The sequence below is a fragment of the Lepidochelys kempii genome, chromosome 3 (genome assembly GCF_965140265.1).
Source record: "Lepidochelys kempii isolate rLepKem1 chromosome 3, rLepKem1.hap2, whole genome shotgun sequence".
NCBI lineage: Eukaryota > Metazoa > Chordata > Testudines > Cheloniidae > Lepidochelys > Lepidochelys kempii.
In genome coordinates this window covers 144,823,367-145,253,377 of record NC_133258.1, presented here as the reverse complement: position 1 = coordinate 145,253,377, position 430,011 = coordinate 144,823,367, and the positions used below count along the sequence as shown (strand labels likewise).

General features: G+C 41.2%; 5 protein-coding genes and 1 long non-coding RNA gene across 17 annotated transcripts; 2 read left to right on the top strand and 4 right to left on the bottom strand.

Moving 5' to 3' along the window:
- The first annotated feature begins 2,864 nt into the window (after positions 1 to 2,864).
- STRN (striatin) lies at positions 2,865 to 111,713 on the top strand. Of its 6 annotated transcripts, none has more exons than XM_073338372.1 (19): positions 2,865 to 3,243; positions 36,127 to 36,230; positions 51,442 to 51,515; positions 54,015 to 54,093; positions 56,275 to 56,442; positions 69,863 to 69,998; positions 73,195 to 73,330; positions 82,228 to 82,338; positions 84,677 to 84,763; positions 85,333 to 85,476; positions 92,678 to 92,814; positions 95,080 to 95,255; positions 96,289 to 96,336; positions 97,088 to 97,209; positions 98,833 to 99,000; positions 99,668 to 99,808; positions 100,427 to 100,591; positions 102,155 to 102,241; positions 102,335 to 111,713. In XM_073338372.1, exons 1-19 carry the CDS (start codon positions 2,968 to 2,970, stop codon positions 102,502 to 102,504), a joined length of 2,529 nt encoding a protein of 842 aa, XP_073194473.1. In that variant the 5' UTR covers positions 2,865 to 2,967; the 3' UTR covers positions 102,505 to 111,713. The 6 variants fall into 6 exon arrangements, with proteins under 6 accessions (XP_073194473.1, XP_073194478.1, XP_073194474.1 ...); XM_073338373.1 differs by having other exon boundaries at positions 2,867 to 3,243; positions 100,484 to 100,591; XM_073338374.1 differs by lacking the exon at positions 84,677 to 84,763 and having other exon boundaries at positions 2,867 to 3,243.
- Positions 111,714 to 117,792: 6,079 nt separating this feature from the next.
- Positions 117,793 to 181,674, bottom strand: VIT (vitrin). Its single transcript, XM_073338364.1, has 18 exons — positions 181,644 to 181,674; positions 177,479 to 177,544; positions 176,369 to 176,525; positions 173,492 to 173,625; positions 169,006 to 169,083; positions 161,392 to 161,472; positions 157,220 to 157,423; positions 155,103 to 155,153; positions 149,463 to 149,501; positions 149,316 to 149,372; positions 148,607 to 148,669; positions 144,203 to 144,250; positions 131,827 to 131,889; positions 130,456 to 130,603; positions 129,325 to 129,428; positions 128,346 to 128,572; positions 119,048 to 119,561; positions 117,793 to 118,225 (listed from the first exon to the last, which is right to left on the bottom strand). The coding sequence occupies exons 1-18, from the start codon at positions 181,672 to 181,674 to the stop codon at positions 118,047 to 118,049; spliced, it is 2,244 nt and encodes a 747-aa protein (XP_073194465.1). The 3' UTR covers positions 117,793 to 118,046.
- On the top strand, positions 155,309 to 274,401 carry LOC140909329 (uncharacterized). 3 transcript variants are annotated; one of them, XR_012158180.1, is made up of 6 exons: positions 155,309 to 156,153; positions 171,815 to 171,922; positions 228,140 to 228,284; positions 269,283 to 269,388; positions 273,362 to 273,474; positions 274,262 to 274,401. It is a non-coding gene; the product is annotated as an uncharacterized lncRNA (long non-coding RNA). The 3 variants fall into 3 exon arrangements; XR_012158179.1 differs by lacking the exons at positions 155,309 to 156,153; positions 228,140 to 228,284 and adding exons at positions 161,432 to 161,601; positions 161,981 to 162,093; XR_012158178.1 differs by lacking the exon at positions 228,140 to 228,284.
- Positions 225,969 to 269,823, bottom strand: LOC140909328 (visual pigment-like receptor peropsin). Its single transcript, XM_073338371.1, has 6 exons — positions 269,703 to 269,823; positions 258,730 to 258,935; positions 234,497 to 234,596; positions 230,241 to 230,345; positions 228,163 to 228,386; positions 225,969 to 226,412 (listed from the first exon to the last, which is right to left on the bottom strand). The coding sequence occupies exons 1-6, from the start codon at positions 269,821 to 269,823 to the stop codon at positions 225,969 to 225,971; spliced, it is 1,200 nt and encodes a 399-aa protein (XP_073194472.1).
- A 6,901-nt stretch (positions 274,402 to 281,302) lies between the features above and the next one.
- LOC140909325 (maestro heat-like repeat-containing protein family member 1) lies at positions 281,303 to 345,968 on the bottom strand. The gene is made up of 42 exons (XM_073338363.1): positions 345,884 to 345,968; positions 341,096 to 341,214; positions 340,655 to 340,783; positions 339,294 to 339,456; positions 337,255 to 337,347; positions 336,050 to 336,204; positions 333,949 to 334,089; positions 333,413 to 333,511; positions 332,619 to 332,697; positions 332,366 to 332,476; positions 331,485 to 331,558; positions 331,030 to 331,152; positions 330,392 to 330,454; positions 329,475 to 329,619; positions 328,435 to 328,478; positions 327,782 to 327,941; positions 326,411 to 326,463; positions 325,729 to 325,836; positions 324,344 to 324,460; positions 323,824 to 323,934; positions 322,022 to 322,177; positions 320,145 to 320,273; positions 314,686 to 314,765; positions 311,951 to 312,086; positions 310,805 to 310,894; positions 309,054 to 309,158; positions 305,036 to 305,171; positions 303,741 to 303,841; positions 301,370 to 301,519; positions 299,441 to 299,595; positions 298,434 to 298,584; positions 297,732 to 297,925; positions 297,143 to 297,280; positions 296,904 to 297,021; positions 296,089 to 296,229; positions 295,047 to 295,223; positions 293,621 to 293,779; positions 293,237 to 293,359; positions 292,780 to 292,882; positions 291,427 to 291,492; positions 285,744 to 286,091; positions 281,303 to 284,291 (listed from the first exon to the last, which is right to left on the bottom strand). Exons 1-41 carry the CDS (start codon positions 345,912 to 345,914, stop codon positions 285,769 to 285,771), a joined length of 5,049 nt encoding a protein of 1,682 aa, XP_073194464.1. The 5' UTR covers positions 345,915 to 345,968; the 3' UTR covers positions 281,303 to 284,291; positions 285,744 to 285,768.
- A 79-nt stretch (positions 345,969 to 346,047) lies between these two features.
- On the bottom strand, positions 346,048 to 420,952 carry FEZ2 (fasciculation and elongation protein zeta 2). Of its 5 annotated transcripts, none has more exons than XM_073338366.1 (9): positions 420,496 to 420,952; positions 417,784 to 417,892; positions 415,583 to 415,699; positions 410,661 to 410,805; positions 400,857 to 401,125; positions 393,728 to 393,808; positions 384,105 to 384,180; positions 379,030 to 379,095; positions 346,048 to 346,121 (listed from the first exon to the last, which is right to left on the bottom strand). In XM_073338366.1, exons 1-9 carry the CDS (start codon positions 420,723 to 420,725, stop codon positions 346,048 to 346,050), a joined length of 1,167 nt encoding a protein of 388 aa, XP_073194467.1. In that variant the 5' UTR covers positions 420,726 to 420,952. The 5 variants fall into 5 exon arrangements, with proteins under 5 accessions (XP_073194467.1, XP_073194469.1, XP_073194470.1 ...); XM_073338368.1 differs by lacking the exon at positions 346,048 to 346,121 and adding an exon at positions 365,940 to 369,158 and having other exon boundaries at positions 420,496 to 420,950; XM_073338369.1 differs by lacking the exon at positions 346,048 to 346,121 and adding an exon at positions 369,646 to 369,671 and having other exon boundaries at positions 420,496 to 420,950.
- Positions 420,953 to 430,011: the final 9,059 nt, after the last annotated feature.

Here is a 430,011-nt window from a genome sequence, read left to right as displayed (position 1 = left end):
GCAGCAAAGAATTATTTGTTTTATTCTTTCTATACATAGTGATTAAGTTAATTAAAATTTACAATATAATTCATAATTTCAAAGATGAAACACTAAAAGCTTGTTTGAATAAAAAAGTACAAGCCTTTTAACATTTCATTAGAGAAGGCAAATTTCAAAATAAATGTCAGCAAGATTTTTAGAGAAACCATACAAACATGTAAAACAGCTGGAAGTGAGAAAAACAATATGATGTGCTTTCTCTCATTGTTTCAAGTTAGTTTATGCTTACTGGGTTCCTATCCATGCCATGCAACAAACATCCCAATGAAATTTCTGGATTTTTTTGTTGTTGTTCATTGAGGACATGTCTTCCCTTCTGTCATGAGCTATCTGCCAGTTTCTCTCTGCCTTGTCTGAATTAGCAGCAAGAATTCTTGTTGTTGTCTCCTAATTTCCCCTAAAATAGTCTTGTTTTACCCTAGCACTTTTTTTCCAGTCAGAATTGAATTTCTTGCTAAACAAGATGGCTGGAAACTCAGAAAAGGCAAAGAAACAAATCTTAAAATGCAAGTTTAGAGCCAGCCAAGCAATAGTGGGAAGCTGTAGGAAGCCAGTTAAAAAAAAGTAAAATAGGCGAAAAATGTTAATTGACAGGAAAAAAGACAGAAAGAGATTGAGGGATAAGGGAAAGGCAGGTGCAGATGAAAAGAAAGGCTTTTTCTCCACCACATACAGACAAACTGGGTTCTCATGCTCATTTAGAAACAAACGTCTCAAGTTTTCCATCTACATTGTCCTGTCCGTTTCCTGCTCCTCAGGAAAAAAATGATTTTATATAATAATCTGGCACTAAACTACATTTGATTAAAAGGCGAAGTAACTTGGCATGCCTTCCTCGCTTTTGTTCTTCCTCTCTTTTCCTCTCTCTGCCTTTCCCAGGTTTCATGGTCTTTTTTCGGTGTCTGTTTTCCCCTGAATTAACTTCTTTCCACTTCCCCTCTCCATTTTTCTTCTCTCTCTCTCTACTCCTTCCTGTTTTTCTCACTGCCCTCCTTACTTTTGCTCCCTTTCTTGCTCCCTATGAGCTTGGTTTTCTCCAGCTCCTATTTTCTCTCACCTCTCCTGCTTTTTCCATCTTCTTTGCTATCCCTCATTCTCCTTTTCTCTCTCTCCATGCTCCTTCAGGTTTTTTTCCCTCTCAGGCTTAGGGCCCGGCAAGGAAGCAGGCAAGTACTGGCCTTCTGAAGAATAGATGCCCATCAGCGAACCGGAAATACTTGTTTGAGAAGCTCAGCAACACTCCTAGTTTCTACAAAATATGGTGAAGGCTCTGGGACTATTCAGTGCCTTTACCACTGATGGGCCTGTACAAATGCTCAGCTTATGCTAAGACAGTATCATTGGTGACATATGGGTCTGTTGCTCACAGAGCTTGCAGCATTTTTAGTGGCATCACATGTTCTCAGCCTTTTTAGCTTTCTTCTGGATTTGGCAATGCCATTCCTTTTCAGCAAGGCTCCTTTCATTAATATCTCTATGTGAATCTGTAGTAGATCTCTGAGTGGGCCCAGGCTACGAGATAGGAAGCAAAGCCTCACACTGAGGGCCATGGCAGCTGCAGCAGAGTAGGAGGCTCTGGCTCTCCTCCTCCTTAAACACCAGCTGGTGAATCCATTGCCTAGGCCCAGCTTCTCAAGAGGAGCCAATTTTAGAAGTTTAGGCTCCCACTGTCCTTTCAGAGGAGGCTATGGTTCCCATGAGACTTCCTGCAATATGGTCCAGTGACCTTCCTCAGCATTCCCCTTTTAGGGAGAACAGAGCTTCCAGGACAAGCTTCCTTCTACTGCAGTTCTGTGGGGTGGCTTTACAGGTCTCAGCACTCCAGCTTTTTCTTCTGCTGCAGGGAAGAGCAGTCTTCAGAAGATCCTCCTGTGCTGAACCCTTACAGCACCACAGCTCTGCAAAACTACTCCTCCAGGCAGCTCATCTTAAGAGTTTTCCTCCCTGAGGCTGGGGAGGCAGGGACTGCAGTGCACTATAATTTTCAGTGCCCCAGTTCCCCATCTCCATCCCCTTACAGTTGAGGAAACTGGCCCTTTCTACTCCAGCCCTTTTTTAATACTGTAGTTTTGTAACATGCTGGCTAAGCCCATGTCTACACTACAAAATTGTCAACCAACATACAGCCTCTGCAGTTATTAAATTGCTTGTGTGCACATGCTTGGCTCCTGGTGTTAGTGGTGCACATCCTCAGCAGGAGCACTTTAATCTATTGTATTGTCAGTGTGGGGCATAGCGGGCTAACTCCTGAAAGCCAATAACAATGCAGTAACGCTGACGCTGTGTTGAACTAACTACCTTGACTGACTTAACACCACCTCCTCAAACAGTGTAACTAAATCAGCACAGAGAGGCACTTACGTTAGTGGGAACCACATTTAAGTGAAGGCTGCTTACGTCGACCTAACCGTGTAGGGGGTGTAAACTGAGCCTCACGGGGTTATCTCCGTCCAGAACCTACTCTTCAGAGGCTACTGTAACCAGTGAGGGTTACGTGGATTCTCTCCTCCAGTCCCTGCTTTTGCGGGGTGGGAGGAGCGGAAGCGGGTGAGGGTCTGCCTGGAAGACGCCTGCTGACTCCCAGCTCCTGGGGCAGAGCACTTGTCTGCGGAGCTAACGCAGGGATGTTTTCCCAGTTACTCTAGTGTGATTTCCGTTTCTCACAAGTGGGGAGCAGCCGGCGACCGAGGGCGGGACAGAGTCCGACCCAGCCGGGTCTGCGCTCAGCTCCCCGGCAGAATGGCCCCAGAACTACATTTCCCAGAGTACCGCGGGCCGGGCCGGTGCGGATCGCGCGCTGGAATTGTCCCCGCCGGGCCCCGGTAGTAGCCGGCGGGGGTGTCCTGTCAGGCGGTGACGGCGGGCGGGCGCGCCCAGGTTGCTGCTGCTGCCGGGACGCGGCGGCTGCGGGCGGCGGCTCCGGCCATGGACGAGCAGGCGGGGCCCGGCGTTTTCTTCAGCAACAACAACAACAACAACGCGCTGCTGTTGCCGCCGGGCGGGGCCGGGCCGGGGCTGGAGCCGGGGGAGGCGACGGCGGCCGCGGCCGCGGGGGGCTCCTTGGCGGCGGCCGCCCCGGCCCCGGTGTCCGCGGCCCGGGCTCAGTACAGCGTCCCCGGCATCCTGCATTTCCTGCAGCACGAGTGGGGCCGCTTCGAGGCGGAGCGAGCCGAGTGGGAGGCGGAGCGGGCGGAGCTGCAGGTAACACCAACACCCCCCCCGCGCTTTTTTTTTTTTTTTCCCCTCCTCTCCGGTCCGGCTCCGCTCGTCCTGCGTCTCCCGGGGCCTGCGCCCGACTCCCAGCGCCGCTCCCCAGCCCCGGCCGCCCCCCGTCTAGTGACTGCCGGGTCCGGCCGCTGCATGGTCCCGGGAGGCAGAGCCGGAGCCCCTCGGGCGCCCGCCGTCCCCTCCGGCGTCTGAACTGCCCCCGGGAAAAGGCAGCGCTGGTCGCTCCGGCCGCGCAGCGTGTGGGGGGCGTGACACCCGCGTCCCCTCAGCCGGACGCCCCCGCCCCGGGGCGTGGAGAGAGAGAGAGCCACTGTCTCAGCGGCTGAGGTGGTGGGGCGCTGAGCCTTGTGCGCCCCAGGGCTTGGCAGCCGGGGGCACCCCGGTCACAGCGGTGCCGGAAGTCTCTGTCATGTCCCCTGTCAGTTTCGCCTGTGACTTGTGGCTGTTCTGCGGAGCCCTGCTGCGCTGGGGCTTGGGGTGACCGGTCCCGCCCCTCTCTTATTTCTCCCATTTTATCCTCCCTTGTTTCGAATCGCTTCAGTTTCTTCCTGCCTCTTTCTTAAACTGAAGGGGAGGGAGCAGGAGTGATGCAATGTACCCTTCTACTCTCCCTATGTGTCAGAATCTCTTGTGCTGAGAGAGGCTGAATCTGGGCCCTGTCTATCCTAGAATACCTGGGACCTTTAATTCTTCAGCAGTGGTAGCAATGATAGAAGGTGTAGTGGAGAAAAGAGCTTGGCCTTTTTATTTTCTACATTACAATTGTTGTTGTTGTTCCTGACCGAAGATGACGCTGACAATAGTTTTATGTCTTGTGAGTATGGCTGTGGCTAAAAAGACCGATGCGAGAGTGCCAATCCCTGCTACATGAAGCGCATAGGTAGCTGGATCCTAGGAAGAGATTACAATCTGTGTCTGCTGCTGTTTAGGACTCAGCCTCTGTGCCTCAAGATCCATATGGCGTTTAATCTCCTGTTGGATAACCCCTTCACTGACTACTGCTTATATTACTATTATATTGCTATTGTAGTATTGCAGAAGCTGTTGTGTAGTATATCAGAGTTGCTGCATAGTGAAGAAAGCATCTTAATTTTCCTGTGTAGACAAGGCCCAGAGCCTGTTAGCCTTCAGTTGGTCAGAGCAAGTTGCTAGATAGAGGACTCGCATCCTCCCTTCCCTTCCTGGGCTAAGGAGTTACAGCTCTAGTCAGGCACAAACTATCTAGAGCCACTATCAGGCCATGTCTACACTAGCGAACTTACAGCTGCACAGCTATACCAATGCAGCTGCGCTGCTCTAAGATCGCTCTTGTAGGTGCTCTATGCTGATGGGAAAAGCTTTCCCTCCGTACGTAGCTCTGTCCACACCAGCACTTCTGTCAGTGTAATTTATGTCAGTCTGAGGGGTGTGTTTTTCACACCCGTGAGTGACATAAGTTATACTGGCAAAAGTGCTAGTGTAGACATAGCCTCAGTGATTAGCATGCTGTAAGAACTGTAATAGGAGAGTAGGTTTTCCAACCATTTACAGATCAGTTGCAAGAATGAATCTCTTGTAGGTCACATCTCCAAATAACAGACTCCTAATAACTAACTAGTTGGTTCTCAAAGTGACCATATCTGAGATTTAGAACCTACCACACATTCCTCTTCTCTAGGTTTCCCTCTTTGTTTTCCGCTTCCTATCCCTTTGTCCTCTTTTCTCTTCATATCCCTTCCCCAACATGCAGCAGCACAGGCTGCTTCCCTGTTTTTTATAGGCAGGAAAATCTCCTGATTTTGTCAATCTCTCTGTTCCTGTGGGATTATCAAGAAGGTCTTCTGAACAGGATTGCAGGTGTGATGTTCTATGGTGATTCTCTTGCACAAGTTTTAAAAAGTGCTTGTGAGGACAAGGGAAAGAGAAGGATGGATGTAATTGAGTCTGACCTGAACTGATTGACCTTCATTGCAGAATTTGTAATTTAGTAATTGATTCATTAGCTATTTGTGTCTAATTAACAGAAACGTGTTGAAAATAACCTGTGTATTTGGGACAGATATAGTGAGCATGAGGCAGGCCACATGTTCAGTGAAATCCCATAAATAAGATTTGATTTGGGCAAACTTTATCTTGATAATCATATGATATGTATGTATTCACATTACAGTGTGCATCATAAATAAAATGGGCATGAGAGAAAAATGTCCACCTTGCAAAGACCTAATCGTGCCAAGCATTTTAATACTACTACTACTTTGCACTTATGTAGCATTCTTCATCAAGGGATCTCAAAACACTTTAAAAAGGTTGGTAAAGATGATTCCCCATTTTATACACTAGATGGAAAAACTGAAGTACAGAGGTTAAACTACTTGCCATCTTGTCACTGACAGACTTGGTAATATAACTAGGGCTGTCAAGTGATTAAAAAAAATTAATCGCACGATTAAACAATAATAGATACCATTTATTTAAGTATTTTTGGATGTTTTCTACGTTTTCAAATATATTGATTTCATTTACAACACAGAATACAAAATGTGCAGTGCTCACATTATATTTATTTTTGATTACAAGTATTTGCACTGTAAAAAACCAAAAACATAGTATTTTTCAGTTCACCTAATGCAAATACTGTAGTGCAATCTCTTTATTATGAAAGTTGAACTTACAAATGTAGACTTGTGTACAGAAAATAACTGCATTCAAAAATTAAACAATGTAAAACTTTAGAGCCTGCAAGTCCACTCAGTCTTACTCTTTGTTCAGCCAATCACTCAGAGAAACAAGCAGGAGATAATGTTGCCTGCTTCTTGTTTACAGTGTCACCTGAAAATGAGAACAGGCATTCTCATGGCACTGTTGTAGCCGATGCAGCAAGGTATTTACATGCCAGATGCGCTAAAGATTCATGTATCAGAGGGGAGCCGTGTTAGTCTGTATCCACAAAAACAATGAGGAGTCCAGTGGCACCTTAAAGACCAACAAATTTATTTGGGCATAAGCTTTCATGGGTAAAAAACCCACTTCATCAGATGCAGGTATTATTATACTGACACATGAAGAGAAGGGAGTTACCTTACAAGTGGAGAACCAGTGTTGACAGGGCCAATTCAATCAGGTTGGATGTGGTCCACTCCCAATACTTGATGAGGAGGTCTCAATACCAAGAGAGGGAAAGTTGCTTTTGTAGTGAGCCAGCCAATCCCTATTCAACCCCAAAATTAATGGTGTTAAATTTGTAAATGAATTTTAGTTCTGCAGTTTCTTTTTGAAGTTTGTTTTTGAAATTTTTTTGTTGAAGTATGGCTACTTTTAAGTCTCTTATAGAATGTCCAGGGAGATTGACGTGTTCTCCTACTGGCTTTTATATGTTACTGTTCCAGATATCTAATTTGTGTCCATTTATTCTTTTACGTAGAGACTGTCCGGTTTGGCCAATGTACGTGGCAGAGGGGCATTGCTGGCATATGATGGCATATATCACATTAGTAGATGTGCAGGTGAATGAATCCCTGATGGTGTGGCTCATGTAGTTGAGTCCTCTGATGGTGTCGCTAGAGTAGATATGGGTACGTCCGTGCTGATGACGGATTCTGATTGATAACAATCCAAAACAGTGCAGACCGACACATGTTCGTTTTCATTATCTGAGTCAGATGCCATCAGCACAAAGTTGATTTTCTTTTTTGGTGCTTCACATTCTGTAGTTTCCTCATCGGAGTGTTGCTCTTTTAAGACTTTTAAAAGCATGCTCCACACTTCGTCCCTCTCAGATTTTGGAAGGCATTTCAGATTCTTATACCTTGGTTCCAGTGCCGTAGCTATTTTTAGAAATCTCACATTGGTATCTTCTTTGCATTTTGTCAAATCTGCAGTGAAAGTGTTCTTAAAATGAACAACATCCGAGACTGCTATAACATGAAATATATGGCAGAATGCGGGTAAAACAGAGATGGGGACATAAAATTCTCCCCCAAGGAGTTCAGTCACAAATTTAATTAACGCATTATTCTTTTAATGAGCGTCATCAGCATGGAAGCATGTCCTCTGGAATGGTGGCAGAAGCATGAAGGGACATCAAATGTTTATCATATCTGGCATATAAATACCTTGCAATGCCAGCTACAAAAGTACCATGCAAGTGCCTGTTCTCAATTTCTGTTGACATTGTAAATAAGAAGAGGGCAGCATTATCTCCTGTAAATGTAAACAAACTTGTTTCTCTTAGAGGTTGCTGAACAAGAAGTAGGACTGAGTGAACTTGTAGGCTCTGAAGTTTTACATCGTTTTGTTTTTGAGTGCAGTTATGTAACAAAAAAGTCTACATTTGTAAATTGCACTTTCACGATACAGAGATTGCACTACAGTACTTGTATGAGGTGAATTGAAAAATGCTATTTCTTATGTTTATCTTTCACAGTGCAAATATTTGTAATCAAGAATAATATACACTTTGATTTCAGTTACAACACAGACTACAATATATATATTGTAATTGTAACTGAAATCAAAGTGTATATTATTCTTGATTACAAATATTTGCACTGTGAAAGATAAACATAAGAAACAGCATTTTTCAATTCACCTCAAAGTGTATATTATTCTTGATTTTATATATAAAATCATATATATATTATATATATATAAAAACACATCCAAAATATTTAATAAATTTCAATTGGTATTCTATTGTTTAACAGTGCAATTAATTTTTTTGTGTTAATTCTGTGAGTTAACTGCAATTAATCGACAACCCTAAATATAACCTATTTTTTCTGACTACTAGTTATCTGCTTCATCCCCTGGGCCTGCTGCCTCTGTGCCAAAGCATCTCAATAAGGTTATAATTAGCTTTGATTGGCACTGCCACAAGCTGTAAAAACATTTATCTGCTAGAGAGTGATACTCAAAAAGGTGTGAAATTCTTTGCAACCTTTGTAAAACTCAAAGAAATTATTTCCTATCTGACAATTTATAAATGATTGCTGTCTGATCTGTATTTTGTGCTGCTGGGAAATGGCTGTTGGAAATTAATTGATCCATATAGCTGAATTACAAACAGTGTTAATTAAAACCAAATTCCACTGACTTCTGAAGCCTTCCAGCTGGCCTATATATACGGAAATGTTTAATAGAATAATAGAAGTTTGAGGTCATATAGTTTATCTTTCTCTTGATGCCAAATTGTTCTTTATTGTACATTCACTAGTTTTTCATCCAGCCTAGCTTTAGATGTTAAACTATCACTTTTCTTGGGAGACTGTTCTGTGCTCCTGATATTACATGATTTTCTTTCTCAATTTTATCTTATTTCACATAGGCTTCTTGTGCTTGTCTAACTCCTCACATACTATGGTATTTACACCCTTCAGGTAGTGTATAGTGTTATCATGTTTTCCTTTGCCTTCCCTTCTGTAGTCATACCCTAGCCAAGCTACACTTATTCAGGTTTTTTTTAATCTCCTCATAAATCAATCCCACTATGATCCCTGTTCACTTGTGGTGGTGGTATCTAAACTTCCTCTGATTTGCTAAATACTTTCATTGTAATGAGATTCCCAGAATGAAATGCAGTATTCCATACCCACTCACACCAAAGCCAAACAGAAAGATTGTTACCTTTCTATTGCATCCGTTCCCTTGCACAAGTTTAAAAAAGAAATGCTTGTGGGGACAAGGGAAACAAGTAGGACATGATTCTAACCTGGAGTGATTGACCTTAATTGCGGAATTTGTCATTTAGTAACTGATTCATTATCTAGTTGTATCAAGTTAACAGAAACAACTGTTAAAAATACCCTGTGTTTTGGCATAGATATAATATGCTCATTAGGCAGGCAACATACAGTGGAATTCCATAAATAGATTGATTTGGCAAACTTTGTCTTGATATTCATATGTATGTATTCATGATTAGGACCCTACCAAATTCATGACCATGAAAAATGCTTCCTGGATTGTGAAATCTGGTCTCCCTCTGTGAAATAGGTCTTTTGTGTGCTTTTACCCTATACTATACAGATTTAATGGGGGAGACCAGCTTTTCTCAAATTGGGGGTCCTGACCAAAAAGGGAGTTGCAGGGGGGTCGCAAAGTTATTTTGGGGGGGTCATGGTATTGCCACCCTTACTTCTGTGCTTCCTTCAGAGCTGGGTAACCAGAGAGTGGCGGCGGTTGGCCAGGTACCCAGCTCTGAAAGCAGCATCCCATCACCAGCAGTACAGAAGTAAGGGGAGCAATACCATACCATGCCACCCTTACTTCTGCACTGCTGCCTTCAGGACTGGGCAACCGGAGAATGGTGGCTGCTGACTGAGGGCCCAGCTCTGCAGGCAGCAGCACCGAAGTAAGGGTGGCAATACCATACCATGCCATCCTCACTTCTGTGCTGCTGCTGGCAGCATCTCTGCCTTCACACCTGGGCTCCCCACCAGCAGTCGCAGCTCTCCAGCTGCCCAGCTCTGAAAGCAGGGCTGCCGCCAGCAGCAGCAGCACAGAAGTACCACAACCCCACTACTTGTGACCACCCCACAGCTCCTTTTTGGGTCAGGATCCCTACAATTACAACACTATGAAATTTCAGGTTTAAATAGCTGAAATCATGCAATTTGCTATTTTTAAAATCCTGTGACCGTGAAATTGACCAAAATGGATAGTGAATTTGGTAGGGCCCTATTCATGATACAATGTACCTCACAAATAGAATATGCATAAGAGGAAAAAAATTCCATCTTGCATGATGGGATGTTTCTGCAAATTGCTCATGCTTTCATTTAAGGTTTCTAACATCTTGCATAGCAAGCTCTTTTCTAATTTGCTGTTCCACCTGTTGGATGTTCTCAGTATTAGTTTTTCCCAGTTTAGCCTTCCCATCAAGAATCTCCAAAAAATGTACTAGCTTACATTTTTCAAGTTCAGTCTTAGTTTGTGATCTGCCCCCGTTGTCATCTTTCTTGTGTCATTTCTCTCTTTGCTGGGATTCTTAACATATATGCATTAATATCACTTGCAAATTTAATGAATATGGAGTTTATTCCCTCTTCTGATTAATGAAGATATTCAGTAAGATCAGAACTAACACAGATTCTTGCATGACTCCAATAGATGCATATCCCCTAATTATATACTTTGCCATTATACTGTTGCCATTTGCTTACAGATATTTACAGTAGAACCTCAGAGTTATGAACAACTCAGGATTGGAGGTTGTTCGTAACTCTGAAATGTTCATAACTCTGAACAAAACATTATGGTTGTTCTTTCAAAAGTTTACAACTGAACATAGACTTAATACAGCTTCGAAACTTTACTACGCAAAAGAAGAAGGTTTCATTTAAATTAAGATGGTTAAAAGCAGCAATCTACTTACCTTGTCAATTTTTTTGAACTTTTCCTTTTATTTTTTTTAGTAGTTTACATTTCACACAGTACTGTATTTGTTTTTTGTTTTGTCTCTGCTGCTGTGTGTTTGCGTACTTACGGTTCCAAATAAGGTGTATGGTTGACCGGTCACTTTATAACTCAGGTGTTCATGATTTTGGGGTTCTGCTGGAGAGAGTTTTCAGCACACATGAGTATTCATGTGTGAGCAGATTTAAACTAATGCAGAGAGTAAGATGTTGTGAGACGCTGTCAAATATTTTACTGAAATTAAGTGTTAATCAGCTTCATTCCCTTCATCCTGTTTTGTTTTTTGATAGTATTGCAAAATGTAATTTGTTCTTATAGCTTATTCTGTTATCTTTTAGTTTGGTGATTATTATTGGAAATGGAAGCTAGATTTATAGAGCAGAATTGATACAATTGCACATCAATTTTTGAAAATCGGTACTAACTTTTCTTAGATTCTTCTGGGGTAACTGTTTTTCTCCATCAGTTTTCAGAAATAATTGTTCATTGTGATTGTGTTTTTTACTTAAACTAAATTTTACTTAGATTAGATTTTTTACTCTTAAAATTTACACTATTTACAACAGACAACTCTTTTTATAAAAAGAGAACAGTTGTACTTTTGGGAGTAGTGGAACCTCCTTATGGACAAACACTTAGGGACAATGCTCTCTTACTAACATGTTGACCACATGTCAGATATTAATGAGTAAAACAACTAAAAAGATAAGGGTTAAGCTTTGTCAGAGATTAAAATGGTTTTAAGTGGTAACAAACAGCTGGTGTGAAAGGATACTGTTTGAATTGGAGAAAAGTGATAGAGGAGCATCTTGGAGGTTAGTATTGGGATCAATGTTCTGTAATACTAGCTGATCTCTAGGGGTTGGGGAGAAGCACTGATGGTTGGAATCGTGACAGAGAGAGCTCCTCGCTGTTTCCCTCTTCTGCTATAAAACAGAAGCAGTGTCTAGTGAGTGCAGTAGCATTGTGCCATTCCAGGCAACTGCGTTATAGTAGTCAGGAGATGGGGGTAATCAAATGGATGAGAATGGCTATTTATATTTTTGAGAACAGTATTTGACTTTAAAAAATATTGCACATATATTGTTTCCTGACTTTCAGGTGATACCATATAAATAAACTGGTGCAGAATTACATCCTTTTATTGCAAATTTAATTCAGTCAAACTTTGAAAAAGTAAAACTATTAGTCTTGAAATGGATAGTGAGTTGATGAAGTTGATTTAGTTATTTTAAAAGTTTAAAATTTCAGATGAATTTAAGTATTTTGGGACTTTGAACAGAATAATGGAAGACTAAATAAAATTTGCAGAAATCAGATATTATATAATATTAACCCCCACCACCACCACCTACCCAAAACAAAAAAACAAACAAACCCCAAACTTCTTATATGCTGATGAGAACTGAACTTTTGGGACCCTTTGGGGAAGGTGATTTGGCAAAAGTCTTGGATAACTCATTGAAAATGTTTGCTGAATAAGAAGCAATCGCTTAAAAAGGCAAACAATGGTTGGGTTAATAGTTTTTGGAGGGATAAAAATATGGAAGATTGACAGTGTCCAATGTTTTAGTTTCTTAAGCAAGTGGAGACTGAAGTGCTCCAAAGAAGTGAAAAGAAGATGGAGAAGATTGGAAAATGACAAGAGGTTGCAAGAGCTACATTTATTTAGTCTGGAAAGATGCTAGATGGGCCATAAAGTAATTGAAAAATTATTAACAGTGAAGGGAAATGTGCCAGTTGCAGACGTTGTAATTAGCACATTAACCTGAAGCAGAGGAGGAAAGGTTTTCTTATTTCATTGGTTTGGGTTTTTTGTTGATCAGCTCTCACAAATGAGCACTTGCACTCATGAGTAGTAGCCTCATCTAAGACATGGGACTACTTGTGCAAGTAACTGTTCACCAGTGTGAGTAAGGAGTCACACTCTAGCCCCCCAAAATGTACAGGCTTGATTGTTAGGTGCAGAGGAAAATTTAAGAACTAAATCACTTCTGAATATAATTTGAAGGGATTATCAAGGCCCTTCATATCGCTGCCCCCTCTTATATGTTCTTTTTTTTATTGCATCAGTACCCAATGACTGTCCACTTTTCTCACCACCGTCTTTGAACCTTCTCCCAAGGTTGGGCCCAAGACCTGTTAAGCTTATGATTTAAAGACCTGTATGAACCCATTAATACTGTGTGCAGTTCTGATCTCTCATTAAGAAAGATGAATTCAAACGTTAACACAGAAGAGCTCCTAGGATGATCTAAGGAATGAAAAACCTACATTATGACAGGAGACTCAAAGAGCTTTGCTTGTTTAGCCTCACCAAAAGAAGGCTGAGGGGAGATTTGATTGCTCTATATAAATACATCAGAGGGATGAATACCAGGAAGGGAGAGGAGTTATTTAAGTTACACACCCACGTGGACACAACAACAAATGGATATAAATTGGCCATCAACAAGTTTAGGCTTGAAATTAGGCAAAGGTTTCTAACCATTAGAGGAATGAAGTTCTAGAACAGCCTTCCAAGGGGAGCAGTGGGGGTAAAAAACCTAACTGACTTCAGGATTCAGCTTGATATGTTTTTATGGAGGAGACGGTATGACAGGACTGCCTACAATGGCATGTGGCCCATCGGCAACTGCCAGTAGCAAAAATCCCCAGCGTCTGGAGATGGGAAACTAGATGGTAAAGGCTCTGAGCTACTACAGAGAATTTTTTCCTAGATATCTGCCCGGTGGGTCTTGCCCACATGCTCAGGGTCTAACTAATTGCAATATTTGGAGTCAGGAAGGAATTTCCCCCCAGGTCAGATTGTCAGAGACCAGGAGATCAGACTAGATGATCACGATGGTCCCTTCTGACCTTGAAGTCTGAGTCTGTTTTTATTGTTCAAACTGTTTCTTACAGAAATGGCTCTACAGAGTAATTAACATTGTGAATATGGTTTTGTAACTTTTTTTAATGTATATAGATCACATTAAGGATCACAAATTTTGTTGTCTTCCCAAACTGTTGTACAAGTCATAAACATTATTTTCACTGTTGTAAATATTCCCTTAAAATATCATCAAATGTTCATGATTTTGGTACAGAATGCATTGTTGAATATTACTGACATGCCAAGGGTAGAATATAGTTAGTACCTGTAAGTAAAGATAAAAACTGAAATTTCCCACATGGTAACACTACACTCAGTACATAGTTCAAAGAGCTAAGTGTGTATTTTTGTAGTGTGTATTTGTAGTCTGTGTATTGATACGTAATACATACATTTTTCGTTGATATCTTACATATTTAAAGTCTGTTCTCCTCAGTAGTCATTTTATATTGTCTGCACTAACTGGAGCTGTAACATGACACTTACATTGGGGGATAGATCCTTTTTGTCTATGTCGTCTGACCAAGAAATTCTAATTGTAGGTATGCTCCAGAAGCACATCTTCATTAAATCTCTTTTGAGACTGAAGTTTTATTTACTACTTCTAGGATGGACCGTGTGAAATTCCCAAGACCACAAGAATTTTATAAATTTCTCTTACATCGTGATTCAATATTAAAAGCAAACAATATGTGAGTGTCTAATCTTTAATTTGTATGCACGCAGACTTATATGAGCGAGATGAGAAATCAGAAAGCTACCTACTCACTGTATTAGCATAATGATTCAGGCCCTCATGGCCTGTCAGGCTGCCCATCTTATTTTGCCTGTCAATCCTTCATTCCCACCTTTCTCAGTGAGTTCTAGACATCCTCTGGCTTGGAAGGAGGAAAGAGAGATTGTGATTGTTTCTATATTTAAATACTTGTGAGATGTTCAGATACTAAAGTGATCTTACTCCAGTGGATTAAGTATCTCCAATATCTAGGCTTCCTAATAGGTTTTGGACTCTCTTGAAGTGAAAAGGTGACTCCTCTTCCATCACAGCACTGTTTCATTAACATAATTATTCAGTGTTTATACAGGTGTAGTTTCCTGGGCAGCAAGATAAGTCACTTTCTCCTACCACAGTCCCTTTAAAAAAAAAACACCCCTTAATTATGTGTTCAGATTTAATTCATTATTGCAAGGACTTATTTGTTCGTATGTGATGACCCCCACAGAAGCTTATAGAATGCAGTACTCATTTTTTGTGGGAAAATACATAGTTTGGACTCAAATTCTATTGCATATTTCTGCCTTTCCCCTTTACAATGGTTGTCTCTCCTGCTGAAGTTAGGCCATTATAGGTATATCTACACAACATTTTAGAATGAACAGGACTGGGTCAACAAGACTTGGGATAGCGGGAATCACATTAGTGCTCTAAAAACAGCAGTGTACACAGTGCTTTGAAGTTGCAGCTCTGGGTCTGAAGCCTGGGGGTGGGGGCTTCAGAACCCAGCTTCAGAGCTCAAACTCCAGCCTGAGCCACAACTTCCAAGCACTATTTATATACTATACAGCTATTCTTAGAGCGCTAGCATGAACCCCGCTAGCCCAACTCTGTCAACCCAGGCTGGGAGGCTTGTTTCAGAATGCTGTGTAGACCTATCCAGAGTGTATCTTTCTAGTTTCCTTGCAGACACACTATTGGGGCTGGTTCAATTGTTCACGTTTTGTTAGTGAGGCCACCTATGATCTGTTCTAATTTGCCTTGCCCTAACCTGAGCAGTCAACTGTTCCTTTCCTGAGCTTCCACGATGTTAGTTTAAATGTTAGCATCAACCCATCTGATCTATGATCTCCATTCTACCCTGCTCAGTGTGGGACTTTATGCAATAAGTTTAAATGGAAGTATGTTTGAAATTCTTACATCTGGGCTTTGGCTCATTATGTACTGTATTTTTTGTGTTATGTATGTCATTCCTGTCATTGTCTATTCTGTTAATACCATATTTATTTAGATATTCTTCTTTGGACTTTCTGCGTATACACAGGTTTCAGACTGGTAGCTGTGTTAGTCTGTATCAGCAAAAACAACGAGGAGTCCTTGTGGCACCTTAGAGACCAACAAATAAATGTCAGGTTTCAGAGTAACAGCCGTGTTAGTCTCTATTCGCAAAAAGAAAAGGAGTAGCTCAAATAAATTGGTTAGTCGCTAAGGTGCCACAAGTACTCCTTTTCTTTTTACAAATAAATGTGTTAGTCTCTAAGTTGCCACAAGGACTCCTTGTTGTTTTTGTGTATACACAGTATGCTGATGAGCATGTCGATAGTGCTTAAAACAAATTAGAGCCCTCCAATTAAATAAAACTTGCAGAAATGATTAAACAACTATAAGGATTTGGTTTGAGGAATGATTAAGAGAGCTGAATATATAAAGCTTGGCTAACCAATTATTTAATATTTGAAGGTAAGAGCAATTATTTACAGTAGTGGTAGCCTATAGTTAGCAGGGTGAATAAAGGAAAACCTGATTGACTAGAGAAAATTCTTCATAGTCAAATCCATTTGATTTGCCTGAGACATTTAAAACTAGGTTGAACAAAGTATTAGGAATAAATCAGTAAACCTGCACTGCTAGAGGGAAGGACTGGCTGACCTCTTAGGCTCTTTTGTCTGTAATTTCTGTGAAAGAAGTTATTTGAAGAAAACTGAATCTGTCAGTTCATATTGATGATTGTTAGTGAGTCTAAGTAATTCATTTTCACAAGCATCTGCTTACAGTAAGCGAAACACTTTACCTACATCACAGGTTTATTTCAGAATATGACCCAACAAGCTGAAATCAGTGGCAAAAGATACATTTTAACTGGATGAACTAATGGACTAGTGGTTATCTCTGTGGGGTATTGAGTATCTATCTGCTCCACATAATTAACACTGCATTTTCTGAGGTGAATGAGGTACAGAATTTAATATATATCCCCTTGTTTAAATTTATGGTTTTATTTTAGTGATTCTCTTATACCTTTTTTAATTATCTTAAGCCACAATAGACACTATTGCAAACATCTTCCTTTCCGATCCATAATGGTTGTCTCTCCTGCTGAAGCTAGGCCACTATGGGTATGTCTACACAATATTTTGGAATGAGCAGGAGTGATTCCCCCTCCGACAGTCTGGGTTAACAATACTTGGGCTACTAGGAATCACATTAGTGCTCTAAAAATAGCTGTGTAGAAGAGAAAAGTTCAGATTTCATGGCCATAAAATTATTGTTCAGCATTGACAAAATTCTTGGCACTCTGCAGGTCAACAATTAAAGATAGTCCTTGCCCCAAAGTCCTGTTTCTGAAATTTTAAGCAAATGTTGGAAAGCACAGAGGAGAGCTGAGCTATTAAGGTAGACTATTTCTCGTCAGTACATAGTATGTAATAATACACAGTTGTTTTAGCCAACGTACTGTGCATTGGACCTGTGCACTTAAATGACCTTAAGGTGCAAAGAAGCATGTGTGAGAAGTCTACATTAAAATGGTAATAAATCATAAGCAAGAAATGCTACCGTTTTTGGATGGGTTTCCAGTAGTAGCTACCTAAAAATCAATTAGGTTTGAAATGTTTTAATGTATTCGTAGTATAGGGGTTTTTTTTTTACTATTATTTATTAGCATTGGCCTAGATCAACTTACATTTCCACTTAGACTTCAAAAATGTTATACAGACAAATTTAGCTTTCATGTGTTTGGTGATCCCTTCACCCCCCATCAGTCTCTCTAGTCCATTCACTCTTCTCCAATTTTGTGAGTTATGTATTCATGCTGAGGACCAGAAACAATGCCCTAAATTTCAAAAATATTAAAGATGTTTGTAAAACAGGTCTGTGATAAGAGTCCCAGTCGAGACTAAGAAGTTTTTTTTGTTACTAGAATAACCTGCTTCTTGGAGGAGATTTTAGTGTTGGCAATGCAACATTTTTAACCAGTTAAGTGGGAAAAGAAGAGAGGGGAGAGAACCTTCTTCATTTTCAGAGGAGGTGGGGAGGACTGAAAATTCTAAGATTTTTGTATGTATTTTCATATTCTAAGTATGTGCTGGATGTGATGCAGGACTGAATGTTCAGTGATTGAGTTAGTCTAGATTGACCTGTTGATCTTTGCTGTTTAAACACCTTTAGCAAGATTGTTCTCAAAACATGGAAGGTTCTTTTTCCAATCAAGTTCATTGTAGAATTTGGAGTGAGTAAATAATCCAATTGCAAATTAGAAATTAATATTTTTTGTTTGCTAGACAGCACCTTCATCTTGCTTCTTGGCTATAACTCACTGTGTTTTGCTTTTCATCAGCTGCTGTAAAATTACAGGACCTGTACTGGGTGTAAACCTGAAACAAGCTGTTGTGAATTTGTTGCAGGCCACATGGAGTACTTGGGGGACCATTCTTAGTGGACTGAACACAGGAATGAGAGCCAAAGACCTCTGGGTTATAATTCTGATTTTTGACAAATGACTTCTATGTGTACCAGTCTGTGAAATGGGTATAAACTAGTACTTCATGGGCGTTTTGCAAAGAGAATTAATTAATGCTTGGACAGCTCTTGAATAAATGAAAAGATTTATATAATTACGGAGTATTACTAATAATGGAACATCTCTTTTTAAGTTGGAGCAATTCCAGAAACATCCCATAAAGCCACATGTGGATGCGTGAAATTGATACCAAACACAAATAATTTGTGTGTGTCGAAACTCATAGCCCAAATGTAGCTTCCCTGCCTCTTCCTGACTATCCCATTTTAAAGGTAAACTACAGATAGTTTTCTTTTTTGCTCTTTTATGATATCGGGGGATTTGTTAACAAAAATCTTAAAGATGCTATGTTTTTTTTAACTTAAATCTGTGGAGGGGGATGAGAATTTCAGATCCTGTGAATTTTAGGGTCTGGAGTTTTTGTTAATGTAAAGTTTTCTGCAAATTCTAAGCTTTAATTTAAAAAGATCTTACATTTTAATCTTTACGTAGCCCTCCTAATACAACTTTGTAAAAATATTGTTTGTAGCAAAATAGTACAAAAAGTGTGACCTTACCCCTGGCCACTCTGATAAGTTTCGATGTAGTGTGAACTTCAAAGCATACTGGACCATTTTACAATAGCAGACAAAACATCTGACAAAGGTTAGACTGCTGATGTGCTGAGACCACTGCTTGTCGTGCTGACTAATACTGACTCCTTGTACTCCCCTTCTGTGTGTATCTGTTTTGTCTCTTGTCTTATACTTAGATTGTAAGTTTTCTGGGTCAGCCGCTGTCTTTTTTGTTCTGCTTGTACAGCACCTAGCGCAATGAAATCCTGGTCTGGACTGGGTATCGTAGGCACTACAGTAAAAGAAATAATAATAAAGCATGACAGTTTCCTCCTGCTCCCCTTAAAGTAAATTAGAAGTAAAATGTTCTTGTTCCCTGAGATTTTCATCCTCCTCAACAGCACCGAAGTGTGGGGGATGGGATTGTTCTACTATGTTCTGGAAAGTCTCATCTATGTACCTCTCTGTCTCCCTTAGCTCCCCCAGTTCAACCACTCAGATCTTAAAAGCCCGTACTTGGTATGTGAGGGCAATGAGTTGCTTGCACCTGCCCACAAGGCAGGTAAACATACATGCTGGATTCAGTGCAGTAAACTTGAGAGCCCCCATTCTGCTGTTGGACTTCTGCCTGCATTATTTTACTCTTGCAGAGGTTTTTTTTGCTATTTTTTTGAAAGGGTATTTGGCCTAAATTTAGACTGTTTGTTAGGTGTATCTCATTCCCCCTCTAAGTGTGTGTCCACACCCTGACCGATGTAACAGTGGTGATACAACTCCCAGTGTGAAAGCAGCTATGTTGTTGGAACTGTTTCAGAGTAACAGCCGTGTTAGTCTGTATTCGCAAAAAGAAAAGGAGTACTTGTGGCACCTTAGAGACTAACCAATTTATTTGAGCATAAGCTTTTGTGTGCTACAGCTCACTTCATCAGATGCATACTGTGGAAACTGCAGAAGACATTATATACACAGAGACCATGAAACAATACCTCCTCCCACCCCACTCTCCTGCTGGTAATAGCCCATCCAAAGTGACCACTCTCCTTACAATGTGTATGAAAATCAAGGTGGGCCATTTCCAGCACAAATCCAGGTTTTCTCACCCCCACCCCCAAAAAACACACACACACACAAACTCTCTCTGTAGTGTCCAGGAAGTGGATCTCTTGTGTGGACTGGACCAGGCTGAGGTTGATGGTGGGATGGAAATTGTTGAAATCATGATGGAATTCCTCAAGGGCTTCTTTTCCATGGGTCCAGATGATGATGATGTGATCAATATAGCGCAAGTAGAGTAGGGGCGTTAGGGGACGAGAGCTGAGGAAGCGTTGTTCTAAATCAGCCATAAAAATGTTGGTATACTGTGGGGCCATGCGGGTACCCATAGCAGTGCCGCTGATCTGAAGGTATACATTGTCTCCAAATGTAAAATAGTTATGGGTAAGGACAAAGTCACAAAGTTCAGCCACCAGGTTAGCCGTGACATTATCGGGGATAGTGTTCTTGACGGCTTGTAGTCCATCTTTGTGTGGAATGTTGGTGTAGAAGGCTTCTACATCCATAGTGGCCAGGATGGTGTTATCAGGAAGATCACCGATGGATTGTAGTTTCCTCAGGAAGTCAGTGGTGTCTCGAAGGTAGCTGGGAGTGCTGGTAGCGTAGAACAACGCTTCCTCAGCTCTCGTCCCCTAACGCCCCTACTCGCGCTATATTGATGACATCTTCATCATCTGGACCCATGGAAAAGAAGCCCTTGAGGAATTCCACCATGATTTTAACAATTTCCATCCCACCATCAACCTCAGCCTGGTCCAGTCCACACAAGAGATCCACTTCCTGGACACTACAGTCCTAATAAACAATGGTCACATAAACACCACCCTATACCGGAAACCTACTGACCGCTATTCCTACCTACATGCCTCCAGCTTTCACCCTGACCACACCACACGATCCATCGTCTACAGCCAAGATCTGCGATACAACCGCATTTGCTCCAACCCCTCAGACAGAGGCAAACACCTACAAGATCTCTATCAAGCATTCTTACAACTACAGTACCCACCTGCGGAAGTGAAAAAACAGATTGATAGAGCCAGAAGAGTTCCCAGAAGTCACCTACTACAGGACAGGCCTAACAAAGAAAATAACAGAACGGCACTAGCCGTCAACTTCAGGCCCCAACTAAAACCCCTCCAACGCATTATTAAGGATCTACAACCTATCCTAAAGGATGACCCAACACTCTCACAAATCTTGGGAGACAGGCCAGTCCTTGCCTACAGACAGCCCCCCAACCTGAAGCAAATACTCACCAACAACCACATACCACACAACAGAACCACTAACCCAGGAACCTGTCCTTGCAACGAAGCCCGTTGCCAACTGTGCCCACATATCTATTCAGGGGACACCATCACAGGGCCTAATAACATCAGCCACACTATCAGAGGCTCGTTCACCTGCACATCCACCAATGTGATATATGCCATCATGTGCCAGCAATGCCCCTCTGCCATGTACATTGGTGAAACTGGACAGTCTCTACGTAAAAGAATAAATGGACACAAATCAGATGTCAAGAATTATAACATTCATAAACCAGTCGGAGAACACTTCAATCTCTCTGGTCACACAATTACAGACATGAAGGTTGCTATCTTACAACAAAAAAACTTCAAATCCAGACTCCAGCCAGAAACTGTTGAATTGGAATTCATTTGCAAATTGGATACTATTAATTTAGGCTTAAATAGAGACTGGGAGTGGCTAAGTCATTATGCAAGGTAGCCTATTTTCCCTTGTTTTTTCCTACCCCCCCCCCCCGACATTCTGGTTAAACTTGGATTTATGCTGGAAATGGCCCACCTTGATTATCATACACATTGTAAGGAGAGTGATCACTTTAGATAAGCTATTACCAGCAGGAGAGTGGGGTGGGAGGAGGTATTGTTTCATGGTCTCTGTGTATATAATGTCTTCTGCAGTTTCCACAGTATGCATCCGATGAAGTGAGCTGTAGCTCACGAAAGCTTATGCTCAAATAAATTGATTAGTCTCTAAGGTGCCACAAGTACTCCTTTTCTTGTTGGAACTGTGTTTCCGTCAATGTAGCTAACATACTTCGGGTAGGCGGTGGTCCTACACCAACAGGAAAACCCCTTCTGTCAGTTTAGACTACATTTATGATATGGGTCTATGGTGGCGTAGCTATGCTGGTATAGTTACTGTAGTGTAGACATACCCTGACTCCACCTTGAGTCTTCATTGCTGAACCAGCAGTAGCTCAGAGTGCTATGAAGAGAGAGTGCTCCACCCATAGTGAAAGAAGCATTACATGTCTCTGCATCAACCCTTCAGGCCACTTCAGAAGTGGTGATGATTAGCCCAGAAGTTTGCTTGACACAGCCCTTCTTGGCTAGAAGGTCAGTTACTGCAAAAACCTGTTTATGGGGCGTGTGTGTGAGTCCTTGAGACTTTGGCATGCTTTCTTGGGAGTGGCCAGGGTACAATTCTCAGGTTGTGACATAGCATATTCACAACTAAGGTATTCCTTCCTTAATTTACAATACTGTAAAATAAAATAGATTCAAAATTTGATACACATTAAAACTGTCATAGTGGGGAAATATCCTGTTGATTCCAAATAATCATCAAAAAAATCTGAGATGGTTGCAGAGGAAATTTAAAGAAAAATCTGATTGTGCATTTGTGTGTGTGTGAAAGAGAAAACAAAGCAACCTAAACTGGGGCTTCTCAAACTCTTCCGTATTGTATACCACAGATATTTCTTGTGAACCATTTTCCCATCAACATGCAGTGCTGCAGATCATCCCCCCTCCCATTTGCAGTCATATCCCTGTGGCAACTTCAGAAATGTACATAGAAAAGTAATATTAAATAAGTACTTAATATTTTTTAGATTCCTTTTCCAGCAGTTTAGCAGCTGAATATGGGGAGCCACCCAGCACCATAGAGTTACAGGATTTGGGTGTGTAGGTTGTGGCAGAAAGTAGAAATGAATGTTATGGAGGCACAGACCCTAATTAATGTGGTGTGCATGTTAAGTAAGGTGTCTTTGATACTAACAGTGAAACAATTAAGTTTTTGGTAGTGGGGTAGATGTTGTTACAGAATATTTCATATTACTTCCAGACTTTCTGTGAATCTTTCATTCTTCTAATTGCCTTTTATCATCTTATCTCATTGATCACCTACATTGGGCATTACTCCTTGAAGCATGTTTGTTTACATATTTCACTCAGATATTGACCATTTATTTTGATCAGAGGTGACACACCTAGAAATACCAATTTCTTATCATACAGACTTTGATTAAATATGGGATATTTCCATTTGAAGTTGTGGAAATATATAGCAATTAGTTTTCTTTACTGATTTGCATCTCATGATATTTTTCTTTCCTATCGTTTTCTCCCAACTGGATGAAGGTGTAAGTAACTGTCTGTGTTAAATAAATATTAAGTAATATTGCATACAGATACTGTTAAGAAAACATTACAGTTGTATGTTTAAGCACTCAGGTCAGGAAATACCAGTGTTAAGACTTGATGTGTAACCTCAATGTTGTCTTTTCTGTATATGCATTAGTGTTTTTTAAATTAATTATACTTAAAATTTCATAAGTATAGTATCATACAGCTTTTTTCTGTAAGCTTAAATACATATCTTGCAATGATTTTTCATTGCAGTAAGCGGGTTTCATTGTAATTGTCCAGTATATATTTATCAATTGAAGACGACAAATTAGCGTCACTAAAGCCATGGAAATAATAATAATAAAGAATTGGCGATCTACCCTGTTCCTCCAGTGTACCCTATGAAAATGACCAAATGAAACACTAGTACCTCATTTCCAGTTTGGGAATCCCACAGAAATATTGTGTACTCTGCATGGAAGGACATTGTAAGAAGGGGGGTGCTGGAGCATGAACAAATTATGCCAGAAACTATATAGTCTTAAGAAAGAGAGGCCATAAATTTTTCATGGTCCCTAAAGTGGGCTTGTCCATTACCAGACTTACCAGTAAAACTACCAATCTAGTGAATGGGCAGTCACCCTGAAGAATCCTGATAAGCTTGAATGCACGGAAATGAGACTTCAGTCTGCAGCCTTGGCCTACCTGGTGACGTTCAGGGTATCTCTTTCCAGGGTTTAGACCTGGGGTAAGCTGCAAAGGTCTAAACCCAAGGGCTTGAAAAAATTGAAAGCTGGTCAACAGTCTATCAACCTTTGTATCATTCCTCTGACCTCTGTTGCTACATCCCATGCTCCATCTCTGTTTTGTGTTTACCACCACAAAGCCTAAGTGCCAGACATGATTTCTTGGTCTTATCTAGTTCAGTCTCTTTTTGGCAGCGTTACACTTCTTGCAGAAGCACTGGACGTAGTGATTTAAGAGTCCCATGACTTGATCAAGTTCAAGCTGTTGCAGAACAAGTAGTGTTTTCAGCCAAAGTTTAAACCGTCTAGACACTTGAGCTCTTGTTCCTGCAAACACCCCTTTTACTCGTTGTTTGACAAATCCAGGAGCTCTTTAGAAGCCTGGAAACAAGAAAAAGCTACAATATAGTAGTAATTTTACTAACTTGGGCCAGTACTACTCAAGACATATGGATAAAAACCATCTACAGAGTCTGTTCTTCAAAACTTTCCTCCAGTATGTATGCTTCCCTCCTCTCCCCAACGCCAAAATTTCAGGCGACACAATGAAATGAGAAACAATACTTTCATACATTCCACATCTTTGAATGTGGGAGTTCTTAATCAGGATTAGCCATTCTTCTGTGAGCCCAAAAAGCCCTCCAGCAGTTTTCACTCTTTTGCCCTCAACTGGTCAGTCATGTAGTCCACACTTAGAACAAAGAACCAACTGTCTCCTCTATATAGAAAACTTCAAAAGGCAGTACCTTCATTTTACCTCAAGGAGGTATACAGTATCACCATGTTCCTTGAAATCCAAATACTTCAGATTTCTGATCTTCTCTGTGGATTCCTAGTACTACCTATATGTCACATAACCCTGTTCAAAGTTGTCATCTGAGCAAGATTCTTACTCCTGGGGTTTAGCACAAAACTAGTAGGATTCCCTTAGCTCTTAATGTTTTTCACCCTTGGGAATAGTTAGCAAAGTAAAACATGAGGTAGGCTGTCGTGCATCACTCTGCCAAATATAAATGCTTATCTCCAGATCCCAGTGATGTTTGTTGGGTATGCTTTGTTGGTCCCAATTCTGTCTTCCAGCTAGATCTATCTAAGCATTCGAAATTTCTGCAGTCTTTGTCTCAAGCACTTTAGCACACTTAGGGTAGATTGTCACCTGTCATATTGCTTGTTTCTCTTGGTTCTTCCTGCATTTGTGTGCCAGAAGTGGTTAAGGAGATGCCGATTCCAGGTATTGGTGTGTGCTCTGCAATCTGGTCTTCTGTGAGATTGCCATTCTGTCCAGTTTCAGCTTTGAGGAATTCTTAATCTACATCAGCAGGGATAGGCTCTTGTTGCAATTGAAGTGCTTCTTGCACTGACAGTTGATGTTTCCAGTGCTCTGGCATTTCCTGCATTGGGAGTTGTGGCATAACCAGTGTCCAGGCGTTGCAGTGCATTTGCAACTTTCCATGTATCCCATCTAGATAACCCCATTTGGCAATTTGAATGGGGAAAGGCTTAGCATCAGAGTGATGAGGGCCACTAGTTTGGCTCAACTGACCCAGAGGACTGTTTTTAAGCCTAGTAGATTTTCGCAAAACAGGATGACTGCCACCCCGGGAAGGAGCCAACATTTTTCATAGTTTTCAGAAACTGACTCTCATAGCCAACAATGAGTTAGTCTCTTCAAATGTCTGCCAGGCCCACCACTGAGAGGTACTTTGGTCAGTAAACCCAGTTCAATAGGGTGGTTCTGCCATTGCATCCTGATTTGGATCAGTTGGTGAACATGGGGAACTTGTGTAAGTGACCGCCTTCAGGACTGACAGACCTAGGTATATCCTCCCTGAATATGCTGCTGGCTGTGTTTCCCACCTTTCTGCAAGATGGTGGTGGCGGGATCAGTGGCTATAGGAAATACCAGCCACACACAATACTACATCCCATAATCTTAAAATATGCTTGTTACAGGGTTCAGGGTGCAATCGAGACCAATGAGGGGTTGTGTCACCACTTGCCCTGCAGCCCTTGGTGCCTTACAATGCTTTGCTGGTGTAGCTCCCAGCCTGGAATGGTCATAATGAGCCTACAAGCATGCAGGTCGCAGCCTGAGTGTCTGTGTCCTAGGCTGTCCTGGTTCAGCAGCTCTGACTCCAGCAGCTTGTCTGCAGCCCCACTCTGCTGTCCACTAGCCTTGTTTACAACCAGTAAGGTGACCCCAACACGCTCCCAGTCCCTAATCTTCCCAAAACTGTGTGCTCTGCAATGTCCAGCTCTTCCTTGGACAGTTCAGAGAAATAAGGTGGTTTGTTCCTTTTAAGGAGACAAAAGCATGTCACAGATGATTAACTTACTGAAGTAAATACACCCTTCCCTGCAAACACAGCACTGAGTTGGTGTGATGGGATTCCCGGGGTGCAACCTGGACTGTGGAACAGCTGAGCCCTGTGTCCCACTGACCTTGGATATCCCTCTCAATCTGTGATGCTGTTGCCAATCTACAAACTTCTGACAGGTGCTGCACTTACACAGACATCCACAGGCAGGGACACACCTAGCTGAGTTACATGAATGCTTTCCCCAGCCACTCATGAACTAATAATAGAAAGGCTCCAGCCAATTCTACCTAGCTCCCCAGTCTTTCACTGGTCAGAAGGCTGACCACTGTCAATTCATTACCCAGTCTGTCCCTTCCTCGATGTGGAGAAGACACACACTAGCTTTTGTAAACTGAGCTAAGATTTCCCAACCATTTCAATCAAAACACACTGTTTTAGGTAAAATATAAAACAGATTTATTAACTACAGAAAGATAGATTTTAAGTGATTATAAGTAGCAAGCATTGAGATCAAAGTTTGTTACCTAAGAAATAAAAGTAAATTCATAGTCTGAGTTCTACAAACTAAACAGGATTTGAATCATGCAGTGTCTTGCCCTGACAGATAGTATAGTTCCTCAATACACAGGCTGGGACTCTTTTCCACCCTCCCCACTTCAAAGTCTTTGTTCTCCAGGCATGTTTCCAGATATTGAGTTGTGGGGGGAGTGAGGCCAAGTCATGATGTCACTTCCCCTCTTTTATAGTTTCTTCCAGCTTGCTGGAAAGATCTTTTGACATGGGGATCAAACAGTCCCCATTGGTCAAGCAGTCTCCATTGTCTACGTGTTCTCTCTGAGAAGTCTTCTGGGATGGCTGTTGGGAGTAGGTTCCCTTTAATGTGCTATCAGTGCATCCGGCTACTCCATTGTTGTACCTGAAAGGCTGGTTGTAGATGTTCCCAACCTGACAGCATATTTTAGTAACACACACATAGCAAAACTTCATAACTTCACATACAATAATAGCACATACAATCCAACAGGATATTAATATTCAATAGATCAAGACTTTTAAAATGATACCTCGCAAAGCATACTTTATATGAAACATCATAATTATTTGACACTGGTGAATATGAGGGTTTCAGGATGCTGCTTTGAGGTAGTGTCAGTCTCCCCTTGGTTGAAAGCCCATATTTCACAGCTTGTAAGTGTGACAGGATCCCCAGGTTGCAGCCTGGAACTGAGGGACCACTGTGCCTCCTTAACTCTCCAGCCTGGGTTGTCTCTCACAATGCTTTGCTAGTGACAAGCAACAAACCCCTCCAGGCGCTGTTATCACTCAGCACAACCGCATGTGAAGCCCCACACCCGGCTAGATTGCATGAATGCTCCCAGAGCCACTCATGAATCAAACATAGGAAGGCACTAGCTAAATCCTCCCAGCCTAGTACCTCAGGAATATACCATCTTTCACTGTTCAAGACCCTTTCTTGAGCAATGCAAGTTTATTAATTGGTTCACCACTTTATCAATGGAAAGTGGATATACATCAGCCTTTATAAACCTGAGCAGATTTATCAAGCACTTCAGGCATACTCACTGGTAAAGATAAACAGTAAAACAAGTTTATTGATTACAAAGATTTAAAGTGCTTGGCAAAAACTCAGAGTGATTATCAAAATAAAATATAAGAACGCAGTCTAAATTCTCAACCCTATTAGACTGGGCAACATCTAGATTAAGCAGTTTTTCTCACCCCACTAGATATTGCAGTTCATAGTAAACACGTTTCCCCTTGAACCCTGGGCCAGTCTCCTCTGTTGGAGTCTTCTGAGTGTCCTTGTTGCTTGCAAGGTGGGGTGGGGAAGGAGAAAAGACGAAGCATGGGGCTACTATGTTCTGTTTTATACCCTTAGTCCATGTGGTTGGAGAACATAAGTCCAGGCATGTCTGGTGGGCATTGCTGAGTCACAAGGTGAAGCAGTACCCCAGTGTGTCTCCTGTGAGTGAGTCCTTGAATTGTAACTCCTCTGCTGGACAAATGGCTGGTGATGTTTGTTCAGCACCCACCCGGGCATTGGTGACCTCCCTTGTCATTGTCTTTAGAGAGCTAGTGTCTGTGCACTTCTCAAACCCACAGCATATTTTAGTGAAAACCACACAACATAATTCTTATAATTTTGTTTACATTAATGATACGCATATTTAGATGGAACAACGGATTTCAGCCGATCATAACCTTTCCCCTGATACCTCACAGGGCATGCTTTATAGGCAATATCACAATTATATATAGATGAGGAATATGGGGGTTACAAAGTGCTCTCCCAAGGTATAGTGTGTCACACTGTCAAAGTTTGACTCAGACTCACAATTTATCAGACCACTCTGTTTTATTAGCAAAGCTGCTCTGCTAATACATTTAGAAGTGAGCCCCCCGAGTGGGGCTTGTCTTTTAATTTATACAGTTTTTTGGAGAACAAGTTACAGAGAAGTTACAGACAAAAGAAGAAAAAGATTTTAGTCACCACCCTTCGAGATCCCTGAGACCAGTCATGTATCTTCAATTACCTGCCACCCTTAACAATCTCCTTTAACAGCTTCCAGTTAACTTAACTAATTGCCCTTCACACCTTCCATTCTGATGCCTGCTTCTTAGACGTGCTGGCTCTATCTTAATTGCTTCTCCATTCAAAAGCTAACTGTCCCTACATGTGCTCCCTCAGATACTTTGTAACATGTTTTGGCATGCCCTCTCATATACAATGTATCCAGCATGTCCCCTTATACAATGTTATACTTCCACAACACCTATCCCTTAGTTTACCGCAAGAGGGTTAGTCACTGCCCAACTTGAAGTCGGTATGTGTTATGTTTTTTTGGCATCCAGCCATCCAGGCCATGAGGTGGCATGCCTCAGTTTTCCCCTTCAGATAGCAAACCAGATTTGTTATGGTTTCTCTGCTGTGGTAAGCTTGAAGTCTGTTTACAGTTATTAACTGAGAAGCAGTGGTGTTATAAGGTTTCTTAATATTACAGGTGTTCCCAATTACCATTTCTAGTATGTCCCAAAGTTCTTCCCACAAATTGTGCATAATGTAGCTTATCACAAGGCTTAACATCGGTATCAAAATTCTTATTACAAAGTTTAACATTAATACCCAATTTTTATCACAGATGTGTGTTTACAAGTATCATTATGCTACCACGGCTTCAGTTCAGTCTGGTTTGAAGTTGGTTTGTCCGTCACCCATGGTGACATTTGACACCCTCCCATGTAATCAGTCACTGATTTTTCTCCCCCTCCAGTGTTCCCTTCTGCCTGGGTTCTTAATTTAATCATATTTCTGGGATTTTGGTACCTCAGGGTCTGGCAAGATAGGGATCCAGGGGGATCCTGCACAGTGGCTGGTCCTTTGGAGAGCTGCCAACCCCAGGACTGTACATATGCAAAAAATAAGCTCCCTTTTTGGGGTTACCCTGTGTTCCCCCTCCCAGCACTGGGTCCTTCCTTTCCTCCTTTTCCTAGAGGGTTATGATTGGTGCTCTCTGGGCTAAGAGTATCTACTCTTTGTCAGATGCACTTTTTCCCAACAGCTTTTCCATAACTGCTTTCTGTGTCTCACCAGTGTGGAGAAAGACACCCTTCCCCCCTCTTCTGTCAGTCAGGTAATTTGCATTCTCACAAACTACCACCTGACAATTTCCTGTTGTCAACTCCTCTGTTATCACAGGTGTTGGAACTGCAGCCTGATTTAAAGAGACAGTTACTTTCCAAAAATTTATCAGAAATAACATCCTGAAAACCTGGGACCTGGATTGGGGTACCTTCAGTCACCCCTTCCTCTGCCCCCAAGAAGTCAGACGTGTGACTGCTCCCTTCCAAGAAGTCGGTTACACATTTCCTTCTCAAAACCTGAGTCACAGGCTGAGTGCCGGGGTGCACAGATGCTGACTCGCCCATTCGGTCCTGGGCATCCTCTCCCAAGTGACCAGTGAGGAGACAGTCCTGTACGTCCTCTATTCCTTCCCCAGTTTCCTCCTCTGGGCCCACCTCTAAGACACATTTCTCTGTGCTTGTTAGGAAAGGGTCTGTCCCTTATTCAGCTGCAAAACTGCCAGCTAACAACTGGGACAGTTTCTTTAATCAGTCATGACACCTCTCCTGCCTCTAATCCTGAGGACATGTTACCTTCTGTGGAAAAGGAGCTAATCTCAGCCCCTCCCATACTTGGAAGCACGCTGCTTCTCTGTGTTACAAAGTCAAAGGAACCTTCACCCACCTCAGTGGTTTCTGAGATTCCATCACCCTTCTCTGGGCTTCCCTCTGGAACATATCTACCTATGCTCCCTAGAGTGGGGTCTGTCCCTTGTCCATCTGCAACTTGCTGGCAGCTAACAACGTGGACAGTTCTCTCCCTGGCAGGCACTATACCTTCCTCCCTTTCTAAGGTGTTGGTGCCTCCAGCTGCAATGCAGGAGCTGATCTCAACCAGCCTCCCACCTGGGAGCACGTGGCTTCCCCCTGCTGCAGAAGAATCAAGGAGACGCTCTCCCGTTCTTTCAGCAGTTCCTGAGACCTTACCCTCTGGGGTCCCAGCACCCAAACTCCTTCTTGCTGCGGGCAAATACTTTAACGTGAGCTACACGGAAAAAATCATTACCAAGAAGCAGATCAACTAGGAGTTGTTCCATTACCCCCACAGTCAAAACACTTTCCAAATCTTCCCAAACCACATGGATTTTAAGCTAATGGTATGAAGAATCTGGTTTTGCCTACCCACACAATCTCTAGTCAGGTAATATACCAGACCTTGGGACCGCACTCTGCTTAACCAGAGAGATCTGGGCCCCTGTATCCTTCTGCCCCAAGTACTCCCTGCCATTAATTCTGAAAACCTTAATGTGCTCCCTATCTGGTTCTGCAAAGCCTAATTTCACAAAACCAGTAAGATAGGTTTCAATCACCTGGGGGGTTTCTGTGTTGAGGACAGCAGAACTAACATGAACTATTGGTTGCCTGCTTCTTCCTAGCACAGGGCATTTATTCCTCAGGTGATCAATGGAATTACACTGGTAGCACCTTTTGTGTGCTTCTGTTTTTACAGGAGATTTGGGATGGGGGTTAGAGAAATGGTTTGGGGAAGGAGAATGCCCAGCCTTCCCTTTCTTGCTAGGGATAAAATGAGATCCTCCCTTCCCACCAGGTTTAAACCCCTCTTTTGGTGGTTTGCTTTCAGTAGATACCTGGGTCTGTTTAAAGGCATCCTCTAGAGAGGCCATCTCATCTACAGATTTTACATATTTGTCCCATAGACACTGGTTTACATCAGCCTTACATATGCTTAGGAAATGCTCTTGAGCAACAAGATCCAGCATTCCCTCAAAACTTGTCACCTCTTTACCCCTCACCCATTTTCTCAACAAATCTTTCATTTTGTTTACATATTCCCCATTACTCATACCAATACCCCTCTTAAGATTCCTAAATTTAACTTTATATGTTTCAGGGGTAATTTGAAAACTTTGCAAAACAGTATCTTTACATTTACAATGGTCTAAAATAGTGATTCCCAAACTTGTTCCGCTGCTTGTGCAGGGAAAGCCCCTGGTGGGCTGGGCCGGTTTGTTTACCTGTCGCGTCCGCAGGTTTGGCCAATCGCAGCTTCCAGCTGCTCCAGGCCAATGGGAGCCGCTGGAAGCGGCGCGGGCCGAGGGACATACTGGCCGCCGCTTCCAGCAGCTCCCATTGGCCTGGAGCAGCAAACCGCGGCCATTGGGAGCTGTGATTGGCCAAACCTGTGGATGCGGCAGGTAAACCAACCAGCCCGGCCCACCAGGGGCTTTCCCTGCACAAGCAGCAGAACAAGTTTGGGAACTAGTGGTCTAAAGCATCCTGTCAGGGTTCCCTCCCCACTATGAACTCTAGGACACAGATGTGGGGGCCCACATGAAAGACCCCCTTAGCTTATTTCTACCAGCTTAGGTTAAAACTTCCCCAAGGCATAAATTCTTTGCCCTTGGACGGTACGCTGCCACCACCAAGTGATTTAACAAAGAATCATGGAAAGGACCACTTGGAGTTTCTATTCCCCCAAAATATCCCCCCAAACCCTTACATCCCCTTTCCTGGGGAGGCTTGAGAATAATATTCTAACCAGTTGGTTACAAAGTGATCACAGACCCAAACCCCTGGGTCTTAGGACAATAGAGAAATCAGTCAGGTTCTTAAAAGATGGATTTTATTTTTTAAAAAAGGTAAAAATCACCTCTGTAAAATCAGGTTGGAAAATAACTTTAGAGAGTAACAAAAAATTCAAAAACACAGCAGAACTTCCTCTAGGGTTAGTTTCAAAGTTACAGAAAACAGGAATAAACCTCCCTCCAGCAAAGGAAAAATTCAGAAGCAGAATAAAAGATAATCTAACATGTCTTGCCAGGCTTTTACTGACAATTTTTGTAATATGAGAGACTTTTAGGATGGTTTATAGGAGAAGAAGTTTTCTGACCTGCTGCTTCTCTGCTTCCCAAGAGAACACACACAACAAAGCCTCTCCCCTCCTCCCCCTCCAAGATTTGAAGGAATTCCTCCCCCCCCCACATTTGTCCTTTTGGTCAGGTGCCAGCCAGGTTATTTGAGCTTCTTAACCCCTTACAGGTAAGGAGGAATTCTAGGCTACCCTTTGCTCTATGGTTATGACACATCCTCAATGGGCATTTCATTGAATACCCTTAGAGCTTTACCAGTTAATTTCACAATCAGGGTAGGAACTCTCTTGGCATCTGGGATTTCATGCACTGCACACAGCCTTTCAAAGGTGGTCAGATATTCAGCAATATCATCTTCCTCATTGTATACAGGACATAAATGGTCCCAATTGTGGATTTTTGGAGCATTGGGAATCGGTGGGTTCTGGTTCTGCTTCTCTAGCAGGTCCAATTGGTATTTTTGCTTTCTTTCTCCTTTATCTCTAGTTCCAATATTCTCCGGTGCTCTCTCTCTTTTTCTGTAACCTGCAATCTAAAAAGCTCCAACTTCACAATACCTTCACTGCTTTCACTCATTTTCCTACTCTTCTGTCCCTATTTCCCTTTTCCGAATAAGCAAACAGAAAATAACAAACCGGTAGCCTAGGGGTTTGCTTCTCCCCCCTTTACAGTCCCATAAACCTTTGAAAAGCATCTCTTTCAAAGTTCGTTGACTTTGCTTCTACAGACAGGATGACCTCATGCTGTTCTTCCCTTCCTGTCGTCTTCCCATCCCCCTGCTGATGTCGATGTAAATTGGGCTTCCATTGTTTTTGTCACATCTTGTTTAATTTCTTTGAAGAAAGGTAGATAGCAGTGATGTTTCCTCCTGCCTTGGAGGGAAACTGTTTCTCCCTGTTTGGTCACAGGCTTTAAAGCATAATATCATTAAATGTATATAATTTCCTCATCTAGTATTAATAAATACATTTCACAATGACATTAATCACCAGTGTGTCATTAAAAAGACCTCTCTATACACTTTGTATACAATATTACTGTATTATAAAAAAACAGTTGATTCAATTATTTAATGCCTTAAGGTTCAGCCTCCCTTGTCTTGAGTGACCAGTAAACCTTTGAAGTGGATTCTTCTGAGGGTTATCCCTGTAAGGAAAGCTTATTTAAGCTGTGAGGAAGGCAATATAGAGTCTGGTGGTGATGGAAGCTCCATGCTCGCTCTTCCCCCATTGGTGTTTGCTAAAATGCAAATTTTCTGTTTCTGCAATCTCCCCCCTTGTTTGCTGACTCTGTTTGTTGCTTATATGTAAAGTGAAGTAAACCCATATTCCTTTGTCTAAGACAGACTGTGCTTATGCATTGCTTGCCAAACACATTTTAAGAATATGATTCCAGCACATATTCATAACTTTTTGTACACATCCGGTGCATACATCATACAAGAATATTAATGATCAGTGAATGATTAGTTTTCCAATGATACCCCTTACATGTCACCTTTGCAGGTTATGACAACGGTGTGTGAGGCGTAGTCAGTATGTCAGGCCCGATCAACTGCTGCCAGAGTAGAGCACCACAAATTGGTCTCTATGTCAAAATCATGATGGGATTAATTTGGACGAAGAGTTTACCGATCTGTAGCCAAAACCCTTCATATTACAGAGTATCAAGCCGCCATATTGCTTGATTCTTCTCCCTAAAAAAAATATGCCAGGAGCTTAAGCAGCTTATTCATGAGGATACAAATATGGCCTGACATTGGGTATGGACAGTCTAGGATGTGGGTGAAACTGTGGTCAGTGCTAGTACCGTGGGGTGGATGCCTGTAAGTATGCTTGGCTTCAAACATCTGAGTTCCATGAGTTGGTTTAGAAAGAGCTCAGGGACCTGTTTTGAACCAGAGAGAACTCTTTTGGTCACCAGTTGGCCTTTTTGCATGATTGGTCATGAACATCCTCTATTACAATTTTATACATAAAAGAGATTTTTAAAAGTAGTTAAGTGCTAATTGCCATTCAGAGTCAATGGAAGTTGGGCACCTAACTGCCATTTGTGTCTTTAAATCTCCCACCTCCCCCCAGAATCCTTTTGTATTAGTTCAACTGACATTTTTTATAAACAATGTCTCTGAATATACTTCATAATCTATTTTTTCCAACATTTTAATAAAGCTTCAGCCTTTTAAGTTTTCCTTTTCCTTTCATTAACTTTAAAGAAATCCCTTGACCTGCAATATAGATATCTACAAAATATCTAAGTTATTTACATACTACTTCAGTTATCATTCAACTCAAGACATTCTCCCCCTACATGCTGTTTGTCTCTTTCTGCCTAAGCTTTTTTGAATGCTACTGATCTGTTCTTTATATTTGCTTGAATGCTTAGCCATCAGACCAAATTTAATTGCTATGTGAGACCATTTAAAATTATTATATTTCTTTAACTCCTGTTTATTATTTTGACGTCTGTAATGAGGTCATGGTTTAAAGTGTTTGTCAGTGCAAACTATGAATAGTTTTATAACAGACTTATTATTAATAATTTACTGTGCAAACACAGATCAAAAAGACTGTTCCTGCCCCAAGGAGCTTACAGTCTTAGTATAAGACAAGAGACAACAGATGGGGAAGTACAAGGAAACAATGAGATAGTGTTTGTTAGCATGATAGGCACTGGTCTCTGAATACTAGCAACTTAGTATTCTGTTGCCTACAAAAGAAACTTAACAAAGGAGATATTTTGAGGAGGGATTTGAAGATGGATAAGCCAATGATTTTGTGGATTTTCACAGAGAATACTTCAGCCAAAGTGCATGGGGCAGCATTGGAGAATGCATAAAGATGCTTGTTTGAAAATGGAACTTGGGCAGTGGAGGCTGGCATCAGAAGGGGGAGCCAGTGGAGGAATTCAAAGAGAAAGTTGATATGGTCTAAACCAGGGATCTCAAACTCAAATCACCATCCGGGCCACAGGAGGACTAGTACATTGGCCCAAGGGCCGCATCACTGAAACCTTTTCATACAAAGATACAAAAGCCCACCCCCCCCGCAGTTCTGCCCCCAGCTGTGCCCCCACTCCACCCCTTCCATGAGGACCTGCCCCTTCCTCGCCCCCATTCAAACCTATTCCCCAAATCCCCACCCTGGCTCCACCACCTCCCCTGAGCGCACTGCATCCCCGCTCCTTCCTCCTGGAAAGTCCTAAGCGCTGCCAAACAGTTGTTTGGCAGCGGGAAGCACTGGGAGGTAGGCGGAGGAGTGGGGACACGGTGCGCTGGGGAGAAGGACAGGGGGTGAGGGGAGCTTGGCTGCCGGTGGAGTTGGCGCCTAAGGTGGGCCACAGGAGACCCTTGGTCAAAATGATGGCTGTACCTGGTTTGCAGTAGCCAAACTGCTTTTAAACAGTGTTAAACGGAATCAGTTGTGAAATGATTCAGAATGGGTTGGGAGTGGATGGGACCCTTAATATATGTCATGCAAATGTATTAGGGAAACAATTTGCCTTTTTTTGAACTTTACTAAGTAGAGTTTTGTCTTTTCCAGGCCCAGATTGCCTTTCTTCAAGGGGAAAGGAAGGGACAAGAAAATCTGAAGAAGGATCTAGTGCGGAGAATCAAAATGCTGGAATATGCCCTTAAACAGGAAAGGTACATCACTTTTAAGATACTAGAGAATTTTGTGTAAAAAGTCTCTTATAAAATTTTAAAAAACAAATATCATTGTGGCTCATCAGATGAAAAAATATTTTGAATCTTGAATAGGTAATTATGAACATAAGAATTGTTATACTGAATAAGTCCATCTTATCCGGAATCCTGTCATCAGCAGTGGTCACTATTCAGATGCTTAAGAAAAAGGTTTTAAAAGAACCCCTGCATTAGACAGTTACAGGATAACATCTCTCAGGGCAAATTTCTTTCTAACTCCCAGAAGTTAGATATTGTTTTATATCCTGAAGCACAGATTTTTTTTTCTCTTCCAAAGCTCTTGTGTTTGTTAATAACAAGAATTTTTATTTAGTTTATCCACATAAATATCTATATTTTTAAATCTTGATAACTCTTCACCTCAACAATAATCTGTGGAACTTCTTGTCCCAGGCTAATTATGCACGGGGTGAAAAGGTACATACTTATATCAGTTTTGAGTTTTGCCACTTTTTGATTTTCATTTAATGTTCCTTGTATTCTATGAGAAGGTAACTAAAAGTTCACAATCTACCTTTTCTATACCATTCATTGTTGTGTATGCTTTTCTCATGTCTTCTTTCAAAGGTAAACAGTCTTTCGATACTATCTTCATGTGAGTTTTTCCATGCCCCTAATTATCATGTCATCTCTGCTCCCCCCCCTTAATTTTGTTTGCTAATTTTTGAGATAAGGTGATAAGAACTGAACCTAGAATTCCAGGTTAGGATGTACCTGTGATCTGTAAAATGGAGTAATAATATTTTGGAGGTAAGAGTATTTGTTTCCTTGGTGACTTATTGAGTCTGGTATTAATAGTAATAATAAATAATATTTGTATATTATCTGGCCACTAAAAAATCCTAATCATTTTCAATAAAAAAGAATTAAACAGCTATAAATGTACAATCTTTAAAACAGTTTAAATCAGTATAAAGCCATAAGTAAAATCATAAATGCAGTTGAGTTCATGTCACTAGACAAATGACTTTTGGCTAAACTGCATGGGGATAGGAAGAATTTGTAATTACCTTGAAAGTGTATTAACACTAAGTGTCAATGTGGACACTGAAAAATTCAGAAAAAGGCCCAAAGAAAGAATATTGCTATGTAGTAATTTTAGCATGCTGTTATGGGTTAGTCCTATTCTGACTTCTTTCATTGTTGTCTAATTCATCAAGAAAGCAAAGGTGTGACCCAGGGGAAGGGACTTAGTGAGGTATCTTTTGATGAGATTCTTCCAGAAATTTAAACCAGTGCAAGCAGAGTGTGTTGATCTGTTTGCATTATGGTTCACGACAAAGGATGTTGGGGACATGCCTTTCCCAGATCAATTCTTTTGAAACAATAAAAATTACTCACTGACATAGTGTGTGTCAAAAGGAGGTACTAGAAACATTGATGATTAGATAGAAACGAGTCAGCAGAACCTAGTTGAGTGGGTTTTTTTTTTTTTTCAGGAGTTGACAGAAAATTTGAATTAAGTGGCTAAGCTGTTAACAGTATGAGATCTCATTAAAACCAGGTATTGTAGTAGAAGACTGAAGGGTAGGAAATGCTATACGAATCATAATTTAAAAAGGTGCTGGAGGTGATATTGGTCATTTAAAGATAGAGGGTGAGATCTTCTTCAGGTCTGGGAAACGTACTCAGTGTCACAGCTAAATACAAGGAGGAACAGATTGTTTAGCATAAGTAGTTAACAAATTTCAAGGAACCATTCAAAGTGAACTGGCCAGTTAACACCTCTCCAGTCATGGGTGGGAAAAGGAGAGGGGAAAAAAGCTGAGGGTAGGGGAGGGCGAGTTAGTGGCATTCTGAGGCAGGTTAATGTCAGAATACCATCCTTGCCACTGTGGATGTTACCTCCTATACACCAACATCCCGCACAATGACTGCATCGCTGCCTGCCTCAAATATCTAAAAGACGATAGACAACATTCAGATACCCACCCTAAACACATAACCAAACTCATCCATTTCATCCTCACTATAACAGTTTTACATTCAACAACAAACACTTTGTCCAAACCATGGAAATAGCCATGGGTATTAGGATGCCTCCCCAATATGCCAATCTCTTCATGGGCCATTTTGAGTAAGAATTTCTGGACAAATACACCGCAAAACCAATGGTATACCTAAAATACATTGATGATATTTTCATTCTCTAGACAAATGATCTAAACTCGCACATGTGGTGAAAACCTAACTACAACAACCTCCAGCCATCCATTAAACTCTCTCTAGAACACTCCCACACTAGCATCAACTTCTTGGACACCACGATCAGTTTCAGCAATGGAACCCTACAGACAGCTACATACAAGAAACCCATGGATCGCCACATCTACTTTCACAGACCCAGTTTCTTCTAGCATTTGCAATGCTTGCCGTTGAATGGCTCAGCAGCTTCATCAGCACAATGAAGGGCCCTACGGCCATCATGAAATCTAGTCAGTTGACACTCATTGACAATATGTGCCACTGACTGATAGAGACACAGTGAGAAAGTGGGTCATTACGCAGTCCCCATGTGTAGAGGCTGGCTGCGCATATTCCTTGGACTCTGTTGAACAGGTTCTGAACTGGGCAAAGATGATGTGGCAGGTCAAATCCAGACAGTCGAATAATCGGATCAGTGACAAGGGAGCCATTCCAAATGTCTTTAGTTGACCGCTCTTCGTGCCATAGGGTTGCTGCTGACAGATTCCGATCTGGCAGTTGAAACCACAATGGATGCTTCAATGTAAGTCATGCTCTGGAGTGACTGAAAATGTCCACGTCAAATGGGAGACCTGAATTGGTAAAAAGCTTTTCCACCAGTCTGGCTGTAGACTTTCCGCAACGAATGTGTAGAAGGGCTATGTTGCTCAGAACTGGTAGCAGTGAGATAGGAGTGGGGCTCAGGGTGCCTGTGATGATATGCATGGTCAAGTTCAATTCAACGTCAACCAATTTGGGGTGAGGCGAACAATACCACACAAGGCCACAGTATTCCTCTGAGGCATAGCACAGTACCAGAGCCAACGTGCCAAGTGTCTGTGCACCCAATGTTGAACCAGTTAATTTGCTTATTGCTAGTCCTGATTTTGACAGCAGTCTTTTTTTTAGATGGTTGTGGAAAGTCAGAGTGGTCCAGTGTAACACCAAGGTAGACTGGTTTTGTTTTGTGTGTCAGTGATTTTCCACTGAGGAAGATGTCAAACTCACATTTAGTGCTGGCATTATGAAGGTGGAAGACGATCAAAACTGTCTTAGTCACATTTGGTTGGAGGTACCAACTGCTACAGTAGGCTGCCATCTTGGCCAGGTCAGCATTCAAGATGTTTTCCAATTCAGTGAAAGAGTACAACTGGGTACCGTAGCAGATGCAATCTGCTTAGATAAACTTGTGTAACTGAGTCAATGGTAGGTCATTTGTACAAATTGAATAGGGTGGGCACAAGCATGGAACCTTGGGGCAAGCTATTGGATTGTCTTCTCCATACACTTGTTCTACCTCCCAAAAATGCCTGTCACGAAGAAGTTCAACAGTGTTCACCACCCATGCTCCAAGAGCTCTTGATAGTTCTACCCGAAGATCAGTGTGCCATACTGTATCGTGGGCCGCTGTCAGGTCCAAGAAAACAGCTCCTGTCTTCGAGTTCTGTTGAAACCAGTTTTCTGTATATGTAGTGAGGGCTAGGACTTGGTCGCATGTCCTTTGACCCTTCCAGAAGCCAGTAACCATCCCAACAAACCTGTTATCTACATCCAGGCACTCAAATATCACAGAATATACTCCAAGGAGAAAGTCTGGGATATAAACCATAACACACTTAAACCCACTTTCATCAAACAAAGATGCTCCGCCAGAGAAGTAGATCACATCAAACCACCCAAATATCCCAAGAGAACCTGTTTCAATATGGAAAGAAGACTCTATCCAACAACATACCCCTAGTTATCACCTTTTGCCCCATACTGGAAGCCATATGTGGTATCATTAACCGATTACAACCCTTACTTGGTTGGGATCACATCCTGAAAGGAACTTTTCCTGAGCTGCTCTTCTGACCGTCAGACAACCCCCTCAGCCTGTCCAAGTTCATCATCAGAAGCAAGCTCCCCATGGACCAGGACACACCAACTCAGAGGCACCAGACCCTGTCGGAACAACAGATGCAAAACCTGTAGATGTATCTGCATTGCTACAATGATCAACACTCCCTCTCATCCCCCAAACACACCTTTCAAGATCCATGGGTTCTACACACATCTATCACAACATATGGCGTACCTCACTCAGTGCACTAAATGCCCCAATAACAACTATATGGTTGAAACCAGACAATCACTATATTCTCAAATGAATTCACATAGAAAAATGATAAAGGACAAAAACAACGTATCACCTGTGGGTGAACACTCTCCACAAAGTGATCACTCTATCTGACAGAGGTCCTCATCCTCAAAGAAAATCTGCATAACACCTTTAAAAGACAAGCCTGGGAGTTTAAATTCATAACTTTGCTAGACACTAAAAATCATGGCCTGAATAAAGATACTGGATTTGTGACTTATTACAACAACCTATAACCCACTTCCCCCCCCACCCCACCCCAGCTTTTTTCCCTCTCCTTTTCCCCTTTGACTGGAGAGGTGTTAACTGGCCACTTCGCCTTGAATGGTCCCTTGAGATGTGTTAACTACTTGTGCTAAACGATCTGATCCTTGAATTTAGCTTTGACGCTCTGAGTACATTTCCCAGATTTGAGCTCACACAAGATTTCTTCAAAAGCTTCTCTCTCTCTCACCAACAGAAGTTGGTCTAATAGAAGAGATTACCTCACCCATTTTGTCTCTCTAGGGTTATGTCTACACTAGAGACGTTAAAGCATATAACTGTACCGATGCAGCTGCGCCATTGTAAGATATCCCATGTAGCCGTTCTATGCCGATGGGAGAGCTCTCTCCCGTTGACATAATTAAATCACCCCCAACGAGCAGCAGTAGCTATGTCGGTAGGAGAGCATCTCCTGCCAACATAGTGCTGTCCACACCAGTGCTTCTGTCAGTCAGGGGTGTGTTTTTTCACATCCCTGAGTGATGTAAGTTTTACCAACAAAAGTGCTAGTGTTAACATAGCCTCAGAAATGTACTAGGGGCATTTCATCCCTTATGCTTTAGGGCATAAGATGACCACTAATAGGTTAGGAAAAAACACCACTTGGCAGAGTGTTTCGTGTTTATCCCTTAATGAGTAGTCTTGCACCTTTCTCTGAAGTGTGTGATATTAGCCATTGTCAATCAGGATATCAAACTATGTGGTCAACTAGTCTGATCTGGTATGACAGTTCCTTTCTTCCTCTGTTTCTTGAACAACTAGCAAGTGAAGATTGTTGTTTTAGATCACAGATTGATATAAATAGCTGTCAGCATAAGCCATTCAGAAACATTGAATTTGCTTTAAAAATGGTTAAAAACAATCTCATATTTGTTCTGGGAGAGTTTCTAAGCAGAAATTTTGTTTGGTACTTAGAGGCAGTGCAGCATACTGAGCACAAGAAGCCCTGCTGTGTTTCACAACAGTATTTTCCTAAATCAGCTCACAACCTGGGTTAACCAACATTCAGTGAAGAGTTTGTGTTGATTGTTCCCACTGAGCATCTGGGAGTCACAAAAAGGACAATCTGCAGGAGAGGAGCAGAACTTTTTCTCCTGGCCAATTGTGATGAGGGCACGGGAAAGCAAGATTGGGGAGAGGAGGAGAAAAAAAGACCAGGTAATTAAGAGATAAAGGGAAGATTACTTCGATCCTGCCCTGCCCTCCAAATTTACGAAATCTTTATCAAGCAAATAACCATTCCTGTTAGTCATGAGCCAGTGTGTAAAATGCTGATCCGTAGTAGGGCCCATTGGCAGCATGTCATGACAAGTGGGAGTGGCACTTGTTTCTCAACAATATGCTGCCTTGAATTAAGCCTCTGTATACTGAGTATTCAGCATATTTTTTTCAGGCACTGAAAATTATTAACTTAATTTCTGATCAATGTCACTATTCTATAATTAATGACTCTTGCATGATTTTATAGTGATTACTTATAGTGGAGTGTAAAAATTTTGCACTATGGAGCAGAGTGTTTTTGGTTCTATTCCCTAGCAAAGAGATTTGGTCAACTTTAATAATAACGATTTCTATCAAGGATTCTTTAATACATTATATGTAAAAGACATTTAAAATGAAGAGGGTTGATCAATAATTAATTTGAACACTCTCCTACATTTGCTGTTTCAAAAGCAATTCTGCTGTAGTTTTGCTACCATCCAGCAGATTGCAGTGTAAGACTTTTGTTCACTCTTCAATGTTATTTTATTATTTTTTTGGTAGTAATGTTGCTCAGTTACCAGTTACTTGTTTAAATTGTTATCCCTGGATTTTCAGGAGCTAGCTAAAAACATACTAATCTATTTAAAGCATATGTCCAACAACTAATAATCCGTCTGTTACTCATTTCCCTTTCCAGAGTATTTTAACCAAACAACAGAACTCTTAGTCCACTTTTCTAGAAATACTTTTATGTTATTTTTTTAAAATGGTGTGTCTGGTCAGAGTAAGACTGGCGCCTTCTCCCCTGGCCAGGATATCTCCCAATGCTGTTCCTGGCAGTCTGTCTTGTTTATGTCTATTGGTCTGGCGACTCCTCTTAATACTTCTACGGATGTTTGGCAGGCCCTCTCAGCACAGCTGGATTGGATGCTTCAGGTCTACACACTGAAATATTTCCAAGAAATAGTGGCATTTCTTGATTAGAAATCAAACTGGTTTCTTTCTATGAATTGGTCTGTGAGCAATGAAAGTCTTCGATCCTTGGGCATTTAAATTGAGAGTTTAAAAGTTAAAATTTTAACTAAGTTTCTTGTTCTCAGTTATTGAGATGTTGGGGCAGCCATATTGAATAGCAAATATGGATTACTTGCACAGCAGATTTGCAGTTCATGAAGAAGAAAAGAATGAAACAGAGCAATGAATAAGCTAATGAAGTGAGAAAGCAAAAGCAGTTGTAGTGATCTTTCTTATCTTAGGTTTCAGAGTAGCAGCCGTGTTAGTCTGTATCTGCAAAAAGAAAAGGAGTACTTGTGGCACCTTAGAGACTAACAAATTTATTTGAGCATAAGCTTTCATGAGCTACAGCTCACTTCATCGAAAGCTTATGCTCAAATAAATGTGTTAGTCTCTAAAGTGCCACAAGTACTTCTTTTCTTTTTCCTTATCTTAGTAACTAAGCAGGTCTATTTAGTAACATAGCTTTGCAGTCTAAAAATATCTTCCTTCCAAATGACTTTCAAAGCTGGTTGCAGTTGGAAAATAACTTTGATAACGTGATGTCTGTTCAAGCCAATTATTTTCATATCATTTTACTTTTCAGTCTCTGCATACTGCTGTTCATACAAATTATTCTTTTCAGAAATTAATATAGATGTTAATAGTTCAATGATTTACATCTCATCTAAACCATCATTTTCATGTGAAGATAATGTACATCTTTAAGTTCAATTTCTTATCCTCCAAACTTTAGGGTTTCTTTTGACCAATTGTCATGATGATCATATAGGAAACCAAAATTTCTCTATTTATCTGCTGCACAAACATAAGTATAGTTAGCTGCAATGTATAATTCTCCAGGTATGTTAATATAGCTGACCTCTAATCTGGAGCAGCCAGTTCTAGTGTTAAAAATGTAGTTCAGTTGGAGCTAGTCAGAGCTGGACTACAAGGTATAATTTTGAGGGAATTTAGTGAACAAATAATGGGAGGAAGTATTAAAATCCATTGGTGTAGAAGGAGTGCTGGGAAAAGTAAAAGACTAAAGTGCAACAAACTTTCGTCCCTCTGAAAATGGAAAATGCAGAGAAAACCAAGTGGTCATGGTCGATCAATAAGCATCTACTCAAACTTCTGGGATTGAAAAGAAACTCCACTGGGATTGAGGAAGAGGAGAGGAAACAAAACTAGATAGAATGAGTTTAACACGCAAGGAAAAAGGTGAGAGCCATGAAGAAAATGAATGAATTACCTTGATGTGAAAGGAATCAGAAGGGTTTTTAAAAGTATATTGGGGTGGGAGGAAGAACCTGCCCAAGTAAGTAGGTCCATTAATAAATGAAGATATGAAAGTGAGAACAGGCGTTCACATGGCACTGTTTCAGCTGGCGTTGCAAGCTATTTACGTGCCAGATGCGCTAAAGATTCATATGTCTCTTCATGCTTCATCCACCATTCCAGAGGACATGTGTCCAGGCTGATGACAGGTTCTTCTCGATAACAATCCAAAGCAGTGCGGACTGATGCATGTTCATTTTCAGCATCTGAGTCGGGTGCCACCAGCAGAAGGTTGATTTTCTTTTTTGGTGGTTCGGGTTCCATAGTTTCTGCATTGGAGTGTTGCTCTTTGAAGACTTCTGAAAGCATGCTCCACACTTCATCCCTCTCAGATTTTGGAAGGCACTTCAGATTCTTAAACCTTGGGTCGAGTGCTGTAGCTATTTTTAGAAATCTCACATTGGTACTGTGACGGGTTGGATCACAGAAACCCCCTTGGGACTGTCCACTGATGTGCTGAGACCACCTCTGAGCCCGTTTTCCCTGGCAGTTTAGGACTTCAGAACCCTGCCTGGTTGTGCCAGACACACTTGCCTGCTACAAACACAGACCCAGGTCTGAACCCTGTCCCTTAAAAGCTGCAGGCTAAACTGAAGACATCTTGAGAGGTGTTCCTGTCTCCAGCACTCAGATGCCCAGCTCCCAATCCCAAATAAATCCATTTTACCCTATATAAAGCTTATACAGGGTAAACTCATAAGTTGTTTGCCCTGTATAACACTGATAGAGAGATATGCACAGCTGTTTGCCCCCCGCCTCCCCCCAGGTATTAATACATACTCTGGGTTAACTAAGTAAAAAGTGATCTTATTAAATATAAACAGTAGGATTTAAGTGGTTCCAAGTAATAACAAACAGAACAAAGTGAATTACCAAGAAAAAATAAAAACAAAACATGCAAGTCTGAGCCTAATACAGTAAGAAAGTGATTACAGATGAAATCTCACCCTCAAAGATGTTCCAATAAGCTTCTTTTACAGACTAGCCTCCTTCTAGTCTGGGTCTAGCAATCACTCACACCCCTGTGGTTACTATTCTTTGTTCCAGTTTCTTTCAGGTATCCTTTGGGGGTGCAGAGGCTATCTCTTAAGCCAGCTGAAGACCAATGGAGGGGTTCCCAGGGGCTTAAATAGACTTTCTCTTGTGGGTGGAGACCCCTTCCTCTCTCCTATGCAGAATCCAGCTGCAAGATGGAGTTTTGGAGCACATGGGCAAGTCACATGTCCATGCATGACTCTGTTCCTTACAAGTCAGGCCGCGTTCCCAGGAAAGCTCAGATGTGGATTGGCGTCTCAAAGATCATTGTTGGCTTAAGTGTTTCTTAATTGGGCACTTACTGAGAGTAGTCTTTTCTCAGTAAGCTGACCAGCTGCTTCACTGAGGCTACTTAAAATTAAACAAGTACATAGCCAATATTCATAACTTCAAATACAAAAATGATACTTGCATACAAATAGGATGAATATATCCAGTAGATCATAACCTTTGCAGAGATATATTACATGGCATATCTAGCATAAAACATATTCCAGTTATGTCATATATACATTCATAAGCATATTTCCATAAAGCATTATGGGGTGGAATGTCACAGGTACCTTCTTTGTATTTTGTCAAATCTTCAGTGAAAGTGTTCTTAAAATGAACAACGTGTACTGAGTCATCATACGAGACTACTATAACATGAAATATATGGCAGAATGTGGGTAAAACAGAGCAACAGACATACAATTCTCCCTCAAGAAGTTCAGTTACAAATTTAATTAACATATTATTTTTTTAACGAGCATCATCAACATGGAAGCATGTCCTCTGGAATGGCAGCTGAAGCATGAAGGGGCATACGAATGTTTAGCATATCTAACACGTAAATACCTTGTAATGCTGGCTACAAAAGTGCCATGCGAACACCTGTTCTCACTTTCTGGTGACATTGTAAATAAGAAGTGGGCAACATTATCTCCTGTAAATGTAAACAAACTTGTTTGTCTTAGCGATTGGCTGAACAAGAAGTAGGACTGAGTGGACTTGTAGGCTCTAAAATTTTACATTGTTTTGTTTTTGAGTGCATAGAATCATAGCATATTAGGGTTGGAAGAGACCTCAGGAGATCAACTAGTCCAATCCCCTGCTCAAAGCAGAACCAACACCAACTAAATCATCCCAGCCAGGGCTTTGTCAAGCCGGGACTTAAAAACCTCTAAGGAAGGAGATTCCACCACTTCCCTAGGTAACCCATTCCAGTGCTTCACCACCCTCCTAGTGAAATAGTGTTTCCTAATATCCAACCTAGACCTCCCCCGCTGCAACTTGAGACCATTGCTTCTTTTTCTGTCATCTTCCACCACTGAGAACAGTCTAGCTCCAGCCTCTTTGGAACCCCCCTTCAGGTAGTTGAAGGCTGCTATTAAATCCCCCCTCACTGTACTCTTCTGCAGACTAAATAACCCCAATTCCCTCAACCTCTCCTTGTAAGTCATGTGCCCCAGCCCCCTAATCATTTTCGTTGCCCTCCACTGGACTTTCTCCAATTTGTCCACATCCCTTCTGTACTGGGGGGGAGAGGGGACCAAAACTGGATGCAATACTCCAGGTGTGGCCTCACCAGTGCCGAATAGAGGGGAATAATCACTTCCCTCGATCTGCTGGCAGTGCTCCTACTAATACAGCCCAATATGCCATTGGCCTTCTTGACAACAAGGGCACACTGCTGACTCATATCCAGCTTCATGTCCACTGTAATCCACAGGTCCTTTTTCACAGAACTGCTGCTTAGCTAGTCGGTCCCCAGTCTGTAGCGGTGCATGGGATTCTTCCTTCCTAAGTGCAGGACTCTGCACTTGTCCTTGCTGAACCTCATCAGATTTCTTTGGCTCAATCCTCCAATTTGTCTAGGTCACTCTGGACCCTATCCCTACCCTCCAACATATCTACTTCTCTCCCCAGTTTAGTGTCATCTGCGAAGTTGCTGAGGGTACAATTCATCCCATCATCCAGATCATTAATAAAGATGTTGAACAAAACCGGCCCCAGTACCGACCTCTGGGGCACTCCACTTGATACCAGCTGCCAACTAGACATCAAGCCGTTGATCACTACCCATTGAGCCTGACAATCTAGCCAGCTTTCTATCCACCTTATAGTCCATTCATCCAATTTATACTTCTTTAATTTGCTGGCAAGAATACTGTGGGAGACCATATCAAAAGCTTTGCTAAAGTCAAAATATATCACATCCACCTCTTTCCCCATATCCACAGAGCCAGTTATCTCATCATAGAAGGCAATCAGGTTGGTCAGGCATGACTTGCCCTTGGTGAATCCATGTTGACTGTTCCTGATCACCTTCCTCTCCTCCAAGTGCTTCATAACTGCTCCGGGTGCAGTTATGTAAAAAAAAAGAAAAAAAATCTACATTTTGTAAGTTGCATTTTCATGATAAAGAGCTTGCACTAGAGTACTTGTCTGAGGTGAACTGAAAAATACTATTTCTTTTGTTTATTATTTTCACAGGCAAATATTTGTAATCAAAAATAATGATATAAATTGAGCACTGTACACTTTATATTCTGAGTTGTAATTGAAATCAATATATTTGAAAATGTAGAAAAACATCCCAAATATTTAATAAATTTCAATTGGTATTCTATTGTTTAGCAGTGCGATTAAAATTGTGATTAATCGCGATTAATTTTTCTGTTAATCGCGTGAGTTAACTGAGATTAATTGACAGCCCTAATTAACTTCATTTAGACCTGTTTATTAGACCTCTCTATATTGCTTGCCTAATAACACATCAAATGGAATTCTCTTACAGTTTCTCTCTCAATGGGGATTATTGTAGAAAAACTTAAAACTTCTTTTCTGTTCACCCCTTTAACCAGTATAAAGTAGACAGCCTACAGATTGGACAAATTTTGTCTAGATCCTAAGGCTTAATATTTTAAATAGGCCCTCTGATCTCTTTTGTCATTGTAAAACAATGTTTGACTTCAGTGATCCATGTATTGACTGTAATCTTATATTCTGTGGAAGAATCTGGTGATATCAAGAATTATTCCTTTTCATGAGCATTGTTGAATTCTATTAGTTTGCTAAATCTCCGCTATTACATTTAAAAAAAATAAAAATAAAAGAGAGAGGCAATGAAAGGAAGTAAGTAAAAAGAATATTCAACCTCCAGGAAAATACTAGCCCATTTTAAATTAAGGATGTTAAGCAGGAACACGTGTTATCTTGTAAACTTGGGTCAGAGGAACCCGGGTCAACAGTGGACAACTCACTGTTTAGAAGAATTGTGATACTTGCTACCAGTGTGTGCATCGTAAGGGAAAGGTTAACTCCTCCTTTGCCTCTCATGGAGCTTCCCTCCTGAGACACTGCTCTGCCTTATCAGTCACCATCTAATTTTAGCATAATGTGAGTAGGTGAGTGGATTTGCTAGTTGATGCTTGCATCATGTGAAGTATAGGAATTTGCCTCCATGTGAGGAAGCATGGTCTGGTGTTTGAAGTACAGGACTCAGAATAATGAGATCTGAATTCTGCCATATAGTTGGCGTGTGTCATTTAACCCCTCTGCCTCAGTTTAGTACAATTTATTAAATAGGAAATTATCTACCACATGTATGAAGTTTCATACATTTATCATAGAACTGGAAGGGACCTTGAGAGGTCATCTAGTCCAGTCCCCTGCACTCAAGGCAGGACTAAATATTATCTAGACCATCCCTGACAGGTGTTTGTCTAACCTGCTCTTAAAAATCTCCGATGATGGAGATTCTACAACCTCCCTAGGCAATTGATTCCAGTTCTTAACCACCCTGACAGTTAGGAAGTTTTTCCTAATGTCCAACCTAAACCTCTCTTGCTGCAATTTAAGCCCATTGCTGCTTGGCCTATCCTCAGAGGTTAAGAAGAACAATTTTTGTTCCTCCTCCTAGTAACCACCTTTTACATATTTGAAAACTATTATCATGTCCCCTGTCAGTCTTCTCTTTTCCATACTAAACAAACCCAGTTTTTTCAATCTTCCCTCATAGGTCATGTTTTCTAGACCTTTAATCATTTTTGTCGCGCTTCTCCTGACTCTCTCCAATTTGTCCACATCCTTCCAGCAATGTGGCTCCCAGAACTGGACACAATACTCCAGGTGAGGCCTAATTAGTGTGGAGTAGAGTGGAAGAATTATTTCTTGTGTCTTGCTTACAACACTCCTGCTAATACATCCCAGAAGGATGTTTACTTTTTTTGCAACAGCGTTACACTGTTGACTCATATGTAGCTTGTGGCCCACTATGACCCCCAGATTCCTTTCTGCTGTACTCCTTTCTAGGCATCACTTCCAATTTTGTATGTGTGCAACCGATTGTTCCTTCCTAAGTGGAGTACTTTGCATTTGTCCTTATTAAATTTTATCCTATTTGCTTCAGCCCATTTCTCCAGTTTGTCCAGAGGTAATGTCATGTAATGCAATATCATATTTTTTCTGTAAACCTATATCCATGTGTACTACTTATGCTACTCATTACTACTTTGTCTATGCCTGAATCCCTGGATACTGATCCTGCAAGAGCAAGACATTCCAACCACTGGTTTCTGGTACCTTTTTTTGCTACACAATCTGTCGTATCACATGGTACACTCTCTACTGATTGTCCCCATAGGACTTCAATATGCTGAACATTTTTCTTAGAAAATTTTCCACAGTTGCAAAAACTAGCTCATGACCCAAAGTTTTTGCAAGTTTAGCAGTGGTGTTTCAAGGGTTCTCAAACTTCATTGCACCACAACCCCCTTTTGACAACAAAAATTACTACACGACCCCAGGAGGCAGAGTCAGAGCCTGAACCCTGCTGTGGTGTCACCCCAGATGGGGGCCAAAGCCAAAATCCAAGCCACGCCACCTTGTGCAGGGGGGCCAAATCCAAAGCCCCGCTGTCCAGGGCTGAAACCGAAGCCTGAGTCCCGCTGCTAGGGCTGAAGCCCTTGGGCTTGAGCTTCGACCTTAGGCCCCAGTAAGTCTAATGCCAGCCCTGGCGACCCCATTAAAATGGGGTTGTGATCCACTTTGGGGTTCCAACCCATAGTTTGAAAACAGCTGATAGACCACTGACTGCTACAGGTATTTAAGACCTTATCATAGAACCCTACTCAAGGCTTATCTCATCACAGTGTTAAAAATACTTTTGGGAGAAAGTGAAGTAGTGGGGAGAATACAACTACGTAAAGTTGACTGAGCCCAAATGTGTGTTAACCATGGAGGAATGAGAAGTGTAAGATGAGGATTCTAAGTTGACATATGGGTATGTCTGTGTTAGGAGCACCTTACCACTATAGGAATTAGGGTATATTACACTGGCAAAGTGCTGTGAGTGTGGATGCAGCCATCCTGGCAAAGCTGTTCCCCCCCATGAGAGAAAGAAGTTATACTGGTAAAAGCGCAGTTTTACCAATATAACTGTATGTACACTACAGACTTCTGATGGCACAACTGGTATTGCACTTCATACCCCTGACCGACATGACATAATGCCAGCAGCAATCTGTAGTGTAGACATAGCCATAGAGAGTAGAAGATATTTGGCAGTTGAGTGATAGTGAGAGAAAAGGGGAAAAACACCAAAGCAGCCCCATCCTAGAAGAAGCACATGTCCATGAAAAATAAAAACATTCTCTGTAAATATATATATATATATAGAGAGAGAGAATGTTTTTCTTATATCTCTCCATATAAAATTTTCTGTTGCTTTTGCTATATACTGATGTTTCTGATTATGTAATTATTCACTTACTAATACATTCCAGTATCTGAAAGCTCTAGAGAGAGAGAGATTTGGGGCGAAAAATAGGAACATAGCTTCCTTTTAGTTCTGCTGAAATAAATTGGATGGAGGTTATTTTTTGGGGGGGGATGGGAGAGGGCAGAATGGAAAAGTATCTTTCTAAAACAGGGACCTCTGGTATCTGTGCACCTACAAGCATCCTTTAAGTGCGTTAATAGAGTTTCTTTTCTTTTCTTTTTCAGAGCTAAATACCACAAATTAAAATACGGCACAGAATTGAATCAGGGAGATATGAAGCCTCCAAACTATGATTCTGGTAAGAATTTAAGAGTGAGGGAAATATGGTATAAAGTTCTCCTCTAATTTTAGCTACAGATTATTGAACAACTTAGTGGACACAAAGAGGATAATAAAGATTGTTTAATGTTGAAAAAGACAAATGTTAGCCAATGCAGTTTGTTACACTGGTATTATAGGGACAAGTTGTTTCTTCAGTATCTGTAATTAGGCCATCAGATGAGTTGAAGTAAAAATGCATGCTGCAGAATATATCTATTCTCTCTTCTTCCGATCAAAATTCAAGAAAGTTCTGGAGTCACAGAAAGGTATGGAAAACACATATGGAGAATCTGATATTGGAAGAATAGAAGAATTGTTATGCATTAACAATAACAGTGTAATGCAATAGCAATGAATTCAAAATGCTTAGTACATCATTTCCTGATTCATGATCTTGGTTGGATTCCAGAAAAATTGAAACAAACGTGTTAGAGGTAAACTAAAGTTGGAGGTACATACTATGGAATTTTATAAAATTCCAGTGACAACTGGAAAATAAATATATAACAAATGATGAACACAAGTTTGGAACAGAACAGTTCTCCCCTGTATCTATGGATCACTTTCTTTTGTTATCCCTCCAGAAGATGAATCTTCTACTTTTCATAAAGAAATGGAGTGACTTTGAGCCACAAAAGAGGAGAAATTGGAATTCCTTTTGTTCTGATCAGCAAAATAAACCTTACCAAAAGGACTTTTCCCCCAGGTTCCAGATTATGCAACCAGTCCTTGAGAGGAGGAAGGAATAAGCAGAAATTATTCCACAGCTTTATTCTCCCGTACAGCCAAAAAAAAAAAAAAAAGCCTATATGAAAGTCATTTCTGCACACTTCACTCCTGGCATTCACTTGAAGGAGACTGTCCTGGTTAACTGAGTCCTGGGCAAATCCCTATTTTACTGGGTGCTGAAGATGGTCTAAAAACACTTACCAATCAAATTCTCGACAATACCTTTGTCCCTTCCCAAACTACGCAAAATACAATGAAGCACAAACTGAGGCATCTTATTTCTCATCTCTTACAAAATGGTGCCACTGAGCTCTTGTACCCAGACTGGAGGAATACTCAGTTCTGTTGCATCCTACATGTAGCTGCTTAAAAGAATGGAGATTCTTGCACCATATGGGATCCAAAGCTGGTTTTTCATACGCTTTCAGGATGGAGATTTTTGTATTATTTCTAGTCCATGTGCGTTGTACTTGCTTTACTGCCCATAGATCCATGCACATCTGCATGCTTCTCTTGGACCAAGTCAGAAAAAATGTTGAGGCTTATTTCCAGTGATACATCCTGTGTGTCCCCTATGTGGTACCTTGGAGGTTCTAATAATTCTGGTTATAATTCTCCTAATCAAGGGATTCAACTCTTACCTGTATTTAGGTGACATTCTCGTTAGAGCTCTTCTGTGCCATTTGGCAAGCAGTCCAAGTTCTTTCAGTCTCCTCCTGAGGGATAATGGATCTGTCATCAATTTTGGGGGGAAGAGACATCTCTCTGAGATGTCTTTACTTCAACATTAATATAAACAACCTCCAGGTTTCCTGTCTGAAGAAGAGTTAGTGTGAATTTACTTCAGTCTTGATGCAGAAAGGTCTCTTGGCTTTTATCTAACACAGGTTTTGATAATTGTACGATGGATCTAGCTGTGTTCAGCTGTCTTCAGAAAATCAATGTCTAAATGACTGATTATTTTTCATTGCTATTCCTGAGCAAGCTTGTAAATTCAAAGTCACAACAGTACTTAACATTCATATGGCACTTTTACATGTATTTATTTATAAGCCTGGACTGACAGGATAGCAACACATTTGTTTATGCCATAATGGCTTTATCTGGGTAAATGGAAAAACTTAGTTGTGGTTTTAAATAAAAGATTAGTTTCAGATGAAAATTTGATGAAAATGTGTTGAACTACTATTAAAATAACCATAGCCGGAAGAAAACTGCCTATTGTCTCAACAAAAACAGCTAAATCTTTTTTTCCTTCCACATACAAATCATTGAAAAATGGCTGAACTTTAAATTATCTGTAAGTAGGCCTGACTGAGCGATTTCTTCATGAACAAATCTTAGATGTTGGTTGGGTGAGCTTTAAGGATTGATATTGTGTCAAGAGCAGTGGGAACCAATAAAGTTTTTTTGTAATGCTTTTTTTCTTTTCATAAGAACCCAATTAACCTTTAAAATACGTGATCACTACAGAAAACACTAGTACAGAATTCCAGATGTATGCATGTGACTGCATCCTTGTGAAGAAAAGGAGTTGGAACCAGTGAGATGATGGGTTTTATATTGGGAAATAATGATAATATGAAGGAGATGCTGATGACAAGTATAACTTGTTCTCAGAATACAGTAGTATGTTGATGGCAGTCTTTATAGTGTGGTTTCATAGGTAGCACTGCAGAGCTGCACTTATTTTAAGACCTTTAAAAATAATACTGAAAAAACCTGATTTTAATTAAATCTTTTCCAGATGAAGGGAATGAAACAGAGGTTCAGCCCCAACAAAATAGTCAACTAATCTGGAAACAAGGGCGACAGCTGCTGAGACAGTAAGTGTCAAAGTTCAAACAAGGGAGCTAGATACAAACAGGCTTGGAAATTGAATGTGTCACTGGGCCTTTCTTAAATATTTCCATTAGACTTTTCTCTTTTGTGAAAAGAGTGGCAGAATTGGGTTAACTTTTCCTTTAGTCACTCTAACTTTTCCAAAGTTTGAGAAGTTTTGATAAGTTGCAGAGTAGAAAAAGTAAAAAGTCAGAGGGGGGCAAACTACTCACCACTTTTCATATTATTGCTTTCAGTGGCAAAAAGGAAAAAAATGGAGAAAAGTAGTGGGAGGGGGATTAAAATTTGGTTTAAGAAAATTCACAAAAATCTAATGAAAAATTTCAAATCTTTTTCACAACATTTTTTCAATTTTTTGAATGGAAACACATGACAATTTTGCCTCAAAGAGCTCCAATCCAAAAGGACTAGAACACCACCGTCTGTGTTGTAGTTTTCAGTTCGACATATTTAACTTTCTAGAGCAAGAGTTGGCTCCATATAATAAACTTCCTGCTATTTATTGTGATTATTGTAATAAGTTTAAAATAACAGCAGTGAGAATATACAGTAGTAATCTACAGTGATTTTGAAATGCTGTAATGGAAGATGCATGCACTTTGATGAAACGGGGTCAAAATTTATATATTTTATCCAAGTGACTGTCCCCCTAACTATGCAATATCACTGCAGTTATCAGTTAACAGCCCCTTGCTTTAAATGGTCTGGTTCTTGTTGCAAGGCAATGTCAGTGAAAGGTCCTCTATTGTGTAACCCAGTCTGTTCCCCCATAAACCCTACACCGTATTATGTCAGAGTCAGGTTCTGATGATTTTCAGGTCATGCTGCAAAGCTTACATGTGTTTCCATACTTTTTTGTGGGGGAGGACTGAGTGGGCAGAACTGTGTAGCAGAAAAGTCTGGTAGTGTTGGGTTTGTTTTGTTTTGGAAAGGCACTGGACCAGTTTTTTTTGGTTGAATGGATTATTATTTAATGTGCCCATCCAAAACTATGGATACACATCCATTTTAAATAAATATTTTCTTGACTACGACTCAATGGTATGAGGACAAAGGTATCCCGTAATCTCACTCTCAGAATCTTAAAGAAGATCGTGCTGTTATATGATGTTGAATCACGTATGTATTATGAAATTGTTGCTTAAATTAAATACAGACTTAATTTTGCACAATTGATTTATGGGACTGCCAGAGATCCAGCACTGACTCTCTCTCCCACCAGACTGGCGGCAATGAGGATGTAATTGTTGTTGTAAATGCAAGGAGTGGCTTGTATTAATAGGGGAAAAACAAATGCCCCAGTTTGTCATAGTCATAGTGTGTTCCTAAAATGATGTAATACTTGACACTTTACATCCTCAGAGACCATTACAGTATTGACCAGTTAGTCCTCATAACATCCGTGTGAGGTCAGTAACATTAACTCTGTTTTACAGATGAGGAAAGAGACTGAAAGATTGACTCACCCAGCATCATGCAGCATATTGTTGATAGAGCCAGTTTTAGAACGCATGCATCCCAATCCCAGGCTCAGTTTACTAGATCGCACTTTCACCTCTTATGCACATGAGCCAAATGCAGGAATATTTAAGATTAATAAAATGATTTAGTAAGACTAGATCTGTACAAAATACATTACATCGTAAAATCATATGTTTGTCCTATTATAGTTACAGTAACAGCATGGGAAGTTGACACAGTAGGTGTTTACAGGCTTTGTTTAATGGTCATCTAAGGGACAAAATTTAAGTTTTACTTTTTTGAAGTTTGGTTTAGATTTCCATGAACTTCTCTTGATGAATAAAATCGTTGTGGTATGTTATATGTAACTGACATTTTTATGAATAAATTGCAGATATTTTAAGTTAAAGTCCTTTTCCATCTATTTTTGGTAAATGTAATGAATAACGTATTGTATAAACACTGACTACTAGGCTCTTTGATTTTCTCAGTGACTGCAGAGACTGGTACTGCAAGAGACGATCCCCTCTGCAGCTGGTACAAGACAATTTCTTAGCATGTTTCATTAGCACAGTACCATGCTTTGCTAAGCATTGTACCAAAGATGAGTTTAGGGAGAATCTTTTATTTATTGATTTAAATAATTATAAGGGTATATTTATTGAGATCTGCATGAAAGACTAGCTTGAGTTCTGTTCATACAGGTATCTGCAGGAGGTGGGTTACACTGACACTATACTGGATGTGAAGTCAAAACGAGTGCGAGCTTTGTTGGGCCTCTCAAGTGATCCATCAGACAGGGAAAATGACAAAAATCAAGAATCAATGGTAAATGGTACAGAGGCTGAGAGTAAAGAAAACGCAATGATTGGGTAAGTGCCTAAAACAACAAATGTTATCTTTGTATATAAGTGCAACTTATTATTATTATTATAAATCTAGTTTATGTTCATTTGAAAACGTATACTTTTTATTCTTCAAACTGACTGAATATTTATAGCCAATTCTGTTTTAAAATTTTAAAGGATGAATATGGAAGCCACGCTAAGTATGTTGCTTCTTTATGAGAATCTTAATTTTATTTCCGTTGGAAGGTGACATTAAGAAATCAAACCTTATTTGTGATACATCTGTTGTTAAATGCTTTAGGGAAAATACCAACTGCCAGAGTCATCTTTTTCTTTGATTTATTGGAAACCTTAATATAGATTAGAGGCCTCTGCATTCTGGTAGATAGTGCTTACTGTTATAACAGTATAATCTCTAGTAAGCAGAGGATTTTATTTATAGTATCTGAAAACATTTTGAACATGGGTAAGTTTTTCACTGTTATAACTCTCCAACTTTGTGACTAGTGTTTACATGGATAAATATGTGAAATTCTGGGTATAATCTAAGTGTAGCTTCCATATGTTCATGCCAATCCTTTTTTGATATAAAAATCTAACCCTTTCAAGTTTACTTATGTTTTGTTTACTAAATAATATTTTGCTGAAAGTATTGTAAATAAATGTTTTAATGTTGTCACACTTATTACCATTAATATCTGAAGCTCACTTTAGGTGTTCAGCAAAATTATTCCTTGGTTCTTGACTGAAATACTGTAGCTTTGAAGACCTTAAACTAATAAAAAGGATGCTGAGTCATTTTGATTAAAAATCTGTGACTGAGCTCTGTACTCCCATAGGTAGTATTACCACCAACAAGCAGTAGACCCTTGTTTGTCTAGGTTTGGCCTCTTGTTTCACAAGCAGTTGTGGTTTAAATGTAGCAGAGGGTAGTGTCCTTTTCTTTTGAAGTATAACTGCTTTATGTGGCACCTAATCTCCAAAGGGAGTTCACAATAATCCCAGCCAGTAGATAATTTACTGGCATCAGGCATGTGTGCAGAGAAGTTATTTAATTAACTAATTTTCATGCTATAATTAAAATTATTCTGTTAAATGAGGAATTAGGGCATATGAGGGGACCCCAACCTGTTAAATTATTTTGTACTTCTAAATAGTTAGCAAGCCTTGCCCTGAGGAGGACATCCTCTGGTTGGCAAGGGCTGCTGCTGCCAGGGCACCTTTTTAAAGGCAGCCTTCCTGCTCTGAGGTAGTAACCTAATGGAATTGACTATTTGTTGTAGAAAACTGATATTGGGTTTGTCAGATACATTATTCTCCCTTTCCATATTTATCCTCTTTATTCTCTTCCACTTTCTCCTATGATAGTTTTTAATTTTTGTTCCAGTCTTGAAGAAATAGTGAGTTCTGACTGCATATATAGCTTTCAGTTTGGGAGATGTGAATGATTTGTTTTTGAGTTAAAGTGGGAGTTAAGCTCTCTCTCCCTCCTTTTTGTTTTACTTGAGATTAGTGGAGTGTCATTTTCCATTAGTTTGAATGGACGATCCCTCCAGATAGGGAGATATGTAATGGGTAAATTGGATTGAATGATGGAGCTGAGCTAGTACATTTAAAGATACTTGTTAGGAGGATACTCAGTAGAGGAGATAGGCCTTGGAGTTGGTGGCACCAGATACTTTATGTTGCCTCCTTCAGCAACTCAGTTCTCCTTTTTGAGAACTATGCATGTAGTGGGGGTGTAACTGTTCCTTCAGATTTCTTCTCCATAAGCTTTGATCTTACAGAGCTAGGTCTGTTTTGAATAAAGTTAGAGAGACAAGGTGGGTGAGGTAAAATCTTTTACTGGACCAACTTATGTTGGTAGAAGAGACAAGCTTTCCAGGTCACCCAAAGAATAGCTCTGTGTAGCTCGAAAGCTTGTCTCTTTCACCAACAGAGGTTGTCTCTCTAATTTCAATAATACCTGGGACCAGCACTGCTACAACAAAAACTTGAATAAGGTTAACGTTTGCATTTGCAGGCTATTTCTGGCTGTGAGTGTTCAGTGATCCACCAATTATCTGTCGTTTTAGAAGGCTTGCAGTTGCAGAATTATGGTATTGCATGTGTAGTCTGAGAAATTGCGATGTTCTCATCTCACTTGTAACGCACAGGGTCGCTAACTGATGAGAAGAGTTTAGTTGAGGATCTGGGTGTTTTATGTGTGTGGAACATGACAAATGTTATGGTTCAGTTCATGTATAGATCCTCCATTATATGAGGATTTCATGATGGAGTTCTCTGAGCTTGTTTCTGCATTCTTCAAATTATTCTGTGTTTGCAGATGTCAGCTCAGACCACTGGTTTGCCTCTTCTTAGAAGTGAAGGATGTCAGGGTTTTACCAAAGGATTGAGAAGAACTCTTGCAGGGCAGAGTGTATGACTGGCCAACTGTGTTGTGAATATTTTGGATTGTATGGTATGTGTGCATAGGCGATCAACTATCATATCTTATATTACAGTGCAGGAGATATTTCATGCTTCTCTCCCTTCATTTCAGTCCTGATGGGCTGCATGGCCTGTCTGCTTCCTCAACCTCTAGAAGAGCACCAGTGCTGAGTACGTGATTGAGATTAAGGGCAAGCAGGATGAGCCAAGTCCTAGTCAGAATATTTGTTCAGCGTTCAGAGACTTGACACTGTCAATCCCTACACCCAAGCAAGTCAGCCTCTAAGAGTATTTCCACACTGCAATTAAAAATCTGTGGCTGACCCAGGCCAGCTGACTTGGGCTAAGGGGCTCAGCTAAGGGGCTGTTTAATTTTGTGTAGATATTTAGGCTTGGGCTGAAGCCTGGGTTCTAGGAACCTGAGGGGTGAGAGGGTCCCAAGCTCGAACATCTACACTGCAATTAAATAACCCCTTAGCCCAAGTCAGCTGGCACAGGCCAGTTCCGAGTGTGTAATCGTGGTGTTGACATACCCTCAGAAAAAACTTCTGCCTAAATTGTGGGAAGAACTGGGGAAAAGTTTAGATGGCGTAGCTCACTCTCCACTGGCCCAGAGGAAAGTGTACCCAGAGTGAGGCACCCCATTAGTCCCAGACAGCTTACTTTTCTAAGAGGGGGAAAGAATAGGGGAGTTCAGTCAGCTCCACCTCCTCCCCACATCCATGGTGTATGGAAAGCTGGTGGAAGATTATGAAGCAAGAATAAGCTTGTGATTGGGGGCAGGAGGGAGACAATGGGGTGGTGGTGATGGTAGTAGAGAAAGAAGTGATTGGAGGGTGCTGTGATAGAGGGTATGCGGAAGAAGAGCAAAAGGAAATGACAGAGAAGAAGAAAAGAGACAAATTGATGAGAACTCTGAGACAGATTGAGAAGGGATGGAAAAGAACATGAGTGAAGGAAGTAAAGACCACAAACTAGGGGGAAAGAGGGACTTTGAAAGGCACAGAAAGAAAGAGAGGAAACATGTTACAGTTTGAGGGAAAAGAGATCTCAGAGTAAAAGAAGGGGAAAGCACAGAGGACACACTAAGTTATAATGTTTAAAAGATTTTATATATATACTGTGTGTAATATATATATAGAGAGAAAGAGGGAGAGAGCAGATTGGCCAAAGTGACTACCACACAAAGAGAACTCATTCAATATGTGCAGATGTAATGTTGGGAGGAAATCTCGAGAGTTAAACACTTAAAGCTACAGTATGGTCATTACTTACATTTTCCATGTGTCTCTTATTATTATTGGAATATAAGTTGTTAGTAATTAGCTAATACCATTTCAGTTTGTAGTAAATTAATACTGTAGGAAAGGTAGTACAAAACTGGAGGATGCCAAGTGAAGAACTGTTAGTCAGTGAAATGTAAACCTTCAATACAGTCAGATAAGATGCGATGCTAAAGGGGCTTCTGTAATGTGATAACTTATAACTTTTCTTAGGATTTGAACATGTCTAGGCTACCTTCCTATTATGTAATAATGTTACAGTAAAAGTACACATAAATAATTGATTTGTAATCAAAGTGGATAAAAATCCATTTTTTATGAAAATATCGAATTTTTAATTTTTTAAAAAATTCTTTTTTTTTTTTTTTTAAAACCTACTTAAAAGGAAATCTGAATTTAATACAAAATATGTTGAGGCCTAAACTTACTATATTCTCTTAAAACATCTCAATAATAAAAAAATGTGCTGAATCCCTGAGCCTCTATCAAAAACTGAATTCAAGGCTGCTTTTCTGTGTAAAGAAAGACGTTGTCCCCCGTTTCTAGCTTTTGAGGTCAAGCTTTATTAATATGGCATAATAAGTCAGTCTAAGTAACTCATTTTCAAGAGTCTTAGGCAAGTAGGGACTTACGTTACAGTCACTTTCACTTAAGCATATTTGAAAGTTTTCCCAGGTTGCCCTGAAATAATCAGTTTAATTCACTGATTGCAGTTAGTCCAGCTGTTTAATATATCATTTAGATGTAAATGTGAAACATGTTAAATTTTATATATCCAAAACATGTAAGGTTGTTTTGGTTAATAAAAAATAAATTTTATGTGCTGTTTTGTGTGTTTAAATTCCAATTATCATCCTTATACAGCTTGACACAAATCATGACCAAAAAGTTAATTATCTAGTAAAGGAAAAGAACAGTTTGGATAGACACCTGTCAGGGATGGTCTAGATCAGGAGTCGGCAGCCTATGGCACGCATGCCAAAGACGGCACGCAAGCTGATTTTTAGTGGCACGCTGCTGCCTGCCGGGTCCCAGCCGCCGGCCCCGCTCAGCCCGCTGCTGAACCCAGGCCGGGACCCCGGCAGGCAGCAGCGTGCCATGAAAAATCCTGCCCGCCCCGGCCCGCTCTTCTCCCGCCCCCTCCCTCCCCCACCCGCAGGGGCAGGGTGAAGAAGCTTGGTCCTGCCAGCTGCTGCTGCACAGCAGGCAAGGTCCCCTCTCCCCTGCCGTGCTGGGTTCCTGCCCCTCCTCCTCTCCTTCCCTGCCGCTGATCAGCTGATGGCCTTTGCAGGGGAGGGGAAGAAACAGAGCTGCAGTGCGCTTGCTGCTCCAGGGAGGAGGCGGAGAAGAAGTGGGGACAGGGCTGTGGGGAAGGGGGGGAATCAGGGCATATCCCCTCCAGCCCCCTGCCATAAGCCACTCTGGGCAGGGGGCTGGGAGCACCCCCAGGACCCTAGCCTACACCCCCAGCCCTCTGTACTGACCCCTGCACCTCCCTCACACACCCCCAGCCGTCTGCCCTGACTCCTGCACCCTCCTCACCCCCTGCAGCTCTCTGCCCTGATCCTGGCACCCCCTCACACACACACACCCGGCCCTCTGTCCTGACCCCTGCATCCCCCACACCCCCCACATACTCCAGCCTTTACTCCAGCACCCCCCCACATACCCAGCCTCCCACACCCCATGCCCTGACTCTTGTACCCCCCACATACTCACCCACACCCTGAGCACCAAACGGGAGCTCCTGCACACACACACACCCCACACACGTTCCTGCCTGCACCCCTCGCACTAAATGGGCGCTGCCCAGGTAAGCACTCCACACCCAAACCTCCTGCCCCAACCCTGAGCCCCCTCCCTCATTCTAGCTCTTGGCCAGACCCTAAACCCCAACCTGCTCCTTCACCCCCAGCTCTGTGCTCAGTGCACTCCCACCCTCAGCTCAGTGCAGAGAGAGAAGAAGAGAATGGGCTAGAACCAGGGAGAAGGTAGGTACCCACCCTGTGGGGGCAGGGCCGGGATCCCAGGCCGGCCGCGGGCTGAGCAGGGCCGGTAGCCGGGACCCTGGCTGGCAGGAGCTGGTGGCCGGAACCCCAGACTGGCAGCGGGCTGAGCCGCACATGCTGGTCTGGGGTCCTGGGCGCCGGCTCCGCTCAGCCTGCTGCCGGTCTGGGGTTCTGGCTGCAAGCCCCTTGCCAGCGGGGTCCTGGCCGCAGGCTCCACTCAGCCTGCTGCCGGCCTAGGTGAACGGAACCCCAGGCTGGCAGTGGGCTGAGCAGGCCGGCGGCATAAGATCAGCATTTTAATTTAATTTTAAATGAAGCTTCTTAAACATTTTGAAAACCTTGTTTACTTCACATACAACAATAATTTAATTATATAATATATAGACTTACAGCGAGAGACCTTCTAAAAAATGTTAAAATGTATTACTGGCACGCAAAACCTTAAATTAAAGTGAATAAATGGAGACTCGGCACACAACTTCTGAAAGGTTGCCGACCCCGGTCTAGATTTACTTGGTCCTGCCTCAGCAGAGGGGGCTGGACTTGGTGACCTCTCAGGGTCTCTTCCAGCTCTACATTTCTGTGAGTCTGTATCTTTAAATAAACAGTAAATCACTCAACATTTTCTAACATACTGAAAACGTACAATTAATATGAATCTGAAAATATTAATCTATATAATTGCTTAAATAAATATATATAAATAAATGTATGCCTCCTAGATAGCAAAATGATGTATCAAATCTAGTGTAAAGGCTCTATTTTATTGCATGTCCATGTATTTTAATGGTTTTACCAGCCAATGAGCGTGTACCTTTCTTAGAAAATAGCAGAAGTACAATTTGATTTAAAATTAATTATTTAAATCTAGGCTTTCCACTTGATGCTTTTAAATCATGGTTTAAATCAATCCACCATGGTGGCAGTCAAGGTTTAATAAAAGGACTTGCCTGCATGCCAGTGGTGAATGAATTTGTCTGACAAATGCCAGTCAAATTTTGCACTTCGAGGTGATCCCCAGAAAGAGGATCTCATGTGATGCTTTTATACTGTCTGCTTCTAGCACAGTATCTTACGTACGAGCATTGCACCAAGTGCAGCAATTGCTGTTGCTACCTCAGCCTCTCTCGGCACTAGTCTACTGCCTTCCACCATATAGACTGACGTCTCTCATTTCCCTCCTGTCCTCTACCAAATGTCTCTTACTGTTGTTCGGATAAACCCTGTCTTCTTCCCTTGTCCTTGCATGAAGTCAAACTGGCCAGATGTCAGGTTTCTGGGAGGAAAGGAGGATACTCTTCTCTCAAAAATGTAATCACTTTATTTTTTAGGGTTTTTTTTTTTAAGAGGGAAAAATTATTTTGCCTGTTGTGCACACATCCATTATACCATATCTCACCTGACCTATGTTCATGGCCACCATTTACTCCTGGGGGAATTCTGTGCTACTTGATATGTGCAGACTTCATGGCCCCTGCAGATTTCTTTGCTTGCCCACAGAAAATGGTGGAGAAACAAAAGGAAGCCGCAGTGCAGGCACATCGGTTTGGGTGCCTGGAGCAGCCAGCAGAGATAAATCACCATGGGGGGGGCTGGGGATTCCCCAGCAGGTGGCTCCTACCCTATGTTGGGCTCAGCTACAGGTCCCAGCTGGGCTGGGGAGGAAGAAAGATGAGACTTGCTCTTCCCCTGCTAGGAGTGGTTGGGGCCACGTTAGACCCACCCCCCGAATCTTCCCCAGCTGCAGAAAACTCCACATGCTTTCCCCCACTCCACTTCCTGCCCCCATTGCTCCTCAGCTGCGGGGGGGTGAGGGAGGCGGGAGGGGGGGAGGAGGTCATTGTATGGGGAGCTGCTCCCCATCTGCCCATCCCGCAAGCATCCAGACCCCTCCTTACCAAACCTCACCCCGCTGCACCCAGACCCCCTCTTGAGCCCTGCCCCCCCCAATCCCCACCCCGTCTGCATCTGGACCTGCACCGCTGCACCAAGACCGCCCCCACATTTGAACCCCCACCCCGACAAGCCCCACCCTGATGAGCCCCTCAACCCCTCTGCCCCAGCCAACTGCACCTGGACCTCCCACCCCACCAAGCCCCACTCCCCCAGCACCCAGACTCCCTGCTGAACCCCAACCGCCCTCGTGCAGCCAGTAGCCTGTGCTTTTCACTGCTCTGCTGGAGCTTCCACATTTATTTATTAATAAATAACATTTTCAGAATTTTGCAGAATTTTAAAATATTGTGCTCAGAATTATTATTTTTTTGCTCAGAATTTTTAAGTGCAGAATTTCCTAAGGAGTACCAGGATTCTAATGTTCAATGCTATAGTGTTGGCTGTAAATGCTACATCTCTGGAAAATGGGAAAATTTCCATGAAGAAGCTTGGAATGCTTGGGGTGACGGTGTTAGGAGGCTGCTTTTATTCATCTCAGTGTTCCTATGTGGGGAGGACGAGGGTAGCAGTAGGCAGAGCTGCTACTGTGGTAGTACTGTGAAGACAGTGACTCTTTTCTCATAGACTGAAATGCTTAACTGAAGATCTGTGAGTTTCTAACTACTTCAGAAAATTGTTTTAAGTCTGGATAGTCTCAGCTTTTCACATGTTGATGTTGGATTTCCAGTAGATTTGCTGGACAGTATTTTTGGAGCACCATGCTCAACTTACTCCAATTGTCTGAAAATCATTTAAGTTAGGAGTTAAAGTTTTTCCTGCTCATAGTCTAGTATATCAGTAGCCACTAGGCATATGGCTGAATATTTGTCTTTTTACACATTCCTGTATATCTGCTAATGTACAGATCCTCATGAACACTTTAACACTCAAGAACATCATGTGGATTTGGGATGCTTCCTGGAAGATTTTGATTCCATTTATGAAAACATTATTTTGATAGCCTGACACTGATAGTCCTGTTCCCACATGTTTCATGGCATTTAAAAGGGGAGCTATGTTCACTTTCTTCAGATCAACCCACTTGCATTACGGAAGATAAGTACAACTTCTGAGCATGAATGCACTCAAAAACAGATACTAAACATAACTTTCTATTAACATTTGAAATTTCCAATGCCTGCAGTGAACAGAATGAGTGCTTTTCCCACATCAAATGTTTTATATCATTAAACAAAACAAATGGAAACTGCCTCACTAAAATGTCATGTGTAGCCTTGTGCAACATGAAAGTATTTAAGTATCTTTAGCTTACTCCTTAAATCTTCTTTTTAATCACTTTACCCCTTAACTGAATCCTAGGTAGTCCAAATTAATTTCTTTTTGAGGGTATATTTTTATTATTGACAGAAGAATAAACATATAATAGAATAAAACTGGTGAAATGGAATAAAGGAATAAAATGTTTAATAACAAAATAGATAATTTATGATGCTGAGGACTTGATAAAGAGGCTCAAAGATGAGAAACTGCATTTAAATGACCAGTTGAAACTCATTCCAAGAGTTCTAACATTTATTAAAAAATCACTTTTTTAAAGGTTAAGGCTAATTGGGCTGTAATCTCTCCCTAATCTCAAACTGGATTTGTGCCTTTTTATTTTAATAAGGCTGATTTCTGTTTCACATCTTACACATGAGCAAAATAAACTCAAGTGAAAACCGTCATGGAATCTGCTCCCTAATGTCAGGAGAATAATTAAGCATTTTTCCATGACCCGGATTTATTTTCTGGAGTGAAATAAACCATTCCAACCAAGACTTAAGCAACTAAATGTCTTTCTACTCCAAAAGGCAGAATACCTGAGTAATTCCTGCATCCATAAATCCTCTTAGCACTTACACATTTAATAAACCTGCTCTTTGTGTACTGGCTGATGAACATACATAGTGTGTGTTAGCATACTTATAAAATGGTTTATTGGAAAAAAAAAATTAAACCCCTGAATTTAATTGGAGGAAGGAAATAATTCCAAAATAGTGTGCGAATTCAACACAAATAGTAAATAAAAACAATTATAACACTGAAAAACTATTTTTTATTTCTAAAAATCGCTTTTTATTCCCCTCCTTTCCTCAATTCCTATCTCCCTCTTGCTTTACCTGAGTGGGGCTTCAAAAACAGCTGTTTTTGCCACACCCAGACACTCTCACCAGATGAATTTAAACAGGGCTTCTGAAGGAAAACTACTGGGCCAGTTGGCTTTAGCTGATCATTAGGAGTAATGCTTCAAACAACAAGCAACACCTTACCGTGTTCTTTGAGGTCCCACTCTTATTGATCCAATGAAGACACTCGGGCCTGTGACAACAGCTTCACTTTAGAAGCCTCTCTCATTACACTGCCACACATCTATGACCAGTACCAGTACCTTGTTTTTGGAAACCTCATACAAGGCACTTCTGGAGTGAAGAGGAAGAGACCAAAAAAAATTAATAAATAGGGGAGAAGGAAGCAGAGAAGAGGAGAGAGATGAATAGAGAAATAACTTTTAAATGTTACCCCAATTATTTTTTACAAAAATTGTTTGTGGAGTGGTATAGTGATCTGGCTAGTCAAGCAGCCTTATCTTTTCATGTACATTTGTTGGGACATAATTATATGGGCTGAAAGCTGCTTCAGTTAGTAAACTTGCAGTTTACATCCAAACCATTTTGTAAGTATTACTTCCTACTTTTAGTTTGTATTGCATTGTTTCTTGTATAGTGTGTTAATTCACTGGAAGTTTCAAAGAGATTGTGACAGACTGTCTAGCCTGTCATAAATTTATACACAAGGTAAAAATTATATTAAAGCAGTTCTACAGTTTTATTTGGTGACATGTATTTCCATATTTTCAGTTATACTGCATTATAAAGGGCCTGGCTCTCTGCATGGTAATGAAAATTCTTCAAAACGTTTAGAGTCATTAGTCATAGAAAAGAATAAGCTAATTGATATGTATGCGTGTGTTTTCTGTACTCAGTCTGAGACACAGCTCAACTAAGATTTTGGCAGGCTTGAAAGAACTTTCATACCATGAGAAGGGAGTTCTTAAAGATACTATGGCCTCACATTTGAACAGATTTTGTTGGTAGGAAGAGATAAGGAGTCAACAAAAACTAGCTTAGGAAAGTGATGTAACATATATATGAGGCCCAAAGCAGGCCTTGGGGAGAACAAAAAGCTGTATTTTCTGTAAGTAGGAGAGGGGATTTTGCTAAAACACACTCTCCCACCCCTCTCTCTACCCTGGGTCATGTGAAGCCTTTCTGGTGCTCTAGATTAGGCCTTTGAAACTGTGGTTCAGACACAGACTTTTTCTGTATTGGCCTGATTAAACATTTTTTAGTCTAAGTTGAGCCTGTATTTAACTATTTTATTTTGTGAATTTTCTCTGTTTCTGTAATATACCAATAAAGTCTGCTTTTATTTAAGACTACCTGTCTTTGGTCTTTGATACTATTAGTCACTGACAAGAGTCTCTGAGAAGGAACTAACCTCTTTCCTTGTGGGAGGGAGGGCACAGCAATTGAAAGATTCAAGGTGGAAGGAAGGCCCCAGTAATTAAAAGATCTGAAGTGTCATAAAGACAATAACTGTCTTCAATATAATATTAACTAATTTCAATAATTTAATTTTACATTATAAAATATTATGGGTCATGTTAGAAGCAGCAAAGAAAATTCAATATGCTCTTAGTGGCATCATCATTAAAAACAGTGAGTTAAACTTTAGTGCCCTGTGTTTTACAGTTTACTGTATTTGAACCAGCTCCTAAATTTTAGACCTTGAAAGCCAAATGAACATTATACATTTTGGACTAGTGCCTTATGTTTTAAGGTTTTGACCAACTGGCTTCCAAGCCAAAATTTTTGCTGGAACAACAGTTCAGGGCAGGAATTGAAGTTGGTATGGTCAGACCAGTCATATCAGTGAGAGCTTTAAATGATATCTCTGGAGTACTTCTCATAGAACAGAATTGGGGGCAGGGGTGTATGCTCTACATTATCTCAAAGAGGATTGGGAGTTCTGTGAGGGTAATTATGCTCTTTATTCCAAAAAGGGGTGAATTCAGATATTTCCCAAATCTGAAATCATTAAAAAAGCATATTGTACCACCTGGTCCTCTTGCCCTCAATGTGTGTGCTAGGAATTTCCCCGTAAAGGTGCTATAGGGAGGGGTGCCCTCAGCTGAGTCCTGTTTTTCCCCCTCCCTACAGCTGCTTCTGTCATTATCCTGCTGTTCAGCCTTTTATCATTATCAAGATTACGCTTCACACATCGACCAACTTTCAACCACAGGTTTCACTTTCAACTATTTAAAGCTTTTTCTTTTGGTATTCTAGAATAATTGGTAATGTAAAGTTAAAATCTATTTGATTTTTATTGAGTTAAAAGTAATTTTAGTGACTACTCTTATCCTTGAGTGGTCCTGCCGGTTTTCTTCAAATCACATACTCATAATTTTTAATGATTTTCACTTTCCTGTTGCTTTGTGAACCGTAAAGGAAACTGACTAAACAGGGTATACCTTGAAACTGACTTTACACGAAGTGCTGTCAAATGCACAATATAAACTAAAAAATGGATAAGTTTTCTCTCATATTTTTCAGCTAACAGCATTTTTAGACATCACTTGTAATAGCAAGTAAAAATATTAGATATTTATGTGATTTGCCAAATGGCAAGAATACCACAAGTAAAAGCATTAGGAGTTAATGTTATTAGATTGCCAAATCTACCAGAGCACAAGGCAGAGAAAACATGTCTGCAAGGTGAAGCTTCATTTATCTGTGTACCTCTGGGGTTTGGAGTTTTTTCCACTTGTTTCCATCTGTATTTAGCTTTCCTACCAGAATCTTTGTTCAGAGTTCTGTCCCATTGTGAGTAGTGTTAGGCTGATTTAGTTTTATGGTTTCTTATTCATCCTAGGAGTTTGAAGTACTGATTCACTAATTATGTTTATTCTTAGGATCTCTTTTACTGTACTGTATGTTCATCAACATTACCTTGATTAATGGTCACAAGGTCTAGCTTGGATTCTTTCTCTTAACCGTTATTGACATACCAACTCTTCCTGTTCCAGAGACATTTTCTGGATTTCTGCCAGAATTGACAAAAGTAATGTTAGCAAAATTATATTTTATTAAATGTTAACTGCTCTTTAGAACCCCTAGTACTTAATTTAGTCTTAAACGGATTTTTTCCCCTCATTGAACTGTTTTACAGTAGCAAATTTAGTACTCATCAAAGGTGCGTGATTGATGGGTCTGGAGCATTCTATTTCCCAGCAAGATGGGGGGCATCACAGGCAGCAGTGAAGTCATATTCTGCTCTGTCAGATTACTGTGCCCCTGTGAATGCTTGAAAGCTAGCTTGGTTGTCTTGGCTCATTCAGTCCTTTTGCTCTCTACTGCAACTGCCAAGAAGGGTGCCAGTTGTGGTGGTGTTTTGTGATGTGGGCCCAGCTGGAAACTGTTCTAAAATACTTCAGAAAATTGAAGCAGCTAAGTTGGGAATTGCAGCTGAGCAAGAAATAATTACAGGGTGTTTTTAAAAAAAAAAAAAAAAAAAAGAGAGAGAGAGAGAGAGAGAAAAAAGGACCCATCATTAATATTATATTGTTTGCCCACAAATATAATTACATATAATCATTGTCCAATTTTACCAACTGACTTATTTTTATCTTGCAGAGCATTGGTCATTACAGAACAAAACAACCAGATTGGTGAATGCAAATTTTTTTTGTTTTTGCTCTTCTTTATTCAAAATATGTTTTTTATCCAGGAAACCAGAACTGACAGACTCTGCCTCTCTGCTAGAGACCTTCAAATTTCTTGAAAATGCAGCTTCAGATTTCAGTGATGAAGATGAGGATGAAGATATTGAAAGAAGAGAGAAAACAATGATTGATACCTCAACGGTGGGTCAAAAAAATCTCATTGTTGAAAAACTTGTGGTGAACAGAAAAGTAAAAGGAAAGTGTGAGGTTAAGGAAAAGTAAACAGGCTGATTCTGTGTCCCTTATACAGGTGCATCCGCGTGTGCCCCATGCAAATGATTAAACACACCCCATATATGACTAAATGTATATCTGCCTAGTTGGGTGTGCAAGATTGGAAGCGTAAGATATGTACTTCTGAATTTGTGTGCACAAAGTAAGCATGCCTACTTGGAGCCTGAAAATTATCCCCAAATGTTATTTTTTACTCTTCTTTGGTCTATTCTGTTAGTTTTATTTAAAAAAAAACAAACCTCCTGCCACCACCTGCTCTGTTTGAATCCAGAAGTTTGTGAACCTAATTATTTTTAATGAGCAACTGATCAATTTTATTTTTTAGGAACCACACACCTTCTAATTCAATCTTCTTCCTTCTTTTGGTGTTGAGAAGTATAATCTGTAATTCTAAATCAGAAATCCATTTGATGTGAAATATTTGCTTAAAATTTTTAAACTAATTTGAGGAAAATGCTTTTTGCAGTTTCCCAAAACTTATTACATTTCATTTTTAAGCAGCTTGTAGAGAATTTTAAAGTAAATGTATCTGTAATATATGAATAAACCCAACCCTAGTATTTAACCCAATCCCGTATCGTTTTGTCAAATTGTTATGCTTACAAGAAGCACGCGGGAACTTTTTCAGGGGAAAAGGCAATACACCATGTTTATTGAAGATACAACAATTGGCATATACATTCAATCACACCACACACACAAACACACACTGTCCCACCAGTCGATGTTATAGTTACCAGTCTGGATCAATCTAGTGGCCAGCTAGGTTGATCACCAGTAGGGAGGAGCCGGGTTCCGTTGGTCGCAAAACGATGCTCCGGGGAAGTCTTAGCAGGACGAACCCAAAGTTTCATGGCAAGGCACCCTGTTTATATAGTGATTTTCCTTCATTGGGACTAATGAGTTTTGCACCATCATGTAATCAATTGTTGTTTGACGAGTGCTTGTTTTCTTTTATTAAGTTCCTCAGGAAGTTATTCCATGCTGGTTGTGATTACAGCTATCTTGTCCCCATTGATAGGTGCCTGTCTCATTTTTAGAGTCGTTAATCTGCTCTCCTCTGACATTTAAATAGGGGCATGTTGCAGGCTCTTGGCGCCCTTGCGTCTGTCTACAGTTCCTCCCTAGACCATCTGGTTCGGTGATGGCCTTTACACTTATCTCTTAACACACACATTCCTTATTCACACACAAAACAAAATTAATTTACACAGAACATTTTGAACAGGAACATCAAGTTGCAATGCAAAAGAAAACAATCATGGCATTCTTTTGCTTATTTTAAAGTGCTAAATCTATTACAAATTGGTGACCCTCAAAGGTCTGTCACTGCCTTGAAATCAGCACAGACAGATTCTGGCTGATGTATCTTTACCAGTGGCCCATTCGGCCATTTCTTTCTGCTATTCAAAAAGGTTGGCTGGCAGGATATGATCAAATCATACACCAACATATTTAATACATGCTACATTATTATTCTTCATCCTTCATTCTAAATTATATAAAATACAAACATAAAATCCTACTACTACACAATGACTAAACTTCCCTTTGAGTATACAATGTATGGTAAGGTTACAATTGATCAAATGAAAATGTCTGAAAATGTTGTCCTAATAAATCATGTTTGTCTAATCAGTGGTATTTAAATATAATTTTAAAATAACGGAACAGTTAGTTGTTTGATGGTACAATGGTGATTGACTTTGGAAGTACAAATAAATGCCCTTTCTTTCTCTGTCATCGAGGGACTGCCGTCTGTAACAAGCAAATTTACTTTCTGCAGATCTAAAAAAAATTTTTCAATAAGCCTTTTACCTTTGCAAAAATGATCTCTCCTGGGTGTATGTTTCTAATGGTATTAAGCACAAAAATTCTTCCTTGAAAATTTCACCATCATAAAATCTAACAGTGATAGCTGGGCAGTGTCATTTAAGTTGCTTGATTCAGCCTCTTTAAGAGATGTGTATTTGGCATTTTTAAAATCATAAAGCAGTACTGACAGACAATCCTTGTAATTTATCTCCAGTCTTTCCACTGCCATAAAATTAGGTAGGGAAACTTGCTTCACATGGTTCACAATGTCATCTTTGTTTTTATCTCTGGCAGATAGGAAGTCATAGGCAAATGGTAGGCAGCACATCACTATTCGTGAATTTAATTATAAACATTTTTTTAAGGGGATCTGGTGGACCACACAGGAAGCCTTGGTGGAACACATTTGGCTCGGAAGCTGCCTATTGAGTATCATTGTACTACTGCTTAGATCAGCTGAACTATGCCACTCAGTGGTGTGGATTTTTCATGTAGTTATGCCAACCTAATTTTTTAGTATCGATCAGGCCTAAGTGAAATAAGTACTGCTCAAAAGCAGTTTTTCATTGAAATAGACACCATTATAATTTACAGTAACAAGGTGCCACAAGTACTCGTTTTCTTTTTCTGAATACAGATGAACACAGCTGCTACTCTGAAACCAATAACAAACCTAAGTCACTGGTTAATTAAATGACTTTAACCTAGACAATCTGCTTTTGTTGTAGGAAAAATTAAATTTCAGTTGACAAGTATAGTATGAATTAGTGTAGCTTAGAACTTTTTGTTTTTTAACAAATTACTGAGATGGTGTTAAAGTGACCAAAGAAAATACAATTTAGAAGTGACAAAAGCATAGATGGTGGTGGTAAAATGTGCAGCAAATAGGCAAGGTCACCACCATTTTGCCCAGCAAAGATGATTCTGAACAAATCAGTTTTGTAAAAAGGGTGAACATAAGAATACAGACTGTCACACTTGTAGACTATCCCTGGTAAATTACCAGTATAGCCCTTACTGTGCTAAGGTTGTGTATTGACTGCTTTAGGGTGAGGAAGATTGTTGTTTTAGACAGGACTTTCCTTTAGATTTACTGTTTGAATAAATCAAATGTGTTTACTTTGTCCTGTTTCCTCCCTGCCCCCGCCGCTAAAATAGAGGAACCCTATGTTTAATTTTTTCCTGCCTCTGTTCTAACTTTGTTAGTTCCACGTGTGAAAGCAAATAGTACTGGTAGATACAAAGTTGTATTTTTAGTTTAATTTAGCTTTTTTTTCTTTTTATTTAGATGGTGAGGAGAAGAGTGGTGTCTGATAGCAGTGAAGACAGAGATACAGAAGAAGCTTTGAAAGAGTTTGACTTCTTGGTTGGATCAGATGAAGGAGACGGAGAATCTAGAAGTTCAGGAGATGGAACTGACTGGGGTAAGGGAGCTTAATGGATCACACCAGAAAAACAGAAAATAGGTTAAGCACAAAAACTGAACAGTATTTTGCCAAGATCGCTACATCTTTAAAGGAGCCCTACTGTAAATCCTTTGGTGGTAGACTGAGATCCTGTTACTGGGAGACTGAGATATTGTTACTTTTCTGTATGCAGCTTTATGCACAGATTCTTAAGACATTCACATTTTTGTTCAGTTGTTTATTTTAAGTAATAATGCAAATATATATAGTTTAAATAATCTCTGTAGAGTTCCAGTATCTTTTCTATCTATCCAAACTATAGAAGCTCTATAAACCGTTGATTTGTCAGATTGTGAATGTGAATATGAGAGGTTTTTAATCTTCTTCCCTTCCTCCCACTTTAATCCAGAAAGCAGTATGAGTCATAAAGGTTTAATTAATTTTTTTCCATTCAAATGGCAGCAATTTGAGCAGTTTGGTCTATTCTATTGCTCAAATCCCTTTGAAAAAGATAGTAGGCATATATTTAAATCCTGTTTAGTTAGGGAACTTCATAAACTATTGTCTAGTAATATGTGGTTCAAGTTAACGTTTTGCAGCCAGATTATCAGAACCTAGTTTACTTTGAAGAATTGATTATTTAAGCCCCAGCATATTACGTAAACTAGCTGCATGCCAAGCTGATAGATTCTGAGGATCATAGAATCATAGAATATCAGGGTTGGAAGGGACCCCTGAAGGTCATCTAGTCCAACCCCCTGCTCGAAGCAGGACCAATTCCCAGTTAAATCATCCCAGCCAGGGCTTTGTCAAGCCTGACCTTAAAAACCTCTAAGGAAGGAGATTCTACCACCTCCCTAGGTAACGCATTCCAGTGTTTCACCACCCTCTTAGTGAAAAAGTTTTTCCTAATATCCAATCTAAACCTCCCCCACTGCAACTTGAGACCATTACTCCTCGTTCTGTCATCTGCTACCATTGAGAACAGTCTAGAGCCATCCTCTTTGGAACCCCCTTTCAGGTAGTTGAAAGCAGCTATCAAATCCCCCCTCATTCTTCTCTTCTGCAGGCTAAACAATCCCAGTTCCCTCAGCCTCTCCTCATAAGTCATGTGTTCCAGACCCCTAATCATTTTTGTTGCCCTTCGCTGGACTCTCTCCAATTTATCCACATCCTTCTTGTAGTGTGGGGCCCAAAACTGGACACAGTACTCCAGATGAGGCCTCACCAATGTCGAATAGAGGGGAACGATCACGTCCCTCGATCTGCTCGCTATGCCCCTACTTATACATCCCAAAATGCCATTGGCCTTCTTGGCAACAAGGGCACACTGCTGACTCATATCCAGCTTCTCGTCCACTGTCACCCCTAGGTCCTTTTCCGCAGAACTGCTGCCTAGCCATTCGGTCCCTAGTCTGTAGCTGTGCATTGGGTTCTTCCGTCCTAAGTGCAGGACCCTGCACTTATCCTTATTGAACCTCATCAGATTTCTTTTGGCCCAATCCTCCAATTTGTCTAGGTCCTTCTGTATCCTATCCCTCCCCTCCAGCGTGTCTACCACTCCTCCCAGTTTAGTATCATCCACAAATTTGCTGAGAGTGCAATCCACACCATCCTCCAGATCATTTATGAAGATATTGAACAAAACCGGCCCCAGGACCGACCCCTGGGGCACTCCACTTGATACCGGCTGCCAACTAGACATGGAGCCATTGATCACTACCCGTTGAGCCCGACAATCTAGCCAGCTTTCTACCCACCTTATAGTGCATTCATCCAGCCCATACTTTTTTAACTTGCTGACAAGAATACTGTGGGAGACCGTGTCAAAAGCTTTGCTAAAGTCAAGAAACAATACATCCACTGCTTTCCCTTCATCCACAGAACCAGTAATCTCATCATAAAAGGCGATTAGATTAGTCAGGCATGAGCTTCCCTTGGTGAATCCATGCTGGCTGTTCCTGATCACTTTCCTCTCATGCAAGTGCTTCAGAATTGATTCTTTGAGGACCTGCTCCATGATTTTTCCAGGGACTGAGGTGAGGCTGACTGGCCTGTAGTTCCCAGGATCCTCCTTCTTCCCTTTTTTAAAGATTGGCACTACATTAGCCTTTTTCCAGTCATCCGGGACTTTCCCGGTTCGCCACGAGTTTTCAAAGATAATGGCCAATGGCTCTGCAATCACAGCCGCCAATTCCTTTAGCACTCTCGGATGCAACTCGTCCGGCCCCATGGACTTGTGCACATCCAGCTTTTCTGAATAGTCCCTAACCACCTCTATCTCCACAGAGGGCTGGCCATCTCTTCCCCATTTTGTGATGCCCAGCGCAGCAGTCTGGGAGCTGACCTTGTTAGTGAAAACAGAGGCAAAAAAAGCATTGAGCATATTAGCTTTTTCCACATCCTCTGTCACTAGGTTGCCTCCCTCATTCAGTAAGGGGCCCACACTTTCCTTGGCTTTCTTCTTGTTGCCAACATACCTGAAGAAACCCTTCTTGTTACTCTTAACATCTCTGGCTAGCTGCAGCTCCAGGTGCGATTTGGCCCTCCTGATATCATTCCTACATGCCCGAGCAATATTTTTATACTCTTCCCTGGTCATATGTCCAACCTTCCACTTCTTGTAAGCTTCTTTTTTTATGTTTAAGATCCACTAGGATTTCACCATTAAGCCAAGCTGGTCGCCTGCCATATTTACTATTCTTTCGACTCATTGGGATGGTTTGTCCCTGTAACCTCAACAGGGATTCCTTGAAATACAGCCAGCTCTCCTGGACTCCTTTCCCCTTCAAGTTAGTCCCCCAGGGGATCCTGGCCATCCGTTCCCTGAGGGAGTCGAAGTCTGCTTTCCTGAAGTCCAGGGTCCGTATCCTGCTGCTTACCTTTCTTCCCTGCGTCAGGATCCTGAACTCAACCAACTCATGGTCACTGCCTCCCAGATTCCCATCCACTTTTGCTTCCCCCACTAATTCTACCTGGTATATTTGGCCCAGTATATAAAAGGTTGAGAGGCTGCAGTTAACTCTGCTGGTGGGAGGTCATGAGCTCCCTAAGCCCCCCTCATAGCCCAATGCATATCTCTAATTCTCTCACCACTCATGAACTGGTCACAGGGAAGAAGAAAGCTTTACTTGAGCTTTGGGCTTGCAGTAACCCTCAATGTACTGAAATCACTGGGCCTGGGATTGAAGCCTAAGTACTTACTTTAAATACAGCTACAAGAATTCCCTTAAGTTATTAAAAGGCCAATGATTCTTCCCCAAAAATAGTTCTTGAAAGGCATACTGGTATTTGCTTTTTTTATAATTAAACCTTCATCTTTTCTGCTTTCTGAGCATACTGTATCTAACACTTGTGCTGCTGAAATGTGAATAGGGTGAGTTTGTCAGTAAGCAGTCCTATATAATCTAAGGTGTTAAATAAATTCTTACTAACATTGATGACAGCTCAGTACAGATTTACAAAAGATTTACTTTCCAAAAAAAATAGAAATGTTATGGAAAGTTATAATTTCCTTTATAGTTGTATGTTTTCAATCCTTGTAAAACTGGATCCAAAGGAGGTTTTCAGTTCTTTATATCACATCTTGTAATTATAGTTATAATAGTCTGTCGTCATAAGCTGCCACACTATGTCATTATAAATTCTTTATCAATTCATTTAAGACACTTATTTGATTTAAATTAAATTAAAAATTAAATGTAATAATGTCTTATAACTTAATATATTGGAAGTAGGGGGAAATAGATGGTAAAGTTGTTTAAAAATTGCTTTCTAGCTTTGAACAGTATATTTTTTACAATAAAATTTTCCTGAATATTTTTAATAGTAATTTATTAAACAGGTACAATGGAATGCCATGAATGACTGCTTCTGAGAGCCTTTAGAGTTGATCAGATCTATGATTTCTAAACTAGAAAGCATTTACATACTAGTTCAAAATCCACTTTTGTAAAATGGATTAAATATGATGTATGGTACATGCAAGAAGTATGTAAGTGTGTATTATCATAGGCATGCCATAGAATATTAATGTCTGAAGTTGTTTGCTGACAACTGTGGCATCTATATCCTGCATATTTCTAAACCTTTTTTTCCCAAAGCAGAGCAGAAATTCCATGTCAAATCTGGGGAAGAAAAGCATGATCAGCTAAAACTTCTCTCCTGATTTCAGAAATGGTGGCCTATTGTCCACAAACAAAACTACCCTGCCCTGCCCTTAAATGTAATGCTGCTTATATTTCATGATCCATTTTTATTCTACCTCTGTATTACACTTCTGGGGATGTCTCCAGTGCTGATGAGGGGATTGTTTCTTATCTTCTACCTCCAGCAAATCACCAGACTTGTGGAAACTGGGGAAAAATCTGCGGTGGAGAAACTGATACACCCTCCTTCTCCCCTCCCTCACAATATATGTGGAAAAGATCCACACATAGAGTAGATCTTCTGTACATGGGTCAAAAGGACTTAACTCATCGATGGCCCATAATAATTTAGCCTCTTCCCTAGGAACTTTTTTTAACTATTGATATTTCTCCATTTTCAAAGATGTTCCAAAAATAATTAATTCTTAGCACAACTATTTGTTTTCTGAATTAGTCTGTCATCCATGGAAGTAACGCCCCTTTGATCACTGTTTTTTGTATCGTAATTCTATCCAAGTCCAATGTGTTAGTCTTCTCCAGTTTATTAGAATTTATAAATACTTCTTCCATGGATGTGTTAATGTCTTCACCTCATGTTGATGTGAAGAAACCATTTATATCAGTGGTTCTCCACCAGGGGTACATGTACCCCTGAGGGTTTGCAGATGTCTTCCAGGGGGTACGTCAACTCATCTAGATAATTTTACAATGGGCTAAAAGCACTACCAAAGTCAGTACAAACTAAAATTTCATAAAGACAATGACTTGTTTATGCTACTGTATGTGCTATATCAGTGTTTCTCAACCGGGTGGGGTGTCCTGATTTATTTTATAATTATATGGTAAAAATGAGAAAGTAAGCAATTTTTCACTAATAGTGTGCTAACTCACTTTTGTATTCTTATTAGGGCTGTCAATTAATCACAGTTAACTCACGCGATTAACTGAAAAAATTAATTATGATTAAAAAAATTAATCGCAGTTAATTGCACTGTTAAACAATAGAATACCAATTGAAATTTATTAAATATTTTGGATGTTTTTCTACATTTTCAAATGTATTGATCTCAGTTACAACACAGAATACAAAAGTGTACAGTGCTCACTTTATATTGTTTTTCTTAAAAATATTTGCGCTATAAAAATGACAAAAAAACTGCACTCCATAACAAAACAATGTAGAACTTTAGAGCCTACAAGTCCACTGAGTCCTACTTCTTGTGCAGCCAATCACTAAGAGAAACAAGTTTGTTTACATTTACGGGAGATAATGCTGCCCGCTTCTTATTTACAATGTCATCTGAAAGTGAGAACAGACATTTGCATGGCACTTTTGTAGCTGGCATTGCAAGGTATTTATGTCTCAGGTATGCTAAACATTTGTATGCCCCTTCATGCTTTGGCCACCATTTCCAGAGGACATGCAACCATGCTGATGACACTCGTTTAAAAAAAAAAGCGTTAATTAAATTTGTGACTGAACTCCTTGGGGGAGAATTGTATGTCTCCTGCTCTGTGTTTTACCTACATTCTGCCATATATTTCATGTTATAGCAGTCTCGGATGATGACCCAGCATGTTGTTCGTTTTAAGAACCCTTTCAGTGCAGATTTGACAAAACACAAAGATGGTACCAATATGAGATTTCTAAAGATAGCTACTGCACTCGACCCAAGATTTAAGAATCTGAAGTGCCTTCCAAAATCTGAGAGGGATGGGGTGTGGAGCATGCTTTCAGGCGTCTTAAAAGAGCAACACTCCGATGCGGAAACTACAGAACCCTAACCACCAAAAAAGAAAATCAACCTTCTGCTGGTGACATCTGACTCAGATGATGAAAATGAACATGCCTTGGTCTGCACTGCTTTGGATCGTTATCGAGCAGAACCCATCCTCAGCATGGACATATGTCCTCTGGAATGATGGTTGAAGCATGAAGGGTCATATAATCTTTAGCAAATCTGGCATGTAAATATCTTACAATGCCGGCTACCACAGTGTCATGCGAACGCCTGTTCTCCCTTTTAGGTGACATTGCAAACAAGAAGCAGACAGCGTTATCTCCTGCAGTGTAAACAAACTTGTTTGTCTGAGCAATTGGCTGAACAAGAAGTAGGACTGAATGGACTTGTAGGCTCTGAAATTTTACATTGTGTTATTTTTGAATGCTGTTATTTTTTGTACATAACTCTATAAGTTCAACTTTCATGATAAAGAGATTGCACTACAGTACTTGTATTTTTCAGTTAACTTAATACTATTTTATTTTTACAGTGCAAATATTTATAATAAAAAATAAATATTAAGTGAGCACGGTACGCTTTGTATTCTGTGTTGTAATTGAAATCAATATATTTGAAAATGTGAAGAACATCCAAAAGTATTGATATAAATGGTATTCTATTATTGTTTAATCGTGTGATTAATTGCGATCATTGCGATTGATTTTGTTTAATTGCTTGACAGCCCTAATTCTTATGTCTCATTTTGTAAGCAGGTAGTTTTTAATTGAGGTGGAACTTGGGATACATAAGACCAATCAGATTCCTGAAAGGGGTACAGTAGCAGTTACCAACTTTCACGTGGTAAATAAGCACCCAACTTTCCCAATAAGCCAAAAATCAAGCTAAATCCATTTCAAAAGGAGGCCAAAACAAGCCAGTCCCTAAGAACCCCAACACTCTATGTGACTAGATCCCCCTGGCGTGCAGTCTGGGACTGTGGTGGTCCTGCTGTGCACCCCTGACTCTCTCCTCCCCTTGCCCCTGCTTGCCTCCTCTTGCCGCTGCTTGCCAGGAGCTGGTCAAAAAAAGAAGCAACAAAGCAACACCCTACAAGCCAAAAACTAGCCAACAAGCAACTCACAAACCGATTAAGTCAAAGACAAGCCCAATTTCTGCATTTTTTCATGGGTTTGGCACGTCTGTACAGTAGCCTGGAAAGGTTGAGAACCACTGATTTTAGATTATCAGCCTCAGACATTGCTTACCTTCATGTTGTATTGTACCTATCATTTTGTTGGCCAAAGAGAGCTGAATACAGCTATCAGCATTACTTCTGAATAGTCTGGAGTGGTGTCTGCAGAACGTAGACTACGCTTTCCAAAGGAGTGAGCAACCATTTATTTTCTTTCAGTAATCATTCATTCCTTACATTACTTCCCTGTTAGGGGCCTCACTGTTTTTTTTATTTGTCATGCTTCTAATATTTTAATAATACACCATAAACTATAATGACCATCAATTAGGTACTATGCTTAATGCAAAAATTAAAACAGAAAATGGGCAATAGTTTGTTTTAACTGACAAAAATCTGAGATTGAATTTCTAACTTTGGGATGTGCCTTTTTCATTTCACACCTTAACTGAGAAAAAAAAGTCACTTAACTTTTGAGTAGGTTGGCTTTTGTCAGTTGAATCTAGATCTTTGAGGGGATACAGTTTTGTGTTCTATTATAGCTGTAGATCAAGTGGTCTGCATTCAATTGAAAATCCTGCTTTCCACAGTTTTGTACTGAGATGCTCATAAACTTATTGACTGAATCATAGCATGAAAGGTCTTGAGTATTTTTATTCATTTAAATGTTAGATTTTGCAACTAGATAAGTTATCACTGTATGCACAAGAAAATACTTTTCATATGGGTTTTGAATAGTCCCTGAAGAGCCCTTTAAATGACAGGTCAATCATAGCCAAATGATCTGTTCTGAACCATCAGGAGAATAATTCACCACTTTTTAAATTTTTTAAAAGGAAGGAACACTTTACCAGTTTTAGGCTTAAGGAATAAACTTTATATTAAATATTGATGAAACATGATAAATTTGAATGAGGAAAATAAAGCCTTAATTTAATGCATTTTTTTAAAAGAAAACCCAGAGTTGTAATGTAAAAATACATAAATCATAAACGGTATTATTCACCTCTGAGTTGTATGTTATAGTAAACTGCCTAAATATAGTCTTCTGGTATGCTGTATAAATGTCTTTAATATTTGTACCTACATATCACCTTTCATTAGAGGATCTCAGAAGAGATTACAAAAGTGGGTAAGTGTTGTTTTTCCTGTTGTACAACAGGGGAAACTGAGAATCAATGACTTAACTGAAAGTATGGCAGAAGTTCAGTTGAGTTTAGGTATAAAATGCAGGCTTCCAACAATAGATGTGCTGCTTCCTTTGTCTGACTGTGATATCTCAAATTTTTCCAGCCTCTTGTTAAATTGAATGTACTTTTGGTGTCTAAAATTATTTGTAAAAACCCTGGTGAAATGTAAAGTAAACTGTTACAAAACCCTCTTTAATTTAAACATACTTTTTTTGTATAAATTATAGGATATGACTAAGTAAACTCCAGACATGCTGCATCCATGCTGTAAGTGCTAGGTTAGATTAGTAATGTAATATGTATTTGTGGATATAATTGTTTCTCTGGAAAAATAATTAAAGCAGTAAAAGTATTACCTGCTTGTTAGAAGAGGAAAAACAAAACAAAAAATGACATAAAAAAACATTGTTCTATGAACGATCACTAATTGGGTTCAGAGATTAAGCATTTGAAACTTCACAAAATGATTTTTTAAGAAATTCTGAGCAAGTGAAAATAGGGGTGAGAATGCAGTCTCGCAGAATTTGCCACCACGGTGCTATTTGTGTATTTTTAATACAAGGTATAAATAAGATTGACAACAGCTGCTACCTCCTTCAGTGAAAACTATTTAGTGACATATTATTGAAAAAGGATGTTTCATTTGTTTTACTTTATTTAGAAAAGGAAGACCAGTGTCTCATGCCTGAAGCCTGGAATGTGGACCAGGGAGTAATAACCAAACTCAAGGAACAATACAAAAAGGAGCGCAAGGGAAAAAAGGGGGTGAAGAGTAAGTGGAAAACATTGCACCTTAAAATCATAAGCCCCACCTCTTTCACACCCCTAATTCTATCTTTCTTTCAATGTTTTCCTAAAACTACTTACTCTTTTACTTTGCCACTCCTGACTGCTTTCCTGTTCACCAGTGCTCAGGGGTTGAAATTAATGATAGTCAATCCAGTTGCCTGAGAAAGTAGGAAGATGCTGACTGGGATATAACTTTTACCAGTTTAGTGTTGGATAAATTCAAAGTGATTATGCTGGACATGGGCTATGTAGCAACCAGTGGTGAGATATAGACATATGAAATTTAAATGCATTGTTTTGAGACTTTATTAAACTGTATATTTTAATTGAGAAAATTTCAGAACTCTCTTATTTGAAAACATGCCAGTTTTATAAGACCTGTTTTGGAGTTTAGTAAATAAAACAAACAACTCTTTAGTATCTGTTAGCTGACAGAGGGAGAAACAAGTTAATTTCTACCCCTGTTTGTACTTAATATTCACAACATGCAAGTCACGCTGTCCTCATAATTCCTTATGCAGGGCTCGAAATGGAAAATAAATCTTATTGACAACCTCTAAGTCAGTTCTTATTTATCAACTACCATTTTACCTGTGGAATTTATATTTGTCATAGGTGTTGTTTGGATTCCAAGCAAACAGCTGTGATAGGTATCTGAAATACAATTTCTAGCCCTGTTCATCATACCTTTCTCTGTTATATCTCCTGAAACACAAATCCATTATGTGAAACCTGTGTTGTTAAATAAAATAAGTATTTATATACCTTTCAGAGTCAAGTTAAATGTTTAAAATGGAAATCATAACTATTTCAAACATAAAACTGTGTTGAGAACTCTTGTGGAAATAGTTGAAATTTAAAAATGATGCACCTAATTCAGGGGGAAATGTGAAGGATATGTTTCATTACTCCTCCCTTTGTGGGAAGATGCTTATTAATTTTAAAGGAACTGTCACTTCCAGCATGTTTACAAAATCATACAAAAAGCTGCCATCTCCTCTACATTATTGTTTCAAGGTTGCCTCATTTTGTTACTTTCTGCATTTAGTAGATTCTAAATGTGATTGGTTGCAGCTCAGTAAATATTAGCTTTGAGGTCATAGCATCAAATATAGCACGTAGAGGCTAAACCTACATTACTTCTTTCTCTAAGCAAATCAGTATGTACTTCAGATTCCTATGCTGATATGAATGACATTTGAAAGAATTGTGTATTCTTTGATTGCAGTTATTTAAGGTACCATTAAGGTACCCAAAAAAATGCAAGCATAGCAAGAAGTTGAGCTTCCCCCAAAAAACAGTTATCATTTTACCAAATAAATTCTGAATTTCTTTGTAATTAACATAGAGATTCTCATACAATAGGAATACACAGAAAATTATTTTTATAACTTCTTGTCTCTAATGTCATAGTACATGTATATAGTATACAGTGTCAGGGCCAAAGTTTTAATGAGCCAACTTGCTAGAAACATTTAAATTAAGAAATGAGTACATTTCTCAATCAGATATTGGGTGTATAAATCCTGATTATCAAACTATAGTAATTAATGATTAATTTAGGCACAGCTATCATTGGAACTTTGTTTTATATGTTTAATGAACAAAGTGCCTGATGCAAGACTGCAATTTGGCACCTTGCACTATTTCACGAGGGTATTATAGTTAGATGTATAGTAACATGTTTTTGGATGGAGGTTTGATTTGGGGGAGACCAAGAATTACAGAAATTAAGCATCTTTCCATGGACAAACCATCGTTGGAAGGGCATCGATGCAGAAAAATCGGGAGGCGTTACACCTGTTATTTGTCACCCGTTCATGATCTTGGAGAAGAAAGGAGTGAGGAAAGAAATGAAAAAAAAATAAAAATTAAACACCGTAATATTGAGATGTATGAAGTCTGTTTTATAACTTTAATCTCATCATAGATGAGTATTTAGAGAGAAAACTGTTCAGTAAAATGCTGTTTTTCTAGAAAATCAGATACTGTATTAAAACAATCTTGCAAAATCCTATTCACTCATTGCCTGACTCAAGTAATGTTTTGTAATAGACAACTAAAATACTATTTAGTTTCTTTATTATCATTATGGTAAGGGTGGGAAAAACAGAACTTGTAGCTGGGCTAATAAATTTATAATGATTTTGCAAGGCTGTAGTAAAAATTCCTGTGAAGTAGTGTAATAAGATCATACATATATTAGAATACACCTCTGTGTTAAATCTACTTAAAAATAGCTGTATTATTTACTGGTCTAGGAAAAACCATAACGGACTATGGGTAAGATATTTTCCCATTCTTAATTAAACTTACAACAGGAAAAACTACCGAAGATATGTTTCAGCCTCAATCCTATATAAAACAGTCAAAACAGGGATGTGGGAAAATGATGGCGCAAAGCACAGGTAAGTGTCAAGAAGGGCATGGGTCTTCACCACATGTAGCTTCAGGAAGTAAGCCAGCGAATCCAGTTTGATTTATTTTTTTAATATAACAATTGTGTAGATTATGAAGCATCACAAATATACACTACTGCACAAATAATTTTAAAATATTCACAAATTATTTAAAGAATATACTGCACAAAGCATCTGCACAGATTTTTTAAATATTTCACAAATGTTTGCAATTGTTCTTGGAAAACCATAAAATATTTTGTTTGACCAGTCATTTTGTTGTTCTGAGTCAACTGAAGGTATTTAACTTTTTCATGCAAATAGCAGTGTGATTTCGTAAAAGTTGGGGGGGGAATTGTCAGTTGCTTCCATAATTTTCTTTTTCAAGATGTTCATTTCATGCTGAAAGGTTAGTTACTGCTGGAAGTAGGCGCTCATTACTGATGTTTGTTAGGAAATGTCATATCAACGATGGGATCTATTGTTGCTTGTCTTGCTGTAACATATTTGATGTGATAAATAGCATTGCTGTGAATTACGTTTACATAAGCCATTTCACTTTTGTTTTTCCCGGTTAGGGCCCAACAGGTCAAAGCTGCAAGACATGCTTGCAAACTTGAGAGATGTTGATGATCTACCTTCATTACAGCCATCTGTCACATCACCCTCTAGGCCGAGTAGCTCAAGGCTTATTGAACATGAGATAAACAGGACAGATGAAGGCAAGTATTTGTCTGTTTATGTTTATATAAATGTGTATACATTTGCATATTTATAATTATTATTATTACCTAAGACTTTACATCTTTTATACTTTTAAAGCACTTTACAGATATTAATTTAGCCTCATCGTACCCCTGAGGTAGATAAGCATTATCACTTTTCTCCATCACCCTGGGGAAATTCAGAGAGAGATTTAAAGTCCTGATCTGAAATTTTTTGAGGTCAGTGGAAAGAGTGCAGTGGGTTTCTGTGGGCTTTATGTAAGGCACTACGTCATTTGCCCATGTTCACACTAGAAATCTGGCAGAGTCAGGTATAGAACACAGATCTCCCAGGCCTTAACCACAAACCCATCCTTTGCCCATTTATGATTGTACAGAAGGCATGTAGCATTTTATAATATGCGAGTACAGTGATAGGGAGCAAACTCTGCAGCTAAACTAAAAGGTGTGTCTAACATGGAAACACGCAGTGATTGGGTCCAGAATCACAGAGGAAGGACAGACCACAATTTTTGCTCAGGTTGGTTGCTCATTTCTTAAGTTTTATAGTGGTGTTTGTATCTAAAATTTTCAGTGAGTTAGGGTCAGGGCAGAAAGCCCTAACATGCTGTGCACAGTCTCTGATTCGGTATACAACACTTACCTTCACAAACACTACACTTATAAATTGTTAATTGCATGTTTTAGCTTCAATATTTCAATTATTTTAATGATATACAGAATAATAAAATAAGCATAAAAGTGCCTTTTCTGATGTGTTAATTTATATGAGGCATGCTATGACTTATGCCCAAAAGATTGCTAAATATAGCTAGGAAAATGAGCAAAACATGATTTTGGCTAATAATCCATCTCTCTTCCTGGAATAGTAAGAAATTAGATTGACCAAATTACAAAAGAATGCAGATGAAAAAGGGTTCCATGTGGTTTAACTACTGCAGAGCACAATAGTTCAACCTCCCAGGTGCTTAGAGAGATTTTTAAAAGAAAAATGGTAACTTAGCAACATTTTGAAATGTGGCAGAATTATTTTTGTGTGTGTGTGTTGAGCATTTCTGATCATCCCACAAGTGCCTCACTGGTGGCAAAAAACATAATGTGAGAGCTTTCCACATTCACTTTCTTTCAAAATATATATTTTGTAATTGAGAGCATCTGACTAGCTTATGAAAAAGGCAAAACCAAAACATGTCAGTGTCGCTTCTTTTTCATTAGTGAAAATTTATTATTAAAAATGTAGCCGTTTAATATCTATTTAAAAAATAGATCTGTACATATAAGGAAATGTTAAATAAGTTAGGAATACAAGTGAGAAAAAGGAAACTGGTAATTCATGCATTAGCAGAGCAAAGAAGAGAGTTCATGATTAAAAAGCAGAAATTTGGGTAGAGTTACATTTATGCAGTCCTCAAGCAGAGTACAAAAAGCTTGAATCTGACTAGAAAAAGGTAGAAAAGAGAGAGCCATAGGGAGATTCAGAGAAATACATGAATGGTGAGAAGAACATACAAAAGATGATCTTGCCACATTCTGGATGGACTGGAGAGGAGTAAGATGAAGTCGGAGCTGAAGAAGGCATAAAGATAAATTGGGCAGAAGTTACATGTAGTCAGAAGGAATAATCTGCATGTCTGCATACTCAGAAGAATGTTAGCGTGTTTCTCTGCATTAGAGAGGTCTAACATCAAAAAGGGTTAGAAACCCTTTTTTTTTTTTTTTTTAAATTCAAGCTTAGATTCTAGAAGGTGGTGGGTCTTGAATACATTTCCTCCACAGCTTCCCATTCTCAGTCCACATGTCACTCAAACATCAAAGGCCGTTAGCATTGGGTGGAGGGCAGAATATATGCAGACACGTCTCAGTACCAGGGGTGTATGGTGCCCTCCCATTCCTTTAGTTCATGTTTTCTTCTGCCTATCAACAGAGCTTTCAATCACAAAGCGCTGTTCAGTCATTGGTTTTCTACGTTTCATTTTCTTTCAGATCTCTAGTTTGGTGACTTTTCTCAAGTAACTTATTTTTTATGTCCTATGGGTGCTCAATTTCAGGTGCACATGTCTCCATGTGCCTTTGATTAGAGACTTTTTGTAGCAGTGCCTTGCAATCCACCCGTGAGCACTAGCTCTCATGCCCCATACTGAGGGTATATAAGCAGTATCAGATGAACAGCCTTCAATTCCTTCTCAGCTGCACAGGCCTGAGATGGAGGGTTTTGTGGTGCCCATGTCATAGTTATCTTTTTCTGAGGGAATAGCTTCTAGTTTTTACTTCATTGTTTAGAGCTTCCGTTAGCCCCCCTTTTTGGTTTTTACCAGTTGTATAAGGTGGTTGGTTGAGGAAACTTCTTTAAGAGACTCATCATTTCTCCCCCTCCCACCCTGGGGGGTGAGTGGGTGCATTCTTTCCTTCTTTGAAGGATGTTATCTTTGTGTTAAGCCTAAATCGCCTGGATTTAAACATTGTCTCACTTGTCACAGTTATTGATGGTCACTGTATCTGCAGCTTAGAGGACACCCATTTCCCATGTAAGTGTAAAAGTTGTTCAGGGTTTAAGAGTAAGCCTAGAAAAAACAGGGAGATTAAGTTTAGGCTTCTCATGATGGCACACTCCCTTTGTCTTGCCTCAGACCCAGGTCCATATACCCCTCTTCCGCCCGGTATAGCGGTCTCCCTGTTAGCACAGTGCCCCATCAACCTCCCACTCACCCACTGGGGAGAGAACCACAGAGGATGGCACCAAGACTTCCAGAAAGAGGAACTCTAGATCACCTCAAAGAGAAGTTGGTGCCAGGAAGCCAAGGTCATTTGACTTCTCAAGGGCCATTCGCACAACAAAGTTCTTTCCACAGTGAGGAAAGCTATAACCCTATTCAACCAGCTAGGACTTGAGCCCAAGAAAGACAAGTCCACATTGACACCAGTTCAGTGAATAGAGTTAATAAGGAGCCACCTTACATGCTGCAAACATCCAGAGTTTACCTACCAACTGACAGGTTTTTGACACTATCGAATCTGATCTTGCAGGTTCAGGTAAGTCCGCAAAGAGCCACAATTTGTTTGCAGTTCCTAGATCATATGGTAGCCTGCACATTTGTTACACTTCGTGCCAGGTTGCACCTACACTGCTCTCAAGGATGATTAAGAACTGGTTACACCTCCAACAAGCACAGTCCGAACAAATTAGTGTCACTTCCTCATCAGTCGCTTAGTTGGTGGAAAGACCTGGAAAATGTCTGTGCTGGTGTTCCCTTCATTCTGCTTCCCCCTGACTGTCACCATAGTATGATGAATTTCTCATCGGGGGACTGTCGGGGGTGTAATATCTTCGAACACATACCATTCAAGGCAAATGGATTGCCCAAGAGTCCGCTTTCCATAGTAACCACCTGGAACTCAGATTGGTTAGTTTGCCTGAAAACGTTTCCATCCCATGATCTAGGGCTAATCTATCTACAGACAACAGAACCAGCATGCACCATATAAATTTTCAAGGAGGAGCAAGATTCCCTTCCCTTTGTGCAGAAGCAGTAAAATGGTGGAAGTGGCACATAGTGCGTCAGATTCTCTTCTCAGCCTCATACTTACTGCATCTTTAGAACACTATATCCAATGGCTTAAGCAGACACTTCTGCTAGGACTAGGAGTGGGAATCAAATACCTAATTCTTGAGCATATATTCCTCACCTGGGGTTTTCCAGAAATAGACCTCTTCACCAATGCCATCAACAGAGGGTGTTGATGTTCTGATCAAGAGGGGCTTTAGACCATCAAGCTCTGGGGGATGCTTTCCTCATCTTCTGGTCAAGGAATCTCCTCTGTACCTATCCCACCACTGCTCCTCAGAGTACTAAACAAAATCAAGCAGGACAGAGCTAAAGTCATCCTAATTGCACTGATTTGGCCAAGGGAAATATGGTTCCCCCTGCCTGATTCACCTCACATCTCACTACAGCTTCCAACCATTCCTGACCTGCTGACTCAAGAACTGATCTCAGCTTGAACATGCAGTAGCTCAAGGCTTGGTTTCTAGATGGTTGTCTGGGATAGAGGTCTCCTGTTCAAGAGAGGTACAAGAGGTTTTGTTGAATAGCAGAAAAGCATCAACTGGAAAAACTTACCTGCAGAATGAGAGATTCCACCATTGTTGCATCCTCTGCTGAGTCTTCCCTTTTGGATGTCTTATATTACCTGTCAAGTTTGAAGAATTCATGCCTCTCTCTGAGTTCTGTTAAAGTTCATTTAGCAGCTATCACAGCTTTCCATTGCCCTGTTGATTGGCTTTCAGTGTTTGCTCACTCCATCACTTCCAGATTCATCAGAGGGTTGGCTAACCTTTTTCCATATATCAAAGAACCCACTCCTATGCAGGACTTGAATTTGGCCCTCAACTTTCTGATGAAGCCTCCCTTTCGAGCCACTAGTTAAGTGTGCCTTTCTACACTTGTCTGTGAAGTCTGCATTTTTAGTGTCCATCACCTCCACTAGGAGAATTGGTGAGCTTGGTTCCTTAATGGTTGGTCCCTTTCTACACAGTTTTCTATAAAGAGGAGGTATGTCTCTGGCCACATCTCCCTTTTTTACCCAATGTAACCTCAGACCTTAATATCAGTCAGTACATTCGGCTGTCAGTGTTTCATCCTAAACCTCATCTGACTAGGGAGGAAGCTGCGCAATGCACCTTAGACATCAGGAGGGTATTGGCTTTTTATTTGGAAAGGACTAAACCCTTGAGAGTCTCTCCCATGCTGTTTCTCTCTTTCATGGACAGAATTAAAGGGGCCCCCTCTTCCTTCCTATAGACTCTCTAAGTGGGTTTCCAATTGTATCATCTTCTGCTATGAGGCTGCTAATGTTCAGCCTCCTTTTAGGGTTGTAGCCCATTCCACCAGATCTCCGTCTACTTCCATAGCCCTGCTGAAGAATGTATCCATTGGTGAAATATGTAAAGCTGCTGTGGACTTTCTTTTACACCTTGTCAGAACACTATGCGTTAGTATATACCTCTAGGGCAGATGCTGCCTTTGGGACTGCAGTTCTGCAAACTATGTTAGACCACACTCCAAAGCACCCACCTCCTTTAGAAAGTACTGCTGAGGAGTCGCCTGGAGTGGAGCATAGGGACATTACCTGAAAGAGAAGGAAAAGTTACTTCCCCTCTGTGATAACTGGAGCTTGAGATGTTTGACCCTATGGGTGCTTCACTACCTGCCCTCTTCCTCTCTGCCTCAGAATCTTTGCGTTGCTAGATTTTGTAGTAGAGAAAGAACTGAGGGAAGTTCATCTGACACTTCCTGCATACCCTCTGTCTGGGGCATGAATATGCTAGGATGAATATGTGGACCAAAAGGGCACTGCTATCAAAAGCCTCTGATCAAAGGTGCATGGAGTTCATGTGCACCTAAGTGTAACACCCAACAAACATCTTGAATTCCAGTTACTGTACAGGGTAAGTAACATGTCCTTTTGTATGCCCCTCACTTTAGCATTACAAAGATTAAATGTAGCATGTAAACTACCCTCAATGGACAACACAAATATCCATTCTTTGCACCTTTGTAATGTGTTACACTTTTAAAACACTTCTCAAATGTTATGTGTTTAACAATACCACTCCAGTCATAACCCAGTGATAGTCATAGCTGAGCAAATGCTTTATCATAAAGATGCATCTCATACCATACTCTGAAGATCTTTGGACTCGGATTCTAGTGAGACACCTGAAAAAGCAAGATACAGTGGCAGTGACCCTCCACTGAAAACGTCCTATATTAAATCCCTAAAATGCCTAACTTAACACTAGTAGCAACAGTATGTAATCAACAGTTGCAGTGCTGAAGACACTATGGCAGCTATTTCCAAGCTACATATGGGGTTTTGAAGTAAATTAGAACTAATATATTGAATTGCATCTGGAAACAAATGGGAAGCTAGTGGAGTTAACTGAGCATAGGCATAATTAGCTCTTGCTGACGCATTTTTGTAAGCAATAAGCTTCAACTTAGTGCATTGTAAATGAAGATTCCAGCTAGTCCTCAACAGGGCACAGCAACAGCCTAACCTGAAGACAGCAGAAGCATGAATGACTAGTCAAGATTGCATCTTCTAGGAAAGGCTGCAACCTCTTTGTTGTAAATTGTAAAATATAATAATAACGAAGTATGAGCCACAGCTTTGGAAATCGAAGCGCAATGAAGAGATTGAAGATTTGTGGCAAAAGTGATCTCTAATTTTCATTGCATCTGGTCCCTCTCCTTGCTGGTTTTCTTTTCTAAACTTCAGTTCTCCTGGAGCAGCTCTATACTTCAAGTTGAATGTGATGCATAGGCTAGAATTTCCATATGTCATCCAGGCTCCTTGAAGTTTTTTGGTGTGAGCTCCACAGGGAAATTAGTTAGGGTATAGATGGTGTCCAAATTTTAATTGTTCTGTTTTCATGCCTGTTAACTCAAAGATGAGTATCATGTGACCTGAAGGCTAATTCCACCAGTGTTATGATACCATTTCTATCATATCTACAACACATAATCACCTCTGAAATATGAAGACTTCTCAGTTTTTATTTTTACCTAACATTGCTCTCAATTGAAAGGCTAGGTCAGATGCTCCCTATGAGAGAGTGCTTTAACATTCCCTTTTTAAATACCCAGCGCTCCTCTGGGTATGTATAGGTATAATTTCCAAGATAGCTGTGGAAGCAGTGTATAGAAGGAAAAACCTAGGTTTCTAATACCTGAAGTTCTCCGAATATGTTGTCTCAACCAACCCACATTTCCATTCTTCCCTTCCCTGCATCTTTGGAGCATCTGTATATTCTGTATAAAACCGAGGAAGTGGCTGTGCACCTCTTTATTACTTTGGCATTAGAAAGAGCTAAAAGGGGCATAAATCGTAGCATACTCTTCTTGCCTGAGATTAATTGCTTTTAGTAGTCCTGAGACATATGGACTCCAAGGGTGTGGGTCTGTGAAAGCAACATATTCCAAGAACTCCATTTACTGGAAAGTGCCTTGGATATCTTTTGGAATATGTGTTTCTTCCACATGCATGAATGTCTATTGCTCTTTTGTCCTTGGTTACTAATTGAGGTAATTAATATATAATATTTTACAGGGAAAACGAACAGGTATTTTTACATGAAAACCCACAGAATTGTATGTATATAGCTATGATTTTTTGCATGTTTTTCTTTTTCTTGCAGTGGAAGCTTTAACATTCCCTCCTACATCAGGGAAGTCATTCATTATGGGAGCAGATGAAGCCCTTGAAAGTGAGCTGGGTCTTGGAGAATTGGCGGGCCTTACAGTTGCCAATGAGGCAGATTCACTGACTTATGATGTAAGTGGTAGTTTAAAATAAGCCATTTGAGGTTCTGCCATCTATATATGTGTGAAGATCTCAGTGAATTCGGTAGTTTTACATGTGTACAGACTACAGGAGGAACCCCCCATGTGCAACATATAGAATAAAGAAAAGCATTTGCAAAATATCCATCATTTTCAAAATGAAGGATAATTCTCTTTATTAAAAGAAAAAAAAAGTTAGTGACCTTTTAAGGATCTGCTGTCTTAACTCAAAATAGCTTCATGTATAGTAATTGCTCCTCAGATCCCCACCCTTGGGGTATGTCTACACTGCAGTAAAACACCTGTGGCTGGCCTGTGGCATATTACTGCCTTCCTGTGAAAGGGTATTCATTTTTGTTCATTCACTTACAATGTGATTTCTTAAGAGTCTTATCTTGTGATCCAGAAATCAGCTCTTTCATAGTTCTCACTGACCTCACTTGACTGGAGGCTTAGGCTGTAAATAGTCTGATCAGATACTAGTTTTGGAAGAACTGTCTTCCAGTCCTTAAATCAAATTAGTCTTAAGCCACCCTCCGTGGTTAATTTCCAAGCGTAGAAACCCATTTTGGTAATTTAAAGAGGGAGGAAAGTAGGTTACTTATTAGTAACTGAAGTTCTCAGAGTATGCTGCCATTGTGGACCCATTTTTCTACCTTTCTGGCTTCTTCAGAGATGCTGGGATGTCCAGAAGGGTGAAAAGGAAGGGAGGTAGTTTTACCTAGTAGATGGAGCTCTGTACTGGAACTCAGGTGTTCTGAGTTCTATTTCTGGGTCTGTTACTAGTCCTGCTGACTTACCTTAGGCAGGTCACTCCATCCTCTCTGTGCCTCAGTTTAGCCATATGTAAAATGAGTATAATTATATTTATCTCCTATGTAAAGTGTTTCTGAGAGCTGCAGATGAAAACTGCTGTCTAAGAGCTAGATGCTATTACTATTATCTTTGTTGGCACCAAGGGGTGCATGCCAAGTAACACCTGGTCCCCTCCTAAGACTGTTTCTGCTGTTAATAATTTAGTACACCTACAGGCCACTAAATTCAAACACATAATTCCTCAGCATTGTTTAGTGGGGGCTTCAGAGTAAGATTGGAGAAAGTTCTCAGCATTGTGTTCTTTGAACACCACTCAAATTCCGGAGAGTCAAAGTCCTATAAAATCTAGTTCCTTCTGTAAGGAAAATTATATAGACCCATTTTCTCTGGTAGAAAGAAGCAGAGTTTTTTCAGATACCTCAACCAATTTGAGACAAAAATTAATTTCAGCACGCTCTATTTATACCTGTCTCTGGAAATTTCCACTACATGCATCCGACGAAGTAGGTATTCACCCATGAAAGCTTATGCTCCAATACGTCTGTTAGTCTATAAGGTGCCACAGGACTCTTCGCCGTTTTTACAGATCCAGATTAACATGGCTACCCCTCTGATACTTTGTAAATATAGTCTTACTCAACTGTTCTGCTTCCTTTTTTTAATTCCAAGTCATCACTGCTTATTTTACTGATTAAAAATAGGTTTTTGTACTGATCCTGTTAGCACAACAAAACTGATACATCTCTAAGAAAATAACTTCGATTATTTCCTGGCTTGTACATTAACAGAATTGCTAGCCACATTTCCATTACAGATTTTTTACCTTAAGATTTACACCCCAGTTGCACCCTAATTATTCCTATAATGCACCCTGGTTGAGTCAAGGCCACTGTTGTTAATATATGAACCAGAAAGAACACAGCTGAACTTCCAAATCCTAGGCTGAGTTGGTAGCACTGGTTGTTCGGAACGTTATTTTTGTGACTTGTAAACTGAGAAACTTTGAGTCACTGAGCGATAATAAATGTGACCTCACAGAACATTTCATGTTTGCACAGAGACATGTCCATATAGGAGGACTTTCACCCTCTGTTTTTATGGGATGCCTCTCTTTATCATTTTTTAAAAGTAATCCAATTTATGTTATTTATGATCTTATTTTTAATTTTGGTCACAAACTACTGCTACCTTTTTAAAATATAAAAGTGAGGAAGAAAAGTAAGGTACAAATAATCTTACTTTTGTATATTCTACCTATATATGTATATATGAGTTTTCTCATGCTTGGGAAATAGAGTGCTGGTTAGTTTAAAGACAAGGAGATATGAACTTGAAGTAACGATTTGAAGTAATCCATAAATGCTAGATTAAAATTCTGATTTCTCCTTCTGTTGTGAGTCCCCCAAACGAAGTATAAGTTTTGGATATTTTTTCCAAATAGATAGCAAACAATAAGGATGCACTGAGGAAGACCTGGAACCCCAAGTTCACATTAAGAAGTCATTTTGATGGAATAAGAGGTTTGGCTTTCCATCCAGTTGAACCAGTCTTAATAACTGCATCCGAGGACCATACGTTAAAAATGTGGAATTTACAAAAAACAGCGCCAGCAAAAAAGTAAGGCTATTCTTATTTAAGTGTTTATGTGAAAACATTTTAACTAATTATTTAGAGAAGCAGTAGCAACAAAAAAAAAATTGGGGGCTTGATCCAACTCCAGGTGGAGTCAATGGGAGTCCTCTCTTTTCACTTCATTGCGAGGAGGCATGGGGATGTTGTAAGATACAGACTTTAAAAGAAAGCCAGGCTGAAGCCATGTAACTTCATTAATCTCTCTTCCCTTCATTATGAAAATACCATATGATTTCTATTACTGTACTTCCGGCTAGATACTGTTATATTATTTTACTAGGAAAATGTATTTAAAGGTGGTGACCTATTTAATTATATATCCGTTACGTGTGTGTGTGTATATGCGTATATGTGTGTGTATTTACTGATAAAAATATGGACAGACGTGAGATCAGATTCTCTGGGCCCTCTGCACCTTGTGCGCTGCTGGATCTGGATGAATCTCCTCTGCTGGAGATTTCCTGAATAGCCAGTAACTATGCCGCCAATCCTAGAGTCACCAGCGTGATTGGTGGGGAGAGACTTGGCCAAAGCATTGTGTACTCCTGCAGTCCCCAGCGTGCAGTTCCTTAGGGACAATTACCAGCTGGCAGAGTCTAGAGCATGTTCTTAGCTGCTGTAAATTCATCTGGGGCTTTGGCATAACTGGCCTTAGTGAGTTATCAGCTCCCTCCCTGTCTCTTGTGGCTGAGCACAGTATAGAATGTGGCCCACAGAATATACATAATCTATTCAAAGTTTATTCCCTCTTTTTGGTTTGGTTGTTGTAGGATTGCTCATGATTAGTGTGCCTCCATTTTTTTTTTCCGCTGCTTTACTAAAACATCGTTCCGGTATTGCTTTTTGGAAGAAAACAAAGTATTACAGAGATGTCAGATGGTTGGGGAAAACTTTCATATGAGTTTACAGCAGTTGGACAAGTTAGCTGTTTCAGCATTGTGTTTTCAAAAAATATTTCGGGAAACACTTGTATAATGTAACATAAACTCTGAAACTGCTCTCCTGTGCTTTTGTTTAGGAGTGCCTCTCTCGATGTAGAACCTATATATACATTCAGAGCACATAGGTAAGTACATCCTTATGAGCATATAGAAACTCTGTACTCTGAGAAATACAGTTTTTATATGTTTAAAGTCGTTTTCAAGTATTAATTTCTACCATGTATGAAAGATCAGCTAGTCTTTTTATTAATTTAGTTTCCATATTATCCATTTTAAATATTTGTATGTGTGTTTGGATCTATTATGAATGTCTTTATTATAGTTGGAGCTTGTTAAAGCTACCATTTTAAAAAGACAAATCTAAAGATAAATTTTGCAAATATAGGGAAGTTTTGTGCTTGTTACTGCAGTACAGAATTTTTGTTTTTTTCCTATTAAATGTGTGTACAGTATGAAGCTGTTTGCAGTGAGTTAAAGCATGAAAATCCCTTTCATAAGCCATCCTAGATCTTCAGATGTACAATTTCCCAGACAAAATAGTTAAACTTAATTATATTTTAAAACTGGTAGGGACAGGCACGTCATTAATGCTGCTTTTGTACTTCATGCAATTGATTTAATCATTAATTTGGTCTAACTTTAATGATATGACGGGACATTGAGGTGGGGGAGCCTTTTTAGCCAAAGTCAAAAGCACTGTATCATATACCACCTGAAATGTGCGGTGTTTTTGTTGCATATATCCACCTAGCGAGTCTCAGTTAAGAGTTCACAAGGCCAAATGTTTTGTTTGAACAGCAATTTAAGTTATTTTTCTTCATTTAATCAGTGAGAAGAGTTGAAACTGGTAACTTGATTTCTGTGGGTTTTTTTCAGTGGCTCAGTGCTCTGTGTGGTAATGAGCAGTAATGGTGAGCAGTGTTACAGTGGAGGAACTGATGGCTTCATACAGGCCTGGAATACGACAAACCCAAATATTGACCCCTATGATTCTTATGGTACGTTTCTGTCACACTTGGTACGTTTTTGTCACAGACACTTAGCGAGTGAAAATGAGGTATCCAGTGAAAACCTGAACTTTTGCTGGATTTAGCAGTACTGTGAACTGTTTTGCGTAGTGGTATTCAGAATTTGAAAGAAAAAGGTAACTATTGGCTTTAGTATCTAAGGGCTTGACTACATGGTGAGTTAGTACATGCAAGCCGCAGTGTGACTCTACAGCACACCAGTTTGCTGTGCGCTAACTCGCCGTTTAGACAAATCATAAGTAAACTGCTGCTTTAGTTCTTGGATTGACTCATTGTTACGTGCTGGCAAAACCTGCCAGTTTAACAAAGAACAAAGGCTATGTCAAGAGACTTCTTAACATGCTGTTTCATGTATGGTTTGTATGAAAGTTGGCTTTTGAAAAATAAGCTGACGTGCTATTAATGGCATTTTAATCTTAATTTACGTTTAACTTTTGAATGCTAACTTCTCCCTCATGTGGCATGATTGCAACTTCATTTTTTTTCTGTTGGTTCTGTTGATATTATACATGAACACTTTCAGATTGGAAAAGCCTAGGAATACATAGAATTATCCTTTCATTTCTCATCCTCTGTGCACATTCTGAAGATATCAGAATGTTTCTCCCTTTCTAAGTGCTTCTTATTATTTTTATAATACCATTGAGGTGAACAGCTTTGTAGAAACATGTAGGAAGACGAGCTATGCTGAGGACCTTTAAGTGTAAATTAGAGAATTTAATAAACAAACAGTGGTGCTCATGGAAAATGGGGAGAAAAGAAAAACTTTGGAAAGGAAATACTGTTTTGGGAGACTATGGGTTTGCAAGAAAACCAAATCATACCTATTTTTTGCTTGCATTAGTGTTTGGTAAGTTTTAGGTTTTTTAGGATTGTGTTATAAATTAAAGAAAGTGTAATAGTGGAAAGAAACAAATCTGAAGAGGATCAAGATTGCTTGGCCTACACATAAAGAGTCTGTTCTAAGTATTGGTGGCAAAATGGTTAAAGGTATAGAGCTGCAATTGAGAAAAGGAAACAGCTGGAGAAGAGTGCACATAGGGAGCAAGAAGGGACAGAAGATAGCTTAAAATATATGCAGGGTCTGAGCTGTGTGTATAGGGCCTTATGATGAGGCTGAGGAGTTTGGCCTCGATTTAGAAAGAGATGTTAACCCACTAAAAAGACTCAAGGAGCAGAGAGACAGGGAGAGCACCACAAAAGGAAGGTGCTTTATGCGCTACGGTATTTTGAATATACTGAACGGGTAGGAAAGAAGCACAGGCCAGAAAGGAGGAGGTGGCAGTTGTCAGTACAAGATAGTAAGAGTTTTAGTGGTAGCAGTATATAGGAAGTGGACTTTTAGAGATGTTGTAAAAGCCAATTTTATTGTTTAAAAATACAAATTATGTAACTGAATTCCAGATACCCTAGTGAAGTTTGAGTACCGTTAACTGAATAAGCTAAATTTTTCAGTGATAAGCCCAGCCAGATCCTCTGTTTTTAATATTTGATTCTATTCACAGCCAAAGGAATAACTTTTAATTGGATGCTTTTTCCTTTTTTATTTAAATTTTGTTTCAAAACATTTATCGCCTATCACCTTTTTCACAGATCCGTCTGTTCTAAGAGGTGCATTTGTAGGCCACACCGATGCAGTATGGGGCTTGGTTTACAGTGGAGCACACGAGCGTTTACTATCCTGCTCAGCAGATGGCACCATACGTTTATGGAAGGCTTCAGAAATTGCTCCAGCTCTTAATATATTTAATGATAATCAAGGTACAGAATAATTTCCTACTTAAACGCTTATTGCATCGCTGTTTAAACTCTTAATTTCTGTTATTGTCCCACACATTCCTCCATCCTGCTCTTGAGGACTCCACCTTAGTTTTAATAGTAATTTTTAAACAACTGCAACTTTTTTGTAAGTATTTTTACCCTTAAGTTACTTGTGTCCTCTAACTTTGTCCTATAGATATTTTTTCTCTGGGAATTCGTCTTAGAGCTCCATGCAAGAAAAGATTTCCTTCCCATGAACAGACTTCAAAGTAGAAATGGATCTCCTATCCCAGCCCAAGCTCTAAATAAAGTATCTTAATAAAAAATATTCTCTGAGATAGTATATCCACCAAATAAGATTAAGCTGGTGACCATACTAGACGGTATGGGCTTAGATTCTGGGTCCTTATGCTCTCTAGATAATAAAATCTGTAATGAACCACTGTAGAGTATCACTTCAAATAATGACTTGTATTTATTATATTATCAAGTGCAAGATGGCAGTCAGTGTTTCAATTGATAAGTAATGTTTGAAAATTATATAGTTTTGGACAGTGTTAACAACTTTTCCCTTATAACATTATGAAACTATATCATTTTTTATACCAAAATGTTTCTTGCTTTTACCAACTAATTAATTTCTGAAAAATTTGCTTCTTTTCTGTAGAAATGGGAATCCCTTCTTCTGTGGACCTTGTGAGCAGCGACCCAAGCCACATGGTAGCATCATTTAACAGTGGGCACACTTGCATTTTTAACATGGAGACACGGCAACGAATTCTTACCTTGGAGTCCAACATAGATTCCAGTATGTATCCAAAATGAAAACATTTCCTTCTTGAGAGAGGTTGATATTTTTATTGTTGAAAGCTTGTATTATTTTACTCAAACTGAGAGTACGATCACAAAAAATAGGCAAGTTGTGTGACAGGTGAAATTATAGAGTGAAATGCAGTTGCTGGATTTTAAGTAGTGATGGATAATTTTACAGCTAATCCTCTGGACCTCATGGAGGGCTCCAGCAGCACAGTGAACCACATATCTCTGATAAAAGGTCAGAAGAAATGCATATTTTGAACATGCATTGTGAGACTCATAATTCTATTGGCATATTTTTAAGCAGTTGCAGTAATAGTAAAAATTAAAGCAGAGGAAACAGGTTGGGGGAATCCATAGTGAAACCCGTCCTCTGTGTATCCCCATGCATGGATATTATATGGAAGCCTATCAATGTAGGTAAGTATGTCTGAGCGTGAGTGTGCATGTGTGTCACTTTTAAAGTGCTTTGGAATGATTTAGGATAAAAGGCACTATATATAAAAGTAAGTTATTACTTGAGAGAGCTTCCATTACAGACATGTGGTAGATTTACTGCCTATGAAGAATTTTTAACCCAAAACTTGTTACTAATTTTATTCTTTCAAAGGAACATGTGTGCTGGAGTTTGCAGTCTTTAGAGATTCACTAAATATTTTTTTCATAGCCGCTAACTCTTCCTGCCAGATAAACAGAGTTGTCAGCCATCCAACTCTTCCTATTAGTATCACTGCCCATGAAGACAGGCACATCAAATTCTATGACAACAATACAGGTAAGTGTTCTTTCACCAGATACTGTCCATAGTAGTTATGTAAGACAAAACAAACACACTCTCATAGTAATTTTTTGGCAGTCTTATGAGATAGGTCAAGGATTGAATGACCTTTGACACTGAACTATCCACCCAGACTTCCTCTTAGGAAGCCCATCCAATTGAGACATTGTGAGGAAATGTTGTGAAACTTGCACTGTTGCAGTCTGCAGTTTCTGGTTTTAAGTGTCTCACGTGGTAGTGATTTCCACATTTCCTCTATAGGGCTATTGCACAGACCTAGTGGAAACTCATTCTTGGGAAACTTCCCCAAAACTTTCATTTGCTGATTTTTCATCTCCCCCGCCCCCAATTCTGCCTCCTTGGATCCTCATAAGCAGTTAAAAGCAGCCTAGGCATCTCTGAAGGATTGCTGGGCCTGGCCTGGCCTGGCCTGTTTGGGGAAGTGGCAGTTTCCTTGTGAAGTTCCACTAGTGACATTGCTCCAGACTCAATGGGAGCGATCCTCCAGCAGTGTTGCTTCAAGGAAAATGGCCTCTTCTCCAGGATCGACTGGGCAGTTTTTAATTCAGTTTAAAAGTCTGGACTGGGAGCTGGATTTATGTTCCCAGGTCAGTTTTAAGGGATCCAGTGACCTGCACAGAGGTGCTGTGGGATTCAATGACAATAGTAAACCAATCCTTTCCCAGCAATCTGTGGCCCTCTTGCTATTGCCAATTCACTTTCTTTCTTAAAAGTTGCATTGCACATGATTCAGTATTCCCAGTGTTGTTTTTACAGTAAAACACAAGAGCTTAAAGTATCGTCTAAGCTCATGGCAAGGGATAGTAAAAGCTGGGGGAAAAGATGAAAATAAATAAACCTATTTATTAAAAATTGAACAAGTAGACAAAAAAGCCTTAACCTTTTTCCTGTTTTCTTACCCTTCGCTTGTTAATTTCCTTCCACAATAGAAGAATATATTCCATAGATAAAGCCACAAGTGTGTTGTATGTTTTTAAATGAAGGAGCTGCTATAATATCAGTAAGTCATGCAAGGCTCAACAGTAGTAAAGGACTGATTCCGCTTTGGAATGGTTGAAGGCACTCAACTGTATTTACCCAAAATGTGTATGGTTGCATACCAGTGCACACATTGTTGTGGCTTATTGCTGAATAACTGACTTCTAAGTCAGTTAGGAAGCAGAGATTTGTATATTCACTCTGGCTGCAACATTAGCTCAGGGAAAACTATTGATTGTTACAGTCCACAAGGCGTGTGTTCTATATGCAGTACAATGGATTAACACAGTTGTTGACTTCAGAAGTGTTGACCACTTAAGCAAATGAACAATATAAAATGACTTGATACATAACCATACTTACCGAGTCATGAGAGAGTATTTGTCTTTAATATAATACAAAATGTGACAGGCTCCAATCAGTGAGAACAAGCAATGGACAGAATTAAAATGTTGGTTCTCTTTCAGATTCAGTGGGGTCATACAAAGTAAATTGCCATAATATGTTGAATTACAAAAATGAACTGTAGAAAAATAACATGGATAATCTTTTCTTTCAAAGGAAAACTGATCCACGCAATGGTAGCCCACTTAGATGCAGTCACAAGTTTAGCTGTTGATCCTAATGGCTTGTATTTGATGTCTGGCAGTAAGTACATCAAATGTTAACCTCTTCCTTTATCATAATAACTTTAATGTTTATTACAATTAAGAAAACATATTTCCATCTTTCTCTATGTAGGTCATGACTGTTCAATTCGCTTATGGAACCTTGAAAGCAAAACCTGTATTCAAGAATTTACTGCTCATCGCAAAAAATTTGATGAGTCTATTCATGATGTGGCATTTCACCCATCCAAATGTTATATTGCCAGTGCAGGAGCGGATGCTCTGGCTAAGGTCTTCGTATGACACAGTGCTTCCCTTTCAGCTCTAGGTCTTGTACATTTAACCAGATGCACAAAAGAAAGGAAGACATGAGCAAGGATCTTCATTTCCTACCCTGAAATTAAGAGAACGTTTGTAATGGTTTAGTTTTTGCAGGGTGCTCTTTTCTAAATTAAGGTTTCTTCAGGTTTCTGTGAACTCAGCTGGTGCTGAGAGCTTGGATACTCTGTTTCAAATGTCAGCAAAAGAAATGCTTTTATTTCTGAGGGTGTGAATATTTGTCCAGGCAGGCCTTGGGCGAAACTAGGTCTCTGTATTCTCTGCTAATAAAGTGGGACACTAGAGGGGTGGTCAAGTAAATAGGTGGCCTGAGTGCTGCAGGGAGAGGGGAGGGGAACTTCCAAGTGTTTCTCATCAAGGAATCTTATAAACTGCGTACTTTAAATTAAGTAACCTAAAAAGGTGACCATTCACATGCCTATTGGGCTACCATATGAATTTCACTTGTTCATCCCTTTGGTATTAATGACTAGATGGTGTTTAGAGGAAAGTAGCTGATAATTAATCTCAGCCCACTTGGCTGCTAGCATAAGATAAATTTGGTTAAAAGGAAAAAATTACTAAATTTTAAAAATTATTAATGCAGTAATGTTTTGTTCAATTTATTATGTTATACAGCAAATATTTAGTTTGCAGAAAATATATACGTTTTATTAATTTTGTGAAAGAATGTGATAGCAAGTGGCTAGAAGCTTAGGCCATAGTCTAACCACAATTAAGGAGACAGGCTGAAACAGTCTGTATATACTGTAATAAGGGATTTAATTTATTCAAATGTATAATACTGTTTATTGTTGGAGGTCAGGCACAAGAAATTGAAATAAAAGTTCCCACAGCAACCTCTAGCACAGTTTAGCCAACACATCTTCATTTCTTCCCGTTCCTACAAAAAAGGGTGCCACTGTAGATGAAAATCATGATTTCATTTTAAGAATAAACATGGATTCATAGTGCTCTGTGTGAGTCTTGCTATCAGATTAATGCAGTGGGTGCCTTTACAAAGTTCCACCAGTTTTAAAGATTCTACTAGTTCTAGAGAGATTCCCTAACTTTCAAACCGTTGGAACTTTTGAAATGTCCCCCTGTATGGGGCATGCTGTACCACTGATCTTTAAAGTGCGGTTATGTGAAAAGTGACCGTTTAAAAACGGCACCTTTTTACTCAGCAGATCTGATCCCTCACTATATTCAGTTTACTATTCAGTATATTTGTTTACTTTCATGACAGAAATAAGTTTGGTGGTTTTTAGTCGTGTTGTCCCTGAAGGGCCATCGCAGGTGAGAAAGAGTAAGGTGGAGTGTATTCTACTGGGAACCATCAGACGTTGTTACCTTTCTGTAAATCCATTTAAGGCAGTGGTGTCCTCAGTTCCACTTGTGGAATGTAATTAGTTCTGCAGATTCTTTGTTACTGGTGATGATGTGAGAAGGAAAGAACCCAGCCTGACTCTCAAATCTCAGGTTGAGTTTGGCTAGAAGTTAATAAAGAAATCTTTTCTTGTAAACTGACACTTTGGAAATAGGAGTCATTGAAACACAGTAAACATAGGACACAATGCTATTTTTAGAGTGACTGTTCAGAGCAGAACCACAACTAGGCAGAACTCCCCATTGATTACCATAGGGAGTTCAATGTCACTCTATTGCTTTATGATAAAAAGTTGCCCTGAACTGTTTGAGCCTGCAGTGTATTATATTTAATGCTAAATACCCTGGAATACCTTTTACTGCTCAGCATATTCAGATATTTCAGTTTGTGATACTGATGTACAATATATTTGCATTAAATAACATTAGAATTTTACCACTAAACAGATTACTATAATAACTCAAATTATTTAGTTTTATATGATAAAAAGGGGAAATCTGGCTGCAAAACTGAGCATTCAACTTTGTGAAAAGTCATTTGTGTACTTGACTTGTTCTTTCAGTGTCATTATTTTATTTCTTTTTGGAAAGGAAATTACAAAGATTTATTTGAAAAATTCTAAAAGTTATGTATATTATAGATGTGTATATATATTGTAAACATGTATTAAATCTGTCTTGTAAGGGAAGACTTCATGGGTGCATTTTAATGTTTTAGTATTAAGAGTTCTCAGTTTGTGTATACAAAGGATGTTGATAAGTATGAAATGAATGTTGTGCTGTTTGCTTACAAAATATAATACATAGTTACAGGTGTTTAGATTGCTGTACATAAAACTAATAGGCCAGCATGCTTGTTTTTAAAGACTGTCATTCTAACTGATTAAAAGTTGAATGTAAGAAAAAGTGGATAGTCAAATGTGAATTGAAAGATGTTCCATTCTTACTGTTGAGCTCTTGCTCAAACTGAAAAGTGAATCTTTTAAAGCTGGCAATAGCTAGAAGATGAGGTGCCTTTAAAAAAACAAATGTAGCCTTACAAAGAGGTTGTGGAGTATATATTTTTGTGCTGGTCTTCATAATTGATGTTAATGTCTTTTTTACTGTATCTGCTCACGTACTTGTGGGACTGCAGGATACTGTGCATGAGCCTGTCAGCTCTTCTGAACATCATCATAGAAGTTAAGGATGGAAAAGACTGTTTAGGCAGTTTAGTTCATCAGCCTGACAAAGTGGGATTGTTACCCTATTGTGCATTTTCATAGTGTTTTGACCAGTGAGGTTTTATATATGTCCCAAATGATTAGGCTTTCATTACTTGCCTTGGAAGACTACTCCAATGCTTAGATATCTCACTATCGGAAAGTTTTACCTGGTATTCAGTCTAAATATTTATTTTCTTAATTTCATCACATTATTCCAAATTATAGTCCTTTGTACTGAATATTTCCTCTCCATGCTTGGTATTTACACCCTGAAGGTATCTGTAGACGCTTATCATATCCCTTCCTTAATTGTTTCTTAGGCAAGCTATACATGTTAGCTCTTTTCATTTTTTTCCTTACAAGTCAACTCTCTACAACCCCTGATCATTTCAGCCCTTTCAATTTGTCAGTTTATTTCTTCATAACTTGCTGTCCAAAACTGTGAACACACCATTCCAGATGCAGTGCCATCAGTAGCAGTGTAGGGAGGGTCTGTTAACCTCCGTGTTCTGTGATGTGATGCTTCTGCTCACGCAGCCCAAAATTGTACTGGCCTTTTTGCTGCTGTGTCAGATCGCAAACTCAAATCTTAATTGTATCCGCCATCTTCTTTAGACAACTTTCAGCATTATTGCTTCCCAGGTTGTTGTTTCTTCTTTAGTTATGTGCAACTCCTCCCGATTCAGTATAGTCTGTAAATTTCGTTAATGTGTATTGGCCACCAATGAAAATATTCATAGGATTGGACCCAACTCTGATCCTTGCAGTATTTCCACTAAAATTTCCACATCCATGATGCGTTACATTCTGCCATTATGCTATTTCCACAACAAGTTCACATGACAATTTTGTAGTGTTATTTCATAGAAATTTCAGTGTAGGTTAACCTGTTACTAATTTTTGTTTTTAGTAAAGTCCAGTTGAAAGGAGAAACTGCAGCCCCTTTATCTGGTGAAAATGATCTAATAGGCTTAAACATCCTCCTTTTCACTTCCAATTTACAAAGATAAACCATATGCTATTTTTGTATGGTTATGAGTCAGCTAACTAAAATACTTTCTTGTGCAAAAGGATTAGACTCATTTGGGACACACCTTGGATTAAGTATTATGGGAAATATTTCCTTCACTTTTATAGTGTCTTAGTCACTGCATTTTTTTTTTTTTTGGTACCTTAAAGACAAACTTCTGTGACATGCCAAGTAAAATCCTAATCAGAGTGTTCAAATGTCTTTTTCATTTATATTGTTTATAAAAGTCACCTAGGACTACCATGATTTTCAGATCACATTTAAGTTTAATTCATTCGATAAAAAAACATTTTCTTTAGAAAGGTTTAGAGTAGCAGCCGTGTTAGTCTGTATCCGCAAAAAGAACAGGAATACTTGTGGCACCTTAGAGACTAACAAATTTATTAGAAATAAACTTAATTTCCTATAGTTGTTTTTTAGGGTGCAGTGTGTGATTAAAGTAATGTTACAGCTTAAGTATTCCCAAGCGTAATACGGTTGCGTTACTAAGTGTGTAATTGTTCAGTATTCAGCTTTGTAATTAAACCATAACCATAGATGTAGAAGCTGCAAATTCCACATAAATAAAAACTTGTCCTTTTCAATAAATAAAATCTAAAGTAATTAAACACATACTACTTTCAATACATCAGTGTGAACTCATCCCAAATGTTTCTAATTCTCAGCTACTTTAACCATTTGATTTAGGGAGTTCCACAAACCATGCATTAATGTAAAATACATGCATCATTTTTTGATAGGAGCACTGGATTCCAAGCACGTTACTAGAATCCATCCTAAAGGAAACCAAAAATTCATTAGCAAGCATAAACGTCATATCTCGCATCTTTTTCAAGCACTTCTAAAGACTTTTATGTAATGAATGTCAACTTGTATGAAGTCTGCCTATCACTGATTGCAGGATATTTTAAGACCCAATTTTAAATTCTAAATTTTGCCCTATTGTGCCAAAGTAGAAAGTATAGTTTGGTCAAATAGTAAAACATACACTAGAGAAGGGGCAGCAAGAGATTTGTGGTATCTTATAACAAAATCTTTGAAAATAAAATGGTGTTTTGTTTTAATTTATTTTTCATATATAAGATCCAATCTAACTTTGACACACTCCTCAGAGACTTCAGTGTGACCACACATGAGCTTCAAATTAAGCACATATGTAAGAATTTGCAGTATCAGGCCATAAAGATATTAATAGGTGACTTGTTCTCATGTACTGTGATAGGATTAGAACTTAATCACAAAGGAGGGAGTGCAGGACCAGTTTTCAGCCTTATTTCTGAATGCGCATGATTTTGCGGATTTAGATCACGACCTCAATGTTATATAAATAATTATGGTATTTTTGCATTTAATTCATTATAAACAAGCCATTCCATACAAATAAATGCACTGTCAATGCCATTCTAAGCTTAGCTTTGGAAACTTTGCTTTATTTCCAGTGTGATCACAAGTGTCTTTGCCATTTTACCACGTTACTGAATGATGCTACAGCTTTTTATCTTTATTTTGACATGCAAATAAGGTATGAATGGGAACAGTGATTCAAAGATATTTCATGAGTCAGTTTATGAACATGTATATATTTCAGATAGGTGAAATGGAACTCTTCATTAAATCGGGAAAATACAAAATGGAAATAACTGTGGAAACTAACTACAATACAACATTTAAAAATACATTCTGAAATTTGAGGCTGCTAAATGGAAAATTATTTGGCCACAACTACTAAAAAGGAAAAAATCAGACCATGACATTAAGATAGATGAACATACAGTATTGTTGTTAGAAAAATTTATAATTTGTAACATAGTTAATTCATGTTACCTCTTGGACCTTTCCTGATGGTGAGCTTCAGAGCTACAGTCAAATTAACTACTTCTCTCTTGAGTGGCATAGAGTAACTCTGTAGTAAGGTTTTAGTTTTGTTTTTGTTTTATTTTTTGAAATCTATTGCTCTTCCCTGAGGCAAATGTTTTGGATAGTTCCCCTGTCCCATAAGGAGTTGAGAATTTACCATTTACTCGGACTTTTGTTGTGTATTTTTTTGGCAGAGGCTACACTGAAAAGTGACATAACTTGACTTCTGTGGTATAAATGGATTTAGGTTTATAGAACAACACTGGTAACTATAAATTGCACGTAATCTGCTAATCAAACCCCTTGCAATGTCAGGTACTACTCAGCATGACTAAGGGTAATAATAGTAAGGTAGTAGACAACATTTTTCCCATCAGCCTGCCTGTGGGGTATGTCTACAAACTAGAAAAATGGTAGTTGGAGGGAAACTGAATTTTGAAGGGTGGCCTGACATGAAATGGAAGAAAATGGGGAAAGCTTAGGGGTGGTGAAAAATTAAGGGATGAGCCCGATCAAACCCCTATTTAAGTGATCCTTACTCCGGCAAGTACTCCTGTTCAGTCAATGGGTCTGCTCCTGTTAGTGAAAATCTTGCGAAATGATGACTTTTTCTTGTTTACTAACAACTATTTGCTGAAGTAACCACCTTTTTCATGGTCTTGTTTGTTCTTACCATTTGAATCTCTTCCATAAACTATACATTCACGGAGCCTTAAAATCCCATCTGTTTTTGACTTCCTGCTTTGGAGGGTGAATTGCATTGATTAAGAGCGACTTCCTGTTTAGACACTTTTCCTGAAGGACAGGTGGGATTTCAGGTCTATAGGACTACAGCATCTGAGTTTTCATTATTTAGAATAAAAAAGCTTTTTTGGACCTACTTATTTTTAATTTTAGTTTCTGATTCTAGTGAATTTTCTTATTTTTTTTATTCTACCTGCTGACTTAATTTTGTTGCTTAAAGTCTGTTTGAAGCCTGAGAAGTACTGTACAATGTAAGACCTTACTTTAAGATTCTGTTCTCAGTATAACTCCCTTTGAATGATGCAAGGAGGGTTCTAATCTGGTGTTTGCAGTGTTGTTGTAGTCGTGTTGGTCCCAGGATAGACAAAGGGGCGAGGTAATATCTTTTACTGGACCAACATTTGTGGGTGAAAGAGACATTTTTTTCTTTTCTACTTTTTCTTCAGATCCTGATAAAGTGCGTGGGGTAGCTTGAATGCTTCTTTCTTTCACCCACAGAAGTTGGTCCAGTAAAAGATTTTACCGCACACACCTGGTTTTAATCTTGCTCATTTTCAGTAAAGATACTTTGTTGCCATGGACAAACCAATCCATACTGTAGCTAGATTAAAAAATATGCTTTAATGCAGGTCTCTACTGGAGCTAGTGTGATATTTTTTAAACCAATTTGACGCTGTCTACACTGCCAAGACTTGTTATGACACAGTAAGACCACAACCATGTTTACCCCATGCTTAAGCATGTATTTTAAACTGTTCAAAGCCCTGTGCTGACAAGGCCTAAAAGTCCTGTTTGTTTGCATTCATTCACCTTGAATTGCAGGCTCCCAAAATTACTTGCTCAGAGTCTGAGAAATCCTTGGTCCTAGCACCAGAGTCTTAAGCTGAAAGGTTAAAAAAAGAATTACACAGCTGGATTTGTACTTTTCTAAAAGGGAAGGGATAATTTCTTGCCAAACCAAATAGATTCATTACTTTTGTGGCTTACTTACTAAAAGCAGCCAAAAATATTGTATAAGGGATAAGTGATGGACTTCAGGCTGACATTTTTCCATTAAGAATTTATTTTTATATTCTATCTTTCATTGAAATTGTGGTCGTTACATGTAGTTTGTTTTTTCAAATGTAGAGCTCCCAAAATTATGTTATTTCATCTCAGTCAAGCATTTACAACAAACATAAACAGATTTCAGGGATATCGCTTCAGCATTAGCAATCTGGAGCAATTTACTTTTGAACATACAAAAAGAGTATGTTAACAAGTAACATTTTGTAGCTTTGGAGCCTGAGTGGATTGACAGGGAGTCTTGTACTACATGCAGTGGTTTCCTTAAATCATGCATCTCAGCAACTTGTAGAAGAATACAGGATGATAAAACTATTATTCAGTGTAATATTTTCTATTAATTATAGGTATAATAACTTCTTAACATGGATATTCATGTTCAGCACTGCTTGCAGTGTATTTTGCATTAATATCTTCAATTGGTTTTTTAAAGAGGCACTCAAATTAAAACAGTCTTTCAAAGAAATTTCTTTGCCTCTGGAACTAATACTACTCATAGTTAAAACTGAAGTAATTTTAAATATGTTTCACTATTAATGCAGTTTGTTTCTTGTTTTGATTCCTGTACTTCATTTTTTTTTCCTAAAACAAAAACTATATTTGGGACCAAAGCTATCTGGTAATGCCCCTTTTAAAATATAGATAGGATTGCCAATTTTGGCTGACCATATTCCTGGAAGTTTGCTCACATGACATAATCTTTCATTCAAGATGAATTTTTAATTTCTGGAAACTCCAGGTCAATCCTGGAGGGTTGGCAACCCAGATTACAGGTGGTGACTACAAAATATTAGTGACTATAGCTGTCACATTCCTAAATCTGTACTTTGTGTAGCTCCTATGAAAGTTGAAGTGAAAGGGTGCAAGAGTAATGTGGGAAACACATCCTTGAAAACAATTAACAAGGAGAAAGATTGAGCATGCATGTTACTTTGGGGTTCTTATGTTGCGCACTTGTGAGTGTCCTGAATGACTACTTTGGTGTAACAGTATCAGACTGCAGGTGCTTTGTGAAATGGTGGCTCAGATGGAAAATATCTATTTGTTGAGTAATTCTGTTGGCTTGTCAATTTGTGTCTATGGTTTAGTATGAGATTATGTAAAAGTTATAACCATGCTGATTTGGTGGTATATGCTACTCTTTTGTACACAGTGAATTAATTATTTTAAAAGTGATATATCCATTTTTTAAATTTGCAAAGTAACTAGTTCTCCCAATAATAAGAATCCATAAATTGCAAATGTTCTATAATTTCAAAAGGATTTTGCATTCATTGGGGAAAATCTAACTGCTTGTGTTAATCCCTACAAAATTTGAGACGCTTTTACCGTCAAACAGACTGGAAGTTTTTTGTATTAGAATGAAAGCATTGTATTATCAGTTAAAAGTTTAATATTGTGTCAGAGTTTCAGAATTCATTTTCAGAATCCTAGACATACATGCAAAACTGCAAAATTTGAAAAGTCCCAGGGCAGTCGTTTAAAACCTATTTGTGTATTTTGGGACATCTCAATAGGAGCTCTCTAATTTTTCTGTTTTTATGAACTGCAATGACACTATTGGCTGTGGAACGTATGGGGTCAGTTGGGTTTAAAGTTACGTTTGCTTGTCTGATAAGCCAAGTATGTCATTAAAATTATATAGATCTGCTTATATTGATGTGCAATTTAAAATGAGATAACATTGAGGTAATCATGTAGGTATTTATATTGATATGGCAGTAGTGAAGTGGGATATCTGTATACTGTACCCACGTTCTGGCCTGAGCAAAATCACATGGACTTCCAGAAATAAGCAATGGTTTTTAAGAGCAGCTTTATTTAATGTTGCAGCAGCAAGTAAATGTTATTTGTACCATATACTTGTACATGTAAATTGGGTGCTAATAAATACTATTTTTCAACATTTTGTAGTGTCCATATTTTTGCCTCATAAGAAATATATAAGCATATAGAGTGTGGGGACACCCCAAAAGAGCCCTCCAGATGTATATTAGCACATTCCATTGTGGGCCATGTTAGTATCATCTGAATTTTCCTTTTAAATTTGGCCTTTACAAAAGCAGTTCTTCTATTCCTGGGCCAAATATTATCTCCCTTTCCATTCTTTGTACTTGGTCTACATTTCCATATGCTGTTGTTTATGACTATGCCATCTTGACATCAGTGGCACCGTACCACGTATGCAATCTTAATGCACACAGCGCTTAGTGTCTTCACTGGGAGTTAGACACACATTATTCCAATAGAGTAAATGCCTTTGTGTTGGGGGTTGATTATCACAGAGTGATGCAGTGATCTTGGGAGTAAGACAATGTGCTTCAACCTTACTTTCTCTAACATAAACAGACAGTAGCATGTACAATTTAAAAACTTGTACACACAATTCTTCCCCTGTGGAGAGGATGATAGAGAATGAATCACACAGGACAGAGGTCAGTCATGTTGCTTAATGCACTACTGGCAGATGCTCAGTGAAGAGGATGGTATAAAACTCTGTATGTAATTGAACAGAAAAACTTGTTAGCAAACACATCCTGTTTCCTCTGAGTTCAGAGTAGGATAGAGAAGAGCCCGAGCCTCCTTTCAGTGGCTAGGAGAATTGTCACTTTTCCCAATCCCCTCCACTGTAGGAAAACCAGGAATTGCTAGAATGGAACAAAGGTGTGTCTAGTCCTATCCTGTCTCCAGCAATGGCCAGTATCCGATGTTTCAGTGGAAAGTGTAAAATGCTCTTATGTACAATTTAGCAGTAACCTGCCTACACGGGGAAGTTTCTTCCAAAGCCAACTACAAACTGTCAGAGTGTTATGAACGGAAGCATAAGGGTTTATATCCCTTATTAATGGTTGTAGTAGGTGCATAGTCTTATTGGTCATGAGAACAAAAAATGCCATTAATGTTAAGGTTGGTAGTAAGTATGTGTATGCAATGGAAATTTTAAAAGTATGGAACAAAAATTATCTCTCTTTTTAATAATTGCAGGATTAAAAGTTAATCTAGACAACGTTTAGTAGACCCCAGAAAGAGGGATGAACTGCTGTAGAAGCAGGAAGAGCATACCCACCTATCCTGCCCTTCAGTATGACTAAGAGCTAGTTTAAACAATGTGGCTGGGACATTGCTAAATCTGTAATGTCCCCCAAGGCTCGGTCCTGTCACTTGTTCTGTTTAACAAGTAGGTACAGCTACATGGGGAGAATGAGACTTTATGGGCTATAAATAATGCCATCAGCCATGTAGATGATTCATCAAGCATAGACAGTTTTGTACCGCTGCTGTCCCACTGCCTGGTACATTTAAGAACCTGAATGAAAAATAGCTGGCTCAAGTTCTGTCCAGAAATGAGAGAACTGATGCTAATAGGCAGAGGGAAGTTGTTTAAGGAGCTAGCAGTTACTGTGATCTTGCTCTTGAGAGAGAGAGTGTCCATTTTATGGCTTAAGGTGATGCACAGTCTGGAAGTCCTCCCCCTTCCCCTCCCCACTATTTTGGGTGCTCGGATAGCAGCAGTAATGAGGAATGCTTTCTTTCCACTTAGGCTGGGCAGGAGACTCTGGACGTGGACCTGGCTATGGTGATCCATGCTTTAGTGACATGAAGAAAGGACTTTCTCATGGCCCCTATTGGGCTAGCTACTTCCAAAAGCTTCCCTGATCACTGGGAATGTATTACTCCAATATTTCATACAATGCAAGAGCTGCAATGAGCATGGAGAAGGGAAAATGGGTCTGCCCATCTCTTACAGGAGCAGCAAATGTGGGGATCTTTTCCCAAATATGAAAGCAGTGAATAGGGAATACGAAGGCCCCCCATCTGAAAGCTTACCGCCAGCCTTGGTAGCTGAATCCCCACAGAGCAACAGCAATACGGGGTCTCCTCCCCATTCCAGCCAGCCACCCAAGTGGTCACTGCAGGGCAGTGGGCCACTGGCCAAAGGGGTAGTGGGGAGTCCCAGCCCATCCAATATCTCCAACCCCACTTCCTGGTCCATGTGGAAGGCAGTGGTGGATCCACCATCATTTCCCTCCCCACAAAGTCCAAGGGAGGCAGTAAGGAATCTGCACTTCTGGCCCAGCAGTGGCTTCTCCACCCAGGCTGCACGCTACAGGAATTGAAAGGAAGGGGTATTTTGTGGGGGCAGTGACGCAGCCTGCTCCACATGCCTTGAGCTGTATGGGACGTCACTCTCATGGGCCCCAGGCACAGAACCACTTCTGCCCAGAGCCAACTGTGCCCATAGTACACGCACCCCACTCCTTTTAGTCTTGCACAGACCCCCCTCCACCTGAAGCACACACTGGGATTGTATTCTGATAAGAGGGCTTGAATCTACCCGATCCCTCTTATTAAGATCATCTTGGTTTCATATCAAGTATTTGCTGTGGCAAGTCCTGGTGGGGGACATGAGGTATTAGGTGAGTGTGGCTGGTGTGCATGGGAAGGGGGAGCAGCAGGTACCCCTGTGCCGTCCATAGGAACAGGTTAGTATCCCTTTAAAAAGTTGGTGAGCTTTTCAGTGGCACTCACCATGGTGGTAGAAGCCACCGGCAGTCAGGCAGACCAGATGTATGCTATAGTGAGGCCTTGCGTGTGTGCATGTGATTAGTAAACACATCTATTGGGACCAAGCTATTCCCAGGTGATTTCTTTATGTTCTGGGAGATCGTCTGTCTAGCTGCTGTGGCACCTAATGCTGCTTAGCCCACCATTAGTTGCTATTGTGTACTCAGTGAGCCCAGTCAGCAAGGCTGCAGAAAGCATATATATCACTAAGGTACTGGTTACATGTATGAGTTATGATCTCTAGTGGCTAGCTCACAAAAGGATAAGGAGCTGCTGCTATCAGCTAAGGGAGTTTTCCTTCAGATCAAATGACAGAGCCTGTGCTTTTGGAGCTGAGAGACTAAGGGCTAGATTTTTAAAGGTAGTTAGGTGACTTAATGGGAGTTAGATACCTAAATATCTTTGACAACTGGCCCTGAGGCTCTTATCCCAGCTCTACATGGGTGTCTAGTTTATCTAGTAACACTTAGCTTTTAGCCATACACGGTTTCATTGCAGCAATGGAGTCAAATGTGTCATAGCAACCAACTCGGAAACCATGGGGGTTTCCGCACCATTCAGGTCTCGGAGGTCCACAGCTTTCACACTGATGTGTCCTAAAGATCCTCAGGCGCTATGTGAGACATGTTTCACCCCTTGTTCCCTCTGTCCTGACATCAACCTCCATCTCGGGTGCTGCGTATCAAATTCTGCTAGTTTACACTGCTTGGAGTTGACTTCCCCTTCCATGGATCTTTGCAAGATTTGCAGTAATTCAGCCAGGTATGTTCAACATAAAAGCACAGAAACCTTTTTATTTTAACACCTTAGGTCTTGCTGACTTTGATGGTGTCTCTATTTTTAGGAAACCCGTATTTGCATTTTAAAAACTAAAATGCAGTAACAATATTTGGATGTACAGTTTTTAAAATAGTCTTCAATATGCAAGCTGTACTGCATACACCTTTTATGTTTTTTATTGCAAAAGGTTTAGCAACTTGTATTATGAAAAGCTCTTAAAGTAGCTCAGATGTGTTACAAAAGGAACTCTGCTTTCTTCACAAACAAATATACAAGAAAAAAAACTTTTTATGAGACGGTTTACAGATAACTTACTATCCCATGTTTTAACAAAACATTCTTTGCAGGGGCTTTTCCACAGATGACCTGTACTTTGGTTGCTGTCCAAGGTAAATGTTTTTTAATGTATAACAGGATATATTCTACACTTCTTCTATGCACTGGATTCCCATTGATATCAGTGGTAATTCCACAACTGTAGAATAAGCCCTTATCTTTTTATTTACAGTGTTTATGAAATAGATACTTAAAATGAGACATTTAAAAACAAAACCAAAAATCACTTTTGGGGATTCTGACAATTAAAGGATCACTTCAAAGACTTAGGCAATGAAATTCTCGTGACATTCAGTCACCATACAAAACAGTTGTTCAATAAGTTTATGGTTTGGGTTTTTTTAAGTGGTTTACCTTGTTGCCTTTTGAAAAATAATCTTGCATGCTTGATATGGAGGATGGTCACTGAACTTTTACACATAAGTGAAGAGCATTTGAAAACCACCATGGTAAATGCTTATCAAGTTTGCTATTTTTTAAGATTAAAATGTTCAAAGAAATGAAAATATGTCCTAATGCATGCAAATTTGCCCTTATTGCTCCTAACTTCATATTCCCATGTTAGACCCCCTGCGCAAAACTGGTCTACTCAGGGTTTATGAATGGTGTCAGAATTCGGGCCAGTGAGGGTACAAAGTGTCTTTGAAGTGTGTGTGTTTTGCTGATGGAAGGCTGCAAAACCTCATCAATGCAATAACTTGATAATCTCCTTGTTCTACTAATTCTATCTCAGGGTATCTGTATTGTGAAGTAATGCATGCCTACAAGCAATCACTCCAGATTGGCACAGATCCCTTCACCTCTGTCTCTGATTAAATGATTTCTTTTGGCTAATTAGGGTTGGAAGGATTGTATTTCTAATGATGTTTTTGAGTAGTAATTAATTTGAATGACATGTTTGCATTCAGATCCTGTTATTTATTCAAAGGGTAGTAGCTAGGAGAATTGAGCCACAAAAACTCATTTAATATTTCATCATTAATTTCTTACCCTTTCCTCCCGCCCCCCGGGCATTGTGGACTACAAATTCCAATATCCAGGGAAGTTCATGAACAGTCTTGTTTCTCTCAAGTAATATTTAATTCTTCTCACCTTTCCCTCCATGAACTGTGATAAACAATGAACATATATTATCAAGTTTTAGTGGGTGAAAAAAATAGATGCCAGCTGACACCAATTAAAGCCCAAGTCTTTCAAGACTTTAGTAATATATCACTTCTGGCACCATTTGCTGAAGATTAGTTCCTCATTTAAGAAGGCAGTATCATAATAGTATAATTGGCTTGGTCAAGCACCATTGACCAATTGACAAGCATACTCTGTGAACCAACAGACACAAAACCAACCCCAAATACTTCATCTACAGTGTGTGTCTCTACCATTGGGAAGTCCTGCTTTTGCCAATGTATAATACCCAATAATACAGTCAGACTGTGTTTCTCTTAAATCCTTAACAAAACAACTCTAGAACAGTCTTTTCTCTTCATGCTATTGATCTCCATCCATACATCAGGGTGAAATCTAAAAGAGGAATGGTTTGGTGATAATGCAGTGGTTCTCAAACTTTTTTCATATTGTGTACCACTTAAGACGGAGGCCCTTCCAATGGTATCTCCTCCTTGAGCCCAGACCCTTCTTGCAGTAACTATCGTGTTTGGACACGGACAATAGGACAACGTTAAGAGGAAAAGATTTTAAATAAACTCCCTCTAATGCAATGGGTGGGGATTCTGGATTCCATGTTCCTGATTTTGTATGTACACCAGCTGCTTCCTCTCCATAGGTGCAGAACTTCATTAAGTTCAGTAAATGCCTGTAGACCCCACTGCTCTAATCTATCCAGGTCACTTTGCAGTTTGGCTCTTTCTCCTGTTGGTATCTATCAGCTTGAAATTATACCAAATGAAAACCTGTCAGAGAGACATAAAACAGCTGTCCAAGGTTTAAAACAAAGGTGTTCTGGATTTTGTTGGAAAGCATCTCTGGAAACCCTGAGAGTCCTGGTCTGGACAACAACTAGCAGGAAGCATCACTGCTAGAAGACAGAGATGCTTCACCACTCTGATAGACACAGCTTGGTCTCTAACCGGCAGTATTCCACAGATCACCAGTGGTCCACAGACCACAGTTTGAGAAGCACTGTGACAGAGAATGTCTTTAAAGAGAGCTTCTGCAATACACAGAGGCCAAATGAAAATGTCCCTGGGATCTACACTGAAAAACCTTTTCAAACCTCTCTTCTGGAAACAAATTTTCTATCTACAACGCTGAGTCACTTGATTTATCTTTTCAAGGGTTGTAACTGTCTTTGTCTATCCAACCAAGTCAGAGTTTTGAAGCCAGAAAAAAAGGTAAAATAAAAATGCTTGTCTACACAGAGCTTTATCATGCATAGGGAATAGAGCTGAAATCAGCTTTGTTAACTGAAAAATGCCAGAGAATAACTCTTCTAGTATTTCTTGGACTCATAGCTGGCATTACTTGTATAGCATTTTGTGTATCTCCTGCATGACACCCAGTGACCCAGCGTTAGTATAATGCTTTGCCTACTTTCATCAGTTCCGGGGCTGTGAATTAAACTCTGTACAAATGTTCTGGATGATCCTAGGAACGAATCTGTAGAGGTGGTCAAATTCATCCACGAAGAAGGAATGCTCTTTATCCGGGTCTGTTGCAATGGCTTCCAGTTCATCCTGGGCTGCCCATGCAATTCCAACGGAATAAGCTATGACCTCTGAAAAGACAACCAGTGTTTAAAATGGCCAGGTGTGTTTTGAAATTAATTTTACAAAACCTGCTCCCACAATAAATGTGATGTTCAGGGCATAAAATGAAGGGATCAGACTCTGGGCTGTGGCTTCTGAGAGACATTATAGAAGGTGCAGCCAATGGGCTGCTCTTATGTACAGCAGGCTCTGAAACTGAGTGTTACAGTTAATGTCCCTCCCACCCTCAATACAATGCCTACACTGGGGTCTCTGAAAGGAGCTGCATAGACTCATGTACGTCAGACCTATGTTTCTTCTGTGCCAGGAAAATTCTCCATGTCCCATTGCCGCTTATTTTACGGCCTCTATGTGAGCGTCCAACAAGAACTGAACCACTTATACAGGCTGCGGTGTGAAGGGCAGTGTCAGCCCTGAAGAATAGGTCTTGCCAACGGCAGAAAGGTGTCAGACAGTAGTAAGCTGTTGCCTGAAAGCCTGGCACAGAATGTGTTTGAACATCCTACTCTGAAAGCAAAAGTGAGCTTCATACACACACTTCTTGTATCTGTAGGCCTACAGAAACCCATTGAGCACTGTAATGTGTGAGATACATCCTGTCTGTCTGACAAATCTGACTACACTATTTTCTTACGGGCTTCCCATCCATTTACTCACCCACCTTCATCTTGATTAGCTCTAACAAGGCTATAGCTTAGGGTGGTGAGCTGCCCAAAAGTCCATCTACTGCCATAGTGCAATGACCACTCTAACTGCCTTAGCTCCATACATGTTAAGCTACTGTATATAGGTGGAGTGGGCCACCGCAGCAGAAGATAGCAGTAGTTTACCATTTTGATGAGCTGTCATGGCTGGCACTCTGACATCATCATAAGACCTGCCATCTGTAATGAGAACCATTATCTTCCTCTTGTTGGGTTTGGATTTGCTGAAGAGCTGTTTAGAGGCATAGTTGATGGCTGCTCCAGTGCTGGTCCCTCCACTCCAGTAGTTGATTCGCTTAATAGCATTCAGAACATCTTGCTTAGTGCTGTGTTTGTCAAATCCAAACTCCAGCCTCTGCTCATAGGTGTACTGCACAGCTCCAATACGGGTGTCGGTGTCTGAAATCTCAAATTCTTTGCTTATGTTGGCTACAAATTGGAGGACAGTGCGGAAATTGCCAGTGCCAACGCTGCTGGAACCATCAATTACAAAGCCAATGTCAGCTGAATTTAGACACGTCTTGCTGCAAGCCAGCCGAGCGGTGTCACAGACCCGTTTCACCAAGGTCTGGACTACCTTGCGTAGGTTGAACCAGCTTGGCACGTTAATGGAATAGAAGCCATTTGTTCTGCATACAGCCTGCAGAAAGATGCAAATACAAGAGTAAAAAGGCACTTATTGGGCATAATGTGGATTTAGTTTAATTACACAATCAAATTCTGCTGCCTTTCTGAGAAAAATCTATATCTCATATAAAGTGTGTTCAACTAAAGCACTAGACATCCTGCCCTGGCATTTATAAAATATGCGATGGAGCTGTCAATGTAAACTGTCAGAATTCAATTCACTATGAAATTCCACCACCCTCTGAATTTGGTTTTGTACACAGGTTATTTCAGAGTTAGGCCAAGTGTCAAAACTACAAATTCATTTTCATATATCTTCATTTAGTTCAGAGTTATACTCTGTACAAAGTGGCCTTCTTTTGGAGTTCCTTGTTTGACTGGCAATGGCTCCAGATCACATCCCCTCCAGTTAAAAGTAAAAAGATGAGGTTTTGTCCACCTGTCAGTCCTGCAAATTCGACATGGTACCTGAGAGTCAAGCTGGGTTCTTTCTGGCTCATGCCATCCCAAGGAGAAATCAGGATCATGAAACAGAAATGTGGCAACAGACAAATGTTGGTGATGCATAAACTAAAGGAGAATCCGCCATGGTTGTGTTGGCTCCCCAGTGCAGTGGAAGCAAAATTTCTTACATTTTTACAGCTTAGTCAGTAACTTAAGCAGTTATGACTCTGAATGCGCATAGGGAGCAGGTGGGGGGAAGCTCTTCCAGACCTAACAAGAGGAGTTGGGAACTTGTGGTGAAGGAATGGATTTCTGGCCGGCTGGCTGGGGGCAGGGAGAGAGGAGGCTGGAATGTGGAGTATGTTGTAGGTAGGAGAGAGAGATTCAGAATTGTTTTAAATGTAAAATCTTTAAGATGTTCCAACTAACTTGTTGAGGTCATTTGATGAGCCAGATTGTGTGTCTGCTCTTCATCATCTACCTGAAAAGAGGGTTCAACTGTTTCTGTAGTAGTGTCCTCCCCGGTACATTTGGTGACAGCAAATCTATCTCACAACAGCTCTAAGTTAGTTCTGTACACATCGGTTTAGGCTTCTCGTCATAGCCTCACCATGTTTATTTTCTTCTACCTTGCTGCTCTTTTTATGTTCTGATGCTGCCATATACAGCCACAAGATAAAGTCACAGAATCATAGGACTGGCAAACATCTCGAAAGGTCATCTAGTCCAGCCCCCTGAACTCCTGGCAGGACGAAGTATTATCTAGACCATTCCTGACAGGTGTTTGTCTAACCTGGTCTTAAAAATTTCCAAGGACAGAGATTCCACAAGCTCCCTAGGCAATTTATTCCAGTGCTTAATCACCCTGACAGTTGGGAAGTTTTTCCTAATGTCCAACCTAAACTGCCCTTGCTGCAATTTAACCACCCTTGCACCTCTTGCTTTTTGTCCTAGACTCAGAGGTTAAGGAGAACACTTTTTTCCCCTCCTCCTTGTAACAACCTTTTATGTACTTGAAAACTATTATCAGGTCCCCACTCAGTCTTCTCTTCTCCAACCTAAACAAACCCACATTTTTCATAGATCATGTTTTCTAGACCTTTAATCATTTTTGTTGCTCTTCTCTGGACTTTCTCCAATTTGTCCACATCTTTCCTGAAATGTGGCGCCCAGAACTGGACACAGTACTCCAGTTGAGGCCTAATCAGTGCAGAGTAGAGTGGAAGAATTACTTCTTGTGTCTTGCTTACAACACTTCTGCTAATACATCCCAGAATGATGTTTGTTTTGCCAGCTTTGCCTTCCTGTTTGGGCCCTCTGCTCTCTATCTTCCATGCGGGCTCTGGCAGGGTCACAGAGCCTCACTGTAGTTTTGCCCTTTTAAAAAATAAATGAAAACAAGACTATAAGCCAATGAAATGCATCCTGGAGACAGCCCAGCTAATGCCATTAAGGAAATGTATTTCATGGCACAGTGACAGTGGAAAGTGCACAAAATCATCTTGCGGGGTGGCTCAGAGAACAAGTTGCTTTCTGAAAATATTTCTAACTTCCACCCTGCTTCCTGAACCCTGGCTGATCTGGCATATCGCACCTCATGTCACAGCTTCATGCCAATTGGCCCTGCAGTACTTTTTAAATTGACATGAGTATTGGCTGCCTATCTGAAATGGTTTAAGACTAGACCACCATAGGGTAGATTGTAAGGATTCACTCTTATTCCAAGCATATCCAGAAGTTTCATCTATTTATAACACAGCAATGGAGACAACATACCTATCCTGATTAGCTGAATAATTAGTATGTGCCCATGTGTTATGATTTCTCATTTAGACGTTTGTGGCTTTTATTTTGTTCTGTTGAAGAAATCTCACAAAAGCAGGCTGAGCTCCAGGTGTGTTCGGTATATGTAGTATTTTTAGGTTGCACCAAGTATCTATCAGTCTCTGTGGTACCCAGGTGCAATGACTTTTATAAGAACCAAATAGCACCACAGGAATGGGATGATGTTTCTTCAAGGATGTGTGGGCTTTCCTGACAGACCTAGGTAGATACAGTCCTGGAGACTTAATATTCCAGCTGTTTGCAGGAAGGGAGTAGATTTTAAACAAAACTACTATTTCTGTCTCTCTCAGGAATCTATATGGCTCTTATTACTGTACTATGTGTGAGCACCCCACAATCTCATGTATCCTCACAATGCACCTGTGAGGTAGACAAGTAGTAGTATTTCCATGTTACGAATGGGGACTAAGGCACAGAATTAGGTTTTGCATGCAGCCTGAACATAGGTACCTAACTCTGTAAGAGGAGAGGGGCTTAGGACACCCCCCCCCCCATTGGCTAGTTTAGGCTACTCCCTGCATAGCTTTCTGGCTGTTGTTGATCCCACCCTGAGGTGTCTCTCTCTCCCCATTCATTGTATAAAGAGAGTCGGCACCTAAATCAGGAATTGTGGATCCCATTGTTAGTTCAGTGATTTTCTAGGTGCCTAAAAGCTAGGCATTGTGATGCTGGGCATTGTAATGCTTAAGTCCATTTGTGGATCCAGGCCAGAGAGTCTAAGGGTATGTCTACACTGGCAGAGTTACAGCGCCACTCAGAGAGCGCTGAAGGGAAAACGCTGTTGTGTGTTCACACTGTCAGCTGCCTGCGCAATAGCATGTTCACACTTTTGGCACTTGCAGCATTATTAGGAGCAGTGCACTCTGGGTAGCTATCCCACAGAGCACCTCTTTCTCTTCTTCCAATAAGAGTTGTGGGAAGGCAGAGGGAGTCACGGGGCCTCCTGGGTCCTGTCCCAATGCCCTGTGATGCATTGCTTCGCATCCCAGCAATCCCTGTGCTTCCGTCTGCATTTGGCGCCATCTTTCAACGGTTTGTGTACTGCATGCCCTGCCGCTTCGGTCTGCAGGAATGGATCCCGCACTATTGACCAATATGCTGCTTGCTCTGACCAACACATCATGAGCGGCCATGGAGTTATTCTTTAAACTACAAAGGCAAGAGGAGTGTGACATTGATCTCACCACGCGTAGTAACTATGACACAAGATTGCTTGTGGCATTCCCAGAGGTGCTGACCACAGTGGAACACTGCTTTTGGGCTTGGGGAAATGAGCACTGAGTGGTGGGATCGCATCGTCATGCATGTCTGGGACAATGAGCAGTGGCTGCAGAACATTCGGATGAGGAAAGCCACATTTATGGGATTGTGCGATGAGCTCGCCCCAGCCCTGTGGCACAAGGACACGAGAATGAGAGCTGCCCTGCCATTGGAGCAGCACGTGGCGATTGCACTGTGGAAGCTGGCTACTCCAGACTGCTACGGCTTGGTCACTAACCAGTTCAGAGTGGGAAAGTCAACCGTTGGACTTGTGTTGATGGAAGTGTGCAGGGCCATGAATCGCATCCTGCTCTGAAAGACTGTGACTCTGAGCAATAGTGCATGACATTGTGGATGACTTTGCACAAATGAGATTCCCTAACTGCAGGGGTGCGATAGATGGCCCACATATTCCAATTTTGGCACCAGACCACCTAGCCACCAAGTACATTAATGGCAAGGGGTATTTCTCAATGGTTCTCCAGGCGTTTGTGGATCACCGTGGGCGTTTCACGGACATTAACACAGGCTGGTCCAGAAAGGTGCATGACGCATGCATCTTTCGGAACAGTGGCCTGTTGAGGAAGCTGCATGCAGGGACTTCCTTCCCAGACCAGAAGTCTGGTAGGGGATGTTAAAATGCTCATTGTGATCCTGGGAGACCCTGCCGATCCCTTAATGCTGTGGCTTATGAAGCCATATACAGGGAACCTTGATAGCAGCAAGGAGCAGTTCAACAACAGGCTGAGCAAGTGCAGAATGACGTGTGTGCTTTTGGATGTTTAAAGGCCTGCTGTTGCTGCCTATATGGGAGGCTGGACCTGGCCGATGACACTATTCCATGCTGATAGCTGTGTGATGTACGCTCCATAATATTTGAGAAGGGAAGAGTGAAAGCTTCACTCAGGGCTGGATCACTGAGGCTCGTAGTTGCTCTGTTTGCAGTGCTAGCAGCGTCTGGAGTGACCGCTTGGTGCTCCGTAACATTTAAGAGCCGCCGTTTGGCTTCGTTCTGTTGCACCGCATTCTTCTTTAGGTCCCTCTTCTCGCTGTCCTGCCACTCCTTCAACTCTTGTTTTTCGGCCGCGGACTGCATCGTGACGTCACGCAGAAAGTCCTCTTTATTTCTTCGGGGCCACTTTGTAATTCTGCGCAGCCTTTCAGCCGGCAATAACAAAGAGAGAGGCTGGGCTCCCAAGGTCATATCCGTGAAGCCAAAATGCAACATTTTACAGAACCAGTATTGTCTGCAACACACAGCCCACTGATCTAAACCACAGCCTCTATTCACATATCTAAACTAATTAGCTGATCCCAGGCAAGCACACATGAGGCACAGGGCCCCCAAAATGGTGAGTAACTGTAGGGGCAGGGGAAATCAGTGTTTCAGGACCATACTGTACATGGGGCAGGTGGCTCTGGGGGACAGCTAGCACTGTGGGGGGGGGAGAGCCAGCACTGTGGGGGGGCCTTATAATCATTACTGTCCCCACATTTTCCACAGGCTGTGTTCATTATGGAAGATATCTCACTGCTAAGGGTGAGCATGGAATCAAAGGAGGGTCTTCTCCAAGACTGCAGCTTCTGCCCATGTGCAGAAATAGTACTTCCTGTCCCCAGTGATGGCACAGGGTTGCGGGAAAGTTACCCTTAATGGGGCAAGAAACAAAGCAGCTCTGCCAAAGAACCTGTGGCCGGGGATTGCCCAGTATCTCCCTGAGAGTTTCCTGGAGCTCTGAGGCAGATTCCTGTGAAGTGAGGGAGTCCATCAACACCCTGTTCTACTGCTTAGCCTAGGCATGTGGTGGTACGTGCAACATACAGACACAAGCAGTGGTGAGCTGGAGCCGGTTGTTAAATTTAGAAGCCCTGTTAGAACTGGTTGTTCTGCGAGGGACAACCGGTTCTAAAAGAGCTTCTAAATTTAACCAGTCAAAAGTGGCGCCGACTCCATGGGTGCATTCACAGAGGTGCTGACCACTGACCCTAGTGAAACGCTGCTTTTGGGCTTGGGGAAACCAGCACTGAGTGGTGGGATCGCATTGTCATGCATGTCTGGGACAATGAGCAGTGGCTGCAGAACATTCGGATGAGCACCCAAGGGGAAAATTTGGTGGGTGCAGAGCACCCACCGGCAGCCTCCTCTGCTCCGCCTCCTCCCCTAAGTGTGCCGGGGTCGGGGGTGGGCAACAACTCCCTCGTGCGGTGAGGAGGGAACCAGTTAAGATTTTGGCAGCTCATCACTGGACACAAGCCAGCTTTCTGCCTCCCCCCCACACACAACAACTCACTTCAGTGATTCCCAAAATCAAAGTCACTTACAAGGGTCCTCCTCTACTGATTGCGCTTTGCCAAGATCTGACAGCTGTGACTGGCTAGGCTCCCCCGGGGGTAGAAAATAGCTCCTGGCTGCATGCATCTCTGACCTCCGAGTCATCCTCTGCCTCTGGGTCCCCCTCCCCCTCCACATCCTTGTCCAAGATTTCCTCCTCCTGCTCGGTCTGCTCTCGACTGGCATGCGAGCTACCGAAGTATCCACAGTGGTCTTCACAGTGGAGGTGGGGTCGCCACCGCATATGGCGTCCAGCTCTTTGTAGAACCGGCCACTCGTGGGCACAGCACCAGAGCGGCAGTTTACCTCCCACGCCGTGTGGTGGGCGTTCTGCAGCTCCTGCACTGCAGCGTGTCCCGGTCATGGCCCCTTTCTGTCATGCATCGTGAAATCTGTCCGTAGGTATCATAATTCCTACGGCTGGAGCGCAGCTGGGCCTGGACAGCCTCCTCGCCCCAAATGCTGATGAGGTCCAGCAGCTCGGCATTGCTCCAAGCCTGGTGCGTGCAGCTGCATGGTCACCTGGAGAGATGCGCTGAGACCACTGCAGGCATCACCGAGCAAACAGGAAGGGGACTTTCAGAATTCCCAAGGAATTTACGAGGTGGGGATGATGCTTGGTCACCTGAGGGCAGGGTAGTCAAGTTCAAACCGATGACCAGAGAGGTGAGGACAGGCATCGTGGGACACCTCCTGGAGGCCAGTCGCAGCACGTAATCGACCAGGAGGTCTACACTGGCGCCGTGGCGCTGTAGCCCGGGTGCAGAAAGCTCTAGGCCTCTTGTCAGAGTGGTTTTTTTGCAGCGCTGCAACTGCACAGTTTCTGCGCACCCAGTGGCGTGGCCGTGTGTGCACCTCGGGAGTTACAGCGCAGAAAGCTGCTTTACTCCGCAGAAACTTGCCAGTGTAGACAAGGCCTTCTACAAGGTTGCCCTGGAAGTCTGTGGGGGAACAGGGAAATGAACTGAGCTCTTCCAAGCCCCAGGCCTAGCAGCCTAGGCACTAAAGTTTGAGTTATAGTTATTACTTCATATGGGAAGCAAGCTGAAGGTAGCATTTAAGAAGAATGTCTTCATAACATCTACAAAAGGGTTGAGGAATGCCTGTTATGCATGTCCATTGGCTGCTGTACTCAGTGACATTTAAAATTTAGAAATATGTATTTTCATAAGACCCAAGGGTTTAGTCTTCTGCAAGGACTCATTAACAACTGTTAATGGAAACACTAGAAATATTAACTAGTAGAGGGGTCAAAAGTGTTGCTTTCTGATGAATGCTCTAGGAGCATGGCTTGGACAGATTTATTGATGCTAGAAGTCTTTTCACTAAGCCACTGATGTGTTTCTAGCCTGGGTAGCGGATGGTCAATGGATCAAAAATTGTGGGTGTCACCTAATTTATTAATATCATTTCAAATAATTGTCTGTTCAGCAACACCTCTCAATCACATTTTTAAGTTGTCTGTTTTTACTAACTCTACTAACTATTGTGCCTTCTCTTGGATGTGGAAACGGGAGTTGTTTATGACCTTAGTACTAGCATGGGACTCAAGGGCTTCTCATACTTTGTTGAAGGGGAGAATTACAGTGTAGGTACAAATAAAAACTTTCGAGTTAGTTACACAAGTGTAAACTCAGAGTAACTCCATTAGCTTCAGAAGAATTACTCCGGATTTACACCTGCGTTTTGTAACTGGAAACAGAATGTGGTTTTAACGTCATAACCCATACAAATCCTAACAACAACAGAAATTATTTCATTAAAAGAGGCAACAGCCATGCTTTAATATATACAACACTAGTTTCTACTGTAGCTGTTCAAGATAATAATCATATGAGAATTCAAGTGGGGAAGGATGGTATTAGGAATGCTGTGATTTCAAGGGAAGGTATTTTTGCAGGCTATTTATTTTTGTGGTCTGGTATTTTTGTAGTGCAGGGATATAAACAAAAGCTTTATACAGCCTTAATTCCAGCCTTAAAAATGGTATTTGTTTGTAGCTCAGCTCATTCATGGAATATAGAAAAATGGGATTAGAAATGGAAAAGACCTACAGTGTTTAGTTATCTGTCCACATTTGCCTGCCAGTGCAGAATTGTGGCTCGCAGACTGTTTTCTAACACTTTGTCCAGCCTAGCTTTACAAGTCCCAAATGCTATGGTTTTCACCACTTCCCTTGGGAGACTATTTCATAGTTTAATAGATCTCCCTACAAGGAAGTTTCCCCCTCTATTCCTTAGCTAATAAAAATGTTACTGGTTCTTCATTTCAGCAATCCTCTTCTGGTATAGGCAGAATGTAATATAGCAAGCCTCAAACCTAGGGTTACCATACATCTGTATTTTCCCGGACATGTCTGGCTTTTTGGTTCTTAAATTGCCGTCCTGGAGGAATTTTTAAATATCTAAAAATGTCTGGGATTTTGCCATTATTATTTTTCCCCAAAGAAGAGTTGATCATTCGAGAAAGAAAGTGAATTTTGATCACTTGAGAGAGTGTCTACTTTTTCCCCCTAGCTCCCAGCGCTTGCGCCGCAAAACAGCTGTTTCGCAAGGTAGGGGGGGAGGAGGAGGAGGAGGGGGACACGAGCACCACCTTCCCTTTTTTGAACGTTCAAATATGGTAACCCTACTCAAACTTGAGACAAATAGAATTATGAATCCATGCCAAGAGCATTGCTGCCATTGCTATTCAACATTCAAATGTTAGATCCTACGGCAGTTCTTAGAGGGAAGCCATAACTATAAGAAGGAGAAAAAAAGGGGGAGGGAGAAGAGGAGAGCAACATCATACAAGATGGGCTCAAATCAAACTAGGAGATCCAAACACCCTGAAAACCTTAGTAACATTCAGGCCTACCTCCAGGCTTTACACTGTAAACCCAGATCTAGTTTCATGTACCCCATTCCTCAGTACCTTGTCCACAAAGTTGGGTTCAATAACATTCTGTTTTTCGTTTTCATCAGCTCCTTCAATAGTGACAAAGAAAATGTTGATTCCAGATTCTCTCGCCAGTCTGGAGGCCTCCTCCACCTTATCGGTGGGCCATCCATCCACCAGCACTATGGCCACATTGGGTGCTCCACCTCGGTTTCCATTGGTATCCAAAAAGAAGTTTTTGTTAACAAATGAAAGTGCTTTCCCTGTAAGAGAAGTGAATAGGAGGCGGATGTATCCTGTTTACAGTAACCAGTCTCTTTAGACATGGCACCACTGAACTCTGAGATAGTGTTACTCACTGACCTAGAGGTCAAATTCCAGTCCTAGAGCACTGGGAAGGGGTGCATTAGCAAAGACAGAGTAGAGGCAACTTGACATGGCTACACAAACACGAAGGGGAGCCACCTGCAATGGTCCAAGTATATGCCCTACCCTGGTTCTAACAGAGGGGTGAACTTCACCCTTTCTCTGCTCCTCCTTATTAGCACTGATGAGCAAAGAGAGTACCAGGCTCAGATGTGCCAGGTGAGCTGCTGATGAGGTTGAAGGAGAAGAGTGACACCCCACAACTCTAAACTTTCCTGAAAACCAAACCAAGGCAGGAGGGGTGGGAAATAGAATTTAAAAAATATAATTAAAAAAAATATCTTTTACATAAGGTGGGCTCAAAATCTCACCAACTAATCCACATAAGTTATTAAAAGGTCTTTGCTAGCTCCTTTCTCCCCAAATCAGTCCAATGGAGGGGGCAGAGAAGTTCTAATACCCTTGCTAGTCTGATGGCAATATACGCATCAGAGGGTGCCCAAAGCATGCTCCTAAGCATGAGGTCATCAGCTGACAAGGCTGGTTCCATGGTGCTACAAGGAGCTTATTTGCCCACTAGATCTAGGATCCTACATCCCCTGTCTTCCTCGGGCTAGGAGCTGCAGATATGCTATCCCATGCCACATACCAACATTGGAACGTCCTCCTTTCTGTGGAATTTTCTCAATGGCATTTTTCACATCCCGGGAGTTTGCATGAGTTTTGAGGTTAAATTCTGTAGAAGGATCATCACTAACATGTAAATAAGACAAAAAGAAAAGCAGCCATCAGTTTTTGTTTTACATGTAGCATGGTTCCATTTATAATCACTTTAGTAATGCTCCATGGGGAAGGAAGAGGAAGACTCATCTTGTAAGGCAGTTCATTACATAATAACAGAGGAGACCCTTAAAAGGAAGTCTCTACTGTTTCCTATGTAAACATATAGGTATGCCTGTAAAACACAAATGATAAAGTAACAGGCATTCGTGAAGACATACCAATGGAATCTTTCTTAAACATTTCTACGGCAGTGGGCATCTCTGAATTCATTTAGCAGAGCCGTGGTTTTCAACCTGTGGTCCACGGACTATGTCTAATGGGTCCTCACCTCCATTCAAAAGTTTTTAGGGGTCAGCAAATGGAAGAAGGTTGAAAACCACTGTAGTAGAGGCTACTAGCTTGCATGTGGTAATGGTGTAACAGAGAGTCTTAGTTATATGAATTATAGGGCTTCGCTCGTTTGAAAGCTATTTTTAGATAAGTTTACAACACGTATTTAAAAAAAAAAGCTTGGTGTGTAATTTTGTTTCACCTTTTAGCACTCTGCTGCTATTGGTGTTATAAATTGAACTTCAATGCCTATTTTGTACTAGTCTCATTAGTTTACAAGGCTACTTCCTGCTTCAGAGAACCCCCTCATTTATTTCAGTGGTTTTTATCACTTTGTTATTAGTTAGCAGGAAAAAGAATAAAGACATTTAAGGCTAGAAGGGACCATTATGATCATCTAGTCTGACCTCCAGCATCTTGTTTACTTTTGTCTATGTTCAGAAAATAACAAAGTAGATTTTTCCCATAGACCTTTTTATTCAGTCTCATAATATCCCAAATGTTATTCCCCAAGTTTCCTAAGTTGAATTTTAGATAGTTTCTCTCATTTAGAAGAGATGTGGTGTTAAAAATAAAAAGCGATCACTCCAAAAAGAGTTGGGAACAGTGCAGTAGGGACCCTGTACAGCCTGAGGCAGAGCCAGACATTACGGGGAGACACTCTTACCCATACTGAACAATGCCCATGAGAGGACCAGCTATGCCAACATCAAGAGCTTGAGCCACATCACTGAGGAATTGTTTTTGGATCTGAAAACGGCGTTTACCGATGCTCCAGCTCCCATCAATCAAGAAGGACAAATCAACTTTGCAGTCTGAAACAGGAAATAATAATGAGAGAATAAATGTGAAGGGTGTTGTTGTTGTTTCTTAGATTTGATTTTCCTCTGATGAGAAATCAAGGCATCAAAGTTATATCTGACAACCTATCCCACTATGTGACTGCAGCAGAAAATTCTCATTCCTATTCATTTTCAAGGGATCATTATATCATCTAGTCTGACCTCTTCTATAACGTGGGCAAGAGAATTTCACTCAGTTATGTCTGTATTGGACCCAATAACTATAACAGTCATGGTATACAACCTTGATCATTAATCCTACTCACCAGATACAGGGAAATCCATTCAATCTGCTAAGACCCCGAAATTCTGACTCCAGCCGTACCTAGTAGGTCTCTCTCCCTTTGCTGCTGGGCCCATTTTCTGAGTGATTCCCTCCTCCCTCCATTAGATCTGCTGCCAAGCCAGTACAGCCCCAATTCCAGGAGCCAGGCCCGCTCAGTCAGTTACCCCAGATGAAGGGAGTGCTCCTGTTATCAGTGCCCACTTGCCTAGGTCTCATTCCAGGCACAGCAAATACAGGGCATAGTTAGCAAGCTTCCCCCTGGCAGGATCCAAATTCTGTGTCTGATGGCATATTGCAAAGCCATGGCCCTTGGACTGTAGAATTCACATGACCCTCCATGTGATATTTTAACCAGCCAATATCTCACACATGCTTCCCAGCTCAGGTAGACAGGCGCAGGCTAGCTCTTCTTGAGTGAGCAAGCTGAAAACCGCAGTGTAGCCAGAGGTAGCACGGGCCATGGCTTAGGCTAGCCGCCCAAGTATGTACCATGGGGGTCCGGGAGGGTTTATACTCAGGTGGCTAGTCCAAGCCGCTGCCTGAGCTGCTACTCAACGACACTGCTGTTTTAGATGCTAGCTCAAGCAGAGCTTACATGTGTCTGTCTACCCACCCTGGGAAGCAGGCACTGTAGATGTACCCTTTGCTTTGAGTAAGTTAAGAGTCTGTTGCTATTTTTTTCCTAACGTAGAAAAAATTATTATTTACAGCAGATGAGAGACATGGCTAAACAGAAACTTTTAAGGATGTCTAGGTTAGTCTATTGTAAAGGAATATATGTTCCAAAAATGTGTTTTTCCCTAATAGCTAATGTTTGGTTAATTTCTTGACTATATTCTTAAAAGTCCGATTCACATAACAGCAAAAGATCATTATGACTTAATCATACAATTAATTCTGATTTACATACTTGGGTTTCCCTGGGAAACTGGCTCCAAAGGTTTCGGATTCAATTCTTCCTTTGAACTGACACCTGGAGAAATAAAAAGAAAAGTTTAGAAGCTAAATGTGCAAGAAACTGTTCGGAGTCTGCCCTCACTTATAGGAAGAAGGCAAGGAGTGAACAGATGCATCTTGTTCCACATATGACTAAGAAGACGGGTCTGAAAGAGATTTGAGCTGCCTCTTATTATTTTGGTCAGGTGACATGTAAAACACTGCATCCCGGGGACACAGGGACATGTTGCTTGCCTCCACTCCTGTTACTGATTAGAAAAGGAAAGGATTGGGATCAGATTATTATAACTGCTTCACATTGACCTTACACTAGGTCAAGGATTCCCAAACTTGTTCAGGGTAAGGCCCTAGTGGGCCGCGAGATGCTTTGTTTACCTGAGCGACCCAGTGGCTGCGGTTCGCTGGTCCTGGCCAATGGGAGCTGCAGGAAGCAGCATGAGCCAGTCCATCGCTTCCCACAGCTCCCATTGGCCGGAAACTGTGAACCGCGGCCACTGGGAGCTGTGAGCGGCCGTACCTGCAGACTCTCGGGTAAACAAAGCGTCTCACTGCCTGCCGGGGCTTACCCCCAACAAGCCATGAACCAAGTTTTGGAACCCCTGCACTAGGTCTTAGTTCTTTTGCTTAATGGAGATGTCCATCTACTCATCCTGAAATCTTTTAATCAGAGGAGAACTATTAAACCAGGGTGCCAGCTATATTCCATGTCTAAAACTGATGAGGAGAAGACTAAAAAGTCAGTAACATATGGCTATTTCCAATTTTTTTTACACATTCACTCAAAGGCTAAATTTGCTCCTAAAATCTGACAAACATATATGGCAAAAAAGACTGGAGAAAGGGTTATCATTTTGTATCCTATCCTGGTACCTCCAGCTGGTTCAGAGCAGTGGCTCATTTAAAAGGTTTACTATCCAGCAGCCAAATCTGGTGGTGCAGACTTTTCTGAGTTCCTCTTCTGACCACAGTTCTATTTTGTGTTGTTTGCTAGAGGTATTAAATTTGGCTTTTCTGACAGTAACAACCTCAGTGAAATGAATTAAACAGGTGATCTGTTCATGAAATGAATGCTTCTGGAATCTCTCTCAGAAGGTGGTCCTTACTATAGCTCTCAAATTTGTTGCAAAGATTAATTCAAATTTTTCATTCAAATCTGTATATTTCACTGTCTTCTCTTTGCTGAAAACCACAGCAATCAAAGGAAGATTACTATACTGACTGGATGTTAGAAGGGAAGGGAAATAATGTGAGGAATTGAGAGTTGATTCTCCACTGCCTTGCACCTTCATTTACCCCTGTTTAAAATGAATATAAAGTGGGAGCACCATTCTGCCTTACTAGCAGCTTACATGTCCTTCGCACTGGTGTAAATGACTACATAAGGTTTCAAGGCAGTGGAGAGTCAGGCCCCTCATGTCCTGTTTTCCTATATGGAGATAGGAGCAAGGACAGTGAGCATCCTTACACATTATATCCAGGTAAGTGAAGCAAGTCATTAAGGAGGTCTTTTCTATGAGAGTTAGGTTCTTCTTTTGGGGGAAGAGAGAAAACAAAGTAAGGTCTGATCCAAGCCCCATTGAAGTCAATGGAAAGATTCCCAGGGCCAAAATGTAGAATCTGAAAAGCAGCAGCCTGAATGTCTGTTTATCCCTTCATAAGACAAACTCAAGTAGATGTGGCTTGGGAGAGGTAGCATTGGATCACAGAGTATTGAAGAAGCAGCATAAGGATGATTAAAAGAGGTCAACCTGACTTCAGTTCATGATTTTAATGTCTGGCCATTTTTTCCTAAGTTAAAGCAACTCACTTCTGCCTAAGTGTAAGAAGCTATTTCTTCTCACATGAATAGGACAAGATATTGGAAGATCAGCAGGGACAATACTGCAAATAAAGGAAAAAAACCTACCTATGTAGGAGGATAATTGTTTTGTTTCCTTAAGAGACAGTGAACCGGTGATTATACTTGTCTATCACTGAGACAAGTAATAGGAGAACCCCCACAAATCTTCATCAGCAGGCAAATGGAGGAAATACTGCAGACTTCAAAAGGAAACCAGCAAGAGGGTAGCATTAAAAGTGTGTCTTAATTACAGACAAAAGTTTAGAAATTATAAAGTGCCTCCGGGTTCCTCTTTCCCATAAAGCTGCCAGCCACCCACACATTAATTGGTGTCAGTATGAACGTACGTAAAGAGAGCGGATAACCAAGAATATCAGAGGAAGCTACCTCTGAGCTCTGAAGGGAACTGGCAAGCTTTGAATTCCTGAAGCATCTAAAACTGATGCTTTGAATTCCTGGAGCATCTAAAACTGATGGGGAGAAGACTAAAAAGTCAGTAACACATGGCTATTTCCAATTTTTTTTTACCCTGCAGATACCAATGATCAGATCATCAGGGACGATAGACCCAAGCCAAGAGGAAGAGGAGAAGCCAACAGTGCTCCCTAGTTACAGACCAATTCCCGGTGCCATGGTATTCTGATAACTAGGGTTACCATACGTCCGTATTTTCCCAGACATGTTGGGCTTTTTTGGTTCTTAAATCGCCATCTGGGAGGAATTTTTAAATATCTAAAAACATCCGGGATTTTGCCATTATTATTTTTCTCCAAAGAAGAGTTGATCATTCAAGAAAGAGAATGAATGTTGATCATTCGAGAAAGAAAGGGAACGTTGATCACTCAAGAGAGTGCCCACTTTTTCCCCCTAGCTCCCAGCGCTTGCGCCATGAAACAGCTGTTTCACGCGGCTGGGAGGGAGGGGGGCAGAGAGGGAATGCGGGGCACTCAGGGTAGGAGGCGGAGCCAGGGTGGGGATTTGGGGAAGGGGTCCAATGGGGCAGGGAGCGGGTGGAGTTGGGGCTGGGACTTTGGGGAAGGGATTGGAATGAGGGTGGGGAAGGTGCGGGGTGGGGGGTGCGAGCAAATACTCTCCCCCCCCCACCCCGGGGAGTGTCCTCTTTTTTGAATGTTCAGCTATGGTAACCCTACTGATAACTAATCTTCACAAAGTACTAGCTCTTAATACACTCCAAGCACTTGCATCCACATAAACATGGACATACCTTTGGGGCAGGAACCATCTTGTCATTCTGTTCTGCACCCAGTGCCTAGCACAATGGGATCCTGACCCCCTGGCTCGGGCCTTTCCATGCTAGCACTTTACAAAGAACTATTGTTAATAGAAATAATCATCATCATTCGTCTTAACTGGGGAAACGTCTCTCAGTTTTAAATCCAACTCCTAGTTAAGAAGGCAGCTTCCAAGATATGAACTAAACCAGTCTGCTGTTGGCTCCCCATACGAGCAAGATGGGGGAAAAGACACGAAGCTCATTCCCTCTTCCCTTACGATCCTGTGGAGGGGCCTGCCCTAGCATAGTGGGAAGCAGAGCCATTTCCCCTTGCCAGAGCCAGCCGTTATACTAGCCTCCCCAAATGCAGCTGGATGCAGGGTGTGGCTCTGCATAGCGGAGCGGGACAGGCACACGGGAGCACACACCGTATTCATTTGATTTGAAGGGTGGCACGGGTGCTGCTACAATATACGTTTCTTGGGAGCTGTAGAAGAGGTTGTGACTGAATTAGTTGGATTCCGCCCTAGGTCCTCTCCTATTGCAACAGGGCCTTTTCTACACTGTTAGAGCAGAAAGTACCAACACAGGGACAGAGGGCAGGAGGCTTGCATCTCTCCTGTTCTGGGGCTTCCAGGAGCTGGCTAAACTCCTAGCACAGGTTAGGACAGCTCTCAGGTGCTACCTTCACTTGCACCCTTGTTGCAATGGTCCCACTGCAGGCACACAAGGTACCTTACAAACTTTTTTTGGGGTGGGGTGGGGTGACGCTCTCCTACAGCTACAGCTCTACCTCCCCCCCTTTTGACGGGACCATCTCTCAGACAAAAATCCTTCCTGAAACATATACCCTCCACCCCTAGCCTGACCTTGCACCAGAAAGGCCTCACCAAAGGAGCCTTGACCTAGAAGACCCTTGTGAAACAAGGAGGGCCATGCCCAGCTTTTTGTTCATGTGCTGTACTGTGACTGGTACTGTCCCTTTCAGTTGGGGCTTCTCTCCAGTGTGTGCTGTTAATATGGTCTCTGACCAGCCCTCCTACGCCAGACGTTAGAATCCATGAACTAGAGGACAGCAAACGGAGAGGAAAATGCTTTTGTTGAATCAGGGAGACACTCAACACACAGTAGACCAAGATAACTTAATAACAGGAACATATTCGTTAACACAAAACCCGTAGTGTGACCTGCTTCCTGCCTTAGCTCAGTCTGACTAACCACAGCTGCAGCAAGCGCACCACCAGCCCAAAGAGGGAGAAATACTGGCAGGCCTTAGAAAGGTCAGGTTCTAAAAGAAACAGCTAGCAAAGCGATATACTCCACTAGCACCAATTCTAGTCGGTATAGGAATTCCCTGTAGTTGCTTGGTCCTCTTGCAGAGAGCCCTGGCTGCTGCATTTCTGAGCTGATTTTGCATACCCTTGTGCCATTTTTAAATAGTCAGGAACTGTGAGGGACAATGCAATGTTACAAAAGAGCAGACTGAGCCCTGTGTTATGCTGCAAGTTTTACAGTGTTTTTCCCACCGGTGCTGTTCATAAACCTCTTTATTAAAAAGAGAGATTTCCCATATAAAGCGGCAACTGACAATAAATGCTCTTCCACTTGCTCCTTTTGTTTCTTCCTGGTAAACAGTACTAAATGTCAGGTTTCAGAGTAGCAGCCATGTTAGTCTGTATCCGCAAAAAGAACAGGAGGACCTGTGGCACCTTAGAGACTAACACATTTATTTGAGCATAAACTTTCGTGAGCTACAAATCACTTCATCGGATGCATTCAGTGGAAAATACAGTGGGGAGATTTATATACATAGAGAACATGAAACAATGGGTGTTACCATACACACTGTAACCAGAGTGATCACTTAAGGTGAGCTATTACCAGCAGGAGAGCGGGGGGTGGGGCGGTGGGAAGAAAACCTTTTGTAGTGATAATCAAGGTGGGCCATTTCCAGCAGCTGACAAGAACGTCTGAGGAACAGTGGGGGGTGGAGGGGGGGAAATAAACACGGGGAAATAGTTTTACTTTGTGTAGTGACCCATCCACTCCCAGTCTCTATTCAAGCCTAAGTTAATTGTATCCAGTTTGCAAATTAATTCCAATTCAGCAGTCTCTCGTTGGAGTCTGTTTTTGAAGTTTTTTTGTTGAAGTATTGCCACTTTTCGGTCTGTAGTCGAGTGACCAGAGAGATTGAAGTGTTCTCCAACTGGTTTTTGAATGTTATAATTCTTGACGTCTGATTTGTGTCCATTTATTCTTTTACGTAGAGACTGTCCAGTTTGGCCAATGTACATGGCAGAGGGGCATTGCTGGCACATGATGGCATATATCACATTGGTAGATGTGCAAGTGAACGAGCCTCTGATAGTGTGGCTGATGTGATTAGGCCCTGTGATGGTGTCCCCTGAATAGATATGTGGACACAGTTGGCAACGGGCTTTGTTGCAAGGATAGGTTCCTGGGCTAGTGGTTTTGGTGTGTGGTATGTGGTTGCTGGTGAGTATTTGCTTCAGGTTGGGGGGCTGTCTGTAAGCAAGGACTGGCCTGTCTCCCAAGATCTGTGAGAGTGATGGGTCATCCTTCAGGATAGGTTGTAAATCCTTGATGATGCGTTGGAGAGGTTTTAGTTGGGGGCTGAAGGTGATGCCTAGTGGCATTCTGTTATTTTCTTTGTTGGGCCTGTCCTGTAGTAGGTGACTTCTGGGTACTCTTCTGGCTCTGTCAATCTATTTCTTCACTTCTGCAGGTGGGTATTGTAGTTGTAAGAATGCTTGATAGAGATCTTGTAGGTGTTTGTCTCTGTCTGAGGGGTTGGAGCAAATGCGGTTGTATCGTAGAGCTTGGCTGTAGACAATGGATCGTGTGGTGTGGTCTGGATGAAAGCTGGAGGCATGTAGGTAGGAATAGCGGTCAGCAGGTTTCCGGTAAAGGGCGGTGTTTATGTGACCATCGCTTATTAGCACCGTAGTGTCCCGGAAGTGGATCTCTTGTGTGGACTGGTCCAGGCTGAGGTTGATGGTGGGACGGAAATTGTTGAAATCGTGGTGGAATTCCTCAAGGGCTTCTTTTCCATGGGTCCAAATGATGAAGATGTCATCCATGTAGCACAAGTAGAGTAGGGGCATTAGGAGATGAGAGCTGAGGAAGCGTTGTTCTTAGTCAGCCATAAAAATGTTGGCATACTGTGAGGCCATGCAGTTACCCATAGTAGTGCCGCTGATTCTTGTCAACTGCTGGAAATGGCCCACCTTGATTAACACTACAAAAGGTCCCCCCCCCCCACTCTCCTGCTGGTAATAGCTCACCTTAAGTGATCACTCTGGTTACAGTGTGTATGGTAACACCCATTGTTTCATGTTCTCTATGTATATAAATCTCCCCACTGTATTTTCCACTGAATGCATCCGATGAAGTGAGCTGTAGCTCACGAAAGCTTATGCTCAAATAAATTTGTTAGTCTCTAAGGTGCCACAAGTACTCCTTTTCTTTTTAGTACTAAATGTATATCTCCCAACTGTTAGCTCACTAGTCTCATGACACACAGCGGACTCTGCAGCCATAACCATCTTTGCACAAGAATTTTAAAATAAAATTGGCCAAAACCATTCACAAACTCAGACTGTTGTTCCTGTTTCATTGTTGTCACTCTCTCAGTGGAAATCAGTGACAAAGAGTATGTGTAACTTGTTTTATTGACACCAGAGATGGTACAGGGATAGTCAAACAGCAATAGGCAATCCCTTCTTTCAGGAATCTTGGCCCAACACTAACGCCTCATCCCTAGAAACAAATAAGTTTCAAGAATTGACTCTAATCAGAGACCAAGGCAAAGAGCAAACTCTGCTGCTGCTGGCATAAATTTGCTCTGTCCAGAAGCTTGCATAACCAACAACAACACAGCAAGTCTCCCAAGACTGAACATTTGCTCCCACACTAACAAAAAACTACTTGGAAGATCATGTTTAACAGCACAACCTGGTGACTCTACCATAACAATCACGAATAGATTTAAGTCCAAAATATCTAATATGGGAGGACGGGAAGGACCTCCATACTTACAGAAGGAGGGCCAAAACCTACTCACTGGTCTAAAGGGGAATATGGGACAAAAAGTCTGATGGGAACAAAGAAACTGCTTCCAAAAAGAAATACCCACTCTCCTCCAGGTAGGGTTGCCAGTTTTGGTTGGATGTATTCCTGGAGCTTTGATCACATGACATAAAAGATTAACCTCTAACTCCTAGAGATCCCAGGACAATCCTGGAGGGCTGGCAACTCTACATACAGGAAACACCAAAGGGTGCAAGGAACCTGATCCTCCTCTAGGCAAAGGATCAGTTTGAGAGCCCCTGGTGGCATCTCTTCTTACTACTTTCCCCCTTGACCAGCCTGATCTTGAGTCACCTGTGGGAAAGAGAGGAGCAGGTATCAGGGAACTGATGCCAAGGTAAGGAAAAGGAATGAGCCATTCAAGCAGGGACTATTGGTGGCTGACTGGTAGCAAATCTGATCCTCAGCCTCAAGCAGTGACATGTTCCCTGTGCCTTTGGTTAGGTCTCTGTGTGTCTGCATCTTTCTTTGGAATTGGCCCCCAGGCCTAGTCTACCCCATGTGCCTCTGGTTTTCCATCAGTATGCTCCCCTACCAGTTGTAGGGACTGTTTTTGACCCCGCTCCCATAAGCATACAAGGCTTGGTTCCCAGTCTACAGTCAGATTCCATGACTCCCGTAGGGAGCTGGCTCAGGAGTAGGGTCAAGAGGGAGAAGGCTGTAGTTCACTGCTGCAGTGTCCCAGCCTGGAGTACTGTCTGTCAGATCTGCTCAGCTCTGCCCTATCTATCATTATCAGAGCCTCCTCGACCCTGAATCCCAGTGGAAGTGGCGGAAGGGTCCGCAGTGTAGGCTAACAGAATCATGGATGTAAGGACTTCATTCCTTTAAAGCCAGACCCCCAGAAGTCAGTCTGGTGTTTGGCAGTAACAGCACATCATCCTCCCTGTCACAAAGGCAAGCTGCAGAGGAGTGGGCAGGGCAGGCAGACCCTGATCACTTGTTAATTGAAAAGGGCAGACACCAGAGTTTAATAGGGCAGTCACAGGAATGGCTAATTGGCTTTAAAGAAAAACAAATAGAGGCTCGGTCTACACTACAAATTACTCTGGTATAATTTACATCACTCGGGGGTGTGAATAATCCATACCCATGGGTGATGTAAATTACTCCGACTGGCGTGAACACCGGTGTGGACAGCGCTATGTCAACGGGAGCGCTTCTCCCGCCGACATAGCTACTGACTCTCGCGGAGGCAGGCGTTATTAAGCCAATGGGAGAGCTCTCTCCTGTTGGCTTAAAGTGTCTTCACCAGAAGCACACCAGCAGCGCAGCTGCACCACTGTAACTGCTGTAGTGTAGACATAGCCATAGTAATAACCTTCCGAGAAACACAGGCAGTGTGAAGAGTGTCACGTTCCCCCATGGAGTGGTCTACAAATAATCAAAACACAATAGAATTCATGTAACCTTATTTAAACAGAACAGGTGGGAGAAGAGAGCAGCAGCTTTCCAGAGGGAGGCAATGAAAGGAGATTACAGAGGGGATCACAAACTCTGGACTTAGACTGATGAGTGACTGAAAATAAGAGCAGTTGGTACATTTCTATGTGGGTCTTTGTTTAACAGCTCTGTAGGAGGTAGGAGAGGGGCTAGGCAAGGAGCTGGGGGCTGTGAGCCACTGAGGCCAAGGCAGGCACAAAAGCCTAGGACCCAGCAAATGGTCGGAAAGCAGCAAACAGTTGAGCTACAAGGGACTTTCTAAAATTAAGGGACTGCGGTTTTCAGTTCAAATTCTAAGAAGAAAGCAATAAAGTGACAACACAAGGGGATTTGGATCAGAAAAGGCACATTGTGGCAGAGAATTCAGCAGAGGAGGGAATTCATTACTTTGGGAGCAGCAACTAACCACTCCCCTAAAGGGGGCATGACTGTTTCCATTCTCGCCCTGTTTTCAGGTGTTGATAGTCATTTTTAAAAAAAATGTTCACTTTGGAGCTCAGATTTTTCAGTTTCGTCCCTCCCTGAAGAAGAATACTTGTTGAAACTCTCAGCAAAACTGGTTTCCACCGTATTTTACAGAGCAATGGTAAAATACTTATCCTACTATGAAAAAATTGCAACCTTGTTTTGAACAGCTCTTGTGCAGCAGGTGGGCGTAGACAGCTGAAATTTGGAAAAGGAAGTAGTCCTCACTGGGGAAAAGGGCCACTGAAGACTTTCCTGAAAACTGGCTATCCTTTGGTCACATTATGAGCCTGGGTAAACACTACACTGACCTCTTGCTTTGCATTGGTCTCATGAAGGGCCTGATTCTCCACTGCTGTGCACCTTTTGGAGTCAGAAATCCATGCACAGTGAAAATAAAAAGTTGCCCTTCTGAACTGGTAGGGCACCAGCTTTGCACTTGCTTTGCCTAGGTGTAAATGAGTAACACAAGGTGCAAAGACTTGGGCCCAAGCCTGCAAAAACATAAGTGCATACTTGATGGCAGGACCAGAGCCTCAATTTGTAAATTGCACTTACAAGTCATGAAACAACAACATTAAGGTTCCTTAGCCTTCCCCTTGCCTACCTGTGTGTATGCATTCCACTGCTGTCTTCAATTACATGGTCACATCATATATCTCAAACAACATCACACTTTTTCTGCAGTCGTGGCCACATGTGTGTAATGTGTACTAACTGTGTATCATTGTATGTGAAAGGCACTCAATACACCATACTTGCACAACAGATTGAGTATAACACTACGGAGTAATTAATTATGAACATTTACCATCCTATCTACACCCCCAAATTTTGCAGCTAATGCCTGGTCTACACTAGGGAGGGGGATCGATCTTAAGATACGCAACTTCAGCTATGAGAATAGCATAGCTGAAGTCGATGTATCTTAGATCGACTTAGAATCACTTACTTCTTGTCCTTGCGGCGCAGGATCGATGGTCGCCGCTCCCCCGTCGACTCCGCTTCCGCCTCTCGCCCTGGTGGAGTTCCAGAGTCGACAGCAGAGCAATCGGGGATCGATTTATCGCGTCTACACTAGTCGCGATAAATCGATCCCCGATAGATCGATCACTACCCGCCGATCTGATCACTACCCGCCGATCGGTAGTGTTGACGTGGCCTTAGTCAGATTCATAGTTAAGTGCCTCATCGCCTGATCTGCACTTAAGGAAGGCTCTGTACTCCACATGCATGCCCAGCTGAGATAGCTTTGTAGTTACCTACAATCCAAACCTAGTCATGTGAATTTAACATTTATGGAAGGTTGTGGGTCAGCTGACTGATTTATTTTCTATGTAACAATAATGCCGCCTTCCAAATATTTCTCCTTGCTAATTGGGGAGATGGTCAGTTCCTATGGGCCTCCTGGTTCTGCCAGCCCCAATTTAATTTTGTTATTGCCATGGGAATTTCAGCTCACTGTATGGGCAGCTCACTCCATGCTAATTAGATTTTCCTTCACTGGATTGTCACAGCTGTCCATACTCATTAAACTTCCATTCATTTACATACGACAGCAGTTGATGCATGCAAACTAGAAACCATGCCTTTGAAGTGACACTCTGAATTCATCAGACTTTATCACTAGTCTACACACACATTTGGGTGACAAAGAAAGTACAAATAAGACCACCCCAATGTGTTTTCATCAAGTTTAAAAGGAACCTCTCATTTTTGTCTCCAAATACAAATCCTCACCACTAGCCACTGTGCTGCAGCTCATTCCAAACAGACACACAGAACTTGCCTACAATATGCAGTAAAATGTTCTCTCTCCAACGCAGCCTGCTCTCTCTGAGTCAGGAAAACCTGTTCATCCACACAGTGATACATAGTTAGGGCTATGGAATCACCTCTCCTGCCCCAGGTTCTGAGTTTTCATTCTAATGTGCACATGTTCTGCCACTCATTGGAGCTAATGCAAGTCTAATTTATATCTCAGCTCTGAAGTAATTAGAACTTTCAAATAAAAACTCTTGAAAATTGGGCTTACAAGGCAGAGTTTCGCAAAGGGGAGACCAATGAATCATAGACGTTAGAGATGGAAAAGATCTATTAAATTATATGGTCCACCCCCATGCCGGGGCAGGACTGTTCCCTATGATATCATCTAATATAACACAATCAATTAACTGGAAGATGAAGCTTGACAAATTCAGACTGGAAATAAGGTGTACATTTTTGAGAGAGAGAATGATCAGCCATTGGAACAACTTTTCAAGGGTTGTGGTGGATTCTCCATCACTGACCATTTTAAAATCAAGATTGGATGTTTTTCGAAAAGCTATGCAATGGGAATTGTTCTAAGGCCTGTATTGTATAGGAGGTCAGACTAGATGATTGCAGTGATCCCTTCTGGCCTTGGAATCCATAAATCTAGTGTTTTGCGTGACCCAACTTTTAAATGTCTCAAGGAATACGGACATCCAATAAATTCCAGGAAGGCATTAAGTTTTGATAATCATGCCCAATAGGCTACAAATTCTGCAAATCCTATTTTTGTTACCCTGCTTCCAACTCGCTTTTTTGTCTCATCCACCCCATTGTGTCTTGTCTATTTCCGGTCATAAGCTTTTTGAAGCAGAGCTTTTCATTTCCTAAATGTTCGTACAGCACCGAGCACGATGGGGCCCTGGCCTGTTTGAGCTCTAGGCACCACTGCAAGATAAAAGTAAAATAATAATTCCCTTGGGACACTATTCCATAACATCATAGTTTTACTTTCAGGAGTTTTCCATGTGTTCAGTTTGTGTTTCATTATAACCTCTTATATTAGACTAATTGATCAATCTCCTTTCTAGGTGTTGGCAGCCTGACTCTCTGCAGATTATCATCATGCGCCTGCATTTTCCAAGAAATACAGTGTTCATTTAGGCCCCTTTTTTCAGTAGCTAGAACCCCCTTTTGCAGCATGGTTTGCTACTCTCTCCAGACCTCATCAGTTCTGTTCCTGGAATGGGCCTTGCTTGAGATTGATGGAAGCACAGGGCCCACTGGGGCAGTTTCAACCAACCAGAGATAAACTGAAACCTGACATTTGTCATTGTATATCATAATTCCTGTAAGTGGAAGTTATTACCGTTAGTGCCGTGGGCCTTCTTAAAAGTGTTACTTCCCCACAAGGGTGTAGAATGCTGATTATTCCCAGCGTAGTTGCTGGTGGATCTGTTGTGTTTTATTGTGTTAAATATTTACCTGTGTCAAAAAGGCTTGATCCAGGTTTCCACAAGTCAGTTTCCAAAGCTTTCAAGCACAAAAAGAGAAGAGAAATTATTACTTAAAAGCATGGAATTATGGGAAGTTACAAACCACTTTGCAGAATTTAGAAAAGCCAGTTTGTAGAATGAGTCATGATGAGTAGAATCCAGTGAGAATTTTTTGGCTATTTAAACCTGGAAATCTTTATGAACACATTTCAAGCCTTATTTAGTAGTTTCTTATCTTCTCCCTCTGTATTAAAGCACATCTCTTTAGATCAGTTTTGTTCTTTTCATATTCACTTACATTAACATTGGGACAAGGTTGGCCTTACCAATTTTTCTTTTGGCCAGGTCAGCAAAAAATGTTCCACCAAACAAGCCCCTGCCCTGCTGACTCCCATAATAATATCGACTCCTGTTCTACCTCAAACCTTCCAAAACCAAAGAGATGAGCAGATTCCTGCTCAGACCCCAACAGGCAGGAATGTGATGAACACCACCACCTCTGTTTGTATAAATAAATACAAGACTGCCTCTGTTCTCAGGGCACTGTATAACTTTAATAGAAAATAATGTTTTGTCCTGGTTTTTGGCCACTTGGATGAGCTAACAGTCGCGTGAGATGGTGCAAGTGGCTCAGGCTAGGTGAGCACATTAGACACCATCCCTATGTCCATCATAAAATGCTGCTACCTAGCCCTCCATGAAGAATCCCTGAAAGCATCCTTCCTCTCCACCATTTCCCCTGAACTACCAAATTTCTCACCATTATTTGATGGACACTCATGCTTTGTGGTTTTGTCTCTGGCATAAACCTGTGAATCTTAAGCATTTGAGCACTGTCACTCCTAGGTCCTTAAGTCAACCATCTTTGAGAAGGGCACTTGTTTGTCCTTGTGAAGTGGGGAATGGGCTGCAGGTAAGGGAAGATATGGGGCAGTGGGCTGCTGGGAAGGGAATCTTGGTAGTCTTTCACCCCCAATAAAAGTCTTCAAGCCCCCATGACCTCATTGTACTGAGCATTGTTCAAACACAGAGACACAGTCCTGGCTCTGCAGAGTTTATAACCTAAAAGACTCAAGAACCAATGAAGGGTTAGGACAGGGATATACCACGCAAACAATGCGTTTTGTTTCGATGTTGTGTTTTTATTTGGGGTGGGGAGAAGGAGGGCAAGAAGGAAATGGGGGACTGAGTCGGGGAGCAGGAGATGAAAGGAAGGGGAAGAGGAACAGTCACTGCTCATCATCAGCCTAGGCATAATCAATTTGCAGTTCTGTAGGCATGGCTGCAGAGGTGAGTCTTAGTGAGCATGGGAAATGGGTGAGTTAGACTGCAGGGGGGACTGCAAAGACTGCTTAGGCAGTGGGTGGTGAACCTGGCTGCAGTCATGTCATGTATTGATCATTTGTTAATAGACTGCCAAACTTGTGCGTCAATTTTTGTTGTGGAGGTGAGCAATGACTTCCAGTGAAACAAGCTTTGTACTTTGTCTTAGCAAAGCTTTGTCTTAGCAAAGCTTAGCAAGCTGTGTACTTTGTCTTACTTTGTCTTATGGAATCTTCATAGGGCTCCAAAGGGAAAGGTTCACACAAAACAAAACTCGAGCACAGCTGAGTCTTTGAAAGGCCACTCTTTCATCCATCAGGGGAAAGAGTGCATTCTTCACATGTAATCTGTTCTACAAACACATCAGCTGTGCATGTCCAGAGGAAAAAAAGATGTTTTAAAATTTAAAACTTATTGGAGCTGCATCCCACATGGAACTAACCTGCCCTTCCACACTCACTATGACCAGACAAAATGAGCTGAAGTAAAAGTGGACAGTTGGTTGGTACAAGGGAATGTACCAGCCTCACAAACAAAATATTTGTTTCCACAACCATCTCATTGTTAAGGGCTATGCTTGTGCTCAAGCCCACACCCAGCCTTCATGTATTTTTGAATGGAGCACTGGCTCCTTGATTCTTCTGCATGTTCAATCTCACCACTGATGGGTTCTTCTCAGTAGCACAGATGCTTCAAATGATTCTGACATGGTAAAGATCATCCCACTGACTGTCTGTATTTTTGTTGTGAATCACAAGAAATTTTTGTCCCTGCACTTGAGATGTGGCAGAAATGCAAGAAGGAAAAAAAGGGACTACGGCTGGAGTTTCTCTGGATATACCCTACTTAAGAGCTACTTCCACTCAGATGATGACAAAACAGATTGTTTGTTTCAAGACCCTCACAGATCATTCCAAACCCTTATGATTGAGCTCTGTCTACTGCTCCTTCAGGCAGTGTTTCAGTGCTCATATTCTTTAACAAGTTTCTACCGAGGAGTGGTCCCTCCCTTTTCCTTTACAAACACTCTTTTTTATATATATACAAGTGATAAATGACAAAAATTGAGTGGGCTGATTGCAAATGGGACAATCCTTAAATCTCAGAGAGAGGAGCAGGTTGACAATAATGTCTTATTCCTTGGGCTTATTAGAAGATGGACGATAAGGAAATTTCTAGATGAAATTCACATCCCTGAGAAACAGAAATTAAAATTCTTGAAAGTTGCCAGGATTTATTACATGACAACTGTCCAGTATGCTCTGAACAATCTGTGGTATATTGAGGACTTTGTTGAAATTGCAAGCTGTTACTTTAAGAGTGGTAATGGGGGTTTCCTTGTCCTGACTGCAGGCTCGGGTTGTTCTGTAGGAAAGTGTATGATGATAATCAGTCTGGAAAGAACTAGCCCAGAACAAGGTGGGGTGAGTAGTGCCTCTTTGAGTTAGGGAGCAGCCTGCTTTGTCCCTTTCTGTGTTTAATTACTGTGTGTTGTCCAGGAGTCTAAGCATAAAAGTAGTGTTACATTGCAACCTTCCAGGAAGAGTACTTGATGTTTTCATCTGAATTGTCTGTGTGTATTCCGTGAATATAACACAGCCTACCCATAAAAGATCAAGTGGGTGTGAAGTCTCAGATTGTTGACGTTTGGACTGCAGCAAGATTAGGGTTTTTGAGTTTTTGAATACTATAGAAACAATTTTGTGGTGATGGTGGGTTATGGCTTTTTTTTTTAATCCAAGTTTAAATTCTTGAGAGTGTAAAGAACTACAAGAAGAGTTTGGTCATTATCAGTTGCTTGGCGGAGATGAAATTCCTGAAGAAGTGTAGGAAGAAGTGTAGGAAGAAGCTTGGCAGGAAAATGGATTTATCTGGATGGATGTCAGCTTAAACAAGTGTGAGTGGGCTAATGACAAAAAACTCCTCAAGCATCAGGCCAAGACTGCAGAACTGATCCTGATCCACAAGAACTGTGTGCTCACCTTGTGTGATTAAGAAAAAACAAAACTTCATTCCAAGACAGCATGGAGTGGGCCAGTAGCTTCCCTTCAATCATGTGCTGAAGTTGGCTGGAAGCAACAATTTTGAGATGCCAAAACTGGTGTTGAAAAAGATGAAGATGGGGACTTTTTGGGAATACAACAAGAATCAAAGGCTGATTTGGGGTGGGGGGTTGGTTGTTTTCCTTGTGATTAAAACAACATCATCATTCATGATATGGAACTCCTGTTTTGTAACTGCCTTGGAGAAACATTAGGATGTTTGAACAAAAGTATTAGCAGAAATAAAATACCTTCTTCACAACAAACAATTCTCAGCATCATGCCCCCTCCTCCTTAGGGGCAGGTTCTCCCAGACTGGAACACCTGCAGCTCCTTCAGTCCCCATGACATGACTCCTGCCGATTTTAGTTCTGCCCCTTTGAGCCAACCTTCCCCCACACATGGTGTCACATCCATATGGAATCCGAGAATCTGGGCCCAGCTGGGAGTGACATCTCCCTAATAGCTCATCTGTACCAGCAGCACATGGGGGCAGGTAGTGCGGGCTGGGTCCCAGGCTTTCTCCACACCTCCCCTACACCAATTTTGGCAGGCGTGAGAGAGGATTGGGGAGAACAAAAAGGAGAGAAGGGATAAACAAAAGGCAGAGAATATATGTGATGGAGAGAACAAATAAGTATGACAGAGGGGGGACATATCAGGGCAAAAGCTAGGGAAGAGGAAAAGGAGGGGAGGAAGATTGAAGCAAAGGGAAGGAGTATCAGACACTTCCTCTTTTTGATGTACAGTTTGAACACTCACAAAGGAAATTGCCAACATCATGGGAGACATTAATTCACACAACTTTACACTAGAACACATCAGTTACTGAGCTAGTTAACTTTGTTTCACATTCACAAATATGGTGGCATGATGGAACAGCTGTTCAGTAGACAAATTGCTACACGTCTCATGGGATCACCCTGAAAATCTCATGAAATGTTACTTATGAACCTACCTTGAAGGGCAAACATTTGAAATGAAAGGAAATGAGGGGACTTTAGCCAATTTCTAACAGTAGATCTTACCGAGATGGACTGGAGACCCGGCAGGTTTCTGGAAGGCTGCGACAGGCTCTTGGCGTTGAATACCTGTGTGATTTGACACAAGGTTCAATTTCAACTGGTTAGTACAGAGGAATGTGATTACAGGGTGTACAATGGAACTGAAAATAATACTCATTGATTTCTTTTAAAGACAAATGGAAAAGGAAGACAGTAACTGTGAACAAAGAAGTACCTTTAAAGACTGAGACAAAGGGTCAAATTAAGATCTAGTGAGGGTGGATGCTTCTCAGTGAAGTTGTATCCCTGAATCTAGGGTGCAGAATGACTTCTGAAAAGTGCTAAGCTCACTTGACTGCTAGACATTGAGGGCACTCAGTGACTCTCAGGATTAGGCCCTGGAACCCCTGATTGAAAGGCATCTGAGACATGGTTACAGACCGTGAACCCTGACTGCTTAGCAATAGCACATGTGCCCTTCTTGAATGGTTAGAGATTATATTTAGAGAACAATTATGAGATTATTTTCATTTCTTTGTTCTTTATCCAAACAAGTTGCCCTCGTTAATTAAGTATATTCCCATGCAATAATCAGTGCGATGTTTGTTAGCATTGCAGACTGCTGGAAAAAAGCTTAGAAGATGAAACAATATTGTATTATTTAACTCTCAGTAGATGCCAATGGTATAATTTGCTACAAAGAGAAATTTGAAAAGTTACTTAAAGCCTTTACCTGTATTAGCCCGAGGAATATTTCTGTTACTTGCATAGGGTGAAGTGCCCCTGAATGCTTTGAAAACATTTTATTGGTCAGTGCACAGAACTTAAATAGAATTTTAATTATAAAATCTACTAAGTCCGTATTAGTTTAAGGACATACCTTGATTCTGGCCTCTTCCTTGTGCAGCCTGAATCTGCCCTAAGTAGACATTAAAATGGAAAATGTCATTTAGACTATGGTTAGTTCAAGACGGTCATTATCTGGGATTTTCAGTGAGTTTCATTTTGCACTTGTCAGAGTTAATGACGTGTATATGGAGTTTCTTTATACTGCAACAATGTGCTTGTGCTTATTGTTCATATATTTAAGTTGTTTCATGTGGGGGCAAAGTAAAAATATATAGTTCTTGGTTTTTGTTTTGTTTTTTACTGAGAAGGTTAATTAACATTTGCCACTTTACATTTAGAAATGTTACTTGTATAGGACAGTAGGGCTGCAGGAACAACTTCATAGTTATGGTTGTGACTTGGTTTCCATTATAACCCTTATTTAAACTCTTTCCCCATCTTTATTGTTCTTATTAAGTATTTGTATTGCAGCATCACCTAGCAGCCCCAGCCAAAGACCAGGACTTCATCATGCTCGGTGCTGTAGAAACATAGAATGGAGATGGTCCCTGCCCCAAAGAGTTTACAGTCTGAATACGAGACAAGAGACAACAGATGGATATAGGCGGATGGGGAAGCCCAAAGAAATAACCAGACAATAAATAACTAATGGGGCAGAAACTATTTATATCTGAAATCACAGCTCCAGTGCCTACAAGGGTGGTTGTTCTTTTAAATATAAGACAAGCCAGGGAGTCTGCACCACTGCAGTGTGTTACAAGGTGAGTGTTTATTGAAAAGGAGCACTGAACAAGCAGGAGGCTGTGGCATGAGAAGGAGAGGTCTGTGTTAAACAGATGCCAGCCGGTCAGACAAGTGAATCCCCAGAAGAAACTGATCAAAAGTTAACCAGGTGCAGAACCTGTTCAGCTGAGTGCTATGACTGCAAACTGCAGAGAGGGCAGTAAAGCCCAGTTACTGGAGCTTTGGGAAAAGTCAGGAATTAATGTTAAATGTGTAACTGCAGACCAGCTCTGGGATGCTTTGATTAAATATGACCGGGCAGAACACAGCTAATACACTGTAATCTAGGCCTAGAATCAGGAAAATGCATTCTGTGCAGGGAGCTAGTCAGAGCCCATGGCTGGAAACTGATCCCAGTCTGTGGTCGGGACAAGTCTTATGGTGAGCATGAACCAGCGGTCATGGTGGCTGCTGAGGAAGATAGATATGCCATGGGCACAGAGGTGGAGATGGATGGGCCAACCCAGCCAGCACAGCTGAGCAGCAGGGAAAGTTGTGACCCGGAATGGGAAAAACGGCAAGACCATACACAGCAACGGGAGCTGGAGTGAGAGAGAGACTGCCACCTGAGAGCAGTGTACAGAAGGAGCAGAGGAGTGGCTGCAGGAACGGCAGCAGTTGGGCCAGCAGGCAGGCCCTGGAGGAGTAAGTGGTTAGGATTATCTTGGGAAAGAGCCAAGGTCCAAAAATAAACTCCAGGTTTTTCCCCCAGTGCCAGGTGAGAGTTCTTAATCAATAGCACAAATGTGTAGGTAGGTACTGTTACACAAGTGGGCTCTCATCTTGCTCCACTGCTTCTATGAAGGCTTACACCTACTCAAATGCAAGGCCTGTCCGGAATATGTGAATCAGTAAAAAGTAGCCTTACTGGAAAATTCTCATCTAACCTAGTGGCCTATGCCGGGCCGGCTCCAGGCACCAGCGAACCAAGCAGGAGCCTGGGGCAGCAAATGTAAAGGGGCGGCAGGACGTCGGGCTCTGGGTTGGCAATCCGCCCTCAGTGGGGGTGGGAATTCGACGGCCACTCCGTCAGCGTGTGTTTTGTGCTCGGCAGCAATTCGGCCTCCCTGTTCGGCGGCAAGTGTGGTTTTTTTTTTTGCCGCTGGGGGGAGGGGGGGGGGCAAAAACGCTGGAGCCAGCCCTGTGCCTATGTACTGAAATATCTACAGAGTAAGAAGACCTACTACAGCACCTAAATTTGTATGCTTATTTATTTATTTATTAGGTGCATTCCAATAGTGCCTACTTCAGGCCTACCAAGTATTATGCATCTTGCACTGACATTCATACATTAGGCAGCCCTTTCATTAGGGTTGACAACTTTCTAATTGCTGACAACCAGACTCCCCTCCACCACACCCCTTCCTCAGAGGCCCCGCTCCCTGCTCCACCTCTTCCCCCCAAACTTCGCCCCCAGCTCCACCTTCTCCTCCAGGCCCCACCCTCCACTCATGTCTCTCTCCTGCATCATTCACTGCTCTCCCCCTTCCTCATAGCTGGAGCCTCTCTACCTCCCTTCCTCCTCCCCCTGCTGGGCTCCCTCTGCTCCTGAGCTGCAGACCCTGTCGCAGAGCCTCCCTGCCCACGAGATGCAGGCAGGAAGCAGCCCCGGCTGAGTAGGGACTTGCGTGTGTTGATGACCCAGTGCCTTCTCCCCATCACCCACCCGCAGTAACCAGGCTTTTGATGTCCAGTCAGTAGATCTGACCGGACACTGCCAGGTCCCCTTTTCAACCGGACTTTCTGGTCGAAAACCGGACACCTGGCAACCCTACTTATCGTGCTTAAATCATATGAAAGATTGGGCCTGCAGTGGAGCAGGCCCATCCCTGCTGTTTTTTGCCTGTTTCCATGTAATCTACTGAGACAATCAATGTTTAGATTTAAAATTTGGGACTTTTATATTGAGGTTTATTTGTTAATTCATATTTTTCTGACAAGGAAAGCAAGGTAAAACAAAAAAGGAAGAATATAAGGAAGGAAGCACAAATACAAGGACTGTTAGGGGCAGCAAGGAGTATTTTCTTCTGAGAGACTCTCAGCCACAAATCACCTTTGGTTTAATCATGTAAACTTTTCCCAATACCAGTGGTTGGTAGTGGCAAAGCATTTTTTCTTATAGATACAACCGTTGTAGTAATCGTTTGAACTACACTGTGTTCCAAGCTAGTTTACTCTAGAGGTTCCTTTTGAAAGCAAGTTACCAACGTACCATGATGGTCAGATGCGAGTCCCCATTAGCCAGGACAAACAAGAGAGTGTTTGATTCCTTCTTCAGTTTCTTCAGGATCCCACTGTTTTTAAATTTTGGACCAGACAGATTGTGGTGTGAAGCTGGGCATCCGCAAAAGCTCCAGTCTGCATCCTAACAGTGGGCCCTGAATGCATGTAAGGCTGAGGCTTCTGAGAGGGAAGCTGTGATAATCAAACAAAAATGGGGGCTTTTAACATTTTTTTTGTGGCAATTGTTTGATTTTTAGAAAAATGAAGTATTTAGAATCCAGAAGACATCCTCACCAGATGATAACAATGATGCAGTAGGTCAGATTTGGGGTATAAATACTATGCTTAGCAATGTCCTAAAAATCATATTAATGTGTTTGGTCCCAATTGTGTTCCTGTCAGGAGGATATCTTCCATGGTCTTCAGCACTGACACATGATGAGGTATTGCCCCACACCCTGGGCCCTTATAATCTTTCTGCATGTATAGCTCTTTTTCTCTTTTGGGAAGAGATTCACATTAGGAACCTTCAAGAAATTTAAGAAGAAACCTGGATCTAAAATGCGATCAGGAGACTAATCAAAGACAAATAAAAATCACGAATACATTACATTTTAAAGTCTCAGGATTAAATCCCAGCCCCACTGAAGTACATGACAAAACTACCATTGCTTTCAATGAAGCTAGGATTTCACCCTTAATCTACATTCTCTTACTGATTTGGGATCTCAAAAAGCCTTTTAACTTCCTTTTTAAAGAAAATGTGGCCTAAATTGTGTCCTGCCCCGCATGAACATGAAACAGAAAAGGGAGTAGCACACAAAGGAACAGATTTACAAAGGTATTTAGGAATCTAAAGATGAATTCAGGCACCTAGAGCAATTTATAAAGGTTCCTAAAAGGAGTTAGACACCTAATCCCACTGACATTTGGTTTGGTGCTTTTGAAAATCCCACTAGGCACCTATCTGCATTTTAGCACAATTAAATACATTTGTAAATCTGTCCCTAAGAGTCTACAGCCCAGATTCTCAAAGGTATTTAGGGGAAATCAATGAGAATTAGACACCAAAATACCTTTTGAGTATCTGGATTTATGGCCCTCTTTCCATCTTCATGCAGAGCAGGAGCATAATCCAGTTGGAGAGAGCACACAGGCACTGCACAAGGCCACCAAATTTTGTGGGTCCCCAAAGGGGGAATGAAGGTGTGAAGTGAAGGTGGAACTATAATGGCCCAAAAGAGATGCCCTGGTGTAGAAGAGAATGGAGAGCCAGACTGAGCCAGAATTCCATAAAAGTCTTTCACTGCAACACAACTCCTCACATGACAATCTGCCCTAGAGATGAACATTTGCACATTAGAATAAATACCTCCAGGAATCAACATCTTTCATCTCCTTGCTATTTTTTTTCTTCTCCATGCTTTCAAGGTGAACCTCAGTGATGAGGTAATACAGTGGGATTCACAACTTAATTTAATGAATTTTGCTCTCAGTACTTGAATTAGCTTAGCAGATAACCATTGCATCCCCCATGTGGTAGGATACTGAATGGCTACTCTTAATTTCTATGGAGCTTATTTAACAAGACAAAACATCCCAATTTTGGTTTCAGATACAGGGACACCACTTCCATTGGCTTCAGGGACAGTTGTACCTGCGTATCTGAGCAGAACCGAGCCCAAGGTGTTCTGTTATGTCTGCCACTCTTTCCGCTGAGCAGAGTGCATGTTCCTTTTCACTGAGTAGAAGCCAGATTTCAGTCCTCAGTCTAGAGAAACTTGCTAGCATTTGAAAATGTGTTTCTTTTTCTTCTCAGCTAAGTAATTAAATACTGCAAGTTGCTTCAAATATTTGTATTACAGCTTGCGGGCTAGAATGGAAGCAGGTTTCTGGATCAAGATGAAGGAGGAACTTTGACCAAACATGATGCTGTTATCAATAACACTAATGCAAAGCCAGGAAAAACATCACATTTATGCCAGACCCTGAGTCTTGGTCTGAGGTTTTCTAAACAGCACTGGCCTAACTTAGGTCAGTGTTCAAAGCTTTCAGCTCTCACTGAGCGAGTTTAAATAATTATCCCACAGTCTGAATTACATATGTCAGAGCAATATTCAAATTTTTTTTTTTTGGCAGTGGGAGGGGGGAGAGTGTAAGACCAGAGGGGCCAATGTGAAAATATGCATCAAGTAACTCAGGGGGCTTGGAAAAATTCAAGTGTTAGAAGACTGAGCACCCATAGTTTACCAAGGCAGAAACTTGCAAACAAATGTCTCAAGTTAGACACCTAGGTAACAGTGGTTCATTTTTGGAGATGCTGAGCACCAATATCTCCCACTGGAGTTGTGGGTGCTCAGCATCTCTGCAAATTAGGCTATATGTTTATTTTCATGTTTACATACAGATTTAGAAGATTCATTATAGGCCCCCATGTTTGTAAATGCTGACCCAGGTTTGTGTAGGATTTCCTCAAGTTCCACTTTAAAAACTGGGCTGAAATCCTGGTCGTTCTGAAGTCCATGCGAGTTTTGCCATTGGCTTCCTTGGGGCCAGGATTTCACTCCAGTTTTGCAAATCTGAGCCTTAATGACACTGCAACACTGCTGCTTTAATATGCACTTTATCCACTCCTCACAACCATGAGCTGCAGCACTGTACTTACTTGATGCTGCAGCAGCCACAGCTGAGTAAACTGGATGGACGCTGCTAGGACCTAGGCAGAAACAAAACAGTTTCTAACTTTAAAAGGTGTTAAACAATAGGAACAGTGTACATGCTTGTTAATGAATTAAAGTGGGCGTGGGGGAGGATCAGGGAAAATCAGGTGAGCAAAGTCCATAGTAGAGAGCTCTTGCTAATGTAAGGGGACTAACATTCAGTGGGGGTGTTTTAGTTGCTAGCTCCCAGTACTAAAGAGGGGGAAGGGTCGATGGGGAATCAGGACCCTGAGACTGACAGCCCCCAGGAACAATGGGGAGAGGCCAGTGCTCCAGGTCAGCCTGAATGACAGCGGGCAGGCTAATCAGGGAGTCAGAGAGGTCCTGTCCTCCCTGTGAGCTGAAATTGCCTGGGTCAGACAGAGTGGGGGCGAGCTAAGGAGAAAGCAGGGGCTCGAGCTGAGCTGGGGAGCAGAGCTGCACCAGATCCAGAGAGAGCAGAACCTGTCCTGGGAGCAGAGCTGCAGCAACAAGAGCCAGAGGGGCCAGAAAAGCAGCCCAGGAAGCAGGTCAGTGCTGGGAGCAGAGTCACAGAAGCAGCCTGCTGAGCAGACCTGTCCTGGGAGCAGAGCTGTAGCAGCCAGAGGCAGAGGGGCCAAAGCAGCAGCCCAGGGAGCTGGAGGCAGAGCAGCAGCAGTGCAGAGACAGAGTGGTGGGGCTGGGGCTGGAGCAGTCCGGAGCTGGGTGTGGTGAGCAGCTGGGGAGACCGAGGGGGATCCTGGGCAGTAGGCCCAGCACAAGGAGACACCTCAGCCAAGAGGCTTTGGAGGCCAGGCTTGGATCGTAACCCTGACAGGGCGGGGGCGACACTGGGAAGAAGGGTCCTACCACTTAGAGCCTGAGAGCGTGAGGCCACCACCAGAGCAAGTGTCCAACCCACAGCATCCCTGCAGCACAGCCAGGCCTGAGAAGAAGGCCTGGGACCTACAAGGAACAGACTGAACTGCCCTGACATTCCAGAGACACTGTTTGTGATGTTCCCTGCCACAGAGCGGGGTGATGTTTCCTTTAACCTTTCCCATTTTTCCTTATTCTTTTTAAAATTGATTGTTGATTAAATAACTTGCCTTTGCTTTAACTTGTATGCAATGGTCAGTGGGTCAGAGAAGTGCCCAGTGCAGAGAGAGTATCCTGGAGTGGGGACACCGTAGCCCCTGTCCTAGGTGACCACAGCAGGGTTGGGGATCGAGCCCCCCCAGGAATCCTGGGCCCAGCCTTGTTGGGGTTATGAGGATTCTGCCAGACAGGAGAGTGGAAGGGGAGTCCTCAAGGGCAGGGAGGCCACTAGGTAAAGGAAGTGGGAGCGAGGACTCAGATCCTTTCGCTAGCCCACTTCACCGGGGTAGTGTAGAAGCCAGGAAAGTTCCCCACAATAGCGGGACTATTCCCCTGCTTACACTAAGGGTCCTTTTTAGGGTCAAAGTAGGATTGGGAGGAAAGTAATTGCAAAAAATCTATTTTGAGTAATGCATTTGAAAGTTATCATGAAACAATTCTCAAATCTCTGTGTTAAATTATCAGCCCACCTGTACAGCTGGCCAAATCATTCAAAGGAATATTTGTTGAATAATATATTTGAAATTATCATGATTTTATTGTGGGCAGGGGAGGGTCTGAACTCAGGTGGAACAATGCAATTCAGATGTAAGTCTCTATTTTATCTATATGGAAGTAGTATCCATAAGTAGCACGTCTTACTCCTGAGAATATATATAGATTGTAGATAACTAATATGAGTGTAGCCACTTTTACCTATAACAGTCTATACTTACATAATATGGGGGTTTATGTTTATGAAGCATACTTTCTTCCAGATGGGCTTTGTAACCGCTCAGAAATTCATATCAGCACTCTTAACGCACTAATTTCACCCCTCCTTTCTGCTGATTCTTTTATACATTGTTAATATTCCTACATTGTATTATTTAATAAATTTTGATGGTCTATTAAACAAGGGCCAATTAGACTTTGACCACCTATTCTTGAAATATTATTATTATTATTTATTAGGAAAATTGAAGGTCAACATGACGGTACAAATCCCTGCCTTCATTCTACTGACCTATATCCCTGACCCTATGCACTGCAGGTCGAGGTTTGGCAGCGGTAACAGTAGCTGGAGTGCTGGTTGTTGCAGGGATTGTAGTTGGCTTTGGTGTTGTGCTGATGGGTTCTGGAGTTGTGGTTGGCTTCAGAGTTGTGGTGGTAACTTGTGTAGTTGGTACCGGTCCCGGAGACGTCTGATATTCTTTGCGGAGTGCATCGGCTATAAGTGTGTTTAAAAGTTATATTTTATATATATATATATATAAACATGTAATTAGATATGACATATGTAGAAACATTGTAAATGGTGTCAACTTGTTTAAAATGAACAACAAAGTAGCCCAAGTTCATTCTGGCCACAACCCTGAAAACGTCTATGAGCACCAAACCAATTCATGCCTTCGCTGCTGTGTGGATATATAGCATATGTCTTGATGTGACATAGTATTGCACCATTCTGTGGAAAGTAGTTACTAAACAAGGAATTAATCTGGAGCATTCATGCCCTTGATTCTCCCCTACAGTCTCTCCACTTTCACAAGAGAATCTATGAATCTGACAAGTATATCAAAAACACAATGTTCCTGATACTGCTGTTTTGCAGTCAATTTCTATTGCACTGGCATATCTCTCTACATGATAAGGCAACTAGAAACTCCAAGTAAATGTAACTCATTTTACCTGACGTACTATAAAATCATCAAATGTGTCACTGAGCGAAGCTGAAATATGTGGTACCTACCACAGTAGTGCAAGTTTGCTGACGTATGGACAACTTCTAGGGAAAAATGTTTCAGGGAATTGTGTCAAGATAAGAACAGCTTCCACCTGTTTTGCCGAGGTGAGGTGGGGATAGGACAATATTTTGGGGGGGCCTATATTTTTCTAAATTTGACTCATCTCAGACCAGTTATTTTAAAGTGCGGATACCCACTATTATGATGGAGGGGAAAATGAGATGCTTCTAAATTTTCTAGCTGCCAGATGTGCCTCCTAAATATCGCTATATGAAATGATTTTATGTGTTTTTATATATAATTTATCAGCTTTAAAAATAACCCCCTTAAATCTGCCCTCTCAGTCTATCTACAAAAACTGCCATAGAAACAAACATTTCACACCACTGCCCTCAATCCAGTTCCTCTCTACTTAGCTCACAGCCTCAAGGAAGGCCTACGAAATTATGGGAATTAAAGCAGGGCTGTGTATCATTATTCAATCCGTTCATGGCTACCTCAGCACAGCCTAGTGTTCTCCTGTTGGAAAGCATCATCCCTTATACTGTCTGCTGGATTAATTACTACCTGCTGCTAGCCAGTTAAAAATTCAAACCTCAGACAGTTTTAAAGGGGTAACAAAGAGAGCTAAAAAAACCCAAAACAGATGAATTGGAAAAATTAACAGAAACAATTTCCTTAGAGCTGAATTGTGCCTTGTCATGCACAGATGTGCTAAAGGGAAAAAGGTAGCACGCACAACAAGTCCTCCCATCTAACTTTCATAGATTCATAGATATTTAGGTCAGAAGGGACCATTATGATCATCTAGTCTGACCTCCTGCACAATGCAGGCCACAGAATTTCACCCACCACTCCTAAAAAAGACCTCACACCTATATCTGTGCTATTGAAGTCCTCAAATTGTAGTTTGAAGACCTCAAGGAGCAGAGAATCCTCCAGCAAGTGACCCGTGCCCCATGCTACAGAGGAAGGCGAAAAACCTCCAGGGCCTTCCAATCTGCCCTGGAGGAAAATTCCTTCCCGACCCCAAATATGGCGATCAGCTAAACCCTGAGCATATGGGCAAGATTCATCAGCCAGATACTACAGAAAATTCTTTCCCCGGTAACTTGGATCTTACCCCATCTAAAAACCCATCACAGGCCATTGGGCCTATTTACCATGAATATTTAATTACCAAAACCATGTTATCCCATCATACCATCTCCTCCATAAACTTATCGAGTTTAATCTTAAAGCAAGATAGATCTTTTGCCCCCACTACTTCCCTCGGAAGGCTATTCCAAAACTTCACTCCTCTGATGGTTAGAAACCTTCGTCTAATTTCTAATCTAAATTTCCTAGTGGCCAGTTTATATCCATTTGTTCTTGTGTCCACATTGGTACTGAGTTTAAATAATTCCTCTCCCTCTCTGGTATTTATCCCTCTGATATATTTATAGAGAGCAATCATATCTCCCCTCAACCTTCTTTTAGTTAGGCTAAACAAGCCAAGCTCCCTGAGTCTCCTTTCATAAGACAAGTTTTCCATTCCTCGGATCATCCTAGTAGCCCTTCTCTGTACCTGTTCCAGTTTGAATTCATCCTTCTTAAACATGGGAGACCAGAACTGCACACAGTATTCCAGGCGAGGTCTCACCAGTGCCTTATATAACGGTACTAAAACCTCCTTATCCCTACTGGAAATACCTCTCCTGATGCATCCCAAGACGACATTAGCTTTTTTCACAGCCATATCACATTGGCAGCTCATAGTCATCCTATGATCAACCAATGCTCCAAGGTCCTTTTCCTCTTCCGTTACTTCTAGTTGATGCGTCCCTAGCTTATAACTAAAATTCTTGTTATTAATCCCTAAATGCATGACCTTACACTTCTCACTATTAAATTTCATCCTATTCCTATTACTCCAGTTTACAAGGTCATCCAGATCCTCCTGTAGGGTATCCCTGTCCTTCTCTAAATTAGCAATACCTCCCAGCTTTGTATCATCTGCAAACTTTATTAGCACACTCCCACTTTTTGTGCCCAGGTCAGTAATAAAAAGATTAAATAAGATTGGTCCCAAAACTGATCCTTGAGGAACTCCACTGGTAACCTCCCTCCAACTTGACAGTTCACCTTTCAGTAGGACCCGTTGTAGTCTCCCCTTTAACCAATTCCCTATCCACCTTTCAATTTTCCTATTGATGCCCATCTTATCCAATTTAACTAATAATTCCCCATGTGGCACAGTATCAAACGCCTTACTAAAATCTAAGTAAATTAGATCCACTGCGTTTCCTTTATCTAAAAAATCTGTTACTCTCTCAAAGAAGGAGATCAGGTTGGTTTGGCACGATCTACCTTTTGTAAAACCATGTTGTATTTTGTCCCATTTACCATTGACTTCAATGTCCTTAACTACCTTCTCCTTCAAAATTTTTTCCAAGACCTTGCATACTACAGATGTCAAACTAACAGGCCTATAATTACTTGGATCACTTTTTTTCCCTTTCTTAAAAATAGGAACTATGTTAGCAATTCTCCAATCATACGGTACAACCCCTGAGTTTACAGATTCATTAAAAATTCTTGCTAATGGGCTTGCAATTTCTTGTGCCAATTCTTTTAATATTCTTGGATGAAGATTATCTGGGCCCCCCGATTTAGTCCCATTAAGCTGTTTGAGTTTCGCTTCTACCTCAGATATGGTGATGTCTACCTCCATATCCTCATTCCCATTTATCATGCTACCATTATCCCTAAGATCCTCTTTAGTCTTATTAAAGACTGAGGCAAAGTATTTGTTTAGATATTGGGCCATTTGTACCCAGGTGCCAGGGAAAAGGCATATTCTTGATCTTTGTACCCACAGCATGCAAGAACCAGGGAAATCTGAAGATGGCAACAATATTAGAAACCCCTGTGGGGACGAGGAAGGACTGTGCTGATGATGGAAACATGGGTCTGTCTGTCCTGCTGTGCAGGCCAAGGGGAGAACACATTGCACCCTGCAAGAGGGTAGTGGTGGACACTGCTGTGAGTTCGTATCCAGTGGACCTGGAAGCATTATGCCTACCTGAGCTACAGTACTTCTGAGAATCGCTGTTCAGCCACTAATGCTCCTGCCCACCTCCTGCCAGTGCAAAGGAGTGGCTGAAAGCCACAGTGAAGGCCTTAATATTGCACTGCAGTAGAGCAATACCATGTTACATGCAAAGCTTAGGTTGTGATGGTGCCCTTGCATCCTCATTCCCCTCTCCTCCCTTATCTTGGCATGCTCTTTGGTGATGGTTTGCAGAAGCAGAGGCTCATTCTCTTGCTATGCGAATCCAGAATAGAGGCTGCAGGAGAGGTAGACTGGTATACATTACAAATTCAAATTACTTTTTGTAACCCACTGCAGACTTTTTAGACTGAAGGGCTAATTCATGTCTAAGGATTTGCTGTGATCCACAGCCCATACCTTGTTCAGGTGATTTTTCTGATGCATTAGAGATGTCTGTATTCTTGGTAGCCTTTATATCTTGTGCCGACTTTTTAGGTTCTGTATGAAAGAAAATAAAGCACTATGAAGGGGTGTGTTTGGCCTATGAAGCTGTCTGCTGGGGGGTCTAGCTGCTCTACTACACCCTGCCCCAAGAAGCAGCAAGCTGAGAGGAAAATAACAAAGAAGGTGGGTCTTCCGAATTTGTCTAGAGAGGACTTTCTGGAGTGGCCATTTTGGAAACTATAGACCTGGTCTTCCAAAGGCTTGAGGGGCTATTAACAGCCAATCAGGGTCATGCTGGTCCAGATAGACGGAGAAATCTGTCCTTAGCAGATCAGTTCCTGGCTTGGACCAGAGGGGGGGCTCCTCTCTGGCCAAAGTACCTTGAGGGGTGACCTGTTGGTTGTGGGTAGGCCTGTGCTCCCTGGCTGGCCACAGGTCAAACCCCCAACAAGGGCTGGAGCTTGTTTGGGAGGTTGAAAAAACAGCTGAATTTGAAGGGCCCAGAACTGGGGCTGAAGACCCTAGCAAATAGACGGTTTATTAATTAGACTCTTCCATGTAGACTTTGTGTCCAAGGCAGTGAAGACCCAACAAGGTCAGCTGGCAGCCTGCAGGAGGCAACGGGGTGAGCAAAGGACTGTGCAACTGCACCCACAGCGAAGAGGCACTCGAGAGGTGAGTGCCTCTACACAAGCACCTTTCAAAATGTAGCATTCGGAGAAAGAAAACCATTTTGTTTCTCCCATTTACTGAGCCTCAATCACTAGATTGTCTAGGGACAAATAAATTAGTATCTCTAGACCAGTGGTTCTCAACCTTTCCAGACTACTATATCCTTTTCAGGAATCTGAAGCCCGAGCCCTGCTGCCCAGGGCTGAGGCATGTAACTTCGCTTTGTGGGGCCCACTGTGGTGTGGGGCTCCAGGCATTTGCCCTGCTTGCCACTCCCTAACTCCAGCCCTGCGCTTGTGTCCCCCTGATGCTCACAGCCCCCACATTGCGAAACACTGATCTAGATGAGTTGATGTAACCCCTGAAAGACCTCTGTGTACCCCTGGTTGAGAACCACTGCTCTAGACTATGGTATACTTTGGAAAAGGAGTACACTATTACTTCCTTGACGCAAGTCTTATCCCACCAAATTCTGCAGTCGTTTACTCTGACAAAACTCCTATGGGCTTCACTAGGACTTTTGAACTGAACCAAAAAATGTGAGGTTTGGCTAATAATACAGCAAAATTCAGATAATTTACAAACCATTATGTTGATTCTGCTTCCAAGTAACTTGATGCCCTCAGAAAGATCACAAACTGCAAGGGATTTTTCTGACTCCTGATTGCTATTGAAAGTCATTTAAACCGTGCTCCTGCAAACACTTTTGAATGTGCTTGCCTTTGATCGTATGAGTAGTTGCATCCACTTAAAGTAGGACCAAAGCTTTAATGTGTGTAGAGTTGCTGGTTAGTACTAGTTTGTATGTTATATTTCAGTCATTAATTAAAATGCAGTCACAGGTCATTCCATCCTAAATTTCGTTAACCCCAAGTATGGAAGGGTTGTCCAATACCCTGATTCAGCAAAGCCCTTCAGCATGTATATAGATCTGATTGACTTAATTCAGCACATGCTGAAGGGCTTTGATGAGTCAGAGCGACTACTGGAGGTTTTGGTGTTTAGTTTTCTCTCTGTTTTTCATCAGTGCTGTCTTATTTTAGAGCTGACCCTAGAGTTATAACTTCCACATTAATTTGGATTCTTTTTTAAACCAGCAGCTGTTGTCTGTTTGTACCAACTGTGAGTAGTTACAACTTGGGAGACATTTATTGCTCTGCACAGGTTTGGGGTGGGACGCTGCCACTGCCAGTTGCATTAAAAAGCAAAAAGAGAATATATCAGGTGTCGTGAGTCTCTAGGGCCATTGGGACAATGGTAGACAACCATGTGTGAAGAGGGTGTTTTGACTATCTGGTAGCCAACCAGTAGCAGCTGGAGATAATGAGTTCAATTTTCTAGTCATGTAAAGTGGCTGTAATGTCTTAAATTGGAGTAAAACTGGCACTTCTCAGCAAAAATTAAGATGTTTGTACACTAATGCAAGGAGCCTAGGTAACAAAATGGAGGAACTAGAGTTACTGGTGCAGGAAGTGAAACCAGATATTATAGGTATAACAGAGACCTGGTGGAATAGTAGTCATGACTGGGCTACAGGTATTGAAGGGTATGTGCTGTTTAGGAAAGACCGAAATAAAAGTAAAGGTGGTGGAGTAGCACTGTATATCAATGATGAGATAGAATGTAAAGAAATAAGAAGCGATGAAATGGATATGACTGAGTCTGTCTGGGCAACAATTAAATTGGGGAAGAAAACTATTAGAGCCTCCCCTGGGATAGTGCTTGGGGTGTGCTATAGACCGCCGGGATCTAATTTGGATATGGATAGAGCCCTTTTTAATGTTTTTAATAAAGTAAATACTAATGGAAACTGTGTGATCATGGGAGACTTTAACTTCCCAGATATAGACTGGAGGACGAGTGCTAGTAATAATAATAGGGCTCAGATTTTCCTAGATGTGATAGCTGATGGATTCCTTCAGCAAGTAGTTGCTGAACCGACTAGAGGGGATGCCATTTTAGATTTGGTCTTGGTGAGTAATGAGGACCTCATAGAGGAAATGGTTGTAGGGGATAATCTTGGCTCAAGTGATCATGAGCTAATTCAGTTCAAATTGAATGGAAGGATTAACAAAAATAAATCTGCAACTAGGGTTTTTGATTTCAAAAGGGCTGACTTTCAAAAATTAAGGAAATTAGTTAGGGAAGTGGATTGGACTGAAGAATTTATGGGTTTAAAGGTAGAGGAGGCCTGGGATTATTTTAAATTAAAGCTGCAGAAGCTATCGGAAGCCTGCATCCCAAGAAAGGGGAAAAAATTCATAGGCAGGAGTTGTAGACCAAGCTGGATGAGCAAGCATCTTAGAGAGGTAATTAAGAAAAAGCAGAAAGCATATAGGGAGTGGAAGAAGGGAGGGATCAGTAAGGAAAGCTACCTTATTGAGGTCAGAATATGTAGGGATAAAGTGAGACAGGCTAAAAGTCAAGTAGAGTTGGACCTTGCAAAGGGAATTAAAACCAATAGTAAAAGGTTCTATAGTCATATAAATAGGAAGAAAACAAAGAAAGAAGTGGGACCGCTAAAAACTGAGGATGGAGTGGAGGTCAAGGATAATCTAGGCATGGCCCAATATCTAAACAAATACTTTGCCTCAGTCTTTAATAAGACTAAAGAGGATCTTAGGGATAATGGTAGCATGATAAATGGGAATGAGGATATGGAGGTAGACATCACCATATCTGAGGTAGAAGCGAAACTCAAACAGCTTAATGGGACTAAATCGGGGGGCCCAGATAATCTTCATCCAAGAATATTAAAAGAATTGGCACAAGAAATTGCAAGCCCATTAGCAAGAATTTTTAATGAATCTGTAAACTCAGGGGTTGTACCGTATGATTGGAGAATTGCTAACATAGTTCCTATTTTTAAGAAAGGGAAAAAAAGTGATCCAAGTAATTATAGGCCTGTTAGTTTGACATCTGTAGTATGCAAGGTCTTGGAAAAAATTTTGAAGGAGAAGGTAGTTAAGGACATTGAAGTCAATGGTAAATGGGACAAAATACAACATGGTTTTACAAAAGGTAGATCGTGCCAAACCAACCTGATCTCCTTCTTTGAGAGAGTAACAGATTTTTTAGATAAAGGAAACGCAGTGGATCTAATTTACTTAGATTTTAGTAAGGCGTTTGATACTGTGCCACATGGGGAATTATTAGTTAAATTGGATAAGATGGGCATCAATAGGAAAATTGAAAGGTGGATAGGGAATTGGTTAAAGGGGAGACTACAACGGGTCCTACTGAAAGGTGAACTGTCAAGTTGGAGGGAGGTTACCAGTGGAGTTCCTCAAGGATCAGTTTTGGGACCAATCTTATTTAATCTTTTTATTACTGACCTGGGCACAAAAAGTGGGAGTGTGCTAATAAAGTTTGCAGATGATACAAAGCTGGGAGGTATTGCTAATTTAGAGAAGGACAGGGATACCCTACAGGAGGATCTGGATGACCTTGTAAACTGGAGTAATAGGAATAGGATGAAATTTAATAGTGAGAAGTGTAAGGTCATGCATTTAGGGATTAATAACAAGAATTTTAGTTATAAGCTAGGGACGCATCAACTAGAAGTAACGGAGGAGGAAAAGGACCTTGGGGTATTGGTTGATCATAGGATGACTATGAGCTGCCAATGTGATATGGCTGTGAAAAAAGCTAATGTCGTCTTGGGATGCATCAGGAGAGGTATTTCCAGTAGGGATAAGGAGGTTTTAGTACCGTTATATAAGGCACTGGTGAGACCTCGCCTGGAATACTGTGTGCAGTTCTGGTCTCCCATGTTTAAGAAGGATGAATTCAAACTGGAACAGGTACAGAGAAGGGCTACTAGGATGATCCGAGGAATGGAAAACTTGTCTTATGAAAGGAGACTCAGGGAGCTTGGCTTGTTTAGCCTAACTAAAAGAAGGTTGAGGGGAGATATGATTGCTCTCTATAAATATATCAGAGGGATAAATACCAGAGAGGGAGAGGAATTATTTAAACTCAGTACCAATGTGGACACAAGAACAAATGGATATAAACTGGCCACTAGGAAATTTAGATTAGAAATTAGACGAAGGTTTCTAACCATCAGAGGAGTGAAGTTTTGGAATGGCCTTCCGAGGGAAGTAGTGGGGGCAAAAGATCTATCTTGCTTTAAGATTAAACTCGATAAGTTTATGGAGGAGATGGTATGATGGGATAACATGGTTTTGGTAATTAAATATTCATGGTAAATAGGCCCAATGGCCTGTGATGGGTTTTTAGATGGGGTAAGATCCAAGTTACCGGGGAAAGAATTTTCTGTAGTATCTGGCTGATGAATCTTGCCCATATGCTCAGGGTTTAGCTGATCGCCATATTTGGGGTCGGGAAGGAATTTTCCTCCAGGGCAGATTGGAAGGCCCTGGAGGTTTTTCGCCTTCCTCTGTAGCATGGGGCACGGGTCACTTGCTGGAGGATTCTCTGCTCCTTGAGGACTTCAATAGCACAGATATAGGTGTGAGGTCTTTTTTAGGAGTGGTGGGTGAAATTCTGTGGCCTGCATTGTGCAGGAGGTCAGACTAGATGATCATAATGGTCCCTTCTGACCTAAATATCTATGAATCTATGAATAAGGAAGAGGTAACCTTCTGTTAGAAGATGGATCCTGTATCCTTTACAGAAACCCTAATGTGACAAATCAATGGCCAAGCTGTGCTCCTTTGATAGGCACAGTTTGGCTGGGAACATGGATGTCTGGTGGGAAGAGTGCTCTTTGGGGAGGGGAGGGGTCAGGGCTCTCTGGTTCATGTGGAATTGGGCTGAGGAGAAACATGTCAGAAGATTAATCAAAGACTGGGTTTGATACAGGAATTGTTATTAATCCCTTTGGTCATCTTGGAGTTTTCCTCTCAACAGCACACAACATCACTTGCCAGGATCTTTTCCAGTTCATGCTGTTTAATGGAAGACCAATGGCCAATACATTTTCTGCCATCCATGGTTTGCTGATGGCCGAGGCCACTCACATATTGTACGTGTAATTGAGAAGTGGTTGGATGAGGCTTCCTCGGATTAATTTCTGGTCTGAGATGTGATCAGAGCACCAATCGCAGAAATAGTATTTTGAGTTAGACTGATTGCAGTCCATTGAGGCTTTAAAGTCCTATCCCATGGCTGTGGTGGCACCTGCCCTGGTGTTCCCAGCTGTGGTAGGAGGCTCAATAAGTGGGTGTATTTGGGGTAAGTCTTTTGGTTTTCTTTTCCTTTTCCTGGAAGGAGACAAATTTTCAAAAGCATGGTCTCACTTCCATGGGTGTGATTTGTCCCCATATAATATATGCCTGGGAAGGTTGTGCTTTCTTTCTTTTTTGGTTGGCCTGTTTGAATTGCAGGCACAAACCTGAACACTTGCACCTGTAAATATTTGACTATGAATGCAAGTCAGTCACTGAGAGGTGAAAATACTTAGATTTGCGAATGTAACTCACTTTGTAGGTGCAAAGTCTCTGCTGAAAATGTTCCAGGGGTAAACTAACCGGTCCTTAATACAGCTTAAAATTTAGGCTACGAGTCACTTGTGTTAAATTTGTACATGTGCCGTGAGATTTCTGTAACTAGGACCACTTCATTGATCCAATAAAAAGCAGGCAGTTGGACTAGATGACCTCCTGAGGTCTCTTCCAACTCTGGTAGTCTATGAAATGATAGAAACAAAGTCTTATTTTTGTGCTGTGAACATGTGCTGAGAACAAAGTGCGTGGATTTTGAGCTATATATTTGCAATACAAGCAACTAGAATATGCAAGTGTCACTATGTAATTGTGCAAAAAAAACCAGCCCATGACTTTGAGGATAACAACCCCCATATTTTACTTTCATGCAATAATGTGCAATTGGGTAACGTTAGTAGCGACAAACATTTGTCCAGCATGAGCGTGTCCAGAATCCACATGTCGATAAACACGTGAACTCATTGAGAAGCCACAAAATAGCCACATGGTAGCACTGCTAAATAGTAGTGGGTAACCTCATCAAGGTTCAGAAATCACACTGGCAGGCTGTGAATCACTAACAGAAAAGTGCATCGCACTATAAGAAAGTGGTAGGGGTATACCCAGGGCATCATCTCACACAGTCAATCACATGTGATGGCCAAATAGGATGTCTGATTAGGGCTGGGGCCATTCAGTACTGTTTTTATATGCTTATCAACAATAGATCTGCCCTCTATTACAACCCCAGTGGCTCCTATGTGCATTACACTGATGCAGATATCTACTGCATTTTAGTGACAAAGATATTAACAATAGTCAATATACCAGAGATTAACTGGTATAAGACCCGATCCAAAGCTCATTGAAGTTGATGGGAGGCTGTCCATTGATTTCAACTGATTTTATACCAGGGACGTAGAATAGAGTGCAGGTTAGAAAGGTGTCCATAGGGAAGGTGCCCATTACTGCACTAGGCTGGCAGTTCTTTGAAAGGACTGGGGCTGTTGTCAGTTGACATACTTATTGTGGTTTTTATGTATTATTATCCATGCAGTTGATCACCCAAAGAGGGATGAGTAAATATCATCAGACAAAAAGGGAAATATATACCCCCTAACCACAGGTGGAATCCAAAACTCATTCATGCAAGTGGTACAGAATCATATTCTTTGACTTAAAGCAAGAAACAACACTGGGGGAAAGAGGTCTGTGGGGAAAGATAGCAATAAATAACAATGTTCTAGAATTCTGGCATTGTTGCCACATATATTAGAGAAGAGCATGTGATGGTTTTGTATAAAGTATTAACACCAATTTGGGAGTTAATACCAAGTGATGATGCATTATTTCTGACTCATACCAATAAAAACCTTATACCATGCCCTCATGTAATATACATACATACATATATATATGGAACATATGTATAAAATATGACGGAACATCAACTGTAATTACTTGCCTGCTTTAGCAGGTGAGCTTTTTGAGGAAGAATATTCAAGAGTTGATGGGTATGTCACACCTTTCTTTGGTTTGCCTTCTGCAAAAGAAAAGAATATATCAGATTCAGAACTGTACGGCCTAGGAGCCTTTTAATGAAATGGAAAACAGTCCTGTAAATAGCTCAGTTTAATTCTAAAATATAACCCACATGACAAACTGACATCCAAAGAATTTCAAGTTCTCGTAGGGCAAAATTTGCATCAAATGTAATGAACCCCCTAATTCCCTCAGTTCTCCTTGATTCCATGATAATGTCCAAAAATCATTTCACTAAACACGTCAATATCTAAATAAGGGGAACAAGTGAAGTACTAATGCAAGAAGCTCTAAATGAATGACATGGGATCCCTTTCTTTAATGACATGACTTTTTTTTAAACCTCTGTTTCATGATATATCATTTCTAATGTGTCATTTACAATAATAACAGTGAGAATCCCATGTGTGTGCTGGGACATATGGTAGTTATATCTGGATCTAAAATGAGGGTACCTTCCCTTGAAAATGAGGCATAGTTCAGTCATGCTCTAAACCACAGACCTTTCTAGTGCCACACCACATGGCATTTCTATTGACACAGGTGGCTATGAGGACTTCTCTTCAGTAGTAGCTTTACTGCTGTTGCGTTCACAGTACTAGAGAAGCCAGAGGACACTCTATACTATAGGCCAGATTCAGAAAAGTTGGCACAGAAGGATGTGAATTGCATTTCCCTACCCCAGCTACAGTAATTGTCTCCCCTTCTCCTGCAACTGTGCCATAGAGGTGATGTACCAGTGTGGATGACAGGGGGTGTTTCTGCTTAAGCGTTAACTTCCATAAGAGCTCTGCCAGTAGGTGCTACTGAGGAGAGGCACTGGATCAGCATCACCAAGGCAACATCTCACGTCAGATGGTGCCAGCCTTTACTTTTTGAGTTGTGTGGCAGTCTTGTTCTGCCAGAGCCTCATCCCCTAGTGGATTTTCTACAACCAGGGGCCCCTGCTGGGGTTTATGCCGGTGTAAGGATAGGTGAATCTATAGTTCATGTAAGGACAATAGTTGAGTCAGAGAAGCATTGCCTTTGTTCCCCAGTTCAATCTCTTCGTAGCAACTCCAGCCCCTTTATTCCATTTCCTTTGAAAGCCTGAGCTGTTGTAACCAATAAAATCACCAGATGATGAAGTGAATTTGCTTAAGTTCCCTTTCTAAACATGGCAAGATGCGAGGGTCAGTTTCAGCGCTCACTTACACTGCCATAAGTCAGAAGTCGCTTCACTGAAGTTGAGGAAGTTAGACTGATGTACAACTGGTGTGAAAGTCAGCTCTTGTCTTAATATCTGATGCTACATCTGATTTGTAATTTAAATAATGTCTGCAAATGTGCAGCTAACGCTAAATTGCTCAGTGTGGCTGGCTACTCGGTGAGCTCTGGCGTCTTTGGTAAAGAACTGTTTGTGTCCCATGTGTGTTCCATGCATCCGTGGGAGCTGCTCTAAATGGAGAGCTGATTCTTGGTCTGGCAATCGTGCTGCTCTTACACTGACAAGAAAGCTGCCACAAAATCTGTCGGAGTTTGTATAACCATAATATGCGTTAAAAGATGGGGTTGCTGTTAAAGATGGGTTGAAAACCTGAGTATTGTTGAACATATGGATGTTTGAAAAATAGGTGCATAGGTGAAATTTTCCCCATCCTCTCACCACTTACTTGTCACTAGCACACTCAGACATTTGGGACTCTCTTTTCTTTACCTAGTAGCCACAAAACTCCCATTAACCTGAATGGAGTCATTCACATGAGTGCCAAGACATTTTGGAGCTTGAAAATGAATACGAATCTATTTGCATACCTCCTAGTCTGCTCACCACTTCAATCCTGATGACCAGGCCTTGTGCTTGTTCCCCACTCCTCCTGTGTCACACCACTTCACAGGCCAGGTCCCTTAACTGTTCCTCTTCTGCAGTCTCTTGTATAGATGCTTATTCACCCCAATAGTTTGTGATATTTAAACTGGTAAGTTTCCTATCTGGGAACAAACTGTCAGCACGCTTTCACCATACAATACCAGGTATGCTCTTGATATGCTGACAACTAACTTGGCTGGTGTATAGACAATTTCTCAGCTCGGGTGTCAAAGTTGTCTTGGAGTCAGATGCCTCAGCTGGCTTTTCTGGTGTTTTGTATTTCTAGTCTTTATGCATCTCTTTTCTTATAATTAATAATTCACAATTGTAAACAAATGTAAACTTTTTTTTGCCCGTGGGGTTTGTCTGCATCCAACCACAGGCCAACTAAAGCAGAACTAGATGAAGAGTTATGGGTCTCCATCTTTTAGCCTTTAAATTCCTCACAAAGAAAACCACATGTTTCAGAAGGCCCAGTAAGGACTCCCTTCCCTTTAAATACAACTCTCTTTCTGCATGAGCTACTATGATTACTCCCATTGACTCTCCCAATCAATTCCCTGCCATTGCAGGGGCCTCGGGCATTGGTGTACCTCAGTCCCTCCTATTCTCTGCCCATGGCATGCTATAGTTTAATCTCTGAACTGCAGTAATACTTTAGTCCAACCAGGTTATTGGATTCAACGCAGAGGTAACTGAGTGGAGTTTAGTGGCTTGTGATGTAGTCCCATCTGGCCTTAAACTCTGATTTCAGAAAGGCTACTCACAGTGCGTACAATTAAGCACAGGCAGGTTGGGGGCCTCATTCCAGGTATTTGAATGTTATCATTCCTATGTGTACCCAGTCTGGGTTGAACCTAGTCTTCTCATCTCTGTTACGTAGGTTTGTAACTTTCTTCTGCACCCTCTGTTCCATGGAGTTAATGTAACCAGAAGGTGTTGTTGTGAGAGACTCCAAAGCTCACTGGGTAGAAGCTGAGCAGCAATTCAGGTAAGAAATCCTATTTTCCCTTTACAGCCCAAAGTTAGAATTTGCTGGTTGTTAGAAGAAAGCAAGTACCAGAGGCAATTCGGCCATGACCAGAAATTCCCAACTATCCAAAGTAAATCCTCCTAAAATGTGAGCCAGGGCTGGGCTGTTAGAAAGCCGCAAAAAGAGCATCCACAAACATTCATTCAAATTCCAAATGACAGCTCAGTTTGATCATATTCCTACCCCTTATTTGCTGTTCACAGGAAAAAATATTTCTTCACTTGAATTTCTCGGGAATGGCTGTTCATACATTTGTGCTGTGTTGATCTTTCCACAAGGTATGCCTGAAATACTCGTAGTTAACTAATAGTAGCTGGTTACTTGTCTTAGCCAAGCAGTGGAAATGTGCACACCATCGCACGCCTATGTGACAGGAGGTTTAATACAGAAGCAACATAAAACAACGTAAGTTAGCACCTCCTGTACTAACTTAGACTTCTCTGTGCATTGGTAGAGGTGAGTGTAAGGGGACTTAATTTACACATCACCTCTGAATTTGTCCTGGGACTCTCAGGGCTTGTCTTTACACCCCTCTGGGGCACGTGTCACACTGTAAACAGTAGAGCGCTCTGAAGTGTCATGCTCTCACAGATTCCTAGTGTATGTTAATGTGGTTCTGTTTGAAACAGGACTACATCAACGTGCACTAGGAACCTTTTAGATTGGAGTGTGTCAGTAGGATCTACATGGGGCAGTGAGAGCGTAACACTTCAGAGCATTCTACAATTTACAGTGTAGCATGTGCCCAGAGGGGTGGAAAGACAAGCCCTAAGTTAGTGTAAGTTGTTGTAGAGTGTTGGTATGGAGGTGGGGAGGAATTCAGGACAACAAAATCTGACTTAGGAAAGAATTTAATGGACCAACACAAATCGGCTGCTACCTAGAGGTGGAGCAGAACTGTAATTAATACATTTAGGATACGCTGAAATGGTCACTTAAGACAGGATGCTGCCTCATCAGAGTCACTTGAAGAGCATTCACTGAATACGGTTTGAGATATGGGACTGGTAATCTTTTTTAATTAGGATATGTATTTCTTTTAATAAAGAGCCTTGGCACTGCCTGCTGTGGCCAATAACTGCAACAAAATGTTTTTTGCTGTTTATGGTTAAGAAGAAAAGCTTCAAAGCATGGAGTGAGTTTAACTGAAACAGATGTTTCAGGCTCTCTGCAAATTCAGGCAGACAATAGCTCTGAGATGTGAACCACCCCATCTATTTAAATGGGTGCTAACTCAGATGCCCCAGATGATACTTTGTGTCAACACAGTTATCTATTTCACTGCACATCAAAGCATGTAAGAAAGCAGAGGTATCAAATTATGAAGGTATACAGTCTACTCTGAGTGACCATTTATTTGGATGGGCTTTTAACAACACAACAGGGTGATGGGGCTTTGGTCATGCATTCAACTGGCCAGGTCCTTTGCATAGAGTACCTGTCACTTTGAAGTGTGGTAGTATAACATAATAACTGAATTAGCTCTGTAGATTTTTTTTTTTTTTGTGGGAGGAAGGAGGGTAGTACCTGAAACAATGAAGGACTCCCTCCAGCGTGGTAGGGACAAGGATCGGATTCCACTGGAGAAGCTCCCTCTGTAACCAGATTGTCCAGCAACTTTCTGAACAAGGATCTTCCCTCCTGAGTTGTCAATAGTACCACTACAAAAGGGGGTCGGGAAGTGTTAAATGATATCAGAAATGAGGCAGAAAAACTTAGAAAATGTTCAACTATACAAGAGTTAGGAAAGTGTTCTCTCTCATTTTAAATGACATGGTTGAGGTTACAACAGTCCTTGGTGCCACTTGAAGAAGTCTGCGGCTAAGAAGTGTTTGTGCACTTACAGCTGTCGTAGGGGTCTTGTATTTTAACCTGACTCAATTGTCAGTATGTGGCTGAAGTTAATTGTGTCTGATGGCATTGTTCTGAACCGGCACTGCCGGTCAGACATGTCCCTGGCTCCTGAAGTACCAGCCCTAGAATTATAGGAAAAAAAGGGCAGAACTCTTTCCTGAGTTACTTTGTGCAACCGTGTTGACTCCAGTTGGATTTTTAAGTCAGGCAGGATTTAGCATAAAACTTCTAACATTCTGGACTCTAGAGCTTGAGTCAGATCTCACTGCCTTTATACCATGGTACGTACATTAACTCTGAGAGTTGTGATTTATGGATATGTAAGTAGGACGAGATTCAGGGCCCAAGAATCTAAACTAAATTTTGACAAATAGGAGGGTAATTTCCCCCTTTATTTCACAGAACTTAGAATTTTCCCTGTTCGAAAGAAATCAGTCATGTATCACCTGTATCTGGTTGTGCCTGATTCTGATCTCACCCTGATGTAAATCAAAAGAAACACCACTAAAATCAGTGGAAAACATGGCAGCTTGTGTGTGTGCTGAATGCTACAAAGTGTTTACCATGTGTGATGACATTATATGAATCCTAATGTGTAAGACGTGTCAGCTTCTGCAACCCAGACACTGAAGCATTGGTTTGAAAACCAAGAAGGGACTGCTACTGTAAACAGAGAAGTCTAGTTATAGTGTGTAAGCTAAGTGGAATGAGAAACATAAAATGGTGAAAAGTAACTTAGAGCTTTACAATTCTCTTTGAATAATTTCAGTTGTTGCTGGCAATAGAAGGAAAGGAAACTCACAGCTTTCATACACACTTCAGAATAGTCAACAAATCCAAACACAAATGGCACCTAGAGAAAACTGAGACCTTCTGCTCCAAAAATATAGGCCTCTACCACTTAAGCAACAGGAGAAACTACATTCTCGATCAGTATGTTGTGTTTGCAAAAAGAAAAGGAGTACTTGTGGCACCTTAGAGACTAACCAATTTATTTGAGCATGAGCTTTTGTGAGCTACAGCTCACTTCATCGGATGCATACCGTGGAATCCGATGAAGTGAGCTGTAGCTCACGAAAGCTCATGCTCAAATAAATTGGTTAGTCTCTAAGGTGCCACAAGTACTCCTTTTCTTTTTGCGAATACAGACTAACACGGCTGTTACTCTGAAACCTATGTTGTGTTTGTGTCAAAAACAATTCAAACCTGTCTGCCCCTAGATATTCATGCACAATTCCCATTTTAGTCAATGGGAATTGTACACAAGTATTTTGAAGGAAGAATTTGTTTTTTGTAAGCTAGTCACTTGACAATTCAATAACAAACACCTGAATGCAGATGACTTCAGCCAGCAGATGGCAGTGGTCTATATACATAAAAGCTAGCTGGTACAATAAAGAGATGCATAGGATTTTTATCCACACAGTGTGTCTCTCTCAGTTTACGTTATACTCCACCAGTGAATTGCTTGCAGTTTGGTGTGGCAGTTTGTAAAGTACCTTTTCACCAATTCTGTTTTTTCTGTGCCATGTTTATGTCACTCAGTATTTGGAGCATGGATGGCTTTAGTGTGGGTTGGGTTCAGTTGTACCCCAGAGTGCAAAAACAGCCAAATGTACATTCCTCCCAGCCTGGTGAGGAGGGGAAACGGGGAGCGGGAGTCATGAGCAGCTGGGCTGAACCTGAGCGCCCGGTCACAATTTGTGGAGCTGAGCCCAGCCCATGGGACAGGAGCTACCACTACAGGATGAGAGTGGGTGGACTTGCTCTCCCGTCCCACTACTACTCCCGCAGCCCTCCCTTCCACACTGGGTTGGGATTAGGATTGTGGTGCTGGGGTAGAGGGTCATGCTTCAGGTGGTTGGAGCCCCCTTGGCAATTATGTATAGTGTACCCATTGATCCGGGAGGCTACCTGTGCCCCTGGTTTGTAGCAGATGCTTTCAATGGATGTTTTCAGGGTCTTTTTCTAGCTTAAACTGGATCACTAAAAAGAGTCCTACCAAGAGACATGATAACCTATGGTGCCTACATATTATTAGTGAGATTATTATTTATGTGACACCATGAACACGTGTGATGGTATAAAATAGTGCGACAACAGTCATTTGCTATCCATAAATGAGTGATCTGGAAAAGTCTGAGCACCTCCTGTAAGGTGCTGAGCACACTCAGTAATAACTAACATGTAGATCTTACAGCGCTTTTCATCAGTAGATCTCAAATCCCCCTGCAACAAAGTGTCATTATTCCTACTTTAGAGATGGGGAAACAGGCACAGAGGTGAAGTGCCTTGCTCAAGGTCACCCCGCAGGCCAGTGGCAGAGCTGGGAACAACAAATGATTTCAGTAGACGTTTTGGGTGCCAAGCGCTCTCAGATTGGACCCGTCACATCAAATACTGTCTCTCTCTTATACTCTTTTTTTATAAGAATTGTGGCCTACAATCCAATCTGCAAAGACCAGGCAGGGTTTAGGGCAAAGCCAATGACCCCCTACACTGGAATTATAATTCTGTATTGCAGTGTCTCAGTAGTTTAAAGCTGCTGACCTGTGAATAGCAGCACCGCACACACTGGAAAAAGAAGCATAAATGTCGGTGCCATAAACACGGTATTTTATGTCTTGACATCCCGGTGGACATTTTGCAATGAATTCTGGATTGATTATCTTCCCTGCTTTGATATCGCAGTCTATCTCAGGTACATCTGTGAATGCAAAAAAACTGAAAAGTTAGATTTAATACTCCAATAGTTCTGTAACCATGTAACTCACAACAGTGTCCTCTTTAAGCATATGGGTGAATGCCTTCAGGGCACAAGAGGTGTTTGCAAGTAACATCATAAATACATGACAAGGGTAAGGTTGTAACAAAAGATGGATTGAGGAAGTCAATGGCCATTTCTGACCCTCAAGGAAATCTCCAGTGTAATCTAAAAGATTCTAATCACTATGGGATAGATTGTGGTCATACAATGGGGGAAAGGGGCAGAAGAGAGATCTGGGAGTTGTATGCATCCCTGAGGCAGAATGCCTGCCAGTGTTCCCCTTGTGGTAATATGGTTCTGTTTCACCCGCCAAGGCAAGGCTGTGGCAAAATGCTATGATCTTGCCGTAAACCATTAAAAATGTTTGACTGCTATGCACAGCAAACAAGGGATATAAATATAAACTTAAGCTCTGTTTTATCTTCACCAATTAGATTATACAACCTAGTGGCAGGCTTGAATTTCACCCAATGCAGCAAAACTGAATGCACAGAAAAGTCCTTTTGGGACTGTAGCTAGAAGTCCTATAGCTAGAAGTCCTTGTCCCCTTCCAATGGTTAAGATGCACAGGTTTCACCTTCCAGTGTGTGTATTTCAACATATTTATGTCTCTTACCTAGGCTTTTGTACCAGGCTCTTCACTATGGTATCTGAGTATTTATTTATATGTAGTATGCCATATGCTGTATTAGATATATTTCACTTGATATATACATTTCATTATGTGATGCATATGTTTTACACAAAGGGGCTGTGTATTGTTGTATCTTCCTGATGGTTCCTAACAGAAGCGCCAAGGAGTTGATGGAAGATAGCCATAGCTTCACTCCGTTTGTTTGTTTTTCTGGACATTCCTGTTTGAAGCAATTAGGCATGCTGCTAAGACTACTTACATAGTTTAGCCTTTTTGTTCTTCTTTGTAGCTTCTTTAGTTGCATATGTACAAGTCAGAAACAAAGCTAAGACAAAGAAAATACAATGTCAGGTAAACAGGCAACTGCCAGCATCTTTCAGCACATGCTTCTGTGCCTGGATTTTCTGCAGCTCAGATTTATTATTAATCAACCTGTTTTAAAAAATGAAATTAACATTTTTCCAGAAACAAGTAGAATTCTGTTTGAAAAGATATATTTCAGTGGTGTGTGTTTGTTTGTTTGTAGGGAAGTAGAGATTGACTGGCTGTTGGAACACTTACATTTTCACACAATACATAATTAACTTGCAGGAATTCACTACCAAAAGATGCAATTGAGTCCAAGAGCTTAACAGGCTCAAGAAAGGATTAGACATTTTCATGAGTAATGAGAGCACCCACTAGTATATAAAATAGACTAAATAACGTTAGGGATAGAAAACCTCATGCCTTATGGCTGCACAAACCAACAATTAACTGAGGGATTAGGGAGGGGTTGGCTAGGAAGAAACTTCCCCTATACGCAGGTTATTCCTTAACACAGCACAGATGAAAGTTTTAGTGCCCAAGCAGGTGGTATTGGGCTCGGATGGAGACAGGCTGCTAGACTAGATGGACCACTGACCTGATTTGGTTTGGCAATTACTATTCTCCTACAGTTAATGTATCACCAGAGGCTGAGGTTTATAGTTTAACTATTTCAATGCTTTTTTTTTTTTTAATGTGGGAGTTAACTATATGGTGGTGACAGGTAGATCTCACTTACCATTATAGGGCTGTCTGCTAATTAATGGTCATACAAAAATGTTAAATTTTCTGGACTTGTTATAGGTACTATATTGTGCATTAACCTGCATTAGAAACATGTTTAAGAGTAACAGCCGTGTTAGTCTGTATTCGCAAAAAGAAAAGGAGTACTTGTGGCACCTTAGAGACTAACAAATTTATTTGAGCATAAGCTTTCGTGAGCTACAGCTCACTTCATTGGATGCATACTGTGGAAAGTGTAGAAGATTTTTTTATATACACACAAAGCATGAAAAAATACCTCCTCCCACCCTACTCTCCTGCTGGTAATAGCTTATCTAAAGTGATCACAAACATGCTCACCCTCCTGAGTCCCATATGTATTTGCAGTTGTTCACAGTCTGATTTAGGACCTTGTTCCTTGCCTTTTGTGGCTAGAAATACACAGAAGTTGAATGTGCTTTTCAAGATCCTTGACTGTGTTTAAACGCACAGATTCATGCTCTTCTCCCCTGCCTGGGGCAGACCTGACAGTGCTGTGGATCTGATTGGGCTGGGGGGCACGATCTGTTGAATACACTGAGTCCAAGGCTCCACAGAAATATTTAGTGGATTGCTGGACATACACTTGTTGCAACTTCTCATCCACATCCTTCCCCAGCAATGGCAGTGTGGTGCTTCATGCCTCATCCAGTCAGTGGTAACCCACTGTGACTGTGTGCATGTAGACAGGAAGAGTCACCATGATGCTAGCAGGGACATAAACTGCTGCTCTGCACAGCAGTAACTTACAGTGTGCATTGTTTTGTAAACTGCAAGTCTTTAGATGGGAATTATGCTACATGGAGCCACTTGAAGATTTTGTCATGTACTGTAGGATGCTCATTGCATGTAGCTGCACATTATGAAGAGTAGCATGACATGTAGCCTTCCCCTCCATGTGGCCTCATTCCCCATTTTCCACAGGTCTGTTGAAGTTTTGCCTTTGTCTTTATTTCACAGTGAAGGGGAGCATATAGCTAGATATTTATTTCCAAATTCTGTGCAATCCACACCTCTCCTGTTGTTACACAGGGCTACCTGAGACTCATCCGATGAAGTGAGCTGTAGCTCATGAAAGCTCATGCTCAAATAAATTGGTTAGTCTCTAAGGTGCCACAAGTACTCCTTTTCTTTTTGCGAATACAGACTAACACGACTGTTACTCTGAAACCTGTCTTCTGTATGTAGAGTTTAGAAATGCATGTTTAGTAATTTCGTCTAATAGGTCCCCTAATCCATAGGCTTTGATATCTGCACTTAGTTTTTTTTATTTAAGGTACATATAGATCCTTTAGAGAACGCGTAGCGGCTCCAAGACCTTACACAAACAATCTGGGTTTGGCTGAATGGATCAAACATGATTTTTTTTTGGTGTGTTTTAGTTACAAGTTTCTCTTTGATAGAATCCACCCACCATCTTGCCTAGGTGGATTTTCCATCACTAACTGTGGTACTGCCCTAAGTGGGAACTGTCAAGGACGGTTGCTTCTCTGGTGGGTGCTTATCTTGTGTTTTGCTTCTGTATCAGGTACCTTCCCTTTTGAGAAGTTCTTGCAGAGGAGGTAATATTGCTTGTGGGTTGGGTATAAATCTGCTTAGACTGTGGATCATGTCTAATCCTTTTCATTTCAGGGATGGATTCAGGAGGCTGCATGTCCAGCTTTAATTTACATGGGGCTGGATGGCTGAAGATCAGGGAGCAGCAACCAGCTCCCTGCAGTATTCTCTTCCCTCCCCCCACTCCACTGCATCAGAATTTAGCTTATGTGGGATGAAGAATCTGCTCCCAGTTGTAGAGGAACTGTCCCACTTTTCTGGGCACTGCAGTCAGAACTCCACATTACGCACTGACAGTGAGAACATTTTCCACTCTTTCTTCAATAACCTAATACATAACATTCAGTTTAACTCCTCTTCTACTTTAGAGAGGATTAGAATTCCCCATGCTGTGTGAACGGACACTATAATAATATGTTTAAATTTAATCCTGACTGGAGTGTGCCATAGCAATCTTATTCCTCCCTTCCCATCCCTAAATTGCTACAGATTTCTTCCAGCAAGTGCATGGACTTAATAGCTCTTGGAACTTGTTCAAAGGAGGGAGCAGTGCCCTGCCTCCATGCCACACTATGTAAATTGAGTATGAGAGCCACTTACTTCAAATGGCAGGCATTCCAAACAAAGCTTGGTAACTCTGTTACTTGAGAGAAGTGGAATTGTCAGTGGGGACAATGGGAGGCACAATTGGGGACAAAAGGCTCTTCCATTTTTTAAAAATAGAACCCATCAAAAAGAAAGGACCAAATTCTGCCCTGACTGACCCCTCATGTCATGTCAGTGAATTCAGCTGGGTTACATGTAGTATTAGGGCAGACCTTGGTCTAGAGAAAATAATCAAGCCCTTGGTCTCTTGCCTTGTGGCAGACTGAACTGAGCAGATTAAAATGAAGGGGAAAATATAGCTAACCCGGAGTATCCAACCATCCTTGACAGTTCCCACTTAGTGATGGAGTACCACAGTTAGTGATGGAGGATGCAGCTAGGCAAGATGATGGGCGGATTCTATTAAAGAGAAACTTGTAACTAAAACACACCAAAAAAAAATCATGTTTGATCCATTCAGCCAAACCCAGATTGTTCGTGTAAGGTCTTGGAGCTGCTACGCGCTCTCTAAAGGAGCAGGTCTCTCCTGCATAACATCCTAAACATGATAGCAAGGTATATTTCCAGCCCTTTTCCCTGAATATCATCTTGATCATGTGAAAGGTCCTGCATCCTCTTTGGACTCAGGAAAAAAAACCCATAAAAGAAGATCTTCGCAGCATGAAATACACATTGTTCTTCCTTGGAGGAGGCTTTTAAGATTTAGACATGGCATAATCGTCTAGTCTACTGTAATTATTGCAGCCCATGTGCAGTCTAATGATCAGTCCATGTGATTAATGTAATTTTTTTGGGTGGGGAAATCAAGAAACTGGGGTAACCAGGATTGAATATAGCTGCTCAAGGTCCTCCTGCATCTTCTACTGGGAGCCCAACTACCTGTGGCAGACCTAAATAAACACAGGAAGCCGCTAGCCATTGACTTGGATTGGAGAACGAAAGTGTCCCTTCCAGGTCTTTCAGTCATCTTTGAAAGTTTTTCCATGACGTTGTAATTTTGTCCAGATCTCAGATACCTCTTTCCCCAGGAGAGTGCCTTTCTTAGCAAACATTTCTGGCTTTCACTACGGAACCCAAAATGTCTGCATCATTCAGATCTGCATTGTTCATATGACATGGACGCTTTCCCAAAGTCATTGACCCAGTCCTAGACAATGTTTGTATGTGTATTTGTGTAGTCTATACTTACTTACCAAAGAAGGCTGCAATGATTGATGCCTTCATGGCAAGAACAACAAAATCAGCAGGTTCAGTAAAGTGCACTAGAAAAGAAAACAAAATAACACTGTCACATTGCATTCAGAGGTAGCATACTGGTGGCGAGGAGAGGGAGAGGGATGGGGATGAGGAGGTAGTTCTGCGCACTACCCCTTAGCCCTCCGAAGTCCTAGCATCCTGAATCCTCTTCTTATGGAAGAGGTATGCGTAATAAAGACTTGAAATATGCTAATAGAGAGTGCTATAGCAAGTAAACTAATTTGAGTTTGATGAATGGGGCCAGGATTTCACTCCTGGAATCTTTTCAGGTAAATGGGAGTTTTGCCATTTACTTCAATACAGCCAGAATTTCAGTCTAGATACTTATTTCTGATGCCAGCAGCAAAGGAGGCCATGACAGAAGCTGACATACTCTTGCAGTCATAAATGTTGATTTATTTCCCTTTTGGAGAGCTCACAGGAAAAAAAACTCACGTGTTAATAGAATGAATCGGCACATCCATGACAGATTTTTTGAGGTGCTGCAGTGTTTTTCATTTCTAGTTTTTGACCACAGTGCGAATCGGGAGTGTCTCTTCCTAAGAGATTTCTTATCCTACCTTTGCAGACTTGAGAAGTTTGGACAGGAATCTGAACTTTTGGAGCCTTATGCAAATCATACTCACATAGGAACTTTTGAAGATTTCTATCACTAGATAAAAACCCCTAGGCCTGAGATTGAACAACAGCTGATGGTGGTAAAATGTGAGAATCCTATAATTAGAGTCTGAGCACACCGGTACCACTGAAAGTAAAAAATGTGAATTTAAGCTCCCAGTCAGATGGGCAAGGCACCAGATATGGCCATACACTAAGCTGTAGGGAGCTTGAAATTCTTAGAGCATTATATTTCATTCATAATTATCATTCCATTGGTATCTGATTAATGCAAAAGAAATGTTTTTTTCCCCCTCCAAACAGGAGTCAGGCTCTAAGAAGGGCATCATGCTGGTTCCTGCTGTCAGTATTTGAATTCGCCCAGACAATGGGAAGGGAGGAGGGGCCTCTGACCAAAATGGTCTGCCATTGGTGGTCCCGTCAATCAGAATTCATAGTAGAGCCATCATTTTAGAGGCACTCTCCCTGGGCAAATTCAAATGTGGGCACTAGGGACCAGCACACTTTTCTTCCTAGAGGTTCCACTACGCCACAAATAATGGCAGCAACCTCCACTGGTCATATGTTGTATGGTTGAGCAGCCCTCAGCCTTCAAGTGCATGGGACTCTGAGCAGCTGCACCAGAAATTCCATTAACATCTGACCCCACTCGATTCTGGGTCCCCACCCTCCCAAGTAACTGAGTCAGTCACCCTGGCAAGGGGCTTCCTGGCTGCCTCAGCGCTGAAGCAATTGCAGGGGTTGCATGTGTCTAACACAGCCCCTGGCCATCAGCCTCCACTTTTATAGGCGTTCCAGGGGACCTACACCTACCTTTCCTGCAATGCCTTTACAAAATCCTACAGCATTTGAGCATGCCCAACACTGGCTGGTGGCAGTAGAAGTTTCCTAACCCATCCTGCAGCGGTCACAGCCACTGGGCATGCTCCAGTGCTGAAGGCACTTCTGTCGGCAATTGTAGCTTGTTTCCATAGCCTGCTCTTGCTGTGGGACACTGAGAGATGTGTGTCTACCTGCTGTGGCCTCTTCCCAGCCCCACAGCACTCTCCCCAGCCAGCCGCAATCTAGTTCTGCCTATCTCTTTTATATTCAACTTTTTTTAGGATTATCCTCACAACTGTAGGATATATGAAGCAGCACAAAAATATACTTTATTTAGGCCTATACTTCCAACTTAGTTATTCTCATACTGGAAGATATCTGAAAATGAAAACAATCAAATACAAGTCTAGTTTTAGAAGAAAAGAAAAGAAAGATTTATTACAAACTGCCTCCAAAGACCAGAAACTATCGTTTTGTAAACTTCCTAATCAACTCCTGCAGTCTGAAGTAGAAAGTCAAGAGCTGCCTCTCAATTCAGCAAGCACGAATCTGTTATTGTGTCAAGGTTTGTGAGGAAAACAATTTGTGCAGTCCACTGAAGTTGCACCTATAGTATATATTTCCAGAGAAATTTGCTTGAAACCAGCACAGTGGAAGATGAGCTATGACGCCAAAGATCCCATAGATGATGTGACAACCAAAAAAAGAAAAGAAAGAAAAATATCCAAAGATGCTATCAATGAACTTGAAAGACGCAAAACCAAGGGCACTGGAGATGAACAGGTCAACAATGGAGCAGGCCAAAGCTGTCTTCCTGCTGCAATAAATTTGATATTCCCATCTGATAAAAGTTGTTTTCAAGATTCAGTTTTATCATTTGAGCAATTGTGAATGCTTTTACAGATTGGTCCTTGCCAGCCATTGAAAGTGATGGGCCAAAAGGACAGTTTCCTTTCCCCCTCTACAAACTGCCATTTTCCATCTTCATTTGATAGAATTAAAAATGCACCACATGAAGATTTGAATGTCAAATGGCATAGCATACTCATATCTTTCAGATTATGCATGCTGTTACATTTTTGTTGTTTGGGGATATGGAAACTTGGAAAACAACATGGTTAACAGTGACTGGAACAATATGCTGTTCAGGGGAGGAGCAAACAGCATGTGCAGTCACGTGGCAACTGTACCGTTTGCGAAAGGTCATAGTATCAATACCTGTTTTGATAAAGCAACCTGTCTTTGATGGCTTGGATGTTCTACCTCAATCTGTTATGGTGGCATAGGATCTTAGTTAGCATGGTTGCAGCCTCTGGAATCCTTCAGTAAAAGAAAATTGACATGTTCCAGGTCCTCTAGACATTTGAGAGCAAAGTGAATGAGTCAGGAAACTCACGTCTGAAGAAAAGTATGAGGAAATTGTAAAAGAATCTTGGAACAGGTGGGAAGCAGTGGGTTTTGAAAACGCAAACTATCAAGCTACATTAAGAGATGTGTATGCGACATGGATGATGAATTTGTAAATGATTCTGTATTAGAAGCCAAGGATAACCATCGAAGGAAATATTTCAAGGTCTTAGACAATATATTTGGGGAACTAAAATTTTGATGTGAGAGAGATTTCAAGAGGTATCTACTCTCTGGTTTCCTCCATCCCTGGCAACTTCAAAATAAAACTTTAGAAGAGTCAAAGGAGGATTTCTTAAAATCACATGCAAATACTCAGATTTCTTTAGACTTGGGTCATGAGACTGTCTTTCAAGATGTATGGTTTTACAAAGGACACAGCGCTGTACATTTTGTCGCTTGGGGTCCAGATCTATTTGAATTTCAGTGTCCAGCTCTCTTGATGATGATCTACTGGAAATGGAAACTCTTCCTGACCATACCAGTTGGAGTGGCTAGTGCTGAACGTGCAATGAGCACTTTAAGACATGGAAAATCTACAAGCATTCAACATGATAACAGACATGGCTGAGTGTCCTTGCACTCCTTGCGATTGAGAGAGATGAGACAGCAAGTTTGGAGCTGGACAGCAACAGCATCATAGAACAAATTTGGCAAGGAAAAGTGTGAGTGTGGTGTGAGGTTCCAACAACTGGAAATACACAAGCTGACGCAGTTTGGGTGGATGCTATTTTTGTTTAGGTCGTGATGTCTGTTTAATTGGGGGTGGGTTTTTGAATTTTATCTTTTAAAAAAAGCCTAAGGACATGTGACCATTGGACTTCATGCTGGTCAGTTGCTGACCACACTCTGCCTCTTAAGTCTGCCACTGCATAGTACACTTCCTAACCATTCAGAATATTGTTCATACTTCTACAGTGAATCTGTCAAAGGAAATAGAAATCACAGTGAGTTCCAGAATGGTGAGACTTAAGAGAACCCCAGATCAGTTCTTAACCCAGTCACATCTTGATCCAACACCAAATCAATCCTTCCAAATCCATCAACAGCAAGATACCAAGGCAATAGCTCTTCCTACCCTCATAGCAGAACTTGTCATTCTATCCCTTCAATCTAGTCCCAGTAGAAGTACCTGTTGATCCCCTGCTGGCTCACCATTAAATGCTATTATAGCCAAACTTTTTTAGAAGTTGACACTGACTTTGGCTCAAACATTCTGATTTTTCAGAAGTGATCTTAAGTTGGGCACTTAAAAACTGAAGCACTGAAAACCACTGGTGGGAATTTAGGCCAGAATTCACAGGGAGTTGCGGGTGTCCATAGGTGCTTGTCCAGTCAGGATTAGATATCATTTTGTATTTTAGCAAAGTTAGAATATGTATGGAACGATAAACCTTTATTAGCAAAAGCTGAAGTTGGCATATGGGCAAACTCCTATATTTGGGGGGGGGGGGTTGTGTTGAGAAGACTTGATTGTCTGGTCTGATAAAATGCTGGAGTCAGTGAATAGCCAAGCATAGTTTGAGTTAAAGATAAAGAAATCTGGCTAGAATGATAATGGTTTTTTGTTTTTCACAGCTCATTTATTCCCTCTGTTACAGTGTAAAATAAGTTTTGATAAAGCTAGGGTTCCAAGATATTCACCGTGATAAATGATTTAGGAATAGTTGTGTGTACAGTTTTCTAGCCCTTATTGATTTAGATGAGAAGGTTTTGCTGTCCCATGTGATGGATTTTGCTCTCTCTTTCTCTGTTTTGAATGTCGGGGGTGGGGGAAGGGGGGAGGGAGGATTTCCAGTTCAGATATGCGGTGTTTGTGAAGCTGGTGAGCACGGGGTGGAGCAGAAATCATTGTCTCCCATGGAACTGGGACTGTACTCCGGGGTTTGTACCATTAAGGTTTACAAGAACTCTCAAAACTCTGACAAAGGTTCTGCTGTTCCCCAAGGCTGGCAGCCCCTGCAGCACTCTGCTGCAAACTGGAGAGTCAGAATAGATACGTGTTCAACTGGCAACAACATTCTTTTCTAGAACATTTTGAATTTTCTGCTGAAGGAAAGCAAGTAAACTGTGGGGAGTTCAGATTTAAAGGCCATTCAGTAACAAAATTCACTAGACCTATTTACTTGCAACAAGACTCCTTCAAAACAGATAATTTTTTTTGCCTGCTCAGACCAGCTGGGAGACCTTGTCTGTACTTAAAATGTTTGCTGGGATCACTGTATCTGTATATCTAAATTGGCAAACTCTGCTAGTGTAGGTTCCGTTTATACAGGCAAAAAACCAAAAACGTTTTGCTAGTGTAGCTTACACAAGTTTCCAAGTGAAATGAGCTACACCAGCAAAAGGACTTTTTTTACTTTTTTTCCTATGCTGGCAAAACTTTTAAGTGTACACCAGGCCTTAGGTTGTTGTGGAGTGCTTACTGGCATGGAATCTACATCAATTTAAAGAGCACTAAAACCCAAAATAAAAGAGTGATTTTTCTTTCTCTTTCCTGGGGTAGAGGCTCTGATCCTGCAATCTACCCAGTGTGGGTGGCCCACTTGAGCCTATGTGGATCCAATTGCAGATTCAGGTCCTATTTGCAAGACTTTTTTTTTTTTTTCTTTAGAGCATGGAGGAAAATGCTACATGATAGTGTTAAAATCTCTATGTTGCTCTCAATTCAACAGTTACAAATTTAGAAAAGGTTTCTCCTTTGTATCAGTTCTTAGCATGAACATTGAGACCATGCTTTGTATTTCGCCATAATAAGCCCCATTTATAGGATTACATTTTGTACGCTACATTTTGTCTTTCCTGAGCATATGAAATCACTCATGTGGGTATGCCAATTTTGACTTTTGTATGAAAAACAAAGGTTTATGCATCAAAATTATTTTACCCTTTTGGTTTGAATCCAAGCTAAAATATACCTCACCTAGTTTCCTTCATTCTCTTCTGATGTTAGATATTATTCCTGGAGGACTAGTTTTGACCTCCATCTTTTTCACTTTCCCCCAAACATCATATTTTTTGACAAGTTATTTTGGTCTTGTACATTTCAGATGTACAATATAAGTAATCTGATCTCTTACTGCGGACAGCCTACTTACAAAAACTCCCAAAGATGTAACTACAAATTTAACAGTAAGTGGTCACATTCTACAGTTATTTCACTGATACCATTTATTTTAGCACAGCTGGTTACAACATCTGGCCTTCAGCAATTTGATGCAGGGCACCAAGTGGATGCCTAATGCAATGAACTTCTTCAAAACATAAAAACAAATCTTAAAATATAGGATTATGCTTCTGTCAAATTACAGTTTGTGTAAATTACACTCAACTCTCAGATGCTTTTATCATGTACACTATGCTGATCCCCATGATGTGAGTGTCTGATATCTAACCCAGTAAAAAGCATAACATAGTCTCACTTTTGACTAGAGCATATTATTCCTGATACGAATAGATTACATGTTCTGACACATAAGAAAATTCTATTTATCTAATACATTTTTCATTCATTTTCATTAAGGTTTGCTGTGTAAATAGTATACAGACATTTCTTGACTTCCTCATTTAGCTTTTAATTAGGGAAATGTGTTTAGGACTTTTCAGAATCTTCATAGCAGCCAGACATACTAATAATTAATTAAATTAATTAATAGTTAGCACTTATGTTAGGCTTTTTAGCCATAGTTCTCAGAATACTTTACGAGGGAGAGTCAGTATCCTCATCCCCACTTTACTGATGGTGGAAGGTAAAGCAGAGAAATGTCTTACTCCAGTGGTTCTCAAAGCCGGTCCGCTGCTTTTTCAGGGAAAGCCTCTGGCGCGCCGGACCGGTTTGTTTACCTGCCGCGTCCGCAGGTTCGGCCGATCGCAGCTCCCACTGGCCGCAGGTTGCCACTCCAGGTCAATGGGGGCTGCGGGAAAGGCGACCAGCATGTCCCTTGGCCCACACCACTTCCCGCAGCCCCCATTGGCCTGGAGTGGCGAACCACGGCCAGTGGGAGCCGCGATCGGCCGAACCTGCGGACGCGGCAGGTAAACAAACCAGTCCGGCACGCCAGGACCTTTCCCTGAACAAGCAGTGGACCGGCTTTGAGAACCACTGCCTTACTCTACAATACAATACTGGATCTTATTGTACCCTTATCACTTTAGGGCTTGTCTCCAGGGCACTTGCAGTCTGGTCTACGGGGGTGCGAATTGTGGAACATTTTAATATGTGCTCTAATTGCCCCATGTAGACCCTGCTGGCGGAGACTAAAAGGTACCTAGTTTGCGTTGATGTCATACTGTTTTCAAGCAAGACTACATTAATGCAAACTAGGTACCTTTTAGTCTCTGCCAGCAGGGTCTACACATGACAGGGTGCTCTACAGTTCACATCCTCATAGACCGCACTGTGGCACCTCAGAGACAAGTTCTATCTAAGCACCTTCCAGTACCGCATTAAGCGATTTGACTAACATTTGCCATTTGTAGTCTCCAGGAGGAGAAAAATAAAGTGATATGCCCCGCCAGAATTAGGAGAAGCAGACAGACCTCTTAAATTTCAATTTGGTGCCTTATCCCTGGATTCATGCTGCCTTTTGATATTAAGGAAGATTTAACATTTCTCCCTCTTGGAGCCTATTCTAATTCTTCTTATAGCAAATGGAAAAATCATAAGGGAGTCTAATTCACACTGCCATAAAGATTACTTCTGAATTTGGCCTATAGGTTGTTGTTCTAAAGTATTTGAAACTGTAGTAAGTCAATTGTAACTCATTTTTTCATTTAAAGTAATAAGACATTAAGAAAAACACCTGGGTTTGAGCCTTATTAAGCTATCAGGGAAATGAGTCTGCTGGATGTTATTTTGGAAGGTCCCATTCAGAAGGTCTCTTGTCTCTTACATTTGGCACTCCTGTAAGTGGTGTGACAATGTGAGTTATACTTTCATCAGTTCTGTGCATTTGCACTTCCACTCATCAAGTTGTTTAAAGAAGTTTCTGAACACTGAGCTACTCTTGACCTTGAGGTAAATAATAGTAGATTACTGTGTCTTCAGTTCGCTTCAACCAATGGGCTCTTTTCTTGTACTGTTGGTGAAACTGTGACCTTCATTTCTTATATTTATTTTTGCTTCAGCCTTACTTCTTTTTGTTTTGCTCTGGCATTTTTGACCAACGATATTCTTGAGACATAACCAAGCAGACTACCCAAAAGAGGAGTAAGATTGCTGCTGGCAAATCCTTACATCTTTAGTGGGTCATTCTGTTAGAGCTCTGTTAACTAATGACTATCCAACATTAAATCTCGTAATGTTTACTTTGGATCTTTGTTTTTCTGAACAAGTTGTCACACCTCCATTCATCAGACTGGGATATTGGATATTTTGAAAATCATCCCAATTTAGGAAAACATTTAAGCATGTGCATAACACTAGTATATGCTCAAGTTCCAGTGAAGTCAATGAGATTTCAGCACATGCTTAAAAGTGTTTGCTGAATTGGGCCTTAAGTGAATAGTTTCCCCTCCAAACATCTATTTGAAAACTGAATCTCCCCCTCCCCCCACAAGTAATGTTTGGAAAAACATGAACATGTTGAATAAAATAAAGTTTGCAAAAACACATCCAGCATACAAATTCATATTTTATACTGGCATCTTGACCTTTTATAAAGCCTGTTGAGACAGCTGCTATATGAAAGTTTCTACAAACTGATTGTTTAAACAAAATCCATATAAATGGTTCCTGTGTGGCACATCTTATGCTCCTAAATGGAAGTGCTGGTTTTAGGTCCTTGATTTCTGGCTAGGGGTATATGTATATGTGGATATATGTACAAAGAGAAACTCTTTATTGGTGTTGTGTTCTTAAACAGCTTCCACTTGCACAAACTATTTTCTGTAATGTCCTAGTTGCAAAATCCAATTGGTACACTTTTATACAGCAAGAGTGTGCACCATTGTTTTCTTTCTCAATAGGCTGGTGACATAGTAGCCTCAGTGACCTATAACAAATAGCAGTAGACTTTGTTTAAAAATCTCTTTGAGCTACTTTCAACAGTGTGGTTTGAGTTAAATATACCATTCTCTATAGAGGAAATAAAATAGGTTTTGTGTAGGAGTGGGTGAATTGTTTGGATAAAATAAGAACTGACCTTCACCTTTCCCCAGAGTAAAACCCACATCTGTTTTTTTTTTAAACTGGTTGTTTTGTCTCTATTTTTGTTTCATTTTCAAGTTCATATTCATATGCCCATTCTACTCTATACTCTGCGTTAAGTGATGTGTCTAACATCTGGTACGTGCGGTTTGTTTCCTCATACTCTCCCCAGGGCAGAAGTGTGGAATTGTGCATGCAGTGAACTGTGTTTTTGGTAGGGCTTTTGGGGTTTTATGTATATACTACTAAGTCTTTGTTAGGTAGGTCAGGCTGAAGAGCACATTGCACCTTGGAATGGAAGGTGGTGAGGAGTGTGATGGTTCTTTGTTCCTGTGGGAGTTCATTCCACAGCCTTGAACTGATCCCTGAGAAAGTTGTGTCTCCTACATTGATGAACTCCACCCTTGTTATAGAGAGTTCCATTGATCCAGAGGAGTAGAGTTGTTAGCCATGGTCTTCATCCTGGAGTCTTAGGCGATCTTATAAATATCTTGGGCACAGACCACTGAGCACCATGAAGATAAAGACTGAGATTTTGAACTTGACTGGATGTTCTAAGGCCGTGTTTCCCAAACTTGGGATGCTGCCTGTTCAGGAAAAGCCCCTCGTGGGCCCGGCCGGTTTGTTTACCTGCTTCATCCGCAGGTTCGGCCGATCGCAACTCCCACTGGCCGCAGTTCGCTGTGCCCGGCCAATGGGGGCTGTGGGAAGCAGCGCGGGCCAAGGGACATACTGGCCGCCGCTTCCCACAGCCCCCATCGGCCGGGCACATCAAACTGCGGCCAGTGGGAGCCGCGATCGGCCGAACCTGCAGATGCGGCAGGTAAACAAACCGGCCGGGCCCGCCAGGGGCTTTCCCTGAACAAGCGGTGTCCCAAGGTTGGGAAACACTGTTTTAAGGGAAGCCAGTGTAAAGAGAGGAGGAGAGGTCTGATATGCTTATGGTAGCCTGTGTTGGTGAGGAGATGTGCCACAGTGTTGTAACTAGCTGGAGTTTTTAAAGGCTGGTGGCTTCATGCCCAGGTATATTGTACTGCAGTATCTAGTTGAGAGGTGGTGAAGGTAGAACTAACTGAGACCAGTTCATCATCTGCCAAGATGGAATGCAGTCATCTAACCAACCAGAGATGATCGAAAGCATTACTTGCAGATGCTGCTATGTGGAGCTTGGCATCAGTGAAGAATCCAAGAGTACTCCTAGATTATGAACTGAATTGACCAATTATGAGTGTGAACCTTCAACTAAAGGAGATTGCACCATGGATGCAAACTCTTCAAAATGCTTTCCATTGCCCACCTGCAAAACCTCTGCTGCTCAGGTTCAGCTTCATTCAGCTATTCTTCATTCATGAGTTGATCTCGTCCAAGAACTGGGCCATCTTAGTGGCAGTGTCATGTTTGCATGTGATGAAGAACAGGTAGAGCTGTGTGTCATCTGTATATTGCTGGCACTTGAGTTCATGTCATCTGACCAGTTCACCTAGTGACACACACAGATGGTGAATAGGACCAGCAAAATAATTGATCCTTGTGGGACTCCACAAATCAAGTGTCTAGCAATAGAGGCACAGTTTCCAGTCATTAGTTGTTGAACGCATCCCACTAAGGAGGACTTGGACCATCTAGTGCATTCTCCTGGACCTCTGTCACCTTTCTTAGGTGAGACAGCAGTTTCTCATGGTTAATAGTATTGAATGCTGCAGAGAGGTCTAGAAGAATGAGAATAGAAGTCTGCTCTCTATCCACTGACAACAGGAGATCAACTATTGGGGCTACTAAAATGGCTTGAGATCCGTGTCCATATATGTTCTGTGCCTTTCTACCAAAGAACCATGTATCTTTCTCATTGAACCATGGTCTTCGTAGTCAGATTGTCCTCTTGCCTCACTTATTCTGGTTACTCAGCTTCACATGGTGTACTCCTTTAGGCCCCAATTCATTAAGGCACTTGGGGCTTGAACCTACACACTGAAGGCAAAGTTCCCATTCACTTTAATGGTGCAGGATCAGGGATTTAAGCACAGTCATAACTTTAAGCATGTGGGTTATCTCATTCCTGTTAAGCATGTGCTTTTATTTTAAGCATGTAAGGTACTCCCATTGGCAGTCAATGGGACTGCTCACATGCTTCAAGTTTTTAAGTGCTTTGCTGAACTGACAACTTAATCAGTGCTTAGCTCCTATCTCTCCCCTACTCAGAAGCACTAAAAAGCTGTGTGGAACCCACATAAGCAAAACACTCAAATTCAGAAGGGTCCTAGAAATCACAGATGCTACTTGGAGACCGGACCAAAGTGTTTAAAAAAACCCAAACAAAGTCAACCTGCAATCTTTTTCATCTGCCTTGTTTTAATCCTTAGATTGTTATAATTAAAATATACATTCAGACCAGCAATACAATATACCTGATCAATAGGTATTGCAACATTCAGGGCCTACGTAAGCTCAGTAGTACTTACTCACTTGACCTAAATAAGGGTATCAGGCAGCTGGTTGTGACTTTCTGATTCTGCACCACTCAGACTCGGTACAAGTTAGTTAGAGCAACTCCTCTGGTGCTGTAAGTTATGTCAAAGGAAGACAGGTAAAGCAGAGCTTGACCGCACCGCGCCACCTTCCTGTCCCCAGCATAGCCCTTCCTTCCCTGACATATCCCTTACAGTGGAGATAAGGGGATGTGGCTGGAGTAGGAGGTGACTGTCACCTCTCCTAGTTTTGCCAGCCTTATATTCTCTGCTGGCCTCCTCTGGACAGAGTGTGGGCTCTTTGTACTACCCGAGTGGTGCTAAGCAGCTGTAGTGGACTGGAGGATTCTGCCCATAACACCTATCTACCTAGCTATTTTATCTGTATCTCATCTCTTTCAGATGGTGGCATAGAAATAACATTTAGCCTGTGCTGAAAATGCCCTTTTGGCCCAGCCACACGCATTTGGGGGTATCCTTCATCACAAGCAGGCAGGAGATGTAGATATGATGGTTTTGCAGGATGGCAGATACAGTTATGAACTGCAGTTCTGAAAACATATTGTTTACTGTGCTCTTCAGAGAGGTTTGTGTGAAGACTTGAATGTAGCCTTTAGTCCAAAATAGCCATAGTCACATAGGTATAATAAACAGACCTAAAATCCAGCACTTTAGGATCAGCCTAAAAACCCCAGGGGGCCTGTATCACTCATTTTATGCCACTATAACTCCCTGGAGTTAAACCAACATGAAGCTGGAGTAACACAGCCGTGAATCAGGCTCTGTTTTCTTTGGAGCTTTTTCAAAACAAGGTAATTTATGTGAAACTATAGTGTATTTTATATTTAGCCCCATTTTGCCAGGCCCCTCTCAGACCCTAAATAAAACTGCAATGATTGTAATTTCATCTGTCTCAAAAGAGATAACTATCAATTATGTTAACGCCTGACCTATCCTTCCAGCAAAGGAAGAAATACATTGGTGGACTTCATCTTCTTAAAGTAAAACCTCATTGGGAATGTCCAGATTGACCAAATCCACAAGATTCAGTAGGCTGCATCACTTCCCACATTATTTTGTACATTAATTTCACCATTTAATTTTGATTTTCCACTTCTGTTGGCACGTTGGGAACAGCTGCTAGACCAAATCTTGTACTTGTTTGATGTCTGTGCTGCTGACCTTTCTGTACAGTGTCTGCTGTCCTGGGCCAGCTCAGAGTCTCCTCCCCCAATCTCCCCAAGCAAGCACCTTCATTCCCCCTCAGCTGGCAAACACCTCCATCCTGGTTACTGATGCAGGTCAGTTGATGCACCTGCCACTGCTAATCACTTGCCAGTCAGCCACCCCATATTACTCTAACGCACTCATGTTGCCTTCCCCCTCCCACCTCTCCTGCCCCAGCCCATACTGCTATGGCTCCACCCTTGCTGACTATGAACCAACCCTTGCTGCTTGTGCACGCTGCAGCTTATAAGTTTCCCCAACTATTCAAAATCTCAGTATTTAAAATGTTGTAGCGGTTTGCGGTGTTTTCCCCACAACCAGTTGTACTACACATCCACCCCCTAACCCCCACTATGGGAACATGGCAGCTGCCACTAATTCCCCACCACAACCACCACCCTAAAGAGAAATTCAGGGTGAAGAGGTTAAATAAGGAAATTGGAAACAGCTGCAATTTACCAGTGACCACGGGCTGTGGGTCAGTATATGAAATTCATGGGCTCCATGAGTCTCCCTTTTTCTTTTTGGAAAATGGTGCATTTTCCATTTTCCACCCAAAAGCCAGTTCTAACAAGTTGAACTGTCCGTCTTAAGTGCAATACATGTTTTTTCAGGCTGCAAAATAAAAAAAAGGGCTGAGTGCACATCATATTGTATTGCCTGCAACCTAGGAACTACTGTATTGTCCGATTTCCCCTGAAGGTACATATTTTTGTCACAGAGTGAAGAATTTGTTAAAAGCTTTGATTCTCTGGAAAAAATTGCACATCACCTCAGGGATGATTTTATGAATTTTTCTTACATGTCCACACAAAGCTTGACTTCTTTCTTCATAGAAGTTTAGGAGTAAAATTTCAGAGAAGATATGGGAAATTTATTCTCTCCTTGACACAGATATATGGGTCTCGTTATTATATACCTGGATCAAGAGGAGGAGAGATTTTCTATCAAGAGGAGGAGAGATTTTCTATTAAAAATTTGAAATTACTATTGAGTCAATGTCTTTCAGTTGATATTATTAATGTTGCCAACATACATAGGTCAGAAACTGGACTGATTGATATTCAGGAAATCATGGGAATCCACAAGAATGCAGAGATGCTCTGCCATAGGAATAGGACAGTAATCAGGAATGCCATTAATGCCAAGTATTAGTTTCTTGATCAAGGAGTCTTCTTGTAATGTCAGAGGATAATGCATTCTAGGAAGTCTAGCAAATCAGAGAGCACTGGGGGCAATTCACAGAAGGTTAAAAAGCTAAGATAAAGGTTTTTGTGCTGAAGGATTACACCAAATGGGAACACTCAGCTCAAAAGTTAGGGGTTAACTCAGTGTTACTTTTATAGTTCACCTTTAAAAGGACAGTGCTTGTCCAGTTTAATTTTTTTTCTCCTTTATACTTTGTGACAGCCTCTTAGAATCCAGAAAGAATGCTTCCTTGCAGACTAATTGCATTATTTCCATTTGACAAATGTTGGGTTTTTCCATTCCTCTCAGTGAACTTTTTTGTTTTTGTTTGTACAACAGCAGGATGTAGGGAATCAGGTGCTCTGGGAAGAGGATTTATTCATAATTAACCTATGTTGTCTGCTGGCTCTGAAGCAGAATACAAAACAGTATTTGTCTAGGCCCTACAAAAGCACACATCTTGGCAATAGAATAGTGGATATTTGCCCCTGCTCAGGACATCAGCGCAGTGTTGGCTCTTTCTGAAGAATGGGCTGTGGAATTTTGCTTAAGGATGCTTTTTTGCTGCTGCTTACTTTCTCTACTCTCTATTTCGTTTGTTCCCCATCTCCCCCCATGAACTTGTTTTGACCAGTATTATGAAAAAGAATGGATGATAGTTCAATCTTTCTGGATACTATTTTTTTAGATCCATGCTGCATGTCATGTAAGCTCTAGGCCTGTCTAGTGATAATACTTAATAGTTATTACCCCTGGCAGGATTCTGGATGACTGTGTGCTCACAGAAAACAGCCCCCCCCCCCCGCCCCGCAGAATTCCTGTGCTTCCCTGTAGAAAATGGCAGGGAAGCCAAGGGAAGCCACGCAGGAGGTGTGGGGGGCAACCATAGGCTCATTTTTTTGTGGGGGATTGCCCCCCTCCAAAGAGAGGCAAGGCATGGGGAGCACATGGGGTTATGTGCTGCTGCCCCCCCTTTTCTGCAAGTGCAGAGCTGCCCAGCTGAAGGAGGCTGAGGCTGGACTCTGCTGGTCTGCAGCTGAATGCCGCCTCCTGGGTCCTCCTGACAGTCGTGCTCCCCTTCTGTGTGCTGGGAACCTTCCTGTTTTCTGTGCAACAGTCAGTGCCCACGGTGGGGCTGGGTAGAGGGGCCTGGGGGAAATGAGGGAAGAGGGGGTGGGGCAAAGAGGCAGTGGGGAAGGAACGGGGTGGAATAGGGAAAGGGGAGGGTAATGTGGGAATGAGGGGATGGAGATGGAGAAAAAAAGGGGTTAGGGGAATCGCAGTGGGAAGCGGGTACCCAGCATGTGACATCCCCTCAGCAGCAGCTGGGGCTCCCCCATTAAGCAGGCCCATCGAACCATCACCCTGACAAGCCCTACCTCCCTACACCTTGACCCCTCTTACGAGCCCCCCCCCTCGAACCCTACCCCACTAATCCCCAACCAGCTGCACCTGGATCTCCACCCCATTAAGACCCCCCGTTACCTAAACCCCCCACTAAGCTGTACACACCTAGACCCTCCCTCCAAGCCCCATCTCCCCACACCCAGACCACCACCCTGCTGAGCCCCAGCCACCTTCACCTGGATCCCCTGCAACGCCCCATTGCCCCTGCACCCAGAACCCCCAAACAAGCCCCTGTGCATCCAGATCTCCCACTCAGCTGTCCGCATCCAGACTGGCCCACACAGCAATCTCTCACCCCGCACCTGGATCCCCCCACACTAAGCCCCGCCACACTTGGATTCTGCTGGGCTGAGCCTGCCCACCCACACCTGGTGCACCTGGCACAGAGGAGCAGGGCCCTGGGATGTTTCTGGGGCAGACCCAGCCCTTGCACTGTGTCAGGGTCAGGTGCAGCCTCACTGCTAAGTCCCTGTACTGGGTGAGGTGGGGGCTTCAGGGTGATTTCCCACCTCAATGCAGCCAGTGGCCTGTGCTTCCCACTGCCATGCTGGAGCCACATTTATTTAGTGACAAATAAAATTTTCAGAATTTTAAAATATTTTGTGTATAATTTTAATTTTTTTGGTGCATAATTCCCTCAGGATTAAGTAATATATCCTTTATCTAAGGATCATAAAGCCCTTTCCAAACATTAAATGATTAATATTAGAGTTATTGTCAAAAGCAAAATGGAAACCAAATCACATCCTTCAGTCCCTACCTCTCTCCACAACTATGGGGCCTAATCCTGACAGGAGATGAGCACCCATGACTGCTGTTGACCTCAGACTTGAGTTACGGTTTCTTAACACCTCTCCGGATCAGGAGGATAGTGATTTACTGACTTTTTGCACATTAAGAGCTTTAAAGTCTGCTGCTTCTGCGTAGTGAGGGAGAGTTCGACAGGAAGCATCTTCCCTCTGTGAGAGCCTGAAAACAAGAGGTGGAGCTACACTTATTGCAAGGGATAAGTGCAACCAATCTGGGACCAGAAAAACTAGTCATGTAACTTGTGGTGCAAAGTTTTGTCCCCAAACCAACCCCAAAAAAATCACAGAACTCAAAATTAAACCTAACCTGGATAGAAATGACATTGAAACTTGGTTTTCAATATGTATCCTGACAAACAGGTGTGGCAGTTCTGATATTTGGCTTTCCTTATATACTTTTCTACATACTAATACCAACAATCTGAATAGCAGCTATAGCCCATCCAAGTCTGAAACTTGACACCCCAAAATTCCATGTCTCATAGCAAAGTATTTTGGGATGCAAAAGGATAGTCTCATTGTTTCAAGGACTGTAGGAAAGAGGATCTGTCTGCCCAGGACACAGAACCTTGTGCTTTGTCCGCCTGTGGTTTAAGATCAAGCCAAATCATAGAAATGCAGGGCTGGATGGGACCTGGAGAGATGATCTAATCCCACTCCTTGGACTGAGGCAGGACAAGTATACCTAGACCATCCCCGACAGGTGTTGGTCTAACCTGTTCTTAAAAACCCCTAGTGATGGGATTCTGCAATCTCCCTTGGAAATCTATGCCAGTACTTAACTATGCTTATAGTTAGAAAGTTTTTCCTAATACCAAATTGAAATCTCCCGTGCTGCAGATTAAGCCTATTGCTGCTTGTCCTACCTTCAGCAGGCATGAAGAACAATAGATCACCATCCTTTTCATAACAGCCCAAAACATATTTGAAGACTGTTATTGGGTCTCCCCCTCAGTCTTCTTTTCTCAGGAGTAAACACCCAGTTTTTTAAACCTTTCCTCAGAGGGCAGGCTTTTTAAACTTTATCATTTTTGTTGCTCTCCTCTGGACTCTCTCTCCAATTTATCCACGACTTTAAGAAAGTGTAGTGTGTCCAGTTCTGTGTGCCACGCCAGCTGGGGCCTCCCCAGAGCTAAGAACTGTGGGACAATTACCTCCCATATCTTACATATGGCATTCTGTTAAGTAAACCCCAGAATATTAGCCTTTTTCACAACTGCATTCTCTTGTTGGCTCATACTCAGTTTGTGATCCACTCTAACCCCCAGATCTTTTCAGCAGTACAACTGCCTAGCCAGTTATTCCCCATTTCGTAGTTTTGCATTTGACATTTCCTTCCTAAGTATTTTGCGCTTGTTTTGTATTGAATTTCTTCTTCTTCTTTCAGACCAATTCTCCGATTTATCAAGATCATCTTAAATTCTAATCCTGTCCTCTACAGTGCTTGCAACCCCTCCCAGCTTCGTGTCATCAGCAAATTTTATAACCATACTCTTCACCCTGTTACTCAAGCCATTAATGAAATTGTTGCAGTACCAGATCTTGGACTGACCCCTGTGACACCCCACTAGATATGCCCATAATTCTAGATGGATGGCCAGCAAAAAAACAAAAAAAAAACCCAAAAACCACCAGGCACCTTCAAGCATAAAATCTTAGTGGGACTATAGAAATGGAAATGCTAAACATAACCCACACAGCCCATGTAGATATTGAGACTTTTAAGAACATCGGCCATGAACTTGATGTGTTATTTTGGCCACATATTAATGCCGCCATTGCAGCCCAGGGGGAGGCAGGACTATGGTGGCTTTAAGCCACCTTTTCACCCTCCCAATTCTGGACTATTTCAGGGACTTGAGATGTTCCTGGCATAACATGGACAGCCCTGGGGACCTGTCTAATTTACACTCTCAGGCTGCCGTACACAGCAGTGCCCAGAATCTCTACAGTGCTGTGTGCTGCGGTCTCATCCCCCAGCATACTCCCCATGCTGGAGGTTAGGAGGGTGTCCTTGTGAGGCAGTCTTGTGACTGTCTTCTATCTACAGTGTCTGCACTGGGGAAGTACCCCCTTACTGAACATAGGGCTTTTAGAGCCTTTTTATGCCACTTTGTCCCTTTCATGTGGTATAGAGAGGCTGGAGTGGGAGTGAGGCTATAATCCAAGATTTCCAAGTGTAAAATCTGCAGTAAATAAAGGAAACAGGATGCAAAAGAATCCTTGGTTGCACTTGGTCCAAGATTGATGGAGACCTCTTTTATCAAGGAATGAACAGAGATCTTTACTCAGAATTTATTTTCTAAACATAATAGAAATCAGTTGTTATTGGGATAGGGTGGTCATCAGAAGAGAGAGAGAGTTATATCCCCTCTGTCACAATGGCAGCTAGGACAGGGAATACTTTGTCCCAAATCATGGCCAAATTCTATTCCACTTACTCAAATTGAGCAGTGGTTATTAAAAATGGAACTACGTATGGAGTAAGGTACTACTTATGTGCAAGCATGGGAGAATTTAGGCCTACAGTTTCATTCGCTGCCTATGATGTTGCTGTATTAACAATTTATAGCACCATTATTATTTCTCAATATCCAGAAGCCATGGATCAAAGTTTTATCCTTTAAAAAAGCTCTTCATTTAACTTTTGACTTCTTGGATCTTTTTATTCTATTAAATTTGTTTCACATTCCCTCTTTACCACCACCACATACCAATGAGATATATGCTATAGTGATGAGGACCTAGAGCAGAATCTAGAGAGATGAAATTGTTTTTCAGTTTGGGAGGAAAATAGATGTCAGGTAGCCATCTGTGCCTACCTGGTAATCCAATCCTAAATTCTTATGGTCAGAATGTGACTTTTAAACCACAGCCCACAGGGGCCCCAGAAGGAATTCTGGCTGATTCGGAATTCTTACACAGCCAGAATACTTCCCTGGGCTCTCAGGAACAGCAGATCCACCACTAGATCCACTTGCTGCAGTAAATGCTCCAGCTCAGGGAAGATAGGGCTGGACCTTTTGTTAGCTAGGACTCATTACTAGTGCCTACATACCCCAGCAGTTGTTTCTCAAGCACTCATATGGCCCTCATGACCAAGAGCACCTCACAATCTTTCATGTGGTTAGTCTCAAGACACCTATGTTGGCACAGGCATTGGCTTCCTCCAGGCCCACTCAAGCCCCCTCTCTGCCCCAGGCCCCATCCCCACCCGACCCCTTCCCCCAAGTCCTCACCCCGCCTCTTCCTCCCTCCCCCCAGCGCGCCCCATCCCCGCTCCTCCCCCTTCCTCCCAGTGCCTCCTGCACCTTGCAAAACAGCTGATCACGGCGGGTAGGAAGCACTGGGAGGGAGGGGGAGGAGTTGAGCCTCGGGGGCTGCCAGCGGACAGGAGGCGCTAGGGGAGCTGGCTGACGGTGGGTGCTCCAGCTGTGGAGCACCCATGGAATTGGTGCCTATGTGTGTGTGGTAGGGAAGTAGTAAGAGCCCTATTTTACAGATGAGGAACTGAGCCACAGAGAGACAAATTTTGCCACTGACTTCAATAGGACCATTATTCTCCTTAAGTGTCTTGCCCAAGGCCCCACAGGAAATCCGTGGTGGAGCAGGGAAACTAATGGAATACCATGTTAGCACCTTACCCACTGGATCTTGGTTTCTCTCGTGGATTGTTTTTGAGGCATAGAGGCTATAATGGGAGGGTGAGGGAGTTAAAGCCACCTCTCTCCTTAAGCACCTCTGCAGGGCCAGCTACAATCAAGCATTTAAAACAAATTTACATAAATTCCAGGGCTACTTTTAGCACAAAAGCAATGAGTCCTCATAAGTAATGGATAGAAATAATAAATGACAAAGGTGTTCTTTTATCTGACCTCATGCATACAATAATTTTAAACCTCTTATAATAATCCCCTCCCCATTAAAAGCAAAATGACCATCTTTACATATAACAACAAAGCAAAGCAAACATAATTCATCTAAAAGGTTATAAGATGGAATTTCAATTGATATTAAGACAGACTTTTTAAAAAAAATTGTAGTTTTCCTGCCTTTGAATCACAAAAAGGCAGAATGTGTTTTCTTTCACCACAAGTGATTTGAACCTTGCCAAGCAATTAGCTAGGTCAGATAAAAATGGATGAGAATCAAGTCTCTTCGAAATCAGATGCTAATTTAATACTGAGAAAATAAGATGTGATTATAATGTAGTGAGTTTTCTTTAATTCTGTTTGCACCTTATTAAGGGCCAGCTCCTACAGCCCTTACTTTATCTCCAATGACAGGTCTGTCTGAATAATGACTGCAGGTTATGGTCTTTTATGCATAGAAAATAAAGATATACAAGCAGCTGGAGTATAGTAAAATGCAGGATGTTTTTTATCAAGCAAAGTGTACCTTAAAACTCCATTTGAAAATCTTAGGGCTTTTTTGCTTTAGTTCTTGATTTACTGCAATGTAACATATCTATACACCATTAACATTTTATCTAGAGTATGTTGTTTTTTTGCCATGGGTGATTAGTTACATTTCTGATGTTATGAAGAAGGGGAAAAGAAATCTGCCCCAAAGAGGATCTGTAATTCCTTTTTGGTTCTGAAAGCGGCGTAGTTACCATTAACTTCTAGGAGCATAGATTGACTTACTCTTCAGAACTCTCCTTGTGAAATGTTTCCTGGGGGCACTTGGTTCATGTTTGTACTGGTCTGACACAAATCACATTTTAAAGACTCATCAAGAATCCAATCTCTCTGTGGAGAGCTGAGCAGCTGCGGCAGGCTCAGTAATGCTATTCAGTTTTAGCGTCTCACCAGCAGAACAAGCGTTCAGCACCAAAGTATATATAGCGTGTATACACATACATATCTATCCATCTACCAGGGGATCTATACTATTTGCTGCAGTGAAACAATTTAATTTAAAATACGGTATCACAAAAATTTGTATTCCTAAGTGATACCTTCATGTTAATTAATGCTACCACTCATCTGTCCTGTACACAACTTATTCACACATTATTGAGCACAGAGGAAAAAATTACGAAATAGATTTGACAGTGAATATAGTTTAAAAGTAGTATACAAAGAACACTGCACAATTTGCAGTTTCTTTCAACTGTGTTGATCTATTTGTGTGCGCGCACAGGCGCATAATATACACAACTATTTAATGAAATTATTAAGTCTTTATTGCTAAGGCTGTGTGTGTATACAGTTTAACAGTAAGGGCTTAATGGTTTAATAAATAATTTCTAAAGTATATATGATACAGTTTCACTGTACAGATTCTACTTCCCCTTTAGGACCTTTCGTAACATGCATTCAGTGTAAAAGTTTAGACAAAAAACCCTCTGTATTTAATTCCACACTGACAAAACAAACAAACAATTTCCCCTCCTCATAAACAGAGCTATAGATCACAGGGATAGAATCAGAATTACCTTGCCTGAGGTGTATTCCTTTTCTCCTCACAGTATGAATGCAGTATTTTTTCCAAGTTTTTCTGCACCACAAACTCCAGTCAACGTTATTCTAAAGACTCAGAAACAAGCAGGAAAAGGAGGCCTGGGCACCTTTTCTTTTTCTGAGTGGAGCTAATCAAACATTCCCATCAAGCTCCCAGCACTTCGAAAGGCACATTACACTCACTCACTCACTCTGTGTCTTACCCCCCCAACACACATGCAGAGCTTCTTACACTGATTTAGCTGCTGAATTAGGCAGTCCTCTTTTAAATTTCTGCTCCCTCCCACTTTTTTTTTTTGGGGGGGTAGGGATTTCTATTTTCTCAAGATGAAATTAAAATGTAGCCACCAGTCTGTCAGACCTGTCAAGTTTTGCTCTTTTGGAAAATTTTACTGATGATTTGGTTCCATTTTCTTTAGTTTCAGCATTTCAGCAACACTAAAGTTGAGACTTGTGAGTTTGTGTGGTAGGAAAAGGACTACAGCTAGCAGACTGAAATACATTGAGTAGTTCTGAGGATTACAAATACCAGACTGGTTAATTGTGAGCTAAATTTTAAAAAGAGAACTTTCCTTTTAAGAGCCAGGTTCTGATCCTTTTACTCACCTGCAGTAGCATCTTACTGCACAAATAGCATGGAGTTGGATGCTACTTTTTGTGAGTAAGGGTATTAGAATTTGGCCCATAAAAGCATTTCGGGTAGAAATGAAAAACAATGCTGCTTTCCTTCTTGACTGTGGTTTTTGAGGCATTTAGTAAAATGGTCTTAAATAGTTCCCACGTCTCATTCATTCATATGTTTCTGTTCAAATTCTTTCTCCCAACTGATTTGGCTCCTGATGGTTTTCATCTTTGTGAAAATGGCCCTTTTAAAGCACCAAGTTTATAGAGTACTGATTTGGATTTTATTCAGTTTGCACATAAAAAATGTAATCAAGTCATTTCCAAAACAAAATATGACAAGACCAAATGAGAAACATAAAATGACCCAAAGAAGTTGAGTGAGTATTCCTAGAAAAACCCAGTTCCCTCCAAATATGAGGTTAGAAATGATGAGCATAATTTACAGTGCCCTCTGAGTATTATTAAGTATATGAAGAGTGCCCCAGATCTTTTGCTTTGGCCAAGGATGAGTGCTTAAATAAGTAGAGGAAACAGAATTCAATAGAAACACTGAAACCATGTGTACTTCCTGATTGCCCTTGGGCTAAGGATGGTGCAGATTTATTTGAATTCAAAAGCGAAAGATTACCTTTGATTAGTAGATCACTATTCTAATTTTTGTTGAAATTGTACTGTTGGGCAACATATCAGTATAATAACATTGTTTATTCACCAAAGGATTCCAAATGAGTTACTAACAAATAAAGGCCCAGAATTGATAAGTGGCTAATTTCAGCAATTTTTGCTGTGATATCTCCTTTCAGGCACACCACATCAAGCCCTTAAGATGAAAATTCAAATAGTTTAACCGAAAAATCAATTAAAATAGTAAAAAGAAAAGCTGTTAGACTATCACAACACACCTCATAATGCTTTATGAGGCTTATCTGTTCCGATACTCATGGGCAAAAGGACCTTAGGGCCAGATTTTTAAAGATGCAAATAGGCAACTAGATACTTTTGAAAATCTTACCACGTGCCTAACTCCATTGATTTCCCAACATCCAGCATAGGTTCCATGTGGTAGATGCACGTCTATGGCCACTGTGGAAGAGAGACAAGCCACCCGTGAAAAGATTCTGAGTCCAAAATGGCTACTCCCTCACACATGAAATTAGAACCCATGACCCCTGCATCCCCCCCAATTGCTCTAACCCCCTGAGCTATGGAGGGCAGCTGTTATTTTGGGAACAAGAAGTGGTCATGTGATCAGGAAGCCATCAGTTTTGGCGATGATAGTTATTGATAGATGGCCAATCGGAAGCAGAATAACCCTCTCTTCTGTTATATGTTCAGATCATCTACACTGAGTCCCATCTGAGATGTCTCCAGTTGTATAGTCCATTAATTGGTGTTATTTTTTTGTGGTGGTTGCTTTTGGTTCGCTGTTATTTTACATGCATATGAGTGTAAAGAAAAAAGGTGGTGGAATATGTAGTGGTAGCTCCTGAATACTGTCCTCCGTCATGATACAAGATTATTTTGTTTCATCTGGCATTTGAAAAGCAACAGGTTGGGATTATAATTTAATCTTAAAATTTGAAAGCTATTCTAATTCTTCTGGGTTAGCTGGGTGGATCCCCCTTGTACCGCCACTGTAAGTGTGAATTGGGCAGTTGTCCATGATATGTCACATGGTTTGTACCTCACTACAATCACAATTTGGTGATTCTTTGATTTTTTCATTGTGCAGGAAATATCCACACTTTCAGTGCGTTGTCTGAACGCGGTTAAATGCGCTGGACTGCCTATGGGGAAGGCAAAATCCTTGGATTTCTTTTGTTGGATCTTCAAACAGGTCTTTGTTAGGGACATCACAAGTGGCCCACGATTCAAGACAGTGCATGCTGACGTTCTTTCCATTGGCCTGTAGCACTGATGTGTGGATCCAGAAGTGCTTCCTGGATTTGAATCAGGAGAGTGGCAGTGAATTGACATCTTGGTAGCTCCGGAGTGGCCAGGATCTTATTGTACTCCTAGATCACAGCAGTGTCTCGCCTGATGTTGGCTGGCAGGATGTCTGCCAAAACTGGAAGCCATGGTATTGGCATTGATTTGAGAGAGCCTTAATAATCTTGAATGCAGCATTGATTTCAGTGTAAGTGAGATTGGGATGGGAGGAGCTATTGCACCAAACTGGTGTGCAACACTCTGCTGTTCACAAAAAACAGGGCTTGTACTGATGTTCAAAATGTGTGTGCATCACATCTCCATGATTTGCCAAGGAGCGTCTGAATTATGTTAACCCTTGTTTTTGTCGTCTTTTTGGTGTTGTCAAGATTGGCGGTAGCTCAGTGTCCGATCGAGGATAACTCCAAGGGACCGTGGATTGTGGTCATGCAATAAAGGCAGACCACAAAAGTTCCCTTTCAGTGGCACTTTGGCTTCGTGGTTGTTCAAGTGCAAAGCAGAGATAAGTGTTTTCAAGGTGTTGGGTTTCAATTGCCAAGCTTTGAAATGTGTCTCAAGTGTCTGGAGGCCACTGTTCATCACCTTTTCTGTGGCCTTCAGTGAGAACGCTCACGTTGCTAGTGCAATATCAGCGGTGTAGATGATCTTATGGGATGATGTGACCGGCATGTCGCTGGTATAGAGATTAAACATCGCAGGCATTAAAACAGACAGGATTGCTAACCTTTCGTGTTCCTGATCCACGTCAGGTGACTAATCGCCAGGAAGTAAAGCCCAGTCTCTTACCATTATTCCTGTGTCATAACTGTATTGTTAGTGGGACTAGTGCACGTTACGTGTCATTTCCCCTCCCCCCCCCACACACACACTTGGACATCACAGAGAATAATGAATGTTATATGCCACAACGGCAGCTGAAGCTCATTGACTCCTCTTAAGTAAAATGTTTCAGAGAAAATAATTGTTAATGCAAATTAATGTGTTTTCACTGTAATATGATAGAGACAAAGCAGTGCAGCTTTTGTAAGGGTAGCTCATACCTCTCTAACCTATATGAAGTCTTTGAAAGGTTTAACAGAGTAGCTGATAAAGCAAGAGCCGTGAATGTAAATTATTTAGCTTTCAGAATAAGTTGGATGAAGTTCTTTACAAGGAACTTTTAAGAAAACATAGTAACCAGATTGAGGTAAAATCCAACCATGGATTAAACAATGTTTTGAGAGGTAAGAAAGCGAAGAATAGGAATAAAAGGCCAGTTATCGGAATAGAAAGAGTGTACTATTCAGGTCCTAGGAATTAGTGTAAGGTCTAGTACTGTTTACTATATTTATTAGCAGGCCTGAAAGAGTTGGTGATCATTAACAATGGAGAATTGTATAGCAACAGGGTAGTGGCTGAATGCCTTAACGCCTCACTTTTAGATCATGTGTCATCTTGCCTTTTTTTTTTTTTTTTTAAAAGCACAGGATTTTTTAAAGAAAATTTAATATTTTTCTTTTGGATACAAGTTGGATGTAACTAAAAATGAACATTCCACCTTAACTCTTTTTCAGCAAAGTTATTGTTTGTGAATGTGAATTGATACAATAGTGGCCTATTCCACATATTACAGTCAATATAAAACACTGTGATATCTGTGCACATGAAATACACATCTATTCCACTGGAGGCCCAGCATTTTGCCACAACACTCAGATGGGGGCACAGATGTATTACAGTTCTGGTTCTCATTCTCTAAACACGAAACTATCAAAGAAAACAATTTGGAAGAAAAATTAGTTATTCAGCATTTGAAACTTCCACCTCAAGTCCTGACACTTTAATTTATTGTTGTGGTGTGACAAAATGTCCAGACTTTTTAACTCTCATTTACAGTGGGTGGTGCCCTCTTGTGGCAAAATTTGAAAGGCTGGCTAGAGTCACTCTAATACTCAAATGAAATTATAAACATTTGACTTTTGGGAAGCTCCACTGAAGGACAAGGTCAGTCTTCTCTTAATTTGAAATAAAAAAAAAATAATTGTCCTATTTTAATTGTGCTCCGTATCTCAGTGTTTACACTGTGGGAAAAACACTATCTCTTGACCATGGTATTATACTTCGCATTTCTTTTAGAACTTTTCATTCCGAAATCTCAAACTGCTCTACAGAGATCAACAAGTAACAACTATCCCTATATTACAGATGGGAAAACTGAGGCCCAGAGAGGTTTATCATGTTGTTATTGCTTAAGATTAAATAGCTAGTTAGTGTTTAAGTTAGGAGTAGAACCCAGCTCCTTTGACCCCAGCTCTGTGCCCAATCCATTGGGCCAGGTGAATTGGTAGAGATGGGTCACACTTCTGAAGAAATTAAATAAATTGTTTAACAGTTGACAAATAGAAAATTTTAAACCTAGGAGACAAAGTATACTATGTCCAAGGTTTCATAGATTCTAAAACCAGAAGGGACCATTATGCTAATCTAATCTGACCTCCTGTATAGCACAGTTTACAGAAATTCCCCAAAATAATTCCTAGAGCATATATCTTTTAGAAAAACATCCAATATTGATTTAGAAATTGTCAAGGATGAAGAATCCACTATGAACCATGGTAAGTTGTTCCAATTGTTAATTACTTTCTCCATTAAAATTTTGACTTATTTCCAGTCTAAATTTGTCTAACTTCAGCTTCCAGCCATTGGATCGTGTTATACTTTTCTCTGCTAGACTGAAGAGGCCATTATTAAATATTTGTTCTCTGTGTACGTCCTCGTAGACTGTGATCAAGTCACTCCTTGACCTTTTATTTGCTAAGCTAAATAGATTCATCTGCTTGAAGCTATCACCAGAAGGCAGGTTTTCTAATCCTTTAATCACTCTCGTGGCTCTTCTCTGAACCCTTGCCAATATATCAACAGCCTTCTTGAATTGTGGGCACCAGAATTGGACACAATATGTCAGCAACAGTCACACCAGTGCCAAATAAAGAGGTAAAATAACCTCTCCTTATGCCTCAAGAATGCATTAGCTCTTTTGGCCACTGAGTCACACTGGGAGCTCATGTTCAGCTGATTATCCACCATGACACCCAAATCTTTTTCAGAGTCACTGTTTCTCAGGATAGACTCTCCTCACCTACCTTCTTTGTTCCTAGATATATACATTTACATTTAGCCGTATTAAAATGCTTTGCTAGTGCCCATCTCTCCCCATTCATTGTATAGAAAGCCTAGGCACCTAACTCAGGGTAGTGGATTACAGTGGTGTTGCTGTAATTTTCTAGGTGCCACAATTGTAAGCATTACAATGCTTGAGTGCCTTCATGGATCCCACCCTAAGTGACTTCCTGAAGGTCACATAAGAAGTCTGGCTCAGAGTCAAGAACTCATAAATCTCACTTGGATACCTAAACCCTAAGAACCTTCTTCTGCCATTAGATCATTGCTGTCCTTTTAAAAGTCTACACTGCTCCAATTGTGGCCATCTATGACATGTTGAGAGAACTTGCCAAGGAGCAAGCCTTTCACACTAGTAACCAGCACAGCAATAGCAAGAGAGAATCTCGGCGCAAAGCAAAGTATGTCACAACAGCACCGGGATTGTCAGACATGTGTAAACAATACCCTGTCCAGAACTGCAGAAATGCTTTATTGTCTTTGTGTGTTCAACTGCTGATAAATGATCATGTAGCTAAAATGAATGGCCTTCACTTTCTTTAACAGCCTATGTAATGAAAGAGTAATTCAGATACTGTCATAATCAAGACCATGCACACTTAAAACCTGTAGATATAAAGAAAAATTTGGAGGCCAATCATAGTAAAATGTAAATGGCATCATTTGGACCTCAGTGTAACTAGGGTTTATGTTTCCCATTGTTTGGTTTTAACTGGTTAAAGCACTTACTTCTAAATTGCCCCAGGGTAAATAAAGTAGCCAATGTTCTGGAAAGCTTACATAAAATATACTGATGTGTCTGCACCCTATGTCTGAGAAAGGCATGAAGGCTGAATTATGAGTGGCTGCGGCTGCCGTGCCAGCATTCTGTGATACATAAGCGGCTGTTTTACAAAATTAGAGCAACTGGATGGCCAGTTTGTCTATTCTCTGCATGCAGTGTTGTTGTAGCCATGTCGGTCCCAGAGACAAGATGGGTGAGGTAATATCTTTTATTGATTGGACCAACTGCTGTTGGTGAGAGAGACAAGCAGGAGCGCTGTGTAGCTCAAAAGCTTGTCGCTCTCACCAACAGCAGTTGGTCCAATCAAAATATTACTTCACTCACCTTGTGTCTCTAGCCTCTGTGGCTTTTTTCTGAAATGAGCAGCGTCCACTGGGCCAAATTTATGCATGGCGTAGGCATCTTTTTTACTTTTATACAAGGACTGAATTTGACCTATTGTATGTTTTATGAAACAGGATGGCAATGGCCATATTTCCAGAGGCTACAAAGTCCCTGGGAACACCTCGTTGGATGTAGACCTGAAAACCTAGATTGGTTTGTACCATTAACAAGCAGATGAAGGTTCAACCAAACTACATTTCTCAAATTTACCAGCAGGTGGCACTCAAGCAAGAGGCTTGAAATTACCTTGCCATAAATATCCAAAATGAAGTGTGTGGGTGGGGGGGAGGGAAGGGGAAATAATACCCCGCCCGCAATGATTATCACTGCAACTATATTTTAGTGTATAGTGGACCAAATATTACAGGATTTTAGTGAAATGATCTACTCTCTGAGTGACAGACCCATTTACAGGTGACAATATAGAAGTTCTTTTGAGAACCCTGGAATGTTTACCGCAAAAGCTCAAAACTGTGGACTAGCAGTGGAAAAGGAGAAATGTGCCTTTTTTCAGTCCCAATGATTTCATTGGGTCATATGACTGATGTGGAACCCTTAAGCCTCATCCAGAAACAATTTAAGATGTGTCCAAAGTAATTGTGTTTAAATAGCATAGATGTAAGTAGGTTTTTAGCACAGGTTAATTGTTGTGGACAGTTTTGTCCTAATCTGTCTTTGTAGGAAATCAGATGGTGCAATGGAGAATGTTCTTGGGTTTGGACTGGAGAATATAATAGGGCATCTGAACAAACCAAGAAGTTACTGATAGCTGCAAAGGTATTTGTATGTTTTGATAGCAAGTGAAGAAGACTTTAAACATGTAATGCCATGGCAGATGGGTCTAAAAGGTCAGCAGACTTACCTCCACCACAATGGCCGCAATATTCCCTATACTGAATTTAGAATAGAGTATGCCACAATTACTGGGCCGTAAACAATAAATGTGAAGATTTGCCCACTATATTCGGCCTCAGGAAATTCCATGGTCGTCTGTATGGGAGGACAGTTGTATAGATCACAGACCACAAGCCTCTTGTTAAAATTCTTGAAACTACAACGGGTGTACCAGCTTTAGAAATTGCTGTATTATGAAGGCAGACTGTGATGCCTGCATTTTACCACGGTCATGTCAGGTAAAAGCCATTGGAAAGCCACAGAAATGTTGTGCCATCAGAGATGAAATATCTACCGCAGTCAAATCCCAATTTGAAAATCACTGTTTTGGCCAAACTTCTAATTACTGGGAAAGAATATATGCAGAGCCTGCACAAGGTAGATAGATAGATGTAAACGTTTCCTTTATCTGAGACTAGGTACTGAAGCAGTGCCACTGTTTAATGAACGGTGTAAGTCAGGTTTCTCTTCCCTCCTTCACAGCACAGCCCCCTCCGATTCTGTCCCCCTCCAAGAATGAGGCCCTGGAGCAGTGCCACCTCTCTTTCTTCACTGCTCAAGAGAAGATGGTAGAGTAGGATGGTATCTTTGCTAATGTCTCATAGAATGTTTAAGCAGGTGCTGGAGGGTACATCTGGGAATAATCCAGGTCCTATTTTGACAGTGTTTTATATATAACTATATACCTTTTGTGTCTCTGTTGTCAGACACCTTTACATTTCTAGAAATCTGCTCTTTGTGGAGCCATCAGCCATTTTGTTTTCAGTTTCAATGTAGCTTGTCATAGAGGTGACACACACACTTTAAGATCTCTTGTGGGACTTTACTTATTTTGTAGTTTTCCATTTGACTAAAGAGAAAGGTCATTCAGGCTGAAAATACACAGTTGCTCTTTGAGTATGGAACTACAGAGGAGATTTTCCTGGAGGGGACGCTAGAAGTTGCTAGTATTTCAAACCGGGTGCAATAATGGCTTTGCAATAGGTTATTACAGAGAAGAGAGATTCTAAGGAAACCACCAACAATGAGCTCTCTTTCTGCCACTTGACTGACTGAATATTCATAGATAGGGCCTATCCCAGTGGTACCCAAGTGCTTATGTCAGCTATATAAAAGAGCGCATCTGTTTAGATTAAACCCTGCTCCTCTGAAAATGGAAAAACTGCTTATATCCATGTTTACAATGTCTTGCATTTAGTGGTGTAGCTGAGAGCCACCTGACAATGGTCTAATGAAGTTTGCCAAATAGTGCAAGACTATAAAACCCTTTGGCGTTGCGGATCTCATAAAAATGATGTCATCTAGGTCGAGGAATCTTATGTATGGCGGAGGCAATCAAGTGTTTCCACAGTGGTGAACTCAGCTTGGGGGAAGCAGGCAGCAGAGTCTTGCAGTTCCAACAGAATCCAAGTGACTTTTAACAATTTGTTGTCTCTATTCGAGTGCTTTCAGTGCAGGCCCTGTGCTATAGCTGACATCATTAATTCAGTTTCCCATGCATATCAGGCCTTATTCTGGATCATATAGCCCCTCAGCACATGTATAAGGTCCATATAGTCCCTGTAAACCAGACCTGTAAAATGTAAATTCAGTAACAATCTTCTATCTGTTTTCCCTGACCATGTTCCCTGGGTGTTTTCTACTTACTCTCTGTAGGGCATCAGATGTCAGTGTAAACCGGCAATGCCAGCCAAAAAAACCACTTCACAGTACTGAGTTAGTGCCTGCCTCCCTGAAACTGAATACATCCTCTCTGTGGTGCCCTTATCCCTGTCTTCTTTAGTCTAGCCTCTAGGGAACAAAGACTGTTCAAAGTGTAGATTTTTCTGGAGGCAGCATGCTGGAATCATAGCCGAGTGCTGGCAGCTACAAGTTTCCAAACAAACTTGGCCAGAACTGCCAGTGTGTTTAATGGGGGTAGGGAGTGATTAATTTATTTTCTTTGCTGGTTTGTATCTTACAAAAAAATGTAGTTGCTAGAGCTCCTAAAAAGCCCATCTGCATATACAACCCCTTACAAAGACTCACCACATACTGGTGAAAACTGAGGGTCTGTCCACACTTTGGCTGAAATCATGCTCCTGCGGTTTCCCTGATCAATGTGGACAGGGATTTTTTCTGATATTCTGCAATGCTACAGACTGCCCCTCAAGGTTATCAAGAGTAGCTTTATAGCATGGTTTTATATAACATGGTCCTCAGAGGGGGAAAAACTTGTCCACGCTGATCACAGAAACAGTGCTAGAACCATATGTTGCTTCAAGCATAGTGTGGAAACAGCCAAAGTAATGTTTGAGGAACTGGGTTGATGCACTAGAAGCTGCCTAGGCTAATCAGTAGCAAATTATAGATCAACAAGGGTTTCATTCTCATTAGAGCTCATCAGCACGGTCCACTGGGCAGCTTGCTGGCCTTTGGGAGGTTTCCCCTCTAGAATAGGTTCAGAGTAGATTCAAAGTTTGTGACTAGTAGGGTAGGAAAGAAAGCATTTCTGGTTCATAGAGTTCATTGCAAGGCATTATCTACCATCTGAGTGTTTGGATGCACCAAACAGCTACAGATAAGGGTACAAGAGGGCCAGTAAGCAACGGGGTGGGGTTTTGGGGAGACTGTAAATTAGAAGCCCTTCGCCCCTCCCCCCCAAATCCTTACTTCCAAATCTACTTTGCATACTCTGTCACTGAAAGGACTGTATGGGTGGGGGATGAGAAGGGGGCAGTGTGTGAAATCTATAGTAACAGAGTTACGTCTGTAGCAAAATAAATGTGAGGGTGTTGCCGTGCCAGCATTCAGGCATTCCCAGTCACTCAACGGGGTCCTGATCAGCTGAAGATAGTCTCCTGACCCTGCCATTCTAGTATCCCTGCTTTAGAGTGCCTCTGCCTCACCCCCAGACTCTCTGCCTTGCCTTACCCTCTCTCCAAGGATTTCCGAGTCCTCCATGCCCCTTCCCTTCAAAGGTATGTGGAACCCTGCTGCCTGTATTGCAGTGCTGTGAGGATGGCCACTATCTGCTAATGACCACTATCTGCTCCCTTCTACAACCTGCCCTCCTTCTGAGCTGTTCTTCTCCCATTTTAAAGCCCTGCCTGCAGGTGTGGCTGGGTGGGGCCACCTAAGTCCAGAGCTGCTCTTTAATAACCTGCTCTCCGGGGTTTGTAAACCCATCACACCTTGCAAGGGGGGGCTATGTGGGTATGTACTCTACCCACCACCAAAGGAAGAGTGCAGTGGAGATGTGCCCTTAGAGAGAAAGAATATGGGTATTTTATAGAACATCTCTGCCAGACAACGTGCATGCAAGATGAGGACACAGAGGAGTGATATGTTCACTTGGCCATGCCTGGTCTCCACCTACAAATGGCCCCTTTTCACTGCTGTTCCCTGTACCATGGCATCAGTGCAAAGGGGCTGGATTCCCATATCATGCGCCAATTAATGCAAGGAGTAAGATTTTTTTTAGTCTTTCTGTCTTTGCAGAACAATGATATGTGACTCTTTGCAGGCAGAAGGTCATTATGCACAAGCTTCTGCAGTGCAGGAGCCTATGGCTATACACTTTGTAAGTCTCTGATTTTTTATAAGCACTAAAATTCATTCCACCTTAAAAGAGAGAGATTTTAAATATTGCTACATATCACAGTAGTTGTATTCATTACAAAGCTGGTTACACAGAGACATACTAGCAAAGAAGAGCCATCCATCTCTTTTCTAAATGCCCCTTAGGCTCCATTGAAAGATCAAATAGAGTCTGAAAGCTTTCTTTGAAATCTATCTTTTGAAAAAGAAAACCTGCTCCTTTGTGAGATCTAAAAAGGAGAACCTAGGTGTACAAATCCTATTAGATGGATAAATCCTTCTAAATAGGGTCCTGTCCCTTCTCCCCAGTATTTCACAAAAGTGTGATCTGCTTTTTGACCCTAAATTAAGTAAAGCGGGTCATTTTAATCAATTGCTTAATCACATTTCATTTGGAAAACCTGTGCGCATTCCTATAATTGCTAGCATGAAATCTCCATCAGAATTCCAAAGAAAGGACTGCCAAATCCTTATAGCTTTTTTCAATATAATGTGGAAAATGTTGCCACGGATTTCAAATTAAACTAGTAATACTTGGGATAAATACATTAAAAATTCTGAAGCACTTTCATATCTACTGTTGAAAAGCTCTATATAACAGCTAGGTATTAGTCATAGTAGCAGTATTTTCCATATAAGGCTCTCAAAGCACTGTACAAAGAAAAGCAAGAATATGGTGGGGGCGGGGGGAGAGGGAGGAACCCTACAGTATTTCCTATATATATGTAAATTACAAGCAGCCTCTATTTTCATGCAATATGGCCATGTCTAACAACTCTTTAGGGCAGAAGTAATAACAAACAATAAGGTACATGTTGGAAATTACTCCTAAAAGACCACCAGTATACCTTTGGCATTACTGACTCGTTAACTCTACACTAAACTGTTCTAAAAGCTTTGTTACTATTGTTAATGCTGGCCAAAAAAGCAATCATGACAGCACAAATGAATCCAGCAGGCCAACAATCAACTATATAGTTCTGCCAGATAAGAGTAAACCTCTTAATAGTGCAACTCTCAGCAACAGCAATGCAGAACTCAGAGTAGCTGGGAAAGAAAATAATTTTAAAATAAGTAATACGTACTTACCTCTTTACTCTGTGTCCATTTGATATTATAATATAGATAGATCACCCCTGCTTAAATTGAAATGTTACTTGGAAGGACGGGAAAAACAAAGTACATGACTGTTCTTGTAATATTTTCAGTACAAAAGAGTGGGTTAAAATAAAACAAGCAACATTTTTACTCATGGGGGGAAAAACCTGAGGGACACAGATTTTTAAAGTCACTGAGGTGCCAAAAGATACAGATGTGTGTCACACTTAGGACATGGGTGATCTGGCCCAGTGTGAAGGACCAGGAGAGAGGCCTGTGGTTGGGGCCGAAGTCAGAGCTGAAAGTCAAGCTAGGGGTCAGAGCCCGAAGTCTGAAACCAGGAGTTGGGTCTAAGGTCGTAGCAACAAGGCAGGTACTGATGGGTTGCAGAGACAGCTTCCTAGAACTCCCTCTGTGCTTAAATAGTGCAGCTGGACCAGACATCACTGGCTATGCTGCCAATTGGGTTTCCTGTGGTGCTTAGTCTCCTAAGGGAGTGGTTCTCAACCTTTCCAGACTACTGTACCCCCTTCAGGAGGCTGATTTGTCTTGTGTACCTCAAGTTTCACCTCATTTAAAAACTACATGCTTACAAAATTAGATAAAGATACAAAAGCATCACAGCACATGATTACTGAAAAATGGCTGACTTTCTCATTTTTACCAAATAATTATAAAATAAATCGATTGGAATATAAATATTGTACTTACATTTCAGTGTGATACTCGAGGCTGTTTTTCACTTGTGAGCTTTGTTTGAAGCCAGATCCCTGCCACCTGGGGCTGAAGCATGTAACTTAGCTTCGCGTGGCCACCCCCTGATGCCAACCCTATACTTGCAACTCCCCTAAACCCGTCCCATGACCACCACCCTCCTGGGGGCTGCAACCCCTAGGTTGAGAAACACTAATCTAGATGAGTTGAGTATCTCCTGGAAGACCTCTGAGTGCCCCCAGGTGTACACGTACTCCTGGTTTCAGAGTAGCAGCCATGTTAGTCTATATTCGCAAAAAGAAAAGGAGTACTTGTGGCACCTTAGAGACTAACCAATTTATTTGAGTATAAGCTTTCGTGAGCTACAGCTCACTTGCATCCGATGAAGTGAGCTATAGCTCACGAAAGCTTATGCTCAAATAAATTGGTTAGTCTCTAAGGTGCCACAAGTACTCCTGGTTGACCACCACTGATCTATGGTGCTTCAGTCATCAGTCATGCTCTAAGAGGCAAGCATACAATCATGGCAGTAGAATCTGCAAACTTATAAATGAGGCAAAGAATTGCTTGAAATGGATGGCACTTGGTGCCAGCATGAACAATGATGTTCTCCTAGAAGATTAGATGAGACTCATCTTGGAGCAAGCTCAAACATTCAGTGAAGCATTTGACGATGTGGAGAAGCCACACAGAGAAAAAGAAAATGGAATCACAGAATGGTCTGGCAGATGTCATGAACAGCACCCCATCGCCGCACCATTCTTTGCTAAAGATTGTTTAGAGTTCTTCTCACAGATGGAAGGGGTGGGGACAGGCCCCCCACTTGCTCTGGCCCAGAGCTCCAGGAAACCTTAATTCGCCTCTGCACATTGCTGAGAGCAGGCATGCTTTGTGAATGCCACAAGCACTGAGATCCAGGTGGGGACTGCAGAACAGGCACCATCAATGCCAGAGCCTGACACCCAAAACTACAGTGTGGAACTGAGAACAAGCAGTCTCAATGCATTCCCTAGACAGAGACCCTGGAGTTTGCAGAGGCAGATTAAGATTTACTGGGGCCCTGGAAAAGAACATTCCCCCGCCCCACTCTCACCACGGGGGCAATATTACTGTGACACACAGCTGTGCTGATTGAATTTTATTGCATGGCTCCAGTTACTTCACCTAGGTCAGGGTTACAAAAGGTTATATTGTGGTCACGTGCCAGGCATCACTATTTACTGACTGCAGAGGTTCCTGTTACAGTTAGTGCCTCATACACTCTACTGAGGTCCAGACATCCTCTGCAGGCATTTTTGAGTACTGAGCCGTAACCTCACAGTTCCCCAATGCCTCTCAAAACGGAGGAGCATGTTGCCTGGATTCTCTTCAGTGCCCAGCGGTGTGTGCAGGGGCTATCTACCCATTCTTCTCCACCACACACCTCTTAAGTCTCTATGAAATCCTGAAGTAAATGGGAGTTTTGGTACTGATTTCAGTAGGGCCAGGATTTCTCCCCATAGCTCCAAGAGAGGAAGTGGGGAAAATCTGTTTTGGCTTAGTTTTTTCTCTGTGGTTCTACTGTCAGACATACAGAAGTTAAATATAAGTATATGAGTTGGACAATATGGGGGCTTCTGCCACCAGCTATTCCCCTAGTAGAGGGGAGAAGGTGATAAGAAGAAAGAGGTGCAGGCTGTAAGAAGCAGGACCTCATATTAGAGTCCATGTTTGCTAGTGGCTGGCAGACAAGAGTGGAGCTGGGATGAGCAGTTGTTAGAGGAGATTTGGGGTTTCCTCAATACAGTAGCAAACAACCCTATTGATCTGTTTATATTGAGGAGCTAACATGACCAGAGCCCACAACACACTCCGTTACGTAAGTCTGACCAGATCTGGCTCTGTCTTTGCAAGAAAAAAGACTAGTGAGTGACTTTTCAAACAGTGAAAGCTTAAATTAAGTGGAGCTGATAACTGTCACAAGGCCCCTTAATCGCAAGATTTTACACTGTGAGGGTCACAGATAGAGCCACACTTTAAGGAACTTGAGCCAGAGCCATGAATTTACTTGGGCAAGGCAGGCAGAGGGAGTATGTGAGTAGCTGAAGGTATTCAGAGCTATTTGCAGCTGAATGTCATTAGCATAGAAACAATGATAAAATAAATACGATGTTTTAAAATGTTGAAAGAATGACACTGTACCTATGGTCCATAACTGCAATGGGAATAAACCTGACCATTTTCCCCCCCATATCAAGACTAAATATTTTGTTTAAAATCACTGCTGACCTTCCTTTATTGTTGTCTAATGAGGGCTGGCTTGAATGGCTAGGAAAAAGTTATGTAACCAGTTGCTCGGATTTCATTGTAGAATCTGAAGTAGGCAGCAGTTGCAAATGTCAGCATTTGTCTTTTGAGTTTGTTTAATTGAAGCCCAACTTGTTCGCATGGTGTGCGGTTCTTTGTTTTCTCCCTTGTTTTCTGAGTGCCAGTGAAATGTCACAGCTCTGACTACTGTGGAGTTCACAGACCAACCACAATCCTCAATTAACAAGGGGCCTCATTGAGCCATTGTTCCAGGGAAACTTTCCACGAGGGAGGTGCTGGCTGCTTATCTGTGCTATTCCCAAACATTCCCAAATACTTTTACACTCTGCTTCTTTCATTAATTGGATTATTTGTTTTTGAGCTTGTTGCTGAGCAAGTCAAATTGTCCCATGCCTGGTTAGCAAAGCCTGAAATAATTGTGGTTTTTAAGGGGATGAGTACAAGCGCATAGACCAGTCTGGTTTCCTGAGCCTGCTGTGAATATTTCATTCATGCTGGGTTTATCCAGATCTCAAGGAAAGTCTTGAATGAGAACCAGTGGTTCAAAATGTGTGCACTACTTGCTTGACGGTCAACTCTTTTTTTGTTTTGTTTTAGCTAAGCCGCTATAAGGATTTACAGGCTGATTCAGATTAACCAAACTTCCTTGTAAAAGTCCAGCAAAGATTACATCTCTTCATCTCTAAGAAATTTGCACCCTAGCATTAGTCATTCTAACAATCTTTATATAAGTCAATTCCCATAGGAATGAGGAAGGTGAAATTGCTGGTGTAAAATGGGAACTTCCACCTATGGGAGTCCTGGTGGCTTTTTCTGCTGAACTTGCAATTATTAGATAGAGAGTAACAGGACTTTCTGCTTTTGAGATTTGAATGATTGTGTCAGTCCGGTCTGTAGATCAATCAGCTGAACGACTATAGTTGCCCATGGTGCAGCATGTCATGGCATACTTTCAACAGGCTAGGTGCATCTGCTTTTAAAATCTCACCTTTCCAGATCTGCCATACATAAGTTGCATATATAACTTTTACTGCTACAGTTTTAGGAGACATTGTGCCCAATGCTGCTCTCTTAGCAGTCAGTAGCAGAGCTCCTAGTGGCTTAAATGAGAACAGGATTAGGACCATTATTAGGACATCCATGAATGCGAATAACTCTCTTATGATATGAGATCTGGATTAGTTGTAGCTTTGTATTACACTGTGGAGACACTTTTATCCATCAGGAGGGAGACTCTAACATTCAAAATTAAGGACAAAGGTGAAACCTATAAATAACAACAAAAGGAGGAAGGCAATATATAAATCGTTTCCTCATAACAATGGTTTTCTAAGCTCAAGTAATCATAGTCACCTTTCATGATGGAAAGTAAAGTGTATTACAGTTTGTTTTAATGCTGTGAAAGATCCTATATTATCCAAAACAGAAAGCCTGATTTTACACAGAAGCTTTGTAATGACATAAAACCATTTCTGACCCACAATAATGAAAGACTACACATCAGGCATCCCTGTTGAATGGTTACTCGTGTGATTGCGCCAACTAAATGACAACAGCACATTCTGCATGAGAGACACTTAGGAATTGTTCCAATGGAGGTATTAGCAAAAAGTTCTGTGTGGTGGCCAGACTGGGTGAGACTCAGTCCTGGGGGGTGACTCCAACGAAGTCATTCGAGTTACACCCGGCATGAAGTTCATTCATTGAAATGACAGCAAGGAGTCGTTTGGGGTGTGAGCATGTGCCAGCACTGCCGACACCACGGGTACGACTGTGGTTCGGGATGGACTTTGGCGGAGAAGCCATGTGGATTTTGCACGAGCACCTTGGGGAGAAATGTTCTTTGTAGTTGTTGATGCTGCTGTGTATGCTAAATCCGCATTATTTATAGCAACTAGTGTATCAAAAGCCTTAAGGGAGTACTATGCTTTTTTTTTTTTTAAATACACCCAGACGGTTAGTTCACAGTTTGCATTATAGGAATTTGAAAGATTTTTCATTTCAATAAATGGGCTCAAACATCTGGCCACCTATTTCCATCACTGGTTTAGGGCAAGGAGTTTTACTGTTGTTTAAATAAAGTTTAAACTCTTGAAAGACAGTACTTCAACCAGGTACTCCAACATGTTGGCAGTCTGGTTGCCTGTTGTAATCTTCCTCATATCAAGCCATCAGCCATGTTACTTTTTGGTAAAAAAAAATTGAGGTAAAAACTATATCAGGTATGATCTGAAATTCAGCAGGACGTTGCAGTAAAACAAGCTGAACACATGGAGCTTGGGGCACAGAATGCTAGAGTAGGAATTTGAAGTTCAGACGCTATATTCTAGCCAGGAGCTCTGCAAGCCAAGGGAGAAATAATTGGGTATTTTCAAAAGTTGTGGCATGGTCAGAGCCAGTATCTTACAGCTCCCCTTCAACTTTAATTCTGCCCCCTTGTGCCCATGCATTATGATACAATATTCACATACAGGATGGAAAGTATTTTTTTCGACAGGACCCCTTCCTGAATCAGTGCACAGGATGGACAGTGCTCTGGGAATCAGGCAGCTGTTCAATAGTTCTCTTTATCTTCAATGTATGGGCCCTGCCTTCTTCACCTTGCCCTATCCAAACTCAGTGCTCAGTACAGAATTATTAATTTCCTCATGGAATTTTTTTGTCGCTCTCTCACTATAGTATCGGCACCTTACAGACCAGAGCTTCCTAGAAGGGGGAGGAGGAGCAGTTTGACCAAGGGCCCCCTCAGAGGGGCATTGCAACTTGGGGTCTCAGCACCACTCAGGTTTGGCCCACCTGCCCATCAGGCATGAAGGAGGAATGGCCAGGCAAATTTGAGTGAGTGGCATTGTGACCTGGTGCAAACCTGAGTGGTGCTGTAACACAATGCACCAGGTCACAATACCTGGAGTGGGGAGCCCAGCCCAAGAGCCACGGCTGTGGGGTGAATGAATGGCAGGCTTATTCTCCAACCCCAACTCCCACCAGGCCTCCCCCATTGGTAATTTTTTTGGAAGTGTAGGGGGCCTCAGTTTCAAATTTTTCTCTAGGTTCCAAAAAACCTCTCTGCGGCCCTATCGCATACACTAATGAATTTAACTGCACAAGTCCCTTGCGAGGTACGGACATAGCATCCCCTTTTCACAAATGAAGAATTAAGATCAGAGATAATAGCCCAACATGGCCAGAAGTGTACACTAATTTTAGGTGCCTAACTTGAGAGACCAAAGGCCTGAATTTTCAGGTGCTGCGAGCCCACTGATTTTAACCAAACTCCCATGGGCTTCAGCTGGAACTGTGAGTGTTCAGCACTTCTGAAAATCAGACCCTCACATTCTTAGGCTGGGCGCCCCAAAACAGTGGACACTTTTGCAAATTTTGGTCTTATTCTCTTTGGGCCAGACTTTGGAAGATATTTAGGCACCTAGAGATGCAGATGGATGCCTAAATATCTTTGAGGATCTGAGCCTATGTGCACAGCTGCACCTTTAGGCACCTAAATAGCTTTGAAAATCTGGCCCTTTGTGCCTCAGTTCCCCATATGTAAAAAAGGGGATAATATTTCCCTCGCTCACATGGTAGTTGTGAAAATAAATCCAGTCATGTTTCCAGAAAATGAGGAACATAGAATCAGTGAGTACTGCTGAAAATTCTGACTGAAGTGACTGACCCGACATCTCGTAGGAAGCATGTGGCAAAGCCATGCCTGAACTGAGCTCTCCTCGCAGTCCACTGTTTTAAGATTATCATTTTTTAAAGGAAAGGGAAGAAAAATAGAACAAAAATCAGGAATCTCAAAGACTCTTAAGGCCAGAAGGGACCACTGTGCTCATCTACACTGACCTCCTGCACATCGCAGGACACAGAACCTCACCCACCCACTCCTGTAAGAGACCCCTACCCTCTACCTAAGTAACCAAAGTCCTCAAATCATGATTTAAAGATGTCAAATTACAGAGAATCCACCCTTTTACTCTAGTTCAAACTAGCAGGTGACTTGTGTCCCTCGCTGCAAAAGAAGGTGAAAAACCTCCAGGGTCTCTGCCAATTTGACCTGGGGAAAAATTCCTTCCTGACTGCAAATATGGCAGTCTGTTAGACCCTGAGCATGTGAGTAAGATCCACCTACCAGACACCTGGGAAAGAATTTATTGTAGTAACTCAGAGTCCTCCCTATCTCTGGCAGTTGGAGATACATTTTAAAAACCCTCCATGATGGCAATTATTTCATACTTTAAGTCATGAAGCAAATCACTTTACGTGCATTGAAGTGATGTTACACATTTTGGACTTCCCCCACCTCCCCCCCCCCCCACGATTGTGTTACATACTGGTATCTGCTTGCAATCACAAAACTGCTTCTAGTCAAGACGTCTGGATATCGTGTCTATTTATTTGAGCAACACTTGGTGACAAACATGCCACTGTTTTTGCTGCCCTTGCTGCTGCTGATCCTGTACCACATGTTTGGTGTCTGCAGTGGTATCCCTCTGCCTAACCTGCCCAGCCAGATAGACCGCCTTGTGGGTGCCCTTTTAATGGGAGCCAGGGTTCTGTGGCATCACTGTGTATTGATGAAGGACCATAGCTTACTACTCCACACGGTCCTTGCAAGATGAAGTACCGTTGCTGCTTGCTCAAACTTTTGGGAGAATAGAATACACCTTCTCCTCCATCAGCAGATATGCCTGCATCCCGCTTCTGCTCCTTCTCCCTCTTGCTTTCCTCTCTCACTTCTTCCTTTTCTCCACTTCTCTTCTGGTGTCCTCCTTTCCACCACTCTCCATCCCCTCCATCATCTAATTCCCCTATTTGTTTGTACATATGTAATTTTGTATCTATTAAAGTGGTCAAAAGTAGCATACATTACAATTCAGACTGAATTCTAGCTTGCAGTCTTGCGGAGTTGGAAGATGTCCATGGAACTGGGTCTTAACTATGCAAGACTATCATTTGGAGAGTCACTTCTGTGGTGAATTGCCATAACAATTCTGTGTATACTAAGGGCCAACGCCTGTAGTGAGTGTATTGGGACAAAGGAATAGGGAACCTATTCATCCCCAGTGTGTTTCCCTTACAAACAACAAAGCACTAGGGGGAGCCAGGTTAGCTGGTTTGCTGGTGATGAGACATGATCAGCCCATCAGCTGAATAGCTAACGTGTACACTTGAGACAGCAGGATGTGTCAGTTGGGGCCGCATGGTGCCTCACATCAAAGGAGAAGCAAAGTGTACTCAATAGTGCATAGCACCTGCCCACACTGAGCCAGCAGCATGGTTCTTGTGCTAGACGCAAGGGTTTGCACCCTGCTACTCACCCCACTGTCACCCCTGCTTCAGTCCAGGTAGGATTTTGCCCGAAATCTGTTGTGGGTTTGATTCACTCCTGTAATTGTGGAATGCAGCTTCACCCAGACACAAGCGGCTGACCTATTTGCTTTTAATTATTTATGATAATGAAATAGAAAAAAAACGAAATTCTCAAAAATTTTCCACAAAAATGAATACGCTTTCAGTTCAGCTCTATGGCCATGAAAGAAATCATAGTTCACTTGCCATTGCTTATAAAGTTTATTTGTTTTTAAGTTCAAATCAGATGAAAATCTCAAACCAAATATACTAATGGAGGAAATTAAGGTGGATTTTTTTTTATAACTTTTCCAAGAACCACATATGGATAAGCATACTTCTGCAAAACAAATACAATGTTTATGTACTTGGACACTCAGATTCCAGAGATTCATAATGAGCAATGTGGTTTGCAAACCATTAATTATTTATTCTGTTTAACGATGGAACAAACAAATGCCAATAAATGCAGGCAGGTACAATGTTTGAGAGGGAACATGTCTACTGTAAACATGCCGATACATTTTTTTGGTGGAAGCCTGTGAACAAGAATAGCCCCTAAGGAGGAGAAAAATGGACATGCCTCTCTTTGTTTTCATTTTCCAAAACAAACCTGACAGAACAGGCAGATTCTGCCAATAACAAGAAAAATAAACCCCACAGCTTTTCTATTTAAATCACTGCCTTGTCCTACTGTTTTGTAGAGTAGCTATTTCTGTGCATCCAATGAAGTGAGCTGTAGCTCACGAAAGTTTATGCTCAAATAAATTGGTTAGTCTCTAAGGTGCCACAAGTACTCCTTTTCTTATTTCTAGCTAGTAGTTGGCAGTTTTGTATCCCTGGGCAGATATACGGATGGCCCTGAGAAGAGTCAATAAAGGTTGGGTTTTGTTTTTGTTTTTTAAATAATTTTCAACCCATACTTTATTGGTACTCTTGTGAGAACAGCTTCTTGCTAGTTTCATTGCCCGTGCAACATCTCTTACTCAGATTTAATAGCCAAGTGAAAAGATCAGTTTGGAGATGTATGAAGAAAATTAAGGCCAACTTCCCTGAGTATGAATGTTACGATCATGCCCTTCTCACCCAAAAAATCAGGAAAGATTAATATAATTCAGCAAATAAACAAAGACAGGTGTGACACTGCCATTCATAGTTCAGCGAAGTACTAAAAGACGCCAATACCACAAAGAGCTTGCCAACTAGCCCAGTGACATGGCTGCTACTGCACTCAGTTCTAGCTAGACTTCAGGACTCCTATTTCTACACCAGCCACACCCACTCATCCCTCTAGTTTGAGTAGCCGGAGAGCATCATGGAGGTGACAGTGTTAGTCTCCCACAGAGAGCATGTGGCTTTTGTGCATCCTCTAGTGGCCAATCTTGGAACAGCACTATAGTGATCTTAGCAGACACTGACTTCCCTTTTGGCCTTTATCTAACGGCAGCATTGTGGAGCCAGAGGAATCGGATAAACCCGGGACTGTTAAAGGGTGGAAAAGGGTGGCAAAATGTGATCTGGGAAATGAAATCACCTAATTAATATAATTTGGATATGAAAATATTAGTGATTTTGGCTAACCGATAAATTTTCTAAATAAAGTCTTTCAAATGCAGTATTGTAGATCCAGAAAAATTCCCCCGGCACTAGATTTGATGCCCACTGCATTTGCTGAACTGCATTTTATAACCCATATATAATAAGAATTATATCTGCTTAGCACATCCTGATTTGCTTTAAGTCGTACAGGAGTTAGTTCTATAGTAAGAGACAGATGGAATGGGAATTAGGGAGCTGCTCAGAAGTGGTGAGCTGAATCTGTTCTACTTGTACATACACTGGATGCACATGGTAATTTCAGCCTTACAGTCTATCACATTCAATATTGGGGTTGGTAGATGCAGAATCAAAGGTACCAAAATACACTTCCCTGTTTTTGGGAGGTGGGGTGTTGGTTGGACTCCCTACCCCAGAATCAGGACTGGGTGCAGGCTGGACCTCCGCTGCATATTTCTCTTCTCTCTGAGAAGGAGAAGGCTCCTGCTTCTGCTTGAGGTTTTTGAAGCGTTTGAGCTTCACGGGGTCCTTAGTCTCCTTAGCACAATGCAGCAAGATGAAAATGTCCCTTCGGAATTTGGAGCTCATTCCAAAGTAGATAATGGGGTTGTAGAAGCTGGCAGACTTGGCAAACAGACTGGCAAGGATGCTGGTTAGATTGGGCACAGAGTAGCCACAGGCAGACCACATTGAGATGACAGCATATGGAGACCATGCTATAATAAAGGCTGTGCAAATGACAATAGAAACCTAGGCGAGAGAATGAAAACATCTTTTATTTTCTTAAGACAATACTGTACATTGGATTACACTAAAGCAGCAGAGAGATGCAGTGTGGTTTGATGGCTAAGAAACACCTGGCTTGTATTCCCAGCTGTACCACTGACCTGCTCTGTGACCTTGGGCAAGTCATTTCATCTCTCTGTGCCTGTATTTTCCCTCTCACACTTGTCTTAGATGGTGAGCAAGTTGCGGCAGGGACTGTCTGTTACTATATGTTTGTACAGAATCTAGCACATTTCTGATGTGGAAAATGTGATGATTGTCTGTTTTAGATAAGGAATTGAGCGTATGTCTTCATTGCCATATGCTATTGTATATGATGGAAACCACTTCAGGTCAAGAGTGTACCTGCTAGTTCCTAGGACCCTCAGTTCTGCTAGTTCCAGCACCCTTGCACTAGGACACACTATGGGCTAGATTTTGCAACTTTTGCTCTTGTTCATTGGTACTTATTCATATATGCTGTCTGGCTTTGTTTGGACAGCTCAGATGGGTATTTCTCAGAAGCAATTCAAATATATAGAATTGGCTCCACTCTAAGTATTTACTGAGATAAAAATAGCTCAGGTCCTTTGTCCACCCCTGGTTTTCAGAAGTGCTGAGACTCTCACAATCCCAGCTGCGACATCAGCAGGAGTGATGGGTGATCGTCTCATCTGAAAATCAGGCTCTAGGCCAGCAGTGGGCAACCTGCGACCTGTCAGGGTAATCCGCTGGCGGGCTGCCAGACGGTTTGTTTTCATTTGCACGGCCGCCTGCAGCCCCCAGTGGCCGCAGTTCGCTGTTCCCAGCCAATGGGAGCGGCGGGAAGCAGCGGCCAGTGGCGGCTGCAGGTTGCCCACCGCAGCTCTAGCCCAGTATTTTCAAACATAACACCTAAAAAGTTTGACACCTGAGGCACTAAATAAATGCCCGGGTTTTTAGAAGTGTTTGGCAGAGAGCGTTCCCAATGAGTGCAATGGAGTAGCGGGTATTCAGCACATCTGAAAAGCAGGCTGCTTACGTGGGTCCTGAAATATAGATTTAGGTGCCTAACGATAACTTACGTTTGATTTTTTTTTTTTTTTGCCACTTGTATTTTGAAAGAATTAGGATGAAGATGCAGGGAATATGAAATAAGAACGGTCAACTAAGGGCAGGAAAAAGAAACAGGAAGGGAGACTGGAAAGAGGATCATGCAGAAGAAAGATACATGGTAGAAGGACAGAGAGTGGGGGATGGGAGGGTGGGGAGAAGTGAAGGAAATGTAGGATAAGACTCAAAAGGGAAAAAAAAGAATAATAAAAACAAAGTATAAAGTATAATAAAAACAGGTTTTTATTATACTCAGGTTTAATAATGAATAGTGGGATTTTTAAAAGCACTCAGCTTTTACTAAATCTCCTATTAACTTTGATGGAACAGGAAGCAGCATTAAGCCAGTGATTAGCATTTTTAAGAATTCCACCATAAGTTTCTCTCTGCACAGTACTATCACTTCAGAAGAAGAAGAGGACACAATCTTTGGTGATTCATAAATAGAGTACTTCAGTTATATATTTGCCATATTTTTGACTGACTGCATGATTTTTTTTCATGTTCAGGTTTAATGTTCATTTGTGATCCAATTTGATAATAAGTCTTCAATTTCGTCATTGAACTCTAATGCTGTAGAAGAATGCAAAGTGCCCGCTCTGTTTTCTTGTATACTACAGGTATACGAAGCACCTAGACATACCCGAGTGACATTTCGCTCCATTCGCCTCTGCCTATCTGTTGGATCGCCCATTCCAGTTAGTGCATGGCTTGACTTGACAGTGTTGATGATAGACACGTATGAGAAGACCATGACAATCACAGGTAGAAAGAAACAGCAGATAAATATAGACACAATGTAGGACTTGTAGATTGTAGAGAAATTGGCTTTTGCCCAGTCTATCTCACAGGTGCCATACATGCGATCTAGAAAACAAAACAGTGTGGTTAGCTTTTTTCCTTTTTAATATATTTGTCTTTAATAATCTTAAAGCATTTGATTTATAAATTTAAAACATAGTTTTCTTCTTTTAGAAAGCAAAAGGACCAAGTGATCATGGTGATTTAATGAATTATGACATAATGTTCTATAGACACAATTTTCCAAGACCTCATAGATTGCAACAAAATGTATTACAGGCTACTTGCCTCTGATTTAGATTTCCACTGCCTAGCCAGCATGAAGAAACCATTGCTAAGGGGGGACAGTAAAGGGTAATATTTTAATTCCCATTCTCAGAAAAATGGTTATTAATTCTGTAGGTTTGATACCATTGCAAGTTATGTTCTTCCATTTGCTATTACTTTCTACACAGTAACTTTTTCTAAGATCTTGGTACCAAACAGCATAATAAGAAGTTATTGTAACAAAGATAATACACCAATCAATTAAAAAAGTCACGTTAACTAACAAATTACAAAATAAGAAATAGGAATAAAAAAATATTGAATCTTTCAAAATAGAATGGAGAAAGCCACAAACATTCTATATGGAAAGGACTTCCACTTTAATGATACCGGAGGTGCAAAAATATTAATACAGCAAATGGCTGTATTAATGGGACCACACCTGAAAAAAACTGAGATCAGACATAAATTGCAAACTAGAGCGTACAGTTATAAAGGGGCTACAGATGCTTAGATAATGGGCCAGATTCACAAAGGGATTTAGGTGCCTTAAGATGCAGGTAGGCACCTAGTGGGATTTCAGAAGTGCCTACGCAAGTTACGCACTTAACAGAAGGTCAATGGGAATTAGGCATCTAACCTGCTTGGGTGCTTTTGTATATCCCACTAGGCACTTATCTGCATCTTTAAGCACCTGAACGCCTTTGTAAATCTGGCCCCGAAACAAAATATTGAGTATGACTCATAGCAATAGAGCCTGCCTATATATTTCACACTTGAACAAAGGTTGGAATGAAGGTTTCAAGGACTCCCCAAAATGAAATGAGCAGCAAGGTTTTCCATAGACTGTAAACAGTTTTAAAAAAATTAAGTCTGTTGACTGCTCAGACAATCATTGCAATAAAATACATCACAAATAAGCAAAAGCATGAACCAAAGTTTTAGCTGTTTACACAGTCAAGTATTTACAATCCCTGGAAAAGTTAAACAGGTGAAACCTGCATGATTCAGCAATGGAACTCATATTAGCATCAAATTACAAGACCTAATCAAAAATAAATCCTCTTAATTCTCCATAGCTGATGAAGTTTAAATGGGATGAATTAACTTTCAGAAGACAGGAACCAGAGATAAAAAATTAATTACTTACCTTGAGCTAAAAGACATTGGTCTTATCCATATTTAACATCAAAAAGTTCTGATGCACTTATCTGGATACATTCAGTAAGAACCTTGCAAACCAAAGGTGAAATCCTGGCTCTATTGAAATCAGTGGCAAAACTCCTATAGACTTCAACGGGACCAGAATTTCATCCCACAAGTAGATTGTATAGGGAAATATTGGAAAGGATGTATGCAGCTGGACAAAGTAGCACATAAGCAGTACTCTCACCCATGAAATGTAATGTAATATCACTAATTAGTAGAAGATGCAGAGAAAGTACCAGGCCCAAAACTGAGATCTGAGGTATACCCAGAGTACAATCATAAGCATTCCCTGGATAAATTGTTCTTTATGAATTATACTCCCAGCTCTACTGATAATCAGTCTGCTCTACAATAAACGGCAAGATAAGAGGGAAATCATCTTTGTTCTATTAAGAGCAAATGTGCCAATTGTGTCACTGTAGGAATGTATGAGAGGCCCTTTACCTGTATAACTGCCCCATCCAAGTATTGGAGCCACTGACCAGAAGAAAGCTGCTATCCAGATGAGAACCAGGGCCACAGTGATGCTGCTGTTGCTAATGCAATGCCCTGGAACATACAACACGGTGAGAAAATGGCACTTAACACACTGACCCTTTCCCGATTTAAATCTATTCACATTGGACTACTGTAAAGACCAGGGAGGGCTAATTAGGGGAATCTTGGTACTTGAGATAATTCCCAGACTAAAAAAATGTTTTTAAACTAAAGGTAAGTTTGAAAGTATAGATCAGTGACTTGAGTGTTCAAGATTTTGCAAGGACATTGGAGTTAGATGAGATTAGATTAAAAAGTGACAGATAAATTAGATAGGAGACAATTCGGAAATTCAGTGTTAAAGCTACAAGAAACATATATGAACTTTTGCAGTTTTGTAAACCTTTAAAAAGACAGGAAATTATAAGTTTAATTTAACACGAAAAAAGAAAAACAATGGAAAGAATGGACATTCACTAGTATAGCATTCAAATAACTTTAAATCTGCCCCCACACTGGTAGCCAGAGGAAAACAAACCAGAAACTCAAACTACCGTATTCAGCCAGCATAACACTTTCAACTCATCCATGATCAGAGAAACCAGAATAACTTACTCTTAACCATACAGTGGTTGTGCCAGTTCCAGCCTTCTTTAAAGGGATATAAAGTCCTCAGAAAAATGCATCCTTTACCTGACTAGATTAGCAGAGTACTCTCCTCACTTTTCGTTCAGATTCCATGTTCCATCACTTACACAAATATCATTAGGCCCAGGTGCTGCGGTCTGCACATGCAAACCTCTCAGTGCCAGACAACACACAGGAAAATTATTTTAACCTATTACATTTGAAAGAAATTTCTGCTTTCCAGACAATAGGTGTAGACAACTGTCTACGTATATTTTGCTGAGGTTGTCTGGTTGTGACTTGTGATGGGATTTAGCCCAGAGTCCAGCCCACTCAAATACTGCAAGAGCCTTCTGGAATGACCCTTACATTTAACTCTCTGGCACAGATATCTGAGATATGTATGTTAATAAAGTTATTGCTTTCCCTGTACTTACCACTTTTCCTACAGAATATGAGCCTCAGGCGTGTCAAAGGCAAAAGGCTTTTAGTTACTCACATTTCTAATGGTTTTAATTAACGGATTCCACTCTCTTCTCTTCTTTGTCCTTGATTCCCAAGCTGTTGATGCTGTCATTGGATGGGAGGGGTTCTGAATGATCCTACTTATTAAATACAGGAAATGTTTTCAGCCTGAGTCCCCCAAGTGCTCCACTGTGTCCTCCCTTACTCGCCCATGCCCTCCCCTGTCAGGGATAGTTGAGCGCAGTTTCCATAGTGCTCCCTGAGTATCTGGCCTGACTTCAGTGATAACGAACGTGCAGTTTCTGCTATGGTTTGGCTGCATCAATGGCCCTTGATAATGTTGCAGTCAGCAGCAGCAATAAAGGGATGGGAAAAGCCACGTGGGCCAAATTCTGATTTATACGGAGGCCCACTATGCAGCAGTGTAAAGCGACCCTAAAGTGGAAATAAATTGCATTTACACCCCGTTACGCTGCTGGAGTGGCATAAGGGGCCTTCGAGTAAATGAGAATCTGGCTTATACATATGTTTAATCTTCAATTGTGTAAGTATTCAAAGCAGGCTTTTTAAGTACCCTCTTCTAACCAGCAGAAGTTTTGGAAGCTTGGCTAAAATGTGTGCAGCCCTGCTCCCTGTGTCGATGCAATTAATTTGGTTCCCATGGGAGCGGTGGTGAGTTGCTGAAGAGGTAAAACTCTGAAAGAAGAAGATTTCTTCAGAGCACAGAGAGCTGTCCAAGACACTAGACTTCCTGCGGTTACTTAAGGCTAGATTCACAAAGGAACTCAGGCACCTTGGGCTAGATCCACAAAGATATTTAGACTCATAATTTCCACAGAAATCAATTACTTGGGCATGGGGTATTCTGGGGCAGGTTTTGGGCATGGGGTATTCTGGGGCAGGTTTTTCTCAATCTCTCCTGGGCACGAGACACAGAATTACTCTCAGAGGTTAGGGCACTCACCAGGGATGTGAGCGACCCAGGTTCCAGTCCCTCTCTTCCAATGCCTATTTAATTGTTTATACACAGTGGAGCAGCCTCAACAGGCGAGATTGAGAGAGACCCCAGAATACCCCATAGCCCAATGGCTAGGGCACTCTCCTGAGGTGGGTGGGACACCAAAGTTCAAGTCCCTTCCCCACATTAGACAGAGGAGGGAATTGAACCCAGCTCTCCACATCCTGGGTGAGGGCCCTAACACCACTGGGCTAAAAGTTACAAAGGGGGCACTATCACATCCTCTGGCTGTTTTGTGTGGGTCTAGTTATGTTCAGAGCATGCCTACCAAATTGGGCTCCACAGGCAAGATAGGTGGGGGAACACCTAGTTTGAGGATCTTTCTGGGGCTTAGCTATGATGCCTAGGCACCTAGGCTGAGGTGGCTGTGACCTTGCTCTCCGGTAGAAACTTAGGTGAGAGAGACGTGCATTTAAAATATGGCTAGATATGGTACAATAAATACAAAATACGGTACACAGCACAGCCTGATTCTGACTGCCCCAGCACCAGACTGAGTTAAAAATGGGCCTTAATAGATATATCAGTGACAAGGTGCATTGGTTCTGGTGCAAAGGTGGAACTTCCTGCAGAATATATATTGCCTTGTCAGGGTTGTTATTGCCTACGCAATTAGAAATATAATTTATATAACACAGTAAATGTATACTGTTCTTTATATACAGAGATTGAGACAGGATCCCTGCTCCAAATCTTACAGCGTAAATCACACAAAACAAAGACAAAAGACAATACTGGATAACACTGGAGTTGTGAACTAGCATGGGAAACTATTGATTAGAAGAAGATAGGGAGAATTTCTGGATGGAGTGGTTTTAAAGAGGGATTTGAAGTAGCTGAGCAAGGACTTTTGGTGGGAGATTTCTAACAGGATAGGAAATACAAAATAAATAATGGGAGGAGGACATCCATGATCTTTTAAGTGGGACGACTGGGAAAAGGGTGAGGAGCAGATTGGGGTAGGTGGGAATAAGAGCAGAAATGTAGATGGTGGCATGATTATGTAGGGGTTTGTAGGCAGGTGACAACAAAGAGTATGAATTTAACAGAGTAAGAGACAGGAAGCCATTGGAGATATTCAAAGTGGTGTAGAGCAGTGGGAGAGGGAGATAACTTTAGTAGTGGTATTTTGGATAGATTGGAGGGCATGGAGGTTAGAGAAGTATACAGTAAACAAGAAATCAGCACTTGGGGAAAGGTTTTAGGGGCAAGGGTCATGAGGAAAGAGTGATTTTTGAGATATTGAAGAGGAAGAAATGACAGGAGAGAACTGGAGAAGGGAGAAGTAGAGAGGAAAGCCAAAAATGGCATGCAGATTACAGGCCTAGGAGACAGGAAGGAGAGTGGCAATGTCAATGGAGCTAGGCAAGGAGTCTGGAGGAAGGTTTAAGAAGAAAGAAGTTCAGTGTTGAAAAGAGTGGGCCTGATTCTGACCTCACAGTGTGTAAAAAGTACATGGGTTGATCAGAATCCGGTCCATTGAGTTTGAGATGATGGTAGGGCATCCTAGAGACAATGGCAGAGAAGCAGTTTGAGATGCAAGACAGGATGGTGTTGGAGAGGTTGCAGGGAAGATCAGTAGATTTCAGTGTCCCAGGTGACACCTAACCCTATTCACAATGCCTGCTGTGAGCAGGCAAAACACCACTGAGAACAAAAAGGCATTTGTGGAGGAAAGTGTCCCAAGCCAGGTCTATTAATGGCTGGCAACTGTCCTAAACTTCATTTAATACAAGATGAAATTCACCTCTTTGCAGAGGGACAATGGACATGTGTACCACTTAAGTGCCATTTACACTCTATTTTGAGGGACTTAAGTGATACATAAGCTTAGTGTTGGCCCTCTGCACGGGGTTGAATTCTACCCACAGTGAAGCAAATGTGCCAAGAATAACCCTGCTCTTATTTGGGTTAATCTGAAAATGTTTGATGGAAGCAGATTTCCAACAGAAATTATTGGGCCTGATTTTGATTCCCCCCCTTGTCCATTGGCCACCATGTTACCCCATTGACTTCAGGGGAGTTATTCTTGTTTTTCACCAAGGTAACTGAAGGCAGAGTCAGAAACCAGCGCTATTTTTAATTTCTTCAAATGTGTGGTTGAAGCCCTTACCTCTGTCTGGATGGCAGCCCTTTATGTAGCGAGTCACACTGATCACTGTAAGGGTATTAATGCTAGCCAGGCCAAACAGAAGTGTCAGAAATCCATCAATCTGCAAAAACAAATAAAAAAGGGGGTTTGTTCCCGCAACCAAACTACAGAATGACAAGGGGGTTGGATTGAGGGGAACTGTTGGGAATGCTCCAGTGGTTTTATATTAATGTTCCTGAAAGTTTTTCCAAAAGCCCAAATGCCAGTGAAATATAAAATGTCAGGGGTCTTTACCATAGAATCATAGAATATCAGGGTTGGAAGGGACCTCAGGAGGTCATCTAGTCCAACTCCCTGCTCAAAGCAGGACCAATCTCCAATTTTTCCCCCAAATGGCCCCCTCAAGGATTGAACTCACAACCCTGGGTTTAGCAGGCCAATGCTCAAACCACTGAGCTATGTCTCCCCCCAATCTCTGTGATCACTGAACAATTAGACACTGAAAAACTAGATACGGTGTGTCATGTGGGTAATGTGAATGTAAAACAAACAAGCAAACACCTGCTGAAATACATCCCCCCAAAATACAAAGTTACGGAATGAAAGAGAAAAAAGACTGCACAGGAGAAAGGGGATAGGATGCAACAATCCTCATTATATAGAGACAAATATGTAAACTGAACACATGAAGTTTAGGTTAAGGTGGCAGTAGCAATAGGAAGCATGCAAGCATGCAATCAACTTAGCTGGGTGGAAAAAAAGATTTTTAAAACGTCCAAACCCAAATCAGCCAAATTATTTATCTTTGAACAATGCTAGTCATATTTGTTACTGGTATGGTAAAACTGACTCAGGCCCTGATCCTGGAATCTGATCCACACAGGTATGCCTGCATAGACCCTTTTGCCTGTGTAGCATGCCAGTGAAGTCAATGGCCGCACTAGCAGTCTATACACAGAATGGTTACAATTCAACTAGGTTAATTCATGGCTATAAGGAAGAAGTACCTGCTGAATGTAGCAAAGATGGATGTAGCCAGCTGCTAGTGAATACTGTGTGACTGGGAGGTGATCTGGATAAAATCTTTGCAGGCTTAGTCTAATTTTCAAAAGCTTGGAATCAGATGCAAACACAGAGCTAGAGGGTCACTTGGAGGTATAAGTTTCACATTAAATTGAGTAGGAAAACTGATGTAAGTGGCTCCACACTGTAACTTGCAAGAATTTGGTATTCAATGGTTATATAAATAAAAACCCTGCAACTTAAACCAGTTCATTATTCTGGCAAAATATATTCAGTCCTCACATAATGGCACCACTCTCATTGAACTCATGCCCGAATTTGGCCTGAGGACATTGTGAATGAGGTGAATATAAATTAAAGTAGGTGTGGTACGCTTTATCTTACACCCTTCTCCTGCAACAAGCCCCCTTGTGCTTTCTCTACATTCATTTTGCAGAATCCCTGAATAGTAAATCAGTGCAAGATGCACTATTATGGCACTTACATGGCCACGTCTGTCAGATTTATGATCAGCTTACACCTGATGTGTAACCAAAACCAATGTATATGTCACAAAAGAATATGACCCAATGATTTCCATGGATGCAGCATATGCTTTCTCCAGGTTGCATTTGGCTGAATTTGTCCTGTTGTCTCTCAGGATTAGTTAAACACCTGGAAATGCAAATGCACTATACACTTCATTAAGCTTATGGAAGCAAATAGCCTCTGCTCTACTATGTGCTATAGCCGTACTGCACAAATTGAGATAACAACATGTGCAAGGACTGCTGTAAATCCACACAGTCGTAAGCTTAAAAAATAGTACGAGTTATTGTTTAGAACTGAACAGTGTTTCAGGAACCATGAGAACGGTGAAAAATCTGAACAAAAGCCTAAAAAGCAGTAATAATAAAAATACATATAAAGGACTAGGGCTGGATCCTCAGTGGATGTAAACTAGTACAGCTCCACTGAAGTTGTCATGTGTCGGCTCAGGATATGACAATTGCCTCCAAAGATGACAACTGTTATTCTCTCATCCTCATTTCCCCATCCTTAGTAGATGTGCCAACGTCATTTCTCACTGAGGGACAATTGTATTTCCTGATCAACTCAATCTACCAATGGAGCGCACAAAAAAAAATGGCAGGCAAATGAGACTAGTCATTTTGATTTAAAACGAAATACTGTATCATCATAAGTAGAGTTAGTTGAAACATTTTCAGTGAAACATCTTTCCATCAGAAAATGCTGTTCGATTAAATTGAAATGTTTCATGGGAATCAGAGTAGCAGCCGCGTTAGTCTGTGTCCGCAAAAAGAAAAGGAGGACTTGTGGCACCTTAGAGACTAACAAATTTCTTTGAGCATAAGCTTTCGGGATGAAGTAAGCTGTAGCTCACAAAAGCTTATGCTCAAATAAATTTGTTAGTCTCTAAGGTGCTACAAGTCCTCCTTTTCCTTTTTCATGGGAGTGTGTCAATTTCAACTAAATTGGTGGTTTTGATAATGCGGAATTTTTTTTTTCACCTTTATCATTTTGATTGATTTCATTTTGACTTTTATATTAAAACATGTTATAATTTAATATTCTATTTAATGTTTAGCATTATATCCTAGTATATATAGCGCTTTGACATTAATCAAACAAAACATTTTTACCTTATCAAAATAAAACACTTCAATTTTTCTCAATTGAAATTTTCAAAATTTCTCTTCAACAGGAAAAATTTTAAATTTTGATTTTTCATTCGGATTTGGAACTGCAAAAAATGTCACTTCAGAATTTCCTGCAGAACAGAAATTTGGTTTTCCAACCATTTCTAATTATAAACAAGGAAACAGCACAACACTTATCAAACAAATGTATAGCTAGTAAGTAATCACTATCTTTCTTCAAATATCACCTTCTTCAGCACCTCAGCATTTAAGTTACACCAGACTAGTCTCCTTCCAACAGCAGTTTAGGGAGACCTGGTTCTCCATGGCTGCATACCACGTGTAGATATTTAAACATGAACAGAGTGGGTATAAAATGCTACCATTCTGACTTGCAAAGGTATAGAGGACTACACAAGGTGCATTGGATAATAAGGGAATCTATGAACCTGATCCAAAGCCCACTGAAGTCAATGGCAAGACTCCCCAGTTGATTCTCATCAGTTTTGGTTTGGACCCTGTATTAGCATAAAAGATGCTTATTTATGCATTTTGCCTTCTGACTTTGGCACCTTATGTAATACCCCTCCTATTCATCTTTGAATCTGTTACAGCCCCAGAGATTTTATTTTATAAGCCCCATATGTGGTTTATGGTATTTGAATTGGGGACAGTATTTGATAGTGTCTGATGTAGTGTCTCATGCAGCCTTCCTCTCAAAATTAATTCAGCTCAGCTTGGACAGACACACACTTCATGTGGACCAAAAACAGGCAGCAGGACCAAAAACAATAAGTAATGACAAATTGCAAAGCACTGAGGTCCAAGGAGGTGCTTAGTGTGGTACTGCAGAAATTGTATTGGGCAGATCTTAATGTCTTCATTAATGGCCTAGAAGAGGGATTAAACAGCCCATGAATGAGATCCCAAGAGGATATCAAATTCAGAGGAGCTGAAACCATAAACAGGACAGAGAAAGGCTACAAAAGGCTAGTGGGTGGAAGCAGGGACAATAAATAGCATTCTAAGATTTATCTTGGAAAAATACCAACATATGTCTCAAGTACCTAAACACCAGGGTTAAAATCATAATGTCCTCAGTGCCCTCCCCTCGGGTGGAGCACCTGCCTTGTACGCCTAACCATCCTTAGCATGGCTCAGCCTCACAAGAGGCAAGGTGGAGCCCCAAATGTGACTTCCCAAATGGGTAGCAGACGGTCAAAATTGGATGGTTATATTACAGAAAACAACATACATTTTGCAATTTGCATACTGCAGTAGCTGTACATTGTTTCTATCTATATTCTTTATCAATGAAAATACAATATTTGCTCTTTGGTTATGGGTTAAAAGAGAAAGGGGATTAATTAAAGCACTATGCTTAGCACTAAGGAGCTGTCAAGCCCACTAGCTTAGCCAGCTTTAGCCTTTTCTGCTCCTGCCTGGCTCACTCCCAGCTGCAGGTGTTAACTGTTGGTTAGCTCTAGGGGTATTGTTCCTTCCCTTCTTTATAAAATCAAGGTCAAGGTCAACTCGGGTTTCTCTCTCCCTATTCTTCACTCCCCCTTCCTTTCAGTGAATTTACTGTTGGCCCCTCAGCTGCTCTCTTCTGTGGATTTACTCCAGTTGCTGTCTCTTCATTCTCATTCCTCTCTCAGGAATTTGCTGTCAACATCTGCGGTGCTGGGCATGCAGGGAGCTGAGAGCTTCACAGACAGAGCCGAGTTGCAACATGCTCTGCATAGTTCTTTCCATTTTAGGTACTTATATAGCTTCCATTACCATATCTGAGTTTCTCACAGTCTTTAACACGTGTATCCCCCCACTTTTACAGATGGGGAACTGAGACTAAGTGACTTGTCCAAAGTCACACAGGACGGGTGGTAAAGCAGGGACTCAAACCCAGGTCTCTCAAGTCATAGGCCAGTGCCTTAACCAGTGGACTATCCTTCAGATTTACAAACAAGGGAGAGGCTTATACATGAAGAAAACAGACAAAACATTTAAGCTGGTAAAACAAGGTAGTATAAAGAGTAGCAGAATGAAATTAAGACAGGAAAAATATTAATAAGGATACAAGAGGGGATCCTTCTGCACTAGGGGGAAGATGTCCTAATAGCTCTTTCCAATCTCTAGCTTCTATAATTGTATGATCTAAGAGTTAGATCCTGATCTCAGTTACACCCATATTTATTCAGAACAAGTATATGGATTCTGCTACAGTTATTCCAGATTTACAATTGCATTACTGAGATCAAAATCGAGCCCTAGATATCTACTCCAGTGCAAGGAGAGGAAGAGTAAGTAGGAGGTGTCTCTTGAGGATAAAAGGCCCAACACTAGTTATAGCCCATGCGATCCAGAGACTTGCCACAATGGCCAACAGAAAGACCTTTCTGAGAAAGACCTTTCTCAGCCACCTCTACTCCGAAAAAGATAGCATAGATCATAGGTAGTAACAGAGACAGATCTACAGAATCCAAAGTAGCTAGCAACCCAGAAAATACTAATTATCTTACCACAGTATCTTGAGTTGATAGCTAGAAATACTAATATAAGTACTGAGAATAAAGTAATCCATTTCTTCTCCAAATTTAAAGATAATTTGGCCCATCAGCTAAGGAAATACTAAAATATGTAGGAGAATAAATTAAATGTCTCTAATCAAAAATTTTTGTGTATTTTTTCATGCTTTCCACCTTCAGCTGTTTCTTTATTCTCTTTTTCTCTTCTTCTACCTCCAGCCCATTCTTTCCTTCTATGATCATAACATTTTCTGTTATTTCAGTGTAGGGTAGTGGTCCTCATAATGTGACCAAAGGACCACTGGTGATCTGAACCCTAATGCTACCCAATTAGTGATTCCTAGTGTTGAGAGGAGAATCCAATAACTGCAAATCCCTCACCTCAAATTAATAAAGACAACATCAGGAAGTTTGTCTGATTTTAATTTTGAGTCAACCAGATTTTATGCTAATATTTCTTAACGAGCAAGGAAATTAGCCAGTTTAAAAGCTTTTCTTTCAGGACTACACCAAAGCTGTTCCTTCTGCCATTTAGATATTGACAGAATCTGCTTATTATCTTTACTGGTTGCCTACAAGCTGAGACATGAACAAAAGGAAAATGTCATCCTTGTTCTGCTTTCTACTTCTCATGCCTTAGTTTAAATCTCATTATGTTCACAGTACGCTATTTAAAACTCACTATGTGTAAAGCTCATAATGTGTCAAATTAGTTTCGTAAGCTTTGCTCTAAGGTAGGAAGTGTCAGGAATCTCCCATGCACCAACAAGTTTTAGCAATGGACTGGATTAGCCTCTCTGTTATACTGCTGTAGCCCTAGTGGCTTCAGCGGAGCTATTCTTTATTGACATCACTGTGAGAGAAGAGTATGTCCCAGTGGTTCTAATCCTAGATTAACAGAGATAGAATGGTATGAAAACAGATTGCTAAAGTAGCTATTGTGTATCAATTTAGGCTGAAACACTAGTCTCCTCATTGCTGACTGCTCAAGACAGAGGACACAAATCTGATTCTATGAATCTATGGTTGCTTCCTAAACTGCATGTGCTTCTCCATAGACTAAGCCATCCTGTTGTTGTCCTCTAGTTAATATGATGAATCTAACAAGAAAAAACTAACCAAGTGACAGAGGTTATTTTTCCACTGTATATATTAAGCCTGAGACAATCTAGTCCTCAGAAATAACATTTAAAAATGCAAACAAAAAATGACTCCAAATTCAAATCATGTAAATAAAAAATAACAGAATTCCCAACCCAGAAAAAAAAGGAGAAAACTTTAAACACTCCCTATTCAAACCACTTCACCAGAAAAGACTAAGGTAAGAGAGAGAGTCCTCAGAGTATTCCCTAAACATCAGCAAATTCTGTTTTTTTGCACCTAGTGGGGAAGTAAATTACATTCCTATCCAATAAAAACAACCTTCTCCTCGCCCTCATACCAATTCTCCAAGAGTGTATCAGTTTAAGCAACATAGCTCATTTCAACTGTCAGGTCAAACAGAAGAGGTCCCAAGGTACACGATCCAAACCATCAACTTGAACTGCACTTGGAAATGAATTAGAAACCACTACAGTCTCTGTGACTTCCTCCATGCCCACAACATTGCTAATCTGGGTGGTTGCATTCTGTACTAGCTGAAATGTCTGAGTGGTTGTCAAGGGCAGCCCCATTTAGAGGTCAGACAATAATCCAATACATTAAGGGTCTCTAAACCAAAAACACTTAGTTTAATAGTAAACCAAGTTTAAATCATTACGTGAGAACAAGTTGTACTCTACATTTTGTATTCATCAGGTTAATGGATCCTTCTGCCCATGGAATGTAAAAAAACATTCAGTATTATTAAATGCAAAAAAGATTATATTAATGCAGTACTGAGGATGCACGGTTAAACACTCTATAGTAGAGAAATGCAAAATTCAAGGTTGGACAAACCACCATAAGTCTCTCCCATTGCAAGTATTGCAATACAGTACAGTCTTAAATTCTGTGACCACACACTATTTCCAAAATAATACAATATGATATTGTACAATGTTTTCTACAACCTTAGATACACACATCTAAGATTAATGGAGTGATCAAAAAATTAAAGACATTATTGTAATGTATACATGCAATGGGTTAGAAATAAAGCTGTTCAATTATCCACAATATTCACTGATATCGAAGCTCTGAAATGTGCAGTCTTAATCATGCCTAAATACTTGTTCCATTTAATTTGTTAGTATTTTCTAGAGAAAAAGAAAAACAGAAAAGTTTCACATTGTATACTAGTAGTTACCAGTCATCAAATGTCATCTGGTGTGTATAAAAATATAATTAACAACAGACATAGAGCAGATTCTGATCTTCTTATTTATATTAATTAGGACTCTACTGATTTGAATGAAGTTATTCTAGATTTACGCTGGTTTAACTGAGATCAGAATCAGGACTTTTAAGATAAAGGTTGACTCATGGCTATTGGTATTGCAGTTCCTTCATTTAATTACTTGTGCATAATCTGGTATATACCCATGTAAGTGCATGGGGTCAAATTGGTCCCAGAACATCATCATTTTAAATACACATAACATTAAAATGACTGAACTGATTTTCTTCAAATTTCCCTTGATCTCAGTAAGAACTGAAAAAAACCAAACCAAACCAACCCCGCATTTGAAGAAAATGTGTTCAGTACTCTTAAAGTTACAAATATGGCAAGTATTTGAAAAGTATGTTCTGTATTAGATAAAAGCATTCTATGGGCTTGATCCTACATAGTATAGGTGTGGAAAACTGTGAGTAGACATCCAAGGCTAAATCTCATGAGCAGAATAGGAAGCACGGGGGAACCTTTTCCTGCATTACTGAGATATTGGTATGTGGCTGCAAAAAGGGCATGCCCTGGTCACAGAGACATCTTTATTTCCTGGCATCAGTCACCTAACATGGGTCAGGGTTACACAAAGTTAATTACCCTATCACATGACAGTGGTCGGTATCCACCGACTCTAGTGTTACAGTTACAGTAATCACTAAGTTACTTCTGTCCAGCAGCTGGGATAAGACGAAGGGGAGTGCATAGATAAAGTACATTAGCTCAATCCCTATTCTGCTAAAGGAAAGGAATATTCTTCAGAAAGGAATATTCTCCACTCAAGTCCCTTGCAAGAAAAGGTAAACGTCCTGGACTTGAGACTGACCACCATTCAATTCAGGGGAAATTACATAGTACTTAACTTCACCTGGGTTAATGATTAGCCTTGTTTAGCTTTACACTGGAGGGCAACGATCTTGTACACATTGTGATGCACCATGCAATGTCTAAATACACACGTATAAATTTAACAAATATAGAGTATGTCAGTATCAGAACTTGTGTTTGAACTCACGGGCCTGATTATCTTGTCCCAGTGAGCACAACTGGATGTGCCCAGAAGTTCTTGGTTCCCAGATCTGTGCTCACCTTACTAAACCATTACACATTTCTCACATCTCTCTCTCTCTCCCATATGCGTACCCAGAATGTTTTACACCATTATTTTTTGTTTGATCACATAAGTATAACTGTTGGCAACAGTTACACCTAAAGAAACAATATCCTTTGAAAGTAAGGCAGAACACACTTTACTGGTTATCTGTTCAGCAGCTAGAAAAAGCTGCACCACAGCCAACAATAAGCATTTTAAAAAAACATAACTCTGATATAGTCAAATTTATTTTGTAAATTTATTTGAGATAGTGCCATCCAGTGATTCCTGAGAACAACATTACAACACACATACACAAAATTACTTAATATCAAAATGCTATTCTCTACACCCTCCCCATAGAACTGTGAACAATTTGAACTTCACACAGCCAAGAATAATATCACTTTCACACAATGAAAGATATACAGAATAATCAAATTGCCATTTAGAAACACCTTGATATCAGTGGAATAACAAAAGCATAAGAACATAAGAGCGGCCATACTGGGTCAGACCAAAGGTCCATCTAGCCCAGTATCCTGTCTTCTGACACTGGCCAATGCCAGGTGCCCCAGAAGGAATGAACAGAACAGGTAATCATCAACTGATTCATCCCCTTTGCCAATTCCCAGCTTCTGGCAAACAGAGGCTAGGGACACCATCCCTGCCCATCCTGGCAAATAGCCATTGATGGACCTATCCTCCATGAACTTATCTAGTTCTTTTTTGAACCTTGTTATAGTCTTGGCCTTCACAACATTCTCTGGCAAAGAGTTCCACAGACTGACTGTGCGTTGTGTGAAAAAATACAGTCCCTACTTTCAGTATTTTCCCAAGTAGACAGTAAGTACACTGTAGACAATAAATCTTTCTGAAAATGGGGGAAAGTATTTACTACCCCCAAAATGTAATAACAATTATACACTCATAAAATAAGGAACACTGCTGGATGAAATATTGATAATGAAGCATATATTATTTTCAAATCTTATAAACTTCATTGGAACGGATATCTCAGTGGTGTGAAATCATATGAAATTCTTTGGCAAAAATTCACATAATTTTTTCCCAAAAAAATTGGCTAGTGGGCCTTCAGAATACTATCCACCTGCACATGACACCTAGTAACTACTGCAGGTTGAATTTTTTCATATGAAACTTTTCCCTCAAAGTGGGGTTGTGGTGAAAAATCAAAATTTTCATGGAAAAAATTGTTTTTGAAAAAAAATATTCAGATTTTCATTGAAAAACTGAAAAGTTTTTCCCCCAGTATTTGGCAATCAGAAAGCTTCCTTTTTTAAACCTTTTGGCTGTCAAAAACATTTTGGTGTTTGGGTTTTCACTGAAACCCTGAATATTTTTTCAAAATGCTTTGTGGGAATTGACCAGCTCTACTAGACATGCAGTGCAATCTTGTGTATTACACATATTTTACTCTGACAGGTGTTTTCTTTGAGTTGCCTCAGTAATGGAAAATGCTGGTGAAATGGTGTTCATTCAGACAAAAGGAACTATAGTCACTTACTACATGTCTGGGACATGTCTCCTTGATATAAGTAAATGCTAAGTCAGCTATTTAACTATCTGACTTAAGAACTCACAGTCCCAAAAAAGAAGTAACCCTGGCCTTTGCAAAGTATAAAATACCTTGAATGAAATCAGAGTAAAATTATATGGAGCCCTAGGACCAAGGAAAATGGTGGGTGGTGGAGCTTGTCACCTCTGAACCAGACACAGTGGAAATATTTCTGAGCCAGAGTGGAATGGTGTTACAACAGCCAGCCTTTATGAATTACTTTATGAAATTAAGTATTAAACCGTGAACTATGGAGTTTCCCCTGGGAACTTGTATAATACATTTCAATGGTTCATTGTATTTATTGTTATTATAGGATTTTTAAAAAGAACATATCCAGATGGTTTAAAACCTTCTGTACCTTTTGCATATCTACGGAAATTAGGGCTTGCCTTTGGTTCCTACATAATCCCAATAATGGGATCCTTTAAATGTCAACACAAACACAGTTTTCTTGTGAAAGTAAAGTAATATATATATATTTAGTTTTTTAGTCCTCAGAATGCTACTTTATACTGATCTCTAGGATTATAAACTTGTCAGGTGAGTTTTCCTAAAGACCACTGGTTATTCATGGGCTCTACCACACATACCCATGGGGATTGCCACTGCCACTTTGCGGCCTGCAAAGCACATAGCTACCAGTTCTCTGGGCTGATTTTTGGCTGTAGGAAAGCCATCTGTGCAGTCACTTGACAAGGAGTCACTTCTGGCTGCTGGCTAATGTGGCTTCTACATGAGGTGGTTCTTCTGCTGAGCTGCTAACGTGGCTTCTAGCCACAAGAGATCGCAGCATAGCAAAGGTGCGAGCTCAGCTCCAAGCAGCCGAAGCAAGGATGTGGTATGTAGCTATAAATCTGAAGGGATGGGATGGCTGTTTGGAGCTCCTTTGTTACATTGATACTGCTGGCTAGCATAGATTCTACATTGAAATAAATGGAGAATTTTGGTAACTTAAAACTCACCACATAAAGTAACTGCCTTTTTATTTAACTGGGGGGATTCACTCTGAAACCCAACAATGGACATTTAACTTTAGGACAGATATCCTACAGAATACATGAGGCCTGGGTTAAGAGAGAAACAGAGGTGAAATAAATTATCAATTTGCAACACGCAAGCCAGTTAATAAGGGGTGCACCAAGCAGCCTTACTAAGGCTGGTGTCATTGAATATATTTGTTACAGAATTGGAAGAGTAAACAGGGAGGTTACTAAATTGGAAGATGACAACATTATTTAGCACAATCAATTGTGAAGAACTACTGAAGGATCTAAAACAAATGGTAGTATCATCACATTGATTTTCAATTTTAATGGGAAGTTCTGCTTAAAAATCAGTGAGATGATCTGGCCCGCCCAAGTTTAGGAGATTGGAAGACATTATCATAGATTAAATTCTTTAGAGACAAGGTCCAAGTGATGCACTGAAGAAACTGAAAATATTGAACAAACTGATGGTTTCTAAACTAAATGTAACCAGTTAGGAAAAGACACAGGCATTATAGGAATGAGACTGGTAAGCAAGTATTACCACCCTTTTACAAATGGGGATATGGAAATTGAGAAATTATGTGACATGACAGAGCTAGTAATAGAATTTAGACATTTTAGTTTGCTCGACCTGTGTGCACATTGCTAGCCCAGTAACCAAACCAGCCCGGCCCGCCAGGGGCTTTCCCTGCACAAGCGGTGGAACAAGTTTGGGAACCAGTGTACTAGCCCATACCTCTCTTGTGATTACGCTGACGTGTAGGTAGATCATCAGCTTTGTGATGTGAAATAATATCGGTGCAGCACTGGAGAGACTCAGATTTGCTAAGCAACCAAACAGACCCTTCAAATTATTTAGTTCGTAAGTATCAAATACATAACTTCATTGACTCTCACAGAATCAGCAATGGCTGTAGAAGTTTAAAAAAAAAAGTACAAGAGACAATGGGTCAGACCCTCAGCTAGTGCAAAACTGGCATAACTCCATCTGGCCCAATATCCTCATCTGTGATGCTCAAGTTTATGCTGGTTCTGACTAACTCCTCTTCCCCCAAATTAAAGCTGTTGTCTTTTCCATCTATGTTACTTAAAGGTGAATTGCAAAGCAAAAAAAAGAGGCGGGGGAAAAAAATCTTTTTCCACTTAGTTTTTTCAATCTAAATTGTCTCCCTCCAGAGACAGCTGCAGCTCAGGTTACAGCCTTATGTGACTACTCTGTTAAGGTCTTCTAAATATTGCTAAGGTCCTCCAGCCAAGAGACAGAAGTTAGGACTCTTCCTATAGCCATAATATTTCATATGTAAAATCCTCACAGAAAAAATAATTTTTTGAGGGGATGGAGGGGCCTCGAAAGGCCATCTTTGACCATTATACATGAGCGGTAAAGGGCAAAACCAGTCTTTTGGTGTTTTACTTTATAGTTCATCTTTAACATACTCCATTTTTTGCTGAGCAGGATGTAAAGGTGAGCTGAATACAGATCTAAAGTTATATAGCCTGTACACAGCACCTTTAACACCTGCTTTATCTGTTAATGCTCTTAGTGCCACTTTCATGATTTGGCTTTGGGTTATTTTCATCTTACACAAATGTCAGAAATGATAAGCTAAATATAAACAAAATCCGAGCAATATCATACTTTGACTAATTATGTGTGAAGACCTGCAGCAGCTAGTTCTCAAGCCCTTTTTACATTCAGTGTAATTCCTTGTGGGAATCTCATATATAACTCAGACGACTGAACGACACAGACATCCAAATGTATTTCTGCATATACCTCAGGGCTGATACAATTCTGTGAAAAATCTGGTTTCTGTACTTCTTAATGAGCCACTCTCAGTTCTATTTCAAGCATCTCAAAAATTGAGCTGGGTTGTAATCATGCCAGCTACACGGGGTTGAGCCGGGTTAGTTTTTGGATAAGGAACCTTCACCAATATCTGTCTGCTGCGGAAAGCAGTACTGGTGATTCAGATCCTTTTCCTGCAAGCAGAGCTACATGCATAGACTCTTACTGCAACGTTTATGAAGCCCAGTGAAGTCAGTGTGCATCTGTTCAGGAACATAAGGGTTCAGTTTAACGCTGGCCTGGGAAAGCCCCAGGGAGAAAAAGAGAACAACACTTGACCCAACACCATGTGGATGCAAGGGGAGAAGATGACTGGCTCATAGATCCCGCTGGGTCTCGGAGGGAGAGAATTCTGCAGTGAGTGGTCTGAGTGGCTGTGTGGACAGGTGGCCGGGGGGGCGAGGAGGGGGGAGGTGTGTGTGCTGGGGCAGTTGGATGGAATTGATGAGTTGACCGCAAGATGGAGTGAGGTGAGTGTAGGGATGATTGGGCAAATGAAAAGTGAGTGGGTACTAAATGGGAGAATAAGATGGGGATGGGGTGAGCTTGACAGAGAGTGAGTGGGGATTGAGACTGAGGTACATAGAGATGCTGTGCACCATTGTCTTCAGCAACTCAGGAGCTATACAGTAGAAAGGAAACCCCTGAAACCTGGTTGTTCTTGCCTTAATTCCTCAGTCACATGCCTGAAGTGCTGTCACTGCCTCAGTCACCTCGCCTGGGACCATACAGGAAAACTGGAGTGCAAAAACATTATCTTGGTTAGCGGGCTAGTCTAAAAACATAAAATCATTTAAAATCAAACTAATTCAAGGAGCCAGGAAAAACCTCCAGGGATGTGGGAGACAGGACACAATGGGCAAAAAGGTGGGAGGGAGCTCATTAAAAACACAAATAGGGTGGCGAGGCTTTAAAGTTTTGCCCCAGGCCCTGTAAATCTTAATTAACTGTGGTATGTTTTAGACTGGTTTGGCTTTCTCTGTTATTTCCCCTGTTACCTATCTGCTGTAGTCTTTGCAAGGCTCAGAGGAGTTGCATGTCAGAAAAATAAAAACAATACATGAATACAGGGGCATTCTCAATTTTTTTTTTTCATGTGGAGCACTTCTTAACAGGCAGAATGTCTCATGACCTCATTTGTGAAAATATAACATCTCTGTGGTTACTATAGCATTTGCTCACACGAGGAAGTAACATCAGTAAGGTATCTGGGCCAAAACTTTCAAACCTGGCTGCCTAAAATTAGGCTCCAAATGCCATAGCTAGGCACTTAAATATAAATGGCCTGATTTTCCAGAGTGCCAAGCATCATTGAATTTAATGGGAACTGCAAGTGTTTAGCACCTTTGAAAATCAGGCTACTTTTATTAAGGTGCCTAAATGTAGATTTGGGAGCCTAACAGGCACCCTGGCCTTAATATAGGTCTTAGCAACCGTAAAAAAAAGCTGCTAGGGCCATATGACTAGTGGGCTCTCCTTGGACCACGAGCAAGTGCTTTGTAGACCACTAGTCATTATTCCATTTTAGTTATTTCAGGAATTTACAAACCTCCCCCATTTCCCACTGGTGGCAGCGGCCTTCTGAAGCCAGCAGCTCTGTAGTGGTATTATGATTATTGCACAGGGGAGGCTTTGTATGTTTGCTGGGAAGTGAGCTTTAGTAGAATTTGAAGTGCTCACACAGAGAGCTGTAGTGTTTCTTTCCCTCCCCTTGTTAAGGAAAGTCATTTGCAACATCACATTACTAACACGTTTCACTGTCTCTTCCATACGAACATCTATTGCAGTAGACCCTATGAATAGACTCTTTATGGAAAGGAGAGACTTGTTCATGGTTGTTAACTAGAAAACTGGCCAATGGGGGACTTGATCGCTCAGGGGATTTTCTAGGTCACTGGCTCATATCTCGACCCAGGCACAACTATTACAGTTGACGTGAACTGACCCCTTTGTGGGCAGTCCCAGCAGAGGCCAAAGACTACATTTGCCCAGAGAATGAACTGCTGCCTCGACCTCTCCAGGACAGGGTTGATGCACAGTGGCAGGGCAATGAGAGGATAGAGAACGGAGCTACAACCGGGCAAAAAACAGTCTTCTGCTTTCTCCAGATTTTCTGAACAGGGTGGGAAAATCCTAGAGGGGCTTTGGTCTGCAGCCAGACCACAACTTTGACTTCTTATCTTGGTTCAATTTGACGGCTGAAGATACCTTAGCTCAGCAATTGCAACTTAGCGGGAGCAGCTAAATGCTGTGCCAGGGATTAGGCACAACCAGCAGAAGTCAGCCACTCCTCCTCAAACATGCAGAACAAGAGGCCAGGTAAATTCATCCCATGGTATCAGAGTCACCAGATTCCTGAGAAGAGAGCCTCTGTGAACCCTCTGAAAGAGAAAAAAATCTTTCTCAGAAGAGAGTGGAGGTACCTCTTTCTTCCAAGGGGGGAAGAATTGATGGAGAAACCTCTCCCCCTTCAAATGGAGATGCAAAGGATAGAGATACTCTTTTTACCTGGCGACAAGTCTTTTTGTGTGGAAAGGCTCCAAAGGCTAGTGTTTTGGAACAATAAGAGGGGAGATCTCATTTCTCTGTCGAGCTCTCCCCCAGGAGCAGGAATAACTAGATCTGGTAAATCCTAAATCTTCATCTTATCATGGAGATCAAAGAAGGGCATGGGCAGAGGAAAGAAAAATAGTCAAGTAGATCAAAAGAGATGAGTGCATGAGATAAAGGGAAATGACAACCTGACTTAGCAAAGGAAACTTTCCTTAAACATGACTGATAGTGAAAGCTGGCTACTCAGAACTAGGACCAAAATTGTAGTCAAGCAGACCATGGTGGAAGGCCAAAGTGAGGCAGAAAACTGGCTCAGTGAAAGCGACCAAATGTGTGAAAATAGAGATTGGCCATGCCTGATGAGATAACTGTACATATGTGCAACACAGCCGAAATAGTGATCCCAGCCAGTTTCAGCTGGTAATCAAGACTGGCTGCCAGTGAGATGAGGACTGGCACAGATTAACCTGCCAGAGAGTGACTTGATGATGATATGCCGAAAAGCACAGCCAATCAAAATTAGTGGCACCGAGACTAACAGCAAACAGACAGACCTGCAGCTAGACCAACGGCACCAGGGACTAGCAAACAATAATCTTCCATGGCACTCTAGGCTCAGTTTATAAACATTAAGAGTAAAAGTTATTTGGAACAAAGGGACTGAAAACTAAGCAGCTCTCCTCTGCCCAGGCTGTGGGTTAGTTGTTTGTCTAAGTATTTAGTATCTATCTAGATAGTTCATACATTAGATGTTCAGCTGTCACAGGCTTGCCGTACTCCCCTGCCATCGGATGAGTTCTTTGGAGTATTTAATGTTGATAAAATTTCCTCTCTATTCATTATTTAGTAACTTTCCATTTATTTGTGTATGCTTGATGGCCCTTCCCTTCACCCCAGAAATAAGTATTTAGGAACCATTTCTCTCTCTCTTCCTAATTTTATTTCCCAATCAGTGTCTCATAAAGGCAGCTGACGACATGCATCTATGTGGAGTTACTACCCCTAGGTTGCTTCCTGCCTCTCCCAAATGTATAGTAGAGACCGAAAGTCCTGAAGTCTTTCCAGTGATTTCAATGGAAGCTGAATCAGGCCCCAAGTGGATGCAAACGAAGATGAAGATTTCAGTCCTGAGGCTAGCAGGTGTGGGTGAGAGAGCTCATCCCAATATTGTTTGAATTATAAGATGCATATGAAGTTTGGGCATTAAATAGTAAGAACATTATTATTGTAATGAAGTACTGAATATTTTAAAATGAGTTTTAAAATCACACACACACACGTATTGTGCCACTAGTCTTTTTTTACACAACGCCCACTGATTTTAACGGTAGCTTGTGTATAAAAACCAATAGCATGCTATGGCCATACATTATGAAACATGTTAACATGTGTTTTCTTGTTTTCACTGCATTCTGTTTTGTCAGATTTAAGAAAAGGAATATGAGCATGGGTATGAGCTTGTCCTCAGAAGCCTGACTCCCATTAAAACTGACACAGAGACAAACCTCCACAGAAAAAAGCATACTTTCCGCCAGCCGACACATCTTGCTTATCACAAGTGACAGCTTGCTCAAACTGTTCCTCTTGAATAATCAGTAACTTTATTCAGAGACCCCGCGGCTTTTCCACTTTTAATTTAAAAGTTGACTGAGCTCTTCGATAAATAGGAAAAAGAACTTTTTGTGTGAGATACATTTTGTTTAGCTCAGTTATTTACATGCTCTTATTACAAGGAAATATTTACACAATCTCTCACCTAGCACATGTTTGTGTAAAACTTTGACACAGTGCCATTTGTTTACTCATCCTGCCAAGAAAATTCTGATTTTTGTTACACTAAGGTTTGAGTCTGCTGTAACTTCAGTGCAGGCCATGGAATTGCTCTAGATTTACATGATGTAAAGCAGATCAGAATTTGATCCAATAATTTGTAAATATCTTGCTCCTTACAAGAGCTATGAGCTGAATTGCTCCTGTGTTAGAACTGCCATTTTGTAAAAGGGAAACAGAAATGAGGCCCTAAATGTATTTTTCTATTTAACTTTAATTGTGCTTAAATGTTTGAATCGTTTATTAAAATTTTTGCCATATATAAAGAGGGAAATTGATAGAGTAACCTGAAATATGTTTGTTCAGAATTTTTACCTTTAACTTTCTTTGCCTTTTTTTAAAATAAATAATTCCTTATAACACTTATTAACATCACAATGAGGGAACATGAGAATATACTAGTTGCACTGGGGTAAATCCAGAGTAACTCTACTCAAGTATAAATGGAGTTATTCCAGATGTATACAAGTATAAATAAGATCAAAATCTGGCCCTTAAGAGTTATTTTAGTCATGCTGGGCCAAATTCTTCTCTCATTTACACCAGCATAAATCCAGAATAATTCCAATAACTTTTCAGCAGTGTTCTTCTGGATTTACACATCTGTAACTGAAAGGAGTATCTTGCCCCTGTGGCTGGTTAGGGAACGTATTACTATATTACTATCCATATATATATATATATATATATATATATATGCATTCTTAATTATAAAATGGATGTCCATTCATATGCGTGAAACAATAACTTGTAACTTCTAGAGCTCATACACAGAATTAGCAGACATATTCAATTCAACACTGTGCAAATTAAAGTGTTCCTTTCCTTAGAACAGGCAACAGGTTGGTTGTTAATACAGAGGGGTCTGAACCAGATTCTCAAATCCAAACAATTCAAAACTTTGCTTGAGATCCAAATTTTACAAATGGCTCCTTGTTTAAAATAGGCAGGACCAAATCTACTTACTCCACCAACATAGCATCTAGGCACCTCGCAAATGTTAAAGAATTTATCCTCAACAATACCCCTGTGAGGTAAAGAAGTACAACTACTTCCCCTTTATAGACAGGCAACTCGGGCACAGCAAGATTATGGACCAGATCCTCCCCCAACTACTCCAACCCCATTACCCCCCGCAAAAATGCCAGAGCAGCATAAAGGGGCTCTAAAAGCCCTGGTTCCAGCCGGAGAAGGATTTCCATGTGCAGGCACTGTGGAATATACAGGCTGCCTCCTGAGGACCCTCTCACAAGCCATATGGAAGGAGTTGCTGGGGGCAGGGTTGCAACATGACACACCGTAGAGATTCCAGGCTGCTCTGTGGCCCATAGTGCAGCCCATGGAGGCTGCCATAGCATAGACAAGTGACGAGGGCTGTTCAAGCAATGCCAGGTCTTTCCCAGCCCCCTCAAGCAGTCCAGTCCAGCAGGACATAAAGGTGGCTTAAATCCAACTTAGTCCCTCCCTCCCACTGAGCTGTAAGTGCCACTGACTGCTGTGGGGCCAGGATTTCAGCCTCAGCGATTTGCCCAAGTCCAAGCTCAGGAAGTCTGTGACAAAGCTGGGAATTGAACCTACATTTCCTGAGTCCACTTTTAATTTCCTACCACCACCACCAGCCTTCCTCTGAACAAACACAACATTTGAAATGCTTTAAATTCTGGATCTGAATTTTTCAGCTTCAGTATCACTTTTTGTTTTATTGGTGACTTCTTAGCCGTGCATTAAATAAAGTAAATGAAAGAGTTCTCCTATAATTTCTCTGAAAACACACCCAAGAATGACAGCTGTGAATGTGCATGGAAAGCAAATAGAGGAATTTTGCTAAAACAACTAGCTTTCTTTAGATAAAATCTCTTTCTACCGACATGTAGGGGCACATATTTTGAAGGAGAACAAGAATATTTTGCTGAGATCAGAACAGTAGTCTTCTGGTAAGTTAACTCTCCTGTGGAGAAAGGAGCAAAGCATGCCTCCTTGACAGGCTGTGACTTAGTGTGAAAGGTAGGAACAGGCGCCAGCTGTAAAAATGGGCTTCTCTCAACTGTTGTCACCACTCCCTCCTCGCCTCTGCAGCAAAGCTGACAAGACAAAGAAAGAGACATAGAAAAGGGGCTTTTGATTCCATCACACAGTGCGCACTTATATTAAGTATAATCCTTCTCACAAATGTAAATGAAAATAGCCAATAAGCTAGATTTTACCCTAAACACCTTCTCACAAAGGGGGCCCTACATATGCATATCTCCCTCTTGCCATGGGAAAGACAGGTTGGGGAGTCAGCATCTGCCGTGTCAGCTTTCCCCTACATCCCTCAAATCCCACACAAGACCATCCATTAGAGCTGGGGAGAAAACATTTTTCCTGTCCCACAAGTATTTTCAAGAGTTGAAAAATGTTTCCTGTCTTGAATCAGGACAAAAAGGTAAAAATCTCAAAAATATTAGTGACCTGAGAAAACAATTTGTTTTGTCTTGTTTCAGGTCAATTGAAACCTTTCCTTTCCATAATTTCAAAACGTTTAGTTCCCAATTCATTTCAACCTTTCTGTTTCAGTCTTCTTAGCTTAAATTTCTAAACAAAACTGGAATTTTTCATTCTAAAAATGCTGAAATGAGCCATTTTGACCATTTCAAAACCTTGACCTCAACATTTTTTGAGTCAAGAAATTTGTCCAACCCAACACTTTTGGTTTACACGAACACTTTCGGTTTTGACAAATCACCATTTTTAATGAATAAAATTATTAGACTGCTTTACTGTCCATGAGTTCAGGGATCTGCAAATTAGTTAGGGGCAAAAGGATGCAGTGGGTGTGATCCTGCTGAGACAAACACAGTCACTGCAGGAAGAACGTTAACAGCCAAAGACAGTATTAGCTTTATCTTTCCTGAGAAGCCCTTATCTGCACGGGTGAACCAGGGGGAGGTTGGACTGGGTCATAGAGGAAGCTATGGGTTGGGAAATCCCTTTTAAATTGCAATCATGACAGCATGACTCCAATGAAACTCTGTTTGCAGGGTGCTAGGGCAGAGAAGCAGGGGGTTGAATACCAATGTGGAGGTGCAGGGACTTTGGGAGGATGGCACTATGGCCCTGGAGGATACCCAGGAGCTATGCAGATATAGATTCCTGGTTTCTTCAATGGGATGAGGTGGTGGAGCCAAACCCTTCTTCTAATGGGAGAATGCAGAAAAAAAGCCCACCAGGAAGCAGACCTACAGAGTTGTTTGCACATAGGGGTACAATGTGGCCCAGTAATATTAAGCAGAATCTTATAAAGCAGAATGTATTAGATTAAGGGTTAGGAGAAAAATCTGTACAGCCTTTACACTAAGGTGTCGTCTACACTGGGGGGGGGGGGAAGGGGGAGATCGATCTAAGTTACGCAACTTCAGCTACGAGAATAGCGTAGCTGAAGTCGACATATCTTAGATCGACTTAGAATCACTTACTTGGCATCCTCGCCGCGCGGGATGGACGGCCACCACTCCCCCATCAACTCCGCTTCCACCTCTCACTGAGGTGGAATTCCGGAGTCGACAGCAGGATGATCGGGGATCGATTTATCGCGTCTACACTAGACACGATAAATCTATCCCCAATAGATTGATCACTACCTGCCGATCCTGCAGGTAGTGTAGATGTGGCTTAACACTCATCACTGAAAGATTTTGATGTAAAGCAAGAAAGCCTACACAAAACCCCACCCCCACAGACATTATGTGAATTTATACCTTCCTGCCTTTAAAATTAAATGGGAGGAAGGATGCTGATGTGAGTAAGGCTTAGAACCACAAGTCAGAAGGTCAGGAGACTGTCTTTGCTTCTTGTCCCAGACTCCCTGTGTGATCCTGGGCAAGTCACTTCATCTTTGTCTGTGCCTTGACTTCCTTATCTGTAAAACGGACTATGTTAGAATAAAGTACTGCTCACCATGAGCAAGCATGGCAGAATCTAGCCATTAATGGTTTGTCTGTCTGGCCATGTAGCACTTTTCTTCATCACTCCTTCCACTACCAGATAACAAAATACAGAATTAACAAATACCATAATATTGCCCATCATTTTTCCTCAATCTGTTTAGTTTATCTAAGAGAAGTTTCAGACGTGACTTGATCATGGTCTTCTCAGTATCTGCACAGGAAGAACATTTCTGATTGTATTCTTTATTCTCGCAGACAAGGCCATAACAAGGCGTAACAAGATCCAATGGAAGCTGAAGTTAGACAAATTTGGGCTAGAAATAAGGCACAAATTATTTCCAGAGAGGGTAATAAACCACTGGAACAACTTACCTAGGGATGTGGCAGATTTATCACCTGAAATCTTTAAATCAAGACTGGATGTCTTTCTAAAAGATACACTGTAGCTCAACCAGAAGTTATGGGCTTGGTGCAGAAATTTCTTGATGAAATGCTATAGCCTTTGTTATGCAGGAGGTTAGACTAGGTCATAACAGTCCCTTCTGTCTTAAAATCTGTTAATCAAATAGGCTTTCCCCCTAGATACAAATTGACTTTGACAGAACTACTCATGTGCTTAAGTTAAGCATCTGGTTTAGTGCTTTACTGGGTCAGAGCCTTAATGAATATCAAACAAAATAATGAGGGCACAAGATGTATAATTTTTGCTCTAGACTCCATTTGACCAAGTGGTGCCCTTTGTTCCATTGTGTCCAACTTTAAAGTCTTAGGGCTTGTCTATACTTACGGCTAAATCAACCCTGCTGTGATCGATGCAGCAGGGTTGATTTAGCGGGTCTGGTGAAGACCCACTACGTTGATGGCAGAGCACTCTCCCATCGACGTCTGTACTCCAGCTACCCAAGAAGTGTAAGGTAAGTCGGCGGGAGAGACAGTGAAGTAGCATAACTTAGGTCAACTTGCATCTTTAGTGTAGATCAGCCCTTAATGAGTAACTTGGCCAGGACCTCCAAGAGCTGGAGAAAAGCAGAGCTGGTAGGCTGAACTTTCTAACATTATTAATAGCATTGAAATGATGCTAAATAAAATTGAACTATTAAAAATTAAATCTGAGCAACGTTAGAATCCTTGGTCTCCCAAATGGTGGAAGAGACAACCTAGTGACTTTTCTAGAAGAATGAAACTTGCTCCACTCAAGTGGTGCAAAACTGAAGCTTCCAGGTGTTTTTCAAGGGTAGCCCAAAGTCAAGCACATGACAGTAATACAGCCTTAAGAACATAAGAAAGGCCATAGTGGATGAAGACCATGATCCCCGTAAACTGTCTCTGGTTTCCTGTATCCTGTCCAATATCCTGTTTCCAGGAGTGGTGCATACCAGAACTTCCAGGGGAGTGTACAGCACAGGGCAATTATGAAATAATCAATCCCATCTTCCACTCCCAGCTTCTGGTAGTTAGAGGTTACAAAAGTGTGGAATACTGTGGCAAGGTCTGCATGATAAAAGACGAGCCAAAAACCCCTGGGCCAGACATAAATGAAAAAAAAATTACTAAATGCCACGACTATCACCTGGACATGCAAGAGCAGCAATGACTCCCAGACAGTATACCTTCACCACTGCAGCCATCTTATATGGACTGAGCCTAAAACAAGTAGCTACTAGTTACATTTGTACTTCTGTTAGACATTGTGAAAACAAAGAGATTTCAGTATCTGGGTTCAGTGTAAAGCACATGAAGATCTGAGTGTCCTTCACATATTGCAATCCAGTATATGTGTAACCCATTGGTCACTATATGTTACGTGTCTCCCTCTGTTGCAGAGGATCAGAGTCTGGCCTCAGAGTCTGGCCTCAGCTGGCTCTTTATCTCAAGCGGTAGAGACTCATGCTTTTAGCTCTGGAGGTCCCTTGTATCTGCAAAAATGGCAGCCATCACACAAAATGTTTCACTATTTTCCTGAGCAAATGGAAACTTGTATTTGAGGACCCTATGGGAAGACGACAGGTACTCATTACCATTATTTGGCCCCTCCCAGAGAACAGTAAACACAGTAAAAGGGCTATTCAAGCCAGTCCAGTAAAGTCTCATAGGCGAGTCAATAAAACCTCATGGTCAGTGGTATCGAAGGCTGCTGATAGTTATAACAAAATCAGCAAGGACCCCTTACCAATGGCTACCAATAGAAAGAGACCATTAACCATAGTTAACAAGATTCTTTCTATATCAAACTCACATGCAAATCATCAGACTGGAAGGGAACAAAGACATCTGGGAAATCAAGTTGCAACTGGAGCAGCTCCTACCCAACCTGTTCAATAAACTTGGCACTGTAAGATGTTAAAATAGACAAAAAATATAAACACGGGGCTTCACAAATATTCCCAACAACAAAAGGTACTGGGTAGCAATATGCAAGCCCACTTGATTACCCCCTGAAGATGCTGGAGGAGGCTAGATTGTTAGCTCTGTGGAGCAAGGACCACCTTTTCATTGCATGAGTGAAGAGTGCCGAATACAACAGGGCACAGATCCTGGCTGAGGCCTCTAGGCACTACTACTGCAATATAAGCAATACCAATTAACAATGAACCTATAAGGAGCAGTACAACATTAAGTGTAGTCTCAGCAGTTTATTGGGTAAAGGGATTTCTGGGGTGGAAAATCACTTGGAACTGGTCATGGCTGGTAAATCTAGAGAAACACCCACATTTTTGGATGCTTTTCTGAACCAAACCAGAACTATGATCCATTGGAAGTCATTCACCACTAATTTTCACTCTTATAAGCCTGACTGGTTATTTATAGACAGCACGCATGCAGAAATAGCACCACTTATTTTGTCTAATTAAATAATTCACCACATAATGCATTCCTACCTGGCATGTCCATATCGATGTGATGAGGAATCCATCATCTCTAAAGACATTGAAGATTGCAATAATCCCCCGGGAATAACCAAACACAGACACACTTGCGTCTGATACAGCCAGATTAAATGTAAGATAATCCGTGGGCTGCACGACAGCTCTCTGCTTATAGAGTACAAAAATCACAATGCTGTTTCCAAACCAAGACATCCATCCTGAAAAATAAATGGAAAGTCAGATTAAAAACAAACAAACAACAAAAAATCAGGAAACAGTGTGGTATATAAATGCATGACGCCCATACATTGATGGACAGTACAATGGCAGGTTATTTCATTAAAAACAAACAAACCCGAACATTTTTACTCCACTGTGTTGTGTACTAGGTCTCCTTGAGTAACCAGGTACATTTCACTTTTTAATTTCCTTCTTCTGAATAACACTGGTAAGAGAAAAAAAAAACAAGGAGTCCTTGTGGCAAATTTATTAGTCTCTAAGGTGCCACAAGGACTCCTCATTTTTTTTGCTGATACAGACTAACAGGGCTACCACTGAAACTGGTAATAAAACTGAATAGCAACAATGCACTTGTCCACTGAAGAACAACCATACACAGGTAAAGAAAAATTAAGTCTCTAAATAGATGGGATCCATAAAGCATTCCCAGTACAGAGACGAGAACAATTCTACCAAAAGCTACAGCTGTAGAGGCATGCCATATCCATCTGCCTGATAATGGCTAGTAAAAGTGTGTGCAGATGACCACATAGCAGCTTTGCCAGTCAGTTCTAGAGAACCGCTGCCCTTTTCAGTTGGCAAGATGGAATTGCTTCTCATGGAACAGTCTGTGATCTCCTTGTGACAAAGAATACTGATTGGAATACTGTTCAGGAAGCCGCATTTTAATCCATTTGAAGATAATATTCTTAAGGCCTTGTGTCCTATCTTTCAACCTCAAATAAATGAACAAGCCCTCAGAAACTGGAAAGCCCTGTTTTGATAGAATTGTGTGTCCCCTCTGATATTGAAGGTGTGGTGATGTCTAGCAGCCATCAGTCTTGTTGGAAGGGGAGAGCATAAGGTAGGAAGGGAATTATGAATCTGGTGAAAAATCAGTCAGGCACTTGTGCACAGAGACCATGATTTTTAAAGGCATGTAGGCATTGCTCCTCTCAGTGTTGCAAGGCCTAAATCCCAGATTTTTAAAGGTACTTAGGTTTCTATCTCCTGTGAGTCAGGTGCCTAAATATTTTCCAAAATCTGGCCTAAGTGATTTGGATGGCTAAGACTCATTTTCACTTAGGAACACTTAGGAGCATATGTCCCAATGACTTAGGCTCCTAAATGCCAAGCCATTTTTGAAAATTTAAGGACTTGTCTACATGGGGACATGGAGAAAAGTTCATTCTAATTAATTAAAGGTGTGAATTTGAAGTAGGTTAGTTAAACCACATTAAATCCTTGTGTGGCTGCTGTTAATCAGAATTAAATTTGTCTTAATTTGTTTCGTTTAATTCACTTTGGAAGTAAATGAAACAAAACCAAATTAAGGCCACTTCAATTCTGTATGATGCTCTGGAGGTTTAGTGAGGTTTAAATTCACACCTTTAGTTAATTCAGATTAACTTTCCTGGATGTCCCCATGTATATAAGCCCTAAATCACTTAGGCCCAGCTCCTCAAATGTATTTAGGCACCTAGTTCTCATTGGAATCAATGGGAGCTAGCTGCCTAGATACCTCTGAGCATCTAGGCCTTAGACTTTGCAACAATGAACAGCGTCATGGTTTTAAGTTTGGGCCAAAGGGCCTGATCCAAAACTTATAGGAAGTCAGCAGGAGTCTTTCCATTGGTTTCAATAGGCTTGGGATCAGGTTCAAAGCACACAGGCACAAGTTGCATGGAATGTCATTTACCTTATGGAAAATTAAAAATAGGTTCTGTAAAGCAAGGGCTGCCATCTCAGAAACCTGGTTAGCACAGACAATTGCTATTTGAAACAGTTTTAAGGGTTAAAATCTTGAGAAACTGCCTACATAGGCTCCAAAAGAGGATTTATCAAACCCTGCAACATTAGATTCAGCCAGCAGATGGGACCCATCTGTGTATTAGGAGGCTTACTGCTAAATGGAGCTCTGAAGAAATTTTTGGGCAGAGGGGCTGTAGAATATCCCTGAATAGTCTCACTAATCACCCCCAAAGTGGGGAATCAATACATTAAGGACATGAGGGGACAGACTATCTTCCTAAAGGCTTGTAGAAAGCTGTCTAGCTCTGCAGTGTTAATTGTGAAATCTCACTAATGGCATGAACAATTTAAAGTCAGGACAAGTTAACTTGGAAGATACTCCTGAGGCAAAAAAGGATTTCCTATTACTTTGATCCAAAATGCTAACCAGCTTGGGCCATCAACCCATAAAGGGCAAAATTAACAAGTATCTTCTACAACAACACAGAATTCACCAGAGCACTGGGCAGCCGAAGACCGGAGTGAGTCAATGGAATTACTTTGGACTGACACAAATTCAATAAGAGTAGAATTTGGCCCTTGATTTGTAACTCATTACTTCCGTATACATACAAATTGATAGAGAATGTTTAAATGTTACAGAACAGAGGTTCCTGAACAGTGGTTCATAAAGTCATTATGCTAAAAGGCTGCCATAGCACTGGAGAGGATGGGTGGGTTTTCCTTAAAATCTATTAATATGTAAATTTCATTTGCACACAGTGCATTTGCTGGGAATATACAGAACTACCTCTGTAGCACAGCGAATTAGGAGAATTTTCAGTTAAAAGAGAAGTTAAATGAGAGAGAGGAAGAGATCTGTTCCCATGAAGAAACACAGACCTTTCTCAGATTTGAAACTAGAGAGAAATCTGGAGCATGATAGTGTGAGAGAGCGTAATGGGGGTACTTTATAATAAATGCAGACATTTCTTGGTGAGTGAAATTACAGAGCAACCTTGTGCATGGCACAGCCACAGGTGGAGGGAGTTGATTTTACTAGAAGCAAGCAGACAAGCTTTCTCTGCTGCGTCGAACATTTGAGATGTGTGAAGTGGCTTGCAATTTGAATGTGTTAATGTACTGAGCAACAAACTGAAGGGAAGTTATTCTAATTACATCAAATTCTAAGGCAAGCAGTGACACCCTCATAAAAATACTCCAGAAACAAGCGCCATCTGGTGTTTTTGCATGTAACAGCAAAGAATTCCCGCTACCAAGGATCTGTTAAAATTGTATACATTACCAGACCATTGAGCATGCAACACTGAACCCTGTATCATCATTGATGTGCCTTTTTAAAGTCACAGACTATTATGTACATAAACCAATACAAATAGTTTAGTTTACAAAACAATTTAGAAGAGGATCAATAAAGGACAAAATGCAATATAGTGAAAAAGAAAAGCAAGGGCTTCACCATCTGTGACATTGGGGGGAATTCCCCCCAATTGCTTTGCAGATGGCACATATATCAGGATAGATCACATTTGAGGAAAGAGCATGGAAAGAAACATCTGGTACATGAACAACTAAGAGGTACTTGTATTCCCGTGTGGTGAGTCAATAAAATAGTGGATAAAGGAGAACCAGTTGACATAATTTATTTCAACTTTCAAAAGGCCGTTCACAAATGCCCTCACAAGAGGCTACTTAAAAAAACAGAGGAGTCCTGGAGTGAGGGGCAAAGCTCTGCAATAGATCAGAAACTGGCTAAGAGCGAGAAAATAAAGAGGAATTTGCTAGTGATCAATATAAATCAGAAGTTAGGAACTGTAGAAAATTGATAAAGGAAGCAAAGTGACATCAGAAGAAATCTATGGCCGGTCTCTCAGGAGGATGTCAAACAGAGCTACTAAAGTTACACATTTTTAAATCAGTAGGTTAAGATAATTTACATCCAAGAGTTTTAAAAGAGCTAGCTAAGGAGCTCATAATTTTCAAAAAGTTTTGGAGCACTGGAGAAGTTCCAGAAGACTGGAAGAAAGCTAATGTATCAATTTTTTAGAAGGGTAAACACAATGACTCAGGAAATTATAGACCTGTTAGCCTGACATTGATTCCAGGGAAGATAATGGAGCAGCTGATATGGGACTTGATTAATAAAGAATTAAAGGAAGGTAAAATGTAATTAATGCAAATCAACATGAGTTTATGGAAATAGGTCCTGTCAAACTAACTTGACACCCTTTTTTGATGAGATTTCAAGTACAGTTGATGAAAGTAGTGTTGATGTAATATACTTAGACTTCTATAAAGAGTTTGATTTGGTACCATACAACATTTTGATTAAAAAACTAGAATGATATAAAATTAACAAGGCATACATTAAATGGATTAAAAACTGGCTAACTGATAGAGCTCAACATGTAACTGTGAACAGAGAATCATCTTTGAACAGGTGTATTTCCAGTGCGGTCGCATAGGGCTCAGTTCTTGGCTCTATGCTATTTAACATTTTTATCAATGATCTAGAAGAAAACATGAAATCATCACTGATAAAGTTTTTAGACGACAAAAAACTGGGGAACTGGTAAATAATTAAGAGGACAGATCACTGATTCAGAGCACTCAGATTTCCTGGAAAACTAGGCACAAGCAAACAACATGTGTTTTAATATGGCTAAATATAAATGTAGGAACAAAAATTTAGGCTACACGTACAGGATAGGGGGATCTATCCTGGGAAGCAGTGACTCTGAAAAAGATTGTTTGCCAGAGGCTGAGAATGGGTGACAGGGGATGGATCACTTAACAATTACCGGTTCTGTTCATCCCCTCTGAAGCACCTGTCGGAAGACAGGATACTGGGCTAGATGGACCATTGATCTGACCCAGTATGGCCATTTTATGTTCTTACATGGGGGGCATGGTGGATAATCAGCAGACCATGAGGTCCCAGTGTGACACTGTGGCCAAAAGAGCTAATGCAATCAAAGAATGTATAAACAGGGGTCTCTCAAGTAGGAGTAGAGGTTATTTTACCTCTATATTTTGCACTGCTGCAACCACTGCTGGAATAAGATGTCCATTTCTGGTGCCTACAATTTAAGACGGATGTTGATAAATTGAAGAGAGTTCAGAGAAGAGCCAAGAGAATGATTAAAGAATTAGAAAACATGCCCTATAATGATAGATTCAAAGAGCTCAATCTATTTGTCTTAAAGAGAAGGTTAAGGGGTGACTTGCTTACAATCTATAAGTCTCTACATAGGGAACAAATATTTAATAATGGACTCTTCAGTCTAGCAGAGAATGGTGTAACACAATCCAATGGCTGGAAGCTGAAGCTAGACAAATTAAGTTGAGATTGGATGCTTGAGAGATATGCTTTAGGAAGTATTCTGAGGAACTTCTATGGCCTGCGCTATATAAGAGTTCAGACTAGATGCTCTTCTGGCCTTGGAATCTATGAATCTTCAAAAAGGCCAACATTTTACGCTAGCCTAGATCAAAATGGCAGCATTTTAAAAATAGTTTACTTTTGCTGCCATGTATGTGACACTCCAGTAAGCATTAATCAGGTCTCTAAAGCTGCTCATAACTTGATGTCAGCATTATTCTGGCAATGACAATCTGTTCTGAGGATGTCATGTTTGTGCTATCTTTCATTCACTGACTGAACTCAATCTGCTGCGGGAGAGTTTTGTTGATGCTCTTATTGAAATAAACCAGAACATCCTGTCACACTCATCACACATCCTGATTCAGATTGCTCTTTGCTGGAGCAAGCTGCATAATAAAACAAAAGCTAACAAACAACAAATAAATAAAATCATCCTCAACCTCTTTACTGCAGACATAACAAACTTGGAAACAAAGCTGGGACAGATGGTGGTTTTTTTTGTTTTTTTTTTTTAGAAAAAACATGAGATTGCATTTGTGAAAAGAAAGGAGAACACTGTCAGGGTCTCTGAAAGACATCAGAAAAACAACAACATAGTCACGCTTCCTAGATTGCAAGCTCTTGGGAGCAGATTTCACACTTGGCTATCATATCTTCCGGTGGCAGTCTTCATGCCAAGCCAGAACAGAACACCTCCTCCTCTACCCTTAGACTTCTCAACACCCAGACTGGGACTATTGCGGTCCCCTTATTTATGAAAAACTGTGTAGGAGTAGAGTTAGCAAATTCATATTGCAACCCATCAATATGGCACTATAAACACAGACAGCGCACCAGTTGGAACTAATGGGGGAAAGACAGTAAAAGTGAAGTGTCAGGCTCAGCTGGCAAAATTGACACTACTGTTATCAGAGGCAAATGACCTGCTGTTTGGGGCAGAAATTGGATTGGGTAGCTAAATTTGGAGAGGCCATGAATTAAGACAAATTACTGATGCACTAGAGGAATTGTGTACTAAATATGCCCTTTTGTTCATGACAAGAAAGAAGCAAAACTGTAGGTTACAGGGAATGCTACTCTAAAATTCTGCTCAGGTAGACTACGGCCTTATACACTGAGAGACTTTATGAATCATTGGCTCAAGGAACAGGAATAGAAAGAGAAAATCTCCCATGTGGCTCAGAATGGTTCTGAGTATGCTACATTTATAAGAATGCCATGGAATGAGGTTATGCTCCAATTGTATTGTAATTCATTGTGGTTTTGCCTGTATAAACAGGACCAAGTCAATTTAAGGGTACCGTGCTATAGCCCTGCTTTTTTCAATCATAGGTTAAATGGCATTGTTTTTGTGTTTGGAAGTAGTCCTTTCTAGAGGTCAGAACACAATTATTTTTATTTTTTTTTCTGACTATGCTTTTCCACGATTATAGATTGCTTTTTGTTTGGATTTTGTTGTTGAGGAAGGAGACGGCTTACAAACAAACATATTGGAAGAGGTTTGCCCAAGAAGTAAAATTAAAACACATTGTTTAAAAATGATCTAGGATAGGAATGGCAGAGTTGTCATTAAAAACTATTCCAGATCCGAAAAGTTTCTAACCTGCTTTTCACCCTACCCTTTCATGTTTAAGATCAAGATTAAGATTAAGGTCCTATTTTCAGGAATTGGTTTGTTTGTTAATTTTCTCTGGGGTTTGAATTTTTGTGTAGTTGTTTTGTTTTGAGGGGTTTTTCTGTGGGAAGGACAGGTCAAAGAAATAGGTCTTACATTTTGTTTTGACTGTGTGGAGATTACATGGATATGCTGATTACAGCGGAGTTAATAAAATAGGAAAACTTGAAAATATATTCGTATCAAATTGTCTAAAACATTTTGGGTCCATTTGAAACAATATTTTGGGGGTTTTCATTTTTTTTTTCTGATTTTGGTTGACTGAACATTTATTTTTTCAAATTTTTCATTTTGATTCAGTCTTTAAGGCATTTTTCAGCCTTTTTTTTTTTTTGGTTTTGTTTTCTTGAAAAAATTGGCCACATTTGAATTTGAAATGTCATTTTGAAACAAAAGTCAAGTTTAGAACTCATTTGAAAAAAAATCAGTTTTTTCCTCAGCCAAAACTATTTGTCAAATTCTACCTGAATTTGCAAGTAGATCTAGAGTACCAAAAAATGCACTTTTTGAAAAAAAAATCTGTTGAAAATAATTCATCCAGCTCTATTGTGATATCTCCTGCGAAGAAAGAATGCGTCCCTAAGTACAGTATTTGGAGTGCTGAAGTCCCTCAAATATGTATGTGGTAAAAAAAAAAAGTCCCACAAATATGTATGTGGATAATTAACCACAAACTTTATTGAAATCTCAGGATTCAAGCGAGTAGGACACCTTCTTTAGCAGGTGCCAAAGTACAACAACTGTCTTTCACAGGCACCATATTAGCAGGATATTCTGTATAAACATGATACTTGTTCTGGGTTATTGCTAATTCAGATGATCTCTTATGGCTGCCTGCTGTAAGCCAGACACCTGAGTATAATACATATACACTGAATGATCTTCCTTCCAGAGCAAGCTTTGCTCCTTGAAAGCCCTTATGAGCGAAAAGTGACAATGTAAAAAATAACACCTCCTTATACCACAGCCCTGCTTCCTGGGTAGAATTACTTGTATCGTCTGACTTTACTGACATAAATACTACGGTTAACATTGCAGAACAAAGTCAATACAGCTATGGGAAAGTGAGGTAGAGTATCTCCTGTTTGTTACATCATCAACAGAATGTATAATTAAGTTCCAAATGGAAAATTGTACATATCATTTGCACTTGACCAACACCTCTAAGACACCTCAGTTGGACAAGTTTTACTGGCGATTATACCTGAGCTAGAGTGAATAGGGCTGCCAATTATGAAACTTCTCTACTTATAAACATGGGATATCTGCAGTGGAGCAATTGAGAGCTAACAAACATGGAAACCTTTCCTGCCATATTTAAGGAGTCGGTTATCATAGTAGGACCACATTTTAAAAAAGTACAGGGCAAAAAGCAATAGAGAAACTTGGTTATGAGTAGAGTTTAGGCCTTAAAGCAAGAAGTTAGATGAAATGTAGCTCTGAATCCAAAGCTTGGGAATGTTTGAATCTAGTGTGTTGATTCGTACCTCTGTCTAATTTCAAATAAACATAAGAATTCATTGGTCCTGTAATATATATAATAGAAGTGCACTAGAAATGTGAAAATGTTTAAATATGCATATGGATGAGATGCTAGCGAGTAGAACTGGCAAGGAAATAATTTTTTTAAGGGAATAAAGAGTAACAGAATACATTTTTTTTAATTGGCATCAAAAAAATTTCTTCACACATTTCCAGGTTTTGACTGAAACCAGCATTTTTTGGTTCTCAGCAATCCTAGAAACAAACCATTGTGGCCAAAAAACTGAAATGTTCAGCTTTATGTATACCTCATCTTCACCCCATACCCCCCAAAATAGTAAGAAATTGACATTTACCTCAGAAATATCTGTTTTAACAAAAACGGCATTTTTCATTTAAAAATATTTTGAATGAAAAATTTCAATCGTCTCTACTAGCTAATCATTTGTGAGACTTTGAGGTGGTCCACAGGATCAGTAGGAATAATGTCTGCTTGGGAAATTACTAGCTTTTCCAGCAATAAAACAAATCAGAATGTATTCACTACTGAAGTTAACAGTGAGTGTACTAGAGCCTTCAGATTCACAAATCAAGGATTGATTTGTCCCAATATGTCAACCAGCTCTAAGCATACTGAGAAATTTCCCAAAAGAGAATATTTGTAAAAGAAAGGGAAAACTCTTTTTATTATTCTTCAGTGTATCATTTTTATTTCTTTAGCGAAACCTGCAGCATCAAACTGCTGGGGAGGAGTCTGGTGGGTACAAGTAATCATTGTATCCCAATACAATACATTGTATCCCAATAACTGTATCCCATTCTCAGCAGGGCTAATCAGTTAAAAGCTGATTTTGAACCACTGAAGTCAGTGTGTGTTTTGTCATTGACGTCAACAAACACAGGATCAAGCCCTAACTGAGAGTACTCCTTTTCTTTTTGCGGATACAGACTAACACGGCTGCTACTCTGAAACCTGTTCTAGTGTGGTTCATTCAGTAGTTGATTGTAGGGCTGTGTGCTTTCTAGGCTGCTGCAGGCACGTGTATGGAAGTGTGCACATAGGTCTGGGATAAATCAGAACATCTCTACTTCCTCTTGACCACATTATTTTTATTCAGCTTCCTCATAAAGTGGCTGCCATTTTTTTCCAACTTTTTTCTGGACCGTCTTATTCTTTATGCCAACTGCATTATGTCTGCTATTTTTGTTGGTAAAGATGCCAGTCTCATATAGATATAAGGAAAGGCCTTCAAGCCCCTTCATCATGGCTGTGTGGTTTCCTTTATAAGTATCAGGTGGTGGTTTGCAGCTGCTGGTGGTACTGAGGGGGAATACATGATAAGCTTAGAAAAAGAAAAGCTTATGTAGCGTGATTATTTAATTTACAAGCCTGTTTCTCAATGGTTGTACTCAGGAACTATTTCTATGTACATTTACATTGGTATGGAGTTCTCATTATGCGCAACGTCTTCTATATGCCGTTTCATTTCTTTATAATTTATAAACATAGATAGCTTGATTAGATAGAATCAATATAAAGCTAGGACGTGATTGTGACATTCTCTAGAAAACAGTTACCTTTTGATATTGTTTCATATGAAGTCAGAAAAATAAATGGCTATTTTGATTTTCTTTGTCAACTGGTACATCTACATTCTTCGAAATTTCATAAAGTCTGCCTATAGAACATCAGATACTGTAATTCACCATCATCCTGCACTGAGTTTGCTGTAAATTACAATACAGTACTTAATCAAAAAAATGTCTTAGGAACAAAATGAGTTAATACGAGGTTCCATTTTCAATCACTTTTAATCTGAGTGTATAATAACTGCTTTGCAATGTAATCTGAATATCAAGTTTTTAGACTTATGCACATATTATTGTAACTACTGATAGTAATAATTTAGTACTTAAAGAAATTTTTAATAGACTCAGATCAAGAAAGTTTCCTCTAAATGTATATAACGTATTAGATGGAAGAATTTTACAAACAAATATAAAATACAATGATAGAATTCTATTTCATTTAACTGAATGTATTCGTTTTAGAAGCTGAACTATTTGATGAACACAATCTGAATACGAACTTCAATAAGCAGAAGCTAGAAGCAGAGAACACGAATTGAATGCCATTGGGATATTTTGAGAAAACAAGGTAATGTCATATTTTTCTGCACAAGATATTTTATTTTTGCCCACATCTTAAACGAACCTTAGTTAAAGAAATAACTTGGACTATAATATCATATCCTTTTGCCCCCAATAAAAATGTTTGCATTTAAAATAAAATAAAATGAAACAAAACACTAGCTCCCCCCTTTTTTTTTTTTGAAAGAACTTTCTGAAGAAAAATTGCAGTTTATGATATCTTGTTCCTTTGTGGATGAACACCATAGGAATCCCTTTGAACTTTAGTCCAAACTTAAAAGGAGTTTCATTTCATAAGCCATTCAGAGATACAGTACATACCTAAAGCCAGTAGGTAGAAGCCTATAATAGTCTCTCCTTGTTCTGAGACAGGAGCCTCTTTGTTCAGAAAGGTGATGTTGTTGTTCCTCCATGGTGCCTGTGGAGAAAATTGGAGAGACATTTTCAGGCAAAGCCCGTGACCCAGAAGTTGTCCTTTCGCCCCCCCTGCTTAGTCTCAAATGCCCAGTAAAAGAAAATGGTCTCTGGCTTTCTTAAACTTCTGCTCCTTGCATTCTAGGAAGCAGCGCACTGAGGCTGAAACTAAACAGGGAAATCTCAAGAGACAAGAAAGAGCTTTGCAGCCCTCTGACCTGTTCTTATTTTCTAATCCTATCTATTAATACACCTCATGAATCTGTGACCAGACCAAGGCAGCAGATTTCCTTATATCCCTGGTGCTGCTAAATGCAGAAGTCTTTAGTGACTGGAGAGAGTATATTAGACAAAGTGATGATCATTCTTTAAAATACATCTATGTGTCATATAATATAATAACCCTAAGGATATATATACACAAACATGCATGCACGAGTGTATATATTATTGTACAAATACCATAATGCACCTGCTCTGCCCTCACTGAAGACAATGAGGATTACCATTGAATTCAAATGAAGAAGGTTCAGGCCCATATTTTATGAGGAGAAATATATTTTATGGATGCATTTTACTGCATTCTATGAGCTACCTAAGAGTCTCCTGAAAATTGTCACTGAATAATACTGTGCTCCACCACTGGTCCATTTGCTCGATTGCACTAAAAATCATCAGTTTCACTTTGTAGAAATTGCGAGCTAAAGCTTTGGAACAAAGGTTTAGAATCTGGGCAGATGATGTAGTTTCAAGGTGGATGTGCATGTTGATTTCTGAGCAGAAGCCTCCAGTATAGTGGCTAGTGAGCCCTGTCATTTGATGGGGGATTCCATGTCAGGTTACCAGGGCCAGGCAAGAAAGTTCAGACTCTCACCAGTGTGTCTGTGTATCCCACCTAAACTCTCTGAATGTTACTTCTGGTAGATTTATTGTGGGCCACATTAGCCCCAGTGTGTAATAACCTAACTCATCAGTTTTATTCTCATATAGCAGAGGAAATCAGTTTGCTTCAATGCAAATACAGTTGTTTCATAGGCAGGGCTGCTGTTAATTAGAAAAAAAACATCATTTTCTTTCTGTTTTGTAGGCAATATGAAATAGCATGGGTCTGATTTTCAGAGTGCTGAGCACTTGCAGCTTCCACCAGAATTGGAGATGCACTGTGCAGCAGAAAAATGAGATTTCCCTCATTTTGAAAGCAGCCACTGCATGTGATTTCAGGGGCTCACCATTTGTTTTATTTAGTCTTCACTGAAGATACAGTCTTCTAATGATTATTAGTTCTTTTGGATGCATTGGCCCAATTATAGGCTGGATTCTGATATCAGTTATGCTGGAGTAACTCCCTGGAACCAATGGAATTACTTCAGATTTTCATCAGTGCAACAGAGATCAGAATCTGCCCCCACATTTAGCTCTACCCAACTCCCTGCTATGAGATAACTACTTATAATACCGCCCCGTATGTGACTGATGTCTTATCTACAGCAGGGGTGGACATTAGGTGCCTAAATACCTTTCTGAATCTCTTGTTAGGTTTCTTTTTTTCACACTGGTATAGAAAGCCCACGTAGCTGCATCTGTGCACATCCCTAGCACAGATACATTGCACTGATGTAAACTGAGATGTGCACTGGTGCAGTTCACACCAGTTTCAAACTGGGTTAAACCACAGTGGTGCAAGTCACAGTTTTTGTTGCTGCGGCATGTCTGCACTAAGGGCTTGCACCAGTACCGGAGACCCCAATGTAAAGATTGTTTGAGCCTTCAGCTTGGACTTCAGCTTTCAAAAGTTAAACTTCATCCTTACTGAAAAGGAGATGCTGCATTGTGGATCCTGGGTGTGATGAGCACTAGAAAGAGGAAAGCCCATTTCACTACAGAGGTGGTTTACTGGGATGGTACAGTCAGCCCAATGCCTACCACAAACCAAGCTATTATTTAAAAAAAAAAAAAAGCCCAGATCAAGCATGTCCTTGGCTCCATGAGTGAGTTTGTCTCATCTCCTTTGGTGCAAAAACTCTCTGGGCCGTTCCCCTAATGATCCTAGCCTTGCACTGATTAAGAGAGTCCTGCTCAGCACTTACTAGCAGGTAATCCCAGCCTGCTTTGCTTCTTAGAGGGCTAACAGGCTTTTCTCCTCAGGCCTATTAATACAACATATAAATACATAAAGTCATACCCTTTATAGACGTTCAGCATCATCAAGATACAGCATTACATACCCATTCTAATCCCTCTGTGCAGGGATTAGAATACTGAAAAAGCCAAAATCCAAATAATTGTGAAGAAACCCAGGTTTTTCCCTCTCAGGGACTCCAAACAGCTAACCTACCCCACTTGGGCCACTCCCCAGAGGAAGAAGCCTGTTCCTACATGCCTCAGTCTCAGGCAGCAGACCAGCCTCAGGCAGCTGTACTTGGTGAAAGGTAGACAAATATTTACTTGCAAATTTCTCTTAATCAGTTATTTGTTTTTATCTCTGCTGCTGCAGACTAATACCTTACTTCAGGCTTTTCCTTCATTTGTCATTAAGCCTGTCATCCTGAGGGGGAAAAGAAAATAAAGAGGATAATAATAAAAGATGTTGCAGCATCTTAGAAGAGGCAGAGGAAGATACATCGATTTTTGTCCGCATGTAGGCAATCCCCTATCCATATCTGCTAGGGGGGAGGGGAGAGAGGGCACCCACATAGACTCAATTCATCCTGTTTCAGACACAATAGAATAGGTTTAGCCAAAGCCAATTCCTGTATCAGAAAGTGGGATTCTTGCTCTCTCCTTAATGCATGTCTCTGAAATGACTTCAACCCCTGGGCCAAGATTTTCAAAGATAGGCACCTACATCCATTTAGGCATCTAAATAAATGGCCTGATTTCCACAAGTGCTGAACACCTACCAGCTCCCATTGACTTCAGTGGGAGCTGCGGGGTTCACGTCCCAGGTTCATTTAGCATATGGTGACTCTGTCCCAAGTACCGAAACACAGTGCTGCAAACACTGCAGCAAAATGAATCGAGACCTGAATTATACAGGTATTCAAAACCCCTACGGCAGGGGTGGCCAACCTGAGCCTGAGAAGGAGCCAGAATTTACCAATGTGCATTGCCAAAGAGCCACAGTAACACGCCAGTAGCCCCCCATTAGCACCCCGCTCCCAGAGCCTTCCATCCACCAGCAGCCCCACTGATCAGCACCTCCCGCTCCCTCCCCGCACCTTCCGATCAGCTGTTTCATGGCATGCAGGAGGTTCTTGGGGGGAGGTAGAGGAATGAGGGCAAGGCAGTCTCAGGGGAGGGGGTGGGAAGGGGTGGAGTGGGGGCAGAGCCAGGGGTTGAGCAGTGAGCACCCCCCGGCACATTGGAAAGTAGGTGCCTGTTGCTCCGGCCCCGGAGTCGGTGCCTATACCAGGAGCCGCATATTAACTTCTGAAGAGCCGCATGTGGCTCCGGAGCCACAGGTTGGCCACCCCTGGCCTACAGTTTACTCTAATGGCCAAAGTACTGGGTGACCATGGCCACTTCCCCATGCCTTAAGTTCTCATTATATGTTATCCCCTCCACAGCAACCAGTGAGGCAGCCCTGACTTCCTCCATCTTCTCTCCACCACAGTTGAGTTAACTAGTGATACTAGCAGTGGCTTGTCTTCCATAGCCTTTGCACTTACCTGTGGACAAGGTAATTATGCTCAATCCCTGTGTATGAGTAAAAAGATTCTTTTGCCCTCAGCTCTCCTGTGCAACTATGCACGCAATCTTATTAGCCACTAGACTGTAAGCTATTGCAGACATATTTCAGTAAGAACAGAACCTGTTCCCACTGATGTTAATGGTCATTTTTTCCACTGATTTCAATTGGAGCTGGATCAATCACTATCCCTAAATCTTCTATTTGAAGAGCTTGCCCCATGGAATCAACAAAGCCAGCAGTAGCTGGCTTTGGTAGACATCAAATAAAAGAGAGTTAGATTCACTGCCACCTATTATTCCACATGTAAACTAGGTACATTTTGTTTGGGACTTTAAGAAATCTGTAGCCAGAGGTACAGTACAGAGGTCTCTATGCTAAATCATTTATGAAGATGCGGAACATCACCAGTCCCAGTACAGAGCCCTGGGGGACACTGTTATTCCCCCCTCTTCATTATGAAAACTGATAATTTATTCCTACTCTTTGTTTCCTGTGCTTTAACCAGATAGTTGTCTATGAGAGGCCTTTCCCTCTTATCCCATGACTACTGTGTTTGCTTAAGAGCTAATTGTGAGGGACCTTCTCACAGGCTTTTTGAACATCCAAATATATCCACTGGATCACCCTTGTCCACGTTTTTTGCCCCCTTCAAAGAATTCTAATATATTGGCGAGGTATGATTTCCCTTTACAAAAGCAATGTTAACTCTTCCCCAGCAAATCATATTCATTTATGTGTCCGATAATTCTGGGTTTGTTTGTTTTTTTAACTATAGTTTCAACCAATTTGCCTGGTACTGAAGTTAGATTTACTGGACTGAAATTGCCAAGATCACCACTGGAGCCTTTTTGAAAGCCTCCAGTCATCTGGTACAGAAGGTGATTTAAGTGATGTATGCTGATTTATGTTATAGCCTCAGGATTGATTTCCATCTGAATTATAGAATTCTTTGTCAGTACTTGTATATAATAAAGAGAGAAAGCCTCTTCTCGGAGTAGAGAGCATAGTAGAATTCTTCCTGGTCTAGCATCATTGTTACTGTCTTTTCCAAGTCCTCACGTTTTGCAGTGAGGGACTGTAGTTTGCTGTCCTTCAGTTTCCTCCATAAGCTCTGTGGTGGTATTTACTGCCAAGGTCATGCTCTTTGGCAAACGCTCACACTGTGTTTCATATGTCACCAATTCCAGCCTTTTATTCTTTTCAAGGAGCACATGTTGCATCAGTGGTGATCAAATTACCAACCACACCCAAATTGTCATCATGTGGATTTGCTAATCTTACGAAGTGCCCTGGAGAGATTAGAACAGTGGGGATGCTGGCAATGAGACAATTTTAAAAAGAAAAATAAAACACCGTTGTGGAGTGGAGGAATCCATGTGTGTTCACGTGTGATGATGTTTGGGTGGGAAGGCATGTGAGTTGAGATTGATGTGGATGTAGACGGTGGTTTAACTGCTGATTTCCTTGATGTTAGTGTCTGTGTTGATGCAGTTGAATCCCCTGAACTGTAAAATAATTTCTGGGGCCCAGAATTTAAGTGAATCTCATTTCTAGGTATTATTCTCTAAGGAAATATTTATTTAGATCCACTACAAAATATCTCTCACTGAATGTCCAAGTGCCAAGGTGGTTCACTGACTTGCCTAGGGCACTGATCCATGTGGTAGGCGGCAGTTCTCCTTCCAGAATATTTAAATTATGAGATGGTAATTCTATGTTTAGTGATAATCCTTTGGAATGAAGGAAGCATGATCTCTGTTTACAAAGGTTTTTACTTCTGAGTCTGGGAAGATGTGTATTGTATTCCTTTTTGTTTCAGTTGTGAGTGCTTTAGGCCATAATGCTGCTGAATTTCTACTGAAAAGTCTGGATCAGACTATTACTATGACAACTCCTAAATGTCCATGGCATGGTTAATATCTTCAGCATGATGTCATAGTCTAACACTTTCACAGTAATTGAGTTTGGGGTGATGAAGTGCCTTGGGGTCTTGTTGGAACACCACCGCATGCACCCTTTTGATACTGAGGGCGAAGACTCCAGTGTAAGAGGTCTTACAAGATTTTTTCTGCATTTTGCTGAATCATTTTTCTGTGTTTTCAGCAAGGCCTTAGATCCCAACAATGGCCAATGACTTTCAGACAACAGGACAGTAATGAAACAGAAGTGAGTCCTAAGTGCAGGCAGTTAATCTCCTTCTGGAAGGCATTTAATCCCTTCATTTCCAGTAAAGGGAGTCCAACTGCTCTGGCGTTTATCAGACTACACATTAATCTCCCAAAGAGGTGGCGGGAATGGGAATGGGAAGGGTAAGTCAAAAAGGTTTCACATCCACCCTCCTCTTAGTCTCCCTTCATGGTGTATAAATTGCATCCTCCTGCTGCCATGTCCACCCAATGCAGAGACCTGCTGAGAGCTAAGGGGGTTTTTACTTTCCAAACCTTTCCTCTTAGAGTCTCATTGCTTTTACATCATGAATAAGGGAATAAAATCAATCTTGATCTCTTAGCAGGATAATACTTCACCCTAACCCAGTGTAGTAAAGCAGAAATAATGTCAGAAAAACCAATTTTTCAAAAATGAAAGGGCCTGAAGCTCAGTATAAATTCTAAATGCTGAGGGCCATATGCTGCTGCTCTTACTCAATAGGAGCAGTGTCTTATTCTGCAAGTAAAGCGATTGACTTATCCTGGCATGGGGCAAAACTGATTTTGATTCTTTCAACCATAATGTGAAATTGATCTTCATAGGGCTACTTGCAGAGGAAGATACTACACAATCTAAGGGTGGCAGAACCTGAGCCTCTAGTGCACACACAATAGGCTTCAAAGGCACATTGCAACAAACACCGTCGTCAGTCACACCAGTGCAAATCTGGAGTATGTGTGGATTTACATTGCTGTAAATAAAAGCAGGATTTGGACCATTCACTGCACAATTAAGAGAATTTTAGAGAATCTAGCAGAAGCTGGTCACTCAAATTCTGTACATAGGGTACACATCTTATAAGTAATTAATTTGCCTGACAAGCTGGAAAATGCCAGCACTTAAGGGTTAAATTAGTACTCATTATTACCACCGGTAGATCAAGACAGATTTTTGAAGTGAACAATAATCTCTGCCCGCCCAGATTTATGACAGGCTAATAAAGCACTTTTTTATGGACGTTCTAAATCAGCCAAAGTTCTCTGAGGTAGCATGCAAAACTGACTTACGAAGGATGTAAACCAACAGGTAGCTTCTCTTTGAGATGCTAAAAATGTGCAAGAAACTTTTAATCACTATCCAACTCTCTAAACTGTTTTACTGACAATATCCCATCACAACAAGCCACATATCAATGTGCTATTCACTGACCTCAGAGACAATCTCGCATTAGTAAACTATAGTACATTAGTTCAGTACATCATAGTGAAATATCATAAAAAACTATAATTTATGCAAGTGGTTTGTGATGTTGTATAACGTCTAACCAGCATCTGATTTCCCTGAGGTACACTAAATAATTCGGACATTGCCAGGGGAAGGGATTTGCCAAGAAAACTTGCTAGTGTCTGGCAAGATTATGTACAAATGGCACCTGGCAGTTGAATCAAAGGGGTTGGAGGAAAAGATATGCCAAAGAAAAAGGTTAAAATCAAATAGAAGCAGGTATATTCTTTAGCACTGATTTGTCACATAAAAGGCCACTGAAAATATGTGGGAATTGATAGCAAGTTCTACTGAATTTTGCTCCAGATTTTGTGGGGACTTTTAAAATGTATAAATCTGTGGGGATTTTTAAAGCAAATTCAATAAATATACACTAAAATGTATTGGAAAACTATTTACATTTTTAATGGATATTTTAAAATAGAATATACTTATATACTTATTTCACCCAGTCCTGGCTGTTTTCCTTTCTATAGAGCTACTTCTGATCTGCACTGCTGAGAGACTAAAATCACATCCAGTGTTTGCCTATTAAACAGGGTAATGAAAACAACCTGGATAAAATTTACAGCTCAAAGAAATGTTTGAATTTAACCCTACACTATGTGCCCACTCTGACAGCACATCATGAATCCAAGACACATGATATCCATAGCACCAACTCATATTTCAGCCCTCCTGTCCATTTTCTTCTCAGTTTTATCTAAGAAAATGAATACTTAACATTGTTTAAATCAATTATTGTAACATCTGCTTCAGCTGTCATGATTTAAACTGAGTTATAGCCTCTTTCGGATCCTTCTGCTCCTCAGTTTCCTCTTTATTCTCTTTAGCCTTGAAATTAAATGTTCTCCTGAAGCACTGCACCATGCAGTTAGATAAAGTTGGTAAATTGCTGGTTGAAGTAAGGCTTGTCTTTACGGATTGACACAACAGAGTCATAATATTAAAATAAATAAGCTCTTATGAGATCTTGCTTGTAAATCACTGTGTATGGACACAGGAGCCTTTGCAGCTTCAGGTAAAGGCTAGGTCAATACTGAAGGAGAGCTAGTTAAAAAAATGAAACATCAAAGGGAAAATTCACTCTTGTGCTGAGTGCCTGACCAAGGCCCTGTGCACCATTTAACTCCCGCTGAAATTATAACACAGGCCTGTGCACTGAGCTGAATCTACTCAAACTGAATACAGTGGGCAATGTTAAAAATTTAACTATTATTATTTGTATTATAGTAGCATCAAGAGGCCACAGTTGAAATCAGGGTCCATAGATAAATGTGGTGACAAACAGTCTCTGTCCTGGAGAGTTTACAGTGTAAACAAACAAAGGCTAAGACAGGCAACGTGTGGGAGCTGAGGCACCTAGGCACGAGCGGTGAAGTGACTTACCTAAGATCACACAGCAGGTAAACGGGTGGTGAGTTATATGGGCCCATGGTGCCCATGCTCCAGCAATATTCAGGGCGCAAGGGCCTGGCTCTACCAATGTTTGGTGCCAGGTCTCTCCCCTGGCCTGGCCTGCTGCCCCGAGTGCCTCCCCCGGCATGTCCCTGCCTGCCAGTGGGGAAAGGGCTGGGGGAGAGTCCTCCTCTCTGGCCCCAGCCCCAGGGCAGCCTGCCTGCACCCCAAACTCATCCCTGGCCCACACCCCCAGTCAGAGCCCGGCCCCTGCACCCCAACAATCTGCCTCAGCCCTGAGCCCCCTCCTGCACCATGAACCCCTCACCCCTGCACTCGTGCTGAGCCCCTCCCATACCCCAAACCCCCCTCATGGGGGAGGCGGGACTTGGACCCATTCTAGGCACCACCAAAAATTATACAAACCTGCTGCCCCTGAGGTAAATGGCAAAGCTGGGAATAGAATTCAGGTGTCTTGACTCCCAGTCTCATGACCTAGCCCAGAACACATTGCCTTTCCAGTGTACACACTGATTGTGGCATAGTGGTATCTCCTTTGTTAATTGTAGGATGATACTATGATTATTGCAGGTTCCTGTGCTGAAAACTGTTGAGGTTTTAATGGCACCTCCTGAAAAATCAGTCTTCTTATTGTTTTCACTACAGTTGGTTGCAGAATTTCAAAGGGCATTCATCCTGTATTTTACCTCTCTAAAGTCCAGGTATACCATCTTGGTTAGTAACTGCAACAGTTTCACAAGGATTCTCTTGTTGATTATCCTCCTCATCCAGGAACCTCTTGGGGCATACAATTTTCTTATGTAGTAAAATTTGTCTGTAGGCCATTGATGACAATGTTCTGCAATTTCTGTAAACTGGTTTCTCTCCTTGCTTGTGAACATGCAAAGAGTGCAAGAATTCTGATTGTGTAGTTTTTCACATGCAGTTTGTACCAAGGTAAATGCCTGCACAAGGTGCAAGGCAGTGAAGAATCAAATCTCCTAACTTCCTGTCCAAACTCTGAGATGCTACGCACCTACAATTCCCATTAAAGTCACTTAGATGTGCAGATGCTTGGCAACCATCAGAATTTAATCCTATATTAAGAGAGTATAAAGCCAGAAAAAGAGAGAGAGTGAAAGAGCAAGGTCTCCTACATAGTGGTCACCACTAAAGTCTTTGTTCTTGCTTAATTAACATTACCAGAATGTTCCCTGTGCTTAGCCAGGGGACTACCAAGAACACCATGGTAAAGTTGATTACTTGTAACCAGCAATTGTTGCCATTAAAGTTTTTAGTTCTTCTATTCCACTAGGTATGGTGGCATGGGACAGCAGCAGTAAGTCTAGGAGGTTGAGTATAAGAAAGCAGCATAAGAAAGAAGCAGATATTACTGTCCCTTGCCACAATTCTTCCTGGACTATCAGTGCCCAATAGAAAAAAGCAACTCACAATGAAGTTCATTTAGTGCTGCACTTGGAAATCAAATGGTACAGTCCTTCCCCTAGCAATCCTGTGCACAGTGGGCCTGTACAAACTGCACTGTCCTTCCTGCATTCAGCACTGCCTGCTCCCTGCACCATGGAGGTGCAGAGTGGGGTGGGGCCATGACGTTATCTCCTCCCTATCCCTTCGAGGCGACATGTGCTTTTGGGGGTACACCACGGAGGGAGCAGAGTTCCTATACTCTTCCAAGTGCAGGGACTGTGGCTGTGCCTTTGTGTGGGGCACAAGAGCCAGTCATCATGTGGCCCATCCTTAGGAATGACACTGATGCTCAAGTACATAATTATTTTTTATGCAGAAAATCAAATGAGAAGAAACCTGACACATTATGTAACATGATTATAATAAAAAACGAATAAATAATAAAAAGGGCTACTATCAAACACAGCCCTGAATTGTTAGCCTTGCCCACAAAACCATAGCTGGGATGGGAGCTTGACCCACTATTGCCATGGTGCCGAAAAGGCATTTTTGTCTCAGACCCTAACCCACGCTACTGAGTTTAGGGTGACCTTCCTGGACTAACAGGAAAACAGAAGACATTGCTAATATACCCAAGAATGTGTTGGACACAGCTGAGTCGTGGTTTACGTTTGGAAAGCACCTAGCACATTAGCAGTGCTACTAGAAACAAATAATCGCAAGTGGTCTGAGAGCCATCCACAAAAACGCGCAACCAAATGAAACCAAAACCATAGACATTTTATGAATCATCATCCATTTTTGTAAACCTTTTCCCCCCCTTGCCCACAACTCTCTTCTGACCATCAGATATAACCACTTTGTTTTCTCTTACCCCAGGACTCAGCCCATATATGAATACATCAGTGTTCCTAATCCCATACATCAAAACTGCTAGAAGAAAAGGAAAAATACAAAACTCCTCCCTCCCAATTTCACTATATGAATTAGTTGACTTGTGAATAGTACTTTTCCATAGATCAAGAACTGGATTAAAAATATGCACTTAATTTACATAACGGTAGAATTCCCTTGTTGAACAGGATATATGAATATACCTTCATAAACACATTCTGGAAAATTAGTGGGACTGCTGTTTTTGGACAAACCACCTTACTTTCTCCTCCAAACGTGGGAAAGGCATCAGGAATGCAATTTCTGGGAAAGCAAACTGAGGTTTGGACTAACATTAGGTAGCCACTGGTTCTTTTGTGCGGCTGCCAAAGGAATTGTTTATAAAACCCAGGTATTTGAGCCATGTGGTAAAGAATATGAATTTCATCACAGACATTATTTCATCACATGAACAGTCTTAACAGAAGCATCGTTATGACACAGAATACAAGCATTTTGTGTAGAAACTCCATTCTGGCACAGAATTTAGGTTGATATTTTATAGCAACCAGCTTTCTGCCAATATACTGTAAATACAGTATTTTACAACCAAAGTAAAAGTATACCCTCTGTATTAGAGAGCAAACAGTAATACACAAATATAAATAGTGGGATTTTACAGAAGAAACTTTGTACAATAGTTTTTTATTAATTAAAAATGAGAGTCATGCTCATTTACAAGGCAGATTAGACAAAGTGAAAAAATATCATTATCAGTGTAATTTTGCATTAGCAAAATAGCTCTATCATAGGTTTAGAGGATCCATGCTTTTTCCTTCCCTCAAAACTGTTAAGAAGTATTAATTAGTTTTGGCCTCAGCCTTGTCCCTTCAAGCCCGCTGACTACACAGATATGACAAATCTGGAGACAAGAACTAGGTCCAAAGGCACATAAACAAGGCCAGGGTGGTCCTTTCAAGCAAGTCAAGGTTTTTTTGCTCTCGATACCCCTGGTACATTAGCAGTCTGTGGAGAATTTCCCATTTTTGATAAAAGCCTTCTGTTGAATTCTCTGTTGCCTCCTACCAGTGACTCCCAAATGAAGTATACAGATGCTATCCTTTTGCTTTCTTGGGCTGGGGTGCATAAGGCATTATTTTCATCTGGAAGCAGGAAATAAAGTTCAGTCAAGTTTACCAGCACTCCTGTGTGTAACACCTTTAAAATATGCTGTTTTTTGACATTTTCACTCAAGTAGTGCCATTTAAAAATACATACAATTATTTTTTGTAAAATTTCAAAGTTGTTTCCTTTTCACAGTGTTCAAAACAGACCCATTTTTCATTCCTATACATGTGTTGCAAAAGACTAAGTAAAATTTTAAGTGAAAACCTTATCAAAATCCAATCAACGTAGACAAGACAGTGGATATGGTACTGTGGAAGCTGGCAACCAATGATGATTACCACTCAGTGACACATACGTTTGATCTGGAAACAGCATGTGCTTGTGTGACAGAGATGTGTCTGTCAATAAACAAAGTCCTGCAGAGGCATGTTATCCAAAAACAATATATATCCCTAAGATAATGGAAGGGTTTGAGCACCAAAGGAGTTTCCCAAATGGTGGAAATGCTTCAGGTGGAAGAGGTTTACCCATTCTGCATTCACACAAGGAAGCAGTGGAGACCAGGAATCAAAAGGGTTACTGCTCCATTGAGGCAACCCCTGGTGTGTTACTAGGCCTGGTGCCTGATGTTCACGTAGGCAAGTTGACCAAAATACCTGAAGATATGCACCTTTTCTAGAACACTGGCCTGTTTGAGAAAGGGCAGAATGGCACTTTGTTCTTTCCCCACAGTAGCGATAGATGTGGTGTCTGGCTACACTGTGATTCTGAGACACCCTTCTCACCGGCTACTCCTTTGGTTTACACCACCGGGGACAAAAGTTGCTCCCACCACCAACTCAGGTGGTGCAGAATGCTGATTAAATGTGCCTTTGGCAAGCTCGAGACTTGATGGAGTTGCCTCTCTGAGCAAATAAATCCACTGATTATACTCATTATTGCCGCAGACTGTATTTTTTGTAATATTGCAGAAAATACTTCTCTTCTACACAACACACAATTACCTGTGAGACTCACTACCTCAAGACACCATTTTGGCCAAAAGCTTGGCAGGATTAAAAGAAGGATTAGATATTTATATGGATAACAACAACATCCAGAGTTAAATTAGTATCAATAAAAATAACATTGGAAGGGCATAATTCAGCCCTTAACTGATGGGGTATAGAAGGAAACTTCCTCTGCTCTTAAGTTATTCCCTGACTTCCTACTGAAAAGGCTTCTTGCACCTTCTTCTGAAGGATGATACTTGCCATTGTTGGTGACTGGATACTGAACTAGATGAGCCACTGGTTTGATTCAGTCTAGCAAAGGTAACATTCCTTTGACATTTGTGAGCGCATGGGGGAAATGTAATACACTAGCATAAGGCACCATCCTGCTTCCACTGAAGTCCATGGGAGTTTTGCCATGGACTACAAGGAGAAAAGGATTAAGCCCTCAGTACACAGGCTTGTCTCCCCCTCTAATGGCTGACTGGGACAGAGATTATAGCAGCCTGCTACAAATTTACAGCTATAAAAGTGTGCCTTTAGCTCAAGAGAAACCTGTAGTTTTGGTGCTGAAGGTTTTGGGTTGGATTCTCATTGACAGCCATTGTGTCTTGATGTATGCAGTCAGCTACCGCTCATAAGAGAAGCAATGCAAGGTGCAGCATTTTATTAGTAAGAAGCCCATGGAGTTTCAGGAACCCACCACTGCTGTCAACAACTGGGAACATAGTTAGGGATGACATCCACCAGTGCTACTGTAATTTCACAACTTGATTTTATTTACACACAAGTGAGACTGGTGCCAAGGCAAGGTCCTGTGATGGGCCTGGTGATCGGGGTGATTACAGACAAAGGCACTGTAATGATCATTTTGGGCACTCAACCTTTGCTCACAGGGTGGTGATCACTCCAGAAAAATAGCACTGCAACACTTATTTTAAAACCCCCACAACCGTTAATGAACACTAGCAAACAAAGCAAAACCAGGGGGAGGGGAAATTAACTCTATTGCTATTGGCCAGAAGGAAGCGGGGACACAACCAGACTACAATGCTGGCACTTGTGCTAGGAGGAGGGTATAGCTTGTAGAAGGTAACTGAAGTGGTCACTGCTAGAGTAAAGCTGAGGGTAGATAATGTTCGGTTATGTGGTAGGCAGATGGCAGGACAGTATGGAAACCCTCTGTCATGTAGAGAATAACCACGGCCTGATTTTGCAGGTCCCTTTTGCATTGTGTGCACTCCCCCCTCCAGGTCTGACCCTCTCCATCTGCAGCTTTGTGCTCCGAAGAAATGGCTTGAGGGTGTCACTTTCCTTGTCCCGTGCGTCTGTTCCTGCGTCTTCTGTCTCCTTCATGTCCATCAGACCTGAATACTTCCTCATGTCCCACTGCCAAATGAGGTGGAAACTATCCCCTGACTTTTTTCTTCCTCCCTCAATTGGTTCAGCAGCTGCTCTGGGTGACTCTGCTTTTTCACTCTCTTAGCAGCTACTGGAGGGTTTGCAGACCCATCAGCACAGTCAATTTCTGATTTTAACGTGCAGCTACAGCACCTGTGAGGTAAGGAAAGTAGCATGGGTTAACAAGAACACTTACTGCAATGCTGCGTGCACATCCCCACTGCTTGCTACCAATGTGGAAGCTGTAAAAGGGAAGTGCCACCATCATTTTTACTTTGGTGCCAGAATAGCAATAAACAAATACCATATAATTTTTCCTGATTTTCCTTCATTTTCTTCTGGATAAATTCTTTAATTCATTCCAAAGAGTGAACTACATAAAAGACCAAAATCCAGACCAGGAACACAAGCCATCTTGGTAAATGCACCTTTGCAAAATAACTGAACACTTTTACATTTTTAGGAAGGAAGGGGGAATATATTTTCCGGGTCACAGACACAAAAGTACGGCCAGAGCCGCTGTGCGGAGAAGCCTGTAGATGCAACATGGTGGCATGCAATCGCCACTTCTGTTAGTAATCTGTATGCAGAGTGCTCTATCACCACCTATTGGCAATAAACAAGAAGTGGAGATTATAGAATCTCAAAATCTGAATGCAAAAAACCAGATTGACAGATGCTAAGATTTTAATGGCAGGCACTGTATTTTCGGGGGGGGGGGGGAGAAACGGGACTGAGACAGAATTCTGTTTGTAAACAGATATCCAATAATTGAAAATAACCTCATCTTTATCATAGGACAACCATTTCAAAGTTAGGAAACTTGGACTAAAAGTTCCACACAAAAAAAGCCCTGAACTTTGCCCTCTATCCCTGTTCATAGGTGTCCTAGTGAAAAATTCTTAAATTGAAACTTCAGAGTTACAAATTAACAAATGGTTGGTTTCAGAGTAGCAGCCGTGTTAGTCTGTATTCGCAGAAAGAAAAGGAGTACTTGTGGCACCTTAGAGACTAACCAATTTATTTGAGCATGAGCTTTCGTGAGCTACAGCTCACTTCATCAGATGCATTCTGTGTAGCTCACGAAAGCTTATGCTCAAATAAATTGGTTAGTCTCTAAGGTGCCACAAGTACTCCTTTTCTTTTTGCGAAATTAACAAATGTTCTAAATCACTGATTCTGAACAAAAAACTAAGATACTCTTACAGGTATATTGCCTGCCTTCTCTCCTCCATGATAAATAAATAACATCCTCTCTTGGTTTGGTGAATGGGGTTCTCTGAGGCCTATGGCTACATGAATACAGTGGACTAGATCGAAAGTATGTATCTGATATATCTGGAGAATGGGATCTTGAACACATTCCAGGAGGGTTGGACTAGATGACCTTCTGGAGTCCCTTCCAACCCTGATATTCTATGATATTCTATGATTCTATGGTTAATATGGAAGATACAATGGGATTTCTTGTCTCAGGTTCGACAACTCTAACCCATCAGATGTAGTCGGGGAGTGGCAGTCCTCCCATTCTAGTTCACATGACCTCTCTCAGTTGGATATTCAACAGAATCAATAATTACTGGGATGTGAGAGGGTAGTAAATACCTTTGAGGAAGGTATTTCCAAAACATTAGAGTCTTTCCCTTTTCATATTCCTTGTGAGCTTCCATAGCTTCTGTTTCATGCTCTTTCCCCCTTCTTCTTGGCTTGCTGTTAAGGTATCTTCAGGGACGGTTTTGCCTCTCAATTGCTTTGAGCTGGACTTGAACTTTAATGGGATTTCTCTGTCTTTAAAAATCTTCATCTTTCTTTGAACAGGCAGAGAACAGAAAAACCTCCTCAATCTGGAGAGAGACTCTGCTTCAGGCAAACAAGCTGTCTCAATATTTGTTATGGTATCTATAGCTGCAATGCAAACTGAGGCTACAGGGTCATATTTGAGATCATCAAGAGCTGAAACCAAGAAGAAATGAATGTCAAGGCTCACAGTATCAATGAGATGACATTTCATTAGGCTCCATTATTTTATGCCATTTTCCTGGGCCCCATGCCATATCCCAGCAGTAGAAGCAGAAAATATATATTATTTCTAATCTGCCCTGTGTGCCAGGATGAGCATTTAGCCTTCCTCACCCCTCGTCACCACCTTCAGGCCAAAGCATTCAGTCATCACATTAGATGTCATAGACTGAGAACCATCGAGTTCAATTTGTGAAGTCCTCATTTCTGTTCTGTAAATGGAAAAGTTGGAACCTCTTCAGCGCAATCAGAACACACTCACACCTGGGAACTATCCTATCAGAAGAGGGGTTAGGAATTGTAAAGGGGTGTAACTAGAAATAATGGGATGACATTAAGCACAGAAGATGTATGCCAAATGTGAAAAAAATTACGAATAGTGAAGTCTTTCAAACTGTAGTATAGTCTCGACGAAAAAAGGGCTGGATGCCCTATGACTGGACTGATGTTTACCACATGACAACACAAAGCACTGTAGGGAACATTCCTGAAATATCTCTTTTTTTCCCATTTCTAATTTATTTTATAAACCTCATTTGAATCTATTTTAAATAAGAATAAAGACTGCAGTGGTGAGGATTGGGACTGGTCTATAGAGTCTTTCATTTTCATCATTGGTTCGAATTCAGCCTGGATCTACAATTTGTAAATGACTTTTCCGTTGGATAGCTATGTGAAATACAAAAGGCATACAAAAGGCGTTGTAGTGGAATAGACTAATGGTCCATCTAGCCTACTATCCTATCATGGCAGTGGCTGGTACTTGATGCTTCAGAAGAAAGCAAATAAAAACTCAATATGCCCTTAAGCTAGGTATGTAATACCATATCATAAGGGAAATAATATTATGAGCCTAATTCTGATCTCAGTTACACTGGTTTTACATAAGTGTGACACTACTGGGCTAGATTCTTGGCCCCTCTTTGCCAGCCCACTGGGGCAAAGGGGCCATAGAGCTGTTTTAATTGGTCTCCTGAGCACTTCCCTAGTGGAAGGGGTATTCCCAAGAGAGACAGAGCCAGTAGTGGCTCAGTGCTATCCTCACCCCTCAGCAGTGGGGCCTGACCAAGGGAAATGGGGCCTGCCAGGAGGGCCATTGCCCAGGGGGATGCAATTTAGAGCAGCCCTAAGACTATACAAGAGCAGCCCAAGGATTAGGGAGCAGCAGAGATGATATAAACCACCCCTGCCCTGCCTCCAGGCCTGTGCCAAGTGCAACTCAGCCAGATGGCCAAATCTTGCTCACTGACTTCAATAGAGGTTCTCCCGTTTTATACCTGTCTGTGGGAGCAGAATTAGGTCCCTTATATTTTTATAAATATAATATATATAATATATATATATATATATAATATATATAATATATATATATATATATAATATATATAATATATATATATATATATATATATATATATATGGGACCTCTAAGCACTTTATAAACTTAAAAATTTGAATACAAACTATACACAAGGATTCCTTCAAGTGTACAAGCCCCGCTACATACATTTCAGGACACAAAGTGAAGAAAACCTTTATCCTACTGCAGCTCCAGGAGGGATTTAGATTTGCAGAATGTAGTTGCTCCCACTGAAATTTGGCCAGGACACTAACGTTCAAATAATCTTACTCAGAGCACCTTCAATAACCAGAAAAGTCTGAGATCTCAGCTTTGGGTAGTGCCTGCAGCAGCACACTGCCCCCTAGAAACATGGTCTGGCATCAGTTTAGAACTAATTCAGAAGGAAGAGTCCTGCTCACAATTGCTACCTCGCACACTGGACCTACACTGTTGCTTGGAGATTTCCCATCCAAATGTGCAACCAGACCAACAGAACATTGCTTGGCTTTGATGAAAGCAAAGGAGATAACAAACCAAGGTAAAACATCAAAATATGGTCAATTGTACACTGCAGAGCCAAGAAAATAAATTAGCTTGACACCACCTCAAGATAAAGTTATCTTCATTAGGAAGTGCTAAAAAGCTACTGTCCAATGTATCCCGGAACTTTTGAGTCTTCTCTGAGCTGTTCATAATGACATCTAGGTCTCCTTCCTGAGGGGTTATGATCAGTTCATAGCCCTGCAATGTGCCCACTTTTATCTACACTGAATTTTCTCCCCTGTCATGTTGCCCAATTTTCTAGTCTTATAAAATTCCTCTTCATTCTTCCAAGTCTTGATTAATCTAAATGACTGAGTCATCAGCAAATTTCACCACCTCACTATTCATCCCATCTTCCAGGAGGATATTAAACATATTGAAAACAGGTCCTATTACTGATCCTTGAGAGACTGCAACATGCTTTTTGTGTTGCTTTTTGTCTTTTAACAAGTTATTAATATATGCCAAAATTTACTTCTTGCTCTCTGGTTACTAAGTTTCCTTAACAGTCTTTTGTGAGGGACTTTATCAAAAGCCTTTTGAAAAGCTAAACACATTTATTTCCTCGTTTATCGCTACTTTCTTAACTCTTTCAAACAATTCTGTCATCTTAGAAAGGAAGCATTTACCATGACAGAAACTATGCTACCATTACTGATCCTGGATTATCTGGACATCACTCCTCTAAATGCTTTATTAACATAACCATTTTCTGATCTATTTTTCCCAGGCACTGAAGTAAGTTGTCAATACATTCTTAGAATTTCCCTTAGCACTATTTAAAAAAATTGGTAAAAGGGTGGCAATCCTTCAGTCCTCCAGGGAATAAATTCTTTCTAATGATATATTACATATTTTTGTTGAACTCTTGCATAAGACCCATCCATTTCTGGTGATTTATTGCAAAAAATATAGGAATTATTTATAATAAAACTATTGCCATCTCAGTCCGGTAACTTACTGGACAGATTTCAAACACAAGTATACAGCAAACTGCACCCTTCTAGACACCTGCAGCAAAGATGCCACAAAAAGGTATGGCCCCCAGAGCCCAAACTCTAGTCTCAATCCTCGAGGATGTCCCTCCCAGTCCAGGTTGAAGCACATTGGTGAGGCAATATGTGGGGGGGGGGTAACCACTCATGGTCACCGCTCATGCAGTACCTATTCTGCAGATTGATCGGAAGATTTCAACTCTCTGAGGTGGTCAATGTCAGTTTGGCATTTTTCAACACTAAATTAATTGAAAAATATGTTAAATCCCACAAATTAGTTAAAGGAGTATAAGAATTTAAACCCGTCGAACCAGCCCTCCCCTCCCACCAGCTTTTTCACAGAAGGGAAAGAGGCAGAAGAAAAGATCAAGAAGTCCAACTTGCATCACATGCTGCTGCATGGTCCCCTGGACCAGAAGGAGATTGAGGCCTCAGAGAACAAACAAAAAGCAAGGCCTTTAGACTATATAGATGCCAGGAACTCTGCCAGAAAAGTTGGCCCCTCTGTGGTACTTCCCTGCTTCTTTATCTTCCCTATTAATATGGCTCTTGCAAAAGCTATCAACCTACTGGCTTCCCTCCTTGCACAAAGCTTCCTTCTGGGAGGATGGGGGTGAGTTAATGCTGCTTGGATATGTCATACAGAGATGCCATGGAGAGTAGCTGCTTCTCCTGGCTCATTCCTTCCCGATCAATGGAGCACACCACCACAGAGCAGCAACGCAATGACTTCCACAGAATTGAGCAAAAGACAGAAGCATGCTGCTTAGCAACTCCTCCAGTTCTGTGCTTACTGCTTCTACTTTTTGCCATTGGAAATGCAGAGGCACTTCAGATCCAAAGGCAGAGGGAATTTGAAAGCAAAGAGTGAAATTCTGTTGCTATTGACTTCAGTGGGGGCAAGATTTCACCCAAGACTCTGATGATCATGCCCATTGCACAGATTCAGATATACATTTAACTCACAATTGAAATACATATCGCAATGGGAGGAGCCAAGATCAACTTTTTTTTTTTAAGTGTCCATAATTTTGTTATCCCTGATTTCACAGCAATTTTACAGGAAATTCTGTTTTCAATGAGAGATTTCCAATTTCCCACCTGTAAATTGCTCCACCAAGGAACCCTGTCCATGCTGGCCCCATTGTAACGGAAAACATGTAGTTCCCTCAGTCCTCTAATGTAAACAAGTAGAGGATAGACCTTCTAAGACTGTAAGCTCTTCAGTGCAGGGACTGACTTTTATTTTGTGTTTATACAGAACTTAGCCCTTCATCCTTATAAGAACTTTTGGCTGTTATTGTAATACAAATAATAAACAGTAATACTTTTTTAGTTTTCATCAAAATCTTAACACATGCTCACTGAGCATGCTCTGGTGCTATTTTACAATCACTTTTAACTTTAGTTTAATTATTTCCCCCAAAACTTATTTTAACTCATCATGCAAAACTAGCTGGGCAAAGATTTAAAATTGAGCTGTTATGAGTTATTGATGAATAAAAACTTAACTTTCTTTTAATTTAAAAAGTAGCCAAAGGGATCTTCCTCGGCATTTTCAGAAATGTTCACCTATGCGTTGAGACTAAACATGGAAAGTTAAAGTCTTCATGAGATTTTTTCAAAAGATTACGAGCTGAGCTGAGCAAATGCTAAAAGAATATTCACAAATAACTGTTCATTTAAAAAATGATTGATTTGTGACCCTTTTTATTTTTTGTTAGCCGGGGATGATCTTTTTTCCTCACAAAGCACCTTAAAGTCTATGATTCTATGATTTGTGAAAATAAGCAACCATAGGAAGATCCGCACTGCAAGTGTTTGCGTGAACAACTGGAAACCTTTGATTTCCCCCCTCCTGTTTACAGAAGTTTCATTCTTCCACTCAGGAAGAAGAAACAGCATGTCAGTTGTGTGAGCAACCACTTTCCGCAAAAATAGCAAATAATGAATAGTAAATAAATAAAAACAAGCAGAGCAGATCAATGAGAACTCATAGGCTGAATGAGGCTTGTATGAACAGTACGGTTTGCATTTTTGGAATAATGAACAAAATCTCGAGAAAATTGAAGTCTGCTCACAAATAATTTGCAAGCAAACTAAAGGGCAACATTTAGTGAATAAATTATTCATTACAAATATTGTAGTTTGCCCTCGTATAGTAATAAATGAGAACAAGTGAACAAGTATCTATAATAGCACTCTCTCTGTTTATAGCCTTAATTATTATTTTAAAATATAATCAGTTCTGTCTCCATTTCTATAAACTCCTCCTGAATTACTGAATTACCAGAGGTCAGGTGGGTGGGGGAGGCAGAGGTCATCAGATAACACAAATGAAGGTGCATTATAGATTGCAAAAGAACCTGGATCACAAGCAATTCCTTACCATTGAGCAGTAGCATCACATCATTTCTGTCGACTTGAATTAAGTTCAAATTCTTTATTGTGAACTCTAGATATGCAATAAAAACTAAAATCAGGTACTGCACCTAACTTCTAAAGTTTCACTCCTCCCAAATGAAGGGAGTAGGAAGACACTCTCTCAGGAAATCTGACAAATCCCCCAAATCCCAAGTTTCCTAAGAAGTTCCCAAGAGACCAAATTCTAAAGGAGACTAGAGGCCAGGCCCTCAGAGAGTCTAAAATGATTTTAGTGGAGCTGCACCCACTTACAACATCTGAAGACCTGATCTCTAAAGAAATTCCCATAGGACCAGCTGAAGAGGAGCAAAGGTAGGGCAATTCCTCTAGAACAACAGTTCTTAATGCGTGGCCCAATTAGCATACAGCTGCAGCCCAGCTGTGTGCTAAAAAAAATTCAAAATGTGCCACTCTGGTCTCAGAGAACAGCAGTGTTAGTCTGTATTTGCAAAAAGAAAAGGAGTACTTGTGGCACCTTAGAGACTAACCAATTTATTTGAGCATAAGCTTTCGTGAGCTACAGCTCACTTCATCGGATGCATACTGTGGAAAATACATGCATCCGATGAAGTGAGCTGTAGCTCACAAAAGCTTATGCTCAAATAAATTGGTTAGTCTCTAGGATGCCACAAGTACTCCTCCACTCTGGTCTGGCAGGGAGCAGGGCTGGCTGAGGGGAAGACAGCATCTTGCAGCCTACACCAGCGCTCCTGCCAGCAGAGGACTGGTTAGTGCCGCAGTGGGATAGGGGGTGGGAGAGTGAGTCTGTGGGTAGGTTTTTTGTGGGGGAGGGCTCTAGGAACTAGGGGTTTGTCCCAGGTTTTAGGTGGGGCTCTGCTCCTGACCCCCTTCTTGGGTCCTGGCTGCCGACCCCTCCAGGTGCTCTGCTCCTGGCTGGTGCTGGGGGACCTGGCTGCTGCCTGGCTCCCTGCTGCGGTGTGGTTCCCAGCCACTTGCACAGCCTGCACCCAGGACTCCACTCCTGGCCCCATTCTGGGTGGGGATGCTGGGCATAGAGGACTGTGGGCTATATTAGGGTAGGGGCATTGTGGTTCTCAGCCCGCGGCCCGCAATGATAAATGGGTTGAGAACCACTGCTCTAGAAGGAAGAAAAGAGAGATTCTCTGGGGTATCAGGAGAGAGGGAGTCTTCTAGATGCAGAGGAATAGGGGGTTAGGACATTAATTGCCCCATTTTTTGTATAAACCCCTGGGGTCTGATTCAGATCAGTAACTTAGGAGCCAAGGATGTAGTTCTCACAGCTAGAGGTAACAGAGCAGAATGATGACAAAAAATGGGTTTGAGCCATTTTGTTTACCTATAACCCTGGCTGCTGCCTCTCGTAAAAGAGGCTGTGGGTTCTTTAGGTAGGCTATGCTCCCAAGTAAGAAGTCCCCCACCATTCTCCTGCATTTCCTCACCTAGAAAACAACAAGAGATACACAGTAAAGACTCTCCTTCCCACTTGGGCCAGTCATGTGGGACAGCATGGAGCTCACCACTGTCCCTGGATCAAAGGACACCTTCACACAGTTTGGATTTAAGTGCAGAGAGGATTCATTAACCACCTATGATTGGGGGACTAGTTTAGTTACGCTTTCAAGGCTCTCACATCCTGACCTTGATGATATGAAATCTGGTACTGACCAGCAGGCACTGATGCTAGGAATGTCCCTACAGTAAAAGAAGCATTTAGAGTCAAAGAGACATCCTTTTGAAAACTGGAAGTCGAATTTCCTGTTCCCAACCCCATTGAAAACCCAGAGTTCACTGACCAGAAATTTGCACATCTCTTGCAAGACCTGAAGATGATCACTCAGGGTCATTTGTCTGAATAAGTTCCTGGGCTGGTTCCATCCCATTACCTGTGCACACTCTGCCAAGGTGTCTCCACATGCCTGCAAGATAAAGAAAGACATGGAGGAGTTCCTGCGGTTACAAAAATTGAAAGCTGATGATTGGTGAGAAAATACAACCGGAATGAAGAATAAGGTCAAAGACTCCTGGGACATGGCAAGTGAAGGGACAGGTCAGGTACCTCTTGCCTCTTATCACAGAGTAAGATTGAGGATAAGATTCTCGACTGGAACATGGCTGTAGAGAGGAACTTCCACATGGCTGGAGGTCTTGAAAATTCAGGTTCCTTAGCTCTGACTCACCTTGAGTATCTCATGATTATTCCTCTGCATGACCAGCATCAGAGGCACCAGAGCACAGTAGATTTCATTATGGATGACAGGTCCAGGTTTATATTTGTTCACACATTTCAGCATTTTGCCAAAGGCAATGATGGCAGAAATGCGCACTTTTTCTCTCTCCTGTGAATGACACAAAGATGGAGAAACCTCTCAGGGTGAAAGACTCCTGCCATCAACTACTGCAATTATCTCCACACAACATAAGTGACATCATCAGCACTGTCAATTAGCACAATCTTTAGATGAAGAGAGGCAAGGTGCAAAGCAGCATAATCTACATGTCAGTCAGCACTACCACAGCACATGAATCGTCTTATTGTGGTGGACTCGGTCCTATGGCTGTTTGGTGATTTGATTGAGTTTCCTGAGGTCCTTATCACAAAAATCATGACCACCACCAGCACTCTTGCTGGCAGTCTGTGAGAAAGCACCAAGGAATCAACAGAAAGGAAAGAGTATGTACAACAAGGGAAGATGAGGAAAGAAAGGTAAGGGATGAGGAAGGCATGAAAGGAAAAAGATTAAAAAAGAATATGGGCGAAGGAGGGAGATAACACCAAAATACTAAAAGAAAGGGGGAATAAGAGGATGGAGGAAAAGAAGGGATTATTAACCAATATTGAAAAATTAGCTTGAAAAAACATACACCAAAATATACATAAAGAAAGAAAAAATTGCTGTGAATGAATGGAAAATGAAAAGAGAGCAACACAAAAGCAAGCAAGACCGATTAGTAACAAGATCTTTTATTCAGTCCACAACACTCTGCCTTGTACCTGAAGTTCTGCTAGATCAGTGATGTTTTGGTAGAATTCTGTGGCCTGCTCAATACATATTACCTGGGTTGCTGGGCTCTATTTATGGCCCTGCAAACAGATATAACTAGGGGTAATGAGATGAAAGGACAATGTAGGTTGGTCCACCTGGAAACATATCCTATCATTGAGGGTCTTTTGGACTGTGGAGGTTTCCCAAGGGAAATGGTGGAAATCTGTGTATTTTAATTATTTAAAAAATTAGATTAGAGAAAGCTCTGAAGGAACAAATGTCCATTTGCTCTCTCAGATATGGAAGTGACTTAATAGGCGTTTTCTATGCCCTGTCTGTAGGATGCTCAGCATTACTGCACTGTCTGCTGTGCCTTGCTTGTTGATTATTTGTATTCTGAAGAATTTCTGACTCTTCATCATTTGTGCTTTGTGAAAGTGCTCGTCATATGAAAGGTGGGAACAGCACAGGCCCATATACTCAAAGCGAACTCAACAAGCAAACAAGTATTGGAGGCTCTGTGCCTTCAGCCACTCCATTCACTGTATTCTCTGTAACTACCACACTCCTTTGCATAATACTGTGCACACATGTGGAGTCATTCAGGGTATTGCCTTACATCAGTAATTAGCTGCCAAAGAGGCCGGACGACATAGCAGAATGCAACCTTGACCTCTTCCCCTTCCATGTAGTAAATGATATTTCGTAGGGCTTTCACGGCCTGCTCTGCAATCCTCTCCTCTTTCTCTTTTAAGAACTCCCGGAGGACTGGAAGGTGATTTCTGAGATGTGTCACCTGCACAGAAGCAGCAGCCTGTTAAAAGCTACGAGAACTGGTAGAATAGGATTAGTCAAACGAAAAATGCAATTCCTTTAGTCTTTGGGGGCAAAGGGATTAATTAGTAACTTGTAAACTATTTCTCATTTTGGAAGATGCAAATGTAACAAATGTAAGTATTCCCTGGATTGTCTGAACAAATAATTTTCAGACTACAAGTGGCTTATCCACAGTTTGCCAACTGCCTGCTCCAGTTATCCATAACTCAGGATTTGTGATTGGTCACAAAGTACAGTTTCTGCTGCCTGATTGATGACTCAACCTATTTAACTGGAGATCAACAAAAGGTGAGTATCCAGTCCTGAATAACAAACTTTCATTACAAGTTTGTGACACTTTAAGGATTTATGAATATTTCCATACTGGCAGTCATCATAATATTCACAAATAACCAATTGTGTGACACTATGAATTCCAGTTAACCAGGGTAGAGTGGGTTATTCACTAAAAAATTAATAAACATGGCTTTTCATTATGCAATCAACTCTAAAAATTACCAGTGACAGAACAATGTACTATACAATGTCTTATTTTATGTTTATTATATCCCTTTTCTAATGTGTGTTTTACAATGAAAGGATAATTTTTTCCTCATTCCAGGACTGCATTGTCACCTACGGGAACTCCATTTAAGTGTTACCTCCCAAGCCACGATCAAGTCCAGTAATTTTATTTCTTCTTGGTTTGGTTTTACTCTGTTTCAGTGACACCAATGCAAGTGCCTTTGTTCTCACATAATTGCTCTGCATTCGGTTCTGAGTTACCATCTTTTCTAGTGTATTTTTCTGGGGTTTGTTTTATAAGTGAATAATATCTCTCTCACCTTCCCTGTATGGAGAGCTAAATTACTAATTCCTCTGAGTCCCAGCAGCCTCATGATGGGATTTGGCTCTTGGATCCATTTTTTCAGTGGGGCCAAGACATCGAGTTCCAGACTCCGGGCCACAGAACGGTGCCAGAGCAGCTACAAGCAACACAAAGTGAGACACAGCCAATTAACAACAGGCTTTCCAGTTCTATTCTCTGGGTAGATATCATCTTTCTCCTGAGAAATAAACTTTGTCATGTCGAGAAAACTCACACCTCACCCAGAGGTTTAAGCCAGCCATTTTGAGCTCTGGGTTAAACAGCTGTTCTCAAGATCAGTCTAATGTTTAGATTTGAAGGGAAATCTCCCTTACTGAAATGGTAGAAGTGATGGATTTCACTGAATTAGATTAGGGGTCATTTCATAGAATATCAGGGTTGGAAGGGACCTCAGGAGGTCATCTAGTCCAACCCCCTGCTCAAAGCAGCACCAAGTCCCCCAATTTTTGCCCCAGATCCCTAAATGGCCCCCTCAAGGATTGAACTCACAACCCTCGGTTTAGCAGGCCAATGCTCAAACCGCTGAGCTATCCCTCCCCCCGGGGGTTAATAGAGATGACCCCCAAGAACTGAAAAGTGAAAACCACAGATAAAATGTACCATTTAATATGGTCCAAGAGAGCTAGAACCATCTCCTAGGTGATCTGTCTCCATCCCAACAATACTTGCTGTTGAAATCTTCTACTGCATATGCCCCATTCACTTTTGGAATAGGCCTGGAGCAAGATGTTCTCTAGAACTCCAGCTCTGCAAACAGCTAAAGAAACTTACCTGAGCATAGAAGGCCCTGGACATAATTTTATCATGCTCATTCTCACTGTTGAGCAGCGGGATCAGCTTGTTAAAAATCCTGTGCAGATGAAGAGGCTTGAAATGCTTCACCATGGCACTGCAACAGGACACAAACATACCTGTGTGTTATCAGGTGAAAAATGAATTGTGTAGCAAGTTCCTGGAGCAAAGACCCCAACTGGTTCCAGGCTGATGAATGAGTGGCTTTTGTCTCTTACCTTGTGATCTCCATTATTCCACAATAGTAGTCACTGGGGCTGGACAGCAGGTCCCACCCTCTGTGTTCCTCCACATAGTCTAACACCTCAAAGTAACCAGCACCTGAGAGCATGGTCTTCACAGCCTCCAGAGCACAGCTAGATTAAAAACAATGCCAGTGTTACTGAGTGACGTCAGCGCCACTCCTAGTAGCTACATGAGTCTATAGAAACCCCAAGACACAGATACTGTATTATAACATAACATAACCTGCATCCTCAGCACCCTGTGTAATATTAACAAGAGAGTGTAGAGACCAGAAATGGGAAGGGGGAGCTGAGTGATTATTTAATCTAGGTGTGAATATTGAAGTAATGGGAGAAGGACTCTGGGAGCCATTTCTTCTCATTTCTGCTCAGATATTGCACTTAGTTTCTGTATGCATGATACAAAAACTATCCATTTTGTCCATTCTTTGTAAGTAAGGGAGCCCTGCTGACTGCATGGAAATGTAACACACAGTGAGATAAACCACACATGCTCAACAGTACAGAAATACTATAGGAGTTACAACCAGACTAATAAGAACCTTGACTTTTCAGTAATTACCTGGAAGGATCGAATGCCTTGGGCCTGTGCCCCTGGCCACACTCTTTCCTGTAGACCACCATGTTCTCTAATGGGTTCTGCTCGATGACTCGCTGGACATGACTAAGCACTGCCAATAAGAGGCGGGGGTAAAGTTCCTGCACTGCATCTCTGCAGCCAGGGACCGAGAGCATCTCACACAGTGCACACGTTACCTGAAGAGGGTAAAAGAAGATTCTGTTACTCTTTTTTCTTAGAAAGAAATGCAAAGGGTGTTAAATTGACTCCCCAGGATACTCAGACACAAAGCTCATCTAAGTTCTCAAGGCTTTAAGGAAAGGGAGGGCCAGTATAAATCTGTGATCAAATGAGGAATTTTCCAGGCCCTGAGGGGACAGCAGAGTGTCCCCCCTTCCCTACAGGGCAGTCCCCCTTATATACAGATGCTCCCCAGGTTACGCAAACCCAAGCTTACGGAAAAACTTCTATAAGCTAGAAATAGGAGGGTTTTTTTGTTTGTTTTTTTTGTGTAATGGCTGGAGATACATTTCCAACTTACGCAAATTTTGACTTATGCAAGGCATTCTGAAACAGAACGCTTGCGTAAGTTGGGGAGCATCTGTAGTACTAAAAAGAAAACATCCCTAAAGGCTTTGCTTTTCCAGTTCTATCTTTTGCTGTCAAAAAAAAAAAAAACAGCCTATGAAATGCCCAGATACTCACAGCAACAGGCTGGAGGGAGGTCTCATCATCAGAGATACTGCTATTGACTTTTTGGACTGGTTTCTCCTCCAGGATTGTTATCAGCAGCTGAAGAACATTGAGGGTGGTTTCTCTTCTGGTGCCCAGGAACCTCCATATCTCAGTTGTGTTGCTACAAATTTAGAGGCCCAATTAAAATAATACTTTGTACTTCTATAACAACTTCCATTCAAAGATCTCAGAGGGCTGCAGTGAAACAAGCCTCACAACACCTATGTGCAGTACTGTGAGTAAATATAATTATTCCCATTTTACAGATGAAGAAACCGAGTCTCAGAGCTATAAAGTGATTTGCTCATGGTCAAACAATGAGACACTGACAGCTGGGTAAAGAACCCAGGGGTCTCATGCTTAGCTCTGTGCTCAGACCACTAGATATGATGCATCCCTCATGAATGGACCTTCTATGTGGATCAAACCTATACTGCTATAACTCGTCTCCCTATCCAAATACATTGATGATGTCTTGAGTAGAATCATACCCGTGGTCAGAGAGCAGAGAAGTAAGAAACAATGTGTCCTAGGAAAGGAAAAAACAAGGAAGAAGGGATTCCCCACAAATCATATAGACATGACACTGGTTCCATTTGCCACAACTGTGTGTTATTACACCAGGAAAGTAAGCTGTCTCATGGTTTCCAGTAAAGCCAGCCATGTCGTTTCCATACAGTCAACAGCCACTATCACACAGTATAGATTTTAACACATCAAATAATTAATCACAACTAGAACTGGTCAAAAACTTTTTAAAAATTGACCGAATTTGTTGTTAAAATTTCAACTTTTGCCAAATAGAAGATGAATTTTTTTGTGAAAATTATATCCTATTTTTCAACTAGCTCTAATCACAACCCAGTGCAATGGGGAGCGTAACATGAAATCCAAGTGCTTAAAATGCTGAAACAAAGAGAAAGAAGGAACATACATTTGGAGACTCAACACAGAAAGAGCACTGGCAAGCTTTCTACCTGTCCCATGGGAGAGCGTGGTCCAACAGGATAGGCACCACTTTCTTGGTGTTGTTTCCAGCCAAGAAGCACACTGCCCTCAACATTTCCTGCCTCGTAATGGGTTCATGGATGAGGCTGAGGCGCTGGTAAATGCCAGTCAGAGTGTCATCTACCTGCAGGAAAAGCAGAGTTAAAGGTTTTTTCCTATATTTGGGTGTATGTGTTTGTATGTTTGGGATGGAGGATCTTCTTCTTTATCCCCCTCGTGGTGAGTTTAAATCTCAGTGATCATCACTCAGCAATAGGATGAGTTCCCCTCTCCAAAGAAGACACCTTCCTAAAGAACAAAACAGGTCAGTTTCTGGAGTGCAGGGGACTCCCAGAGAAACAGCAGATAGGTAAATATATTCCCAGACAAAACCCTTTTTTGGGCAGGCAGAGTTACAGCTGGAATTTTTCTACCTACCTACCTACACACACACATACACACTTACTTATGTCTTTTATACAAATAATTAATATATATATATACACACACACACACACATATATGTATGTGTACACACACACACCTATCTATATATACATACACCTACCCTCCCCAAAACAGCAAACATATTTCTGTTACATGGCTTATTTCAGATTAAGACAAAACAACAATCAGTTGAGGAAATCTAAAGTCTTGTTGGGAGAGAGGACAATATGACCCCTCTATAACATTTTGCATCTTGAACTAACTCTCATTCCATAGGAAGCTGCACCTCCCCACAGGCTACAGACATCCCCTTTACAACTAAAGCCACAGGAATTGGAATAAAGAAAGATAATATTTCCTTTCACTTACACACACATATGCCATAGACAATAAGAATCTCATTAGAAGGTTGTGGTTCATGAAAAAAATATTTTGAAAGTCATGGAATTGAACAAGTTAAGGATTCACAAATCACCTTAACTATAACCCTACATTTCCATCTAATGAATATAGTATAACTACTGCAAACTCTTTAGAAACACTATAGAAACCCTTTTCACAACCGTGAATGACAATGGAAGTGCCTCTCTTCTCTTCTCTGTGGGGATGTCGTAAGGCCTCAGCCTGGTTGTTTAATATTTCTGTAGTGTGGATAGCATACAGTGTGTATCAGCTTTCCTCACTCCTTTACTACCTTTACTCTACTTTCAGGTGTAACTTTCTCTCTCTCTCTCTCTCCTCTGTCCTCAGAAGCTCATTCAGTGTCTTGGGAGAGAAACATAAATTGGAGACTCATTTTGTCTCCCTTCTCCCGAGCAGTGTTATGTGTTCACACAAGTTCTCCCCAGTATCATGGGTGCGTGCTGTGTCCCTGCTGCAAAGTTTGCCACCCCTCAGTCCAATGTTATTCAGTTTATTGAATTTACCAGTTCAACAAAACCTAGCATGAAGTTTATAAACTCCATAATCCTCACATAGTTCTCAGAGGTGTAACTATTCACAGCTAATAACTCCACAATTAAAAATACTACCTTCTAATATCAGTCTATGCACCAGATTTCACTGAGAACAAGAGACTAAATTGGAGTCTGTGGATCAAGTTATCAGATACAACATTTCAAGAAAAGCAAAGTCAGAACACCTGCTAAAAGCAGAAAAAATCTAGAAAGGCTTCAAAATTGGGTTTATAATAGAAGCTACTTAATGGGCTTAACCATAGAGTCATTATTGTGTCTCCATAAGACACCCCAATCTACACTTTTAACTAGACTATGAGGGAATGGCAGCACCTCAGCAAAAACAACATCTGCACCCAGATTCTGGTTTCCCCAAAAGAGGAGCCATTTCACAGCTTTCTTACAAAGTGCATTGGAACTAAGTCAATGGACAATTTCAGCACAGGGAGCTGGCAGCCGCACCTCCTGGCTCCAGAACAGGGAATTCTAACAGCGGCCCCTCTCAGCATCGCCTACCTTCTCCAGGTCAGCTCCCCGTTCTTCCAGAATCGCACTGAGCAGTTCTCCAGCTGCCCGAGATATTTTCTCCCTGGGATCTGTCAAACCATCAAGTGCTGTCAGAACCAGGTTTGTTAGCTGAAGTGGGGTAAAATATTCTGCAAAAGCCTAAAACAAACAGAAAAGAGCATGTCATGCTGACACAGTTCCTGCTGTCACCAGAGCTGGAGCGACCAACTAACAGGCAAAATTCAGTTTTGAATGGAAGAAGAGATGGGGACACTATGCTTGGGACCTAGGAAATCACATGAACTGTGGGGATATTTGAATGTTTATCCAACATCCCTCAAAGATCCTTTTTCATATTTTAGATGCTTTGAAATTTTTAATTGAAAATATCTTGGTATATAAGTGTTTCAGCAATAATATTAAGTAGCAGCCTTAATTAAAGGCAACAAAACTGTTTGTACATTAAGTCCCATGTTCTCAAAAAAAGTTGGGGGGGCAAAGGTAGAGTGTAGGTGTTTTACAAAGTCCCCATCACTTAACATCCTACGTTTCCCAAATGCTTCAGCGATCCTACTTAGGAACTCCAAAGATCCTGCCTCTTCCCTACCTCTTCTTGCTCTGCATAGATACTATGGGGCCATGCAGATTTTATAAAGCATGCATCTCTTTACCAAAGTTTCTGTAAATATATCTTTCTGAAATATTTTAAATGAGCATATGCGCTAGATTTTTAACTGAATGTACAATATAAATCAATCAAGCTTTTTTCTATCTCTGGTTGAAAAACCCCACAAAAGTTAGACACTGAGTAAACCATCTCAAAAAATTTCAAAGAATTCTATTAAACACTGTCAAAATATGCACAGTATATGGTCCTAATCACCTTGTTATCCAAGTGCTTTACAAACATTATGACAATGAAGGGACATGCCCTGGCTATCAGAGAAATTCCATAGCAGAGCTGGGAACTGAACCTGGCTCTCCTGAGGTCTAGTCCAAAGACTTAACCACAAGACCATCCTTTCTCCTCATCTTTACTCTGAAAATATTCACTTTTTTTTATGAAAATAATCTTTCTGTTAAAGTTACAAAGAATGTGAAAACAGGGGTTATAATTAGATCTAGTTGGGAAATGAGGTTTCCTCACACACACAGAAAATTTAAGCTGTTGAAAAATAAAAAAACTGAAAAATTTTGGCCAAAAATTTCAATTAGGAAAGGTTGAACCATTTCATTCTGACATTTCCAATCAAAACAAAATGGTTCAACGTTTACTAATCAAAACATTTCATTTTGGTTTGACATTAAATATACCTTTCCGTGCTGCACTGGTTCCCCATCAAGTTGTAGTTCACAAGCCTCATGACTGGATTCTCCCTCCATGGACAGGTCTCCCTGGCCAGATTACATCTGTCAATATTCAGTGCCATCTCTTTTCTTGCTAATCCTCTGTGGTGTGCAATAGGAGTCTTCTCGCCACATGCATCATGGGAGTAGGTTGGCTATTGACACATCCCCAGAATACTGGACATTACATTACTTCCAGGAATGGTGTGGGCCCAACTACACTGGCGTGACCTTATGTCACACTGCACAGAGTATGCCATTTTGAAGAGATCCCTACCTCCACCAGGCATGACTTTACACGAGATATGCGCGTGAGGTCACCCGGCAAGGGCAAGACACTGTGCTCTTCAAAATTGCATCTTCCATGTGTCACATCAGACAAACACATCTGGTTTTGTCTCAGTACTGCATGGGGAACAAACCATAGAAAAGCAGAACTGTCCAGCTTTAAGCCAGACAAATGGCCTGCCTACATGGGAGATGTAGTCCAGCAGGGGATCACAGCACATAGAGGAGAATTGGGGCATGAGGAACCTGAACTACAACTCCAATAAGGCATTTCCAAATCCAACTTTTTGGTTTTCAGCCAAAAGGTTTTTTGTTTGGGGTATTTTGTTTTCTGATGAAAATTCCAAGTTTTCTGAGGAAACCAGACATTTGTGATACACAAAAACATTGTTTGGTCAAAAACCCAGTTTTTCAGTTGATTAAGAGTATCAATGGAAAAATTTTGAATATCTACACTCATACTATAACTGTTATTGAGCAGCTCCAAAATCAGGTTAATTTTTCATTACCTGTAACTCAAAAAAACACTTTGGCCAATTTTTTTCAAAAGAAAAAGCTTCCTTGGCCTTTACAGTAAATGCAAAATTAGGACAAATCAATTTTCCTAGCCAAAGTTGAAGGGGAGTTCAAATAGGGTTTATAAGGATATGTGGCTGCATCCTTCACTGTGGAGCTGTGATCAATGGCTCTCTAATACTCACATAGGGAAACACCGTTCATTATTCAGTGCATTGAGTGTAATTACCTTAGCGATTTGTGAGGTGTTATTGTAGAACACAGAGGGACTGTACGTTCCCAGATTTTTTAGCGTGTCTACCTTCTCCACTCCATGTCCCTTCTCAAGCTCTGGAACAGATAAACTCATTTGTCATTTCTCACTTGGGTGACATTTCTTTCCGTACTTGTTAATGTTCTGAATGTGTCCATGATGCTAGCTAGAGGCAAGTCTACAGTTGGTTCAAAACTCAGTAGAATAGCTGGTGATGGATATAACACAACCATTGCCCTTGTGTACAGTGTATGAGCACCATTCACTGGATTCATAGCAGCCTGTGAATCAATATTTAATCTGGAAAATGGACTTCACTCTGGGCTATTCTTTCCTTTAACATGATGTTTTCCTTTTGAAACAGAGCTTCCCACCCTTAAAGAAAATTAAACCAATCATGGCCTCCCTCAGCCCCATCTCACACTGCTAAATGCCTCCCCAAAATGAGCAGTTACTTAGAGTAAACTGAGATCTTCAAAATATACTTCCTTACATACATTCAGCAGTGGAAAACAGTTAATGTTGACACACAAAATATCATTATTGACACCTCAGTTAGCACCCATTGAAATGAATGGCTCAGTTCACACCTCAGAGATATTGTTTCAGGCTCTCTGCAAGCTCAGGTATACACCTCTGCATTGGTTATACTTGGGTCATATTGTCAAGGTTTTCTTTTCAAACCATAATGGCCAGTGATTTTTTTTAAATGAAAGCAGAGATTTTGGAGAATGATTAAGAGGTTCGTCCACACTTTCTTCCTATCCCACAGCTACTCCTTCAAGCCCTCCCAGGATGAGGTACTCCTCAGTTTGAGGAATACGACCTTAATACTAGATACTTGTTATAAACAACTGTATATACTGTATTTCATTTCTCTGTGTACTTTGCTCCTTCTCTTGGATTTCCCTTCCCTTTTCCCTCTACCCCCCTCAGGGAAACATGCATTTATTTAGTGATACTCCCTGGCACAATAGTTCTGTTCCAGCACTGATAAGCTCATCAAGGCATCATCATGTCTCTGTACTCCGTGCAAGGCACTGCAGGCTCAACAGGAAACATATTCTAAATAATAAATAAATAAATAGCAGCAGCTGTAGCCCACTTCACTACTTTCCTGATGATGCAGTGCCGTGCTATAGAATAACAGAAATGATTACTTTAGGACTTTGAAACTAATCTGTTGGTAATAATAAGAAAGGTTTGTAAGTGTTAGCTGCAAGGAGGAAGTTTTCAGTTTCCAGTGGTGTAGAAAAAGGGTGTTTACTTACGCTTTTTAAGTAGCTGGATACAATACAAGTTGTATACTGCCCGGGCTGCCAAGAAGCAGATGTTGTCCACCTGGTCATGGCATCGAAGGGCAAGCAGCCTAACAAGGCGACCCAGTCTGCTGAATTCAATTGATGTCTAATTAAAAAGAGAAGAAGCCAATTAGCAATAGATATAACAGGGTGTGTGATCATCAGGCAATATATGGGCACACCTGGGCCTTGTGCCTGTTAACATGCTTATGATGGGTGTGTGTAGATTGGTTGTCGAGCACACACCCTGGAGCACATTATCATGCTTATAAAACTGCATATCTTTAAACACTGAAAATGTTTATGGCATTTAAATATGCCAACAAAAGCCGCATAATCAAACAGTATATCCAATAATAAAGAGTCATCATCAACACAAAGGTAAAGGGCCTGATTCTCTGCTTCCCTGCACCTCGTCTTTAATCATTTATACCTGGGCAAACAAGGGCCAAAATACTATTATTCTGACTATGTACAATTTTACATGTTGGGGAACTGCACTGGTGTTAGCAAGGTGAAAATTTCAGAGAAAAGAGGCCAGTGTAGACAAACTCTAAGAATGCAGTGTGAGCCTTGAAGATTTCCCAGTTTGTTTCTGAAGAGCCTGTGGGTGATTTGACACACTTCACCAATGCGACACAGATGATTTCAATGCTGTCTCTCTTAACATACACTGCATGAGACTGGAATCAGGCCCAGAGGCTGGGGTGATCCTGTCATAGGGTTAGTTAGAGATGTATTGTTTTTATTTAATAAGAATTAATTCTGAATAATGTTTATTGTGTGTTTTAAGTATTTCCCTCCTAACACAATATGTTGCTTCAGCTATAGTCTCAAATTAGCCAATTGTAGTTAAAAATAAAATAGTTTGAAAGCCTGAATATTTGAAGTTAAGGTTCTTCACGCAGTCTTCACTGTGATCTAAATCTGCTACTCACCACCCACCTAATGGAGATAGTGGTGTATTAGAAGCACCGCCTATGATGACAAAGGGCCAGAGCCACAGGTGCACTAGAGTACTACTTCGCACACCTGAGGGGAAGAGCAAAGGGTGTTTTCTTTCCTTCCCCAATGATACTCAAGAATTCTAGGGATTGGGTTGGTCCCCAGCACAACTTTGAACAGCCTCAGGATTGCTCTAAGTGGGGCTCTTACACCAGTACGGATTGATGGAGCATAGAATGCTCCTACCACACCACTTTTGCTGGGGCATAAAAACAGCACTGTGAGGGAGTGGCTTATAGCCAGGCTTCAAGAGCCTGACAGCTCTCCTGAATTCCCTCATGCCAGAGGAATCTCCAGCTGCCCACTTAGGGAAGCTTTAAATCCCCTTTGCACAATTGGAATAGTACAAGGGACCAATAACTTCAGAAACTGTTCACATCATTGACTACAAGTGAAAATGTAATACATTCCCAATGGGTACCTCAAGGATTGTGGTTCTCTGGTACCTGCAGAGAATCTGTGTAGCATGCACAGGGTCAAAGTATATGTCAGGCCTGTTTCTAGATGGAACCATGTGGGGAGGATGGAGAAGGTACACAGAATAGGATTTCTACTCTATATGTTGAGGGTGAGTGAAGAAAATTGGGTTCTCAGGTTCACGGTGGAATGGAAGATCAAGAAGAAGGTTTCTTTACTGTAAATAGGTGAGAGATGTTGGTGTGTTTCTCCATGAATGGTTAGGTGAACTAAAAAATAGCCAAGCTGATATGAGGTTCGTAGTAGTTGGTTTATGAATGGCAACCACCCATCTCAAAAGACGATGGCGTAAGTGCTAAAGCCATTATGTTACTACATGTCATGCAGCAGCATTGCGAGTGGCTAAAAAGTCAGATTCTCAAGCAACAGTTGATATTGAAAATGTTCTAGTCCCTTTTGCAAATACTTTTGAACCTGAGCCTAGGCTGGCCTAGTGGCCTTTGAGCATCCACAGGTTCCTTATACAGGCAATCCTTTGGAATGCATCCAACATCCATCTGGTGCAGATGACCAAATCCATAGAAAGAAAAGGAGTACTTGTGGCACCTTACTCTGAAACAAATCCATAGAGATATCTGTGTTTGAGAATAGGGATTAGACTTGGTCATTTTTTTCCTGAAGTACATCAGCATCAGGAACTTTGGTTTTCCACTTGATATTTAGAATATGGTGAAGACAGCAAACATAGACGGTATTTAGCCTTCTCTCATGCCTGCTGCGGCTGGTTCAGGTCTTGCCACCATACAGCAGTATGCTCAAAATGCACATATGGGAATCCGTATCTTGGTGTTCAGTGTCTGTTTCCTGTCACCCCACCCACGCTTGGTTAGTAGGCTGAATGTGGTGGCTGCCTTTCAGATGTGAGCATTAAACTCACCATCTAGAGATAAGTTATCCAATACAATTGATTGTAGAGAGCAGAACTTGTGCACAACTTCAAGCTAGGTACTACTATTAAAAGTTCTGGTGGAGTCAACACACCTTGTGCCATAACCGTTGTCTTCTTTAGACTGGTGCTTACTCCAAATTCCTCACAAGTTAGCGCAAAGTTTTGGGAAAGTTGCTGGAGTTCCTCTTCACTGTGCATGACAAGAACTGCATTATCAGTGAAAAGAAGTTCTCTTAGCAGATGTCTGACTTTGCTTTTTCCTCTTAGACATGCAATGTTGAAGAATTTTCCATCTGACTTTGCATGAAAACATACACCCATGGTGCTAAATGAGAAAGTATGACAAAGCAGCAGAGAGAGGAATATACCAAAGAGCGTTGGTGCCAAAACACATCCCAGTTTGATCCACCAGCAGATTTCAAAACTGTCAGATTGATCACCATCACACTGGACTTTAGCCTTCATGGAAGTACTGAAAAGTACTGAGGAGGATCGGGGGGCAACCAATATCTCTAATAGTTGGAAGTGGCCCTTTCTTCTGACCAGATTAAAATCCTTTGTAAGATCAATGAAATCCACGGAGAGGTTTTTCTTGTTCTTGACACTTTTCTTGCAATTGCCTTAATGAGACAACCATGTCAATAGTGGATCTACCAGATGGAAGCTGCACTGACTCTCTGGATATACATGACTCTGGATATAAGTGGCTTCTAGGCTGGCGATTACTACACGTGGACCCAAACCAAAAACCACCACCCTGTAAACTTTGGGAAAGTTCAGATTCAAACTTTGCAGCTCAGATCCATCTTTATTATACACAGAATAAGAGATGAGGTTTTATGGTTACTATTGGAAATGTAGAGGAGATATATTTTGGAGTGAAGTGGGGGGTTTGTGGCTAGACAGAGATGGGTGTGGATACTGGGCCATATTTAAAGTTGTTTACAGAAACTTGTCTCAAACTTTTCATATAACTATGATGTTATATTTAATTAAATTATACTTACTTATAATGTTACCTGTATAGTGAAGTTTTTTGTCTAGCAATTTAGAAACATTTAAAACCATTGATATGTATTTCTTGTTACTGAAGCACCATACAGTACACTTAAGGAATACTAATATATTTTGGGGTAGGATTATACCAGGCAACAACCAGCTTTGTGGGTGATTAAATTCCATAGTAAAGCTGGTGCAACAACTGCCAAAAATATTATTGCAAGACAAAAAGATTCAACAAAAAACAGCCTAAACAGGAGAGGAAATAACTCTTTCTTGCCCTGAGAAGTTTTGAAAGACTGGTGCTGTTTGCATTGAATTTACATTGCCATCACTTTGGGGAATGGACTGAAGTGAATAACTTCTCCAGGGAGAAGTTTGAGCAGACACAGTGCCAGTAAGGATTTCAGGGTAATTTGTCAGAAAAATAAGATCTGTCAGAGCTTGAGTCCACTGAAATCACTGGCAAAGCTCCACCTGACTTCAATGGGTGCAGTATCAGGTCCTGCATTTTGTTTGTTTGTTCTGTGAGTAGTAGGCTGCTTATTTGGGCAAGTGTATGTGCTGAAGTGTATGTTCTGTATTGAGTCAGGTCAGCACAGGTGAAGGGTTACTCACGTCAAAATTGGGAAGCTTGGCCACACATCTTAGGATCCGGGCACTGCACCACATTGCTCGTTCCCGCTCATGATCCTTTCTGGAGATTAGCCAGGGCTCGAGGTACTGTAGGAAAAAATGGAGATCACTGCTCACAAAAAAAGAAAACTCCTAAAAGATTGTGGCCCAAATCTACCAGTAGCTGCTGTAAACTGGGGTAGCACCACTGACTTCAGAGAAACTACTCTGATTTACAGCAGCTGAGGGTGTGGGAGGTCCTTTGTCTGATGGTAGGTCAGATAAAAATGTAGCATTCTCCTCTATATGTAAATAAAGTTTATGGGTTTTCTGAAAGAGGGTTATCTTCTGTGTTTTCCAGAAATCCATCCTATAATAGTTCCACTAAGAAGGAAAACTGACATCATAATCTGCTCTGCCAAAGCGTGGCTCCTTCCTTTGCTCTGAATCTTAGTTGGTGGATTCAGAATTTGATAGGGTATAAAATGAAGTCTATTTTTATCTCTGGAAATGAGGGTAACACCACATATCCTGCCCAACTTTTCTAGAGAGAGTAAGATTTGGGAGGCAGGGAGGACGTCTCTCCTGCCTACAAGTCAACACCTGGGGGAAAGAGCTTCAGAGAGAGAAGAGAAGGGAAGTATATTTCTCAGTTGTTATAAAAGTGTTGACATTTCTTTTACATACATTAGATTGTTCTAACACCCTGATATGGGTGCTCTCGCACCCCCTGGCTTGAAGTGGTTTTTATTATGGACAGGGTTTACAGTTTGGTTCAATGGCTCTCAGCACCCCCATGATACAAATTATTCCAGCACCCCTGCACCTTGAACATATACTCTCTGAAAAGAGAAGAGTATGGGAGACTCTTTAGCAGGGCTAAATTAAGGCATAAACATTATGGCCCAGATTTTTAAAGGTAATTGGGCATTGCTGCACACAGCATTGCAATGTGTAACTGATTTAGGAGCCTATGTATCAAAAGGGATTTAGGCACATAGGAGCCAAAATTTCACTGGGCTCCTAAGTGCCTAAATCACTTCTGAAAATGAGATGCTTAAATACAGTTAAAAATGTGGACCTATAGGCTTGTGCCCAGGACCCCAACTCTTGGAGTTGTCTCATGAGAGCAGAAGCTCAGCTTTCATGATTGTTAAGAAAAGTTTGAAAACATGACCTGAGCATAGTGTTGTAGAGATGCCCACCTGAGTCTGCAAAGAGCCTGAAACAACAGCTCTCAGAGTTGTGAACTGCTCCGTGCATCTCAATGGATTATAAACTCCAAGGGAACACAAACCATCCTGCCAAAACAGCCCAGCAAAGTACTCTATGTATGGCGGAAAGAGAAGAGTGGGCCCAAATCACCCACCTAACCAGATATACTCTGGCTGCTGGGTTAAGTACTGGGAAGGCCCTTGCTGCCATCCCTGTCTCTCTGGGATTAAGAGCCCTCCCCTCCACCCCCGCTTCTCTCAAGGGTAGTGGGGCTCTGGTGCTGATCCTGAGGGTTACAGGGGTCCCATATGACTGTCCCTGCCTCTTTGGGAGAGGAGAGGGAACTCCTTGCCACTGCCACTCCCTTTGATGTGGAGTAGGGTCAAGATGCTGGGGCATAGAGCTCCCATGTTGTGGTGTGCCTAGAGCCCCAGACTGTCTTAATTCAGCCCTGAACTCAGATGGGACAGTCGAACCATGATTGTTTAATCTCTCCTCTATAACTCTCTTTTCCTCTTGCATGCCCCACTACTGCTTACCTCCAAAATCTTCTGGACCTCCACAGGACATTCAAATACCAAACCCTCAAGCATTCCTCTCAAGGCATCTATAGTTTCCTTGTACAGAGACTAGGAGAGGAGGTAGCACAATAGTCAGTGTCATACAATCTGACATTCTACAGGCAACGTGAGGTGTAGGAATACTTCTTTAGAGAGATAGGATGAGTTTCTTAGTCTCTCTATGCTTCAGTTCCCTAGCTGTAAAATAGGGATAATAGCATTTCCCTACGTTACATGGGTGTTGTGGGGATAAAACATTAAAAAGTGTGTGGTGTTCGGACACCTGGTAATGAGGGCCATATAAGCACCTATGATACACAGGGAAAGTTTTCTGACCCCATAAATAGCAATAATTATTTCTCTGCTTCAGATATATGAACTCACTATTATTTTCTGGCAATCTGCCTTAAATTCCTTCTAAGAACAAGATGTGAAATGAGTTTGCCATTCTCAGCACAGATTCTGATACAAAGCCAGATGAACAGCAGCAAAATTGCTACATACGCACTGGGCTACATATGCACCAACTCACCATTTAAATATGAAATTGTGTCATCGGGATAATAATATTTTTTTCCCTGTACTGCTTCCCTAGCTAAGAAAAGACCCCCTATTATTATGATATTAGAACAGTTCTCTGCTAAAGAGCCAAAACCCTGGTAAATTTGGAACTGTGCGATTCCATTATTTCCCTTTAGCTCTATTAGTGGTGAAGTAATTTGAGACTAAGCAGAATAGATGCATCCTTAGCACACAGACCCAGGTGTGCATACACTGACTGATGATTGCACACCTTGCCATGTGTTCTCTCTTACTAACAGGTTTTGTCTCTTTTTAATTAGACATCAGTTGTATTCCACTGACTGGGTTGCCTAGTTAGACTACTTGCTCTTCATTGCCATGATCCAGCAGACAACATCTGCTTCTTGGCATCCAGGCTCGTATTCAACTTGCAATATTATTCTGCTGGTCAAAAAGTGTAAGTAGGATTCACCATTTTGTCTCTAAATCTCACAATGAAACTCTCTTATCAGGCCCGATATGTCACCATCCCCAGGAGGACTGCTGAATTTAAGACACCTGGGGCTTCTCTTATGTCTGTATTTTTTTAAAAGGACAGATTACCTCTGAGTGTTGGCATTGTATATTATCACATGCCTCTGCTAACATGATCTCTATTGGAGGCAGAGAAAAGACACTTTTGTAGCATGCCCGGAGTAGAACAGCTTTCTTCTCAGCCTTTAGTGGTGGCTTCAGCTTTCTGACAAAAGAGAGAAGCCCCCTTAATGAGTCATGACAATGTCTGGAATCCAAGGTAGGAAAAAATATATCATCCATTATTCTTTAAACACCCTCAAACTTAATGGCGTGTTTGTTCTGACCATAGTAAGCAATAGAAATGTGTGTGTGTATTTTGGTACAGAGATAAGTGCTCTAATATAATGCATCAAAACTGATTTTAATAAGTGTCCTACTTAGGGATAAATTCATAGCCCAAAGATAGGAAAATTAGTTTTTCCTCACTTTCTTTAGTTCGGAATTCATAAAGCATGCAGTAAGCTAGCTCTGATTTTCAATAAATATTTTAGGGGTAAATATTGGTATAAACTAGGGAACAAACTATGTTTGAACTCTGAAGTTTTCATTGAGATTTAAAATATTAATTTTGTAAACCACAAGGCTTCCATTGCTTTAGCCAGAAATTATAGTGGCACCATCTAGTGGCCACAATACTGTAGTGCCTTTCTTTGCACATATCGCATACTGCATTTATGTGTTTGCCTGTCATCCCACAATGTGTATGTTGTACAGTGTGTATAGGCTTGGAAGGATTAGATTTTTATTGGTAAATGTCAACAAATGTCAATTTAACCATACCAACATAAAAATATTTCCACTGATAATCATCAAAATGTACAGACAGGCAAAGAAAGAAAAATGCTGCTTGAGAACTTAGAGTTTGATTTGGATATATTCTTTGTATATTTCGCCATGTGATGTTGATAATTTGTTTTAACTGTTATAAATTGACATCTACGGTCATTAAATAATTATTGTCTGACTCCCCATTATTTCCCACAACTGTGAACATTTAAATCCATAAAAATAAAAAAGTACCTAAAATAAACTTCAATATTATCTGTCAAAATTATAAAAAATAAAAATTGAATTCTTCCCAGCCTAAGTATGCACCACTTCCCTGAACTACATGGCATGTGTAAGCTCGCTGAAGTGCGTGGTAATTATATCACCCTCTGCTAGCTCCAATACTGTTATACAATTATGACAGTTTCATGGGTTACAGCTGGTAGATATTAAACTCAATGTAAACTAATGTTTTTAAAGTGTTTGCCTTAAGTTTTCAGTGCTAGTAATATCTTAGTTCTGGAATGCACTTTTATTTAAAATTCCTCATATCCCTTTTCTCCTGCCAAACTGACCACCATATTTTTAACAAAATTGTATTTGGCATCAAAATTATTTCAACAGTTCTTTGTTGAAAGAGTAAAATATACGGTAAGCATACTTTTAACAGGCTAACAACCAAATTAATGCAACATATGCAGTATACTGTATAGGTGAGCAGCACATTAAGTTTCTGCAGGTTAATTTCTCACAACATTTTGTGAATGACTAATTTGTCCCCTGAAGCTTATTACCCAGGATTCTGTGCATCTATAAAAACAGTTTGTTTCAACTTCATGGCAAACTTTGGGCTAGACTGTCTATGATGCTGAGTTTCAACTCAGAATAGTACAGATGGCGGCCATCAGAGAGCTCGTTATCTCCCTAATTCTCTGCCTGGCCCTGGCCCCAGAGGTTAGAGTAGCCTGAGGAGTTGTTTTTCATCTGAAGACAGTTGGAGCATAGTGCACTCTGGCCATACCCACTCTATGTCCTGATATACCCATTACACATGGGACTTGCATAAGCCTTCCTGGACATCTGGAGAGCACAGTGACAATGTCTGTTGCTAAACCTCATCGCTGCAGAACATGATCCTACCATGGTCTTTAGCTTCCTCCCTTCCGGGCCGCCCAGAGGCGGGGGGGCAAGTGGGGCAATTTGCCCCAGGCCCCGGTCCCCGCAGGGGTCCCCAAGAGAGTTTTCAGGGGCCCCCACGAGAGTTTTCGGCGGCACGGGTCCTTCAGTGCTGCCGAACACACCCGGAGTGAAGGACCCACCGCCCAAGACCCCAGGCCCACTGAATCCTCCTGGCGACCCTGCTTTGGTGTGATTTGTGCTCCCAGCAGTACTAGGGAGTAAGTCTGCTGTGATTGAGGCTGGCCCACGTGCAATTGGGCACAAGGGAAGGGGAGAAGGCTCTTTACACAACTTGAAAGGGGCCAGACACAATTTGACCCATATTGTATCTGTAGTCTATGAAATACTAGTTTGTCTCTCTGCGGCTCTTGTGCTTTGTAGTACTTAGGCCTTTAAACAGGAAAAAGGAGAACAGAATCTGAAGAAACATAATGTTTGTGATGTGGTCTCTGTTACTGATCTCTCCTCAACTCTGCACTCAGGCACTGTTGGCCACATACACCACAGTATCTGTTTCAGAAATGCTGCAATAAATTACAGGAACTTTGTCCCAAACCCACAAGAGAAACCTACTGTACTACAGGTTTTTTTGAGCTCCTCACAGAGAAGTTCTTTACTTTAAGAGGTGCTTGGATTCGGGATCACTAGAGCATAAAGTGAAATAGGCAAGGAAAAAAAGAGTTAATATTCCTGCTTCTTCCAGATGACAAATTAGCAAACAGGACATGACACAGGAGCCAATATTCCTGGGTGTAATATGGAGCAGCAACTCAAGACTGAACTCTGATGGAAGGCTGGTTGAGCTTTCACAATACCTCAGGTTAGTGACAACAATCATGGCCTGCTGGCGCACAGGGTTAGACAGCAAGTTCACTGACTCTTCTTCAATCAGCTTCTGTAAATCAAAGAGGAGACAGAATAGCAGCATGTGAGCTCCAGCTTTGCCCACCGACACGCCATCCTTACTCCACTGCTCCTGAAGGACCCATACATGAGCATCCATCAGTACTAACTCCAGAGGGACACACACAGAGGGGCTATTTAATCTCTGGGGCTCTCCAGATCTCAACTGTAAGAAGAATTTCTGACTATAGAAGATGATGTGACAAAAAACAATATTAAGAGTTTTTTTAAAGGAGGAAATCTACTCAAACCCTGATATACCTTAGTTCCCATGTGCCATAAAAACCTTCTTAAACTGGCTTAGTCAATATCACCACAACGGACAGGTAGACAGTTATGAGAGGTCCTGGGCAGGGCCACTAAAGCGCATAGATTCCATGACAAGCTCAGTATTGAGAGCGGTGAATGGCTAAAAGCCGTGTTGGTGGTTGCTGATCTGTATATTGGAGTGCTAGGGGTATGCACTGTGCGTGCGTTTAAATGCTGAAAGGAGGTCTCTGTGAGTGCTGGGCATTCATTCAAGATGTGAGTGACTGTAAATTGGGGAAAGCCTCCAATAACAGCAGGCAGGGCTAGTTCTGACAGGCCATGGAAACTGCAGTCACTTAGTGTATGTCTACACTGCAATTAAAAACCTGTGGCTGTCCCATCCAGCTGGCTTGGGCTCAGGGGCTGTTTAATTTGCAGGGTAGACATTCGGGCTCTGGCTGCAGCCTGGACTGTAGCACCCTGCGAGGTGGAAGGATCCCAGAGCTCAGGGTGCAGCCCAAGCCTGAACGTCTACACTGCAATTAAACAATCCCTGAGCCCAAGCCTTGCCAGACTGAGTCAGCTGGCACAGGCCAGCCATGGGTGTCTAATTGCAGTGTAGACATACCCTAAGGGAGGTAGAGAGTTTGAGTTCTGTGCGTGCTTGTTTTTCTCTCCTGTTCTACATATGGAGAATGTGCAAGAAGGCAGAGCTGACCATGTGCTGGACCTCATGGACCCAAAGACTGCATGTTCCTTCCCCAGATCCTGCTAAGTCTAAAACTGCTCAGTGTTGAGAAAACCTCCCCCCGTCTACCAACCAGTGAGACATGACAGGAAGTGGCAGTGGGGAAGGGTATATCTGAAATTTTGGTGGGAGAGCAAGTGTTCTTTCCTCACCTGCTGCCCGCCCCCCAAATGGATTCTTCCTCTGAGTCTCTGCCCACCCAGTCATTTCTTGCTGCCTCAACTAGGGGTTTCCTCCAGGCTCCCAACATTTCATGCTGCCTCTTACTGGGTGGCTTCTCTCATTATTTCTTCTGTCATATCCCAGGTCTTTGGACCATGGCTGGGGCTCCCAGCCAGCCGCTCTATGTTACCACTATCCAAGGGCTTCCTCCAGTGTCCCCTTGCATTCCTATAAATTTAATGTTGCCTCTAACTGCTTGTCAGGCATCAGGGCCTGTGGCAGAGCCAGACTCCAGACAACCTTACCAAACAAGTACAACTGGCCTGCTTGATTGGCTACACTGCCTGATTGGTTGGAAGGCTCTGCAGACTGGCTCTTAAGCCCAGCAGTTCAGTGGGTGCTCAAAGCATTTGCCCATGGTTGTGATAGCTCCTTTGCCTGGCTTGTTCCACCATGCCTCACTCCAAGTAGTCAGATTCTGACCCACTGTTCCAAATCAGGACCTGTGACTTTGGCTCCGGCATCTAACCTCTGACTCTGGTTCTGACCCTGGGCTCCAATTCCTGGCAACCGACTCCTGCTCTAACCACGTGGCATGACTGCCCACGTCTTGGTCACTGACAAGTTTGAGTAGCTCCTACACAAACAATAAGGGATCTATGGCTGATGCAGCACATATGGAAACTACAAAGGACAATCTCTTTCTCACACTCATCTCCAATCCCAGCTTCCCATGAGCCCAAGCGCCCCTGCCTGACAAGTTCAATTGTAATCATGCCAAATGTTGTGGGTTCCTAAACCAGTGTTGGCTCCTATTTCTGCTACGCCCACAGCTATACCCTACTGACCAAATCAGAGTGGGTTTAATTACCAGCCTGCTTATTGTGGAGTTCCTGGCTTGGGTATCTCTGCTCCTGACAAAAAAATGATGCCCACTTCTGGGACAATTTGAGGACTTTGTTAGAGCAAATGAGTGGCTAAAGCCATGCTTCAAATGTTGTGGCAAGGATGCCAGCAAGTTGCTAAATATGCAGCAGAGTTCTGATGTCTGAGTGGAATTCTTGGGATAAACTGTCTTGCCCAAGGAACTCACCATGGACCTGCATAAGATGGTGGGAATATCTGACTGGACTACACCTAAGGACCTATCCAGATCCAGTGATTCCTGAGGTTTTCTAATTTCTACAGGCAATTTATTAAGGGATTCTCTAACCTGGTTGCACCCATAATGGCACTCCTGCAAAAGGGGGTCAGATTGGCCTGGTCTGCAGAGGCTTAGTTGGCCTTTGACTGAAGAGAGAATTCACCTCAGCATCCATTCGGATTCATCCAGATCCCACTAAACCATTTACAGTTGAGCCCAATGCCTCAAACGTTGCCATAGGTGCAATATTATCTCACCATGTGGAGCCCCACAAACAATTCCATTCTTGTGCTTTTTATTCTTGGAAGCTAACCCCAGCGGACGAAAAATATATTTGAGAAAGGGATGTAGGGATTGAGGTGGTTTTTGAGGAGTGGCACCACCTCCTAGAAGAAGCCTGATTCCTGGTCTAAGTCCTGATGGACCACAAGAATCTGGAGTACCTACAGACTGCTAGATGTCTTAACTAAGACTTAGAACTTCCAGTCACTCTTCTTTGCTTGCTTCAACTTTGTAGTAACCTATCGTCCAGGGACAAGAAACAGGAAAGCTGATGCCCTATCCAACAAAGACGAATATCATGAACCTGGAGAAGAGCCCCCGCACCATGCTCAAGGTGTCCAACTTTGTCAACAGGATGATTGATAGCGATGTGACATCCTCCACCCGCTCCCTGCTCCCCAGCAACTCATTTGCAACCCAGATCCACCAGAATCTGAATGATGCAATTCCCCAACCAGATTCCTAGTTCTGACTACCAAATGGCTTCCTCTGTCACTCACTTGGATTGTGTTTATGTTCTGGGGGACAACCTCGGCTTCAGGTATTAAAACTATGCCACAGTTCACTACTTGCAGGCCATTTTGGCTAATTCATGAGCTGGAATATGGTTTTGAGGAGCATTTAATGGCCAGGCCTATGAGCTTACTGCAAGAATTATATTAAGTCCTGCAAACTGTATGCCCATACCAACAACCCACAATCAGGATCCTGAGGGTTCCTCCAGCCTCAATATACTATATCAATGGACTTCATTGTAGAACTACCATGCTCCCAGGGACAGTTTGTCATCCTGGTTATCGTCAACCTCCTAACAAAACGGTGCACTTCATCCCATGCTGTATTGTTCCTACCACATGTTGGATTGCTTGACTCTTCCTGGAAAATGTCCTCTGTTACCATGGGTTACTGAGGGGCATTATTTCAGACTGGGGTCCCCAGTTCATCTCCCGATTTTGGCAGGAATTTCTCAGATTCCTTGTCACTGAGTCCCTCACGTCATTCACCTATCACCCACAGACTAATGGACAGAGTGTCAATCAAATCTTGGAGCAGTATCTTCGCTGCTTTTTGAGTTATCCTTGTGACGACTGGCTTCCCTTGCTGTGTGATGTCGAATTTGCATATAACAATGCAATCCATCCCTTGACCCAGCATAGCCCATTCTTTGCAAACTATGGCTTTTACCCCCACTTCCAGTCAGCCTTCACCATGAGTTCCCCAGTACCGACTGCTGTGCTTTTAGCCTCCCACCTACACCAGGTGCACTGGGAGCTCAAGGAACACTTGCAATCCACCAAAGAAGGTATCTACACTATGTGGACCAAGACTGCCAGGCTGCCCCCAATCTGGTCATAGGGGACAAGGTGTGGCTGTCAGCCCAGAACCTTAAATTGAGCCACCCATCTGCCAAACTAGACTACCAATACCTGGGCCCCTTCAAGATTACAGAACTTGTGAACACAGTTGCCTTCAGGTTACAGCTACCTGAGTCCTTGAAAATCCACCCTGTCTTTCCCATCTCACTTTTTAAGCCCTACACCAAAAACCCATACCCAAATGGCTCCAAACCACCACCGCCACCCAAAACAGTCTTCGGACAGGAGGAATATGTGGTCAACCAAATCCTCAAGTCTTGGTGAGTTAGGGCAAGGCTCCAATACCTGGTGGACTGGGAAAGCTATGGTCTGGACAAATGGTTTGGGAACCAGTAGAGAACACCCATGCACCAGACCTCTTGTAAGAATTCCATCAGAAGTACTTCAAGAAACCAATCTCTGAGGCCCCTATGAGGCATTCTTGGGAGTGCGCAGGGGGCGTAGGGGGGGATTGTCAGGAATTAGGGCCTGCAGCAGAGCCAATCTGGAACCAGAGCCTGCAGCAGAACCAGTATCTGGGCAACCTAACAAGTGCAGCTGGCTGTAGTAGGCTGATTTACTGGTTACACCAGCTGATTGGTTGGGAGATTCAGCAGACCAGTTCTTAAGCCCAGCAGCAGCAACAGTTCAGCAGCAGCTCAAAGTATCTGTATACAGCTGCGATAGCACCTGCTTGTTCCCAGAATTCCTCCCACCTTATTCCAGTTTTGCTTTTGCCTCGTTCCAGCCCTGCTCCTGCCTTGGCCCTGTCTTGCTTCACTCCTGGTAACTTAGTTCTGACTCTTGGCTCAGATTCCTGGCTCTGACTCTTGGCTATCCATTCCTACTCTAACCACTAGGCATGACTGTCCACTGTGCTCATTGACACTGCCACCACTTCATGCTGCCTACTGCTTCCTCTTCCTGTCCCCGCACCTCTCATCCTGCAAACCAGACCACCCTGACCTCTCTGCACCCCCAGCCAAGCTGCCACATACACATATCAGCCTTACCTCCAGTCACTGCCCTGATTTATAGGGGATGTATGGACTACTATGAAATAAAATGACAATTATATTTATAAGTGGGGACAAAGTGGATCAGTGGGACCATGAAAGATCCCATATGTGCTTGGTCCAGCCTTGCAACCAGGTTCCAGCAGGGGTCATTGATTCAAAGTGCCAGAGCTCTGTGTACGGCTGCCATGTGCTCAAAGTGTGGGAGCTTTGTATATAAACTCCATCATGCCCAGCTTTTTACTGCCAGTGTTGCTCAGAGTTCTCTATAATGGCCCAACGAATAGAGACCCTAGGCCAGATTCTGCACTCGTTTCCAGGGTGTAAAATGTGATTAACTCCACTGATTTCAGTGGGGTTACTCTAAGACTGTAAATGAGAGCTGAATTTGGCCCGGTTTGTATATTTTACTCACCACCATGAATGCCACGATCACAGCTTTCTGCGAGAATTCATGGGCTTCTTTTGCTTTCTGGGCGATGTTGCCAACAGTTCTGGTGAATGCAGCCATTGACCTCAGAAAGCTCAGCTTCAGACCTAGGTGCTAAATCCCACCAGGAATGGGGAGAAAGGCAGTTTAGTGCATTAATGACACAGGAGAAATAAAGCAGTTTAGGGCATGGCTAGATTAGAATAAAGGTGAGATGTTAGATCCAGCTAACTAGCTTCTACTGGTAGAGTAAAATGTTTACACCTTCCCCCCAGGCCAGGCCTTAACTCAACCAGTTATTCACACTCTAAAACATGACTTTCTCTAGGCTAGAGTTTTACAAGATGTTAATTAGACCAAGTTAGCTAACATCATGCCTTTACATCTTAGTCTAGATAGGGCCTTAGAGTGCTCATGTCAAACATATTATAATGAGATACTGTCCCTTACCCCTCCTGCCTGTTCCACGTTCTAAGGCTGTGTCTACTCTAGAGACCTTACAGTGGCACAGCTCCCGTGGTAAGGTCTCCCATGTAGTCGCTTTATGCTAAACGAGAGAGAGTTCTCCCATCAGCATAATAAAGCTTCCGCCAATGAGCGGTGGTAGCTATGTCAGCAGGAGAGTGTCTCTTACCAACATAGCGCTGTCCACACCAGCACTTCTGTCACTGAAACTTATGTCAGTCATGTGAATGTTTTTTCCCCACACCCCGACGGGCAAAAGTTTTACCAACAAAAGTGCTAGTGTAGACATAGCCTAAGAAATGTTCTCTCCCTACCCAACTGATATCCAACATCTGTTCTCATTGCCTGAACTCAGAAGCAAGGATAACTATTATGTGTTGAGACCTTATGACACACTGAAATACAGGAACATAAAGAGGGGCCCATATGTATTTAGTATCTTCATACAAATATCATTTGTTTTAATTATCATGATTAACAGAACACTTCATTAAGGCTGTAACCCACCATGTATGGTAATAACAATCACTCTAACCATTGGAATATGAATTTGAAAAATCAAAAGCTACACCAGAGGTAAACGTTTCCATTTAATTTAAATAAGAAGGGAACAGCCTGAAACCGGGCTGTCACCATACCTATAAAAATATCCATTAGATCACATCCCCCTACTTTCCATGCTCAGATGGAAAGAGAGACATTTTCTACATCCTACATCAGATCATGTGACCAAGAATCTGACAAACCTCTTTCTGTTCCCATGACATGCAGAGAAGGCAAATTTCAGAAAATCCCCCCTTTCTCCCTGATTCCAGTTCTCATGACCAAGTGACAAGTGAGATCACCATATTTAGACAACACTTCAGAAACCCACCTTGCTAGAAAAGGTTACTGCCAATCTCATCTACTAGTCTCAGAAACATCTGAAAACAGACAAAGGAGATGCACAGGGAGTGTAGAGGGAAGGGACCTGGTAACTGTACCTTACCTTTTTCTGGAGCGGTTTTCCAAACACCAAAAAACACCAAACAAGAAATTCTTGTTCTGCTGAAAGAACTCTTACTATCTTTAAAAAAGGAAAGATCTTGGGTATTATAGAACAGCAAGTGTTACTTCAGAATCAGGAAAATTAGTTAGACGGATCACTAATCTGATTCATTATGGCAATCCCTATGTTCTTATGCTGTGGATGCAAAGCAGATATGGGGCCCTTACGGGACCCCTTTCTAGAACATCCACATCAGAAGCAATGATGGGATGGTACCCCAGCAGATAGTTTCCTGTCAGTTTCCTAGTGGAGACAAGCTGAGCCCAAAACAAAGATTTCTGCACCCCAGGAACTCTAATGCTTGAGGAGGAGAAAAGCATCCATAGAAATAGGTTCACTTTCATAGTACCGTGGCTGAGGCAGTGTGGCAGCAGTAATGGTATAACATTTGGGACAGGATGTGGTCCACCCAGGGAAGGATGTTGTCCTTTGTTTCCTTGGCCACCTGGTCATAGCAAAGGTGAAGGGTGCTGGATGCCATGCTCCACTTACTCTGCTGTGCATCCTGTGGTGGAAAGGGAGATAAATGCAAACTCATCATCTTTCCAAATTCTTTCTCATGGACAAGCTCCTTCTCTCTCCTTCCACCCCACCCCGCTCCAACAGAACTGCTCCACTGTCCAAATATTCGGTGCCAGAAAATTGTCTATAGGTAAGAGAAAACCTGCAGATGAAGGAGAGGTTCTCAGAAGAGCTGAGATTGATAGGCTTTATGGCCAAAGGGGACCATTCTGATCATCAAGTCTGACCTTCTGCATAGCATAGGCCATAGGATTTCACCCAGTGATTCTTGCAGTGGAGGAGGGAATTATTCTTCCTTGCCACATGAGTGAACTCTACTGAGGACAATTACTTGTGATTGAACTAGAGCAAATCTAGTCTCTCTCTTAAAAGGACATCCACTCTTGAGTCAAAACTTCAAGTAGGGAATTTACACAGATGTGATATTTCAAGAGAAATATCCATTGTGTAAGCAGGGTCGGAATGAACTCTCCCTTGACCGAGTGATGAGCTGGGGGAAAAAGACTTCAAGACTAAACTGTGTTTAGATGACCACATTTACTCTGCCTACATATTCAGCAGACAGAGCTGTGTGGCCAAAGTGATCCATTTTGGCTGATGTTGGGTCAGTGCCACCCTCTTTCAGGAGACAGAAGTTTAAATATCGGAACAGGGGAAAGCTAAGCAGCATCTTTTCCTGTGTGGGGGGCTGTAACTCCAGCACATTCAAGCGGCCTCCAAGACAATGGGGTAACATTTCTCATTAGCCACATTTTACAGAATTCATTCCTGCAGTCCTTTACTCACCTGAATAATCTTTTCAAAGCCCATGGAGAACACACTACTGTCATGAACAAGACTTTGCAGAATTGGACCCACAGTTTGTATCAATCAGCGACATTATTGCAACATGAAGGCGGAGATTTTAAATCACACAAATGCAGAAAATTCAGGTTCCCACAACAACCTTAACTCTCCCACCTTGTACATTTGCATTCCAAGAGGGTCTGTGATGGGGCATATAAAGGAGGGGTTGTGGATGCAATCAACCCTCGCCCGGACACACTATACCTGCAATAGGTGTCAGGCTTGGAGGGAAGGGTTAAAGGGGAAAGTTACTTAGACTTAGAATCTTCTGTGTCTAGTGGGACATGAGGCAACACATTTCTCCCTCGCTGTCTGTCCAGAGCAAGATATTAAAAGGGGAGAGTACAGCTCAGTCAGGGGAGACTGCCACCTACCAGAGCCTCCCTGAGGGAAGGTAGGCCTGATGGGGGATGACTGTTTGATTTAATCACCCGTGATCTATCTGCTGGTGCTGAACGAGTCTACTGCAGGTGGTGCCCCACTTGAAGGCCTTTTGTTTTCTCCCACCAGACTGGAGGCCCTGCAGCCGTTTGTCCTGAGCCCAGAAGTGGTCACAGGTCTCTCACTAAAAGATCACACATCATCAGGTAGTGCAACCCATTCTTCTACAAACGTAATTCTTACTGGAAAAAGGCAGCACTCTCCTCTGTAACTTTAAACAAGTACAGATGTCCCCAGAAGTGTCTCTGAAAAGAAGGGATGGAGGGGAGTCTGAGAAACCTGTGTGCTTTACAAGCCACATTTGAGCCATGGTTTCACAGTAAAATAACATGTTATCTGTACCTCACTGGGTGAGCTTTCATCTGGGTTCACAATGTTAATGAATTCCTGAAGCACCACCAAGGTGTCCTTGAGGTGGCGGGTGGCTACGAGACTGACGGCAGAAGCAATTCCCTAAAACACAGAGTCATGCTTCAGTATGGAACACTTCCCTTTCCTTGTTCCTGTACTCTCCACCCCAACCTTTCCACCACCCAGACTTCCCTTCCACATCCTTTCCCAAGCTTTGGAGAGCACCAGGGGACTTCTATGCCATTCATATAGGGGAGGCAAAGGCTATCTCCTCCATCATTACTCTCCTCCTTTCCCTAGTCTGCTTACAGATCTTTGATAGTCTTTATATTCCTCTTCCTTTCCCTTCCTCCACTCCAAGACTACATAATTTCTCCCATTCTAGTTCACATAGAGATATTTGGTCACTCTTCCATTTATCTCTATGCCCCCCTCTCCAGTCTATGGAAATTCTCATTAGTCCTTTTCTCTCTTCACAGAGATTAATTGATGACCACTCCATTTCCCTCACCTCTCTCTCAGCTTCCTCCTGCTGAGAAGTCCGTAGTACAATGCTGAGGTACTCCCTCACCACATCTCTGTTTCTTGATGCCCGTAGGACTGCCCCATAAAATTTATATGGGAAAATCTATAAAAATACAGGATTATCATTAGATACAGGGGAATGATTATTCCCCATTAATACATTTTAGATCTCACTGTATGCAGTATATAAAAAGAAATAATTTCTTTGGTGTTTTTATATATTTGAAAGAACTTCACATCATTATGGGCTATGAGTAAAGAATTGTGATATCTGTTGGAACACTAATTAGAGCCAGTTACAGTGTGATCTCCCTCAGCTCTAAAATGCCCAGCAGGGCTCATTATATTGTTGCAAGATAAAGATTTTGGTGCCCTTCACACATCTTATATTGGAAGGTCACTGTTTTCAGGAACTGCAAATAACCATGATCCAGAGAGAGCCTTCAGATTGGAGGCTGCCCAGATGATCATATATATCTGTTTACTAAGGCTGAGGTTTTAAGAAGTGGGGTACCTAAAATTAGACCAGTAAATCCATATTTAGGCACCAAAATCAGAGTCTAATAAGTGATGAGCACCAGCTGCTGCTATTTTCACTGGAGCAACATTATTTTACACCATTTGAGGATCTGGCCCCATAGTTGGAGAACTGTAGAAGAGAAGACAGTATAATGGGAATGCCAAATCTGAGAAGCATAATTTGCCCACAAAGAGTAGATTATATATGCTGGGTTAATAGGAGCTATTTTGGTAGTCCCATTGCAGCACACGATATTCAATATACACTTTTGGGGTGGATCACCACCTAAGACTTATGGCAGAAGTGTGTTTTAAAAAAGCACTGGAATGAGGAGAGGGTAGTCACTTAGACCTCGATCCAGCAAAGCACGGCAGCACACGCTCAACTTTAAATATCTGAGTAGTCCCACTGAAGTCAATGGAAGCCAAAGGGGAATTTAAAATTCTTCTAACAGAGAATATTAATTCCACTTTCGCTAACAAATAATCCTGTGTTTTTGTAGGTTTTTCCATATAAATTTGATGGTGAAGTCAAGAGGCCTACACATGTGCTGAAAAATAAACATGTGCCTAAGGGCTTTGCTGGATCAGGGCTTTGACACACAAGACCAGAAGTAGAATTCTACTGTGTCAGGTATTCTGCTGCCATCAGGGACAACTCCCTCCTTGAACATGTGCTGCATAACTTACAGATCCCCATGGAAAGAGCTCTAATATGTATTTCTTAAACACTGACCCTGGGCACCTTGTAACCCAGCCAGTCCTGCATACTTTCATCTCCCCAGAAACCTCTCCTAACACAGGTAGACTGCATTTGTTGTTTCACTCCTATTCATTATACCCAGAACTGACCTTATCTTGGGGCCTCTGAGAATAGCTTTTGCTTTTCACAAGAATCTCATTTGCAAGCTCACAGGACCATGCATCATCCATAATGGCTTCCACTGACCTTTCTAAAAGCTGATCAGGGGTAGGAAGAAAGTCTGTTAGGAAGAATACTTACAGCTCTTCAAACTCACTGCTACCTATTTTCAAAGTATGCAAATAGCTCGACATTTAGAGACAGCTAGTCAGAGGGTCTTTTATTGATGCAAGACATTAGGAACAGAGGAATTGTTAGAAAGCCAATTTAGTCTGGTATTCTGTCACCAACAATGACCAGTACCAGATACTTCAGAAATAGTGTAGGGTGAAGACTGACCTTTACCCCCATGGCCCGCTAACCAGCATAACCGCGCCCAGTACACGGAGCAAAGTATGTTTCACTGGAGATTGGCCCAGTGCAGTGTATTCTTTCCCCAGGGCAGTGAGGAAAATAGGATGCTTCAGGAATCCCAGAATGCACTGCTACAATCATTGCTATAAAATCTGCTGTATGTGGATGCACAAATATGGTTTTGTTGCTAAGCGGATGCACACAGTTGGCAAGGGCAGATGATCCTGCAGTGGTAGTATAGACACGTGCTGAACATAGGTGGAACACAATAGGCACATCGTCGAAGAGCTAAAGGCCCCTCAAGAGGATGAATGTTACCTGAAGCAGCTTGTCCTTCCATTTCTCCTCTTCCAGAGTTCCTTCATTATGTGCTGGAAGAGGCAGAAATGCAGCTTGTCAGCAAAAGTGTTTTGAACACTGTTCAGATTGGCTCAGCAAGACATAATGGAGACTCCAGATACCAGCACAGAGTGAGATGGATCAGCTAGGATGTGTGCTTTAGCTTGGCGATCAGCATAAACATATTGTATGCAATAAAAGTATTCAACCACTGGAACAAATTACCAAAGGAAGTAGTGGATTCTCCATCAGTTGATGTCTTCTAGAAAGGCATCCAGTCTTGATCTAAAGATATATTTTAGCTCAGCAGAAGTTATTGGGATCAATACAGGGGTAACTGGGTGGAATTCTTTTCGGTGTTAAACAGGAGGTCAGGCTACATGATCAAATGGTCCCTTCTGGCCTTAATATCTGTGGATCTATTAAAAAGGTTATCAAAGCTGATGGAGATACTGCACAGCTGGCATTTGCAGGCAAAACAGCAAGGGCTATAAAGGTGAGATTTTCAAAGGAGCGTAGGGAAGCTAGGTGCCCAATTTCCATTGAATTTCAGTGGAATTTGGGTGCCTAATTCCCTTTCACTCATCTGAAACATCTCAGTTTTAATCCCTTTGCAGAGAAATTAAAACCATATTCTCTCCTCTCCTCAGCAGTCTAAAAGAATGGCAGAGGCTATATTTAGAGAGTTATGACCCTTCCGCCCCTCTCCCCCACACTCCACCACATTGTTACTTGGGGAAAATTCCTGTTGAAAAGTCAATGAGAGCCTGAATAAGGACTAAGGGCCTCAGGATTTGAGTCTAGCTAAATAATATAGAAAAAGACTAGGTTGGCAAACAGATTTTCCTTCCCTTCCAGATCTGACTCAGGGAACAAGGGCTACTAGGAAAGAATATCCCTAATGGACTCAGGAGGTGGGGAGGGGGAGAAGGAGTTCTGGCCTGCCTTGCTCCAGAACTCCAATCAAACAGGAAAAGAAACAAGAATGGAGCATAAGCCAATAGGAAGAATGAAGTGTATTTATACATCTAGGCTGAGACCTAAACCCAGTGAAGCTAGAAGAAATGGATTGTATTACAATGTATTGATTCAAGAGCAAATGTCAATCCACAGTGGTGTGTTGGGCTGGGTAAACCACTATGAGCTAGTCTTGCTACCATTGAAATCAGAAGCAAAACTTCAAATGACTTGTGCGGGAGCAGGATTGTGTAAGTCTATAAGAGCTGCCTTGACACAGATGCATACTACTTCCATGGGACCAAGCACATGCACTCTGAATCAACAGGAGAGTTGACTCAGAGTCTGTCACACACATCAGCTGTTCTGGGAACCCACTTCCCACTTCCTTACCTTCTAAATATTGTATAAGCTCAGGAATCATCTCCATCCACAACTGTCCCAAATCTGAATGCATCACAGGATGGAGAGAGTTGAGAGGGTGGAGGGCATGCAACAGTTGGAGAGCAACAACCCCACAGTCTCCATCTTTGTAGGGATACAATGAAATCACCTGGAAAATGAAGAGCCAGCATTCATTTCAAGACTCTAGCAGCAAAAGGAACGGTTGGGAGGTTGAACTATAATGCTTCATTTTGTCTCTTAAAAGGTTGCTTTTGTTGGGATGGGGATCAGAGTGGTCTTGAACAGGTTTATTTATTTATAGGATAAACAGCATTTGCAGGTCCCCCTCATGTCAGAGATTATTTCACAGGATAGCCACAGAGGTCTGCTTTCAGTTTCCTGTTGCCACACCAGTCATCACTAGAGACCCCAAGTGATCCAGCCAGGATGTGCAGGCATCTGAATGAAAGATCTGGGAGATTATCCTTGGAAATGGTAACTGCTCATCACCATCCAGTACAATTTAAGAAAGACTCAGCTGGCTCAACCACTGCAAACTCTGGTTTCATAGATGACATATTTTAATTTTTTTTAAAATTTATTATTGAACTAAATGCAAGTATCTTGGACCAAATAGATGAGTTACAGGAAGAATTGCTTACCAAAAGGCGTAGCAGGAGTGCCTGAGGGGTTGGGAGTTCAGTCGCTGTCATAAAAAGAAATAGAAGCTCATTGAATGTACAGGAGAGCTGGGGGCAACACACTGAGCTGCGAGTTAGAGATTAGACAATTGTTTTTAACCAGTAGATAGTGTTTACTGATCAACAGGGTCATTCTCTAACTTGTTATAATGTCAGTCTCAGTTTTGTCACTCTTGGACAGGTGAGTATGGCCAATAATAAAACAGAGTATTTAAACATCTGGCCAGGTGTCCAAGACTCCTGTCAGCATCCCTGCTATGAGTCACATAGCACTGCAGTTAAAGATACTTAAAGGGTAAGAAGCAAGAAGTAACTGGATGGAAAGACAACTGGATAAGTAAAAAACATCAGAGTTGGAAAATTTTATCAAGAAAGGATGCTTACAAAACAGAAAAAATTTATGTAGATTCTGGAACCTTTTCAACCCCATTGTCTTCATATAAACATATAAAATGGCAGCCCCAGAGTATTTATATGCCTCTTTGAGCTTTGTTTTACCACCTTTACCTATTTAGGGTGTCTCAATCCAGTCTACTTTATAATAAAAATATGAACTGTAGGAGACAGTCCCATTCAGGATCTCAAATAAAGACTGTTGCTCTCCAACTAGTTCAAGGTAGAACCAATATAGCTGGGCATGATTTTCACCTTCCTGGGAAATTTCCTTGTACACTTGTGCTTCTTTTTAGGTATATGCCCCTGCTCATAAGGCTCTTTATTTATATATTTCTAGCATTCAAAACTTGAATGCTGACAAGAGTTTTGGTCAGTGTATGAAAACTGGAATGAAATGCAGCACTTTCATTGGTTGCTTGTGTTTTTCCATATATAATGTAAGCGTTCTGATTGTATGAGAAGATTCCATAAGAATTGCATTGCCTCTTGCTAACAGGCTAGGTACCTTACTAGTGTCAGTCCTGTAACCTTCTCCAGCAGAAAGTTTCATTCACATCTTATATTATGAAGGAGATTTAATTAAATGCAGCTGTTCTGATACTAACGTCTTCTGTGTAACTCCGCCAGGTAAGGAGATAGGCCTCCTTTCCCTGACTTTATGAACAAAGATGTCAAGGTCTTGCAGATGGGGATGAAAGTGTTGACATACTCCAGAGGGCACACAAACTGCAATAGCATTTTCCAGGGCACCTGAAAGCAACAAACAGCATAGGTTTGGATATCTTTATACATGTGTAACCCACGCTCCTCTTGGGTGTGATGCTCTGTCCCATGTCATGGCATTGAGATCACTTAGAGAGAGATGAATGAGTCTGCTGTACAGCCTTAGCTAAGAGCCATGTGGCTTTTAGCTTATGCAATAGAGGCTCATGCATTTAGCTCCAGAGGTCCCAGGTTCGATCCCGCTTGCCAATGACCGGGGTCTGTCGGTGTTACACATGCAACATCATCTCTCTTGTGACTTTCCTTTTATCAATGGGAAAAAATTGCTGCTTCTTAACCAATACTTCAGAACTCTGACCTCTTACTTAATGGCAGATAGAACTGCCTTTCTCTGCCTCCCACAATAGCACATCCAAATCTATACAGTTTTGTTTGATTCTTCCTTCTCATTATTGTCCTGATTCCTTTGGTATGCTAAGCACCTCCAGTAAGTTAATGCGTACCCTCAAATACCAAGGAAATTCAAGGGAGTTAAGCATACTCAACATCTCACAAGAAGAACTCAGCACTTAGCAGGATCAAAGGTACTCCTTTCCTCTCTTCTTAGCCAATCACCTACGTCTCTCTTCATGACTGACCCGGGCTCTTTTGCATATAGATGATTCTCATGAGGAACACATCCGAAGGAAGATCCCTTTGAGGCATGTCCCAGCTGGTGCATGCAGGTGAGTAAGTCAGGGAGAACCCTTTGGGTGGAACTACTGGAAAGTTTGATCAGTCCATGTATAATCGTGCTTACCAGGTTTAGGGTGTTGATACTATACACCTGGACTGCCTCTTCATCCCAGTCACCTTCAGACTTCTATAAATAGATGAAAAATCAGGACACATTAATCTATTTGCCTTCTAATCACATTGAGATGGAGGGGAAGAGGGGTAGCATAAGTGCTTGAATGACTGCAGGTATCTAGAGGAATGTTTGAAAGATAATTATTTGAGTCAAACACAGTTAAGAAAACTTCACTGAAGCCCTTATTGATGCCCAATTAAATCCCCTTCCTTCTCCCAGCTTGCCATGTCCCAAAAGCACTTTTCACTGACATTTTTAAAAAGTGAAATCATTCCCATTCACATTAAGGTTTGTAATTTTTTGTTTTTACAAAAACCAAAACCTGCATTTTGGCATAGAACATACTTGACACCATCCCTTTAACTTAAATAAATGTAATTGGTGGATACTGGTGAAGACAGCAATAAGGGGCAGAAAATTATACAGAATATAGTATGATATTTTCTACTTCAAAGGTACATAGTGATATATACATTCATGGTAGGAAAAGGTAAAGCAGAGTTTGAAAGGTCCAGGGAAAGGGTAACAATAATTGTTAAAAGATCAGGAGGATTAAAAATAAGGGGAGACATTTTTCTGCTTCTTACCATGGTGCAGACAGGGAGTTCACACTGCCGAATGAGAAAATTCACAAGTACACTGCCTCCTGGCAAGGTGAGATACCCACAGCATGCAAAACTTCTAATCAGCTGCAAGAGAGGACTTTTCACCTCCAGAAGACACACAAATGAAGACTGTCAATGATATTTAAAAATCCCAGTGTGCACCACAAATGTACTGTCTGAAATGCTCCTCCCCACTGTAGAGTTTTTTACATTGTGCTTCTTAAGTAGATGATCGGGTCTTGCTGATCATAAATGAGAAATCAGAGAATGCAGCTGCAGCTGCATCAACTCTGTTGTCAGAGCCACAGTGCAAACAACCTGCCCCAGCCCAACAGGCAAAATCCTTCCTATTAGTTACACTGGTGATTCTATAAATCCATCTCCCACCCTAGAAGCTTAAGACAAGTCTGTTCCCAGACATTTGAATGTTCTCTTACCTGATAGTTGTTTTCATGTATGAGGAGAGCCACAGATTGCACCATGATGTCTTTTACTTTGTCCATATGGGGAGCTGAAAGGAATATAGACAGGGGCTTTAGCAGGCTGGAGTCTATCACAAGAAGCTCCTCGCTCTTTTTAACTTCCTATACCACCATTCTTGCCTCTTTGTGGATTAGATAAACATTTGGTTAACTCCTTTTTAGGCTCTGTCCTCCAAGACAAGTTATGTAAGCACAACCACTGTCATATTGTAAGATTACATCACCACTTCATGATGCGCCATCATGGCATGGTAGCATTGCATCACGCCAAGGGTATTTTGGGACTTTTTCAATATGTTGTAAGCCTCTAAGCAAGTGAGACAGCCCTGTCATGAGGAGGATTGTTTTGTCTGACCCTACTCCCCTGCTGCCAGACTGAGACTGAATAGAGCTATGCTGGTTTATACCAGCTGAGGATCTGGCACCATTAATACGTCAGTAAGGCTGTGAACGTGAATTCAGATTGGGAACGTATGCTTGAATTAAGATTTCAAATATAAAATTGTTCAGCCATTCACACACAAAGTTCTAACGCCAAGCTTAAATGTGCCCTGCACACAAGAGGCTGGCTCCAAAAATCTGGGGCAAGAGTCTCAGCTGAGACACGGTTCCATTGAAGTCAGGAAAGGACCTTGTCCCTGGGGTTGACAGTCAGAGGCACACTGATAATTCACATCATTTTTATGTGTTCATTTGGTACTCATGAAAGGGAGGAGCTGATGGCATTTGGTACTCATGAAAGGGAGGAGCTGATGGCACTTGCTCGTATAAATAAGCAAGTGGCAGACGAGCTCCCCCATCGCAGTTCCGCTCTTGTGCCTTCCTTTCTTACTTACGCTCCTGGGTAACTTCTCTCAAGACTGTGAGAGCTGCAGTGCACTCCACCTCTTCTGTGCCCTCCATCGGCTTTCTGAGGAAAGCTATAATATCCTCCTGATAAATAGGACCTAACAGAAGAGAAGTCTGACTAATAACAAGTGATGTAAAGGGAAGAAAACCACCACATTTCCAAATGAAGTTTTTTAGAAGAGTCAGGAATCTGAGATCCTGTTACTGTTATTTCATTTCAATGTTTCTTTCTATTCTTACCCAGCACCTGGAAGGCTCGCAATGCAGAGGTTTGGTTCCAGTTACTTGGCGTATCAGATATTTCAGACTTAGCACAAACCTGAAAACAGAAGAAATCCTTGTCACAGACACATGGTTCCACAGCAAAGGAGCATTTGAAACATTCACAGAAGCTGGAAAACCTGGTCCTTCAACACCCCAGGAATGTTTAACGAACCATCTCCTCTAAAATAGAATGAGCGTATTTGCTTCATTCAGCCCCACAGGAGTGCCCCAAGATAGTGGAAAACTTAACAAACATATCAGAGACTGACAGAAGAACAAGAGTCTGTGTGACCCTGATTGGTGCATCAGAAGAGGGAATTCCTCTAAAGAAGGTTGTTAGGTTCTTATTCTCAAGAGAGGTCCTGTGATGAACCTTTCCTGTTGAGGAGAAAGCAGCACTCACTTCCTGACCTGGGAATAGAGAGCGGGAGAGAAGGGCAGTGCACAACGTGATAGAGAACAGCAGATGAAGAGGGACAGATCTGTGATGACAGAGAAGGGTGCTTTCATCCTTGGAGCTGGCATTCCCCTCTCAATGGAATAGCAGGTCGAATCATCCCTAAAAAATTCAGTCTTGACAGCCCTCTGCAGAAACATTAGATTTTTCACCCTTCTTCAGAATATCTGAGAAACAAAACAGCCTATGACAAGAGACAGGAAAGTGATGGGGAACAGACAACTGCAAAGAGCAAAATCAACTATTGACCACGAGTGACATCTGGAGCAAAGTGATATTATTTTCCACTCCTGATTGGAGTCAACCTCCTTACCTGTGTGAATAGAGTACTGAGAATATTGTCCAGACTATGGTACAACCTCTTGCTCCATTTCCTGTGGCACAGTACAGCATCCAGAAGATGGCACAAGCACTGTGGTAAAGAAGTGAAGAGTAATAAGGAATTATCTACTGAACCAATCACCTATGGAACTCTCCTTCTAATTATGAAAGGTTTCCCACATATCCTATCAATGGCTGAATTTATCCCACACTTGTCTCTGTACTTCCTGACTCTCCAGGGACAAGAAGTAGACCATATGCTTCATTCCACAGGCCCCTGAATCTATCACCTGCCTTCATTTGAGATCAGGCCAGTGGTTCAACTGGTTGTATCCTATTCTCAGGTTTTCTTCTGTTTTCCTCATCTATTCCTTACTCTAGATATGTGTCCCTGCCCAGCTCCTTTCAGACAAAGCCTCGACTTGGAATCAGTATCTCCTCACAACATGGAAGCAGTGGTTCTGTGGTAATGAAGAGCAATCTAACTCTTCTAGTCACTAATCACAGACATACCCTTGGATTGCTCACCTCTGTGACATAAAAATGTTGTATCCCAGTCTCATACTGATGCAGGAGTTCTGTGATCAAACACTGAAGATGATTTTTCAATGTTTGAATAGACATGATGAAAAACAGCTGGCCAATTACATCCAGTGTGGCTTCCATCACCTACGCAGAAGGAAGAAAAGGGAAGGAATAAACCTTTGCCAGGTGAGATTGAGCATGGTTACCAATATGTCCATGTATTGGCAGCATTGAGGTGCCTGGAAATATCTACAATTTTAATAGCGATATCTCACCAAAACTTTCTAGAGAAGGTCTCTCACTTCTGAGGTCTGTGATAGGATGCGTCTGTGTATCCAATGTCAAGTCACATTGACTTATAGCTGCTGTTTTACACAGTAAAATTTCCAGCTAGTTTTACTCATTGTCACTCTGAAATTTGTTTTAACATTCTTCCTCCACTGAATATCAGCATTTCAGATTATTTGCCCCTCCTCCCCCATGCCTGCATTTTCCCAGGTTGAATGTGATAGTGAAATTTGCTACCTATATTTTTAGCATCTTGGGTCCTTTTAATTATTTGTGTGTCCTCACTGGTATTTGCAACATTGCCCAATTTACTGTGCTTTGTAAATTCACTTTCCTCCAAGAGCTAAAAGAGGAAAAGTGTGATGAGAACTCTTGTCATATCCCTCTGCCCAGGTCTCTTTTGTTCTGTTCCTCCTCATGATGTCTGTTGTCCCCTTTATCCCTTCCCTGCGACTAATTTAGAGCCTAGGATGCAGTTAGGAATAATACAATTATTAAATTACTTCCTAGTGTTGAAAGCTATCAGGATGTGGAACAGTCCAGCAGAAGTGACAGAATTTCCATTGCTTAAGTTATTTCACATTAGACAACCCATGGGAGGTGGCAGCATAGAGAACAACCTGGCATTGGTACCAGGGATAGATAAAATGACCTAACAGGTCTTTTCCCACTTTAATTTCCATTTATGACAAAAGAAGGTTAGGGTTGCAAACCAAAACACTAAAATATTAGGAAATTCCAGTATTAAGGTAGCGTGTACAACCCTAATTCTGCTTTCTTATAAGTATACACTCTGTAAACAGTCTTTAATGACAATCACAGGGCCCCAGGATTTTTTCCTATAGGACACCTGCTCCATTCACGGAGACTTTCACAGGCTTAGAACTTGGCCAAATTTGGGTAAATTTTCACAGGAACAGGAACAGGCACAGCTCTAACAGCAGACTGACCCCCCTGCAACATTTCAACCTCTAGCTCCAAAGCATAGACTCTCTAGAGCTTTTCAGTGAAACAATAGTATTTTTTTACCATGGGAAAAATGTATTTTCCCTAAACTTGTTTTGAGAAACAGCTGAACCATTTTTGCTGAAATTCCTGCTCCCACCCCATCTCAAAGAAAAATTCAAATTCCTGGCATAGCAAATTTTAGCCTAAATAGCTAAAGTTGGGCAAAGTTTTTAGCAATTGAAAACCTGTCTTATAAAGGAAAACGTCAATCAAACCTACCTGCATCACCTATAGTCCAACTACTCTTGATAAGCATGTCAGATGAATGTTTCTGCTAAAATTATCAATCTTGAAATAGTTAACAATGTTGACATTTGAACAGTCATGATTAGTCTTCAGTGATAATGCCCAGATAAGATTAAAAAGGACAGCTAAAACCTCACAGAGGTATTGTTTTAAGCTGTCTGTCTGACAACTCCCATGTTGGTTCATGTTTGGATCTTCAGTACCATTAGGGCTAGAAACTTAATGTCTTTTCCCAAAAAGTTAATGCTCAGTTCCTGCAGAAAATCAGGAAGCCTTTAGAAACAGAAGGGTGTCCTAGCTCATCCTCACTCACTTCACACCCTGCTTTTTTTCTCCCATGATGGATTCTTCCACATCAAGAATGAGGCCACATTTTCAGAGGCAGAGAGAGATGTGAAGAAAGCTTGTCCTGCTGTCACCCAAGCTATAGCTGTTCTGTAGATAAATAGGCAATTCAACCTATCGCGCTGGCTTTCAGACTCCTTTCACCTGTACAGATTCACCTTCCAAATTCTACACACAGACTAAAAAATGCTCAGTGCCCAGGATTTCCTCTTCTCACCTTTCCCTTTGCAGTTGGGAACCATTTGTTGAAGAGCACCAAGAAAGTCACATAGGCTTTGGCAGCTGCAGTTTCTCTGGTAATGTCCAGCTCCTCAGCTCCCTGTGGTGGCTGTGCCAGGTACCTTGATGCACACCTGGAGAGTTCTCTTAGTACTGCACGGAGAGCCAAAGACTTGTATTTTACTTCACAATTGGTAATAATCAGCATAGTTTTGGAAAGTTCTGCAGGGTCCATAATTGAAATAAAGAACATCCACCCTGTTCACAAATTCAATTTGGAAAACCACCTTCCTGGAACTGATAGCTACTCCCCTCTAAACTCTGCTGGAGATCCCAGACATGTTTACATGATTCAGCCTTTGCAAGTTGAATAGTCAACATGAAATGGGGCCTAGCCACTCTGCACTACAGAGTAAAAAATACATGACAATTCTGAGACCCCATAGCTCACTTGGTAAAAGAATCTCATTGACTGAAGATTTCCCTCTGAAATTAGAAACAAATGATGGATCAATGCACCTGCCTCAGCAACATTACATACAGAACAAAATCAAAGCACTGAGGAAGTGATTTTGGAATATTCACTCCCCGTGACAGGTACACATTCATGGGAATAGGCTTATTGGCTTCAATGATGCAACAATGAGAGGAAAGGGTTTCAAAATCTGACCCTGGACACTAAATCTAAATGACTCTTTTCCAAGACATTAGGAACATATTATCTTCATCCTCTTTCACATTCACAATCTTCCTAACCATGGCTCCATGCTTTGTCAATCTCCACTGACTTCCCTAGCCTTTCTGTACGCAATTCAATATATCCTTCCTGATGTTTGAAAATCTCCCTTGGACTCTCTTCTCCAGACCTCTCTGACCTGTATATTCAGCTACTTCCTCTGCCTCATCTCTCCACTCTCTTTCATCCTTGGCCTAAGAAAACATATAGGCTAGCTAGGAGTCAATAGTAGCTGGATCTCAGTTGGGGAAGAAAAAGATATAAGGAGCTTCCCCTCCCCCCGCCCCCTTATTGTATAAGTTTAGGCAGAACTGCATTCCCTGTGCTCAGGCAAGCACTTGCTAATTCTCTGCTCCCCTCCTCCCTCTTGATGCATCATAAAGTCAAAAAAGGAAGTCTGTGGGAAATGAGATCCAGACCTGGGAAAGGGAAAATCCCTAAAATACAAGGAAACTTGAAATTCTCACCATCACTAAATATCAGCATATATTCTTCTGACTGGACCAGGGGCAGGGCTGGCAGGACACAGTCCCACATTACACCTATATAGGGTGCCATTACTGGAAGAAAGGAAAGGAAAACACAATCACCTTTGTTTCCAGCTGAAACATTCTTTTTTGTCCTGTGGGATTCATCTTCAATACAGGATGAAGGGATATTTGCTTAAGGGAATTGTATCTGCCTGTCGAGCCCACTGCAGAGCAATGGAGTGTGTGTTTCATATCACATATGTAAAAGGGATACACAACTCTATGCATTTTTGATAGATGTAGCTCAAGCTACAAGCAGTTGTTACTTGTGAGCAGTTCCAAGTGGGCTGATACCTTGACAAACAACTGCTCCAGCAAGTAGTTTTTATAAAAAGCCAAATGTTAGGAACACTATAACATAAAGGGCTCTCCCCTCATTATCCATTAACATACAGAGGACAAAGGTTGGCTATAGACTATAGATCTTCCATCTGTGGCCTGGAAATATACCCAGATCGCCTCTCAGAAAGAAACTCTTACGGAATGCAATATTTTCACAGGAAAATGATGTTTGCAAGAATCTAAAAAAAAAATCTGTAGTGGAAAGGTGTGTAGGTAAGGGAGAGCAGAAGGAGGGTCTCCGGTTGTGTAGGTCCAGGAGATATTGTGGGTCCTTATATACATAGGCATCTATACTACACCTTCTCACCAAGATAGCTTTCCACCTCTTTCTGCACTCCCCAACAGTAGCCAATGGATCCCTCCGCCTCCCATTCCTTCAAAAGCTTCCTTTCCTGGCCCCAGAAGCAGATCCTTCCCCTCAAGCACTTCAAGACCCCAACCTTCCTAGCTGTCAGTGGCTCCTGCAAGAAGCCAAGATTAATCATTGGATGATATGGTCTCTGCCAAACTGGTGCTCCTGCTGCAGCCAAAAGCATGAGCTAAACCGAATGAAAGTGTAAAAACACAAGGGTACAGGACTTACCTTGCACCACAAGGGCCAGATTGTACCTTTAAGGCATATGCCTGTGGTGGAGGCAGTGTGAAGCTGCACTGACCCAAAGGAGTTTGAGGAGGGAGCATGTATACTGCACTGTCCCTTTGGATGGTGCAGCCTACTCAGCTCTGCAGTCCAGTGCAGCGGTGGGACAGGGCCATGTTCCTTTTGGGGCCATTTGCAACCCGGGTGGTGTGTGAAGAAAGCAGCCCCAGCACTCTACCAAGCACAAGTACTATGATTTTCCTGAGCCCAAACTCCCTCCCACCACTGACACAGCCACAATAAGGCTATGGACAATCTATCCCTAAGAGGATGAGAGGAAGCTCCTTCAGGAGTGAATGGTGTAGGGCTGAGATGTCTGAAATCCTGCTCCTCCCCACACCCCGAACATTTTAAGTTTTCAGAAAAAAAAAAAAAACCCAAACTTCACAAAACCAGAAATTTTTAATTGAAAATGGGAATTTAGTGCCTCATGGGAGTTGTAGTTTGCTCTTCATGTCCCCATTCTATTCTCTAGGCTGGGCGGCCCAGCTGGAGTACATCTCTTATAATGCACCATGGCCAGGCTCTCCACATTATACGGTCTCCCTTCACCAAGGGGGGAGACCATGATCCATTGTGGAAGATGTAGTCAAGCAGCTGATCCAAGCTCATAGAGGAGAACGGGAATATGAAGAGCAAACTACAACTCCATGAGGCACCACAACTCTCATTTTTGGCACAATCTTTAGGTTTGGGGCTAAAATATTTTGACAAAAAAACCAACCAAACAAAATCTACCGAGGAAAGCAGACACTTGTAATGAAAAAATTCATTTTGTCACAACCCCAATTTTCCATTGAAAGCCAGTTTACATGGGAAATTTTTGACCAGCCACAGAGTGGCAGTCATTATATGAAGGGTACATAGGAAAAGCCCAGATAACTCAGACCCGTTTAGTGGGGCCACACATGTGAACACTTCCCTGGAGAATAACACGAAACACTTTCCAATCTAACAAGAAACTCAGACAACAGGAAGTTCAGAAAGATGGTACCACTGAGTTGACAGAGCTTCTCCATTGCACAGAGGACACTGTGGTGGGGCAGAACTTTTGGCTGGAATCTTTCCTGTAGCGTGGCCACGACATCTCCTGGGCAGTGCTTCCCAATGGCCACTAGGATTGCAATGGCAGCCTCCTCAAATTCCTTCTTCAGTTCCTTGATCAGCACAGAGAAATTCTTGCCTTATTAGATGCACTCAGAATTACACATGAAGGACTTTTCTCTGTGGAATCATTACCATCAGAAAAGAGTCCAAGAGACAGGTAAGGGAGTGAACAGCTTCAGCTGAGATCTGGAAACCATGTCTCCCTTCTCCCCTGCCATGTTTGGGGAAGGAGAAGGCGGGGGGGATAACGCAATCCTATCAGGGAACTAGAAAAGTGATCAACCTGATTAACTTAAGGTGTATCCTATCTTAGTTATTACAGTCCTATGGTCTCACCGCTACAGCATCATGGATCAAATTCATCCTTGGGATCCTATTTTCCAGCTTCAGGACATTGGTAACTCCCACTGAAATCAATGGGAATTACTCAGATCCCATGGCAAAGGAACAGGACCCCTGGCATAACTCCACTCACTTCAATAGAGTTACATCAGGGATGAATTCAGTCCTGTCATCTAAACGGGCAGAATGCTAATGAGGAAATAAGTTTAAATGGCTTGTTTAGACAGACAAAGGTAACACGCTATTCCAGGACAGGCATTGCTTTCCTACAATTATCCATGATAAAATAATAAAACAGCATTAAATTTGGGTTCCTGAAGGATCGCAAAGCACTTGGCATATAATATGTTGTATAATCTCTAAAGGATCATGCAGCCACAACTGGGGCTGATCATGGCAGTAGTTCTACACCAACAAGCTCTTTGGGACAGGGACTGTATTGTTGTTCTGTGTTTATGCCATGCCAAGGATAGTAGGGTCCTGGTCCTTTACTAGGTCTCCTCAGCACTATTATAATACAAATAATAAATGTTTATAATAATAAACAACATTAAATGACAGTTGAAGCAAAATGCATCTACAAGAGGATTTTCACATATTGTAAACAGAATGACTAGCTCTCGAACATAATTTTGCCAAAAGTGCCACAGAGCCTGTTATAGTTCACTTCAGTTACTGAATAAACCTAAATATGTTTACTTAACTCATGAGAGCTGACAAAATCTCAGCTCAGGTTATCATATGGGCTTCAGAAACGTGTCATGTGACATATGCCCAGGACACCAGTAACCATCCTTTATTGTTCATGGCACTATTACCTAAAGAAAGAATGAACCTCTGAATACGACCTGGATGTCTGGATTCAGTTTTGAGTCCCTCTTTCTCTCCTACATCTTATATTCTTACCGTATTCTTGATTAGATTAATGGAGGTGATGTCAAGCAGACGCTGAGCCAGGTCACTGTTCAGGTGGTTGACAACACTGATTTTTCTTTCTAGGTTTCTCAAGATGTGCAGCTGGTGCTCCACAGACAGCTGCAAGGAGGACAGAAAACAGCGACTTAGGTTGATGTTTGGGAAAGTGAGAATTTAACATAGTTTCTGACAAATTCTGTGGATTATAATATTATTCCAACTGTTGTGATTGGTGGGATGGGTCAGGAGAGAAGGAATCAGAGCATATGGGAAACATGTGAGGGAAATAGACTGAATCAAATCAAGTAAGTAGAGAGGTGGGATGAATCACAGGGAACAGACGAGGGGAGAAGTTGGCTTATATGGGAGAGGCAAAATGAAGGAGGCTGGTTCATATAAACTGTTTTTGCACTGCATAAAGACTGTTCATACCAAATCATTGTTCTCAAGACATTCTAGGATGCTCTTTATCTCCACCTCCTCATTGTCCAATTCAGTGAGCTCGGTTACTCCTTCTCCCTTCCCCAAAGCCTTTTGGAATATTTTTGAAGCTGACAAAAAGAAAGAAAGTTAATTCTTGTCTAATAGGAGAATACCCACCTCCTCCCTGTCAAGCAGGACAAAAAACACAGTGAAATGCACAGTCTCACACTATCAGTTCCTCTGGAAATGTTCCCTACATTCTGGACTAAATCCTTAGGTGCTTTAAATGCATTGAGTTCAGTGGAGCTGTGTTGATTTACACCAGCCAAGGACCTGTCACTCCCTGTCCAAAATGGTTAATGACACAATGGAATATAGAGGTTTCACACTATCATGATCCTGCAAATGCCTCAGATTTGTAATGCAGAGAAGACAGTGAACAGTCTGGAAGAAAAACGTAATCACGGTGACAGGGAAAGTGCTATGCAAATGAAGGAATCTTTAGTTTGCAATGAGAGGATATAGAACACATTGCACAGGAGCTATGGCCATCATCCAAAGACCATTGAAGTTAATGGAAAGACTCCCATTGACTAGACCTGGGTGAGTAATGTATTTTTTACTTCACTGACAATTGCAATAAAAAAATGTTTTGGGTTGAACCAAAACCAAAATTTAAAAAAATTTCTGGTGAATTTAAGGTTTCAGAGTAGCAGCCGTGTTAGTCTGTATTCGCAAAAAGAAAAGGAGTACTTGTGGCACCTTAGAGACTAACCAATTTATTTGAGCATAAGTTTTCATGAAGAGAGCTGTAGCTCACGAAAGCTTATGCTCAAATAAATTGGTTAGTCTCTAAGGTGCCACAAGTATTACTTTTCTTTTTGGTGAATTTAAGGGTAAAAAAAATGTTTCAGGTCAAATTAAATGTTTTGTTTAAGTTTCAAGCATTTTAAAACTTTTTAATTAAAAAAAAAAGGTTAAAGGAACAAAACAAAAACTCATTTTCAATTGAAAACCTGAAACATTTTTGTTTTGAAAATGTCAAAAATAAACTTTTTATTTTTTCCAGTGTTTTTTTCACCTAACAAATGATTTGGCAAAATCAACATGAATTTACTAAACTTTTTGGTGTTGCCAAACCTGCATTTTTTGCTGGAAAAAATTTCAGTCAAAACATTTTGTTCAGCTCTACCACTGACTTCTATGGGCTCTGTGACAGAAAGTTTGGATTGCTACAAGTTGCAACTTAATAAGTCAGAAGACTTAACAGAAAAAAAGAAAAAGATAAACAAGCAGTTATGAAAAACTGAATTAATATTAATTTTGATTTAAATAATAGTTTACAATTGACCTCTAGACAGGTAAGCAGTCAGATGCCTTGAAAACTTTGGAGGAAAAGCGTTACCAAAAATGCAAAGTATTATTCATTTATTTTAATTAATTACAAATATCTGTCAATCTGTGAACCAGACACTCTTCTAATGACAGGGATAGTGCAGAAATTACCCATAAAACTCCACAGCCAAGTCAACCATTAATCTCAAGGGTGAGAACAGTGCCACCACAGGAAGACAGGAAAGACGGACATTTAGCTGAACCTCCTACCTTTTCAATAAGCTGCACAGGATTTAGCCACCAAAGTTGCAGGTTTAAAGGACAGACACTAATTCAGACACAATAGCCTTTAGTCTAGAGGTACCATGGCTATAGAAAACCATGAAGTACGGGGGGTGGGGGAGGAACAATGAAATTATGATGAAGTGAAAAGAAAACTAAAATTTAAGAATCATAGCATACCTATGCTGCCCCTAATCTGGGTGCATGAGGTCTCTAATAATTTTTGTTGCCCTTCTCTGGACCATATATGTTTCTGCTTTTTCTTTTTTTGATGTAACCAAGTGTGGTATCATTTTAGAACCAAATTCTTCTCTCAGTTCCAGAGGTATAAATCCAGGATAATCTTATTAAAAACCAGTTGAGTTACTCCCATTTACCAGTGTTCTTACACTGCACCTGTCAAGGTGGTGTGTGAGCAAATCTGGATTTGAACCAGCATAACTGAAAATAGAACTTGACCTTCCCTGGCTGATATGTTCGCTTTTAGTTGATGATGTCTTGGCCTTGCAAGAGGATGGACTTGAATTTAAATGTTATTCTCTGTGCCTCTCTCTTGTTATCCTGAAACTAAACACAATGTTCAAGGTCACCAATGTATTTAATAGCAGATTTATATAGTCACAGTAACAATATTCTCCATATTGTTTTCTCTCCTTTTCTTAATATAGCTGTGACGGGTTTTGCTTGTTATGTGGTGATAGGAAGATAACTTGGTATTCAAGTCCTGTTAGGGAGATCACTGATGAGAGGAATTCTCCAGTATGACGTTTGGCTTTGGATCATTCAGACTCTCTGAAAGGCACTTCCTGAGCTGGGTGGGCATGAGTCCGTCCCTTTTCACTTCTCCTATAGTATCTAGCAAGTGATTTGCCTACTTCCTGGCCTGGTATGAATGTGCCTTCTCTTTTCTTTCTGTCCTAGAGCTGGACATATTCTCCTTCTTTCCTTTTCCATCTCCTATTTTCCTCTCTTCAAACAGAACCATTAGGAAAATAAAGATGTTACAGCAGTTTAGAAAAAGGCCTTTGAGAGTGCATCAGGGTGAAGCAGGATTGGCTCTGTTGTTTCTACAGCCCTTTCAAGATGTAAAATGCTGCACAAATGCTATTCATCATTAATAACAATAATGTTTTATTGAACTATTACAGGAAATAGTAATACCTTGTATGTTAATACTGTAATATAGCAAAGTTGGCTTCCTCTATCAATTTCCTGTTTTAAGATACTATTATTAAGTTACCTAGGACCAATATAGAATTATGAAAAAGTCCAACATAGCATATGAGAGCATGGAACAAACCCTAATGAGCCAAGTCACGTACACAACATATGGCCACAGAACGTGGATACATAAGTTCTTAAATGTGCTGTAGTGCACAATCCTACACTGGCTAAATCATAAGGGGTAATGATGAATTAATTATATATTATGTCAGCTAAAGATTTAAAGTAGGGATGGGAAAGTCATTTAAAGAGACATTTTTGGGTAGATTAGGCACAACCTGTAGTTGTTTTAGACTAAAACAGAAACAATAATGTATGTGAAAGTGGTTCCTTCCAACACTGAAGTACTTGGATCATTGTACATCCTAATTTGGGTGAGTGGTCTTTCATAGTGAGTTATACACAGATTAATTAGAGGGGGAAGGAAAGCAAATATCACATCATCATTATTTTACATTGATGTTGTGGTAGTGACTAATGACCTCAATTAAGTCATAACAGCATCACACTAGCCACTTTATAAATGTATAGTGAGTGACACTTCCTGCTCCAAAGCGCTTATAGTCTAATAGACAATACATAACAGGTGGGCAGTAGGACGGTAAGGTAAGATGGGGTAACAAAAACAATAGTGTGTTTTAGTACAGACTAGCTGTAGCTAAGAATTATGCACAATCAATAGCAGATATCACAGTTCACCACAGACATATAAAGGAAAAATGCCAAAATCACAGGTCTCATTTTAATATCCTGTTGCTGCTTTTTGACCTGAGTGGCTAGTCAAATTTTAGGGCCCTGGGGATGTGCCAGTTGGAACAAGAAATTGTTGGAAAGTAGCATTTTCTTTGACGCTTACTTGTTTATTTACAAGGAACGTACAAAGTCTTCCTTCTCTGAATTCAGGAGGAACCAAGAACAAAAGGTGCAGTTTCACAGCCCCCAAGCCTCTTTAGCCAAAACCAGACCCAAAATTTTCTCTCTAAGTCACACTGTGCTCACAAGCTAGTGCTTGGCTTTCTTGCTTTTTGCCTCTGCCTTTCGGTGTTCTGTCTGTTCTCAGTTTCCATGTGTTCTGCCTTCCATCCCGCACACAGATGCAAAATGAACAATACTTATCAAAGCCTCGCTGCCTGCCCACTCAGTCCAAACTGTGGGGTTTTTCACAGTCTCCTTTTGTTTTAGATTGGGGGCGTCTGATTAACTCCGTTATGTAAATTGAAAAGTGCATTCACACTCTGTCCCAACAGATTTGTTATCAGTGCAGTCATCAGCACCTCTCAGCATAATGCTCTTTTCTTTTACAGTAAAAGCTACTTAATAACACTTAGCTGATTGTTTAAAATATTGTAGGACTTCTATACACTGCGTCTCATTCAGTAGCAGCAAACCTCTCTACATCATAATCAAATGACAAATGCCTAGCCTAATTTTGAAGAGCTCCTGCCCACACTTACCTTTGATGCAGCCAGGTTCAAACATGGCAATGCTTAAGGTTCTCAGTTAAATTAGTGCAGTTGTTTATTATAACAGGATTGTCTAGTGGTTAGGGCACAATGGGACCCAGGAAACCCACGTTCACGTCCCTGTTCCACCCCAGACTTCTTGTATGACCTTCTGCAAGTCTCTCTCTACCTCTGTTCCCCCTCTGTAAAATGGGAATAGCACTTTCTTAACTGACAGACAAATACATTAAAGATTATGAGGAACTCAGATACTACAATAACAGGGAACAGATAAGTACCTAAGAGATAAATCCACCTGCCCACTATCTCTGAACAAGTCTCTTCAATCAGTGTCAATCTGAAGGAAGCAAGAGTCTCCTCCTAAAACCCGATTCAACCCAGTAGCGAGATTTCTGTTTTCCTGGAGTTAAAGATTATTTACAAAAAACCATTTAAAAAGTATTTATCAACTGTTCTCACTGGCATCTGGGGAAACAAAAAAAAAGTTACTTACTTGTAACTGGAGTTCTTCGAGATGACTGCATGTTCACACATGTGGGTAGTGGGCTGACCAATGCAGCCTAACGGTCGAACCTTGTCCAAGCAGTGCCTATTAGAGCACATGCGTGCCCCCTCCTACTGCTCCTCTCACTGTCTTGGAACGTTCTGAAGGGGAGGCTACATAAGGGGTGCTGCACCCTCTACTGCCTCAGTTGCTTCCACCACTGACCCAAAGGAACCAAAATAGGACTCTGAGAAAAGGGGAAAGAAGAGCAATAAGTGAGCGTAGGCAGAGGCCTCTCGAAGAACTTTGATTACAAGTAACCAAACCTCATTTCTTCTTCAAATGGCTCTGCATATTCGCACTTACGTGTAATTTGGCAAGCAGTGGTAAAAACCCAGGAGATGAAACAGTGTCCTAATTAATGGTTGCAGCACTGCTCCACCAAACCTAATATTTTCTCTTGAAGCCAAATCCAGCACATAATGTTTAGTAAACATATGGACTGACTTCTAGCCTTACATTACGTATTGCCCCAGTAGGAATAAACAAATGATGCTGCTACTGCCCTAGTGGAATGAGATCTCACAACAGTGGGCACAAGTATTACTGCTAACTTGTAACATTCAATTGCACACTGCTTAACGCATCTGGAAATAGTCTGAGCAGATACATGACAATTCATCACTCTCAGCATAAGAAATAACTTAGAAGAGTTCCTAAAATGCTTAGTTCTATTTAAATAAGATACCAAAGCTCTTCTAGCATCTTAAGTATGTAAAGCACTTTCCCCTTTATTAGCATTAGTCTTTGGGGGGGGGAAACACTGGTAAATTAACTGATGTGAAACTGTGACACTATTTTTGGTAAAAACCTGGGATCAGGTGTAAGAACCACATTGTCTTTGTGAAAAAAGAGTAAATGGAAGCTTGGCTATCAAGACATGCAATTTGCTCATCCTCTGGCTCTTGTTAGAGGAACAGTAAACACAGTGAGTATGAAAAACACTCATGAGGTATCTGATAGCATTTGTCTGGTATCTTAGATAGGCTGATAAAATACACAGTCTTAGCAGGTTGCAAACAGTATGGGTAAAGATGTCCTATTCCTTGAAGGAGGACCTACAGTGTTGAATACAGGGTGTGACACCTCTTCCACAGGAACGAGGTAAGTCCAAAGTGGATGCCATACAACCCGCTGATTTGTGGAATTGCAAAGGATGCTCAGAAAGATGATGCAGCACCAATGTCCATGCTTATCAGGTGACAAATCAGGATCAAAGTCAGTATCCACCTGACCCTGCTCAAAAAGAGGCATGACCACCTCTTCTTCTTCTTCCGACAAAATGTCAGGAACCACCATTTGAGCTGCAGACGGATCTGGCAGATTGGATCCACGTAATCCTCAGCTACCAGATCCTTATCAGTCAGAACCCCATTTTTACAGCCATAAGGTGGATGATTCAAAAATTTCTGGGGGTAGATTAGACCACGGAGACCAGGACTGTCAGTCTCTCCAATCATTGGGATCCAGGAACATATCCATACGAGGAACGCTCCAAAAGACTGAGGAAACCCAGACTTAGGTGGTAAAAATTTGGATGGCTCAAATCTTTTAACTCTTCCTCTATCCTCTTATGAGGATCCAATCTCAGATCCCATTACAGCTATCGTCAGAGAAAGCAACAGCAGGTGTAGAGACATAAAAGGTCAGAAGGATCAGCCTGGTGAACTTCTAGGAGTAGGCGGAGGAGGCGGCAAAGATGGATCTGGAGACAGTCACAATAATTTTCTAATCTACCCCTCTTTTCAGATGAAGCAGATTTAGATCTATCAAAGCCTCTCTCTTCCTCTTCCCCAACAGTCTCTCACTCAGATCCGATGAATGCTCAGAAGCTTAACGGGGAACATCAGCCACCTCAGTAATAGCCCTTTTCAGAATCAAAAGTGACACTGAATTGGGAATGAACAACAGTACCAATATTATGGGTTTAGGCATCAGCAGCTCTGGAAAGAGTTTCAGCTCCATAACCGTGTGCTGTGAAGCCGAATGTGGAAATGGTTTAGATTTCAGTGTCAGAATTGCAGAGGACATGAGAGAATCGGACAGATCCAGTAAGTCTGACCTATGGGATCTAGCACAGCTAACAGTGGCAGTCTTCTCTCTCATCTTTTTCTTCAGAACCAACAGCTTAAATGTGGGGTCTTTAGCCACCAGCTGACCTGACAATGCCTTTGACACCCTAGCAGTTTTAACAGAATGGTCCAACAAAACAGGAACAGGAGTGGGAACCAATGACGACCCAGACCAGTGGGATCCTTTAGGAACTTTACTCTTACCAGACAAGGCAGTTGGAGATGAAACAGGCCTCTTGGTCTTCGGATCCAACAATCTCCCAGAAACCATTGGCTTAGGAGCACATACAGACTATTCTGCCTCTCCTTACCCGCTCTGAGTGTGTAAGTCTAACCCATAGAACATCAAAAGAAGGAGAGTGACTTTCTCTGAGGCATTTAGAGCACCTAATGTGGTCGTCCAATTCCAGGAAGCTAGCTGGGCAAGAAGAGCATCTCTTCAATCCTGGCTTCTTCTTCTTCAGTTATGTCATCACAGAGAACCAAACCTAAAACTAAAACTAAACACTAAAAGCTAACAACAACAATTATATAAAGGCATTAAAATATAGTAGAAAAACCCAGACCTGATGCACTGGAGAGGTTCACTTCCATCTGGCATAACTGGTTGGAGGGAACTGAGTTGGTAAAAGGCACAGCATACCCTGATATAGCCTCATCCTCAGAATGTTTGAAGACACTGAGGAGAGGGTTAAGAGGAGGAAGATGTGTGCAGTGACAGGCACTGCTCAGAGAAGGTTCTATTGTTAAGATGCACTGGTTGGTTCGTTACTCATATGTGGGAATATGCAGAGCCACTCCAAGAATCACATTTATTCTCTCTTTTAGGTTACTGTGTGTAAATGTTGACTTTTTATCAACTCTTTATTTAAAAGCTCCAATACATCCAGTTGTCAATGTCATCTAGACATTCCTCCAGACATACAAGCAGAGGAACAAAGGAATATAGTGGAAATTGCCATCCAGGATCAGATCCATGCGCCATGTAATGTCCCACTGTGATCAGTACTAGATGTTTCCTAGAAAGGTGCAAAAAACCTCCTAACTGCCAGTAAAGACTGGCTTAAGCCTTGAAGCATGAAGCTTAATATCATCTCCAAAATGTACATTAGCATTAACTATAGCAACTCTGGCTATTCTTATTATCCATACAAATGTTCAGTTCCTTTTTTAATCTTGCTCAGTTTTCGGCCTCAGTGACATCCTGTGACAATGTTCTACAGTCTAATTGTGTGCTATGCGAGAAAAAAATATTTCCTTTTATCTGTTTTGAGTTTACCACCTTGCATTGAATATCCGTTTGGGTCTTGTGTTATGAGACAGGGAGAACAGAAGTGATTCAATTTGCAGGGTAAGCTATAGCTGCAGCATTACATCAGATATTGTAATCCTTTGTTTAGAAATTATGTCAAGCAGAGATGCCTCATATATATTGAGCAGCAGGCTACAATAGGTGCTGGCAAGAACTACTCTGCATGAGCCATTTTGCATCCAAGACCCATTCTGCATGAGCAGAAATGTTTTCATTATTTATTTATTTCAATGAACACAATTTATTGTGTGGATTTAACCATTTTCTTCCAGCGTTTGCAACCCAAACATTATTCTGTTGTATTAAGGCATGAGAATCAGCAAGTGAAAATGACTTATCTAGCTTCATTTCCCAAGGTGAGTGAAAGGCAAAGGAATAAATAAACAGCATAAATGATGAAAAGTAAAGGTGAGCGTGAAAAAGCCCTGGATCCAAAAATGCTCAGGTTTTGGAGTATAGTTAGGAGCCAGATTCAGAGTTTGAGGGTGGGCCATCTTATCCATGGTAGCCAAACAGAAACCTTGAATCTGAACATTGCTGAACTCCTAAGAAACTCATATTGAGGAAGGTAACTGGGAAAGGGCTGGTTTTATGAGCTCATTCAACCTGCCTTCTAACACAGACCCTATGCTACATAGAACTCAGACTCACTCTCTTCCGGGTGTTATAAATTACTAATAAAACCATACAAAGTTCTGTTCAAACTTCTCCCCAGATTTGGTTGCTTCTAGCTCAGTGAAACTGTACTTTTGTTAATTCATTCTGTTTATTGGTTAAGATGAACTTGTACATCACCATGTTCTGTACTTCTAGAACCTAAAAGACACAAAGTATATTTGTAATTTAGGAGAAGTGAATGTAACTAGCTCTTAAAATGCTTACCGTTATTCTTTCTCAAAATGTCTATCTGAGTCTCTCCTATGCAGTAAACCTTCCCCTCCCTTTTGCAGACTGCACTAATATCAGGCTCCACATACAGTACAGACACTTCTGAGGTAAACTGAAGGATGATCATTTCTTACTTGAAGGAGAAAACAGTTTGAGGCAGGTCCTCAGCTGGTGTAAATCAGCATAGCTCCCTTAACCCTAAAGGAGAGACACCAATTTACACCAGCTGAGGCTCTGGCCCTAAATATTCATTAGATCTTTAGGTTTTTCAAAGCAGAGTTCACTAGAACAAATATAAGAATATCCAGTGTCTACGCATGCAACCAACTGAATGCCAGTGACTTATCCATTGTCAGGACAGGTCATAATGGACTACCATACTGTTGCTAGGAGATCAGCTACAAGGCTTGTTTAACAGATTCTTCTGGTAGTCACTTAACTTTCCTCTCACTCCATTGAAGTCAGTGGGGTTACTGGTGTAAAACCAATGTAAAAGGAGCATGAAACCCAATGGCACTGAGTATACAAGGTTTGGGAGTTGGGCAGGGTCAGGGAGGGGCTATCAAATCAATCAATCAATCTGGTACAGTTTGAAAACCTCAACAACTATATATTAATTATTTGTATTGTGCTAGCGCTTAGGAGCCCATCATGGGCCATGACCCTATTGTGCTTTGCACTGTAGAAACCCAATCATATGGGCCAAACCTTCCCAAGTTTCCTCCTTACATAAGCAGTGTTTCTCTTTTAAAAATATGAATAGTTTGTTATTGATCATGCCGTTTCCCAGAAGCTGACAGGGAGGTAGGGGGTGAAGAAGATGCATTTACAAAATAAATGCTGCCTCCTGTACCCAGGTTGAATACCACCATACTCTATTAGTATTCTCATTTTCCTCAGTAGAATTTAGTGGTGGAATAAGGTCCTCTCAATGCAAGTAGAGAGAGGCAGAATCTGACCCCAAATGTGTGAATACAAAAAAATATGGAGGAAGAGACCAAGTGTTCTGTTTGTTTGTCTCTTGACTATGTTTTGAAAAAAATACAGGAAGAGCTAATCAGTGAAACCTATGGAAAACAGAGAAAAGGAAAAACCCAATCAACCCAACTTTCATGCACCAAATTGTATCAGATGAATGGTGGGAATTGGATCATTTGAGTGGTGTATAACAGTGTAGCAATAGGCTCTCTCTACTAACTGACCTTTCTTACTTAGTATAGAGGTCTTGATGCCTTGTTGAGCATGCTCTGAAAACACAGAGATGGAACAGGATCCCTGCCCTGCTGAGATTACAATCTAAAAGTTCAATCCTACAGATACTTACATTATGTGGGTAAAATTTATTCACATATAGTTACATATGCTTAAGAGTTTGCTGCATTGAGTAACCCAAGTATCCAATTACATGTTTTAAAAGAAATATATTTCTCTTGGTGTGGGCACATGCTTTTATTTTATTTGTTTGGGGGAGGAGCAGTTATTTATAAGTAGTTTTACCCTTTTAACATGCTATCATGAAATGATGTGTGATTATTTTTTTAAAAGTCTCAATCTGATCTGAATTAGTCCACGTTCAGAAAAAATGACAGGCTAAGGGGAGTGTAAACCAAACCTTACTTCACTTACTTCTGATGTTCTAAGTTCATAATTCTGTGATACCTGGCCAATTATTAATAACATCACTAACATTTGAATGAGCAAAAGAGAATTCTCTGCTTTTCGTCAGCCCTTACAGACAAAACACAGAATTATGTATTCCTTGTTTAGTGTAAACAGTGTGCTTTCTGCTATATACAACACAAAAGAGACTCTACCCCAAAAAACTTGCAATCTAGAAGACAGACCTTGCTTCTTCAGTATGATCTACACAGGCAAATTCCTATTCCTCATGTGCAGTCCTATGGACAACACCAGTTTACACTAATTGGGGATCTGGTTTACCACCTTATCCACACCTGACTGAAAGGATTATAAGCTCTCAGAGATGTTTGACAATTATGGACCACTTAAAGAAATTAAAGGAAATTAATGGGTGTAGGAATCAATTTTAAAAAATGATGCTAAGGCTGCTAGGAGATGAAGTGATAGCTAATTTATAATCAGTGTCAACAATTAGCCTAATTATTAGGCCTAAACCTTCAAAAGGGACTGTGACTGTTCTGCAAGATGCTGATGTCCTCAACTCCCACTGAAGTCCATGGGAAATGAAAGCACTCAGCACCTGACAGCACAGCCTTAACACCTTGAAGTGTCGGGCCCCTTACTAGGACCCTAAGCTAACAGCAGCTTATATCTAAGGTGAAAGCACGGATCCACTAATTAGGTGTGCGTCCACCCCAGCGCACACCTCAGAGGGAACTATCTGCAGACCACCTGAATGGAGCTGGTGGACCACCAGTGAACCGAGGACACAGTTTGAGAACCTCTGCACTAGACTATGGGCTTTGAACCATACATGTTATAAATTCCTCAGGGATGATGTTTTGTACAGAGAAAACTGGTTGCTAAACAGATACTTATAATAAATAAGAACATATGATAAAAATCTGATAAATTACTGTTTTGTAAATCTATATATTTAAACATGCACACAGGTGTCTATAATTTTTTTTCCATAATGTACTAGACTATTCTGTCATAAATAGATTTCATTTTTCCCTTGCCAGACATGGGCTCTTCTGTTTCAAATGTGGGTGAATAGTGCCATCATGTGGCCATGTATATGTATATGTATTTTAGAGAAGTATTTAATAGTTGGACAAAAACACAAAGTCAGCAGGTATCTATCCCTTAGTGGTGAGCTGTGTTCCCTCCAATTTTTCCCACACATGTGCAGAATGAATTTTGTTATACCTCACCTCCATATTGGTGCACATAAAATTCATGTGGTGGTGTAGAGCCAAGGGGTTCAGAGTGTGGGAGGGGGCTCAGGGCTGGGGCAGAAGGTTGGGATGCAGGGTAGTGCTCTGGCTGGGGGTGCGGGCTCCGGGATGGGGCCAGGGATGAGGGGCTCAGGGCTGGGGCAGAGGGTTGGGGTGCGGGGGGGGAAGGGCTCCAGCAGGGGGTGCAAGCTCTGGGATGGGGATGAGGGGTTTGGGGTACAATGGGGAGAGAACACCCGCCCCCAGCTCTCCCCCCGAAGCAGCACCTGGGTTGGGAGGGTGAGGGGCACCTGTCCCCCAGCCATGGCAGGTCTGGGGCTGGGGCACCTGTCCCCGGCATGGTAGGTCCGGGATGGGGCTGGGCTGGGACAGGGCCGGGGGAGGGGCATCTCTCCCCACTGCAGCCCTGAGCATCTGTGTGGCGCTTAATAGGCAGCTGCATGGCTGCACAGTTTAGAGGGAACTTAGGGGGTGAGCACAGGCATTGACTTTTGTTTTTGCCAGTGGGTGCTCTTGAAGAGATGTGTGTGTTGGGGGGGGGGGGGGGGAGCGGCTCTGCCAGTTTTGGGGGAGAGGCTATTTTCATCATATTTATACATTTCTAGTTATTGAATATGTGCCTATCATTGGTGTCTTACTTTACTCATTATTAAAATAGTAATGAACTACATAATTACATATCATGAATTACAGTATATTAAAATCATTGCACTCACCTACACGGTGTCTCCACCTTTGTATCAGTTTAAAGACATTATGTCTCACTGTAGCTTCTGGATGAAACTGTCAGCAACACTGTGGCTCAGGGGTGCTCAGTACTGGGTTTAAAATGGCACCAATGGTGCTGGGCCCACACACAGGAGGAGATCCAGGGCCTGGACCATGGCCTTGCCTGCCCTCACCCCACCCCCACTCAGCCTCTTCCTCCAAGGACTCACCCGCCACTCGCTCCTCTCTACTCCCTCTCCCTGCTCACTCTTCTCCGCCCCCCACACCCCTGTGTAGGTGGTGGGTGAGGCCTTGGGGGGAGATGCCAAATGGGGAGGAGCCTCAGGGCCTGGCCACAGTCTGGGCCCATAAAAGATTAACCCAGCCCTGTGGGTGCTGAGCACCCTCCGTTTTTTTTCAGTGGGTGCTTGAAGCCCTGGAACACCCACAGAGTCGATGCATATGTTGGGGAAATTTTCAAAGAACACAATTCCAGTAGTAAAAACTGATAAAAGCTAAACAAGGAAGAGTTTCTCACACGTAAGTGAAGTTCTTCAAGCAGAACCTTAAAGTCTGTTAAAAGAAAAGGAGTACTTGTGGCACCTTAGAGACTAACCAATTTATTTGAGCATAAGCTTTTGTGAGCTACAGCTCACTCCATCGGCTGCATTCAGTGGAAAATACAGTGAGGAGATTTATATACACACAGAACATGAAAAAATGGGTGTTTATCATACACACTGTAAGGAGAGTGATCCAGGGTTTCCAGGGGTGTGTCTGTGCGGATTTGTTCTTGTGCTTTTTCAGGGAGTTTCTTGAGCAAATGGTGTAGTTTCTTTTGGTAACTCTCAGTGGGATCAGAGGGTAATGGTAATGGACACAAATCAGACGTCAAGAATTATAACATTCATAAACCAGGTGGAGAACACTTCAATCTCTCTGGTCACTCGATTACAGACCTAAAAGTTGCAATATTACAACAAAAAGACTTCAGAAACAGACTCCAATGAGAGACTGCTGAATTGGAATTAATTTGCAAACTGGATACAATTAACTAGGCTTGAATAGAGACTGGAAGTGGATGGGTTATTATACAAAGTAAAACTATTTCCCCATGTTTATTCCCCCCCACCGTTCCTCAAACGTTCTTGTCAACTGCTGGAAGTGGCCCACCTTGATTATCACTACAAAAGGTTTTCTTCCCCTTCCTCCCCCTCCCCCCCACCACGCTCTCCTGCTGGTAATAGCTCATCTTAAGTGATCACTCTCCTTACAGTGTGTACGATAACACCCATTGTTTCATGTTCTGTGCGTATATAAATCTCCTCACTGTATTTTCCACTGAATGCATCCGATGAAGTGAGCTGTAGCTCACGAAAGCTTATGCTCAAATAAATTGGTTAGTCTCTAAGGTGCCACAAGTCCTCCTTTTCTTTCTGCGGATACAGACTAACACGGCTGCTCCTCTGAAACTTAAAGTCTGTTGACTGCAAAATGCGAATGCAGAAGCAGCTAGTATTAGAGCATGATACAGAGTAATGGGGCTGACAGATATACTCAGAGGAAGAATTCTAACTTTTTCAGGAATTAGTAAACCAAAATGTTGGCAGCAGGTACTGAAAATGCCATTTTGAGTTCAAATTAGCAGAACATTCTTTGAAGTCTGGAGAACTCATTGATCCCCATTCTATAATACAGTGCAGCTCTGATGACAAACACTATAAGGCAGCACAAATAAAGGTTGACCTTTAATTAGAAACAAATGGTCCAGAAGATGACAGCTTTCTCTTTAGGGATCTGTTCATTAAATAAATCAAGGTGGAGGTGTGAGGAACATGTCAATACATTTACCTCATTGATAAGGCCCAATCTATATATTAAAGAGCCCTTTACATCATGGTTTTAAACTAGGCAGGATCACTAAAACAGGACAAGGCCCCTCCCTAGAGCCTTTAACCACACAATCTTTTCATTCACAATTTACCAAGGCAGAGGATGTAACAGCGGGGATTTGGCTTGGATAACAAGATTGCATTCTACATCCAGTCCCCCTGCATTACTGTAAACTGTAAACCAAGCTATCAGGATCTCAGGAGAGAAATAGGAACCATGCATTTGAATTCCTCAGGAAGTGATTGGTCTGGCTCGTAGCAGCTCCCTATGTGGCTTCATTTTGTAATTAAGAATCTAAACTTCCATTTACAGATCATCAAAGTTAACTATTATGGTTAAAAATGTAACCGCTATAATATAAACCATCTGTAAACTGATGCAGTAATGTCTCTGAGTCTGGAAGTAGTGTTTATTCTGTAGCGTGAGCAAATATAAATATTAGTATTGATAACTATTCCACTACTGAATGAGTGAAGATACTCATATTATGAATATATTTTGGCAACAAATAGATGGATATAGGACTGTGGGCAGAGCTTAGGACAATGAACGTTACTTACTTGTACTCAAGGTTTGACATGCACCGACAGGTGCCATTGAACGAATGCCGAGTCAACTGCTCACAAGAAATTCGATAAGGACAAATGCAAAGTACTCCACTTTGGAGGGAACAATCAGTTGCACACACACACAATGGGAAATGACTGCCTAAGAAGTACCACTGCAGAAAGGGATTTGGGGGACAGCATGGATCACAAGCTAAATATGAAGCAACAGTGTAACACTGCTTCAGAAAAAGCAATCATCATTCTGGGATGTATTAGCAGGAGACACGAGAAATAATTCTTCTGCTCTACTCTACGCGGATTAGGCCTCCACTGGAGTATTATGTCCAGTTCTAGGTGCCACATTTCAGGAAAGATGTGGACAAACTGGAGAAAATCCCAAGAAAAGTAAAAAAAAAAGACTTAAAAGGTCTAGAAAACATGAACTATCAGGGAAGATTGAAATAATTGGGTTTGTCTAGTCTGGAGAAGAGAAGACTGAGAAGGGACCTGATAAGAGTTTACAAGTACATAAAAGGTTGTTAGAAGGAGGAGGGAGAAAAATTGTTCTGCCTAAGCTCTGAGGATAGGACAAGAAGCAATGGGCTTAATTGCAGCAAGGGAAGTTTAGTTTGGACATTAGGAAAAACTTCCTGTCAGGGTGGTTAAGCACTGGAATAAATTGTTTAGGGAGGTTGTAATATCCATCACTGGAGATTTTTAAGAGCAGATTAGACAAACCTGTCAGGAATGATCTAGATAATACTTAGTCCTGCTGTGAGTGTAGGGTACTGGACTAGATGTCCTCTCGAGGTTCCTTCCAGTCCTATGATTCTGTGAGTCTATGCCCTTTCTGCCCCCAGGCTATAAGTACATTTTGAGGGTGTGGCTATAAATAGGAGGTCACTAGTGGTTACTGCCTCAGTTCCTTCCACTCCTAATACAGAGCAGTAGAAGATAGGACTCCGTAAAAGAGGGGAAGGAGGACAGGGACTGTGAATATGCAGAGTCCATTTCCAAGAACTTGGTTACAAGTAACCACCTTCTTTTCTTCTTCGAGTATCTTCTGCACATTCCCGCTCTTGAGACAGTTTAGTCAGTAGTCTGCATATTAACTAGGACTATGGGTAAGGAGTCCTAACTAAATAAGGACTGTGGCACCGATCTACCAAACTCTGCATTTGACCTGGCTGAAATATCTAACAAGGTATGTTTTGTGAATACGTGTATAGAACTATACAGGGCTGCTCTACAAATCTCTACTATTGGAACACGCTTCAAACCTGCCACCAAGGCTGCCAGAACCCTAGTGGAATGTGCTTTCAGTTGGACAGGGGGAGATTGTGATACCCCCTTATAAGTTTCCACTATACACCATCTGACCCACCTCGACAATGTTTGTGCGGAAACAGGGTTTCCTTTACAGTTACCAGCATATGACACAAACTATTTATGTGAAGATCTAAAGTATTTAGTCCTACCCAAATAGAATGATAAAACTCTCTTTGCATCCAAACAGTGTAGTTTTTATTCACCTTTCTCTAAATGAGGCCTGGGAAAAACACTGGCTAAGTAATACACTGACATTAAACTCAAATGACTTTTGGTACAAATCTAGGATGTGGATGAAACACTACTTTGTCCTTATAAAAGGTCATAAATGGAGGATCAGCCATTAATGCATGAAGTTCACCAATCCTCCTGCCTGATATCGCTATAACAAAGGCGGTCTTAATTGATAGACGAAATAAAGAACATAAAGACAAGGGCTCAAACAGTGGTGACAGAAGCACTAAATTTATGTCCCATGACACCACAGGATCTCTTACCAGAGGGCACAAATTTAGTAACCCTTTAAAAAACTTCTTTACAATCTCATATGAGAAAATTGATTTGCTATCTTATATATTAGTATTGTGATGGGGCAAGGCCAGATGGCTATGGAAAAGTAGTGGGAGATCGATATATTAGCTCCAGGCTAAACAAATCCCTAGTACCAGGATAAGTGAAATGGCAGCTGCTCCAGGTCAATTAAGACACTTGGGACCAATTAAGAACTTTCCAGAAGGCAGGGAGAGGGCTAGGTTGATTGGGACACCTGAAGCCAATCAGGGGCTGGCTGAAACTAGTTAAAAGCCTCCCAGTTAGTCAGGTGGGTGTGCATGTCAGGAGCTGTGGGAGGAAGTTGTGCTGTTGGAGAGGCTGAGTAGTACACACCATATCAGGCACAAGGAAGGAGGCCCTGAGGTAAGAGTGAAGTGGAGCTTGAGGAAGTGAGGGCTGCTGTGGGGGAAGTAGCCCAGGGAATTGTACATGTTATGTTTCTAAAAGGTCAGCTACCATAGCTGATACTATTAGGGTCCTTGGGCTGGAGCCCGGGGTAGAGGGTGGGCCCGGGCTTCCCCACCTCACCTTTGCCTGCTGATTAATCACTGAGACTGGGAGACAACAGAGACTGTGCAAGGAAGGATAACTTCTCCTCACCTCCCTCGCTGGCTTATGATGAAAAAGTAGACTGTGACCCTTGTCTCTAGAGAGAGAAGGGTTACATGGAGGGTCACAGTGAGCCTCTGAGGCTAGTGAAATCCACCAGGAAACGTGGGCCCCACAGAGGCAAGGACAGAACTTTGTCACAGTATGGAATAAACTGCTAGTGTGACCAAATGTACCTTAAGTGAAGCAACAGATAAATCTTAATGCTTCAAATATAAACTCTACTCTGGTACAGAATGAATAGGCGCTGACATAGACTCTATACCCTTATTAAATATCCATCGCAAAAATCTTTTCCATTTTAATTGATTACATTTTCTAGTTGATTCTCTTCTAACATTTAGTAGACTAGGTTGAATAACTTTAGAGAAAGACATCTCCAACTTCATTAAAGACTTATTGCCCATGCTATCAGATATGGCCATGGGTCTGGATGGTACACTTTTCTTTGCTGTTGAGTCAGAAGGTCCATTAACACTAAGTATCTGTAATTCATCTGTAATTCCCAGATCCATGACATCCAGTCCATAGCTTGGACCTGGATGTCATGGATCTGGAAAACTTTCTTCAGTTCTTTGTTGGACAGGTTACCCGGAAGGAGGCTGGTAAGGAAATGTCAGAGTTGACCAGTAAGGTCAAGGATTCCACAGCATTTGCCATTCTTACCAATTTGGCCAGTACAGTAATATGTCAGGGCTGAGATACTTGTGTTTGTAATAGTTTGCGTCCACTGGAGATCTTTGAGATTGTGGTTCTGTACCCAATTTCTTCTTCACTGTTGCCATATTAACCAGAACCAAAACCTGCTATTCCACAGACACTTGTATGTCCTCAGTATTAACTGCCATTGGTGCCTATATAAACACCCAGACTCACAGTTCTTTGGAACTCAAAGAAAAAGATTTAGAGTAGGGCTGTTGATTAACTTCAAAAATTATTCACAACTAACTGCAGTTTTAATTGCACTGCTAAACAACAGAATACCAATTAAAATTTATTAAACATTTTTGGATTTTTTTTCTACATTTTCAACTATATTGATTTCAATTACAACACAGAATACAAAGTGTGCACTGCTCACTTTATATTCTTTTTATTACAAATATTTGGGCTGTAAAAATGATAAATAGTATTTTTCAATTAATCTAATACACATACTATAGTGAAATCTTTTTATCGTGAAAATGCGACTTACAAATTTAGATTTGTTACATAACTGCACTCAAAACAAAACAATGCAAAACTTTAGAGCCTACAAGTCCACTCAGTCCTTCTTCTTGTTAAGCCAATCACTAAGACAAACAAGTTTGTTTACATTTACGGGAGATAACGCTGCCCACTTCTTATTTACAATGTCACCAGAAAGTGAGAACAGTGTTCACATGGGACTTTTGTAGGTGGCATTGCAAGGTATTTACATGCCAGATATGCTAAACATTTGTATGACTCTTCATACTTTGGCCACCTTTCCAGAGGACATGCTTACATGCTGATGACGCTAGTTAAAAAAATGCATTAATTAAATTCTCCTTGGGGGAGAACGGTACATCTGCTGCTCTGTTTTACCCGCATTCTGCCATATATTTCATGTTATAGTAGTCTTGGATGATGACTCCGTACATGCTGTTCATTTTAAGAACACTTTTGCTGCAGATCTGACAAAACGCAAAGAAGGTACCACCAATGGAAGATTTCTAAAGATAGCTACAGCACTTGACCCAAGGTTTAAGAATCTGAAATGTCTCCCAAAATCTGAGAGGGATGAGATTGAGCATTTTTTCAGAAATCTTAAAAGAGCAACACTCCAATGAAGAAACTACAGAACCCAAACCACCAAAAAAGAAAATCAAGCTTCTGTTGGTGACATCTGACTCAGATTATGAAAATGAACATGTGTCGGTCCGCACTGCTTTGGATCGTTATAGAGCAGAACCCGTTATCAGCATAGGCACATGACCTCTAGAATGGTGGATGAAGCATGAAGGGACATATGAATCTTTAGTGCATCTAGCATGTAAATATCTTGCGACACACCGGCTGCAACAGTGCCATGTGAATGCCTGTTCTCACTTTCAGGTGATGTTGGGAACAAGAAGCAGACAACATCATCTCCTGCAAATGTAAACAAACTTGTTTGTCTGAATGATTGGCTGAATAAGAAATAGGACTGAGTGGACTTGTAGGCTCCAAAGTTTTACATTGTTTTATTTTTTAATAGTTATTTTTTGTAATAATTCTACATTTGTGAGTTCAACTTTCATAGATTCTTAGATATTAAGGACAGAAGGGACCATTAGGATCATCTAGTCTGACCTCCTGCACAATGCAGGCCACAGAATCTCACCTACCCACTCCTGCGATACACCACTTACCTATGTCTGAGCTATTGAAGTCCTCAAATCATGGTTTAAAGACTTCAAGAAGCAGAGAATCCTCCAGCAAGTGACCCGTGCCCCATGCTACAGAGGAAGGCAAAAACCCTCCAGGGCCTCTTCCTATCTGCCCTGGAGGAAAATTCCTTCCCGACTCCAAATATGGTGATCAGCTGAACCCTGAGCATATGGGCAAGATTCACCAGCCAGATACCCAGGAAAGAATTCTCTGTAGTAACTCAGATCCCACCCCGTCTAACATCCCATCACAGGCCATTGGGCCTATTTACCATGAATATTTAAACTTTTATGATAAAGAGATTGCAATACAGTACTTGTATTAGGTGATTTGAAAAATACTATTTCTTTTGTTTTTTACAGTGTAAATATTTGTAATCAAAAATATAAAGTGAGCACTGTACACTTTTGTATTGTGTGTTGTAACTGAAATCAATATATTTGAATATGTAGAAAACATCCAACAATATTTAAATAAATGGTAATCTATTATGCGATCAAAATTCTTTTTTTTAATCATACAATTAATTGGGGTTATTTTAATCACTCGACAGCCCTAATTTAGGTGTTCTCTTTGCGTCTCTGATCTGTCCAGCCATGATCCATCAGTTCCAATGAATCTCCAGAATAAATGTTTTGTCTTCTGTCTTGGAACTGAGGGCCCTGGTTCTGTGGAAATGCCCGGCATAGAGAATCTATAGTTGCTTCCGGATTTCCTCAACACCAGTGGCCTTCTGTGGTGTCAGATCAGATGACTTTGGTACCGAATGCTCAGTCTCTTTTGAACTGGAACTTGGTGCGGAGACTGTTGGTCTAAGTACCAAAGTTTTCCTGGAACTGGAAGGGCTCTGAGCTGAACCAAGCCTCTTGGTTTTTAACCACATAATGCCTTAGAAACCTTAAACCTGGAGGATACGGTAGATAAGGCTTCTTGCAGAAGAGCTTGGAGTGTTTTGCCTCTCTTTTTTCTAGCTCATGGTGTGAAAGTGCTGCAAATAGAGCAACATGAAAGAAAATGTCCTTCCTCCAAGCATTTTAGGCAGAGCGCATGGGCATCAGAATCCGTAACAATGCACATCTTTTTGATCATTGTGTTCTGATCTTTGGATCTGCCATAATAATCTGCCATAATAATCTAAAAAAACTAATACTAACACTTAAACTAACTCTAATGCTAACTATATAAAAAAACAACTGGACACTTATCCCAACTATTTAAATGATCTTGATCCATAGAAGATTATCATCCATCCATGTCAGAGGAATTGAGGCCGTAACTGCAAGCACCCTATTTAAAGGCACACCGTCGGAATGTGTTTGGAGCTTGGGGGCAGAGCAGGAAGGGCTAGGACTGCTAGTAGAAGGCTGCACCATTCAATGGGACCAGTCAGTGCACATCCCAAGCATGGGGAATATGCAGGGGACACTCGAAGAAGAGCCAGTTTATTTTTTTTTCTGTTCTGACTCCAATATATATAATCCCAGATCAGTAAGGCAGTATTTAGTCCCAGAATCACACACCAGTTTAAGATGCATCCGATGAAGTGAGCTGTAGCTCACGAAAGCTTATACTCAAATAAATTTGTTAGTCTCTAAGGTGCCAGTAAGTCTTCAGTTTAAGATGGTGAGCCAGATATGGAAGAGAGGAGTATTACCTGCACACAAACTGCCTAGAGTTCATCGCCAAAGTGTGTGCTATAAAGAGGCTCATGAAAGACAGTATTATCCTGTGTTATCAAATCTATAAACAAGCTGGGGTTCTGAGGCAACAGAAAAAGCCAACTCTAGTGAAGGCATACTGGGAATACTTCCTTCTGCACCAAATCACTGTACTTGCAGAGCATATTCCTGGGCTATTCAGTTTAGCAGCAGGCTGGAACTCCCCACGCTCTGTGTTCTGGTGACTGAACCATCATGACCGAAGTAATCTCTCTCATCCAAAAGGAAGTGACACCTAAGGCTGGATCTTTTTACCTACTGCCTAAGCTCATAGCTGAAGCAAATCTTTAGTTTAGCAGTTAGCTATTTTGCTGCACAGAGTTTCTTTCAGCAGAGTCTGAGATATCAAGGTCCTGAGTATAACATAGGCAGATAGTTCACTGCCACTGAAGAGTGCTTTTCTGTGGTATGTAGAAATATAGCCTAACTCCACATATTATGCCAATTTTGACCACGATCCTTGATTGTGTGTGTTTCAACATGAGAAAATATGAAGCTAGGATAGGGGACCTCAGGGCAAGGGCCAACTGTTAATGTCCTTCAGAAAGCCTTACCTCTCTTTCTTGCTCCAAAGCTTAGGTAAACTTGAGGTAGCAGCAGGAATCAGAAAAGGAGCCAAAGGTCACTTTACATGCGACTAATTTGTCAAAGGGCTTCTTTACACCCAGTTACTCATTCTTTTCCATTTGGTTCTTATATTGTCCACAGCACAATGTTATCTGAGTGCTTCATATTTGGAGGTTGGCTCTAACAAAGACTTTAAACACAGTATATAAGGAGCTTCCAAATTTTGACAAACTCAAAATATTCCTAGGAAGTTTTTGAGGCAAGTTATTATGTTCTCCCCACTCCTCCTCTCTCCACTTTGTAAACAACATTTTCTGTTAAGTTTCTGAAATGAAAGTCCCAAACTGAGAACCCATTACAAGATATTGACCAGAAAACACAAAGGATTTCAGATGTTTACTCGTCAATTATTTTAATTATGGCTAATCATCTGCACTTTCCATGGTAGGTTTAAAGACCAAATTAAAGAATCTTCTTTTAATGCCATTATTGTTTTCCTGGTGCATATCATGGTATCTTCAAATTGTTGTATAATAATGGATACCAAGATTTTTTACCTACTGAGAAGATTAAAAAAAGAGAATTAGAAACAATGGATTTCGCTGTCTGTTATTTATTCAGGTATTTTAGAGAGTGTCCCTAAAAACTGTTTTTCCACTGAATAGTGGTACTCTAAGTCAAGCACAGCATTGTTTGCACGTAAAACATTTAGTACAAAGTTCTATATGTTGGATAATAGCAGTAATAAAAAGAATGAGAGGACATTCCTCAGGGTACCCCTAGATAGAAGGAATTTGTCTGAAGATACAAAATTAACTGAAATTTTAGCAGCACATTAGATGACAGGACATTTTCTGTCTTAATTGAAACCATGCAATTGCTAGACATATATTCTGCAGTTCCAAGTGAGCTGGGCAATTGCCTTTAGACATCTAGGGATATTGCAGCATCTGGGAAAACTGGTTGTATCACTAGATTACAGACGTCTGTGTATTATCAAACCATGAGCTTGATTATCATCTCAACAATTAAAAAGGGACTAATTTCACTGCAGTAAAACTGGAGAGATCAAACTGGTGCTTTATGTTTTAACAAACCAACCCAAACAAACCAAGGAAGCTTTCAGTCCCTTCCTGACAGACTTAGAGGGATGTTAGGTTAAAGTGCTTCAGTGGATTGTAGCTGTCATAGTTGGCGTCATAGTTGGAGAGGCAGTCCCAGAGCTACCTATGACCTACACCATTTTAGGGCTTTATAAATTAAAAATAACATCTTAAATTAATCTGGAAATTAATAGGAAGCTAGTGTAGATTGATGATCAACACAGGTGTGAAGTGCTCTGCACTGTTGCCAAGCACACAAGCTGCCACATTCTGCACTAGCTGTAATTTCCGGGTGGCATTAAGGCATATAGGATGTTGAGGTAATATGATCTGGAGGTGACAAAGGCATGAATTACGGTGGTGACATCCCAAAGAAAAGGTCACAACTTCCTGACCTAGCATTGATGATACAAAATATTCTTGAAACACTACTTGAAACAGCTGAGGATCCAATGAGACCAAGACTCTCTCCAGTAGAAGAGAGCTGATATTATTGTTGATGTTTTTCTGGTAGTTTGCCCCAGTCAATGAGCATGCTTCCTACGTGGACTGAATCTCAACTAGTTTGCCCTCTTATTCCAGCCAGTCAATGGGTAAATCTATAAAATGAACCATCTAATTCCATGAAATGGGGAGAGGACAACTGTATATCAGCTTTCTTTGGTGAACACTGATTTTTGGTGATTTAATACCATTTAGTTTTTAAAGATGTCTTGCTCCCAGACTTGCCCCAAATTAAACATGCTTAGTAGGGGCCTATCCTTATGAGTTCAGGGAATCCTTGCTAGTACACTGAAATTGTCAGCAACTGCTCTCCGACGTCACTCTCTCAGTGCTCTCGAAATATCCAGGAGCTAGAGAATTCTGGCTCTTTGAAAAAGCACAAGACATAATATTGCTTCAAGGCCCAACCGCACAGAGAACCTTAAGTGTGTAAAAGTTGCAGAAAAAAGTTACTTGCAGACTGCAAATTTATTTGCTGGTTTGGGTGCACATTAACTATTTTCAGCTTTTGTTGCTCAGTGCCAGGCTTTTATAGGTGAGGTTTACAAAGAATACTTACACAGGGACAAACATGGCTACAACAACACTGCATACAGAATACTTAAAAAAATTCAATTCAGTCCGGTAGGGCAGACAATTTTTGTCAGGAACTTATCCACAGCTAAGGAAATTTTTAGGAAGTTCAGACTACATAGTATATTTTGGTATATCCTTTGCACTTTTTTGGCAATGTCTGTTTTCCTACAGTGTTAAATGCTAAGACTTATTTCAATTCTATTTTTTTCCCCCAATGCTTTTTTGATTTTTCCACTACCCGTGTTTCATTTCTTTTTTCCTCTTCTCCCATGTTTCCTAGCACCCTGCATTTCCTGTTCCGCCTCCACTCTCCCTAACACATTCTTCTTAGCTAATCCTCTCCATCTATCATCTCTTACCTCCCTTTCCTAGCCCAGGAGTAGGGGTACACAGGGTAACTTGAGAGCATTTGTTTCTTCTACCTATTTAAAGAGGGAAAAAAGCTCATGGGGACATTTCTCCCCCCATTCCTAACTCAGCAGAGGGCCAGGGAATGGTCAAGTCATGGGGAAACCTTTCCCCATTTCTGGTAAAGGAGATGGGTAGAGTATGGTGGTTCTCTGCATCTCCCTTTCTCATTCAAGGAGAGAGGCAGTAAATCAGGAGACACCTCTGTCCCTGCCTTTCCAGCTAAAAGTCCTCTTTGCTTCTCCCCCTTATAGGGCTTGATCCTGCAACCACTGACTTCAGTGGTTCAGGATCAGACACACAGATCTCTGTAGTGGCTCCCAATATTGTATTCAGGAAAACAAGCCCAGTAGTTGCAATCCCCAGAATCATTACTATATTAAACAATCACCTCAATTCTCAGACAAATAACTTCACTAAACTTTCAGTTGCTCAATAAATAAAGAAAACAATACAAAAATACCAAAATATTAGTTAAAAAAGCCTACCAAAATATTAGTTAAAGCCAACAATGTAATTTAGCTTAAGTGTCCCAAAGAAATGTTAGAAATAGGATACTCTGCAATCACTTGGCATCACAAATGGCAAAGTGATGGCTACAGTGGAAAATTCCAAAAGCCTCCCCCAAAACAAACTATTTTAAAAAGTATGGAAATAATAATAATTGTACATAGATTTGAACATCCCTACATTACATACAAATCTACACATTTGCTTTGAGGGAAATTTTGCCTGCATCTGAATGTTGACGAATGACATGCAGGGAGCATACTGAAAGATCTACCTGGCACCTTGACTCCAATGCATTGGACTTCATGCCTTTGAGACTGATGAGGCAATGTGGAACTCAAGTCTGAACTGTATGTGATAATTCAGCTCTACCAAAAATTATAGCTCCCAGTACGGCCACCATTCAATTCTACTGTTTTTGACAACTTCTTCCTTGAAAAAGCAGCACTGTTCTGGAGTTGGTCTCACTGAATGCACAGAGGAATGCCAAGCACTAATGGGTTCTATTACTGCAAGATGCTGAGCACTCTGGCCCTGATCCACTTAAGCCTGTGTAACTTTAAGGACTTAAGTAGTCCCACAGAAATCACTGTCTTAAGTTCTTTGCGAGATCAAGGCCAGAATGCTCAATACCCTGCAAGACTGAACCTTATTGTCAGGCATTCATTTTAGGACTAGATAGCACCAGGAAGCACCTTTGAATAGAGCTGGCTTGAAGATAAATAATGGTTCTCACCAGGTTTGAAGCCACTGATCTGTTGTTTCTCAGTTTCTATACTGAAATAATGGAATAGGATTATTTCTTAGTTGAAAACTAGAAGACAATAGGTTAAAAAAATTCTACAGAAAAATAACACATTCAGCAAAAAAACACAAGGAATGCCATGTTGAATTCACAACATATCAGCAGAGGAAACAATGTCTTTCTTTATAGAGGAACTATTAAAGAAAAAGAATAATACAGGCAAGAATGTCTTCACAGAAACTTAACCATTTAAGCAGATCAGAAGGAGCATCTCATTGACAGGTGAAATAATACTTAGCCATTATCCTGCACAAGCAGGTTGTTCACTGCTGACCAAGTGGTGTAATGGCTATAAATTCTGAGTTCTGAATATTCTGGGAAAAAAAAAAAAGACAGGCACAACGGACACACAATACTGAAGTTCAATTATAATACTGTAACTGAATCTAGAGGAAAAGTGCATTACTGAGTGACAGAGTGCCATGTTCATAATTAATTTGCTCTGCTAATCAAGTGGAAGAACTCATAGTATCTGCTACTAATAAGCAGATTCTTAAAATTATTACATTGTGGAAATTATTCTCGAACAGATTCTTCATCACTAAGATTTTAAGATAAAGGAACAGAAAAATTCTTGAGAAAAATGTTTGATTATAAGCTCTTCAGGATTGTATCTTCCTATGTATTGGTATAGTGGCTGGCTCTGGGGGCTTCTGTAAGTATAAATATATAATAAATAAGGAATCAAACCTAAAAACAGTCTCTCTTTCTTTCTATTGGCATTTTCTTCTCTTTTCACACCACTGGACTTACTCTAAGACTAGCAAAGATATTTAATGTGATTTATAAAATATGTTCCCATCAACGACATCTAGGTACAGGTATAATATCATGACAGACAGGGAGTTACAAGAGCCAGATCTGTAGGATGCCTTTTATAAGTACATGACAATGAAAGTTTCAATATAACATTCTTGGAAACAAGAATGACCATTTCTCAAACACAACACATAATTTAAAGGATACTCAGCATCTTAAAATATTTGTTTACATACTGCAGCCTATAAAATATTATCCTAAGACCAAATATTTAACATGAGTACTAAAATGATAGAAGTAATGAGGGAACATATCAGGTCTCAATAGACATTAATTATTAAAAACTGAACCAACAGAAAAAATCAGAGTGATGAACTGAAGAATTTTCTAATATTTTCATGTTTATGTAAATCAGGTAGCAAGTAAAGGGAGCAGACACACGGATTCTTCTTCCTGAAGAGCATCAGAACATTTGTTCAATGTCTGAACAATACCGTATTATAGTTTTAATCTAAGTTACTGCTTTTAAAAAAAAAGTGTTCAGTGCCAGTTTCCACTATCACTGTTTTGGAGCGTCCACTGAAGAACTTCAATGGAATTCTTCAGGGCAGGCTTGGCTATGATCCCTTTTGCATGTTTGAGATAAGAACAGAGGGTTTTTTTGTTTTTTGTTTTTTTTTATTTTTACTGCAGATTAGTTAAAATTATAGGCTTATTTTATTTACAGTATTTAAAGTTTAGTTTTCTTTCCCCAACAGTGAAATATGTGGGAGGGATTACTACATGTTACACAATGTAAAATAGATTTTAAAAAGCCAAACCAAAGCTTGTGAGTAAAACTGTACAATGTTTGTTCTACGCTCAAGCACATTGCACCATCAAATGAAAAGTGCATACGTTCTATCATGCCTAAAAGGCCTACTGTATGATCCAAAAATCCAAACAGACATGGAAAGTAAATACATACAGGTTTAGATACAGTGCCAAATGAAAAGAAAATACTATGAACTATCTCTTGAAAGCTTCTTGTCACAGGAAGGAGCATGGTTACTTCTGAAGTAAAGCAGCACTTTTCATGTCGGACACAGAACTGCAAAAGAACCACAAATATACAGGCATAAACCTCATTAAACACAGTGTGCATAAACAGATTGCAGGGTACAGTAAACAAACATGAAGAATGCTTAGTTCTATACTATAAAAGCAGTGAATAAAATCCAGAATTGAAACAGTTGATTAAACTGCAACCCTCTTCCCAAAAGAAAACTTTGACAAAAAAAATGCTATCACTAACTAATATTACACAGAAATGAGTTAACTAAAGATCATGTCTTAACAATGGTGTTTTTACACTTTACATTTTACAAGCTTGTCTATCCTGAAGAATTAACTATAATTTCATGGAACATTCAAGAAAAAGTGGAAGTGCTACCATGCAGTGAAATATTAAAATATGTACTGAAAATTTCAGATGACAATTCTAAGCTTGATGTGTGTACCCTGTGAATCATGTAAAGTGGGAAGACATGTTCTTCACATGTTTCTCATTCCTGTTTCACATCTAAGAGACAAACCTCAGAGCAATCCAGCTTTCAAACCAATGCTAGCACAATACAAAAGCAAATAAAGTAGTCAGGTGTAACAAAGAAACACACAAACTTTAAATAATAAAGACAAGAAAATAAATTCTCATGATCAGAAACACTTTCAAAATTTAAAAATAAAAACACTGACAGTTACATTTTTGCCTTTTAATATAAAACAAAAAATCAGTTTCAGTCCTTATTGGTAACTTAGAAGATCAGGTGTGGGATAAAATAAACAAGTTCAAAGATGGGAAATCATACCACTTCCACAATCTAAATAGTCGGGGGTCAGAAGAATAATTAAAAACTATTTAAATTGCCAGAAAGACAAATACACACATTTTCTTCCATTTTACTTGGTGGTATGTGTAGCAATATTTTTCTTGAACTACCTTAAGTCATAACCACTATTTTTTCATTTATGGGCAACGAGGCAAGAATACTCCGATTAGTTACAAGTTTTAAGCCAGTCAGTTTGTGTTACTGTAAGAATGGAACATTTTAAAAAGGAGCTTACTCTGGTTAAGCATCCATATGGACTTAATAAAGTAGTTTTTCAAATAGGAAAGTATTATCTATATTTATAAAAGTCTGTGTGTCAAGAATAAGCAAACCTAATTGGCTTTCATAGATGAGTTTATCATAATGGTAATATATAACGCATGCAAAAAAACCTACTGTAATGTATTGTTAAGGCTAGAGATTTAATTTAACAAATCAAAAGATTCAAGCTATAGATATCTATTTAGGTTTTTTTACACATGGCCATCAGCAAATTTATCTTTGGCCCTTTGTATTCATGTATTTCAACAAAGTCTATATATAATCATGCCACACAATAATGAAAAATACTACATACTATATTCTCACCAATTACAAATAAGTTTTATTCCTTTGTGTATAATGATGTAATATTTACCGAATAGCATCCCATTATGTGATCATGCAATGAGATTACAGTAGTGTAATGCATACTGTGTATGTAAGTAGACAGAGTGAAGGCTGCTGTGAGAATATTAAAGGGAAATGATTAATTTAATCATACTTATCTGAACATTTTGTACCTACTATTATTGCAGGTAACACCCAAGAACATTCACTAGCAGAGATTACAGAAAATACATTAATCTCTGCTCTGCAGTTTGCACGAAGTGCTGTAAAATGCACAAACTAAATAGTTATTTTCATTATTTCCCCTGCTTTTGTTGGTCTTTCACATGATAATATGAGAAGAATTTTTTTTTAAAAGAAAAATTTTGTAAACCACAAAAATTGGGAGATTAACTGGAGAAAGTATACCACCCAAAAATACTTTTAACTCATTATTTGAAATTTCCAATTTCAAACTGATGGAATACTTTTATTTAACTGAAAAATTTAAAATCTTGGCCTTGATTCATTAATATAGATTTTTCCTGACACTAAACACATCCCTCTCCTTCAGATCACTAACATCTCAGACTTCTGCTTCCTCCATTCTGGCTTGGGATTGAAACATGGCTATTATGGTTTTCAAGTGCCAAACATATTCACAACATCTGCATACCACCTTCAAACGACAAGCCTGGGAGCTTATATTCATAACTTTGCTACACACTGAAAATCATGGACTTAATAAAGACATAGTATTTACGGCTTGTTAGAACAATCTGTAACCCACTAAAACCACCTTTTTTGCTTTATGATTGCAGGGGTGTTAACTGGCCTCTTCATCACTTCTCTTACCATATGTGTTAACTACGTATGCTAAACAATGTGTTCCACTTTGTATTTAGCTGTGACACTTTGGGTATGTCTACATTGCAATTAGACAACCATGCCTGGCCATGCCAGCCGACTTGGGTTTGCAGGGCTAGGGCTAAAGGCCTATTTAACTATGGTGCAGATGTGTGGGCCCAGGCTGCAGCCCAAGCTCTGGGATCCTCCCATCTCACAGGATCTTAGAACCTGGGCTCCAGTCCAAGCCTGGACTTCTACGCCACAATTAAACAGCCCCTTAGCTTGAGACCCACAAGCCTGAGTCTGCTGGCATGGCCCAGCTGCAGGTGTCTACTGCAGGGCAGATATACTTAAGAGTATCTGTCCCAGACCTGAAGAGCAGCTCTGTGTAAGCTTGAAAGCTTATTTCTTTCACCAATAGAAAATGGTCCAAAATAATAAATTACTTCATCCACCTTGTCTCTCAATCATATTCAGAAAGATTTAAACACATCTGGAATGCAGCCTAGACAATGTCTGACTGAATTTCACGTTAGTATTTCCCATCTAAAAAGCATACACTGACCCATATCTTGCTGAATAATGAATTACAATGTACTAAATATAAATCACTAAGCCCCTTTCATTACCAACTACATAAAGATGGAAACAATGGTGAATTGTGACAAAGAAGAACAAAAGGATTTTAGACTGCATCAAAAATAGTATGAACAAAACAAGGGAATTATTCCATTGTGCAATACCATGAAAAGACCCTGTCTGGAACTGTGGGTCTAGTTTTGGGTAACTTGCCTCTGAAGAGGTACACATTTTAGAGAGGATTCGAAGAAGAACTACATAATTGATCACTGGAATGAAGGGTGTGGGCTATGAGGATGAGCTGAAGTCATATTTTTAAAGTAAGTTTATTTTTAACATCAGTTTTAAAGACTTTTTTGAATGGCAAACACAATGCAAAGTATTTTGATACCAAACACAGAGATCCACTAAATCATCCCTTCCCCCCCTGCATAATGTGATGCCTCAGTGGAAACGGCCCCAAGTTGGCTGGCCTTTTTAGCTATTTTACTTCATTACACATTCACATCCAATTTGTTCTAGGTCTCTTTTGGCATTGGTACCTTTGAGGATCTTCCCATTCACTCACTTAGATGCGTTACCTGGCATTTTTACCAGTTAGAGCTCAATTTATTAATTCCTCCCTCTATTTCATACCGTTTTTAGCCTTTCTGCTTTATTAGTTCTCAACACCTAATTTAGTACCAACTTCAATTTTCTTATTTATCATTTGTAGCATTATAGTGCCTAGAGATCCTATCCAAAATCAGGTCCTATTGTACAAAGTGCTGTACACATACACAAGCAGATACAGTACCTGCCCTGAAGACCTCATTTTATTTAGACAAGACAGGCAAAGGGGGAAAAGAGAAACAAAGACATAGAAAAGAGAAGTGACCTGGCCCTAGGTCACACAGAAGATCAGCGGCAGAGCTGGCAACAGAAATCAGATTGCCCAAGTCCTTGCGCAGTGCCACAGGCAGTAGACTAAGCTGTCTTTCCCAATTCATTAGCATGTTGTTCTACACACTCAACCATACCAGTGATGAAGCTATTGAAGACCAAACAATACAGTAAGTTCAACAAAACCCTACCACACATCCCAACTCAATGCAGTAGTTACTACCTGTGTTTAGTCCTCCACAAAGTTGATAATCAACATGTCAGTACTCAGCCATATTTGAGAGAACTTGACACTTCGTATAAAAATGCTTTAATGAAATCCAGCGAATCTCTCTCTGTTTACCTCAACTAATTTTTTGATTCTACCAAAAAAGCAATGACATTTGGCAAGATCTGTTCTTTACAAAACGTATGCTGTTTGTTGCTCAGTATTCCATTTACCTATAGATGAACACCTCTCTCTCCATGTTTGTTCCATGAGGAACTGAAAATGGCATTGCTAAAATTGTTATATTTTATTTTCTCCTCCAATCCTTAGTTCTAAACAACTGCTCAACAATAACTGTCAGAGTTTTCTCACGTTACCTAATTCCCTTAATATGCATATTGGCCAGATGTGCGGGCCTGAATACTTTCATATTTTTTAAGTATTCCCTTCTCTGCTTTTTATCAAAAGTGCAAATTGTGCCTGGATACAAGGGTTCACTGAAGATGATAGCCACTTAATAAGGACTTTTAGTAGAGAACTATTTTTCTGCTTGAGAAACAGTATTCAGGAGTCAGCTAATTATATTGACAAGATTCAGTATTATCAAGACTTCACACAGAGCTGCACAACGTGCCATTATCCCATAACAGCCCTGCCCACTCTTTTAGGGAAAATATAGGTCCCTAGCGAAACAAAAAAGTCATTTGATTTTAACATACTTCAATACTTTCATGATGCAATTAACACTTATTTTTTTCTGTATTTCATTTCTTGACTCAACCTTAACAACAAGTAATCTGTCTTGTATTTATCAAAATAGCTAAGACTAGAACCAATTATAGGAAATCAGGTCAGTTATCACTAAACACACATCTATACTTCTAGAAAGTGGCATGCTGCCCCAAAATCCTCACTGTTGTTCTGGTCTTGATCTTGATCAAGAAATCCTCAACATTTCCAATGAAGAGAGACTACCTTCAAAAAAGCAGGTAAAACATTTTACCCTGAATTCAGGGATGAAGTTGGAATTCTTATACAAGAATGGTATATGATAGCAGCAAATGGCTCCAAGGCACTGCAACATCAAAGCCTGCCTGAACAGATTGTTTAAAAAGATCTAATCCTCCATTAATAATCCTTTGAAAGAACCGTCTACATGCCAGATAGACTAATGTCTGAGAACATTTTGGGTATGTTTATATAGTAACTCCTTGCTTAATGTTGTATTTATCTTCCTGAAAAATGTGACTTTAAGCAAAACGATATTAAGCGAATCCAATTTCCCCATAAGAATTAATATAAATGGGGGGGGGGGGGTTAGGTTCCAGGAAAATTTTTTTCACCAAACAAAAAACTATATTATATATACATACACACACACACACGATAAGTTTTAAACAATTTAATACTGTACACAGCAATGATGATTGTGAAGCTTGGTTGAGGTGGTGAAGTTAGAGGATGGAAGAGTGTGGGATATTTCCCAGTGAATGCCTTACTGCTAAATGATGAACGAGCATGCAGCTGAGCCCTCAAGGGTTAACACATTGTTGTTAATGTAGCCTCACACTCTACAAGACAGCATGAATGCAGGGAGGGAGACAGCATGGCAGACAGACACACACACCCTGTGTGTGGGAGAGAGAGAGAGAGATGCGCATTACCTCTTTAAGTACACTGCCTTTTTAAGTATATCAGGAAGTTGAGACAGCAGCTGCAGCCAGCAAGCTCTCTCAGTCCTGAGCCCTGTCATGTCGCAACTCTGCTCTACATGGAGAAGGGGTAAGCGGGGGGCAGGAGCAGGGGGGAAGGGGACACCCTGACATTAGTCCCCTCCTTCACTCCATCCCCCCACACAGGAAGAGGGAGGCTCCTGGGAGCAGCTCCAAGGCAGAGGGCAGGAGCAGCACATAGCAGTGGGGGGAGGGACAACTGAACTACCGGCAATTGATAGCCTGCTGGATGGCTGCCGCACAGGGAACTTAGGGGAGCGGGGTGCTGATAGGGGAGCTGCTGGTCCACCCTGGTTCCAAGCCCCCACCAGCTAGCTGCAACAGTCTGCTCTTCCTTCAAAGCAGGTGACTGCCAAACAACATTATAAGGGGGCATTGCACAACTTTAAACGAGCATATTCCCTAACTGATCAGCAACGTAACAACGTTAACTGGGACGACCAAGTGAGGAGTTACTGTATTGCACTTGGAGGTGTGATTGCAGCTCATACAGACATACCCAAGACAGCTTGAAAACCACCAGCAGTGAAGCCATAGCTACATGGACGAACCACCCAAGTACACAGCTGGGCTCCCTGGCAGACTTGTACTCCAGTTGGCTAGCTCATTCTGTTGCAGCTTCACTGTTGGTACCAAGCTAGCAAGACTGAACCTAGCTCAGGTATGTCTAACATGCTGCAATCACACCGCTGATTGCGGTATAAATATACCCCTTAGCCCTCAAATGAAGCCCAATGACACCAACTGTGGAGTCATCATGCATCAGAAGGTCTTGGTGGCAGAGCAATGGAGAGATAATGTATTGCTCCAGGAACAGCTACAGAATATCTTACCGCTTGTTGGCATTGAAGCTTGATGCAGAGGAGGAATAGTCTCTAACTCTGAGGTTACACTAAGGTTTAGGTGACATCAACATAGGTGCCTACAAAGCCTGTCAATGCCAACTGTTCATGCTTCAAGAATAACAGAGGTAGAAATGCTTCCTTGAAGTCTCCCAAATAGTGAGTATGCTTTGAACTATTCCTTAACTCAGGAAATTTATTCTCTTTCCAGCACAATAGCAGATTTTGCAGGGGAGGGGGTTTGCATCATTGAAGCCTACTTATATTGGCTGCTTCTACTTGAATGGTACTGGCAGCTACCAATGAGCAGTCCCTGAATGGTGGTAGAAGCCTGCTTTTATTGCCTATCGAAATTACCACAGAAGTTCATAATAATATAGTACAATATCTATCTCTAGATCTGAAAGTACTTTACAAAAAACAGCTAAAATGTCTTTGGATTCAATTTTGAATTGGTATGCTGAATTTAAAACAGATCATTTGTAAACTTAACAATTCCTATCTAAACAATTTTAGCATGTCTCAGGATGTCATCCAGCTATAACTAACAGGCTGAGTTAGGCACATCATGTAGTATCCTCATCAAACCATTTAGATATTACTTTAAATTGCTACAGTCCGTGTTCTGCTGTAAAAGTGCTCTGTATTTTGAATCTACTTCCATGTAAATACCAATTTTTAAGATCCAATTTGGAAAACAGCTCCTCTATTTGATTAGGAGAATGAATTCCACATTTTTATGAGGAAGTCTGACACAGTTTTCTAGTATTGATCCGCATGTAAATATGCAATACAGGGCTGGTAACAAAACCACTGAGAGCTCATCCTCACTGTTCACCTGTAATGAACTGTTTTCTTCGTTCTGCCCTGATCCCTTCCACTCATTCTGAGTGGATCACTTGCTATTCCCCATCAGTTATGAGTCCAGACTGGAAGAGTGGTTGCGTACGGGAACAGGCCATTTAAATTTAACAGAAGATGTTCTAATCTGGAATTTTCCCCACTCTTGTACACAGTTTTTATATGTTTATGGTCATTTAGGGTTTGAAGCATTGGAAGAGTTTCAACTGGGGCTGTGATGCACTTTCCAGGATTATATAAGGGGATGAGTGAAGTTACCAAAAATCAGAGTCATCAGCCGCTTTGATGGCCCTGTGGGTGCAGTTAACTGATCAGTCATGACTCAGATTAGCAGAACGTGTGTGTAAAATGTGCCCATTCTGATTAGTATTTAATTACTAAAAATTATGACATTTTAAACATCCAAACTTCTTTCAAAATAGATAAATTATTTTCTTCTCCTAAGAAATACAATTACTAAGTAATTTATTTCTTTCAATGCAGGGTTACTAAGTTGAAAAATAACTCCAATAGTATCACTAGAATTTTTTCAGCCTAATTGTTTTACCTGTCACATGAGAAAAAACTTAATTAGAAATTCTAGACAAAAAAGCAGCTTCTGCTATTTACTCTATATGAGATAAAGCAAAGCTAGAGAATTCAGACAAGACAGAGAAATTCTAGAAAGATTGTGAAGTCAAAATGTTATGCATTTGATAAAAGCTCCTGCCTGGCTTTATTTTAAGAAGACAGGAAATCAAACACAGACAGAATTCAACCAGTTAAACACCCTGCAAAAGTCATCTGTTTGACTGGATTTTTGGAGAAGACAGAACAAAAAAGATGGGGAAAGAGTGTTTGTAGGTGGCTGGCAGTGTTCTTGTTATAATGATTATTTTAATACTGCTGGGCTTTGTTGTAATATTGAATTATGTGTTGGGGGCCTTGCACATTTCATAGCCATCTTTTATTTTTATTTAAATTGAAATAAAGTCAGCATATTGAGTAAATTTATTGACAACTGTAAACTGGGAGGATTTGTAAATACTTGTGAGGTCAGAGCAATCAAAATTATGAGCAGGAAATACAAGAATCAGTTTAGAAAAATACAACCTACTAGGAATGAAGTGAATAAATCAAGTGATATATTATTTGAAAACAGATACTTGGAAAACAGTAACTCTAAAAACCAAGGACAGCAAGTCAGAGATGAATGTGCAGTGTCTGATCTGGCAACAAACAATGGTAATGCAATTTTGGACGGCATACAAAGAGGCATCACATTCTGGAGCAGGGATACAACAATTCTAGTTACACACTATGGTCTAGATCTTATAAAAACTTATGCCTATGCTTAACTTTAAGCATTGAAGTAAATGGGACTACTCTTATGTACATGCTTAAAAGTAAGCACAAGTGTTTGCACGTGCCTAAGTGAGAGAGGGAAGCAAGACTGTGCCTGAACTACCACGTTCTGTTCTGGGCATCTTAATAACACAGAGATGCAGACAAATTGGAGGGAGTTTAAGAGAAAAGACCAAAATAAGTAACAAAGGGATTAATTTAGGGAGAGAGATTAACTACACTAAACATGAATTGTATAGTTTAGCTCAAAAATAAAGTGGAGTGTGATAACTAAGGGAGAGAGATGATTTAAGATGAAATAACCAGTAGTGATGGAATGAACTAAGAATGCAATTTCAGGTGGAATGTCTAGAATCCTTATGATAAGCTCTATTAGATTGTGGAACTGTTTTTCAAGGTCAAAGATGATCCCCATTGCCTGACACACTGAAAATCAAATGTATAGCACTAGAAAATCTCCGGTAGGTACATTCAAACCTTTTAATTTTAAATGGAAACTGACAGAATAAAGAAAAATATCCAAGGACATTGTTCCTGGAAGATAGGTCAAACAATGGCGATTAGCCAGAATGGGCAGGGATACAAAACCATGCTTTGAAGTGTCCCTAGCCTTTCTGTTTGCCAGAAGCTGGGAATGGGCAACAGGGGATGGATCACTTGATGATTACCTGTTCTGTTCATTCCCTCTGAAGCACCTGGCATTGGCCACTGTCAGGAGATAGGATACTGGGCTAGATGGCTCATTGGTCTGACCCAGTATGGCTGTTCTTATATTTACTAGTGACCAGAAGGAAAATTTCGAATTTATAGAAGTCTACAAGCCCTGTATCAGCAATGTGCATTATTTCCAGATTATTTAAGTAGTTCATTGTTTCAGAAAAATCTATCTAATAAATACATTTTGAACTATTCATATTTTACTTTGTATACTAGACCTTAAATTATTTAGTTTTGATACTATGACGTCCTATGGCAATCTTGTAATGTATTTTAGACCATCACAATGTTTTATTTATGGTGTGACATGCTTAGGGTCTTCTGGGCACATAAAATAAAATTAAAGCCTAGCTTAATTAGAAGATAACACAGACCTATTAATTCATGAATGCCACAAGAACAGCATTTTAAAACATATATTTAATATACCTCATATTAACTTAAAATAAAAGATCCCAGCTAATGCATGCATACTAACAGGCATACTCACCCTTTAAAATGTAGTCTGTTAATAAGCTTGGCACTTTCTCGCTGTCCTCTTTCATAGCATAAAGGACTGAAGAGTGTGGGAGAGGAAGGGTGGATGAGAAAAAGCAATAATTCAGATAATTAGTCTTAAATTAAAGATGTTACTCGAACAACCACACTGAAGATACTTTAACTACTCATCTAGATATTACATCCATATCAATTAGAAAATATGTAATTGGAATACTGAAAAAATGAATGGCAGACACATGGGGACTGCTCCACACCCCTTTCATATGCATAATTCTAACTCAAATCTATAGTGTATGCACATAAGAGCTGGGGAATTTGGTCAAGGAGTACCATATAATAAGACTCTCTTAAAACCACACTGAATTTTTCAAGTTTTTTTTCTTTAACATGATTGATCATATCAGACTTCGGTGTTTTCGTTTGTCATGTATTTCAATGCACTTTTATTATAAAAATCAATATAAACAGTAAAGAAAACACTAAAACATGGTATCAACATTTCTCATTTCACTTAGCAGCTGTCAATATTGTTTTGGAGTTTTAAAACAGGATCTTTACAATGAGGAAAAACTTTCTAACAGGATATTGAAATTATAAATCCTTTAATGTTTCAGTATTTTTTCATGTTATTCCCCCCTAGCACTGCGTTTTAGTAGGCCAAATTTACCGTCTGTTGTGAAGCTACAGAAGTTCTGTAAATTTCACCAGATTATGTATTATTCTGTATTATTTCACCCTCAGATATGGCTACAGAGAAATAACTGTGCCATTACACTCCCCCTTCACCTTTCCCCACCTATTCTACTGGGGAAGAATCTGAGACTCCACTCACAGCAATTAAGCATTTGGGAAACAAGGAGAAGATAAGAGAGCATATTGACATTCCTAGAATGTGGTGGTTCTCCTCTCTGACAGTCTAGACATGAAAAGATCCCTGTAGGGGCACATGCTAAAATTGAACTATCCCAGCTAATAACTTATTAGGGTTGGAGCCATCAGGAAGGAAGAGAAAGTTCCGTCAACTGATTTTTCCACTGGGTCTCCACTCAAACAGTGGTAATGCAGGAGAACAACAGACTCCTTTCCACTGAAACACACAATACACCAATGAAAATGTGTATTTGGAAACAATGAACACAACCACCATGGCCCAGGGAGGATACCAAACACCTGACTGCATTTGGAACGGACTTTGACAGAATTCTTTATTAACAATGCCATTTATAAGACAAATCTTATAACCAAGTATGGACAATTTTGAGACAAGTTTTCTGCAGAGGGTAAACATTCAATTTGCATATGGACAAGATGTTCAGCTGGAATAAAGAATCTGTAGTTGTGGCTGTGAACACTCCTCTTGCCCAAAAAAGGGCAAGTCTTCAAAACATTTAGTTAAAAAAAACACTAAGATGAAGCCACAAGTTTTTGATCTGAAGAAGCAGAAAGGGTGAACAGTTGTAAGAATCACACTATAGGTTAGGGTAAAAAGGTAGAGAGAGATGACCAAGGTGAAAGAAAGTAAAAAAAAGAATGCCTACAATTTCAAATTCCATAGTAAAGATTGGGAAGAAACTTTCAATGACACAAACAGCAGTTAATATCAATGGAAGTTAGGTGCCTAACTACCCTTTGTCCCGTTGAAAAATTTCCTGATCCAAAGTTTACAAACCAACACCATGAATTGGGTCGGAAACTCCCTGTTTGCTATGGGGTCTGTGTGTTTCAGAGTAACACGTATTACACTTTAATTTCTCATATTAAATATTCTGACCTTTTCTTTGCATATATAAAGACAAACTCCCAGCTTTCAGAGTCTCCCATATGGCAAAGCCTGACATAGCAGAATACTGGCTAAAACTAAGACATTTTAATTTATTAATTTTTTTAATAAGGTACTTAAATATATTGGAGTTCAAATGCCGTCTTTGTGGTTTCCAGTTACTCAAAATATTCAGTGAAAAGTTAAATAGTCTGACAGATTAATTTCAACAGTTTTAGCTAATCCCTTAACAATATTAGAAAGCAAAACACTACTGTGAAGATCCCACGTTTAGTTTAGTAATACTGAAAGTCAACTCATATATAAGAACTATTTCAGCAATCAGGATTTCACTTAGTGTTTTACAGCCGGTGGCGGTTATTACAAGAAGGAACTCTTGGAATGTGAAAGAAATTCATACCTACAGGGATTTAATTTATGCAGACTGAATAAGCATCGTACTACTTAAGTACTAAAAACGTTAGAAAAACTTTTGCAGCTCCTACCATCCAAGAGGATGCTACATTTATTTCTGAAAATGTTTCAGATCTCTTGGGAACATTCACATGGTTTGACGAATGCAAAGTGCTTTCTCACTCAGGTTGTGCAAAAATTTCATTCTATATAAGCTGGCTCACAGTGTTAGCTGTCGATTATGATAACCAATAATTATTGAGAAATGAATTCTAAAAAAAATAGTATTTGAAAAGAAAATAACACTGAGAAGCCGGACAACTACCATCAACCACAGTAGACTAAACAATCCACTGGCAAAAGGCACCAACTTAGTTAACTTGCCAACTGTAGAACTTTTTTGCAAGCATTTAGAGTTGGATCCGAAAGAGATCAAACCATTAATGAGAAGATTCTACTTGTACATTCAATGCTTGTTTTATGTTTTGAAATAGGCAGCTGTGAGGCTTATAACACAGAATAGATATTTCCATTGCTGGTCCCTGGAGCAGTGGACTGTAGGAAAAACCTCTGTTAACTGCCCTGGATTACTTATGCTTATCTGTTGTTCCATATTCAACTAAAGAATGTTGAGATGTATATCCCTCTAAGTGTTCGCAACACGAGAGGAATGAAAGAATCAGAAGCACAGCATTTAGCGACAAGCAGCATTTGATAAACTCCAGAATGCTCATGTAAGAATCTGAATACCATATGACTATTCCAAAATACTATATTTATCTTTATGTTGAAATAAAATATTCAGTGTTCGTAGCTTTAAATAATCTGTTCAATATTTGCCTCACAACTGCACAAGCCAGGAGAAGTAAGCCAAGAAATCTGCTACTGAGGGCATGTCTACACTAGAAACGTACATCAACCTATGTTAGGTCGACTTACAACCATCACAGTAATTACTGCGGTGGTTAATGCCCACACTATCCTCCTTTTGTTGGTGGTGTGTCCCCTCATCAGGAGCGCTTTCACCGATTTAAGAGGGGCAGTGTGGGAGGCTAAGAATCTGGGCTCTCAGCTCCACATGTAGCTCCCCACCATCAGGAGCCCGGCCACTCTCCCGCTCTCCCCACACTGGGCACATGGCTCCCTGGCACCTGGAGCCTGGCTGCCCTGGGAGGCTCGAGGACTTCAGGCACGGAGCTCCCTGCTGGGACCCTGGCTGCGGCAAGGAGCAGGGAGCCAAGAGCCTGGGAATGCAGCCAGGCTCCGGGCAGCGGGGAGCCTCCGTGCAGTACCAGGGCTCCCTGCAGGGAGCCGGGCAGGCACAGCCCAACTCTGAGTGAGGAGCCTGGGCAGCAGCTGGGCTGGGAGTGGGGAGCCATGGGGGAGCTGAACTCCGAGCAGGGCAGGCACAGCACAACTGGGAAGGGGGAGCCCAGGAGGCAGCCGTCTCAAGCTGGAGTCCCACCACCCACCCTGTGTCAGCCTGGCTTTCTTGTCAATTTCACGGCTCCAGCAAGGAGCCATGAAATTGACAAGAATGACAGCCAACAGCAGATATAAGTAACACTGTCTATATGCAAAAAGAAAAGGACTACTTCTTTTCTTTTTGCGAATACAGACTAACACGGCTGCTACTCTGAAAACTGTCTGTATGGACACTGCATTACCTTAGTTACACCAAAATAAGTCCTATTCCTTTCTCAGAAATGGAGTTATGCTGGTGTAGTAGGGCACTTACATCAGCGGGAGCAAGGCTGTAGTGCTTACACTGACATACCTGTAATTAGATATAAGCTGCCTTACCTCAACCTAACTCTGTAGTGTAGACCAAGCCTGAGTAACACAATCAGGTTTCAACCAGTCCGCAGAAAACACTTAACTCTTTACAATACACATTTGTATAAATGTTTTTGTTGTTAACCAAAAAAAAAAAAAAAAGTTATTTTGCTGAGACTTTTGGCTTTTCCCCCCTTGACTAATACTGGAATATTGACATTTTGAACTATGCTTTAGTCATTAGTAAAGGATTATGATCTCATTACAGGGTTAAACAGAAAATGAAGTTTACTGTGAGAAAGCGCTAGTTGAAACACAAAACTTAAGTACTAGCCAAGGGAGCATACTGCAGGAAAAGAATGTGTATCTAAGTTCCTTTTGTTTAAATGTTCTATTACTTAAAAATTTTATAAGTATCCTGTCAGCAGAAATGCACATAAGATCTTACATTTTCAGAAGTGTTTAGTAATTCTGGGTACTCAAATTCAGACACCCTAAAAGGACCTGCTTTTAAGAGGGTGGGCACTTTAGACATTGTGAAAATCAGATCCCTTTAGGGTGTCCTAATTTGGACACACCAAAGTAACTCTCACATGAAAAATTAGGCCAAGAAAAGTAGATTTGAAACTCTCTGAACAGCAGTTGTTTGACAACTATAATTAAATAGCTCCCCCATGTACTCTCATTCTCAAAAGTTCTAACGTCACTATATAAATGGTTGTCTCAACTCAACATGAATTTGCTGATAAACCCATTAGTACACATAGCATATTTTGAGGGAGCGGGGAAGCAGTGTTGCCAACATTCATGATATTTGGTATTTTTCTTACAGCTCCTGCTCCTGAAGTCCAGTCATTACATGCGAATATCAGCTTTTAGTTAAAATAAAAAGTTTCTAGCCCTCAGAGTTTCAGAGACCAGCCTGAAAACATGATCTGAGTGCATTCTAGAGGCTCAAAAACCAGAAGACAAACAAGAACCACCCAAAATTTATTATGGCTTAAAAATAGTAATATGATTTTGGAGGGTCTGACTCATGATTTTTGAACACTTGTTTTTGGCAATACTAGGTATGGGACATGAGATCAGCAGGAGAGTTTTAAATATTTACTCACTTTTGGTTAATGTTTGTAGATCTTCAACACCGGGTGGTCCACTTTTCTTCTCATAAGGAATGACTGTTGTTAAGTACTGTCGAGTGAAAAACATGATTATTCAGCAATTACTTTGCTTATAATTTACCCTGCTTGAACTAAAAAAATCTTATTTATTTTGTAGAATTACAAGATGTTATTTAATAAGATCAGATATTTTGCAAGAAACAAGTTTCTATTTCAATTGTCCTAAATCTACCTCTGTCACAAATGTCAGTTTTGAATTTTGCCATAAATTGCATAAAAAAACACACACATGAAGGTGTATTAAACATTTAAGAAAATAACTGTGTATCATTTAAAGTTCCTTACTCTAACAAGTTCCTTGTATCCCATGCCATGGATCCTACTGAGAGTCCCTTCCTGGCCACCCACTAACACTACGGTGAGGGGAATTCAGGCCTCAGTGCCCCAGATCCCAAGGGTGCTTTAAGTTCCTGTAGTCTGAACTAAGTCTAGCCACTGTCCCAATCTCAGGGTTCCTATGCACATGCTCAGGGTGCAGACCTTCTATCTGTCACTGCCCTCCGAGTGTCAGAACCCACTGTCCAGCTACCTAGCCCCTCTGGACACTTCAGACTGCCCAGTATTTAAACATACCCCCTCAGCCAGAACTCAACTCCAAAGGTGTGAAACTTCTGGTTTACAGTTTAAGACCCTCAGGGGCACACAATAGTTTGAAGCAGTCAACACAAACACTTTGTTCAATCTACTGACTTTATGCTCTTTATGTTTAATCAAGTAAAGCACAAGGCAGTACAGATAACACAAAACAATACTTCCTTGTGAAAACCAGGGTCCAGACACCCCAAGGGGAGAACAGAAGGTTTAAATTAGGGCTGTCGATTAATCACAGTTAACTCACGGGATTAAATCAAAAAAATTAATTGCAATTAATTGCATGGTTAAACAATAATTAAATTAAACAAGAATTGAAATTTATTAAATATTTTTGGATGTTTTTCTACTTTTTCAAATATATTGATTTCAATTACAACACAGAATACAAAAAGTGTACATTGATTCCTTTGTATATTTTTTATTACAAATATTTGCTCTGTAAAAATGATAAAAGAAATCGTATTTTTCAATTCTACTCATACAAGTCTTGTAGTGCAATCTCTTTATTATGAAAGAGCAACTTACAAACAGAGATTTCTTTTTTGTTACATAGCTGCACTCAGAAACAAAACAATGCAAAAAACTTTAGAGCCTACTAGTCCACTCAGTCCTACTTCTCGTTCAGCCAATCGCTAAGACAAACAACTTTGTTTTCATTTACGGGAGATAATGCTGCCCACTTCTTGTTTACAATGTCACCAAAAAGTGAGGCATTCACATGGGACTTTTGTAGCCAGCACTGCAAGGAATTTACATGCCAGATACGCGAACATTTGTATGCCCCTTCATGCTTTGGCCACCATTCCAGAGGACTTGCTTCCATGCTGATGATGCTTCTTAAAAAAATGTGTTAATTAAATGTGTGACTGAACTCCTTGAGGGAGAACTGTATGTCTCCAGCTCTTTTTTACTCACATTCTATCATATGTTTCATGTTCTAGTAGTCCCGGATGACGACTCAGCACATGCTGTTCATTTTAAGAATACTTTCACTGCAGATGTCACAAAACACAAAGAAGGTACCAATGTGAGATTTCTAAAGATAGCTACAGCTCTCGAACAAAGGTTTAAGAATCTGAAGTGCCTTCCAAATCTGAGAGGAATGAGGTGTGGAGAATGCTTTCAGAAGTCTTAAAAGATCAACATTCCGATGCCGAAACTACAGAATCCGAACCACCAAAAATGAAAATCAACCTTCTGCTGGTGGCACCTGACTCAGATGATGAAAATGAACATTGTCAGTCCGCACTGCTTTGGATTGTTATCGAGCAGAACCCATCATCAGCACGGACACACATCCTCTGGAACGGTGTTCTCACTTTCAGGTGACATTGTGAAGAAGAAGTGGGCAGCATTATTTCCTGCAAATTTAAACAAACTTGTTTGTCTGAGCGTTTGGCTGAACAAGAAATAGGACTGAGTGGACTTGTAGACTCTAAAGTTTTACATTGTTTTATTTTTGAATGCAGCTAGTTTTGTACATCATTCTACATTTGTAAGTTCAACTTTCATGATAAAGAGATTGCACAACAGTACTTGTATTAGGTGAATTGAAAAATACTATTTCTTTTGTTTTTCACAGTACAAATATTTGTAATCAAAAATAAATATAAAGTGAGCACTGTACACTTTGTATTCTGTGTTAAAATTGAAATCAATATATTTGAAAATGTAGAAAACATCCACAAATATTTAAATAAATGGTATTCTATTATTGTTTAACAGTGTGATTAATCAAGTGATTAAAAGAATATCCTTTCTTCTTGGGACTGCAAGGGAGGGTTTGGACTGGTAGCATTGGTCCAGGACAGTAAGTCACAGATACTTCTTTATAGACTGCAGGATAGGCACATGTAGGTAGGTATACAACCTTGAGATCCAGGGAGCATAAGAATTTGCTTGTCTTCACATCTTGAATAAAATATTTTAGAGACTCTCATCCTACAAACATGAGATACCGAGGAAGGATAGACACATTTCAAGTCAAGAACTGGACACAGTCTCCTTGTTTTTTGGACAGTGAAATAGATCCCAATGTCCTTCTGATCTTTCAGGACCAGGGGAATGGGCTGTATTTTTAGGAAATTGTTTAGGATACCTCAGTTGCCTTTTTGCTGGGCCAATGTGGCACTGTGTAGTAGAACGGAGTTGTGGTAGTAGAATAGATCTCATACTGAATTGACTGCATATCCATATAGTATTGTCCAGGACCCCTTTGATGTTATTTAGGCCCAGATATGGAAACAGTTCCTCAACTTTCCCCCAATGTTGGGACTTTATGTCCAGACTCTAGAAACTTCAGGCTGACTGGTTAAAATTTGAAGGAACTCCTCTGATAATTGTTACTTCCTCCTTTGTCAATGAAAGGCTGTACATTGTTAAGGCCAACTGTTTCTCTAAATGGTTATGCCTCCTTTTTACTGGATTATAGTTTCTAGTCTCCCAGCATCCACTCCTGTTTGAACATGAATTCAAGGTTCAGCTTGGCATCTCCTGGGATAGGACTTTGCTCTTTGAAGCAGCCAAGGACTGTTGACTTTCTCCAAGTCTTACTGAAAGGAAACTGGCCTTTAAAAGGCATGTCTGTTAGCCTGTCTCTGGAAGAAAGAAAACAAACACTAGCCACTGTTTTAGCTACAGGGCCTCTCTCCTGGAGCCATGGCAGTCTCAATGAAGTAGCAGACTCATGTCACATGTGAACTCACATTGAAAACAGTGGTGACCAGAAATGGGAGAGTCTTGGTCACTTCACAGTTTTTATCTTTGGCCTTTGGAGATCTGCTAAGCTTCTGTAACCAGTTCACTGTCCCTGGGAAACATATGCTGCATAAATTGAAGATTGTAGGGACAGGCTTAAGGTCACAAAGATTCTATTCAAAGAGGTACCTCATTTTTTCTGTCAAGGAAATCCTTGAGAGCCGCGCCTCATTCCACAGTCTATGCTGCCCTTTTCACTAACCCCGACAAGGCAGCATCCATTCTTGGGTTCTCAGAAATTACTTGTTTCAATCATTGAACGATCAAAAGGAGAAGCCATATCCAAATGGATTTCATCAAGCTGTGTTATCACCAACATAACCTGCAACCCCCTACGGGGATTTGCACACATTCCACCAGAGCAATATCGACTCGAACAGCATTTTTGAACAAAGTTCCCATTACAGACATCTGAAGAGCAGCAACCTGGGCTTCTGCCCATACATTTACACATTATGCAGTAGAACAGTATGCAACTTCGGATGCACTACTTGGGACTCATTGTATTGTCATCTGCCATGACTTCAACTCTGAAGCCCCTTCCTTCCATAGGAGGGCACTGCTCTGAAGTCATCTAAAGTGGAGCACACATATGGACATCACTCGAAGAAGAGGAGAGGATTACTCACCGTGTGTAGTAATTGTGGTTCATAGAGACGTGCCCTCTATGGGTGCTCCACTACCCTCCCTTCTCCCCTCTACTTCGGAGTTTCACAAACTAAATGTTCTGCAGTACAAAAGGAACGGGGAAGGGGAGTCGGAAGAGGTGGGTGTTGGTCGGGACTATGTTCTCTATCTGCTGGAGACAGAAACAACTGAAGGCTGAAAGGTGGCCTACCCCTTATATAGGAGGGTATGACAATCAAAAGTCTTATGGTATGTTTACACTGCAATCACGGGTTGTGATTGTAGCTCACATAAACATACCTGAGCTAGCTAGATCAAAGCTAGCTCAGGACCTGGAGCAATGAAGCCACAGGTTGGGAAGAACTACAGTCCACGTGCCTGGACAGATGCAGATGATCAAAGAGAGAATAGGAGTTTACACATTTAATTCCATCTCCTGCATGTAATTTTATACAGTCTAACTGGTCTTTTCCATCTCTATTTTCTATGATTCAACTATTAACTCCAAAACAGATCTACAGGCTTTTGTCAGCTCAAGTTTGAAGAGGTATCTACTTAAGCCTTAACTAATTTGTGAAGAAGAGTCTGTGCTATGAGAATAAAAGTTCTGGAACAATAAAAGTAATACTGATGGATTAATGTGCTATCAAGAATAAAATTTTCCATATTAGAAACCTAAGCTTAGAGACATCTAGTGGTTCAATAAAAGGACTCATCAGCTCAGTAAAAATCACAGTTGTTCCAAAGACCGTAGATTTTCATATATAAGATCCTCATAAATCAGGTAACCAGGAGTGAAGAAGAAATTGGTCTAACTCCATGAGGATAAAAATTTATGATTTTAAAAAATGGATTTTAAATTTAAATAAATTTTTATGTTTAAAAATAAACATTTAAAATTAATTTTGAAATTATGACAACTGATATTCTGACCTACACTTTATTATTATTCTTTTAATGTGTGTTCATTCCAAAGTTTTAAAGAAAGTCAAACCACTTAATTGAAGGAAGTCAACGGCAAAGCACCTGGAACCAGAGTTTTGACAGCGGTAACCTCTTCTGTAGGGGCAGAGAGAACATTTCCTTAATTTCAGTTTTTTCAAGAAGGGCAGTTCATTAATTTATTCAAAGCTGAGAAACTGAACGAGAGTGGAAAAAAGCAGGAAAACGTGTTTTTCTCTTCCATTCTATGAATAAGAATGAGGTGAGAGAGGTAGATATCTACTAGTTCTAAAATCACGGTGACCAGAAACAATCAGTTCAATTAACTAATCAAAGATAATACTTACTTTGTTTAATAAGTCAGTCAGTTTCAAATGCAAAACATGTTTTAATAAAACTTTTTTCTTCAGTATCGACCTTATTTAAAGTAATTCTAACAGTTTTAAAATCCTGTTTTTGTGCATTTTTTAATGAATTCCAATTTCCATTCAAATGCAGATCAACACAAATCACGAGTTCAAAAAAACCAAAAAACCAACCAACTTGTAAATAGTAAATGCATCACTACATTGTCTAACATAAAAATACGAAATTAAGAATTTAAATAAATGTATGTTAAGCTATATAACTGCTTCAGTGTATAGATAAAGTGAATCCACCTGGTTTGCAAAAAGTACCAAATTTAGTGTAAAGGCTATATTTAGTTGCAAATCAACATGTTTTAATGGTTACCAACCAATGAAAATGTATCTTTGAGGAAAATAACTAAAAAGTACTAATGCAGCACAAGATTAGATTATTTAAATCAAGGTTTCCTGTAAATCAAGATTAAAATCACTGATTTAAATCAATCCACCCTGACCTAAATTCTATTAACAAAAAACAAACAGTATCCACAAAAACTAAGCAAATATGTCTGTAAACCAGATCCAGAAGTGTGGAAATTGATCAGTTAAGTGCATGCAGACAAGAGAAGGAAGGATCAACATGTGCCTTGTGCATATTAATCAAGAAGCATTTTCCTAAATTCCTTCAGAGTGACAAGGAGAAAGTGAGACATCAAAACATTCTCCATCATCAAAAGCCAACCTGTTGGGGACAAAGATTCCAGATTGAGAAAGATGCTCTAGTTCCAGGTAATCAAAGGAGGCAAGAACCTCAGTCTAATAGGACTGGCTACTGCCACCCCCAGCTTGGAGCATGCTGTCTCACCCAAAAAGGAAGCTCTGAAAAATATCCTTGAAACTTTGGTGACCCCTGTACTTGGTTAGAACCATTACTACTTTACAAAGTGGAATAAAAGGACCATGCGAGTTCTTCATCAAAGGAGAGAGAATTTGTGCATTGCTTCTGTGATCTGCACACTACCATTTTGCAAAAAAACTGGCAATTGTGTGTGGCAAACAGACTTCTCTTAGATTTACTTTGTAAGTCCAGACCTAAGAATCACTTGTGAGGGACTATTTTCAGTTTGCTGAACTTGTGCCATTTTCATCTCCTTTTCTCCCAGGAAAAGGCAGCTAAGCATATCTTATGGGGCATTGCCCAGGTCCTCATCATTTAGACCCTGACAGAGATAACCTGACCCACTCCTCCTACATAAATGATCACAGACTGATTTCTGATGTATTTTGGGACATTTAGTCAACAATGCTTCAGACACAAACAGGGTTACCCTCGTCTTCAGGACACTAATATAGTTTAGATTTCTAGGGAGGCAATGACCTGAGTGTTGAACCTTCTTCTTTACACTCTACCCTTCACACAGTGGATTCGTATACAGCTAATACAATATGCATTGAAGAAATATGGACGTCTCTTTTAATTATAAATTGTTCTTGCAATGCCACTATGTCAGAGTATCTCAGGGTGTTTATTACTCAGATGTGGCGAGAGACTGAGATTTATCAACTGGATATCAGGCTGAACCCAGGTTGCCTCGCTTGGTGGTATCTCACAAATACCACACCACAGTCCAATGGCCATCTTCTGGCTCTACCTGCAGTACAGTGAGGCTTTGGTAAATGATCCTGTCAAGTCCTTGCAAAGAGAATGAAGGCTTTCATGTCTTACAGGGCTCCTAATCTCTTTTGAAGACAAGCAATGATATATAGTTTTAGCAATTTACTTTAAGCTTTTGAGACTTAAGCACCCTATTTGTGGCATGGATCAATACTTTGCTCTTTCAAGATGTTGCTCTTGACTAAGTTGCCAATACAAAGAAATACATGCACTCACATTCTGTATGGATATGCTGCTATAGCCACTAGGGATCTTAGGTTGTGTGGGGGTTGATTCCAAACTCTTTTTCTGCTGCTGTTTTTTAAGTAAACTACAGGAAGCACCAAGGAACAGCTTGCTGTCTCTATGCCAAGTTCTATGGGACTGAAGCCTGGTTTCTCCAAAGTCCAGGATTCCATGACATCACAGCTTAGTTAGGTATCCCTCCCCTTTGAATGGAGAATGGGAAGGAAATTCCATAAAAATCAACCTTCTACATAGCCATTGGACTTTTCCCCTTCACACAGGAGGATAGAATGGGCCCTAAATTAGTTGATCTTGAGAAATAATCTAGAGAAGTAAACCCTCTGTGATGCTGTATGGAATCTGGGGGACACTTAGAATCATAGAATATCAGGGTTGGAAGGGACCTCAGGAGATCATCTAGTCCAATCCCCTGCTCAAAGCAGGACCAATCCCCAACTAAATCATCCCAGCCAGGGCTTGAGGATATTATGAATATCAATATTGTAAAACTGTAATGAGTTATGCCAGATAGGCCATGTAAGGTATCTGCAAAAATGTTATAATTTGCCAGATATGATAATCTCATTTATGTGTTTGTATCATCTTTGTATTATCAGTTATAGATATGTATGACTATCTGTATTTCAAACTTGGGCTATGCTTCTGGGGGACACTCCCAGATAGTTTGGGTATCAGCTCTGCCTAGTCTGCTTGATGGCCCATTAAGACCATCAGCTATACAATGGACCCACTGAGAGAAGGCAAATACACCTTATGACTCAGCAAGGCATGCAGGGGCATGCCTATGGACAGAACTCTAAAGGCTTTCAGGACGTGTGCTGGGCAGCTTGTGTTTGAAACAAAGGAAGCACAGGCCTCATGGCAAAAAGACTATAAAAGGCAGCTGCATCTTCTCCATTTTGTCTTCAATCCTCCTTCTTACCTCTGGAGGAACTTTGTTACAAACTGAAGCTCTGAATAAAGGACTGAATGACCCATCCAAGCTGTGGATGTATTCCAGAGGCACTTTCAAGGCAGCAAACTCACTAATACTGCAAGGATCCTGATATATGGACTTTGAAGTCCTTGTATGTATGTGACTATTTTACCACTTAACATCTCTCTTCTTGTTCTCTCTTTTTTCTTTATAATAAACCTTTAGTTTTAGATACTAAAGGATTGGCTGGCAGTGTAGTATTTTGGGTAAGATATAAACCTATACTGACCTGGTAACATGGCTGACCCTTTGGGGTCAGAAGAACATTTTGTATATGTGAGTGGAGTTTTAAAATAACTTCTGTAATAACTCACTGTACTGGACCTAGGTGCTGATTGGGAGCCAGAGACTGGAATGAAATAAAGGGAGCTGAGGGATATTTTTTTTTTGCTTCTTGATAACCAGTGTGGGGGATCAGAAACAGAGTTTGTGACTGGTTGGTGAGTTTAACTTCAGTGTTACCCACCAGTCTTGGGAGGATTTGCTCTCCCTTTTGCAGCCTGCCCAGAACTTGGCATTTCCAGTGAGGGCTGCCCCAAGTACCACCGGGGTCACACCCTCAACTTGACTACATTTTAAGAATCTTGCTGTTTATCAATATCATAAGTACTATACGAAAGATATATTACACAAACAATTTTTGTACCATTACAGTTCAGAATCTAAATTAAAATATGGTAATTAAATACTACTTTGAAATAAAGGATAAAAGTTCTATATTTAACAATGACATGAAATATTAACCATTATCCTAAATAGTGGTATTCTATGCCATGTATTTTCTTTATTAATATTTAAATCAATAAAAACAAAAACTTACCTTTGGATATATTATTATATCCAGAATATTTGTATTCCATACAACTGGCTGCTTTTAACATAATGCAACTGTCAAAGGTGTAAAGATATAAATGCAATTTTGTAGAGGCAATTCTGTTATTCAGAAGAATGAGCTCTGAACACTGGGGTTTGCTTCTTCTTTATTCTCCTTACTATCTATTACCTACCTCCTTAAGGCTTAAGACTGGAGTGAAGTTTCTAATTTAATGCATCTTTCTAAAGTGGGTTTTATAGACATGCAAAACATTTCAAGCATGCATTATGCTAATATTTATTTTTATTTTCAGATGTGACATAAAGCCTTGGAGGAGGCTGTAATTTCAGTGCATTATTTCATACACATCAAGACTTGAGTGGTCTTTAACTATTGAGGAGAGAAAAAGACACTATAGGCCTACTGCCACCCTGAAAGCAGGAGAGGATGTGGTGAGCATACAGCAGTTATTTTTTCAATCTGAGCACTAAATATGCTTTAGTTGCCATCTTTCAAGACCTCGACTTCTACAGTAGCACCAAGCAAAGAATGAGGAAAAGTGAGAGGATAACCCAGCACCTGTTTCTCTCCACCCGAGTTTCCAAACGTGTGGCGGAAGCCATTCTGAATGACATTTGAGATCCCTTCCATGCTGAAGCGCTAAAGATAGCAAAAACATGGCAGAAAAAGAAGGGGACAGAGAAAGAAGTTCAAAGACTATTAGTGAGCATTTACCCAGACAATAAGTAAGATGAATGCCAGAGACAAGCTGTTAGAATGTGTTACAATATATTTTAACATCTTTGTTTGCTGTTCATATGCAGAAGAAAGCTTTGACAGAGGGGTTTATGATTAATAAATATGAACCACCATAAACATTTTAAAAATAACCTGATTGTGCAGAAAATTTTCTGCACAGAGTCGGAGGCAAAAATCTTTATATGGCAGACCACTTGTTTATACGTAAGTACACCTTACCACTTTGTTCTTTATTTAAAAAATGTTTAAATCTAGACTAAGATTTTAAAATATATTAAGAGTATCTGAAATATTGTAAATAGGCTGATAAAGATCTTCAACATTGACTTCAGAGACAGCCCCTCTTATAAAGTTATTATTCAAACACTATCATATTTAAAGGTACACTGCTGACATTTAATATTTTTATGAAGTCCAATGGAGTATGTACTACCAATTAAAAATATTTTATAAAAATTACTCTTTTACATTATCCTACAAAGAATTTTATGCTTTTGTATTTCCTCTGCTACAATAACAGCAACAATTAACCACAGTAATAATTAACTGTATTCCCATAATTATGCTGATATCAAAAATGCACAAAGTTAGTTAACTAAGCAGCTACATTAATTTCAAGGTCCATTAGAAACAAGTGGAAGCCAAGTAAAAATAATCAAAATGTATCCTACCAAATCTGTCCTTTCGTTATTTTCATTCCACTCTTGTTCACTCAAGGAAAGAAGTTTAACAGATCCACACTTCTGAGAGTCAGTCTCACACATGAAATTCAGAAGCTGACTAACAAACTAAAAAGTAACCAACCCCAGGATAATCGTAGAGAGCTGTGATTTTATATAAATATGCATATATGTTACACATGCACATTTCCCTGCATTTAATTTTTTTTAAAGGAAGAATTAAATGCGATGTTAATGCAATGTTAAGTTTGTAAATTTAACACACAACATTAAGGAAATGAAAAAGTGAAGGCTCTCAAAGGCACCTTAATGCGCTTTCTTGGAATATACTAAAATATTTTTGTGACTCTAGGCACCCCTGTATCTACACCACACAGACTACTACAATAATATTTGTACAAAATACATCTTGTGAGGTATCACATGAAAGTTAATAACAAGCTGGTTATTAATATAATTTTGAAATCCATGTTAATCTCATATGTGAAGTTATGAATCCCTTTGTCTGATGTTTCTAAAACATGTTTAAGACAAGACAGCTTAGCCTAGGTGAAGGTAATAAACATGTCTGTCATAGACAAAGAAATGTGGGTTTACCTCAGTATACATACTGGCAGTAAATAAAGCCATCAAGCCAAACTGGTGGGGGTTATTCTGATCCTGAACTTGAGAGGCATTCAATTAATATGGCTCCTTCGCCCCAGAAAAACACAGGAAACTGAATCCCCAGAAGGGCTTCCTGACTTGCACGACAAAGACATTCCTTTGGAGATATAAGGAACAAAGACAGACTCCATCTTTATCCTTCACCTTAGGAGACAAAGGAACTAAGCCATATGATCTCTGTGATGGGTCCTGGCCAGCCCAGCCAGTAAAAGCTGAAAAGGAGACTGTGGGTGAGAGAAACCATCTTGAACAAAGACTGCATCATGCTACATTAAGTATTAGTCTTTTAGATGTGTGGTTTCACTTTTATTTTCTTGTAACCATTTCTACCTTTGTCCCTTTTAACTGGTATCCCTTAATCCATTGCTCATTTGTAATAAACTTGTTTTCTTTCATTATAAATCATCAATGTTGTGTAGTTCACTAAAGTGTGTGCTTCTAGAAAGGTAACAGGTTGAAGTGTTTTACTGCCTCTGTAAAGGCAATGAACCTACTGGGAGGGTCAAGTGAAATAGACTGATCTCTGCAGTAGGATGATTTTGGGGCAAATATAGGACTAAAAGGGTACTAAGGTCAGCTTGCAAGGAGCAGTCAGGTTGGGCAAAGCTAAGGTGAGGCTTGTGGGCTGCTGGGATCAGAGGCCTAACCTAGATCAAAGCTACAGAGCCACATTGAACCCAGGATTACATGGCAGATGGTGACTGAGCCCGTGTGAACCCCAGAACATCACAATTTTACATCTTCAAAGTCCTGAACTAACATTAAACTAATCCTCACAGTATTTTTGTTAAGTAGGTTAAAAAACTCTTTATCTTCATTTTACGGTTCAAGAAAACAAAGAGCAAAGCGATTTGCCCAAAAAGTCTATCCATAAGTAAAGGGCAGAATGGGAATTAGAATATTTGATTATTACTTATCTTGTTAAATATTTGGTTTCAAACACATCTGCAATGGAATTATTCTTGCTACAGTAAAAGAGACTTAATATTCCAGTTTTTGTCTTTCCATATAAAATACCATTGCACTACTGAAGGCTTTTGCTTTTTAACAATACTAGACACTTCTTTGCTTTCCACACAAAATTGCTTGAACTTGCAATTTGAAAACACACTTTTGAAAACTGACCTATTTGTTTAGCTGTCTATAAAAAAAGTTAGGTGACTAGCTTTATGTAACCATTTAAACCTAGGCCTAGGTTCCTTGACTTATGTAACAATCTATATTTAAATATCTGAACCATAGTAGGTTTTTCAAAGGTGCTTAGCTCCTGCAGTCTTCATTACCATCAGTGGAATCTGGGGTTGCTCAACATCTCTGAAAAAGAAGGCCAATTTTATGTAGATGTCTAAATATGTGTTTAGGAGCCTAACTTTAAGCAACCTGGTCTGAAAATGTCCTATATCAGGGGTTGCATACCTACATGTGGAAGTGTCAAGTCCATTTATTTGAAACTCCAAAATTGAATCGTTTCAGAATGGGTCTGAATCACTTTCCTCAAATAGAGCCACTCTCATTATTTTTCTCTTCCTACGTTAATTTAAAATATCACCTTTTGCTATCCCATGATAAAAAACCAATAAGGAGTGCATTTTATATAAGTTTTTAACTGAATTTCCAATATCACACTCAGTAAAAACAAGCTAAACCTAGTTTATACAAGGAATTTAATCCTTACACATTCTGTTTCTTTTTGAGATTAGAGTTTTCCTAAATTTACTGGTGTCTAAAGAGAGTGACTTTTAATTATGTTTGGTATAGTCTTTCAAATTTTAGTCATTTACATACAATTCTCTTAATACCCTTTCTTAAAAACAATGATAATGTTCACCCCCTGATCTGTCTTGCTTATGTCATAAAGACAAGCAATTCTTTCCCTTTAGCTTCAGCTATTCACCTCTAAGGGTTTGTCTACACAATTTTTGTATTGATTTAACTATACCTGTTTAGCTACTGATATAGTTAAAATCTGTGGAACTCTTAAAGTGGATATAGCTATGCTGATAAGAGTATTTATATTAACTTATTTTGGTAAATCATCAGACATTCAGATTCTAGACCAGGGGTGGGCAAACTTTTTGGCCCGAGGGCCACATCTGGGTATAGAAATTGTATGGCAGGCCATGAATGCTAACAAAATTGGGGTTGGGGTGCAGGAGGGGGCTCCGGGCTGGGGGAAGTGAGGGCTCTGGCTGGCGGGCTTTGGGGTGGGGCTGGGAATGAGGAGTTTGGGGTGCAGGAGGGTTTGAAGGGTGGGAGGGGGATCAGGGCTGGGCCAGGGGGTTAGGAAGTGGAGGGGTATGTGTCTCTCAGGGATGCAGGCTCCGGGGGGGCCGCTTACCTCAAGTGGCTCCCGGAAGTAGTGGTATGTCCACCGTCTGGCTCCTACATGGAGGCGCAGCCAAGCAGCTCTGTTGTGCACTGCCCTGTCTGCAGGCGCTGGCCAATGGGAGCTGCGGCGGCGGCCTTTGGGGCAGGGGGCAGCATGCAGAGCGGGGCCTCTTGGCTGCCCCTATGCATAGGAGCCGGAGGCAGGACATGCCGCTGCTTCTGGGAGCTGCGCAGAGCAGCCCCAACCCTGTTCCCTGGCTGGAGAGCCAGAGCAGAGCAAGCCCTAGACCCTGCTCCCCAGCGGGAGCTCAAGGGCCAGATTAAAATGGCTGGCGATCCAGATTCGGCCTGTGGGCCTTAGTTTGCCCACCCCTGTTCTAGACAGTCCAAGGTTTCATTAAAAAAGAAGTTCTATCCTTTATGCTTGGAAGACAGTCTTCTCAATTCAAACATAAGTAACTCTTTCTAGAACTGAAACAAGAACTTCAAGAAAGATGTGACCTGCTCCGCATTCATCTCACATGTTAGCTGAATCCTAACTAAGACACTTACAAGGTCTAAAAATGTAGACAAGCTACTGAGCGTGTGATATGCACATACAATCCCATGCCTGTCAGTACAACAAAGCTTAAGAACTACCACTTTTCAATATTTTTAAATTAAGCTGTTTCAGCGTTAAAGAATATCTTGTCTAGACAAATAAAATAATTGTTTGAAGAAAAGAGACACCATGTACTAATATCACACATAACAATTTATATCACTTGAAAGCAACAGGAGACATGTGACCGAATAACCCAGCTCCATATCCCCTGGGAAGAAAGAGATCTGAGAATTAGAGGCCAAGATAGTGCACGGTGCACTCACAGGTCACACGATTGATTCTTGGGAGGTACCCAAATAATTTCATTTGCGGTTCAGCTGCTGAATCTCATTCCCGAGGATAAAACCCAGAAGAGTGGATCTAGATATCTGACTTCCTTCAAGGAAGGCTACAAAATATATACTCACTTATGCTGGTTGCCTCTGAAATAGTTTACTGCTCAATGAAAAATTAATAAATCCCTTGATGGAAGGTGAATCCCTTATCCAATGCCAACAGAGTTCACAAGTGTGCTGCTTTAAATTTGTGTTCAGTTAAAGGGTCAGTGCGCCAACATTATTATTATTTACCCTGTTCTTCTTTACAGTGTCTACCATTATTGTGATATGAAAGCCTTCATAATCTATGACCTAAGTAGTAAAGCAGTTGAACCCTATGAACCTTCCCAGTAGTTACAATTGCTTTCCGTCCTTGTACGCAGTAAAGGCCAGACAATTTTCAGTCAATGGCATGATAGAAGTCCCATTATTTTCAGCACCCTCAACCTTGTTCTCTTTTCTGTTTGTAACCCTCTTTTCGCTCCTATTCTTTGTAGAGAGTTGCCATATAAAAAGTCAGTATTTGTCAACTATTATCAAACAGTGATGTCACACTACTATAGTTTTTCCTCTGCTTTTGCAAGGATATAGTAGGTGCAGTAGCAGCTTAATCAGTACTGACTTCTTAATGGCTTTCACTATATTCACTGGGAATTAATCCCTTTCATCTGGTTTGTAAATGGCAAGAAGAAAATTTGGTTTGATTTAGATATACACTTTGGCAGGTTAATCTTTAATTTTAATGTAGGTTGCTTAGTTGCCTCATCACAGGCACCATATCAGCATATTAATTTTTAAAAAAATATTCTCTAACGTATTATTCAATGTATTTTCTGTTACCTGGTATACTTAGATTTCATACTACTTACACAGTAAATCCAGCAGAAACAAAGTAATATTCCTATTTAGCATTTTCAGAATTAAAAAACAAAAAAAAAGTTTGTCAAACAGTCTAGCTTCCTCAGGGTAGGTGTTACTTGCCTTGTTTTGAATCAAATAAAAGTGTGATTTTTACATGATCCTGTAAACTGTCTGAGCGTAACTTAAGTGGTACTTTTGCTTAACAACTTTCAGATGTACAGCAATTTTGATCTGACAGCAAACACTTTCTACTAAAAAAATGATACTACCACCATTTACATTCAGTTTCCATTATTTTATGGTGTGCTAAACAACTGAAGAATATTTCTTATGTTCTCCTTCCTCCTCTCTCATTAACGAACCGTATTATGCACAACTTCTGACGAATACAGGGGTTAACTGTACTTCTTCCGTCATCATATCAGTTTGATAACATTGCAGTGTGAAATGGGCATGCACCTTTTCTTTCCCAGTGGAAAGAGTTACAGAAATAAAGAGCATTATTTAGGTACAAGCACTAGAATGCATGGCAGGAACTATGACAATTAACCACACGGTTACATTCTACTCTCTATTTAAAGCTTGCAGAGATAAATCATACACTGCATTTTGATCTAAACAAACTATAAGGAGCACACAAAACATCAGTATTACCTGTATATTAGCACCCAAAAAATTAAAATAATGAAGTAATGTGAAATTTCTGTTTGGATCACATAACAGTGGCAATCCAGTAATGTCAAATTGGATCTTTTAACACTAGACTGGACAAAGTGTTCGAAAAGAATACGGTAAAGAAAACAACTGCACTGGGAGGAATCTAGACTGGATGATGTAATAGGTCTTTTCCATCTCTAACTCCTGTTATTTTAATCCTGTCAGAGACTTTTTTCCTTAGGTTGATCGCATAATTTATAGAGAGCAAACCAAATTTATCTGTCTTTGTACATTAAACTTTGATCCCAATCCTACTCTCATATCAGTTAACAGGAACTTTGTCACCGACTTCAGTGGAACCAGCACGGGGTCTACATTTCACTATTCATAAATTCTGCATACTAGACTCCATCAGATTAATTAAGATTTGTACAGCTATATCAATGACAATACTGTACTTCCTGCATGTCTAGCAGTGGTATGTGTTTTACCACCTACACAGTCAAAATCATGAAGCATGTACAAGCAATGACCACCTCTCTGATGAGCAATGCACAACTGATTTTGAGCCAGAGTGCAAGTGATAAAGTTGCTGCTCAAAAGCTGAGAAAAAGCTAAAAGTCTGGTAGGAACCATGAAAAGCAATGTAAGTCTCAAGGGAAAGAACTGAACATTGCTTATGCTTGAAGATAAGGGCTAAATCTACATCATTTACTAGGTGTGAGAGGTATTTATGACTACTTCCTTATGAGATAAATGTACACTATGAATTAACACTTAAAAAAACCCAGAATTCTGCATGAATCTCCATATAAGTATCACAAAGACTCTCTTACTGTTCCAGGCATATGACCTCTTTCTTGTTTGCCATTCTGAGGACTACCATTTTTCAGCTTTTTCTTCTTCTTCACTGTTTCTTTGTGTTCTCTCTGTTTGTTTTGTACTTCGATGAGGACAGATATGAAGCTATTTTTCACTTCCTTTTCAAACTCCAGCTCATCCCTTAGAGCCAACTGCTGCACCAGCTCCTCAGAATAATCCTTAATGGCAGCCTCAATTTCTTCTAGTAGTTCATTTAGTTCAGCAACAGACAGTTTTTGTACTCCTATTAAAAAAAGAAAGAAAGAGAGAGTATGTTCTGCATAATGTATAAAAAGCGGTGTCAGTTTTTTAGGCATGGGGAGATTATCAACAAAAACGATTCTTAATTATCCCAAAAGTTTTGATAATTTATACTTCCACCACCAAAAAGATGCCATAAATAATTCTAACACAAACACACTATGTGCTTCTTGGGGATACAAGTTCACCATGAGCTTTTTTTAGGTTTGCTATTAAAATATGAAATTAAGAAAATAACCACAGCTTTTTGATTACCCCAGAACTTGGTGAAAAGTTATACATAATCTTCAAATATAGGATGGCAGCTCTCCCTAAAGAAAGTGTGGTGAAACTGCAGAAGAATCATCTCCTGACATGACAAACTTGCTATCTATCAGTTTATGTCTATTTTTTCCTCTCTCTCTTTCTCTCTGAAAAGCTATTGAAAAAATTATGGCAGGACAACCCATGGTCATTTCTGGAGTCTGCATATTTCAGGCCTGGTATGATCAAGAGTTCCATTGGGCGATGAAATTATAACTATGGATACTGTTGCTGATTCTTTTAAATCCATGAGAAGCTTTTGTAACCAGTGATCACAAAATGCGGCTGACATCCGCAAATCGTAGGAAGAGTGGATGTGTCACTCAACTGGCTTTGCTCCTTTCTTACAGATCCCACACAGTAGTTTTGGGTAACTGCTCATTTCCTCCAAGGACTCTCACAAGGGGTGGTACAACAGCCTATTTGTTCACCCTGAACAGGAGGGGTGACAATCAGGTCATATAATGTGATGAATGAGAAGGATATTATTGTGTGGTCAGGTTCAATTAGCAGGTATTTTGTAGATTTTATATTGTTGCAAAATTGTTTTAAGGATGTTAAACTGCCTACCCCATAGATAGGTGCTGAAAAAATTAAATATATCTACAAGTACAACACAATACAACTCCCGCAAGTAGCAGAGGATATAACTGAAACATGATTTAATTTCTTCAACTACCCAATGGGAAAATTATACTGGAGCTAGCTCTTCTTCACTCCCTTGCTAAGGGGGAAATCAGTAGCATTACTGTAGATGGTTCTGCATTCTGGCAAGGGACTAAAGGGCAATCTTTACATCCTCAGAGCAGCTTAAGCCTCAACCCACTTTAAAAGCTTAAAACAGTTTAGGCTTAAACCCTTAGAAAGCATTAATGTGGTTCAAACTGCCGAAGGCCTTTAAAACTGTTTAAGATGCTTACGCCACTCTATATTTTCAGCATGTAGGCTGTGGCCTCTACTTAGACTGGAAGAGACCTTGAGAGATCATCTAGTCCAGTCCCCTGCACTCATCGCAGGACTAAGTATTATAGACCATCCCTGTCTTGTAGTATAGCATCTTGGTTATGTCATGGTCAATCAGTTTCTGAATAACTTGGTGCCCCAATGTGTCCAAAAAATTGCAGGGCTGTTAACATTCAGTAAAATCAACTCTGATTGTCAGTGCTGGCAAAACAAACATGCCAACCTAGGTAAAGACATTCTGATGACGTAACTGGCAACTAGAAGAGAGCGAAGTTCTCATATGCAGATTAATTCTGAAACTTCTTTGCAACAAAAGAAACTGAGGTAACCACCACTTTCTGTGGGGCAATGACCTTAGAAGATGTCAGAGTAAATTCTGAGGCATTGGCAAAGCAAAACTAAATGATTTTTTCATGCAAACCAAAGCATCAGTTGGTCAAAGCTGACTGTTCATCCATAAAAAAAATGAATGACAGGAATAACTGATAAGGAAGAGCAAAATGAATAGCATATGAAATACAAAACAATGCTGAATATCAGAAGGTCTCTGAGAACACCTGAATTTTTTAGAAAATGTGGAAATCTTACTCAATAGGCTTTGAAATCTATACCTTGGATTTCCCATCTCTGAAATGCATATTTTGAAGCCTTAGAACAGTGATTCTCAAACTTCATTGTACCACAACCCCCTTCTGACAACAAAAATTCCTACATGACCCCAGAAGGTGGGAGGCAGGGGGAGTGAAGCCTGAGCCCACCCAAGCCCTGCTGTCCTGGGCAGTGGGGGCCCAAAGCCGAAGGGCTTCGGCCCCAGGTGGTGGGGCTCAGGCTTCAGCTTTGGGCTTGGACCCCAGCAAGTATAATGCCAGCCCTGGCAACCCATTAAAATGTTTGAGAACCGCTGCCTTAGAGAACGCTGCCTGGGATTCCCAGGGACCAGCCAGGACAGTACCAGCCAGGACAGTTTGCAGCCTAAGTTTACACTAAAGACAACAAGTCATCTTGCCAAATGCCAGGTAGTTTTGTGGAGAGACTTTGGACAATACAGACCCAGAAAGCAGAAGTGAGAATGCTGTCAAAGCATTCTAAATCCAACCAAAACCAGAATGATGTGGTGACAGCCACTTTTTGGGTCCATGTCTTTTCCCAGAGGGCAGTTTTGAAGTACAAGCCAGCAGAGCACAATCTTCAGGGGCATAACTTAACTCTGTTTAGCCAAGAGTTTCCTTTAACTGCCATTCAGTATATCATGGTCACACTATAAATGTGAACTCTCCTAAGTCTTCCTTTTTTGCAAGACAAAGATGGGAATTAAGTATTTTCCTTTGGCACAGAATAAAAGAAACAGTTACTTACTGTAACTGTGGTTCTTTGTGGTGTGATGCAGACATGTATTCCACTTTGGTGTTTGCGCCCCTAGCATGCTGGAGCCTTTTGCCTTGAAGTACTCAGAGTGGTGGGGCTCATGCCTCGTGGTCCCTCTCCTGGCTATATGAGGCAGTGCCACCCCGACCCCTGCCAGTTCCTTCAAACCGAAATCCCATGAGAGGAGACTCCTATGCAGAGGGGAAGGAGGGAGGGTTGTGGAATACACAACTGCATCACATCTCAAAGAATTAAAGTAACAGTTTATTCTTCGAGCAGATGCAGATGTGTATTCCACTTAGGTGACTCACAGGTAGTATCCCAATCCAGAGGCAGGGCTTTGAGTCTACTGAAATAGGGATCACAGAACCACCCTTGCAAGGCCTGGGTCTGCTCTGGAAGACACAGTAAAATAGCATAATAGTCCGTAATCGTATATATGGATGACTATGTGGCTGCCCTGCAAATGTCCAGTTTGGAAAGGTCACTGAGGAACACTATTGACGTCGCTTGTGCCGTTGTGGAGTGAGCCCTGCTGAGGAGGCATAGCCGAACCTTTGCCATACGCATTCTTAATGCAGGATGTTATCCATCTAGAGATGGTCTGTGCTGAGACCGTTCACCCTTTCATGCGGTTTGCATATGACATGAACACGCGAGGCAAAGCACCAAACAGTCTAGTCCTGTCTAAAGCTAGAGCATGGAGATGCTGTTTCTTTGGGGAGGAATGCAGTTTAGGGAAAAAACACAGATAAATACATCTCCTGATTCAGATGAAACTGAGACCATCCTAGATAAAAATTTAAAGGGTGGTCACAACGTTACCTTTTGCTTGGACTAGTCAGTGTAAGGCGGCTCAACCATTAGAGCCTGCAACTCACATATCCTTCCTGCCAACATGATGGGTATCAAGAATGCGGTTTTCTGAGACAGGAGGGGCAGTGGATAGGATGCGAGGGGCTTGAATGGAAGGCCAGTTAGAGCCACCAGAATCGTGTTTAGGTCCCACATGGGAACCAGATCCCGACTTGGAGGATGGAAGTGGAAAAGCCATTTCAGAAATCTTGACACCATGGCATTGGAAAAAACTGACTTCCCTTAAATAAGGGGATGGAATGCAGATATTGATGCCAAATGCAATTTCAGTGAACTGAGCGCAAGGCCCAATTTCTGAAGATGTAGTAGGTACACTAAGATGTCCTGGATGGAAACCAGAGTCAGTTTGGGTCCCACAGACCAAGAACCTCTTCCACTTAACTAAGTAGGATATCCTTGTGGAGAACTTCCTGCTACTGAGTAGGGCTTGCTGGCCAGCCACTGAGCACTGCTCTTCCTCTTCATTCAGCCAAATAACAGCCACACCCTAAGGTGCAGGGAGCTGATTGCAGGATGGAGGGTGTGGCCATAGCTCTGAGTGAGCATATCGGGGTGGAGAAGAAGCAGTATGGGAGACTGAACTGACAAAGCAAGGAGGTCTGGGCCACGCTGGGGCAACTAGGATGAGCTTGGCCTGATCTGTCTTGAGCTTGAGGAATGATCAGAGTAGGGAGAGAGGCATACAGAAGAGCTGACTGTCAGCTGCAACTGAAGGCTTTGGAGAGGGAGTCTGGACCAATGCCCCCCAGAATAGAACAGAATAGGCAACACTTTCTGTTTTCCCTCATCACAAACAGGCTGATCGTGGGGATGCCCCACATTGCGAAGATGACCCAGAGGATGCTGGCCTTCAGGGACCACCCGTGGCTCAGAAAGAAAACCCGGCTGACATGATCCGCCGGATGATTTTACACCACCGGCAAGTGCTACCACAGTGAGGTCATCTTTGATGAAAAATTGCCACAGGTGATCACCTCTAGGCAGAGTAACCTGGAATGTGCACCCCCACTGTTTGTTCACATAGTATTTTGCAGTGGCACTGTCTGTGCGTAGGTGAACTACTGAGTGCCTGATATAGTCCCGGAAGGCATGACATGCGTGGTGAATGGCCCGAAGCTTCAGCATGTTGCTATGGAGTGAGGCTTCCTGTTCTGATCCTAAGTCCTGCACCCTCAGCAAGTCCAGGTGCCCCCCCGAAAAGTGAAGTGTCAGTAACTGCTGACTTTGTTGGAGAGGGCCGAGCAAAGGGGGCTCCCCTAGCACACATTGCATGGGAATGCTCACCAATGTAAGGAGTCTAAGACTAGAGGGGGAAGGCGAACTAATCTGTCCAGAGAATACAGGGCAGGGCGATACACTGTCCTGAGCCACAGCTGAAGACGGCGAAGGCGAAGCCTGGCAAACTGGTCCCACTGCGTACTAGTGGATATGTGCCCCAGCAGGCTAAGACATACCCGAACTGTCGTGGAGGGCTGAGTTTGCAGGCTGAGACAGAGCTGTTGAATTGCCTGGAAGCAGTCGGCTGGCAGGAATGGTCTCGTCCTCATGGAATCTAACAGGGCTCCAAGGAACTGGATTTTTTGAGTGGGAGCCAAGGTTAACTTTCCAGTGTTTACAATGAGTCCCAGATGGCCAAGCAAACACAATGTGCTGTTGACATGGGCAAGAACCTCCTCTCTTGAGCCGCCCCTTCAGCAACCAATCCCTGAGTTACGGAAAGATGTGAATTCCTTTCCTCCTGAGATATGTCATGATCCACAGCCATTTAAAAATTGGGTTTGTTTAGTCCGGAGAAGAGAAGATGGAGGGAGGACATGATAACAGCTATCAAGTACATAAAAGGTTGTTAAAAGGAGGAGGGAGGTAAATTGTTCTCATTGACATCTGCGGATGGGACAAGAAGCAATGGGCTTCAACTGCAGAAAGGGCGGTTTAGGTTGAACATTAGGAAAAAATTCCTAACTGTCAGGGTAGTTAAGCACTGGAGTAAATTGCCTAGAGAGGTTGTGGAATCTCTATTATTGGAGATGTTTAAGAACAGGTTAGACAAACACCTCTCTGCGATGGTCTAGATAATCCTTAGTCAGCCATGAGTGCAGGGCACTGGACTTGATGACCTCTCAAGGTCTCTTCCAGTCCTACGATTCTATGTATCTGGTGAAGACTAGGGTAACAGATGAGAGACTGAAGGGGAGAACCGTATACTGGAAGTGGCACTCTCCTACCACAGAATGAAGAAACTTCCTGTGGCTTGGTAGAATCACCACATGAAAGTAAGTGTCCTGGAGATCCAAAGCAAAGAATACATCATTCTGAGACAGTGCAGGGAGGATAGCCGATAGATGAGGCTCTACATGGTCACTCTATTTTATTACCTTGTTGAGGCCATGAAGGTCGAGGGTGGGTCTCATCCAGCCCTTGGATTTTGGTATCAGGAAATATCGGGAGTAAAAGCCATGGCCCTGGTGTTGCGGCAGAACTTCCTCCACCACTCCCAACGTCAGCAAAGAGCTGACCTGCTTGATGAGCAATTTCTCGCGAGAGGGGTCCCTGAAAGGGGATGGGGAGGGGTATGTGAAAGGGGTGTGGAGAGGAACTGGACTGCGTAGCTCGATTTAACAGTATCTAGGACTCAGCTGTCAGAGGTAATTGAGTCCCAAGCACTGTTAAAATGGGCCAGTCTGTTCCCAAAGGGGTTGGAATAAGAGGGTGGAGTAATGCTGTGGACTAAGGAGTCAAAATGGGCACTTACCAGGCTCTGGAGGAGTGTGTGTGGATTGTCTGAAGCCTGTGCCTGACTGCTTCCTCTTGTGGGATCTATCTTTCTTTCTAGGAGGGAAAGGCTGCACACAGAACTGCTGCAGGGGATACTGTTGCTGCTAGCGATCCCCATAGCGGCGTCTTTGCATGGATAACATGTACACTACCAAGGACTGCAAGATTCACTCCTTTAAGGATTCCAGTGCTAAGTACCATCAGTCTTGTCCAAGAACAAGACTGAGCCTAAGGGCAAGTCCTCTATGGCTTGCTGGACATCCAAAGTGATCCCAGAGTTTTAAAACCATGAAGCCCTCCCCATAATTAGAGATCATCACCGTGGCCGAGGTGTCTCCAATGTCAAGGGCAGACTCCAGGGACGCTTTGGCCACTGAACAGCCTTCCGCAATGAACACCCAAAATCCTCAAACAAGGCTTTAGGAAACTGGTCCTTGACTTTGGACATGGCTGACCAATAGAAGAAATCATACTTGGACAGCAAAGCTTGTTGATTCACAATATTCATCTGTAAGAACAATGAGGTATAGATATTTCTGCCCAAAAGACTCCAACTGCTTGGAGTCTCTGTCCGTGGAGGTAGACTTGAAACTCCCCTGCCTCGCCCTGTCGTTCACTGCCATCAGAACCAGGGAGTTTTGGCCCAATGGGAATAGAACCCTTCAAATCCCTGTATCGGAATGAAGTAGCTTAGCCACCAGCAGTACCGAGGCCGGTGTACTCCACAGGGCTCTCGCCAGCTCCAGGAGCCCATCACCAGTCAGGAAGGCTATTCTCCCAGGGATGCAAGCTGTAGAATGTCTACCAGTTTGTGTGTGTTCTCTTGGAGAAACTGTACCAGGATGCCAAGTGATCTGGCTATGCAGTGTAAAAGGTCCTACAACTTAAAATCCTGTTGGATAGAAGGAGAGGATGAACCCGGCAGCACACTGTGCCCAGAAGGAATGACTCCAGTAGCTCCACAGGGAGAAAGACCATCAGTGCCTAGGCACATGACTGTTCTTCAGTCACCACCGTTGATCCAACAGGTGACTTTGGCTTTGACCAGGACAAAGAGCAGGATCTCCACAAGTGAGGAGCGTCTCACTGAGTCCAAGAAGCCCATTGATACAGGTAGGGTATTGGTGGACAACAGGGGTTGGAACAAGGACCTCCGTCCCAGCCATGGTGCACAGCCAATCCTGGGAACCATACTGGTCCATTGGCAGCCCTCAGAGCTTGTTGGGTGATGTGGAGCAGGATGACAACCAGCCCGACTCAGAATCAGAAGAGCCCTGGGATCTCGGCGATAAGGGCGGAGCAATGCCCAAGTGAACCAACCGGTGGTCAGATTCATCGATCACCCAGAACAAGGGAGAGACCATTGCCCCCGATGAAGGCAGTACCATTGCTACTGAGCATGCCAGTGCTGCAGTCATTGGTCCTGACACAAACAGCGGTATCAGAGTGCAGGAGTGCTTTGACGACGAGGGTGGTGAAATTTGCCATGGGATCATCTGTGGTGTCAAATGCTGCTGAGCTGAAGAGGGTCCCCATACTGATTCTGGTACCAGTTCCATGCCCACTGTGGGAAAGGGAATGTCTGAGTGCAGTGCCAAGGGGCATCAAGATTCAGTGGGGTGGTCCTTTGGAGGGATTGCTGAAGGTGCAAGCCTTGGAAAATTCCGTACCAGCGGTGAGGATGGAATGGAAAGGCAGAGCGGATCTGCCACAACCTGGTACATCAACACAGCAGATACAGTCAGTACTGGCATCCCCCTCATCGGTTCCAGACTCAATGGACATCCAGAGATCAGAACTGGTGTCAATGGTACGGGGTTTCTGCCCTTCCTACTGAATACCAGGAAACGGTCAGAGGTACCCACGCTATCCTGTGTGCCAGAACCAGTCGTGTGCCAGTCCACACTTTTCCTGTAGAAGGCAGAGGAGTTGCCCTGCAACCTGGAGTGGTCCCGACGGTCTTATGAGACCTCTTCCTCAGCACCAATGACTGAGAACAGCTCCTCTGCCTCTTCGGAGAGGCATCTGTCTCAGAACAAGAGGCAGTGATGCTCTCTGAGCCAGAAGGCAATCTTTAGCCCAAAGAGGGCTTTGGTACTGGATCAGGTTGCTTGGACTGTTCAAGCAGGTGCTGTCTGAGATGAAGGTCTTGACCACCTGAGTCTGCTTTTTAAACTATCTACAGATCAAACAATGCTCTTTAAGGTGGGCCTTGCCTAAACAAGTTGGGTCACAGTTGGGGATAGCCCCTCCACACAAAGGTCAACGTTCAAACCCTGGTGAGGACATCACACTGGAACACTACCACCTAACACTAATTAACTAACTATATACAATAAACCAAGCTAAGACTAAAGGCAAGGCTGTGAGACTACAACCACACATAACTGACTCCAGTTAGAAGGAACTGGGGAGAGGGTCAGGGTGGCACTGCCTTATATAGCCAGGAGAGAGGCCACAGTCACAAGCATCAGCCCTCTATGGGTACCGCTAGGCAAAAAACTCCAGTGCTGGGTGTGCACACCTAAGTAAAAAAACATGTTGGCATCTACTTGAAGAACCAAAAATGCCCAAAATCTTTTTTAAAAGGAGTCTTTGAAAGTAAAGGTGAAACTCTCACAACCACCCTCAACAAAAACTGCATTAGTCAAGCTCATGCAGTTGCAGAAGCACAGAAAATAACTGTTCATCTGATTCTTCTGTTTATACCAGAACAGAGAAACCACAGTAACTGAAACAAGATCATGGACAAACTTTTTCTTAATCTTCTTCAAAGCTTGCAACTTCTAACCTTAGTTCATTTCTCTAAATGAAGAATGCAGTACACTTGCCTTAATATGCATCTGTCAGACACCTACCATCCTACCTAACGTTTAATATCTTAATAATTTAACAAAGATTATGTACTCTGTAAAAAGGAGTCAAATCCATCATGTCAAACTTTAATACAGCTGCTTCTGTTTTAAATACTGCAAAGGTAAGGTTTTATATTCAATTCTTGGCAAAAACATTCTTAGCAGTTTACAACATTTATTTACTGAAATCAATTATGTTTCCCAGATATCTAGATATACATTATAGTTTACTTTGCCTTTCAAGATTTTCTGACTGCATTTTCAAAGGCAGATGATTTCACAGATGGAAATGATTATAGATCAAGTATAGAGCAATTTAAACCATTAGCTACTTTCAAGAAGTTAAAAATATAGTCAAGATATTAAATGAGTATCCCTTACTCTCTTCATAACTGTTGTTTGTACTTGACCTCTTGAGTGTTTGAATTTCCTGGGAAAGTATGGAGAGCCGGTCTGACTGAGTGGGTGTTTCTTCGTCTTCTGGGTCAGGTGATTCCTGCATCATTTCCTCTATTTCTTCAATCACCTTTAATAAAGATGCATACGCATAGTCTTAGGGAAGAGAATCACTGGTAACGAGCAACAACTTAGAATTTGTATATGTTCTACTGACAGCTCATCAACTTTTTTACTTTTAAAATTTTCTATTTCCAGATAATTTTTCTTCCAATAAATGCATATTAGGTGGTACTGACAAGGTAAAGCCACTGTTGAGACTGGGAATCAGGCATATCAATATAAAGGGAAATTTCTTTAAAAAATAGAAAATGGGACTCTGCACAAATTGGTCTTTTCATAACAATTTTATTCATTAAATCTATACATATTGTCTCATAATGGCTAAGAAATAAAGTTTACAGCCATGCATACATAGGTCCTCTGTCTCTCTGCTTCAAGACCACTGATGATTTGGCAGGATGAGTTTGTATATCTTTTTCTGATATTCAGTCTAAGTTTTATTTTCTTAATTTTATCCCATTCCTCCAAGTTAAACCACTTTACACCACCATAAATATTTTTTCTCAGTCCTTGATATGTACATCCTTCAAACAGTTGTAAATAGGTATTCTCCTCTTAGTCATCCATAGCAAAACTACAGTATATTTTAGTTACTTTATTCTTTCCAGATAAGCATACCCTCTACAGCCCTTTAATAATTTTTACTGCTCTCTCTTGCCATCCCACAATTTGTCAATATCTTCCTGTTAATTAGGCACCCCAAACTGAATGCAAAATTTCAGTTGTGGTAACACCAGGCTTGTCAAAAAAAAAAAAAAAAAAAAAAAAAAAAAAGGAACTACAACCTCCTGGTTCTGTAAGCCAAAAATCACATTTTTTTTAAACACCATGTCACATTTATATTGTATATTGCACATTTATGTTTAATTTATTTATTTGTCTTTCAGTGTTACTAATTTCCAGATGTGTCTCATGAAGAGAAGAAATTATTTATTTGCTTATACATCAATGATAGGAGCCTGGATAACAAACAAGAGGAACTGGAATTGCTGACTTATAGGCATAAATAAAATCTAGTTGTATTACTGAAACCTGGTGGGTTAATTCACACGATTAGCATGTTAAAAATAAATGGTTATAACCTATTTAAGAAGGACTGAGTGGGCAAGAGGACTAGGGGAGTGGCAATCTGTGTCAAAAAAGGCATTACTTGTTTCCGAGTAACTGATAACTTGGAAGAAAATGATCTGAATGCTTATGGATCAATGTCCTAAAGATAAAGCACACAATGAAGTATTAATTGGTGTCTACTACAGACCACCAGATCACAGTAGGAACAAGATCACTGCCTCCTTTTGCACATATCTATAATGGGTCAGGGAAAATAAACCTCTGTGATCATGGAAGACTTCCATTTGAGTGACATATGCTAGAGGTCTCAAGCTACCAGTTCTAAAACATCCTTGGAATTTCTAAACTTTATAGATGACAATTTTCTAACCCAAAAAGTCTTACAGCCAACACAGGTGAATTTTTTATTAGACCTGGTCCTAACAGATAAAGTAGAACTGATCACAGCACTAAAATTTAATGGTAGATTAGGAACAAGTAATCATGACTTGATCACCTTTATAATGTGCAAGCAGAATTAAGTCTAGAACAGTAACATATTATAGATACATACACACACACCTGGTGCCTTTATAGGGTCATTTTCACATTAAAAAAAAATTATGAGCCAAATCAGCTGGGAGGAAGAATTTAATCAAAGAAATGTGAATGGTAATTGGGAATAATTTAAGAACACATTACTAGATGCCCCAAAAGCCACAATCAAGGAAGAAGGCCAGGCTGGTTAAAAAAAACCAGCCTGGTTTAAACGGAAAGAGAAAACAGTTATAAAAAAAATAAAGGGTTCAGAGAGGAGTCACGAGCATGATTAAAGCATAAGAAAACATGCCTTATAGCAACAGACTCAAAGAGTTCCATCTATTTATCTTAACAAAGAGAAGGTTAAAGGGTGACGACGACAGTTGATAAGTATCTACATAGGCAACAAATATTTAATAATGGGCTCTTCAATCTAGCAGTGAAAGGTATAACATAATCCAATGGCTGGAAGTTGAAGCTAGACAAATTCAGACTGGAATTTAGGAATACATTTTTGACAGTGAGGGAAATTAATTATTGGAACATCACTGGTAGATCACTGAGAATTTTAATCAAGATTGGATGTTCTTCAAAAAGTTATGCTCTAGAAATAATTTTGGGGAAGTTCTATGGCCTGTGTTATACAGGAGCTCAGACCGGATGATCACAATGGTTCCTTCTGGTCTTGCAATCTATGCATTTCCCTCCACCATATTGAGAATCTGCATTTTATGCTATTTCTCCCAGCTGTATTAATTTCCTTTTTCCAAATTGTATATCAGGTTTTTTTGGCCCATATTTCTTCTCTCTTTTGGTTCCTTTTACAGTAATATTTCTCTGTACTGATTGTTGATTAATCCTCTGCAGTTTACTAACACAGGTGAATTTAGTGTTCTGTTTTATTTAGGATTCCAGATCATTAATGAAGATGTTAAAACCAGGCACTGCATTGCCCTGCTCAACTCTCCTCAAATTCAATACCGCTACAATTTATCATTAACTTTTATCCAGTTTTTACTTCACATGGCAGTGTTTTTAGCAAGTCAGTTTGGATTAATTTTTTGAGATTATCAGAAAATATCAAACCCTCCACTAAAATCTAAATATACATCAACTCCATTCACTTCATTTACCAAATTTGTAGTTTTATTTTAAAGAGCAATCAAGTTTTTCTGCCAACCTTTGTTCTTTATAAATTCATGCTTTTTATTATTTGTTCTTATTACCTTCACCAGTTTCCCTTCTCTTACTTGATTACTTTAGTATAGATAGAAGTTAGATGTACCAGGATAATAATTGACAGAATTGCTCTCTCCCAGATGACAACTGGTCCTGCATATTCGTTTACCTACAATTTTTCAAGATTTTCCTAGTTATCCATCAATTTTCAAAATTCATATTTTACAGTAAGCTTATGAAGAGCCCATGGCCAGCTTTTGGCACTACTCAACTATGTATTTATAACCAAATACTTTTTTGAGATGGGTACAACACATATGGGATATTGGGTTTATTAAGAAAAGAACACAGCAGATTGTCTTTTAGAGTTGTCTCATTATTCAGGAAATGGTTGACAAGCATGAATCATGATTAGATTACCCTATCTGCTTTCTAAATAATTTTTCCATCTTCCTGCTATTTAATGCTAATAAAATTTCCTTGACAATATTTCTAAAGTAAAGTCAGAGTGTGCTTATGGTTTTTTTTAGCACTTTCAAATACCACTCAAATCCAATGTTGGTCTCAGAGCAAAATTTACAAAGGATCCCCTGCAGGACAGAGGCAGAGAGCAAGGAATGTGCACATTCTGTGAAAGCTGCCAGGAGTAGGGCTCAAACTCTCAGTGCATAAGTGCTACTCACATTTAATGGCTACAGCGGGTCACCTTAAGCCCCCCCCCCCCCCCCCAAACTTACTGTGACCTTATTTTCAAAGTGCTCCATGGCCTTGGCCCAAGATACTTAAATCTCTGGGACAAAGACCGTGGTCGACAACTTTGCTTCTTTGACACAATGGAAATCTCAACAATAAGAGTAAAGTTTGCCTATGTAAGAGACAGAACTATTTTCTGAGGCAGTCAGACTGTGGAATGAACTCCCCCAGGAACACGAACCTCACCATTTTCCACTTCTAGTGCAAGGTGCATTTCTTTGACTTAAATATACCTCTTGCTATGTGTTTGTAACAAAAAACACCCTACCAAAACAAGATACTCCACTCAAGATGTTCCTCCCTCGGGGGAGAGGATAACAGAACAACCATCATGTAGCAGATATGTAGTCACACTGCTGATTGCACTACTGGAAGGTGCTCAGACACTACAGTGATGAGCACGGTATAAATGAATATAATAGAATAGAATGTAAGCTTGTGGATTTTAGAGCTCTTAGAAAAGACCGTTAAACAGTAAGCAATTCTCAACCTTAACAATAGAAGAGCTGCTGCTCTGTAATATGTAACATCTAAACCAAGCTCATACTGACCTAAAAAAAAATAAATAAAAATTACATTTGTCTTCACTGTCATTTTTGGAAGTAACAAATTGTATATTAATGCTAAGACATTTGAAAATAAGACATCCAGCCTCGTGCCATATATACTTAATTTAGGAGCATTTTTGTCTACATCTTCTTCCCTCAGATTCCTGTTGGATCATGCCAGGAAACTGAAGTATGAGAATTTCAAAGACCCATGTGGAAAACCCAAAGCTGAAACAGAGGGCAATTTGAAAGATGAAAAAGTACCCAGTGCATCTCTTTGGCTATATCTACACTGCAAGTGAGGGGCGTGATTCCCCTGCTTATGTACAGATACTTGTGCTAGCTCTCATCAAGCTAGGGAGTGTATAAATAGCAGTGTAGTTAGAATAGTAGGGGTAGTGACAGTGAAGGCATGGCTGAGCTGTACCGAGCACAAACCTACTTGAAACTGGTGGGTACGTACGTGACACAGCTCAGCTGTGTCTCCACTACTGCTACCTGTGTTACCGCAGCTATACTGCTATTTATGCTAGCACAACTATGTGTACATAAGCAGGGGAATTACCCCCTTAGATCATAGTATAGACACTGCTGCTGTAACTCTAAACAAAAGCGATCAGCTTGTCTCCAAATCTCTTTAGCATCCACTAACTAGGAAGAACAAAAGGTATAGAACTAAGATATAATATCTTTTTGTTGAACATTTTTCTTTACCTGCTCTGCTGTGAACAGTGGTTCATCACTGATGCAGGAAACTATGATAGAGTGCATATCCAGCTGTTCTCTAAGCTCTTCATCATCTGACAGGTCAAGGTTCAAATTTTCATTTAACTGAAAGCGCACACAGAAAAAGTGAAAGAGCAAAAAGTTAAATTATAAGAAGAAAGTCTTGGTGTCAACAATAATGGAACCAAAAATTAGATTCTTGCTAATAATCAAGAATCTAAAAGATATAAATAATTCTTATACCATAAAACCTAATACACCTCAACAAAAGTGAAAATGAATCTGTAACTGAAGCATATTTTATAAATTTTATCATCTTTTTGTTTTGACAAGAATATTAGCATATTCTTTACTTTCCGAAAAGGAAAAAAAAAAAAGATGACTTTAAACACACCACTCACTCTGTGCTATGCAAACATTTGTAGACTAGCCAATCAGTCCATCAGACTCACGTAGCTCACCCTGTACTCCTTCAGATAGAAGCAAGATACCAAAATAGATATATCAATGACAGATAAGTATAAATCTGTTGCGTATCCTGACTTTTACAAAGGATTATATAAAATTACATAGATTACTGCTATTTACATCTGAGGAAGTCATCAGAATTTTTGACATATGCAAGAATCAGCAGTGCATTTAATCACTTACTTTAAACACAATATACATTAAGTCATGTCTAAAAAAGTTACATTTAGAAGCCAGGGTGGACAGACAATTCAAGGTTGTGATTTTCCAACCATAAAACAAAGCTACTTATTTTCTGGAAAAAAAACTCTATATGTTTTATTAAATAAGAAAACCACACACATAATATGGGATTAATTTCATAAGCATTTGTTCCTCAAACAAAAAGGCACACATTCTCGTAAGACCTTACAGTTCCACAATTAAACAGGGGGGACACAAAAATCACGTCCCCAGACTAAAGTTAGGCCTACCATTATGCCATTACATACGGATATACTTTTACCATGTTATTTGCATTTTCACCACCTTGTATATTACAACATTTATTGTAAAACAATACAAACAAACCAATCTGAACGTGCAGAATACACTTGACTAATGCTGAATTGGCTAGATGGGAATGTAGGTCTTTTAAAAATTGCCAACATTCTGACTTTAGCTGCCCTCTCACATTTACTTGATTTTTCATACCCTGGGCTCAGTATATGACCTTTGCATCTGGGATCAATCATATTGGCTACACAATAGGAAAAATCCATTGCCTCATTTAAACCAGTTTTTGATTTTCTACTGTGCGATTCCAGTTTTGTTAACTAGAACAAGATTTTCACTGAGACTGTCAACTACCTGCATTCTGTCAAATCCATCCCAAACTATCTTTAAATTTAGTGTCTACTGAGTATCCTGTTGTGTAAAACATGTGCTATGTTTTCATTAAAGTCTTTTTGGTGCTCAGTGCAAATTTCATCATGCTTGTGGTTGGATGCAAATATTCAGGCAATCTTCTCAAATACCTCACCAAGCATCATTGGAAATCTGGGGTATCAATCCTCTTTTTTTAATCACCCAGCTATTAGGCTGCAAAAGAATGTCCAAACTTTCACAATATGCTTCAGTGCATTGTACTATTAAAATTACACTCAGCTAAGCAATGCTAGTAGTGCCAATTTTCTCTATTAGTAGGGAGGGGCAAGTGTTGCTATATTTCAGTCGCACGTATTTGTAGAGCAAGGAAGTATATTTGGGCTCTGATCCTGCAGTTGGATCCACACTATTGTTGGATCCTGTATCTATCTCATTGCAGGATATGGCCTTGGTGGGAAAAAGTTCATAATGAATTTACCAAGACACAATTTACCAACATTTTCGGATACCATTCAATACACAAGACTGAAAGTGAACAAGAAGACTTCCACAGTATATTACTGTCTTTCCCTTGCCCCTCTGTTATGCAAATTGGTCCATCTGTTGACCTGTCAGTCAGTTTAGAAGGCATCCACATCATTACACTTTATTGAAAGCAAGGAGCAGAAACAAATGTTATCAGATCTGTCAGTGTTAAAAGACAACCCTTGCTGCTAATGCCAATACTACACATTAAAAAGAAAAATATTTTAAAGTGATCACAAATAACTATTTTAATAAGAATTACATCCTATATTGATTCTGTACCGAGAGGAAAAGGCCCCAAAAGGTTTTTGGTTACAGTCAGAACTTACCCCTCTTTCTGAGAGATTCAGTGTTGGCATATGCAAAGCTCTGGTGTGGGAGGACTTCCAATCAACTGGCATTACATTACCATAATTATCAGTCAAAGCATTCCAAATCCTGGACAAAAGGATTAAAGAAACAAACTGATATTGAAATGAATTGCAACTGATCATCTACAAAACAAAAACAAAAAACAAAACAAAACACAGAATATTTTTTTCAACACTGGTATCAATCAGAAATTCTCCCAGGTATTCAATTAAAAATATTTTTATTGTTTTTACAGTCAAAGAAATAAATGCTGCAAAAGTTTGGTTTTATTTATGTATCCTCCTGAAATGCAAAAAAGGGAATCATTTGCTGATGCTTGCACAGCAGAGAAATAAAAAGAAAACTGGAAAAGAACTAGGCTTCCTGATGGGTCATAAATTTTGGGGATAAATGAGTTTTCCCTTTGTTGAAACGTTAGCCAGATGATGCTCTGTACCCTCTTTCCTACTTCTTTTCTATGTTGTTCTAATTTCTCTTGCCTCATGCATCTCAAAACCAGGAATTAGCAAGTGCTGAGCAGCAACTCCCAAGCCAAAACTTCACTTTATTTCAGTGAAGACTGCACAACTATAAAGGAATGTATAAATACAAATGCACTAGTCAGGAAAGTCTCTAATGTTTATGGAAGTGAAAGATTAAGAAAGAAAGGTTAAAACTTAACTTTGTTATAAATCCATTTGCAATACTCGACTTTTTCTAAAATTCTGCTGTGTGTCTAGAACTATCCATGCTTCGTTTCAGACCAAGGATGAAGATCTGGGCTTTTTCCAGAAGTGAAAGTAAGCCGGTTCGGTCTGGCGTACCAGCAAGAGCCAGTACACCGTGCCAGACTGGACTGGCTTCCCCAGTGGTGATTTAAAGGGCCCGGTGCTCCTGCCACTGCGGGGAGCCCCGGGCCCTTTAAATCAACTCCGGAGCTCTGGCAGTGGGGCTTGGGCAGCGCTTTAAAGGGCCCGGGGATCACCGCAGTGGCAGGAGCACTGGGTCCTTTAAATCCCCGTCTGAGCCTGGCTGCCGGAGACCCAGCGCTCTAGCAGCCGGGCTCCAGCAGGGATTTAAAATGCTCGGAGCTCTGCGGCGGCCAGAGCCCTGGGCCCTTTAATTCACCCCTGAGCCCTGGGGCTCCCAGCTGCAGCTGGGAGCTCTGGAGTGATTTAAAGGCCCCAGGGCTCCCAGCCAGAGCCCTGGGGCCTTTAAATGGCCTCTTCCGGTTGAGGCCACGCCCATACTCAGGACTCCAGCGTACTGGTAAGTCCTTTAAGTTACTTTCACCCCTGACTTTTTCAGATAAGTTTATTTAGTCATTTGAGTTAAAGAGAAAAACACTTCCCTCCCCTCATCTAAAAAAATATAGTGAGAGACTAAAAAATGACTAAAAAAAACCTTCAGATTTTATATGTGGCTAAACCTCAGTGAAGAGCTGTCATTTCCCTAATTAAAAAAACCGGCACATACAACTAAAAAAGTTTAAACATTTAAAACTGGTTATCGTGCATGCTCATTATGAGATTTTTATTGTAGTGTTTCAGATCCATCTGATCTTCAACTTCATCCCATGGGAGAAGAACAGGCTGCTGGATCCCCAACAAATCAAAGAAAACTCTCCACAGGGCTTGTGGTAATGTTCAATACATGTCATAAGAACATAAGACGGCCATTCTGGGTCAGACCAAAGGTCCATCTAGCCCAGTATCCTGTCTTCCAACAGTGGCCAGTGCCAGGTGCCCCAGAGGGAATGAACAGAACAGGTAATCATCAAGAGATACAGCCCCTGTCGCCCATTCCCAGCTTCTGCCAGAGGCGAGGGACACCATCCCTGCCCATGCTGGCTAATAGCCATTGATGGACCTATCCTCCATGAACTTATCTAGTTCTTTTTTGAACCCTGTTGTAGCCTTCACAACATCCTCTGACAAGGAGTTCCACAGGTTGACTCTGCGTTTTGTGAAGAAATACTTTCTTTTGTTTGTTTTAAACCTGCTGCCCACGAATTTATCTAGTTCTTTTTTGTCACAGACAATTATGAAACTAAGACCCTGTCTTGATAGGCAAAAGAGGCATTTTTCAACCATTTGAACTCAATGGGATCAGCTTAGGAGGAAAGCCCTGCTGGTGCTCACGGACAGTCTACCTACCCAGTGGAAAAGGTGTGGCATTAGCTCACAGTAACACATGCAGGGGTTCATCACCCCAGGGAGAAACCACAGAGACGCTGACAAACTAGGCTGTCGACCTTTAACGTTGCTATTAAGTGGCCACACAAAAGATGAGGACAACTACTGGCAGCAGCTCTGGTTAGCCCGCGCCCACAGGGCGGCCTCGGGTGCGAACTTGAGTTCACAGCCAAGTTGCGCTGTGCCCACCCAGCTGCTCTGTGGGCTGACTGCAGTGTGGCCAGGCCCAGCTCGCACAGGCCAGCACAGCCACAGCCCAGTCAGCCTAGCGCCCTCCCCCGCTCCAACGACCAGGGACCCCCGCCCCGCCCGTTCGCCCCTCCCCAGGGGGACACCCCCACTCGTTTACCCCCTCAAAGGACTCCCCAGCCCAGGCCGTCCCACCCCACCGGACCCTTCATGCGCCGCCCTCTGCCACCTACGCGCCGCTGGCCCCCCCACGGGGCCCCCCGCGGGTGCCGATCACCCCCCTCTCAGCGCCCCGCCCCCGCTCACTCGTCTTCCCGTAGGGCGCTCTGCTCGCTGAGGGGCTGCAGCGGGACGCGGCTCTCGCTGCCGCCGTCCCGAGGTGGGGGGGGCTTGAAGCAGAGGAGCAGCTTGTCCCCCAGGTCTCCGGGCCCCCAGGTGCCCCCGTCCCGGGCCGGCTCGGGGCTGCTCCCTGCGGGGGGCTGGAAGCCGGAGAAATCCTGCCAGTCCCCGGGGTCCCGCTGCGAGGCAGCCGCCATGGCAGACACCGGGCGGCGCGCTCGGCGGAGCGCGTTCGCGGGGCTCCTCCCGCTGTAGCGGAGACGGGGCGGGGCCGGTCCCGGGCCAAAGGGGCCCGCAGGGGGCCTTGGCGTCCAAAGAAGCCGCCTGCAAACGGCGGAACCGGCGTAGGCCAGAGCCGGCGCTGGGGTCCTAGGAGTGGGGAGAGAGCGGAAAGGGGCCAGCTCCGCCCCCACCCCGAGTGACCGTTGGGCGAGTCCCTGAGCCCGCCCCCGCCCCCCGCGCGCGGAGCGCCTGACGCCTGTCCTGGCGGGCTGTGAGGGGGCGGCGGCGCCGGCGCCGCGCAGAGCGCGAGGCGCTCGCAGCCCCGGGGGCCGTTGGCTGAGCTGCGGCAGGCAGGTAACCCCAGCAGCCCCGCGCCGCGAGCCTCCTCGCCCCAGGACGTGGCCCTGCCCGCGGCCTCCTCTAGGCGGCGCCCCCTTCCTCTGCCACCGCTCTCCCTCCGGCCGGCGCTGCTTGGGAGGGCAGAGGTTCCCCGTCGGGCTGGGGGCACCTCGGGCCGCTCCTGGTCCGCGTGTTTTCAGTCAGGCCTGGGCTGCAGGTGGGCAGGGCGCGCTGGTGAGGTTTGCCGCTGACCCTCAGCTGGGAGGGGGCGTAGCACTTGGGAGGGCAGGCTGGAGAATTGCTCTGAAATCACGGAGCTGAACTGCCGTGCAGCCCAGGGCGCAGTGCCGCGTGATCCCGGTGGCGACAACCCGGAGAGCGGAACTGCCAAGTAACCCGAACCCCTTCTCTCCACAGCGCGTGGCACAGAGACCTGTGGCCAGGAGGGTGAGGACAAACCCCCGGCTCGGGGGCAGGCCAGCCTGCTGCGGAATGGCTCTTGGGGCCGGGCAGGGAGCTCTTGGTAGCCCGGCCACCCCAAGCAGGAGTGAGCGGGGCTGTGCTAGTGGAGTTGTACAGGTCACCCTGCTTTGCTGGGGGCTGTTGGTACCTGATCCCTGCAGGCACGAGGGAGGCTGCAGTGTGTCCCTCTCTCTACTATGATCTGCCGGAACGGCAAACTAGAGCCCACACTGTGTGCTTTCAGGGATTGGGTGTCATTGGCGCTGTAGCAGACCAGGGAGCCCTCTGGAGTCCTGGGGGCGAATGAGCAGGGCTGAGCGGAGACCCTGGGCCAGGACTGCCAGGAGGAGGATGAGCCCCTGGCTGTGGGGGAGGCTACCCGGCTGCTGAATGGCTCCTGTCCTCACACTTATCCAAACTCCCGCTTATCTGAAAAAAAATCCACGTGGCCCCTGGTATTTTTAGAGAATGAGGACTATATTGTATTTTCTTTAGAGAGAAAAAAATCAAATGTACAACTACAAAATAGGGAATAATTGTTGAGGTGGTCGTACTGCTAAAAAGCAACTGGGGGTTATGATTCAGTTGTCAAGATAGCTAATATGCTGCGCTGTATTAACACGAGTGTCATATGTGAGACATGGGAGGTAATTGTCCCGCTCTACTCAGCACTAGTGAGGCCTGGGTCTAGTCCCATGTGCCATATGTTAAGAAAGATGTGGACAAATTGGAGAGAATCCACAGGAGAACAACAAAAATGATAAATGGTTTAGAAAACTTGATTTATGAGAATAGTTTAAAAAAACAGGGCATGTTTAATCTTGAGAAAAGATTGAAGGGGGACCTGAGAAGTCATCAGATATGTTAAGGACTTATAAAGAGGACTGTGATCAGTTGTTCTCAGTCTGCTGAAGGTAGGATAGGGCTTAATGTGCACTAACTGTAAGGATTGATTTGGTCTGGAATAGAATAGATATGGAATCCCTATCATTGGAGGTTTTTAAGAACAGGTTGGACAAACAGCTGTGAGGATTGATCTAGCTTTTCCTGGTCCTGCCTCAGCATTGGGGGGCTGGACTTGATCTCTTGATGTCCTTTACAGCCCTACATGATTTTTCTTCTCCAACTGCTGCTTCTCTGCTGGCTCCCTTGTCCCCATTGTGCCGCTCAATTCAGCAGAGACAGGTGACCAACAATGTTGCTTTCTGGAGCTGAGTAGCAGCATGTTCCATTCTCCAAATGATAGACATGGTGAAAGGGAAGTGGACAGGTAGAAAGGACATAGGGCCAGGTGGCAGAGAATCAGAAAGACAATAGTGAGGAAAAAATTGATGAGAGAGAGCTTGTAACAGAGAGGGAAAGGGAGGAAAGAAAACACTGCAGCCAGAAATGGGAAGGTTGGTCTTGTGGCTAATGCACAGAACTGGAGAATCAGGACTCCTGGCATCTATTCCCAGCTTTGCCATTGACTCACCATGCAACTTTGAAAAAATCCTATCACACCTCTGTTCAATTTTTTCATCTATAAAAGGGGAATAAATATGGAGCTACTTTAGAGGTAGGAGAAAGTGCCTTAAAAATGAAGTTTCAGCATTACTTTATTATTAGATGAGTAGACAGGCTGAATTAAAAGGTACTTATTGCACTTCACATCCACAGAAATGTCAGTCGAGGAGATCCTTATTACTTGGCCCCACTATACTTCAGCTCCTGCGCCTCCAGTGTCAGCTCTTCCCATTGGGGCTGGGTGGGGTGGTACCCATGCAGCACACAGGGCAATAGCACTCACATATAGTCAATTGTCCATTTCCGTCCAACCCTTCTGATGTCTCCTCCTGCGTTGGCATGCTGCTTTTCTGTGGTAGTAGCAATCACTTTGCATTCTTTTCGGCCCATGCAACAAGCCAGTCAAGGAAGAGCCCTTCCACTACCAGAAGCTTCAGCTACAGTTGTAGAGTAGAAAAAAAACTGAGTTAGGTATATCAATGTAAAATCCTAGTGGAGACAAGATACTGTGGTTTCTACCTCAATGTAGTTAGTCCAGGTAAATTCCAGTTGGGGGTATAGAGTTGACCATGATTACCATATTGAGATACAAACTACCTGTGCTTTGTCTCCACTAGGATTTAACATTGAGGTAGCTAACTTGAGATAGCTATATCAATGTAAAGACACACCTCTTTTTGCAGTGGAGATATAGAGGCTGTTCTTAGGCTGTCCACTTTGGATTTACATGGCAGGAGAGAACTTACTTTAAGAGAGAACCTGCATATATGGGTCTCTTGCGCAATGGACCAGCGTACTTTCCTGTTAAATGAAACACCAGTGTTTTGAGCTTATTCTTGGCATTAGCTCTGTTTTTCATTTTTTCCTGGATCTCCCATGGACTAGAAAGCTCACACACATGACAAACTGGGCATGGTGGGGGGCTCTCTGCCATGACTTCAGATGAAAGAACTAGTGCCTAACACTTAATGGTTAAATCTGTGGCCTGCACACTCCTACAGCATCAGTTTTCAGATAACAATATCCCTCAGGGTAGCACTGGCTTCATCCACCACCTATTCAAAGGCAAGTATTTAAGGCTACAGGCCAAGAATAGGCAGCACTTAGTCATGTGAACCTAAGCAATTTTTATTTATAATACCAACACGATCTACAATATTGTGAACAAATACATTACATTCTCAGTTCATGATTCTAGGAACTGATAAGGTCTTCAACGAAAGGCTTACAGAGGCTGATATCTTGTTACCTGTTCTTCTGGGCTTTGTAGGGGCAGCTCCCCCCTTCTATTCACAGTACTCCAGTTCTCTTTGCACAAGACACACAGGGCCCAGGGAATTACCAGTGTCAAGTCAGAATAAAATAAATAAATAAAATAAATTATTCCAAAAATGTCATACTGGCCAGATGAAAGAGAAAACATTCACTGCTGGTTGTTCGTCTGCTGTTAGATTGCCCAGAGCTGATTGGATTTGAACATGCAGGCAGATGTCTCAGCTTTGAAGTAGCTGGATATGAACTGATGAAATTGCAGTAATATCTCCTACTCCTACCACTCCCTTGAGCTCCCCTTCCCATAAACTCTGATTCTCCTGTTTTTCTTAACAGCTAAGCTTTCCTTGATCTCAGTTCTTAAATAAGACCCTCTCCATACTTCCCTCCACTTCTATGAACAGAGGGAACAGTATGGTTTCAGATCTGGTTCTAGGAAAGGGATTGGCATTGTGGGTTGAGGGACAGTGAAGGGTCTTTGAGGATTTGACAGATTCTCTCCAATACCCTCAAAGCAGGAGGGTAACAAGAGTGTAAGTTATTGTAGATTCAGTAGCGTTAATGTCTACAGCACTGCTTCCCCCTTTGCACTTGACATTCTTGTTGGAGCTGACAGTTGAGAAGCCCTGCTATCCAAGAGCCACAGTGAGCAAGGTGTGCTTAGCAACATCAACTTCAAAAGTCAGGAAATAAATTGTTATGGTCAAACACTGTCCCACTGTGCTTATGCCTTTAATGCAGCATTTTAAAATATAAATTATGAAACATAATACTGTATAATGCAAACTAGATTCTTTTGTATATCCGTACAGAAATTAAGGCACGGGAATATTATTTTGTACACATGGTTTAATGTTTGTCTCAATGGTATCTGCAAACAAGCCATGTTTAAAGCTATTGCAATGATTTTTTCAAAGTACTGGACATTTATGGCTAAATGGCTACGAGTTTAAGACATTCCCAAGTTTGATACAATCCTTGTGTATCGAATGCTCTAAGAATGGGGTGGGGGTAGAGGGGGAAAGCCCTAGAGGAAAAAAAAACGAACAAAAAGATCACCTGACCAGGATGGTGACAGTGCTTGTGAAATGCTAAGGGAGGTTAGGGAGGTTAGAGAGGCTACAGAAGCAGAAAGCGCAATAATAATGGGTGATTTCAACTATCATATGGACTGGGAAAATGTCACCTCAGGGCATGACGCAGAAATAAAATTTCTAGACAGTAGTAGTGATGACTGCTTGGAGCAGCTAGTCCTGGAATCACAAAGGGAGAGGCAATTCTTGATTCAGTCAAGTGGAATACAGGAGCTCGTCCAATAAATAGCTGAGCCTCTCAGTAATAGTGATAATAATGTAATTAAATTTAACATCTTTTTGGAGTGGATAATGCCAAAAAACCCCACCTCGGTAACATTTAACATTAAAAAGGGAAATTACATAAGAATGAGGATGCATGTCAGATGGAAATTAAAAGGAACTGTCACAAGAATTAAATGCCTGCAAGGAGCATGGGGCTGTTTCAAAACACCGTAATAGAGGCTCAGGCCTAAATCTACCCCAAATTAGAAAAGACAGAGGACCAAATGAATGGAACAATGCTAAACAGCCATGTAATGGAGGCGATTAGAAGCAAAAGGCATCCTTTAAAATTTTGAAGTAAAATTCTAGTGAGGATAGTAAGAAAGTGCACACACACTGGCAGGTTGGGTATAAAAGTATAAGGCAGGCAGGCCAAGAAAGAATTTGAGAAGCAACTTGCTAAAGACAAAGTACAGCAGAAGCAGGAAGCTGCCAAACAGGTAGTGGGGCCACTAGATGACCACAGCGTTAAAGGAGCACTCAAGGAAGACAAGGCCACTGTAGAGAAGCGAAATTAATTCTTTGCATTGGTCTTCATTGCAGAGGATGCAGAGATTTTGGAACAAATTGATAAACAGTAATACGTCACCAGGACCAGATTGTATTCACCCAAGAACTTAAGTAAGAAATTGCAGAACTACTAACTGTGGTGTGTAATATATCATTTAAATCAGCTTCTGTACCAGATGACTGGAGGGTAGCTAATATGATGCCAATTTTTTAAAAAGGCTCCAGAGGCGATCCCAGCAATTACAGGCTGAACATAAAAAGGCTGAACATAAGGGTACAGACTGATACCTCACAAGACATATTTTGTACAAAATGTATCATTTGAAAACTCATAACTCGTAAATCATTATTGTCCTGGTAAAATGTGTGGCAACACAATACTGCATGATGTTAGGCATATTTCAAATCTGGGGAAGTAGCCCCCAAACCAAGTTCTGAGAGACAAAAGGCAAATTGATGCCTCAGTCAGGTGTCAAGAGAATCAAATGGACTATCACCTGGGTAAGTGGCCATTCTTTGGCAGGAAGATGGGTGTAAGTGAGAAATTTACATCTTGGCAATGGAACAGGTGGAGGTTTCCATTCAATAGACTTTCTGTGGCCTGAACCTCAGCTGGAGATGATTTTCAATGACGAAGAAGTGAGACTAGAGGACACAAATTATCACTCCCTTCATCTTTACTCATGGCAAAAAAATGCTTGAAAGACAAATGAAGCATCATTGGACAGGGAAGTGATCCTGGCTGAAAGATTCAGCCAGTAAGACTGCTAGAACATATGGTGAGAGCGATCCTTTGCTTTAAGTTCACTTAGCTTGTTAAGTTAGGTGTTAGTGTGCATCTTACCTTTTAATTTCTCTGTAACCAATTCTGAATTTTATGCCACATTACTTGTAATCACTTAAAATCTATCTGTAGTTAATAAACTTGTTTTATTGTTTTATCTAAACCAGTGTGTGTTTGAATTGAATTGCTTTAAGGAACTCCATTTCAGATAGCAGGGCTTGTGCATATCATTTTATATAAGCTTGTATTGTCCAGAATGAAAGAGCTGGGCAGTACAAGATGCATATTTCTGGGGACAACCCTGGGCCTGGGAATTTGCTGGTGTCATTCTGCAATATAATTCAGGAGTCGCTTGCTAAGAGCTCTTTTATACTCACCTTGGAGTAATTTACATGCTGGAGGCTGTGGGAGAGCAGGCCAGGAGTGGCTGCTCTCACAGCAAAGTAGTGTATAAAGCACCCCAGGTTGGAGAATTGAGGGGACACAGCTGTTCAACAGTCCAGATTGTACTCTGGGTTACGTGTCACAGCTCAGTAAGCCTAACTTCAGTACCAGGGAAATTGGTTGAAACTATCCTACAGAACAGACTCTCAGACATGTAGATGGACCCTTTTTTTGGGAGAAGAGTTAACACACCTTTTGTAAAGGTAAGTCATGCCTCACCCATCAATTAGAATTATTTGAGGATGTCAACAAACACATAGATAAGGGTGATCCAGTTGATACATAGTTGGATTTTCAGAAAGCATTTGACAAGGTCCTGTACCAAAGTGTCTTAAGGAAACAAATTAGTCATGGTATAACAGGGGAGGTCCTTTTCATGGATCAGTAACCAGTTAAAAGAAAGGAAACAGAGTAGGAATAAATGGTCAGTTTTCAAAATGGAGAGAGGTCAACAGCAGAGTCCCCCAAGAATCTGTACTGTGCTGCTCAACACATTCATTAATGAGCTGGAAAAGGGAGTGAACAGTGAAATGACAAAGTTCGCAGATGATACAAAATTACTCAAGATGTTAAGTCCAAAGCCAACTGCAAAGAGTTACAGGCAGGGCTGGATTAACTCTCCTCTGGGCCCAGGTCTATTAGATTTTGTGGGTTGCCTGTATGCAAGTCTTTTTCCTAATTTAAAACAAAATGATCACAATTGTGGCATTGACTATTAACACCATATTAACACCATACTAACCTTACCTTTTAATTAACAAAGCAATTCTGTGGTTATATTTCAGTCTTAAAACATGTAGAATATAGTAAAGTTAATTCAAAATAACCTACGTCTTTCCTTAGACCAGCTATTATATTAGTTTCTTTCTGGGAGGGAGTTTGGGTGCAGGAGGGGGCTCCAGGCTGGGACAGTGTTGGGGTACAGGAGAGGGCGAGGGGCACGGGCTCTGGGAGGGAGTTTGGTTCAGGAGGGAATTCTGACCTGCAGCAGAGGGTTGGGGTGCAGGAAGGGGTGTGAGGTGCAGGCTCCAGCTGGGAGGCACTTACCACAGGTGCCTCCTGGCCAGCGGTGCAGCAGGGCTCAGGCAGGCTGCCTGCCATAGCCCCATGCTGCTCCTGGAAGTGGCCAGCTGCTGGCACATCTCTGCATACCTCTGGGGGAGGGGGAGAGCGGGTCTCTGTGCGCTGCCCATGCCCGCAAGTGCTGCCCCCGCAGCTCCCCATTGGGGACAGTGCTGAGGGTGGGGGCAGTGCATGGAACCGCCTCCTCCCACCACTAGGGGCCACAGAGACATGCCAGCAGCCAGCCGCTTCCCGGAGTGGTGTGGGGCCACAGCATGTAGGTAGCCTGCCTGAGCCCTGCTGCGCTGGTCCCCACTTAGCCTGGGGTGCTGGACTGCAGCTCCTAAAGCCCCTGCATTAATCTGGCCCTGGTTACAGGGGGATCTCACAAAATAACAGATGAAATTCAGTGTTAATAAATGCAAAATAATGCACATTGGAAAAATATAAAATCCAACTATACATGCACAGATGACTGGTACCTGCTGAGTGGGGAGCTGCTGCACAGGGCCCAGCCAGCAAACCTTGGCAGAAATCTGGGGGAAGGGGAAGCACATGACCCTGCATCTCCTTCCCCGCCCCCCCATGCATTTTCTCTGTATATATACACAAAATGATGGGTTCTAAATTAACCGTTACCACTCAGGAAAGAGATCTCAGAGTCACCAGGGATACTTCAGCTCAATGTGCAGCAATGGTCAAAAAGGCTAACAATGTTAGGAACTACTAGGAAAGGAGTATAAAATGTGACAGAAAATATCATGCCATTATATAAATCCATGATATCCCCACAACTTGAATAGTGTTCAGTTCTGGTTGCCCCAGCTCAAAAAGGCTATAGTGGAACTGGAAAAGGTTCAGAGAAGGGCAACAAAGAGGATCAAAGGTATTGAACGGTTTCCATACAAGGAGAGACTAAAAAGGTTACTGGTGTTCATCTTAGAAAATTGACGACTAAGGAGGAATATGGTAGAGAGCTATAAAATCACAAATGGTGAGGTAAAAGTGAACAAGGTAGTGTTATTTACCCATTCCCACAATACAAAAAACAGGGGGTCACCCTATGTAATTAATAGGCAGAAGGTTTAATACAAACAAGAGGAAGTACTTTTTCACTCCGTGCATAATTAACTTGTGAAACTCATTCCCATATGGGATGTGATGGCCAAATGTGGAACAGTTCAAATAAGAGCTAGATAAGTTCATGGAGGATAGGTCCATTAATAGCTATTAGCTGAGATGGTCAGAGATGCAACCCCATGCTTGGTACAACCCTAAACCTCTGACTGACAGAAGCTGGGCAGGGAAGATGGGAGGATCACTCCAGTTGCCCTTTTCTGTACACATTCACTGAAGCTCTGGTTCTGGCCACTGGATATTGGGCTAGCTGGAATATTGGTTTGACCCAGTATAGTAGTTCTTATGTTAAGATGAATTAATTTAAAGTTTAAGATTTGAGTCATTTCAGTCTATGAGATGAGGTGAAGTTTGGTATAGTCCATAATTTTATTGCTAAAACTCCAC

Coding starts and splice junctions, on each gene's coding strand:
- STRN (XM_073338372.1), top strand. CDS start 2,968: ATGGACGAGCAGGCGGGGCCCGGCGTTTTCTTCAGCAACAACAACAAC. Junction 51,516..54,014: donor GCCTCCAAACTATGATTCTG/GTAAGAATTTAA, acceptor AATCTTTTCCAG/ATGAAGGGAATGAAACAGAG. Junction 69,999..73,194: donor CAATGATTGATACCTCAACG/GTGGGTCAAAAA, acceptor CTTTTTATTTAG/ATGGTGAGGAGAAGAGTGGT.
- VIT (XM_073338364.1), bottom strand. CDS start 181,674: ATGAAGGCATCAATCATTGCAGCCTTCTTTG. Junction 148,670..149,315: donor TATTCCTCGGGCTAATACAG/GTAAAGGCTTTA, acceptor CAAATCACACAG/GTATTCAACGCCAAGAGCCT. Junction 119,562..128,345: donor AACCCAACTTTGTGGACAAG/GTACTGAGGAAT, acceptor ATCTTTCTGCAG/GCTGTATGCAGAACAAATGG.
- LOC140909328 (XM_073338371.1), bottom strand. CDS start 269,823: ATGTCTCTCCAATTTTCTCCACAGGCACCATGGAGGAACAACAACATC. Junction 234,597..258,729: donor CATCGATATGGACATGCCAG/GTAGGAATGCAT, acceptor TTGTTTTTGCAG/ATTGATGGATTTCTGACACT. Junction 230,346..234,496: donor GGGCTGCCATCCAGACAGAG/GTAAGGGCTTCA, acceptor TGTATGTTCCAG/GGCATTGCATTAGCAACAGC.
- LOC140909325 (XM_073338363.1), bottom strand. CDS start 345,914: ATGCAGTCATCTCGAAGAACTCCAGTTACAA. Junction 331,153..331,484: donor TACATGAAAACAACTATCAG/GTAAGAGAACAT, acceptor TGTCTTCTGGAG/GTGAAAAGTCCTCTCTTGCA. Junction 297,281..297,731: donor AAGGCATTCGATCCTTCCAG/GTAATTACTGAA, acceptor TTTTTAATCTAG/CTGTGCTCTGGAGGCTGTGA.
- FEZ2 (XM_073338365.1), bottom strand. CDS start 420,725: ATGGCGGCTGCCTCGCAGCGGGACCCCGGGGACTGGCAGGATTTCTCC. Junction 401,126..410,660: donor AAACAACAGTTATGAAGAGA/GTAAGGGATACT, acceptor TTTTTTTAATAG/GAGTACAAAAACTGTCTGTT. Junction 374,671..379,029: donor AACAGACTACATTTTAAAGG/GTGAGTATGCCT, acceptor TCCCACACACAG/GGTGTGTGTGTCTGTCTGCC.